Here is a 570,258-nt window from a genome sequence, read left to right as displayed (position 1 = left end):
ATCTCTGAACACCCTCTGCATGCAGAGAGTGCTTGGCCATGCTGCAAAAGCTCTTCTCTGGAAGTCCCAGTTTCAGGCTTCATGCATAGGAATTGCTGCTTTTAGCACTGCCTGTCTGTCCTTGCAGAAGAGTCACTTCCACATGGCACACTGCAAAAGCCGTACATCGCCCATGCAAGCAACGCGGCGCACTTCTTTCCCACGTACACCCCTCCACTCCTTTAGGAGCACAGAAAAGGAGAAAAAAACCACCCCCAACACTTAGCTTCGGACCGAAACAGGACCAGGACATCCCATCCCTCCCCAGGGTTATCCCCAGCCTTGTAGTTATTGCCAGCTCCTGGCAATTTTCACAGCACCCCATTCTTGCTCTGACTATGCTATAGCTGCAGTGAGCTAGGAAAAAACTGGTGTTTTACAGATCCAATTTGCAGTTTTACACCAGATCCTGCGAAACTTGATGCCTGCGCATCTGCCGTCAAACACAGACTTCTGGTAAGCCTATATACGTGCACAGATGCAAGCAGTGATGAAGAGGCTTTCTCACACAGAAAAACGCACACTCCACAGCATTCAGAGCCCCTACCTGGGCTAATTTGCTCCTTGTATTATTGCCACAGGAGGATTGTTGCCATGTGTTCACTCACCCAAATCTCCCTGCAGCATTTTTAATCTAATCTTCTCTGTAACTGCAAGGTGAGGGTCATTTATAGCTATTTTTCATAAAAACAATATTTCAACCCAAATAATAATAATGCAGAAAGAAAAAAAAAAAGAACATGAGAACTTGTTGGAGAGGAGAAAACACGCATGAAATAAGCTCAGAGGCTTGTCTCCCTCTACTGGCCCCCAAACAAGGCAGACAAGAGTCAAACTCCTTTTTAAGGAGAAAAATACAGCACCAAACACAGCCGCCATCCTGTCTTCTTTTTTTGGCACTTTCTCTCTAGTCAGGCACACACCTCTGAGAGAAGCAGGGACAATCTGAAGAGGTTTTAGAGAAAGTGTCTCCTGTTCATTATTGCACGAGCAACGTAAGAACCAGCACCAGACTATACCTGGCTCTTTTCTCCTTCTCTTTTTTCCAAGGTAAGATTGTTTCCTGCTGCCTATTTCCTAGTGATCCTCCTGATCTAATTTTCAAACTCCCAGCTATAGATTTCCCTCTGAGTTAATTAATGTCACTTGCCCCACAGCTTTCCTGCAGACGTACTTCAATTCAGTGTGTAGCATCGCTGCTGTGTTCCCCTCCAAAGCCCTAACCCAGGGTTCTGGCTCACAGGGAGAGGCATTTCGACTGACCGAGAACAGCAGGGAAGGCTCTGCTGAGCTTTCCTGTAGGTGTTTTTGGTATGAGGGGGAGGAAAGGAGAGGCAAAGAGCAGTCACATAGTGGATCTGATTGCAGGATGGAGCCTTAGAGGCATAGACACCACCTCTCTCTGTAATATATCATTCCCAAATGAATTCTATGCTTGTACTTTGAACATGTGTGCGTGGGGTGAGGGAAGAGTCGGAATTTATTAACTAAAAATTTTCATGAGAGTAGGTTAAAACTCTAGACTTAACCACAGTCTGCATCAGAGTCTGAGACAATCTGCAATTATTATCCCTGTCCTCATGATTTTTTGGGAAACTGAGGTTGCATTATACTCCTAATATTTGTATCTACAGAGTAACCATGTGTTTGGGGTTCTTTAGTACAAATCTTGGCTGAACTGCCTAGATCTTAAACATTTTCTAAGTGTCCATGATGGTTTCTTTCTGCTTGATAAACTCCCTCTTGAAATCTGTAAGAACGGGCATCTATAGTGAAATGAAATCTGTAAGAATGTTCCCTAAGTCCTATGATCATCTGTATTGCAAACAATTAGGGTCTTTCAGTGGCTTGACTCTCCAGAAATTACTCTTCTTTTTTTTGGTTGAAATGTTAAAGGAAATCAATGCTGTTAAGAAAAAGACATCATACTTTGCGGGGGGAAGGGCAAACATGGCAATTTTTAGCCATCATGAAAACAAAAATTGCTATCCCCAGCTTAAGTATTATTGTGATGAAGTTGTTTTTCCAATCAGAGTCCCATTTGTGCTGGATAGTTTACAAGTATACTGGTTTACCTGCAGGTAAGATCTCATTGGCATTTAGACTAATATGCCTGGAGGGGAAGCAGTATAGAGACCTTATATTATTTCTATAACCGTGCAGGAAAAAAAGCTGAGAATTTTGCCATTTATGTTGCTTTTGCTTTTCAGATATTGTCCTGTTCATATGCTATCTAAAAGGAGCAGAAACTGCCCTAGAAAGTTTTCAACCATTACATGGAAGTGCAGCCACCTCTGGAAAGAAACCTGGGACCTTCTTGACAGCTATATTATACAGCACCGTAGCACAAAGTGGAGGAAAGAAAATAATGTGCCCATCTGAAATTGTGAAGGGGAGATGGGGGAGAAGACAGTAAGTAGCCAAAAAGGAAAATAACAGGAGCAACACCTAACTCCTCAGTAAGGAGGTGGAAGAGAATGAATGACAGCACATGGATAGATAGTGGATGTTATGTTTTATGCCAGAAATTTTCAGCCTGGATCATAGAAGCTGGGGCATCCATAGGCTTTTTCTGAGAGAGCTGAGAAAGCCAACAGAGGAAAGTGAGCCAACTGCAAGGGCTTATTTTAGACTTCCACCACCAGCAGGCAAAGCTTTAGGGGGCTTCAAACCAAAACAGGGTGGAAATCAATGTTTTTTTCCAAAACAGGTCAGCCAGACCCCATCAACACCACAAGGTGGGGTTAGTCCAGCGTAGATCCGCTGCCGACAAACGCCAGGTAGTGAATAATAATTGCAGTCCCACTTCCTGCGGCAATTTCTCCATAGAGGTTTCTTATTGACCCAGTGCAGTTTAGCTTGTGAGATGTGATGAAATCATAGCCGGAGGGTTTATGGCAGTGGCTGCAGGCTATTAAAGCTCAGATGCCATCCTTAACTTGTGCTGTGGGCTCTTCTTTATTCATGACATGACAGCCAGAGGATGAGGTGTCAGGCGTAACACTAACGTTTCTTGGCACCCATTGGTTTGTATTGCTCACAAAACTTTGCCTTATTTAGGAGACGATTTGTGTATTTATAATTAATATGGATTAGATATTATTATCTATGCAATATGGCAGGCAAGCAGTTTAGAGAGGCTAACAGCTGTTCAACAATGCAAATGATGCATACATAAATTACAGTTTAGTAATGGGATATTATTACCAACACACACAAAAGTTCAGAACCAGGGTGGCAAATATAAATAACCACGGCATGGAAACTTTCCCAAGCTTTCCCTAGACGTGCAGCTGAGATGCAGGGAATGGACGCAGGCACTGGTTCCTCCTGTATTCTCCAACTGGTCTCACTGTTCGCAGCAGTTATGAATGAATGGAAAAACAGCACAGCTGGCCTCAATACAACCATCTAAGCTTTCTGTGCTTGCTCCCAGCCAAAAAACTCCCAGTGCTTTTGTTGGCACCTGGAGTTTTTGAAGAAAGGCATCAGATTTAACAAACATTTAGTTGGGAACGTTGGTTCATTCTAAAAATAATCCCTGGGGAAGGATCTGGCTGCGTGGCCTGTTCTCCAATTTTTTGCTCAGTGGAAGAGATGCTGTAGCCCCTATGGGTTTGGGGGCCAGCCAGAAGCCCCGATGTGCTCACCAGACCCTCCGAGGCAATACAGGTGAACAAGACCTGGACTGATGTGCTTGTCCCTCTGCAAGTGCAGTAAATCCAAGGCACTCTGGACAGGCTGCACTCTCTCTCTATGAACCTCACGGAGCACAGCACATATTTCTCTCTAGGAAAACCTGGATGAAAATCCTGGCTCTATTTTTCACTCCAGTCACAGAGCCTTCTGCTTTTAGACACTGAGTTCTGCCAGCAAGATACCCTAAGGTATGGTTTCTTCCCAGATTTCAGGCTCAGTGATACCTTCGAAGCCCATTGCACCTATGTCAAACTTTGCTCAGAAATTCCTCATCAGCAGCACCCTGTCAAAAGTCCCGAAATCTTCAGCTGGAGCTTACGCCTTATTAGACACTAAAGCCAGCCAGTCTCCAAGAAACCAGGACTCAGTGGTTCTTGTATCTTCAGGACTCCTTATCCCACAAACACCAGGCCCCTGTTCAGCAAAATGTGCCCCTCTTCTGCAAGAGATCTGCATCGAGTATGTCCTGCTCTACCAGCACCTATCCAAGTAGTACCTCTACAGGGATGAGGGAAGCAGGTAACCACCTTCCTTAACCCAAGCTCAAAAGAAGCAGAGCACAGGAAGGGCTTGCTCACCTCCTGATAACAGCAACACATTCATCTCCTCTATAGCGTCCTGCAAGGGACTGGGAAAAGATGGTTGCCAGCCCTGCAGCTGGGAAGTCTTGAGAGAAGTAAAAGTGAAGCAGAGAAAGCACCGCAACTCTGGCGTAGCCTCCACCATATGGGTGATGAATGTAGTAGGGTTTGGCACCAGCGCTCACACAACTCCTCTTGTGCTTGTTAAGCCTGCCTAACTATATAAAATATACTGACAGGAGTCCTGTTAACAGAGCAAATCCAAATCAGCTCCTCTGCCAATATCCCAGTAAAGAGCAAAGGAGTGAGAGAGAAGCAGGACACCACAGAAAGGCTTTGATTTTGCACTTCCAAATCATCTCTCACACGCTGGCTGGAGATATTGAAATGGGGTGAAAGGGAAGAGGGGAACAGGAGAAATGTAAAAGCAGAGAAAAGCGAATAAATTTGCACCTGTCTTCAGGTCTAAATCTGCACAAAACACATATATCTTCATGAGTCAGAAGCTCAGCCATTTCCTATTTCCTTCACTGAATCCTCCTGCAGGGTGGTTTACCTAAGCTGTGGTAACCGGTGACTCCACTCTGCGTGACAGACAAAATCCACAGGTCTCTTTTCCATCCCAACTTGTAATTCAGCCTGCACTGACAACGCACAGCAGAGGGAAGAGCACGGCATTTCCCCAGTGTCGTAAATAAGGCTGAGATTACTGACAGCATAGAATGGGACTGACTATTGCAATATTTAATCTGCTGGGTGGGCAATTCATTAAAACAGATATCTAGGGCTTTAATCACTCTGCCAGGCTGCCATCTGCTTCCCTCATACTCCCTCCTGGCTTAGGCCAGGTCTCAATGTAGGAGAGGGGACAGCTTGTGAGAGGCACTTTGGGGTCTGTGTCATAATTCATTGTGTGCACAAACCAGAATTGCTGTTTGGTGCTGTGAATCCTACCACACGCATGCAACCACAATGATCCTGCTTGTGCACCGAAAGGGTGGCTGGAAGAGCCTGGGGGGTCCCAAGCTTTGGTTTGGCCTCTGGGATTAGGCTGGGAACAGAAGCGATTGGGGGAGCTGGATCCCCTAACCTCGCTGCCATGTCAGCAGGGTTTATGGAAAGCATCTGGCAGTATTTACAGAGATGTTATTCACAGATATGAAATCAATTCATCTCATCAGCTTTCTTGCTGTGATTCTCAGTGGCAATAGTCTTCTTCAAAACCTGAGCTCTTTCTGTCCTGTGTATAACCTTAGAAACAACATTGCCACCTTCCAGGTCACTTCTGCCAACAGCTAAAAACCAGAACTTCAGAGTGCTCCTGGGAGGGGTCTAGACTCAGTCTGATAGTGACCTTGTCTTCTTCACATCACCCATCCGGACCTCTGTGCCCAGCCTGATAGGCCCGAGATGTGGTTTGGCTATGAGACCTCCTATTAGTGCAAACCTTGCTCTTTCTCAGGGTGTCCTCAGCCAGCAAGTCAAGAAGGAAAGGTCCCTCATGGCCTTCTTGCTCACCTGGCCAGGTACTCAGCAGGAGAGTACTGTGCTACATGGAGGAGAAGGTCCCTCTGACTTAGAGATCTGAAGTTAAAGGTTAGTAAGGTTTGAGAGTATTTCCCAAATGAATTAGCTACACCAATGACTGTGGACTGTGCGGTCTGTGAAGGACAATTCTTTCTCACGCACCAGAAAATGTCCCTACCCCTGAAGGTGGGGATTCACTGGAAGACTTGCTTCAAAGCAGCCTGCAGTAATGCTGCCTGTTTTGTGCCACTCAGTTGACATCCATTTCCTACAGTATGAACCAGAGGAAGAACCATTGGGTAGTTGTGGCAGCTGTTCATCATGGTCACCATCTGCCTTGATTTCCTGCCCCTGCCATATCCTCCCCTTCTTGTTTTCACCCAGATCCACAAAGGGTCTGGTTTTTACTTAGTTAAACAGGTCCTGCAGAACATCACAGGGACCTATAGAGGACTGCAAGTGCGTATGAGGTTGTGGGTTTTGTTTCTCAGCCCCTCTGTTCCTTGCCTGCAAGATGCCATCCTGCATCTGTCTTGTCTACTCAGTAAAAGGTCCAGGGTCTGGGCTGTCCCTCTTATAATGTGACCCACTACCATCTGAGCAGTAGATGTTTTTAAATATAAAAGAAAATTAGTAAACCTACTTTTTCATTCACTAAATAAATATCAACACAAACAATAATCAAAATGAAGCAGTGCTCACCTAACTCTTCTTCATCCATATTAACACATGACGATTTCAGATCCCTCCAAAACAAAGGAGTTAGAGGAGACAATGAACATAATAAAGAGCTATTTTTTTAATGAACTTTCATCATATTTGAGCAGTTTTTTTTCATTCTTTATATAATATCTTACACAGCAGGATCCTGATCTGATACAGAGAGTCCTAGTTGTGACCGTGACAACATGATATCACTGCCACCATCCGTGTCAAATCCTGGGAGGACAGAGAGAGCTCAGGAATCTCACAGCTTGCACGCCAGGCAATCAAAGGCTGCTCAACCACCCTGGAGTGGGCCAGAAGGTCATGATCTGAACAGCCACCCTCCAGATCTGCTAGTTCGCAGGTCTGCTCCCAGCTTTGTGGAGTTCACCGAAAGGCAACTCAGAAGTCTGGTTTGGTGCCTTACACTCATTTATACCACAGTCTGGGTGAGGGTCCCTCACCTCTCAGCCACAAACTGGGTGGCATTGCTGCACAGCCTCAGAGCATCTCTGGATGTAGCAGTTCTGTGCTGTTTTATGAAGGTTGTGGGAATTAAAGACGAGTAATATCTAAAACATTCACACTGAGGTATTAATGAGGAAAACCTTCTCTCTCTGCTTATCTTTCAGCCTTAGGCTCCTCTTGACATGCCTCCCTCCCATATTCCCTTCCAGGTCAGGTATGGCTATATTTGGCTACCTTTACTAATGGTAAATGCTCATTTACTTCTCAAGCAGACATGGTGCTGTCCAGCCACAAGCTTCCCTACTTGTTGGTAAGCAAGGGGAAAGCTGAGCTGCGCTAAACTGTTTAATGTCTTCACTGCTTCTCCCCATTGGCACTGTCCCGAGTAAATCGTAGGTCCTCAAGAGACAGGAGAGAGGTCCCAGAGGACACGCAGTACCTCCTAGCCTCCAATACTGGAACTCAGACACAGAGTGGCAAGACGAGAGAAGCGTTCAATAAACTCAGATTCCCCTTGAAAGACTTGAGAAGGCTCACAGAACCATATGCCAGCGGAATTGAAAATATAAATATCTCATAATGAGATAGGCACTTGAGTCTCAGGAAGATTAAGAGAGAAATGCAGAGGAAAGAACGGATGGCAGTGGGGCAGACGGGGAAGAGGAAGTATTTCTCTGGTATTTCTGCCATAAGGGCTAAAAGATCCCATGGGTGACAAATTAAACAAGTTATTATTCCTGGGCAAGTTGCTGTCATTTTTGTTTGCTAAGGCTCCCAATTCTCTACTCGCATTTTCCAATAGCTGGCCTACATAGGGAGCAATTATGGCTGGGCTAAACTTTGGGAGGAAAGGATCCTCGGGTGGCTTCATGCCCACTGGGCAGGGAATTTGGGTAGACTTGACTGAAAATAGACAGATGGTCTTGGAATTCTATGGAGCCGAGAACAGGGATGAATTTGAGACCCTTTCTTCCCCCAAAGAGAGCAACAAAGATAGGTTTATGGAGATGAGCATGAATGACGGGAAGAGATGTGGGGCACATCACTTAAAGCATCACTGGACGAAGCTCTCATGTCGTAGTGAAAAAGGCAGTGCAATCGTGGATCAGAGCACAGGATTCTGCCTCTACTTAAAGAAAACAGTTAATAGTAGTTAAAAATAGTGATGTGGGTTTTAGTTACATGGCAGCTGGTACCCACCTGGTGTCAGAGACCAGGGGCAGCTGGAGAGCTGCCTGCGGTGTGCTACCTCCCTATTCCCAGATCTCTTCCTGGCAGCAAACTCATCTAACCAACCTCCCTGAAGAAACTCCACAGACACAAAGATTAAGGAAACATTTAGCCAGCCAGGCAGGAGCACTGTCCCAGTGAGAAGTCCATCTTAACCAGTAGGGGTTCAAAACTAATTTGTCCATTTGATTTCTAAGAAGTTGTTGCCTTCAGTGCAGTAAATGAGTCTTGTAAATGGAGGTCACAGCAGGGCCTGTTGTTTGCTTTTGCTCCTGTCAGGAGCCAAGCATAAGGGCTTTCACATGCCACTCTGCATTTCAAACCAGTAACAGCAGCCTGGGAGCCTTTAAGTAGGCCCTAATTAGTGCTGATAGATTTCAGGGTGCTCTGAGGCTAGGTTGAGCAGCCTTTGTAGAGCTGGGAGGCAGTCTCCTTCATTGCTTGAATGACAAAAAGGTTCATTGGGACTTGGTTTTGAAACAGCTCAATAAAAGTGGTTATGACATGGCCACAGGCCTTGAATTAACAGCTGATCCAACAAAGAAAAGAGGTGAAACAGCAACCAATTAATGTTTCTTCTTGTGCCATCTCCAAAAGACAAACTTCCAGAGAGCTGCAGGTTTGGATTTCAGCTGCTTACCTGCATTTTCTCCAGTCCTTTGCTTCTGCAAAGTTGGGGGTGGTTCACATTAAAAAATGTGCCAAGTCATAAATTCCTGGTACTTTTTAACCCCTCTGCATTTGTTTGATTGTTTATGAACTGTTGCAAAATTATTATGATTAGGTTAAGTCTCAGCAGCTTATGCTTTTAACTTGGCATGCCTCCAGTGACAAGTATGTGTGGGTCAAAAGGATGTGACCTGTATGTCTTTTACTCATAGGACTATAATTCTGCATGGGTTTTATTCCAATGAGGGAAAAAAAATCTTAAGGAAGTCAAAAGAAGAGACAAATTGCTCCATAAGAATTAATAAATCCCAGTTTCCATGTATTTGTGTCACTGTTTCACCCCCAACATTTTCCCCTTAGACACACCTTGCTAGAAGCATTTACAATCTTAATTACCCATTCTACATTACCTCTGGCATTCCTCCACCCACACCAGCTCTTTACTATGAGCTGGATCCTTTCACTGTACCCAGCTGGCCCATACATGTATGCACGATGACCAGTCAAAGGGTTCCCCACTACAGTCCACTGTGGTGGACCATGTTCGGTCTTGCTCAGAGGATTACATCCCTCACATTCTCTGCTGCATGTAGGAGGAATAATCTTGATGTTAGTGCAGTGGAGATGCAGGCTATTGCATAACAAATTCAAGTACGCTGAAGATACTTTTGTTTTACTTTGTCATCTTCACATACCCTCTAGATGCAGTCACTGTATCCCAGGGAATATGTGAAACACTGTCTGAAAATATTTGGGTAAAATCATGAGTCATCATTCATCAGTCTGGGTTCAAAACTGCTCTAGCACAGCATCCATGGACAAACGCCTGCTTTGATTTCTCTGTACAAAGGAGCACAGGAATGCTGGTTTTGTTTGCCTCTTTGCAGACTGTACACTATGTGTGCCTGTAGGTCAGCCTAAAGCCATGGGACCCAGACTCATCTGTTGATCAATGCTACTCTGCTGCTGACTCAGCAACAGTACAATCTCCATGCCCAGCTGGAGAACCACAGCAAATATACTGACGACTGCACAAGTTCAGAGAGGGTGGACTGACTTTCAGGTGTGAAATAAACTGGAATCTTGTGTTCTTGTCTGATCACTGCAGTGGTATCAAACAAAAAAAAAACAACAGCAAAAAAGTATGTTGTGTTTGGAAAGTTAATGTAGAAGGGCAAAGAGCTTTATCTACAAATGAAAGGTATGCAGGAATGAAGGAGGAGAGGAAAAACCCCAAAACTTACACAGCTTAGGGAAAAAAAGGGCAGTTAAGAAGGGATTTAATTGATAATGGTTTAGATAATGTCAAGTGAAGTTTCTATTCTCAGCCCAAGTGCAGATGATGAGGCAAAAGGACTAAATGTAGAAATTAAAGAAATACCCATTCAAAGCTAAACTGAGAAACCTTTTGTCACACAGAGAATCATAAGCGTGTGAGAAGTCCCAGCAGGAGAGGTTCTCAAGGCAAAATAACACTGGGGGCATTCAGGAAATAATTAGCTGGCTTCCTGGAGGGAGCAAGTAGATGTGTGTGAGGAAAGGAGGAGTGTGTGATAGGAGGGGGAGGACTGGAATGAGATAAGATTCTAATAGAAAGAATGGATGAGGAATGAGTGGCCTTTAACTCATTCCAGGCAGGGGAAAAAAGTAAGCAAGTAAGTAAGGGAAGAAGAAGATCTGTTATGCTCAGTTTAATGAGCTCCTCTGGAGTGGCAGTCTAGTTCAGACGTGTGAAATGAGGCTCCTGGCTCAGTTGGAGATAAACCATCCCCAACTCACAGCATCATCTCTGGGGGTGGCCACTTGTTGCAGAACAAAGTGACCCATGGGCTGCTCCTGATCCCAGCAGCCTGTGCACATACATTTGTGCGTGTTTGCTCTTCCCAGTTCATGGTTACGCTGTTCAAACCATCCCCAGCTGGGGCCCCTGGTACAGCTTTGCAACACTTGTTAGGTTGGACCAGCAATGCTCTTGCATTGATCCCCATTTCAACCAGGGATAGCTGCATTTGTCAACAATATTATTACTACCATTATTGATGCTGATGCAAGTCAAAGCATTTTTGTAGGAACAATCCTTCTCATGGGAGGAACTACCCATTCCATCTATCTCAGACACCACATGTTGATACAGAGAGTTGCCCTCTACACATACCCGTGTCTCTCAGTTGACTACAAGTGGAGGCCAGCTAACCATCAAACTGTCAGTGCCTGACTTTTAGGTGGTTCAAACTGTGAGAGGCAAATCCCACACCACAAGCAAAAACTCCAGTGCAGTGTACTTGCAGCAGGGCCTTTGGTTTTTTGCCTAGAATTTCTTTGAGCACTTTGGTGTCATTACCCTTTTGCAAGTACCTTCTGATAATTCTTGTGCAGGAAGTTTTCTGCCACAATTGCTCTAATCTCAGTAGCTTCTCATTTTTTTACTATAAAAGTGATAAATGATGATGCTTTTAAAATTAATTTCCATTCTAGCAGCTCATGACAGCCCCTTTGTCTGTGTTACTTGGGACAAAGTAAAAAAATTAAGAAAGGGATTTTGTGGGTTTTATCTGCAGTGCTAACATGCAAGAAAACCTGAAACAGTAAGGAAACACTAAGCACAGCCAAAAGGTTCAAAAGGTACAGAAAGACATATTAAAGATGTTTTTCTGTATCAAATACATCCTCTGATTTTCTCCTTTCACAACCATACCCAAATTGAAGGATGTTCTTTTTAAGAGAATATGGGGAAGGTTTCTGGGCTCTAACCTTGAAATTCCTAGTATCCTCCAAGCAGGTAGCAAACATCTTGCGCCAATTGCCTGTCAACCCTTAATTGGAGCACTCACCTTTAAAGAAAAGAGTTCACTGTTTGGGCCTATTCAACAAGTGGCTTTTCAGCAGTAACTGCTAACGAGGACACCAATTAGCACTAAATGTACTGGTGGCTTTTGTTATATCAGTAGAGGTGCACTAGGAACCAAAGCGAGACTGCCTTGGGATCTGACCCGACCATTTAGCTCCGGCCACTGAACAGCTGCCAGAGGCTAATCACTGCAACCCGTTACCAGTCTCTGCTAGAGCTCAACCACTGGCTGCGACATCCAGGTGCAGTCATGTCCCCATGACAGTCTTTCCCCCATCCTCAGAACGGTTCCCTGTCATGAGCTATCCCTCCTTCCACAGTCTTGCTCCAATCTCTGTCCGAAAGAGGCAATCTGTGCCGGTCTCTGCCCTTGCTTTGATGTGATGTCCTGTTAATGACAAATCCCAATAAAAGTCGTTTGTAGACTGCAAGCAACAGCTTGTCTGGAGTGTTTCAGAGCTGCCAGATACTAAGTATGGATGAGATAGAGTCCAAACATATGGGTCAAGCCCCTGAGAAGGGCCTGGGAGAGCCTTGCCTATATCTAGGTGGTCTGACACAATGGAACAGGATATTAGTCAAAGCCAGAGCTCAGACACCATTGCTAGAAACCTGCGTCCAGTCTGTCTCTCAACACCAAATGGTCTAGCTCGATATACATGCCATTCTGTTGCGTATTTCCTAGCAAGTCTAAAGCACTGTCTGAAAGCAACCCCAAGCTCAGGTCACCAGGCAAAGGAGCTTCCCACTCTTCACAGGTGTAGAAATCTAGAGCAGCTTTCACAAAGAGCAATCCCTTCTTCCCCAAATAGCCATGGATCTCTGCTGGAGGGCTTGAGGCAGCCCCTTCCCCACACAGTTCCCCCAAAGTAGGGTCCATCCCAAATCACCCCAGCAGGAAATCACTGTGCCTGAGCAGAGAACCAGTTTTCTCCCTTGCTGCTCTTCTGCAGTCTGTTTCCATTCCTTTCTATCACAGCCCGCCAGTGCAAACTGCAAACACAGAGTCTAGCACCAGTCACAGCTTAGAAAAGGTCACTGAAACCTAAATCACACTCTCAGACTATCCCTAAGGAGATGAAGGGGAATAGGGCACTGTGGCTGCAGGCTACAGTTTAAATGGGACAGAAAGACAGGAGAAAAGCTAGCATCTTCCCCTGAGGCCCCTGAAAAGGGGTAAATTAATGAGGAGATACAAAGACTGGAGATTAGCATTTGGGCTTATTGAGGGAGAAGAGATTGTAGGAGGTCTGGAAGGGGACAACATAGACTGTATAAACCCTTTAATCTGGCAGATAGTGGCTGTCGGGGATACATGTTCCAACCTGCTCCATGACACTGTAGATCACGTTAGCCTTTGTGCTGGTTTAATTGGAGCTTTGCAGTTGCCCTTGGTCACTGTTAATTGCCTTAATTGAAATGGCACGCGTCTGCACAAGTGGGAATACATGCCTGTGTGGGTTTAAGAGGAAAATACATCCTCAGCGTTCCTAGCCATTGTCCAATGAGTTTGGGCTGAATTATATGATTGCATCAGCTGCCTGCTGTGCTTTAGAAAAGCTGGTTGGATTTATTGCAAGCTTATAAAAACCCAGCTTTAGGCTGCACTGGTTGCACTTGGTTACTTAAGGGAAGGGGAGAAGAAAAAAAGAATGGAGCAGTTGTCTGGTTTTGTAATGGTCACCCTGCTAGGGTGGGATCTATCCGCATCCCCCCTCCCTACACTTAGCACGTCTTCCCTAGCTGACTAAGGCGTGTATGTGCAGCAAACTGAATTAGACCAGGACCCCCTACTTTATGTGTGGATTTTCTCCAGGCCGAAGGTGATCAGACAGGGTAGTACTGGGAGCCTTAGAAATACCACAAGACACATTTGAGTGGAGAAGGAGATGGAAACTCATCTGTCTTCCCTACCTCTGAGCACATGTGATCTCATCAAGAAATTGAACACATAACTCAGTGCACCTCTGTATGCAAACTGTAATTGCAAAATATGGTAATAGGCCTTAGCATAGTGGCAGGCATCTCTTCTCCCTAGCAAGTGCCTTTTACTATAACTAATTGTCTATAATGGCATAAATCTCCCCAGAAAGCAGAGTCCATCACTCCACCAGCTTGCTGAAGGCTCTCATTGCTAAGCAGTCACGTGAAAGCTGTGGCTTGAGTCAAAGGAGTCCCACACTTTGCAGTGATAAGTCCAAGCAAAGGGCAGGACTTAAGAAACATCTCTGTACATGGCATTCCCATAATGGCAGCTTATTGCCTGGGATCTTCTAAGGTCTTTTGTTCTCCCTCATTTCACAGGGAGACAAGGTGCTGAACTCAGGGCCATGGACTCTGCTTGTGCCAGTAACCTAGGAGTTGGGCTGCTGTGACACCAGGACTAAATCCTTTCGTTATATCTGGGCTTAAGACTCTCCATTATTGCAAGGGCCTAGAAGCTTGCAGATTTTGGCATAAGGAAGCTTTGGCAGCCCACGAAGATGCATCACTTTGAGTTAATTTATAAGAACTTGGACAGGGAGAGAGTTCATTTAATTGAAAGATGTAATTATCAGGTGTTGAAGGCAAAGGGGCTCATTAATTTCTGAGACATGCTGTTGACTGAGCTGTCCTCGTTTACATTTTTCACTCCATATCAAGGCTGAATCCATGTGTCGGGGAGGCTAGAAGACACCAGATCACTGTTAGTCTTCTGTTTGTTTTATTTTCTGCAGGGCAGAAGTTTTTCTTTAGCCCAACAGTAACCACAGAGTGTGCGGTCCTGCCCTGCATTGTATGACGACAAGAGCTCCTGTGGGGATCTTGGCATGATTTCATTAGGGCCTGGACCCAGAGGACTCACAAACCTTCTGGTAACAGCACAGACTGGGCTAAGGTGGAAGGTGATGGATTACACAGGCCACATCCTGTGATGGAAAGGAAGCTATGAACTTCCTTAATACATCTCTTCTTCCTTAGCTTTAAGGCTTATATTCAGCCCTGAAACGAAGAGGACCATGGTGCTTAGAGGATACAAGGGCTCCTACAAGAGGGAATCCCATAGGGGACCAGTGAGAGGTTGTGGCTGTGGGCTAGCTGTGTCCTTTGCCAAAAAATCCAAATCACAAACCTCTCCATCTGGATTTTTACACCCATCCCACTATTACTCCCTCCTCACCTCTGCCCCTAACAGAAACTGAAACTACCCTGCTGTCACCCTCCTCGCATTGGTATTCCCTCCAGCTTGCCAGTCTGCGCTTAGATTTATGATTTATTTAGAATTGGATTACAACGAGGCTCAAGGCCAGCACTCCCTAATCCGTCACCGTCCCCGCCACGGCCATACACAAACATTTGTTTTAGCTGCGTCAGCATCTCTGGCTCCTGAAGAAGGACGCCCATTGTTAATTGCTATAGCAACCACGATTCAGGGTTTGGGCTTTTTTTCTTTTTTTTTTTTTTTTTTTAATACTCCTTTCCCTGCTGAAAAGCACTGGCATTGTCAAGTGATAGATATTTATAACTTAATATAACAGTGGCATGTCTAAGTTATGCCGTTGAAATGCATCACAGCCGAAGTTGTTCTGTTATTTCTTTTTGTGCTGAATAGCAGCAAGCACTTTAAGTTATTGTCCTCGCACACCCATAAAAAGGGAAAAGAAGGGATGTATAATTGTTGCTCATATTTATAGCAATTGTATGCAGAGTGCCAGGGTGCAAGGAAGTCTGCTTTCTGCAATGTCACCCAATATGATACTGAGGACCATGTTCCCTTCAAATACGCTGATCATGAATGTCTATTTGAATTGGGAAATGAAGTTTTTGGGCTTGGATGAACGAACTGATTATGCCAGGGATATTTTTGGCCCCAGCTGGCTAAAGTTTGATGAGCTAAGATACGAGCATGCTCAAAAATGTGGAACCAACACAAAAATAATGAGTAAGCCCTTTGAAATTACGGAGCACAAGTGCGAACCAGGAAACAATCCATCTTTAATGCACCATGACACACATGCAAAGAGTTTGCACTCAGCCTTTTCTTACTATTTTCTAGGCAAGGCCCTGTGGATATTTATTCTCCAAAAACTCCTCAGGGAGGCATGGTGCTCTGACCACACACCTATTACCTGTTGAGACAACTCAGAGAGGACAGCAGAGGAAATCACCAGGCTATGGTCTCTCCTCACAGACTCTGCAGCTGATATAAGTTTACACCAAATACACATGTGCGCACATGTAACATGAATATCAGGTGTCTCGGCTAAGGAAAAGACTAGAAGTTGAAACCCTGCTTATTGCCCGGAAATTTTTGAATTCAATACAACACAGTCACGTGTAGTGTCAAGGCTGAAGCCTGCTGTAGGTCAGGCATGTTTGTCAAGTGCCATGTTGAGTCTCGCTCCGCAGACAGCTGCTCTTGCTAAGCAGGAGATTTTGTAAAGGAAGCAAACCTGAACACAGCACATACCACAGAGTCAGGGGTCCACCTGCTGTGAAGGGGCACAGGGGTGCAAGCGACCCCTGAGCTGGAAAGGAAGCTACAGCGCACGATCAAGTGGTCTGGAGAAAAGACCAAGCAAAAAAATCTCATGTTGTGAGGACTGGAAAAAAAGGCCGGAAAGCCAGGGCATGAAAAACAACCTGTGGCAAAACAAAGCTGAATGCAGCATGGATTAGGTGGTATGAGAGGACAGAGGCTTAGAAGAGTGGCCTGCATGGGCTGTGCTGTGAAAAATCCAAGTTGGTTGTGACTGCAATAGGGCCTCTAGTCAACGACCTTTGCATGCTGAGGGAGGCTCTGTCCATGGATGCGACAGCAGCACGCTAAAAGGGAAGCTAGAAATCAATGAGGGCCAGATAGGAGTTAAGATCTTATCGAGGTCATTGGATAGATTAAAAAACACGTAGAGACAGAGAGGAGATTTGGAGGAAAGAGGGAGCCAGAAGAATGGGTAAGCTTTCTCTAGAGAGCTGGGAATAGCCTTGGGGATAACAAGGCTTACAGGAGGGAGAGTGCTGCAGCCACTAGAGAGAGCATCTGAAGGAGGCAGAGCCATCGGGGTGGAAATCAAGGAGCCTCCTAACGTGCAACCCTCCGTTTCACCCCTCTATGTCCAGGTTCAGCTCTTCATGCCTCATCTTCCCCTGGTCCCCAAGCCTGGCTTCCATGAAGCTGTTAGTTCTTTGGTGATCCCAGGCTGGTGGGGGATGACAGTCCTACCATACCCTCATCTCTCGCTAGGGAGACAAGGGGCTGGAGGGAGGAGAGCTGTGACAGGGCCATGGACAGAGAGCGTAGCGTGGGGGCATGGGACAACGTGAGGACCTGTCCCCAAGAGAAGGAGAGACGTTCATCCTTCTCCTGCACCCGTTCTGGGATGAGGCCCATTTGTTCCTCTCTTAACACTCTGCTTGCAGCATGAGCCTTCTCACTGCACATCCTTGGAGGAAACCTCAGGTAGACTACGTTCATCTCCTCCTCCAGAGTGCATTTTCCCTTGTGCTTGCAGGCTACTTCTATTGCTCGGCTTCTCTAATGCAGTCTTCCCCAGCCTGTTGTGGTTTTGGGTAGTTTTTGGCAGATCAGGTCACCATCCTTATGCCGAAGGGGAAAGCTCCCCAGCTCAGCTGCTCTGAGGCACCTGACACTACTTCCCTATAGCTGCTGGGTGGACTGGGGACTGCGTAAGAAATGGCTCATCGAGCTGGGGTAGAATGAGGGAGGGGGAGGTAGGGCATTTTCCTAAACAGCTTTAAAACCCATCACTGATTTGATTTGCTTTCTGAGAATGGTTTAGCTCAACAAACAATTGCAAGCTACACAGTCGCAAGGTAAAACGAAAAGCCCATGGGCATTAATTATATATATAGATATTAAAAAAGAAGCTACTGCTTAATTATTGTTTGCAAATCTCGGTATTTAAATTGACTTATTTGCAAATGTCTGTTTAGAAATTGACTTTGTAATTATAAAGTCGGTGCAGGCGTATCACAGGCCCTGGAGGGGTCTCTAACGAGGAATGATAATGTACCAGGCAAAGTGAACTATCCTGAGCTGCATTTTAATAACCAAGAGGTGCTTGGAAGGGGGAGCAGAAGGTCCGTGAGAAATCCCAGAGCCAACAAAAGAAGAAGCAAGAGACAGAGGATAGAGAGAGCTGGCTCCACAAAGCAGAGGGCTAACATGTTTGAGAAGGGGCTTCAGGGGAAACGGCTTCTTTTCCTGAAGCCCCTGCAACAGGACTGAGTTGGCAGCAACCTCGGTTTCAGCTCTTGCATGAGAATGAGGCAGTCTGCTGGCAGCGAACTGCTGGCTGCTGCAAAGCTGTAGCTCCCTACCAGAGGCAAAGACACCATCCAGCAGACGCTCAGCCATCCCTTCTCAGGGAGTGCTCCCTGCAGCAGACAGCACGGACTCGTCTTGACGATCCATAAGCCCCTTCGTGGGCACGTTTGCATGCAGGACTGAGGGCAGCTCACACTGCCTGTTCTTCAAGATATTAGTAAGTAAGGTTGTTCACAAACCTAACACACCTTTCCTGGACCTGAAGCTGTGTTAACCAGACTCTGTGGTTGAGGATCATCTACTAGACGGTGTGGAGAGTGTCTCCATGCACCTATGGCTATGCTCTGTCATGTGAAGCAGGTGACCTCTAATGGGATACAAGGTTTTCTGGGTGAAGAGTGGTATATTTTACCAGGCCACAAATCCTTGTCAGTCCCACAGCATGCGCAATAACTCTTAAGATTTAACTTCAGCATGCGTCCAAGAGGTATAAGTACATCAAGGGTGAAACAAGACTGTTCTATCACCTTTTTCTCTCCATCATCTTTGACAATAGCACTGCTAGGTCTCCAGATCTAGTGTTCTAGGGTATTTCTCCTTTATGGACCATCACTATTAGCTTTAAAACCAGCCACTGGCCCGAGATTTCTTGCACAGTTCATTAACCAAGAGGGAACAAAGCTTGGCTGCTAAGCGGCACATTAGCAAGATCAACAGCTGGCATGGTGCAAAAATAATAACCAAAAAAAATTATCATAAGCAAAAGCTCTGGGTTTTTGACTCATCTGCTATGCATAGTCATGTTATCCCTTATTCGTGAGCATTCAGATGGCGCCAGTATATTCATGAAAATGTGGCAGCTTAAGACAAGGTCTGAAAGTTAAATAGGATCCAGCATCCTACTGGAGCAGAATAATATTACTCTATTGAGTGAAATTATGAGTGAAAGTGTGGTCCTTGTGAAATCAAAGGCAAACACCCAAACACATTTTTTTACATTGCTGTGAAGGCAAAGGAACTATGTGAATTAAAAAACAGCTGCTTCCCTGACCAACATAGCTGTGCCAGTGTAAAAGCACAACTCGGATGGACTTAACACCCTCCTGATCTGCCTCTCTAAATGCTAAGCGCTGCTTAGTGTTTGCTGTCTGTTCCACTGTGCAGCTTGTGCCTATTAAATAAAGAACAAATTCTGCTTGGAACAGCAGTATATGCCTTGTTTGAGAGAGATAAGAAACCCCACCCGTTAAAACCAGTGACATGGAAGACTCAAATTCCTTTATGTCTGCTTGAGCTGGCCAGAAATAAGATACCTCCCATCTGGAGGCCAGGTAGCCGTATTAGGACAGAGCTGTAAACATAAAATTGCCACTGAGAGATCTGATCGTAGGCACATGGCCATGGACAGTTTATTCAGCCTGTATGGTGAAACTAGCCTGGTCAATGATACTTAGATTTTCTGGTTGTCCTGCTCACTAGTCCAATGCATTTGGGTTTTAATTATGTTGGTGAAGCATAAAGAAGGAGAGGAGAGGAGAGGAGAGAAGATCAACTTGTGTTGAATTAAAAAGGGACAAAAAAACCTCCAAGCATCTTGATTAGATTTTAAATGGAAGCGTAAGCTACTTGTCTCATTAGTTTAAAAAAATTTGCATTGCATCTTAGTATCAACTTGTCTAACAGAGAAATGATCTGTTGTCCTTGTACAACTGCAACGTTTCCTCAGTAGGCCTTTGTGTTGAGAAGAGGTGTACACAGTCACAGTAGCTTTCCGAGGCACAAGATTCAGACTGTAGGATCAGGGCAGAATCGTGTGAGCCTACACCGACTCACATATTCTTCCCCAGGTGGGTTCTGCTCAGAGGCCCGTAGCATCCCATTTACTTTTATTTTTTTCCCACAATCCTTAATTCAAGGGTTGTGCTAGGACAATAATTGTTCAAACAAGAAGCATATTACATCTCATATTCATGCATTAATTAAAACCATCCAAAATCTCACAAAGTTTGTCACTGGTTCAGAGCAAATGGGACCTGCAGATAATTAATGACTCTCAATGACAGTTCTTGAAAAATTGGTTTCTGGCAGCAATCAGCATATGCTGGATAGGTTTCTATTTTATAAGCCTGTTCTGTTCTTAAAGACACAAGAAATAGTGAAAGCAGGCTGTTCTTTTCAATATTAATTAGACGATTATTTATTTGAAAAAGAGTTTTTTGTTTCAGATACTTACATGTCAGCTGCTGAGAATTCCACCCTAAGTCACTTAATAGCCCATTAAGAAATTGTTGTGATGACTAATTATTTATTACAAATTCAGAAACTGTTTACTAGATAGCTTTAGTTTTGTTAATTAATAAGATTATCTCTTAGATCCCAAACTCGCGATGCCTATTCTGGTGTTGTCTTGAAATACAATGTATGTGAAATATGATATGTCATGCATTCTCCTATTAGGGTGTTTTAAGTTCTGCTTAAGGAATATAACTGTTCTGTGCTTCACTGTGGACATATCATTAAGCCCGATTACAACTAACAGCTACTAATAACAAACACTAATGAAGGGCTTGATTTTACCTTTAGGAGCAATGGAGCTGTAGACGCACTCTGCCTTTGCACATATCTGTGCTACCAGCCAAAATAAATGGTGACAAGTCACAATACAGTGTGGCTAGCCTGAGTTAGCCAACTGATGAGATGAAGGCAACGTAGATCTTAGCTCAGGTGATCTACTGGAGTTCAGGTCCACCTAATGGACCTGAATTGAGGTTGAACCAGGGGCCTGATGGTTCCCTTTATCCCCTGCTTAAAAGAGGAATTTCTTTTTCCGAGGAATTTATTCACAAGTTCAAATCCCAATCCTTCCCCCACTACACAGCCATTTCCTACACATTCAAAAGCTCTCTCAAATTTTCACAGCTAGGCTAGGTACTACAGTGCCCTGCCCAGTTGCCCTAGCTCCACTAGAGCATGCTACTGCAGCACCGAGACAACCAAGGTCTCTGCCCAAAGAAGCCCACAGTCTATATAGCATTCATTAACTTCAACGGGCTGACCTTGAGGAGAGCACCTTGGACTCTCTCTGTGTGGAAACAGCACCACGTCTAATGAAAATCCATACCAAGAGGGTACGCAAAGATCAGACTCGATTAATTCTTTCCAGAGGTGCCTCCACAATGTCAACATTGATCTGCTTCCTAGTTGTACGGTTTTCTCTCGGCTGACAACCATATGCCACTCAGAGCTCCGCTGTATTGTAAATTTTAACAGATATGGAGATAGGATCATTAAAATACCCTGAGAATACACAGCAAGTCATTGTTTTGCTGCTTTTGCTGAGAAAATCTCACAGTAGCACTGAAGAAATAAATGCTATAGGCCAATCTCATGGCAAAGAACTTAATCCTACAATGAAATTGGATGAAATGCCTGAGGATAGGAATCAGTATGTGGGTGTCTTGTGCTGTCTATGCTAAAAAGTTGCTGCTTTATAAAGCAGGCTTGTAGGACAATTGCAGAAGTACACATGTATTTTATTTCTAGCCATATTCATGGGAAAATAAAAACAGCCTAGTCTTTATAAGTGGTCGCTCACAGAGTGCCTGCATTTCAGACTGCCCTCGGATGTTTTTTCATTAGAGATAGCTTAGGGATAAATCATTTCATCTTACCAGAAGAAGGCAAGCTCAACGACCATCTGTCTTCCTACATATGCAATGGGACCTTTTGGATTCAGACTATATTTCCACAAGTATGGAGTCATGGAGATACTGGCTTTTAATTCAGACCTGTAACATGCAACTGAGACATGCAGCAGCCATTCAGACTGACTTCCAATAGACTTACCTTGAAGCTGGGGATATGGGTTTAGCCTCACCTCCAGTCAGCTATTAATTGCCTAATTGAGTTCAGGTGCAACCAGTCTTTGCTGGGGGGGGGGGGGGGGGGGGCATCTTTTCAGTATAAATACAGACTTGGGAGGATTGTGCTCTAAGTGGGTTTAGTTAGCATCTCTGAGTAGTGATGATTTGTTTTAACAGTGACTATTATTATTAATAAAAGCCCCAAGTCAGGATTGTGTCAAAATTTACATCATTTTGATGTCCTTTTTAAGGCCAGCTTCACCATTACTCAGAGATCTACCTTTTGTTGTTGTTGTTCATCTTTTATCCTTTTTGGTTTAAATTTAGGTCAAATTAGACTACAAAATAAAAAAACCTAGAAACTCCTAATAAAATAAAAAAAGAAAAAAATTGAGAAGAAATTGAGAAATTCTTTTTCCTGGGGCCTGAACTTTGAAATCAAAGCTGTTTCACCCTTGCAAATAATTGCCACGTGGCAAAGACAACACATGCACCGAAGATATATCGAAGACCCTGCTGTCCTAAAGGTCACAAGCATACAAGAAAGATCTCTTTGGTGGAGTAAGTGGTGTCGAAGAAAAATGCATTGAGAATTACTCACCTTTCAAAGAAGTTGCAGACAAATGACTACAGCCTTTCAAAGGGGCGGCATGATTGCAACCAGATGCCCTCTCTAAAATGCCTCTAAAGGCAACAGAAAGAGAAGTCAAATTAAACCATCAATTCAGCAGCATCTTTGCTACTCATCATGCTGGCATTTCTAGAGAAACAAAGGTTGAAAACAATCCAGAAAGAGATGTTTGTGCAGAACTCAGAGTCCTTTCCATGTGCTAATCTATTCAGTTCGCTTCTTGTGTCTCACCTGCACCACGCCTCTGCACATTTCCCAGCCATGCTTTAAACAACACGTGCACATTACTGAACCGTCTGCTCTGACGCTAACTGCTCTGACTTCCACAAACACGCCGGCCAAGAAGACATCACAAAAGTACCTAACCTCATCTTGAGAGCGGGAGAGGGAGAATTATGAGAACAAGTTTAAAGGAAGAGAAAGAGCGAGAGACAGAGAGATTTTATTGCTCAAGGGGAAAAAAAGAGATTATAATTGAACTGCAGAAAATTCTCCACATCACGGGTAATGGTGCCTGGGTTACCTCTCTTTATCTGTGCAACAGAGATTAGCAGACGGGGTCATAAAGGGAAATTAAAGTCAAATACATTCTGGGCCAGCACTTGGTAAGTACTGATTTCCTACCATTTAGAAAAAGGAACATCAGGGCAAATGAAGTGGCACAGCATAAGGCAGGAGCCAGTGGAGAGAGCCACGCTGCCATAAACATCGAACAGAGTGGGGCCAGACCGCTCCCCTGCCCCAGACGGCCTTCGTGGAAGATTGCAGGAGGTTTCCCCCAGGAGCGAGGGACTGTTTAGTGTGGATGCTGGCAGGCTCAAGCCCCGAGCACTTCAGAAACTGATGTCTCGGACAAGGTAGACATCAGAAGCAACTCCGGAGATATTATCTCCTCACTGTTTTTTTTATTGGCCTGTCCCGCAGGTTCCCATTTTCCCCAGAAAGATGGGTGAATGTAAAGCACGTACATGCTGTGACCACTTCCATGAGGAACTGGAGACTTAACCTCAGTCCCTCTCCCTGCCCAGACCCCACGCACCTATCCTTCCTCCGACAGCTTACACCGAGCCCTCGGACCTCGCACTAAAGCAGATGAGGAGTGCTCACACACAACCACGTTTCCCACTCGGTCGTGGTGGTTAATTGCCAAGACACAGCGAGGGGAGGGAGGCACTCCAGCTCCACCCTGCCAAGATCTGCAGTCTTTGTTCGACAGACCTTTTGGGACCACCAGTCCTACTCCTGACTGCGTGCTTCACCTTTGCGGTGGGGTGTGTTGGATATCTGCAGCCAGCACTGTCAGAACTGACAAGAGAGTTTGGAGGCTATTATTCTAAGATTTCCCAATCTGAGACCCCTTCAAGAGCTTGATTCTCCAAAAGTGCTGGAAAAAAAATCTCTGGAAATTAGATTTCTGAAGGTATCTCAGATGCAGAATAAATAAAACACATGGGGAAAAAAAACAGCCCAAAGCAGGCATTACTACAAATCACTTCGGATCTGTTGAAAGCTCCTTCCTGCTCTTTTTAGAAGTGATTGTTGCTTGTTACAAATGTTTTTCCTTGGCTTTCTTAAGTAATTTTTACTGACCTTCACAAAAATATTACAGCATTGCTGGCCAGTAAAATATTCAGGGAACTTTCTGAAGGAAAAATGATGTCTGTATTGAGGTATCTTTATTCTTTTCTTGGAGTGCCAAATTAAATCAGCATTCACCTTCCTCCCCCTTGCCTGGATGGGCAGTACATGATGAAGAGGAAGAGAGTTTGGCTGTCAGAAGCTGTCAACTGGTAAGAGAGCTGGACAGCCCACCCCAACCTGTCCACTGCCCATTAGTTTGATGGTGAACTGGACCTTACATCTCCCTGGCAAGTCCTGTGCCTTGCAGCGCTGTGGGCAGTTGAGCACGAAACTGGCTCGGCAGCTGATAGCACACTAAGCTTTGCAGCAAGCGGGCTCATCCTTATTCCTCAGAACTGGGGCGGTCATATACATTGGAGTTATTAGACTGTCTTTGCAGTGCAAAGAGCCTAGTTAGGTTCAAGTGGGGCAAGAAAATTGGTCTTGCAAGAGAGAACTGGGACAACTGGAGGAATAAAGCTGGGGGGATGGGTAGCAAAGATGGACAGGGATCGGAGATAGAAATAAGCCCATCTGCGCTCTTCTCCACTCACCCCTTTCAAGGGAATGTGTTCCCAACCATTCATTCCTTCGCTCCCTCCCTCTTCCCCCGCCACATACTCTCTCTTGACTTATTTGATGCTGTTTGAAATCAAGCACTTGGTTTACCCTTCTCAAGCGGAGCTGATCTCTCCCAGCATGACTCTGACTGCAGCGGGAGGCACAGCGGGATGCTGGATATGGAAACCTGGCATTAGTATCACTTTCAGATGACAGCAGATCAGAGAGCTGGACCTGGGAGCGAATTAATATAGGGCTAGGATTCACTCGGAGGGTTTGCTGCTGTCATACTCTTCTCAAGATGTGAGCGAGAATTAATGCGAGGGGCTGGGATTCACTCCGAGTGCTGCGATGGCTGCCTGCCATCCTCAGGGAGCAGTGGGATGCGGGCCATGGATGAACACAGGGGATGGGTTTCCTCCAGAGCCTGCGGGTATCTCAGGGAGCAGAGGGAAGGTCACTTAACTCCTGATGACCTCCTGGGCTATCAGTTAACCATCTGACCCAAAATCCACCAGTGTGGATGTCTGAGGGTTGGTTTAATGTCAAATAAACGAGTTGGCACAGAGGCTTTGTGCTCTGGTGTGATCCTGACGGATTCACTCTCTTCACTGTGGACTGATGCAAACCGGGGTCTCGTGGAAAACCACAGCAATGCCCCAGATCTCTCATCAACCAGTCAGCCAGGGGACAAGGCACCCTCAGATCCACTGGAACCCATCTTTAAATGTCCTCGGACAAATAGAGTACCTGAACCCAATGGGCCCCCAATCACTGACCATCTGTACGGGCAGAGACAGAGCATGTTTCTGTAGGAAAGGAAAACAGCAACTAAACTACCCACATCTGGGTAATAGAAATCGGCTTTGTGTGCAGGAGCTGCTGATTATCCAATAGCAGGGCCTTTTCCATAGACCCTCATCCCTGAAAAAACCAACATCAGATGTCCTTAAACAATTTATCTCACTCTTTGAATGACAGAGGGCCAACCTACAGCTTTTTGCCTACATGTGGTCTGCCAGGAGAGGTTATAGACTTCCATCCTCTCCTGTTCCAATGCGGTTGACAAGGACTTTGACTGGGAGTAACCTGGAGATTTTCTGGTGGCCTCAATCAGCCTGTTTTTATTTTCCGTGGTCCTCAAAGCACCTCCCCTCTCACGGTGAGCTTGTTTGCCCAACAGCAATGCACACTCACAAGGACCTGTCTATGGGTGTGTTTGTAACAAGCATGGACATAGAAAAGGGTGCAGAAAAGATGGAGCGAAAGATCTGTCACTGCAATAGAAAGTGACCCACATTTTGGGGAGGTTAATGGTTATTTAGAACAACACATCCCTGAGCCAGTGGCTCTGCGGGGCAAGAGGCAAAGGGAGGATTTGCTCCCTCTTTTCAAAGGGAGAGAGGTTTGGAGCCTGGAGCATAAACACAGCTGAGGATTCTGAAAATAGACAATATCCTTCAAATGCAGCCTAGGGACTAGATCGAGTCATTGTATACACCCGATTTCTGGGGAAGAGAAAACAAAACAAAACAAAAAAGGAGGAAGTAGGCCCTTGGAAGCAAAATAAAGACAGAACAATGGAAAACTAAGCACTGGAGGAGACAGCTTCAAATAATTACATTGTGCAAGCATCACGCTGGGAAGTAGCATATGCTGGAGGAGCCCTCACTGGGGACACAGGATAAGCGGGCAGGAGGGAGGCCAGGCAAACCGTCAGCTTCAAAAGCAGCACACGCCAGGCCAAGTTCAGAGCAGCTCCAGCTCCGGTGAGGTCAGCATAATGATGCCAGAGATGAAAATATCCTTGTTCTTAAAACAAAATCCCTTCCTTCCATTGCCAATAGCACCTGGTAATAAGCAGCAGGCAAGGGACTAATATTATAACAGTTATTTGGGTCATGGCCTGTCATTTAGTATGGGCGAGAGAGGTGTACGTCACTCAGTGCCCCTGCTAAGAGCAGTGAGGCAGCGCAGCTCTGCAAAAACACTTGGGGAGCTGAGAAATGGCATTTAATTGTTTAACTGAGATCAGAGGTCTGGTCTCAGTTCATACAGCACTGAGCACAGGGGGGTCTGCTGCTTGGTTTCTAGGGATCAACATCACTGTATTTAAGCTGTAACTTTCCAATGAAATACATGAAAAGTTAGGAGCCAATGCCTTGTAAGAGACTTGAAACCAGTTGAGTCAGAAACTATATATTGCTTGGGTTGTGCTGGCAGTGCACTCACTTTGGAAAGCAAGGCTGAATCAGGGCAATGTTCTGGTTGTGGTCAGGTTTGTGTTGCTGTTTGGGAAAACCTGACAAAAGCTTTTGTGCCTTTGTTTCTGACAGCCCTGTACATTTTAAATTTAAATTTTTAATTTAAAAAATATTTTAAATGTTTGGTTTTGTTTTTTTTTAATGGGAACATCTTGGTCTTGCTCTGTAAATATAAGTAAGTACATTTTTAGGGAAAAAGAAATTCAAGCTTCTGTCCTGAAAATGTTCCACTTTTACATTTCAGTTTCCTTTGATGGGGGGAGGCAGCGTACAGGGAGCAACTATATGTTCTGTAGCTTTACAGTTCAAATTATGTTAAGCTGTGGGACCATCATTGTAAAGCTCACCTGCACATGCCCATGAGAGGCAGGACTTCGCTCCTTAGGAGCTGCCCTCAGCGCAAGAAATTCCCCCTTTCACCTCTCTGGGAAGAGACTGCCACAGGAAAGTGATGTGCCCATAAATCTGTAGTCCAATGGAGTTTGTGAATCCTTGGAGGCCCTCCATTATTTTGCTAACGGATCCATGAGTGGTAACTACAGAGATCAAGTCTGTTGTGACAGGGCTCACATATGCTACACAGGGTCTATGACTCCCTTGGGGAAAAATTTAGGGAGTCAACAAGCTGCAAGATGTGAAAACCATTACTGCAGACAGGCATGGTGTCTTCACCCTTTATGCAATAAAAATACAAAGAACCTACACAAGCACAGATGCACCTTAAATACCTGTGTTTACTAACTCAACTCAAAATGCCCACCCTATTTACATATATTTATCTGCTCTGGCTGGTTGTAACAGCTTTCAAGAAACAGAGAAAACAGCAAGCCCCACTAGAGGACTTGCAAACTGCTTAGAGAAATACTCCATTAGCAGCAAAAAAAGTCCTCCACAAGCACATTAGGGATACATGGGGTAGCTTGTTAAGTTTGGACATTTTGTAAAGTTCTCTGATAAGGCAAATATCTTAGCATGCATCTCTTCCCAGCCTCCATCCCTCCCTGCCTCCTCCCACCCCAGCTCATGCTCCCTGACCCCAAAATGAGGAAAATGTCATTGATACAGAACTCTCTTCAGCGATTCTGCTATCAATCCCTGGCAGTTTCATTTCAATATTGACCAGCTCCATCATGATAATTGATGAGAGATGCAAGTGATGGAAGAGTGAAGACAGCAGTGCTGAACAGATCCTCCAGCCCAAGTGGTAGGAAGCCTCACTGTGCCTCATCCTCGTCCCATTTGGTATTTCAAAAGGGAAAAAAAGAAAAAAACCCTTTTCTTTCCTTTTTTTCTTTTTAGGAAAAGGACACTGCAATTTTCGTGATTCCAGTTTGCATGAATGGTCCAAGCCAATCAGCATATTTCAGTGTTTGAGTTGAAAAGTCTTTCCTTGATAAAGAATGAAGCAAAAGAATGAAGGGAAGGGGGGAACAAGGCGGGACGAACATGTGATTGACAATAAAAAAACTGAACAGCTGAGCTTAATGCTTGGAGGGATTTTGTCCATTTTTTTAAATATAAATCTCTCCCCTAGGCACCCTACTGGTGAGGGTAATCTAGAAAGCACAAGAGACAAAAGGTTAAGAGTTAAACTCCCAGCTCAAAAAGCAACAGGCTAGAGGAAGCAAAGGTTGCACTGAGATGCCCAGGAGGAATAACCATCCCTGAAAAGCTGCCTACATTAAGCGCTCTGTCAAATGGGGATTGCTGCAACCCAGTCACCGCTTGTGCCCATCCAGACTTCCAGCAATGAGTTATGCTCCTCACTGAATTTTAGTACCCCAGCCCACAAAGGACATGTCATTTTATATCCCTAACGCTGTTCCTCTCTAGCTGCGCAGTGATGGACTTTTAATATCACCATCCTAAGAGAGCCTAAGAGATACAGCTCCCACGGTGCACTAGGCACAGGACCCAGTTGTGAGCTACCAGCAACCACAACAGAGCAAAACATATGCATACTAATGCAGACCATGTCACGAAGGTCACTGGATGTATCAGGTTTCTCCTCCCTGCCTCTGCTGTGCAATTAAGCTCATAAACAAGGGAGAACATCCATGTATAAAAAAGGCGAAGGAGGAAAAAAAAAAAAAAAACCAAATCAAAGAAAACCTAATTATCTTGTCAGGGACAGCAGTGAGGTGCTTTACGTCTCCTGTTTGTACAAACGGTCCATGGGTAGAGAGCTGTCAGGTTCTACCCCAGAAGTGGCTGCCTTTCAATGAGGTGATGTCTCTGCTTCCCCTCCTTGGGATAGGCTTCATAGAGAATGTTGAGCTGCACTAACAAGTCACTGATGTCAAAAAGGGATGGTTATAAACCCCTTCTCGTGCTGTCCTGGACATCCTGCCTCTGTCCTGACTGTGTACATCCCTTCCCTTAGCTGTGGAGCTCACTAGGCTGTTTAATGAGCCAGCTCAGCTCTCTAACCCAGCATAAGACTAATCCAGCCCCTCAAAAATGTGTTAATTTACCTCATTTAATATGGTATCACTCACAATTTTCATAGTCAAAATACTTCTCACCTAACAACCTCCTCCTCACTTCTCTTGCTCCCTATAGAACGTGTGTCCCGTTTCACCTTGACTTCTTTTTCGTGTTGTTATCCATGCTGGGGAAAACAACTAAGTCACTTGGTAGCATTTCACACTTAGTTATTAGCAGTGAGAATGACATTTGCAGGAGTACCCAGGTAGTGGTGTTGCAGACAGTGTTACAAGCTCTCTTCCTCAGCCCTTGTGCAGGGCTTAGTCCTAAAGAGTGCTGTACTTGTACTGTCTGGTGGTGCAGCCAGCATGAGGTGGACCTTAGTTTTGAAGGATCTCAGAACCTCTAACGTGGCCTGCCCTCGAAGCTAAAAATCACTCTGGGAGGGGGTTAACAAGCAAATTGTGAGTCTTTATATAGTTAGCTTTACACACACACATATACCTTGAGCTCCTAGTGGCGGCTCTCAGAAATTGCTCTGAGCTGTCCCATAAATAGGAACAGAGTAATTGCAATGTATATTATAATAACTGCAGCTATAATAACAACCCCTCCTCCCCACTTTCCTCTTTAGGGGTGATCTGCCAAAATGAGAAACAAAATTACTGTGTCTGTTCAGCAAATTCTTACTGACAAAATCTTTAAGAGTTGACAAGAGTAATATACTGAAAATTAGTTTAGAAGTGTTTCAAGTTTCAAAAAATCAATCAAAATCAAATTAAGTTCTGAAGATGCTGTCTGTAGAGTTTAAGGAAAATAGAGATCAGCTGCAGCAACATGGGATCATGGGCTCGACTTTTGAGCAGGAGACTTACATCTGCCCTGCCACTTCTGGCTTCAAGTAGATAGCTACAACTGGTCACAACGGTTTTCTGATGCTCTGGCTAATCTGATGAGCTTGGGTACCGACAAGAAACCCAGTCTAAGTAATCCATAACAGGGTCCTCAACTTGGCACTTCCCCCATCCTAAGGGCTTAACCAGTGAGCCATAAATTGGGGGTTAGAGATGAAGAGAAGGTTTTCCCTCCTGCTTCCTGATCATTTCTTTCAAGATTTGTTCTTCCCAATGACAGATAAGGGAGGGGGGCGGAAATTGAAGCTCATAAAGATCCTCATTAAGGAGGAAAATCAGTTTATAAACCAGTTCTCTTGCAAAAGGTGGCAGGACCAAGCATGGGCTAACCCAAAGCAGGGGCAGGGCAGAGTTAAAGTCCATTAAGTATTGCTCATGGACTCTGTTTCCTTCTTGGCTGTGTGATCTCAAATAACCGAAGCTTATACTGGCCCCAGTGTCACTGAAGAAGCCTGGGACTCACTGCCTTGTTGAGAATATGTGAAAAATTGCATGAGAGTTTGTTCTGTTTCTGAGTGATCAGAGCCTTTCTGGGTAAGGAGAGTGCATGGCTTGCTCGGATATGCTGTCTTTTTTGCCCTTCATCCATATGGTACCCTGACCCCATCTTGGCCCAGCAGATCCAAGAGCTACTGACCTACAAATCCTCAGCCATCTGCTTTGCAATTCAGCCTCAGCCCAGCTATTCTGGCTTGCTGTTTCAGCACTCACTCTGAGTGGATGGGCTTGCTTTAGGTTTCCAATTATGTCTTTCTTAATTATATTCCTCCTTGGGGTCCTAGAAGCCCTGGAAATTTTCTCCCCACTCTGTCTTTTCCCATAACTGTGAGTCAACAGTTCAATTATAGTCTCTTTATACAGGCATGAGAATTTGTTTCTTGGGCAAAGTTCCTTGATAAGATGATATGCTACATAAATGTCTCTAGCAAAACACATTTCACAGTGAATTTATCTCTGCACAACTTCTCCGCCTTATAGCACCTTATCATTCCAAGACGTCTCAAGGCACTTTCCAAAAGGTGTGCAATAATAATACTTCACAGTTATACACAGCCTTTCATGGAAATATCTCAGAGTGCTGTATGGAGAGAAGCACTCAGCTCCATCAAACAGCTGGGAGTGCTGAGGCAAGGGATATGGAAGAGAACTGCCCAAACAAATTAGGAAAATGTAGGGCTCGTGAGGGAGTCCAGGACCCCACAGAAACCCCTTCCTTTGCTCCTACTGTGCTTCTAATGAGTTCATTGCCCACCACACCAGTCTTGGGAACCAGCCACACTGTGGAGAGGAGACACAGCCTTGTATTCTGGTCACGGGATGGGGACTCAGTTCTGTGTCTATCCCATTTACCCAATACCCAACACCTGTGTATTATGCAAGGAATAAAACACTCCAAAACTACAAGTGGTAGAAGGTTTGTTACACGCTTTGTGTCTGTTCCTGAAATGAAGATGTTTGTGTTCAGCTGAGGATCCTGACCTGGACCAGAGCTGAGTAAATACCCTGTTTTCTCTGTGAGACAGTGCTCGAATATTGCTGTGGTCTCTATAGGACTGGGATTTCCTCAGAGAACTAGCCAGAAATGCATAGCAGATAGGTTCCTTTGCCTCTTCAGAGGTGCTTTCATGAATACTTTTAGTTCTTTAGCAATGACCCTAAATCTTGGACCACAAACATTCTTTAAACTTTATTTGTTCCTGCCTGAGCTCTTGCACTTCACTTGGGAATCATTCCACCTTCCACCTTTCTGCTGAAAGTTTTTCCTTCTTTTGGTGCTTTTCCTTGTTTGTTTGAGATTGAGCTGCAATTAGGAAACAGTTACATGAAAGACATCCATCTTCTGGGGGACAACATGCAGCTGGGTTTCTGGTGGGCTGCTGGATTTGGTGTTGAGCCACAATGCTTAAAGCTGCTACCTTCCACCACTCAGCCTGCTATGGCCATAGACACAGGTTCAGGCCCCATCAGAACATCTTCTGTTCCCAAAGTCTGGGGCTGGAGTGGTGTTAGAGCTACTCCTTGTCTTCAAAGGAGCACCTACTCCAGCTCCCATGGGGTATGGGCACTACTGGTACTTTCCTCCATTGCTGTGAGCAATTGCCCATACACCTTCTGCTTTGGTTCCCCCTCTGGCTGGATGACAAGTGCCTGAAAAGCAGGAGAGACATGAATAACAATGAGCATTTGCCTCCTCAGAGGTGAACTTCCAGCCAAATTATCAGACTTGTTCCAATATGTGATGGGAAACAGGCCAACAGCAATGCACTGGGGTCCTGGTTATTTTTAAGGGTGCCTGATGACTACTCAGCAAGCTCCTGAATAACTAACCTTTCGGAGGCACAGCAGCCTGGATACCTATCCCCTATTTAATCCAGATCCATTTCCTGGCATTGACCATTCCCTTCCCAGCCTCACGTCCCCCCCAGTGCTTGCCTTACGCTGAGTTGCCACATCTCCCATCAGCCTCTGGTGTCCTTGTCTCCAGACCTGGCCGTCACCTTCCTCCACCTTTAATCATGTTCAGCAACCTCTCCGCTCCCTCCTCCCTTTCAGCCCAGCTTATATCATCAAAAAATCACTTTGGCACCTTCACTGTCAGCAAGTGGCTGTTTATCTGCTGTATCATTGGAAAGATCTCTAAAGCCAGGCTTGGAAAACAGCCCTTCTTTTTATTTGATGCAGGATCATCTGAAAGGAGGATGAGAAGCGGCGAGAATATGTTTTCCTTGTACAGATCAATATAACTTTAACCTTCTTCCACAGCAGGGCCTGCCTGCCCACCGCCTTAGCTCATGTATTTCTCTTTCCCTCCCTCTTTGCTTACCCTTCCTGCATTTCGATGTTTCCAGCACTCCTGACACGTGAACCTCTCAGTCCTACATGCATCAGGGCAGCATTTCTGCCTTGTCGGAGCAGGTCCATTCAGTCCAGGGAAAGGTTTCCTGGTTGGTCAATTCACAGACTCAGTCACCCCACAGATTTCAGATCCTTTTTGTCTCCTCCTCACTTCACTCTCTTTTAGAGCTCCCATGCTGTAAGCTATACAGAACTCTGCTTCCAGCTGTTGGGAGTCACTAAATGAATTTTCCATCTCATCCCTTTCTTCTCCTCTTTTGGGGAAGAAACAATAGTGTCCTTCTCTCGTGCACCCTTCACCTCCGCCAGTGGCAGATTTACTCCTGCCTGGCTTCCTGGCAGCTGCTGCAGCTGCAGCCCTGAACAGGGGCTCCGGCGTCTTTTGGTCCCACTCTTACTGTACTGCATTCCCAGTGGGGTCAGAAATAGAGAGGGCAGTTGTTCAGGTCCTACGGTGCAGCTCTGAAGACCCAAGGTCAATCTAAGAGCAGCAAGCTCACTCCTGAGCAACCTTGATACTAGACCAGTATTATCAGTTTATACCCAGGGAAACTGAGGAACCGCTTGGTGGGAGGATCCAGACATGGTGGCACAAGAAATGAGCAGAATGTCCCTTCCTCCTGGCTTATACATTAGATATGTCTTTGCTAACAGGGGAGAAAGGCTGAGACATGGCGAGCAGGCAGTTCGTGAGGATAGTCTGGGCTGCTCATGCTTGACAGGTATCTACCATATGAACAGAGAGCAACCACCACTCACCAGGGTTTAGCTGACCATTGGAAACCAGTGCCAAACTCATTTTTAAAGAAAAAAAGGAAAAGACTGAGTCCTTTCTTAGATCAAAATCCAGCAGCAAACCCCATCCTCCTATTCGTACCCAGAGACAGAGAAGCACTTCTTTCTTCTCAGATGGAGATAGAAGCGGGCTGGGGGAGACAGGTTGTTACTGTAATAGCAGTAAAGACGCCCACCACTGTGCTAAATGATGTATTTATATGTACGTATGTAATGAAAGACTGTTCTTGTTCCCAAAGCACTCACAGCCTGAAGGAGAAATGCAAGTGCCTTCTCCAAGGTCACTGAGTAGCGGGGACTGGCGTCCTGGTTTCAGTCAGTGCAGGGAAAGGATTCACCTGCTGTCCCTTCCCACCTCCTGCCTTCAGATGTAATGTGCTTAGCTGGTCTCCTGAGCCCCTTGGTTAGCTAATCCAGACTCAAGGGCTGACACTTATTCAGACAAACAGACAGGGAGTGTAACCAAAGCATATAAAATCTGGTCCTTCATCCTCCGTGCACGGCCCTTTTCCTGCAAGAAAGAGGCTGCAAAAGCATCACTGCAAAGTTAAAACAGGGGCGAGAGGGATCCCAAGAGCCAAAAGGCAGTTTAAAATCTCACATAAAAAAAAAAAAACATACAAAAAATAGAGCTGATGTGTTCTGTCCACGTCCAGCCAAACACCAGGTGCTGTCAGAGATTAGACGCTTTTGTAGATAAAAGCAGGTAATAGGGCCTTACTAGATAAGGACAATAAGAGGAGAATAAAGGGAGGGGGGGGGGAAAAGCCAGAGGTGAAAAAGAGGTGAAAGGACAGACAACAGAGCGGATAGCAGCAGATCAGACTGACAGATCCGTCACTGGGACTGTGGGCAACCAGGGCTTTGGACCCAGGAGCTGAGCAGAGGCACTTGCTACCTTGCAGGGATGTGCCCCGACCTCCACAGCTCCTGGCACTGGGGGCCTGTGCCTCTGGGCCTCCCACCTGTGCTGCTCCAGCATGGGATGCACATGGCATCCCCAGCAAATTCAGGATTGCTGCTGTCCTGATAAGTAACGTGAACAAGCATCACTGTTTCTGGGTGGTGACCCTTCCCAGAAGACCCAGCATGATGGCCACACTGGAACTGTTGTAAGCCATGGATGCCAAAAGCAGCCGGGGAGACAGAAGCGCCTGGGCTGTAGCTGTTTGGCTGGGAGATATCCATCTCCTCACGGCTGAGAAACAGCCATCAGTCAGGGGTGTTAATCTGCACTGACTGCAGCAGAGTTTCATCAAGGGTGACTCTGGCCTTATAAGTCAAGTGTGATCTAAAGAGTCTCCTGCTCTCCTCCAACTCCCCTTCCGCTCCCGCCTGTTCCCTTGCTCTTCACAGCCCCAGCTTGTTCCGCGCAGAATAAACGCTGCTCGTCTGCGCTGCCAGGCACCGCACTGTAAAACAGCTTTGAGTCTCAGAAGCTGTGATTAGTGCCTAAGGGCAGCTGAAATGCCTGAGGGAATTCGCTGTACGGTAGGAACACAGGCAGCGGGTAATGTCCCTCGGAGAGGCCTGCATCCGTTTGTTTGAGATGCTCTGTGGAAAGTCATAACGGTGTTTTTGATACAACACCTGCTGTTCCCTGGCCTGTCTGTGGTGATGTATCCCCCCTTCCATCCTATCCCGCACCAAGGGGGTCTCTGCAGGAAAAGGCTGAACTCTGCTTTCCTCTGCAGAGGGGATCTTGATGCTCTTACTTTGTTAAAACCCCATAACTGTAACTAGAGGCTTGGAAAAGAGGTGTCAGCCTGTCATTGCTTTGCAAGACCTGCCTCCCCATGTGAAGAAAGGACAAGGACACTCGGCCACTCCCCAGAGATCACCATACTTCACTGCCTTACCACTTCACGTGGTAGCTTGTCTTGGATTTTATGTTCTAGAAACTGCTGCTGTAACTGTGAGTCTTATACTGGAGGCTGTGTTTTTATTCTGTATTTTTGTACCACTTTTTCAGAAGTATTGGTAAAGAGTTTGCCTTTTTATATATATATATAAAAGCTTTATATATATAAAAACTTGGATGTTTGCAGTATATCCAAGCACGCTACATCCCAACCGCCTGCCTGCCCGAGGGCCAAGGCCCCCCATGTGAACTCCTCCAAATAAAAATGGGCGAGCGGGAAAGAAAGGAACAGCAAACCTGCAACATCATCCTCTCTCTCCTCACCTCCCATCTCCAAAGCTTCCCTGAGCTGCCAGCACCGCAGAGCAACTCAGGACCTCTGCACACCTTGCATTAGAGGTGGCCCAGACCTGTAGCAAATGGGCTCTCAGCCTCCTCACTGCCTGTGATGCATCAGCACAGGTGACTCATTTAACTGCCATTAATTATACTTTGTGAGAGAAAGGGGCATGTTCAGGCTGGCCATTTTTCTCTCTGTTTCAAATGCCTGCCACCTAGATGGGATACAGAAATTCGGCTGCACCCTGCAAGCTGGGTAATAAACCCCAGGCTTTCAGCACAGCAAAACATCTATAGGGAATGGTCCCATGGGGGAGGCAAGGGCTTAGCCCCTCGATTACCCCTGGCTTAGCCCCTCGATTACCTGCTGGCTTGTCTTCCTTGGCAGCTATAAATTAATTCACCTCGATTTTCCTTCTGCAACAGGCTCCCTTGGACTCCCCGTTGAAGGATTCAGCAGTCAGCTTAAACTATTTGTGACTGGCTTGAAAAACTTCAGCGCGATGCATAGAGACACCATCTCTCCCTTGGACTCAGTGGGAGCTGAGAGAGCCCAGCACCTCATGCTGCTCCCCCTGCATGGTGCAGGTTCAGGCTGTAAGCCCTAGCACTGCATTATGCCCGCCATTCCCCCTGTATGCAGCCACGACTGCTGGGAGTGTGGTCTGTCCCTAATAGAGAAATATCCACCTCTTTCTATGATTTATCTTCTGTTTGAGTAGCCTGATAATTCCCATATCTGCTATTCTTCCTCATAAATGTGGAGTCCTCCTCACTTGCCAGTCCCCTTGTTGACCACTCTGAAGGGCTCTGAAGAAGATATTAAAAACCTGGAAAGATCCTGAAAACCTGGAGTCTCGCAGCAAGCTGAACACTGTGCCAGCAGCCACAATGGAGAAAACTGCTTTCAGAGGAGGTTTAAAACTCAGTCCTGGTCATTCATGGCTAATAAATCTCCCTTTGTATTTTTCAAGAAGCTGATGCTGATGTCTGTGCCCCAGTAAAGTTTCTAACTTTCTTTACTACCTTTTTGGTGGCAAGAAGGGCCCAGCAATTTGAATTTGAAGAGTGCTTTGCACAAAATGTCCTTTGCCTGATGCTTAGCCCCCACCATGACCTAGAAGTGGCTACGCTGCTACTTCAGCTGATATCCTTTGCATGAGCTAGTGCATAATACGAAAAGGAAAACTATCCCTGTACCTGTCCCAGAGGACTTAGAGGTTTTCACTTTACAGGGGCAAGGAGAGGGGAAGGAGAGGGGATGGTAGCAGCCACGAGGGGAGTAAAGGGGGAAATCTGTAGGTCTGTGAATTGAGTAGAGGCTGTAGCTACAAATGTGACATGTTCATGGACTCCTCAACACAGCCCAACCCCTGCAGCGAGAGCGTAAGAGTATGGGAGCAAGATATTGGTAGGCAAACGTGACCCCAAACCACATGCAAATCAAACCTGCTTTGCCTCTCCTTTAAGCAATCAAACCTCAATGCTCTGAAGATGACTTTTCCTATTTTGTCCCCACCACTTGTCATGCACAGGAAAAACCCCTGCCTCAGGGTAATTGGGGTCCTTGCTCCATAGCTGGAGTCATGAGCCAGAGGGAGGAGGAGAGAAAAAAGACTTCAAGGATTATCATTAACCATCCCAAGGGGTCAACACCATTCCAACTCCAACTGGGAACAGCTGGAGCCAACGTCTGGATTTTAAATTACTTTCCCCTTCCCATGTTCACATACAGGCTTCTCTCTAGCTGGGAAAGACGGAGACCATCGGCACGTGCAGCATTTGACAGGAGACCCAGGTTATTGATTCACAGCTCTACTTCCCTGAACTTTTCTGGAGGAAAACGGGGCTGCTTTGCATAAGGCAGGCATATGTTGCAGCTTTGGCACAAGGAGAGCCGGTTGGCATTTCCTTGCCAGACTTTTCCCACCCTCCTCTGATACCATCTGCCTCTGTGAAACACTGAAACTCCCATCTGTCAATTTTACTGTAAACACACAATTATCCAGGCTGCTGGGGAAGAAAAGCAGCACAGCCAAACCGCGGCCATTCGTGGAAAGGGACAAGTTGGGAAGTGTGGCCCTCTCACTGTCCCACCAGGCAGCTTGGTGGAGGGAGCCATGCCTTTTCTTTTTCAGCACTGCATCTGCAGTGGTGACTCTCTCCTCCCAGTGACGGATGAGCTGTTGATGCCACCAACTGGTCCATCCATGCCCTGGGCCTCTACGAGCAGGATGCAAACCTGGAGCTCAAGCGGAGGCCAGTGGGATGATGACCTCCACCCAGGTCATTGCAGCCAAGTCATGTTTTTTCCACATCCTTCCTTCTCTGCCGTGTCACACTAGGGAAGGCAGCCTGCGCACAGCCACCTGTAACCCCTGCCCAGGTCCATGCTATACAAAATATCAGCCGTGCAAACATCCAAGTGACAGCGTCCACCCCAAAAGCAAGGTCAGCACTGGAATAAAAGCCTTCTCTTGCCAGTTCATGTCAGCAGCGTATTTGTGACCAACACTGCCGGTCCCTCGCCTCTGGGTTTCATCACAGCAATGCCCGGATCCTGCAAGCTTAGATGCCAGAACAGCAAGTTTTTTTGCTGCATTCTCCCTGGAATCTCTCACTTTCTGGCAGGGGGGCAGCTTTCTCTGACCACAGCAGACAGCAAGGCACTGACAGCAGCCTGTGGCACAAGCTGAGCCCTGTAAGCCCAGCCATCAGCACTCAAAAGATCTCCTCATCAGTGCTCTGAGTTACTCTCAACCCTTCCAGGGGCAGCGAAGCCAAAACAGCGTCTGAGCCGAGCCGGTCTGCACGATGAGCGAGCAAAGTGTGAAGACTGAGGGGAAGAGAGGAGGCTGTAGATAACCATGGGCTGGGGGCTGATTTGCGAGGGGTAGGAGGTGGCTAGGTTTTGTTTTATTAAATATTGGTCCCTGTGCGGTGTCTCCAGCCCAGAAACTGGCTCCACCACCTGTTTCATTTAGCTGGTAAGAGGGAGGGGGCCGTCGGGTGGCGGAGGAGCTGGCAGATGGCATGTGTTCCCGGAGATAACACGGGGCTAGTTCAGAGGTTACTAATTGGGTTTCTGCTTGCCTTTCATATTCAATGCGAATCAAAATGAGAACATGTGGTTCAACAGACACACGTCGTCCTACTTCCCCGAGGATGCTGCCCTCCACCCTGTTCCCCCGCCCGCTCCCTGCACGTACTCACCCAGAAAACCTGAATCGCAGAGGTGTTTACCATTCATTCACAAGCCAAAGAGATAGGGGGAGGGGGAAAATAGCGAGGAGGTTAGCAAAGAAGCAGTTAATAAGTTTCTCACCCAGGGCAGACCCTCAGGCCTGCAACCAGCCCTTCTGCACACACAAGGCAAGATGTTATGTCATGCAACCAGCATGGGAATGCCACACCACGGGCAAGTGAGGTGGAAGCAAGGCCACCCTGCAGTAAAGAGCACTGTGTGCACAGGAGGCCAAACTGATGGGTCCTGCCTTCAGGCAGACCCATAGGTGCCCCCCACAGGGTGCCACACATCTCCCTTTGGACACTGCCCCAGTGCACTCACGGTCTTGTTTCTTGGGTTCCCTTCCCATTGTGGTGTGGAACAGGCTTCAAGGGCAACATCTAGAGATGATGGCAGAGCTGCAAAGGGAAATCCAACCATGGCACATTTGGGCAAACCACATGACCCTGTCATTACCAGTGTCCATCCCCAACCTTCGCCTCTGGCACAGAGCTACCCCTGATGGGCTGGTTTGAGGAAAACAAACTCAAAATCTTTAAAGGTAGCCATACACTAGTATGTCTCAAGTCTTGCTTCAACCTTGAGCTAGGGAGAAAGGCTCACACCCAGTGAGGTCAACTGTTACCCTAGTAGAGGTATGGGGCAACACAACTCCTTTGGGGAAGTTCTGCTTTTTTTGCATTCTCCTTAGTCCATGGGGTGTCTCATGTACACTTTGTGCTGAGATGCAATCTCACAGTCAGAGGCAGAGAGAGAAAATCAGGAATAGAAAGCAGGAAGTGCGCACACATTCTTGGAAGGGGGAAGAGGATGGAAGTTAACCGAGAAAAACAGAATACTCTTCGAAAAGGAAAAGAAAAAAAAACCTAAACAACTATTTTTCAAAGCATTTTGCAAATATTGCTTTTTATTCCCCCCCCCCCCCCCCATTTTCTGACAAGCTGCAATCAGCATTCAATATTGTCACTCAGTGCCCAATTTCACAGGGCATAGGTATCCACAGAGCTCTTTAAATGAAATAAATAAATACATCTGGCCATGTATCGCAGGGGTTTAGCTGGGAGCTGAGCTCTTCTGAAAATCCGGTCAATCACGGTGACATTGATTTCAGGACAATTACTCCTGATTTACACTGGTGTAAATGAATGGAATGGCATTAAACTGCTGACTGGGGAGTCCATACGCAAGCAGAGCTCATCAGAAAGCTGAGTTCCCATTCTCTGAAAGATTGAGATCAGCTTCCCCATCCAAATCAGAACAAAAATGGTCTATTTTTCTTAAAATGGAACAGAAGGAGGGTAAAAAAAAGCCACTTGGGTTCAATAAAAACTTTGGTTTTTAATGTCTGGCATTTATCAGTTTGACTCTTCAAAATGTTATTCATATATAATAAAAGTAGGTAAGCCAACTTTTCCTAGTGTCATAATGAAACTATTGGCTTTGAGTTTTCTTTTTGCCCAACTAAAACCTAATTGGGGCTAGAGAAGACAGAAATCTGTTTTTTACCAAACAATCAAACCTGCCCCCCACCTCTTTTTCCCTCCTGTATTTTCCACTGTCAGGCACTGTCAGTGAGGTTTCCATGCTCATTTCCATGCTAGCCGGGCTGCATCCCTTTGCAAGCACAGCCCTGCACCATCAGAGTAGGCAGCTTTGAAAGATGCACCCTTAGCAGCATGCAAGGCAGGGTGGAGAGATGGAGAGGCAGGCTGAGGAAAAGGAGAAATGTCAGGAACCTTTAAAAGCCTTTTTTTTTTTTTTTAGGGATAAAGGGTCTTCTCAAATGAAGGAACTGCCTGTTGTAGCATTGGGGCAGTGAGGACAGCCGTGGAGAGAAGAGAAAGCTCCCTCACACTGTGTCAACCCTGCATTTTTTTAACATTGATTAGTTTATGGGGAAGGAGAGGAGGGGAAGAGGCTAAAGCTCTTTGAGAGCCCTTCCCCTAGTTTTTAAAATACTTTTTACCTGGATATATGCCCCAGACATAAATCACTGTTGCTCAGGATAAATGGAAGCCCATAAGTGCCACGAACACTAATGACAACATTCATCAAACACTGAACCGCTCCATATTGCACCAGTCTCCAGGATGCCTGCGGACATATGGACCGAGCTCGCTCCAGCAGCCCCCGCTCCCCCCTACACCTCTCCGCTCCCCGGCAGCAGGCAATGAGCCTCAGCCTTGCCACAGCCAGCTTGGAGCAAAAGCAGGAGCGACCATCAGGCAGTCGTCCACTGTCTCCTCAAAAAAAAAAAAAAGGTGCACAGAATAGCTCCCCTCGGAGCCCCATCTCTCAGCACTTTCCCATCCTATTGCTCCTCAGCCAGCTGCACTCCAGATTCCCCCAAACCAGGTCTCTATCTCACATGAAAAAAATCAAACCTCCATCAAAAGTCAGCAACAAGGGGCATATTCTCTGGAGCAATCAAGTTACCGAGCCTCCACGAGATAGTCACTTGCTGGTAATCCTGCTCCCTTGTAAAGTGAAATGCATTAGCTTAATTGACAAGGAAAGCTGGGCAAAGTCCTGAGAAGGTGGTTTGAGCTAACAAGAGCTGCTCTGTAGTGGCAGCGGGCTAATACCAGGCAGAGAGTCGGTTACTGCAGCTCATCTGGCTGATCGGAATTGAATCACATATCCCTCTCGGTACTAAAGTGCATCCCATGGGACAGGGCAGTTTAGCAAAATAAAGTTTTCATAACCTGTATCAGCACTGGGGCTCTGAGGGGACATTTACAGTCCTGTAGATCCAATTCAGGACAACCCCAGAAGTAATGACTTAAAAAAAGAAAGGGGAAAAAAGGAACTGTCTCCAAAGGCATGGGTAAGGGAGTTTCTTGCATGTGAAATGCATTTGATGGTGCTTGCATGACAAGTCTGAAGAGAAATGGGTTCATGGGTCCAACATTTCACAGCACAGCCTGAATCATCAGATAGGCTGGTCTGTAATTACTTACATTTATTGAGGAATTTATTAAACTGAGATTTTTCTGCAGATGTGTTTCAGGTTCAAAAGTAAATGTTCTCAAGGTGGAATTACTGCTCAAAACTCAGAAGAAGGACCAGAACTGTTATAGGATAAGGGAAGCTAGGTAACATCCACTGCATGATTCACAGCAGGAATCTAAAACTGGGTCTCTCTCACACCCCCGACCGAGCTGATTTCTTGCTAGACCAAACTCATTCTCTCTGAAAAGTCTGGAAGAACAAGTTCTTATTTCAGCTCTAGATTAAAAAAAAAAAAAAAAAAAAAAAAAAAAAAAAAAAAAGCAGTATAGCCTTCTCATTTCCTGGCTTTGAGCTTTAAGAACAAGGTGTGCAAGCCATTTCCTCCCTTTCCTAATTCAGTTAAGTAAGTTGCAAAACTTGGGTTCAATTTAAGCACAGAAGGTATGGCTACATCCACAAATGACATGGTTTCCCCTAGAAAAGAGGGTAAAAAGTACAGCTCAAATAATGTCCTAAGGAGAGAGCTAGAGATTTTGTTTGCTTGCTCACTTGTTTTCTTACAACCTATCAGAAAGTTAATTTTGTGTTTGCGCTAAAGCAATTGTATCTGAAGATGTTTATTATAGTTATCTTGCTGTTTTCCCATGGGCATGCAGGGAGGAATATCAGTATAGAGCGAGGGGGAATGTGGCTTTATCCTAGTGAAAATCAGCATTAGTTTCGGACAGTGCTCTGAATCCCTCAAAATATTCATGAACAGCAACATTCACTCAAATGGAAATAAATAAAAGTTTATTGAAATATGAAACTGCAAATAGAAATGGCTGGTTTAGACCCTTAGCAGCAATTATAGAGGAGATATTCATTTCCTAGCTTTTATATGCCACTAAAAAGATGCTTTAACATAATTTTATAATTTATTTACTCAGGGAAATCCCAGCTTAGATGCAGCATCTGTTTTCTTTTTCCTCCTCTCTCCAAACCCCAGTGCAGAAGACTCTTCTTGTTTCTTACTCAGTTTCTAGTTATGAGCTAGAAGAAAGGCAGACGATGCTCCTAAGTTCACGGTGATAGCCAAAATCACCAATCGACTCACAAGACTTCCCTTGCCAAGGTTACTTTAATGTCATCTCTTCCTATTATATTTCCTTTAGAGTCGTCAGATCCAGGAAGGGATTAGGAAGGGGGTGAATGGTGTCCAGAGGCACCAGCCACATTTAAGGAAGGCAGGACGGGCTGGGGTACCCAACCGGGAGCCAGCGGGGTTGGGGTGTTTTGGAGCTGCAGGAGGGAGGAGAAAAATATGGCCCGACAGGGCAAGATTAGGAATTAAGGGCCACCTTTTGCCAAGATCACATCTGGCAAAGATCTGTTAGGCAAAGATCACATCTGTTAGGCAAAGATCACATCTGTTCTCAAGAAGAATACAGTTTAAACAGGCAGAGACGAGCAAAAGGAAACAAAGGCATGGGGAAATGCTAAAGGCTGGTCCAGGACGATGCACATCTCTGGTAGAGCTTGAAAAGTGGCCCAGAGACCCTAATGCAGCAGCAACCGCAGCTTCCACTGGGTATCTCATGGTGAGGAGCTGTAACAGTCATGTATTGCCTGGGGGACCAGACACCAAAAATCAATCTTCAGAGCACAGTCAGTGGGGAACGCTGGATCCTGCTCTCACGTGCTAATGCCTGGGCCGTGCCGCTTTTCCAAGCCAGAGATTTGGGTTTACAAACAAGAAGTTATTGTGATACATGCTGTCTTTCATCAGAACTGCTGCTTGAGGAGGAGTTAGAGAAGTAAGAGGTGCAACATGAGGGTTCTCCCGGTTTGAGCCCAGCTGCACCGCACAGATAGTTTTAAAAAGTATATATAGGTGCCTACCGTGTACCTTCATCTTATTAGACTGAGCCAAGTCAAGCTGAGTTCTCAAGACAGTTAATTTCATAATTCCCTCATTTCATGGGTGAATTTCATGTGTAGAAAAGCAAAGAATTACTGGTATGAGTGTGCTTTGTAGGTATAAGACCAAATGAGATCTGGATGGAAGACATCTCCTTCCATGAAAAATGTGAAGTTATTTTTACATTTTTAAGGGTGGAAAAAACCTTCAGTCCTTCATCCAGTAAGATCAAATATTTTATTAAAAAGTCAGGAAAATAAATTCTTGGAAAAAGAATGTTTTTACATTTCTACTTCAAGAAAAGTTTAATAACTTTTTAGCCACACTCTTCTCCTGTCCCTCTGAGTCACCTGTTCAGAGACTAGAGTCCCTGTGTCCCCAGGCCCAGTGTCAGCAGAAGGGCAATCCCTCCAAAGGGCTCTGGGCTTGCTAATTGCTTAGTGAGTCGGTCCATACATACCCAATGTGGCTTTGCAGATATTTAGGAAGAGTGAACACTGCAAAGATTAAGGTATAGATAGTTGCAAGCTCTTGTCCTTGGTGCAGGAATCTTGCTCCCACGCCACTCGCCTCCACCTGCACCCTTTTATCTGTTTGTGGCAACTGCAGTGTGAAATGGCTGCTGAGCTGCAAAAAAATATCCAGCTAACTACATTCAGTGCAAATTTCAAACAAGCAGCCTTTCAAACCTGATAATATTTCAGGGGCCATTAATCACACACACAGCTCACTGCTACAGCAGGTGACTACAGGTTAATAAAAAGGGGCTTGAAATCAAAGCTAAAAGTGAAGTGTGGTGAGAAGCAAACACTCCCTCTTCTCCTCGGGCAGCAGCAGCCAAGCAGTTTTGTTGGGACAGAGCAGGGACCTTTATTCCTCAAAGCCTGGGCCCTTCTGACCGCCAAAGCATCCGACCTCTCGACCCATCCTGCCAAGCTGGATGGGGCTGTCACTGTGTCCTGAGCACCCTTCACTCCTGCCTCTGCTCTCAAACCTCTTTGCATCAAAAGGTGATATCTTCCCAGCACTGAGGCTTCCTCTTCTAGTTCTGTAGGCATTTCACGTGACATGGAGCCTGTTCTATGTTTCCCTGACTTACCATGGTCATATCTCTCCATCCAGTAGATCTTCCAGTACTCGTGATGCTCAAGCTCCACAGACTGCATCCAGCTGGGTGGGGATGTCCTCTTCTCCCTGCCTCTCCCTCCAGCCACAACCCTGCCCTTCTCCCAGCTACCGTGTTTTTGCATATTTATTCCATTTCAAGCAGCTCTTTGCCTTATTTCACATTCATAGGGAAAAGCTTCACCAGGGGAAAGTCAGAGATTTTCCATGAGGAGCATGACCCGAGCAGGAGCCGTTCTTGTCCCCCGGCCAATGCTGTCTGGCTGGGCAGCCTGCAGAAAAAACAGGGGAGAGATGACAAATGGGGACAGAGGAGGTGATGCTGTGTGCGTGTGTGTGTGTCAGCTCACATTTGTTTCATTGAGAACTGAGGAAGAGAGGAATTGAGGGGAAGAGAAAAATACATCAGTGGGATTAAAAAATAGATAATAAAAAAATAAGTGCGAGTGACTGAGAGAGCACATGTGGGAAAGACGGCACTTCTGAACAGCATGGACTCTAATCTCGTTACTGACTTCAGTTCAGGAGGCTGATATACCCCTGAGGACAGGTTGACATTTTGATGCTCCTAGTTAGGGAAAACATGAACTGGGAGAAGCTGCATTAACAAGCAAATAAATTTGTGGTCGGCTGGCACCAAAATGAATCTCGCTGTTTGTCGGCGGTGTTTTCTTGGTGATATATGAACAGGGTGAGCTCCCGGCAAAGCATCCCTCCCTTCTCCCCCTCGGAGCCAATGCCTGGTGGCAAGGGAGAGGGAAGGTCACAGAATTTCCAATGCTCCCACCATGTCAGAAAAAGGGACTGAATAAAACCATCCCAAGGTGAAAACTCAGGCCAGAGACAGGGTATTTTGCAAAACACACGGCTGCTGACCAGGCAGCCAGGTCAGCCCGAGCCAAGTGTGCCGTACCCAGCCAGGGAAGCGTTGTCCTCACTAAAACAAGACAGACTCACAGGGGAATAAGAATAAACATCTCCCAGCATCTGCATAAGGCTGATGCTTGGAGGAGCATCCTGGAAAGCAGGCACGAGGGGTTCCTGGCAGACCTTGGGAGAGTCCCTTGGACTCATCCGGCCTTCATTTTTGAGGGGGTTGGGTGCTTTGGGATCTCTCAGGGGAGAGGCTTCTCTGGGGTAGGAGCATCCTTCTACTAAGAGGGCAATCATTGACTGGGAGGGAGTACAGCATTGATTTGTATATCCTTGTTTTTCTGCTGAGGTGGGCTGCTTTCTGCAGAACAATAAAACTTCAGAGGGTCTCACATCTTTACACAGTGGATAGGAAAAAAAAAAAAGAAAACCAAAACCCAAAAAGCTGTGAAACCTGGACTTTCTCCACACCCCCTCCAGCAAAGGAAACCTTTTGCTCTGAAAGCTTCCTCCAAGGCACCTTGTGCAGAACAAGGGTGTCAATCACAGGGTTTTGTCTTGCTCTTTTAGGATCCAGATCAAAACTCACTGAAGACAAAATTCTTTTCACAGACATCTGTGCATTTTTTTCATTGCACTTTTATTTCCCATTTAGGAATATGATTGAATTAAACCTTCTACCCCCCCCCACAAGGGAGAAAGAGAGGAACAGCGAGTACTGAACTGTCTCCTGCATGCTTCAGGGAGAGACTAGCAGCAATTTAGCATTATCTATTAGTACAGAGAAAAGTGACTATGGGGTCTGATTCTCTTCCCACATGCATTGATGCTAATCGGGTGTAACCACGGACGTGACTGCAGCCCCGTGGGCTGAGGGGAGAGTCGGGCCACTCTATCCTTTTTTACCTTCATAGTCATCACTAAATACCCTTTGTTTTCCAACCAAGCTGAAGTGGGAATTTATAGAAATAATAATAATGATTAATCATGATTTGCACTTCTCGAGCATTTTTCTTCTTGGGAACTCAAAGCTCTTTTGAAACTGAAATTAATTATGCTTCATAACCCCCCTCTCAAGGTAGGTCAAGGACAGTTAGGGGCTGTTTCCACCTCCTGCGGAAGCAAAGGGAATGTGTGAGCAGCTCAGAGCCGCCCGTCCCTCCAGCACAGGCTGAGACGAAGGACATCATAGCACCAAGCAGAGACCACGAGGGGCTCCGGGGAACTGCAAAGCATCACGAGCTGAGGCTGGGATGACCCTGAGATTCACAAGCTTCTCCCAGCAAAAGGAGCCTTGGACTATAGTTGGAAGTGAATTGTTTCTCTTGTGAGAGATGCATAAAGTAATAATATTAATAATAATAATATTTATTTGTTTCCAATGTGGAATATAATGAGACCTTTTTAATTTTCTCATAACACTTAAGGGAGAATTATTTGTGCTACTGATCCAGTGTACTGGTGATAAAGAGGGATAGGCTGGGTTGCGAAAGATTCAGATTCATTTCCCCCCCTCTTCTAATTAAGACCAAGGATTTGAAGCAAGTCCTCTTAGGTACCAGGTGAACATCTCCCTCCAGAGCTCCTCGGCTGTTCTGCTTCCTCTTTCTCTCTTCCCCTTTAACAGAAATTTGACCCTAGACATGAGAAACCTTTTCCAATAAAAAGTCATCGAATCCAGTAGAGTCTCCCACGAGCTTTGGACCTTGGAGCCTGCATTTCACACCAGCACAGAAACACTGAGCCTTTCTCAGCCATTCCTGCTAATCAGGCCCCATGTTGCTTATCCTGAAGGAGCTGAAAATACAATCCAAGACAGTAGCTTATTTCATGAGTGTTCAGTTAATTCACAGGCAGCCTAAAGCCATCAGAAACCTCAAATTTCACTGGTCTTGTTGGCTGCGAAGGAGCTTAGGAAAAGCGCAGCGATACGAAACCAAGGCACGCAAGCTAAAAAGTTATCAGCAGGCTGAATCACTGCAGGAAGTCTTCTTTGTGCCACGGCAGCTCAGCAAACCCCAACCTTTCTTTTCAGCCCAGATTTTTATCTCCTCATCCTGCCTCCTCATCTGCAGCTTGCAACAAACGAATCCTTGGCAGTTTTATTCCATTTCCGATCATTTTCCCCGCTCGCTGGGAATGGGCAAGGTGCTGAATTCCAGGTTTTTCAATATCAAAGCCCTGGTGAGTTCAGCTGGGTCACAGTCTTTCTGAGCACGAGAAGTAAGAGAAGTACAGGAGAGAGAGCAGAGAAACAAGGAGAGAGGAGGGAGTTGCAGTCCCTGGGAAGTCCCTGTGCAGTCGCTGGGGTTGCTGAGGGTGATGGCGCTGAGGTCCCCATCAGCACTCCCCCGGGAACCAGCCGGCAGCAACAGCCTCCCTATGAATTAATGGAATTGTAAGGTGTAAAGCAGAGCATTTAGTGAAAGAGGAAACCCCTCTTTCTCACACATCTCGAGGCATTCGCAGGGATAACCCCCCAGAATCACAAACACATGATAAAGTTCCCTTTGGCAGCCTCACCGACAGCTCTGCACACCCACCTGGCCGAGGAGCTGGGGTTTAAAATGGGTAAATAAAGAGTGCTGAGCCCACACAAACTCAGTACAGCTAAGGATGCACCAAACCTACATCACGCGGCAGGGTGCACTCCCACCGGGGCGGCACGGATGTGCAGAACCAAATCCCAAAACAGCTGCAGAAGTAGGAGCCCACTGGTACACCCGTCTGCAGCAGAGCCCAATTCTCCTTTGCGCGCACACGCGCATGCCCGCCCTCAATCAATCTCACTTCATAAGCGCACGCTGATGGCGAGAGTTGAGGTTCACTGTGTGTCCTGGGGAAGGGGAGAGTGAGACGACTGACAGAGCCAGGGCTGGTCGGTGCCGCAGAGCAAGAGAGGAGCCCACCCCTGGGCAGCCGCCTTCCCCTGTGCGTTTGCATCCTGCAGGGAGTGGTTATTACTGTCCTCGGGCGCAAGAAACTTCCTCGATAAAATTAAGCTTATGGGTATTAGGGGACAGGCCTTCATTTGGTAAATTTTCAAGGTCCTTCATATCTCTTGCCAGCAGGGCCAGTGCCTCAAAACTCCTTCAAAGAGCTGCTCCTTGGGAAGGCTCTGGCAGTCCCTTTCCAGCCTTATCTGCATGTCTCAGACCAACTTATTTGCCTAATGGCATCGCTGTGTCTGCCATGAGACGCACTGTGTACCTGATGCAAGCAACCGGGACTGAGCAAGGGCTCCCCGAAAATCCTCAGAGCATCCCTGCAGTCCCCTTGCACCCTTTCCTGCCTCCCATTTCTTCACTACATCCAGCAGTGCTGACTTCTAGGGGAAGGGCTGAAGTAAATGAAACCCCAGAACAACTGACCAGCAGGATAGCTGACAGACATTAAATCATAATTGAGCAGCTGAAAAATTTAAACTGTAAATTCGACTATAAATACATACATGTTTATTTGCAAATATTTGCATATAAATGTGCCTCAGTTTATTATAACTGTAATATTATAAATTACAATTCATCCTGACCTGAAGATTATATATGCATGCTGCTCTTTCCATCGCAAATGAAAATCTGAGCACAGCTAGGTCAAAAGTTACTCCACAGAAGATTTTTCAGGCAGTCAATGCTATTTAATGAATGCAAAGTAGCTTGCAGAAGTATGACAATTCCACTTACATTTTATTGCTTTTAAAAAAATATATATAAATCCAAATGAAACAGCTCTACTTTGCCATTTATTTTGGCTTTCTTTTTTGGACTCTTACTACATTATCACTTGTAAAAGACTCTAAAAGTCAAGATGGAAGTGTCAGAGTGAGCTTATCAACTACCAAAGCCAAAACAGTTCAACGCTGATGATAGTCATTCTAAATGCAAGTGTTTCTCTCCAGATTATTCTGTTTTTTACAGAGGGGGAAAAAAAAAAAAAAAAAAAAAAAGTTTTATTCTACTTTGGAATGAAATAAGCCCTGGGAATTTCACAGGACATAAAATCTGAGTTCAGCTCTATTCTACTTGCTAACTCCCCACACAGTGATGCAAACTTCCCCTACGCATTTCAAAACACCGTCCCCAAGCGCCATCCACATCTATTCCTGGGAATATTCTACTCCACACAGAGCCAGCGCTGTGAGGAAAACACTGCGCCTTCTGCCAAAATGCACCCAAGCCTGTACTTCATCCAAAATTTTGTTGCTATATTTAGTTGGAGTGCAATTCCTAGTGCAGTGGTTCTGGCAAAGTCCCTGCAGCTTTTCTGAAGTTGAACAGTGGGAAAAAAAAAAAAAAAAAAAGTCGAAGGCACTGCGTGGCTGGGGTGGACGGGTCCTCTGTGTGCAATTGCTGCACAGCCAGGGCAAAACAGGGCAAAACAGGGACGGGGTTAGGGCTGGGGGGGGTGAAAAGGCGGGGGGGGGGGGGGGGGGGTGTGCTGAAGTTAAGGCTTGTTTTAGGAAGCTTTCTGTTGTAGAAGCCGGCTGCTTTCCGATCGATGAATTTCCAGAATACAGACGGATGTGGCTGCAGGAATCCCAAACGGTTTTTTCCCTGCTGGAACGATCGGGCATCTCCTGCCAGAGAGGACCCCCAGCCCCAATCGCTGCCAGCCGGCCAGACAACCCGGGGGCAGCGCAAGAAACCCCCGAACCGGCTCCCAGGGAACCGACCCCCCACCACCACCCGCGGCCGCCCGTCTCCCGTGGAGCTGGGACGCCCCCTGCCGCGCGCAGGGCTCGCCTGGGAAGCGGGGTCTCAGGGCAGCAGCAACACCCCCCCCCCAAAAAAAAACCAAAAAACAACCCACCCTCTTCCCTGGCTCTGCTTTCTGGTCGTGCCGGGGGGTTGCAAAGCTGGGGGGGGGGCAGCCTGCCTGCTCCTGGGGCAATCGGAAAGCATTACGGAGCTCCATTTTACATATATATGCATACCTATATTTATATATATATGCCTACCTCTCTCTCTATAATTATTTTTTTCATGGATCCAAAGGATTTCCTCGAAATCCTCGAGGAAATGAAGAGCAGGCAGAGATGGGAGAGCTGGTCCTAACGCCACGTGTCCCCAAAGGCAGCGTCGAGTCTTCCACGGAGGTGTGGGAAAATTAATTTTGTGCCACGCTCACTCGCTCTGCCAGCCTCCCTGGGACTGCGCAGGGCTGATGCTGCTGTGTGCAGGGTTATCCAAGCGCTGTTTGGGGGGGCTGGGGAGCCCCGCAGAGAGAACTGGAGGAATACTGGCCATGCAGGTGTTTTAGTCCGCGTGGGGAAACAAGGATTTCTTTGTGGCAAGGCCTTTTGCTGTGATTTCCGTGTATTTTCTAGGCCAGAGTAGCTCGCACGCTTCTCTAAACTTGATTGCACAGCCCTCAGCTTGGACCAGCCCAGCACATGGCATCCCACTGCTGTCTGTTAGAGCTCATGCCCACGCTGAAAGATGAGCTTTGTGGGTTAGGTTAAGGTTGTTTTCCCCTTCAAAACTAACCATGAAGCACAAAATGGCTTGTCTTATCAAAAGAAATATTTTCAGCAAGTTATTCTGAATACGGTGGGGTTTTTTTCTCTTGATTTCCTAAAGAAATGCCAGATTTCCTGGGAGCCCGGCAAGGGTCGCTCTTCAAATCAGGCAGGAAAAAACAGAGAAGCAGGATACATGTCTTACCCACTTTGTCCATTTTATTGATTCAGTATAGGCTACCACGGGCTCCCACCTGAAAAATGCTGGGCAGCCTGAGTTCCCTTTAACCCAAGCACACTGGACGTGGGCAGCAGGGCTGCAGGACTGCAAAGGGAAGAAATTTTTTAAGCAAAGTCCCAGGGAGTGGGACTCCCATGTGTGGGGGTCACGCTGCAGCAGCCGGAGTTAAAAATACAGAGAGGACAAGTTTTAAACAAGCTTTCTGAGCTTTAACTGCAAAGAACAAGAGCCCCTTTGAAAGGCGTTGATTGAAATGGTTTGAGGTCAGCGTGTTTGAGCAGCACTGCTGCTCGGGGAAGACTTGCTGCTCCGCGGCACCTCTCGCTCTGGCAAAGGCTGGCAGGGAGCAGCAAAACACAAAAAGTTTGCATTGGGGCAGGTCTCGTGCTAGGCAGTTACAGCATGGCCCTGGCCAGAGAAATTACATGTAGATGGTCAAGGAAGGAGGGATCTTCACCATCAGTGTGACACACTTTGCAGGATCAGGCCCCTCACACACACGTGGCCCCTGGACACCCTGGCTATGCTGGAGAAGGACAAGTTTGGGACGTGGGGACTGCCAGGGGGACAGGGGGCCCACCAGTTCACCGCATGGTTTTTAGAAGTCATTTTGTTCTCCTATTTAATGCAGCATTGACTTGACAGCTCTGAGAGGCTGGTCAGGAGCTTCCGAATGCAGAGGACCTATCCTCTCGGGGTACTGCTGTTTTCAAGGGAGTTAGAATAGTTGGCTTAGTTTGCATGAAAAATTTCTGTGGAGGCAAAAGATTAATTTCAAACCCAGAGTTTGTTTGCAATGTCTTTAGGAAATCAAGAGAAAAAACCCCCACTGTATTCAGAACAACTTGCCGAAAATATTTCTTTTGATAAGACAAGCCATTTTGTGCTTCATGATTAGTTTTGAAGGGGAAAACAACCTTAACCCAACCCACACAGCAACCTGCCCAGCTTTCTGCACAACCTCTGTAAAACAGGGGATAATAAACACTCCTTCATCCAGCAGGCACGTTAGTGAGGCTTCATTAACTCTGAGGCTCAATTAAAGTCTCTAAAAGGCTTTGAGCTGCTTGACCGAAAGGCTCTATGAAAATTAATTTAGTGCTTTTGTATCTGCTCAGCACCAGGACCGCAGCGAGATGCTCCGTCCCCCCAGAACGGGTACGAGGAGGCTGACGGCAGCGGAGGGGATGCAACAGGAGGTTTCTCTGATGGTACCTGGTGGCTGGTGGGCACGGGCTGACCACAGCGAGGAGGGAAGAGCTCTGATTTTTAAACACTGGTTTTCCTCGGGTAGCTGGCTTGCTGCTGCAGGCTGAAAACAGCATGCTCATCTCTTCACAGCTGTAACGTTTGCCTAGCTTGGGAGCCTGATGAGACAGTTTGAAGTAGGAAGCGGGGGTTAATTGCACATTTTATGGTTGCTAAGAGTCCCCCTGAGCCAAACAGCCTGCCTGCTGCACGGGCAGAGAGTCGCATCCAGGCTGAGCGGTGCACGGAGAATCCCCAGGCGCGCAAAGGGACACTCAGATAAATGCTACCCCGGTGCTTCAGTGGCAGATTTACCAGGCTGTTTAGATCTCCGGTGTAAATCCAGTGACTTAGAGATAAACTCGGTCCATCGCAAGGAATTGTTTCAACAAAACGGGGCCTGTCAGGAGCGGGGTTATGTAGACAGAGTGGCAGTCCCTGCCGCGCCAGCTCTTGGCATTCCCCAGCTGGAGCCTTTATTTACACAGCTCTCTGCAAGGAGCACCGTTCATCCGAACATGTGTTGCTCTTTCCCAAAGGCGAGGAGTCAGTAGGAGATGTGGGAGAGCAGCAGCATCCTCTCGGACCTTCCCAGATAGCCAGGAGGAGCAGAGACCTGCCTGGAGCCTGGGAAACCAAAGTCCTCAGAGCGTGGTTGTTTCCTCAGTTTCCCCATCTATAGCTAACTCTCAGAGTCCATCCAGAAAGTGGAGAGTCTGGTACCTCTGCGTGCAAGCAGACAGTTTACTGAATAAAAGGAGAAGTGGAGGGGAACGAGGGAAAGGGAAACCACGGGGGGAAATGAAAAAAACCGGGCACTGGTAAGGTACTCTGCTCTGAATTTAAATGAACCCCCATCTCTTTTCTGCTGCTCCCTGACAGTTCTGTCTGGAGGTTTGCATTCGGCATAGGCTTCTCAGTAAACAAATATGAGAGTTTTATGCAACAGAATAATTGTACAGTATTAAATAATTCTCTCCATTTGTACACTTCAAGCCCCAGACGCCTAGCAGAGCCGACACTCTCAGCTCAGTCAGAAAAGGAAAAAAGCATTCAGGTATGGGGATAGCTGCGCTAAAGCCCTGCGGAGGAGCTCGCAGCAGAGTCCAGCCTTTTGCCTTCTGTCCCATCCCCATACAATACACTCACCAACCCGCCGAGACCGGCGGGCACCTCTGCCCCATCACCTCACCCAGCTGATGCTGGAGCGGGGCCAGCTGGAGCGGGCTGCCTCAGGTCCACCATCCCGATGGGTCTCACCAGGGCTGGGCAGAGCCTGCCGCTCTGCCCAGTGTCCCCAGGTGCCCGTTGGCTGGCTTTGCCACAAGGGCATGTTGGTGGCTCACGGTGAACCCGGTGCCCAGCGGGACTCCCGTGGCCTTCTCTGCAAAGCTGCTCTGCAGCATGTGCTGGTGCCCGGGGTCATTCCTCCCCAGGTGAGGGGTTATTCCTCCCTCGTTTAACTCTGCGGGATTCCTGCTGACCCATTTCTCCAGCCCATCAAGGTCCCTCTGAATGGTCCCACAGCCATCTGGTCTAGCAACCACTCCTTACAGTTTTGTATCGGCTGCATCCTTGCTGAGGTGCTCTCTGTACCATCGTCCTGGTCGTTAATGAAGATGTGACACAATGCTGGCCCCAGTATCGACCTCTGGTGTGCACCACCGGTGACTGGCCTCCTCTTAATCACCTCTGTGGGTTCCTAGTGCCCACCCCGTGGCATCTCACAGCTACCCCCATGCGTCACCTGGCCAATTTGCTTGAGACCCTCCAGAGGCAGATCGGGTTTATCCTCCCCATTATAAAGGCGGGGGAGACTGGGACCAAAACTTTCCAAAGCTGTCGCTCATAACAAATAAGCAGGGAAGGTCCCACTGGTGTTGGAGTGACTGTCTCGGGGAACCAGGAATGGACAATGCTTGACGCTAAACATCCCTCCTGGAAGAAATTTCTCGTGCATTTTCCCAAAGGCCAGCAGCATATTAGTTGCAGAGCCAAGAAGTCTCTGCTTGTAGCTCACAGCTTAAAGTAGCAGACAGAGACAGCAGCTCTCGAGACTTTAGCACTGTCTTAATAGAAGACACTGCAGTAAGGGAAATATTATATTAAATCTCTATATTTATATGTGTAACAAAAGTGGTATCAGCAAAATCCTACAGCATCAAAGCAAATCACTTACCTATTTTTAGCGGTGTGATTTAGTCACACACTCTGAGGAAATAAGGTCAGGTTCTTTGCAATGTATTTTTCCTCCCTGTCTCTTGCTATTTTTTCCTGTCCTTATTAAAATTCTCCACCCTGCAGCACAGCTTTACGACACGGGGACTTTGTGAGATCCTTACCATCTGCAGGGTCAAGCTGTAGCACTGTCCCAGTAGGAGTCTGTCCTGCTGTCAACGTGTCTGGATTAGCGGTAACAAAGGCAGGCAAGGCAGAGCCAGGACGGCATCCCAGCTCCTCCACCGGCCAATGCTGCTGGGGGTTCTCCGAGCCGGTCTCTCACTGGTCCCAGGGCAGTGAAAGGGAGTCACTGGCAAATGCCACCACTGCTGCCATCAGGGACCTGGCCTGGGAGCGCCCAGCTGTGACAGTGCTGCCTCCTTCTGCAGCCTTCAGCTAGGAAGAAATCACTCCCTGCCTCAGTTTCCCCAATTCCCATGCCAGGTTTTGGTCTCTCATTCAGTAGCAGAATGGGGAGTTACAAGCCTTAGTGAGACAAGATTAAGTCTGGGCTCCTTTTAAATGTCATTGGAAGAGCAATTCAAGAAAATAATGGGGAAATTATTCTATTTCTTGGAATATTTATTTTCCCAAGACCTTCTTCTAGAAATGGCAGACATTTTCCATGTAAAAAAAAAAAAAGATAATTTTTATATTTAAAAGAGAAACTACCTGGCAAAACTTCTATAAAGAAAACACAGTATTTTCTACCCACCTGTACAGCACCTCAACATTGTTAGCAGTAACAAACAAGTAAGGGAAGTTAATTTAAGAAATTAAAATGGCTCTTGTTGCCTTCTTTTCAGTGAGACTTTATTTGTTCTGTTTTCAGTTTAGCTGCTACAGAAAGGTCTAGTCTGGGAAGTAATAATACATTCATCTCATGATGCAGATGAACTTTGAACTTCTTGGTCCAGCACATAATAACCTTATTACGGCTTCTTTTTGCGGTTTGATAGTTCACTATTATTTATAACTCCAACATTAACTGCTGTCTAATATATTTTGAAATTTTACCTGTTGAGCAACGCCCATAATTTATAGCCTTACCATCCTATGAGTACAGTTCCTGACCCCTGGAAATTCCTTTTTGCTTTGCAAGTTCCAGTAATACACATGAAAAAGCTAAAATTGTCTCAAATTTGATTTCTGGACCATGTGAAACCAAGCTTTCTAATAAGGAGATATAAAAAACTCCATAACATTAGATTTTTAGTCAGTCTGAAGTCAACTGAAATTTTCTTCATTTTAATAATCTAAAATTAAAAATAGTAAAAAATGACTTTGAACTGAGAAAAGTTTTCAAATTAAAACTTTTTGTTTTAATTCTGAGAATCTAAAGTAGAGGACCTTGACCCTACAAAATGTTTTATTTCAGTTCCTCTAAACAAAACGATACCAAGGTTGCAAAGATAATAGTGTCAATTAAATAAATAATAATAAATAAAATACTTTCATTGGAAACCTGAATTTTATTAACAATCTCTTAGGAAAAGAGACGCCTGAAATACTGTTTCCAATTCTATATGTGAGATATAGTCTCCAGCCCTTAAAACAAGCTATTTTACAGCTATGTATTGATATTTGCTCAAAACTCCAGATGCTCTTTTCTGTGTTCATTATTTACCACTTGGAGAATGTATTTCATTTGCATAAATTATGTTGTTTTGGGTAGTGGGGCAGAGTTAAGGTTATTGTTGAAACTTTAATCAATACCTTTGATGCTTTTTGGCCTCTGTGGTTTTGACCTGCTGATTCTATATTTGTTTTAAATCTTGCCATTGAATAACGACAAAAGAAATCCCACTATTTTCATGAGTAACTGCAAGGTACTAATTATGTTCCTGTAAATTAATGGTCTATTTACTGCCTTAACCTATCTTAACAAAGATTTTGTTTGGGGATATATTACTAATGAAAAAACCTTGACATCTTAACACTCTCCTGAGTAAATCGTTAGAATATATTCCAAATGCAATTAAAAAGACTTTTTTTTTTTTTTTAACCACTGTATTAGGAGATAAATAGGCACATTCTCCCCTCTGAATGCTTGTTTGTGAATTCACAGAATTTCCATTAAGTCCACACTTCTTGCCTCAAAATTGACCTGCTGCAGGTGGACTAGAAGAAATGGCTGGGACAGAAGTAGGTTTTTGGTTTACTTTTATTTTTTGCATGTGAAGTGAAAACTTGAAATGAGGAAAAACCTCAGAGGTGGCAGCAGAGGACGAAATACTGCTAGAAACTGGAAGTAGATATATTGACCTGGGGTGGGAATCTCCTCCTGGAGAGGAAGGAAGACCCTCTTTCCACGGCCATCAGCAGGGCTTTCTCCAAGCATAAGGTGTTCACAGGGCTGAAACAGCTCCCCACTGAAATTTCCAAAATATCTTTTCTAAGACTGTTGCCAACTCTGATGATCGTTTTGATAGTCTTGTGATTAGGGGAGAAAAGGATGATGTTCCTGCAGTTTCTAACCACTCATACCATGTAATTTCTTCATGGTTCCTATGAAGAAGGAACTTTTTAACCTTTGAAGTCTCCAAGAGAAGTTTTAGAAAGCCAACCCTAAAATTACAACAGTTTGAGAGAAGCCATGGTTTATTGTTTAATCAATCTTAAATATTTTCCGACAGAGACATGGTTTAGGGAGGACCTGACCCTTAAATTTGCAATGAAGGGAAATTGCCGTTTTTTCTTTTGAGGTGTCCAGATCCTTTCCTGACAGTTTTCAACTCTGCAGCTCTCAAACATTTAACTTTTCCTTCCACTGCATTTATGGAGACAAGAACTATTTTGAGGGAGGAGGGGGTGAAAGGGAGGGGAATGGATGGACATAGTCCATGACCCAGCTGAGATGCATGAGAGCCGTTCTGCATCCACACGCAGCCATGGGAGAGGATCCTGCACAGACAACCTTCTGCACGTCCCACGGTCTGAACCACCAAGAAAAGGTCTGAACCACCAAGAAAAGGTCTGAACCACCGAGAAAAGGCTTCTTAGCCTGTGGGGGAAAGCCCTGGGACTCTCAGGACCAGGCAGCCCAGCTCTCCCCTTCACAGGGCAAACACACTGGAGCTATTTCTTCTCTTGGTCTTTGTGCCTCTTTCCCCGTTTGTTAACAGGAGCTGTTTCCAAAGCATGGCCAAATAAAGAGCATCCAAAACCTTTCAAGGCAGGGGGAGGGAGAAGGCGGTTGCTGCCTCTCTGCCATAGATTGGCATTCAAGCAGCTGAATTAATCCATAGTTTCATGCCTGCTGATTGGGGTTTTGTAATTAGAACAATCTTGTCCCCAAGTGTTTATGAAAGGGCTCCAGTGCAGGTTCCCAGCTTTTTATTACAGCTGAATTTAAGAGCATTTATTTAGCTTATTGCTACCACTCCCCCACCCTTATTTGCTAACAAGGGCTTTGTTCCATGCTGGGGATTTAAGAGGGACTCAGGATTACTGCAGCCCCGCCACCCCTCCTCTCTCCGTCCCAGATCTGTCTCTCCGGCGTGCACTGGCTCCATTGGATTATGGCATTGTGCCATGCTGCATCTCTTTTTTATAAACTGGATTGATTTACCCCTCTCAGCCCCACTGCCTTTCCTCCCCACCCTCCTCCGAAAGAACAAACAGCATCGGATATGCCAGAGCTTCTCATGTCACCATTAAGATTTACTGCACTTTGCAAAACAAAAACATGTAACTCGTGGCCAGAAAGCAAGAGTGACAGGCAGGAGGTTAAAACTCTTTCTGAGGATGAAAGAGGGAAAAACTAATTACAAGGGAAGGTTTTGTGCCACGGCTTCGAAACGAAGCTGAGCAACACCCAGCACACCCTGCTCTCGCATCCAGGGCTGGGAAAGATGGGACACTCTCTCCTGCAAGTGTGTTTCTAGGGTAGATGGCCATTCCCCATGCCCAGAGGACCATTTTCCAGCTATTTAGTCTCCTCACATCTCCTGAGTTGTAGCTCTCCTGTGTCAGTGGTCCTTAAGCCACACGAGGCTACCATTGGCACCATAGCCCAGATCCTGCACCAGACACGTGCTGCCTAGCTATGTTTTTGTGCTAATGTCTGCAGTTTTGACCCTCTGTGGGTTTGGGGCAGGAGAAAAGGATGTTTTGGTTTTTTTAAAAGGACCGTTTCAGCCTCGAAGAAGGCATTAGAAATCTCCATGTTTACTTGCTCACTTTCTTCTTCTTGGTTTGGTTTTGTTTTTGTAGATTTATTCCCCCCCCTGGTGATTTTGCTGCGATTTAAATATGTGCCAGAAATTTACAAGCCTTTCTCGACGCAGCCATAGGCAGTATTGTGTGTCTTCACCTTCCCTGCCTTGAAGATTTAGCTCGAGGGTCCAGCCCCCGTGGTAAAATACCTGGCCCTTAAAAATCCAGCCTGCTGCCATCGATTGCAACAAATCGTCTTGGGCTTACTAGTCAAACTGAACAAAACCGAGTCTTTAAGACACAAAATGCCAAACCCATAAATGTGGGGGTTCAGGGGGCTGAGGGGCAGGGGAGGACATGAAGAGGGAGGGAGAAACCGGAGGGCAGAGCCATGGGCACGTGCACGGCCCCATAAAGTGGCTGCCGGCTCGGCCACGTGTGCACGCCGGGCAGGCAGGTGCCGATCCCCCCCCAGCCTTGCACACTGTGTTCACCCCACACAATAGATGCAGCAAGCTATTTCCAGCAGGTAGGTCATAAATCCCTCGTTTATTGCCTTTTATTATGTTGTTTCAACAGCTCTTAAAGCTGGAACAGCGACCGATTGATAGCTGCTTTAAATCTCTTTGATTTTCAGCCCATATTTCTTTATTTTTCAGGGAGGGGGGCATCCATCTTTTTTTCACCTATCCACCATCTCTTCCCTTTCATGAGTCAAATCCCATCTCTTTCCCTTTACGAGTCAAGTTTTATAGATCCCCCTCCACGGTGGAAGACGGCAGTGGCATAGAAACACTGCTAGTGATTGGGAAACAGCAGCCAGGGAGCACACATGGAAGAGGACACGGTGTTTACATTTTGCTAGAAAATGCATATAGATTGAATTCAAACCAAGAGGGGCAGCGCAGAGAGAGAAGAGGCAACCATCTCGACAGGGAATGATCGACTGCTGTGGAATCGGGAAGGAGAGACCCACAATTAAAATACTATAAGATGATTATAGCCTGGATCAATTTTCAGGTGTTCATTTGCAATTGCATTCCCTCCTCTTGAACGACTGACTTAGCCTGCAGGGGAGAGGACCGCAAACACTGCTTTGGGGACGATGTCTAAGGATGCCAGCAGATCTTTATGGAGATGCCAGAGGGAAGTTATAGATTAAATCTCAGTATCTCAAGCAGCCCCTGTGCAGCCCCTAGCACAAACCCTAAGCTTAAGGGTCACCAGGGACCTCTGAGGCACCAGCAGCAGGACCTGTGCCAGGGCTTCCTCGGCCAGTGAGCCTGGAGGCAGGGATGTGATTGATGTAGCGCTAGGGAATCTCAAGCATCGCCCTCCCAAAGCCTGTATTTTTCCAAGAGTTGATCAAAATCTTATTATTTTGGTCTGGGTAGCTATCTACTAGCAAAATAGAGTTTTCCCATGAAAACATTTCATAAGGCTATGTGCACAGCGCTGAAATTTATAGTGGGGGGGGGACACCCAAGTGAATTACTTTAACAGTGTTTGCTCCAGTTCTCATTTTGATTACCTTCATTTTGACACGTATTTTAATATATTCATATTTTCATGCTTTGACCTTATCAGAGCGAAACGCTTCATTCCATCTAAATGAAGGGATTACAAATGGGTTGGATGAAACTCTTGGCTGTTCTGAATCTGAAAATGTGACAACTTCTGCTCCATAGAAAAGTTCCAAATTTCAGTGTCTCATACGCATTCATAGCAAACTCCCCAACGAGTCAAAAGGTCTTGAATGAACACCAATTAAAAGTCCAGGACCACTCACCAAACAGTAGCTTTTTTAGGCAGCTTTCCAGTCTTCATTAAGGCTTCTAAACTAACAGCTAATTTTCATGCTGGATTCAGACTGGTCACGTCTGAGAACTTGCTTTAATGGTGGTTTTTAAGCACCTGGACATCCAGTCCCAGGTTCTCCGGGCACATCTGATCCCACAGCCCTCAGCACATCTTTCAAAAGTCCTTTTCTGGCTGGAGGTGAGGGCTTTTAGCAGTCCATTGGCTGTTAGCAGCCCCTTCCCCGGGATTTAAGAAAAACACTGAATACCCAAAAACTCCTGTGCTTAAAAACAAAAAAATAAACAGTCACAGCAATTACCGTCCTTTCTGGTAAGAGTCTTTTAGGACTGTGGCTATATGCTGTGAAAGAAGCCAGCCAGCGGGGTAGCTCATGCACCATCTGGGAGGCCAGAAAAACATATCTTCAGGCTTCAAGGGTTATGTAGTTCCACACAGTGCAAAGGGATTTATACCAATAATTCCCAAAGGCCAAGTGTGAAATTACTAAATCATGTGCACATGCCAAACAGTGTGGGGGGGAAATCTCCAGTCACTTCAATCCACTGAACAGATATCTTCCCTTCCAAAATGAGGATTAACTGCCTTATTTTCTTTTTAAATGAACATGAGGGGGCATAAACCAGAAATTTTCAGTGCGCAGCTCCTAGTTTTACAATAAATGCAGCCAGTTCCCATGTCTTGACTAGCTCCACCTTTTCTGATTTATGTGACAATTTGTTCTACTGGGAGCTGTGACAAAACCTCGGCATCTCTGATGGATGGGATGTCACCAGTGAGCAAATTCTTACCTGGGAGCTTCTGAAGCAAGGAGCAACCTGTGGTCCAACATCTTCATTTCAACACGCCATTATTGTATTTTTAAAGCACTCCCAGATAAAGGCCAAGTGTACACTTAAAAGTTTGGCCAGCATGAGCTATATTAATTAAAAGGGTAAATAGATTTTTTAAAATTTTTTTTCATTTTTTTATTACTTGGATGTGCCAATAAAACTCTTGGCCAGTTTTCCACAGTTTGCTTGCTGAACTGAGAGCAAATTAAACTAAGAAAGCAATTTTTTTCCAGGGGCAGAAGTTGGTAGAAGAGCTGCTTTCTAGGATAGGTGTCCGGGCAAACCTTTGAACTTTATCCGGAAGTACAGTTGGGATTCATAAAACTGTTTTTCTTGCCTTCAGAGACACATCAACTAAGATTCTCTCTTTCACACAACGTAAAGAAGAAGACATCTCTTTCTGAAAAGTCTCATCCCAAGGAGTTTAACAGATGATCCGAACAAATAAGCACAGAAATAAAGTTAAGAAAAGGTGGGATCTAATCTAAGATAAATCTGTGTCCAAACAGGAATAAGGGTGGCACAGAACAACCATGAGGTTCAGGACTAAAATGGGCCAGTTGGGCCTCAAGTGTAAACTTCTGAACATAGGTGAAAATTCAGCATAAAAGGCAGATCTCACCCTGCCTTCTCATTAGACCTAGTAATTATAAAATTATTGCCCCCAGCCCAGAAAACCTCACTGGGGTCTGCTTGTACCATCTAATCATGGTTGGTTGGCTCAACATGATTTTTTTGTTTAAGGCACACAAAATCAAGTCCTCTCCATCCAGCTCCTACCTGCAGTCTTATTTACACTTTAAAACAAGAGTTGAGCTGATGGGTGTGCAAAGTAGGAGCACTAGCATGCCCAACCGATGTGCCCAGGCCAGCAAAATGCCGGCTATGGGCAGCTGCATCCCAAACAAACCCCAAACCTCTTCCCCAGCGTAACACATCCCATCCAGGGCACTACACAAATAAGTAGTCCCAAGGTTTTGGGGCTTTGGGGTTCTTTTCAGTACCATTATCAGCAGCAGGAAAAACACTCCAGAAATCCTCGTTGTAAATTGTACAAGAAAAAAATACATGTGCCAGGGTGAAATGCATCTCAGTCAAGTGATGGTCCTCCTAGCACGTGTGCAGATCTACTTGCCTTAGGCAATGCCTTTATCACAGACTGCTTGAGCGAACTTGCACCAAACGGTTTGAAACCCCGTGCCTCAGTTTCCTCACTTGCATGTGTAAGGTAGCAACATTCCCCTATTGCACAAGCCTCCCTGCATTTGGGAGGCGGCACAGAGACCACTGGTACTGGAAACCTTGCAAAACTCAAGACTATTGGATCTAGGAATAGTGTTGGTTTGCATTAGCATACTATTAATAACCACTGTCACAGCAATCAAATATTGTCCACCGCAGTTTCTGTGGTTCTCCACAAACAATGACAAACCCTCACAAAACTTCTCTCTTAATCCAAGGGCCAGACTGCCTGCACTGGTGACTCGGTTTCTTACTATTTCTGCCTTTAATAGCTGCAGCACTGATTAGATTGCTTGGAGTAGTCCATGTTCAGCAGTTTAATGGGTACCAGCCCAGACAGACTAATGGATTTGGAGACCAGGAAAGAGCAGGAAGGTGAGCCGAGTGGAGAATATTGAGGCTTTTAAGGCAGAAAAGTAGCAGCTAGACATGGGGTAGCTGACTCACAGAGCCTTGGTGGAGACAGATATCCTCGCTGATCGTCCTCAGTCATTCATCACACTGCGACATGCCCATGAAAACTGGTCATTTCTAGAAACAATTCACAAAATGCAAAGCAGAGCTGGAAAGGGTGCCTGGGGCTCAGGGCCAGACACACTGCCAGGTGAATTATTGTAGAGTCTGACCTCACGGGCTTTTCCCTCTCCTAAAGAAGTGAATTTCCGTTCCTGTTGCCTCCTATCACCACCTAGAAGATGTCAGCGCCTCAGGAAAACCAAATGTCCTTGCCCCATCCAGCATGATCCATTTTTCTGTCTCTGAGAGGTCCAGACAAGAAATACCTGCTCCTCCTTCTCATAACTACCAGACCCTAATAAATGAGGTCTGCCGCAGAGAAAGAGGTCTTGGATTGAGCCCTGTGCAGGGACTCAACCAAAGGTTGTTTTTACCTGCACATTATCACTCACAGGTGACTTACCAGGGCCAGAGCCACAGAGGACAAACTTCAGCCAAGATGCATTTCCAGACAGTGCTATCTGGGTTCTGGGAAAAAAACCTGTTTGAGGCACCTGCCATAGTGGTAACAGTAAATAGGGAAGGATTTGCTAAAAATTATTCTCATGCTCGTTCAATGAAACACTTAGGGTCTTTATTTTTCTTTTTAGTAAAAGAAAATCCTGATTACATAGGAGGGGAAGAAGCTAGAAATCACGGACACCGCGTGTCCTTTTGCAAAAATATTCATAGAATAATATTTATTGTTCCCAAACTGACTATGAATGAATGATGGGATGTCCCTTTGCCCTCTCCTCCCAGGTATTAAGTATTCTGAGCAATGAAGAAGGGTTTGCACCAGCAGGAATACAAACAGAGAACATCTAGAAATTGTTTGAGTAAACCATCAGTCACCAGCAGAGGAGGAAGTACCTCCTGGACTTCTCACTGATATGATGCAAGGGGAGGCCGGGAGGGGCAAGAGACTGGCGAGAACGTGAGTGATCCCATAATTAAACAAAAGGCTTTCTCTAAAGTCCCCACTGATGGATATCCTCCTGCAGGCTGGGAACCAGCTTGTGTCATTTGGTTTTGTTCCACCAGCCATAAATAACAGCTCTCCTGGGACTTGTGAGGAGGGTAAAAATGGCATTTGGCAGAAAAATTGCAACAAGGACAAGGATGCAATGGAGACCTCGAGTAAGGGATGCAGAAGCCAAGGCAGAGACAAATTGCCAATTTATCCTGACCTTCCCTTGAGGCATCCCTCCCCCTTCCCCAAATCTACAAAATGAGCAAGGCAGAAATCAATAGCTCAGTACAGTCACAGAGATGATGAGAAAAGCAGCAGACAGACAGGACGGTAGATCAGGAAAGAAAACCTTGTAGGGAAACAAGCTTCCAGGGGAGGGAGGAGAGTGACATCAGATGTCGCAAGGGATGCCATCCTTGTGACAACACCGGGACAATTTTAAACCAGAAGATTTCTATGCATATTGCAGCTGGTGGCAAGTCATCCTCTGGCTGCTGGAAACCAACACATGGGGAAGGGAAGATGTGTCTAAGTCAGAAGGAAAAGCCCTGGGAGAACTTAGGTGCCCTGGTAATGCTTAACCTCCTCACTCATGCTGCTTGCTGTGCTGGTTTTGAGAGTCCTGCATCAGTCTTGGCCCTGGAGGGCAACAGGGCAAGTGATGTCATTTAGGAAGTCCTCAGACCCCTGGAAATCCCCCAGCCCCACCAGCAGGGATGAAAATTTGCTGCACCCTGGGTTTGGAGAAGGCCAGACCAGGTCTGTGGGGACATCTGTGAGCCCCAAACTGCCCAACGTCACAGATTACCAGGAAGATGTCAGCCCGGGTCCAGTCTCAGTCAGCAGGTTTCTCACACAGAAGCTCCACAGCAAAGTCCACTGGTCACAAAGACAGTACGAGAGACCCTCAGACAGTCCTCGTCCATGATTTACCACTCTCCTCAATAATGCCAACATGTTTATTTGTGGGGCTATGCAATAAAACAGGAATCGGTTTAGATTATGACCCTGATTAAAACCCCTTATCTCAACCTAGATGAAAACCTTTATGAACACAGCTTCCCCCTACAACACACACACAAAAAGGGGTGAGCAGATGAGCAGCAATATTACAGACACCGGGGAATTGTATCAGACTTTGCTGTCTAGTGAGGAGGTGGGCTTTCCAGAAATGGTGTCCCTTGGGGCTTAAATATTAAGTTTGTATCTGAAAATGTGAAGTCAGGCTTGCTGATTGGATTCATCTGCATTTCTGGGTAGTGTTTTTTGGACAGAGAAGTGCCCCTTCTCCTACAGACCTGAAATTCAGCAGCTAATGCTCTACAACAATGTTGTGCACTTTTTCAGTTTAGTTACTTAAACTAAATTGCATCTCATCCCTGGCAAATTTAAAAGGTAGTCGGCAAACCCTCTGAAGAAAAGCCATGATAGAATTCAATTTGTGTCGACTCCAACCTGGCAAGGATTTACAGCTGTGCTCGATCCGACACAATACACTTTATTCCTTTTATAGTGCAGCCTGAATGCAATAGTGTAACAGTCACGTTAGAGGGAGTCAAGCAGAAGCTAAAGAACAGGAAGGGATTTTATAGGTACAATAAGATTTATGAAGAGAGACGTTTCTCTGGAGCGGGAAGTGAGGGAATTTCCAAAAGCAGCAGAATACCTCTGCTTTTCCCCAGGTGGTTTTAATGGTAAGAGGAGTCTACCATATCCTTGAGGGGTTTTTATCATAAAATAGAAAGAAACACAAGGTGGCATTGTGTTCCAGTGACTCAATGGCACAGGAGGTGTCCAGGGGTCCAGGCACCTTCACACACCCTAATTCTCCACACCACATGCTTTCTGCTTTCATGGGATACAACTGCCTGCTAACTTCAGGGATGATGAGGAGAAAGACTTTAGGTCTAGAAGGGTATGGTGGGAAACCATCACCATGGTTGAACTTAGAAGACCATGCGATGCAGACATTCCTGCTCCAGTTAATGGTCCCATCAGAAGATTAGTGCCTAGGGGTTGGGCAAAGTGGTTAACTGTCCATCCGTGACTGACTACAGAGACGGGTTGTCATCTTAGCTATCAACATGAGTTAGCAGAAGATGAAAACATCAGCTGAGCATGCCCTCTCTCGCAGGGCATTACAGCACAGCCAAGAACGATTTTCGCATCCAACACATAAACTGTTAAAATATTAGCTGCAGTTAAATCTTCACTGGACTGCGAACAAAGCATGCGCAAAGTCTGGGATGTCACAGCACTTCTTGCATGTCACTCAGTTTCCTCTAAAGTCAAGATGCTGGTATTTGCCTATGAAATCCATAAAGCATTTGGAGACTCTCAGATGTAAAGATATTTGGGGTAATGGACCTCTGCTAACAACTGTACGTGAGAGCCGCTGTCCCCCTCCAAAAGGCAGAGAAACCTTGAAAGACCTCCATCACGGTGGGTCAGCAGAATATCCACAAAGCCACAGCTGGTTCAAAGTACATTTCTGAAATTATAGGGAACTCCTAGATAGCAAGGTATTTTCTGAGGTCCCCTAAATACTGTTGAGGCCCCCAGCCCTCTCATGTGCTGCTCGGAGCTGGCACAGACCCCTTGGGGTGTCTCAGTGGCAGAAGGTGTTGCATTCCTGTTAATTCCTTACTGCCATCCTCCTTCCCCAGCCGCCAGCGCTGCAGTTCTGCTAGCTCCAGCTGCGATTAATTGGAAGATCTCCCACTGATTCCTGATTAGCTGCTTTTGATTAGGGTTTAATGACTTCACTTGGTCCCTAATTCACAGGGACGAGCTTCGAAATGCCTATGAACTGCTCAAACAGAATTACATTCTCTCCCACCCTGGAGCCACCACTTAAGCCCTGCTCCTCCCGACCCTTCATAACCTGCCACCCCCAGCCCTCCTCCGCTCTGCAGCATCAGGCAAGCTGGCAGCCAGGGATGCCAAACTGTGACTCCTGATGGCTAGGGGAGGAGCTGAAGTGAAGTGAAAACAGAGGAATAGGTATTTTAAAGCCATCTTGGGACTCAGGTAATCTATAAAATAAGTATTTTGAATGTGGCTTAGCCACATAGCTAAAGCATGCCTGGAAAACTCAGGCTAGAATCAGAATCACAGACCCTTGGGTGACATCCTAATGCATAATGGGATGTTCAGGGATGGCCAAGACAGACCTGTATCTGACTTCAGATCTTCAAGGAGTGCAAGAACTGCTGTCATCTGGCCTTTGGTGGAGAACAGCAGGGGCACTGGACATGGGGAATTGGACATCTTCTAACTGGTGTGTCCAGATCCAGGATTTAGGGCTGAGTAAAAGTCTCAATATCTGTATAGTCCTGAATCCTGGAGACTTTTAGCTTGCTCTCTCCCCCTGACTCCCTCTTCCCTCTCTCTTTCCTTCTCCACCCCAAAACTCTCATTCAATGCCTGAAGAAAGAGAGTAGGCAGAGGTAAAAGAGTTTGCCCTGGCAGAGAATAGAGGTAAACCAAACACCACATGGCTGACTGGTCCAGCTGTGCTACTGGGATCTCTGGTACCTACTCTGCTCCTGGCAACCAGGAATCTCGGCTCGACCTTGCAGGCTGAGCTGAAGGTCATGTCATGCTGCCTGCCTGCCTTGTCACTAGCCAAAGAGGTTGTAAACACTGGTTTCAGAGGCTGCCTTGCCTTTTGAAGATCTGAAAGTACATTTATCTTCCCGAGACATGCATTAATCTATTAACTACCAGTGAAGATAAGGGGATGAAAAGAGGCTTGGGGGAAGGGAAAAAAAAATAAAATAAATAAACCAAAATAAAATAAAACAAAATGAAACAAAATAAAGGAGCCATTTTCATCAGTAAGAAGAGGTTCATGGGCTCTTTCACAGTGCCTCAGGCAGAATGGCCCATCACACAGCTGCCTTATCACAGCTCTCCTCTGCACCAGACTCACCCCGACAGTGTGAGGTGGCAGCTCACAAAGTGTCTGGGTCCCCTCACTGTGCCCCAAGCCCCACAGTTGATCTCTCTAATCGCCACTTCTTGGTGACAAGGCAAAAAAGCAACTCAACTCCCAGCAAGACAAATCCGGAGCAGGTTGTTTATTTTCTCTGCAGGCAGCTTCAGCTCTGGGAAAAGCCAGGCAGGGCCAGAGCTTGGAGCTTTGCAAAATAACCCTTTGGTGCTCTGTAGCTGGACCTCAGGTCCTGCTGTGGGAGGCCGAGGTATTTAATAGAAAATACGCCTGGGTTATAATCCCAGCTACACTGAGCAGATCACCTCCTTGCTCCAAGCCTCAGTTTCCCCAGCTGGAAGAGAAGAAAATTATCATCGTCCTTCCACATAAGGGAAGTTGGGGATAAAGGACCTTTTGGGGTTTGTTTTGAATTATTCTCTGCAGTTTGCTCCTCTGCTGGCCTCCCTGCTGGATTGCCTGCCCTTCGTGGCAGAAGCCTCGTAGCATCAGGCACTGAAAAGCTGCTAGCAAAGAGAAAAAAAGGGTGCAAAAATGACTCATTTTGGAAGAAGGCAGACTACAACTGGTAGGAGGGGAGGAGAGACCCAGCTGCCCCCCTAACCTGGGGGGGAGAGAGCCCCCTGACCCTTGTGAAGGGAGGAGAAAGGTGGGCTCCTCCACCATGCAGCGTAGTGGTGATTTTATCAGCAACACGACCTGGGGAGAGCTGGTTTGGGGCTGCCTTTTCCCTCAGCTACATCACGACAGACTCAGGGGAATGCCCCCACCTTTACAGCTGAGGTCTCCCCAGCACCACGGCCGGGCATCTCCAGCCAAGCCTGGCCCTGAGCTGCTGGACCGCTTGTCTCCACTGCGGCTGAAGACAGAGGAGAAATTAGGGAAGGGAAGGTGGGGGGGAAACGCCACAGAACTAATAAAAAGCTTTGAAGGAGATGGGGAATTGAGTCAGGTTCACATTAAAGGGCAAGGAAATGAATGCTGAGATGAAGGCGCCTGCAATTTCAAATGTATCAAGCCGATAAATAAATAAAGTTAAAAGAATGACTTTCAATTACATTTGAAAGAGAAAAATAGGGAGAGCTGGGGGGAATGACAGAAAAAAAACGCCGACAAACCCATACGCTCTCAAGCACTGCACTTGTCTTGCGGGATGCCCCTCTCGCCTGCCCGGGCCAGCCCAAGCCAGCCATCAGCAATGGCAGGGCTGTGGGTCCCAGGAAGATCAAATGAACGTGTTTTTAATGCCTCAATTAAGGTTCATTCTGTTCAGCTTTAAAAAGCGATTTAGCTCTGCTAAGCTGCACCAGGTCAGAAGCAGGGATAGATGGCAAGTCTCATTTGAAAGCCAAACACATATGTTCCCATCATTAACGGTCCCTTCCCATTAATGAGAATAATATTGTTGGCTTATAATGTTGCTTTCATTTAACAACTGGAGAAGAATGAAATGCTTTCCTCCAATTTTGGTCTGGTGCCAGGAGCTGCCTGTAAAATCCAGATAAGAGTTCTCAGCACAAACTTCTGATAAGGGAATTAACAGGTAAACTTTAAACTTTGGGGAAGGAGGAAACAAGGAGGAGAGGGAAAGCATTTGCGATGTCTTTGCTGGTATCAGCTTGCCAGGCTGAATCTCACCAGAACCAGCTGCCACACTCCCTGGATCCTCATCCCTATTATCTGTCTATACTGGGAAATCACCCTTTTCCATAGCTGAGGCTAAGGCCTCATCTCCTTAAAGATGCTCCTTTTTCCTCTCCTTTCTATTTTCTTACTTCCCCAGAGACCACCCTCTGTACTATTCCTAGCATAGCTCTTCTCTTAAGTGGAAACTAATTCCCTGTCAAATCTTTTGGGGTTCTTTCATCCCATTTTTTTTTAACTCACTTCCCCTAGATCATTCACAAATTCAACCAGAGCTAAAAATGAATGTATTGACTCCAGATACAGCTCCCCCTTGCAGATGCTGTGAAGCAGTGCTCTCTGGGGAAAGTCTTTCACCCTACTTGTCCTCTTTGCCAGGGCTCACATTCATGAAAAGCTAAAGCTGATCCACCAGTCTAGGAAATCCTGGGACATAGGAAACTTGGAAGAAGAGGATAATATAGAAATGAGTCAGTTCCTATTAGCAGTTCAAGCTATACATCCAGAGGACACTTCGTTTGGGAGTGATAAATTTCATTCATCTTTGGCCACAATTTGGCTGGACAGGTTAACTTCAGGGATATTTCTTCCAGCTCTCCTCTACAACTAAATGCTCATTCCACTCCTGGAGAACCTATGCCCAAGGGAGATTACATGAACAGCTCATGATCATGGAGCAAATTAAGGTCAGAAGAAGAGCAAAGATTAAAGCATCGAGTCATTTCTCTGTCTAGCACTGAATCCTTGGAGTGGCTCCTAGCCAAGTCACTCTGTGCTTAAGACTTTTAAAAATAAAGTGGTGATACAATCAACTGGTAGGCAAGAAAATTTCTATGATCCTCCTAACACCGAACATATGACTTTGCTTATACATCCCTATTACCCTCTGTTGTTGAAAGGTGAGTAAGGCACAGGAGCAGAACGACTCCTCACCGAAGCACCAAGGTTTAGCAAACTGCTCCTTCCTTCTTTCAAATACTGGCATTTTCCTTCAGTAGCTGCTGCCTGAGCCACGCAAACCAGCTTTGTGAAAGCAAGGGCAAAATCCAGACAGCTCAGATAGAAATATCGGAGTTTTTCAGAGGCTAAAAGGAATTTGATTAGTTTGCCCAATATTGCTGTTTCTGGACTTTTATATCCTGAGGGAGAACACCAAAATAACATGTCAAAGGCCATTCACAGCAAATTTCCTGCTCGCACCAGAGCAGGCAAGCTGGGAATCCCACAGATTTTGTATGATCAGCAGCACTAACGCACCCATCTCTGAGTTTTAGGACTGATTAGGACCTCCAAGTCCTCAAAGTCTGGGAAAGGCTGAAATCCTTGTCACCCTTAGAAATGGCTCCTTAAGACTTATATTCTCCTTTTTGAACCCTAGCCTAATATTGCCCCCAAATTTCTGTCTTCTGCACTACCATCATCATGCATGCCTGTCCCAAGAAACTCACTATTTCTGGAACAGCAAGATCTGGGCAGGAATATCTGGTTAAGACATCTATTACAGTTTGAAAAAGGCTGATTCATCTCAATTGAAATGCTTGGAAGAAAGAGAGCTAGTTTGATGAATTTCTTCTGTCGGGAAAAAAATTGAGACTAAGACAACCTGTTTTAACTTTTTATTCAAAGTCATTTTGTTTTGAAATTTAAGCTGATTATAATAAAAACTTTTTTTTAAATGAAAAAGAGGTCACACATGAAACACTTTGATATCATCAAAATGAAGTATTGCAGGCAATTTTTTTATTTTTTTGTCAGCTCATGGAAGTCTTAGTGATTTTGACTTTTCATCCAGGACAAGGAATTTTAAGCCTCTATGTTTCTTCCCGGGATGAGAAATCATTTATTGCTCACTTCTAATAGAAAAACAGAACCAGCCTTTCAGTTTCTAGTTCTGCTTTGAACTGAGAGTTAACTAGAGTGATCCAAAGTTGTTAAAAACCAAGAGAAAAGCTTTCATATTTCAGACTTCAATCTTTCTCTGCTCCCAGTGGCCAAAGAAAATGCCATTAGCCTTGGAGGTACTTTTGGTAAATAAAGAAAAGGGGATAAAGAAAAAAAGAAAGAAAGAAAGAAAAAAGACAGACGAGAGAATAGCCTTTATCCTTTATTTTTCTCTCGTATATATATTATAAGCCATTTTCTCAAAGGCGTGAAAGTGTCTCACTTCAGCCCACAGAGTCAAGGGATTCTGAGTTTTCAAAGTAGCATTTTGAAAGGGACGGGTGGCTTTAAAGCCCATTTCAAATGTAGTTTGCTAATACGGGGCAGTTCACATGGGTTCGTGTAACTGCGGTGCTCCCCGCAGAGATCCCTTCAGCTCTTCTTATTAGGATTGTGTGAGAGTCTGAGGGAAAACAGCACAACTCTGCGCTGGCTGGAAATCTCAGACACTATTTGCACATCAATACCCAGAAGGAGGGGACAAATGCTTGCTTATCAGATCTCCCCGGCTTTGAGTTTCTTGCTGCTTAGCTATTTATTTGAAAGTATTTACGACGGGGAGTTGTTGCAGGGAGGTAGGTGGATCCCAGGGTCATCACTGCTGTCCCTCACTGAAGGGATCAGGGATTTGAGGAACTCACTGGTGACTTTTGCTTTTATAAAACCAGAGATGCTGCTGGTATTTTTACTTGTTTGCTCTCCATACCACGGTGACAGAACTGGGAGCTCTACAGAAGCTGCTGTTGTACGGAAGCTTATTTGGAAAAAGGCTATTTTGAGACGTGTTGCCTGTAAGCGAAGTCATGTGAGGACTCCTCATTTGGGTCTCTCAATTTCTTGTGAGTAAGTGAATCACTGCACATAGAAAAAGCTGGCCTTTCACTTTGTACTTTGCTATCTCCCTGCCCCAAGATGGGGCCAGTTACGGCTTCTCCACAGAGGTTTCTTTAACCTAGTCCCTTAACGCAATAGGGGTTCCTTTGCTTCCAAACTGGTACCTGCTAAACCCAGAGGAAATAAACACACACACACACACACAACCAGCAACAAAACCAAGGCATGAATCAGCAGCCAGGTTAGACTGCTAGAAAATGCCTCTTTTATTTCAAGCATGTCCCCAAAGGATCAGCCTCAGGACCAGCACTGCAGGGTTGTGACTCCAACCGATGTGAAGATTACTGCTTCCAACACGGCGATTCCCACCCCGATGAGAAAAATTCTCAAACATCAACCTACTTCACGAGACTACTTGGAGGCTCACAGGATTTGGAGTGACCATGTCTCAGATTACTTCAGGACTGAGCCCCTAATGGACTTCTGATGCTGGCACGTATTTTTTTAAAGTGAGATGGGGAGCCAAAGGAACCTTAGTAGATATAGTAGATATATGGATGTAGATAGGAACTGTTTAATAATTATCTAGCTTGTAATGAAGTTAAAGGAATTTCAGTAGAGGTAGACGTGGCCCAAGGGGATGAGACGTGATGTTTAACGTTTGCATTGTTGAGGCTGGCTGGGGCAAGAGATAGTCCCTGATAAGAAGCAGCAGTCGACCCCAAGAACCAGCCAAGACCGGCCTTGTGATTTGGATAAATGCCAGGGAATCTACACAAGAGCAGAGGGTTAAGAGTTCACTGAGAAGACGACATACAGCCTTCATCTTCATGACCCCCGGCGACCACCACAAGGAGGCACTGCGCAGGCGCAGTTGGGAAGAACTTAGGAAAATGACTTCTTGGAACTAATTTTAATATGAAGTGGGAATAGGTCATGCCTATGTATAGACATATTGTTAAACTCTATGTATATGTAACACTTGATTGTATAAATTTAAAGCGAGCTACCAAGTCAGGCGTGCACGACTTTGATGGGACTACCCCCCGTGCTGCCCAGCACTGAATGAACACACCTACTTTACAGTCTCACTGATTGTGGAGTCTGTTTCCACACGTCAAAAGCAGTTTTAAATTTCTGCCAGTCATGCTATCCACTTGATATGTGGTGAAATGCAACTCCAGGAGACATGGGAGCACATTTGGGACCTAAAGCACCATGAATCTGGGGAGTGCATTGCTAAAAAATTACACACAAACATTTGCCCCTCAAAGATTTCTGACAATGCTTTTGCATTGTGCCCTTGGAAAGTCATCGGTCTGCCAAAACCAGAAACTCTGTCTCCATACCGAGGGCATGCAAAATTGCACACTGTGGACTTCAGACGGAAGGGAAGGGAAGGGAAGGGAAGGGAAGGGAAGGGAAGGGAAGGGGAAAGGAAAAAAGAAGAAAAAGAAAGGAAAGGAAAGGAAAAGAAAAGAAAAGAAAAGAAAAGAAAAGAAAAGAAAAGAAAAGAAAAGAAAAGAAAAGAGAAAAGAAAAGAAAAGAAAAGAAAAGAAAAGAAAAGAAAAGAAAAGAAAAGAAAAGAAAAGAAAAGAAAAGAAAAGAAAAGAAAAGAAAAGAAAAGAAAAGTCATCTTTCTACTGGCCAAATCTGTCCTCTGAGTAATTATGAAGTGTGGCAAGTTTTGCATTAAAATAAATTTGTTTCCCAGGTTGCAAAAAGGAAAGCGAGAACTCTGATTCTGAGTATTTTCCTCTATTCAGCCTTACTAAAAAATCCACTCTTAATAAAGAGGATCCTGTAATAAGTGCCCTGGCCTCTTGCAGGTCCTGGTAGACAAGACAGCCTTTCCCAAGTCACACATGGGCTCACATCACAGTAACAGCTGTGTCCGGGATCTCTCTCCTGGAGGGCTGGGCACAGGCATTTAAAGTGACTTCAGGCAGCAGTGATTTGGGAACACACACGTGTTCCGCTGGAAAGCAACGTTTGCTACAAGGATGCTGCATTACCAGCCCAGGAGAAGCCCTCATCTGCATGTCAGGAGAAGGTCATAGTCACCCCACTTTGTGCCCTGATGCACAGAGGAAAGGGGAGGGTGTCAAGGAGCCGCGAGCATGCTGTGTTGGAGGAGCTCTGCGAAACAGCAACACAAGTGAAACATAACAAGATAGTTTGAATGCTTCCAAATAAATGGCTCCCAGAGTGAGGCATCTGCTTCTGGCTCTCCCTGCTGCGTTCCTTAAAATGCTGGCGACACAGTATTCAGATTTGAAGTCACTGGGAGTTTTGTATCCACGCTGAGTATAGTCTGGGATTTCACCCTTTCTGAGAAACTATTTGCAATAGCCAGTCATTGCAGCGGTGAGGAGAGCACAAGGGAGAAGGGAAACCACAGTGTGCACTCGCTCAGGGCGCAGGAAGTCAGTTAATGGTACAGCTGTTTTGCTGGTTAAAAATGCAGATTCACTTTCAGTGAGCTGCCTCGAGAAATCCAGCACTGGCAGTGCCACCAGAATCTGTTTTGGGTGGAAGAAGCAATGCAACTATGCTTCTCCACTGAAAGGAAATATGCAGAAAAAGCATCTGAGGAAGGGCACAACTCAGCTACTTTATTGGCAGAAAAAAAAATAAAAATACACTGATAAGCTTATTATTACCATTATGGCAAAGGTTCCACTGCAAATTAGGCTAGTCTCAGTGCTGGATGCTGTTCATATTACAGAAGACATCCCCCAATTCCAAGGACTCATCTGCATGCAACTCCAAAACAGCTGGGTCCAGTAAGGTGACCATGGCCACTTGAGACATCAGTGGCAGAGACAGGATGGCTCTGTCCCACTCCAGTCACGCACTAACTGCATCCGCTTCTTTGCTTTTCTTGCTATGGAGTGCAAGCCTTGATAACAGAGCTGCTGCAAAACACAGCTGATTTTGAGCCCTTGGGGAGTCGCAACCCCTTTCATGAATAAAGACAGCTGCGCAGAAGCAAGGCAGCTCTGGTGTTAGTGGTGCTCCCGCACTGCAGTGCTTGGGTGGCATTTCTGCAGATATTTACAGTGGCATTCCTAGGGGGTCTAATAGTCCCATCTGGAAACATCAGAGCTCAGAGGGGGCTAGAAGCGGTTTTGGCAATTCCAAGCAGCAGGAGATGGGGGTATGGGGCTTCGTAAAAGCCATTGTGAGGATATGACACAGACAATCCTCATCTCCCATTGCATCAGAAACAGGGAGAGGACACAGCGTGGCTCCTGAAAGTGCATGCAAGCGTGGAGTGCCTGCAGTGCGCTTGGGGGGCAGAATTAGTGTGCACCTCCCCTGCACGTGTGTACATGTACGTGCATGTATGCAGAACACCCCAGGCAGAGCGGCTGATCTGATCTTCCTGAGTCCCTCCAAGGCCCCTACACTGGAAATGGCCTGGGGGACTTCTTTTCACCAGGCATGTTCAGCTCTAGGGAATGAGCTCAGAAATCCCTAGTGAAGGAGTGCACTAGAGGCATCACAGGGCTTGCCTGCCTGCTGCTGGTGCCAGGGGTAGGTGAAGGGTGGGTGCTCTGGGCTCCCTGAGGGCTTCGGACTGTTCGGTTAGCCTTTGGGAGGGGCACGGGAATGGGATGGCAACACTTTGATCACTTGGCTAATCTCCTCTCTAAGGTCACGTTGCTCCCAGCCATTGCTTAGGCTGAGGGTGACCCTTGCTACATTGATCAAGTATTTCACATCCCTGTCAAGCAAAAAATTCTCTGTCAGCAGCCTCCTCCGTGATCTCCAGGAGTACTTGCGTAAACATGCAGCTTTACATCCCTGTTAGGCACAAGTGGATACCTCTAGGTAGATTTAAGAGATAGTCACAACTCCATCAGCCCACATCAACCAAGAGCCACAGCCCTATCCTTTGCTCATACCACCACACCATATCTGGAGCACATAACGGTCACTGGAAACTACATGTGCATACCACAGCACAAAAATGGCTTGTTTCCACATAACCAGCCAGATCTCACCCTGCTTGTAATATGCCAGACCACATCAAACTCCCAGTCATCCTCTGAGGAGTCACTATGACTATCATGCTCTGTTTGCAAGGTTTTGCTGGGATGGGTGCAAAAGGGGAAAGCAAACTCATTGCAGAATGACAGATACCTTAAGATGCAGGTTTTATCATCTCTGTCAGACTGTCTAGTCCTCACTGTTGTGCAGAGAACCTTCAAAGCTGTGACTGTGGTGGCTTTGTCAGTGCTCTCTTGCACAAAGGAAGACAGTAAAAAAAAGTGGGACAGTTCCCCAGGGCTGGTCATGGTCACTCGCAGCTCCCAGGTCTGTGGAACAGGCTTAGGCTTTTGATGTTTCAGGAGTACCGCAAGACAGGTTTGAGCTGAAAATTTCTCCCATCTTCTCATGGCTTTATTTTGTTTTGCAATCAGTCCAATCCAGAGGCAAATTATGATTAATAAAAGGAGAGGAGATGAAGGTGGCCTTTGCTTTTCAGCAAAGTATGTGATAGGGAGCACCCTGGTGTGCCTGCTCAGGAGAAGGAAGAAGCTGTGCTTCCTAGTGAGAAAATTACAAGTGTTCATTTAGGATAAGACAGCCAAGCAAAGCACTGCCTAAATAGACTCCAAGTGGTCACTACTCCACCATGTTCCCCCAGAAAGCCTGCTCTTTTTGGGGCCCTTTCCATGTGCTTTCAGACAGCAACAGGAGGTAGGACCACAGACAGGTTGGAGAACCGGGGCTCTGCCTTCCATCCCTTCTGTGGTGCTTCAGTTTCCCCATCCTGTTGTTACCGGCCAAGGATATTGTGAAGGTGAATGCAGTACCAGCTGAGAAGGGTTCACAAATCCTTGGAGGGAAGGACTGAGGACAAATATAATGTAAAAAAAAATGATTAAAAAAATAAAAGAAATTTAAAGCACAGAAATAGTGTTCTTATGAGCAAAGCAAAAGAGGCCATGCTATTCTGGGCAGGAATACGGAGCTGGGCAGGAGCTGGCATGGTGTGTCAGTGTTTTGGGGTGCAGTACCAGGGGTGGGAACCCAGCAGCATCCTTCCCTGGCAAGAACAGGTAGATTGGAGCTCCGGCATGTGGAAAGTCGCAGGGGTATGGGACTAACAGCCGAGGGAAACAGCCTGGTGTTATGGCCCACGTGGATAGAAGTGCTAGACTCTTACAGCTCATCTGCATTGCAAAGGGCTGTCAGGATAGTAGTGCTGATAACCTCATCTAGTAGAGACACAAAACGTGGTAAAAAAGAGCTCCTTTTGGTGAAATGCATGACACATCACCTCTCCTCTGTGTCTGGCGCTGGAGCAAGCAATAAAAGAGTCTTTCCTACCAGCTGCCAGTGCTGGTTCTTGCCTTCCCCCATCCCCATAGTCCAGCACCTCCAGTCCATTCCGGAGCTGCCAGGACACCCGTTCCTTGCCTCTCTTGCAGAGCACCTACCTGCCAGGTCTGAGCATCCTTAGCAGGAGGAGCTGGATGCATCCAAGACCAGTTGTGCTATGAAGCAGCTTAGCTTCTGTTGTTGGACTGTGAACTTAGAACTCTTACTCCTCTTTCTGTCACCCAAAGCACTCTCAACTGGAAAGGGATGCAGATTTTGTGACAGCAAAGAACAGGGTGTGGAGAGCCAGTCCTTGCTAGCAGAGCCAAATTGCTATTATCAGGAGATGGTTTGTTCCCTTCCAACACCAGCTTTGTTCACCAGGCTGTGCCAGAAGCAAAAATGGGAAACCCACAGCCCCACACTACCTTCAGTCAGTCTCAAAAGCTCTCGGAACTTGTGGGGTTTGCTGTTTCTTGATGCAAAATTAAATGAAAAAAAAAAGTGTCAGCAAATTGGAGGGGCTCCAGGAAAAGGAGATAAAGATGATTAAGGGTTTAGAAGGATTGACCTACGAGGAAAGATTAAAGGAACTAATTATGTACAGCTCAGATAAAGGATGAGTAAAGAGGTGATTTAATAACGGCCTGCAAATACTCAGGAAGGTGTCAACAGTAAGGAAGGGGGAGGAATTATTTAGAGTCCTTCACTGAGGAACAACGCAAGTGATGGAATGAAAGCAGAAGGTGACATGGGACATCGGCACAATGCAGACAAAATCGGAGATTTCTTTAGGGAGCAGCAAGTGAGTTAGGAGCAGAAATCCTCAGAAACACTCTGGCCTTCTATCCCTAAGTGATCAAAGAATGCATTTTCAAAGGTGTTTAGGTGCTTAAAGGTGCAGGGAAGTACTTTAATAGGATTTTCAGATGCATCTAAGCAGGTTAGGCAACAGATTTCAATGGGAGTTAGACACTTAGTTTCATCAGTTCCATCAGCTGCTTGCTTACATCTTTCAACAAAACAACTTGAAGGTCTGGCTCTAGGACTCTTCAGAAATCCCCCAGTAGGAGAAGATTAGAACTGAAACCCAAGCTGCAGGAGCAGTGTAAAAGTAGACTGGATGATGTGCAGGAGGACGTTTTGTAGGAAACCATCTTGCCTTGTCAGGGCATTGTGCATTGATCTGCACAGTCGATTTGAAAGTCAATGAGATTTAGACTCCCAGGCCCATTAAAATAAAAATTTAAAACTGCCTTTGGCACTTAAACACCTTGGTCAGTTAGGTAGGTCTTTGCTGCAGAGCGACTGTGAGTTATCAGTGCCCAAGGTGAACAGAGTGAAAAAGCCTACCCAAGGCAGTATGTTCTCCCTTGTGCTTCACTTGAGTGTGTCACCAGGTCTCCAGGGAAACATGTCCCATATTTCTCTGTGCTGCAATTAAGTCACCCGTTGTTTTCCTGGGGACAGGGGACATCCTTCCCCAGTAAGTGGTAGGAATAATCAACTGGGTGGAGGAGGGGTGGGAAGACATTAAAGGAGAAGCAGCATTGACAGTGTAAATTGAAAGCCAAGAGGTTGCCAGGATGAAAGCCTCCCAGAGTTTCCCGCTAAAAGCACCATGAAACTATAGGGAGGAAATGGAAAACCTGGACTTAGAAAGGATTACTGGCCTAAAAGCTGTCTACCCAGTGCCCCATGCAGACATTACCCAAGATTTCAAGACCAATCCGCTCTCCAAGGAGCTCAGCCAACAGTGCCTACTTGGTGAGGCTCTCCAGTGTCATGCATGGAGATTCACCATTGCGCCCAAGGCTATCCACTTGGCTTACTGCACTTACCTAAGCTCTCTTGGACAGCACTGTCTCAGAGGAGGATACTACACTCCCACCAAACACCCTCCAACTTGTTGGTGGGAACTCTAACCATGCACTGTAGATGGTCACAGTGAACTCACACCTCTGCCCCAAGCCCAGAAGCACAAAATATGTGAAGTGTGCTTGCTTTCTTACCGTTCCCAAATACACATGTAAATACTTAAAAACAGAAGGAAAAAAAAAAAAAAAGCCAGAATCGCTAAAGTGTAAGCTTACCCAATACCCAGACATTTGATTGTCACAGCTATTGCAGCTGCAAGTTTAGATTCTGTATGAGAATTTTGAACACAGTCATAATAGAAAGCAAGGTGAGAGGAGAGAGGTTGTGACTTGTCCTTGTTATCGTCCTGAAGGATTTTTCAGGGCAAATATTCTAGAGACAGTTTTCATTAAACCACAAACTTGTCAATTTAACCTAAAATATATATATGTATTTTCAAGTAATTGCTTAAAAACAGGGAGATATTTGAAAGGCTGGTTTAACCCTTTCGCAGCACTTGAGTCCACTTGAAATGATATGAAAGAGGAAAGTTAAATACAAAGGTAAATGCATAAATGGCCAGAGTTGCTATGGAAATGTATGAAGATGGAAATTGAAAGTCAATAGAGGACTAACTTACTGTTCAATTTTAAAAATAGTCTTTCTATACAGAAATGGAACATTTTTCAAATCTCTGTTGGCCTGTATTATACAAAATGGGAAGTGGTTTTGTGGCTGGGTACATCTATTTAATGCTGCATGCTCAATCTGCAAACTGTATGGTCAATGGCACATGCTAAGCAGGACCTTTTTCTCAGGTTAATGCTAATCTCCATTACAGCTACAGCGTCCTGGTGATAAATGTCAGCCATGAAAAGCACAGGTATGTGGGTCAAACTCTGTGGGATATAATGACAAATAATTTGTAGGGATTTCAGGTCAGGTCTGTTTATTTTTTTAACACAGTTTCCCAAGGAAACAAGGCTTATCTGATTGGGCTAGCTGGCCCACAGGCACTGCATAATAGCTTTCTAAACCTGCTGGCCCGCAATCAGATTTGATGGAAGAAGAGACATCTCAGAGGAATTAAGTTCTAACAAGCTTTATAAGGGAGGATATACTCAAATTAGTACTTCTTCCCATGGCCCTTCCACTTTCCATCCCACTCCCAGGATGTGATATGAGCTCAGCCACTCTATCAGACACCAGAGAACCCACATGGGAGACAACCGTAGGAAACCAGGCTTTCTACGTTCCACTGCTTGCAAAGCGACTTGTTTTATTAAGATAAATGTAATACACTTCTCTGGTTCCATTCAGAGAGGGAGAGCGAATTATGTTTGAACAGCGTAAAACTCCATCCATGAGCAGCATATCAAGTGGAAAGTGGGGCTTTGCTTCAAACTGTTCGCACTTATGCTCCCTTTCCGTTACCAGATGCCACTGGGGCTTGTTGGTAGATTTATTCACCTACAAAATGTCCAGGGCCATTTTGGCATTGGCAGCCCAAAATTCACAGCTTATCATGTCCCACATCCAAAGGGCATGACTCTTTCTGCCCCTTGGTCTTCTCTGCCTGTTTGCAGACAACTGACCCATAGCCCTGAATGGGAGAGCAGAGCATCACTGGGACACACTCCTGCCCACATTTCCCACGAAATGGACCCCTGCACCCCTCTCGTGTCTGGACATGTATTCAAAGCACACGAGTCTCACACAGCAAGTTTCTGACAGCTGGGGCATGCCGCTGACTTAGGTACAGCAAACCTAAAAAAATTAACAGACACAGAAAATGCTGAAATTCAGCTTTCTGATGCAGAGAGCTGGCACAAATTTCAGACTTGGCAGAATAATTCTGCCACTTCCTTTTTTCTGAGCCACGTTCCCCAAGTCTAGCTCCATCCTCTACTGCAACGGTTTGAAAGAAATCCATGGCACCAGCAGGATTCTCACCAGCCCCATCTCCCAGCCCGTTAGAAAAAGGCCTTTAAAAATAGTTACATGCTGCTGGGTGGGATTTTCTTCTGCAGGTGCTGTGCATTATAGAGTGAGATGAGATTCTAATCATAGCTCCTTCACAGAGGGAAGAGTTCAGAGTTTAGCTGTGCGGCAGCAGACTCATTTTCACAGCAATATCGTTATATTCTCTGGGTGTCAGGGGGACACATATTGCTGTCATTTCCCTGCGCTGTGTTTGGATATCAGATGCAAAGAGCAGCAACGAAGCACGCAGTTATCACCACTCCATCGCACTAAGCCAGAGGAGAGCAGCCCATTTGGTGGCCCGGTGCATCGGCTCTGAGCTCAGCTCCGACAGCAACCGAGGAGCTCTCGGCCAGCTTGTCCCATGGGGGAGAGGGTCCCTGGCCTGGTGGGTGCTCCCCCCTCCAGCTAGAGGGGTGGGGAGAGAGGGGTCCCCATCTGAACAGGGGCTGGGCAGAGAAACAGGAGCTCAAGGCTGCATTTTCTCAACACACACACACATCCCACCCGCTGTTATATACTCACTGACGTGGCTCTGCACCCACTGCTGAGGACTGTCTCTTCCCCACCACAGCCCCATGATGGCTCATTAAAAATTCCCCACGCCATAAGACAAATGGGTTTCCCCCACATTAGTCAAAACCACCAAATTTCTCTTACAGCAAGTCGCTGCCATCCTGCTCAAGGTGTACGACCTGCTTGGCATGTGAGTGCTCATTTTCTTTAGCTGGCTATCTCACCAGGGTGCCAGCAGATGTTCCTGATGAATGGGCTGTGCATCTTCTGCCAGGTCCCTTCACAAAAGAGCTGTCAGTCCCCAGGAGGAAAAGGTCCCTGACAGAGCCTCAGCATCTGTATCTCTTCAATGGAGCAGACTGGAAGCCTCAAGACATGGGGGGATTTCTGACAAGGTCTCCCAACCTAGTCCAGCAAACATGTCTACCATCTGCTAAAGTTCACATGACTGAAATGCATGTGGGAATTGCATCATCATCACACAGCACAGACAATAGCACCTTCTCCTTTTATTTCCCTCTTTATTTGGCACCACCTCTACTGAGATATGCCCACTGCCTTCTGCCAGCTCATACAATTAGGGCTGTGGTAGGTCTGCGATAGTGCTGTCTTCCCCATTTCTCCATTGCTGGGTTTCCAGAAGTTTGAGTCTAGCCACTTACAATGTCCTGGAGGGGCACAAGGCATCACCAGCTTATTTACAGTTAAAGAATATTTTCTAAATGGAGGTCCAAGCCAAAACACCGCTCGAAGGCCTCTCACTGCCATGAACAAATCTTGGAAAAGCTCAAGAAGGGGTGCACTTTGGCCCAGCATTCATCTCCTTTGGTTGTTCCTTCCCCTCCAATGTATAGTTCCTTCCTAAGCCCCAGACTTTATAAGGATGTTTCATTTTTAGCCTTTTGCTGCAATATTAAAGAAAGTAGTCTCTATGTTTTGCTTTAAGGACATGGAATCAGCTGGAGTCAGCCTGGGTGCACTCAGTCCAACAGCCTGGCATGATTTAGGGAAGGATGTGAGCTTTCTGGGATGCCTGGACCCATTCCAGGTCAACCTTGAGCTGGTTAGCTGGGTACCCAACCTGGAGCATCTCTCCAGCTAGCACCTGCCCTGGGGTCTTGGCAAACCCACCCAGGCTTATATGTGCCTGTTCACTGCACAACCCTATAGAAAAGTCTGAAAAAATCATGGTGAGAGAAGTGACATTCACCACCTGGACTGGAGGAGCCACCACCTCATCCTTGAGGGGAAGTTTGCAGAAACAGAGATTACTGCTACTTAACTATTCCTTCATGTCACCCACACCATACCCACAGCCAGAAAACCATAGATGACAACAAAGTCACCCCAGCATGATCACGTTGCCGTGACATGCCCTCAAATGCACACTTCCACGTACACAGATGTTTCATCAGATGCATGACAGGGCTGGCAAACCCCGTCTCAGAGCTGTTCTGTGGTTACCAGCAGCAAAGCTATTAAGCCCCCTTTGCAGCCCCATATGTATTCACTTCATGCATTTAATCCTGACAGCCCTAGTAAATTCTTCCTGAAAAGAAAAGAAAACCCTTGTTTCCCCTACCCCTGAGCTACTGCTTCTTGTTAAATGTCATTAAAAGCAGAACCCACAATAACATCAGTCCTCGCTGAAGGTTGAAACCACCTTGACTGTAATCCTGGTGTGGCACTGGATGGCAAAAAAAAAAGAGGGGGGGGGGGGCAAAAAACCCAGATATTTCCTTCCAATTCTCTGTCAGCTCCACTTTGCATCAAAATCTCCTTTGTATGTCACACAGTTATTAAAGTTGTGGATTGCGGCTCGGAGTGTGTGTGTGTGAACGTGTGTGTGTCTGTGCCTGTGTCTCAGAAACTGGGTCACCCAGAGAGTGCTCCGTGAAAACTCTGCCCTGACAAATCCAGGCTGGCAAGACTCAAAGATACCCCTTATAATGTTTTTCTCCCTCCCATCATGCTTTGAAAGGAGCAAATAATACTACTTTCTGCTGTATTTTTGTATCTTTTATTCAGCAGCTTCCTGAGGTAAATAACCTCCGGCAGGCAAATCTAAGGGGATGCTCCTATCTCACTTGCTGTCTGCTCACACTGAAATCATGATATACTTTGCTTTCATGAGGCTCTTTAGAAAACATTCCCTTTTTTCCAAGAGGAGCAGCTATCAAGGAGGGCAAGCAAATCCCCAGGTTTGGCTTAGGCTCCGGGTCCAGCATCTTGTCATCCTTTTCTCCCCGTCACAGTCCCAGGGATGCGAGGAGGGCATCTCCCCAGCACACGGCATATCCCCAGCACACAGGGGACCCCCGCAGCATCCCCCCGGTCAGAGCAGAGGCTTGCTTTCCAGCCATGGCACTATTTAGCAGGCAGGCATCCTTTTATTTTCATCAGGGCTCTGAATAACACAGCTCAGGCAGTTTCTGTCTGAGGCTGAGGGGTGAATCCTGTCACCCATCTGCCCTCAGCGGGGCACTGAGAGGAGCGTAGAGCAGGGCTGGCCCAGCTCAGCACCGGGCAAGATATGGGCTGCTAGAGTTGGGCAAGCGGCAGGGAACTGAAACTTGCCGACTCTGTGCAGGTCAGAAAGATATGGCCCACAGTTTCAGGAGGAGCAGAGAGGGGGAAGACTGTGGGTTTTCTTATTACAGCTTATTTTAATATTTACACCTTCAGTGAAGAGATGGCAGAAAGAAATACATCAGCAGGGAGGGCTTTACTGCTAAGGCAGAATTGTAAAGAGGGTCCTGGGGGCCAAATACTGCTTTTTTCTTGTGCTACTGTCAGTGCACTTATTTCCCTTAAAGAAAGCAAAACTTAAGTGACTGCGAGCAGGACCAGTGATAGGAAAGGGGTTGGAAGGATACGACTTCAGACACACATTTGCTGGCACGGTGGAGAGCTGTAGAGAAGGATTTCAAAACCCCAAGATGGGGAAAATGGAGTTCAGGAACAGAAAGTGCAGTTTTCATGAGCTCTGATCTAGACTCCATCTACCTCTTAGTGCTTCGCTCTAGTAAATCACAGTGTGCAGGTTGTGATCCCCATTTTACCAACAAAGAAAACGAGGCAGGACAAAGACAACAGGCAGCATTTCTCATCTAAGGGGGCTCAGCAGCATCCAAAGCCAGGCAGGGATGGTAGCATGCCCTTCCCAGCAGACTACACGGCTTGGAAAAGAAAACAGAGGGATTGCATCCCAGGAGGAGGGGAGGGGGCACAGGCTCGCACTAGTTCCATCACTGAGACAGAGTCCATGAGGGAGGAAAGGAGACTGACTTTCAGGCATCGCCTTGCGAATCCCGCAGCATGGGACGTGAACCACTGCAGAGCATCCCAGCGCTGCCACATTGGGCAAGTTTGGGTCTCATTTGGGTTAGTAAAGGGAAGAAGTGCTCACCCAGAGGCCTCTGGTGGATGTGTTAAACTGGACGGCCAGGCTGTAGGGAGGGGGGACATGGGATAACAGTCTCCTCAAGCTCCCTCCGTGTCCTCTGGCTAATGTATTCAGCAGTGGGTTTAGGGGATCTCAGGAGAATGAATTGTCAGAGCGTCGGAAGCAAGCGATGGCAGGGGAATTACTGCTAATCCTTCTTGCGGGACACAACACTCCAAAGGATTTAAAGACTGTTCAAAAATGTAAAAAAAAAAAAAAAAAAGGACACCCCTCCCTTCTTTCATACATTTTGGGTTGGTCACTCGCTGGTGGCTGGGAGCTGAAAGAGAGAAAAGAGAAACATTAAGAAGAGGGAAAGGATGAGAGAGGGGGAGAAGAAAAGATAAAGACTGGAGATTAGACCTGGAGAAAAGCCTATTTTACCCTCTCTGGGAGTGTAGGCTGCAATTAAATCTCTTTTGCCTAACAATACCCCATTGTTATTTGCATAGTACTCAAGATGTGGCGATAAGGGAGGAAGGAGCTGCAGGCAGGGGAGGCTGCAGTTCTCTTATCACTGCGCTGCCGGCAGCGTTAGAAATCCTCTGGCTGGAGGGATAGGGGCCCGAGCCCTTAGAGCAGGGGGGGTCCTCTGCCTCAGCTGAGGATCTGCCCCACCGCCCTAATGAGTGTTTTGAGCAGCTCTGGTGGGAGGATTTGGGGAGTGCGGGTGCCATATACCCTCTCCCTGTATACATCTAATTTGTAGAGGTGGTCAAGGCTTTATTTGCATCACCCTTTCAACCCTCTCCTTAATGCTCCTCTTCGTGCACCACCTCAGCTGCGGTTCAGCAAAGGATGCTGTCGAAGAAGGGGTACAGCAGGGTGCTGCGGGGTGTCTAAAGCCTGTTGGGAAGCGGAGCCCACACTTTGCCTGTTAGTTCACAGCACAGAGACCCTGTGTGAGAGGGGGGCTCAGACAGGCCAGGAGGAAAGGGGTCCATGCTGTTGATGGGGGAGCTTAGATACATGGGTTAGATAGGGCAAGCAGATGTCTGTTGCCTTGGGACTGTCTCTCCTCCTGTAACTCATGTCCTGTAATTGAGAATGACTATAAGCAGAGTGAAGAAAAACAAATTGTGACCTGGAGGATTTTTTGTATGTACTGGTTCATTCCCTCTATATATCAGGTAGCCTGGCAGGCACAAAGGGAGATCTGGGCTGGGCTGCTTTTGCCCTCCAGCTGGGGCTGGTGACTGAAAGGAAAGCACTTCAGCATCTTTGCAGGGCTACAGAGATGCTGAAGTGCTTTCCTTCCAGTCACCTGCCCCAGCTGGAGCCCCAAGGGCTGCCAGGCTCCACCGTGTCACCTGCAGAACAGGCTGATACCCATAACGATGCTCATTTCCATCCTTCCTGCACAGACTTGGGTCTTAAAGCAATACCTGCTCTGGAGTGTGGGCCACGGGGTACAGCAAGGACAGAAGACATATTAATACCATTGCTAAAGCTGAAGTGGCCCAAAGATGTAATTTGGGCAGCTGGAAAATACAGACATGCTTTCAGGTGCAGACTTTTCATTTGCTAAAAGGGGAGGCTGTTGGGGGAAGCAGTGCATGGGAATGTTAAGGGATGTCATGCTTCTCTGATAGGGCATCCAGTGGCAATAATGTAATAGCTAAAATCACACTTTTTGCAGACTGAGATCACAGACAGCATTGCAGAATGAGTTTAAGGCTCCCCTAATGGACACATGAAGGCACGTACACAACCGACATCGAGGCCAGAGTTTCATCTGTATTTAAATTTATTTAAATGGTGACTCAGTCCCTGTCCTCCACGTAGGTAGGAAGAGGATTACTGCAAGTAGTGAATGCTGGCCCAGTGTGAGCCAGCCTCCGGGAACTGCCCTTGCTGTGAAGACATGGACAGGAACAGGCAAAGCACCGCTTTCATTCGGGATGCCTCAGGATGATGTTTCGAGAGGGTGAACCAGGCTCTCCCAGCAAGGAAGCACCGGGGAGAGAACCTCACAGGTCCTGAATCTGGGGTGTCCCCAGCAGGACTTGCTGAACAGAGCAGAATCACATCCCTCTTCTCAGGAGTGATGGAAGACACACCACTGCTGCCTTAGTTGCTCTCTGAACAGGCACCGGTATGCAAAAACCTGATTTAAAAGCAACTTCCCAGAGGTACTGATTTCAAAACATTTTTTTATCACCATTATGTAAAAAGGTAGCACTTATAGACCCATCACAAAACTTCTGCCTTTGAGGTGCTTTAGGTTGTTAGTGCTGGAAACCCTGGGACTGAGGCACCTCCAGCAGCTGAGATTTACCCAGCTGTTGAATTGTGGCCACTTTCCTGAGACCCTGCACCAATCTCTTTCCTATTCTTTTTATTCCTTTTTCTTGCTTTTCAAGGCTTTTAACAGAGCTGTCCTCAACTATGCAATGTTTCTCTCTCTGTGCTCGCAGCAGCCCAGGGAGGTCCAGGCTGGCAGATTATTGACTTTGTCCTCTACATGACCTTGAAGCTGGGGAAGGTTAATGCTACTGGCAGATGGGCTTTTCTTCTGCAAATCATGCTTTGCTGTCATTTATCCCAATTCTCAGCCTGAGCTGCGATGGCAAAGAACAACTTGTTAAGGAATTGCTTCTTTCCTACCATGTTCAATTGCTCTCAGTCTCAGGCAGTTCGTATTGATTGACTGCAACTACTCAAGATGTTTTGCAAAAGGCACTTAGCGAAATTCATTCTGGGGATTCTTCAGTGTTTTTTTACTGCCCGAACTACACGTGTGATACAGCCAGGGGAAGGTTTAACTTTCAGAGGGTCAGGGTAAGAGCTGTCATGGAAGTGGAATTTCCATTTTGTCAAAAGTTCTACTTTTCAGCATGGTACAAAAATGAAAAATTGCGAGTTTTCCCACAAAATAAAATTTGTGTTTTAAATTTGGGTAGGTGGAAACATTTTTACACTTTGGTTTTGTTTTGGGAGGCTAGTCGGATTATATAAATAGAAAGAAATTTCAAAATGAAAAGGTACTCTGAGAAACAACAGCATAAGCCTAAACCAACATTTTTTAAAATGATGTTGTGGAGCAATTTAACTTTTATTTGAAATCCTTTTTTCCAATCCCTCCAAAACATTACAAAAATCACTGTTTCCATGCAAAATGTCTGTTCCAAGATTACAACCCCATGCAATACCAAACCAGAAACCCTGCTATGACAATTCCTGTTCCATAGATTCACTACACTACCTCATTAAATTACATAAACCATCTACAAAGTAGTATTTCCCAAAGGACAAACACTCTTCCAGAAAAGTTTCAACCTGTTCCTGTCAAGTATCAGTCGGTCCAGAGAAACCAGCTGCTTTTTCTTGTTTTGTTGATTTTTTATCTGACACTGGAAGTCTGTGCTAATATTTGGGGAGGCCAAGGGAGCATTCACGCAGTGCTGTTCCTGCAGCCAGCCAGATCCAGGCGGGCATCAATGCAAATGCCTCTAGTTTTCAGCTTTTACATAATGTCTCAGCTACAGTGTGGAGACCACAAATGCAATCACGCTAATGAGGGCTTGCTCTGTTCAGAGCTGTCACTGCAAACCACATCTTGGCGATGATGCCAGCACATCATGATGGCCTGCCTCTGAGACATCACCCTCTGCAATGCAAGACCAGAGCCTCATCTGTACTGGCATTTTGCATGGGTCAAATTAAGCACATAGTGAAATCAGGGCACATCCCCATTACAAATGAAATGAAATAGCTTGGATGCAACAGCCCTTTGGAGCTTCATCTCCATCTGGTTTTATGACCTGGGTAAAATAGATGCTTTAATAACTGGAACATGTTCAGCTATTTACATGAGAGATGAAAGCAGACCTGCATGGGTGTTTGGTTGGCTGCTCATTTATTCACCCAAACGAGTAAATAATATCAAAGCTACCTGCTGCACAGTGAACACTTTCAAACAATAATGCATGCCAACATGTTTGGAGAGAAGAGAAGAGAATGTTCAGTTTTCCTTTGGAAATTTGCTTTCTATAACAAAGGCAAATATGTGTGTATGTTTCTGTTTGAACCACAATATTTTCTCCATTTCTAGTATTGGGGAAAGTTGTTCTGTGTCTTCCAAAACCAAATCAACTTCTTCTTTGCTGGGTAAATGGTGAAAATATAATTGTTCACACAGTCTCATCCCCCCCTAGACTCATAAACCACAAAGTATGGAAGACGGGCACTGCCAGCGCAGGTGAATGACCACTTGGGCTGTGCAGAGGAGAGGGCTGGGAGCTGCTCACCCAGCAGAGCTCTTGGCTGCACGGATGGACATTTACAGCACATGGCTGTACCTGGCACCCAGATCCCATCAAGAGGTGTTCATGTCACCAGCCAGCCTTTCCTCCTGAGCCTCCTTGTGCCCCGCAGAAAAAAAAAAAAAAAAAAAAAAATCCTGGTTCTGTTGCTGAAGGTTTCAACAGTAAATGAAACCATCTTGTGTCTTCCAAGTTCCAACTACCGCTGAGACCAAGTGAAATCTCTAAATGCATGGAGAGAAGCAGGAGTGACAGTGACTGTGGGGCTTGCAGAGAATGAACCTCTTCCAAATTCCCTTGTTTTCTGAACACCCCAGCCTTCAGTCTCTGTCTCACTGCACCGTCTCACTCTCACTTTCAGAAGCTATGATGGTTTTTGTGCTTTCTCTTGGGCAGTAAGAAAGCCTGGGGCAACTCACGTATCCATCACTGCTGTGGAGACTCTGAATAGGAAGAGAAGAACAAGTGACTGGTTTCTTTTTAAATTGTACAGCTGGGAGCCTCCTCTCAGCATCACCCCAGCTCCCCTCCTGAAATTGCTTTGATATTCAACAAACACTCGCTTTTTTAAACAATACTGTCCTAACCCCTTATTATAATGCCCAGAACCACTTGCAGGCTTTCTGAAACTCATTATTATAATTACAATTAAGAATCATAGGACTCTGTGCTTTGTGCCAAGAATACATATGCACAATTTTTTGTAGAGGAGCCACAGAGAGAAAGAGTGAGGGAGAAATGCAGCTTCAGTGCTGCTCAATTCAGGAGCAGGAACTCCCACCCCATTTAATTTTCCTTCTTTTGTTTTCCAATTTAACTTGTAGCTGCTGAAATCCAGGCTAATATTTGCTTTGTCGTCCGTGCTTTCCTTTGGCTTCAATCCAGGGAACCTTGAGCTGTGCCCTGGTTTAGTGCACCCCCTCCCCAGCTCCAGCAGCCTCTGCCCCTGGGTGAGGAGGCAGGTCTGCTGGCAAGATGCAGCGCTCAGGACCCGTCAATCACAGCAGAGGTAAGAAGCACGCACCGCACGTTGGAAATTGCTGCAACAGTACTTAGCAGATGCAAAACAAACATGCTGGGCAAGTGAACACAGCATCGGGCTTAGTTTTATTAAAGCTTCGTCTCATGGGTCACAAAAAAACGTAGAGAGGGCTGTGGGGTTTTTTGGTAGTGTTATCCCAATATACTACTGACACCACACATAAAGAGGGAACTGTGATTCAGCTTTTGCCAATGCAAGCCCTGGAACTAGCTCTCCCTCTTTTTCAAACAGTGTCTGATGTTGATCTCACTTATCACTGGCTTCCACGGAGATGTCGCTGACTGGTGCTTAGAAAAGTGAGATGGATCAGGCCCTTTCTTCTGAATAAATATCAGATCTGATTCACCACTCAATTGCTTCTGTTTTACCTCTGTAGAACGTCATTGATTATAGAAGGATTTGCAAGTTTAAAACTAGAGTAATTCAGTGATTAATCCCAACCAAAGCCTTTCATAAATAGAGAGCAATACTCCAGCACTATTCAATATTCGACACATCAATGGAGTGCTCTGTAATACGATTCAGTGGCATTTAGACTTTCCTTCCCTTTATTCAGGGCAGTGCTGGGATACATTTAGTTTAGCTAACCCAGACTTTTCTCGTCTATCTCTTCTCCCTGCAAAATGTCAGGCACGTTCTTATTGAAACAAAGGCAGAACTCTCCCGTCCAGTGACCGTCCTGTTCAACCTAGCAGCTGAACCCTGGGAAAGGCTGACCACACATGTGGAGATGTCTACCAGGACCAGAGGCCGCCACAACGTGATGGGGGGAAGGAAGAGGGACTCTCAGCCTCATTGCTAGGTCTGAACATATCTGAAGCCCATTTCAACCCCTGGGCTGGAAGCTCCTACAGCACCTTCCAACAGAATTAAGGCTAGTCCAGAGAGTGGAAAAGCTTATGTTAGAACTGGCTGGCTGTAAACATCAAAACAGTTTGCTCAGGCTCAATCTTGCTCATATAGGTCAGTCCCACACAGTATATCCAGAAATATTGGGTGATGAGAAGCAGTTGGAGCAAAGAAATACCTTGATTTTGAAGGTGTTAAGCATTTCTATGGCTTCTTCTGGTAGCACTGATTTTTGGATCCCACAAGAAAACCACAAACCACTCTCTCAAATGCTATATAATCTGAATATAAATAAGAGTTCCAGGTGATGGAAATATTTGGGGGTTTCGGTATTTGGTTTTGGTCTAAAGAAAACTGAAATAAACATGTTGGGGAAATTTCCCACCAATGGCAACCTCCCCCCACACTGACAACATAACTGCTCAGCTTCACTGAGTAGCTGCCAGGTGGTTTATGGCTGCAGGGCAACCCATTTCTCTCTGTAGGGTTTTTCCCCTGAGTCATGGTGCCTAAGGAGGCGGACCCAAGACTTTCAGGATCCAAATCTTGTTTCTGGTTCCCACCATTTTTATAGCCAAGAATCTTGCACCCTTGCTCTCCCTTGGAGATCCTGGGGTCCACTCAAAGCAACGGACCCTGAAGTTCCACTGGGTAAATGGTCCCAGGATGCAAATTCAGTTTCAGAGGCAGACAAATGACAGTAATAGCAGTCCATCTGTTCACCAACCCACCAGACCTGTGTGAATTGCTGGACCAGCTTTGGTTGATAGCTGCCGACAAACATGGAGTTCAGGCATGTGCAGCTCTTCTAGCTGTTGTCACTCCTTAGCTTGCAAGTTCCCTTGAGAAAGGGTCACCAGCAAGGCAGGTATTTCTGTAGTGCTTTTACAGTGCTTCCATCCACTTCCTCCAACTCTGAACAGCCACAGAAGAACCAACTCCTGAGCACCAGCCATCAGCCACGGCCAGGATGGGAGACAGGAGAGAAGTGATCTCTCTTTCTCTTCACATGAGCTTCACTGCCTCGTGATTCCATTTTTTGCCTTCTAGCAGGACTCCTGTCAGCTGCCTCCAGAAGATGTGCCTACTTATTTCCTTGTTTTTCCACTCGAGATAAGTGTTCCTCTTCAGGTATCGGGACAGCCCCAGCCTCTGCCTCAGCAAGGCCTTATTCACTTCTTCTAGTACAATCATGATGATTCCAGCCTTTCCTTCAACAAGCTGCCAGGACTGGGCAATGTCAAACTCAAAGCTACACCACTTACTTTCCAGGAAGTTAGTAGAGATGACCGCGATGACATTCCTGCTACTCAGAAAACCTTCTTGGATGATATTGGTGACAATGGGTATCCCTGGTAGGAAATCCCTGTAGTAAAGACAAAGCTGGAAGGGAGGTGTTCCTCCTTCTAAGGGTTCAACCAGCTCTTTTATCACCCATTCTTGGTCTTTGCTGGAGTGGATAACAAATGCATCATAGGTGTCACCCCTTTCTGCAGAGTGTTTACACCCACTGAGCAGCACCAATGAGTAATATAGCTGGAAGTAGTACCTGTAAATCAGGAAAAGGAACACCACTGCAGCAAGCAACGTGATCACTGAGAATGACACTGTACTTGCATTGAGATGGCAGGACGACAGATCAAAGCTAGACAGGCTCACACTATTCATGGATGCAGGCGTGTGGCATATCATCAACTCCTTGTTCTGCAGTAGCTCCTGCTTTTCCTTGATCCATTTCAGAAAGTTCAAGTATACACAAGAGCATTCAAACAGGTTTCGAGAGATATCTAACTGGACCAGACTATCCGGCAGGATTTCCAGGGCTGACTCCAACAGAACACTCAGCTGGTTGTTGCTAAAATCCAGGGCTGTGAGGGCTCGGAGTGGCTTGTAGACTACAGGATCAAAGCTCAGCAACTTATTGTTGCTGATGTTTAGCTCTTTTAGTTCAGAGAGGGCATCAAATGTACTTTGATCCACCTGTACTAATTTGCAACTTGAAATATCCAAGGTGTGGAGGTGACTTAGGTTTTTGAAGTTGTTGGCCAATTTATTGTTCTCAAAGGAGTTGCCTGCCATCTTGAGCACTTGCAAAGAGTTCAAGCCACAAAATGTACACTGGGATTTAACAAGAGTTCTGGTATAGGAAATATCAAGGTAAATGAGTTTCTGAAGGGATAGAAAGACAGGGTAGGAGCCAGGACCGAACAACTTTGTGTGCTGAAGGTCCAAATATAACAAATCCTTTACATTAGTGAAATCTCCAGTCACACTGATGTCAGAATTGAAGCTTAGGTTCAAGTATTTCAAATTTGGACACTTGCGAAACTGAGGGGAACAGCAGCCAGTGAAGGTGAGGCGATTCTCACTCAAATCTATGACCTCCAGGTTACTCAGACTCTCAAATTTCTGCTGGAAGCTATTGAGGTGTTTGCTCTTGGTAATACGAAGCACTCTCAGCTCCTTGAAAAGAGAGAGCTTCACGGCGGGCACTTCCTTAAACTTGCATTTCTTGCATTCCAGCTGTTTCACTTGAGAGAACATAGGAACCTCTGACACCTCTTCAAGTTGGAGGTCCACCAACCGAATACTGGAGACATTACCTATGCAGTTAAAAAGAGTGTCTGTGTTATTCTCAAATCCTCTGAAACAGATTAAGACAAACTCTTGCATTTGTACCTGGCACAGTCCACTCAAGAGTCCGCTCTGAAAGTCTACCAGTCTCTGACTGTTGCTGAATTCTCCAACTATTAGTCTGGTGACCTGTAAACCAGTCAGGCCTTGAAGAGAAGTGTGCATCACATTGAAGTTCTCAAAAGAGGACCTTAGAACCAGCTCACCAAGGTGAATCTTTGCAAAGGACCCTGGCTGTATGTATTTTATATTATTCAAGGAAAGTACCAGTGTGAGATTCAGCCTGTTTGCTTCCCTCAGGGCATCAAGGTCTCCTTTGGAGATATATGTGATCTTGTTAGAGAGAAAGCTCAGGTGCCTGAGAGAGGTCAGGTTGGTGAAATACTTGGGAAGCTTCAATGAAACAATGTTGTTGTGGCCCAGATTCAGCTCCTGCAGGGTATGCAAGTGTCCAATGGGTAGGTCAGTCAGAGAGGTTATGCTGGTTTCCACCAGTACTAGTTTTTTCAGAGATGTTAAGCCATAGAAGGCTGCTGTCCCCCAGTACTGGAGGGGATTGGCAGTTAAAATTAAGGTGGAAAGTTTATGAAGATCCTCAAAGGAGTTATCTTCTATTGTATGGAGTTGGCACCTGTTGGCCAGGAAAAGAGAATAAATGCGCATGAAACACTGTCCCTTTCATGTTCACTAATGCTACAGCACTAAGCGCTGGTGCAACATTCTCAGGTTCAGCCTCACATTGGGGGTTCGTTTGGCTTTACTGTGCTGGGCAGAGCCAGCACCCCTGAATGTGCAAAGGGAACCCTTCCACAGCAGAGGACCTTCTCTCACTTCCTTCTCCATCTCTAAATCTGAAGTTCAATTGCAAAGCAAGAGATGTTGAGCCATGGTGAAGGGCAAAAATTCACGCAGGCAGCAGGAAAGAAGAATTCTAGCTTTCTGTTCAGGCCAAAGTAACACTGTAATAACCATCATTGATGGCAGGGCCAACCAGATACAGCACTCCCTTACACCTTGCACCTTCACAGCCTTCAGACTGCACCTCAGCCACTTCGGGGCAGTCCCACTGGCACCAGCATGATGCAGCAGTGGCAAAGCTCACAACTCTGTCAGCAGTTTTGCTGATAATATCTGAGAGGGAACAGACCCCAGGCTATGTTGGCTCTAAAGGAGGAGAGGAAGAGGGGAAAAAGAGGGTGGCCACCTAAAGATGGTTTCATATAGGAAGATCCAGAATTTGAGACCCAAATCCATTCGGCAATGAATTCAAGCAAAATTAGTTTTATATTCCAGATAGTGCCTTACAGCAAACCTGCTCTGCCACTCAGCCACTTTGGAGCTGTAACTGTGATGGGACTGAGTGACATTTTTCAGTGAAACAATTTACCCAGAGAAACTGTTGTCTCAAGTCAATGGAAATTATACATCAATTCAAATTTGCTAATAAGCCTCCCCCATCTCCTCCCCCAGACATGTGAGAAGGGAAAAGAGAATATGTTGATATTTTAAAACAGCCTTTTAGAAAATGAATGTACCTTCATTTTATTTTTTTTAAACTGATTAGAAAAACAGCTCACCCAAGATGTTCCACTTCAGAGTTTTTGTAACAGTGAAAAGTCTGACATTTTTCTTGTTCAGAGAGAAGTAAAACATATTCCTTCTCCTTCTCACATCCCAACCTACAAGATCAGACTGACAGATCCAGCTCTGTGCAGAGAGTATGCACTCTGGAACTGAAGTAAAAGCTGTACATCACTTGACCATGGGGATGTGCAGAGACAGACACAGGGATAAAGTCACAAGCAAAAAAAAAAAAGAACAGCCAAGACCAACAGACCCCAAAATAAGCAACCATGGTGGCCCAGCTGGTGAACAAGTTTAACCAGTATCCACATAAAAGAGCTCAATACCTTGTAAGATCCAGAAGCTGAAGTTCAGGGACTGATGAAAAATAATTTGACCCCAGTGATTTCAGATTGCTGAAACTGAGATCCAAATTCTGGGTGGTATTTGGGACTTCAGCAGGAACTCCAGAGACGTTCAGTCCCATGCATCTGAAAGTTTTGTTAGGGATGACCTGTAAGAGTGGCAGATCCAATCATGGTCAACATCTGCTCTTATGAAGTGCGAGAAAATTACACTGTCAGGAAAGCAGGAGTGGAATGACTAACCTTGTAGTTAATTTCTAAATGAGCTGCCCTGAGTTTTAGGAAATAATCTTATATATCCTAAGCATTTTTCCCACTTCTAATAGAACCAATCCTACTCTTCAGAAAGAGCTACATTTCTTGCTGGTTGAAGCAGGTGCAAAACTACAGGACAGTGTTCCTTGAGGCTATGGATGAACTGGCAGCAACCTTTGTGAGACCCAGCAAAACAAACACACAAGGATGCATTTTCTGTCCAGGATCAGCTGTCAGCTTTGTTACACTGCAGATAAGCAGGCAGTTCTAAACGAAGTTATTCTGTAAATAATAATCGTCGGCAAAAGTTTGCAAAAGGCAGTTGATTAGTGCCAGGTAGTTGGGGTACTGGTGAAATCATTCTACAGTACAAATCAGGCAAAAATACTGTATTTTGCAGAAATTATAGACAAGGCTTGGATCTCTTCCAAGGGAAACATAATCTATTAGATTAACTGTACTGCAGTAACCTCAGGGGTACAGAAAGCCAACAAGAAAAATGGTTCATGCTGCTGGTTCTGGTTCTTAGATGTTTTTGAGACCAGCATTTACTTCAAACGATTCAATTGCCTTGGTAACAGCCTTGGAAAAAAGATGGGCTTTTGTAAGACAACTAACACACAACAGACTTGATGCACAAATCTCCCAAGCAGAGGGAAAAGTTGCATCAGAGAAACAGAAGGATTTTGTGCTCATTTAGAGATCACGTACCTCCAAACAGGGATTGAGGCGGTAGCCTGCCAGCTGTGATGGGACAAGAGCCAGTTGCAGCAGCACCATGAAAGTCCACAGGGCAAGAGATCCTCTCCTGGACATCTTCAGGGGGGCCAGGCATGCAGGAGAAAGCAGCATGGGTATCACTCAAGGACCTGGAGTGAGAAACCTTCTGAAATGCCAAGGACTGTGTTTCACCACTCCTGCTTCTCACTGCATGTCGCTGAGAGTTGCAGAGACCAAGGAGGGAAGTGAAACCAGTAGCTGCCTGGTTTTTAGACATGCTCTGAGTGAATTGCTGTTCTTGCAATTGTTTTTTGTTTTTTGTTTTTTTAAAAAAAGCTTTCTTAAAAAACAAGAAAAAAGGAAGTAATGAGATGTGTAGTTTGGACTAGAAATCAAAGAGGAATATGGATTGTATCAGTGGGTCACTTGATTGCCTCAGATTAGCTCTGGTCAAATTGGCAAAAAAAGGGAAACTTTGGGAAATTCTGAGTCCAATTTCTGGAAGGTCATACTTAACATTCCATAATTCAAATGCACTGGATAGAGCAAATGACTCTGCCTTTGTACCCCTGCCATGCTCCCAGCTACACCACACTGGCAAGTAGTAGAGAAGTACTCAGCTGTGGCAAATGTTTTCCTGAGCCAAGTAACAACAGGTTTACCTATGGCTGACCTCTTATGAACACACATGTAGGTTTTATCCACCTGTTTGGAGCTCAGTATTACAATTATTGCAGGAACAAGCTGCACATGGCCAGGCACAAGGAGTAAATACTAGAGATTCATAGAGCAGTCAGAGCCCAGGACCTTATGCACCTCCTTACCCTTTTCTTGGGTGGGTTCCTGGGGGCAGCAAGCTGGGAGAGGCACAGGCACCCCAGCTGGGCTTAGAGCTGCTATCTGCCCTGGTCACGCCTGAATCTGTGTTTGATGCCTTGCTACAAAAGTGAGTACATCTCAATACCGTCCTTAATTTATGGTGCAGACACAGCTATTGTTTCTGGAAGAAGCTTTGTAAAACCTCACAGTTGGCAATATTAATTTAAATCAGCTGTGAACCTTCTAATAAAGCTCCCTGCCTTCATTTACTCTGATAAATGGTAGTGCATTCATGTATCTACTCCTGTCTTTCTGTAGATAACTAAGAAGTGTTACTGGGGATCCAGCCATAGGGTTGCTGGGTATTATTAACACCACATAGACAGAGAGGCTGCAAAAATGTGAGATGGGGGTGGGATACTAGTCTAGAAGTAGATGGAATAGGCAATGACTGCTCATGAAAGTCTGTGAAAATTAATATTAAATATAAACTGCAGTATGATTCCAGTGAGCAATCCACTCACAAAGAAAAGTTTAAAATATGACGGGAGGTGGATTGGACTTCTTTGGCAGGTCAGTAGAGGGCCACTGAGAGATGGGGAAATCCTAAAATAACAGATGATCTCTGCAATGAAAAACATATGGCAGCACAATGGAGACTAAAACTGATGCTCTGATGTGCAGCCAGATAGTGCCCATTAAGCCAGCAGACAAAAAGTTTGTTGAAATTGGGCAAGTTCTACAAAATCCTTGTTCTGAAAAGCCTCTCATGATTGCAGGTATTTCCTTTTACAGATGGAATCAAAACTGAGTGGAAACAATTGCTACTGCTTCTGTGCCTGGATTAAGGAAATTGGCAGAGCATCATGTGTCTGCAGAGAGGACAAATGAGTGCATCTTTTAGTATTCAATATGCAGAATGAAGCAATCCACATTTAATTTTTATCTAAAGCTGAGATGAGCCTGAAGTATGCTCCAGAAATTATCATTTCAATGGAGACTCACTGAAGATGCTGGAGAGTTTGGGAGCATCACAAAATCGGTCCAACAGCCATGCTCAGGGGTCAAGTGGAAAGTACGGCTTGAAGGACATTCAAAGAATGTGCTGCTTCTAACATAAGGGACAGTTTCACAATAACCATAGTAATTTGCTCAAGGACAAATCATATAGAAACTGCAGGGGATGGGGCACAAGCAGAAAACATGCAAGCTAGCAAATCAAATCCAGCCACCAGTTTAGAAAGTCAATGCTGGTTAACTTCATATTCTTCAGCTTGCATGCAACAATGTGCAATGACTGTAGAAAGCCATAATGTCTATGTAATTGCCTCTTTCGGTTCACAAGAAACAAAAGTATTATTTGGAATCCTTTAAAGTGACAAGAATAACATCTAAAATGAAACGTGATTCACTATGCTGCAATTTACTGGTGGGATCATCAAAGATCTTTTAGAAAGGAGGTGTTACAGAAAATCTCTGTTTCTAAAAACACAGGCCCAAGTAATCTTTGTTCTCCTGAACATTATTATAAGTAACACAACAGCAGACAGCGAATACTCAACCTCTGTGATCTGAAGCAAGGTATTACATAGCATAAGATGGCCACAGTGTAGCTGGACTGACAAAACATCATGTCCTTGCTTATATTAAAAGAAAATAATTTGTAAACTCCAGCCAAAAAGAAAAGTTAGCTAAACTCTTGGATGAGACAACTGGTGATCGCCATGAAAACGCAGAGGGCTGTCCATATCTAAGGTGATTTCAAGGTCACAGCTAACCCGGTATCACATGTGGGTCAACAGCTATTACCTGGAAGAGAGGATATATTTTCCTCAGTAGTCATCCTAAGGAGTTCGCCAAGTCTATCTGCAAATGGAGGCTGAGAAGCATGGCAAGAATTATTTCAAGACTAAACAAACCAGGTCTTATTTTAACTGAAAGGACCATCTGTAACAACTATTTGTTTGTGAGTCATGGATCAGACAGGAGAGATCATTCCTAAGATGCTGGCGCTTATACAACAAAGTATTTGTGGAGCTAGAGATGGGGAGGACCTCAAGAACTTCCCAAAGTACTTGAGAAGCTCAGGCATGTTGTCAGGCAACACCAGCTGACCCAGTATTGCTCTCAGATGGGTTGCAGCACTGGCCATATTTGCCTTCCTGACTGGCACGGTATCAGCTAATATGACTGGGCTTAGCAGTCACCTGTGGTGAATTAAGTTTAAATCATGTCACATTGCAGCTGGGGTCTAGGCTCGGATGTGTATACAGTTACCAAGTCCTTGAGGTTCAGCTGACACATCGCCAGTCCTTATACTCAGCAAGTCAGTCACCTGTCCAAGTCTAAAAAGTTGTCTGAGTGCATAGGAAAAGCAAAAGGAAATGTCTCAAAAATTTAACAGTATGTTGAATTTTCCCAGCCTTTCTGCTGGGAAAAACAATTTCTATAAATCACAAGGAAAAATGGGGGGGGGGGGGGGGGGGAGGATATCTGAAAATTGCTTTAAGATCCTTTTGCTGCAAATTCCACAAACACATTGCTTCCCGGAACTGGTGAGTCACCGCCTCACACAGCAACCCGACTGACCTGGCAGACACTGGAGAGAGACAGCGCTGAACCACACGCACCCTGCACCAAGGCTGGTGAAGGAGCTGAGAAACTGGTATCATCAGAACAGGTCCTTACTAGAATGCCTTGATGCTTTTAACTCTCACTTGTGACGCTTCTCCATACGAAGTGGGTGTAATAACCTCACACTTGATGGAAGATCAGCCTGGAAGACCTATTGCCTTTGCTTCTGGATCTCGTACCTTTGAAGAAGAGAACAACATTCAGATTGAGAGAGAAACTCTGCATTTAGTTTGGGGTGTTAGACAGCTTCGCTGCTGTCTGTCTGAGCAATGATTGACTCTAGTTACAGATCATTTAGCTGCTAGTTTCAAAGCAAGGAGCATCAGTAATGCAGAATGCTTGTCATGCCTGTGACTGTAAGTGACAGGTAAGGACATGGAGGTGGAATCAAGACAGTGTCTACATGCTATATAGCACAGACCAAGCCCCAGCCCATTGCAAATGGTGCCACCTAAACCAAAGAGAATCCAGCATAGCTAAGGTGTTTCCCATTGCAGCAAAGGGCAGATACTGGTGTACACAGGTGAAAGAAAAAAAACCCAAAAGCTAGTGTCCAAGTTAGTTTGATGAAAAGCAGCCAAGCCTACATTGAATTAGGTAATGAGTGTCATCAGATGGGGTATTCCCCAAAGCCAAGGTCATGTGAATACCCCAGAACTATTCAAAAGCTATTAGGGAAGAACTGTGTCAAGTAACCAGGGACAAATACACAACTAGAAGAAGTGATTAATCAGTGTCAAGATAGTCACTATCTGTGGCAGCTACTCCATATGGACTATGTCAGGTCAGTTAGGAGCCCTACATTTTACTGAAGTCAATGTTTAATCTAAATGGTTGGAAGGATTTCACACAGATGGTGGAGGCATCCAGACTTGCTTGCCAAGCTTTCGTGGACAGGCAGTGAGTGGTGGTGGAGCTCCCTTGACCCCTGGAGAGAGACAGGCTGGCACCAAACAGCCCAGCAGCTCCCTCCCCTTCTGCCTCAGATGACCCATGGTTGCCCCTCGGCTGGCCACAAAGCCGGGGATTCACAGTCATCATCGATGTGAGGATGTTCACAGTGCCTTGGCATGAAATGCCCTGTGCTTAGAAGGAGTATAATTACCTTTCCACCACCGTAAGAAAGGTGGATTTACCACCTCAGACCAAAGCTAGCTTTTGCTACTGAAGCAACAATAGGACTAATTTTCTTTTTCGTTCCCCCTCCATTACATCCTTATTATGGTATCTTGTAGCCTAATTTACATATGTTTTGTATTACTGTGGCTTTGCGTTATCCTGCATATTCCACCTCCTTTCCCCCAGTTCTCTTGATAATAACGAGTCTGCTGTAGGGCAAGGATTTATTCAGACTATCAAATACAAAAGATGTGTAGGGCATGGAGGACTGCAGATCTCAGACTTTTTAAACTGGATGCAAGAAAGGTTGATCTGGGGACTCAGTGCCACTACCGATGCATGGTTAAATGCTAAGCCCCTACCACATTGCTCTGACACTCTAGGAAAGTTTGAAACAAGAGGTAGCTCTAATGAATTGTGGTTACCTAGAGAGATTACAGAACCCTGCTTTGAGAGAAAACCAGCCAGCTCCGAAACATAAGAGCAAAAAGCTGTGTAGCAGACATGCTTGCTGCAAGTACAGAGAGCACTGCCACAGGCAGTGACCAACGCTAAGACTCTTGAGCCTCTTGTTTATGATTTCATTATCATGACTTGACACTACATGACAGGAAAATGTTGCAACAACTGCGGCAGAAAGTGCAGACACAGCTCCTGCAAGCCGTGGTGAAGTTCTTGTATATGCGTTACCTAGTGAGAAAATGTTAACCATCTCCTGGGGTTAGTTCATAGCATGCTTTATACATCAGCTTTTAGACATTATGATTTTTATGCCATTTTACTCTACCAGGAGAATTACATAGAATATTAATTGTCCACATAGTTGAGAGCCCACTTCCATTACTTACAAAGCAATAAATTCAAAAAGAGTGGTTTAGCCAAATCCAAACACATATTTGCTTGCGTTTGGAACACTGTATTTTTGGAATCTGCAAAACCTGTGTGGCTATCATGTTATTTAGAGAGTAAAGACTTATTTGTGTACAGACTAAAACCTGAAGCCAGTGTTTAGCTGATGAAGAGTAATTTATTAAAACAGCATTTTTGTCCCAAGCTCAGTTCAGTTCTGTTTGCATGTGCAAGATTAGGTCATCCCTTTTCAGCCTTCAAGGGACCCTTCTCAGAATAAGCTGGACCAGGGCCTCCAGTTCTTCCACCAGACTCCCAGGGCAAGGCAGCTTTGGTGGAGTTTTGTCAGCATTTCTTTGGCCATGAGTTGCATGCACCAATCAGGAAAAAAACATTTCAGCTCTAATGGAGGAGGAACCAGGCTGGCCAAAAGGGAATAGCAGTAGGAGCAACGTGAAGGGCATTAACAATTTGCAGAACATGAGAAACAGGGTGTTACAGAAAGCTTCCAGGAGGCAGGGCTGAGATACTAGAGGAGAAGTTACCCAGGAAAAGGAGTGACACCAATAGCACAGGAAGTCCCCTGAAAGCCTGGCCACAGTGAAGAGGACGGAGGAAGGAAATGGGAGGGAAAGCAGAAGTTTCACCTCCCATGGAAATAGTTAGTAGTTATATGGGTACTGTACTAATGCTCCCACACCCCAAATGCTGCTGCTGTAAGACACGTGCAACCTGATGTAAGTTAAGCCAACCCCACTGTTAAGAGTTTGCCCTCTAATAGCTGTGCAGAAGGAGCCTTCTTCCCAAAGAGCGCCTGGCTGAAGAGGTTGCAGCAAAGTGGTCGTACCAGCATAGCCATCAGCTTGTAACTTCATCACTGTAGGTTCTTTCTGCTTGTAGAGGCAGCACTTTGGTGAGGCAGCAGAGGTGAACCCATGATGATAACAGGCCAGGAAGAAAGTATCAACGAGGGAAGTAAAGAAGGGGAAGTACGACATAGCTGCATCCTGGAAGGAAGTGGTAGAGGATGGGAAGATGTGGCCCCAGAGGTGCCCTATGGACATGAGTCAGCCACAGACAAGTCTTGGTTTAAGGTGGCTTCTTAAATGTGGAAGGTCTTCAGCACACAAAGTAGACTTGGCAGGGTGGCTCCATACTTAGAATGAGCTGGAAGAGACATGGAAAGCTCCAGACAGCATGCTGAGGAAGAAAAAAAAAAAGAAAAAAAAAAGAGGGGATTACATGGGGCCATAAAGCCCTGAGAAGATCTTGGAGGTGATGCTAAGGTAATTCTCACCTGTCCTGGCCAGAAATCCCCCTCTTATAAGACAGTGCCAACTCCCTGAAATCAGCAGTGCATTTATTCACAAACAGAACAATAAAAGAAATGTTTCTTGTTTCCTGCAGACATTAATGTTTCCCAACAATTAGCAAGACACTGAAATCTCTGAGTGGTCAACCTGGCCCTTTTCCAAAGTGATGGGTATGACTCCCTCTCACTCCAATCTGCTTAGGAAGGAGTTTGAAATCCCATGGCAGGTATCACTCACTCACCCCCTCCCTTTCTCCGGGACTGAGGACCAGCTTATCATCTCAGTTTGGTGCTTTTCACAAGTAACTTATGAGCACAGGATGGCTTTTTCCAGAACAGGAGGGGATTACCCAGGGTAGAAGGGTTGTGCAACACCACCCTCCACCACAACAGTCAGTGGTGGAAAGCAGAGGCCAATGGAGGAAAGGGCAAGTGCTCTGAATGTCAGGGATTCATCTCCCACCCCGCATGTGACAGGACAAACTGTGACCTGCTCAAAACAACCTGGAACAAGGGCGAAGCCCAGCTGGGATCATCAGTGGTGTCAGAAGGAGACAGCAAGCAGCACAGCCCTCTCTCTGCAGTCTGGGCCTGGAAGGAAGGGCTGGCTATGTCAGCAGTCATCCCCCACTCGATCATTTCCAGCAGCCAGCTCCTCTCAGCAGCGATATTGTGCTGACAGAGCTTCAGAGACAAGAGGCAAAGTTATAGATTATTCCTTACAGTGCCCCTCATACTGCCCAAAATGCACTGGATCCTGCTCAACCCAACTTTGCCTGCAGTCCCCTTGCAGGACTTCCACTGCACAGGACCCTCATCACCAAACTAGGACAGATGAAAGGCACCCTGAAGGTGACAACATCTGTGCCCAAGCTGCTCCCTGAGAACAAAGCATGTCCCAACACATTCCCCTGGCATGTCCCAGAAGGAATTTCCATGGGTAACACCAGCGATAGCTACCAGACCTCTCAGCTGCTTGACTCCCAGCTTTGACCAGTCGGTTCCTCTACGGAGAAGACCTTAGTTTGAAGGGGAGGCATTTTCTACCTCTTTTTTCAGTGAGCGATCCATATTGTAATAATGTATTGGTGTAGTATTGTCATGGTTGCAAGGGTATCCAAAGCCTGCAATATTGACCTCTTGGCACATATGGAGGGCTAAGTTCAAAGCAGTGATTCCTGTGGTGGGCATATCTCTGGGAAGGGAAAAGAAAGAACATCTGTTTAGGATTTCAAACTCATACTTTCACACTACTGACACGAGCAACACCTTTGCAGCTGGGACCAGTAGCTTCTTCCACAGTCAATATAGCAAAAAATATGTAAATGAAACAGGACAGGTGCATGGACAGCACTGTCAAAACTCAGACAAGGAGCATCTTTTGAAAAGGTGCTGCAGAAGATGAGGGCTCATGAACATACCACCTGTGGGTTGATAAAACATAGAGCTCCATGGAAATCAAAAAGCTTTGAATGGAAGAAATCAGCACACTTTTTAACAAATCCACATCCATGACAGAGCCTATACAAGGTCTTTGCATTTCTTTCTTTTCCATGTACCTCTTTGTGTGTATTCCCTGCTGGCAGCCTTCGTGTGATACCTCTCTTTTAATCCACACATTAAATTCCTGTCCTTGGCCTCTGTGCTACAAAACTGCCTTCTGCTCACGTAAAACTAACACGGCCAAGTACAAACTCAAACGCTGCCTTAAAAGCCTTGTGATGGAGCAGCACAGCCACCATGCTCATGAGCAGCTGAACATGCTCTCTGGTCCCCAAGCCTAACCGAGCACTTTGCACTCCTCCCCTGGATTGTCCCACTTTGCACTTTCCAAACATTTTAGCAGGGAAATGTACTTTTTTTACAGCATTGCTTCAGCAGTCAGGAGACTTGGCATCTAATCTCACCCCCAGCCAAGAGTCAGTGCATGACCTTGGACAATGTTATTTTACCACACCAGGCCTTCAAGCTTCTCCTGCATTTGTTGCAAATTATAAACATCCTAGTAGTGCCTGGCAGGCTTAAAGTTAATTAAAGATTGCACAGCACCATCACAAAGATCGTCAGGACCAAAGACAAAGTATCATTAGATTCATTAATGAAATAATCCTCCATCATGCAGTGAAGGGGAAAACTGCACTCCAGAAGCAGTGGGCATAACAGCCAGCCTCAGGCCAGAGATCTGTGAGAACAGAGTGTTTTAAGGAATGCCAAACAAAATTCCTCCCATTTTATGCTAGGTAATTATAAGTAATGGTCTTCAGACAGGGAAAGCACAGGAACACGTATGAAAGGGCTTATATGGGACAGCTGCTTGTCACTAGAGAACCAGGTTTTCTGAAGTCTAGAACTATGGACAGAAGTAACTGTAAAAAAGGACTTGAATGCAAAATGGCAAGGGATGATGGGGCAGACTGGAATAAGAATTATGCTGCAGTGCTATGACGGGTGGGGAAAAGTCTTCCTTTACTGGGTAGGAGCAGGGCTCCAAACCTGAAGCACCATGTTATAGAAAAAGACTCCATTTACTAGGGGAAGGAACTAGCTAATCTAATGAAAAGTTTTTCCTTCCCCTTGTAGGGCACTGAAGCAGTAAGGTATAAGGGAAGACACAGAACACTGACACTTATCTGTCTGCTCTCCAGTGCAGCATCATACCCTACTTGATGTGTTCAGCTGCAGCAGTTTGTACATCGCTTCATAGGTGACATATGGGTTGAGAGTATGGAGCTGAGAGATGTTCCCATTGTACTCCCAGAGGGGCTGGTGTACCAAAACCCCACCTTCATCTGTAGAAGAAAGGCAGAGAGATACTTGAGGCAAGCCCACGCACACCAGACAGTGCCATGATAAAGATCCCTGAGTTAGCTGTGGTCTACTGCTCTGGCTGGGTGCTCAGAAGGACTCAGGGGTGTTCAGAGGAACAAAGGATCTCCTGGTCTTTTCCACTTATTCCCATACACCTGTCTCCAATGTGGCTGAGACTGGGGTCTTTCTAATTAGTGAAAAATAAGGTCTCAAATGCATTATGCAGCTCAGTAAATATTTGAAAGATACATGATTATTAGAGCTATAGAATATATCACTACAAATAACCTGGTTTCAAGCTTCCCTCATTAAAGACATCTCACTTTTTCCTTGTTTTCAGCAATACTTCCATCAGCCAGGAGAAATCCAAGGGCTTGAATGGGACAAATACCATCAGTTCATCATCACTGTTGTTTTCCAGAGTGTTGGGCAGAGCTGATTCAGGGAAAAAAGAGACAAGTGCTGGTTCTCTCGCCCACATCTTTCTTGTGCTCTTTTACTGGAGCATCATTTAATCTGAGAATCAAAGCCAGAATTTGTCCAGTTTCAGTATCACTTGTTCCCAACCATGGAGGCAGCTGGGTGCTGCCAGATACATCACTGGCTCCTGTGAACTCACTTGAGGGCACTGACACACATTATGGCCCAACCCGGCAGCCTGCTTCCCTGGTATGGGGTGCCTCACAGACACACCAATAGTTCCTCCCTTGTAATAAAAAGGCAGACAGCAGTGGCAGACAACCACTATTTTTGAGATAGGGAAGTGAGGCACAGAGAAATTAAATTACTTTCTCAAGTCAGAGTAAAAATGCATGTAGTCCTGTAACACTGGGATTGCCTGCCACTCCACTGAGCTGGAGATGGCTATCCAGCTCCCCAGTACAACATCTGTGAATGAGTGGTACAAATTCAGGCTCCTGCAGTGCCTGTGCTTGGCCCTGAACCGCAAGAAAGTTATTTGATTACCTGAGCTGATGTATCCTAGATGTTATGTTTGCCAGGCAAGAAAGTCACATGTCCATTATCATTCCTGTGTCGCTGATTAATCATTAAGGCTTTAGTCAGGATTCAGTACCTGATGATAACGTGGTAAGCGTCAATCATTTTCCCAAAGCGTTGGCCATGGATGGAGCCAACCACAATGCACCTTTGGCACCATAAGCTGGCAAAAGAATAGATCGCAAGAGTTTAAGTGACAAGTGTTTACACCAGGTTAGATCAGCATCCCTTGAGGACCTTTTTGATGTTCCAAGGTAACTCCTGGGATGGCATCAAATCAGCAAAGCCCTGACTACTAAGACTCCAGCTGTATCCTGGACAGATGGGTCTTATCTTAGTGACCATAAGGCAATGCAGTGCCATCAACATACCAGTAAAATTGTGAGGGATCTCTAGTTAGCCAGAGAATACAAGACGATAAAGAAATGGAGAGAAAGTCAAGTGTGGATACCCAGCAGGCTGGTAATTAGGAGGGTGAACCTTTGCTTAGGGCATGCAATGTATTATAGAGAAGAAGAATGAGAGGCCATAGAATAATTCCTCTAATGAATTAGAGGAAAGAAGGAGCCAAATGAAAGCTTTTGACAACAGCTGCCACAGTCTACTTTGCTTTCTGCTCTCCCTGAATGTGGGCAGGCAGAACTGAGGGAGGCATCCAACTTTCCAAGCCTTGGACTGTCACACTTGGGATGGAGTTAGAGCAAGAGAAAATAGATGGGATGGGGCAATACTGAGAACAGAGATCAGGGTATGACAGAAGTTAAAGGGAGGGAGCTGTGATCTAGCAGCTTAAGTTCATCAGTATGAAAGCTGCTTGAAAGGACATGTTTAAAAGGGAGAGAAAGAGAAACCTACTGAGAGAGGAGATGAACAGCGACAGGAGTGAGAGGCAGAAAGGGCTGTGAAGTTGAACACTAAGAGAGAACTTCAAGTTGCTGCAGAAACCAGGGCTCTCAACCCAACTATCATTTCCCTCACACACCTGCTTGCCCAACACCCATCTCCAGGCCACCCTCATACCAGACAAAGGATCCAGGCAACTCCTGCTGTGGAAGAAACTGCAATGTGGTAAAAGCAGAGAGAACTGCAAGAGGAGAAGTCAAAGAGTTGTCTTCAGGGAAGAAATGTGGCCCCAAAAGGAGACAACTCTCCTTTCTCTTCTGCTCTAAAGAGATAGGTTTCATCTTTTCATAAAGTGCCAGGACACTTTACATGGGACAGCCTGCTCAGACACCACTCTTGTCACATCCATCTGATCAACCCTGTCCAAACTGAGGCGTTTTTCCACATAAAAGGCATGCACCTTATGACCAGCGCTACCAGCAGCCAAAGCTGGTCTGTAGTACCTCACACTGAAAAAGGCAAAAGGCACTGACCCACTCAGTGTCTTCTCTCTGTTGGCATTTGGTAACTTCCGCAATGGTTCCTGCTCCATCCACAAAAGCATTGCTGTCAGCTTTCCCCTTTTCATCCCTCATGGCACAGCTAGAGCCTGGAGTTAAAGCACTGCTCTCTTCCTCTATCACCACTGTCATGGCCTATGACCTTTTCTCAAAGGTATGTCACACAGTCAGTCCGATTTCCCCCAGTGCACTCTGATGCCCAGCTGTATTTCCATCTCCTCTGCAGCACTCAGGGCTGCCCCGTAAGGGGGAGGGTCTCTGGCTGCACAGTGTCTGTTCAAGACACAACAACACTGAGGGAAGGGCGTTGCAATACCTGAGCTCTGCAGCCTGAAAGGCAGTTTATGGAACCACAGAACTTTTTCAAGGTCTCTCCTCAAAGGTCTGCCCATGAGCGAGTATAAGGATTTGCTGGTCAGGAAAGGCTTCCAGTGAGATCCAAACCTACCAAGAGAGACTCAGAAAGGCAGAAGTTTAGGGATGAGGGGAGCAGCCATAGCAGTATCAGACACAAGGACTAGGGCAGCTGAAGCAGGCTGCATAATGAAGGGCTTTGGAAAGCTACTGAGCTATCCTGAAGTACTTCCCAGGAATGACCCACACCTTTTAAAAATAGTCTTTACTGCTGTTTCTAATCCACCTCCTCAGCAGCAGTGACAGCAAAATCTCATTTCCCTCCAGTTCTGGCCCCCCAGTTCATCTCCCTTTTCAGTCGTTCCTCTTGGTACACATTTGGGGAACGTTGATTCATCCTTTCATTGTTTATCCAGAAGAGAGGGGGCAGATTTCCAGTTACATTTCTGTATTGGGTTTGTGTGGCAAGGTTCGGTAGCAGGGGGCTACAGGGCTGGGTCTATGAGAAGCTGCTAGAAGCTTCCCCTATGTCCGATGGCTCCAAGTTGGACCCGCCACTGGCCAAGGCCGAGCCCATCAGTGACAGTGGTAGCACCTCTGGGATAACATATTAAAGAAGGGGAAAAAGTTGCTGTGCAACAGGAACTGCAGTAGAAGAGAGGAGTGAGAACATGTGGGAGAAACAACCCTGCAGACCCCCAGGTCAGCGAGGAAGGTGGGGGAGGAGATGCTCCAGGCGCCACAGCGGAGATTCCTCTGCAGCCCGTGGGGAAGACCATGTTGAGGCAGGCTGTCCCCCTGCAGCCCAGGGAGGTCCATGGTGGAGCAGATCTCCACCTGCAGCCTGTGGAGGACCCCACGCTGGAACAGGTGGATGCCCGAAGGAGGCCGTGACCCCGTGGGAAGCCTGTGCTGGAGAAGGCTCCTGGCAGGACCTGTGGCCCCGTGGAGAGAGAAGCCCAGGCTGGAGCAGGTTTGCTGGCAGGACTTGTGACCCTGCGGGGGACCCACACTGGAGCAGTCTGTGCCTGAAGGACTGCAGCCCATGGAAGGGACCCACGCTGGAGCAGTTCATGAAGAACTGCAGCCCGTGGGAAGGACTCACATTGGAGAAGTTCGTGGAGAACTGTCTCCTGTGGGAGGGACCCCACCCTGGAGCAGGGGAACAGTGAAGAGTCCTCCCCCTGAGGAGGAAGGAGCGGCAGAGACAACATGTGATGACCTGACCCCAAGCCCCATTCCCCGTCCCCTGTGCTGGGGTGGAGGAGGTAGAGAAATCGGGAGTGAAGTTAAGCCTGGGAAGAAGGGAGGGGTGGGGGAAAGGTGGTTTTAAGATTTGGGTTTATTTCTGATTATCCTGCTCTGATCTGATTGGTAATAAATTAAACTAATTTCCCCAAGTCGAGTCTGTTTTGCCCATGATGGTAACTGGTGAGTGATATCTCGCTGTCCTTATCTCAACCCACAAGCTTTTTGTTATATTTTCTCTCCCCTGTCCACCTGAGGAGGGGGAGTGATAGAGCGGCTTTGGTGGGCAACTGGCATCCAGCCACAGTCAACCCACCACAGTTTCCAATTTGATTTATTCATTCATTTCATAACAAAACTCATGACACCCATGACAAAGCCTTGCTGCACATTGATCAGTCCAACAGTGCATCTTTTCCTCTCTGATTGTCCTTCAGAGGACATTTTACACACGCATCTGTATCGCATCACTCTGCTGGCCTGCTCACTCACTTGTAGTGGTGTCAAGATGCCATTGTGCAACAATTAGCTGAACTTAGCTCTATTTCCCTTCCTGCATATCTGCACATAAACCCCAGGCTGCCAGTCTCCACCGATCAGCAGCCACTGAGACACTGATTCATCTCTCAACAAAATTCCCCAAACAAATGAGACATGACTAGCAAACCTTCCAAGAAAAGGCATTCTCCACACAAAGCATCTCTGGCAAGCACCAAGATGCCTCCAATGAAAGAAACTAGGTTCATTTCCTACTAGCTTCCTAAAGGCTTTCAGATTGTGCCTGAGAATCAGTGATAGTTCAGGAGGTCTCTTAAAGAGGTCCACTAACATAGGATTTTGAGCTCATGACCATGTTGTCTTGTCTCCCAGCTCCTGACCACTTCAGTCCCATGAACAGCCAGCCCCAGCCACCTCCCCTCAAGCACATAAAGGACTCCTTTACACAGAGGAATTTAGATAGAAACAGATGGAGAGCTAAAGCCAAAGTTATGCCAAGCTGTTCAGGACCTTGAACACAGCTTGAGTTTTAGAAAATCATTGGCCTCGGGTAAGCCTCATTCATTCCTCCAGATAGAGACAGGCAATGAACAGCACTGTGAGATGTCTACAAGGCATTCTGGAAGTGACCATCAGCCCCAGGGAATCTTTACTGCAGTCTAGCTAAGGCATCTCCAGGCTCACCGATGCTGCTTCATCCTGCTACTTTTCTGTCTGCCCTGCCCTCAAGTCACTGCCAGGCAGAACACAGTCCTCCAAGTCCCCAGGGAATCACGTTACTGGGTGAGCTGTTTCTCACCCAGGTGTTATCCTGGGAGGGTTGTTGCCTCTTCTTTCCACAATAATGAGTTGTGCCCCACCTTTAACCCAGACCGCAGTAGTACTGAGGTCAGAAAAGGGAAGAAGAAAAGGTAACTTTGGCAATGGGACTTTCATGTGAGTTCGCCACAGAGTAGTACAGGCTCTGCAGGCACAGACCTGCAGAAGGCAACGGAGAGGCTGACACAGGCACAGCAGCTGCACGGCCGCAGCACCGCAGCCAGGACCACCCCACTGTGCAGCCCACAGGACCTCTCCCCCGTGACAGCATCTCCCGAGCCCCTGCAGCCATTAGACCTGCAGACGAACAGACCCTGTTTCAGAGTTTGGAGCCTCCAAGTGGTTGTATTTGAGTTAGCCCCTTGCTAAAACAAAATTAAACGGGGGCTTCTGGTCATGAACCCTAGTAAATGCAGCATCCTTTTCCCCAGCAGCTAAGCACATTTGCTTGCAAGCTCAAGCCTCACAGCACTCCAGCAATCACTCACATCAATCTCTAAAATGACACGGTGACAGTGCAGAGAGGGGAGAGGATTGACCGCAGCACTCCCTGAGCCTGGCAAGCCCTCGCTCACTCTACATGCTCTCCGTGGGATTGGCCTGGCTCCAAAGCCTGGCTCCCCTTCCCTGGAACCCGCAGCCCCCCCGGCCGTGCCTGCTGCTGGGGTGAGCTGTGGAGTCCCACATCGACAGCATGGGCTCCCTTGGTCCTTTCATCTCCATAACTGTCAGCTGCCTGCTCCTCAGGATGTCACAGGGGACAGAGGACCATGAAGGCCATCAAACAGCCCCTGTTGCACAAAGTGATCCATTATCCCACAGACAGGCGGTAGGATGCAGCTGCAACCCACACCGCGGTTCTTGGGTACAAAGCCCCAAGGACAAAAGCATTTGCTGAGAACAGCAAAGGCTAACAGCAATAAGAAATGTACAGGCAGAAGAAAACCTCCAGTCCTGACCAGGGCTGCTTCCCAGGCTGAAGTCAAGGGGTTCACACCAGAAAAAAGGTTAGCCAAAAGCAGTTCTGTAACATGGATGACAGCTTGTCTGAGTGGCTCTTCACCTTTATCAAGGTGCTGTGCTGCTTCACAGCATGAGCTCAGCTCACCCCGAGTGCCCTGCTCCATCCACACAGGTGAATTTGGGACTGCAGATGCAGAAGGGAAAAAGTCCTCCATCATTTGCACCCATCTAAATACAATGACACTGGTCACATCTTGGTCATTAAGCAGCAGTGAATTTTCCTGTGACAAACAACCAGCCTTTCAACTATGGTATGAAATTAGGATTGGGTTTCTTTTACTCTTGGAGGGAGATCACAAGCAGTTACATACGCTTGCACAGGTACTGTGTCAGTGGGTCTCTCCTGGACCTCCTACGTACACAGCCCAGAGGCTTTCATCAGCTGATTACTTCTGGGCTGCTACACACATACACACAGCACAGGTAAACACCCACCTCTGGACCCTAATCCTGCAAAGATCACAGCAGCATTTATCAGAGGGTGGCTGCTAGACCTCCCCCCCACACACAGGAATTTAATTTGTGTTTCTCAGAAGCACATTAACCCTGCTCTAGCCTCCCACAGACCTGTGCACACGTATCGCACAGGATACAGATCTTACATGGGTCTTTGCAAATATTAACACTTTTGAAAGAAGTTATTCCTCATTTGCCCTTGCTGGAGAGGCAGCATATTGGGTGGGCATAGGGGAAAATTCACTTTACAATTGTGCAAAACAACAAAAAGATTTTTACACTTTGGGAAACAAATCACCTTTTAGATGCTTTTCTACTCTCCACACCCCCAAAGACATCTAAGATGACTTGATTTTCTAAAAATACAGACAAAACAGGCACAGTTAAAGCCCTTCTAGAGAAGGCCAGCTTTACTAGTGACAAACACAAGTGCAAAGCCTGTGCAGAGAAGAGCTGCATGTGGCGGGGCCATTTGCAGAAGGGGGCTCCGTTTTGGAAACACAACTGCTGGCACAATCAATATGCAGCTGAGAGGGGACACCGTGTCCAGGGCCTGTGCTCCCATTGCTAATGCCCATGTGTTGGGAGCATGTGTAAGTCTTCCCCACCTCAGTCTGTGGGAACACTTAGGGCTGCATGTGTCTGATTTATGGAAACACATCTCCTCCCTCCCCTTTTCTGTCACTTCCCATTTTTGGGGTCTCTCCAGTGAAGACATCAGTGGCCAGGAGGGTCCTCTCCTGTACAGCCCCAGCTCAACAAGACCCTAAGGAGGGGGGACACAGCGGTGAGTGCTGGCTCAGAGAGAGCAGGGCTCCGCATGCATTGAGATCTTCTTACCTACACAGAGCTAGATCACCAGCTTTTTCCACTGGAAGAAGGCAAATAAGAGTCTCCCCGCTATAGATTTGGCATTCATGCTGTCTCCATGCACATCCTGCAAAACAGTGGAGACAACACCAGACAAAAACAGGGCTGATAAAACTTCTCCTGGCACTTTGCAGAGACAGGAAGGCTGAGTGCCTGTCCCACAAGCCTAGAGCTCCCAATGCCATTCCTCCATCCCCACAGCATTGGTCCCCCACCATGCTCTATCTGCTAACCCACAAGATGCCTGTGCATGGAGGAGAGCGGCTGCTTTGGGTTCAAGCCCTTCTCTCACTGTTTTGCTCCAACCAGCGAAGGCAGTAGATAAGCACTCAAACTCCCTGCCAGCATAGGCAGGTCCCACCCATAACCTGAGCCCCAGAAGCAGGTTCTGAACCAGAAACAGTGACCAGGACCCATGGACAAAGCTAGTATATACAGTAAACACTGGAGGCACCTAACTGCTTTCCCAGGGACGCTTGCTTCTCACAACCCCACAGTTTGTTCCTCCAAAGAGAGCCTGCAAAGTGCTGCTTTGACTGCCAAGCAATAAAGTCCTGTGATCAATCCTCGTAAGCCATGGAGCTTGTGTGTTTAGGTGTCTGAGTTTGACTGACAGCCTTAATTATATAGGTACAGCATCACAGCTCAAAGAGACAATTGCTGGTTCAGGCTGGTGAAAAACAGGAGTAATATGCTCTTCTCTTAGAGGGATGGTGCAGAAAGTGAGAGCTCAGCTTACCCATCTGATGGTGATCATCTAATTATCCTCAATGAGCTAGATACAAATCCCAGCTTAGCAGAGGGAAGCACACTGTGATGCTCTCAGTCCATCCTCTTCCCCCCATACTCTGGCCTGGAAAAAGACCTTTGCAAGCCTGGTTAATCCATCCAAGCAGATCTTTCCGCTCACTGCCACCCAGCTGGAGCACCACTGCCCTCTGAAACCCAGGGCTGGCAGCTGCTGCTCCCTCTGGCCATGCTAAGGAGCTCCAGTGATCCACCAGCTGTGGGCAGCACCTGCAGTGCATCAGGGCTGGCCTTAAATGGGAAGCCCTGGTAGCCTGGTGTGCTTTGAGAGGGCAGAGTGGTTTTTTGGATGGGCTTGCTCGCTAACTCAGAAGGTAGTTGGGAGAGTTTCCCAGAAAGATCTCAAGACAGGGGTGTAGAGAGAGTTAGCTCATCTTTTCTGGCCGTAGACCTACTGTGGGCATGGGAGTGGGTGTACTTTACAGGCTGCTTCCTTTGCTTAAAAATACAAGGAAAGAGTTCTCTTACCATTTTTCCTGCAGGTAAGCCTTGCAGACTCATGCTGTACTCTCACTTATAAATGGGGCCTCCCTTGCTCCTGCTTGGTCAAACTTTGCAGTCAAAACTAGATGTAATGCTTTCAGTCCCTAACTAGACTTAGGGAGAAAATGTGCAGGTCTGAGCAGCAATTTTGTACTTGCAACTTCTCATCCCTCTCATCTGTCTTGGGAGTTAATATCAGCCTTGCCCACTTAGGAGTTTCTTGCTGTTTGCTGCTGCTGTGCTTTCCCTGGGGGCAAGCTAAAGCCAAGGGAGGGGGAGCAGGTACAAGGAGTCCCATAATCAAATACAGCAACCACAGGGGATTAATTTAACGTTTTGCTTTTAAGTGAAGGAAAGAGGCAGGGCCAAAGTAGGTAGAAGATCCTGTTTCCTTCTTATTCTTAAGACATGATAATCTGCAACCAAGCTATTTCACCTGTCCTGCATGCAGACTGGAGCAGGAGCCATAGGAGGTGGAGGACAAGCAGTTTGAGAAAAGGTCTCTTGTTGCTTGACAGAAATACAACTGGATTTCTTCACGCGGCTGAGGCTTTCACCAACACCTCCCTCCTGGCATTGAGCAAAGTAGTCCCCAAAAGCCTGCATACATGAATGCAAAACGCATCCTGGCTGCCAAAGGGCTTCATTTGCCCATTTTGACTTCTCTTAAGCCTTTTAGGATTCTTTTTACAGAGGCTTTTTCTTTTTCTGTGTGTTGTTTTTTTTCTCCCTTCCATTTTAATTAAAGTATTTTTCTCCACAGCAGGAAATGTAAACTATGCAGCAGGCAACCTTGATACATATTTTAAAAGAGGAAAAATTATTTAGCAAAGCTATTATCTTCAGATATGCACAGAAGCAATCACTAGCCCTGTTCCTAGAAGCCAGAAAAATCAAACAGAGGGAAAAGAGGGGTGCTATTCCTTAAATAACTAGGAAAAAAGTGATAAACAAGTTTTTAATTCTGTGCCTAGAAATGAAGGGTCAGATTTTTGGCAAAGAAAAAAACATTCCTCTTAGCAAAATGCAGGAGCTTTTCCCTAAGAAACTCCAAGAGCTGAGGAGTAGCTGAACTCCTTTGAAAATCTGCTGCTCAGTATTCTCACTGAAGAAGGGCTGGCTGCTAAGCACTAGTGAAAACCTTGTTTTGTCTAAGTTTAATTGGGAGCTGAGTGCTGCTGAAGATGTGGTCTGGGTTGTGTGTGCTAACTATATCCTGGGTTTGGAAATCGGCCCTTAGCACCTGTGCCACACACGGTTCTTGGCTGCACAGGCAATCTGAAGGGGAAGTGGCCAATTTACTACTCTCTGCCTTAGCTTCTCCACTTCCAAAATGGAGATGATCACAGTTCAGGCTACAAACCTAAAGTCATTGTCATAGAGCAGCTATGATCAGTCCCTGCACTAGACCAAGAATAACACAAAAATGCCTAAAGAGATGAGGTGCTCTCCATTCTTCAGAAAGCAATTGATTAGCTGAGCTATACTGTGATTTTTGTCCATCAGATTGCAAACTTGAAAAAAAAATGGCCTAGAAAATGAGAGTACATTCTTGCTGATTCTCTTTCCCTCTTCCCACACTACTCCCAGTCTCTGCCTCCCCTGCTCCAGAAAAAAAAAGAAAAAAAAAAAAATCAACTTCTCTAAATATTTTTTTCTCTCACATCAGCCCAGCAGGAGAGGCAGAAATCAAATTATAACCACTGAAATAACCATCAGCACTTAGTGCCAGGAGGGTGGGTGGAGACACTGGAACATTTTGCTTTAGGTTTCGAAAAAAAAATATCTATCTTTATTAAAATAAACAAGTCAAAAGAAGAAACAGAAAGAAAATCAATCAGCTGCATTTACAACAGGGCGATATCAAGCAAAGAGTGCTTCATCCAGAGAGACAGACAAGAGCTGCAGGAATCAGAGCCCCTCTGTCCTCCACTCTTGGAAGAGGTGGGTTTTTTTCCCTTCCTCTCCTGATTCTGTGCTTTCTCTCCTGGATATATGTCTTTTTGCTTATGGAAAACTCTTAGAGAGAACTTACTCCTACGGGAACAACAGGAGGAGGAAAAGCAGAGCCATCCACCTTGTGTCCATCAGATAATTCAAGACAACCTCTATGAAGAGGATCACACTGTTTCTACAGGATCGGGCAACAATTTGGGAAGAACTTGCTGGGTTTATACCTCTTTAATTCTTTGTAGATGAGAACAGATAAATACCAGGATTGTCACTCCAGATCTTTTTACAGAGTTTCTCTCCTGCACGGATTATTTCAGGAAAAAGCATGTGCTATATGGAAATGCTGTTGCAGCCTTTCTGTTCGCTCTACAGCTCTCCCTGGTTTTTGGCTAGAGGATCGGTAACTTCAGGAACCAGCAAACCAACAAACTTGCTCGCTCTTTTCCAAAACCCAGCTGCCAGCCAGCAGGATATTAACATGCAAGACCTGCACCAGGGCTTGATTCTGACCGGTGTGTATTTGAAGACCATCTCTCTGCCTGCATGAGCTCAGGAGGTGAAGCCAGATGAGGTGGCAGCAACTGGGTCTGCGTGAGCCCAGGGCACAGGCAGCTTTCCTCAGTGCACCCAGGCAGATGCATTTGGGGCACATTGGCTTACAAGTGCTACTGTCCAAATTAACCCTAGGCCTACCTGTACTGCTGCCTGGCTAAGCAGAGCCGGTCTCTTTGGGGAAGTTTTGTTTGGGCCTATGCAGAGAGGGGAATGGTCTCGGGCACACCAAGACCAGGGACACCACCACGTACAGCTGTGAGGAACCACTGCACAAAGCATCCACCGTGCGTTTTTGGCAGATACCAGCTCACAAACACAGGCTCAGGACCATGGTGCAGCACTATATGTACTTGTGTCTCCTCTGGTGCCAAGGAGATGGGGTGATCCTGCAGGAGCAGCCAGCAGCTCGGACTCAAGGCTTTGCCCTAGTTGGGGACAGCAGAGCACTGGGCATCGCCGTTCCCCAAACCTCCCTCCGTACCTTGTCCCTGGAAAGCCAGCGCACCTGCAGCAGCTTCGCTTCCATGGAGGGGTTAAAAAGCCAGTTGAGTTGCAGAGGAGGCTGAGGCGGTTTTGCGCTCCTGCAGTGCCATCATGTGCTTTAGGTGTGCACTGCAGAGACACTCCTGGCTGACAAAACTCGCGGGGGCCAAGGAAGCAGAGGAACTAGCCAGCAAAACCTCAGTGTCCCCGGGTGTCCCTGGAGGTGGCATGTCCCAGCTCCCGGCACCGACCACCCAGGAGTGGGAAGTCCTGCGGCCACCACCACCACATGCACACCGAAATGTGGTTGCAGGGGAACCTGTGCCGTGATGCTCTCTGGGGGACCAAATGTTTCAGCAATCTTGACATTCTTCAGCACAGGACTGAAATCAGCCCCATACCCTACAGGGCTGTTGAAGGCTATGGAGACCTCAGAGGGGAATAGCAAAAGATCCCCCAGCAAAAGAGCCATGGAATGGAAAATGGGGATTTTGCCCTGTATTTCACCTGGAAAATTCCCCATCCTGGAGATTTCCCAGCAGGCCCTTCTTACTGCTTAATAAACCCTGCTCCAGCCATGGCAGGTCCTCAGCTCCTGTCAGCAGGCGCTGTGCCATGTTGTTAAGTGAATCCATGGGAGAGAACGCTCATTAACAACACCAGCAAACGGCATCACGATGCCTTGACAGCACCTATGGTGACAGCTGTAAAGTGCCCCAATCAGTGACGGCAGCAGTGACTGGCAAGCGCAACATGGTCTCCTGCCATCTCGGGGGACCTGGGAAGGGGACGTCCAACAGCAGAGCTGGGGACAGAGGCACCCTGCAGCGTGCACAGCATGAGGAGAGCAGGACACATGGCTGGCAGCACTCGGGGCCACGAGTGTCATTGCATTCCCTTTGCTTGCTGCTGTCTGGCTCCCTGGTGGGAAAAGGCACCTTGAGATGCTGCAGCCATCTCACAGGAGCCAGACCTGTTTGCATCTCCTCTGCGGTCAGCGTGGGTCCTGCCCCTCCACAGGGCTATCGCTGTCATTGCACGGTCTGTTGCCTTTTCCCGTTCCCCTAGTCCCCTCCAAGGCACAACTCCAAATGAAACCCTCCTTCAGTCCTCATGTTTTCTCCCATTGCACTGATGCCAGTTTTCCAGCCCAAAGCTTTGGCAATTCATCCTGCCCTTTGCAGCTCCGGCCGTTCTTCCCACTGAGCCTCACACAAGCAGCAAGATACGCAGGCAAGCCCTGGAGCCTAACCAAGCCCTAGGCTATTCTGCAAGGAAAAAATGAGCTATTGCATGGGGAAAATGAATGATTGCAAGGGAAAAATGAGCTAATGCAAGAAAACCCCAACCATTGGGGCAGAAGCCCTGCAGGGCAGGTAGAACAGGATGGATCCACGTGCACTGTCAGGCTTAGGGAGAAATGCTGGCTTTCACAGCCCTGGGGTATGTGCATGCTTTCCCACATCACCCCGGCTTGTGGTCCAGCCTGACAGAAGCAGAGGGGAAGAAGATGTGCATGTCACAAGGCCCCAGTTTCCCCTCCAGTGCCCCCTGTTCTGGAGCTGGAGCCCAAAGCCCTCACAGCTCTCCCTGACTGCCTGCCCACACCACGTCCTGGGGCAGACTGTCCCAGAGAACACTAAGCCCCTGGGAGGACAGACCACAAGGAAATGGCTGGAGAGCAATGAGAGGAAAAAAGCCTTTCAGGGCTTGTTCTGCTTGTGCCTCCGAAGGAGGCTGCTGCTGGTTCCAGCCCTGCACGCTCGGGGCTGGAAAGCAGCCGCTGCGAGCAGCACCGCTGCAGGGACAGACACAGTGGCAGCATGGGGCACTCCTGGCTTCATGGCCCTTGTTTCTGGCTTTTGTGCTTACCAAGGAAATATAAATAAATAAAGTAAAAAAATGTTAAAAGCACCAGAGGGGAGGAAAGCGTAGCAGTCTGCCAGCAGCGGGCACGCTGCTGGCTAGCTGCACCAGGGCTCCAGGTTGTGAAACCAACTGCTGAGAGAGCCGTGGCCTGAAATAGCTTTTCTGGTGTGGAAAGGAGGAAAATAAATAAGGCCTGGTGTTAGGTGAGGGCAGGCAGGAGCACAGGGGCTGCTCGCAGCGTGCAGGGGCTCCTCCTCAGGCCCCTGCTTTTTTCCTCCTGCCCTGCCAGCCCGGGCAGCCATGCGGAAGGGGACCCCTGCCAAAATGGAGGCCTGCCCTGTCCCCCCACACCGCGGAGGCCCCCCCTGTGCTTCCAGCGGGGCTCTGCGGTTCCCTGCCTTCACCCTCCCCACAGCAAGCGGCCCCTGGGCCCGCTCCCAGCGAAGGGTTCACATTTGTGTCCCCCAGCCTGCAGCAGCTTTAACACTTTGGGGCTGGAAGGGGGCCTTGTCCTTCCTCTCCACCCAGCTCGCGTCCAGGTGGCCTTAGTCATGGTGGCCTTTGCGTCCCCAGAGCACTGCCCCCCCCCCCCCCCCCCCCCGGCCTGTCACAGCTGTGAGGCACCAGCAGCCCCCACAAGCCCAGCAGCCATTTTTAGCCCCACGCCATGCAAGTCAGTGCCCACTCCCCTGCCCTAATCAGGCACTGCAGACCCCAGGGAAGCACAGCCATGGCGAGGACAAGCCAGGGCCACCACCATGGTTTGAATCCCAGCCCTGTCCCAGCTGCCAGCCATCCTAACCCTGAGCCGGCAGTGCCTAACTCCACCATGGGCCCCCCCCCCCCCAATCTCTGGGCTGGGGGATGAAATCCCTGGAGCTGGTGAAACTGGCCCACAGAGACAGATGGCTGGGGGCTGTGTTTTTCTGAGAAGCTGCTTTTTCAGACTGTGTACCTGCCACAACCTCAGCGAGGCGTTCCCTTGAAAGGGGAAGGTAGCGGGGTGAATCACCGCCCCACCACAACGCCCGGTGGAGAAGCAGAGGGATGAGGTGGGATGGCAGGGGACCATGTTCCTGTGGAGAAATGCAGCCAAAAACCTTCCTCTGGCAAAGCTTTTTCACAGAAAGTTTGACTTTTTAATCCAACTAACAAGGAACCAAACTATTTAGGCTGCAAGTGTTATAATTAGCTGTGGCAATGCTCCCACCTCAGCACCCAAGATATTCCTGGTTCCCTCTCACAGTACAGCTCTCTAGCTGGACTACCTTCACTACGATAGGTGGCTTTGGCTGGCCAAGTTCAATTATAACTTTTTAATGAAAAAAAAAAAAATATTTGGGAGAAAGTAGGTTCTTTGCAATCAAATAATAAAATAAAGGATCTGCCCCAACCAGATTCTGACAAAAATTTCTACTCAGAGGAAATTTATGCCAGTGTAAATGGATGAAAAATGTTATTAGAGTGGAATCACAATATTTTATATTCATTTTATAGCAGTCTAAATGACAGCAAAAACATAAGCAAAATTAGGGACGTTCATACATTTTTATTTCTTTCCTCTTTGCATTTCCTTACCTTTCCTAGCCTGCTCCATATGGAGGAAGGTTTCCAGCCAGGCATGCCTGGCAAGGAGTCAAGGGCAGGGGGACACCCTCAGACCAGTATCCAGGGCTGATTTTGGGTAACAAGAGAGAAGGAAAAGCAGGATCTATTTAACCTCATGCTCTTTGTTAAAGCTTTATAGAAGAGCGCTGTGATAGAGAGGACTCTGACACTGTCCATACCACAGACACCCTTAACATGCCTTCTATCAACATGAGCCAAAAACTTCCTACAGCCAACTATTCTCTCAGTCCCTTCTCTACTTAAGCATATGTTTAACTTGAAATCACGTTGACAACAGTAGGATGCAAGCGGTTTTGCTTAGATGCTCTTCTGATGTGGGTGTCTAGCTACCAATAAGCCCTATCCCTTTTCCTTCCCCCACTTTGAGTCACACTTCCCAATTTTTTTGCTGGCGGTGGTGTCTATTTTAATAGATGGGAAAGAGATGCCTCTTCAGACTTACTGTGCTGCAATCAGCTACCACCTAGCTAGGAGCTGCTGGAATGCTACTTTCGAATTACCTCTTGCACACCCAGAAAACTTGCAGCCAGTGGCACAGTGGCAAGAGGCTGGTTTTCAGGTTTTTCCCATGCCTGGAAAGGCAGCAGGCAGCTCCACGTCTGCTCAGCATCCACTAGTCCCACAAGGGCCAACCCCGTTGCAGTGTTTTGGCCCAGAGGCAGAGAAAAAATAGCTTTGATTTGAGATAAGCAGGATGTTTTCCACTCAGAACTTCCAAAGAGATATTAGACAGGATCAATGGAGTGAACTTCTCTTTAAACACCATCTGCAGAAGACAGAGATCCAGAGTTAACAGGGAAATGAGCTGTCTGACACGAAAGTAACTGCCCTTTGATTTCATCTTATCCCTGTGCCAAAGCAACCAGCCCTTAGGAGCACAATGTGGTTTGGTGCATTTGGAAACATTCTTCTGTGGTTTGGAGACTTTACACAGGAGCTGGGGGAAACCCTGTTTTGCCTTAGAGCAGACCCACAGCAGCGGGGAGGGGGGAAGGTCTGAAGCGGCAGTTCACCATCATGTACCTGCTCCCAGCAGTGATGGGCACTGCTCCTAAATGCACCGACCCCTCTTGAAAGCAGGTTAAGCCCTTCCTGTACAAGTGGGAGCTTTTGTTTCGCATATTTACACAGGATGTCTGCAGGAGGGCTAAAACAAATCACCAGAGCAGACAGAGCTTGAGGGCTCTGCCAGATATCTCCTGGTAAATTGAGCTAAGATGCTGCATGACCCTCACTATCTGCTGGACACTGCCATCCCACCATAACCAGCCGATCCTGCTATGGATGTCTGCTGGAGCCCTCACTCCCCACACGCTGCCAGGAGAGGCAGAGGAGGAAGCACGAAGGCACCACATGCGAGCTGCCAGCCACCCACTTACGTCTGCCAAACTTCCCAGCACGCTCCCCCAGCCCAGATGAATAGTGTAGGTTTGGTCACGCCACTGAGGAGCGTCACCACTTCAAATCATGAGACTGACTTAAAAATAATAAATGGTGATAAGTGAAAAATGCGCACTTCCTCTTCATTTCCCTAGCGTTTAGGAGGGTTTCACAAGCCTTTAGAAAACCAGGTCTTTCTATGATGGCTAAAAGTTTGGTTTTGCTTTAGTGAAACCTTATCACTCTTGTAATTAAAAGGTACCACGAAGAGGACTTAGAAGTTAATGAAACAAAAAAACCCCAAATATAACTGTATTTACAGTAAAGCCCATCAGAACAGGCTACAGTAAAAGAAACACTTTGGTCAGGCAGTTTGGTTGCCTGTGTATTTACAGGATTTACTGAGGTGCAGGAGGAATGGATACAAATTGACGTGGGGACAGAGACGTGTTTTTTAAGTTCTGTAAGTAATTCATATAGCTTCAGCAAATTTTCTTGCTTTCTGTGCCTTCCCCTTTCCACTGCAGCTGCATCAGCTGAATCGGTGAATGCCACCAGCATCACCTTATGCATTTGCAAACAGACCATAATACAGGTAAGGATGCTGGCTCCCCTCCAAGCTCACTACTGCAGGTACCAGCGGCAGAAGGTATCCATGGGCACGTGCAAGCTGATGTGCTCTATGAAATCAGAATGTCCACTGCAGACTTACCAATTCTGGTCTCCATTAGCCCAGCCATCTCTATGCCGCTCCCTGTTTTGTGAGCCAAACATGTCCAAGGGATGGGAGGTGAAGAGAGAATGATTTTTCACTGTCTTTTTAATGCAAGAAGTGGGAACATCGAGTTAAATTAGTAGGTGATATGCTGAAAACAAAATAAGATATACAGCTTCACACAGGAGAACTATGGGACTATTTGAGTGAAGATTTTGTGGATGCTCAAACTTTGCATAACTTTAAAAAATGACTAGGCAAGCTCATGGAAGAAAATTCCAGTCAGAGCTAGAAACTACAAAGATCTCCCTGGGCTGCAGATTGCTGGAGGCTGCTAGAGAAATTAGCACTATATGACTGACATATTCCTATACGTTTCCCAAAGCACACATTGTTGGTCACTGCTGGAGACAGAATACTTGGCTGGATGAGCTTGTGCTCTGACCTAGCCTGGTCATTCTTTTTCCTTATTTATACCAGTGTATCAGCACTTGAGGGAGGCAAGATCTGTGCCACAGAGAAACTGTTTTCCTGTTTTCTGAAAAAAATCCTCCTCTGAAAGCTAAGTCTCATCAGGAATCAGTGGTGGGTCCCTAGGATGGCAAGTCAAGTGTCCAATGACCGTCTGAGCAGGAACATCCCCAAAACAACTAGCAGGGCTTTATTAATAGACAGCACTGTCAGGTAGCTTGGATAGAAAAACACATTCCTGCTATCGGCTCCAAAGGCTCAGCCTGGCAAAGAGTGTGACTGCAGATTGTGAGTGTCTGTTTCCTTTTCTTTGTTTCCTTGTTGTCTTTTTTAAACAATCTGCCAATTCATCATTAAGAAATTAAATATTTTATAGCTGCTGTGATGCTGATGACAGGTGCCAGATTGATTGGTTCTGGCAGAGGAAATTTGCTGCTCATTTCTTCTCTTTGCAGCAATAAGTTATGTGCACAGGGGTAGAAAGAGGGAAGAGCTGAAGTCTCCAAGCTGTCCAGATCTGACCCAATAAAGAGTTTAAAAATAGGTACAATCTGGAAACATTTTGGTGCCAACAACAACAACAACAAAAAAAGCCCAGTTAGAGTGGCTGCATTTGCTAGTCCTTTACACAGCGGGTGGAAGGGGAGAGTCTTTGGCACGGCTAGCAGAGAAGTCAAGGTTGCCCTGACTTACAGGACCCCCAGGACAGTGCTGTTTCAAACCAGCCACAGTGCTCCAAAAGGAATAATCATGTAATTAAACCACTAGCCTTAGAGCCAGAGACCGTGATCTCTGTTCTGGCCTCTGCCACTGACTTGTCATACAGCCCTGAGTAACTCACTTCATCCCTCTCTTGCCTGAGGAAGTTAATACACCTCTCTTTTTGAGCCTGGCCTATTTCAGACAGTTTCTGATTAGGAAGGAGCTTATCTGTACAGCACTTGGCACATCAGGGAGGCATCAGCCGGTGTGGCCCAGCAGACCTCCCCTTTCCACGTGCAACCTGCCTGCTCTCCCCTTAGCCCCATCCTGAATGGATCCCATCTTGTGTCGTGGGAGAAAGGGGATTTGGGAAGTCGGCACTCATCTTTGATCGCCTCCACCTCCTCCTTCTCCACTGCCTTTCCCATAGGCCAAGTTCCCCTGGGGCAACCTGGTTTATGCAGCACTTGGCTGAGGAGACAGACGAGACACGTTCCCAGAGATGACACTAACAAGATTTACTACGTGACTAAGGCTTGCAATCGGTGGTGATAACTAGAGAATTACCCTGATAAATATTTGATATGATTTGGAGAGTAATAATAGATTTTTCTTGCCCACAGTTTCCATCAGGAAGAAGCAAGGGGAAAGAGCTGCTGAAAAGGGGAATGTAATTGTGGCATCCGTCTTTCTGGCTGAGGTTACCTGTCCTTTGCAATAGATCAGTGGGGAATAGGGCAGGGGAGATGTGGAGGGGCAGGAGGTGACAGGGCATCCCTCAGCCCCACCGCATTCAAGATCTGCTGGCAGGTCTGCGGCTCTGGGAGGATTGACTGTGTGACTCTGTGTGTGTGTGTGACAAGCCAAACTGAAAGATGGAGGGGGGAAAGGAAAGGGAGGCCAGAGAAAGAAAATAGGATGGAAAAATCCAGGGCAGCAGTGGAAAAAGGGCTGGGCTGGTGATGGGGAGGGAAAGCTGGGATGCAAAGGGAGCTTTCTCCGTGCTGTTGGATGTGAAAGGATATGAGGGCTGGCTGCTGCTGCAAAGGCAGGGCATCCTTTTGTAAAGCATCTCAGGGTGCATGTCCATGGGCAGGTGTAGGCAGTCTGCCTCTAAGTCCACTGTGGCCCTGGCCAGCCTTGCACCAGCCACTGCTGGGCCAGAGGAAGGATTTGTGCCTGTGTTAATTGGCCCTGGTCTCAGGCTGCAGGGAAACCTCATCAACCTGTAAGCTGCACCTTTTCTTTAATGAGAGCACCCCAACACCACCAAATCCCAAAAGGATCTCAACTCATCAAAGCCAAGATATTTTGTTAACATGTAGCTCAGAGCAGCAAATATCTCTGTTGGAGAAGGTCAGAGCAGCCAGTGACAGGCAACATGGCCTTGAAGACCATGAAGACAAACCTTCTTCTTCTCCCACTGGCACAAGACGGTCTCAGAGACCCTACAGTTTTTGCTGTCATTTGGTGTCACGGGCAGCAGGACCACAGTGCTGTCCCAGTATCACAGGTCTCCCAGCACTCCCTCAGCAAAGGCCAGTAACTGGCACATAAAGGTTCAGTTTCCATCTTGCTGCATCCACCACAAAACTGTGTTTAAGACCGCAGGTAAGTTTTCATTTCTGAAAAATCACATTTCCTCACACTGTTGTTCACACAACAGGACGACCCTGCCAGGATTTTCCAGCTAAGGATCTGGGATACCCAACACAGTGGTCCAGTACAGAGAGCCCCCTTTCCTGGCTCTGCCACCAACCCGCTGTGACACAGAAAGCAAGTCACTTCATCCCTCCATGCCTTCGTTTTCTTTCCAGTGCTTCCTCTGCCTGATGTAGAGGAGCTCCCCTTTGGAGCAGAGGTTTGAAAGTGCTTAGCACAGTGGCGCCTGGATCTTTGGTTTCCAACAGGATATAAATCGATGTGTCCTGATTTCCAGAGAAGCTGCCACTGGTGGAGGCAGCAGAAGCTATCTGCCTCTGAAACAGCGGGCCTCCTTTCACTTTGGTGCCCGATTGGAGGCCTCTGACAGTAAGTGTCACCTCATTCTTTATTCCTGCCCTTTGCACTCAGGCTGCATTCAGTGGCATCAGCTAAAGGAGATTTTAACATAATGCAGGGAAAGCAAGTGAGAACAAAGATCACAGCAAGGAAAGTGGTACTTTGGCATGTTCACATAACAGCTACTCCGTCAGGTGGAACATGACAGTTATTGTAGGAATCTCTTCATAAACCCTAATACACGGTCATTTATATACTCTTAAGATTCCCTTTTTGTTCCGTGTCATTCATCTAAAGACGTGTCAGATGGAGAAAGGCAATAATCCACAGAGACACCAATTCATTTTATCCACATACTCAGGGATAGTTATTAATAGTGGAGCTGCTGGTTAATTGCACGTGTCCTGTTACAGGAGATCAATCACATATAGAAGAGCTTGAAAACAACTTAGTGTCATTTTACAGAGAACTGTTTAGTCAGGGCTACACTCGTGTCCTTGCTGGACTCATACAACCTTTTGTGAGGGTTAAGATCTGCTGTGGTTGAACTGTCCTAGAAACATTACTTCCTTCCCTGAGTTTACAGCTAACTGTGGTCTGTCTGCACAAGCCGGTGTCATACTTTTGGGTTGCAGGGTAGAAACAATCTGAGGGTCCAGTGCTTGCAATACTGATATGCACAGCCTTCATGTCTTCCATATTAAAAGATAACAGGAAGAAAAAGCCAAAGGCAAGAGGCTGTGGACAACATGGTTGTCTCTTCTCCAAGCCAGCAGTGGGAGGAGGAAAGGGAATGTGCAGCATATAACAAACAAAACTAACCATTCTGCTATTGATAAATCACCTATCTTTTATTTAGGATCACATAAAGTTCCTAGGCAGGGATAGGGATCTTGTTGCATGAGATGCTGCACACACATACAAATAAGATTTCAGGCTCTTCTAAATTTTTCTTTAATATATATAAATAATAATAGCTCAACAATGAAATCAGATGTGAAAAATTGGACAAGAGGAGCCCTATCAAAGGCAAACTCCATTTCCACCTCTCATCTATGTTGCCAGATCCCAGTCCAGTTTCCATCACTTCTAGCTCCCAACAATCTTCATGGGCTCTTGCAATGAACAACAACAACTTCCATCATCACATCGTAAAGGTTAATATCCCCTTCAAGCAATCACCTTCATAAGAATGACGAGTTTAATTTTAAGGGGCAGGTCCTAGACAATAAAGCTACAGCTTACACTACTAGGCTGAAGACAGATTCAGACAAACAAGGTTCTGTCTCCAATGATGTTTTCATTCAAATTCGGAGAGCTGGAGTTGAAATAAAAATTCATTAAAGCATTCTTGATTTTTTTTCCTTTTCTGCCCATTAAGTTGTTGCCAGATGCCTTAATTAGATATTGTTATTAACAAGAACATAACACACAAATTAAACCTACTCCGTGCTTCACTTCATTTGTCCAGTAAGGTAATTTTACCCAATTGTGTTCTCTAGAGGGCATGGGATCTGCTTTATCTATTCTCCTCACCTCTGAAATAGCTCCAGATCTGGGCCCCAATTCTGCCATGCATTTGAGCATGAGCCTTGTTCTGAATCTGCAGGATGGTGAGATAGGCGTTTCACTGAGTTCAAACAGTTAGCAAAGACTTTTATGTCTCACCCTGAAACCAAGACATCCAAAAATCACATGGAAAATGTGGCTGCTAGGACCCTGGACTAAATCATTTTCTTCTTTTTTTCTGAGCCATACACCTGCAACCTGTTTTCACAATACTGATACAAGGGGGACGTAATTCTTATCCTGACACAGTGAGATGTATACAGGCTCTGAAATGCAAATATAATTTAGCTTTTGTCTTCATTTCATGGAAATACGTTAGCAAAGCATCTTTTTGAGAGGGGCAGCACTGTGCACCACCTGCAAGTTCAGTTCTGACCTCTCTTCATACTCCCTAGTGATGGTCCCATGCTGGCACTTAACAGCAGGCAGGCAGCTAAAGCCTATCCCCTCTGCTTTACAGCCTTGTGCCTGGGTTGGTTTGTGTGCAGGGTGGATAATAAGACTGGATGGCCCAGGTGGAGAAGTCAGACGTGCCTCCATTTCTAACCCCTCCTGCATGGGGGTAAGATTCTCTAAGCACCAGAGAGAGGAAAGGCTGACCTTTGGAGCATGATGAGAAAATGAGTCAAGTGGTCTCGCAGTGTGCGGAGGAACTAGAGAAGCACCATGCAAATAGGAGGGGGGTGACTGAATGCTGGTTCAAGCTCTACAGCACCACTGAAGTCACTGGCTGTAAACCAATTCAGAGCAGCTGAGGAGCTGGCCATAAATGTGTATGTGTTTTGGAGACTTGTATGTTCTGCCACTAAAACAGACTCCTAGAAAGACTGCCAGCTGCCCTCCTGCCCTGGCCTTTCTCCACAGAGCCACTCCATCTGTCTATGCTTTGAAAAGGTCATGGTGCCACGGCCCCAAAGTGCTGGGCATTGACCTTTTCTGGAAGGAACAAATACTGACACTCGGAGGTTTGCCATCAACCTGCCAACACGGTGATCCCGCAGGAAGGGGAGGAGGGCTTCCTATCTGGTAGCTCAACACAGACAGGGAGATAAAGCCTGACACTCTACATATGTATCTGAAAGAGGACTCGGGCCTTAGCAGAGCTGTCTTCCCCATACAGACCTGCTCAAGAGAGGGAGCTCCTGACCTGCCAGGGCAAGGAGAGGGGCAGGGGTGGGAGTGGGTGACACAGAAGCCAGCGGGCACACACCTGCATGCTGGGCTGAGACAGCTCTGATGGAGTAGGGGTAGGATGCTCCTGTCATTCAGACACAGGGATCAGATAACCCAAATCTCATGTCATGTTGAACAAAGCACCAAATGCTAAAATCTTCTGAATACTTTCTAAGGCTGTAAACCTTGATTTTGGACCACTTTCACTCCCTGTTCCTCAGTTTCCTGCTCTGACAAATACAGATAATGGCATTTTTTAGGGGGTATGGCAAGGCTGGATCCAGAAGAGCATGTGAGTCACTCTGCGGACACAGAAGCATCACCAGCTGGGGCAACTGGCCAGGCATAAGCACATAGCATAGGAGCAAAGGTGCCACTTGCTGCCCTAACTGCCTGTCCCCATCCCCTCTGAAGATAAACCATCACCCCCTAAGCCAAATCCTGCCCACCAGCCTCTCTCCTGTGAAGTTTATGAAAAGAACTTGGATTAAAAGAGTGGGGAGCTACAGACAGGGAAAATAATAGCGACAATTATGATTTAGTAGAGTTCCCAACATACAAGGGAGAATGTACATCAAAAGGACAAGCTGCCCCTGCATGTATGTTAAAGAGATGGGGCAGACAGACAGGCAGAGCCCATGTCCACAACATGATGCAGTCCTCCACCCCCTTGCATACAGGAAGGTTAGCGTTTTTTAAGAGGCAACAGGTCACTGACAATCCCTAATCCACAGCTCCTGCTTCTTCCTTCCCCAGAGCCCAGCAGTTCCCCAGTATCTGGCACCTTCTAATGTAATCATCACAGCAGGGGAAAAAACTTTGTAAAAATTTCCTTAAACAGCTTTCTGCCTAGTATAACATCATCTATATGTTATTACAACATGTGTCCTGCTAGTCCAAAGCTGAGAAGAAAACCTGCAGGCTCACCAAAGCTTTTGCCTCTCTCCCTCCCAGCCCCTTCCAGGGACATATCACCTTGATTGCTCAGATTTGACTGTTTCCCAATCTTCTTTCATCTCACATTGACCTCCCAGCATGGCAGGCAGCAATAATCAAAGCTGTGACACGTGTGATAGCCCTGTGCCAGACAAGGCATTAACAGTTCTTTTAGATTTGAGCCTAGTTCATACCCACCCAGTAAATAGCCTTCCCAGTGAGCTCCTCAAATCCATAGTTGGTTCATCAGAAAGCACTTGTCCCAGTTTCACAAAAGGCCTGAAAATGAGGCAAATATAAAGCAAAAGAAAAAAAGCATATGCTGGTTAAAATTACTCTAATGCAGGAGAAACAGGAAGGAGGAAAACATGCACTGCACAAATTGTATCAGCACGCCTGATTCCAAATGCCAGCTTACCTTTTTAGGCATCTTTAGACAGCAAAATGCAGAGGTGATTGTCTTATATGTTGATGTAAGTTAGGAAGAAAGTGGCAAGAAATGCTAACCCAGAGCAGTAAAAATGCAATAGCATAGGATAGCAAGCAGATCACCAGGACCCCAGACAGATAGCTTGCATTCTTACAACATGCTAACTCTTCTGCTGACCTGTTTTCCCTGGTTTTGTTACCTGTTCTGGCTCCATTAGACTTAAGATTTTCCTACGTGCGCTGCAATCATCACTTCAGTTTCCCACGCAGATGTACTGACTCTCTGGCAGGAGCCTGAAGGGATTGTCAGGAGCATCAGGAATGAGAAAGCTGTCCAGAATGCTAGGAAAGACTCCAGGGAGGAGTGCCCTGCCTGGGAGCACATGAACATCAGGGACCTCCTGGGTTAGCAAGGCCAGTCCTTGTCATTGCAGGTGTAAAAGAAAAAGCTTAGACCTCAAAACCTTCTCTTTTGTCCTTGTATCTTCCACCAGCAGGCAGGGAACCTTTTCTCCCAACTCTGGTCTGACTGCATTCGTGCCATGGCTGCTTCACGAGCTGTATCCCATCAGCTTATGGAGCCATTTTACCCCTCTGGAACTTCTCCCATGTCAAACTGCGTTTTACCAAATTAAACATGCTGTTCCTGACTCTTCTGATCTCTTCTCTGCGATCTGTTTTCCATCTACTATATCATCATCCAGCCTTCCTCTGCATTCATGCAAGGTTAAGCCTATCCATCTTGACCTTAAGAAGCCAGACACACAGTCAATGACACCAGTTTTTGTCTGTATTTGCTGAAATATCCTTCCTGATACATCCAGGAATAGCATTTGCCTTTCTGTGCCTGACACCTCAGTCAGTCTGCAGTCACTTAGACCACAGTCCTTGATCATTTGCAGCTCATCATCTCCTATATTATATCTGAGGCTATCACAAATCCTCAGATTTGTGACCTGTCATCTCAAACTTCTTGTTTTCCATCTCATTTAAATTATTCTTACTCTCAAGGTCACTTAGTTCTTTCAGACTTGTACTCGCATTCTCCTCTGCATTGCCAAAATTTCCAGTTCTGTGTCACTGGGTGATTTTAGCCTCAGGATGCTGCTTTTGCTGCCAAGATCATCCACAAGAAGAAAAGATCAGTTCCAAAACTGTTCGGTGAGAAACTCTTTTTGGTAAATTCCCTCAGAGAGTTGCACCTCACCTTACAGTTTACTAATCCTCCTTTCCTCCAGCTTTGCTAATAATTTCCCACATGGCACCTATCAGATACCTTACTGAAGTCTAGATAAAGGAGATGAGCAGCATTTCCTTTGTCTAGAAAATCAGGTATCTTATCAAAACAAAGCTATCATGTTCAGCTGACACAATCTACATTTCGTAAACCCATGTTGCATCTTATCTCATTTCCCCTTTATCTCTGGGTATTTAATTGTTCTTTCCTTCAAAATTCACTTTGAAATCTGAAGTCAAGGTTAGACTAAGAGGCTTGTTGTTAACTGGATAACTCTTTCTCCACACCTTACTACTTCTGCTGTTCTCTGCTCATATGGCATGACCCCTACAAGACATTATTAATCACCTTTTCTGCTGGACCTAACACTTCAATGTGCCAATTTTTTCTGACCTACAGCTCCATGGAGCTCTGTTCACTCAGGTGCAGTCCAGTGTTAAAGCCTGGTTGGGGGTATATTACAGGAGAAAGGAGTTGCCTAGGTAAACCCAGGGTGGTGGTGGTAGGATGTGACAGACAGAGGTCTGTGGGAGAAGTGTTTTGGGACTTGGGCTCTGCTGAGATTCGTCATAAAAGTGAATAAAAAGGAGGCTGGCTCTACTGCTCATGCAAACAGGGAGCATAGGGTATTAACAACGTGTGACCAGGCTGTTTTGTTTGTGAGCAGCTTTAAAAATGTTAGACTTATTAGCGACGGTTGTCAAAGTGCTGCTTGCAAAGTTCCCCACCATCGCAAGCGATTGCCAGACCTTTAATGTTAATTGGACAGATTGTCTCTGGTTTTGAAGAGAAAGTTGTGATTAATGAAAGAACTGTTAACGAGGCTAGAGAAAAGCAGACCCTTCACCTTCCTTCTTTTGAGAGGAGGTAAACAACTGGCTTTGGCTTTGGCTGCCCCTAAGAAGTAGCTGATTGAGGGCCTTCCTTAAGAGCAAGGCCAAAACCAAGCTGCAGAGATGAATTCAAGGAACTGAGAGGCGTGAAGGTGCTTCATGCCTCCAGGTGGAGGAAAGACGTCCACAGCCTCTTCTGTAGTTTAATTCCTGGCCAAATCTTCCTAGGTTTATCTGAGATTCAGAACTGACTAGAAAACACAGTCCTGGACCTTAGGTATCTTTGGCCCCACACAGGGTCTCCATGGTCTTTTGTGCTCTGTGACTTTGCACTGGCTGGTCTAACATGGGCACAGTTTGCTCTCCTAATTCAGAAGTGGCTTTTATGCTTATACTGGCTGCTGGGTTCCATATTTATACTCACACAATTGGCCAGAGGAATACATATAGTTCCTCCTTGGGTGTAAAAGCTGAAGGGGATGAGTGCTTTACTTAGCCTTTCTCTATCATTGGCTTTCCCTATCCATGGACCTTGATGTCTGCCTACCAACCCTCTGGTGCTACCCTGAATTTCATATGGATTTCTGAAGATGCCCATCACAGAACATAGAGCTTAAAACAGACAGGACCTTCGCCCTCCCTTATACACCCTTCCCTCCCATCTAGGAACGCAGTACCTTAACGCACATAGGCTAAAATATTTCCTATTGGTTTCAGATGGAAAGCATATGATTGTGCACAGGAGTATCCAGGCCTCCTTCGACTTTCGTTTCCAACCTACCTTCTGCTGAAGGAGAAGGTTGGAGCGTTTGGTGCCTGAGTCCTACCAGAGTCTTCCGGCTTCCCCAGTGAATTCACTGGGGCATCTCTATGGAGCCATCCAGCCCCATTACCAGCACTTAGGTCTTAATCCTCTTCTCCCTGTAGTCAGCAGCAAAACTCCAGGCTGACTTCAAGGAGACAAAGATCAGGCCTCAGATGTCTGCCTTGAGCAGTGAACTAAGAGTTCTCCCCCCTCTCTCATGATGTGCTCGCACTCTGAGGTCTCCGGTCATTACTCTCCTTGCTGCCTCATTACCAGAATGTGCCATTAAAGTTTCGCTCACTTGAAAATGATCTCTTATTATCTCTCCATGGAAATTGCCCCGGCAACAAGCTTCCTTCAATATCTATCAAGCCAAAGAAAGCCATTAGAGAAATTACAGTGAGCTGCATGGATGCTCACGCCCCTTCCCTGGCAGGTAGGCTCCCCTGGCACACTGCGCCACGTCCACACGCTGCTCTGGCTCCATCATGAGGCCAGTGGAAGAGCAACCAAGTGTCTCTCTCAAGGTCCCTGTGAGGATGGGGTGGAGACCTAGAGCCCAAGAGAAACGTGGTACCATTTGGGGCAAGCCTGCTCCCCACAGAAAAGGTGATGTGCTGGGAGCTTGGTCCTCTGAGCCCAGCACCACAAGTGCTAAGAAGCTAAAGAAGAGAGGAATGGCCCAGACTATCTGTACAAAGATGGGTAAAGGTTCCCAAATAATCCTTTCTGGTTGCTTTCATTTTGGAGTGTCTCCCATGAAATGCCTGGAGAGTCTGCTCTCTTCATTCTGGATGTCCATAGTGCTGTTTGTCTGGCTTCACTGCACCAGGCTGCCTTTCCAGTCCATGGACGCAAGAGGCATGTCAAGGGCATGACTCATTTCACCTGCTTTAGACATCAGCACAGGATGAATTGCACCCCAGAGGTTTCTGTTTCTCTCCCCTGTCTACAACAGAAGATGAAATAGCTCACTTCTGTAGGTATCTATCTGTGTTGCCAGATGAAGCAAATTCTCAGTGTGTTATTTCCAAAGGTGCCAAAGCATTTGGATTAGGGAATTTGAAAAAATCAGTACCACCAAGTGATTACCTGGTTTGAAAATCTAGCCCAAACCTGTGCAGAGGGAGAACTTTGTCTTGTGATATCTGGGTGTTTGACAGGGGAAGTATCAGGCTTCGTCAGACTACTTGAGACTGTATTTGAGATCTAAAATGTTACAAAGTCCTCTGAATTCACATGGGGTGGCAGCAGATGAGGTCACAGGTCCTTCTTTATTCTGTACTCCCTCCCATGACTCCAAGTCACAGTGAAGGCACATGGTTATTATTTTTATTTCTATTTCTCTCCCTCAGCACAATAACAGCACTGGCTTGTCTGCCACCTTTGACAACAGCATAAGTATAAAACACTGAAGGCATTTTCAGAGAAACAAACTAGAAACAAACTGTGGGAGCAGGGCCCTGCTCTGCCCTTTCTAAACTCTGCAGGTTGCACTTCTTCACTTAGGAAAAAGTCTGATTTGCTCCTTGCAGCCCTGAAAATGGTGAAAGGAAAAAGAATAGGGCCATGTCTTCATTGCCAGTCGGAGGTCTGTCTTCTGTAGGATTTTTATACTAGGAGCTACATTATAGCATCTCCTTGCCAAACACTGGATAGCATTAAGTGTCAATATGCCTTCGCTACCAGGGTTACATCTTGCCTTTAGCTAAGACATACTAGAAGGGAGGATGGCAAGAGGTTATCTTCCAGGCTAGTGGCAGGAGCACTGAGTTTGTGTGATCATTATGCTAGAAGCGTAGATTCATCCCCAGGGTGTTGCATGTTGGATATCTGCTTTCCTCTAGTTGGTATTGTAGTTCCTTCCCACAGCCCTCTGCTGCGTGCATATTCTCCTACCTCTCTGCATGTCTCTCTATCATGAAGGCTTGTGCCTCCCCTGAAATGACTAGAGCTTCCTTGTCCCTTTTGCCACTACCTTTTGCAAATACAGGCCACTGGGCTACACATTAAGCAAGGGCTGACGCATCCTTGTGGGAGCAACCAGCTCTGGGGAGATCGTCTGTATCCTGCCTGCTGTTTTTCTGGATCTTATCCTGACTCGATTGTCATCCGTGTCGGACATTCACTCTGGTACCCACAGCCTCCCCCAAACTGGAGTAGCTGCTCTGCTCGGTGATGGACCCCAGCATTCAACCCAGGTCCCCAAGGGCTGTAATTATGCCACTAAAAAATAGCTCAAATACCGTGACCCTACCTTATTCCATTTGTACAGCTCCCCTTGCCAAACTGCCTGGGCAAAGTGGCTTAGCCCAGGAGGGGAGGGGAGAGTGAGAAAGAGAGGCGGAAAAAGGGAGATTAAAAGAGAAACAGGAAATTAATAAAGTCAAAGTGATGCGGATACTGAAAAGCAAATGGGAGATATGGGCAAAGAGAAGCAAATCATGAGCATGTGTCATGTTCTTGGTCACATCTGTTAGGGGACAGCAGGTTTCTTGATGGAACTTCTCAGAGCTTGCCCGCTGTGTAGGTCTCCAGGGAGCCTAATTTTTGGTGCTGGAGCTGACTGTACTGAAGTGGAAGGTGTATGCAGGTGGAGTGTCAGGAAAACATGTTTGCATTTACCTTCACAGAAGGCTTGCAGCCCTAACAAATCTCATCCTGGTGGTTTCCCTTGTCAATGCCACTGAGATGAGTTCATAGAAAAAAAAAAAAGGCTAATCTCATGCAAGAAGAAGGGACAGGTTTTGCTAAGCACAAACCAGAAGGACGGTCTCTGGAGGCTCAAGCAGTATTTATGGGACTTGGTTTGGACTTCACAGCCTGCTCAGCTACAGGAAAGGGATGTGGCCTGAGATTTTTGTTAGCTTACTTGGTCATAAAACAGCCAATTAAGTCTGAAACTCCCATGAGAGGATTTCATTTATTTCAGCTGGACCCCATATGTGCTCTCTTTCTCCAGCTGGCCAGCAGCCAGGTCTGCTAGAGCAGCCTTGGTGTTTCCTGTACCTGGAGAGGCTTGTAAGCACTCAGTGGGTTTCCACTTATACTCTATAATGGAACTGGAAGTGAGGACTCCTGGGTTCCTTTCCTGCCTCTATCTCCGCCTTGAGGTATGACTTCAAATAAATCATTTCCCTTCCTCATGCTTGCCATCTGTGAAACGTTGCTAATGATACTCTCCTACCTTTTAAGATTGCTCTGAGATTCTCTATAATTGCAGAGTAGTATTATTGTAGCAGTCATTCTGGGCTTTCCCAGTTCAAAAATTATTTTCTGAGATCTGATTGTTTTGAAGGCTGGTGTTTGCTGATCTGAGGCAGAGCAGTGGCAAGAGGGTCAAGAGACAGGATATGAGAGGTCTGGGAGCAGCAAAGACTAGAGCATCCAAGGAAGGGTATGATGAACAACAGGAAAGATCCAACTTGGTTAATATTATGTCAGGAATGGTCTTTCCAATGTGTTATTTGCCAACAATTCATATTATTCATACAGGTCATATTCCTGTAACTTGTTGGGAGTTCTGGTTTTGATACTCCAAAGTGGTGAAATATCCAGGATAGTACCTGGGCTCTCGATTTGTAAAGATAGTTTAGCAACATATTCAACTCAAAGCAAATCTTTACTGATTGGATCACGTTAGATCATCAAAGTTATGATAACAAAGGGGCTTTCAAATGTTTCTCCAGGCATGAGGATACTGGGCAGACAGTCACAGTACAGCTCTACTGCTTCAGGGAACAGAAAGAAATTTGATCTTTGGGAATTGGGATTTGAATTTTCTGCATTAGGTAAAGAGCCACTGCCCATGTCTCCCAGCTGTTGAAGAAAAGATTTGGCCAAATTTAGCCTGGATATACTTAGACTCTAGCACAGTATGTTCTGGGTCATTTCACACTGGGGAAGATGTCAATGTTTAATTGAGATTGAAAAATTGAAGGGAAACAAAGGCAACTGAAGGCCTAAATGGAGTTTGTCTGTGAGTACCCCATGTGGTCAGAATTCTCAGAAGGTATTTAGCCTGGGGAGGAATGTTAATGGCAGGAGTATTTTAGAATTATATGAGTTATAGTGAAAAGGAATTTATTGCTCTTCTTGCCTTATCTTATAATATGAAAACTACGGTCTTATTCCATTAGATTAATGGTTAGGCAAATTTAATACAGGTTAAAAGAAAAAAAAACCACCACACCTGATGTACTGTGTAGTCAGTTCATGTAATTCACTACTGCAGGATGTCAGAGAGTGATATGCTGTAGTTGGAGTTAAAAAAGAGCTCTGTAATTTTACAGCCATTAAGAGCATGTCATTATACCTGTGAATGGGGGAATGGAAATCTCAAACTTCAGAATGCAGAGAAAGAATAGCCTTAGGAAGGAAATTTCCCCATCTTCTCCCATCACCTTTCACACTACTGGGGAGTTGTTTTAGACTGGGTTATTGCCATTACCCTTGGAATTGCCTGCTGGCAGCCACCATAATGTATGCAGGTGTTCACCGGTGCAGTGAGGCACATCAATGAACATGGTCTCATTCAGTTTACTGAACAATGCTATGTTTCCTTGCAGGCTCTGAGAGCCCACTTGCTTATTGGTTTAAGGAAATACTTGCTGCCTGCACCCTGAAATGCAACAGCCACGCCATTCCCCACCAGCAGATCTCCTACATCTCCAGTGGGTCTGGCCAGCCGCAAACAAGAAGAAAGGCAGGGGAGTTTTGCTGGCACTTGGTGCCCTTCAACTGATAGTCTCTCTTCCTGTAGAGGCTCTTTTCTAGTTGACATCTCAAAGACTGGGCTTCATGGTTTGAGAGGAAAGTGATGGGTATTCAGCATGACACTTCATGACAAGTCAGTTCCACATAAGGCAACAATTACTGGGCTTCCTAAAAGCAAGGTGGAGGGAACTGTGTTTCCGTGGAGGCAAACATCATCGGGAGCAGCCAGAGGTCTCCATGCAAGTCATTTCACCCTTGAGATTTTCACAGATCCATGAGATCAGATGAGCTGGGAAATCTGGAGCTCCTTTCACAGTTTCTTTTTTCCCAGGGAGAACCATGGCATTTGATTCCCAATGTCATGCGCCTACTGTCTACACAAATAGCTCCTCATGTTTAGGTGAGGAAGGCTATCACAGAAGGGCATCCTGGGTCCAGGAAAGATGTCATGGAAGTGACGAGTACACTGTGAGCAAATGGGACCCCTTCTTGGGTGATGTATCTCCATCTGCCTTAGTTCATGGTTCATCTGTACCTTTGGGTGCCAAGCTGCACCTTCCTCACCAGCATTTAAATGGAGACAGTTTGGTTTGTCACATTCCTAAGAATTAGCCACAGTGGGAACTCAGTGGCTTTTCCACCTGCCTTTACTTTCAAAAACTGAATTAATCTGGATTTAAATTGACATTGTTTTCTGTGTTGTGTGAGGAACTGGGGAATAGATTCATGTTTCAGTCAGGTTCTAATTTGGTGGAGAATTAAAGCCTCATAAATAAGGCACAGTATTTATTCAGCATGTTTGATGAAGACATCCTTCCTATAGCTCCAATACAATCCTTTTTCTTTTTACAAGCAGAACACAGGGAAACGCAAAACATTTTGTATGCAATCAGCACACAAAACTCATGGCCCAAGTGCTCAGCTGGTGCAAACTGGCACAGATTAGTGGCTGGCAATGCAAATGCATCCACTGATACTGCACGAAGAGGTGTCAGAGTTGACCTTGCTTTGCTCTCACACATCTCTGTAACATTGCTCCCAACTTGTGCAATCACACTTGCATCTCCCTACAGCTTCTCCCTCTCCACGTGGAAGCCTTTGCCAGCATGCTGGATGTGGGGAAAAGGGCTCACAGCACTGCAAGAGCACAGTGTTAGTTATTTCCTCGCCTGCGTGGCTGAAAACTCGCTGTTCCACCCTACTGCCTATATTCACGGAGAAACACAGTTGGATGCTAAGTAGTGGAAATGTGCTGGAGAGCATTTCCTGAGCTTAGGTGAGAGATTAGCCTTCAAGCCACCAAAAGGCCTCAGGCAGGAGCAGCCAGCTCAGGACCTGAAATAAAATGTGTTTTATCCAGCCCCATGGCTCGAACTTCCCTTCTTGCTTCGCTGGGCTTTCTGGCTCCGCTGAGATTACAAGAGGAACGCGCACCTCTCCGCTCCATGCACTCCTGCTGCCGGCTGTTGGACTCTTCCGACAGCCTCGCCAGCATCCCAGGGTCCAAATGGCCTTTCTCCAGCTCAACTAATCTGTCACTGCTGAATCTGTCAGCTGGCAGAAGATGCATGTGCATGAGCTCTGAGGTGGGCAGGGAGCAGTGGCACGGACCCAGGATTTACAACGCACACACCCAGGGGAGGGGGCTAAAAGCTGCAAATGTGACACTTTTCTCTCCCCATTTATAGCAGGCTCCCCAGCCCATGACGGGGGAGTAGCCCACGGGAGGCTGGTGGTTTTGTAGAAACTTTTGTTGATACTGAATTAATCCCAAATTTTCACTATCTCCCTGCAAAGTTCCCCTGCCCCCTGAGCAACGTGCATGGCCAACACCCGCCAGAAAATTAAAAGCAGGGTGTTCGGGGCAAAGCCATCTTTTCAGGAGTGTATCTTGTGCTCTCCTAGGTTTATTTGGATAGCGCTTCCTCCCAGCTCTCTGTGCCTGCCACTGCAGATGAGCAGATCTGCAGTCATGGGGTCCCCTTGTCAGATTGATCTGGTGTTGTAAATCCACAAGCTGGGTGTGTGTGCACCCTGGAGTCCCCAGCTAAACCCCATCTGCACAGTGCAGAAGAGCTGCAAGACTGGACCCTGCGTGGCAGGAGCCCAAGCTGGCACTGCTTCAGCTGGAGACCATCCACCAGTGACAGGCCATGTTAGGGCTGTGTTTCACAGCTTGTGAATCCCTGTCAGTGCCTGGGTGTCTCTGGACTCTACACGGCAACCAACACTCCACTCAGACGTCTAGCCTCTCTGTTAAACAAAGCTCCTTAAAATTAATCGTCTCCAAAAGTCCTGCCCCTTCACACACAGGCTACCACCCCCTCTCTGCAGAGCAAGCTGTCCATTTCAAAAGACACGGGTCAAACACCAGGCAGGACTTTCAGTAAAACATATTCAAAACAATGCTATCACAAGTAATTATGATGATCCCTGCCTCGGAGATCAGCAACCAGACTCACAAAGCAGTAAAGCTAATCTCTTTGTGTCAGTGGTAGGATGAATCTGAAGTCTTGCATCCATGTCCAGTTACCTGGGTCATGACCCACACCAAGATGCATGGACCCACACATGTTCCTAGAAAGCCCAGGAGCTTTGCTGGCTGTGCACTGGAGCAAGCACTGCCTAGTCCATAGGGCAGGACAGCTGAAAGACTTGACACCGAGCTGACAAACCAAATAACACGCAGCATCTCTGCAAGCACCATGTCGCCCAGGAAGATGGAACATGCCGTTATAAGGCACACTCTAATTGCACAGAGCTGTGACAGCTCTTGTGGTGCCATCTGAATTACTATGTATGTCAGCTGGACAGTTATCACCAAGGAAATGATAAACACTTAGAAACAGGGTACATAAATGCTGTGGATGGCCTTCAAAATACGCTCGGTTCCCCCACCAAAGGAGCAGGTGTTTCTACTTGATGCTCTTCTTGTGAAGCCAGAGAGGCAGAATCCCGCTGCATGTTTCTGGTGACACAGAAAGTAAACAGTAATTTACCACCCACTCTGCTCTCAAGTCCTTGCTAAAGAATTGGGACCTGACATTACCTCCCTGAGACTGACAGAAATCGGGAATTATTCTACGGCAGTCTGGTTGCTGTAAAGCTGGCCTGAGGACTTCCTATCATCTGTGGTGGCCACAAAAGCTGTCAAGCTTTGTGTCTGGATTGGAGGCCAGGGGTTTTTGCTGACCTACACCTGCAGATCTATTGAAGATTTTACTATGGTAATAACAGACAAACCAAATTTTCCTGTCCTTTACACCGAGCTTTCCCAAGCACCTGCTCTCTCTTCTGCAGGATTGCCTCCACGCAGGGTTAGATCCTCAGTCGGCGTAGGGAGAACTGACCCATCTGCTTCGCATGGTGATGCTCCCTCATGGGAGACTCAGTGGGATCCCTCCCCCCTAACTTCAGCTGGCCAGAAATCAAGTACTTAGTATAAACCAATTGTCTGGACTTTTTCTATGGTCACTGGAGAAAGATTGGCATGTCCCAGGACAAATTATTGCCATCATACAGTGGGTGTCTAGGGAAGGAAGGGTTGAATTACCACCTCATTAGGGCTATGCAAAACAGCAAGAACATGAAACTCGCTTGATTTGGCTAAAAAACCTGATCTGCCCCTGGGGTAAGTTAGTAAAGCTCTTCTAAACCATGCCAGCAGCACATTTGGATTGATCAATAGCCCTGGCTCAGCTATCCTCGATATGCAGTAGTGCTCATCTACAGCAATTACCTAAAAGCCTGGGAAGGGGAGGAGATCAAGTAATTTAGCAAGGGGACAGGGCCTTTGCATTGATTAAAAAATGTAATGGGATCTTTGAGATGGCTTCAAAGTTGCCCCTGAGGTACTTCATCAGATAGAGACAGAAGTCACAGCACTGCTGGGGCTTTGTGTCTGTTCTCCAGCCCAGCAAACCAAACGTAGTCAGGGGACCTCTTTTAGGTGAAGACAGTGCTTGTCTAGGAGGGGTTGTCTCTACAGCCGGGTTACAACAACAGTGGATCAGAGACCAAAAGAGAGAGAGATGTGCCAGAGATTAGAAAGAGGGGCAGGGCCAGCGTGTTTAAATCAATGGAACAATCAGTCGGAGGCTAAAGCAATTTTGAGATTAGGCCTCCTTTATGGAAAGCAGTGATCTCTTTTTGATGAAAAAGCCATCCCAACGTATTGTTGTAATCTTGCCTCTGCTCATGCAGTTTCCCTGCGTCTCGTGGCTGACCCACTTCCTTCAGCTCCTTTGCTTGTTTCCTTCAAGTGCAGTTTTAGCTCCAAACCACATAAACACCTTGTTTAAATTGCTTTAATCTCCAAGTGCACTTTCTATTGATTTGCAACAGTTAAGCTGTCAATCAGCCCTTTCTCTTCACACTGTGGACTAGGGAGGAAGATTAAAATAACAAACAAACAAGAGGTGGATGGGCAGGGAAGTTAGTGTGAATTTCGCAGCAGACACTAGCTCTTAGGAGCCTGGAAACAGGTGGAAATGAGGTCCTTCCAGACACTGAACTCTCTAGAAAGGCCCTATCCAGAATGGAGGGCAGTGTGTGATGCCCTGCAATGCCCTGTTCTTTCAGCTAATGCATTCAGACACTCACACTGCTAATGGAGGACCTGGATATCTCATCATGCTAAGTGTTGTGCAAATACTTTGAGGAGACAACCTCAGTCTTACGAAGTTTGCAGTCAGCACTGATAAAACAGACACACACACAAAAAAAGATAAGACAGGTAAACAGATGCACAGAGAGAAAAAGTAGTTTTTCCAAGGGCAGTGCATGAATCCAAAGAAAGACAGTGTCCTGATGAGGATCTAGCACCTCATCAGAAAAACTCAATAAACACATTCAGGGTGACTTTTTTGTGCAGTAGTGAGGGAGGGAATGAACCTGCACTCTTACAGATACACATGGCATCTGAAACCCAGCCTGCTTGCAGCTCTGGCCCCAAAGGCTGTGCAGAAGTGCCATTGAGGAAGGACATTTGAGCTGGACCACTGAAACTGCGTATGCTCTTGCAGTCTGTGGATACATCCCCTGGCACTTTCCCTCACTTGGATAGCATACCAGGCCATCTGCACTCAGGACAATCCTGATGGCAAGCTTAGAGCAGCAAGCTATTATTTCATCATTACAGCAAGCATAATGACAGGGCCAGAGAGGCTGATTGCTGCTGGAGAGGTCAATGGTCAAGGAACTCAGAAGGAGAATAAAGATGAAGCATGGCACATGTGGCTTTGAAAGAGGTGCAGCTGGCTTAGCCTTGCTCTAGTCAGAGTATTGATCACTAAAATGAAGCGGAGGGTCTCTAGTTAGAGTCTTCAAAGTGAAAAAGCACTGAAGTCCAGTCCAGTGCTAGTCACACACTCTGAAAATCCATCAATTAATCACATTATGCAAAGCCAATATTAGACACAGCAGCACTCAGATACTACATGGGCTCACTCTGCTGTGCATGGGCTGAAGAGAACCCCCTCTGGTGACCCAGTTGTTTCTGCCCCTCCCCATAAAAGTTTATTTTTTACAGCCCCATGAGTGTGATAAGGACTCATCCTGTACTCAGCTCTCATGAGAGGGAAACCAGATTTCCCAGGACTCTTCCCCTTGCACCCAGTGCAGAGGGACTTTCAGGGAAATGCTTCTCCTGCATTGGGTGCTGAAACTCTGCATATTGTGGCCTGGGAGGGACAGCAGATCAGGGAGATGACAACCCCAGAGGGGCTGGAAGGACCCAGGGGTGAGAAGCAGCACTTGCAGCAGCGCTCTGCGTTCTCCAAGGCAGAGGTGCCAGTCCTGCAGCTGAAGCACACAGGGATTCCAGGGAAGGGTTCACAGAACAGCGAGGCCTGAAATTGATTGGGTCATTCATTTGAATGTTTAAAATAATAATAATAATAAAAAACCCCTCTTTGAATGGGTTTCTTTCCCCTCAAGCAATTCAAGCAGCTGCTCGATTTCCATTTGGCCTCAAGATCCTTTCACTGATATGCTATAAAAATTTGCATGCAGTAGAAATGTTGCTGGAGAGCTTGCGGTGGGAGGGTCACACCTTTGTAGCTACAAGGGCTGAGGGGATTTCACTTTCTTCTTCTGACTTTTGGGAGCAGGAGTGGGAATAAAGATTGGGGCAGAGGGGTGACAGAGGAACCAGCACAGATAAAAAGAGAAAAGATCACTGTCAGCACAAAATGAAGTGACTGTCCTACAGACAACAGTCTCCTACATTACATTTCACTAGTCCACTCTCAAAAGGCGGCAGTGTTAGATACAGAATAAGGTGAAGGTCCTAGGGGGAAAATAGTAGGTGATGAAAAGAATAAAGATGGCATAATGAATTTAAATAAGGGGTAGATTTAAGGTTAGATGGGCAGCTGGCCTTTCACTTCTGGCTATACAAATGCTTCCTTTTAAAACTCTTACCAATATTCTTTGTTCAAAGGGGAGAAGAAGGGAAAGGAAGGCATCAGAATGATTAATGTGATTTTTGGCATGATAGGCAAGGCTGGGGGCAGTGGGGGGCAAGCTGCTTCTGCATGGGAGAGCTTCAGGAAATCCTGGCACCTCAGGGTAAGCCTTCTGGAGGCTGGTAGAAGACAAGTCTATACAGGGAACAGTGTAATATGGAGAAGGAAGAATATATGTCAGCACTCCATTTCTGATGATAGAGCAAAGTGTCATTCCAGGAAAACAAGCAAATTTCAAGGAGGGAAAAGAGAGAGGCTATAAAACAACTAGATTTTTTTTTTTTTATATACAAAACTCACAGACTGCATTGATTTCATGTTTTTAGAGGACTTCAATCATATGAATAAAGATGGCTTTCCCAGCTCCCCTCTCCCAGTTGTTCACAGCTGGCTGACAGCCATCGGACACAGCAGCAATGGCCAGAGCACAGAACAGAGCAGCCAGAACTGACATTGGTGGATGAAGACTACGAGAACAGGACAGAAAGAGGCCTGGGGAGAGGTATCAACTAAAATAGAAAAGGACAGCACCAGGGCCACAGCACAATGACTTAATTTGTGGGTTTGTTCTGCTCTGTAGGGGTGGGCTAATGTGACACCCACGCACTGAGCAACAGCTGGCAACATCTGCCACAGCTCCTCCTCTTCTTCAGCTTTCAAACACTTGCTGTCCTCATCAGTTCTTCTTACTTCTCCTCCCCTTGCACTTCCTGACTGCTGCAGTTTGCTTTTTTTTAATGAAGTCCCTTATCGGGGCTTCAAAGGGGAGGTGCACAGAAGTCAGGAAGAGGAGGGAGTGGCGCCTTCCAGTCTTTCAGGTTAAAATTGCAAACACACACATATGCATACACATTGAAAAAGCAAAGCAAGGAAGGAAATCAATAGCCCTGGTCAAAACTCATTTTCAAATCTGAAAGAAGCTTGTGATTAGTAGAGCCCCACAGAAGCCACGGTTTCCAGTCTTGATCTGATCCTTAAATGTCAGCCTTGCAGAATCATAGAACATTAGGGGTGAGCAGGACTTCCACATGCCACCTAATCCATCCCCTTGTCAAACAGCCCCTTATGCATGAGATTCACCAGTAACGGGAAATGCCAGCTCCTTTTTATGGTTTGGTGCCGTGTTTGGACTAGAAAAAAGCAATGGGCACAACCTGCTTTCTTTACTGAATTTACCTCACCCCTGAAGGCCACTGTGTCCCAGGATCTCCAACATGAGCAGGGCTGATCACATATTCAGACCCTCCTAATCGCTCTTTAGCAATGCACTTTAGCATCTTCCCCACTGGGTTCAAAAGGAGTGCAGAGAGTTGGGTGGGATGATGGTGTATGGAGGAGGAGTAAATTCAGACAATTCTAATCTTGTCTCCAAAATTAGTGATTTTTTTTTTTACCCTGTATTTCATTGAATGACATCTTACCACCATAGTCAATAAATAAGTGGTGATGGGGTGGGAGGGTGGAGGACCAGGCAGGGGTAGGGAGGGATATGAGAGTGTGAGAGAAAGGAAATGAGGAAAATAAGCTCTGGCCACCTGAGCTCATTTCTGAAGGTGGGCATAACTGGTGATTAGCAAAGCCTGACTTAGCTGCTATTATCTCCTCCCTAGCTTGCGACGACGTAAATGTCAGCTTCCTGCAGCAGGGAGAAGACCACTAACGGCTGCGGCAAAGCAAGGAGAGGCAAGGAACTTCCAAATGAGCTTGACATTTTCTTAACCTGAAACAAACCGAGGCTGTGAAAGGCCAGGGAAGGAACCCATCGGAGCGACTGAGAGGGCTGTAAACGAAGAGCAAGACCTCGCTTAAACACAGCCATTTGTAATGGGCTGTTGAGCTGTGACAGAGGGTGAGTTGTGGGAGTTTGCATTGGGAGGGGGTGCCAAGAGGGTGGGTGGAGGAGCAGATGTGTTCACACTCCCTTTTGGCAAAGAGGATAATAACATTTGCCTTCTTTAAAGGGAATACTGATGAACAGTTAGTAAGCCTGGCCTGGGCTGCTTTCCATAGGCTCACTATCTTCTCTGAGGGCTTTTCATATGGGAGGATTTGAGAAGCAGGACCTCTAAGCTAAATAAAAAAGCAACACAGCGGGAATGATTCCCTTTCTTGCAAAAGTCAAAATTTAAAGACATTTTTTGTCCTCCTCAGGGCAAAAATGAGATCTCAAAGTTTTCTGGGCTGAACTGGGAGGGGAAGCACAACAAACAGGTTCCCTCAGATGAGTCAATATATTGATGATCAGCACACTCACCTAAGACATGGTAATTGCAGATTCAAGTCTTTGCTTCAGCCTGGTTCAGAGCAAGGCTGGTGTAAATCACAGCTCGGTTGCTCTTTGGGTGACAGGCCGGTGTACCTCACCACCGTGACTCAGTTCTGCATCTCTCTGCCCGTTAGACTTGTCCCAGTTCAGAATTCATCTAACCTGGTTCATCCCCCCACCCCGCAAAAGAACTGATGTCAACCCACGAGTGTTTTCTAATTAAAATCCATTTCTGAGAAATGAAGGCATAATAAAGGATCTGTGGTCTGTGTCAGACCAAAAGTTCCTTGACCCCTGCCTCAGAGAGCAGACTGCAAAACTTCAGAGAATGCCTAAGATCGGGACATATCAAGAATGACCCTTTACATCAGACAGTTTCCAAAAGTTACATCTCTAACTACATGTAGTTTGTGCCACTGGAAGAATACTTGGGTTTGAGGTGCACCTCAACCTACTAAGTCTCCTGGAACTTTCCTTGAACCAATGCACAGTCACCACATTATTTTTGCTGCACATAGGTACGTGCATGGTTTTGAAAAAGCTGCTTATTACAGTTCAACGGAGAAGGATAGACCATATTTTATCACAGATCTGCTTGTAAGGTTCATTATTGATTTTAATGTACCTGTGCCAAGAGGCAACGACGGGCAGTTTTTTAAAGAGAAGGAAGGAAGATTAAATATACTCAATCCTTGTCACCTTAGCAAACATTTATCCATCCGGTTGTGTGCGATGAGAAGTCTCTATTCCAAAGAAGGAATTAAATTTTAATAGGACAGAAACATGTTTGTAGGGCTGTCATAGCCCAGGATTGGAACAGACTACGGCACTGCAGGGAAACACCAGAGGCTGTTGACAGAAGAAAACCACAAGGTGATAACTTATGCCTGAAACAACTGATAGTGGGGAAGTAGGTGATGCAGGACAGGACTGATGTGAGGTGTCCTAGCCACTGATGGTGAAGAAATTCCCTGCTCAGAAAGGAGGCAGAACAGTCCCCAGCATTGCCCTGGCTGTAGCTACTGCTCACAAATGTGATACCAAAGTTACGATGAAAGCCAGAAAACCCCAGTACAGACAACAAGGTTCCTCACTGGTGTATACTTACTGCCATGGGCTTCCCCAGCAGCAGGACAGTCTGCAGGAGTATGTTTACAAGTAATCCTCTTCCCTTCTTTGCAGATGGGTTTTGCCCCAGTTGGGGAGTATTTAATCCTTCCAGGTAATGCCAGCCAAGCTCAATGCTAATGAGAAGGTTAATAATCTCCTTGCTTGGGCAGAGAAAGGCTGGCACAGCAGGTGAAACCTTTGCTGGGCTCTTCAGGTTACAGCCCAGGGTCTTCAGAACCAGAGCGAAGCGTGTGATGTAACACGCACTCACGAACTGGACCAGTGTAGGCTGGCAAATGGTTTGGGCAACTTGCACCTCCTCTGCTGTGCCCGGTACCACAGAGCAGGCACAGCAGAGGTTGCTGTTCTCCCACTGTCCCAGTGTACACCGAGGTTCACTCCATGCTCCAGTGAAGAACTCACTTTACCTCTTGCCCTTTAGTGGCCTCGGCAGCTTCTTACTTCCAGTCATTACCAGCCACGGTCTGGATTTAATGAGGCCAGAGTTCACTGGATGAAATAAATGCAGGTCCCCGAACCCTCTAAACCAAAGCTAATGAAAAATATATGCTCCCTCACTCCCACTCTCATTTTCACATCGGGCAAATTATCTGTGCTAATGCACGCAACTCTCTGCTCCTCCGCGGCTTCAGATGCTGAACTTTGAGTCTTTGTCACATCAGCCGGCACCAAGTAATTCTGTACAGAAGTCTGACATTTCCAGTTGAAAAAAATAAATTGATTAAAATTCAACAGGCATGTAGTGTTCAGCTTTTAAAGGTCGGCGAATCTAAGGAACTATCAACTGTAAAATAATTCAGCATTTAGAGGGGAGGGGCAGCTGGAGGGGTCCTGGGAAGAGGGAGGGAGCGCAGAATGTTAGGATCATTTACTGCCTGCATTTCACTGTCAAGAACATAATTACAGGCAATTTAATTACCGTATAATGGAAAGGGTCCATATTCCTAAGCATCACAGCCAGATCCTACTTTGACTCCCTGGACCCTGTGCAGTGCAGGCATGGGGAGGGGACTCTGACAGTGACCGACTGTTCCTGTGGGTGAGTGTCTGCAAAGGGACCTTGGAGAATGAAGATGGATGATCTTGTTTCTACTGCTTTTCATGTTGGAGACTGGATCAGGCTCATCTGAAGGAGGCTGTTAAGTCATCCACTAGAAGGAAGAAGTATCAGGCTGTTTGGTATAATAGCGGCAGAAAATCCCTACTGAGAGAACTCCTTTCACATGGGAAGTGTGAATTTATCCAGGTACAGGTCCTCTTTCTAGCACACTGCTGTCTGTTTGGTCCTGCACGTCTCCTGTGACTTCACTGTTACTAGGAGGCTCCACTGAATATGGAAGCCAAGATGGACAAGCACAGCCCTGTAAGTGAGCTGCAGAGATGAGTACTCATCCCAAAGGAAACCAGGTCAGGGTTTCAAGACCTGCCCCATCCATCTTACTTCACTGGAGGTCTACCAAGACCCAAATCCCCTATCTTGAAGTTCCTCCAGTTCTGCCATCTGGATTTTGCTTTTCAAGGTCCATACTACCTGGTTTTGAGTAAGATCAGGGTAGACAAACAGGAAGCAAAGCTCCTTCACACCAACCTTGATGGAGCACCAACATTTACATGAACAAGAAACCCAGACAAAGAAGTCTTCAGCCTGAGCCTTCTTTGACAGGTTGCAAGTTACTAATTAGAACACTCTCCCTTCCCTTGATTGCACTGTACATGTATAAGTCATGTTATCTAATGCATGGCTTCTCTTTCTTCTCCCACCCTCTTGTTAAAAACCTTTGTTCTTCACACTCTTTTGTACGTGAACTTGAGACCGGCTCTTTCCAGCCTGGAACACGTTTGGTTTCACTGTTCTGTGAAGTCAAGAAATACTTCCCATGGGAAGCATCTCCTAGAGCTTAGTGGCAGAGAGAGCAGAGGAGGGGTTGGAGCCCACCTGGGTGGGGTTTGGGGCAGTGACCTGTGGACAGCAGGCACTTGGCTTTCTGACCCACAGTTTAGCAGGAAGTGGGCAGAGTGATGCTCCGATTGCCTTTCCCAAGGAAGGGATCATAGCCTGTTGTACAATCCAACTGTGACCCCTACAGGTCTCTGGAAGGAGAATACTGTTCTCAGAGGCAAGCACAGGGAGAGAAAGGCATCTCCTCAGTCTTATCGCTCAGTATCCCTGAATATCAGGGTACAGTTGGTATGTCTGTGATTCATTATTCCTTATCAAATTCTCCCCTCACACAGGTGTCACGCCATTGATTTTAGTGGGGACAGGAATAGTGTGACTGAAGGGAAAAACATGGCCCATGAAGTTGCTGGTGAATTGTGCTCTCCAGGCCAGAGACCACCAGAAGGACTCAGCTCCAGAGAGCAAAAACACATATCAAAGGAGAGCAAGATGAGTCCTACTGCAAGGTGGCTGTAGGAAGCTTCTCCAGGGGAAATTGTGACTCAGCAACAGGCCAAACCAACCTTGAAAAATTGAAATAAGGAAAAGAGAAAGAAAAGGGCCAGCAGGCACATTGCTATTGCTCCATCTATCACCCAAATGCTGCTGTGTGTCAGTACAAAGGAGAGGCAGAGGAAAGGGAACACTGTGTTGTCTTCACTTAAAATGCTCCCAGCCTAATCTTTGCTAACTCAGCTCCATCCCTGGGCCACTGTCTTGTCTTATCTCAACAGGAATCTACTACAGTGCATCACTGCAAGCTCCTGCTAAGCTGTTGACCTCACTGGCACTTACGTCACTGGAAAAGTCTCCCTCCCTTTTACCCTGCCTAGTGAGTCCCTTTTGCAAGCAGTGGTACATCCCCATAGTATCTCCACCTATTACATTAGCCCAGTAGGGGGATTCAGCTCTCCCATCTCCACATACAAGACCTGAACCTCTGTTCTCCAAGACCACAAACAGGCAGCCGTGGCCTCCAACACACCACATGCTTGCCCTGGATCATGATGAATCAAGGCCACCACAAGTATCAGCACACCACCAAGCTGCATGGGCTTCTCCCCCCATGGTCAAGGCTCTCCAGATCCTACCCCTTCTGGCAGGAAGCCCTACGGCCTGAAACCTGTGTCAGGGAAAGAGGAGGAACCCTTGCAGTTCCACATCCCATCTCTGCGGAGCTTGCACATCCTGGAGCTGGAGAAGGTGGGTATCTCAACTCACCACTGAGCAGGGCTTGCCGATGGCAACATCCAGGGCTCACTCATGAATCAACAGCAGCCTGGCTAGCTGCTCTGCCTCCTTCCCCCTCCCACTGATACACAGCAGCCAAAAAGCACCATGTTGATTATTCAAGAGTGGACTCTTAACAGCTCTAATCAGTTGATAATCCAATAACACACTCAGCTGAGCTGCACTCTCAGCTCCCAGGTCTCTGCCGCTGAGAGAACATTTACAGCTGCGTCGTGTTGATAATAACTGCCCGGCAGTCAGGAGGAAAGCACAGCAAATGACTCCCTGCTTGCTGCTGCTGCCTCATGCTCCTTAGCCAGGTCAGAGGCAGGCAGACCTTTCCTCCCCATCTCACCCCTGCCTTGCCCTGGCCCCTCTCTGCTCACAGGGAGAGCAGACTGCTGCACAGTTGGCTGCTGGTGGGGTCCTGTCTTTTGCCTTGCATACAGCTGTGCAACAACCCAGCTCCTGGGATGCTCAGGAAAATAAGTTGCCTGTTCTCTTGAGCTACCCCCCTGGCAAAACTGCTTTAAATGTAATAAATAAAAGGGGAAGCATCAAATCCATCATTTTGAGGGCATTTGAAATGCAAGATGCCAGGGACCAGCCAGCACAGCCTCAGGCCCTTTCAGTTCTCCAACACTTCAGCACAAGCTGTGAGCATTCAGCCTGGGTGGCCTGGAGCCAGCACACAGGGAGAGACATTAAAAGCAGAAATATCCCTTCCTCCACACCACCCCAGCTTTCCATCCCCAACCCCATCCTGAGGCAGGCAGAAAACCATTCACACCTGCTTCTCACTGCTTTCACAGCCTGATTTCTCAGATAGAGAGGCTGGCTGAGTCTCCTGGCAAAGTCCTCTCTCTTTGCTTCACCTTCCAGGCATCCATTTTGTACAACTCTTGGCTACCCAGGCCCCTCTCTGGGTCTTTGCCACATGCTGAGGTCTGTGCTCAGCCCCCTCCTACCCCAGACAGGGTGTGCCTGGCCCTGCCTTATTAATCAATACCTCTCATTAGCCATGTAATTACAGATGACTGCTTATTTCCTCCAGGTGTATCATCAGGGCTGCAGTAGCAAAAAAGTGTGGAAAGCCATTTCTGGGACTAAACACAAATTTTCCATTAAGAGATTAAACCAATTTCCCCATGCATTGAAATGAAGAGTTGCATCTGTGTGTGCATGTGTACGTGCTTGCGTGTGTGGAGAAGTTTGTGTGTTCAGAGCATATCACCCTTTATTTCCTGAAACACTTTAGTTGGTAGATTTTCTAGACAGACAAAAGGGTGTGAAGAAATCTGTACCCCTACTGTAACCCTTTCTTGGGTACCTGAAGAAAAAAAGTAAAACTCAATAACCCGCAGCAGGATGTTTATTCATCACCAGCTCTCCCAGTGCCTGAATGCCTCTAAATGGTTATTTTTCACGGATACCCCTACGGTGCAGGAAAATGCATTGCTCCTAGTAATATTAAGATGTTCAGGTCTAACGGAGACTAAAATGGGATGGTTGTTCACTGGGGTGTGTTAAAGGGAAGAGAGCTGGACATGGCCTCCTCCATGGCCGGGGGACAGTGGGCACCACGCACCCAAGATCCCCACGTTCCCCACGGGTTTATGCCACATTTTCTCTCCTGGTGCAAAACTTCCCCCCGACTCAAACCCCATGGTGAGGCATGCCGGCCTGCTCTTCCTCCGCTTCCTCCTCTTCCTCCTCCTCCTCCTGGGATGCTGCCAGTTGCCACGGCAATGCTGCCAGCCAATCTCACACCCAGCAGAAACAGGTCCACTTGCCCAAAAGCCAGCTTGCTCCCCTCTGCCCCTTCTCCTGGCTGGCCCTGTCTTCTCCCCTTTCCTGCAGACCCCAATTAATCCTGGATGTCAGTTCCCTGCATCAGGAATGACCTGTGCTCTCCTGTACTCAGCAGGTGGGGCTGGCTGCAGTGTTTCTCCCCTCTTTTGGTAGGTCTCTCTCCCATCTCCAAACTCCCTCGCTCCCTGCAAGGTCTTTCCTACAACGGGTCCCAGCCAGCAGCTCTTTTCTCTCCTGGTAGTTTTGCTCCCTGCCCTCTTCATAGTCTGTCTCCTCTGGCACAGACCTCCATGCCAAGCTACCAGTCTCAGGCACGAAGCAGTAAATATTGCCTCTCACCCCCCAGGGTCGATGCTTGCTGCTGCAGCATCACCAGCGTTCAGGGCCATGGGAGGGGGACACGCATATCCTGATGCAATAGGAATGCATGGACCAAAAGAAAAGCCCCTTAAAATCCAGAGCCCCATCCTCCTTCTTGCCTGCACAGCACATGCAGCAAAGTTAGTTCAGTGTTTCCCTTTGTGCTGCTTATTTTGGGTAGAGCGCAGATCCTAATAGATTGTGGTAGCTCCAATGGGGCTCTTCTGCTTTATTGTGTGTGTAATCCCCTCTCTAAAAAACAGTCCTGCCTGATTATATGCTTAGGCAAGAGGCTAGAAAAACCCCAGGGACACTGAAATTCTCTACAGAAGAATCTGGGAAGAGCTGGGGTTTTGGAACTGAAAACAAAGTGAAGAAGTGCCACTGGCTCGCTTCTTCCCCACTTTGCAAAAATCTTCACAGCAATAATGATGCGTGCGGGGGGACTGGGGCCGCTGCAGACGTGTCTGGGAGACATGCTGTCTGGTGGAGCAAGGGGGACGGGAGGGGCGAAAAGGAGAGGAGCTTGTACAGCACATCTCCAGGGGAGCACTTTTCCAGGTGGAGGCTCTTCAGGGCTGCAAAATGCAGCTGGCAGCACCCCATCACCAAGTCTGCAGGACTGACTTCAGGTAAGAGGTGACCGCCCCACCGCTGTTCTCAAGGTCCTGGCCATTCGCTCCTCTGCAGTCCGTTCCAATTTGACATTAACTGGGCCAGTGCAGAGCAATTTAGCATAATTCCCCTGGGCCATGGAAGGTCCATGTAGGTCCTGACCAGCCTCATTTCATTCTCCAGTCACAGGGCTAAACCACAGGGCTATGATAACTGCCTTCACCTCCTCTGTCCCAGGGCCAACCTTTCTGATGCTTCTGAGGACCAGGACCAGAGGGAGGGGAAAAGACCCATCCCTGTATCAAGATCAGCCCCTGTCCAGGTGCTTCCCTTTACCAGAGCCTTTGAGCCCTTTTTCTGGGGCTTTCGAGGAGTTTTTAGGCAGAGTGTAAGGGGTAAGGATGGGCAGAGGGTATATGGACAGCACGAGAGCTGAGTGTGTGGACTGATGAGCTGGAGGAAACCATGCATCATGGCACTTAAACATCTCCAGGGCTTCCTCAGCGCCTTCTGCACATTTGGCCCTTGATCTCTTTGGTACATTTACTCTGCAGCTTTGATGAGGAGGGGCCCAATTAGCGGAAACAGCTTTACAGTGGAAACCACTGGGCTGAGACTCCCAGCTCATTTCACATATCGCTGGGCCCTGCAAAGCCATCAGTTGGTAATGGCTTTCTCAGCACTCAGATGGGAGCCGGTAGCCCTGAGCCGAAGGCTGTGTGGTCTGTTACAGTCCCCTGCACCACCCGCCCCATCCCGAATACCACCCCTCTGTGCCATGGTCATCCCTGCCGGGAAGCGGTGACAGCACACAGTGGTTTCTCCCGAGGCTTTGCAGAGATCCTCCCCGCACAGAGCGCCCAGCGAGGAGTCACTGCGCTGATTTTCCAGTGTGCTGAGGAATAAAGCCCATCTCTTCACCGCGGTCATTTTGGCTGAGCACTCTTTGGGGTATACTTGATTTGAGCAGTGATAATCAGGTGTACCCCCGGTCCTTGGCAGGCAGCGGCTCTTAATCAGGAGAGTTTCTGCTGCGAATAGTAAGAGGCATCTCCCCGGAGGGCTGTCGCTCGCTGCCTCCTGCCGCTGTGCATTGCTTACCGAAGCCGGGCTGGGAAGGGCAGCGCTGGCAGGGGGAGGCTGGCCGGTTTGGGGCAGGAAGCCTGGAAAAAAAGAGCCCCAGCAGTCAGAGATGAGGCAGCAGCGTGGAGGTTTTGGGATCGTACCTCAAACATTCGAGCAGTACCTGGCACCATGGGGACCTGACCATCCTCTGCCAGCCTTAAGTCCTGTGACAGTAGCGTCCCTGCTGCCATCTCCTGCGCTGGCTGCAGCGAGGAGCCCTGCAGGGACTCCCTGGCTGTCGCCTGCCAGGATCGAGCCCACGCCTGGGCTGGGGTTTGGCACGACCTGAACCCGCTGGCACTGGTGTGGTCCGCTCCGCCGCCGCGCATCCAGGGCTCCCAAACCAAGCTCGGCGTCGCATCCCCTCGCTGCTGCTCTACCCCTCCTTCCTGTCATTCGGTGACATAATGGAATCAAATTAAAGCCCCATTTACCAGTTTTATTGCCTATTATTTATAATACTCCAGCTCCAAAGTGCTGTTTTATAGAGTGCTTAAGCTGCCATTGCTGGATAGAGTTTGCCATAAATGTCTCCACATGCACAGAACATAATGTCCTCGCGTCGTGCAGGAAAAGGGAAGAGATTATTCTCAATTATTTCATATAGTCTGTTTTATTGTCTTATTGTAATAAACTGTCATACCCTACAACACTTTAAAATCAATAGTTTGCATTAAAAGTAATGAAAAGTAGTTATTAATCCCGCTTAGTGCTTCCGCTCTTCCGCTCACCGCGAGGCCCTGGAACAGGGAGCGGGTGATAATTATTCATTTCCGATCAATAGGAGCATTTCCCAGCGCTCCTGTATGTATTGCTGCCCTCGCAGCTGTGCGAGTTAATGATAATGGAGGGCAGGGGTGGAGGTCGGGGCTTGGCCGTGCCTCAGTTTCCCCCATCATCCGTGCCTGTGAGACAGAACAGTTTTGTTTGAGATGCCGGCCTGGGTTTAAATGCAAACAAAACAGGGGGTTTATTTAGTTTTGGTTTGTCTCCCCGAGAGCTGCCAGATTTATGGCACATGAGGGATTTTTTCAAACACAGCAATCAGATATATGGTATTGGCTCACGGCAGTTTTTTGCTCATCACTGGACTAACTCAGCTAACATCAGGCTCTTTTCCTTGATCAAGCTGTGCGTTCCAGACATTTGACCAGCGGTGACTGAGTCATTGCTGGGCATTTCTGAAACACCCACCAGTACTGTCTTACAGGCCCCCAGTCTGAAGGGATGTGTCTGGTTCTCTGGAGCCTCAAAAAGGACTCCAGTGACACTGGGTGTGTTGTGGTGTCCACTCATTTATTGCACGTGTTATGAAATCTGTGTGTGTTGGGACATGACAGGAACCTGTGCTTAGGGCTCTGCGTGCATGCTCACATATGATGCTGAAGACCTTGCAAACATTTAGGAGGAACGTGGACCCATTCATCCCTTGAAACATAGGAAGTGCCAGCCTGAAGCAGATCCAGCTTCTCTCCAGCACAGAGAAGCATCCAAAGCCACCACCAGCTGTCTCCAAACCTAGGCTTTAGGTTTCCTCAGCACGTCAGCCCCTGGTAATCCCCAAAATCTTGGACTTCTGCATAGCTCTGAGGCATAGACCTTATCTTCTGTAGGAACAATCCATGTGCTCCATCTGTGGTGCAGGCTGGACCTCACAACACACCTTTTGCATTGCTCTAGAGTATGTAAAAGCCAGGGGAGGCAGAGCTGAGCAGAGGCATAATTTTGCTGGTACTCATGGGCAGAGTATGATGAATGTAGAAAAAAGTTGAGCTGGATTCCAGGTTTCTTTGGGATGCTGCAGTGAGGTATGCAAATCTCATACTAGCTGGGCAAGATGAACCAAATTTGACCTTATTCACATCACTCCTATTTGCTTCATGACTCTTCATATTATTTGGGACATGTGAGTTCTTCCCTAGATGTTGTCCAGTGTTGCCACAATGTGACATGGAAGTCATAGTGCATATTGGTACTATGGAAAAGTGAAATGGCCCTTTCCCAAGGGCACGCTTTTATGTTAACAACTCACTGCAGACATGGTAAGATGCACTAAAATGCAAATGATTTACTTTTTCCAAAACCTGAATTTTTTTAAACCTGGATGATGGGGTTATGATATGAGCTGAGCTCACTGCCACTCCACATCTCCAAGGAGGCAGGAACAGTTATCCCTGTACTCTGTACTGAAGCGTAGAGAGGAGAACTGACTGATGCAGGAGTCAAGGCCACAAGCATGAGCCTGGCCACCTTTCCCCGAGGTGGTGTCCTGCTCCAGGCTGTGGCCCGTGCGGGTACATGCAGTACAGCTGGGAATAGCTGCTGAACAAATCTGAATTTCAGCTGGGGAAGGATGGAGAAAACAAACAAAGGGATGAAGAGGCATGTTGAGCATCAGGACCATACCTTTATTTTTATTATTTTTTAATCATATTTCCAATATATTTTTTTTCAGTGGGAAAACCCTGCTGGTTGCTTGGATTGACTGTCTCTGATTCAATACAGTTGTAATGAAAAGAATCCACCAGCACTTTAATTGTCATGATAAACATCAAAATCACCCATCCACCTGCATACACGCAGCTCCATGGCAGGCCCATTGTATCAATATCAGAGCAGCATTTCTTCACCGCCGCCGTCTGCAATAACTGAGAAATAGAACAAAATGCTAGTAAAACCCAGAAGGAGTTATCAGTGCCTGATCAGATCTCAAGAGGATTTTTTTATTTTTAATAAACTCCATCTTCCCCCTTGTTTGTCAGAAGTGCTTTGCTTTAAATGTTGTAAGAGCAGAAGCAGGAATTACCTGTGTCTGCATTCACTCAGGGAAGAAGACATAACCAGGCACTTCCACTCCTTCCATCCCAAGATCTCAAAGCAGTTAAGAGCATCCTTACTCCAGCCAAATGCCTCCATTTTTTAGGCCCCACAGCATCGATCTGCAAACACAAAGAGCCACAGCTAGCAGGAGCACAAGTCCTGGAGCTGAGCAGAGCTGACTCTGACCCAACATGCGCAAAGGAGAGGCCAAGGGAGGAATAGCATTAAACCACCAAAGCTGTGACTTCCAAGAAAGGTAAAACATCCCCCATTCATGGTGCTTCTCATTAGCTGTCAAGTACAGATACAGGTGTCTAGTTTAGGGGTCTTTTTCATTTGATGATGCCATTCTAAGTGTTCCTAGTTTCTGTAAGTCTCTGGCAAAGGCAGGAATACCCCACCCCACCCCACCCCCCCACTGCCCCCCAAATCAATAACCCTTTCTTACTCTGCAGGCATCCCAGGAAGGGGACTGGGGGACAGCCAGACACAACGGGGAGTTCTACCAATGCTGGTTCCACCTTGTTCTTTAATGGTTGACCCAGCCATCCCTGCCTTTCGCACACTCTTCCACACTGGAAGCTCGTTTCCCAAGTAACCATGAATGACAGTACATCTGTGCCTCCCAGGTCCCTTTCCTTGTCCCTAGATAAAGCATCCTGGTACCCTGCAAGCATCGTGGCCATCATGCATGTGCATGGAGGAAAGCGGGGCTCTGCTGTGCAGGGACAGGATCTGGGGAGGAGACAGGGAAGGGGGTCCAACCTCCCATGCAGGAGCCTTAGCAGTGCGCCAAGACCCAAGTGTGTTTGAAGGGAGAGGAGGGAGCGATGGCAGTCACTGTCCTGGCAGCTCAGTGAGATGGGTGGGAAGGATGGGTCTTTTTTCCGACCTAGACGATAGGGCTTTAATCTGGCTTTGACGTTATCTGAAATTAAAATCAAACCTGACATGCGGACAGTGGCAGGAATGAATTACACCTCTCCTGCCGGTAGATAATCCCCTTCTAATTCCCCCACTTTATTCAGATGGGAGATGGTTTAAGGAAAGCTGAGACAAGAAATATTTTTCCTCTCCCCCTTTGCAGATGGCAGCTCTTCCAAAACCTCTCCCTGGCACAGCCCTCCCAGGGTGCATCTGCTGGCTGCCAGGGCCATGCCATGTTTGATCACCCAGCAAATTTCTTCCCCCCATGAGCAGCACCCTCATCACCACCGTGCATTGATACAGCTGATCTTAAGACCAAAGCAGAGAAACTGAGTATACTGAGAGTATATATGCAAACGGATAATGCCTTGGTGCCAAAGGGAACAAAGAAACAAAAACCTGAACACTGGAACAAAGAATCACAGAATGAGGATATAAATGTTAACGCACAACAGCTTTAAGTCTTCTTACCTACCTTTCCCCACGCCTCAGCTGTGGATCTCTCTTGCACAGCAGCAACTCATAATTTTTTCATTTTCTGAATTACTGTGGCTCTGATGGCGGGGCAGGGAGGGTGGTGGTGGTGGTGGTGTCTCTCTCCCATTCCTCCCTTCCCCATAACTTCTGAACGTGCATGCCAGTTTCAACCAATTTAACAGAGTAGCTAATGCAAAGCAATCACATTCCTACCGGTTGCATAAGAAATAGGTGGCCAAGTAGAGGAAAGAGACAGGAGCCTTATTAGACATCAGAGAGGCCACAAACAACAGCACCACAGGAAACCTGTCTGCTTCTGTCCTGCTGCCCATGCGGTGAATCATTCACTAAACCCCTGTGCCATCCAGCAGAGTATTCTTACCTCCATCAAACAGCTGTGAACTCAAGACACCAAAAGGCTCAAGGGTCTGCAAAGACAGACTGAAGCACTGACCTTTGCAAGCTGAAGTTCCCAAGGACAGGGATGCCAGCCAGCTCCCCATCCTGTGCTCTGCCAGTGATTGCCACCTTGTGTAGGTGACACCACCATGGTGAGGTGGCCCCTGTGCTCTTCATGCCATCCCTGATAAGCACATCAGTGCCCCCAGGCAGCTGTGCGTCCTCACAGGAGCTATAGCAAGACATTTTGGCCTTTGAGCCACTTCACGCTCCTCCTCGTGAGAAACTGTCCCTATCATCCCTTCTTCTCCCTGTCTCTGTGAAGCTCTTGCCTGGGAGAGAGGACATAGAGGTTGATGTTAGCCCTTATTTCTTCACATCTCCTCCATGCCCTTGTTCTCCCTCATCAGACTCCCCTGAGTCGCTCATGCCCCAGTGTCCTACGCCCTACAGCAACCCTGTCAAATGCTCTCTCCTTCCCACCACCACACATCTTCCTGCAGCCACAGGCGGAAGGTGTGAAAGCCTCATATCCCAAAAGAGCAAAGCAGAGAGACCTCGGAGCATACTCGGAGGAAAGCGCGACGTTGGTGGGGATGCTCTTCCCCTTTGGCCCATCACTGCAGCTCCAGAAGGACATTGGGGCATGGAAGTGAGGAGAGATGAGATTGATGAGCTGTTTGCTCCTCGGTCACATGTTCAAACCCATCTCAGAGCAGTATTGACTGAAAGCAGGGGAAAGTCAGTGCTTTTAATGGCTGTACAGCATCTCTCCCTTCCTCAGCCAGTCTGCGGCGAGCAAATACACATTGAACTCCTCCACCACAAATGACCATTTCAGCAGAGGAGACATGATTAAGGGCAGCAAGACGTCCTCACTGTCCCCACAGCTGAATACCAGCTAGTGGTGCATGCATCAAGCCGGTTTGGCTCAATGGGGTGAAGAGTAATTTTTAATGTGGGTTGTTTGTCTGCCTGATGAAAGCTTCTGCACGGGAAGAAATTATTTACAGAGCCCCTCCTCCCCAGCTGGATGCCCTCTTCCATCCACACTTTCTTCTTCTCTGGGTCTAATGCAATCCCTGACTGTGAGTGAGTGTGGGTAAAATCAGCTAGGAATCTGCAGCACAATTCAATTTCAGAGCCATTCCAGCCAATAATGGCTCTAAACAAAATATAGTATGTAATTCACATAGTAATATCATCTTAATTACATTTTTTGGAACAGTCTTTTCTCTCTTGGTCTCTCCACCCTCCAGCCCCAATAAGCATATCTAAAACTAGAGAAAGAAAGTCATCCATCTCTTAAAACATCACAAGGGATGGGAGGGAAATTGCAGGAAAAACAGATTAAAATTGCAGGGAATTTTGCTCTTTTTTGTGGAGCAGTGTTCTCAGCGTCACCTTCGCATGCTGGGTAATTGATTTTCCATGGAACTCTTAGAGGCTTTTTTTTTTCCAATTTAGTTTTTGAATTTTAAATTAATTTCACGCCAGTCAGCTGGACCTGCACATTGAAATCTCCTGTGTTATCCTCAGAATAAGCATAGAAAAGAGACGGCAGGGCTGAGTCCTAATCCACCTGTCGTACAGCTATGCCTGAATGCCACTGTATGCAGTGCAAACATTGATGCTTATCCATTCTCATGTATCTGGTCCTAGAAGTGCCTAGGCCATACTGCTCTACATAGCTCTCTGATGTGATCTTCTCATGGAAACATAGACCCTAAGGCCAAAGGGACAACCTAGTTTGACCTCTGGTATAAGAGGCCATCGATTTCCCTGTATCCATACCTGTTTGGAGTATAAACTTTGGGAAGAAAAAAATAATCCAGTCTTGATGGGCAGGGGTGGAAAAATCAGGCTTCTACTCCTGCACCATGGAAAGGAGTCAGACGTTGCAACAGCTATCTAGTGTAGCTTTGTCTCTCTCAGCGACAGACCAGAGAGCATGAGCACAGTCACATTCAACCCTTTACAGTAGAGTCTGCTAGGTACTTTGTCCCCTCTAGCAGGGTATGAAATCCAGAGACAAAAGTGCAGCTCTGGATGGAACACCAATGTATTGCAGGTGTCTGCATTGCAATTCTCCGGCATCCGAGCTAAAAGATGCAGCTCCCTTAGCAAAAGCTGTCACGGGTTCATCAGCAGCTCCGTGTGACCCAGACGGCACAGCGAGGGGGTATGGATTACAAGCGCACCTTCTGTTGGAACAGCTGATCCCATCCATGGCGGTAGGAAAACAGCTCATAACACCTGTTGAGTGAGTGCTAGAAGGAGCAGTACTTGACAGCAGCTGCTACACACGGGCTATTTTCATAACATGGACACAAGTCATAATCTTGACTGAGATTCCCAGCAAGAGGCTAACTGGGAGGCTATAGCTAACAATGCACACAGCTGTGACTTACCAAATAAGAGCTGAGCCAAGAGCAAGAAGCCATTAGAAGGTAATAGTGTGAAAACACTAATGGCCTAGAGCCAGATTTGAATTAACAGTCCAGGAGAAAAGAAGCCTATCAACACTTCTTAGTTTCCCCTTGGTTTTTTTTATAGGATTGCAGTGCTGTCAGAAAGCTGGGAGAAAAAGGTGGCTTATCCTGTCAAGGATTCTGCCCCCAACACTGCAGTGCATTAACCTCTGCTCGGAAGATCCTCTGCTCACTGGTCTTCCAGGCTGGGAGACTAATGAAGAGAGGCACTGAATGCTGGACCTAAAAATTAAAGACCATTAGGGCTTCCCATATGAATTTACAGGCAACTTTAAAGCGTATCGCATCACAAAGACATACGAGTGACTGAGACTGAAAGCAGGTTCTACTTTATTCTCCCTGTTTGAATTACTCAAGCTGAAAGCAATTATCCACCGAGTATGCAAGAGAGCCTGTGTAAACGTCAGTGACAGATGAACATGCAATGGAGTCCATTCCCTAAGACCTCCTCTGGCATGCACCTGAGTCAGCATCTACCACAACAGCAATCTGACTTATTTTGTGATGGGCCACGGGAGCTGTTTCTACGCACCCTTTTCCTTTCCAGCTCCTACACACCTTTCAGCAAACTCTTTACCCTCTTCTCCTAGCCCCCAAAGGCTTTTCCTCCTGCTTTCCACAGTGGTAACCCATTCCACGTAGCAGCAGGGAAGGCAGGGTGTTGGAGAGCCCCACACTGAGAAACCCAATGGTCTAGCTATCGGAGCAAAGCACAGTCAGCACGCCTCCTCCTTTCCAAATCCCCAACACTATCAGCCTGTACCTGCTGTCCCTTCACAGCCTGAGCCATGTACTTTCCACAGCTGCTCTCAGCATCTCTGTTGCGCGGTCTCACAGGTGCCAGATACATGCCAGGTGCTTTCTAGCTCAGCCCCCTCTGGATGTGACTCTCCAAGGCCACATACTGGCCTGATTCCCTTCCACAGATGGTTTCTCCCCCTCCTTTCCCTCCCCTCCCAACGATAAATATGAGGTCTCTTTGCGATTCTGCATTCTGGTGTGACCGACAGCACTGGGGTGAAACCACTTAGCACAGATGGCAAATTATCCTTCCCAGCTGCTCCTATGTGACGTAGACCTTTTCTAGCTTCAACGCTCTTCAGCCCTGGGCTCCTCTTCCTCCATGCTGCCAGTGGATCTCAGTGCCTGGGTGAATCTGGGTTCCAGTCCTACTGGGTCTCAGTAACTCCCAGTGACGTCAGTAGGGGCTACATTCAGGCTGAAAGGACAGGTCCAACCGCAGGCTCTCTTTTGGCAGGAGGAAAGGGAGTTTCCATTCTCTAGCCTACGCTTTCATCTTCTAGTTTCTCTCTCTTTTCAGAAGTTCTTCAACTTATTTCAATGGAGGGAGTTCATGGAGGTTGTCAGGGAAGGCTACAGTCTTGTAAATACACATGTGATGTTTTATATCTCTTCTTTGAAAAATCTTTTTTTCCCATCAAAACAAGTCAGTAAAACACAGAAAACATCTTCCAGAGGTGCCCTCAGGGCCCCCTTATTCTGCCTACGCTGAATGTTTTGTCTCTTGCTGATGCTTTGTCTGCCTTTCTCTGTTCTCCTACAATCAGTAGTTCCTCAGCTATGGTCCCAACAGAACAGCACTTTCTGAGAAGATACAAGATGGCCTCAAATGGTTTTACTTATAGTTAAAACAGCCCTTCTCTTTCCACTCCAGCAATGATCCTCTTGTCATCATTCCACCTGGAGAAGGTGACTAGATCTCAAGCCAAAGAGGACTGATGAGAAGACAGATGTTCTGCTTCATGGAGGGATCCACCTGCTGCCTCTGTTCCAGTTAGGCAAGAAAGCCGAATGTTTCAAAGTCCCCCAGGAAAGAAAACTCCAGGTAAAGATGCAGAGGGCTAGCCTCAGGTAGACCAAAAGTGAGGTCTGTTCACAGCTCCTGAGGAGCTGGCCCTGAGAGCCTGCTGTGGGGAAGCAACCTGGTGACTGGCCCATCTGTGTCCACGAAGTGACGCCCTCAGTCACTGCTCTCTGCTCACTGGTTCCCATGGCTGAGGGGCAGGATATCTGCACGCCCAAGAATGTGTCATCCACATTCAGCTTTTACCTGTCTTCCCTTTCCCAGTGCTGGATGTATCCCAGAGCCCAGGTCCGTGCTGGCTATTATCTTCTCCTCATGAACCTACATCTAACCCTCTGCAGCGCACAGTGCTGATGGCTCCCTGGTGTGTGTTTGTGCCAAGCATGAAATAGGCTGCCCTTTGCTCACATTTCCAGCCTCACAGATGAGGACGACGATGCCCTTGAGAGTCAGCTTCAAATAACCTTGCAAGACACAAAGTACGCACCATTCCTCCAGGGAGACTCTACCTCCCATCCCCTATACATTGTGGGTCAAAGCTGCAGTCTACATTTGCTCAGATAAATGCAAACCTTGGGAAAACAATCAAGAAATGCCATTCATTATTGAAGGGGAACTGGGGAATAGGTGGAAATTACTGGCAAAATGACTTGAAAGCCCTCCCGTTTTCTGAACATTTCTCTTTGGTTTCTTGCAGATTTGAAAGGTCGCTAGGAGCTAATGAACCTCAGATAGCAAAGCTGTCTCTTGTTTGTTTGTCATTTTGAGTTTTTCTGGTTGATTAAGATCCATGCTGGCAGTAAGGTATAAAATAGCAAGTTTCTGTGTGTATAGTGAGGTCACGTTTCATGCCCTGAAAATCTGCTGAACTTACCAGGAAAAACTGTTAGTCCCAAGGACTAACAAGCCAGCTCTCAGCAGAGGACGCTTCTGTGTGGTTCTGTTACCTGCATTTACATTTTTTTTTCCTGGTTCCATAGGCTTTCAACAGCATCCACCAATATAGTGGTGTGCCAGACAATCCGCACCCCAAAACAGGCTCATTCTAGGGCTACCATATATTTGGGAGTAGTAAGATGTGACTTCTTTCTCCACCTGAGAACTTGATCTGGGGTGAATTTGAGGACTTCCTTTGGTTTTCTGTCTGGTCACTCACTTAGAGTAGCAACAACAGAAGTCTGAACGCACAGATCACCTCCACAGCACAGGTACAGTGAGTCCTGCACATCTGGACACATCACCCCTTTCAGATCTGTGCTGTCCAGATGCCTGGTGCAATGCAGTGTGGCCACCGCTTCCACATAGCAACAGCCCAGTTGTAAGTGCCTGTCACACTAAGCTGAAAAATGATGGAACCTGCAAAAATGCCCATTGTTTGTGAAGCAATTAGCTCTGCAAAAAAGTCCCGCCTGGTGAGCCAAATGTATACAGGACATACTGGTGTTGCACACACTGTGCATACGAACAAGAAAATATGCCACAGCAGAGCTACTGAGTTATGTGTACTAGTAATGCATTGGAGCACAGGAGGCTTGATGACTCCTGGATTTGTCACATTCAGTCTAGTTTGCATTCATGCTAGCAAATGCTAGTCAAAAGTATGTTAATATCCCTATTCACTACCATGGCTGATGACTCATGTTAGTCCTATCCCACTGGCGAGTCCTTGAAGGCAGATTCTCTTGCTTTTATCAATAGAATCATGTCTCTCCTCTTACAGATCCAGCTCTGGACCCAAGTGAATATGGTGGGGAAAAAAAAAAAAAAAAAATCAAATTCCGTTTACCTGCTCCTGCTCCCAACCTACTCAGCGCTAAAGGACAAACACATCATTGTTCTCCTTAATCTCCCTGTTCAGGAGAGCTCAGGGTTCTCAGCACAGCGCTGAGCAACACCCATTGTTTCTGCTGAAACTGCTGGAGAAGCTAAAGGTCCCTCAGCATTTGCTGAATATCAGACCCCTCCCAAGAGCAGTTGGCTGAAGTGGGAACTTGCTGGTTCTACTCATACAAGAGAAACAACCCTGGGGAAAGAAATGTTTCTTGATGGAAGCTTTTCTGCCTGTTTTTACACCAACTGCACCAGTTTTGCAGGCACTTCAGGGGATCCTTCAGACATACTGGTGGGTGCTCATTGCTTTGTCTCTGTCAGAGACAGTGCCCACTTCAGAGCTAAAAGAAGCCTCAAGGAGGTGAAAAGTGTCCTTACAGACCCAGCTCAAAATGTTTTAAGTGTTAAGGGCCCTGTTTCCATGAAACAACTCAGCCCACTCAGCCTCAGAGCTTGATATGGTCCATACCTACCTCCTCCTTGTTGGGGGGGAACCATTTTGGACCCCTATCACAAGGCCCTGTGTTCATTTCCCACCCATGCCACCCTGAATGGACAGCACACCTTTGAGTGCACCTACAACGCAGATGTAACTATGAATTGCTATCTACTCACAGAGTTACAGAGCTCACCATTGAAACACAGGAAAGCTTGAAGCAGAGCACAGCCAGCATCTGGGCCAGCAAACCATGACCAGTTTGGATATATCTACATTATACTGCAAAGTACTGACTTTAATGGGCAGGGATGGGTATCTTGAAGAGAAAGAGCTTGAGGAGTCTGAGTTCCACTGTTAACCTCAGCATCTGTTTAGCATGTCATGGGAAGCTACCACCTTCATGCGACTTCACAGCCTGCTCCGCACCCCAGCATGAAGATTCCCCTTATATTCCCAGGGAGCAACCAAAGTGAGGGTGTGTTTGCTCTCCAGTCTGGTCAGGACAGAGGCTGCTGTGGAGCCAAACGTTGGGGCCACAAAATTTGGAGCTTCTTTTGAAATGCCTGCCTAGCCCACAAAAAACTGTCTTAAACTTCCAAAGCAGTGAGCGCCATGGAAAAGCAAATCCTTTTCCACTTACTCCATCCACTATGGCCTCAACACTCTTGCCTTTCCCTGCTGTGAGCAGACCTCTATCAAGTGGCATTACCTCACCAGCTCTGACCCTTCCACTGAAATGCATCCCTGCTTCCACAGGGAACAGGGAGCAGATGTTTAATCACACATCGCAGCACAACAAAGTGGTGCAGGCCAGGCAGCGAAGGTGGATTCCACACTCCAGTGAAGCTGCAGGATGGATTTTGGTAGACAGAATGCAATTATCCAAATCATAATTTACTCAAGACATAAATCTTTTGAAATAGTGACAACATTTAGCACATATAAAGCATTATACATATTCAAAGCACAAATGGTAATGTTTATGCCAAAAATGTTTGAACTTCCAATAATTAATAACAAGCAAAGAAATTGCATATCTGGGAGTGGGTTTTTTCCAGCTTTAATTCACAGGAGCAGCATTTATTTTTTTCCAGGAAAATTTTGCTCAAACTTCTCCCTGTCTTCTGCAGATCCCAGCTTTCCTCCCAAAGCTGTGTCAAGAAATAATTAAAAAAAATCACCATCCCATAAAAAAAGACTGCTGAATCTTAGAAAAACAAAGACAATAAAACGAAGATGTGATTCTATAAGAGGACCACTTTTTAAAACTGTGGATATAAATACATTAGACACATACATACCCACTTACATATATATTTTATATATACATATAAATGTATATCTATGTACAAATCCCACAAACGCTGACACTTTGGATATGAACCTTTGGTCCAGTCCAGCTCCATCCAGCTCAGATAATGGTACCTAGCTCACGGTGACGTTTCCTATTTCCCAAGAGGTGGGATCCAAAAAAGAAGAGGTTACATCACCCCATAGCTTAAAAAACACATGGAGATGGCTATAATATATACGGGTTCGTAAGCTTCCCCTTCTGCCTCCTGTTACTACCTCTGCTTTCAGAAAAGCATCGGTGTCATTTGAGAAGCACATATGAGATCAGACCTTATACTTGTGGGGAGTGGGAGAGCCCCAAACGCCCATCAGCTGGGCAAAATGGACACACTCCTCAGGATACCATGAGATTTAACCTGCCTATGCACAGCTTGTCTGCAAATCCACACCCTTCATATGCAAAATTTGGTAAAGGGAATTTGCTTGCAGAAGAGTCCGTTCCATAGCCAAATGCATGCGATGAACCTTGGTTTTCTGAGCCTGATTGGGATTGGGCTGAACAGCCAGCTCTCACTGGAGCAGCTGGGGGAGTCTGGGATGTTTTTTCATGAGAACAGTAGGCATTGTGTTGAAAAAAAATGAAGCCATGTCTCTGGACAACTCTTGGAGCCAGAACTGATTTCTCTGACTCTGTTCTCCTAAAGCATCAACAATGGCCAACGTTTTGAGCACTAGTGGCACATTGGCGAACTCACCAGAGCTCCAGGGCCTGTTTCTCATTTCTATATTTACATAAATTTCCATATGGCATGGAAAAATAATAAATAGAGGCAGGAATGTAATTTTGTAATTTTCCATGTATTTGAGGTTTTTTCCCTGCAAGTGGCCGAGCACTCACTGCCCGATTCAGCGCAAGGGCCTAAGCCTTAGCTTTAAATTAAGTGTGTGCTCAAGTGTCTGGGGCTGGAGTGCTGAGCCTTTTGCACTCTCAGAGAAGGAGCCCAGGATGATGGCAAGAGCACAGGCATTTTTTAACAGCTGGATACATCATCTTATAGATGCTACAGGGATAGGAACCTTGGAAACAGGCTGGGATGGAGAGAGAAACTGCTAGAGGAATAGACTGGGCCATGGTGCAGAAGAAGGTAGATGTCTTGTTGAAATGCAGTTCATGCCTGGGCACTGGACGTGCATAGTAAGAAGGCTGCAGCCTTGCCTCGATCTGGCAGGGAGCACACCCGCCTGCATACACATAGACGCCACATACACTCAACACACATATCAGGCTGGTTGCCTGGGTCATCCTCTTCCCTCAGCCTGTTTTTATTAACAGGGGAGCTTGAAGAAAAACCTGCAGTATCCCAAGCCCACCTTCTAGACTTGGAAACAGGTTGGCCCTCAACCTCCCCCAGGTAGGGATGCAGAAGAAGGAAAGGCAACATGAGGCCTTCTGCATGTGGGGAGGAGAAAGAGATGCAGGATGTGTCCTGAAATCTAATTTTATTATCATTATTATTATTATTATTATTATTATTAAAATCCAGGGAAACAAACAAAAATTCCACCCAACCAAGGCACTATCAAAGTAGCAACTTTGGTTTAAATACCTTTTCCAGGCATGAGTAAACTGAGTAGGTTGCTTGAACTTTCACCGCAGCAGGATCTCGGTGGGGTCAAGGCTTTCTGAACTCCCCATGCCCAACTTTCTCCCCCTCTCCTGCTCAGAGCTAGAGGGGAGACTGACTCATTTGGTTAAAAATAAAAACACTGCTATCTAAACTTTAATGGCTTTGTTTCTCATTGCTGCAGGCAGTGGTTCATATGCATTCCAAACAGCACTTTGACTGCAAATGTAGCGTTTTGGAAGCTATTCCACCTGAAAAACAATATCTTTCATCTCTCTGCCTTGCACTGTTGGGGGCTGGGAGCACACCCATCTTGGCTCCGGCAGACACCGTGGAGGTGGTGGGGTGGAAAAAGGGAAAAGCTGGCTCTGCCACAAGGATGACCCTGCTGCAGCCTGCCTCTGCCATCGCTGGAGAACCCAAAGGCAGCCTGCAGACTGGCAGGGGATGGACAGCAGCGTGCCGATACGCTGGAAGCGCTGATGAGTAGGGCTTCAATCTGTGCTGGAAGAGAACGTATCTGAAATATTAGGGCGGGGGGTGATGCCAAACCTTGCAGCACCCAGGGCTTACTGAGGGGCCAGACCAGCTCTAGCAGAGACATTGTGGTCCCTGCAGACCTCCCACCCTCGGGCTTTTGCTGCCCAGAGGCTCCCCTACACACCCAGAGCAAACTTTTGACTGTAGCATGCACTGATGCACCTCTCCAGTTGAATCCTCCTAGCCCAGGAATCAACGGCAAAGAAGAGGGGAGAGCTGGGGGCTGCTCTACTAACCAGCATACACGCTGCAGCAACACTGCCTGCACACTCTGGTAGCCCTTACTGAAGCCTCTTCCATGACATCTTCACCATTATCATCACTTTTGTCAGGACAGTTGTGTTAGAGCACGTATGCTATCACCTGCCAAAATGCTACAGCTTCACGTTGCTGCAGAGACAGAGCAGTCTTGCAAAAGCACACCTGGACGCAGCTGAGCCAACCTGCAGGGCTCATATGCCAGCTCACAAATGCATATCTATTCCCCTTTACACAAATCCCGCACAGACCACGAGTTTGTCTGTGTTTATGCAAGGGTAAGGCCACAGTGAGGTCTGGGACAGGTAGTTTGTGTAATGGTCATCTCTGCAGCCCTGTGCTTTAAAAAGCGTGGTTTTTCTGGTGGCCCCACTTCTGATGCTGAGTTGCTTGATTTGTTATGGTCTTTTTGTCTAACCTTTGAATGACAGTTCCCCATATCGCTCCTGCTCCCACGGAAATCAGTGATGAGCCTCTCACCAGTTTTTATGTCATGGGATCTGGTTTAAAAGGGACAGACAAAGGAATCTGAGTTGGGGGTCACAAAGGGATGGTCAAATAACTGGTCCTCCAAGGGGGTTACGTATTCATCTCATGCATATAATGACTTTGTGGTGTTACCCTAGCAACTAAAGCTCGGAGATGATGCAATGAAATTTGGGAACGATGTGATTAGAAATGACAGGCAAGGGGAAACAAAGGGAAGCAAAGTTGCTGTGGCAGCTGGGATGCAGCACTCAGCGCGTAATGCATGTATCGGGGCTGCGAGACATTCTTCCAAGCAATTACACTAAATATCATATTCTATTTGCCAGCTAATTACAGAATATCATTCAGCGCCTGCCGTCCAACCTGTCCCTGCTCTCCCCACTTTGGTGAGGCCCAGGGAATGGTACTCTCATTAACCCGGCTGTGTTTGATCTGCTCTTACATTTTCACTTGGCACCTGCCCAGCACAAACTACTATTTGCTTTTTCCCCCTCTTTGCATATTCCTTTCCCCACATCACAGCTCCCTCTCATCCAGGGACCTGCTGCTGTCCCTTGGCAGTCACACATCCCTGTCTTTGCAAGGATCCCTCCCAGGGAGAAGTGCTGATGAGCATCGTAAAGGGGAGTGCTTTGCTTTGGGCTGCATGGGCATGGCTGCAAGCGCTCAGCCAGCCTCTATCCCCATATACAACAGCCCCAGTAGGTCTATGCACCACCTGAGGTCTAATAACTCCATAATATAAAGCTTAAATGTCATTTAGGCCTGCACTGCTTGAGCACAGCTGCCCAGATGTTCTGCTGGCTTCACACACCCACATCATTTGGGATGCATTGCTAAGCCATAAGCATGCACCTTCACTGCACAGCATGGGGGGACACTCTGCCCACCCCCCAAGAGACACCCTTTGTTTGGAGGGGGTCGTGGGACCAGGGGTGCAAGGTGTCCATGGGCTCTGTCAGACCCACACTTCGGGCTTGGCTTCTTTGCCTGCCATGGGGATGCACTCAGGACTCTGCCCCTCTGCTCCTGGAAATAATTGCCCTGGAAAGGAGAGAGAAACAAGTGGACATATAGGGAACAGAGACTTGCACTGTAAATATTACTGATGATTCATAATCCCCTTTTCTCAGAATTTCAGGTTTCTTAACTATTATCCCTCTCGCAGGAAGCCCTGGCTGTTCTTTTGACAGGTTTATGTGACCCAGCAGGAACTTTTCATTCATTTTCACTGTAAAAACAACAGGCTCAATTCTCTATTGCTCGGTACCTGGCGGTGTCATTAGCCTAGTGCCGAGGATGAGGAGGGGGAATGGGAAGAAAGAAGAATCACTGCTGCTCTGATGTGACACCTCTTTACAGCTATCCATGCTGTTCCTCGTCCGTCATATATATCTGACAGCAACCAAGAGTCACTGCAAGGGTGCAGAAACCAAATGTTTCCAAAGAAGCACTGAGGACACAAACCCGATGCCATTTCTCTCCCAGACTCTCCGTCCTTGTTTCCACTGCCAGAAAAAGATAGGGTGATTTGAAATATGCATTATCTGACATGTTTTAAGATCATTGTGACAGGATACCTTGGTGGATGGTCAGGATGAACCCTGATGTTGTCTTTTATTAGCAAATGTGTTCAGAATAGAGCAGGCTGTTCCCAAGTTAGGACTGTAACATGTGAGTTAGCCACTTGGTAAATGTGATAAACTGCATTCTCCCCCCCACCCCCCCGCCATGTAGTCTCTTTGGTTTTGGCATCCCAAAAGGATCCTTCTCCCTCCTCCCCAGTAACTTCTCCCCCAGGCAGCAGCTAAGGGCAGAGAGAGGGGAAGGAGGTTCTGACTCACCTTATTTCTCATATATTCGATCTCTCTAGAAAGCTAAAGGAAAGGCTCCACTTTCCATCACCCTGTAAGGGCACTGCGACCCTGTGCTGGCCAGGAGAATGGCTAGACCTCCCCATAGCCTGCCACCTTCCCAAAAACCTCCAGCTTCCCTTTCCTTCTGTCTTAATCCAGTTCATAACAACAGTGAGGTGCCAGAGGGGACAGTGAGGGTGAGGACCAAAGTCTGGGCTTGAGCTCCCTTCTCAGGACCACCTCTCCAGTCACACACCTACATCTTCCTCGCTCTCCCCAAGCGGGTCCCCAGCCTGGCTCTCTTGGGCTGATGCCGCGGGTACCACCTCCATGCCGCAGGTCAGCAGGGGAATGGCAGCACCGCTGCTCTCTGCCGCTCCTGCAAAGCAGCACTTTAATATCAAACTCCTTCTCCCCCAGCTCTCTCCCCCTAGTCCCCACCTTGCATTCGATGGCAAGTTGTTTGAAATGACTGGGGCTGGGATGCAATGAGCCCTGGCAGGTGTCTGTGGAGCACCATGGACCTGCAAAATTCAGACAGATCAAACCACCGTAGGATGTGAGAGAGGGAGAGCAGCTGAGAAGGCAGCAAACATAAACGGGGGAGCTGCTATTGCCAGATGGGGCACGGGGAGCCGAACTTAATTTGAATTGCTTGCAGGCTTAGCAGCCAGGCAGAAAGAAATCATCGCAAATCCATCTAATGCAAACTAATGCTGGTCATTAGAAAGCAGGCTAGAAGAGCACTGCCTGCATCGGGGAAAAGACATTAGGAAGAAAGTTTCTGAGCAGATTTCTGAGCCAAAATAGATCAACTCTGAACAATTTACTCTTCATCTACTGTTGTTCTCCAACCTGGGGAAGGGAGGGTTAGTATTTTTTCCCACAAAGAAAAAGTACCCTAGGATGATGTGGCCAGCTTTTTAGCAACGTTGGGCAGAAGGCAACGCTTGTGGCTGTCAGCAAAAGGCCCAGTCACTCAACATCACTTAAAAGCAGAGTAGCCCTTCCCTCCATGCATGCATCAAGGGTAATATCTGTAATTTGGTTTATGCAATTCTGGAATAGAAAACAGAACAGCCCTGTCCGTTACTGGCACTGACCACAGCCCCCCTCCCCACAAACACGGCTGCCACAGCAGTGGTTTAACAAGAAACAAATGCTTTTTGATGACTGTTTGTAAAAAATAAACAAATCAATAATTCCCTCTCAGCTGCAGACCTTGGATGAGTTCTCCTAACCCTCCTGGCTGCTAATGGAAGGCAGCAGCACGGCTGAAGGGACACCATGCCATTAAAAAGTTATCTTTCAGAAATAACCTGTCTTTTCCCAAAACAGCCCCTTCGCTTATTCAAAATGGCTTCAGCATCAAGGCTGTTTCCAGACGTTTTTCCACACTTGCTGTCTTGTACTTCATTTCACTACACAGGACAATTTCCCAGCACTTAGTGTTGGGCATCAGTTGTCATATAACTTGTGTTACCAAACACTGACAAGGAAAAGAAATTGAGTTGTAGGAAATGCCCTGCTACACCCTAAATCCTACTCGTGGTAGGATCAGGAACGGATGGAAAATCTGGACACCCACCCTGCAGTCTTTGTATCACAAGGTGTTGGAAGCCTTGAGGGGAAAAAAATAAAAAACACTGGAAAATGCTGATGGAATTTTGCAAACCTTTCACCAAAACACAGATCATTCTTTGATGGAAACTGCCACATTCCTTCAGCAGTCACCTTCAGGGCCTCCAGCCTCCAGACACAACTTCACAGAGTAGGTCATCCACAATTAGGATATTTGAAGCCCTCCTGTGGGTCACAGGTGACCGGAGCTCCCGCTCAAGGGTGCTCCAGTCAACCCATAGAGTACCATTTTTTTGAGAAAGAAAAACAAACAAAAAAGTCTTTTTCTGACTGAAATTACTCAGCATGAATTTTTTGCTTTCCTGAATCAGGATGAAAACTTTCCGTAAGTCTCAAAGTATCAACCCACTGTAGGAGCCTGCGAGTGACATGCAAAGAGCATCTCTTTCTCTCCTCATGCTTCAGCTGCACATGTCTAATGAAGCCAGACAATGTCTCATTACTGGAGCTGAACTGAAATGGCTTTTGGGGAAATGGCCTGTCCTGGTTTCAGCTGGGATAGAGTTAATTTTCCTTCTAGTAGCTGGTATAGTGTTATGTTTTGGATTTAGTATGAGAATAATGTTGATAACACGTTGATGTTTTCAGTTGTTGTGAAGCAGGTTTTAGACTAAGTCAAGGATTTTTCAGCTTCTCGTGCCCAGCCAGCGAGAAGGCTGGAGGGGCACAAGAAGTTCGAGGGGACACAGCCAGGACAGCTGACCCAAACTGGCCAACGGGGTATTCCATACCATGTGACTTCATGTCCAGTACATAAACTGGGGGGAGTTGGCCAGGAGGGGCGGGCAGGGCAGATCGCTGCTCGGGAACTAACTGGGCATCGGTCGGCGAGTAGTGAGCAATTGCATTGTGCATCACTTGTTTTGTATATTCCAATTCTTTTATTATTACAATTGTCATTTTATTATTGGTTTTATTATATTATTATTTTCTTCCTTTCTGTGCTATTAAACTCTTCTTATTTCAACCCACGAGTTTTACTTTTTTTTCCCCCGATTCTCTCCCCATCCCACTGGGTGGGGGGGAAGTGAGTGAGTGGCTGCATGGTGCTTAGTTGCACCACGACATAGACACTTGTTTTGAGGTCTCTTCAGGGGGAGGAAGGCTCAGGGAAAAGAGGCTACAGGATGGGAGGTCTTGGGAGCAAGACCCTTCAGGAAGAGTCTGTAATTCTCCTTTGGACTGTTAGAAAATCACCCCCTGCTGTTCCTCTGTATGGGCTTTAGAATGAGATTTCAATAAACTGTTAATTTTCTATAAAACCCCATCAACTGCATTCGCATTAAATTCTATAGCACTTTTGCAGCCAGCTCCAGGGAATGATAACCTGGACTTTTGCCAAAAAAAGAAACTCAGCAAGTGAGACTTTCCACTAGAGTTGGTTCATAGACCGCCAGGCTGAACAAGACGATCTCTTCCCCTGCCTAGCCCCTCCTGTATTCTGAGCCAAAGACGTTCATCTTTTCTCTCTGCCAAGGCTCATCTGGCATCCCACCAGCCGACGTGCTTTGCGCAGGTCTATTTGATCGGTATGGAAAGGTCGTGCTTTGAACTGGGTGAGCACTTCTTCACTACTGACTCAGCAGACAAGACAGTCTTGCCCACCCACCTCCCAAGGGAGGAGGAATCTGTATGGTGCCAATAGACCTTCCTTTCCTACATTAAATCCCAACATCTTCATGGAGCAGCAGACGCTCAGCAGTTGTTGCCTGCCGATATTCAGTGTCTGGAGCCAAGAGCAACCAGCTAACCAGAGAAGAGCGACCATTGAGAAGCCCACTCAGTGCCATCAGTCCAGCGTTGGTCTCTACTGCAGTCCGTGGGGAGGACGACAGCTGTTGTAGATCGATCTGAGCTAGTTTTAAACCATCCAGGTTGGGCACTGGTGCAGCTGGAGCAGGAGGAATTTCAGCAGGGGCTGTGGAAGCCAGCGAGGAAGACTGTGAGGAAGATGACTAACCTTTGTTGAGGACCAAAGTGCCCTAATGCCCTGCTTACACTCCCCATGTTAACAAATACAAAGTCTTTGTGGTGTTGGGGATAGACAGACTGTCTGTTTCACTGCCCAGAATGGGTGAGACCGAAGCCATCGTCTTGCCATGGCTCCAGGATTTTGTACCCCACGTAGGTGTGGCTAATTACTAAGCTGTGTTTTCAGATAATGCCTTTGCTGTATTTTAGGCAACCAATTTTCTTTCTAGGTGTTTTGGTTTTTTCTCCTGCATCTGCACTTGTAGTTATTTCTATCCTCTCTCTTACCATCTTTAGCCTGCCTTATAATAATCTGCAAATTACAGGAGCTGGAGGTGGCAGAAGCATCATCTTTTGCTGCTTTCCAGTACGAAGCGTCATGATCCCACCTCAGCAAACGCAGCACCGACCTCACGCACGTTAACACACCGTGACCTGCCCACCAGGAGACCCTGTCCAGGCTCTCGGTGGGGAAGGAGTTAGTATGTTTGTCTTGTACAAGCGAGATTGAAGGCAGACTGGGCTCAGCTGGAGAGAATCACTTTATCAGGAGAGGTTATGAGAAAAAGAAACTCTTAAAAGACTCTCTAGCAGAGTGTAGAGCTGGTGGGGAGTTGTGTTGTTTGGACCTGGGAGCAGGCGCTTGTTGTGAAAGCCTCTGTTGATCTCTTTTCGGGGCAGATTTCAGTGTTTGGTGTTCACTGTTAAAGCTGGGTTTTTGAAGGCGGTGGCAGGCAGGGGCACAGGGAAGGGACTTTGCAGTCATGCAAAACTTTTGATGTTGTTTTGATAGTGAACAGCTGAAAACCTCCATGTTCTTCACACAACAGTATTCCCAAATCAGAAGTGATTTTTTTTTTTTTTTCAATTCTTTGATAAAATGTAAAGATTTTTTCAAAGAGCTAATTAAATGCTTGTGTTCCTGGTCAATCTGCAGGTTTAGTTTCACATCAACAAAAAAAAATGAAACCTCTAGGATCATGTAAATACTGTTTAACTTTTATTTCTTAAACTTGTCTTTTCGTTCTGGTGTGATATGCATGAGCAATAGTTCTGCTAAGCACAAGATTCTTTTTCTTTTCTGATTTCAAAAAATTAAAAGTTTAAATATAGGTTAAAAAATCACTTCCTGGACTTGAGAAAAAGAATCTGATCAAGTGAGACCAAGGCTGCAGGCAGAGTGCAGTCCAGACTACCAGCCTGTTCAGCACATCCAGATGGAAAACCCAGTCTCTTCATGGAGGACCTCAACACCCACAGTCGTTTCCCAGGGCGAGCACTGATCCATGAACTTCCCGCCAGGAAAGCCACAATCCTACTTGCAGCCCATGATCTCTCCTTGCAGCTTCTATTTAGTGGCCCCAAAATGATCCTGTCTTATGTCTTGTCACATACCATGGTGGTCCCAGCATTTGAAGTCTGTCACCAATCACCATCTTCTAACCTCAGCCTGTATCTGTAGGATCAGGCTCACATGCACTAGCATTTTGGCTGGTTTTTGTTTTAATTTTATGACTGTTATTTTGTGACTGTTTTGCCACTGCTATTCACCTCCCCCTCCTCCTTTCTCCTGACATGCCAAAAAAGAAAAAAAAAAAGAAAAAAGAAAGAAAGAAAGGAGCTTAAACATATTTTGCGGTTAAACCACTTTTTTTTCATGTCGGCTGGTTCCCACTGGGCTGAAAAGCAATAAAAAGTCAGGAAGAAGTATGGGCTCCCCTCTCAGCTTTGTCATATGGATGAATAGCACAGTAAAAAGCGCTGAATGCTATCGGTTAAAACGAACTCGCTGCTCTTCCAAGTACATTTTGCAATGCTCTGATGCAAAGGGGTGGGGGATCGGATGGTGAAAAACCTTTCCCAGAGATGGATCCTTTGTCGGGTTAAAGATTTTTGCATTAAAAAGAAATTCTGGTTATAATCACTCTACCCACAGCAACATTTTCAGTCCTCCCTCCCTCTGCCCTCACCCCCCTCACTTTTCTGTTGCACTGAAATAAATCTCAAGGTAATGTAACTTGCAGCAAGGCTATCTTTGAGCATCTTGGAGGCTCTGTCAATAAGAGGCCAGGCAAGTAGCGGTGGAGTGCAAAGATCCTCTTATTATCTCGGTTCACAGCCCTTCCTGGGCATTTCTCTCCCTTGTGTTCCTCATCAGGTCCCTGATCATGGTGATAAGAAGGGGAAAAAAAAAAAGAAAACGTGTGTGGGGGGGGAACAGCAAAACTAGATGACAAGACCTTGTACTATTTTACATTTTCACCTAGAAAATACTGTGGTCTGGAATGTTAATATCTAATTGCAGACAAAAGTGGACGAGCAATTGCTGGAGAATTTCCCATTAAGATACTCTTATACTTAGAAATCACTTCTTACTCGGGTTTTGATCTCCTATTGTCGAGCAAGCTGAAAGCAGTTCACTTCAGGAGAAAGCAGGCTCCATTGTGTAGGATCCCTTTCCAGCAGTGACAGCCGGACTGGAGTTTTCAATAAAATGAGTTTTTCTTTTCTCTCTTACTTTCTCCTCCCCTTCCCCCTACTTTTTTTTATTACAGTAAAGCCAACTTCTCAAAACCCAAACCTTCCCGAAGAACAACTCCACCCTAATAAGATGGTTTAGCCTGGCCAAGAGGGATATATGGTTAAACCCTCTTACAACAGGAAAGAGACCTCAGAAGAGCCAGAGATTATCCAGGACTATTGAGCGCCTTGTGCTCAAGCCACCCTGATGACATGGATGCTGTAAAGGCCAAGCATTTGTCAGGTCGATCAAGAGCAGGAATTTGAATCTCAGTCCCTCACATACACTCAGAGACCCCAGCAACCGAGTGCTCTGGAGAGGACAAGCTTGTCAGTGATCTCAGGTTCAGAATGGGATGACATTTAAATTTTAATCACCTTTAGAGATTGGAGAAGCCATTTTCTGCCCAAACCTATCCAGATCCTCTCCCTACAATAGAAGCAGAGAGAGAGCAGCGTGTCCTGTGGAGACAACAAGTGGGTCTCAATGAAGAAGAATTTGATGCTTTTCCTTCCCAGTTTTTCTCCTTTGTCTAAACATAGATTTTTACAGATCTGCTTTCACTGGCGGGAAAGTAAAGGTTGGGGCTTTTTGTTTGGTTGATTGGTTTTGTTTTGGTTTTTTTTCTTATATTCCACTGTGGCTGGGTTTGGTTATGCTTCACTAGGGAAATGTTGAGGAAAAATAAAAGAATGGAGTTTTATCCGTGGGTATCCTCATAGGATATTTTTGTGCCCACCCCATTTCACCTGTCATTACACTGGACAGCCAGAAAGAGTATTGGGGTTTTCTGGGTGGACTGGGGGTTTCTAAATGGAGAGGTACATCACTGTACCCTGGCACTGGATGCCGTACATGACAGCCAGTACAGAAGGAGGTGAAAGGAGCTGATCCTTCCCTTGGCAGCCCTTGAAGAGGAGACACCAAAAAGGAGGGATGTAGTGGGGGCCTCAGCCACTGCTGAAGGAAATGCTGCATTGCAAAACCACAGGCTGAAGCGACCTTTGATGGGTCCAAGTCCTGCTCAAAGCAGGTCTAACTTGGGTCAGGCTGCTCAGGGCTGGTCCAGTTGAACCATGAACACTTCCAGGGTTGGAGCTTCATCCAAGCTCTATTCAACCACCCTTGCTGTGAGAGTTTTTCCTCTTATCTAGTAGAAATTTCCCTTGTTGCTACTTGTGACCGATGCCTCTCATCCTTTGCTGCGAGAAGAGCCTGGCTCTGATTATGCTGAAATTCGGGTGGGAGGAAGGGTCTGAATTGTGGAACTTGGTGCTACAAAACAACCATGGAGGGCAAGGACTCCAGAGGATTCAGAGAGTGATAGACAGATAATGGACATCCATAGATAAGCGGATAAAATGCTTACAAGGGATATAATCCCTTCTGTTCCTGGTGATAAGCCAGCTGCTGACTGACGGAGGCAAGGAGGAAAACCCTTCTGGGAAGATTATTCCAAACCTGGTGAATTTAAGCCATGGATCCTTGCAGAACTGGTTGTGGCAATCTCAGAGTCATTAGTGGTTATCTCTGGAAGCACCAGAAGATTTGAAAGGGATAAAAATTGTCTAACTTTTAAAAAGTATTGGGAACATGGGCAGAAATGGGGAACTATAGACTCACCAGTTTAACTTCAGTCCATGAAAAATCCTGATAGAAAGTTATAAATATACGATTTACAGGTATCTGGGAGGTGCCAAGGAGAAGAGTCTCAGTGACCATGGATTTGTCAAGGACACCCGTCTTCAAACACCTCTGTGACAAACTGGAGAAATGGACTGAAAAAATAAGAGGTTGAGATTCAGCTGGGACAGCCAGAAAGTAATATGCCTAGGGATGATGGACTGTGCAGGTGAGCTAGGCTTCAGTTCAGCAGAAAAAGATCTAAGGTTTATTTTGTTCCACTAAGTGAACATGAGTCAGTGATAGCAAGCTGGTACAAAAATGGCAAACATCATCCCAGGTCATATAAGAAGGCAGATGATGCAGGAGACGTACATTAATCCTGGGAATTGGTGACACCACAGCTGAGTTCCACAGCCAGAGGGGTTACCATATGGGAAGGAAGAGGTAGGAGAATGGGACAGAGATTGGGGGAAGCAACAGGAATGATCAGAGCTGGAAGAAATTATTCCCAAGGAAAAAAAAGTAGTCTCGAAAAGAAGGAAAGTGGAACATCAGTTTGGTTAATGCAAGGCTTGCCCATAGAGCCAGTTTTGGAGGCAGAAGTTCAAGGCAATTTCTTTTATTCCTTGGTCTTGGATTGGACTGAAAGCTTTAGCCAAAGTCAATGCCTGGGAAGGGCAGCTCAGAGGAGACCTGGGAAAAGAGATTGCTGGACTTATCTGAGGATTGGTGGGTGGGTGTAATTAAAGCTTAGGATATATCTGGGCTCTGCGTCACTGGAAACTGCCCTGTGTGGCCCACAGCATCTGCTGCTGCACTGCAACAGGATAGCAGACAGGCTGGGAAAATGTTTAATTTAACAGTTTTCCTTTTGTTAAATGGTTTCTGCTACCTATGCAGGCCTGATAGGAGGAGGGGGGAGTGCCAGAGCCATGGTCACCTGGGAGGTGAACACAGTGGCAGTCTGCTGGGGTGGGATAACTGAGTCCTCACCCCTGTCAGCATCCTGGCTGCTGCTGGCTGCTCAGCAGCGCCGGACAGGGAGGTTGGGGAGGTCTGAGCAGAGAAGAAAGAACCCTTCCCCTTGGGTTCATCTCCTGCTTTTGGGGGGTTGTTTTTTATTTTTAAGGAAAGAGATCCTCCAGCACCACTCATGACTGCCACATCTCCCTGGTTTTCTGGGTCAGGAGGTGAAGAGGCATAACAGAAGGCATTCAACAACAGTCTGGCAGCAAGTCCGAAAGCAGCATCTCCACCAGAGAGCAGCAGATAGCAGGGAAAAAGTCCTGTTGGACCATCCCAAATGGACCCCCAAAGTCTGGACAGAGAAGCCGTCAGCTGCAAGCAGTCTGTGTAGAGCTGATCCATCCTGGAGACCCTCTTCAATGAGTGTCTGGGGGGAAATAACGTTTTATCCCTTTGCAGAATTACTGTTTGATCAAGAAATAGGAGCACATAGTAGCTCCTGAGAGGTGGGCAGAAGCCCAGGAGAGGAGCAGAGAGAGGGCCCATCCTTCCCCCGCTCCTCGGTCCGCTGGCAGGACCAGCGCCAGACAGCCCCGTGCTGCTTCCAAGAGCCAGGCAGCAGAAAATGATTCATGTCAAGTGAACACGAAATGGTGTGCAGACAGTCAGCCTCCTATTGTCTGTGTCCTCGGACAACTGCCAAGCCCCAGTGCCTTGGCGAAGGCAGGGGGAAGGAGCCTGGGTTGGTTGACATCTGCTCTACTCAAGCTACAGCAGAGAAGGAGGCTACAGGGCAACCGTGCTGTTCTCTTTCCCTCCCATCCGTGGTTGTGCCGGAGATGTCGGCAAGCTCCTCCGTTCCTCCCAAGAAGCTCTGGTCTCCTGGTGGCAATTGGCCATCTCTGGTCATCTGGCAGATTGCACCATGCTTAAATCTTGACCCCGGTTGTCTGCACCCCACCACAAAACCCGCCATGGGTGTTTGTAATCAGCTCTACAGCAGTGTGAAATGCAGAAAGGAAAGGCTTTACGGGTTGTGCGGACCTTCTCCTCTCATGCCACTAGGTTAGCGAGTGTGAGGCAGACCTTGATCTCACCTGGGAGTACGGTGGCAACCAGGAGAAACCTCTGACAAGACTCAGAGCCCCTGTAAGAGAAAGAGGGAAGAGCATGGGAGTTTCTACATTAATTAAAGCGATGATATCCATACTGACAAAAAAAAAAAAAAAAGGCTTATAGCACCGCTAATGTATGCTATCCTAACATATGCTAAGTCATCAAAAACATACCATTTTAAAAATATCCAGCATGCTTACAGTGAATATCAGCCTATGTTATATACACACTTTACCAAAGAAGACTTTCAGTCTCATTTAAAGAAATCCAGGAAAGATTCTGCTTTCTGTCACCCAAGGGCAAGCCTCAGTATCAAAAGAGATAACATCCATGGCTATAAAACACTGTGTATATTTATCCAGACTCTAAAGGCCATTTTTATAACTTCAATCTTGGTTTACTTTTCAATACTCTTATCTTTTTTTCCATGTTTTGGAAAATATATAAGGATTGGCTATTGGAACATGCAGCTTTGTGCAAAATATTTAATCGAAGCCCTTAATTGCAAGCTGTAAATGTAATACTAGTGACAGATTGTAAACCCAGAAACCATTTGGTCAACACACAACAGCTAACAAGAGTGTTTCAGAAAAAAGAAAAAAAAAAAGTATATAGGACAGTATTTTAGCACAGACATGAGTTTTATTGCAGGAAAATATCCATCTCACTGACATCTTTGTCAGTGACACGTACAGTGGGATTGAGCACACCCTCGGCAAGTTTGCCAACGACACCAAGCTGTGTGGTGCGGTCGACACGCTGGAGGGAAGGGATGTCATCCAGAGGGACCTGGACAGGATGGAGACATGGGCCCATGTGAACTTCATGAAGTTCAACGAGGCCAAGTGCAAGGTCCTGCACTTGGGCTGGGGCAATCCCAAGCACAAATACAGGCTGGGCGATGAGTGGATTGAGAACAGCCCTGAGGATAAGGACCTGGGGATGTTGGTTGATAAGAAGCTCAACATGACCCAGCAACATGCATTTCCAGGCCCAGAAAGCCAACTGTATCCTGGGCTGCACCAAAAGAAGCGTGACCAGCAGGTCGAGGGAGGGGATTCTGTCCCTCTACTCTGCTCTTGTAAGACCCCACCTGCAGTACTGCATCCAGATTTGGGGCCCCCAACATAAGAAGGACATGGACCTGTTGGTGCGGGTCCGGAGGAGGGCCACAAAGATGATGAAAGGGCTGGAGCACCTCTCCTATGAGGACAGGCTGAGAGAGTTGGGGTTGTTCCGCCTGGAGAAGAGAAGGCTCTGGGGAGACCTTCTAGCAGCCTGCCAGTACCTAAAGGGGGCCTGCAGGAAAGCTGGGGAGAGACTTTTTACAAGGGCAGGTAAGGATAGGTAATGGCTTTAAACGGAAAGAGGGTAGATTTAGATTAGCTATAAAGAAGAAATTCTTTATGATGAGGGTGCTGAGGCACTGGAACAGGCTGCTCAGAGAAGCTGTGGATGCCCCATCCCTGGCAGTGTTCAAAGCCAGGTTGGATGGGGCTTTGAGCAACCTGGTCTAGTGGAAGGTGTCCCTGCCCATGGCAGGGGGGTTGGAACTACATGATCTTTAAGGTCCCTTCCAACCCAGACCATTCTATGATTCTATGAAAATAAACCTTTCAGAAAATCCAGGAAAAAGAGGAATGTAGGAATGCATTATCAGATCCATAAGGCATATGATAAGAATCAGGCTTCTTTTTATGTAGGAAAAAAAGATCTACTTTAAATCAGCCAAAAGAAGTGATATATTATTCTTACTGAAAATAATTTTGTCTATAAACACTTTCAAGACTTCAAACAAAAACAGAGGACTGAAAAACAGTCTCTGGAAGATGTTAGTTACTCCTGTTCAACTCATGTTCCCTCTTGTTGCTGTAAAGCTTGGTTGATTCCTTAAATGTTTGAAATGACAAGCTTCTCGAGATGTGCGGTTGTAAGTATTGTGCATCTGTGTACAGACATTCACAAAATAACCTTCCCGCTGCATTTGCTACATGACTGGTGAGATGCTTTATGTACAACACAGCAAGGTCAGATGATGCTGCAGTTGGTTACTGCTATAGCAGTAGCTGAAGCATAGAGTATTTATATTAATTGGGGAATTAGTTATCTGTCACGAGGTACCTCACTAAATGTTGTTAAGAAAAAAGGACAATAACTTCTTTAATGACTGCTCAAGTTTAAAGGCACTCTTTAAGAATTAATTAAATTAAGACGCCTATTTTGAGAGCTGGAAGAGTTTTATACATAAAAGTAAGGTTGTTTGGACTTACTGGAAACAGAATTTCAGTTACTATTACACCCTGATGAAACTAAAAGAATGACTCAGAAAATTGACTGAATAAAAGGAGAACTCTTAAGATGCTCTGAGAATTTCCCACAGCAAGAACAAAGGCAATTAGAAGGGTACTGCACAGGCATTCAGCAGATTACATATTCATAAGCTGAAGACGTTACCAGGTCCTTCCCCTAACGAAAGGATGACAGCAGCCAATTTTATGTTGAATGTCATGTTACCCTTTCCGCAAAGCAATGGGATCAAGCAGGGTCTGAAAACTCTGAACTAAGCTGAAAGCCACGTGTTTGTCCCGTCCTTTGCTCCAGAGTCCTCGCAGGCTCGGTGTGCAAGCAAGACAATTTAGCAGAGTGAAGCACAAGAAGGGGCAGCCGCAGCGTGGTCTCTGTCCAGCCATATTTTCTCAGATGAGATTAAGCCATGAAATACCACCACGAAATTTTACTTGCATTTTTTAGCTGATTTAAGGGGATATCAAAATGCTCTTATAATTCACAATATTGAGAGCTTCTCCGGTAAACACCAAATTGGTTAGAAATGTTTTCTTGCAATGCAGAGACTGGCTAAATCTGTGTCACAGGGCAGGATAGCGTGATTTTTTTCAGATATAAGAACTCTGATATTCTTTGATATGCCTTTCTTAAGGCAGATCTTGCTATGGTTTCTTTTGAATAAGTGACTTAAATATTTGCACTGGCTTCACAGGGTTTACTTAAGATTATTCACGTTTCTTATTACTAGCTGTTTAGATTATCCCTGATATACCAAAATAGGATTTACAAGACTCACCCCATATATATAGACAAGTCATGTCTGTGCCTTGTTTTTTATCTACCATTAAAACAAGATTACAAATCATTTTAGGAAAAAGGTACTTAGATCCCCTCCAAGGGTAAATTCACTGTTGCCATATATAATCTCTGTTACAAAGTCTCCTCAGAGAGAAGTACAGAGGAAACTATAACTGGAATAATCATTTATTGCTTATGATCTCCTTTGGTTCAGAGTTTGCTTTTGCTTTCTTTGGCAATAAAACAGCCACAAGTAATTCACAAAAATTGTTGTGTTTGTTCTTTATTGAGACAACTTTTGAGGGTGGGGCGAATAGTGGCATCACACTTTTGAACTGCCATGAAAGGCAATTTTAAAGATGGGGCCCTCCTTTTGCATCTTGCTTTTAGCTTTCAGCAGTTCCCCGGGCAAAGCCCAGCAACTGGAGACATCACCTCTAGTCCTGACCAGTCTGAAAGGTCCTTTCCTCCTGCACCTGGGAAAAGGGGATATTCAGCACCTACAGCTTAAAAAAACCTTCCCCTGCCATCGGGGTGACTGTCAAGGCGTCACACCACTTGTCATGTTGGCGGGACCCCCAAATTCACAGGACAGCACTACCCAGAGCCTCAGCACTATACAAAGCCACAGAGACACTTCCAAAGCCTGGCCATGCCCCATTACAGGAACCATCGGTCCTTGGGAACAATTGGTATCCTTCTTCACTGGAGGCTGAATTATGGATATCATCTACCAAGGAGACACATATATGGCCTCTCCCACAGTGTCAGGGCTGGGAGGACTGATGGGCTCTAACAGCCTGACCAACCCCACCCACTCCCAGCTATCACAGGTGGTTAAGCCCAGACCAAGTACTCAAGCCTCCCTTGGGCTGTGCATGGGGTTTTCTCTAGATCTCTCATGGCTGTGCTGCTTCTCTGTGTCCTGTCCCACCAACTGGCCTCCTGGGTGGATGCTGGACCTGCCTTGTCCCTACAAACCTCCCTGATGCTGCAGGTTCTCAGCAGCTGGCCCCGCTGCCCTGCTCACGTACAGTGGGATGGGCTGAGGGCCACAACAGCCCCTTGGCCTCTGGTGCTGAAGGAGCACCAGCCCTCGTGGCACCTGGATGTGGGAGCCAGAAGTGCCACCTGCCTCACTGGTCATTGACCAGAGCATCTCGGTGGGCAGAGAGGCAGCAGGCAAGGCAGAATCAGCAGTACTGAAGCTGTGAGATGGGGCTGAGTCAGGGCAGGGATCCCCAGGTCGGTTCTTCCTTGCAGGTCAATGCTGCCCAGTGCAGCTGAGCCCTCCAGACCACCTCTTCATGCACGGCCCTTCTCCATGGAGGGATGTGCCCTTCCACATGTGTTGTGGTGACCTCCAGATGCGCTGAGGAGGTTTATCACAGTGTCATGAGCCCTCCCTGCAAACTGTCTATCTGACCAGGACCCTTCTGCTGGGCTCATCCTCCTTAGGCCATGAGGACTACCAGGAGGCACCAGCAGAACTTGCTTTCTGGGGTGCGTGGGGCAGGAGGAAGCTCTGGTTTCTCAACCTGTTGGCCTGTAGCAGCAGCAACAGCTGTGAAAGGTGATTGCTGTATGTTCGGGGGTTTTATATGTGTGCTTGAAGAGGTTTGGAGGAGAAAACCAGCATGTGCAAACTCGATGTCTGTGACCCTGCTTGTGCATCATTACTTTCCTCTCCCCTTGTTCTCCCTTTGCTCAGATGCTCTTTGTGGAGCTGCTGACAGAGCCGATCCCTGCAGAAAGCTGCTCCAGCACCACAGAGCCTCTTCATCCACTGAGGATGACCATACGTACCCTGGCAAAGTGAGTGACGAGCACCTCCCTACAGCTCCCAGCCAGAGCAGGAGCAAGGTAGGAAGACTCTGGAGCTCCCTGCTCCATGCTGTTAGCACTGCTGCGCTGCAAAGGGTGTGCAAATATTCTCCTCGGAGCACAGGGGCACTGCTTGTGGCTGAGCAAGTGGGCACACCGGGGCAGGGGCTGCTGTTTACTTTGTGCTCTTAGATTAGACCCAGCACTAAGGGCTGTTCCACGCAGCACAGGATAAACAGTGGGCGAATTGCAAAGATCTGAGCCACCAGCTTGCGTATCTAATCATATTTCTAAAAGATGCCAACAGAGGGCATCTGCTGCCAGACACGCAACCTGCAAATTCCCTGCTGCAGCCCCTGTGCCTGGCTTTGGCGAAAAAGCATCTCAGTTTTTTTAACCCTCTCCCACTTAGGCTCAGGTTAAGCTTTGTCAGAGGTTTTAAGCAGATGGGCTTTTTCAGTGGGTGTTTTCACTTTCCTTTAGAGAAAAGAGAAGCTTGGGGGGGGGGGGGGGGGGGGATGAACGACAATAATCCACAGCTGCAGTCTCGTGGTCAAGGCAGGACTTTGATAATTAGTGTCTAAGGGCTTCACACAGCCTGGCAGAGCAACAGCCAGGTTCAAAGTGAAGGTGGATGCTCTGTTGTCCTGTGCAGCTGTAAACAAAATCAGAAGCACTGCTGTGGAAGGAGAGCAGGAGATTTCATGACAAATGTCCTAGCTTTGGTGGATTTAAATAGTCAGTTTTATTTATAGGTGTTTATTCCTGGCGTTTAATCTCCTTGTTTCATGTCTCTCGTGGACAGTCAAAAAGAAATCGAACTTCTAAAGCCTGCTGCTCCCTCTGGTAAATACATATTGATGTTTGGGCTGCGGAGCAGGCTCAGTCTGAGCACATTGTCACTCTTATTTTGTTAAGAACTTACACTAAAACATCTGAGATGTTCAAAGGCGAGGCAGCCTGTCCAATGGCAAGCTTGTGAATCCAGTTTTGACTGGGGCAGCAAAGGTCCTGAGGCAAGGGCTGGTGTTAGGCAGGGCTCCTGCGAGGGTTAGGGATGGAAGAAGTCTTATCGGAGGTCTCCTCCCTGCCCATAAAACCAGCAGCAGGTTAATAGGTGCAGGAGCTGGGGAATTGTGCCTCTAAGTGGGCTAGAAACAAGGGTCAGACTGAGCTCACTGAGGGCTTAGGCATAAAGGGATGGTTCCAAGTGATAGTTTTTAATGGAAATAAGGATAGGGCACAAGACAGATATTCCACTCCCCTCTGTCATCTATTTCTTTTGAATCAGCCTGGATGGAGTGTGACCTCTTTGAGATGCAGCTGAACCTCAGTAGTGATGGGGCTGGTGATTGCTGGGCTTGCAGAAGTACATTCTGTTCTAGGGTTTCCAGCTGCTTTGCACACAAAATGGGGCAAACGCCTAAAAAAATCAGGATTGCTGGTAGGCCTGGCTAGGATAGTCATCTGTGCTTAGGGAAGACCTGTCTCTGCCTCATGAAGCTAAAGCTGATCTGAGCTGTGCCATGTCTAGACTGGTCCAGTAGCATCTGTTCTGGGTCTGGTTTAACTCTTGGTGTGGGAACATATGCCTTTTACCTTCCAAAAAGTGCATACATTTTCAATGGTGCAGCTTGAAATACATGAACATGACCTTTTTAGAAAAGGTCTTTGTTTGCTTTGATTATTTAACCAGGGTTTCTCAACTAGCCACCAAAAAAAAATATCTGCTCTGTACATGTAGGTCATCTCTGCTTCATATTATACATTGAATAAGGGCCAGAAACATACAGCCAAATTTGATTTATGGACTGCCATAGAGATTTAAGAAATTTATGATTTGATTAATCCATCCCATATATCTTTTTCTTTATTACCGGTAATTCGTGCTATATATCATAGCCTTCTGAGCAGTAATTTGGCTGCCTGATGCATGCCAATGTTTCCTAAGGGTTAAATTCTATGGCACACCAACCAGACAATAAACTGTTGTGATCTGCTGGTTAAATATGTATTCAGCAGTACTGGAGTCTGACTTACCCAACAGATTTGTTCTGGTTTACCAAGTGAGTATGTATTTAGGACACGTAGTATGTGCAGAACAACATTACTGGGGGGGGGGGGGGGGGGGGGGCGGAGTGGTTGGAAAAAATCTTTGCAAAACACACTGATATGCCAGGGTGACCAAAGCTTGTAGAAAATGAACAGGCATCTGCAGTGCTCCTAAAAATATATACTGAGCCTATAGACAGGATGACCAGCCCTTCTTATGCAGGGGGACAGCCTGGTGACAGTCTTTAGTAGCAGGGTGAGGAGCCTTGGCAGCGGGGTTGGCTGCTGAGACCTGGTCCCTGCTGGCAATCTTTGTTTTCACTCAGATGGAGGTGGGGGCTTGGCACAGGGCAGGAAAAGCAAATCAACTAATTAACTCAATGAGGGAATAAAAAAAATCACATACCTCAGATTGAATGAGGATGTGACCTGAGACTGTAGATGCTTCTGCTGCTGGTAAACATGTTTTCTGGGTTTTTTTCTGTAACACTATCGACATTTTAAAATGATCAGAATATTTCAGAGCGCATTTAACGAGACAGTAGTACTGGATTTCAATACTGTCAACTCCAGAAAGCAGAAGGCAGGTCCTAAATTACCTTCAAAATCATAACAATTTAAAAAGTGGAATGCTTTCGAATCTGCCTTCTGTTTTTCCAGCTACTCTAGGTCACCCAGTTTGCCTCCTCCCCTGGGAGCAGGACTTTGAAAAGGAGGAGGAGAGGGGTGATTCTGGTTGCACTGGGGGAAGCGGCAAGCACACACCTGGCAGCCCTGGAGCGCATTCCCTGCGTGGGATCCAGGTGTGTGAGCTTCCCCTGCCTGGCCCTGCCACGGCTGCCTGGGGGGGCTGGGGGACCCCCAGCCCCTGCAGCCCTTGGTCTCTGCGGATGGGGAGTGGGGATGCCAATTAGCAGGAGCCCCAGCTTCATTCTGCAGTGAGGACTCCTGCCTGTCAGAGACCAGCGAGAGTCGAGCGTGGTTTCACCCAGCAGCCTTTAATAATGCCTCGGCTCTGTTAAGCTGCCCACAATTTCAGCCAGCTACCTCTTTCAGAAAAGCCCTGCATCTTCATTACCTTCCCCTCGAGCCATCTGGTCCCCCAACCTGACCTTTTTAAAAAAGATTGGTTAAAAAAACTGGAGCAGTCCCTGAACAGAAGACCTTGTGTGTCATGTTTAAGCCCAGAGCAAATTTTTATGTCCGAGCTGTAAAACCTTGAAAATAAAGATTTATAATTGAGATCCTGGCTGAAGCAGAGTGAACAGAGATGGTCTAATTAAATTCTGTGGTAGATATAATTAACCCATTTATTCATTTATTACCCTTTATACAGCTAATGCAGGCTACACCATCACCATTTGTTTACGAAGAACCTGTTACCTGGCTGCTTGGCTGGGGCTGCGTAGCAGCCAGGCCCATCGTGATGCTCTGGAGGGACTGGTGGCTGTGTACAAGCAGGTCTGATCTGACGGATGCTTTTTCAGAAGCCAACCCAGCTCATGAATGAGTCAGCTCGGAAGGAGCAGGGTGGAAAGCAAAGAGACTCTGGGTTCTGCTTTGGACTCCTGAGCAGAGCTGACAGGTGACTTTGATCAAATGTGGTGGTTTGGGAGAAAAAGGGGTTTTTGTTTTGGTTTGGTTTTTTGGTTTTTTTTTTCTGTTTTTTTTTTTTTTTTTAAGAGCTGAGTGCTTCTCTGGTGTCGTACACTCCTGGTACTGTGGCACTGAATTCTCACTGTGCACTATTGAAGGCCGCTGTAATATCCACACTGACGTGTAGATTTCTTTCTCTCCTTCATAGTTCAGTGTGGAAATGGCACTTGCAAACCTGTAACACGGATAACTACTCACATATCCTTTGGGAGAGCCTCAGCTGACTAAAAGCCCGTCTGGCTTTTCTAGAACAGAGCTGTTTCTTTTCACCAAAGACTCATTTTGCTTCACTTTCTTGCAGCCATCAGGAGATAAAAAACAATGAATCAACCAGAGATTATTTTTCATGAAAGTTTAATCAGGCACTGTCCCCTTCCTGCGCCTGTGTGAGCAAACCCTGATGCGCATGTGAGGCTTGAACGTGGAGTAAAAACCATCTACTTGAGAGGCAAGAAGTACAGGGGAAATCCTTTGCTCGCTGGCATCTATCTATCTGGGCAGACTGTCCTGCTGCAGATGCACTGTCTGCAGTTTAGCCTCTGGGTCCCTTAGCTCATCCACCTCTTAAGCAGTGAAAGCCAACACCTCCTTCCCCTCCCTTCACAGCTCCTTAATATTTCATGCATCAAAGAAGTTTCACTTGTAATGCAAAAACTGATTAATTAAGTAGAGTGCAAGAGTTACATGCATTTAAAGTTTCTTTCATCTTGGGAAGGAGAGGAGCCACGCTGGAGGCTGTTACTGCTCACGAAAGCGTGTCGAAGGGTGATGGACTGGCGACGTGGTACTGACCGAGGGGAAGGGAGCGCCTCATTCCCTGGACTTTGGCTCAAGCAACAGGCTGCTTTCCAGTCGTGCCTGGCTTCTCCCTTCCTCCTTCAGCGTGCTCGCTAGCCAGGCTGGTCCATGCTTCCCTCTGGCAATGGGGCTGTTTGGGGAGGGAACTTGCTGCAAGGCACCTGCCTGACCCCGGGTGCCTGAGTAAGGGCTTGCCTTAGGATGTGCAAGGTCCCTTTTCAGTGTGGCTTTGGTGCTGAACGTGCCTGGCACGCTGCTGATACCGTACACAGGTTAACATCTGGCTAAAACCCCAGCGTGCTCCAGGGTGAGGTATAAAGAGGGAGGTAGTGCAGGATGATACCACTCAGAGAAGAAAAACTAGAAAATGCCCTGATGCCATGGTGATGGGCACCTGATCACAACCTTCCCACCTGGGTAAGTCAAGGCTGTTATTTGTAATGTAACCGTTTAGTCTGCACCTCAGCCCAAAATGCTTAACAGCCTTTGCTGGCTGTACAGATTATGCAGACCCCTGTTACCACTCCAGGCCCTTCTGAACTGAGCCCAGGGGCTGTTTCCCAGCACACAGCAGTGTTTCACGGCTGTCCCGCAAAAAGTAGGAATCGACTACTTGTAGTTGAGAAGGCAGGAGGAAATTCAGCTGCTCCTGGCTGCAAAAGCAGGGAAACTAAAGCTAGCAGAGTGTCCCCTCAGGGTGCTTATCTGGAAGTGGTCAGGAAGTTCCTAGTTTGACGCCATGTCAGAAAGACAACATCTCCTGCAGCTTTGAGCGCAGTGGGGGGCCTGTTGGCTCGCTATTAACCTAGAAGCAAGAACGTCACCTACTGAATTGCAATGGGCACTTTTCTGCATCCCCTTGCTCGCTCTCCCAGGAGGTGTTTCTCTGAATTGCTGACCCAGCCTGTCTCTTGCTTTGCTTGCAAGAGCTGACAAAAGCACAGCTTGAGCAATGTGGTTGTCGACCACAGTCAGATACCATATGGCTGCGGACCAGCATTTGTACACCGCAGCTTAGAAACAAAATTAATTTTGTGGTGTTTCCTTCAGAATATAAAATCCCCTTCTCACTTCTTTAGTGAAGTTATTGATGCTGATGTGACTCTTGCAGGGTGAAATATAAGCCTCCGATTACATCATAGCTGTGTGACTGACTTTCTCCTCCACTTGCTAGCAGTAGGATTTGCGATATGCATTACAGACATAAATTGTTCACTATATTGTAAATACATAGTGCATTTTAATGATTGCTGCTGTATGTACATATCTTTGGTAATGGGGCCAATTGAAAACCACTTCAGAAAGTCGCTATTGATATCTTTGCAATAACCTTCTCCTCTGTGCCAGCTGGTAAAAGATGCATTAGTTCTGGGTGTCCAGAAATCCAGCTCACAGGACTGAAAGTCGAAGAATGCTTCATCTGTGACCCTTTAAACGAGAATGGTGCCTTTTTTTTTTTTTTTTTTTCCCTCCATCCTTTTTAAACTTAGATAGTATAGATATTTTAAGCATTTTCCAACTAAAGGTCTGCACAAAGTTCTCCACATGGGGTTTGCCTGAATCCCACTTAGGGCATTGTCATACAGAAGAAAACGACCCTGGGGCTCAGCTGCTCTGCTTGAGAATAAGAAGTAAATTGAAGAGTGTCTCAAAGTTCCTGCTAAAAAAAATCCACTCAGGTGAAAATGGGGAATAAATGTAGGCAGATGCAGACATAAGGTAGGCATAGTTCAGTGTAGCCAAGGTTCCTGGTTCACATGACACACAACATATGCTCTGCCTACTTCTAGAGGCTGCTCCACCTGATAACAGCCTGCTATTGCTGCTCAATAGTGGAGAAACTCCCAGCTCGTGCTGAGAATGTCCGTGGTTTTCGTACTGAAAACCCCATGCCTGGGACTGTCACAGATATGATTTCCACAGCCCCCAGCATCTCTTTTTATCTACTATGGTAACAACAAATTACTTTCTTGAGTTTCTGTATGTGAGAGGATATAAACCCTAAGGGTAGAAAATAGAAGGGATTTGCCCCCAGACTGCACAGTCAGTTAGCAGCTGAGGTGAGAACGGAGCCGATGTCTCCTGACAACCCATCAGATCCCCCCATCACACCCTACCCAGATGGGTCTTGTCAATGTAACGTGTTTTCACTTGTAAGACAATTTCCATTTTCATCCCGGAGTTTTTGCTAGGAATGGCAGTTTTTGCCGGTTTCTTGGCCCCAATGCTATTGAAATCAATGGTCAGGCAGCTGATGACTTCCCTGAGGAAAGGCTGGATCCATGAAGCATAAGAAGATGATATTAAAAATGGGCCTCATTTAGAAATAGAAATCTGGGTTATAGACTATGCAATTGGCTTGAAAATCCACAGTTTGTATAGACTTAAAGTATCCCCAAATTAGCAAGGTTAAGCAAGCTTCTGTAAGTGTTCCTAGAACGTTTTGCTAGCCAGTGAAACTTTCTCAGTGCGATGTGCTTTACCTGGTTTGTGCCATTTACTTCTCTGTTGAATGCTGCTCAGTGGGGGGTAATAGAAATCCATTACCTCAGTCGTAAACTAGGACTAACATATTTGCCTTTGGAAATATCATTGGTTGTTTTCAAACAGTGAAGTTTTGTTTAGCTCAGTTCTTTGGAACTAAAAAGCAGGTGGAATCCTTTTCTCCCAAAAAGAAAAACAGAGATTTCCATTTACACCAGGCTAAATTGAAGCGGAATGTACCCATTTAAAGGCAGCCGTTTGCAGAACGTTCCCCTTTATCATTGTGTCCGTGTTTGTACAGGGGGACTTGCAAAGATCTCGGTGTGCTGCTCAGAAGACAGTTGCTCGCAGTGCTTGGTGAATACAGACAGCAAGGCAAAATAGGATTGAATGGTGCATGTAGAGCTGCTCAGAGCTTTAAGTAGGGGCACAGACAAGACAACCGCCGAGCTCTGTCTTGGCTTTATTTTCTAGTACCTCAGGACTCAGCCAGAGTCAGTCAGCAGCAAAGCAGGCATTTGAACCCTTGTCTGCTGATAGCTGCTTGCCAGCTGTAAGCCCTGAAAAACATTCACCTTGTTCTTTGATGGTATATTCTCAATCAGAGGAAATCTGGATACACCTAAACCATGTGTTCTCCCCTCCAAGTCAGCCAGATCCACAGCAAAACTAAAGAAGAACCGCCACCCCCACCCCAAAGCATGCTGCCCAGAGCTGTGATAGCAGTCGGTATCTCCGGATCCCATTCCCACCCCACGGACAACCTCTTGCCAAAATCCCCTGGCACCTGACAGCAAAAAAAGTCTCTACCTATGTCACACACAGAGTTGTGCAGCAAGGGGCTATAAGGAGATCTAAATAACAGGGATGGGGCCTTAAACAGAAATAGATATTTTTCTTTTTCAGGATTTCCAGTTCTAAAAAAATTATTAAAAATGTACTTTACTTTTTAGACATACTGCCTACTAGTGTGTCATTTTGTGTTTCTATGCAGTATTGTTTCTTTTTTGCCTAAAAGAAATTTCAAAACTAGGAAAAAGAAATCGGCACGTACCCTGCTAACGCCTGAAAATTAGTACACGTACTGACAACAGCCTAAGCCAGTCCAAAATCTATCCTTCCCCCTTTAAAAAAAAAGGAGGGGAAACTCTTTTTTTTTTTTCTTCTATTACAGTTTTCCCAACTAACTGCTGACATTTAGGACTGTATTTTTGCTTGATTCTTTTTTCCAGCATGCCTGGAAACGTCATCCCTCCCAGTTAGGCAGAGCTGGGGTCCCACGTTACGCATTTTGTAACTAGTTGCCTGTTTGCTGGTGAGCACTTGTTGGTTTCTCTCTATTCCTGGAAATAGCTGGAAATAGGCACCGTACTCACGCCTTACGGCGAAGGCTGCAGCTTGTTACGGCTGCGAGCTGGAGCCGTGGCTGCTCCTGGAGCGGGGACTGGTCCCTGGGAGCAGGGCTTGAGCTGTTTGCTTGCTGGATTTCACATTCTTTGCCATTCTGCCCTTGTTGTGGTTTTAACATTTGATGACCTAGGTATCTCAAAAGGCTGTTTTGCCTCAATAGGCATGTGATGAATTGATCTTAATTAGCTTGTGGAAATAATATAAGCCTGAGCATTAAGCGTGCTTTGTTAGGGTTTTGACATCTTCTTTTATACGTACATCTACAAATAAAATCAGGTAGATCAGCAGCCACTAAGAACTTGTTGTTGTGAGTCACTGACTCATAACTACCGTAGGCTGCCTCTCCTCCTCTCGGTTAGTCATGCCCAACTGTGGGCAGGAGTCCACGCGGCTCTGGGGCTGGGGTTAGCCGTGTCCGCTTTGCCGGTAGGGACGGGGTTTGCCTCCAAACTAACCCCCATCATTCCAGCTTACCCACTGGAAGAGCCGCTTGGCTCCGTCGCGGCTCAAGGCAGAGCGTTGAGCCAAAACCACGGCAGCGGAGCTCGCCTGGTTTGCCTTCACGCACCAACTCCAGCCCTCAGGTGGCACCGGTGCAATGGACAGATATTGGAATCTGTGAGCGGACCTCGGCATCGTGTCTTTCTCCGGCTCCCACGTCAACGCCGGCTGTTAAAGACCAGGTCAAAAATCTTTGCTGGATGGAGGTCACCGGTTTGTTGTCTCCTCCGGGCTTGCGTTGCGAAGCCGCCTTCCCGCGCCCTGGATGCTGGAGGTGCCTCTTCGCTTCCGAAAGCCTAACACCTAGTCGAAGCTGACAGCAAGCGTATTTCTGTCCTCTTGCACCCCGGCAATCGCCCGAGAGGGAGGGGTAGCCCGCAGGTCTCGGCCAAGGAGCCCGATCCCGCTGCCGGAGGCCGGGGGGTGTTGCAGAGCAGGGAGAGCTGGATTTGGCGAGGGAGGAGAGAGGAGGCGGCCGCGGGCGCAGGGCAGCGGCCGAGCCAACGGCAGAGGGAGACCGCGGGCCGGGGGAAGCGGAGGAACGGGGGGGGGGGGGGGCCAAGGCGGCCGTGAGGGGCCGCCACAGGTAGCGCGGGGCCGGCGGGAGTTAAGCGGCGTCGCAGGGCGAGAGCCGTGCCCCGGCGCACCGGGGCGGGCTCAAGCCGGCGCTGCTCCCCCCCCCCCGGGCGGCCCATCCTCCGCCTGCCCCCTCCCCTCTCCTCCCGCCGCCGTTCGGCCGCCGGGGAGCGGCAGAGGGTCCCCCGGAACGGCGATTCGGCGGCGGGAGCGGGCGGGGCGGGAGGCGGAGCCGGGCGGCGGCGGCGGCGGCGGCGGCGGGCTGGGGCGGCTCAGTGCGCCCGGCTCCGCTCGCCTCCCCCTCGGTTCGCCGCGGTTCTCCTGCGCCTGGCTCCGGCCCGGCATGGCCGCTCCGCCGCGCCGCCGCCTCGCCGCCTCGCCGCCCCCGGTGGCGGTGGTGGCGGCGGTGGTGGTGGTGCTGCCGGTGATGTTGGGCGGCGGGCCCGGCGCGGCGGCGTCGCGGGAACCCCCCGGTCCGTGCCGAGTGAAGACGGTCACGGTGTCCACGCTGCCGGTGCTCCGCGAGAACGACATCAGCTGGAGCGGCGCCCCGCCGCCCGCCGCCGCCGCCGCCGCCGCCGCCGCCGATTCCCGCTTGCTGCTCTTCGTCCGCAGCGAGCTGCCCGGCCGCGTCGCCGTGCAGGACGACCTGGATAACACCGAGCTCCCCTTCTTCACCCTGGGTAGGCGTCCGCACCGCTTCCCCCGGCCGCGTCCCGTCCCGTCCCGACCAGCCCCCCCCCCCCCCCCCGTTCTTCCCCCCCCAGCCCCGCACCTTCCCGGTCGCGGAGCATCCCGGTGCGGGCAGCCGGCTTCCCGGCCGTCACCCCCCTGCGCCGGGGTTTTCCTTCACCCTCCGCTCAGCGCGGACAGCCTGCTTGTGTTTTGGAGCTTCCGAACCCTGCCCTTGCTGCGCTCTGGGCTTTGGGGTTTTTGGGTGGTGGGTTTTTTTTTGGTTTGTTGGTTGTTTTTTTTTTTTTTGTCCTCCTGGGGAGGGATTTTTTTGGCAGGGCCTGAGGGCTCCTGCCTTTTGAAAGCCCTGGGAGTAAAGCGTCTCCGCTCAGGCTGTAAAAGTGATGGGTGCTGCCTCTTGGGCTCCAACTTGAACGCTTAGCCCTGGAGGAGGTACCGCCGAGGCTGGGAGAACGGGAGAGGCTGTTTTTCTAGCCAGAGCCTAATTTTATAAATGCTTCGTCTTATTTCTCGAAGCTCCCTCTTGCTCCACGCACAACTCCAGCGCCTGGGTCTGTGGCGAACGCCTGCAGACTTTCCCCCTATCTCAGCTTCTGTGGGGAGGGGGATGGGACTAGAAATAATTCTGTTGTCGTACTTTCGTCTTGGTGCCGGATCCTGTTGTCTCAGATGGGCTGCCCGAGCTGCCTCTTGTCACTTTTATCCTCTTCTGTGCCTTAACCAGCCTGGGGATCCTCCAGTTCAGAATGCCGTATGGACAGCGCGGTGTTTACTCTGCCAGGTCACCGAAGGTTTTTTTGTTGATCCCTTCTTTATCCACTAGCTTTTTTGCTTTTTCGGTGTCTGAAGCTAGGATAATTCGAGTACCTGCTTAACTTCGGCTCTGAGACGCTGCTTGACACCGCAGGGTTGTGACTTCCAGCGCATCGCCCTGCGTGCGTCAGGCGTGTCGAGGTGTGCCCGCGCCCAGGCTGGGCTGGTGGGCACCTACCGCAAGTCCCTTCCCGCGCCTTGTGGAAGCGACTGCCTTTCGCTGGATGCGATGCGCCAGGGTAGGAAAATGACTGTCTGTGTCTCCCGGTCCTCTCATTTTACCTTCTGTGAAGCTTTCTTGTAGCAAGCGCCTGTAATAAATAAGTTGATGGTACTTCTTGAGCCTCTGGGGTTTTGGCTTTGCAGTGTGGCTTCTTTAGACACGGTTGGTCACCTGCAAAAATCCCAAACAAACCAGATACTCTATTTCAAGTAATAAAAGTGAAAAATCAAAGGTTTGATGCAGCAGGAATGACATTTACCTTACAGTGATTAAAAGTAACAAGAAGTTTCATGGTTCACCGAGTTGAATTTTCAGATTAGAGTACAGTTTCTTTAGGGACTGGGTGTGAATTGCGCACTGATCTAAATATATCAGAAGGCAAAGAAACCCCTCTGTGTGTAGCTTAGGTAATAGCTCAAGTTGGAGGAGAGAAATTTGTCTTGATAGATCAGAGACGTGATCTTGTATAGCAAATCCTATTTCTGTGAGTGACTGGCAGTAAAGAGACCATGTCTTGGTCTAAAAAATTCTCTTTCACTTGCCTGGGTTATTGGTTATGCGTGTACTCTTGAATACGTAGCACGTCTTGTGCAAAACTGTGTTTTTTCGCTGACTCTTCATGGACAAGAGACCCCAAAACATCCCCTCCTGTTTCCCCGAACCCACAGGCATCAGGCAGATTGCAAGATAAATGGAAGCTTTTGCCCATGGTGGGATGGCTTCATCACGGTCCTGAAATTAATCAGCACGTTGCCTCCAGAGAAGGTAAAACACTTGTCCTTCCCCAAGGTCTAGCTCATGAATTGCTGTGGATGCTCTGATATTTTGAATTTGTTGCATTTCTTCCCGTCTCCTGGTGTGGCAACTGAGTCTCGCTCACAGTTAACTCTTTTCTGGGTGAGTGCTTCGGATGATTTCCGCTGGCTTGTTTTTCTAGTGCAGGAAGTAAGGCTGGAGTTTTCTGTAGTGGTTTTTTCCCCCTCCCTGCATCCTTTTCTAAGTTTATCACTGGTTGGGAACCCGAGAGCTGCTGCTGCCTTGTAATGGGCTCTTGGAGGTGAAAATCACGTTGCATGTGGGAGGTCAGTCGAATGGCTTTGGAGTGACTTGCGGGCAGGGATTGCTTTAAACAGTGGCTTCTCTTTGCCAAAATCTTTGGTAGCCCTTGTTGCTAGCTGATTTCTGATGCTTATATGTATTTATGCATGTTGCTGAACATGTTTCGTGGCTGTCTGGGCCTGAGCTCAGGAAGACACGTAAGAGCTGATGTCCTGCCGGTTGCAAATGTGTTGATGGCTCCTAAATGTCTTTGAGTGCAGGCTCTCGCTGCTAGCAAAGACCACTTTCTGGCCTCATGGGGGTAGGGATGGAGTAGGAAGACCTTCTAAAGCACACACCTCAGGACAGCCACCCTGACTGGCATCCTGGAGGGATTTTTGAAATTAAAAAAAAAAAAAAAAAAAAGAACAAAGCATAAAGCAGGCAGAGCTGAGTTCTGGTGCTGATACTACAGACCACCCCGTTCTGCAGGGCTATAAAGTCTTTCCAGGCCAGGAAGCATGAAATAAAACATTGCCTTGCTTGGTGGCCATGAGTTTAAGTGCTGTGTTTAAGTAGGCAGTCTGTAGTCCTGGGCCTGTTCAGCAACTCCCAACTTGGTAAGTCTCCAGCTGCTGGAGTGGTTCCTGTGCCTCTCGGCACTCCTTTGCCTGAAAGCAGGACAGGGGATCTGTAGCTGAAGGCTGGCAGGTGCCAGAGCCTTGTCTGCAGCAGTGTGAAACTTAGAATCATAGAATCGTTTAGAAATGGTTGTTGGAAAAGACCTTTAAGATCGTCGAGTCCAACCCTAAACCTAACACTGCCAAGTCCACTGCTAAACCGTGTCCCTAAGCACCACATCTGCTGCTGGTTCTTTTTAAGGGCGGACCAAGTTAAAATAGGCTGAGGAGACAGATGCTCTAAGTCGGTGGCTGGTACAAAGCACATGCAGTGCTCTGTGTCCCTTTTCTTTAAAGGGTTCTTCCTTCTAGGGAGGAAGCAACTTTTTCTGTTCCCTGACAGTATGAGATTTTATTCACTTAAGTGTAAGTGCATAAAGCAAGACCTTCCAGGGTTGCATCCCTGCCTGTCCGTAGGAGCCACTGCAGGACTGAGATGAAAGGAGTAAGCAGCACTAGGAAACCCCCACGCAGATGACCCCTGGCCCCACAGCACGCTTGCAGCAGCGGGAGCAGGAGCAGCAGCAGCAGCAGAAGCAGGATGCAGCAGCAGGAGCAGCAGTGGCAGCAGGAGTAGGATGCAGCAGCAGGAGTAGGATACAGCAGCAGGAGCAGCAGCCGCTCGCTCGCCCGCGGGAGCGGCGGGTCGCGAGTGGCGCTCGGGGAGCGTGCGGGAGCCCGAAGATGCTCCGCCAGCAGCATCGACTCAGCCGGGAGCCCTCCCCCACGGGCCCAGCCTGCAGACACCCCCTGCGAGCAGGTGGGGAGGCCAGGAGGGAAGCGTTTGGTCCTCTCTCAACAGAGGTAGAAAACTTTGTTTCTTTGTTGCATCCCCGGATTGCAGCAGGGGACCTGCCCCCGAAACGCTGATGGGCCGCTCTAGTTCGCTCCGTGTCCCTTCTTCAGTGGGGTATCTCAGTTTCTGTATTTTCTACACCTCGATTTATTTTTTCTGTCTTGCGTTGTAGACAAGAAGGATGTTTCTCCCCCTACTCCCCAGTTAGATTACTACAGAATTACCCAGCGAAGCACAGTGGTGGCAGGAAATGACAAATGTAACTTTGCCACCAGTGCATTATGTATTGCTGTGCATCTCCTTTCCTGAAAAAGCATCCTGCCCTTTCCTTAACCTTGGATACAACTGATGCTTTGCGGTATTTCCCCCCCCCCCCCCCCCCCTAATTCTTCTAGTGTTACACTGGCAAATGGTGCAGCCTATCATTGACCGTATTCTTGTACGATGTGGTCTCTCTAAGGTATGTATCTTGATTTAGTCAGCAGCCATGTGTTCTGTACAATAGCTGCTCCAGAAGCAGCGTAGCCTGCTTTAAGTGCAATTCAGGGAATGAAGCAGTTAGCTTCCGAGCTAATTTAGATGAGCTCTGTCTATGTGTGAGCAGATATATATAGAGGAGAGAGAAGGAAAGAGGCAGACAAATTTTCATCACTGCTCTTACCCGGTAGTGGCTTACATAAGAACAGTTTACTACACACTTCTCATAAATGGCTCTAATGGATGCTGTTTGACAGGCGTCTGCAGTGCTACAGGGTGCTTTGTTTCAGTGGTTGTCAGAAAAGGTGCTCGTGCATCTACGTTACCGGTGTCCCACCATGGCCCCTGTGCGTGGCTGATGATTATCCCCTGCTTCTCGAAGCTGTGCAGCTCTGCCATCTCCTCCGCAGTTCAGTGCCACTTCTTTTATCTGCTTTCTTAACTTTTCCTGAAGCCATCTTGTAACTTGAACTTCCCCTCTTTAGGGTAAGAACGCATTAAAATAAGGGAAAGCACTTAGTTCCCTGCAAATTGTTTGAGTTTACTGCTTTTTCTGAAAACACTCGAGCGGGGTTTTGCCACCCTTGGTTTTGTGAACAACTCCTGTTTTTGCAGAGCGGGATGGAGAGGCTGGAGGGTTACCTGGGGAGCGCGGCTGCGACTGAAGCTTTTTGATGCCTCTGTTCGGAATTGCCATTCTCTGCTTTGAGTTGGCCTCTGAGAGCTGGAGCAGCATCGTGCGGGTAGCAGAGAGAGAGTTTGCCCGGCGTGAGACCCTGCTTGTCAGGGCATGGCTTCTAAACACTGGGTTGTCTCTGCAGAGAGAAGCCGATGAGCAAAGTTTGGTTGCAACACCTCCCTTTTCTGTGAACTGCGTCCTGCTAGACTTGCTGCACTGCATATCTGGCCAGAAGTTTGGTTAATCAGGTTTTGGGGTTTGGTTTTGTTTTTTGTTTATATTGCTTTTTCTGGCTGTGCCCAAGGTAGTCCGAGAGGTAAAGGGTCACATCTTCCACCGGGCAAGTGGAGGGAGCCAAAAAGCCTCAGGGAGGTGGCCCGGTGAAGATGAGATGTGCCGGTGGGCTCCTTGGGGTAGGGACTGGGGGGAATGTAGACCTGAGAGCAGGGGCTGCTGCCCTTCCCCTTCATGCCCACCCACAGCCGTGCGTGGCCGTGGGGTCTGGGCCAGGTCCCCGGTGGCGGGGGCTGCCTGGGGAGGGTATAGAAAAGAGGGAAAACCTTCTGGTAGCAATTTCCTCCCCTCCTTGTATGAAGCTATGGGATGACTTAAGCTTTCCAGGCGGTTGGGTTCTGTAGTTGGAAAGGGAAGGAAGGAGAGCCCGGCTCGGAATGGGTTTGTACTGGTGGTGCGGGTCCTGAGCTGGAGATCTGCCCGCTGTGGTTGCAGGAGAGGCGAGCTCTGTAACACCCAGAAAGGCTGTAGGCACAAAATGCTGATGAAAATGGGTCAGTCCTCAGATGACTGCTTTCCTCCCCAAAGGCAAGGTTGAACGTGGCTTGTCCAGCTCGGGGGGGTGGGGGGTGGACTTGCAGGGATTTTGCCCTGTCTTGGGTATTTTCTGGGACAGAAATCCAGTTAAAACTGGACTCTGTAACTGAGTGGCGGCAGGCTGTACTCGGGGAGTTGCTGCTTTCCAAGAGTACCCGCGTTGACCAGCTAGTGGCAACAGAAGATTAACTATAGAGAGAGGAGCCGGTTTTCTGCAGCTGAACTGTCGGGCTGGAGCAGTGGGAGAAGGCTGCCGGCTGGGGATCCCCTCTGCTCCCCCCTTCCTCCCATGTGATGGCAGCGGGGTTTCCATGATGTCGGTGTGCCAGAGACCTTTATTGCTCTTCTGCTGGAAGAAGAAAATGTGCTTTTCTTCAGAATTGTGTGGGGAGCTTGCATTTCTCTGTGGGGGCTGGGGAGGTGAGTGACCTCCAAGTGCCACCACGCAGACAGACATTACCTCCAAAACTTGCTGTCTTTTCCTTTCTAAGCCCTAAAAATGTGAACCCCAGGTGTGTGATGGAGAAGCCTTTGTGCTGCCTCACTGATACGGTGCTGACATGCAGTGTTGGCTGGCTGCGAAACCGGGCTGAGCCCTTGGGCTTTCCTGTTGTAACAGGAGTTCAGGCGTGGGACTGGCTGGGACAGGAGGAGAATAGATTGATGCCACTTGTGGAAACGATGAGGTATTGATCTTATGCTACCTTGACATATATGTTAGCAGTTGCAGGTGGCTTGAGAAACACCTACCATCACACCAAAATGCCTTGTAGAGTGTGGGGGTAGACTGGGGTTGGGAAGACTGAAAGGAGAAGCAAAGAAAATAAAGTGCCTTAATTGAAGCCTTTCATTGTCTGCGATGCCCACAGAACGGCTCGTGTTGGGAGTGTCCTCCTCCGGTTGCAGCCATCTGAAATGGGGAATGATGAGCCTCGGCCAGTCTTCCCTTGCTTCTCTCCAGTCCTGCCCTTGTCACCACCTGTGGGGTGGGTGACGGCATCGAGCAGAGATGGTTCTTGTGCATAACCAGCTTAAGAAATGGTGCCACTTAAAAGAATTGAATGCTTGTGCTGCTGCTCGGGTCTCAGCTAATGCGGTTAAGGTTTCCAGTGTCCAGACAGTATGGAGACACTTAATGGTATTGAAGAAGCAGAATGGCATGCAGAGGGGACGAGCAGTGATCTTGGCTGCCTGCATCTGCTCTGGCTGGGTGAGGCTTTCTGTTGTCTCCTGGGAAGGAGGCAGGTGGGGGGGGGGGGGGAAATAAATCACAGAGTAAATGGTTTTGGCCCATCGATCCCTTTGGGCGTCTTCCCTGTATGCCGTGCAAGAAGCACTGCTCTTGAATGCATCCAGCGTGCCTATCCAACTGCGGTCGGTCCGGGGAAGAAGGAGGGATTCCTTGCAGGAGCAGGTTGGGCTGCGACAGCCTGCGAGAAGATGGGGCAGATAAGGTTTGGAGCCAGGGTTCTGCCTGTGGGCAGAGGCGGCTGGTGGAGAGGAAGACAGAAGTATGAGTTCCCCTCTGTTTCTCATAATCTGTTCCCCACCAGTCTTGCACCCCTCCCTCTGTGCTTCCACCTCTCCCGTCTCCGTGCAAGACAAAGTCTGAACGAAACCGGGACTGGCTTTGAAAGCAGCAGCGAAAGGGGAGAAATTTTCCATTAGCAGCATCAGCAGTAAAAGAGATTTTTTCCCAGTCACCTGGTAACTGCTGTATTTAGGAAGATTACTGAGCTGATGGTGTTGCTCCCAGGCATATGCATGGGAGTGATCCTGTTAAGAAGGGGAGGCGAGAGCCAGCTTGCGTGGCCGCTCGCTCGGAGATGAGCTGGTAAAGGTTAGCTGTGCATCTCTCCGCAGGGAGAGGAGAGCCGCCGCGCTGGAGAGGGGACCCGCTGGGCCTAGCACCTCGCACGTACCGTCATCTGCTCTTCCAGTGCACGAGGATGAGACAGAAATGGCATCGCCAGCTGCACGAACGAGCTGCAGCGGGGGGAGCGGAGCGTGGCTCCCCGGGCACAGGCGCTTGCCCGTCCTCGAGTGGCAGAGGGAATGCCTGGCTCCAGCCCGCCTTTGGGGACAGGCAGCTTCTTTTGGTGCCTCGTACCTCCCTTTCTCCGGGTCTGATGAGAGATGCTTATGGAGGGATGCTGCCCTGGCCGCAAAGACCCTACAAACTAACTGGGGATGTGACACCCCCTCCCCCCCCCCCCCCCCCAAAAGCCCGTGGTCCCGGGCTGCAGGGTCTGGAGACCCCAGGTTTGCTCCCAGCCCTGCTGCCGGCTGTGAGTGTGCTCACAAGAGCTCAGCTGTGCTGATACCTTTGAGGCTTTGGTTCTTTTTCCTTTTTCCCCTCCCTTACACCTCTCTGTGGGGCAGCGGGGTGACCTTACCTGTGGCCGGAGCCCTGCCCTGGCTCTGCTGAGTGAGCTGGGCTCCCTAGCCAGCCCAGAGGGCTGCTGAGGCTCTCACCTAACGAGGCACTCGCCTAACGAGGCACTCGCCTAATGTGAGCTGGCATCGTGGAGTGTGCCTGCGGCTGCTGCAGTGGCGGCTGTGTCTGTCCCAAGGCCGATCACAGCCCATATCCCTCTCTTGCTGCTCTTTCTGGTTCTCAAGCGATTGGCGTTCCGGGGAGCGCAGCGCATCCCTAAAATATGGGAACAAGTGACAGAAAATGGGAGTTGGCAACAGCATAGGAATTTTTTTTTTCCTCTAGCCAACTGCTCAGTAAGATCAGCTTCTTGATGCACCGCTCCCATGTCAGCAGCATGCTGTGATGGCAAACACGGGGCAATTTGTGTGCAGGAGCAGGGAGGAGGGCTGGAGCAGGGCATGTTCTCTGCAGCCCAGGACCAGGACCTTCTGTTTGTTTGCCCCGGCCAGGGAGTACCAGGTCTGTGTGCTGAGGCTGAAGAGCCTCTACCTCGGCTCACGCTTGCTGTGTTGCTGTTGCTTTTGCCACCTGGGAGTCTGGCAGGAGCTGGGGTAAAAGTTGGTGCTGCTGCCTTAATTAGTTACTCGTGCAGCGTGCAACCAGAGTGAGATCCGCTCTCTCGGGCAGTTTCCCACTCGGATGGGTTTCCCACAGCATCTGCTACCATGGCAGATGCTGCCAGTTGTTCCCACCTCAGTCTCAGTTACTCAGCGCTGCCTTGCACAGGCTGCTCTGTGGGGGGTGGAGGGAGATGGAAAACCCTTCACCTTGGCTTGCTGGGTCTGAGCAGTCACCTGCGTGGTGGGTTCAGCATGGGTGGTGGCCCTGGAGAACTTTGGGGCTTGTTGGGACATCCTGATATGTCCCTTTTCCTTCTACCCCCATCACACTTCTTGTCCTTTGTACCCCTCATCTGTTTAAATTAGAGGATTTTAAACTCTTTTTTTCTGCCCTGTAACGTGCCCAGGGAACTCCTCCCAGACTTCTCTGAAAGCCACCTTGTTGGCATCATGCTCTTTGTTCCTCCACCTCTAATGTCTTGGGAAATCTGGACAGAGAGAGGTGCCCAGGAGGAGCGAGGTGTTGGGAAGGTGTACCAAAAGGTGGATGCACGTTCCCCTCCCTCTCTTCTATGCCATCCAAACTGGGCAGCCCATGGTCAAGCTGAGTCCACAGACTCATTTGTAGCATTTCAGGCATCAATTTGGCTTCCAAAAAAAGGTAGAAACCGTTTCCTTCCCTCCCACCCAGGAACAGACAGGAGTTTGGCTCAGGCTCTCTCCTGCAAAGCAAGCTGTGTGCTGGGGTTTACCTCCGTCTGCCTGGGGTTTTTCTTGGTTCAGGCTCCGCTGTAGCCCAGGATCCCCCAGCCCCAGGGCCACCCGCTGAATGTGGCAAATGTCTCCCATCACCTTCTGTCTGGAGGAGGTGCTTGAGGTGGGCAGCTCGGGGGTCTCCCAGGGGATGCCAGCACCCTGGGTACCACTTGATTAAGGTAGGCTCAACTCACGGGAGCCTCCTGGCCCTTACTGGGGATGGCCTTTGGGACCGGAGGCTGTGCAGTAGGTCTGGCTGAAGAGGAGGGATGCTGTAGAGGAGCCGATCACAGCAGTGGCATTTTGGGGACCCAACAGGTATGTTTTGGGAGTGAGACGTGTTGCAGGCTGGGGGCACATCCAGCAGCGATGATGTTGGCCTTATCTGTGCAGGCAGATCCTCGCCCGCTGTTGCTGGAAGGGTGCTGGCTGCTCCATCTACCCTGCTCACATCAGGGGCTTCAGCATTTTTCATCCCCTGCAGAGCAGAGGGAGGGCTGTAGGGGTGCATTCGTCACCTGAAGAGCCCCTGGGCTTCGGCTGAACTTTGTGTTCTAGCAATAAAACCGTGCTAGGAAATGTGTGCTGTAACAAAGCCCATGGATATAATACATCCGTATCATACTGTACCTTTCATCTTGAAGGATTCCCAAGGAGCTTTACAAACTCGGTGTGCTGCAGCCTGCCAGGGTGACTGAATGCTATCAGTAAAGGCTGCAGTCTAATCTCCGCAGTAGCATGTCGTCCCCCCCCGCTCCCCCTCGCAGAGGGAACTTTATGAAGTCTGATCTCGGACTAGTGCTGCACCGGGTGTTTTCCTCTAAGCCTGAGTTTCTCAGGAGAAAAAGGAAAACCATGTAGCTGTTTGTTATGCAAAACCAGCAAAGAAATATTCTTCCTGGGGCAGTAGGAGTGGGTGGGAATTACTTTCGTGCAGCTTTGACAGCTTTGGATCTTGGCAGAAAAAGCATTCGCAGGGGAACATGCCCTCCATGCAGACCCAAGAAAGGGGATAATAAAGTTTGAGCGCTTGAGAAATTGCTTCTGGGCATAAGCAGGGCGGCAGAGTTCAGCTGACGGGTACAGGGGCTGCTGCCAGGGCAGCTCTTGGGAGGGAGGCTGTAAATGTCTGCCTGAGATACTTGATGTGCAAGTTTTTTGTCACCCGATGTCCCCTTTTGTCCCCGCAGAGACAGTCCCTGAGGCAGCTGATGGCGTGTCCACGTCCTGCAGCCTTTGGCAACATCTGGGCTGCTGCTGCCTCCCACCGCCCGCAGGGTGGGAGCAGGGAAGGGCGATGCAGCCCTCTGCCTCGGTCACTCTTGGTGATCTCCAGCTCCAGTTGGGTTTATTTTCATCCGTACTTGGCTTACCTGGAGCTGTGGGGGCGGTGAGAGGCATCTGAAGCTGCTGTCGATGGTGGCAGAGCCTAAAAAACAAAACTGAAAGTGGGATAAGGGGCACTAAACGAAGCTGTCATCAGAGGCATATGCTTGAAAAGCGGAGGTTAGCTCGAGTCTATTTTTGTTTGGAGTGGTACACACTTAGCCTGTTTTGTTTAGCAGTTTGTTTATGGGATGTATTTTCCCATCCTGTATAGCTCCTCAAATGTATGCTATAAACAAACTGTAAAATCAAAAGCAGCCCTAAAATTCCCATTAAACGTATCCTGATGCACAGGAGATCCAGGGTGTGTGGAGCTGACAGGGCTGAGGTGCCTGCCAGCCTGAGGCCCTCGATTGAGGAGAAAACACACCAGCGAGGGAGGTTATTTTGTCATATTTGAGTATGGGAATTGCTGTCGACAGCCCTGGGATGGAGCGGAGACACGTCGAAAGCGTGCCAGCCTTTTCGTCCATTTGCCTTTGCACTGGAGGCTCCAAGCCTTCTCGTGCTCATCCCCGAGGAGCGCAGGCGTTGCCACCTGCACCTCCTTTAGCTTTGCCTCCTTCCCTGGACCCCACTGAGGTGGTTCCTCAGGCCAACAGGAAAGGGACGTGGTGTTGCCAGCGTAGTTCGTGGATCCTGGACATAAAGAGCCTTCGATATTGACTGTATTTCAAAAAAGCATTAGAGGTTTGTGGTCGTTCTTACTGTAGTTGTTGCAGTTGCATGCCTTGTACTAGATCAACAGCCATACGTTTCTTGCTTTAATTTTTCTGAGTGCGATCAGAGGGGCTAGAAGTGTATTTAATTAAGCAGCAACAGCCTTGCCTTTTAACGCAATTCAAGAAACCGGAGCTGCTTGAAGACACAAACTCCATTACATTGCTTTACATCTTATCACATCCCAGCGCTGCTGCTTCCTCCTCTTCTGTGCTTTGCTCTCCCCAGACAAGCAGCACAGTTGTCCTTACTGTGTTCCTGGCTTCTGCTGCGTTGGAGGAGGAAATCCATTATCCGGTGGCATGGCAGCTGGGAGGGAGGTCGGGGATGCTGCCTGTAGGGGCTGCTCGTAGCCAGCTTGGGGGTCTTGCCAGAGCAGCAGTTTGTACGACAGACACGCTGCTCCTCGTTGTACTCAATTTTATTCTGCTTTTGTAGCAGCTGCCTTTGCCGCTTAGCTGACAAGCTGTTTCTGAACATGCTGTGGCCCAGTGACATGTGGGAACAGGGATGAGAGCTGGGATTTGGGCAGGATGCGAGCTCCATGAGCTGGAGGTGGGGGGATGCTGCCGGCCTCTGCTGCTGCTCCCTGGGAGTACGTAGACTGCCCGAAATCACGTGTGCTGCCCCAAATTGTGTGTGCCGGGGGAGGTTTTCTTTGCTGCCTGGGCTCGCTTTAAAGACTGTTGTAAAACCTTTTCCCTCCTTGTCGATGAAGGGTTTTACAGTGTGTTGCAATGGGCCACTTAAACACAAAACAGGAGGAAAAAATCCTGCTTGCGGCACTCCTCCCAGCTGAGCCAGCGTGGCAGCCCGGGGCCTGTGCTGGGGTGAGATACAGGGTGTTTGTAGGGGATGCTGAAGAAGACTTGAGCCTCGTGAGAGCCTTCCCTTTGCAGAGCAACCCATTGGTGTTTCTCGTGGGGCATTTCCCAGGTGCATTGCCTCCCCAAAACCACGTTCCCCACTGCTCAGCAGGCTTCTTTGCCGGTTTGGGGTGTGCCCCAAGTCACGTAGACCCAATGTTTTAGTAGACTTTGGTCTCCAAAGCCTCTCTCCAGCAGGAACGGTGCAAATTTGTCTGTGGGTACCTGGCCCACAGCCGAAGCAGCTCTGTGGTCCCCTCCCTGGGAACGGTGTCCCAAATCACCCTGTGTCCCACAACCTCTCTCTGCAGGGAGCTGGTGTGGGACAGCAGCTCCCCATCCCTGCTAGTGGAGGGGGTTTGGGCTGGGAAGGAAGGTGACATTTTTGCTGTGGCTCAAAAGGCAAGGGTTTTCTGTGGATGTGGGGCTGTGGTTTTTAATCACTTCTTGTTCTGATCGACTCTCTACAAAACTGCTCTGAAGGCACCTAAGGGCAAACCAGCAGGTGTTAATATTCTTCTCCTTTTGCTGTTGTTGGGCGGGGGAAGAATTTAGATTCAAGAAAAGCTGTTATTTGTAACGGTGCTTCCCGCCTCGGCTGTGGCAGCTGGAGGGCAGGTGAGACGTGAGCTAGAGGAGAGGTGCTCTGGACCTGGCTGGGAAACAAGCTGCAGCTTTAATTTGGCTGGTACTGGCCATGCAGTGTTTTCCCAGTCTTCTCCATGCTCTCATTCTTCCAACTCTGCAAATATTTGCAGCAGTTAGGGAGCTGCCCAGGGAGATTCTTATTCCTGGCATGAACTGAGTTAGAGGGAAAGGTTGGGCCAGGAGAATGGTCTCGTGGTGGGCACCAAGACCCACCCTGTCCCACAGCCTCTGCTGCGGTGGCCAGCAGAAGGTGAGGAACAGGGCACAGGTCCCTGGAACATCCCACGGAGGTTCGCTCCTGCCTTCCCGTGGGATGCTTGGTTGCACGTAGCTGCAGTAAGCGTCTGTGCATCCTGACCGAGCTGAAAGGGTCCCACAGAAGCTTCCGAGGGGCTTCTGCATCTCCGTCCTGCATCTCGGTACCATTGGCCTCTCTGGGAAGTCCCTCTGTTGATGGGGATGCTGCGTTGTGTCACGCGCAGACGGGCTGCGGTGAGGGAAGAGGGAGGTTTTTCTCTGAGGTGTCACGGACACACCGAGTGCTGACCAGGGGCCAGCGCAGAGGAAGGGATGCTTCTGTTAATTAGCGCTAGATGAAAGGAAAACTTGTCTTTATTCAAAGAGCGGCTTGTTCCAGTTTCATCACAGCCCCTCAGTTCTGAGCTTTAAAGTTCGGCGTATGTGTGAACAATAAGTTTGGAAAGATGTTTTGAAGCCAAAATCGTAGCATTGTTATGAAAATGCTGAAGGGGAGTTGTGACACTGTTTTGAAGATGAAAGTATTTTTACAACCTTAAACTGACACATTTAAAAAAAAAAAAAAAGAAAAGAAAAATGAAGTTTGCACGAAAGACAGCTCTCAACAAGACTTTCCCTGGCCAGTCTCAAATGCGACCATCCCCAAAGATCAGTGAAGGCACTTTGAGGGGCTGCTGGCTTTGGCTGTCACACAGGTGACCCTGTGTCCAGTGTGGTGAAGTGAGTGGTTCCTTTTGGTGTTACTGGTACGTGCTGGGCAGGGTGAGCTCCGTGCAGCCCCGGTGGAGGGACCGGTGTGTGCCTCCTGCCCTGTTGGGTGGTTGCTTTCCTCCAGGCAGCTGGTGGGTTAGGGGAGCAGCAGGAGAAGGCTGCGAGATGAGGAGATGAAGCATGGACACGTGCTGGTCCCATCCTTGCTGCCCTCACGATGCCCTCGCCACTTCTGACCCCAACCGTGCTTGCTGCAGTTGGAGTTGGTCTGTGAAAACATATTTTTCACAGCTGTTTAGCAAGCATCTGCACAATGGGTTAGCCAAATAGCACCCTCTCTCAATGAGGAGTGAAGGGGGAGGCTGGAGCTGGCCGTCTCTGGCACCGACTCTGGGCTGCTCTTGCTCCTCGGCCGTGCCCCAGGGCTCGTTGGCTCACGCCGTTTCGGCTCGCCCATGGGCACCGGTGAGGCTGGGCTGGGGCGTAGAGACTGGCCCCGAAACACCGTTAGCAGGAGACGGAACGGCCTGGTGGGTCTGGGGACTTGCAGCAGCTTGGGCTCGGTCACAGCCTCTTCCAGTGACTGGCTCCCCCATCCCAGTGTCGCATCTTGCCAGTTTAAGCGGTGGTCCCTTGGCCCAGCCCAGCTGCTTGTCCGTTGCCTCCTGCACAGAGCAGCCTCTTGCACCCCGTCAAGACGTAGCATACAAGAAGGTGTCCGGGGTGTGTAATGAGGCTGTGCTAAGCACACCTCCCCTTTGCCGGCTGCCTGCAGCTTCTCTTGGCCGGGATGGCAAACAGCATCGTTGGTCACTCGCCGACCACCTTTTCAGGGGTTTTTCTTTTCTGTGACTGCCTAAATGCACCAGCTTGTGTGATGGCTTTTTAAAATTCCCATTAAGCACTAGTTTCCATTGCGCGCTCTCAGATACCCAGGGGCCTCTGAGCACCTGTCCTGTAATTAAAAGCAATCTATTACAATGTCTGAGGGGGCTGTGCGAGTTACAGGGCCATGAGCCCTGGTCTGCTGCAGAAGAGCTGTCAGGCAGTGCCTTCGTTAGAAAATAGACACCAAAAATTCCTCTTCCGCCCCCAACTTTGTCTTCCTGCCAGCCCTGGATTCCAGATTTATTTAAGGGTCTTTTCTTTTGGGCTCGGGTGGGTGTGGAGCGTGTATTTTTTGCCATGTGAGTCTGACAAGCCCCTGGGGAGGATGAGTGGGTGTCTTGAAGCGTTAGGGAGAAACTTGGCAAGTGCTTGAGCTCCGGGGATCTCTTTGCATTTTTGGCTGCATCTGCTTTTTAATCCTGCTGCTCTTAAACTTTTCTGAACCAGCAAAGTCACACCCCAGCAGCGTTGCCATCCAGGAATAATGCTGCTCCCATTCCTCGAAGGGCTGGCCGCAGAGACTGGATGGCTTTTATGGTTTCTCCCAAGGGTGCCAGACGCTGGACGGTGCTGGATGGAACAGCCCTGGGCTCCCTCTGCCCAGCACTCCCAAATCTGAGTGTTAACTGTGGATGGGGATGGTCTTACTGTCTCCACATCACAGGGGAGGATCCTCCACTCTTGGAAGTGGGTAGGAGGGTGCTCAGAGCTGGCTGCACAAAAGGGCAGCTGTACGTGGGACGTGTGTGCATGCTTGGGTGTTTCCCAAAAGGAAAGGCTCTCCTGAGCCCCTTCGAGGTGGTGTGTTTCTTGTTGTGTCTTGTTCCATGCTCCCAGCTTGGTTCCTGGCCTTGTATATGGGATTTGGCATATGGGTTTCAGGAGGTAAAAGCAATCTCGTAGCTGGGTTGGAGGTTAGGGGGAAGAGCTTCTCTCCATGATCGTTACCATACTGCAGTTAAAGGGAGCACACATAAGCACACAGATTCATCTGGTGGAAAATACAGAGCTTTTGAGTCATTCTGGGATTCTCTTCTTGGCATTGCTATTTACTCATGAAATGACCTTGACCGAGTGAGCACACCTTCCTATACCTCTTCCTTACCCACTGTTTGCAAGAGCCTGGAGGGCCTCCCTGTTTGTATTACCCAGGTGGTGTAAAATTCCTGTGTGGAGGTGTAAAATTCCTGTGGGAGAGACAGACTTACCCTGCGGCTACCCTGCCTGCAGGCTGACGGTGCAGGGAGGGCTGGCAGAAGGAGACTGGTGGAAATGCAAAGCCAGAAGTGGAAGAAATGGGTGGGTGGAGGAGAGTGGTAAGTGGACTCAACAGACCAGGATCTGATGCCTTTCTCCAAGCTGGGGTAGCTGCTGCCCCATGCATTTCTCTAGCCGACAGCTCTCCCCACGGCTCAGCAAGCAGCTGGGCAGTGGGAGAGCAGGACACTGCTGTGGACTCCGATGGCTGTAACAGCCTGTCCCGTTAGGACTTGGGGTTTTCTCTCTGCTTTAGTGTGCTAAAAATGATCTGCGTGTTTGAAAGTTCACCTCCTCTCCTCCACGTGCACACGCATCTCCTGATCTCTGCGAGAGAGTGACAGCTTCTCTAATTAGGCAGCCAAGGAGGTAACCTTAGCAACTCCACGCTGGTGCTGGGGACCATCTCCAGCTACCCTTGGAGATGGCGTGTCTGGTGTTCAAATGGCCTCTCACAAGGACAGGACGGCTTGGGGTTGCCTGCACGCCCGTCCTCGCTCCCTGACATCATTTCGCATGGCTGGTGGTGTCTGCCATGCAAAGCAAGAGCCGGCACGGGGAGGAGGCACCTACGTCCCATTGCTGCTTGCTCTGTTCTTGCTGATGCGCAGGCTGGGTGTGCTACCTGCCAGAGCTCTGGGGAGAAGTGCTCAGGGGTCTGTGGGCAGTACTGGAAGGGAACTGGTACAGAAGGAGGTGCTGAGCCTGCTTCTGCACCGGTGATGCCTGCACTGCAGCGAGGGGGAGGCTTGGAGCCGCATCAGGGGAAGCTCTGGAGATCCCGGAGAGCAGGAACCTGCCTTCCAGGAGCACAGCGTGGGGCATGCACTTGGCTTGTCCATCTCCTTTGGTTGCAGCTGGTGGGAGCTGATAGCCTGGCAGCAGAGCAGCGCTGGCCGGGGCTCGGAGGGTGGTTGCAAGCACAGCAGGGTCTGTGTTTGCTGCAAAAGGACCGGCGGTGTCCTGTGCCCTGGGAGCCGAGAGCCTCCCCGTGCCTCCGTCCTCCCCACCCAGGCTGACACGGTGGCTGCAGCACTGAGCACTCCCTTAAAATCTGAATGCGCCTCCTGCCCTGTGGGCTGGAAGGGGCCTTGGCTACTCGAAACAGTGCTCAGAAATACTTTTTTATAGCAGCTGGGAGCGAGCCAGGGCAAAAATGAGCTGAGGCCGCTGAAGGGAGATAAGCTGAGACGTAAACTGTGATTTTCTGCCCTGTGAGCCCTATGCATGGATTTCATCTTTTAATGGAAGTGCAGTAAATAAAAGCCATTTTCACAATAAGCTGAGCAACAGGTCATAAGCGTCTGAGCCACTGAAATTGATAGAAGTGAGCTAAGCGTAACAAATCTCCCAAAATTGCACCAGACTCTACTTGTATCTAGTCCCTTCCTGCATCTCACCAATTATAGCAAACAGCAATTATTTCTGAGCCAGAGCTTTCTCTGAATAAAACCTCAGTCGAACTGCAGATGCTTTATCTTCTTTTCAAATAGATTTGTACCAGAGGAAAAAACCCCCAGTGGGGAGAAATCCCATTTGACGGGGCTTTCCCTAGCAGTGTTTGCAGAGAGTAGATGCTGGACATGCATGGAGGCGTAAATTTGACCGATGCGTAGTTTGCTGGCTCTGGCTGAGAGGGGGATTCAGGGAGATGTCAAGCGCGTTCCCTTTCAAATGTCACTTGTGTCTTTGTTAGGATGAAGCGTGGGCTGGGGATGTGCCGGCGTCAGCCGTCTCGGCGTGACCCGCTCGCTGCTGGGATGCTCCTGTTGATGGGGCCCCTGTGGAGCATTGACTTTTTCCTCCCTCTTCCAGTTAGATCCAGTAAGTGACTATCTCTTTCCAGTCCCCACCACAGGGCTCCATGCTGGTAGTCAGTGATGCTTCTGGGGGATAAAGCAGACTCAGATAAAGTCCACGCTCAGACTAAACGCTACACTTTTGTCCCATGTAACCTCTATGCTTTTTTTAGAACCATCTCTGCCGCAGAGCCTTGGGGATGCACCTGCATCAACGGTAGTGCATGGGGTGAAATTTCCTCATCTCTGCACCAGTTTGTCCAATTTGAGGTGGTTACCTGGGAATTTATTTGAATTTATTTGCAAGTGCTTTTAGAGGCGCTCATTTTATACATGGAGATGTGGCACTGCTAGTTGTACCTGCTCAGTCTCCAGTTCAACGTCAAATAGCCTGGTCTTCACCATTGCTTCTGGCTTCACGGTGTTTGAGCAAGACGTCCCTGGTGCCGTACAGACCGTAGGGCTCATGGTGGAGGGTTGTGCAGGTGGCTGTCAGCGTGTGCACGGTCGCTCCTTGGTGAATGGCTGTGCTGAGGCATGAGGCATCTGAGCCCTGATGTTTTTCTGTATGTAGGAATGAAGTGCATTGCTTGGGATTTGTTGGAAGCGTGCTCCTACTGTTAGATGCTGCTAGAGATGCTGACGAAGAAGTGGCATAAGATAGCGGGTGTATGAAGCTCAACTGGCTTTCTGATTGATGTCATTAGTACTCCCTACTGAAAAATCCCTGGGAAGCTGGACACTTTCTGTCTCTGGAATTCTCCAGAAGTTTTAGCTGAACAGCTTCTCATTAGGTGCGTAGAGGCTGCTAATGTGGCACCCTCCTGGGTCCCTGAAAAAAATGGCAAGGTCTTAAATTGCCCAAGGACTGATTTGTCTGTCGTGGTGTTGTTAGAGAAGTACATCGCTTGGGGTATTTTGCAATGCCTGGAAGCCTGTGGGATGGGACAGGGAGGCTGCATCGCCTGCCAGGGCCCCAGGGCCACTGCTCGGTAAGGCTTTCCTAGCACGGGTGAGATGAGAAATCACCAACAGGGAGAGATGAGCGTTGTTCAATGATGTGTCCTCCCCTGTCATGGGGGAGCAGAGTTTGATTGATTTACTCTCTTTTAGTTTCACATGAAGAAAAGTGTTGGTTATTTTTTTTCTTCCTTTTAACCTTAGACTTGGGAATTACAGTTCTTCCCCCCTCCCTTGGAGAGCTGTTAATGAAAAGCACTGAACCAGCTTCTCTTCAATTTAATTTGCTTGCATCAGCTGGCAGCCCCCTCCAAACACCTCCCCAAAGTACATCATAGAATCATAGAATGGTTTGGGTTGGAAAGGACCTTAAAGATCACCTAGTTCCAACCCCCCCGCCATGTCAGAGACACCTTCCACTAGGCCAGGTTGCTCAAAGCCCCATCCAACCTGGCCTTGAACACTGCCAGGGATGGGGCATCCACAGCTTCTCTGTGGGCAACGTCTTCCAGTGGCTCACCACCTTCATCCTAAAGAACTTCTTCCTTATACCTAATCTAAATCTACCCTCTTTCAGTTTAAAACCATTACCCTCATCCTATCCCTACACTCCCTGATAAAAAGTTGCTCCCCAGCTTTCCTGCAGGCCTCCCTTTAGGTACTGGAAGGCTGCTAGAAGGTCTCCCCAGAGCCTTCTCTTCTCCAGGCTGAACAACCCCAACTCTCTCAGCCTGTCCTCATAGGAGAGGTGCTCCAGCCCTCTGATCATCTTCGTGGCCCTCCTCTGGACTCGCTCCAACAGGTCCATGTCCTTCTTATGTTGGGGACCCCAAAGCTGAACCCTCGACCTGCTGGTGATGCTTCTTTTGGTGCAGCCCAGGATACAGTTGGCTTTCTGGGCTGTGAGCACACATTGCTGGCTCGTATTCAGTTTTTCATCCACTAAAACCCCCAAGTGCTTCTCCTCAGGGCTGTTCTCAATCCACTCATCGCCCAGCCTGTATTTGTGCTTGGGATTGCCCCAGCCCAAGTGCAGGACCTTGCACTTGGCCTCGTTGAACTTCATTTTCAGAGAGGTTCACATGGGCCCATGTCTCCATCCTGTCCAGGTCCCTCTGGATGACATCCCTTCCCTCCAGCGTGCCGACCGCACCACACAGCTTGGTGTCGTTGGCAAACTTGCCGAGGGTGTGCTCAATCCCACTGTCCTTGTCACTGACAAAGATATTAAACAGTACCAGTCTCAATACACACCCCTGAGGAACGCCACTTGTCATTGGTCTCCACTCTGTCGAGCCATTGACCACAACTCTTTGAGTGCAACCATCCAGCCAATTCCTTATCCACTGAGTGGTCCATCTGTCAAATCCATGTGTCTTGAATTTAGAGACAAGGCTGTCATGCAGGACAGCGTCACATGCTTTGCACAAGTCCAGGTAGATGATGTCAGTTGCTCTTCCCTTATCCACCAACGCTGTAACCCTGTTGTAGAGGGCCACCAAATCTGTCAGGCATGGTTTGCCCTTAGTGAAGTCATGTTGGCTGTCACCAGTCACCTCCTTATTTCCCATGTGTCTTAGCATAGTTTCCAGGAGGACTTGCTCCATGATGTTGATGGGCACAGAGGTGAGACTGGTCTGTAGTTCCCCAGGTCTTCCTTTCTTCCCTTTTTAAAAATCGGGTTTATGTTTCCCCTTTTCCAGTCAGTGGGAACTTCACTGGCCTGCCACGACTTCTCAAATATGATGGATAGTGGCTTAGCCACTTCATCCGCCAGTTCCCTCAGGACCCACGGATGCATTTCATCAGGTCCCATGAACTTGTGCACCTTCAGGTTCCTTAGATGGTCTATATATCAAAAATTTGTGAGGCTCTTCCAGGGCTGCCTCCAAAACGTGCCATGCACATCACCCTGCCAGCAGATGTTCTCCATAAACTTTGCAGCTGAGTGCTTGCAGGCAAATATGTGTGTGTGTGACCGGAGTCCCCTTATTCAGTTTGGAGGAGTGTGTGCACGTGCAGTGTCCTTGTGGGCAGCTCATGGGGGAGTTTCTGGGAAAAGCAGCACTCGGAGTCAGCGTGAGCCCTATTTCTCTGCTGAGGCAGCGGGTAGACGGGGAGGCATTGAAAAGCTGTGAATTGCTGTATTTCAGACCCGCCCTGGGCTTTCCTGGCATGGGGAGGGGAGGGTTGGCCGGTGGCAGGTCTTGGGGTGATGAGAAGGGCTGGCGTGGCAGATCTACAGATGGGAGAGGGAGATGAAGGGTCTGGATGGGCAGGATCTTGGCAGGATCTTGGCACTGGCTGGGCTGTGACCGCGTCTTTTGCCGAATTCAGAAAACAAATTGAAGTCTATGCCTTTCTGTGCCCTCATGCCTTTCTTTGGAGAGGTGTTGCAGATTGTTAATTAAATTTCAGGTGTTCCCCGAGTAGCTTTTTCCTTCCCACATGCACGTGGGCAGCCCTACCGTCATCATCTCAGCTGCTGTGGGACGGCGCAGTCGCTGCATTTGGAGCTGCTGAAAGGCAGCCCTGCTCCCTGCGGGTACTACTGTGCCGGCTTATCTGTTATCAGAAGCAGGGATGTGATCAGGCTTCTCGATCTCCTTTGCCATCTCTCTGCTAGCTGAGACACATCTCGCTCTTCTGTCCCGGTCCAGCAGCAGCCAGGACTCTCAATGCATCCCGCCGCAGGGATGCGGCTTTGTCGTCCACCTTTGGACCCTCCTCCATCAGCAGCATCAGAGGGAAATCAACTAAAATATAGGATCAGTGTGGTTATTCAGTACATCCACCTTCCTCTGGCGAGTGGTTCAGTGTGCAGAACATGTTTGTTTACTTGCCTAAACAGGATTTCATCGTCTACCTCCCACGGTGCGTAATGAATCCAGCCGGAGATGCTCGGCCCCCGTAGCCGCAGCAAACCGAAGCTCCCCAAGATCCTCTGCAAACTGCGACTTGCTCTCTGCTTCTTGCAGCGTTTCTGTAATGCAGTTGGCCCCATGAACCTCTTTTCAATTTGGGAAGCACTGTCTTTGTTTCCTTTTGCCTAGCCAGCTGTAATCCCTGCCTGGCTGTGCCCCTTACTGGGTAGCCATTTATTTTCCTTAATCTTTTATGAAGCACTTTTATCATAAGCTCTCTGGAAATCCGCTGAAATTAGACCCTCTAAATCACCTTCATCTATTTTAAAGGCTTTCTTTTGCAGATAATACTGCCAGGTTGCTTAGCATGCCTCTTTTGCACCATCTCTTAAGGAAGTTGCGTTGCCTTGACCTGTTCAGATTATACTTTGCTGGCTGCTATATTGGCTGACCCCTAATTAGGCTCTGAGTGAAGTCCCTGCTCTCCTGCGGTTTAGTATTTAGCTCTGCAGTCCTTGAGCCATGGTTGTTTGCTTTTTAAAAATAAAATAATAATAATAAAAAATAATACTGCAGCTGGTTTACTGTTCGCACAGCTTTTAGGAAAAGCAACCGGGGCTTGGTTGATATTGTGGGAATTGAATTGGTGTTTGGTACAGCTCTGTACCTGAGCTAAGAAGCCTTTTCAGATCTGAAGGACTGAAATTAGCTTGGCAGCCAGGATGCACAAGTTTTGCTAAGTAGCTACAACTTCTGAGAAACCTCACCGTACGCCTCTAATGTAGCTTTTCTGATAGTTCATGCCTTGTTTGACTTGAAGTGGCATTTTTTCCTGGAGATGCGGACCCCCATAAGGTAGGGAGGGCCGTGGATGAGGCAGCTGCCTGCATACAGTGGTCTTAGGTCAGTCCTCCTGTGCGCAGGGAGGAGGGAGGCTGGGGCACAGCCTGGTGCTGTGCTGGGAATTATTATTTTCTTTCTTGTATGGTAAAAGAAGCCCATTCTTGAGGCACACATGGCTGTCACCTTTCCCTGGTGTGAAAGCTTGAGGAAAAATAACATTGGTTGACCAGCTCTCTCTATTTGGCAAAATAAGGCCATTCAGAGCAAAGCCCCCCACCTTGCAGGCTTGGGCATAACTGTATCCAGCAGCTGGAAGCTGCAATTAGATAAATTCAGCCTGAAAATGAAGCACAAATCCCAAAATGAAATTAGCTGGCCACTGTTGGGCAGGGGGTCGTGCTGCGTGATTGCTGTGATCTCTCCTGCCTGCCTGCATCTTCGGGAACAGCTGGTTTCTGGAAGAGCTGCTCACGTGGCAGCGCTCTCCTCTACTCCAACTGCTGGAAGGCTACCGCAGGCTGTAATATTGCTCTTTTTTTTCTGCTTCCTACAAATAAAGCAAGCTTCTTCCCAGACTTTTCAGGAACGGTAGGACACGGGAGGGATGTCTTTGAATAGAAACATCTGTCCTCCCCTGCATCCCTCCTCCCATCCTCTCGCTCCTTTCTGCAAGGTTAAATGCCACAGCAGAGAAGGAAATTGAGTTTTGGTGTCCGTGCTCCCAAAGGCTGCTCTCAGCTGGGGAAATGCATCATCCCGCTGGGCTCTCGTGCTAATCCCTCCTGGGATTGCTTGCCAGCTGGGAGGCAATGACACAGACCAAAGGGGTTGCAGCCTGTGCTCCCGGTGTCCTCGGGTCAATGGGGTGCTGGTCTCATCATGCACTTAGAACGGAGAGGGTATCTCTAGAAGCAAGGATTTATTCACTGTGTCTAGCCTGGTAGGGGTGATTTGGGATTGCAAGGAATAAGTAATCAGATTTCCATTTTCTGAGGGCAATGCCAAGTAAAAATGTATGGGTCTATTTCCTTTTTTTATTGTTTAGAAGAAAAGAAACCTCGCACCCTGCACAATGGGGTGGGCTGTATATTAAAAATAGAGGTTAAAGCCTAGGAGCAGAGCTACAGAAGCCTTGTAAGAAAGAGTCCAGGACATTTTCCTCAGTAATCTCAGGGTAGAAGAGCTAATGACCCCGAGATGGGCTGGTAGAGAAGGGAAAATTGTGTTTTCCCTATCCTCTCACCCCCAGACTCCTTTCCTGTAGGGCTCAGTGAATTCTTCTTCTCTGATCGAACAGGTTGCCATCAGCTGATGGGAGACTTTATCTTCTGCATCCATTTGGCAGGGTGTGGATCAGGCTATCTGGGAGATAGCCTCCTGCTGAAGTGTTACATCTCGTGCTGTGCTAATGAAGAAAGATGCTTCAAAGGTCTCAGTTTTCAGAGGGGGGGAAACTGAGCACATGCTGCCCATCAAGACGTGTATATATGTATGTGTATATAAAAAACATATTTAAACATGTTGGCTAATACATTACAAATAATTGTTATTGGTTACACAAATTACTAGTAATATTGCTATGGCTGTATTACAGTCTAAATTTTCACTTGATTGCTACCACATAATTTTTAGCAAATAACTAAAGCATTCTAACTTAAATATTGTCACAGTATCCTTTTAATAGGCAAATGAGGTAATTATAATCTCCTTGGATAATGGGATAGCTTCTACCTACCAACATGCATGTAATGCATTTTGCTGATTTCAGGCAGGCTTCGAAGATCTGTATTTGCTTTAGCAGTAGTTCTGCAAAGCTTGAAAAAATCTTCAGCTGGGTCAACAGGGAGGTCTGCAGATGAGCAGATGAACACGTGTGTCCTGGTGCCATCCTTCCTGCTGAAGCTTTTACGGGCTTACTTTTGCCTGGGAAGAGTTTGTCTGTGGGCAGGGGATAAATTCTGAAATAATGTGCATGCTGGTGGCTTGGTTTTGGGATTAGTGGCTGAGCAAAGCTTGTGGCAAAGCAAGCGTTTCTGGCGTGGTGCTGGCTTTTTAAAATGAACTCCAATCTCTTGCGGCCCCAAAACCTGAAGTCTTCTCGGGGTTGCTTTCCAGCTCTGCAAATGGAGTTTTATGCATGAGCGCCAGTGGGCAACTCCAAGCTGCTGGGTCTCCTGGGGTCCCCGGGGGCTGCAGACTGCTGGGCATGGGCATGGGCAGGGGTTGGCATTGCAGTTGTCTCCGGCGCCCACCAGCTCTACTGGCATCTATTTTGTCACCTTCCCCTCCAAATGCACCCCATGAATAGTGGGGTGCATGGGGAAGGACAGGAGCTGGAGGGGTTTTTGTTTCTAGCTTGTCTGTGTTAAAGTTTTCTTGGCCCAGTCTGAGGTTTGCAGCGAGGTGTTAAAAGTGGCTTTCAGCAGCTTGGATCTTGAATTGGTGGAGTGAAAGCCGGCAGCTCCGCATTTGTTCATTCTAATTTCAAAATGAAGGGATGGGTGCTGGGCTCGGCTGTGGGAGCTGTCGCCATTGGGTGCACTTAGGGAGGGGAGGCTGAGCTAAATTTTACCCAAGTTATGTGCATCCAGGGGAAGGAGTTGGGATGCAGAAGGTGCCTGGGATGGAGGCGTTGCCTCTGTGTGGGATGGCTGGCTGCCTTCACGTTGCCTGCGGACGGCCGCAGCCTGGGGGGAATGTGATGCACGCAGGGGAGCTCACGAGAGCGAGTGGTCACGAAATGTGCATCACAAAGTCATCCCCTGCAGCATCCCTTACTCCTCCAATCTTGGAGGTCTGTGGCTTGGTGGATCTCGGGAGCATCCAGCATTTGCCAGAGCAGCGTTTCGCAAACCAGCGTCTCCTCTGTCCCCCCGGTCTCCCTGATGCTCCCTGCCTCCTGCGACGGATGCTGATGGGGAAGGAAATCACAGCTGCAGAATGAGCTGCGCTGCTGTACCTTGCCATCACCTAAGCTATACTTTTTTCCTGCTCTTGCTCACACCCTGCCTCCGATGATTGTAGTGGGGAGAACGCCTTGATTGCTGACAGCTTCTCAGGAGTTGCGGCACAATTGAATCAGTTCCCTTTCAGTGCATAGAAGCCCTTCAAATTGTAATCACAGGCCATTCTCCATCTCCGCATTGTGTTCGGTAGGCAGCTGTGAGCCAGCTCCGTCCTCCTCCTCCCTGGAGCCCCCTGGGCTGTGCTGGCACTGATCCCCTCGCTCTCACCCCTGGCAGGGCTGCTCCTTGGCAGGTATTTCCATGCTCCCTGCGAATAAAAATTGTGATGGAGTGGGTTGGGATGGCGTGGCAAAGCCAGCGGGAGTGGGTGAGGTGGCTTCTGGGGATGGGCGGCACCGGCTGGGTCAGGGGCTGTGGGTTAGGGATGCCGTGCTTGTGCATCTGCATCCCTCTCCCAAGTGGAGGGGTGGAAAGTCCCAGGTTGGAGGCAAAATGAGGGTGCTGTGAGGCTCCTGTCCTGCCTGCGTTGCAGCCCGAGGCAGATGGATGTTGCACTCAGCTGTAAAGCTGGCTTCGAGGTGGGTCTTCTCCTAGGAGCGATCCACTGGTTTTTGGGGAAACCCCAGGCATGAGCTGGGAGCAACCGCCTCCCTCTGCCCAGCCTGTCTGACCGAGTAGAAAGCAGAAGAGAAAGCAGAAACGAGCCTCTGCAGTGCTGGGAGCCAAACCATCTGCTTCTTCTCCTGCCGCTCTTCTGGGTGTCCCAGCGGGGCTGTGACAAGGTGACCAGGAACCAGGCAGGGCTGGACTGGTGACACCTGGAGCCAGGAGAGTTCCTCCGGGACGAGGCAATGACAGCCCTGCCGGTGCCTCATCCTGGTGCCACATGGCTATTTTATCGCCACGGGTCGGCGTCACGTTTCCTACACCATCAGCCAAATTTCTGCTGCTTCTGCTCTCTCCTTTCTCTTCTCCTGACCCTTCACTTTCTTTGTGCTGCATCGTTTTTGCTTTCCTTGGCTTTCCTTTTGTTCACCATCTCCCCCTCTGTGTCTTTCTGCTCCCTTCAGAAACTTGCCAGCCTTCTCTCTCGTGCGGAGCCGTGTCCATGCGGACGCCGGCAGGACCAGGAGGATGCCTCTCCTGCCCCTCAACTCCCATTTCATGTGGGCAGGTGACTGAGTGCTGCCTGCTGCCTGCCCAGAGCTAGCAAATGCAGCAGAGGGTCAACGTGTCAATGGAAAATTAAGTGTGGAGAGAATTAGGGCAGCGAGGCATAATAATAAAACCTATTGCTGTTGAAACCAAGCCAGGAGAAACTATAGAGGGAGGGCTGGGTGCCAACTCTAGGGACAAAAAAGTATAATTCAACGTGGCCCTGGGCTCATCTATCTGGAGGTTAGGACAGGGCTGGAATAAGGTTTTGGGCACGGGAACAGCAAGGAGCTGATGCCAGCCGAAGCAGAGCCCCGGGACTGCTTCCCTCCGAGCTCAGCCTCGCTCCTCTCCCCACAGTCCCCAGTGCCCGCCAGTGATGTTTGCTGGTCTGGCTGCCATCAGGAGTTGTTGTCTTCCTTCCCTGTAGGGCTGGGGAGGTAAATCTGAAAAGAAGAGAAATCTTTAGTGTGAAAGAAAGTGGTTCTGTGCCTTGGGTGGGGGGCAGGTTTTGTCCTTCTGCTTGTGCTCGCATCATCGCATGGTTTCTCCAAGGGGAAACTTAAAACTTGTTAAACTTGAAAGGCCTGAAGTCCCCAGTGTACAGCATGGCCAGGGGTAATCACTGTCATGTCCCGTAAGCGCAGGACAAGTTTTTGTGTGAATTTGTTCTGGGAGCATTGGTCCCGATTCAGCAATGCAGCTCAGGCACGTGCTTTGCTTTAAGCACCGGTGTGATGGAGGCTTCAAGGCAATGCTTTGCTGAAAAGGAGCCGATAGGCTCAAGAAGCTGTTTGCTTTGTTGTGATTTTTTTTTTCCCCATGTTAGGAAGAAGAACTATCTCAAGGTGGCAGTCAATTAAAAAAACAAAACTGAAAACCTGCTTGCTGTGATCCGTCATTCTCCCCCCCCACTAAGCCCCATCGGTTCCTTCTGAATACAGAAGTAATGTTAGCAATGCTAACAACATCGTTATCACAGACGGTGTCTTTAAGGCAGCCTGGTTTGTCTCCAAGGCTTTCAAACTTTCTTTTGTCCCAAGAAGTTAAAGTAAATTATAGGCAGCCAGCTAGAACATGCATTCCTGGGGGATCTGCTTTCCTTGGCAGATAAGCAGGCTCTTTTGTTGCACATTGAGGTCTCAGCGTGTTCCTGAGCCCTCTGACTGTACAACTGCCACCATTATGTGCTGCATAATGCATTATGTGCACAATGGGATGTACTGGGAAACCAGGTCAACAGCCAGGGAAGCGCGGGCATCCCTGGTGCATCCCGCAGCATCCTTGCTCGACGTTGCACAGCGCGTGGTGTAGCATCTCAAGGCTTCGGTGCCTAATAGGAGCACCCAAGCTTGAAACATAGGGAGAGGGGATCCTTTGCCATAGGACAGCTTGACCTCCAGTTTCACCGTGGCTTTGTGCTGGCAGAAGCCTGGGTTTCCCCAGGAGGGTGGCCGAGCCTCTTGGTTAACCCAGTCCTGGAGCTGGGCAGAGGAAGGACCAACCCTCTTCCCACGCCAAAGCCAGAAAACAAATGGCCCTGACTTCAGCTTAAAGATTATGTCCTCACATCGGCTGGGGTAGAACAGCTCATATATTCTTGTTTCCCTAAATGAAGGATGCACTCAAGCAATTGAAAACAACTTCTGGGACAATCTCGTTCCATTATGTCTAATGGAACCGGGTGTACGTGGCGCGTCGTGCGTGCTGATATCTTAGAGAAACAAAGAGGGATTTTCCCATTATTCAGAGAATGGATGAGACGTGAAATGAACTCCTCAGAGGCGTTTCAGTTTGTCACAATAGAGCAAAGTGAGTCACGTTTGGAGGATTCGGGAACAAAATGTGTGTGATTTCTTGTATTCCCCTGTTTGTGTGCTCCCTCCCTCTTCTGTCCCCCTCCTCCCTTTCCTGTTAAAAATTGGCAGCAGAAACCCAAACTCAAGGCGCGCTTGCTTATACTCTCAGAGACATCAGGGGAGGTTGGACTGCAGCCCCCTCTCCTCCCTGGATGGGGCTATGGGAGAGGACCTCGTTGGCTCAGGCATCAGCGGATGCTCCTGAAATGGGGGTTTATTTGTCATGGTTTTGAGGCCAGAGAAAGCATTTGTTTGTGTCTTAAAAGCTGGCAGTGACCATGAGGAGCAGCTAATCCAGTAAGCCAAGGCACGAGCATCTCGGCTCTTTCAAATGTGGTAGCTGGAGCATTAAGAAATAACCAAATATCCTGTGAACTGGAATAATTAATCTCATATTGATAAGTAAGCTAATGGATTCAATGGACTATGGGATGTTGTATTTGCAGCCCTGGGGCTGCTTGATGCTTCCCAGCCGGAGAGGAGCATCCAAAACTTTTCTCACATTTTTCCCTTCAGAAAATATAATTTCACTGAACAAAGTGGGGCAGGCAAGGGGGGAACACTTAATTTGTACCCTCCAGTTGGCTGAATTAGAATTAAAACTGCTGTTTTACTTTGAAGTATTATTTTTCATGGCTGAATTGCAGGAGGTTTAGGGTTCTGCTGGGCACACGTCCTGCTTCCAGCTCTGCACCGTTGTAAGTGAGGGATGGAGGAGGCTGGTTTGCCATCAGCTTCGGCATAAACCCAACGAAGGTGTGCAGCACTTGCTCAGCAGTGCTGTCAGTTCAAAACGTTTCCAGAGGCCAAATGGTGGCACCCAGAAGATCTGTCCCAGCTCAGACAGGGGTAGGTGCAACCTTATTGCACGTGAGGAGCACCGCAGAGCTGTGTCCTCCCGTAACGGGGGACCTTGTGCCGAACCAGGCAGTGCTTCCAGGGGCGATGACCAGCTGCCTTACCTGGGTCAGCACGTGCTGGGCAGCCTCCCATTTCTGGTTATTTATGCTTTTGAAGTGGAGGGTTTTTTCCAAAGCAAGGGAAGGAGCTGCTCTAGGGATGGTGATGCAGAGGCTGGTGCAGACAGAAGCTTTCCTTGGTCAGATTGTGCGGATTTTGGAAGGGGTGTGGAGTCTTTCTTTTCTGGCCAGCATGAAATGTTGCAGTTTGTTTCTCCTTAAGCGGTGTAATTTAATTTTCTCCTGCAAAAATGCTGTCCAAAAATAAATCCTTTACAGGAGAAACTTAATTAGAAAGCCTTGGACATAAATCTCTTGCAGGGCTCTTTGAGCCTCCCGGATCCCGTCCTGGCCGTAGGGGTCCCCCCCCAGGGTGAGGAGGGGAGAGCCCCGCTTTCAAGACCTTCCCCTGGAGTGCTTTCTGCCTCTTGTTGAGCTCCTCTTTGCTGCACCTGGGTTGCTGATTAAGAATTGCCTTGAAAGGCATCTTCAAACTCTTAGAGGACTGTTTCCCGACTTAACAAATCAATGCATTAAAATCTATAAATATTTAATCACTGTTTACCCTCCAGTGAGGCTGGCCTTGTGCCTCTTACCCTCTCTGCTTCCCTCTCCACCGGTAAGACCCTTCCCTGCAATGCCCAGATAATCTGTTTACTGATGACCACTGCATGATGGTGCCCCTTCTTCTCCGGTAGCACGAGGTCCATAGAAGAAACAGCCCCCAAAGAGCATGGGAAAACCCTCACTGGGTTTTCTGCTACAGGCAAACCAGCAAGTGCAATGGCAGGTTGAACCATACAGCTTGTAAGAGTGTGGGTTTTTTATTTTTAAATATTCTTCCATCTCCGTGATGCATGTGCCAGTGGTCTGTCTTGTGTGTGAGGCTTTGAAACTGCTCCTTCACTATATCCAGGGTAAGCAGGAGGAGGGGGGGTGTGTGGCATTGGGAAGTGAGGGTCCAGCAGGTAACTGAGAAGGTGAGATGTTTGCCCCAGTTACGCAGCGGCTGGTTGCGATGCCAAACACCTCCCGTGCTGTACTGGTAGGATGCCCATGGGTGACCGACTGCCCAGCCGTACGCCTATTTCTGTGCAGGCTGTGGCCCTGAATTGCAAAACACAAACCAACCCCCAAGCAAACTCTAAAATTCTCTAGAAAAGACACACTAATAATGTGGCTTATGAAAGGGGTTCTTTATCACTCTGAACATTTTTTTTTTTTTAATTTTTTATTTTTTCCCCCACTGCAATTAAATTCAAGGTCTTGTATCATCTGCTGTCATCATTCCCAGGGAGAAGCTGTGGATGTGACAGCAGAAGCGTGTTGGGAGGAGGGAGCCAGGCTGCACCCTGAGCTGAGGAGAAGCGGAGGGCAGCCTGCCCTGGGTGCTGTGCCTGGACCCCTCTGGGGGAGGCTGCTGGGGGGACTGTGGGATGAACTGGGATGTCCTGCCTGAGCAGAGGTGCTGGCATGGTGCTCTGCAGGGGTGGGAAGTCCAGTTTCCCAGCAGGACTGGTGAGGCTAACATTTCCAGTGCCCACACTAGCTGGGGTTTTGCTGCGTGAAACTCTTTGCAGGAGCGGGGGACAGGGCAAGTTTCATGGGGAAAAAAAGCATTTAGGCAAAAGCTGATCGCGGATTTTGTAGCAAAGGAGTAAAACCTTCCAGCCTGAGCTGCAGGCTGTTGCTTGCAAGAGCCTTCCCTCTCCTCTCTCCCTGCTCCTGAGCTTGATGGCTTCTTGCTGCGCTGTTGCGTGCCTGCGGCGTTTGTGTTTTCCCCGTCACTTGTTTGGAAGATTTCTGGGGCTGTTGGCCTGAATTATGGAAAGAGGCAGGCGTTAGAGCAGCTGTGTTGGTGGCGATACCAGGGCTTGGCCAAGCTGGGCGCAAGCTGCTGCTTTCCTTTGCTTGTTGGCCGTGCTTCCCGGGGAATCTCATTCTCCTGGCTCTCTTCTCAACCCTTAGCAATTTATTAGCCTTTGCCCATCTCCGGAGGTTTGGCTGTCTTTGCCTCCTTTCCTGAAAAGGTGATATTTGAAGGGGCTTGGAGGTGTCAAAATGAAGCCTTAAACTGGGCAGGAAAGAGGAGATGGGTACTGGTCCTTCTCCAGGCTGTCCCCAGGAGATGCTCCCCCCAGACCAGCAGCCATGTGCACAGGGAGAGCCCAGCCCTGCCTTGCGGGTACCAAACTGGATATTGCTGGCTCTGTTGCTTGCGTGCTGTAATTTTGAGAAGTCCCAGCGATATGGATAGGCTTTTGTGCGTGTTTGGGGGTGGATGTGTGTCCCGAGATGCAGTGCTGGATGCCTGTTAGTGCTGGCCATCAGTGGTGGGGCCAGGAAGAGCCTAGATGATGGCTTCCCCTGTAGGAACCTCAATAGGGTGTCCCCTCGTCCTGTGCTGTAAGAGGCTCCATCTGGAATCTGTTTTATTTTTATTTCTGAAAGTGAAAATGAGAGAGAACCAAATGTGTGGGGCTGGCTGGCTCCATTTTGGGGGCTTTTGCAGTCCTCCAGCCAGGAGCCTGCAGGGAAGCTGGAGGCGGCGGCGGCAGCCCTCCCATTTTGAAAACAATGAAATGCAAAGTGTCTTGAGTTGTCGCACCCCCCTCCCCTGAAACGGGAAGGAAATTCCAAAAAATCTCATCAAGACAACCTGACACTTCTGTTCCTATTTGCTCCAAAATTACCTTTCAAATATAGTTCAGTTCTCTCCAGCAGAAGACCTGTCAGGGAGAGACTCTTCCAGGACAGCTGAGGAAGAGAGAAAATACTGAAGCAGCAGCTGTCCCCGCTATCTCTAAGGGAACTAAACGTGGCACATTTCATTTCAGCTTCAGGTGCCTGTGCTGTGCTCTCTTCTCCTGCAGCATTAATCCCAAAGGGAGGCAATGTTCTGAGTATTATAATTTGATGATAATAATTCAGCATTTACAGAATCTTCTATCTCTGAATAACAAAGCATGTCAGGAAAAAAATATTATTCCCAGTGACAGGTGGGGGGGGGATGAGAGGTGAAGTCGAGTGAGTTGAGCTGAAGAGCTGGGTGTGAAACCTGGGGTTTCTGACTTCTGAGTTGGAAGGTTTTACTTCCCTGATGCTCTCCCTGTAGCCCAGCTGCCTTGCAGGGGATGTCACCCAGAGGGTGCTGACGGGCTGCTCTGAGTGTGGAGGTATCGGTGAATTTGCAGCCCTGTGTGCAGTTTGCTGGCACATCCCTGCGGTGCGCTCTGCTAAAGGCGAGATGCCAGCCGTGAGGGGAGGGTCTCCCAGAGCTTTGGAAATGATGGACATAAAATTTTTGGTTTGAAAAGTAAATAAATGTAAGCTTCCAAAAAGGACCCTGATGCCGTTTCTGATGACTTAAGAAATGGCAAAGCTTCAGAGAGCAGGCTGGTTTTGCGGTCCTGCCCTTGAAGCGGTATTCAGACATCTGTATGAAAGTGATGTCGGTATTATCATTATACCTAATTGTTCAAACTCCTCCTTATCTGCATGACTTCACTTCTGAAATGACCGAATGAGAGGATAGGGGAGAGAAGCGGGGGGGGGGGGGGAGGGGGTCTGCAGTAGTGAGTCAAAACCAGGGATTAGAACAGAAATTGTCTTATAATTAAAGTTACGGAGCTGCTGCTGCAGCAGTGTAATTACTAATGGGGATCAGTGAAGCACAGATGAGGAAGCATAAGATACCTGGCTTCTGGTGAGCATCTGAGCGGGGGTGAGGAGGCAAAATGATGCTGGGAGGACAGTTGGGGATGAAGTTAGAGGATGGGCAGGGTGAAAGGAAGGGGATAGGGAGCAATCCTGTGCTGTGCAGCTCCTGGAGTTATTTCAAGCTGGATGCGTGGTACGAGATACTCTTTGACCAGGTTTATGTGGCAGTGTCAGGTACGGCAAAGCACCTTGCAGTCCCTGCTGCCAGAGGGACCGTGGGAATGTGCGTGCGTTTCGCTCCAAGAGCAGCTGACCTGTTGTTTGTGCGAAGGGAACCTTTTATTTGGCAAGCGTTGGCCTCTGCCGCTTCATTTCATGCTCGGTGCTCGGAGATCAAGGGCTGTTTCTTTCCAAGACCTTTACTAAATGCTCTTGAGTTAGTGGAGCTGGATAGTTAGCACTGGGAGGGAGGATGGGAAGGTGTTTTTTTCCTGGTCCAATACTTGTGGCTGTTGTGTTGCATTCCTCTGCCCCTTTGTGTACGTGCTGCCTGGTTTTTATTTATTAATGTTGACCAAGTGTTGGTTTTTGGAAGGGTTCTCAGTGGTGCCACAATTAGAGCTGTGCATCCGTAAGCGCTCAGAAATGAGCGGTTATCTGTGTCTGCTACCAGCAGAGGCCGCGGAGTCTCTGGCCGCCAAAATGAGCTTTGGTGACCCCGGTTTGGATCTTGTGCTCAGGGTCAAAAGGAGTTGTTTTTATTTTCACCTCCCTTATGACCAATACTATCTCTTTGCATTTGGATGCTCTTCCCGCTGGTCTCTCTGCCCGGTTGCTGCCTGGAGGATGGAGCGCAGCTGGATGTGGCGATGGTACTGAAAGGTACCAAAAGCCTCAGCATCCTCCACCCAGGGCAGGAGTATGGGATATGCTTCTCCACTAGCAGAAGTTAAACCGGTGAGAGCAGTGACTGTTTCCTGCGTCATACTGGGGGGGTTGAGGTGGAGAAGTCGTTCCCGCCGGCATGTCCTCTGCACCCAGTGGGGACCGAAGAGGGCTGGAACGAGGGGAGTGCCAGGCTGCAGTAACTAGTGCTAATACACTTCCCTGCAATATGCAAGCTGCTTACAGGAGCAATGGGAATTTCTGCCTGACCTCAGCTGGTGTGATCAACTGATGCCCTGAAGCATGAAAATAAATAGCTCTGACTCATAAGAACAAGTGGTGCAATTACTTTAGCTAGGATAAAATATTTGTAAGTATCTAATCCTTCTCCGTACCGTGTGCAGAAGCGAGTACTTATCTCCCCGCTGCTCCCTCTTCCCCGCAGCAGCACAGCTCCACGCAAACAAGGAGCCTCTTAAAACTCCTCGTGTCTTGGTACATCTGTTCCCTCAGCCCTTGCTCCGAGCCGGGGTGGTGGGAGGGAGACGCAACCCTGGGGGCTGCTGCGAGTGGAAGTGGTATCTCTTAGTTTGGGGCTATTTTGTAGCTTTGCCTTAGAAAGGAGAGAGTGCCTGGAGGGCTGTTAGCGAAAGACAAGTTCAGAAGGAGCAGGAGGCAGCGAGGTGAAGCCCGAGGAGGGTTCCCTGGCTCCCGGTTGGCAGTGTGGGGTGGTGAACACAGCCGCCGGCAGCTTTAGGGTTTCTCCTGCAGTCACTGGTCTGAAGAGAAGGGGCTCGTTCTGGCTCAAAACAGGGTGTTTGGCCCGGCCGAGGAGCTGGCTGGCGGCGATGAGGGCTCTCTGCCGGGCTCTGGGGCTGGCCAGCTTGCCTTCAGCCTGGGAGCGGCGGAGGGAAGATGGGACTCCCCCACCAGCGGAAGGTTGCCGGCGTGGCAGCGGTCAACCCTGCTCAACAACACATAGAAAGCGGATTCAGATGTAAACTTCACTTTTTAGTTTTTCCCCTTAATATTATCCACCAGCTGTGTCTCTCCCCTGGAATTGCTAGGCGCTGTTTTGTGTTGTAATTTTGATTGCTAGTCACCGTGGCTGGTCTCATGCTCAGCGGTGGGGAGCCCTTCGCATCCCCTCACCCCTGCGCACGGGCACACACCTAATCCCTCCTGACCCGCAGGTGACAGCAGCCTTGTACCAATGTGAAACAACCAAGCCCTTGGATGCATCAACTCGGAAAATAAAAGTACTTAACAGGCAGGATGCTGGAGTTGTGACAGGGCTGCTGCACGTGGCCGGTGCTGGCCATTAGCATCTTGCTTTGCCCACATCTTGGCGTGCAAATGCCACCTAATCAATGCTGACGTACAGAGGCAGCACGGTGGGCAGAGAGGGCTGGCAAGATGCGATTTGTGCTCCGGGAAGGGCAAAGGCAGTGCCATTCGTTCCACCAGCTGAGTCGGGGTGGGTTTCTGTCCTGCTCTCCTTTGCGGTGCCCTGGGGTCATTCCCAGGGACAAAACTGATCCCAGTGCAAAGCTGGGATTTTTCCAACTCAAGCATTTTCTTTTTTTCTTTTTTTTTTTTAAAATAGGTTTGGCCCAATGGTGATTTAATGATTTAATGATCTTTTTCTAAAATTTAGGGGGTTTTGGCTTTGTTTCAAGCATGCGCTATTTCAGAACTAATTGTCGAATGAAACATTAAGTTCACAGCAAAACATTTTAAGTTTTTTTTCCTTAATGCTTTCAGCAAACAGAAAAATGACTTAATCTCATGGCTGTGCCCTGGTGTCTAATCTGCCTTTGGTAGTGCTGTATCTGGACAAATGTACATGGCAATACATTTCTCCCCCACTCACCCCCCCCAGCGATTTCACAGTCAGCAGGAAAATAGTCCTGACTTCAGCTGTACTTTTACAGCATTAGCATCTTGCAAGGACCTGACCCGAGCAGCTGGAGGTGTGCAGGTTACCGCTGCGGACTGCCCGTGTCCCTGCTGGTGGCTGCATCTGAGGGTGCCTCATAATTTCCAAGGTTTCCTGCAGGACCAGGGGAAAGGACTTGCTGTTGAAGGAAGGCTCTGTACCACTGGACCGCCGTGTTCAAACCACTCCGAGGCAGTCTGAGTCTAGCCTGGAGTAGAGCTAAAACTGAGGTTAAGGATCCAGTGGTCCAGCGCTGCCCTCACTGATGTTCCCCAACCTCCTCTGAGCCCCAGTGTTGTTGGGGGGGGACATCATCTCCTGGGGCTGGGGGAGCGGGATGAAGCACTCCCAGAATAATAGGTTTGGTTTTGTTTTCAGGAGACTAAAATAAGCTATTTCTCATAGCTGCTCCTCTCTGGAAGATGCTTGCCCATGAGAAAAAAAAACCAGCCTGGGGCACAGTGCTTTTTAGATAGCAAATAATTGGTGGGACAAGGCCAGTTATTGAGAGCTTGAGGCCAGTGTTGTACCTACTCAGCACCCACCATCAGGACTAGGTCTCTCCAGAGCGCTCGCTGCCCAGCAGCTTGAGTATTCCTGCCAGGTTCCCCAAGCAGGGCTTGAAACCGAAAATGCCTCCAATGCACACAAACTAATTACTGTTGCCTGCCCCTGGAGAGTGTGTGTGATTTGAGCTGCGAGTCCTGTATCTTGATCGTTCCCTGGGAAAGAAACAAAAACAGGCTTGTACCCGTGATCCCCGTGGACTTGGGAGTATGTGCGACTCAGGCTTGATTGCATTTCTCTGTCTGCCACTGCGATATTAAAAACATTTAATAAACACATTCGGAGTGCAGATTGATGCGCCTGCGCTAGCCTTGCTTTGGGAGCCAAGTGCTGAAGTTCACTGGGAAAGTTGTTTCCTGCTGCGGCCCCAGCATCGTCTGGTCCTGGCTGTGAGCTGGGCTAACACTGGGAGTCACCAGTTTCCCAAGGGAATAATTTCCTGGCCCTTAATGCTAAGGCTGGCCAGGAGGAGATTGGGCTGTCCTGTGGCAAACCTCCAGGCTTCAATGCTTCTGAGCCCTTAGGACATATATATATATATCTATATATAATTATTTATTTTTACCTTCAGAATGGAGCTGGGTTGATCTGCCTATCTCATGCATCACAAAGGTGGTGTTTTGCAATTTAGTGTTTTTTTTTTTTTTTCACTGTCTTTCTGATCAGAAGTGACAAAAGCCTCCCCATGGCACCTGATAACCTTCCCACTGAAATGCAAACACCCTGGGAAGGTTTTGGCTTGAGCAAAGCACACCCTTCTGATGGAAACCCATTAGCTGTTGTTTTTCTTTCCTCCCTCCTCTCTTCCTTGCTGGAATAAAGTGGTTTGCATCATTTTCCCCCTTGTTTCAGCCAACAAACATGTTTGTTTCTCCTTAATTACTTGGGTGTCAATGGGGTGCTTCATCACTGTCTCTCCTCAGCCAGTTCCTTTTCATTTCAATATGTAGCAGATAATCAGAAGCCTCAATTGCAAATCCTGCAAAATCCTCCAGACTTGAAACTGGAAAATAACCCCAAAATGACCTTGAGATGACTTTCCGTGTCCCTGGAAATTAAAGTTAACTGGACTGATTTGACTGGCCTGAGGGGAAGAAGTATTTAAAAAAAATAATAAATAAAAATCTGACAAATGAGCCAGGAAAGTGTTGAGTGTCTCAGGTGAACGGGAACATTAGAATATGTATTAGTTATAAATGCTCTAGTGCAGGGTGCCTGAAATTGTTATAGGAAAATAATCTGTGTGTACGCATGAGGAATGCGTGTGAGATGTGGGTGGCTGCGGTAGGAATGTGACCCTGGGAGCTGGTATTCCTGCAGCTGGAAGAGAGCACGAGCCAAGCGGTCTGCGCTCACTTACTGGGGAGCTTGGGTGAGTTAGCTCGCTCTCGTGTGCTTCGCTGTCTATGTGAAGATTGATTTCGGTGGTGCTGGCAGCTCTGCCCGAGCTCGACCCTCACTTTTGCTGCGTATCGCACAAACGCGGAGAACTGCAGGGGTCTGCAGCCGGCAGAGCGAAGGGACGTGGCGTACGGGCGGGTGTCTGTGCTCTGCCAGCTGCGAAGCACAAAATGGCTCGCGCCAGGTCGCGTAGGCTGGTCCTCCTGGAGGTCGTGCTTCCATCCAGGTCCCCTGAGCTGCCACTGCTGTATCTCACCTGTGAGGCCTCTTCCAGATGGACAAACAGGCTGGAGCTGACGGACACGGGACGGAAGGTGGCTGGAGACGTGCACGGGGTTGATCCTCTTGGGATTGCCCAGGCCCTGGGCTTTTGCTTCGAGCAGCTACGTTCCCAGGGCAGTCACACGCTGCTGTGACACCGTGAAATGTCGCCCTTGCCCTCATGTCACGGGGACGCGTGTCCCGTGACAGCCCGACGGAATAGCTGTCATCTTCTATCTACTGCTTGAGTGTGCTCCTTGTCTTAGCTGATATCTGGGGAGGTGAAAAGAGACTAGATGAAGGCAAAGCGGCCAGAAGCACGGTGTCTGGAGCGGGGAAGGTGTTGGGTGTGTTGACTTGAGGGAACATACCATCGCCTTGACTGTGAAGGTGCACTGGGGTTACGTGGCAGCCCCCATCCCTCCTGCACTGGTCGGGGCGGTGGACGTGGAAGAGTCGGGAACAAAGGAGTGCGAGAGCGGCTCGGTGGGCGTATGGCAGCCAGCCAAGGTTAACCCCCCCCCCCACAGGAGGCGAGTTACGTGGGTGCAAGTATGAACCATCACCCGGCCCAGGGCAGGGCGCCTGCGTTGAGAGCCTTGGGGTTGCATGTTGGAGGCCGGTCCCAGTCCAGAGCTGCTGGAGAGGGGATCCCCTTGTGCTGCAGCATGAAGGGTCTGTACTCTGTGATGGTTCAGCCTGGGGTTCGGTCTCCACAACTGCTTCATGTTCGTCTACGGACTCGTTTTGTCGTTTGTGAGGTTGGGCAGCAGCATTATCCTGACGAGAGAGAGAGAGAGAGAGAGAGATTTAGAGCTCTGTAATCCATGCCTGTCCATCCTAATTACTTCCCTTATCAGCCTTCAGGAGAGTAACTTTACAGTGGTAATTAGTCACTTCAATCCCACCCTATCTTAATAATTAACACAGAGTTAGAATGGGAGGGGAGAGTCTCTGATTTGGGCTGAAAAGGTCCTTCTGGGGGGAGAGCAGCGTAGATTTCTTAAGCAATCAAACGCAGCCTGGAGAGGACAGCCTCGGGGATGGCACGGCGAGGCTGTGAGCTGAGGACCTGCGGGACTATGACAACAAGTAGCAAGCAGTGCGAGCCAAAATTGTGTTTATATAGTGTGAGTTTGGATGTTTTATTAAAGGAAGCGCTTGGCAGGTGCCGGTGATGCGGTATCGGAGTGGTGAGCATCTGCGGTTTGCTTGGGCTTCACCTGGAGCTGCGAGCATCCAGCTCTGCTGAAAATGAGCCCATTCATCATCTCTAGTGTTTGAGACACAGCACAAAAAGGGCAGTTTGACCTAATACTGCCCTATAGCAGCTGCAATTACTAGAGTATAATTCATTTCAGATGGATCCAGAGATTTCTTTCCATTAACATCCAGAGTAAAAAAAAGAGCGGGTGGGCAGGATTCGCAAGCCAGGCGGTGATCAACCTGACAGTCATCGCAGGCAGCGGATAAGTTGCATTTTGTGGGGGCAAAGGGCAGGACTGGACCTAGCAGGGCTCCTGCGTGCTTTTCTGGGAAGACACTGGTTTTCATTTCTGGTGTTTAAATGAGGATCTTAACCCTGAGTACAGGTAGCAATATAGTGTGTGATGGGATGATCAAGGGCAGCCACAGTGGCAAATCTCTTGCAGGAGAACTTGATTCTCAGCTTTTTTCAAGTAGAAGGGCTTTAGTTCACAAAACTCAAATCTCTTTAGGGCAGTGTGTTGGTTTTGGTTATGCCTTTTTTTCAAAAGGAGACCCACAGAAGAGCTGTGCAGGAGAGGGAAAAGTGGGGCCCAGGAAACTACTCCATTCTCATAAATTTTAGGACATATTGCTGGGGCAGGTTGCAGAGACCGTGGTGTTAGTTTGGACACTCAGCGTTGCCTTAACATGAAGATCTGACTATGTGTATCGAATTTGGTGTTTCTTTGAAATCAGTTAAGTTATGTGGTAACTTAACATTCAGTCGTGTTCTGTGTTTTTTGGAATGAAGCCGTTAATCAGCAAGGTGGGTCCAAGGAGCAGAGAGTACTTTTTTTGCATGCTATGCCAGTTCTGGGAATGAATGCAGCTGGGGCACCGCTGCTCCGGAGCTGACCTCTGTCTCCGAGGAGCCTGTGAGTAAATGTACATAAAAGGAGGGATGGAATTGAAATCTTTTTTTAGGCTGCTCCTTTAATTTTCAGACATCTTCTGTCTAACCTGGCTCTGGGAAAAAAACCATCTTGGTTTTTATTACAAGCCCCAAAGGCTCATACTAATAGGTTGGTTTAGAGCTGGCAGTAATACCTTCCAAAAAGCATCTGCAAAACTATCTGAAGGCTAGACTCTGCTACCACCTTCTTAGTATCTCTGTCGTTGCTGACTTTTTCCATCCCTACTTCTGGTCTGTTCCCTCGTGCTGGAGCACCAAAGAAGACCTGCTTCTGCCAGGTCAGCCCATCCAGGTTAACCATTGGGCATGGCCAAGGGGGTCTCAGGTCCTGGTTCAGCCCAGGTTTTCAGGTAGGGGTGCAGGGATATGGAGGTGGTCACCTGTCTGAAGAACGTCCCTCCCTTCCTTCCCAGGGCGTTGCCGTGGAAGATGTATTTCCCTCAGCTTCTTCCAAGATGAATTCAATCCCTACCATGCGAGTGGTGCCAGGCAGGTGTCAGGCTCTGATGGATGGGCAAAGACACTAAGCAGTTGGGGAAAGGTCCCTCTTGGTCGTGCCCCTTGGCTCCCTGCCCTGCTCCCGTGCTGGGGACACGTCCCCTCTGTGGTCTACATTTCCCTTCCATCATCATCACGCTAAACTGAAGAGACAGCTACATTCAATAATTCATAACCTCACACAGCCTTTGTAATATTTAAAGGAGGGGAAAAAAAAACCCCTTTGGTTTGTCCTTCTTCCAGGCTGGAGGTAGAGGAGCAGAAGTGGTGGAGGCTCTTGGGTTCCTTGGGCAATGCTGTGTGTCTGACTGGATGCAGGGATGGATAGAAATGCCTCCTTGCAGCCAGATGCAGCAGACTTTCAGAGTGGTAGGGATGTGGGGCAGGGATGTGGGGCAGGGAAAAACATTCTGAAAGCACGAATGTTGCATTGGAGAAGGCTTTGTGAGTGACCTGTGCAGGGGCCAGAGAGAAAGCGCTGGCTAAGATTTTACTTTTTTGTTTTGTTTTGAGTGTGTTTAAATGATTCGGATGCTCAAGTCTGGCTTTCAAATAGGATTTGATCATTCAGAAACTGGGATGTTACTGAAAACCAGAAAAACTGGCTCTTAAGCAATTTTACAATGAGTTTTGAACAGTTCCCTTCCTGTCCATGTAACTTAGTCTCATGCAATGACTGTATAAACTATTCTGCTTCCTTTGGCTATAAGATGAGATGCTGGATTTATCCTCCACCGATCCAGGCTTATTTTCATTCTTGTACAGTCTTTTCTGAAATCTGAATAGAGGGTGCTGTGCAAGTCCAAAGTGTTTGATTGTTTAGAAGTCACTGGAGTATCTTGTGTTCATTATTTTAACAATTGGAGAGAGGGTTTTATTTTCTCCAGAATCATAAACACAATCTTCAGTGTGTTTTATGAAAACAATAAAGCTAAACTCTAATAACCACACATTTTCCTTGCTTTATGTGCACGCATCCTTGGGGAACAGGGCCTCAAGGACTCATCTTGCTCTGCTTTTAACAGAGTTTTAATGCGCTCAAGTTGGTAAGTGGTGGAGAGCTAGATTATGAATTTACTTTGGTACCTAAAGGAATTTTCTTTGCCTTTAAAAATGCTCAAGGTGAGCAAAGAAGGCACCTCTGGAAGAGAAAGCCAGTGACGCAATGTGAAGATTTTAGCACTGCGATCTGAAAATCAGGCTTCATTTAAATGCTGTATATTGCAAACTCCTCTGTACAAGGACTAATTAGCTTTCTTGCATCTCTTTCCTGTCCTGTGAATAATACTGTTTTCTTTTAGAAGAGATCTGAGGCTCTCAGAGGCAATTTATAAAGGAGGATGCTCTGCTACAGTCAGAGAACCAAAGCGGGAAGATGAAGGGACACAGTTCCTAAAGTATTTAGCCACCTAATGGATTTTTTATTTTTGAGTGCAGAAGTAGGTTAGGGCCCGAGCTCCGTCTGTGGTAGTGATTTTTTGATTGAGAACTCACTTAACGAGATAGTTTTCATCCAGAAGTGTTGAGAAATGCAAAATACCATGGAGATGCTCCAGTTTTGAACGCTTTTGGGGGGAAAAGGGGGGAGAAAATCCCACCTTTGGGCATTTCTTCAAAGAAGAGCGTGTGATCGGCTGCGTAGGTGTCCGTGTGTCCTTTAGTCACCCTGGGACAGCAAATGGCCGTGGTCTTGGCTGGACCATGCCTGGTGCTTATCTTTCACCCTTTGGTTGCAACCTGCGTTCACTGTTTCTGGAAGGGATAGATGGAGAGGTTATTTTCCCTTTTCCCTCATGGGGAAACTTCCAAATGGTTCTTTTTTTCCACCACAGACCAGGATAAGGTTCAAAACCTCAGAAAAGCCTTTTTGATCTTCACGGGAGCAGCTTCTCCATTTGATTTCAGTGTGGTGCAAATTGGACATGCAGGCTGTATCTCTGCCTTCCAGAAGTCCCAACAGGGCCAAGCGTATCCATAAATACCTGAATTTATGAATTTCTCTGGGGTGAGTGGCAGAGCCAAGGGTTGAACAGAGGGCTTCTCAGTCTCTGCCCAGTGTGGCAGAGGTGGGCTCCGTAAGGGATCTCCAGGGTGCACTTATGTCTCATCCTTGCAAGCACCATGTGCCAGGAGCAGGAACCCCAACGTGTGGGGCACCAGGAGGGATGAGCTACGTCTGTAGATCCCAGAGCTTCAACACCAAAGGGCTGGAGCCCTGAAGGAAGGTGGAGCTGTACACCCGGTGCACAGGTGATCTTGGGGGGTGGAAAGTTGGCAGGGAGGAAAGAGGAGGAGATGAAAGGTGTTGCTGCTGCTGACAGGCAGCAGACGGTGTGTAGATGCAGGCAAGTGCCTCTCTTCTTGGGAGGGGAGAGCTTGGAGCCAGCACTGTGTATGGACAGGCTATGGGCTCCACGCTTACGGTGTCAGGCGGCAGGAGTTAATTAGTGTGGGCTTTAACGCGGCAGGGCTGCTCGGCACCATCGCCTTTTCAAGCTAACATGGAGTTCTCGCATCCAAAGTCCTTTGATGCTTGTCTGAGAGTATCAGGGCTCTCTGGTTTCCAAAAGGAGCTCTCCACAGAAGAGTGATAAATGTGTTTAATTTTTGCAGAGCTTGTAGCCTGGTTTTATCCCAGGATCCGTCTCTTGAGGTTTTATTAGCTGATGGTGTCTGTAGGAAAAAGTCAAAGCGACTAGACAGGAACAGCCGTGGAATTGATGTAGGAAGCAAAAGCATGTTTTGGAGATAATGTTTCTCATTCTTGCCGTTGCTACGTGCCGAGTTTAGGCAGCGCATTTCCAGTTCTGCTATAGCTTTACAGCTGCCGCCTGCCAAAAAATCATCCGGCTGGCCTCCCGCTTAGGCAGGGTGTGAGTTGCATTCTCTGGTCGTGATGGGTCCCCTGCTCTGGTCCATGGGAGAGTCCCTGCTGGGTTGGAGTATGGGGCCCAGTGACAAGACGGGTGACAAATACACTTCTCCCCTGTGTGCGGCTCTGATAAACCTGGCGCAGAGGAAAGCTTGGCTTGGCTTGCTGAAAGCTCCAGGTGGCAGGAGGGGCCCGTCTGCTCCGGGTGTGCTGGTGTGGAGAGATGATCACCCTGCCTTTGAATCTGGGAGAGAGACAATTTGCAAACATGTGTTGATGCGTTCCCGTAGGAAGCCAGGCACTAAATCATCACCTTGCAGCTTGCATGCAGATTCATCCAGGGAACCTATTTAATTAGGGGATAAATTTAGAAATCAATTATTATTTGCAGAAACAGTTTCTTTCCCTCTAATGAGGCTGCAAGGATTCATCCCCCTCTGCCTCTTTCCCATGACCTTTGCGTATGCAGATCAAGGGTGGAAATGTTCCATGTCTCTTCTTTCTCAGCGTAGGTGGCCCTTTTTGGGCAGCTGCCGTACAGCTTACCCCGAGACTCTGTTAGGACAGCAAATGGGGGTACAACCATGAAACCATGCTACTTTTGGATCTAACGGTGTGGTAATTATGGGGCACCAGCTCCACTGTTAATGGGGACATGGATTAGCCTTTCCTAACGGGGTAGGGGATGGGAAGCTATCTGAACGCGATGGGAAGAGCAAGATAAGGGTGAAGGGCTGGAATGGGGTGGTAGGCCTGTTGCTAATGATGGGAGGGAAGGATGGGGGGCAGGAAGAGCCTCATGAAGCATTTTCACTGGTGGGGAACGCCGGGCAGCCTGCCTGGGGGAGGTGTGGGACCATATGGGTTGATGTGGGTTGATGGTGAGTTGGCAAAGGTTCTGCAAAGCCGGGTTAGGGCCGCAGTGACAGCAAAGCTGGCCCTCCTCTGCCCATTTGGAAAGATGTGGCACTGGCGGGCTCCAGCTACCTCCAGAGCTGGAGGAACTTCTGGGCAAGTGCAGTGGCTGGAGACCTCCCCGTGGCAGGCTCGGGCTGGCACCCACACCGCATCGCGCCCCGGCACCATCGCAGGCGTTCCCCTTCCCTGACTCTCGCGCAAGGCTGGCAGCCCTCGCACGGTCATGGGGGTGTTGGAATGGCCTGGCCACCCCTGGCAGCGCGGCAGGGTTTTCTAGCGACCCAGGATTGCTCTCTTATTTCAGAGGGTGAAGCGCTTGTTGAAATGGCTAGCACGCCTGCGTCTTCACTTGCACTGCTGGAGAAAGGGACCCTGCTTGTGTTTGTGAAGATGTTGCTGCTTCGGGCTTTGGTCTCTGCTACTTCGTCGCTTCTAATCTCTGACAAATTGCTTAGATTCTCTTTTGCCTTACCCACTTTTAAATGGGGAAAAATTATTTTGCCCACAGGCTCTGAGAAGCTTTAATAAATTAGGTTGCTTTTATTATTTTGGATTTTAATGTCTCCTCATCTTATGATGCCACTCTCTGAGCCCTCCAGCGACTTCTCTGTGCTCTTAGATCAGCTGCTTTGAGTCCAGTTCATTTCCGTGCGAGTCAGTCCGGAGAGAGGTGCGGTTTTTCACAGCTACATCTCAGTAAACCCTTTTGCTTTTGGCAGCCTAACGGCTTGCAGCTGCTCACCGCAGCACTTTTTTTTCCAGGGCTGAGGCTGCCCGGGTGGTCTGTCCTGCTCAGGGAGGGTCTGGCATCCTTCGGGATGGCGTCCTCCGGGAGCAGCAGGCTGCTCTCGCATAGCCCTTGCTGTCCTTCTCTCCTTTCCTGCAGAAACCGGGTGGTGCTTGGCCAACGGAAGGCTGTCTGTGTGTCCTGGGCTGATGGCATCCCTCTGGGTGCTGGGGTAGATAAATGTGCAGGGTCGCTCCTGGGTTCAGGTGCAATAGTCTTAGAGAGAAGTGAATTTTCTGTGAGGTTGCAAGAACTTGTTTGTATAAGTAAGAGCTGAATTTGGGGTTTTTGTGTAGCCAAGACAGAACCTGGGTACTTGGGTGGTACCTTGGGTACCTGGGAGGCTCTGGGGAACTGGAGGCTTTCCAGGGAGCGAGCACTCAAAAGCTTCTCCCAGAGAATAGCTAAGACCCCTTAATCCTTTTAAACCACTCTGGTTGTCTGCCTTAAGAGCCAGGGAAGGGACCCTGTTGGTGTAGGAGCCCCATCATTATGCACAGGATGTTCATTCCTGGTAACTGTTATTTTTGCCGTTTTGGGTAAGGGTATGCCCAGAATTTTCAAGTTACTTAGCTTTTGATGCACGCACCTGGTGCTCCAGGTGACACATAGGCTGAAGAGCCCAAGTTATCCACTACCCGTTTTTTTTCCTGAGAATGCCCAGCCGGCAGCCAGCTCCTCTCCTTTGCACTGCTGGCTCCTTTTTGGAAAAGGATGTCCATCTCTCAGGAGGTGGAACCGTCCTAGTGTTTGTCTCCCTAGAAAGCAGCAGGACCTCCTCTCTCCTTCTCCGCTTTCTTCTCCTCCTCTGCCCATCCCACCCTGGCACATGGGGAGTTTCTGCTGGGACCCCCTGGTGCTCAAGAGCTTATTGGGAGGGGAGGTCCAAGGAGGAACCATGCTAGAAAAATTACTTTGCTTCACAGTTTGAGCAGTGCCCTGAGCTATCAAACTACTGTATCATTTTAAGAGGTATGTTTCCCAAAGAGAGACATTTAAAAATGCATAGAGGTTATAAAGCACTTTGCTAGTTTTAATCAAGCTCCGAGCGATGCTCACCCCTCGAGGCTGGCACCGTACACTCGCTCCCCGGTGTACGCTGTGCAGAACAGCGGATGCTGTAAAACGAGTGTAGCACTCTGCTTTGTTGTGAAGTCTGCCTGGCTTTGCAATGCTCTTCAAATCACCTGAATAGGTCACGTTGCCCTTCTGCTCCTGCTGCGGCTTGCAAGGAAGAGAAGCGTGGTCCCTTTGCCCGTGTGACAGTCGTCCTCTGCCCCTCAGTGCCCACCCCGCTGTGCTGGGCTGCCCTCTGCCCCGCTCCGCTCCCAGCCCTCAACTTCTGCAGAGACTCAGAGTCAAAGAAAAAGTTGCAGTCGCTGCTGTCACCTGCACAGGAAAGAGGCGGTAGGGGTAGTTTTCCAAAAATTAAATGTTTTCTCTTTGCACAAGCCTTATCTAGTCCCATAATGACTCCTGGGGCTGCTCCGCTGCCACGGCTTCTGCATCTGAGGTGCTGCTGGCTGTCCTGGAAAAAGGCATCCCCACCCCAGCCTCGCTGGCTGACACCTGCATCAAGGAGAAGAACGCAGGAGGGTGGCAGGCAGGCTGGAGCTGACTGAGCGCTTTCTCCCTTTTCCTGCGGGACTTGGGTTAAAATACCAGCAGAACCCACCCAGCCCCATCATCACATGCCAGCTTGTGCTGCCCACTCGGGGACCGCGTGCTGCCACTGCGGGTGATGCCCGTGCCTTGCCTGCCCACCCAGCTGCCTCCCTCGTGCTCCCTCAGCTGCTCTGAAGAATCAAGCAAGTGGTTATCACACGCAGCAGCTCTTGTTCAGTAGCCTCTGGTTGTGTCATTAGACACTTCAGATCCGTTCAGGCTCCAAGCGAGGCTCTGGTGTCACCGTGCAGGCAGCGATCTGCAGCGGCGGGTGATGGCACTCCAAGCGCCGGCACTTCAGCTTAGCTGAGCTGTGCCTGGGATTGAGGATTAAATAGGGTTTTTTTTTCTTGCCCAAGTGCCTAGCGAAGGCTTTCAAAGGTGGTTCGCCTGGATGTGTGGTGGAAATAGATCCTCTAATGGTTTTAGTGGTCCTGCAGGAGCCAAGCCGGGGTTTTCAGACATGCAGGAGTTACGTGCAGGGCTGGGGCAGTGATGGCGGGATGCCCTGTGTGGCAGCGGGTGCGGGCTGGCACCCGGCATGGGGCGGACCAGGTCCCTGCAGGGTTGAGGGCTGAGCAGAGTTGCCTGCTCTGATGCAGCAGATCTGCTGATCCCCTGCGCGTCGCTGAATTTTCTGAGCCAGGACATCCCTACTGTCTTCATAAAAACCTGTCTCATTTAATCCATCCTTAAAACAGCGATGGGCCAAGGCTGCCAGTGTTGTGTGCCTGTTACCTGCAGAAAAGCTTCCTCATCAAAGACATTGATTGCTTTGACAGGGATTAATAGCTGGACCATCAAAAACTGGTGTTTGTGCCTTTCAGATAGACTTTTCCCCCCCGTTTATCAGTTCTGTCTCTTGTTGGTTTTGAGGATCTGGAGTAAGTGGGGAGCGGAAGACTTTTGCAGCTTTGCTCATGCATCTCTACAGCAGCAATCTGCATGGACTGGCAGCTCTTTCTCTTGCGGCAAGAGGAAAGACTCAGCTCTTCCTTCACCCTCGCACCTTAAGGTGCTCTTTCAAAAGTGAACCCTGTGTCTCTCTTGGGTGAGAAGAGAAGAACTCCAGAGAAGTGGCAAAGCTTGAGCTTTTCAGTAAAATCCCAAAGCCCCTCCAAAGAAAACTCCCGTGTGGGCAAACTCCTCCTTAATTGAGGAGTGGGGATTGGGGAAGAAGAGAGGGCTGCTAAACAAAATCTGGGCATCAAGGCACCGCGTTCGCACCCATCCCTCTTGCAAGCCTGCCCCTTCATCTCTGCAGGATATGCAAGAGGGGCTCTGATTCTTAAAGTCGCTTTCCTTCGCCATTTTTTTAAATGATGGCTGCATCAGCCGGATGGATGGCACTGTCGAGGGGCTGCAGCTGAGCACCCCCGGCGCTGCTCCAAACCTGGATGTCTCATCTCTCCAAGGAAGCTGCACCCAGGAGCGCTCTGCCACCTGCTCTTCCAGACCCGGTGTTTCTCATTGAAACCGAGATGACCTGTCGTGTTGAGCTGCGTGCAAGTAATTTCTATAGGATTGGCTTAACATGCAGTAGCGCCGTCTGCTTGCGCACGGTTGGCTTCCACCGCTGGTCAATGGGAGTCTCTGCTGACAAATAAAAATGGAATTGAATGGAAGGGAATTGAAAGTCAAAAGGGCCCTGTAATAATTTTAGAGTGCCTGAGGCACCATGCTGAAGCCCTGGCATTATAAATAAGGGTAATGTACTAGAGACTGAATTGCAATCAAAGCAGCTGTAAGAATGTGGAGTGTGCGCTGAGCTTCTTTAAGGTGCGTGGAGTTAGATTATGATCTGTAGGCAGTGCAGGCAAATCAATATTTGCTCACCGACGTATGTAGGGACCCTAAAGCCTGTGATTAGAAAGGCCGAAGGGATGTGGGGAAGGTGAGATGAAGGCTCCAGAGCCAAGAGTGAGAGAGCTGTATTGGAGCAGCCTGACCCTCTGGTTGTCTCAAAATGTTTCCAGGGGCTGAACGGTGGAAGGGGCTGACTCTGTCCTCCCGGCTCACCGCGGCTCATCTCCTGGACCGTCTGTGTGATGATGCAGTCTGCTGACCTCTTGCTGCATTTCACAATAATTACATCTACCTAAAATACTCCGTTTAAAAAAAACCAAAACACCACCCCTGTTTATGAATAAGGTTGGTGGGAGGATGGGAAGAATCCGAATGTCCTGGCTGAGCTCACTATTCCTGACATGAACTGGAGTAAATCCAGTACTGTCACTGGGCCCGTAAGCGTTAACAGCAGCTCATGGCAAATTGCACGGGCTGCCCCAGAAGGGCTGGAGCCGAGTCGGAGGGTCAGGCAGGGATGTGTAAGGGTTGGCCTTGGTGCCTGCTGAAGCTGGGCAGATGCTGTGGGCCACCCTGGGGACAGCTGGTACAATGCGACGGCTTTAACAGCTCGATGGTGAGGCGTGATGGCAGGGAGGAGAGCGAGCGCTTCTTGAGTTGGGACTCACTGTCTGATTTCAAGTGCTGGTGGCTGAATTTACCAGCTCAATGCATTTATTCCCTTATAACCCTCTCAGCCACCACGGGCTGCGTGTGTCCTGCTTTGTGCCATGTGCAGGATGACAATCCCCTTTTCTGCAAAGGTGAATGGGCTTGGGAAGAACACCAGGTAAAGGGATGCCATGTACTGCTGCGTTTTGGGTGCAGACATACCCACAAACCTTGCTCCCACCAAATTGCAGCATGCAGGGAGAGTTTTACTGGTAAATGGGTGTAAAACTTCAAGCCCCCAAGCTGAGATGTACGTGATGGTCTTCCAGCTCTTTGAGAAACCAGGGGTGCTGCTGTTGGTGAGGGAAGAGTGGCTGAGGTGCTTGGTGGCTCCTCGGTGTTGCCAAAAGCATCGACAAGCTCAGCCTGGGAGTCACCCCTGCATGGGGCAGAGTCTGTGCAAAGCCCTTCTCAGCATTTTCTGAAAAGTCTCCGGGAAGGATTTTTGGCCAAGGCACTGTGAAGGTGGGAACACCACCTTCTCGACTCGGCTTTCTGTACTCGTGGTGCCCTACCAGCAGCACGGGACAGGGCTGGGCGCTAGCTGGGTCTGAAGGTCCATGTCCTGGGGCTGCACAGAGGCACGTAGTCTGTTCGCAGCGGTGACAGAGCAGGCGGTTGTGCTGGTGTTGTGCCTGTCACCTGCCTTCCAGAGCGTGGATGGTGAGGTGGTACCGACTGTGCCGTCCCTGGCGAGTGCTGGTTCTTCCCTGGCAGCCCGGGGGGATGCTCTCCCTGAGGTTGCTCTGCGGCTGCCCTCGCCCCTGTGCCCCTCCAGCCTGGCCATAGGGAGAGGCAGGCCCTCCATCCGAACTGAGGAGGCTTTCTCGTTTTTTGGGTTCCTGTTGAGCTTGGGATCTGCCTTCACCTTCAGTCGCGTTGCTCTGATTGTCAGGCACCCTTCAGTGGCAGCTCAGCTCTTACGCGTCTGTGTGGTCTTTGAGGTGGCCGGTCCCAGGATTGTACCCCAAACCTGGCTTCTTGTTATTCTTCTTCCAGGAAGTTTGAGCAAAGCCTAAAAATAGCCAAACCCACTTGACTGCAAATCCCATCTTGCCCTGGGGTGCCTGACATTTTGCCCATCCAATGTCCGATGTGCGATGCTGCTGGCAGGGCAAAGGAGATGCAGAGCGAGTGCCCCAGCCTGCCCGCAGTGTTGGAGGGGTGCCCCAGGGACCACCCCAAGACCAAGGCTCCCTGAAGCCTTCCTCCATCCAGCACCATCCTCAGACCCGCGCCGTGTCCCAGCAGACTCGCATAGTGCCGAAGCCACCCCTGAAACGCCCTGCAGGTGCAGCCCTGTGTTCCTCACAGACAGGGGCTTTGAAAAGAGATGATCAGAGCGAGCTTGTCATCTTTTTTTTCCACTTCTTAAACTTCTGAGCTCCTCTATTACTTTTTATGATCTGCAGCTGCGTTTGTGTGTTGCCCTAGGGAGTACCGCGGGGGGAGCAGAGGAGTAGATGTAGAAGGGAAGGAACATGTTAAAAAATGAGCAGAGGGGAAGGGGAAAAAAAAATAAGATGAACTGAGCTAATGATTGGGATAAAAAAGCCCACCACATTGCCACCAAAAGACCCAAACCCTTAGAACTGTTAGGGCCTGTTTGACTGCAGAATAGTCCCCCGGGGAGCATGGGGGAAGCCCCATTACTAGAGTCGTTTTGGAGCTAGTCTGCGCAGAGCGCGATAATCTATTCCGCAGGGAGCAATCCTGTGCTGGCAAGGGCACTGGGGAGAGCTCTCTGTTTATGACTTTCTGCATAAATTTGGTTTATTAGCATAAGTGGTAGCTAGCACCGAAGAATCTATAAACTAACACTTCACCGGAGGTTGGCGCCTCTGGAGAACATTAACTCCGAAGAGCCCCTGGACTAACAGCAGAAATGGGGCTGCAGGATTAGGGGTGACGCACGGGCAAGAAGAGGACGACGCGGTCGTCAGCGCTGACTTTTTGTGCAAGATGGGATCGTGTTTCTGAGCGTGCCGTAAAAGGAGATATAATCGCAAAACAGATCTCCAGCTTTTCCTCTGCCAACAGATTAAGATGATGAGTTGTGCAGGTGAGCTGATAAAGTCTGGCTGCAGGGTGCAGGTCCTGCTGGGATGAAGCAGGTGGTGAGGAAAAAGGCAGGAGGAGCCTGGATCCGTGCAGTGGAAATTACTCGCAGGCTTCTCACCCGTCACACCAAGGATGTGGTCCTTGTAGTAAAGGTGTCCCAGGGTCTGAGCAGCGCTGAAGAGCAGAGAGGAGGGGAAGCACGAGGAGGGTTTGGTTATCCGGGGGTGGGGAACCGTGCAGGGATGAAGTGCCGTAAGCAAAATGGCTTATTTTAATAATGACCTTCAAGAATTAAATAAAAATACAATAATCATGGTAAATTAGCAAGAACAAGCCAATTAAATACAAAACAGGCTTTGTAAAACTCCATGACAGATAAGGCAGGGCTGCAACCTCCGGAATAACTGATGAATGTTGAAGCATTGCATAAGGTCGGGGGGGGCTGGGGGAGCTAGTGAATATTTCGAGCCTGGCAGCCTGCCTTGGAGAAGGCAGAGGTGAAAAGGCTATCTCTGCCTGCTCTCTGCCTTCAGTAAAACAGAGCAGGAGGGGGTGGAGAGGAGGGAGGAGATGGGTAGGGAGGCCAGGAGCCCGAAGGCATGGAGTAACAATCCTCCAACTTTAATATCTGCTGTTTCATTTTATATTCATCATGTCAGCATAATCTGCTTTTATGGGAATCGTCTTGGTTCCCAACCAAATGCATTTAGGCCTTTTTGCTTTTAAGTTTGATTGTAATACATGTTGAAGACTTCAATGAAATGTTTATATGTAAGAATTGTAGCAACACTGAAGGGAAAAATGGAATTAGAGAATCAGCTGGAAGGGCTCTTGCTGTGGTCGCTGCTGTCCCCTGCCTCCCCCCACCTTGTCCTGGGCAGGCGACCTTCTTGATGGGCATGAGCTCAGGTTAGGGTCCGAGCCCCACGAAGGGTTTTGTTTGGATTTCTTTTTTTGATTTCCAAGGAAAAAGGTGGAAATTGTAGTTTTATGAGACCCAGCGCTGGAGGAAGGGCAGGAAAGGAGAAGGCACTCTGTGCACCCTTTTGATGAATTCACAGACCATGGGTGGGTGATGTGAGGGGCTGCGGGGGGAGGCAGTGCTGCCCCTGGGCTCAGCTGAGCTGCGTGGTGGGAGACGAAGGGCAGGTGGGAAGAGTTGGGGCAGGCAGCCGGGTGAGGCTGGAGAGGAGGTATCTCTGCTCCTGTCGCAGGGGGAACAGGGTCTTCTGGCCCTCTGCTCTGGGATGGAGAAATGTGATTGCCTGTGGGCTTTGGATGGGGAGAAGGGGTCTGGCTGGCTGCTGTGGGGAAGGAGGACCCCCTGTCATCACTTCTCTGCTGTTGGGTGCAGTGAGCAGGTAGGAAGAAGGCACGGCAGATGTTTTGTGGTCTGCTTGGCTGTTTCACTCGGGGTTTTACCCACGAAGCTGTGTTTGAACCCTATCTGAGAACTCCCTATCTGCTAGATGCCGAGATTTTAAATAGCTATAGACTACAAGTGCTTTTCCACTGCTGCCCATTTAAAACCTTAACTGTATCTCATTCTGTTTTGGTGCAGGAACACCTTTAATTTGTTCCAAAAGCATTTGAAAGCCCTGATAACAGGCAATCTTGCTGCAGACTATTGCATCCTTTCTGATGGACGGGCTATCGCTGCTGTAACTACCGTGTAGATAGTGGAGTGACAAATGCGTGTCCAGTGAAACACAGGCAGTATAATATTCATGTCAAGTATATGAGGCCAAGAAACTTCCCTGTGTTTGGATATTGAAGGGTTCAGCAGCTAACAGAGCTTGAAAAGGCTTTTCTTTTTTTTTTGTGAGCAGCAAATCTGATTGAAGGCTCATGATGTCCTGGCAATGCTGGGAGTAGTAATGGCCAGGTTTCCTGCAACACAGGCTGCAGGGGTGAAGAGCATATAGGTATTTGTAAATGTATGGTAAATGGTACCCAGACTTGGCAAGTCAGCTTTCGTCAGAAATTGCCTCACTGCTGGGTTTGCTTAAAATTGTGAAATGAATGTTAAATTGAAGTTTCTACTTTTGGAAGAGACCTTTTGAAAATGAAACAGGCTTATCTTCAGTCTAGGCTAAAATCCAAAAAATTGCCTATATCTCAGAACTCCCCAGAAATGTTCTCTGTGATCCTTTTAAACATCCCATGCAAAAATGTGTGCGCAAGGGAAAAAATTTGGAGAAAGATTGACTTTGGAGGTTTTTTTCCTCCTTCCCTAATGTAATGTAGCCTTTGGGAACCGTAGCAGTGGGGTCATGGTGACACCCACATCAGGTCTGTGCTGTGGTATGTGTGATATAATTTCCTTTCCTGAGCACTTTTGGAAAGGTTTGCCACAGGGATGTGTGCGTGATGAGAGTGTAATACTGTAAATCATCCTTTCCTATGGGTGACTGTCCTTCTGAACAGAATTAAGATGGCTTTGCATAACCAGAGTCCTGTCTATTGATGCTTCTGTGCTGCCCCGTGGCCTGTTTGCCTCTGTGGAAGAGCTTGCGATATCTATCCCAAAGCTGAGTTAGTGCTTTTGCTCCTAAAAGTAGCATTTCTTGCAATTTTAATTAGACAAGGAGATGGTTTTCAGTACAGACCTTTGAAGTATTGCTAGGAAGATGACTGCGATTAAGCAGGCCTGATATTCGTCTTGTTTTGTTCTTACTTTTAACACTATAAGAAACCTTCTGCTTTAGCCTCTTTGAAGGTGAGAGATGCAAGACTCATTTCATTAGATTCCCAGGTTTTGTGCAGGCTGCTGTCCTGCAGTGTGAGCCGCAGGGCTGGCTTGATTTACAGGGGGAAAGACTGCAAGCAACACCTCTTGCTACTGATTTGCTCCAGCAAATGGCTATTTATATTAGAGGAGGGAAGGGATTATTAGGAGTGATCTCATTGCAATGACAGAGATATGACGGGGAGTTCACGCATCCCCTCCAAAGTGTGAGCGTGGGCTCTTGATGCATCCCGTGCATGGTCAGGAGCTGTTTAGTTTTTCTCCTTTGAGTGCTCAGATGTGCATAGAGATTGGGGATAACGACCGGTGCTGTGCTAGGGAGGCAGAGATAATGAGCACAGCCCTCCAATTAGATTCAGGTGACAGTGCAGCTGGCTCAGGTATGTCAGTACTGTAATTAGTGAGGTGCTGAATCAGGGAGTTGGCAGTAACGGGGTAACCTTGTCCCTGCCCTCAGCTGGGCTGTGCAGCGAAGGGGCATCCTGCAGGACCAGGAGCTTGCTGCTGGAAAATGTATTGATTTCAGGAGTAAGAAAAATTATACCTGAAGGATTGAGAGGGTTTTTTTGCTGGGTTGGGACGTGGGGCTGTAGAAGTGGAAGTGCCTGGTCAGGTAGCCTGAGTGGCTGCTCGTGAGCCAGCACCCAAGTGTCTTGAAGCATCTTGTCCTGAAAGGTGTGGGTAACCCTCAGGACGGCTTCAGCTGGGCTTGCTCCTTCCTTTGTCCCCACCAGGAGCTGGAACTGGATGTGCTTTTCCCCAGCTGGGTTCAGGAAAATGAATTGCAAAATGCCACCGCTGTTCCCTGGCTACTTTGCCTGCCTGGGAACAAGCCCCGTCCTCCCCACTGACCCTCTGTGGCCAAGGTGGGGAGGAGGACCTTGTCTCTGTTCCCACCCTGGTGCCAGGGGAACCCAAACTCCTGCCGTTGGCTTTTCTGGAGCGGACACACAACACAGACTGCAGGTCACGGTCCGTTACAGCCGGTCGCTCCTCCCAAACAGGAGGGAATTGAATTCGGGTCTCCCACAAAGCAGGTGATTGCCGAAGCCATGGGCCCAGTGACTAAGAGGACCTGACTTGCTTCCCATTGCTTATATTGCAAATGGAAAAACAAACATAAAAAAAGAGGTGGTGGAAGGAGAAATATTTTGGCTCATTTTGCGCTAGTATTTTTTTTTTGGTTTTGATTCGGCTGCCAAACTGCCAAATCAGTTCTTTGCAGAGATCCATTTAAAACTTGATGGGCAGCTGTGGAGCTGTCAGCGCTCCTGCCTGTGTCTGCTGCTGCCTGGCCAAGGCAGGAGCTGCAGCTGAGGCTTGGAGCTGCTGGCTCTGGCTGTGCTGCGGCTTTGGGGCTGGCTTTTGGTTACAAGGTCCCTGGATTGTCCAAGCCCCTAATCAGTCGGCTGTGGTGCCCTAAGTCAGGGGAAGCTGCCGTGGTGGATGAGCGTGCTGGGATGCTGTAATCCTGGCTCCCAGGGTGCTTACGCTGTAAGTCGGGATCGGGTGGGATACAAAACTGACAAAATGCTGCAGAAGACGACTGACAGACGTGCAACCCCAAGGTTAATAGATATTTGTCAAGCCCGGTGGTTATCTCTTCTTGCCGGTGCTCATTAGTCTGTGCTGGGGATGTTCTTGTTAAATACAACTGTAGTGCTACCTCGCAACCTGGAAGAAGGTTTCTGTTGTAAACGCCAGCAGAGCATGTACTGATGTCTGCGTTTTGGCTTGCTTGGCACCAAGCGTCCTCCCCCTGCCCTGTGCCAGGCAGCAAACCTCCCTTGGGCTTGGCTGCAGATCCCTAGGAGCTTCTTCCAGCCTTTTTTCGGGAAGAGCTGTAGGAGGTTAAAGGCACCTTGTGCAGCATGTTATTTACTGTTGTTGCACATTTGATGGGCACTAAGTGCATGTGAGCACAGAGAGAGGCTTTGCATTAAGGCTGCTGGGCAAGATAAGAGGTAGTGTGATAGCAGGATGGCAGAAGGGGGAGGAATCGAGGGCTGCAGCTTGCTGGGTTGGATAGGGAACATTACTTACATCCTGCTAAAAGTGTCAGTGAGATGGAGTTTTGGAGGGAAAAAAGTAAAACTGGTATACTTGGAAAACGAGCCTGAAAAAATAAGTAGAGAGGGCGAGCAAGGGCTGAAGACAGCAGACCCCAAGTGTGGGGCCTGAAAAGCTCAATCCCTGGTTTGAGTGTGGGATTGCTTGGCTTTTGTGGTCAAACCGGAGCTGTGGAGAAGTGGCCCATGGCTGCAGGGAGACACTGGCTCTGGAGCCTGGTGATTACGGCGATTGCTTGAAATGTGGATTTTCTTTGGCAGGGAGAGATTCAGTCCTGGTCCTCAGGTCTTGCTGAAGCTGATCTTTCTAAAATGTGCAGCCATCACATCAACAACAACATTGATTTCTAGAAAGCTAGTCTAGAAATCCCAAGGCAGTTTGTAGCCCCTTGCTTTTTATTAAGGGAGACAGCTGTTACTGTTCATATATGGGGGAAATAGCAGACAGAGGCCATAAAACAATGCTCAAGCTCATCCTGCAGATCAGAAGCAGTACTAGGGGTAAGACTCAAAAGTCCTGACTTCCAGGACCACTAAGAATACCGCCTTTTAGTATCACAGAGAAAACCGATCCTCAGTTGTGTATTTTGTTCCTGCAGAGATGTCGGGGACTGTGGCTGACATTTCTTTGGTGCACTGGAAGCAGCAGTGGCTGGAGAACGGCACCCTGTACTTCCATGTCTCCATGAGCAGCGCCGAGCAGCTCTCCCGGGCAACCCCCCCCAGCCTCCAGGAGCCTTCGGAGATAGTGGAGGAGCAGATGCACATTCTTCACATCTCGGTCATGGTGAGTCAAAGCTGCTAATGGCATCAGAGGGGACAGGGGACCCCCTGGGAGGGGATGGCGGCTGGCAGCCAGATCGTGGTGGGAGGGTGGTGATAAGGAGCAGGGTGGCAAGTCCAGTTTGCAAATGTGTCCCTTCTTGGTTGGGCCTCAAGAGAAGGAGAGATGTGTTTGAATGGGCCAGGAAAAAAAAAAAGTGGTTGGTCTTTTAAGAAACTGAAATAAAATAAAGCAACAGACCATAGGGAAGAAGCTGTTGGGAGGGTGACAAAGCAGCTTTTGGTTCTTCCTGCCTTTGGAAACTGGTGAGGTGTGTTAGTGCAGTATATCTCCTCCTCAGTCTTGTGTTTGGGCATGTGCAAAGGCAAGATTTTTGGGCTTGGTCATTTTTTTTCTGAAGCTTTCTGAAGCTGAATTTTGCCTATCAGGTGAATATGGGCTGTAGCATGATCTTTGTTTTGCAAAGGACAAGCCTGACCTAAAAGTAAAAAGATGGTCCAGATGCTTTGAATATCTCTATCTCAGGTGTTTATGTGACCTTTTATTAACAGATCATTTATGTGCTCTGTTGCCTTTTAAAATGCTTATTTCAGTATCTTATGAGGTGGTTGCCAACATATTTGGATCTGGTCCATCATTCCTCTGTGCTTTAGAGTCCCATCTGTAAAATGGGACTTAAATGTATTGTCCCTTAAGTCCCATTGGGATAAACTATCCTGTCAATAAAAGAAGAAAAGAAGTTAGGCTTGTAGAACCTGTGTATATGCGTGTCATCTATTTGCCCAAAGAAAGTCTTTTACAGGATTGGGGATACCATTGAAACAACCCTCTGCAAAAGGTGAATCTGTTCATCTCTTGGAATCCATGTGTTAACTTCACAGCTTCTGTTCTTTGTTTTGGGAAGAGGAGCAGAGATGAAGGCTGCACAAAGCCTTTATTTTTTCCATTTGAACAAGTGACTGTTTAGCTTTTACAACTTAAATCTGTTTTTTTTGAGTGTCTCGGCCCTTGTCAGTGGGGCTTTAGATTGGGCACTAAGTGCATGTGAGCACAGAGAGAGGCTTTGCATTAAGGCTGCTGGGCAAGATAAGAGGTAGTGTGATAGCAGGATGGCAGAAGGGGGAGGAATCGAGGGCTGCAGCTTACTGGGTTGGATAGGGAATGTCTCTTACGTCCTGCTAAAAGTGTCAGTGAGATGGAGTTTTGGAGGGAAAAAAGTAAAACTGGTATACTTGGAAAACGAGCCTGAAAAAATAAGTAGAGAGGGCGAGCAAGGGCTGAAGACAGCAGACCCCAAGTGTGGGGCCTGAAAAGCTCAATCCCTGGTTTGAGTGTGGGATTGCTTGGCTTTTGTGGTCAAACCGGAGCTGTGGAGAAGTGGCCCATGGCTGCAGGGAGACACTGGCTCTGGAGCCTGGTGATTACGGCGATTGCTTGAAATGTGGATTTTCTTTGGCAGGGAGAGATTCAGTCCTGGTCCTCAGGTCTTGCTGAAGCTGATCTTTCTAAAAAACAACGTGATGATTGTAATGAATTGAAGCTTTGGAGAGAGAAACGAGTTTCTTTGAGAAATTCCTGCCCAGAGCCTTCATTCGCTGTACCTTGGAGTGCAGGAGCAGTGACGCTTGTGGGCTGGAGCTGAAGGCATCACCATGCATATCACAGAAGAAATGTTTTTGCACTCTAATCCAGGGTTAGCCAGTGAAGATATGCTTTGCCACATCTCACTGAAACCGATAGCATGGGAGCATCTGTGGCTTTGTTGTGAGAGTTAACTCCTGCCCTGAGCCTTTCCTGCCCTTCTGCAAAAGCAAGGGCAAGACAGGAGAGAAACAAATGTTCCTCCTGCACAGAGTGAGCCGCTTTCTTTATAAATCCTGATAGTCCTCGCGACAGGATCCGAGGTCCCAGGCAGGGATGTGGGTCCGAGACGGAGTCTGGTCTGCAGGTGTGTCCCTGGGGAGGCAGAAGCCCTGCGTGTTTCTTCCCTGGGTCAGGATTGCAGTGCAGACTTGAAACTTTGCCCAGTTTTTCTAGAAAATTCATTAACTTTTTGAGTGAACCAGAGCCAAGTTTTGAGTTACTAGCAGAAGATAAATGTGTGTTTTGTTGGGTTTTTTCCCCCTCAAGACCACATGGAGTTCTGTAGCTGAAGTAAAATGGGGCGAAAGTATTTGTTTCTTGGGTGAAATATTTCCTCTGAGTCCCTGGGCTCTGCTCAAGCTTCTTTCCCACGCCTTTACCTTCCTCCCTGACCCCAGCTAAATCTCATCCCAGAGACCCCCCATCACTCGAGCCCTCCTGCCTCCCCGGCAGTGTGTTTCCCCGGCTGTGCCGTGCTGGGCAGCCGCTGGATCCCAGCGTGGGGGGCTGTGTGCTACCCCCTCCTGCCCTCCCCTGCGCCCGCCATCTCCGTATCCCTTCTCCTGCCTCGAGACGCAGCTGGACGTCCCCGTCTCCTCCTTTCCAGCTTCTCAAATACTTTTTCTTCTGCTTCCTATCATAAAGCCCGATGTCTCCTTCGTGCTCTCTATAGACTGAAGATCCATTACTGCGATGCAGGAGGATTTTCAGCCCACCCCAGTGCTACCTTGGCATTCAGGGTCTGCGGGCCCTGTTCATCATCAGCCCAGCATCTCGCTACGGGGGACAAGAGGAGACGTGGGAAAGTGCTTCCTTCCATCTCCTTTAAGTGGCTGTAACACTTACTTTTACCTGTCTTCTCGTCCTCCGGCTGAGTTATAGAAAGCCAGGGAAGGTTTGCCTGGGGGATCTCGCTAATCCTGTGCTTACGGAGTACTCTGGCAAAGCTTTATTGGACAGCGAGACATCTCCAAGCTGAGCTCCCTCTGATGGGAACGTTGCTCTGGATTTGTGTAGAAGTTTGACTTGGCTGGTGGCTCCTGCTCTGCCACTAAAGCCAAGATCCCTTCTGTGCTGTGTGGGGGCTCCAGGGGGTGTGTGTAAATCCTGGGTTTACTCTTTCCAGTGATTTTGGCTGTCGATGCAGAGTTTTCTGGTTTGGGGTGGGTTTGCTTTCAGTGCAGCAGGAAAGGGGCCACCGGTGTCCATGACCCCGTGGCCCTGGGACCACCATCTGCCCCTGCAAAAGCACTGGGTGACCCTCTTCACACCTCCCTTCACAAGCTCAAGGGCATCTTTGACAGCAAAATAATACTTGATTCTCCCCTCCCCCTTTCCTCACTGTTTTTTCTTAGTCTCTCCCCAATGAGACATAACATTAATTACTGCAGTTAAAGGGAATTCAGTCTCCATTACTGTCTGCCACCCCTTTCCTCTTGGCTTGAGCATCTGAAATTTGTCTCCCAAATGAAAAGAAGGGAGAAAGGGGAAAAAAACAAATATGCAAATGCTAGATTTTATTTATTTACCTTTTTTTGTGCAGTGTCAAGTAGAAAGGAATCAATATTTTTGTCATTACGCCTGTTGTGTTTTTTTCCCCATAATCTTAGCTGTCATTTGGGTTTAATTGTGTTGTTTCCTCTTGTGTGGAAGTAAATCTTATCTGTTTTGGATTAAAATTCAATGAAGGTCACAGCAGCTCGAAAACTTACCAGGCTGCAGCAATTAATGTTCATTTGGCTTTGATAAATTGGAATGTTCCCCACAATAGGACTGGAGTGGATTTCAGAAGCAATAATTCTTCCATTAACTCAATGATTCCCCGCGTGATGGAGCGTCTTGTCACTGCTCTGTTTGTCATCTGTCACTTCAAGGATCTGGGCATATGCCTGATATGATTTATCATGATTATTGGGGCTGCTTGTGTCAAAACATTTTAAACCACTAATTATTCCAGCCTTGTAAATTGCTGAATTTAACAAAATGTAAGAGATATTTTGTTGCTGTTGTTGTTCCTCACCATCTTGTGTCCCTGCTTAATTATTGCTCTGCATCGTGGTAAATTCAGACCTGGGGACGTGTCCAGCAGCATTTGCCGTAGATGGGGGCTTATTTGCTGGGCTCTGGGGAGGTGGAGGGGTGGCTGTGGGTAGGACAGGCATGTTTTATCTGTGCATTGACCTGCCTTGCAGACCTTCGGCAGGGCCATCGCAACCAGCGGCTCCTCCCGGCCCTGCGGGTGCCCGGGATGCGGGTTTGGGAAGAGGATGCAAAGCCGCATCCCGTCCTGCTGGCGAAGGGATGGGTTCTCCCGTGAGCCTGTGTGAGCGATGCCGGTAAAAGCCCTGGCTGTGGGAGATCAGAGCTGGGACTGTGCCTGCCTGGTGTGTGGGTATGTGAACGAGCTACGCGCTGCCTCTGCTCCATCTCCAGCCGAAATAAGGTGGGCTCTTTTTGAGAACAGTAACAAGCAAAAAGCCTTGTTTCATCTTGTACCATCGCCTTGCAAGGGAGCGTTTCGTTGTCTGGAATAAAAGGTGACCAGACCTCATCAGGCTGCTTTTTTTATATTACTATTTTTTATTTTTAATGCCTACTTTCTGCTAGCTGTTACTGGCAGTAGACAAGTTAGCTGCTGGTTTCTAGGTCTCCCAGTGGATTTTTTTAGCTCTTATTTATACGAGTTTCCTTTTTTCTTCTTGTTCTTATGCATCCTGATGTTTCCCTAATGATCAGCTATTGGTGCTGTGCTCCATCAGCCTGTGAGCTGGGTATAAAGTGTGCTCTTAAATGCTTCACTCTGATTTAGCATCCTGCTCCAAAGTGGAGCTGGGGAGGGGTCCTGGGGGCCTGATGCACCGTGCAGGTGGGTCCTGGTGAGCACGGTTTCTTGTGGCTGCCTCGAGCTGAGGCAGCTCTCTAGTTTCTTAAGCGCTGCAGGAATATCCAAGAACATGTGAGGTTTTAGGAGCTGCTGCTTCTCCTTTCTGAAGCTGCTGTCACCCAGCAAGGGCCGTGACAAACACATACTCTTGCCCCCCCCCCCCCCCTTTTTTTTTTTTTTTTTCTTTTTTGCTGTGCTCTGTGACCCATGTCACAACTCTTGCTCCACTGCCCGTGTTTCCTCATGGAGCCTGTGTCTCGTTAGGCTCTCGGCTTTCAGCTTGGGCGCACAAAGCATCGTGCGTGGGTGGCATCGTGATGGTCCTGTACGGTTGTTGGGGTGTGGTGGCAGCCGTACACGGTGGGATGAGCCCTTCGGTGCCTCGGCTGCATCCATCCAGCGTGTTGGACGGGATGGTGAGGTCTTCTCCAAACTGCGTAAGCCTTGCCTTTCTGTCTGCATGTGCTGGCAGGGATTATTCTCCTTCCCATAGATGGATATAATGTCATACCAGTGCAACTGGGCTTATCCTGGCATGCACGGGAGGGGAGAGGAGGCTGAAACCCTTTGCAGAGCTGGGGTGAGTCCCATCCTCCCCAGAAAACAGCTGTCTGAAGGATTGCTCCAGGTCCCACAGGCTTCGAACACATCCACGTGTGGGCTTCTTCAGCTCTGGCGTTCCTCTCTGCTTGGCCATCATTTGAGTGGTGCCTCCTTTTCCTACCCAGCAGTATTTTGTCCTCCTTGTTACAAAACCTCCCAATGGATTTACTTCCCTCCTGACTGTGATTGCAGCTTGCATGGTGGCTTGTGTCCTGTGGGATGGCTGACTGCTCCGGTGGAGCCGGGTGCTCCAGTGGATGTAAAATGTTGCTTGAGCCTTACGCTGGCTCTTTGCAGTGTGTCTTGCTGATGGCAGCATTGGAGTTCCCATCTGCCAGCTCATTTGGGGGCGAAAAAAAATGGTGTAACATGAGTAATGAGGTAGTGAAGAAGGCACAACATCTGTGTCGTCATTTCAGCACCAGGAGGTCAACCAGATTCATAAAACATGCACTTCCAGCTTGTTATATGTTTAGGAATTAATTAAGGTAGGGAGAGAATTGCTGCTGCAGCAGATATCCTTATCTGAAAGGTATTCAAAAGCTAAATTGATCTCCAATGGGCTGTTTTTATTAAAAAACAAAACCAAAAAGAAAAGCCCTAGAACCCTAGGAGTTGGATTCAGCGTGTCCCTATGTCAGAATTACATCCTCGCTCCTCATGTGTGGCGAGAGGAAAAGGAGGCGCCCACCCCAATGTGCGGATGGACCGAGCATCCCCAAACCCCCGGGAGGCAGATGGGAGCCGCAGGGTCTGTCCTGATGACAGACCAAGCCGTTAGCAACTTGCCCGGAGCAGTGTCCCATCAGCAGTCGGCCCCGCTCTGCTGAAGGTGGCCCTAAGCTCTTCCCTGAGCTGCTTTGAGGTGGTCGAAAGGGGCTGGTGAGACCTTTGCTGGGTCTAGTGGCCCAAGGCGGTGGGGCTGAGTGCTTGCAAGACTGTTGGTTTGGGGACTGGAGCTCAGCACAGCTGGAAGCTGAACTTCACCCTAATAACCTTTACCTGCCCAGTGCTGTCCGGAGCACCTTGGACACTGTAATGAAGTCGTGTGTGTGCACTCAACTGGTGTTGGTGGGAGGCTGCTGGTGAGCGAAGCTAGAAGCAAGCCTCCCGATCCTCTCGCCCTGACGCTGTCAGTGGTGTCTGCTCTTTCCCAGGGTGGGGATATCCTTCGGCTTCAAGTTTCATTTCCATAATGTGCCACTAACCAACTTTTTGTAGGCTGGGAGAAGCAGCCTCTTTCATTCACCCTCCCCCTCTTCTCCGCTCTCCTCCTTCTTTGTGGCGACGACATAAAACAGGGACTAAATGTAGTTAACGATGTGCTCTTGTATTTAGGGAATTCATTTTGGGTGGATTTGTCTTTAAAGTGTCACTTCTGTGACAATGACACCTGTTATGTTAATAATTTTTCACTAATCTCTCTCTGTTTTCTACCTTAGCTACTGTGAATACATTAGACACTTCATAGCTTTCTATCTAGCAGATTTCTCCCCCCCACTGTGTTAAAATATGTAACTGGAGTGCTTGATTTGCATCACTGATAAAGCAAGACTGAATAAATACTCTTAGCTCATCTGAACTGAGCAGAAAAGTAACTTTTCTTATGTCATCCCCAGAGCAATCAAAGTTGGTACTGGGGGGAAAAGCAGCCATAGGAAGCGCTTGGGAGGGGTTTGCTTTTTGCAGATGGCATCGAATGCGTGGGAGGGATCTGCAGCCTTAGAAAATTCCCAACCTCAATGTGCTGAGAAAAGAAGATGGCTGGAGGGGAAAAAGTAAAAGCTCACATTGGAAAGGTGGCTGGTGTAGTCACGAGGTGCTAGAGCTGGAAGGGGGATGCTGAAGTGGTGAGGAGATGGAGAAAAACTACAGAAGGAAGGTTTTGGAAATGGGGTGAGGAGCATCGGAGCAGCGTTGGCTCATGGCGGGACGTGCAACAAGGCGTCGTCTGCGTCTGCCTTCGCCCCCGTGGTGGGTCCCTCCACGCTGCTGGTGACAGCGAGCCGTGTATTTTTATCGCGTGGCGCGCTGGGCTGCGCAGGGACTTTGCCGATTTCGGATTCTTGTCTTGAACTTGTTCCCTTCCTTCCTCCTCCTCACTCTTCCCCTTCCCACCATCTGTCTGGGAGAAATACTTGCGCATCTACAGCACCGCGGGGCGTAGCTGGTAGCTTGACCTTTTCTCGGTGCTTTTTCTCTCAGCCTGGGCGAAGCAGATGGAAAAGCCGGGCTTTGGTGCGGTAGCTCTTCCTTGGCTCCTGGTTTGCAGAGCGGTCGGAGAGGAAGGAGCGTCCCGGTCCCATGCAGGTCGGGTCTCACTGAGCTGCTGGGCTCCTGGAGAGAGCAATTCCACATGGGAGCCCCATGCTAATCCTGCGTGTAAAGTGCCGGGAGTGTTTGATCGGTACCTTTGAAACATTGACATAAACACAGAAATGCTTTGCAGCTACCGGCCTAGGTCTAATAGCTTTAAGCTGCCAGGCTCAAAACTACATACGGCATTAAAATTGTCATGAAACATTAATCCAGGAAAACTCCTGTGGATGCTGACTTCTCTGGGAGGTGCGGTGGTGCCTGGGGGTGGCTGGCCCCTGGCTCCAAGGTAATTGCTTATGATGGAGAGTTATTTTCCTGGGCTGCAGACCTTGCACCGCCTGCCTCGGGGAGCTCCTTGGCTGGGTGACAGGGATGCCAGCAGGGTGTAGGGTGCTGTCCCCTCACTGGTGAGGCTGGGCTGTGCTGGGGCACGGCGGGGGATGCCCAGCATGCTCTTTACCTCCCTGCAGCGGTAGTGTCATCTCCGGCTTTCTGTTGGTACAACATGCGCTCTGACCCAGGGGACATGGGGAGCAGGCGCTGGGTGATGCTTCTTGCCCTGGGGTTTGCTTTTTCTGTTTCAGCTGCGAGGGAGAGCCTGGGGGCTTGAAGGCTGGATTGGTCTTCAGACAAGGAGTGAAATGTCTGTCTTCTTTCTTCAAACCTTGTGTTATCTGCAGATCTCGCTTTTCTCGGTAGTTATTCTTGTTCGAGTGCAAGTTAGAAATCTTTTAATCAGTTAAAATGTTGTCAGTATCCGGAGTTGGCTCATGTAAAGGTGAACTGTGATGAACCTGATGCAGAATAACTTAAAGGTGGTTGTGAAAGCTTTTACATTACAGCACTACAAAAGACTGAATTTTCATTGGGTTGGCAAATCCCGAAGATGGGAGTAAGTGTTAATGACAGGATGAAATGCAATATTGTATTTGTCCCCAGAAATATGATGTTTGCTTTTAGTTTGGGCTTTATTCTTTCCATTTAGAAATAAATTGGACTTAGTTTCACAAGGCAATGCTATACTGTGAAAAGGCAGAGCGCTTTTTGTTCAGTAAAGTGTCAGAATGAAATGTTTCCACTCTTCAACACTTTCCATATCCGCCCCAAAACCACTTTAGTTTCAGCTGATGTGAAACTGTCTGAGCAGATAAACCATTCCTTGAAAAACTTTTGCCAAGCTCTCCGTGGAGTAACTGTGCCCAACCCAGAGGAGAAGCGGTGCCGTGGGGGAAGGCAGTGGGGGTCTGATGATCACCTGGCAAGTGTCTCCAGCCTCTGCAGTGCTTGGCCTTGGTGAAGGGGATGCTCAAACACCTGCCAGCATGAAATAGGGGGAGGAAGCTCAGGCGTACGTGATTTTCTCTGATCATCATAAGGTTGCTAATATAGCAGAGGACTTTTTTTTTTTATGTGCATGTCTGGATCTTGCTGCTGTAGGAAGTTGGGCAAAATTCCCACCGGCTTAATTGGGAGCAACATCAGGCCAAGTGTGGTTATTTTTACCTGTCACTGCTCCCACTCCGCCTCCTCCCTCCCACCTCCATCCCCCTGGACAAGAGGGAGCGAGCTCCGTTTCAGCCTGCAAAAGGTCTCTGCCAGCTCCAAGCAGCAGCCTTGTGTTCACAATGTGCAGCAAAGGAAAAGGGGGAGGGGAGGGGGGAGTAATTGTGCTTATTTTCAAAATCCAATTATCTAAAACGGCAGGAAAATAATTATTTTTGGAGGGAGCTGTTTGGACTGGCTGGGCTTTGCCTGGGGTGGGAGCTCCCCTGGGCTGGGCTGGATTCGTTATGGCAGCGGCTGGAGAGTGAGTGAGCGGGAGCGTCAGCCCCAGCTCTGCTGGGAAACAACTCGGCTTTCAGGGCCTTGGCACTTTACTCATTGTGTTGCATTTTATCCAACAGGGAAACTGGTTGTTTTCCCTTGGCAGAGAAGCCCACTTTTTTTTTTTCTTTTTTTTTTCTTTTTTTTTTTTTTTCCCCCTCACTTTTTCTGGCTGGGGAGGCAAGAAACCTGCCTGCCAGGAGGATGGCAGCAAAGCTGGCTGATGCTTTAGCAATATCAGGCATCTCTGTTTCCCTTCCTAGAGGTGTGTCTGGTTAGGAACTCATTGCCAACCACCCCTTAGGCAAGCTTGAGCTCTCCTGCTGTTCTGGGCATGGTTTTCCTCATTGCACCAAGCTCAAGAGCTCAGGCTGAAACCAAGGTGGTGACGGCTGCGATTGCTTAGGGGAGCAGAGAGCAGCCCCGGTGTTGAATTTGCTGGTTCTTTTGCAAATGTTGGAGCGTTTTGGGAGCATCGTTCTGCAGAGGTCTGCATTGGGGGGGGTGGGTTTGATAAGGCAGAAGTAAAGGGTCGGGCAGCCCCATGCGGGTGCTGTGAGCTGCAGCCATCAGCAGCGTGAAATTGCAGTGGGAGGAACGACTGGATGGAGGGCACTGGTTAATGCCCCAAAGGGAACCTCTCGCTACGATTAAGCTGCAGGTTTTGCTTGGCCTCTCCTGGAGATCCATCATTATTCACGCCAGCACCGGGCCTGTCAGACTCCCTCTGCTGCAGAAATTAATGATTTGAACTCGCCGACCAGCTCGGGCGCCGGGATGCAGCTTGGCGAGGCAGGCGAGGGCTCTGCGGGGTGACAGTGAAGCGTGGTACTGGGGACCCGATCCCACGCTGCATCCTTGGGATGGCTGGGACCTCAGGGACGGTGAGGGCAGGGCAGCCGCTTCTCCCACCACCATTCCTCGTGGTGGGTGCTTGGGATGCATAGCTGTTTAGACACTGTCCCCTGCACCCTCTCAGGACCTTGTGGGTTCAGGCACGTCTGCAACCCGCTTGGAAAATGGTCCTTTGGCTGTGTGCAGCCTTATGCGGTTGAGAGATGACGGGGGATGAATATTGGGGTGCTGGTTTCGGAGAGCACCGTGGTGATGGAGTGGTGTGCTGCCAGCCATCCGTGGTGGGGGATTAGGTAAGGAAGAGGCTCATTTCCAAACTGCAAACAAAAGCAATGATTGCTGCAAAGCTTGTAGAAACAAACAGAAATGAGACAACAGCTCCAGGTACGTCGACCTATTGCTTGAATTGGTGCCAAGGATTCCTCTCGCCCCGCAGCATCCAGCTAATGAGCTGCAAGATGCCTCTTGGCTGTGGGGCTGAGGATCCAGTTATCGAATAAGGTTTGTACCCTTAGGCTGAGGTTACAGGAGGGGATGTGGATGTGTGGCCGTGCCCTCCCTGGTTGGGGAAGAGTGTAGGCTGTCGGTGAAAGCTTTTCCGCCCACCTTAAGTACACTGCAAGGAGGGGCTGGTGTTGTCTTTGCCTGCAGCTCCCAGAGCCTGGGGTGACACAGCCAGCTTGTCACTGGTCCTGTTCACCCCAAACATCTTGAGAATCAGTTGCCTGGGCATGCTGGTTGGGCTGATAGATCTTAGCTCCCTCTGAGAGCTACGTTGACCTTGACTCAAGGCATCCTCAGGACTGGTTTGGGGCCACCCTTTTCCCATATCCACCTGGAATGCTCGTGGGTTGTGCTGGGATGAATGCTGCAATACTAGCTGTAGCGTGGAGCAGTTTTCAGCTCTCTGCTCCCTCTCTGTGTACTTGAACCGTCTCTGCCACGCAGCCCGGCTCATTCTCCGCTTGTCTGGGGGCCGAGACGAGGAGGAGGAGTCAGCCAGGTTGTTCTAGTAACTGCTGCTTAATCCTGGGAATTGGGGAATAACCTTGCCAAACCAGAGGAGTCAAGTGACCTGATTCTTCTCCCCACTCTACCCTGTGCTCCTTGAAAGGGAGGAATGAGCTGGGCTGCTTGCTGGCTTGTGTTTGCCCTGCCCCCCTTACGGCAGGGAGGTGGGGGTTTGCGAGAGCATTTCGACAGCCTGCCTGTGGTCTGCAGGGACGGTTGGGGTTAGGCAGAGACACAGACACGGACAGAATTTTCAAGCAACTGCTCCTGCCTTAGGATACTGACTGCTTTGGATTCGGCTGCCACAGTCCCTGTCTCCCCCACCCTGGACCTCAGAGCCCTCCCTAGGTGCCAGCCCCAGTGTCCCACACCGCTGCCAGGCAGAGCCTTCCCTGCGGGGGCTGAGGATGAGCTGCTCCCAGCGGTGTGGAAGTGCCCTTCCCCAGCCAAGGTGGGTTGGGGTGAAACATCAACCTGGGCAGCCGCAGACCCTTGAAGGGGATGTCCCTGCCCGCGGGCACCCCGGCTGGCCTTGGCTGCGTGGCTGGTGCCACGTGGGAGGAGGTAGTCCTGGGCGGAGGTGACCCACGTTGGCTTTGGGCCACTTGCGCTCTGCAGACCACTATAATACCAAGATCCTGGCTTTGCAAAGGGAAGCATTGCGTATGTGTGAGCAGGCTGCTCTGCTCCTGGAGCTGGCTCGAGCTTTCCAGAGTAGCTGAACCTGTAGAGGTACATGGTGCTCAGCCTGCCAACGTGATGCACAGCGATGGGAAGAGCGGCTTTAATGATGAAGCCGCGTGCTGGGTATCTCTTTCTCAACCACAGTTTTAAAGTCATTTCAGTTTACCTGATGATGCCTTGGCTGTTTTCTGGGCGTCTCTGCTGACATACGATATCTCGCCGCACTCCCTTTCCGTGCTGGGGTGCTTTCCCGGCACCCATTCTGCTGCAGCGGCTGGGTGGGGGCTATATGTCCCTCCTCAGGTAAACGCACCCTGTTCAATAGCGGGTTCTGCCCTGCAGCTGGGGACAGAGCTGTCACTTGCACGGGGGGCTCTGTGTGCATGTGCTGTGCTTGGGTTTCTCCTGGGCTGGCTGGGTGGGCTTGTCCCCTTGCTGTCGCGATTGGTCTCCTTCCTTTCTTCTCCCTTGAAAAATAGACAATTAAACGTTGGATTTGCCCTCTCTTTCCCTGAGAAGCCACTGCTACTGGCTGCAAAGCTCTGGCCACAGAGGGTTTTTGCCCTCTGGGTGCTGGCGAGCTCCCTCCTGCTGCAGCATCCTTGGCAGAGCGGTCTCCCCCATGGGGACTGACTGCTGCATATGCCAGGGAGGGGAGAGGCGGCTTCCCACCACCCTGCCTTTTTGGGTCACAACATTTTGAGGCAAAATCCCTCTATTTCACCCCCATGCACCGAAGCCTATCGGCAGAGCCGCGCACCCAGCACCACTAATCTCTGTGGGCTTGCTGGGGTGAGGGCACTGGGGAGGGTGCGATGCCTCCTTGGGAGGTGGAGGCCCTGCTTTTGGGGGCTCTGTACAGAAGTGTGGGGTGCAGGGGGACAGTGAAAAATGCAGCCGCTCCCTCCTGCCTATGGAGGTGGATGTGGGAGCCCTGCTTTCCCCATGCTGGCTGGAGGGTGCAGGGAGGGTGATGGCTTTGCCCTGGCCACCGAGCAAAGCGATGGCCCCAGGTTGCGTCCACTCACCTCTTGCCACAGCTCCGTCCCCTCGGCTCGGCCATGTTTCCCTTAGCAAAACAAGTAGTGTGTTTTTTTTCTTTCCTTTTTAAATGGCCACTTTTCACTTTTTTTCATGCTCTTCCTCCTTGGCATGCAGGTCGGCAGGGGGAGGGAGCCTTCAGCTAAGCTCTCCATCACATGTCCCTTGTTTTTTGTGTGTTATTTTTTCCCCACTGCTGCCCTTGCCAAGGGAAGGACATTGTATAGCCGCTGAGACTGGCAGGGGCAGTAATGCTGCCTGCCAATAGCCTCAATGTCTGAAAAGGCTTAGGAAATCCAAGCTCTAAATTAGCTCCCAAATCATCTTCTTCCCTTTCTCTGGTTAGAACACCCTGCAGAGCAAGGCTGAGCTCCCCTTTTGTCGCTGGGCTCCCCGGCGAGGGGCTGGCTTTGTAGCGGTGCTGGGGGGGCTTTGCCTGGAGAGTGCAGCGTGACGGTCCCATGGGGACACCGGGAAGATCCTTAGCACGGCATGGCTCAAAGCGAGCTGAAGCACTGTGGGGAGAGGCAGGGGGCAAAATTCTGGCATCCCTCCTCCCAACCTTTGCCACCCCGTCCCCCTGCCCAGGTTCCTCCCCGTATAACCGCTTATGCAGCGCTCGCTTGTCAAGTGCGTTGGGGTTCTCGGCTGCGGTGCTGGAGGGAGCGGGAGGGGAAGCGTGGAGCTGATGGATGGCTGCTGAAAGCCTCTCCGGGGAGGCGGGAGGCCCAGCCTGCGTTTGCCCCGGGGATGCTGCCGAGAGCGGCCAAGGTCACGGCATCGCTGGCGGCGCAGGCGGCCAGGACACCTGGGGCAGGATGAAGCGGGAGGCGGCGGCGTGCTGGCTGCGTATCTGCTGGAGAAGGGGACAACCTGTGCCGCGTCCAGCTGTTCCCCCTGCCCGGCACCTCGTTCCTGCCCTTGCCAGGTCAGTCGGTGAAGGCAGCGGCTGCTTCTGCGGCGCTGGGAGACGGGAGCGGGCAGTGGCTCTGTGTCCCCGTGCTCTGCGTTAGCAGGATGTCTGCAGGGCAACTTTTTTCCCAGGGCCCTCGGTGAGAGGTGGGTTTGCGGCAGCTGAGCTCGGGGAGCAGCTTTGCTCGGCAATGCCGCTGTGTTTCAGCATGGCTGTGTTGTGGGGCTTCGTCTTTTGCTTCTGCTTTCTCCTCTTGAGAGACAGAAATGGAAAGGGCTCAGCTTTGCCGTCTCCCTTGGAAATTCAGGCTTCAGCTCTGCAAATGCCTGGCGGTTCAACACTCCCACTGGCACTCCAGCCTTCACCACCGAATACAAATTGTTCTTTAAATGTCTCCAACAACTCTCTGTAGGTAGCTTTTGGCGCTCAGGTGCTGCGAACAGAGCGCGGGCATCGCATCTGATGTGCTCTCCTAACCCCAAACCATCCCAGGAAGGGCTCCTGCGCCTTGTGCTTTGGGGCTCTCGGTGTCCCGCCTGGTTTGCCTGTGGGTGAGGAAGGTGATCCTTCCCTGGAGGGCTGAGCATCACCAGGGCATGTTGCTGAGGCTCAGCGAGGGAGGCAGCGAGGCTGGGCTGCCGCCACGAGCATTGCTCTCTCTCCGGGCCCTCGGAGGTGGCACGTGTGTGGGAGAGAGTGCGAGCTCTGCAGAGCAGCCTCAGGCGTTGAAGTCTGCCCGCTTCATCCTAGCGGTAGGTATCTTGGGAAACAGCAGAGGAAAATTCCACTTCTACAGGCATGTAACTTAGTTTTTGTATTTTTATTTTTTTTTTTAAAGGCTCTGTCAAGCTTCTGCTGTCTCTCCCCCTCCCCATGCTATGCAGCCAGCTCTGAAGCAGAAGTGATATTTTCTGCCAATGCAATGATTAGCCTTTCCGCTAATGACCCAAGAACAGTGTCCAAAATAAATGAGCCCAACCTGCTCATCTTATTAGCCAAATGATTGCAAAGAAAGAAGAAATATCTGCAAAAACCGCTTAGGCAGCTGGAATTTGGAAGCGTAGTGGAGTCATTGCTCAAAGTATGAAGAGGAGCCATATGTCTTCAAAAAGCTGGTCCTCTCCCAGAGCGGGGAGAGCCCCTGCATTATCGGGGTGGTTCTGCTCACCCCCTGCTTCCCCTTTTCCAAGGTGACCCTGCAGGGCCAGAGCTCCGCTGGCTCCCAGGGCTGAGAAGCTGGGGATGGGCAGATATTTCTCCTCCTGTCTTCCTTGTCTGGTTTGTGGCTTCCCACATCCTTTCGATGACAGGCGGCAGCGCTAGGATGTTGGTCAGGAGAGCAGCTAATGTGGTGACCGGTACCAAGTCATTCTTCAGGAGTTGTTCTTATGTCCTTCAGGATCTTCCCGATGCACTTGGCAAGGTTGTGGAGCATCCTTGTTTCACATGGGGAGGGATGAGGAGCAAAAAAGGAGGGGGTATAGAGGCACAGAGGGGGTTCTGCAGAGAAGGGAGGTGAAAGGGGTCTCTTGCAATCCCCCTCGTAGATTGTGGTGATGTTCAAGTAAAACGAGCTCACCTTGGGAAGGGACTTCAGGCTTTGTGTAAATGTAGGAGAGAAATGCGGCTGGGTGCAGGAGAAGCGGTATGACACAAGGAGGGGTGGATACATGGAGAAGCTGGAGGGCTGGGTGCAACAACCTCCCTGATTTTTGGAAACAGCTTGACCTTCTCTGTGGCGCAAACTCTGTTTGAAAGGTGGGATGTCTTCCCGGGCTGCTGCTCATGCGTCTCAGTAAGTCTCTCACCAGCTAAAAGTCCTGACCCCGTGCGAGGCTCTGCAGGGGTGACAGCAGCGTGGCTGTCCCCGAGAAGGGCTCAGGGGGCTGAGGCTCAAGGCTGAGACAAGCCCTGAATGCGTAACCCTGTAGCCTTGAAGCTGTATCACATCAGAGGATGCGCGCGAGTCTCATGTCGTGTTTGATAGCAGAGAAAAACATCCTTCTTCCTCTTGTCCCCTCAAGCGAGGGCAGCTGGAGACCTGGCTCACGGTGCACGAGGCCTTAAAAATTGCTGAGGAGGGGGAGGTCGTCCTCCTTCTAGTGCCTAGCATGCACACCATATGCTTCCCTGACCTTCTGTGCAGCACAGCCGATGCGAGCTCCCGCGCGCCTGCTCGCTTGTTCAGCGTCGCAGCTCGTGGGATCCCGTCCGCCCCTCGGCATCACGGGTCTGGGCGTCCCGCTGGGACTCTTCAGCAGGCAAATACGCAGAGCTGATGTATGACCAAAAGCACTTCATGCATATTATATGCCTCTGTACGTGTGTGTGCCTGGACATATATGAAATATAAACTTCATATATATTTTTTACTGAGCTGGGATCTGAAGGGTGTCATGTACAGAAATAGGAACTATGACTTTCCTTAGTTTTAAATTTAAGTACATTCATACATAGCTACTTCTTTGTTCTCTTTTGCTTTTTACAAACTTAAATTGTGCCTTGGACTTCTTCCTTCCTTTCCTCGTTGGTGGGCAGTTGCTAATTGTATGTTTTTGTTCTGAGAAGTTTCAGGTTTAAACGATTATCTGCACTGGAAAACATCCTGACAGCACAAATATTGAAAACTCAAACATGAAGTGGATAAGCAAATGACCCTTGCTATCTTTGCACCCATCAACGTCTTTCATTGTACTGAACCTCCCTGGAAAGCTGCCTTCTGTCCCTGGGGTTTGGAGGTTGGTGAGACACTGGTGCAAGTTTCACCTGCACGCCCCAGGCTGTACAAGTGTAGCCGTGCTAATTTTTCATTGTCATTTTCTTAAACAAGATTTTCAGGCTAATGCTGAAGTGGTTTGGCTTTGGAAAGCATGTTTTGTGACTGCAGGGTGGTTTTGTTTTGGTTTTTTGGGGGGGGGGCGTTGAGTGAGGGAGTTGCTTTTTCAACACCCCAAACCTTCTCCATGTGCCTAGCCTGTTGATGGCACTGGCGTCAGTTGGGATACTCCAGGGAGTACCGCCTTTCTTGAGGGTTTTGCAGGATGAGGATTACTTTTCCATGGGATCACTGGAGTGGAAGGGATTTGGATAGGTCATTAAATCCATCTCTCTGCCCTCGGGCAAGATCAATAACCCTTTGTCACTGGTGATGGATGTTCCTTTATCCTGTTCTGCCAGGCTTCGGTGTCCCCGCCGGCGGTTGTTCCAGCCTGTTTGACGCAGATTTGGGCTTGGACTGGGGTTGACCCTGGGAGGAGCAGCCTTACAACCCCCACCAAAACACGCTTCCCTTCCAGCACGCTGCCTTCAGCCCAACTTTGCAACAACCTAGTATTTCAAAGAACTTTTACAATGTTTGGACTGATTTAAATAAGCAGGTGGTTTGAAGTGATTGATGGAAATCCTTTTTCTGTAAATGTTTTGCTCTGAGGATTTAGCTTCAAGTATCTCACTCCCGGCAGTGAGCAGGAATGCAGGCTGGCATCCTCCCGTTGCCCTCGTGTTGCCTGCGGCTCCTCGGTCAGAGGTTGCAGACACACGTGCGTGTAGAGGACTGCCACCGCTGCTGCTTTTTAAGAGGAGAGGTCTAAATACTTTTCAAGTTGACCGTTAAAAAATGGGACGTGCCCATGCTCCACGTAGACACGTCTGTTCCTCTTGCTCTGGCAGCTGGTCCCTGCACGGACCTGGACGTTTGGTGCCTGAGGCAGGGGTGGTGGAGAGCTGCAGCGCTTGCCCAGGCCCTTGGTTCTGTGCTTTCGTTCCCTGGGGCTCCTTTTTTGTCTGTGCAAGACACGTTCAGCATCTGGTTTTAAAACAGAACCCCCTGTCTGGCTTGTGCAAGGGCGCCTGGTCTTAGGTAAGTAACTGAGCCGTTCTTCTGCGGTTCCCAGCACACCCTACTGAATTTATCCTTGGATTTATAGATTTATTCTTGTCCTGCTCCCACGAAACAGGGGCAGGTCTGTTCCTGAGTTGTCAAAGGACACTGGGGTGCAGGAATTGAATGACTTTTGAAGGAACTGAACGCAGCATCTCCACAGCTGTGCAGCTCCCTGACCCCCCCGGCTGCCGTCCCTATTCCTGGGTGAGCAGAAAGCTGTGAGCTTTGGAAGTGGTTTGGGCAAGGGGTGACCCTGGGCAGCCTCCCAGTGGTGCTCTTCCTCTTCCTCCCACGGGGTCTCCAGTGCATAGGAGGGTCCTGGTGATGGAGTGCTTGGTGTCACGATGCCTGGCAGCCCTAGCCAGGAGTAAGGGCTCTCTTGGGGTTGTGATAGAAGCTACTGTCCCCCTCTGTCCTGAGCTGGCAGTCATGGGTGGTGGCAGGTCACCATAAAGCAGGGAGAACTGCTGTGCGTGGGGCAATGATAAGGTGCGATGAAGCATTTGGGTTACGGAGCTCTGCAGCGTCAATGGGTGGAGCTGATGCTTGGTGTCCTTCTGCCAATGCGTGGGTCACCTTGCCTTGGGAGAAGCCCAGAAGCATACCCAGCATGGCAGGGGGATCATCTCAGAGAAGAGCGAAAAGCTGAAGCCCGGTGCAAGTTCTTGGTCCTCTTGTGGGGCTGTAGGTCTTGCTGTTTTCCTCCCTGCAGGTTTGCAGTTTGTGAGTGTTGCGGGGTCACTTGGTCCCTACTAGTGCCACGTGTCCTCTCTCTGATGTAAGGGTGGCAACTGCTTTGTGGTACGGGGTAACTGCTCATGGCAGAAGTTCACGGTAGAGTTGTATTGGCTGGGCAGGATCTTCAGGCTCAGTTGCACTGTTAAAGAGCATCACTGAGGTGTGTGAGGAGGAGGAGGAAAACAAGGGTGGAAATGAGGAGTCATGGGAAACTATCTTCAGATCTCCTAAACCTTGAGATCTCACTCTGGCAAGACCCATCCGTCGTGTGGCTCAGGGCCTGTGGCAAATCTCCCCGGAGCAGCCTTGACCCAGCCAGCCCCCCTCTTCAGGCTTGCACCCACGCTTTAAATACCCAAAGAGGGTATTTAAACCCTCTTTGCCGACTGGCCTTGATCCACAGTGAGCGTATATGAGCCAGGCAGGGACACAGTTGCCGAGCGTGTAACTTTACTCACCTTGTGCTCTTGGGACAGGCTTTTCCTCGCTTCGTGCTCTCTGGGGCTATCACATTAAATTGCCTGCTGCAATTGCTCGGCTGCCACATAGATTTTTATCTCGAGTATCCTTTGGAAAGGGAGCCCTGAGCTGTTGCTGGGAGTGTTAAAACAATAAATGTGTTTTGCACCTGGCGATAGGAAAGAGCAGCTTTAGGGCTTGTGACAGTCTGAAGCCTCTGCTGCCTGCACTGGCTGTGTGCCGGCAGCTCTGCCTCTTCTCCGGAGGGCTGAGCATCCCAGAGGGGCAGGAGGGGACCGGCACGTCCCAGCCCTGCTGGTGGCTGGAGGTGGCTGAGGTCCTCGGCTGTGCTCTGGGATGAGTTAGGGAGAGGGGCCGTGGTGGAAGCAGGGGTCGGTAGGGAGGAGGGAAGAGTGTGCTGGCGCTTGAAGTGGGGATAGAGGAGAGGGAGTGGAGGCCTGGGCCTTGTTTTCTTAATTGTTTTATTGCATGTAGTGACTCCATTTGGGCTCCTGAGGTCCTGTTTGCGTGCTGGAGCCTGTCCCAGCCCTCTGCTGAGGCTGCCAGGAGAGAAGAGCTTGTTTGAAAACTCCTTGATGGAAAATGTTTGCCTGCCTTGGAGAGAGGGTTTCCTCCATTTGGCCAGGCAGTGCTGGCTGTCGCCTCCACGGTACCTCAGATCCTGGGCTTGGGGGTGTGGGTGAGCCCTGCCACCCCTGGAAAATCCCCACCGGTATGGAAAGCCTGGCCACAAAACCCTGAGGGAGGCTGGGATGGGGCTGTGCAGCAGGAGGGGTTGGAGGAGAACCATGCCTCCTTGGCTGCGAGCGAAGCTCTTGGTGAATGGCATCCTGGTGTAGGGTGCCGTCGCCCAGAGCGGTGGCTAGCGAAGAGCCAAGGAGCTTCCTTATCCTCTCGGGTACCACTCTGCTGCGGTGGCATGTGGGGCACTGGTTTCACTGGGTCTCCAATCCAGGTGCTCTCCAGCTGTGGACTGGAAGGTTGCCTTTGCCCTAGTGTTTTGTATATTGACTGGGTGTCCTGGGCTTCCTGAGTTGGGGCTTTACCCAAGGACTGCAGGTATGGACCAGAGAGGTTGAACCAGGTTTCCAGTGCTCTGCCTATGCAACATACTATGGACTCTGTTCTTTTTCTGGCTTCCTTCATCCTGTGGGAAATGAGTCTTTTGTGATGAAAGCCTGAAAGGAGGTTGGATGCTGAGGACATTAGCTGAGCGCCTGGGGACCAAGAGGTTCTTTTTGTTTGGAGCAAGGGGTGGGGGGGGTTGAAAGACGGAGGAGCCCATGCAGACCTGTGCTGCCTCTCGAATGGATGCTTCTCTCTACCCAAGGGCTCTCTCCTTGCCTCACCGCCCGCCTTCCCCTTGCCACCCAGGCAAGCTTCTCCGGGAACACACGGCTGTATCTTCATCTGCCATTCATGCTTTGCCCTTCAGGCAAAGCTGTTTCTTCTGCAGGAGGCCAGGCCTCCTCTGAAGATTGGAGCATTGCATGGGCTGGGCTTAATTTAGATTAGATGTGCACTTGTGAACTCAGCCCGGCTGGCAGGACGGGCACTGCATTGGGGTGAGCTGCGATGGAGCTGAAGCTGGGCAGGAGGTGGTTTTCCTGCCTCCCAGAAGCTAAAAACAAACTGTCAGGGTGTGCATGTGCATTGGGGGAGGGCGGTGAGGAAGCAAACCAAAGCTTAATACCCACTGTCTGCATCAGGAGTAGCAAATAAGGAGCGGAGAGGTGCATTGTGAGCTGAAAGGTGTGGGTAGAAGGGCTTTATTAGCTCCATTTGAAATATTTCATCTTGATTCCCATTTAGCTGTGGAATCTAACTTACTTTAGCTTTAAATTTAGATTTTCAGAACAGGCCTGTCAAATTAGTAAAAGGAAATTTGATTAGAAAATGGCAGCGGGATTGAGATCTTTGTTTTTCTCTGCACGCGATTTGGCTCGGAGATTGCTCTTAACCAAAAATACCCTATTGGAAAGTGTTTTTTTTAGCTAATCAACACTTTCCAACTGGGGGGGGGGGGTGGTGGAATTCTGCCACCAACTCCCCAGCCAGTGGCCGCCCCTCAGCAGGGACCTGGAGGGTCAGGCTGTGGGGCTGGGGCTGCAGTGGTGTTGGGGATGACATGGGGACGGGAGGGAACAAGGAATGCATAAGAAGGTGGAATGGCTTTGTGCCTTCCCCTGTCCTCTCCTGCTTGCTGCCATCCCCATGTCTGGATTCAGCCGTTCAAACTCCCTGAGGATGCCGGTGGCTGAGCCTTGGTGCCGCTCCAAGAGCTGCCCATCCCGTGCTTGGGTTAGTGGAGGATGCTTAAACTGGGGGGGTTATAAGGCTGTTTTGGGGTGGTGGTGCGGAGCTCTCCCCTGGTCGTTAACCCCAGCACCTTGGTGAGTCTACTGTCTGTCCCCAAGCCAGGCTGGGTGGGAGCCCATCCTGGAGGGCAGGAGTCAAGGGGGAAGGATGAGGAAATTAATTAAAGAGTAGAGTTAAACTCTGGCTAATAACAACCATGGGGAGAGGGGAGGGCTGGAGAGCTGGGAACTGCTGTGCCCAGGGCTGCCCCACAGAGCATTCCTACAGGGGATGAAGGAGGTTTTGGGGGTTGGGGGGGCAGCTTTCCTTGCACAGAGCCCTGTTTGAGGCCTGCTTGCATTAATGAGTTACTGCTCGTCAGCTGAACACCCAACCCGTATGGCTGTGCTTGGCCCTCCCAAGCCCCCGCTGGTGTCCCTCGGTGAGTGAGCAGAGACGGGGTGCTGCAGAGGGGGGGCCCAGTGCCACGGAGCTCATGCTGCGATTGATGCTGCTGGGAGGGGGGGCGCGGAGGGCTGGGAGCGGGTAACTGGGTGTCAGGCTGGCTCCAAAGTGGCCATCCTTGCCCAGTCCCTGCCTGCTGCCAGGGATGGTGCTGCCTGCCATCGGTGGCTGAATTCACTCCGCGATTATTCACAGATGCTGCAATTATGCCGGCGACACCGTGTCAAAAACCTCACGGCAGCATGGGCGCGTGCACGAGGATGGGAGGGGGGTTATTAGCCTGTTATTATCCATTTACTCAGATATCCTGGCTAATCAGCTTTCAGATGGGGAGAATTAATTGGTTTCGTTTGGAGCACCAGGCATGTTTAATTGAAATGAGTTCTTTCCCATTTCCAAATGGACACTTTCACAGTGTCTGTTGTATGGGGATGGGGGGGGGCTGCAGCCTTCCTGTCATGGACCCTCATGGCACGGTTCAGCTGGGCTGCAGTGAACCGGCTGGAATAGCAGTGCCCTTCAGTCCTCTCTCCATCTGGGAAGGAGCTCTCATTTCTCCACGCACGCATCCTGCTCGGATGCTCTCCCAACCCCCTGTTTACAGCTAGGCTGGGGAGTGCAGGTCCCAAATTGTCTCAGTCCCTTGAAGTGTATAGAGCGGTGTGTACCGGCGAGCTTGGCCGGTCATCTTGGTGGCAACCAGGTGGCATCACCGTGATACTTGCTGCTTTCTGTGGGCAAGGGGTGCAGCTGGGGTATGGAGTCAGGAGATGATGGTCCCCAGGGCTGAGCGGGCATGCCTTGTCCATGTGCAGGATGCTCAGGGCTGTTGTGAGCTGTGTGCCTGGAATAAAAGCAGTCTATACCCCTGCTGCTACTTAGCTTGCTCCTGGTCTCACCCGGGCTTTGCTGCAGCACCAGGCAGGCTCCTGAGCTGGTCACACAGGAGGAGATGTCCATGTTGGGTGAACCCAGATTTGGGGGGTTGAGCAGCGCCCTGTAGCCCTAGCAGAGGTGGGAGGGGTGGCAGCTGGTGACCCCGTCCTGCAGGGGATGGCATCGATCCTGCCTGCGAGGATGCAGGGAGAGAAAATCCAGCACCCTGATGCGTGTCTGTGGCACTGAGTGAGCCCACCAGCTCCCCCAAACCCTGTCTGCCCCTCTGAGTCATGGCTGCTGCCCACTGGCCTCTCCCTGCTCTGGTGCCAGTTTCTCTTAATTAAAGGTTTGTCTCCTCTTTGCCAGAAGGTGGCTGTAATTAGAGCTGAGGACTGCTTCTTGCTTTGTGAGAGCACAAGTGAAAGCTCACAGCTCTGCAAAGGTCCCTTTGGAGAGCAGGGCTGCAGTTGTGGGCCCTACCCCGGAGGGGGCTGCAGCTGGGTGGTCTCCAGGGTGTCCCTTCAGGTCCCCTCTTCCCAAGCTCTGCTCTAGCAAGGGTGCAGGTTAGCTTGGTGGGGGGCTCAGAAATGGTCACAGGCTTTCAAATTGTGGTGCTTTAAATCCAGGCTGTTGAGTATGGGAGGGCTGGACTGGGCTGCCCCAAATCACTGGTCCTTCCTCAAAACACACAGGGAAATGTCCTTTTGGAAGTGGCAGCGTCTTGGTACCTGTTCAGAGTCTCCCTCCTGCAGCATCCTGCAGAGGAATGATGTAGGTAGGAGCCCTGCTTTCTGCTGCCTCCTCTGCTCCCTCCTCTGCTCCCATCATCTTTGTCCCATACCCATAAAGAAAAAAGAGGGACTTGAATTGCAGGTGCCTCGAGTTGTAAGTGCTTTGGGATGGGGACTGTCCCCTGGGTGTGCAAAGCTCTCCAGAGCTGAAGCTGCTCCGGCTGCACCCCGTGGGTGCCAAGAGACTCTTGGCAGATGCAAACTCAGCTTTTCCCCTCCCAGCCCGGCAGCGGGATGCCCTGCACTCCCCACTTACGGCTCTGCCTCCCCCGCAAGATCGCTGGCCTCGTGTCCTTCAAAGCCACTTGAAAACAAGCGGGCAAAACAAAGCTGGTGCGTTCCCGTCCTTTTATATTCCCAGCTTTCGATCAATACAGCAAGAGGGCTCGGTGAACGAGTAGCAGAGCTTTGGCGAGACAGCTTAGCGTGGTCTGACATGCTGCGGAACAAAAAGGTTTTTGTGGACCTGCAGGTGCGTAAGCAACGAGTGTGGGAGCTGTACGGCAGGAAAACTCTTGTCCCCGTGGATTTGCGTTTCCGCTGTGCCGAGCCCCGAGGTTGTTTGGATGTATCACACCAAAGGCTGGGTAACAGGAACTCTGTGTTCTTGGGCAAGAAGATAAAAAAGCCCTGAAACACTTGATAAATTTTATGTATGTGCAAAGTCCTGGTGAAGTTAATGGGAGTTAAGTGTATGGTTAAGTGCTGTACTTAACCGGACTCTTAACCTGATGGGACTAGCTGTGGTGTTTTGGGAGAGGAGCAGATTTGTGGACTTGCTGAGCTTTTTGATCTTGTCTTTAAATCAGTCTTGGATTTGCCTGCTCTGTGATGCATGGGGGGGTCGGTGCATTTTTCAAATTGCATATATGCAAATTGATAAACTCTTTTCTCTTTTCCTGGTATGCACTGCCTGAGGTACCAGTAGAGGCTCTTCTCTGGCGTAGCGGGGGCTGCAGTGTGTGACTCCTGCAGTGTGAGTTGTGATGCTGGAATTGCAAAGATGCCAAATGCTACATAGACACGTGCATGGAGCTTTTATCCCTGTTCTTGTGTTTGAATACCCTCCCTCTCCCCCTGGAAAGTAGTGGTTTGTGTTGCTGCTATTCAGAAAGGCATTCATTATGCTGAAATATTTGCACTTTAAATATGGTAAGGCAGGGTTTTTTTTGGTTTTTTTACACAGTAGGCTGGATCGTTCCCAAAGCAGCTGCCAGCTATGGGCTCAGTAATAAACCTTTAAAAAAAAAACCCCAACAACAAAAAGAGCTCTTTCCCTCCATTCCTGTGTGCACAATAGCACCTTCCCATCAGCTCCTTGCTCTATAAATTGTTTTGAGATGCCCATAAATAAACTCTAAACCCCTTTTGCAGTCTCCTGCCTGTCTTTGCTCCACCCTGTGTAGAGCAGCAGCACACACTGACGCAGAGGAGACCCCATCAATGGGGCTTGGAGGTGTTGGGCTACTCCAAGAAGCCCTTGTTCCTTAACACTGCGGTGAATTTTTCTCTGTGCTTTGCCACCTTTTCTGGACAACTGTCCAAGATCTGGCAGTCCCCAGAAGCTGGCTGGTTAATTGAGCAGAAAGGATGCTGTACCGTGTCACTCACCAGCACTTGGAAGCTGGAGGCACAATGTGAATTGTCTTCATGTTCCCTCATCCGGAGATGTGCATCTCTTATTAGATTAATGTTTTTTTAATATATGCAGAATATACAGTGGGAACAGCATTAATTCGCACTAATGGTTGTGAGATCCACGGAGAATTAACTGCATTTTTTGTAAATTAGTGAGGAAGCGGATAAACACAATTATTAAAAAACCAAGAAAGGTACTTTTGCAACAGCAGTACATGTTACTCATTTATCTGACAAGTGTTCTTTACTTTTAATTATATTTCATCACTTGCTAGCAAATGCTCTGCTGGTAGATACTGTAATAATCCTCGTAATTTGAGACCTCGCTTTAGCTTTTGTTAAACCTTTGTTTGGAAGGGGTGAGAAGCAGCTGGGTAGTTCAGGTATCCCGCAGTGGCTGTGATTTCGGGGAGGGGCCCACGGTAACTGCCACTCGAGTCTGTGGTGGCTCCCGGAGGCCCCAGCTGATGCCTGGGTGCCCCAGAGATAAGCTGTGTACACATGCTCTGGGAGATGCTCTCCTGCACTCGCTGTCCAAACAAAGCATATAAACACGGGGTGGGAGCAAAGGTAGGACCTGCACTGTGTTTTTTGAGGGGCAGTGGAGGTGCTGAGGTTTGTGGGTGGTCGCTTGTGGGGTCTGAAATGAGCCTGAGGCAAAGGCTCCTAAAAATGTGCAGCTGCTTTGAGTTTTATCCCTTTTTTTAATTAGCAAGTTTAGCTGCATCCCTCCTTCACCATGCCACTTCCACACGCCTTTTGCTGTGAGTAATACTGTGCTGCTCTGTTCATTGGGCCAACTGACCGGCAGGTTGGCTTCTCCATCAGACGCTAAAATGAATATTCTGCATTATTTTTTGTGGAGGAGAAGGCACTAGCTTGGGCAGCAGCTGTGGAGGTGTTTGTGGGCTCCGCTGGGCAATGGGTAAAGCATGAACGTGATAAAAGTGGCTCCAGAAAAACACAGAGCAGTGTGGCTTGGCTGCTGCAGCTGAGGGCATCGTGCCAGATGTTCTGCTGGTGGATGGAGCACCTGCATGGGCAGAGCTCGGTCCACAGCGCAGGGCAGGAAAGTCTGGAAAAACCCCATGAGATGTTCCTGTAGGCAGCACTGTCTGCCCCCGAGGCAGGTTGGGGCTCCCCTGGGACCGGCTCTCCCTGCCCAGGGGTGTGAGGTGCAAATCTTGCAGGTCTGTTGGAGGGCTCTGATGAGGAGGAATCCCCAAGTGACCATCTCTGCTGTAAGATGGGAAGCTCTGGAGGGAGCAGAGGTGGGGCAGGGACATGTTCCCCACTAGCATCAGACAAAGCAGGCATGGCCAAGTTGCTGTTACTGGCAATTCCAGTGAAACCAAGCCAAAACTGAGCCTTGGAGGACTTTGTTGCTCTTCTCTGTCATTTGGGAAGGTATTAGGGCCACACACGGTCTCTTTGGTGGTTTTCCTTGATATTGGGTGGATTCCCATTTGCTCTTCTCCCAGCAGGGGCTACCTTTGCCGGGATGCGACCGCAGGGCAGCTCCGCTGGCCGTTGGGATGCTCCTTGCCCGAGCTGGGTCCCCATGAGCTGTCAGGGTTTGGGCTCTGGTCTAAAGACGGTGCAGAGAGGGACATTGCGTGGGTGGTGGCTCCGTGCTTGCTGGTTTGGAGGGCCTTGCCTTTAGCCTCGTGTTTAATTGCGAGGCGCTTTGTGCGTTGGTGAACCCCAGGCGCTCTCAACCTGCAACGCGTGGTGGTCCGTGCTGGTGAGACCTCGCCTGCGCTGGGAGAGGCTTCCCGTGGATGTGGTGACTTGTTTTATTTGAAGGCAGGGTTGGTTGTTCTTAACTCAAGGAATTTTTCCTCCCCTTTGGAAAATGCAGTTCAGGTACCGGGTGTAAACCAGCTGAGCGGGATGAGGGTGTGCAGGGGTCTCTAGCAGGCTCGGTGGGGAGGAGGGATGGGGCTCAGTAACTGAAACTCTTTGTGGGGGGAAAGCTCTTGTTTTTGTCTCAGCTTTGCACTCAGCCAGCCTGCCCGCATTAGGGAAACATGAGTGTGAACGCACGAGACCTTATGCATTTTAAAATCTTCCCTCTCTGAGGGCAAGCTCTGGGTTAGCAGGTCAGCCGATTTAGGTGAACCGTTTAGCACGCATTAAAATCACAATTTATGCAATATGCGCTCTGGCTTTAAAAAGAGCTAGCAATCAGGTGCTTAATAAAATCACCTCCAGCTTTCCTCTTTCAGTTCACTGCAAATAAATGCCCTTTTTTTAACATCATAAAAATGGATTAGGAGTAATTTTGAATTGTTATCCTAGCAAGATGTGCAGCTCGGGATATGCAGGCTTGTTCAGTGTGATTGAGGGCTGTGTATTTTGGTGCTTGCATACAGCCGGTGCCTGGGAGACCATTCAAATAAACATTTACTGGAACATCACATTGCATGTCTGAACGGCACAGAAAGGCTGATTGGCAGGTTCACTCCTTCTTTTTGTTTCTGTTCTTCGATGAAACAGCAAAACAAAATTCAGTGTGGCTTAAAAAAAAAAAAATTATATGGAAATGTGACTTTTTGCCTGACTCGTTACTTTTTTTTAACGTGGAAGAGTCGGAGATTTTAAAGTTATGGTTCCCACAGCAACTGTAATTCTCATCTCTTGTGCGTGTATTATACTTTGCAGGACTGTATATGCTATTAAATTTATGCCCAATGCGTTTACATACGGCATGGCAAGCAGAGCAGCTGTGTATGATGGATCTGCACGGGCCAGATGAAGCAAACCTGCAGGAACCCCTCCTTTTAAACCCCTGGGCCAGATCCTGCATTCCCTTGCACCAGCATAAGCCCTTTCAGAGAGGGTGGTTCATGGGTGCTGTTGGCTCTGGGCGCAGTTAGGTGACATGGTTGTGATAATGACAACAACAGAAGACGGTGGCCCATCATCGCTGGAGTTTGATGATGTTGTAAGAGCTGTGGAAAGAGGAGAAAAAAGACATAATACAGTTCTCTTCGGGCCACAATTCAAGCAGCCATTCCTGCTCAGCAAAGTGCTGAGGCGTATGCTGTAGTCTCATGGACTGTTATGGGAATTAAACACAGATTTGAAGTTAAGCGTGTGGTTAAGCACCTTGGTGAAGCGTTGCTCAAATGGGGATTTGAAGCGTACAGGGAGAAAATGCTGTATTTTTTTAGTAGATTTGCCCTGTAGCATTGCTGTCTTTTATGGAGAGGTGGGGTCAAGTGGTTTTGAGATCAGGACTGGATCCAGATCTCTTTAGAAGGGGTTTTTTTTTTGTGGTGTGTGGGTTTTTGTTGGTTTTCTTTTGTTTGTTTGTTTTTGTTTGTTTGGTGGTTTGGGGGGGTTGGGGTTTTTGTATGGTTTTGTTTTTTGTTGGTTTTTTGTTTGTTTGTTTGTTTTTTAAATCCTGGTGTTCATCTCTTCCTCACTATCCTTCATGCTGACTTGTTGTCTGTCCTTGGTAGTCTCATCGTCGTGCTCTGCCTCAGTTTCCCTGCCTGATGCTCACCTGCCCACGGACTCGTTTACTGAGCCTTGCAGTGTGTGGGAGTACGTGCTGTCAGAGGGTGGTCGAGATTCACGGATGGGGTGGGCAACTTGTCCTCCAGACAAAAGCCACCTGCTCTCAGGAGGGGCAGTTGGCAGGACCCCCGTGTCCCCGTGGTGTGCCAGTGCTGCTCTGCACTTTGGGCAGGTGACCTCCAGTGACTGAGCTGTCCCAGCTCTCCTGGGAGCGTTACGCTTTTTGGCATTACGTTTCTTCTTGAACGATCCTTGCTGCAAGTCAAGCTCCCAACTTCTTGTGCCACCCACGCAAGAAGGAGAGTAAGCATCTTTCCATCCCTGGTTTACGTTGTCACATCCCTTCTGCTGGCAGAGGCTGTGTGAGGACCGAGCAGGCTTGGTCAGGTCTGTGCCTGCGGGAGCATCTCCCGCGACAGGATCCGGCACCTTCCCCAGCTCCGGGTGCTATTGCTCCATTCTATCCACGAGCCCTGCTTTCCTCTTGCAGGAGATGTGACTGCTTCTTGCAAAGCCTGTTTCCCAAAGCCCTGTTCCGCTGCTGTCCTCTCCCTCCTCGCCTGCATTCGGTTGGCTCCGAGAACTCCTCCCTGCCCTCGTGTGCGACCTGCGTTAGCGGACGGGGTGATCCGGGGCCTCTTTCCTCTGCCGATCTCCTCTTACCACAGAGCTGAACGGCTGTTGGTATTTCTGGGACCTCTTTTGCCTTTTTAGACTTGGTTGCAATAGGCCAATGGACACGAGAGGGGGAGGACGGAGAGGCAGACGGAGGTGCCGTGGGTGCAGAAATTTTGCAGGGAAACAGCCCAAACTCCCCCATTATGGGCATAACAGCCGGAGGCTGGTGTTATCCCCACTCTAGGGAAGAGCACACTATAAATTCCTTTCCCCAGCCCTGCTGTTTCTTTAAAGCCAAAGGGATCGTGTGCCATCTGCGGGTATGTCCTGTGCCCCGGCAGGGCGAGGAAGCAGCAGGGTGCAGAGGAGGTCATGATAAACAGCAGTGCGCAGGAGAGGGAAGGCTCCGAGAGATGTCTGCAGAGATCAGCCTTATTTTTCATCGTTAATGATCTGAAAGAAGGTGCAAACAGCATGTTAATTAAGATTTGCAGGAGAAATATTTAAATTGAGAGGTGCAGCAAAGAGAAAAAGAGCAATAAGGCAAAGGAGTCCTAGGGAGAAGCTAGCCTGGTGCGGAGGTTTGATCTGGAAAGGGAAGAAGCAGACACCGTGCAACCCAACATGTTAAATGTGGTATTTTGCTTCCAAACCTCTCCCGAGTGCAGCTCAGTTGGGGTGAAGGCATGGGGGTCCTGATTTGGGGTCTGGCCTGGCAAAGAGACCTGCTGGTGGAGCTGGGAGGGAGAGGATGGAGAGACCAGGGGCTGCCCTCCGGCCAGCTTGGGCACCCGTGGGTGTCTTCTCTGAGTTTGGCTGCAGCAGAGGGTTTGGCCGTGAGACTTGATTACTAATTAACAGGCACTGTTATAATGGCTAATGCGGATGATCCCAGTTCTGCTTCTGGTTGTGGTTTGCCTTGGGATGTGGTTTTGGAGGATCTGTGCCCGGGAGCAAGCCTCTGCCTGGTGAAACGGCATTTATAGGGTCTCTGTGCTGCCGTTGGCCATCGCTTTTAGTTAAATTAATTAGAAATCCGTTAGCTCAAATTACAGCATGGCTAAAACCTAATGCAAATGTTTGCTACACTTGCTCGTTGAGCGCTGCTTTATTACAGCCCTCGGCAATCGCAGAGATGAGCCAGGAGAGGTTTGTGTACCGAGCTGTGGAGGTCCGAGGTTTGGTCCGTGCTGGTGGCATCTCCCCCTTCGGTGTGCCGTTCGGTGGACGTGCCTTACCTGCCCGCTTGTGTTCAGGGTTTGGTGGTGCTTTCCGTGTCTGGGTTGACCTGGGAGGGGATGAAATGCTTGAAAGAGAAGTAAGGTGCTATAGAGCTGAAATGTGGGAAGGACAAAATTGGGGCAGTGGAAGACCAGAAGGGACTGTGGGGTCATCTGCTCTGCCCTCCAGCACTGCACAAGGCACAAGAACTCTGGAGCCCTTATTTCTCGTTTGAAATAAAGCATAACTTCTCTGAAAGCATCCAGGCTTGATTTAAAAAAACAAAAATTAAAAAAAAAATAAAAAAATTGACAGTGATGGATAATCCACTACAACCCTTGCTAAATTGTTCTAGTGTTTAATTACCTTCACGGCCAAAAAGGAAAGAAAGGAAAAAGTACACAGCGTGAAGAGCTCCGAGGATTGTGTGGTTATTGCTGATTCCTATTTGCTTACCGTGGTTCACCCGCTGGGACGACGCAGAGCGATGTGATGCTCCAGCATCGGGGTCCCGCTCACCCCAGCTCTCTGAAGCTGCAGCGTGCGATGGGGGGGCCTTTGGTGCAGGATTTGTGCTGGGCAGAGCCCGGCTGTCCGGGGGGACCGTCCTTGGAGTGGGTGATGTCCCTGGGCTGCGAGAGCCCCATTTCACCCAGCAGCGGGTAGGTAGCGATGGGGCTGGTTGTCAGCACAATGTGGGGCAATAATTGGTTTTGGATGTCATGCGGGAGCAATAGGGGCTTCAAAGTTAGAAAAGAAATCAGGATATTTTTTCCCCCAGGGCAAAACCTTGCATCAGTGTTCAGCAGAAGCAGTAGAAGGGGTTCAGGTCAGCGCCGGGCTGAACGCTGTGCTGTTTTGCACCGATTTTGCTTTGACCTGCAGAAGGGATGCTTTGGTGTAATAGGTCTGGCCAGCCCAAACCATGTTCTCTTCCAGCCTGGGACCTTCTTCTGTGACTTCAGCCCTTTTTGGCCCGGTGGCTGGCAGACCACAGGGCTTGCTTTCATAACGGCTGGGCTGTGTCGCTGCGGTTGTGCAGTGTTTGACTGCAAAGCTGCAGGGCTGGCGGACTCCTCCGGGGACCCACACCACGTCCACCCTATTATGGGGAGCAGAGCTGACCAGGAAGGGCTGGAGCCTTTTACGAGCAAGTTTGTCCAGATCCCAGAGGAGCAGCAGGATGCCCTCGTCTTTCAGGGCTTTGGTAGGGAAGGGTGGTGGCTTGTGTTTGAAGAAGCACGTGCATCCTCTTGCTGCTCAGAAATTGTTCGGCATGTCGGACGGATGCCCAAACAGTGATCGCCCTCCAGGTTGGCAGCTTGCCAGCCTTCATAATTTATATGAGCGCCTGATCTCTTGGTCTTCAAGGTGGCTTCTTCCATCGGTTTTCCTTTTGTACTTCAAATAAGTCGCAGCCCTGCTGTTTTCCAGCTTCAGCTGAGGTTTGCTCCAGTGCCGCGAGCCCTGCGGTTCTGCAGACGCAGGGGTTGTCCCCACCAGCCCTCTTCTCCCCCATCCTCCTCCTCCCATCCCTCCTCTTCCCCTGGGGGTCCCAGCAGCCCTCCGGTGCCCAGTGGCTCCTGCTCGGCCGGCGCAGGGCACGCGGGAGCGCATCGGGAAGGACATTACGTGGGAGAATATGCATGTTCACAGCTCAGAGGATTAAAGGCCCGTGTTCTTATCACTGCAGAACAGAGTATTATAAATCCAGCCTTAGAATACCAAATCCCCGTGCGGCTCGGCCATTGTTTGGGAATATTAAAAAGCTCGGAGACAGAAATAATCAGTTTCCGAATGACACATTGTCAAATAAAACATTTCTCATATTATCCCTTACTTCCCCTTTCTCTCTCCCGCTCCCTCAGTTGGATAATTTAACATGAAAAATAGATTAAAATGAGGCTGGCTTGAATGCCTCCTAAGTTTGACTCTTTTTTTTTTTTTTTTTTTCTCTTTTTTTTTCCCCTTTTTCCCAGGAAGCTCTCCCAGTGCGTGCGGTGTGGTTCAACAAGCAGCTGCTGGCACGGGGTCAGGGACGAAAGGAGCACGTTGAAACTGAGCTGCCTGCTTATGAGCCCATGAATGCTCACCCAAGGGGCTGGCACGGGCACCCCTGGCCTTCCCCAGGCACAGAGGGGACCGTCGTCTCAGTGGCTGGCAGAGCAGAGATCTCCGGCTCATCCCCAAAGGATGCAGGAGCCGTGGCCGGGTTGGGCTGGGAGCCCTTGGCTTCCTTGAGCTGACCCTGTTGTTCCCGAGCTGCAGAGGGTGGGGGGAACGACATGCTAATAACCTCTGTGCCTTTACGCCTTTTTGTCATTTCTCCCAAGCAGAGAGATCTTTAATTTAATCTGCTGACAGGTTTATTTGCTCTAAGCCATTTCCTGGGGGCAGACACAAGGTGAGCCCAGGCAGACAGATGCACGGCCCCGGCACTGCCAGGGGTGCCTGGACCCCTTTTCTGGGTCCAGCTGGCAAAGCTGCTTCTTGTGCAGGGCTTTCTCAGTCACCCTGGCCTTTTCCGAGCATCTGGGTTGTCTCAGGTTGTGCTTTCCCAGGGAGGGCGAGTGCCCGTGTGGCTGTGGGAGCAGAGTGCTCTGCCCTGCTCTGCCCTGCAGCCATTTTGCGGTTGCAGAGAGCATGATGAGCGACGTCCAGCCGGGCAGCTCGGGGGCTTGGTGGTGAGGCCTTGGAGAAGGCTTTTCTCAGTAGTCACGTCCACGAGTGTTGTTCTGAAATGCTTCTGTAACGCGAGAGCCCTCGTTTTGCTGGAAGGATACCTGCACTCGAGCCGGACCTGATGTTGCGGCGTGGTTCGTCGTGTTGAATTTTGTGGCCCTGCTGTGTCCTTGTCACTGGGCTTCCCTTTTGGAGGGTCTGGTGTGCTGTGGTTTTTCTCCTGCAAAGCAGGCTTCCAAGGAAGCGGCCCCTATTTGGTGCCGCGGGGGTGCGGGTGGCTCGTGCTGGGGAGCTGCTGTGATGCTCGGGGCTCTCTGTGCATCAGGTGCTGCAGACCTGAGGAAACACGTTTCTGCTCTTCCAGACTGAGGTGTCTATGCTGTTTCTTGGTTCTGAGTGTGGAAGGCCAGGTAGGGTCTTCATCCCACTGGTCTTTCAGGTGCTCTGGCACTGCAGGGCAAGAGCCCAGTCGGCTCAGTGAGCCCTGCCCTTCTCCCACACAGAGATCCCCGAGCATCTCCTGGACACCAAACTGCATTTCCTGATGGTGCCTGTCACCTAAATTAGGGAAGTCAAGCTGAGCAATGTCTTCCTGAATCTCTGAGCCCTTCTCCCATTAGTGCCAATCTCAGGGGAGAGGCGGGGGGTTCTGATGGGAGATGCTGGGCTGGGTTCCTCTCTGTGGTGGGTCGTGGTGCTGGAATGGTCCAGGGAAGCGTCTCTCCTCTGCTTCTGCTCTCGAGGCCTCTCCCCAGCTAATTCATCCTGTGAGCTGCAATTTTGAATGCCACCTCTTTACAGCTGATCCTGTTTACAAGTCGGAGCCGCGCTCTGGGTACAGCACGGTGCTTTGTATCAAATGCAGAGGAAATACTTGCACGTCTCCGCTTTGCTTTTGCACGCTCTGTAAAGTTCTGGGCTGTGGCATCCACTGTGCCAAAGAAACGCCTGCCCTGCCCTGGCTGTTCCGTGTCATGCTGAAAAGCCCCGATTGCTCACACCACTCCTGATTTACATGCCCTGCTTTGCTTGTCTTCCACGGGATAAAATTGCTCCGACGCTGCGGAGATTAAGAGGCTGGAAGCTGGCACAGGCACAGCTCTTGCCGGTGCGGGGCTGAGCGACTGGCTGAATTTAACCTCCAGCACAGCCAGATGCAGGGCTGGCTCCCTTTGGCACTTCCCAGCCTGGCTCCCTTGGGAGGCCACTTCCACAGACATACAGATATTTAGGAAGTTTATTTTTTTGGTAAAGATACTGCTTTTTTTTAATTTTTATGGTAACATAGGTGGGAGTGGTATTGAATAAAATTTGGAGGTGGGGGAAGAGGAGAGCTTTGCAGAGGTGGTCTTGGTCTGGAATATGTTGTGCTGTGCCCCCAGGTCTGCAGGTGAAGTCTCGTTGAAACCATAGGCAAATCACAACCAGAAGTGATGGAGCCGGAGTAACCGTCCCCTGGGGAGCGGTGGTTGCAACAAATGGCACCACGCACCATTGTTTGTGTGTAATGTTGTGTGTCTCTGCTGAGGCTTTACTGCTCCCGTGTCGGTGGCTGGGTTGTTTTAATGAGTTTTTTTTCTCCTAAGCGGTGGGATGCAGTTGCCTCCTTTCCCATCTCCCAGTGCGGGGTGGGGGGGAGGGCTCACCCACCTCGGGCCACTCTGCGTGTGGGTGAGCTGGGGGGCTGTGGGGACCCGAGGGGTGCGTGGTAAGAACAAAGTCCCCGGGAGAGCGGGCAGAGCTGAGCCGGGGGCGTCACTGTGCTGTCCCCAGCTAAAGGACACCTGCGGCACCCTGCTCCGCCTGCCCGTGATGTCCTGCCCCAGAGGTGGGTGCTCTGAACCCGCCTGCATGCGGTTCGTGGAGTGTTGATGAAAGAGTGTTCTAGGGGTGGAAGGGGAGAGGGTCCATGGACACTGGCTGCAGCATCTCCTGACCCATCGCTGTGCCTCTCCTGACCCATGCTCTTTGCTCTCCTCCGCAGGGTGGGCTGATTGCGCTGCTCCTGCTCCTCTTGGTCTTCATGGTGGCTCTGTATGCCCAGCGGCGCTGGCACAAGCGCCGCCGCATCCCGCAGAAGAGCGCCAGCACGGAGGCCACCCACGAGATCCACTACATCCCCTCGGTGCTGCTGGGCCCCCAGGCCCGTGAGAGTTTCCGCAACTCGCGCCTCCAGGCCCACAACTCGGTCATCGGGGTGCCCATCCGCGAGACCCCCATCCTGGACGACTACGAGGACGAGGAGGAGGAGGAGACCCCGCGACGGGCAGAGCCCAGCACCAGGGAGGATGAATTTGGCAGCCAGGTGACGCGGACGCTGGAGAGCCTGGGCCGGGGTGGAGAGGAGAAGCCTGACTATGAAAAGAAAGGTTTGTGGGTTTTCCCTCTTCTCTTTCGCTCTCCCATCCCCTGCCAGGGTGTCTGTCCTGTGCGGTGTCACCTAGAGAGGGTGGCTCGTCCATATATAGCCCCTGTCGCTGGCACTTGGCTCTCCAGGCTCTGGTCCTGTCATCTTCAAGGTGGTTTGCAGACCTTGTCCTGGAGCTGCCTTTCCTGAGAGGGGAATCGCCTCTGGATGGTGCTGGGGAAACTGAGGCACAGTAGCTGTGAGCTCTCAGCTGTCATTGCCGGCCCCAAGGACCAGGTCCCCTGCTCTTGCAGCACTCCCTGACTGTGCTTTGCTGGTGGTTCAGGTGCTGCAGGAGCATGTGAGCTGTGTGCTTGGGAGCTCCACGGAGATACGGATTCATAGGATTTGACCCATCTTCTTTGTCAACATCCTCTTCCAAAACCAGTCTCCTGTTTCCAACGTGAGCCTGCTCAGCACGATGAGATGGGAAGCTGGTGGCTCTGCTTTCAGGCTTGGTGGTGTATCTTGTCCTAGCAATAGCAGTATCTTGTCCTAGCAATGGCAGAGACTGCTGTGAAACACCCAGTGGGTCAGGGGATGCCTGGCTGACAGAGCAGAGCTGGCATTTCCCCAGGGAGGGAATTGCTCTTTTGCCCTGGATTTGTGCAGCACCGTGCACGGGGCAGCACAGAGGAGTTGTTTCTGCTGATCCAGCAGCGCCGGAACTCCTGTCTCCTCAACAGGATGGGAATGCTGGGATTCATCCTAACTTATTGCTGTGGGTGAGTGCTAGCACATGGGCATCAATCAGGCCAGTCTTAACTCTCTAGGTGGCAGAGATGTTCATTGCCTTGCTGTCGAGTAGGGCATCAGTTCTAGCGAGCGAATGTGTTGGTGCGCTGGGGCTCCGCCAGCCTGCTGAGCCTTGATGCTCCTCGGAGAGCTGCTCCATAAAGCTGTATTTTCCACCAGCGGCAAAACATCCCCTGTGCTTTATTCTCTGAGCAATCAGACAAATGATCCTGTAGTCGCCCGCAAACAAAGTCATCAGGGCTGTAGATTTAAGGCAAGCACATAGGAGCCCTGTGTGGAGTTGGAAATGGCAGATCAGAAAATTCTCATTGCGGGAAGAAGCTCAGAGCAGAATCCGTGTGGATCTGATGGATGGATACAGACCCCAAATGTGAACCATTTCCCGCCCGTGGTGTTTGGCATGGCAGGTAGTCTTATATAGCATCTGTAGGTCAGATCAGAAAGAAGCTTATACAATTCCATAGGTGTGGGTTATGGCTGCTGCCTGTCCCTATGGTGCTGACTGCTTGTAAGGTGTAATATTGGATAATGCTGCTGTTGTAAGGTATAAATGCCCTGGTAGTAGCTGTGGGGAGCTGGGCAGCAAGAGCTGGGCTGGGGTGCCTGTTCCTGAGCAGGCGAGGTGCTGCGGATGCTTTGTGCCTTCCCTGAAGGTGCAGGGCTGGGATTTGGAGGAGTTCTGCTTCCCCCTCCCCAAAGCTCTGCCCAGCTCAGAAGGAAAGTATTAATGGGGTAAAGCGGTCCGGTGTAGGCACAGCGAGTAGCTAAAGGTTGGACACAATAGGATGGACAGACACAGGGTCCTCTGTGGTCACAGTGGACTTGATGGCACCCGTTGCTGGCCATACCAGGTATGCGGGAGCAGAGGAGAGTCCGTATGGACAGGGCTTAGCAGTGCTCCTGCAGGCTGAGCAGCTGGAGAGGCACGTTACCTGCCTGGACAGCTTCTCCTGGGAGAGGAGGAGAGACCAAACCGTGGGTGACAGATCCTGGTGGTGTCTCTTAATGCACTGCTGGAGAGCACTCAGGGGCTCTAGGAGGCAAGTGTGACAGCCGGTATAAAGCAGTCTAGACTGGCTTCTCTTTATTTAGTTGTTCTCTTAACCGCAAATAAAACTCGTGCTGCTGAACTCTGTACTTGGAGAACTGTTGCCGAGAGGGCCAGACAGGGTCTGGGTGCTGCCCCCCTGCCTGTGCACAGGGATGGAGGGACTGCAGGCTGCATGGGTACAACTACGTGACTCGGGGGGGATGCTTCTCCTGCGTGGAGAAGAGCAGCGCTTTCCCCAGAGTGTTTCAGCTAATGCACACTTGATTGCCTGCATTTTTAAAGTCTGTCTCAGAAGCTGCAATACCCACCTCTGCTTATTGAAACGTTGTTAGTAGCCGTTTAATATTGTTCACCTGCAATGCACAGTAAAATATATGTGAATAAACAAAAGCAAAGTACGTTAGTGCTAATTGCTGAGTGACTGCAGCAGGAGCAAGGAAGGGATGTGCCGGCTTGCTGTGTGCAGGGAAGGAGCTTTTGGGTGATGCTGGACCCATTTTTCCCTTCTGTGACCGTGCGGGATTCCCATAAAGCCTGAACAGTCCCTGGTTGGAGCACCCACGATGGCTGTGCTGGGGGACGGGGATGGGGACAGGGACTCTCCTCAGCTCTGTGGAGGAGATCGCGGCTCCAACCAACAGAGCCAGGGAGAGCCCAGATGATGCATTGTGTTTGGAAAGCAGGTCTCTGCGCTCGTGATGGTCGTAAGTGGTGGCTGAGGTTGTGTTTCTTCCACCCATAAAGTGCTTTTTACTCTTTCCTCTTTTAAACAAGATGATTATGATGGCGATGGTTATCGTTGCTCAAACAAACATGGAGGTGCCCAGGGGTCCATCTGCCGTGCTCGAGTGCTGATCTGAGCATCCCTGTTGGCATCCCCCTTTGTGTACGGCTGCCTGTTACCAGCCCATGGTGTTAAGAGATGTTTCCCCAACCCTCTGCTCGGTGAGAATGAACAAATGAATGCCTTCATATATCGTAACTGAGCTACCTTTTTTGTTCTTTCATATTTTCTTCTTTGTTTTGCTTTTCTATAAATTATTTAGAGTTGTGTGACTGGGGAAGACAGCAGTAACTGCATTTCAGTCCTCTTCAAAACATAATAGTAAACAAGATCTAGGGCAGAATATTAAACTATCTGAGGGCTTCAGGAATTGGCAATAAAGAACTTCTTATACTGACTGAAAAATCCCCCAAGCTGGGGCTGCAAGAGCTATGCCATGCTGTGAAATATGTTCACAAATGCTCCCACCAGTTCAGGTTGTGATGCCATCGGGCTTTGCACCTTGGATCGAGGCAGGTTTGTGCCTTGCCTGGTCTGATCCTTCCAAACTGAGCCGGTTCACCGTGTGTTTCCTCCCAGACGGGCACCCGTCTTGGGTGAGGCTTTGCTCAAGGAGTCAGGCTATGGTACGCGCTAGTTACTCATCTCTGCTGAAGCTGGTCAGAGCCTGGACTGCCAAGGACAAGGTGGCTGTAGTTCAGATCTAGGATTTCTAGACTAGAAATAGAACTATATGTGCTGTGGGCTTTGCACTCTGGCCTGGTTTGCACACGTGTGGGAAACATGGTGATTCGGGAGACGTTGGATGTGCTGCGCACACAGGCGCTTTGAGCTGCCCGCGAGCAGCAGATGCAGCTGGGATTCCCGCGGGATGCGGCAGGTGGGGTGGAGAAACTCTGCAGTTGGTGTGAGCAAACGCCGCGTACCTGGAGATCCCATGGGGCTGGAAATCAGTTCTGCTCGGGCACAGTTTTACAGGTAGATCGAAGATGGATGTGTCAAGGAAAACCCAGCTGGAGCATGGCCCTAGCTCAGGGACAGGGTCAGCCTTCCCTCTGGTGCCCGGCTGCATGGCTGGAGCCGCCAGGTTTCGGCGCGATCACCAGGGCCAGGTGAGAAGCTGTGCCCGCATCCCAGGGAGTCCGTCAGTGCCCGAGGGAAAAGCTCTTCTTGCTGCTCTTGCAGTGTAGCGTTGCGATAAGACATCAGCTGGGACTTGTCAGCGGGCTCCAAATGGTATCATCACTGGGGCTGTCACTAGAGGCTCTTTCAAGTGTCACTTCCCAGCATTAATTACCAGGGATGGCAAATCCAATGAAGATGAAGCATTTTGGCTCGCCCTCCACCTGCCTGCGCTGCTTGCTTTCCCCCATGTGCTGGGCAGTGATTGATTTGCAGGTGCGGAGTTGCGCTGGCGGCGGGTGCTTTCCATCATTTGGGATTTGCACACCCTGCGCTGTGCGGCTGTTGGGCTCGATTGCCCTTTCCGCGAGGAAGAGCGTGGTTTCTCATTCCCCACGTGTTGCTTCTGGATATATTGGGTCAGGTAGGGAGTTGTACTGGATGAGTCTGTGTACAGCCCTGCGCAATGGGAGAGAAGTCCCTGCCTGGGAGGTCGAGCAGCAGAAATGTTTTGCAAATCATGGGCAAGCAGAGCACAGATCAGCAAGCCAAACTTTCCTCCCAAGTCTGAGGCAGCGCTCTGCAGCAATGCGGATGGGAGGGCTGCTCCTGCACAGTGCCGGAGCATCTAAAGTGAAGCCCAGCACAAACAAAACACGGGAGCAATGTGCTGAATAATGACATCTAGTAACAAGCGCATCTGAGTGATAAAGTTAATGAAATTACAGGTTCTGACCTGATACCAGGCTCTGCTGCGGGTAGATAAACAGCAGGGCAAAGATGAGATGTTTATTTCTCCCTAGCTGCAGTTGTAATCTGGATGCGCTGTGCAGGGCCATTAACATTATTACTGTTATGCAAAATCATTTTTGACTTGGGGGGAAGTGGGGGTGGGGAAGAAAGAAAGAAAAATCCCCCAACTCCCTAGAAAATGGAAAGCTGACAAAATTAGAATTGCAGCAGGAGCACAAACTGACCTGGTGACATTGCGCAGAGCCCAGATGAATTTAGACAGAAGAAAAATTCGAGGCAGTTTAAGGAGAAAAGTAGTCTTTTTTCTATTAATATAATAAAATGAAATGGAGCAAGGAAGGAGGCAATAGCCAGGCAGTCCTAATTAGCCAAAAGGATGCCTTTGTGCTGGTGTGGAAAGGGAGCCATGCCCTCTCCTCGTGGCTTTGGGTTCTCTCTGGCAATTAGAAGGTCTCCAGCGGTTTTGTGCCCTGTGGGCGTGCGTGGTGCTGAGTGGGGTCTGCTGGTGTGGGGTGGGGTTTCTGGGTCTTGGTCTTTGCTGGGGAGACCCCCATGTCCAAACCCAGTCCCTGTGCGTACACAGCATTCTGTGATTAAGGGGATTTGGGTAAATTTGTGCAGGTGATGTCACTGTCCTCACTGACTCTGTCCTCACTTCTCTGGGCAGTTTCCAGTCCATGCTCCCGATGATTTCTGCTCTCCTGCCTTTCCCGAGCAGATGGCCTCAAGCTCTCCAGCCCTTTGGGAATTCCTAACTTGCTTTTATCTTTTAACACACCTGGTGCTCATCTCTACTGACACTACAGCGGCAGGAGCCCTTTGCTTCTGTCCATCAAGTGCTGTTCGAGGGGGTTTGCCCCCAGTCCATTCCAGGCAGCACCGCTACGTCTCCAGATGAGACACGTTGGATGCATAGAGATGGAATTAGTAAAATTAAGGCAGATAAAAGTCCAGCAAGCCTGAATATGGGGTTACCCACAAGTTTCCCAATGAGAAGATCTTGCCAAACCAAATCTCTTAAGGATCAGTGAGAAGCAGAACTTCTGCCTGGTGAAAACTGAGGAGAAAATAGATGTCAGACTTGAAAATCGAGTATCTGCAATTCCAGTCCTGCAACAAAGGACCCATCTTTATTTTCTCAGTTTCTTTCATGTTCAAAAAAAGAACTTTTCAAGCAGCCTTTGTGCTGGCTTCACAGACTCTGCAGTCTAGGTATGGCCTCCAAGTCTAGACAGGAGACAGGACTTATTACCGATGGTAGCGATGATTAATACCGTAGGCATATCAAAGGCATGGTTGTGCAGTCATCTTGAATTCATATCTCCTGGACTTTCTTCTCACCTGCTGTGTTAACTTAGGTAAACCTCTGAAGTTTCTCTTACTTAATCCATGGATGCTCTTCTCTGTAGCGATAGCGAGAGGCTTTTGAGCATGCCTGGAAGATGGTCTGGCACCTAGAGTGAACCTGGAGATGTAGATCCAGCTGCACTTTGCCACTGGCTGCTTTGGTAACCCATGTCATGTCACTTAATGGTCCAGTCCTCATCTGTGAGTTGGAGAGGGGAACCAAGCCAGACAGCAGACAGGGCAGCATGAGGAAACATCAAGAACTGCTAATGGGCTGTGGTCCCTTGGGCTGTGGTCCCAACACCCTCCCAACCAAACTGCTCTGGGTGATGCAGTCCAGGGGAACTGCAGGAGAAGGGCTTTTGGCAGGGGAGACAGATAGCTTAGGTTTGGAATAACAGCAAAAGGCAGGCAGGGGATGAAGAGACGGAGCTTCCTATGCCACCCGCCAACGCTGGAGCAGCTGTTCTGGTGGCTGCATCTCAGTCGTCATCTTCGCCTCCCAGTGAAGACTCCTCTAGGGAGAGGTAAGGCAGCGCTCTGGCCCGAGGGCACAGTGTCAGGGCTGGGGAAAGGGACATTTGCGGGGCTGAGATGCGGAAGAGGAGGGCAGGCAGTTAAGCTGTGCCCTAGAGTTGCTGTTCATTATGGGTATACGAGCTCTATCTTGGAGGTGAGGTTTAAAGACAGGTTGCGAGTCAGAGGCGATGCCCTTGTAGCGGACAGGGCGGTGGTGGTGTCCTCCCCGATGGAGAATGGAGAGCCCATGGGCAACAGGAGTGAGATGACTGGCCTGATGTTGCCGTCCCCGAGCTGACAGACCAGTATCCTCGAGGGAACAGTGCCTGGCAGTGAGATCGCCGCCGTGCCGGGGCGTACGTCCCTGGTGCCCACGCTGCCGTGCCGGGGCTGGGAGCCGCTGTCTGCAGCTGCCGTTCGCTCGGGTAGGCAGATGCAGTGCCACCCTGAATCCAAGCATTAACCGGAGGCTTTCTGAGCCTTTAATAAATAAAACGACAGCTTAATGTTTGCTGGGACTGGAGGCTAAAATGGGACAGAACGTCAGGCTGGCATCCGATATGTCTTGGGGCTCTGTCTTCTTTCCAGTGACCTGATGGGATCGTGACCCTCTTTGTACGTGATCAGCTTTTCCCAGCTCTAATCCCCGCCAACTCCTTGCGTAATTTACAGACCTTTGAAAATGTATATTCACATAGCTTGCCAGTGGAAAGTGTTTTTTGCAGTCCGCTATTCCTGGCTGAAAAACCCTGCTGCAAATTTCAGCTTTAAAGAAATAATAAAATAAAATAAAAAAAAAGAGGCCCAACAGGGTAGGAATTGGGTCCCAATTCAGGAAAGCATTTGAGCACATGCTTAGCCAGTGTCTCTAGTTATTAGAGAAATTAAACGGGTTTTTAAGTCCAACATGCTTAATTCTAACTGATTTGAGTGCATTAACGAAGAGAACAGGGGTCCAGTTGCAGAGGTTACAACAGATATGCCATTTGGGTCCTTCAGTTTTATGGTGATGCCAGCTCTGACTTTAATGTTGATTTGAAAATGTCCCTACCTGCCAGGAAAAAGCTTTGCTTTCCAGAGAGATAAACACAGTCATAATTAATATATTAATATGTTAATTTCCTTTCAAGCTTTAAATGCAGAGCTGCCAGGCTGGAGTTTTAGGTTTGTTTTGATCATCCTATCACATCGAACTGGTTGCCTCCATCCCAAATTTGGGTTGTCCTCACCAACATGGGGGGAGGGAATGATAGTCTCTTGGCCTGGTGGTCCTGCGGGACACGCTCCCCATCCCTTACGTCCCCCGAGAAAGTGGCCTAAGGCAGTATCACAGATGTGCTGGACTGTGCCCAGGAGGTCTCCCCAACAAGAGCCGTATCTGATGTGCCTCCTGCCTCCAGCAGCAGGTCAGAAGGAATGGGAAAGCTCCTGGGGGCTGGTGGTCTCCTTTGGTCCTGCATCCCCCTGGCTGAGGGAGATGCTGTGCTGGTATGTGCTTAATGACTGATTAAGGCTTAAACATCTCAGGCCAGCCAGGGCTCTTCCTGGCCTACAGCAAGTGTTGCTGTTGAGAAAAGGCTGGTAGGTTGGATTTCCTGATGTGGTTTTCTTGTTTTATTTCCCTCCCTTTGCTGTATCCTGCTTACTGATTTCATGAGACAGAGAAGGGAAGAAGCAGACGGAAAAGTGGCTTGTGATGGTGCTATAGGGAATGGAAGAGAAAAGGGGTGTTTTAATATGCCAATATTTTGCTGAGCATCCTGAAGGGGTGGCAGTTTTTTAAAGTCCTGCTAGTTTATCAGCGCTTTGTGAGGCTTGGGCTGGTCTTACCCCCATGCTGCACGACATCTTGTGGGAAGAAATACCTGTGGTCATCCCCATCTCCCAGCCACAGCCGCGTGGCTTGTGACTCCTCAGGTCAGCAGCAGCTCTTTTAATGTGGGTTTTTATAGGGTTTTGTGGGGCTGCTGATGCCTGGTGGAGATGCCGTAGCAGTTGCATGTGCAATAGCCCTGTTTTCCCAGATGTCCAAAGTGTTTTTCATCCAGGCTAAATCACAAGCTCACAGAAGATAAGCTGTGAAGTTTTGGCTGTCCAAGGAAAACAAGCCATCAGGAACTATATTTATATAAATGCCAGGCATGCGTTGTTCATCACTTTGTGCACCGCTATGAATGTTTGATAAAGCACTACATTATTTAAGGCGTAGCTGGGTTGTAGGCCAGTTGTTGACCAGGATTAACTTTTAAGATGATTTTTTTTTTTAACTTCCCCCACAGTGCAAAATCTAAAAAAATATGGTGGCTCTTTATTCCCCTTGGGAGACCCTGGGGGATCTCAAGTGTCCTCTCCTCTCCTGGGTTTCTGTGCTGGGTTGCATCTTGCAGCTGCCTTGCATGCAATGCAGAGGACCTGGGAGAGCTTCAGCTCTGCCCAGGGCTGTCCTTCCATGGTGTCAGCATGGAGAAAAACCTGCTACTGGTTTCTGAAGTCAGGAAGACCACGAGAAAGAGGGTGTGGGGTCTGGGATGAAGGAGAACAATCTGACAATGTTCCCCATTTCTGCTGGAAATATATAGATGCTAGTGAGCACTCGGGCAGCCCCTGGGATGCGTGGCTTCTGGGTCCTGTCACCTGCATGAGAGCGATGGGTTTGTCTCGGTCCATGATGCTCAGTGCTTCTTCACCTTGGCTTTTAGCAGCCTTGTGACTCTGCTGGTCGGTGTGTACGACATGCTCTGCCCATTGGTCCGTACTGGGCTTATGGGTTTTGTGGGGAGGGCAGCTGCAGCACCAGCTCTTCGCTCTGTTTGCATCTCCTCTTCCTATCAGTTGTGTTTTACCTGGCTACGGCACCGAGACAGTTAGTTTTGTCAGCTGGCTCCTAAGGAAGATGGATCGAGGCCGGGCACCTGCGCTGATATTAGGTCTGCAGGCACCTTCCAGCCCCATTTATCATTAGGCAGTGACCTACCCGAAGGACCAGCGGGAGAGGAAACTTATTAACAAGGTGCTTCAAATCAATCCTTTCTGACGGCTCCGCTGAGTTACAGCGTTTGCTGTGACTCACCCATGGGGTCCTGCAGGGTCTGGCTGTGCTCGGCCTCTCTGTGTCACCCCCATGGCTTGGAAATAGTTTGCTTTTGATAGCCTGGGCTCTCTGGGCATTCCCTCAGCTCCAGGTCTTCTCCTAAGCTAACAAACCGGCTCTCGGCTCCTTCTGTCCTGCACCTGTGTGCTTCCCAGTGTGGGGGACGGTTGGTCCCTGCCACGGCAGGGGTCTCCTGGTGGTGTTTGTGCCACGCGTGCACAGCTGAAGCTCCTTGGCCCCATTGCAATACGGGGGTTTGGTGGTTTGCCCTTCTCGGGGTTGACGTTGCTCCCTTGTTCTCCCCAGCGTGTGGCACAGGGTTGCCAGTACCATGAGAAGGTATCACCTTGCTGGTTGGGTGAAAGAAACTTAATTTCCAACTAACAAATTTGTTCTGCGCCTCGCTGCCGAGCAGGGAGCTGGGTGGTGGTTGAGACTGGGGAGGGGCCGCTGAGCCACATTTCCCACCCCAGTTTGCCAGCCGTTGCTGTTCTCTGCCCATACCCATCCCTAGGGGTGCTGGGACTCGCTCATGCTCATTTTACAGATGCCAAAGTGCTGCTGCCTCCAGGTTCATCACCCAGCGGCGGTTCCTCAGCCAGATGGGGTTGGGGCTTTCTCCTGCCCTTGGTGGGTCTCTGCCCCAGCTGGCTCCATAGGGCAGTTTTTCCTCTGAATTTGTGGAGTTGTAGATGTGTGATGGAGAAAGGGAGCTGGAGGTCAGCACTGTGCTCTCAAGCTGGTGTCTCTCCTCCACGCAACATTAGCCTGGGCTGCTTCATGTGCCCGTTAGCACCAAATCAGGAAGCTTTCTCCAGGGTGTTCTTATTTAACTTTTCAATTATTTTATAACTTGAGGAGCATTAGCTGCTGCTGAGGGTCTGCCCATCTTCCCTGCTCCTCTCTGCTCACCGCGTAAGTGAAAAAGTTGCAGTGTCTCATAAAAAAAGGTAAGTTAATGGTTTCATTAGAGCGGAGATGGTGGGGAAGCAGTCTCCGGTGGCCTGGACCTTCATGGTGCTGGGGCAGGGGAAGATGGGGCAGTGTCCCATGGCCAAAGGCTTTTGCTTGCAGAAGAAATGGGGTAAAAGAACAAATCATAGAATGGTTTGGGTCGGAAGGGACCTTTAAAGGTCATTTAGTCCAACCCCCCCTGCAATGAGCAGGGACATCCTCAACTAGATGAGGTTGCTCAGAGCCCCGTCCAGCCTGACTTTGAACGTTTCCAGGGATGGGACATCTACCACCTCTCTGGGCAACCTCTGCCAGGGTTTCACCACCCTCAGCATAAAAAAATTTCTTCCTTATATCTAGTCTGAGTCTATGCTCCTTTAGTTTAAAAGCATTACCCCTTGTCCTATCGCGACAGGCCCCACTAAAATGTCTGTGCTCACCTTATAAGCCCCCTTTAAGTATTGAAGGACAACAATAAGGTCTCCCCGGTGCCTTCTCTTCTTCAGGCTGAACAATCCCAATCTGCAATGCCCTATAGGTGTCAGGGGAGGGGTGTGCTAGAAAACTCTTTGCCCCGTAGAAGAACAGTGGGTTTCCTGGTCAGAAACAGCTCCTGGGAAGGTCAAACCCAGCTGGTAGCAGCCCAAGGAGCACAAGAGACCCATCCGCTTTTGCAAGGTGCTTGTTACGCAAAGGTGCAAGGCAGAGGTGGGAACTGTTGGACGGTGGCTCTTAAGCGCTTGATCTGTCGCGATGTGTTTATAATTATATTGCGTTATCTTAATTACCATCATGGGAAGTCAGGAGTGTGGCGGGTGGAAGGGCAAGGAGGAAGGTAGAAAGGCAGGGGAAGTGCAGGGTGACGAATAACTCGCAGCCTCTGTCGATGGGGCCGTGATTGTGGTCGGAGTTGGAAACGATGCTATTAATACAATGCTTATTCATTTCCTATAATAAAAAAATGGAAGTGCTTTGCAATTACCCAATTCCGAATGAAATTAACATTCCGTGGCATTTTCCAGTAAACGGTTAGTTTGCACACATGAGTGGAGGCAATTAGCTGGGAAGCGATTGAGCACCGTGACTGGAGAGAGGATGAAGAAGGGTCAGGGCAGCCGGTGCTGGGAGGGTGCTGCCGTGTGCTCTGGCTCCGGGTGCCCCTTCCTGGCGGGCTGGGTGTTCCCTGGGTCCTGCCGGTTTGAGGAGCAGCTCACCCTGCTTGTAACAAGGGCAGGAGCTGCAGATATTACCTCCTGCTCTCTGTAGATGGAGGGAATGGCAAAGCTTTGCAATAAAGAAGAAAAGCAAAGAGCAGCTGTGTGGTCAGAGGGGTTGTGGGGTCCCCTCGTGGTCCCCAGGGTCCCCGTCCCCATTGTGGGACGCTGACCGAGCGCAGGTCCCCATCCCCCTCCCGTGCTGCACACCAGCCTCTCCCGGCATCCCCCTTTCTCCGTCACACGCCCCAAGCTTTATTAAAAACCAATGGAGACTTTTTTTTTTGGCAGATTTGTTAAACTACTGAAAACTTCTGATCCTATCAGCTTGGGGTTTTTTTTTTCCCCTGCCTTGTACCAGATAAGGACTGTGCTGGCTCCGAGCCCAGAGCTGAGGGTGGTGGAGAACGGGATAGGGAAGCAGTCATCTCATGAATATATGAAGGAGGAAAGTACATTTGTTCAGTTTCCTTCAAAGGAGACATCTTGAATAAAGTTTTATCTTTTCTTCTGTTACCCTCCCCCTCCAATTTGCAATTAAAATTAGATTTTTACGTATGAAAATCTATTTTTATAGCAACAGTTTTATTAATGTATATAATAACCTATTAATGTATTAATTTCTATGTATTAATACCTATGTTCAAAAAATTTATACCTCCTCTATTTTAAAATTCAAGAAAAAGGGCCGGGAGAGAAAAGAAAGAAAAAGTCGAGATGGATGGAATACAAGCCTGTTTTCAAAATGCTCCTGGGTTCCCATCTCCCTCTGTTGCCGTGTCTGAAAACCCCTCTGTGTAAAAGAGCTTCTCGGGGAGAGATTGATCCTCCTTCACGCCGCGTTGGCAGGCTGGGCTGGGGGCCAGTTCCAGCAAAGCGCGCGGTGCCACGTATGTCATTTCCCTTGATGGGTTCGCCTAAGGATGGCTTGGAGATGTATGCATTGCAGGAGGTGCTTGGTGCCCTGATGTATGGGTACGTGTGGTTATTTGTGCTTTGTTTTGATGTTTTTATGTATATATATATATTTTATTTTAAATATATATATCCATATATATATCTCCTGCGTTGGTTGTGTAATGCAGCCAGCAGTCTCCCAGTGTTTCTTGGACACGGTGTGCCTGCACGTAGCATATGATGTGGACTAATGGAGAGCAGGGGACCCATGGGGACAGAGACTCTTGCTTGAGAGGTGGTAGAGGTGTTTGGTGGCTGGAGAAAGACATGGAGAGCTACAGTTCTCGGCGTTTCTCATGTTTTTGCCATATCTATCACGCTCTGTGGCAGGAAGTTGCTCTCCAAATGTGTTTTCATCCCAATATGTGTGAAGCTGTTGTACAAATCTCTCCCACCATCATCACATAGGCATCAGTGTAATTGCCTAATTTTATGCTAGTAAAGCTCTCTGCTTTCTGGAGCCTAGTACCTTCAGGGTGGCACTGTTGAAAATCAGTCCACATCCCAGTTTCAGAACAAACACCGTTGCTTATTTCATGCTTCAAAAAGCAACAAACACCCATTATTTAGAGCTGGTGAGAAAACAGGGTTTCCACCATGTGGAAGACTTCCAGTATTGTGAAATTTATGCTCATCCCAAATAGGATCAGAAAGTCGATTTCTTGAAATACTTTGTAGAATAAAAATTTCCAAAATATCGATCCAGAAACAGCAAAATGAGCTTATTGAAACTCAGAGGTTTGATTTGGAGGTTGCAATTATAATGTTATTAAACTGCATTACACATACCTGATGTTTACGTGGTGCATTATGGATGTGATCATGCATTAGACCTTTCGAGCCAGCATCAGTGATTCCCAGGAGAGTACCCTCCCCTATGCCTAGAAAAAGCGGCTTATTTGAAAAATACTGGAAGCAGTTAGTGAGAGGGCAGGAGGTGGGCATGGAGAAGAGCTGGTGTCCGAGATGAGGGGGCTGTGTCCTACACGTGGCCGTGGGTGCCGTCATGAATGTGTGCACGGGTCAGGAGGTAAAAATCCCACCAACCTTGAATTCTAATTGCACCCAAACTTTTCTATTTAATCCTTGATTGAGTTTGACGTGTTCTTGCAAAACACTTTGATTCCAGTGAAGCGGCATGCTCAGTTGAGCAGCTCTTGAGCCGCTCTGTGAGTTACTCTTCTCTCCAAAACTCTGGGAGCATTTTAAGCACTGGTAATGTTGAGGAATCGATAACTTGCCCTTTGACTCTCAGAAATCAAAGAGAGGGATGGGAAAATCAGATGCTTAAAAACCTATATTTTTAAAAAATATGTTTTACTCAATACCTAGCGTGGGAAGCTCTAACAGAAGCTGCTGTTGCCTTTATAGTCTTTCCCTGCAGCTATAGGAGTGCAAGTGCTGTGTGAGGAGTACAGGGACTGTCGTGGCTCCGGGGACCAAAACTTTAAGCCGAACACCAAAGACTGGGAGACCTGGGGAAGCTGGCACTTTTGCAGACCTTAAGCCTCACTGCTCTGTTTTTAACATGCTGCAAAAACCAAGCTGTGGGGCTGTCCAGCTCTCCCAGCAGCAGCATGAGGTCTCGAGCCTGGTTTGGGGACAAGCTGCTGCCCTTCCCCTGCCTTGCCAGGGTCCCGTGCAGCATCGAGTGGGGCTACCAGGTCCTTGGTGGGTATAGGGTCTCTGTGGGGTGCAGGAGTGTTTGCTTAGCCTGAAGGGGAGTTCTGCAGTGAGTGGTACAGCTGCTTCATTGACATCCTCTGAGGCCACGTCTGAAGACCCTAAAATATCTCCATGAGGTTGAGGGTTTGTTTCCAAGGGCTATAGAGCATTTCCATCACCACCAGCTCCATCCTGCCTCAGCTGGCAGAAAGCAGGTTGCACAGTCAAAGGGGTTTTTCAGTTCCTTGTCTCTTGTGCTGGACCCTCAGGAACGTCCTGGGACGGTGGAGGCACCACCCAAGTGCAGCCAGTGGAAGTACACAGCTAGCGCGTCTCCTAAGTACAGGTTGTGGGTGGTTGCGCTGATCCAAGCCTGGGATTCTGTTTTGGAGAATCCATCCTGGCCACTGAAGCTGGTGAGTTTTGGTACCTCCTCAAAGCAGCCCCCCGTAACCAGCCTATGTGTCTGGGAAGGGTACAGCTCTCCTGGCTGCGCTGGGGGTGGAACGAACGCTGCCGCTTCCCGTCTCCATTGCAATGTATTTTTACCCAAACATTGCTCATATTGTTCAGTTGGTGACTTTTTTTTTTGTTGTCGTCGTAATTTTTAAGCCAAACAACGTCTTTTTCCCACTGCAATTTGTGCCAGCAAAAAGGAAGGAAGGAAGAAAAGGCTATTGGTATGAATTGTTTTGTGGGAGACGTGCAAACGAATAAGGGAGCCTTAAGAAGAGCAAATCGCTTTCAAAATAGCATATGGGGGTGGACAGGAGGGAGGTGTACGTCGGGAACATGTAATGTGCTTTACAAAGGTACGGTGACCTTCAGCTGTGTCCTTAAATCGCTGCCAGAGATGGAAGCTGACTTTTGCGGAGGCTGAAGAGCCTCGTGCTTCATCTGCTTCAGCTTGTTCCTGGGGTTGTTAGGCTGTCGAAGGCCCTTGCTATAGGACAGGGTGAGATTAAGATCATAGCGTCGTGCCAAACCTCGGGGTGGATCTCACCCCCTTTGCCAGGCTGCGGAAACTCTCAATGTGGTGACGAAGCTGTGAGCTCAATAGCCCTGATGGGTTTAGCTCCTGGAAACTGGGGACGGGAGAGAAGGCGGTTTGGCAAGCTTCGCTCAAGGAGGGGATGGTCCTATCGCTTCTAAATCTGCATCGTGTTCGGCCGTCGTCAGGAGGAGCCGGTGCCTGGGCGCTGGGGAGCGGAGCAGGGTGCGGGTACCGTGGCAGCGCCGGGAGCTGCCGGCTGAGCCCCTGCTTGGCCCACGCAGAGCTGGGCTGCTTGAAGCTTTGCACTACCCTGCAGTAGTGTGTGTTCCTGTCCTTTTCAGAACAATTAAAACCTCCTGGGAAGACGGGAATGCCAAGCACGCGTGCCGTGCGCGTGAGGCACGGTGGCACGCGTGTGCGAACTCGTGTTTGCCGTGCGGTTGTGTGATGCCCGCGGAAGCGTCGGTGTGGAAGGTGGGTTCCTAGCCCCGGCTCTCCAGATTCAGATGGCTGACTATGGAAATCCCTGGGTGGCAAAGCCCAGGTGGCAGTTTGCAGTGGACTGTGTCGCTTTTATGGATGTGATGGACATCCCCATAGCCAACAGGGTCCCAGCAGCCTCGGTGAGTGCCGTGCCTCATTACGTTACAGTGCATTGGTTTCTTCTCCTTCCCTGTTGTCATGGTTGGCAGTGCATGAAGGGTCTTTTCTTTATCCTTGACCCTCGATGTTCATTCGGTTGAAGCCCAGCTACCTTTCATTTGTCAGTGAGGGTTTTCTCCACATTGGCCATGTTGAACTCCACTTCCTGAGATCATGTCAACAAGGGGGTTGTGTGGGGTGTGTTTGGTTTTTTTCCTCCCCCGTTTTTGTCTCCTCCTCCTGTTTTTTTTCCCCTCACCCTTGTTTTTTTTCTCCCATGTTTTTTTTCTTCTTTCTCCCCCTTCTCTTTTTCCTCCCTGTTTTTCTTCCTTCCCTTTACTCCAAACCCCCAAGGGGCATGAAGAGGCCAAGGATGTGCTGGCACACATGAGCTGTGCAGAACAGTGAGATGCACCAGCTTTTTTCTCCCATTCCTGGAATAAGTATTTGTAACATCATCGCAAATAGCCGGCGACTGCAGGGACCCTCTCCCCGTGAAGGTAATGCTCCCCCCCCGCGTTTGGCATTCGCTCTGCTGACGAGCAGATGCCTCTGGATGGATGTGCCGAGCGTGGTGGCCAGATGGGGTACGATCACCGCGGCCCTGATTGCTCCCATCAGCCAAGCAGGGACCACGAGAGCTGCGACCTCGCCGCGTTCCGTCTCTAGCTGAAGGCATGGCCCCCTCCTCCTCCCCTCCCGCGCTCTCCTTCTGGCCTCCTTTCGGTAAATAAGCCTCAGCCGTGTGGTTCCCGAGCTCCCTGCTCCACTTGCACACGTTATAAATCGCACAGCCCCGAGGTTCAAATAACTTGCCATCTGTTTGTGGGGAGGCCCTGCTACGCTTGCTCCCAGGCGAAGGAGCTGCGGCGATGGACTTTCTCCCGCAAACACGGCAGCGGGGTGCTGAGTTGCACCGGTGCTGCCGCAGCATCCTTCCCCGGCGCCTTGGAAGAGCCCTGCGAAGGGGTTGGATGTGTGCTGTCAGTGCTGGGACTAGGTGCTCTTTGGAGATCTTTCTCTGCTCTTGGTTTTATTTTTTTTTTAATTTTTGTTTTTCCCCTATGATGCTGCTTGCTGAGACATCCAACGCCGCAGGATCTGGCCGCACCTGCCATAAATGTAGGGGACTTTGGGGAGCTCTGCCTTTGATCCACGGTGCCTGGGGGAGCCTGGTGTTGAATAATTGGAAGACGTAACATAGCTGGTCCCTCAGGCCACCCTCTCTCCGGGGGTCCCCTGAAACGGTTCCCACCTTCGGTACTTACGCAGGCAGTGGGTTTGATCCTCGTCTCTCCATTGCCCAGTGAGTCTGATCCTCTCCCGAGCCCTCCCGATGCATGTGCGCCCACGGGCACAACAGCCACTCTGCTCTTCTTCGGCGCTCCTTCTCCCAGTGCCCCTGGGAGATTTCGGTACCTTCTCTGCAGCCTATGGGGGTAGAAGAGCACCCTGGGGTGGTCTAAAGGCTCTCAACCCTGGGAAGGCCAGGGATATTGCCTTCGGGATTTGGGGAGAGGGAAGGGGGAGCTGCTTTGCTGGCTGGTGTGGCAGTGCCTGCGGCATGGGGTGGTCGGGGCTCTCCGCTCCTGCAGTGTGGGTGGCTGTTGGAGGAGTCTGCTGCAGACTCTGCGTTTAAGTCAAATCCTTGTCTAGGATTACAAATGCCTCGTCCTGCATGGCCAGCTTCTCATTTCGCACTAAAATGGCCTGCTGCGAAGGGAATTAGAGTCCGTGGTCCGGAGCAGTTACACACCCTGAGCTCACCGGGTGGCTGAGGAGTTCCATACAGATCTGATGTGTCTCTGGACCCGGGAGATGCAGTGGGATGATGCATCAGCCCATCATCCTGGCAGGCTGGGGAGCTCCAACGTGCTCATTTATTCCTTACCCAAGTGGGATGTGGGGTGGCTATAGGGCTGGTGATCCCTGCCAGCCCCGCACAGGCACGTTGTGGGCAGGGGGAGCTTCAGGAGCTAATCAGAGGGGCTTTGTGTGTCTCCAGATGGAGACAGGACAGAGGTTATGTTCTGCTAATGAGTTTATTCAAGGAGCCGACAGAGGCCAAACTGATTGTTAAACCTGGGAGACCTCTGTGGCCTGCAGGCTGACAAACCTTTTGATCCTGAATTTCATCTTTGCCCTTTGTGAGTGGTTTCATGATTTCCCGTAACTGCCTGTTGTGCGGGTGGGTGGTGAGTTTCATAGGACAATTTTGGGGGGGTGGGGGGGGTGGGGGTGGGGAGGAGAGCAAGGAGGGGAATTGCTTAAATATCAGCAAGCTGTGATGTGCTGTGGGGTGTTGCAGCAAGCTGTTTGCTGAGCTCAGGTGCTGCTGCCTGCCATGTGAGCACAGCCCCTGGAAGACCCCAGGGATTCCTGCTGCAGCTTTAAGCATGCCTGGACCAGCTGTACATTGTTCGCCTGGCTCCCACCCCAGCCTTGCCTATCGCTCCATAATCCCAAACTTGCCTGCTGGGGAGTACCTGACCCCCCCAACAGGCTGCCAAGCCTGGGGTTCAACTCTGAGCTCCTGGGGCAGAGTTAAACCTGACCTGAAGCCAGCTCAGTGCCCGGGCGGGTTCCTGTGTGTTTTTGAACACTTCAGGCTGTAACTTGGATAAGGGTGCGATGCTTCCAAGTCCCCTTGTGCACATGGGGAAAGAGGCAAGGAATAATCCAAAATGCTGGAGAGCAGCGTGAAAAATGCCATTTCTGTAAACTCACAATTTTCTAATATTTGTGGCTTTGGTAGGACTTGGAAAAGTGCTGGATGGGTCCCTGTGGGTGACTTTGGAGGGTGACCTCAAGGTCTGTCCCACCTTGGCAGAGCTCCTGCCCAAGGACCTGGCTCCGGCTCACGCTGTCCTCTGCGAGGAAGGGGTTGTATGGGCAGCGGGGACGTGGTGGCCCGGTCCTCTTTTAACCGCAGTCCCTTTGCCGGTGTTGCAGCTCCCGAGGTGACGCAGGAGACGGTGGAGTCCCTGATGCAGAAGTTCAAGGAGAGCTTCCGCACCAACACGCCCATTGAGATCGGGCAGCTCCAGCCTGCGCTGCGCAGCACGTCCGTGGGGAGACGGAAACGCCGGAGCCGGCCCCGAGGTAGGCTGTCACAGTCACCGGCTGCTCCTCCGGTGCCCTGGGTTTGGCCACGGCCAGAGGAGTTTGGTTGGGGAAGAAGGCAGGAGCTCCTCGTCCTCACTGCTGAGCGTGGGGACCCCAGAGCTCCTCCGTCATGGGGTGAAGAGGGGCAAACCCCACGCAGCATCCTCTGGATGGCCTGAGGGGAGTGGTGTCACCTCATGGGTTCCCCAGGGATTTATCCAGGTCTGCTGCAAGTCCAGGGTCCCTGCCAGCTGGCCCGGCTAACCAAGGTTTGATGGGAGTAAAATACGGTTTCTTGGCAAGTTTTGATTTTGGAGGAAGGGGTGAAGTTCATTTTTGTGGTAACTCGCACCACTGGGACCTCTCTTTTTTGCACTTTCCCAGTGCTTAGGGTTTTTTTGAATTTTATTTTTTTTAGGGGCCACACAGAGGGTGGGAGCAGCCTTCATGGCTCTAAAGGCTGTACCATGCAAAAACGTGCTGGGGGCTCCTGAGTTTTATTTGTAGCCTATTTGCCAGCTGCACTAGAGCAACAGGAGGAGGTTTGGCTGGAACAGCCCTGTGAGCAAGATTTGGTCCTTGTGTTGCCTCTCAAACAAGGGAAACTGCCGCCTCCTATTGCTATCGCTGCTTAAAACAGTAATGGCTCTGGGTTAAGCAGTGAGCACAGTGGGTTTGGGTCCAGATTTCTAGCTGGCGAGGAGGAAGAGGAGGTGTCAGGGTCCCTCCAGAGGTGATGGGCAGGAGGGGGTCCCTTGACCACGGACTGCCCAGTGCACTGCCGGTCTTTGTGGCAGTGCTGGGGGCTGGGGAGGAAATACTTTTATTTCTGTTTACTGTTGGTTTTGTTTTTCATTTATTTATGAGTCTGAAATGTGATCTTTTATTCTGGATACATTTTCCTGCAATACAGGCCCAGAGAGGGCTTTTTTTATTATAGCTCTGCCCATAAATTATTCACTTAGTGTGAAGAAAATGTTCTGACTCTTTAACTGGTTTAAATTATTTGGTTTGTTTTCTAGTAGTTACTCAAATACGTATATCTGGATTTTGGTGTGTGTGTGTGCAGGTGCTTTGGGGTCCACAGTGACTGTCTGGTGAAGTTTCCCTGATTCCCTGCTCCAGCCTCTTTGTTTGTTTGTTTGTTTTTATTTCACTTTTGAACTGCCTGAAGGTAAGAGGCTTTTTAGTCACTAATAGCGCAAGTCAATTAATCCATGCAGCCGAGCTTAGGAGGAGACACGATGCCGGGCTGCAGGCAGAGCCCCTGGCTGCGTGGGAGCAGAGTGTGGCCCCAAGCCAGCCCGGCTTGTCCCCCATCTCTAGGGACACGCACCCCCCATCTCCCACCTCCCTGGGCTGCTGCTCCCCTGCCTCCCCACAAATCCCCATCTGCACCATGGAGAGTGTGCCCCGGGATAAGGGGAGCTCTTCCCACCCTTCACCCCATCCCTGCTACCCCCCAGGGCCCCTCTGTCCGTTGGTGGCTGCGGGAATAGTCAGTGGATACCAGGACAAGAAAGAACCGTGCAAGAAACAACCCTTGGTTGTTCTCTACTTCTGCCCAGAGTTGTGTTTCCTCAACACAAGGGTTGGAGACCTGCTTGCACCCAATGTTGGGATGAGGAGCCGAATTTCTCCTCTGGCTGCTGGGTTCCATGTGGCAACCTGCTCGTGGTGCTCAGCGAGATCGCCCTCCATCCCTCCCTGCCTCAGCCGCCGGCAGTCCTTAGCCACGGGCAATTACAGCTGGGCTGTCCAGCAGGTCCCCAGCAGCAGGCTCGCCCAGACCCGTGGTGGAGAAAACAAAATTGTCTCCCTTGGGACTCTTGCGCTGTTCCCCCGGGAGCCAGAGCACGCCCAGCTTCCCGGCCACAAATCTTCCCCGCCGTGGCTGTCGCTATATTTTGCTCTCTGGCTCTTTCCCGGAGCCTTGGGCGTGTGTCTCAGGTATGCCGGGATGCCTGCTCCAGCAGCCCCGCGCTGGGCAGGCTTTTGCACGCCCGAGTCTTGGGGCCAGGGAAGGGTTTTGGGGCAGTCTGCGGGCGAGGGGAGGTGATGGAGAGGAGCTGGGCACCAGCACCTCGAGCTGCTCCGGTCCTGAGCTGGTTGCAGTGGTCCCAAAGGTACTGCAAAGATGGGTGGGGGTGTCTAACTGCACCCCAGTGCTCAGCTCCGGTAGGAGGGAAGAGGATGGCTGGAGGGGAAGGGCCCAGGTTAGCTGGGAAGGTGCTGCCGCGGCTGTTCCCTTGTCTGCACTGGGAGCAGGATGAGTCCCCGTGGTGTTGGTGCCCAGCCTACCGCGGTTTCCTTGGGTTTCTTATGGGAACCCTCACTGGCATGCCCTAGAAAAAAGATTTTAAGGTCTCAATCATCAGAAATCAGTGAGCAGCCCCAAAAAGCAAGCCAGTTCCAGCATCTCCAGTGGAGATCTCGCTCCCCACAGCCCCATCCCATCCCTTTTTCCATTTAATTTAAATTTCTTTTCGCTTGCAAAAGCCGTGGCCGGGTGCTGCTGCTGAGGCCGTATCCATGCCTTTTCCTGCACCTCTCCTGCGCTGGAGGTTTTGTTTTGACAGCCTGCGGTCCCTCTGGCGGACGAGCAGTTGGAGTGCTATCGAACATTAAGGTTAAACGATGATATCACAACTCACGATGTTTGCATTTTACATCCAATTGCAAACACAAACCCTTCGCCTCATTAATCCTTTGCAATCCATGGGTTTTTTTCCTCCCCCTAAATGAAATTGTCCGTTTGGGATGCATTTATTTCCTTCTAACAGCCGCATGACAGTTCCGCTGATGGAGTTTGCATCCAACTTTGTTACTGGGTAGTGACAAGCCGGCCTGACGGATGCATGTGTGTAATTATTTTCTCACGGTTCGATTTAATTAATGCTTAACCTCGTCAGAGCCCTACAGCTGGAGCGCTCTCCCTGCAGGAACTGTGCACAGCAAAAGGATTTCCTCCTTTATGGAAAGGCTCTGAAAGGGCTCCAAGTGCCACTTCTGCAGAAGGACATGATAAACCAAACCAGAAAATAAAGAACCCAACGCCCCAGCCCAACAAAACCAAATCTGGGATAAGCTTTGCCTTGCTTCGCTTCCCTGCACTAAGTGCATTTAAACTGCTGCCTATTACTTGTCATTAAATCTGATTCTGCACTAAGTGTTTCTAACAGCTCTGGGAAAGGTCGTATTTTGCGGAGAAGATCGACTTCAAAAAAAGCCCAAAAACCCCACACCACCCTCTCCATTTACAGTACCATATAACTTTATTTTGTCTAATGCCTTTTTCATACAAACTTTCTCCCCAAACACTTTTATCGAGTGAAGTGCATTTAGAGTTTATAAATAATAGAGGGACAGAGAGGATGATAAGAGCTGAGGTGCTGGAAGGAGGATGTCTCTGCTGAGGGCTGGCAGTGCAGGAGGGAGGGATGCTGCATCCGAGAGGGTCTGGATGTACCGGTTCCCAAAATGCAGCTGCTACTCGGAGCATCCCAACCCAGCTGCATCGGAGGAGCGGGGCTTAAACTGGGAAGCGATGCCCTGGGAACCGCGGGGAGAGGTGGCGGTGCAGGGACCGAGGATGCGGGTTCGGCCGATGGACCCCTCTGCGCACCCTCCCCATGGCTGGGTGGGATTTTGGGGTGCGGGGCTGGGAGATGCCCTGGGGGGAGGCTGGTTTGCGCAGAGAGGGGGTCTGGTGCCCTCTCCTGGGGCAGGCCTTTAAAAGCACCCTGGCTTTGAGAATAAATAAGCGATTAATAGCTCCTTCTGCCTGAGATGGGACGCACTGTTTATTGGGGCTGCAGCTTCTCGTGTTTTTAGAGCTCTTGGCTGAGCCGTGAATTGCCCAAAGTTAGCCCAGGGAGGAAAGCCCACGGTCCCTGCTTTCACCAGGACCCCTCCGCCTCCCCCCTCGCCCTGTCCGTCTGTCCCGCGGTGCCCACGGAGCATCGTGTTTTGGTGGCGAGGCTTTTTTGGGGTTCAGCCAGGAGCTTTCACCTCATCCAAGGAAAAGCATCGCATCCAGCTCCTTGAGTTGGTCCTTGCAGAAAATCAGACCCTTGGCAGCTGTGCAAGGGCTGTCATCTGGGATCGGTGTGATCCCAGTTTTCCATGATGGAAGCCGTGGGGCCGTCACCTGGGTGTTGCACCACCTGCCCCAGTCTGGTTTCTTGGGCATAGGCAGAAGGAAAAGGGAAGATCAATGAGGAGGAAGAATTTTCATCAGCTGAAGCCAGTGTGTGTGTGCGTACCCCTGCTGCAATGGCAAACCAGAGCAGAGTGCTTCGTTTTTAAAGGGCTTTTTTTCTTTATCGGGGTTGTTTTGGGGGTTTTTTTTGCGTTGACTGGATACATTTCAAAAGAAAATGTTCGTGTGTATTTTTTTCTTCCCTAGAACTGCATCTAATTTACCTTTCTCTGGCCATGTTTGGTTTTTCAGTTGACTGGTAGGGATAAATTAATTAAACTGAAAATTTCTACTTAGCTAATTGTATAGCTCTGCATCACCCTGCCAGCCCTCAGTGAGTGGACCTTGCCGCAGCACTGAGGTGGGGAGGGGACTCCTCATCTGTTTTTTACTGGGAAGCCTGGGAGCAAAGGGTCTTGTTGAAGACCCAGGAGACTGCACTGCATGGGGCAAGCAAGCGTGGAGGTGGAGTGAACCGAACACAGTTGAGTAGGGAGGTCATGGGTCTTTAATGCTGCAGCGCGTACAGGGTTTGGCCCTTTTTCTGGAGGGGAGGGATGCGGAAAATCCTTTTGCATTGGCAGTGGGGCTGTGGCTGCGGGGATGCATGGACACAAGGTGTCACGCAGGGTGGCACCACTGGGGACAAACATGAGCTCCCACTTCTATTATAACATCCAGCTTGGAGGGATTACGTATCCCAGGTCAACCTGGCCTCAGACAGGAGTTATCCAAACAGCTCCTGTAACTTATTTCTTTATTTTAACTCAGTTTTGATTTGTTTTGCATCCACAGTTGCTTCCCTGAGATGCTCTGTAACCTCTTGGCTTTGAGGAAGGGATTTAAAATGTCAGGTTTTGTTTTGTTTTGTTTTTTTAATGGACAAAAGTGCACCTTTAAAAAATACACAGGGCTTTACCTAACAAACTCTTTGGTGATGACGGAGCCTCTAATTCCTGAATTTTATTTCCTTAGTTCCCATTTAGCATTAACGCTACCATCTTTAATTACACCATAACGAGAGGTGTTTGCCTTGGCACCCCGCCTTGCTCCCCGCTAAATTAATGTCGCGCTCAAAACGAGCGCCCTGCCCCAGTGCGTAGCTGAGCTGCGATCTATTTGAACGGATTAACGAGCTTGTAAATCTGCAAACAGGATTAGAAAGGAGAGCATCTTCCTCCAGCTCCCCCTCCTCTCCGTGCCTGGTCCCCAGGCGGTGGGGCAGGAGGTGGGGGGGGGGGGGAGTACGGGCGAGGAGGGGGAGCTTTGTTTTTTCTCAATAGGAGTAAACTGGGTGTAAAGGGGGTGTTGCTCCCTGGGGGAGCCACTGCAGGCAGTTGCTGGTGTGTTACAGGTGCAAAGTTGCTGTTTCCCTGTCCTCTCTCTTTTAAGCATCTTATTCTACTTTGTAATCAGTTGTGGCAATTAGGATCCTTTTTCTGTTAGTTGGTGGGTTTCTTTCTCTTTTTTAAGAGAAAAGGAGGGCTGAGCAGGCAGGGCTGCGTGGCTTTAATTGGGTGCTCTCCCTGTTCTTCCCTATCAGCAGCCGCACATGGGTGCTCTCTGCTGTGAGCATCCTCAGTCCTGCCACAAACATCCCCAGCCCTGTGCCCACACGAGCAGCCTGCCACCGAGGCCGGCCGGCGGAGCTGGTGCACGAGCATCTTGCAGGGATGCTTTGGCAAGATTTTGGGGCCAGTTAAAGGTGAAATGAGGTTCACAGCGGGATCGGTTGAGGATCGGCATTCCTGCATCCTCCAGGCCGCCTCGACTGGGTTCCGGGACCCCCAAAAGCACCGCCAAGATGCGTTCCAGCACTCTTGACAGTGTGAAGGGGTAAAAGCGCATCCCTTGCAGCTGTTTCTCTGCCCTGGGCGCGTGTTTGCAGGCCGACCTCTGCCACCACGTGTTGGGGCAGAGGAGACGTTTCCGCTGCAGACTGGGGACCTGTGCCGGGTCTCCCAACTCCTGTATTTATACATCCTGCGCAGTGCTGGGTAATCAGAAAATGCAATATCGCTGTCACCAGCTCTCCGAAGACATCCAGCCTGAGTAATTTAACATGTCAGCGCCATCCATCACGGAGACGCAGCCGGCAAACAAACGCGGGGCGGCCGGAGGGGGCTGGGATGGTGGCTGGTGGAGCTGCTGCCTGCACCGGTTGCCTTGCTCACCTCGGTGGGGTTCGAGAGCGGAGTGAGCACTGGAGATCGCTGCCTCTGTCCATCCCCGGCCATCTGCCTGCACAAAAGGGACCAGGTCTGGCTCATGGAAAGCGGCAGAGGGACGTGCCGTGTGCCGCCTGCGCAGGGGACATCCAAGTCCCTCTCCCGGGCAGAGGAGATGGCTCTGCTGAGCTGTGGGGAGGAAAACCCTCCTGTAGCTGGTGTCTGCCTCCCGGCCCCGGGCTGGGAGAGAGCCCTGGGCAGCCCTTGCTCGGCAGGAGAAGGGGATGTGCAGCAGAACTGCAGCCCTGGCTGGTTGCCCGAGGGCCTGCATTAGAAGCCCAGGTTAATTAAGATTTTCCTCGCTGATGTGAATAAGCCTTATTGGTTTTACCACTCTGCTGTGCCCTTCAAAACCCCAGTCCCTGGTGTGGGGGTGCATCGTGACGTCGGATGTTCGCTGTGGTACAGGGGTTTGAAGAGGGGCTGGCGGTGGGTTAGGGTTTGGGGTGCGAGCCTGTAAACCGCCCCCAGCTCCCGTGTCCAAGCACTAAACGGTGCTGTGGGCAAGCACTGGCACCTCGCCTGCTGCTTTCAGGAGGAAAGGAGCTGGTGGAGCCTCTTCCTGACCGCCCCCGTCCGAGGGCACTGCACGGCCTGGCTGGGGCACGGACGGGGCAGGAGCCACGTGCCGAGCTCCCGGCATCCCTCTGGCTCCTGCCAGCCACCTCTCATCACGGTGATTAAGGATTTCAGAGGGCAGAAGGCACTGCTCGTTTTCTGTTCTCCTGCCAAGAAGTGGGGAAATTGTGCTTCTGCCTAGAATAAAGGATTTTTTAAAAACAGTAAAATATTTTAATGGCAGTTTAAAGGGCCACTGTCAACCCCCAGAGGCCTCTCTGCTTTAAACTCTGCAAGGATTGAAGGACTTCTGCCAGTTAGAGTCTGTGTCGCTTTTTAAGCATCTGTCACTCCTTGGTGGGTCTGGCGGCTGAAGCGAGCCGGGCTCCTCCAGCATCCTGCACCCTCTCCAGCTCCGGGAGGGAGATGCCGGGTAAACCGTGGGCCAGCCCTGCTCCTTGCCACGGCTGTCGGTACTGGCCGCTGCCGGGATGCATGCTGCTGGCCGGCACGGCGAGCTGGTGCAGCAAATGGGCCAAAGTGGGTGCTGAGGGAGGGAAGCCGGACCCTTGCCATGCAGCGGGGTCCTGAGCGCCTCCCAAGTGCTGTATTCCCCCCGTGCTACTTGTCTCTGCTGGGTTTGCTTTGAAGCAAACACCTAAAATTCACTGTGCTTCACCATGCAGGTGTCCTTGGGGAAAGCAGCCTCTACATTCAGAGTTTTTCTTTGTAAATGCATTACAATACATTTGCAAAATATATTCCTGGAGGTAGACAGCATCTTCTTACATTCACGTTGCAGTTGGCACCATGGGGTCTTGATTCTTAACGAGGGCAAAAAGGAACCAGTGAAATCACGAGTGGCAAAGTCCCTGGTGACTTCTGGTGACCCTAAGCAGAGCACCTGGGCTGGGAGCGGTGGATGGCGGCCAAATCCGGCAACTCTGCCAAGGAGCTCCCTGCTGCTGCCCTGCATCCCAGCTGACAGGGCTGATTTTTTCCTCTCTATTGCTTGCAGGTGGAATTGGGTTTGGACGTGCCAAAGGAAACTCTGGTTCAGAGGCGGACGATGAAACCCAGCTAACCTTCTACACTGAGCAGTATCGGAGCCGGCGACGAAGCAAAGGTACGAAATGACACAGGCACTGGTGATTTGTTTGGGTGTAAGAGGGAAAAAAATGGTTAAGCACCTTGACTGTTTCTGCGGGTTGATGCTGTCTGATACTGCATGAGTCTAGGTAAGGACCGCAATACCAGTCCGTAGTATTAAGGATATCCCAAGATATGTTGTTTGTGCGATGCAGCACCATCCAGAAGCCATAAATAGCATTTTCCAGTGATGTTGCTGAGGTTCTGGGTTTCTTTGATGGTTTCTAGTATCAGTTACATTACACATGCCCTGGCACTTCCCTAAAGCTGCACTGGTGGCAGTCCTGGTGGGACACCTGCAGCTGTCGGGGATGGTCACCTTGGCAATTCCTTGCTCCAGACTCCTGTTTTCTGCCCTTTATTTCCCATGCAAAGCATCAGTTGGACAGAAATTTCCCAGCCTTCCTCTCGGCACAAAGGCAATTAAAAGGAACAAATTCAAAATGAGGGCTGGGGCAGGGATTTGTAGACCGGAGTCCCTTCAGGCTTTTTTGTGAGTTAGAGGAGCTGAGAAACTGAAATATCATCTGCAGTTTGAAATTAGTGTCCATGTTTTCTCCAGTCATACTACACTGGATCGTTTTTGTTCGGGACCCTTGGACCAAGCTCTTTGGCGGAGGACAGGGCGAGACTTGCTGCTGCGTTTGAAAAATCACTGTCAGGAAATAACTACATTGGGAAGCAATTTAAAAATTGCACAGTGGGTCTGCTTCCTCCATTTGTTTTCTGTATTAAGCTGGGCATTGGCAGAGCACACGCACGCCAGATAGATGCCTGCACCCACCACAGCAAATGCGGCCCCATTTGTTTCAATGATTAGGCATTCCGATAAATGCTCACAAGGTGTTTATTTGAATGTGAAATTACCTCAACACCTCTGATCAGCTTGATGATTGCACATGGGAGTAAACACACGCGTGCACAGGGGTGCATTGCATTTGTTCCTGCTGAAAGGCAGGGCATTAAATTTTTTTTTCCCATGTGTTTTAGAACTACAAAAAAATTCTCACTGAGTTTAAAATGAACTTTTGATGGAAAGCAGGGAGAGAATTTGTGAGTTAGTTACCTGTTGCAGTACAAGCATAGCTGTGTTAAAGGGAAAATGACGTGCAAGAGAAGGAAGAACTTGGTTGTATTGCAAACAGGGACAAAAGAAATGGTCCCGAAAAGTTGCTGGTGCAGGGAGGAAAATTTCCCAAGTGCTGCAGTAGTTTTTTCAATGAGTTATTCTGAAATACTGGGCTGGGTGTTAAAGTCCTTGGGTACTTTGGAAAAGTCACCAAAGTTTGAGTTCTTTTCAGTCACCACAAGGGAAGGGATAGATGGTGTGCAAGCAAGGTGTGGAAAACAGTGTTTTAAGGAAAAGAGATAAATCTTTGCTTTCCTGCTGCTTTGACGTCATTCCTCGTGAGGTCGAGTCAGTCTCTCGAAACACGTTTGTGCTGGATGCCGGGTACAAAGATATTCTTATTGACATATACGTTGCCTTTGGGTTGTTTGTTTAAGCTTCCTTGTAGGGCAAATATAAAGGAATAGATAAATGGGAAGAATGCCTTTCTTTTCCTTTGAATAAGCTGTTGTTCACCTGGGCAGCTTTGATGGCTGGGTTTGAAGGGAATTCGGGAAGAAGAGCTGCCTCGCACGGTTGCACAGAGCTGGCTGTTAGATCTACGTTAGCATTTGAGTGATGCTGCAAGAACCTGGTTTGTTCGTGTTTGGTGCTGGTTAACCGAGGGAATTGTCTTGCATGAAGTCCCCATTGAATTTCCCCTCCTGTCTAGCTAAATTTTGCCATTACTGTGTCCTTGAAAGGAATTTTCCATTATCCTTTCATTGACTCTTCTCTCCCTCGTGGAAGGAAGGCAATAGCTTAGTGGGAAGTCACAGTACCAAACTCATAATTACGAGTTCAGCAAAGATCCGTAATTGGATGAGATCATAACTCTAATAGAGAAGGATGTGTCGTCAGATACGGTTAATTCTTACAGTGATGTTCCCGTATCGATTTTGCCATGGTTGCGTGTCATTGCAGGTGCTGTGAGATAGTTATCAGGTCTAAGGACAGAGATTCCTTGGGGTTTCTCTTCTTGGATGAGGTTTTGCAGGATTGAGCCTAATTACTGATACTGTCAAGGCATTGATCCCAGCCGATGCAATGGGAAGTTTTCACTTAGGTGGCATGTAGGTTTGGTTTTACTTGGAGCTTTGTTGAAGCCAGCTGGTTAAGTGGTTGTGGGCTTTTTGTCACCTGTAGAAGAAAGACTGCAGGTTTTGTATTGCGTTTACAATGTGTATTAGAGGGACATTCCTGTAGGTAAATACTATGCGTGGGAGAGCTTGTTCTGGTAGCTCAGGAGCAGCAGACCCATTGAAACCTGGTTTTCAGTGCTGGAATATATAGAGAAGTAAATCTGATCCGTCTGGGCACAGAGGCAGGGGCAAACAAGGCATCGCCTTCTGTGGTCCCAGCATCTTCCCAGCTTCTAGGTCTGTGGGATCCCCTTAGGCTTATGTTCCCCTGTCTTTGGAAAGTCTCCAGAGAAGTTAGAGGCGGGGAGAGCGTAAGAAATAACATAGAGGAGGCTTTTCTATGGAACCTTGGTCCTTTTCTGCTGTTGGGCTCAGCCCTACCTCTGGGGTTTCAGCTGGGAGAGGCAATGCTGGTCACTGGTGTCTCTGGGGAGCTGGCTCATGCCAAGAAGTGCTCTGTTCATACCTGTCTGCAGCGAGGCATCCCTTCTTTTCACCACAGCCCAGTGCCTGTGCCCACACCAGCTCTCCGCCCTCTGCTTCTTCTCGATGGATCAGTGTGACCGCTGCTCTGGGTGGTAGCGCTGATGGCAGGGCTGGCCTGCAGTCCCAAGGGAGCTGGAATTTGAACTTAATGTCCTGCTTTTCCAAGTGAAACGAGTCCTGAGGGAGGCTGTCGGGCCAGGTGGAGCTCCATGCTCGGAGGCTGGAGGGACCCTCAGCTGGGGCCAGGGATGGCTGGTTTGCTCCTTCCTGCTGACCTGCGTTACTGACTCCACGAGGTTTTCCAGAAATTAGTTTTTCTTGCAACCTGTTCACAACAGGTGTGTGCACTCCAGGGCTCTGCTTGCTGTGGGGGCTGGCTCTCCCCTTTCCCACTCCCCTGGGAGAATCGGGAAGTGTGGGAACCTCCTTGCGTGCCGGCTGTGGTACAGGGATGGCTCTTGTCTCCAGAGCTGTCAGTCATCGCGCCTTTCACCAGAGCTGAAGTCTCTGCGAGAGAGCTGCCAGTGTTGTAGAGATGCTAATCCACATCCCCAGCTGCCCATCACGGGTGATACCAAGCTTTGATACTACTTGGTTCTTCTCTTCTCCTGAGCAGCATGGGATGTGTTCAGTCAGGTCTCCCTCTGAGTTTGAGAGGAAAGTATTAGTAGCAAAAAAAACCCCAAACCAGGGAGGCAGAGCCCTATGCACAAACCTCGCTTGCACAGTGCCTTGCTTCTGCTCCATCCTCCTTGCTCTGGGGTTGTGCTTGCCTCCTGCCCAGCAAAATATATCCAGCTCCAGGTCAGGCTTTGCAGCCCTGAGTGCCGCAGGTCGCATGCAGTGCCTGCCCGATGGCTATTCAAATAGAGAGAAAGATGGGGGGGGGGGGGGGGGGCGGGATGTGCAGAAAAGAAGCAGCATCAGAACTCCAAGGCCGTACCAGGCTCCCTGCAGCGGTGGGCTGGCCCCTGTGTTCTGTGCTGCCTGGCTCGTCAAGGACTCGGTGAGTCTAATGAGCCCCTCTGGTGGAGAGGGGGGAGGCGCGAGTGAGCCGCCTCCACCTCCGTCTGCTTCCTCGGGCCCTGGAGCAGCTGCTCTGTAACACAGAAATGATTCTGCTCTTTTAAAGCCCCTTCTAGGAGAAGGTCTCTAAGGGATGAACGAAGAGTAAATCGGCATTGCGTTGGGTCTGCAGGGCAGATGCTGTGTGGCTTCCTGGGTCAGGGGAAACTGAGGCAGGGAAAGTGATGGCATCGTCTGGAGACCCTGCGAGGGGCTGAGCATCCTGACCCCATTCATCTTGGGGACCTGGAGAGCCTCTGGCCCCTCCTGCAGCCTGGCGGTTGTCTGAGCCCCTGGGACCTGCCGGGGGTCTCCGTGGCGGCTGGTGAGCTCTTGGGTCTGGGGCTGATCTCGCTCCACACAACAGCAGAAAGGTCAGGTACAGAGAGTTGCTGGAAACGCAAATACAAAGTGGAGCGCTGGGTGCAAGCGCAAGGCAATGCTGTTGATACCGTGATGGTTGAGATGTGCTGGAGGGCACCCAGCTCAGTGACCCAGCTGGGATCTCTCATCGAACGTCCTCAGCTGGCTGCTGCTCTTCAAGCAGGCTCTGGCATCTGCTTCAGTCTGAGCCGGACCACCCTGAGCCTGCTCCTCCACGCTCGGATCTGGGATCGCTTCACCCCTCTTGGCATCATCTCTATTGCAGCCTGTTAAAGGAGGAGGAGGGAAATATCCCACCCTGTTTCCATGCATAGCTTTTGTTCAGGTGGTTCCTTCCCATCCAGCAACCTGCTGCCATCCCAGGAGAGCTCCCCAGCAGCCCAGGGAAGGGAGGACCTGATTTTGGGATGCTCCTTGGCTGAGATCTCCGTGAGCAAGGCACCCGGCTGTTTCCATAGCACGCAGTGATGCTTTAGACAAATTAGCAGAGTTCAATTATGTACCTTGGATTGGTGTCAGCCGCGCATGTGTGTGCGCGCATGTGTGTGCCTTGCTGGCTGGCGAAGTCTTCTGAGGGCTGTTAGAGAAATGAGAAGCTGAGCTTTGATCTGCCTCTGTATTTGGTGTTTAAAACAAGGCCTTTTATAAGGGAATATTAGGTATTCGGAGTCTGTTACATATGAGGAAGCTTCACTTTGATCCTCTCCTGTCTCCGGAGGCAGCAGACACTTATTATTTCATGGGGAACTAAACGAAATGCAGAATGAAATTTGGGTACCGTTCTCCGTGCTCTGCCAGTGCCCCCGGCCCCGCTGGGGCTGAGTAAACGCTGTGGGCAACGTGTCGCCCCGTCTGTGCCGTGCCGTGCTCCTCAGGGAATCGTCCCCCCCAGGTCCGTGCTGGGTTCAGCTCGCTATCCCGGCAGCCTTCAAACTGGGGGAGTCGCCGTCGGGAATCAAATGGGAGACAAAAGGCAATAAAGCGAACACGTTGATTTGGGTTGCTTACAGTAGCAAGAGGGAGTAATGGGTCTGTCCGTGCCTCGTGCTGTCTGTCTGTGCTCCGGGAGCTTTCTCCTTCCCTGCCTCTGCTGGCAGCCCGACCCCTCCTCGTGTTGGGGGGTCAGCCCGTGGCACAGCCGGCCGTGCCCCCACTTCCCCGGGAAGGGGCCGCAGGGACAGACGGACGGGTCAGCGTTGGTGCGCGGTGCACACCCAGCTGGTTCGTGGCACGTGGAGCCATGCGGCTCTCTGCGAGGCCAGGGAAGAGCACCCCAGAGGGGACAACCGGGGTCCCACGCGACCTGGACATCCCCAAATCTCTGGGGATGAGATACCTTCATGATACAAGTCCCATCTTTACCTCCCGGAGGACCAGGGTACACCCGCCCCCAGGCTGCACCCCCGCAGCACAGCCCCTGCCCAAACCCCTGCGATGCCCCAGGGCGGTGGTGCCAACGAGGGATGCTGTTAATTTTCAACCTTTCTCAGCAATCAAAAAGCTCTGTCGTGGATGCTGCTTTTCTAGCAAGCAAACATATGCGGTGCTTTTGCATGATGGCTTATTTTGCTTGCAGAACAAGCAGGCGCTGCATCAGCACATAAAACCCACCCAGAGCCCCTCTCCATCCCTGTTAGACTCCATCTGTGCAGGGAAGCTGGGCTGGGGTTGCTCCAACAGCCTGTTTGGTCCCGTAAGTCCCCCGGTGGCTGTACGTATAGGGGTGCACACACGCTGCTGCCCGTGCCCTGGGTACGGAGCTTTTGGGGAGAGGGGCCGCTGTGGCAAGGTGGTTGCAAAGCGTGAGCTGGGGAGCAGAGGGGTCCGCAATTAAAGCGGTCGTAGAGCCGTGGCAGCCGCAGGCTTTTTAACTTCCCCGGACTGTGCTAGAGATAATGGCTTTTACATCTGTTCCTGGAGGCAGCGTGGGTCTTTCTATTTATTTATTTATTTTTTGATTGTATCTGATACAGCCTCAGCGAGTAATTGAGTGTTTGAGAGTGAAAAATTATCTCTCCGGCTTGGCCCTTATCTTGACAGCAAAGCAGCACTTTTAATTTAATTTTGTTCAGAGCATGTGGGTAACAAATTCCACTAATCGCTCTGCTGTCGCCCTCCGCATCGTAACGAGCCTCTTGTTTCCCAGGAAGCGGAACATAAACACGGTGCTGCATGCAGGCGGGAGGAGGGCGAGAGTTAGCGCCGGCTGGAAAATGAAGATGCGTTTTGGTGCTGATGCTCGGCGCGCCCGTGACGCGATGGATTTGTCTCCTGGCTGGAGTAGGGGGAGGAGGCAGAGGGTTGCGGACGTCACGCCGCGTTGGTGAAGCTCATCCGTGCGTGGCACTTGGCTGTGGGGGAAACTGAGGCATGGAGGGGATATGCCCTGACTCTGGGGAGCTGTTGCAGAGCAGAGATTTTTATTCTCACCCTGTTGGGTCATTTGGCATCTATTTTAAAAATAGTGGAGGGAGGGGAAAGATGGTCTGGGTGGGGGGTTTTTTTGGTTTGGGTTGGGTTTTTTTGTCTTTGGAGATCCCAGGCCGGTTCCCAGATCCCAGGCAGCAGCCCAGCTCTGCCTGCAGGGTGGCGATGGGAGAGCCAGCAGGGCCTGGATGGGCAGTGTGGTGGAGGTCCAGCAGCCTGGGGCAGCTCGCCGGGTGCTGGGGCATCTCCTGCCAGGTCCTGAGCTCTCCCTGGCAGCCTGGCCTCCATCACTGCTCTCTCCTGATCTCCAAAATCAATTCAACTGTCTGACCAGCCCTTTGCTCGCCGAGCACAATCCTCCCTGGGCTGTGACTCAACAGGAGCTATTTCATAGACAATGATTAGGTTTTTTTCTCTTTTCTCCTGTAGGAATAATGTTTCTGTTACACTGTATTGAAAATTGCTTTCCCTCCTCCTTAAAATGAAGCCTTCCACTCAGATTTGCCTTTGTGTTTGTATATTGTAAAATTGGGACTCATTTGGAGTTTAAAACAAAAAAAGATCAGGCCTTAATTCCAGGAGAAGTGTTTCCATTGATTTGCGTGAAAGAAAATTCCAATGCAGGCAATCTCTGACTTTAAATATGTAACTGTTTCTTTAATGTGATTTTATCTCAACCAATTCAGCACCAAGAACATGAAAGCAAAACTGACTTCATTGATTTTAATTGTCCATGCCCAGAGAAATGCAAAAAATGTAACAGCGCCAGGAGACCAAATTGGGTTTGCACAAATTCTTCCCTCTTTGCTGTGCCGGCAGAGGTCTAAGATACGTGGGCAGGAGACCCTGCCCACGGTGACCGGGGCTGGAGGTGGTGACCCTGGCGGTGATGGGGCTGGTGGGTCAGCAAAGACCAGCATCTCAACCTGTGCCACCTCGGTCATCTCCGTTGTCCCCCCTCCCCTCTGCTGCCCCTTCCTTGCCCAGCCTTCAGGGCTTTTCCTTTCCCTCCGCTTCCCCCCATCCTCCTCCTCCTCCTGATTGAAATTTGCTGGTGGCATCTCCCTGCGAGCCGCAGGTACAGTGTTTTAGAGCAAAAGCGGAGCACCACCGGTAACTGTATAAGTAGGAAGTAAATACATTTATTCAGTACACGAGGCATTAAAACTCCAGGAGCGCATGAAGGGCCAAGGCTCAGGCTACTGGAGGAGCGCGAGAGCTCGCCGGGGCGAGTGGTGCAGGCTGTGGTGCATACCGGAGCTCAGCTTCCAAACCCTTGGCTCGCCATGGGGTCTGACACTGACCTCCCCACGGTGGCCATGCCGCTCCTCGGCATCTCCTCTCCCTGACCCGCACCCCAGGGCTGCCTTTTCTGCACCCCTCGTGCCGTACCAGAGGACACCTCGGCTAATTGCTAGTGGGTAATTCATAAACGTTAATAGTAGTAATCTGATTCAGCATGCCCTTAGCGAGATCAAATCCTCTATAAATCCAGAAGAGTCTGATCTCACCCTTCTGCTGCACAACGCAGCCGTCTGTCCTCCTCGCTTCCTCCCGTCCCTTCTTGTGTGTGCCCTCTCTGCCGCCTTGGAGGTGAGCGGAGTCTCCCCGGGGGTCTCCCTTGGCACGAGGGGAGCAAAGCCACCACTTTGGGGCTGATCCCCATCCTGCTGACTCTGGGAATGACGCTGGAGACAGCCCAGTGCCCAAGCCCTGACCCAGATCCAGACTGTAGATATGAGCACCATCCCTTGGGATTTGTCCAAGGCAGTGACGGAGAAGATGCCTGCTCGAGGAGGGGCTGAGGCCAGGCGTCGTAGAGAGGGTACGCAATGAAATGCCTGCTCGCGCTCTCACCTCGCTGCTCAGATGCTGCCTGGAGGGTTCATTGCATCAGTATCCCCCCTTTCTGAGGGAGGTGGCTCTGGGGCAGAGTGGTCCATCAAGGCTTGGTGGGGACCGTGGTGCAGGAGAGCTGGGTCTGGCTGGAAGGAGGATGTCCCGTCCCATCCCACCCCGTGTGTCTGGTGTGTTGGAGAAAGAGGGACCATCCTGATGTGGAAGGGGTGGGGAGGCCCTGGTGCAGGGCAGGGAGGGGAGGTGGGCAGTGCTGCTCCCCGGCACAGGGGTGCTCCGTGGCAAGAGCCGCCTGCCAACACCGCTGCTCGTCTTAATTGGCATTTGATTTGATTTGACATGATCTCCCACTTGTAAAACACCTTGAGATGTTTCTGTGTGTGAGGGTGTCCTGGAAACGCTGTTGTACCGTATTAATGAGCCTCCGCTGGAACACAAAGAAGGATCATTAGGAGTGCCCGACTCCGACACGCCGGCAGCATCGGTGTGCGTTGGGAGCAGCACGGAGACGCGAGACGGGCTGCGGTGGGCTCGCCGCTCCCCGGGGGTGCCGGGGGTGCTGCTCGCCCCATGCCGGGTGCTTCTGCATGCAGCACGGCGCAGCACAGCGGCCGGGCGCTGGCGGCTGCACCGCACGTTGCTAAGCAGTTCAGGCACTCGCTGTTCTCCCGCTTGGTTTCCCCAGCCCCGTCTTCCTCCGGTGGTAGAAATACATTTTAATATCCGAGTAGCCGCGAAACATTCTGTATTATGCTATTATCTCTGGGGGGGTGGGGAAGATTGCAAAGCACTTGGTGTTTAACACCCACATATGGCTAACACCATGGGCTGTGTGCTGATAAAGATGGGGTAATTAAAGTTTATTTTTTTTATAGACTAATCTCCCAAGCATGTATTTATGAGCCTGATTTAGAAACATCATATTACCAAGAGCGCGGGATATTTGTGTGGCTCGTAAATCCATACGTGTTCTGAACATACCTTTTTTTTTTTTTTTTTTTTTTTCCTTCCTAAATTTAGGCAGCACTGCCAGTATTAAAAAGAAATGAGCTCGGAGTTTTGTTGGGTTTTTTCCCCCCCTTGTCCTTTAGGTGGGCAAGGGAAAGTGTACAAAGCAGCGAGTAATTAACTGCACAAGGAAATGATATTTTAAAGGAGACACGGTGTATTTGGAGGGGCTGTTTGCAGAGTGTTTACACCAGTGGCTTTGAATTTATCTTCATCTTGCAGCAGGTGCAAAATCTTCAGGGGAATGTGGTGCTTTGCATGCTGTTTCTGAGCTGTCTGCAGAGGGACCCGTATCTTCTCTGGTAGGCTGGAGCTGGACTAATTGGTACTGGTGTTTAAGAAAAGGAAAAAAAAAAAAAAAAAAATCCTGGGTGGGAAAGGTGGCGGTGGCAGGAGCCCCTCTGACCACAGCCCTGGCTACTCCTCTTGTCTTCCAGTCTAATTAAGCTGCCATTGATTGGATCACTAGCAGGAAGCATCTCAGGTGTGATTCTGCCCTAAAACGGAGCAGTTTGCCTTTCCCTTCTACTTCTCTCTCCTTTGCTCTCACAGGCTGGGGGGGAGAGGTTACTTCTCACCATACGGAAAGAAGTAATTTCTTCTTATTCTTCGTCCTCATCGTGCACTCACTCCTTGGGCACAGGCTGCCTGGGTCTGCCTCCCCCAGGAGCCCTCGTGGGCCATCACTTTCCCCCAAAACAGCCCAGCTGAGCACTTGGGCACCCACTCACCCTGTTGCAACCATCCAAAACCACAGTAGAAACATGTTTAATTATAGAGAGGTCATCTCAATATGTGAAGGATTTATTAGGGCAGAGGAATCTGGGGAGTGAGTTTGGTCTCGGCCATGCCTGGTTGCCACCTTCCTCTTGGGCTTTTTGGACCCCACAAGACCCAAACAAAGACCTGTGTTGGGTGCTGAGGCTCTTGGGGCTCCTGAGTCCCATTAGCCATCCATGAAATCTGGCATTCCCCCTACAAGCTTCCCCCTCTTGGTAATGGAAGTTGATGCCAGCTTGTTTGGTGGACCTGGGTTTGCAAATCTGCATTTTAAACACCTCTCTGAAAGCCTGCAGATGACAAGGAGAGGAGGGAAAGCCAGGTAGAGCTCCCATCTGCAGCATTGTGGTTTATGTGGTGCTGCCTGAGTTACGGAGCTTGGTTTGGATCCCCTCCCCAGGCCAAGGAAGGAATGGGTCATTTTGTCTCACCTCGTGAACAGAAGTGTGAAGCCCTGGTGAACCTGCTGAGGTTGGTTTGGTTAGCAGTGGCTTGCTAAGAAAGCATTTTCTTGTGGTTTTAGAGGCCTGGCATGAAGCTGCTTTATCTCCAGATGGGTGTTTAAACACAGCACAGGAGTGCTTTTGCAGGAGCATCAGTGGTTTGAAGAGCAGGCAATGGGACTGAAAATGGGAACCGTGTCCCTCTCTTTAAAGAATGAGGGAAGGATCTGCTTTTCCAGCTGCCTCCCTTCAAACTTGGCAGCAAACTGGCCCTGAGCAATAAAGAGCTGAGCTGGAAATCCAATTTCTGCTCAAGCAGAAGACCCGTTGTTTTGGTTCAGTTGGTCAAAGCCAACATCAGGCAGTTCTAGAGGTCAATAATTAGCGCCGTGATGGAAACGACTGGGGAGCAGGAGACTTGTAGCACATTGTCCTTTTCCTTGGGCAGCCAAACTCAGAGTCATTGAGCTGTTATGGGCTTTTTGCTGTTGCAAGCTCCTGGGCCCCTCTCCTTTTAGTCACAGGGAAAGAAGCAGCCACATGGACTGATGGGGATGGGAGCTCCCGGATCCTAATTCCTCCAGCTCCATTCCAGCTGCAGAATGGTGAAAGCTGCCATCATACCTGTGATTCAGGCTCTTTGTGAAAAGGGGATAATACTTGTCTAACTCGTAAGGGATTTGCGATTTATTGTTTGCAAAGCACTTTAAGGCCCTGGATTGAAAGGTGATTTATAATGGTGAAATCCAGTGTTCTCTGGTCTATTGTATACTTGGCTGTGTCCAATTACCCTGATGGAGGCTTTTTTCCTTGTTTTTTCTTTTTTCTTTCTCTTTTTTCCTTTCGCATTTGTGTAGTAACTTCAAGCAAATGCAGGGTTTGTGGCAGGCACAGTACGCCCAGCGAGAGGATGAGTTTCCCTCCCAAGGAGGTGCTAGCTTATGCTGATGATATGATAAAGATTGGGAAGAAAAAAAAGGGGATCGCAAGGTGAAGGGCGCAGAAGATCATCAATAAAGCTGTGAAACAGGGGTGGGAAGGCTGTTTAGATGATGTATGCATAAGGAAATTAAAAGATGCTTCATAAATAATAAATTTGCATACTCCTGTTGGTCGCAGTGATGGGGGTATTTTCCAGCAGATCAGCCACTTCTCCTGCCCTGCAAATGCTGTAGCCTGGGATGCTTTGGTGGGACACGCTGCCCTGCCTGGAAAACGCAGGCCGTGTCGAGCGTGAGATCCTTGCCCGGGCACCAGCATCTCTAACAGCGGCTTTGGTCAAATTACAGGGTGTGCAAGTGCTAACTTGCTGGATGTATTTCCTGTTCAATTTTCAAACTGATGCCTTTTAAATCTCACTTTGCTGATGAGATGGTGAGGGACGGAGAGCAAGGGGGGGAGAGGCTGGATTGACTTCCAAAAATAAATAAGCGTCCTCGCCTGAATCCTGAGCAGGGATGCGGTCAGGTCTGCCGGGAGCTCGGTCATTTCAGCCACACTGTAATAAACTGTTCAGCGGCTGGGGTTAATTGCTGAGCTGTGCCCTCTTCTTGGCATTTCCATGCACCCCAAGTGGCTTTTAATCGGTGTCCCGAGCACCAGCGAAGGCCGCTCTGCGAGATGTCTGTCATTAGCTTCGAGCGAGGCGGAGTGCTGGTGCGGGGTGTCGGACAAGGTGGCCGTGGGGGATGTGGTGCAGTTGGAGCAGCTGCGGGACACCCCTCGGGTCTGGAGAGGCCGGGCAGGGAGGGAGCAGTGGTGCCCCAAGCCGTGGTCTCCAGGGCTGCTCCCTTCTTGGGCAGTAGAGACCTGCTGGTGGGCTGGCGGTGGCCTGGGGACAGTTTGTCCTGGTCATCTCCATCAGTGGAGGGTCTCATCTGGACACATGGGCGCTCCTGGCCTGTGCCCAGCAAAAGCATCCGAATCTCCTGGGGCAGCCGGGTCTCTCCCGATGACTCTGTATTACCCAGCTTCACCCCCTTCCCTGCGGAGTTTGGGGGATGCTCTGTCCCACCCAACTGTAGTTGACAGTGATTCAGTCATCTTAATGTCACGCTGCTCCACGAGGGTTTCCCCGTGGGTTTGTACCTGCTGCCAGCCTCTAGACCTGCAGATGCTTGAGCTCCTTGTTGGCTTTCACCTAATGCTTCAAAAAAAATCCAAATAAAACAGAAGCCACCAACCAAGCCTGGCTGAGAGTGCAGGTCTGAGCGGAGCCACGGGGCGATGGGATCCCCGCAGCCTCGCAGGATTATTCCTTGGTGCAGGCCTCCCTTAGTCCTGGTGCCAGGCACATGGCCTTCAAGAGGAGGGATGGCTTGGTCTGAGAGTGACCCACATGCTGTGCAGGTGCCCACGGGGGACGGGGCAGGCTGGGTGCCTGCTTCGGTGGCTGGCTTTCATGTGTCAGAAAATATTGAGCTGCTTTGTGCGAGATGCCATGAGCTTCTGTGCCTGACAAAATCAAACTTGTTTTGTAGTATCTCCTGCCTGTCAAAAGCGGCTGGCTCTGTAGGTCGCTTTGTTGTTCACAGTGTAGCCCCCCCTGTGATGACTGAATATTTATATATATTTGTGTAAATAATTAACACTTATTGGTGCTATATAACATCTACGGCTGGAGACTTCTCCTGGTGTTAAGGGAAAGCAAATGATGCCACAGTCCAGGCAGCCCTCGGATTTGGCTTGATTATTTTTTGTGACTTGACAAGATTTGCCAAATAAACCATGGCTGATGAGAAGTGATGGCGGCTTCACCGGGGGAGCCTGGCAGGGGTGGTGAATGGCTCCAGGGAGGAAGGGTTTCCAGGGAGAGGGTCTGTACCGGCCTCTGAGCAGGTTTTCTCTCTCCTCTAGGAAAATATAGCCCCCAAGATGGATGTAACTCAGTGAGTGAAACAACACGAATATTAAAAACCCAGCCAAACAAGGCGTGATGGGAATGATGGGATTTGCAGACCTTGGGAGCTCTTCCAGTGCTACTGAGCTGACGTCTTTGTTTTCAATGCCTGCCCTTCCCTGGGGTTGGGACTCTCCTGCATCCACGCAGGGAAGGAGGGATGCCGAGTGGGCCCCTGGTACAATAATTTTGCCTTTTGGCCACCCACACTTCTCTCTGCCTTCCAGGTTCGATGAAGAGCCCCATCAACAAGACGGCGCTGACCCTGATCGCGGTCAGCTCCTGCGTTCTGGCCGTGGTGTGCGGCTCCCAGCTCTCCTGCCCGCTGACCGTCAAGGTGACGCTTCACGTACCTGAGCACTTCATCGCGGATGGTAAGACCTTCCGGGGGGACTTGGACCCCGCTGCCCCACTGGGCGTGTTTGGGACGGGGGGGTTCCTCTCTTTGGGAATTGCTCTAGCTGTGTTCAGCTGCAGGGATCCCCCTTTCCAGAGAAGCAAAGCACATCTGTGAGCCTGAGGCCAAAATCTCAATTGTGTATTATTAGTATTATTATTATTTCTTATTAGTGTCTGATGGAAATTCCTGTTTTCCTCCAAACTTGTTGACAAGCCCTGGGAGCCTGCACAGACAGACAGACAGATGTCTCCTATCCTGCAGCAGCAAAGCTGCTTGTCCCAGCCCCTTGCAGCAGCACAGAGTGAAATCGCTAGGGTTTGAGCAAAGACAGAGATGCTTTGAAAAATTAGACGAGGGCTGCTGTCACTATTTATTGCTTTCTCCAGTTGGGTTCCTTGCGTTTGTTGTGTTTCACTGACCTTTTCTTTATAATGTGCAGTGAGCGTCGAGTGCAAGTTTTCGCTAACATGAGGGCAAATTTCATTTTCTTCCAGAAGACGGGACCCATTATTCAGTCGGTTCCAATTCCTCAGCTCCTGCACTCGTCTCACTGCTTGGGGCATGCGGAAGGGGCACTTTTTCTCTGCCAGAAATGTGCTGCATGGAGCTGGTGCATCCCCAGCTGCTGGGATGTCCCAGCATGGCCAGCTCCTCTACAGCCCCCCACTTTGGGGACTGGGATGGAGGACAGCTCTTGGAGGCATTAATATTTTGGGGAGAAGGTAGATGGTTAAAGAGGTGCAGCGGCACGGCAGCAGGAGGGGGTGATGGAGAGGGGCTTAAGCCATCACCCTGTGGCAGGGAGGGACTCGCCAGCGTGTTAGCAGGGCTGAATCCTACTTCAAAGAGTGGTTTCTTCTTGGCCATGATACACATTTGTAGGACGTTGCCTGCACTGCAACGCTGACAGAGCACGTGCTTTGCCCAGCCCCACCACTGACCCTCTCTGCCTCGTTAACCCCGCTCCTATGTCTGCGCCTAACAGTGCTTATGGGACGGGTGTTGTGTGCAGCGGGTTGATGCCCCCGTGCTGGTGTGCGAGGGTGCTTCTGCCCTGATCCCCGAGGATGCTCCTTAGCCGCTGACTCTGGAAATTACAACCCAGTCTCTGGGTTCATGGGCTGTCCCAGTGGTCAGAGCTTGGTCCTTAAAGGAAAGGGAGGAGAGTGTCTACTTTGTGGCCTCAGTTTGGAGGAACTGAACATCAGTGGAGTGGAGACATGAAAAAGGCGTAACTTGAAACAAGGGACTTGTCTACACCTTGACTTGTTTCTGGAAAACATTAAGGATTGTCCAGGCTGCACATAAATATTCTGAAGACTTCACAGATTGTACTTGAGAACAGAAACTCTTTTTGCACTTGGGAAATGAAGTTGCTCCAGTGTTAACTCGTGTCCCTTTGAGATGGGCACTGGCCAGTTCACCACTTGGACTGGGAGTTAACAACTGGGTTTGGTACTTGCTGAAGGGTGGCCAGGAAGGCAGCGATGGAGATGGGACATCGGCATCCTGCTCCCGGCCTGCAGTTCTGGCCCAGGGAAGGCAGCATGTGCTCAAGAAAGAAAATAAACCAAAATGCGATGAGACTCTGTAGAATGAAAGTGAAAAGCTGAGCCTGTGCTTGTCACCGGGAAGGGGGTGGCAATGCAAATTATGCAAATATGGAGAACACTCGAATGGAAGTGACAATGAAATACCAATAAAACAGATTAATATCCTTGAAACTGGGGGAAATGGGATGATCTCCAGTCCTGACTTAATGACTTTTCTGAAGAGAAAGTGGCAAGAGGACTGGTAAAAACGGTTTGGAGAAGAATTAAAATGAGCTTTGTAATGAAACTGTAAAATATAATTACAAACTGCGAAAACTTTTTTAATATTTTTTATGAGCAACAGTCAGATTCTTCACATAGGAGCAGCCAAGATATTTTGCAGTGGCTATCACTTTTACTGAAATCTCATCATTTTATGTGATGGCAGTCCCTTGCCTGGGAAGAGAAAAGCTCTTAAAGTTGTCCTTTCTTTTTGAATAACAACAAATCCCAAGGCAGCACCCAACTGGCAGCAAAATATTATAAAACATTTAAAGACATCACAGAACTGAGCTGGGTTGGGAAATTTTAATGATACCCAGGAAAAACGTGGCTGGCTGTGTTTGCAGACGCTTGGCACCCAGAGTCTGACGCTGATGGAAAATAGGGGACTTGCTCCTCCCTGGCGACCTCCTGGGTGGGTTTAAACCTGCTTTTTGCCTGGGTGCAAAAGGGGGTTGGCGTGGGCATCACCACGTGAGCGAAGCGACGGCAGACCTGATGTCTTTGGCCTGGCCGAGACTGGGAGCTTTGATCAGTCTTAAACCAGCCTCTCACGTGGCAGCTGATGGTGCGCGCCATGTCTTGTAAATGTTGCCGTGCACTTAAATAGCCTGGTTCCTGAAGCTGTTCTCTTTTGTATTTTGTGTGATGATAAGGCAGGCGCTGTGAGAAGGCAGGGATGGTGCATTCACGGGAGATGTTCCCGTGCGAGAGAAGGGTGCCCTCTCATTCCTTTTTGAAATGCAGTATTTCAATAGAAGCCAGTAGCCAAGGAAAATCTTAAAGCAGAGCAGCTACCAACACCTCTACAGGAAAAGCTGAACAAAAGCAGAGGCTGAAAGAAATCCCTCTCCTAGCAGATGAAAACTCATCTTTGAAGGAAACTTTAAATAGGCGCCAGCCAGCTCCAGCGCTCTGGGAGCCAAAGCCGAGTTGGAAAGAGGAGGAGGGGAGAAAGCCCCACCAAATATCTTCAGCCTCAGAGGCAAGCAGCTTTCCCCTCTGCTGTGAGCAGCCGTGTTAGAGAGAGCAGCTCCCGAGCCCGCTGGAGTCGCAGGATGGGAACGGGGAGGGGAAGGACTGGGACCAGAAGCCAACTGGCAGCAAAGGCTGGGAGAACGTATTCCAAGCAGGAGTATTAGCAACCAGCCAGTCTCTGTTGCCCTTCTTTCTCTCTCTCGGTTAATTTTCTTCCTTTTGTTCATTTGATGGGGTTCTCCCCCACCCCCCAGCCTCTCTCCCCTCTGAGCAATTATTGCCTGGTTTGTACAGCTGCTCTGCCTTCATTTCACAGGGCGGCCAAATCCAGGAAAGCCTGGCAGAAGCTGCCGTGGTCTTTGCTGCCATGGCTGGCAGGGGAAGGCTGGGGGCCTCGTGCCTCCGACAAGGGTCGGTGCCTCTAAATCTTCTCTTAGGATGTGATGGTGGGAGCATCCCTTTCTTCCCTTCTGCTGCTCCAGGGCATTGTGTTTCAGGGCAGCCTCTGCCTGCGCTGAGCAGAAGGCATCGTTCTGATTTCAGAGACGGCTCAGATTTATAGAAAGACTCGTAGTGGCTTTTATGAGGGTATGGAAATGCAAAGCATTATTTAAAGGACCCTTTAGCAGTGTCAAAGGGGGGAAGAAAGGAAAGAGAGCCCCTCCATCTGAGCAATAAAACCCCTTATGAATATGTGAGCCACTCAGCTCCATACATTCAATAGTTGTTGGTGGGTTTTTTTCTTTCTTGTAAGTAATCATTCAAAAAGTAGAGATACAGCAATGGGGAGCGGCTTGCGGGGAAGGCAGGGCTGGAGAAAGATACCCTAGAGGACTCAGCCTGGAGTACGTCCTTGCTGCACAACAGTTTGAAATATAGTATCAATTAAAGCTTCCCATTTTTACAGCCTGCGAAGAAGTTATATATGGTGTGGGTGGATGTTTGTATCTGGATACTTTAGTGGGAGAGGTAGGTGAGATCCTCCGGTGCGTACAGAAGGAAGCAAGAGCTACATTTAGCTAGGGGCTTGTAGGGCTTCGTTTTATAAGTGGAAATAAAGTAAAGGGCATAAAGCAGGTTTCTGTCACTTCAAAGACATCTCAGGGCATTCGCAACCACCTTCCCTCCTCTTATGAGATGCGTGCCAGAGGAGATGTGGTAATCCCTCTGTCTGAAACCTCGCTGAGCTGCGGACTGGCTGGTTTATGGAGGTCAGCGAGCAGAGGCACCGCAGCCGCAGGCGCTGTCCTCGCGGTGGGCTCTGCTCTCAGCCGCCTGCCTTTCTGCTTCATCCCTCCTGCAAACGTGGATAAATCCCCCCCAGGACGAACGTTCCCCTGCAAGCAACACGGGGAGGAAAACAAACCTGGTCCCACCCCGTGCAAAGCCAGGAGAGCAGCGGGAGGTGGAATCGTCGCTCGAGTCCGTGCTTTGGGTTTGAGTGTCGGACAAGATGGCAGAGTTGGAGGAAACTTCTTTGTAGCTTCTTTTTATTTTTTTCTTTTAAGCTTCGTGCGTCTGCATCTGAACGTTGACGTTCTGTGATTGTCACGCAGCTGATCGGTTCATGTGAAGATTATTTCCTACCTTCCCACCACCACTGTTTCCACCAAGACACCAGTGGAACTGGATGCTGCTATTAGCAGCTTGTGTTAATTTTCCCCGAAGGTTGCCGGAGATCTGCGGACTGCAATTGTTGGACTCGCAACAACTTCTCATTTTGGTTTTAATTAAATGTGTTGCTTTAAATTGTTTGCTTTTGACATCTCCTGCTCGATCTTACACAGCCCTCAGAGGTGACCGGGCATTAGCTTGTGTCCTCAGGCGCTTGCCCGCGCATGTGCTCAGCACGTGCTGCGCATGAGGGTGCAGAGAAATGAGCAGCAGGAGGTGGGGAACCGGCTGCCTCCCCGTTCCTTTTTACAGCAAGGAAAAGCTGGAGATGCTCTTCGATTTACATGTGAAGCACCCCAGGTCTATACCAGAAGGATGGAGAAAGGGATCTGATCTCAAAAGTACCATCTGAGCTTTCAGAGAGATGCTGCCTTTGGGGTCCCCTGTGTTCTCCAGCTGGTCCCAGCCCCACCAGCCCCATCTGAAATCAGCAGGGGGAATGGAAATCAGTTTGTCTTGTGCTGTTTCCCTCCCCCGGAGTCATTGTGCTGCAGAGGTACCTGTTTTGCTGTACGGAGACCTGGGTCAGGGCTTCGGCAGAACCAATACTTTCCTGTTGCAGAGTCAGTGCCAGGTGTGGCTGACCCAGAACCCCCATGTTGCTGGTAAGGTGCCCATGTCTGGGGGGCAGTTTTACAGATTGCATTTAATTCCATCAGCTCTTAATCACCAGGTCATCTCCATGTCTGCATTATAGCTCACTCCTGTTCCTGCGCCTGTTTGGCTGGCAAGAAAATGCAAGCAAATGGCTGCAGCGTTACCAGACATGAACTCTAAATATTAACATCAATTTATAAACAGTATCAGCGTGGATCAAAGGGATTCCAAGACGGTTTTACGGCGCGAACGCACTTTGCATGAAGAACTAATAAGATTCTGGAGGCTGAAGTACATCGTGTTTTTATCGTGCCTTTGACAGGCTTGTGATCCTCGCTCAGTTCTTCCCCGAGCCGGCCCAGCTCCCCCAGCCACGTGCCTGCCAGCAGCACGCCCGGCTGCCAGGACAGCTCGGTTTGCAAGGGAAGGCAAATGCCTCATCCTTTCTCCTTTGCAGGATTCATTGGAACAAAGCACCGGGGATTGGTGTTGATATTTGGATACTGTCAGCAGGGGCCGGGTCAGAGCTGGGAGCTGTTGTAGCCCGAGAGAGGCGGGATGTGCCCACCACTAGGAGGTGGCATCCAGCGCCTGCTGAGCTTCTACCAACACCATTTACCCTCTAATTTGGGAGGGATGGTTAGAAAAAACTACAGCAAGGCACAACATCTTTGACCAACTAACCTGCTCCCTTCCTAGATGGAAAGAAGCAAACTGCGGATGAGACCCTGCCTGCCTGCTTGCAGCATGGTGGTGGCTCAGTCCCGGGAAGCTGACGCTTGCTTTCGAGCAAGAATTCATGGGGTACCTGCAGCAGCAATGATGCAGCAATGAGGTGAGGATTTTTGAGGCTGCATAGCTAGGAATGTGCTGCTTCACTTTATCGTTCTCCCAACAAGTAGCACTGCTGGCGTGCAGTCTCTCGGTGAGTGGGTGGTAGCTCGACTCAGTCCTGTGGTGTATTAACTTTGCACGTGCTGCCTTTTGGTTGTGTGTTCTGCCATCCTGGGAGGACATTTGGTCTCGGTGCTGGCTGAAAAAAATCTCCATTCACACACACTTTATGTTTTTTAAAGCCTATCATAACTCATCCATCGTATACTTTGTGATGCGATTAGATTTAGGATGGATTTCCCCAAACCCTTGTCCAAAATCTAGAGAGCATCACTGAGAAAGAGCCCCAGGCTGGAGCGTGGGAGTTGGGAGATAAGGAGCATTAAGGAAAAGCTTTTCTTTAGGAGTCTAATGTCTGTCTCAGCCATTGCTGGCCCAGATGCCTACTGAGGACAGAGATGTGCTGTTACTAACACCTGCATGATTATATTGTGTGATAACGCTGTGGGAGATCTCATTGCAGTGTGAACTTGACCACAAGGCAGGGGTGGGAAGATGCCATCTTCCTTGGGCTGGAAAAGTTGGCTGTGTCATCTACGTGCTGTATAAAGTTAAATGCATGCGCTGCTTGTCAGAAGTTCAGCCCTGGCAAAATCAAGACTGACTGCCAAGAAAACCCAAAGAAAGAGTCTGTCAGAATTATCAAGAAAGTGCAATTTAACAATTAAAATGTAACCCTGCTCCTCCCACAGGAAAGATGCTTCTAGTCTGAGCTATAATTACATACAGATTTGTATCACTAATTTGCTTCTGCTTTGCCAGAGTGAAAAAGCTCTGGCAGGACTGACAGCATTTCTAAGGGATGGGGGTCTCTGGGTTTGATCATCAGTGGGTTGGGGAGCGCTGGCATGAGCCGCCCACGGCCGTGCAAGTAGTCTGTGTGCTGAAAGTACATCCTTGAGTCAAGCACTGTGCGCAATGTAAACTGTATGCACTTTGGCTGATGGAAGAGTAGATGAAAGGAATGTCTGTAGGCTTCTATTGTTTTAAAAACTCGCTATCATAACTTCCTGTTTAAGCATTTCATCTTGTTCAAGAGAGAAACCATTTGAAAACCAAGATGAAGTGGATAGCTCAGATTTTAACCCAGTATGACAATATCCCTGGATTCAAATTAGAATATAGAATTAAGAGTTTGACTTTGAAGGATTTAAATTATTCAAAAATTTCCTAGTTTTTCGCTGAGCAGGAGAGGGTTGGTAAAGCTGAGCGCCACATTAGTCCGCAGGTACAATCCTGCACTAAGCCGGGTTTGCTTGGTTAGGTCAGTATATGTATGTCCTGGACACCCAATGTCTGTCTGTTTCTTCTGCATTTTCTGAAAGAAATTTAAGAAGCAGAAGTTTTTATTCCCTTGGACCAGGACAGGAGAACAAGAGCTGATCAATGGAAAGAGCTGACAGGGGAGGAGTTGTCTCTTTGGGAAATGTTCTTTCAAGTTTAACAAGGAAAAAAACCCAGGCCTCTAAAGAAATCAAATAGAGTTATTCTTTGTACCTATAGAATGGAGCAAGAGGGATAATCCTTCCTCTAGTGTTTAAAAAAATACCTGTAACAGGATTATAATTGCATGATAGTATAGGGATAGATACATTAATAGCAACCTGTAGTATGACCTTCCATAGCTTTCCAACACAAAATACTAATTTTAGATGAAAAGGAGTTTCGTTGGCCAAGAAACAGTGAATGGACCAAAGAAGACAAAAAGAGCAGGGGGAGAAGAAATATAAATTCTTCAAAAAAAAATATTTTTGATCTTTTCCCTTGAAAAAGAGAGAGACAGAAAGGAAAAGCCAAACCCTTTTGGCTGCCTTTTGGGCACTTTGTTCTTTTCCCTTGTTAGATATCTCTTCTGAGCTGTTTTATCCTGTTGTGTTCTGGAAAATGATTTTTGAAATGTCAAAACTTCAAGCCTCTTTTGTCAAGGCTTAAGCAGTTCCACTGAACTTTGAAGGAGACCCCAGCATAAGAGACATGAACTTTTGATGCTGCCATAACTGATCTGGCTTTGATCAGCGTTGGAGAAGGAAGTGGGGTGGGGGAAACACACGCATACAAAACCCCAAACAAATCAATCCCCCAAAGTGCTGGTGGACCTCGTGGAGCCGGGAGGCAGTTGTGTAGCTGGGTACTGATGTTGTCTACGGCACTGCAATGCTGCTGTACAGCACAGACTGGCTCGTAAAGCCAACAGCGCTGGAGGGACGTGTCCTACACTGGGGGTTCCTGGGAGGTGGTGGTGGGTAGAGCGCTGCCATTTCGTTGTTGTGTTCCCTTGTTTGGTTGACACTGTACCGATGGTTGCGTTACCCTGAGGCCTAAATATCTCTGTTTAAGGGTGATATCCCCAGGAGTTTGAATGGGAAGCTCAAAACTTGTGTCTGGGAGGGGACGGGGTTGGCAGCAGAGGACAGCAGGGTGGACAGTCTCTCGGGGTGTTTTTGGCGAGTATGTCTGCTGGGATCTGCTCCCCAGGGTCGGTGGGCAGCAGCTGTAGGTGTGCTTCAAACCGGGTGCAGGTGTGGGGGTGATTCGGTGGGGTCTGAGGTCCTTGAGGCAGGTTTCAGAGGGTGGTTTGGAGCGGGGTCTGCCCCCCACTGCCCCGGCGGTGTGAGCCCCTCGGGTTCCCTCTCACCCCCCTTCCCGCCTCCTCGATTCCCCTCTGTTGAGAGATTGCGCATTAGTGAAAACAAACCTGGCTGATGTTCCTGGAAAGCTAAAGATGCTTGAAATGGCTTTTGCTTAGAAAATGTTTGTTCTCAGTAGTTTCTGAAAGGATTTGATACTCAACCCGCCCTTTCTGAGCTTTTCAAGATGGTTTTGATAAGTGCACACTGGTGACTTTTGAAAACTGTTTTCTATGTGTGGATTCTTTGAAAATAAAGAGAAAAATTATGTGAAAAGGCTTTGAAATCTTCAGAATCTTAGCTTTCAAAATATTTGTAGTATGCCTTTTCCTGTTACTTTTTTCTCAGGCAAGCTGTAAAGGGATCAAGGTTGGGATGTTTGTTTGTATTTTCAATGGGAGTGAAGGTGATGAGGATGTTTGTGAACAGCTCTAAAAATCCTGCCCAGCCAATGTGCGACAGACTCAGCTTCAAAGATGTGAGAAGTTTCCTTGCTGGAAGTTGTCCCCTCCCTCCTAGAAAGGAAGGAAAGTCTTTACAATTAACTAAAGAATTTAATCTCCCCAGGTTTGGTTTGGTTTGGTTTGTTTCGTTTTCTTTTCCTTAGACTGAAGTAGAAAAACTCCATTTTACACTGAACTTGAATTCAGGGATTTTGGATTCAAATGTTTTCACTTCAGCTTTTTTTTTTTTTTTTTTTTTAACTTCAGATATTGAGGATGATTTCTCAATCAGACTTACTAAAATCAAAATAAGTAATTATTCTTGAAAATACTAGGACTTTTCTTTTTCAAGTTATGGGTGCATTATATTTGGGAAGGTCTTTCTGTGTACAGAATATGGCAAAGTTTGATCAATTTGCAAATGATTTCAAACTTCCTAAACTTGTGGTTTTATATGGACACCAAACTTCTGCTGAAAGAGAGGTTATTGGCTCCCGGCCAGGTGTCACATTTTGGTGTTGATTTAGGAAGTACTTCCATAAATAGATGGTATGGGGGGTTTTATACTTCCAGCAGCAAACAGGCTGGATTATCCAAAGAAGGTGAAAATTTGGCAGCAAGGCCATGAATGTGCTTCCTCCTCCTGGAAAAGTTCAGCATGTGGGGAGCTCCAGAGGTCACCCCTCTATCTCCCACCCTGACCATGGGGTCCCCTCCGGGTAGTAGCTCCTGGGTCAGGATGCTTTGCCAGCTCGAGTCACCTTCGTCTTTATGAATACTAATTATAAGACTGTTTTATGTCTGATTTGGTTCTGTTACTTTCAGGCTGGCTGTATTTTAACTAGAAGTGGGGTTCATTAAGTAGGGATTTAATTGAGAGCTGGTGGTTTTGCTCTTCAGTTTTGGGAGTCGTCTGTAGCTGAGCCTCAAAATGTGCTTACGTGCCTCCCAAGCCTCACTCTTTATTAGGGAACTACAAAAATAAGGAAGAAAGCAAGATTGACAGGTTACTACATAGACACGTACGCATAAATAGTAAACACTCCCAATGGGTTCATGATGCATTTCTGGTAAAATAAACTAGCAATAGTTATCATTGGTATTTAAAGCTATCTTTAAATATTCATGGAAAAGAATGATAATTAAAAATAAAATTACGTGGCTCTAAGGTACTTCTTTGTGCTCAGTGTTTCGATGCTTTCCACCGGTGCTGTGGAGTTTACCTGGCAATTTACTGCTGCCGTGTGGCTGATTGAGATGTATCCTGCAGCCTTGGTGATGCAGGCTCCTGCCTTGCTGTGTCTCTAGAGCAGCTGGATCCTGGATGTCTAATTTTCATTTGCTTGAACAGTCAGTAGCTTGGCAGCCTCCATTGGCTTTGAGTGTAGAGATGTGTCTGTGAATATGTTTATGGTGTGTAAACAGTGTAAGTGTCAAAGATTTGAATTCACGTGAAATTAGGGCCCAGATTTGTATGGTGCTGAGATCTCAGGATGCCTGAAAATGGGGTCGCTCACTGGGCTGCTTTACTTCAAGCTTTGCTTTCTTTATCCTCTGCATGGATAATGTGGCATGGGATGAGGTTTAGAAGGGCTCCTTCTTGCTAAAGCATCAGTGATTCTCTTCAAAAGAAAATCAGGAGTTTGTGTTCAGGCAGGTTTGTGTGGGTTGGTTGCTGCTATGGGGGTTTTTTGTCTTGCTTTTTTAATCGCGTGGCTTTCATTGAGCTAAGAGCTTATGCAGTGCTTGGGAAAATGATGCCCCAGTCCTTTACTAAGTGATACAGGCCCTAAAGTTTCATGAAAATACACCCTGGCTCTATAGACTTGCCATCCTTGGGTGATCGCTAAGAAGGATTTGAATCTTCAGATAGTGATTGCAAATTTTGCTCATATTTGCAAGTCCTAGCGCTTAGTGGAAGGATGGCTCTGGGTTCCTGGGCTACCTGGCAGTTCCCCTTGCCCACTCCTCTTTGAAGTTTTCTTCTCCCCTGTTTTTAGAGGCTTTTACCCTGGTAACTTTTGCAAAACACCACTTAATGGCAGAGGGGTTTTGGCTCCCCTCTGATCTGTGCAGTGCTATTATGGAGGCAGTCTTATAATCAATGTAATTGAAGATCAGAGTTAATGAGGACCTCTGTGCCTGCAAAATCCCCCAAGTGATGCTGGGCCTCAGATGTTGGATAAGGAAATGATTGGGCTGAACTGAAAATCTATTTGGCTAATTAGATGATGCATATTCCCAGATGCCAATGGGGAAAAATACATTTCACAAAATAAAGAAACGTAAGATTTTGTAAGAAAAGATTTTTGGCAGCAATTCACTTCTAACTCTCAGGAGGAAGAGGGTGGGGGAGTGTCTCTGACACGAGACCACTCATACGAGATGATGTGTGTTGGGCCAGTTCACTCACCTTCAACTAAAGAACAGAAGTGGGAACAGCCGATGCTGCTGCTGCCCATCCGTGTCTTAAGCCTGGCATCCAGGCATCTTGCGGACACCACTTGCATGAGCTGGGGAAGTGATGCTCCAGTCTGACAGATCAGAATAATTACATTGGTCCATATTTTTGCAGAGATCTGGGATTCAAATCCAGTGTCTCGTGATGCTGAGTAGGGTAGGGATAGGGGCTGAGGAGTGTCCCAGCTGATGGACCATTCGTTGGGGCACATTCATATGGAGAGGAATGGTCAAATGAAGTTCTTTGGGTCTGAGTGTTGGTGAACTTGGTTTTATTTTGTTGATCTTGACATCACAGCAGCTCATGAAGAGTAGAGTGTTCTGATATTGGGACAAAACACCCGTTTGGTTTTTTTTTGTTGGTTGTTTGTTTAATTTTTAGACTCACTTATTGCACTTTTTTCCCACCTTCCAGGCAGCAGCTTCGTTGTGAGCGAGGGGAGCTACTTGGACATCTCCGACTGGCTTAATCCAGCCAAGCTGTCCCTGTACTATCAGATCAATGCCACATCCCCCTGGGTGAGAGACCTCTGTGGACAGAGGACCACTGATGCCTGTGAACAACTGTGTGACCAAGAGACAGGTGAGGGCGGCCAGGGAAGAGTGAAGACCTTGCAAAGCTTGGAGATGCGAGGAAGAAGGTTTGTCTCTGGGTACTTCGATGCTTGCTCGGCTCACCTCTGCCTTAGCCTGGTGTTAGGCACAGAGGACCAAGAGGTACCAGCAGGGTCACACAGTAGTGACCCCCATCAGCAAAGTATAAAGAAGGTGGGCGCAAAGATGAGGATTTGAAATGGTGGACCTATCAGTTCTTTGGTGTCGCAGCTGCAGTCTCATGGAGTTTATCTGCTTCTAAGTTGTGCTATTTTGCTGTCCAGTCTGGAAAAACTACTCATGATCTTGCCCCATCTCCATCCCTTTTCTTTTTTGACCATTCCACCGCAGAGCACCACATTTCCCATTAGTGCTCTTACCTGATAGTCACCTAGGTTGGATCTCTCCTCCAGCCCTTCCTCATGGAGTTGTGAAGTCCGCCATCTTTCCCCATCCGTAAATGACCTTTTTGCTGAGCACGTTCTGCTTGCATGCAAAGGCTGCCCCTGTGAAGCAGCAGCTGCTGGCGCTGCTGGGACTCTAGAGATGTGGGGCCGGGCAAAGGAGAAGTGTCACCTTTCCTTCTGGCCTACGTGCTCGTGGGTGACAAACGGGGATCCTGGAGTCTGTGGTGAGCTGGGAATACAGAAAACAGCAACCATGCAACTAGTGAATGAAGGCAGGGGGGCTGCATGGGTGAGAAATAAATATGTGACCCCAGCCAACGGCTGGCCCTCAGGAGGTGACATCTCCTCAGCTGGTGCAGGTGACAGGACCTTGCACGGGAAGGTGGCTCAGGGTCTGTGCTGTTTTTTTGTAACATGGGGTGTGCCATGTCCTCTGCAGCAGTGAGCGTTGCTCCTGCTCCCCAGTGCCTCACCTCCGGTGGGATGCCTTCTTGGTGGTGTGGAGACAAGTGGCCCTGTTGTTCCTGGCATGCTCTGCAGCTAAAGAGCACACAAACCCGCCTGTCTCCTCACTGAGAAGTACTGTTCCCAGGTTAGCCCTGGCCTTCCGCATCAGCTGCTTCCCTCCTCTCTTAGCAATGAGAGTTTCTTCACTATGTGTTTGTGTATGAGATTGGTGGCTGTGAGTAGGGATGTTGGTTGCTGGTTTTGCCAGGGGGTTTGAAGAGGGATGGCTTACAGAGGAGATGGCTTTTTCTAAGGCTTCCACTGCCATGGACTGTGCTGTTCATACACGGCGTCTTGAGAGGAAGAGATCCTCCAGGGTCGTGAACGCACTGCTCAGCTGAGGTGCAAATACTGAACTTGGTCTCATAAATCCATTTTCCTGCTCAAGACGATGTTCTCTTCTCAGTACTCCTCTTCCTCGAGGCTTGTCTGCATGGAGGCACTGGCAGGCATCACTGCAGCAGAATAATTACGCTGGATGAATTCCCTGCGTGGACGAGCCCTGGGCATCACCTACAGTCCCAAGGAGGGCTGGGAGGTGGTAGCAGCCACCCTGGCAGATGGAGATGGGGCAGGAGGCGGCTCTTCTCGTCCAGATGTTACAGAGCAGAAAGATCGTTTCAGGCGTCATCGGAATGCAGCCACCTCTGCAGGAGAGGGAAGATGCGTTCAGCTGTCCCCTGGTTGAGAGCAGGAGGAGACAAAAAACTCTGCCTCTAGCAGAAACCACGGGGAGACCTTATGGAGCCAGATCGTGACTTCCCCGTTGGAAGAGCCCCGTGGCTCCACTCGCCAGCCCCCACACGCCGTTCTTGGCACTGAGCAGGACTGGTTTAATCCTCGCATGGCCTCCGCTGTGAGGAGCGGCTGTTTTCGTGTGCTGGCCCAGCTGCTGCTCCCCCTGCGTCCCCAGCTTGCCGGAGCAGCTTGTCGTTCTCGCTGGATGCCCCACGCTTGAGCAGAACATGTCAGATCTCGTTTGCGGGGAAGAGAGCGATGCTCGTTAGCCCGGGAGGTGCTCTGCTCCGGCACTGCGCTGGATCCTAACCTCGCCAGCTGCTTTACGGCTCCCGTCCCTGGTTCCCATCCTCCCCGCGTACCTGTGATGGGAGGTGAGGGGAGAGCAGCCTTGATCTGAACCTTTGGGTTCTTCACCCAAAATCTGTGAATCAGCTTCTTGCCCCTCTCTCCAGCCTGGGAGTTTTCATGTGGATAAAGCAAAATCTTTCTGCTGTCTCTGCCTGTTGGATCCACAGGGGTAGAGCAGAACTGGCTGGTGGGGCTGCTGATTTTCAGAGCCTAAATCTAAGACCCCCTTAAGAGCTCCAAAATTCACAAAAGCTGAGCAACCACCCACTGAAAATTAGGCCTTTGGAAGTACCTGTTTGACACCTACCCCAGGACATAGCCCCAAGCACCACTTACGTTCGTCATCGTTGGCCAGCCCTTAGCTGGTGGGAAGTTTCCACGCCGGGCTGGGAGCAGACCGTAACTCCGTGGTGCACTGCATGTATTTTTAGATCTATTTTTATTAATGTCATTCTATTTTTAAGGGTGATTTATTTTTATCACCATGAGAGACGCAGGCCTGTGGTTTTACTATGGGACATAAATCCTGCCTAGATTTCAACCTTTTCAGGTCAGGGATTTTATCATCTCTGTGAGCATTCCAAATGGTGGGTGCTGCGGGTTTCCCCTGCCCCCTGTCCTCTCGGGCTGGGCAAAATGTCCATGAGGAGGATGGGCTGAGGTTTATCCTGTCGGGAGGATGAAAGCCTTGAAGATTTCCCCTGTGAAGAGCAGCAGAGCCAGCTTTGAGGTCCTCCAGCACATTTATAGCTAATCTGACTTCAGTCTTCCCCTTGGAGCCATTCTTCTCAGCAGTGTGGATACAGCCTTGTCCCAAAGGTTCCTTTTCCCAGGGACCTTGGGGTAGGACTCATCCTCGGCGGCAGGGCTCCTGGCACACCTTTGGACAGAGGCCCCCAGGTCACGTATGCTCTGTCTTGTGAGACTTGAGCTCTTACCGCTTCCCAGCACTGACGACCTCTTTTGGGTTGGAGTTTTGTATAAGATCTGTCCATACAATGTGCTGACTCATGACTCCAGACACCAAGTACTACTTCAGTGTGAATAATAATCCGCAGTGAAAACGGAGGCTCTGAAACACTAGGAAATGCCAAAATACATTTTGCTTGCCTGACCTTAATTTGCCTTCCCTTGTGTCTTTGCCGTGTGACTCACTCTTTAATTAAATGATTGCTGCCCCCCTGACAAATTTCAAACCCGCATTGCAAAGCACCAGCTCATCAGGGCTTTTCAGAGGGAGCACCAACATCTGCACATGAGCAAAATACTGACTTTCTCCTTCCCCCCTGCCTTGGAAACAGCCAAGCTGGTTGGTCTGACATGACTGCAAATACATATATAGATGAATGCTGCTGAGGGTCTTCCCTCTGCAGACATGACACGGTGGCCGTGCCCCAGCCGCCATGTGCTGCCACATCGGATGGGACAGGCACCTCGCTGGGGTCAGGATGCGGTCCTTGGCTGGAGGGATTCAGCCAAAATACCCCATCCTCTTGGCAGGTGCTGACTGTGCTGCTTGAAGCAAGAACGGGGGAGGTTTCTCGTCTTCTGGGACTTGCAGTCAACTCTCCTCGCTCTCTGTATTTTGGACAGATGTGGAGTACGTTGCCAGCACCGCCGCTCATACCACGCACTGGGATACCTCTGTGTAAAATCCAGGAGTGCACTTGCTTTTTCGCTGGCCTCCCTTACCAGCTCCAGTAATGTTTATGAGAGCCTCTGTTTTCAGCGGCATATGCAAATCCTGATTTGTGAGCACAATTACCTGCTTTGTATGCACAAAACTGATTCACTTGCACATTCTGCGGGCATCGCTTAAGAGACCTGCTGGAGAATCGGTCCCTTAGGGCCAAATGCTGGAAGAAACAGCCTCTGATTTTGTGCTGTCAGGCTTGCCGGAGCAGTGGCATAAATGAGATGGATAGCTACCTTGATTAGCAGGTGCAAATGCGTTGAATTTTTTTTTTTTTTCCCGTCTATAAATCCGGCACTTCTCCATTGAAATTCTCTCCTTTGCATCCACAATTGATGGCACCCCCCAAAGCAGTAGGTATGGGCTTGTAAGGACTGAATGAGATGTGGTAGTGAAGGGTCTTTTCTGGAAATTGGCAGGAGGAAAAAAACCGCCTGTTTCCATCATCTTCCAAATGGGCTAGTTTGTCACCAGAGCCACAGATGGTGTTCCTGTCCGGGTAGGACAGGGGTCTTGCAAGCAGGAGACAGGTGAAAGTAATTTTAAAATTGAGCCATTTTTTAAAGGCAACCTGTTCAGGGGATTTGGAGGTTGCAGAGCTGAGCATGTAAATCAGGACATGACCAACCTTGGTGAGGGTGTATTTGTGTTTATGAAAACAGCCGTTTTCTCCGATAGTTCAATTTAATATCATGCAGCTTTTGTGCACATCAAGTAATATTTGTTTGTTCTTGTGCACTTCTGCTATTTTCGCTGTTGGAGGATCCTAGTGTCTTTATTGACTTAGACTTTTATAAGATGAGGTTCTGTCTCTCTAAGGTATGTGGTTTAATAACTTGGTCAAAAACCATGTAATATACGATTTCTTTTCATGTGGTGGCACAGCTTGCCTCGTGCACCAAGCAGGGCAGGAGGCAGTTAACTCCCAAGCTAATTTAGCTCCGGGCTGAAGTGTTATACATAAACAGCAATCAAAATGCATGCCTGCAAGGGGGCTGAGTTAAGGTTATCTGTGCTGTCTTTACACTCTCATTTTCTGCCATTAGAGTGTTTAATCCTGCAGCTGCTAATGTTCTTGTAATGGCATTTCTATGCTTGTCTAAAGACCACGGAGTGGGGGGAAGAAGAATAAGTTTTGCAGTGTCTTTTGCAGCTCGTCTCCCTGGCTTGACCCGTCCCACCAGTGCTGCAGGAGGTGGCTTCTCACCCCACCATGGTCAGCTCTGGGGTAGTGTTGACCCCAGAGGATGACAGCCATGGCACTGCAGACCACCCTTGGTCCACCCTTGGGACCTCTCACTGGTTCCTTGCATCAGCCACGCACGTGTGCCCAGGGAGATCTTCCTTGGTGGCGTGGCGTAGAGGCTGAGCAGATGATAACAAGAATAAAACCCGTGCAGAGCGTAAACCCAGATGCAATCCGTGAAAGTTAAGCTTGCACTTAAGTGCTGTGGTGGATCTGAGTGAAGAGGGTGACTTGCAGCAGGGGGAGAGGAAGGATAACTGTCAAATTAATTCCAGGTTTTCCCTCCGTACTCTGTCAGGTCAGCCGGGCAGGAGCCACTTTCCCCGTCTCGTTCCTCGAGAGCTAAACTGCTTTTACTGAAATTGCATTTCTCATCAGGATGAAGCAGACTCAGGTTTGGAAAATGCCATCCCAGAAGGCCCGGGACAGCAGATAGCAAGGGCAAGAAGAGAAGCTTTTCAGAGAGCTTCACCGGGAGCCAGCGCTGCTGCCGTGGTTGTCGGAGGAGCCACGGCCTCGGCCGGGGGCCAAGCCTGACTCCAGCAGCAGCTCTCTGAAGACGCTTCACTTATTCATTGAAGTTGGGGATTCAATGAACTAGTAAGACCCTTTTTCATCCTTACCTGTGTTTCATTTTTTCCAAATCTCCTTCTCGAAAGAGGCCCTTGCTCTGCCATCCCACAGGGGTACAGCAAACTCTTTAAGAAAGAGGTTTGTTGCAGGTGTTTTTCAACTTTCCTCTCATCCGTACCTGTATTGATGGGAAGCCCCGGTGCCAACCGGTGTGCAAATGTGTGTCTTGTCCCATCCCTGGTGAGCTCGCCCGTGTCATCGTGCCACTGGGAGCTGCTCCTCCCAGGGGAGCTGTGCCGGGGCACCCGCTGGCTCAGGTACCCACGCAGCCGTGAGATGCTGCGCTCGCACCCCTGGCAGCCACTTTGAGGCCGGCACGGGGAGTGCTCCTAGTAGACAGTTTGATGGTTTATTGGTTTTGTTTAGGCCAGACTGCAGGCAGAGAAACTCCTGTCTGGAGGAGGACTTGGTGGCTGAGATTTCTTGTGCGGTTCCCAGGGTTTGCATTTCCCTGGTAGAGTACTCATCCCTCAGGAGGAGGGCTGGCAGCAAAGAAAGGTGTTGCTTTGAGGGGCCCATGGCAGTTCCCTGTGGGTTATTGCGGCTCTAGGATGGGGTGCAGGGGTGCAGCCTGCACGAGGGTTGCTGTAGGCAGGGAGCGAGCCGGGCCAAGGCAGCAAGCATCGCACGTGGTTCGGAGACAGTGTCGAGGACCATTGAACCACGCCATGCCCTGGAGGGAGCCCTGCAGCCTCCTCTTGTGCCAAGGGTCCGGGGTGCTCTCTAATGGTGAGGAAGAACAGCCTGTAAGAGATGCCCATGGGGTCACAGCGTGCGCTTCAGATGGCTGAAGGACACGAAGTTTGGTTCACCCTCGTCAAACTTTCTGCACCCTCGTCAAACTTTCTGTGGATGCTGGATGAAGAGGCTGTTTCTCTGCCAGGAGCTCAGAAACCTTTTGTAAAGGACAAATCAATGCAGGGCTTCCTCCGGACGTGGACGAGACTCTGAGGCCTTGACAGCTTCATTATGGGGGGCTTGTGGCCGTGGCCATCGGAGGGGTGGGGTGACTCGTGTCGATCTGTTGGTGGCTTGTGCCACACAGCTGGTGCTCAGGGCTGCTGCCAGTGCTCCTGGGCATTGCCACCACCTTGGGAGGGACACGTGGAGGGACAGCAAAGCTGGGCGCAGCACAGGGTGTCCTGCGTGGTGGCAGGAGGCAGCGCATGAGCCCAACGTGGGAGCACCCAGGTCCCCTCTGCCCCGATGGGGGCTCCTGGGCAGCGGCTTCTGCTGCGGGTGGTGGTGACAAGGGGACACTGTCCTTGCCAAGCACCGAGCTGGTGGCTGGGACAGCAGCACCTGGGCAGGAGATACCTTTTGCAGCCCCCTTTGCTCCTGGTGAGGGAATTCAGGCCATGCAGCTCGAGCTGCTGACGCGGGTGAAGACTTTTGCATCCCTGCAGCAGGAAAGGAGGGGGGACCCTCCAGTCGTCCTGCCTCGGAGCAGGCTGGTAACCCTGGAGATGGCTCTGCGCTCGCCCAGAAGAGAGGGGCTTTGTGCCGCGGCCCCGCAGCGAACACTGGTGCAGTCAGGACCGGTGGGGCGGGCAGCCGCCGCGCTCAACGGCCGCCTCTGTTTGCCGAAAAATGCTTGGCCTCGGCTTGCCGCCCGGTGCCCACCTCCCTCTGCAGACCCTTTCTCCTCCCATGCCGTGGTGGGTAGAAGGAGGAGAAGCAAGAGGCAGTGTTGGGGAGGCAGCTGTGCTGGAGCTCGCCCCGCTGCTGGGGTGGGGGTTCTGCAGGGAGGACAACCCAGCTGGGCTGCAGAGCCGAGGGTGGCCGGGGAAGTGATGCTACGGCTTGCTGGCACCGAGGGTGCTTTGCTGGGGCTGCCGTGTCCCCTGGTATGTGTGTGTGTCCAGAGAGGAGGGGACCCAAAAAGCTGGAGCCAGGCTCTGCATCACTTCAGGTGGGAGAGGCAGCCCTGAAGCCGGTGTGAGCGGGTACACGCAGTGCTCGCGTGGGTCAAAAGGCACCTGTCTGTAGCCCTGCAGGCTCTGGGAGCAGGCTGCCACCTCAGCTGGGGTCCAGACTGGTCCCCAGGATGGTGCCTTTGCAGCTGGGGCATGGCCCCAGCACAGCAGGGCATCCCTCTGGGGTGAGGGTAAATGCCAGGGATGGAGGTGCTGCTGTGGAGGAGGGAATCACGGATACCAGCCAGGAGAATGTTGACAAGCTAGAGGTTTGCTCCACCACCTCCAAAACCCCTCTGACTCCCTAAATAAAAATGCCAATGACATCAAAGAGCAGCTTCCCTGGGAGCGCAGGGACTCTGGGAGCCTCCACGTCATGCTGTGCACTGGGCAGGTGGATTAGGGGGATATTGCGGCATTATCACCATGGATCGCCTCTCGCCCTAATGAGGCTAACAGGATTATCCTGGCACACTGGCAGTTTATCCCGCAACCCGGCTCTGCTGCAAACTGGGCAGAGCGTGGGGACGGCCAGGGAGGGTGCAGCACAAGACCCTGTTCCCCCATTCCCCCTTTCAGGAGGAGCAGCAGCATGGTGCGGTGGGCAAAATGGAAGAATCGTTCTGCAACTTCCAGCTCAGATATTAAAAAAGAGAGCTAAAGCCTCCAGCTGTGCTGGTCAAGATGCAGAAGGAGCCGGAGGGCTGTTTTCTTCCACGTAGTTGGCTTTGCCCCATGCCTGTGCCACTGGAGGTGATGAGCTTGGATGTGGCTTGTGTTAGATTTGTTTCCTTCAGGCATGAGTGAGCCTCAGCATGGGCCAGCCCTGAGCCCAAAGCCACGGATGCTCACGATGACTGCAGACTGCTCCAGCCCTGCCCTGCTCCAGCACTAAACCCAGTGTGAAGCATGGGCAACGTGAGGAGCCTCATGCTCAGAAGCAGGCAGAGGAAGCTCACATCTGCACGTGGAAACCAGGTTGATGTGTCCTTAGTTTGCCCCGTTCCTCCAAGTCAGGCTCCAGATCCTTCTCACCTTCCCAGCTGAGGGCAGGAGCGATGCCTGCAGCGTCGTGGGGCCAAAGCGGGCTGGAGCTGCACGGCCGCTTCTCCAGGTGCCCCAGGCTGGGCTCCCCGCTCCTGCCCACACAGCAGCCTGTTCCCTTGCTGCATGTGGCTCTGCGTGGCACTTCGGGCTGAGCTGCCACTGGTCTTTTCCACCAGCCTCCGTGGGGATGAAGGCACAGCAAGAGGGTGGTTGCAGGTGAGATGTGCCTGCAGTGTTTGGGGATGTGTCCTGCCACTTCAGACAAGGGTTCGCCCTCCCTGAGCAGAAACTGGCACGGAGAGTCCATGTTACCTGTAATTAGTCATGGCAGCACGGTCTGTGATGAGATTTTGTGTAAGTGGGGAGCGGGGAGCAGGGGAAGATGGAGAGCAGTGCCATGGGTGCTGCTGCATTCCCATGGCCTCAGCTCTCCCCTCGCCTTTCCACATAGCTGCATGTGTTGCATGAATAACAGGTTTTCTGAGCCTCTTGCTAGACTGATGGTGTTGCATTTCCTGATTTATGCATCTTCTCTCTGCAACGGCAGAGGTGTTCCCTCCCCTCCCCGTATTTTGTTTAATAACTTACTGGAAATATAACAGGGGATCTCCAGAGTTGAGCACTGGGACCTGCTCTTGCTTAAACTGAGCAAGCAATGATCCTTTTGCTATAACAGCTCAAAATTTGCCATGGATTATCCGACCTGATTTGTGGGTTATAAATCCAAAGGAAGAGGAAGGACTGCACACGCCTGTGTTTTTACTGTGGGCACGGTGCGGATTGGTGGCTGCAGAAATAGGATGCTTGTCACAGCGGTCTTTAGATCCTGATTCATTTGTCCTCCTGCAGCAGCTGAACGCTGCGTGGAGGCGTGTGCAGGACCTGTGGAAATTGCATCCGGCTTCAGGTGCGGTTATTTGTCAAACTTGGTTATTTTGGTTGACTTTGGCTTTAAGCTCAGGTTGAATCCTAACTTAGCCTGAGCAATGCTGAGTGCATAACTGTGCCCGTCTCAGAAGCACGCGGGATTTAGTAGCTCTGAACAAAGGCACTATTGTTTGGGGTTTTGGTGGTTTGGTTTATTTTAGCAGCATGTTGAAATCTGCTCTTCAGAAAACGCACTTACCTTAAAGAGGAGTTAGAGGTATGGGAATCCCCGTTCCTGCCACTCGGGGGACTTTATCAGGTGTTTCTCGGCCTGTGGGGATTAGCCTGGCTGGTTCAGCATCCTCCCTGGCTCAGCATTGTGTCTGGGGAGGGTAGGGACAGACGGAAAGTAAGAGAGGAGCTCAGGGGGCCAAAGAAGGAGGGCGGATGCTGATGGGGAGAGAGCAAAAGCTTGTGAAAACCTGTAAGAGCACAGCAGGTTCTGCTGAGGTTTTTTGGAAACCCCACTAAATGCCTGTTCATGGGTCTAGATACAGAAATAGATCCTAAACTGTCTGTCCCAAAGAGATGGAGTCCCCGCTCCTCCAGCAGACTGCAACACTCGGCTGATCCCGTGCTGGGAGCCTTCCTGTCCAATTTCTAAAACTCTGCCAAAGGGGTGCAGATCTCCCTGGAGAACCTGTGGAAAGCTGGTCCCGAGTGGTCCTGGTAAGGGGCACGTACCCGTGGTCTCTGTGCCCTGGGGGCTTTCCCTAGTGTCCCACCTCTCTGCCGCCCTGGATCTCCTCCTCAGCTGGTGCCACCATTTGCCCTCTCACTTACTGAAATAAACCTCCCAATAAACCTCCCAATAAAGCCTCGAGCACCAGCTGTAGCTGTTGAAACTCCAGGATTGGAGTCGATAAAATCAATATTTCTGCAGGTTGATAGAGTTTCTCCTTCCGATGCCAAACTGACGGAGCAGTAAACAAACCGGCGGTCAAAATAAACCCTCCTGCGCCATGGGAAAGGAGTTCACTGCGCCGGCACCTCCAGCCATCGATAAGGAGGGAGGCGTTCAGGCCATTTGATGCCAACCTCTGTACGTGGTTTTTCCCTGCTTGCTCTAATTTCTGTGGCAGGAGCTGAGTGCGAGCCGGTGCCCCAAGACTCCCAGCTCTGCCTTGCAAGCACTTTGAGATGTCTCTCATTTGCACAGCATATATTTGTTATGTAATAAGCACCAGGAATTAATGATCTGCAGCACGGCTGGGGAAACTTGCGTACTAAGCAGCCAAGGAAAAAATAACTTTTCTTTTTTTAAAATCACTGATGGAGCTATTAGGACCTGCGTTTTCTTGCAACGAGACCGCCCCAGCCCCCAGGCATGGCTGAGCCAGAGCAGGGGCTAGTGCTGCCGTCTCTCTCCCAACTCTTTCCCTTTGGAGAAGCAATGTTCCTGCCGCTCCCGTTATGAATCATGAGGTTAGCAGCTTTTGACAGATCATAAATCAGTGCTTCGAAGTCGCTAGGACAAATCCCAGGACATTTAATCTTTAATATTAGATGTGTTTAAGGCAGTGAATATTTCATGAAGGTGCTGTTGCATTTTAGCACATCATTAGCTGTCTCTTTCCCCCCCCCTCTTTTCTTTTTTTGCTGCCTCCCCCTTTCGAGGCAGCTCTTCCTCAAAATTCTCAGCGGCTGAACCCCCATCTTGCTCCCTCCTGACAATAAAGCTCTTTACTGTAATCTCTGCGAGGCATTTTAACAACTTGCTTAGGATCCCGATGAGCATGCAGGTACCTGCCAGTCTGCATTACTGCCATGATGGGAGTGCCCCCCAGCATCCTCCCTAGGTCCCCACCTCTGCCGGTGTTTACAGCTCAGCCTGCTGCACCGTCAGGCATGAAGGGGAGAGGAGGGGAGTGGGGAAAAAAAACATTGGCAGCAGCTTGTAACAGAAACTCCACCTGCAAATCCAATTAATCTTTTGATTTTGCCGTTTCTTGCTCCGGGTTATGTATTTCTACCAAACACGGAATCAATTTGGGCCAAGCATGGTCGGGTTTCTGGTGCAGGAAATGTCTTCTCCTGCTGTCAAAAGGGTGTAACGGGGTAAGCCAGCACCCAGAGAGTGAAAGGGAGTGGGGAGGGGAGTGGGGCTGAAAGCCCCTTACCTGCGGGACGGGGGCACAGCATGGGCGCTGCCTGCGGAGGATGGAGGTCGGGGGTTTCTGCATCCTGCCAGAGTTTGGCTCTGCCATCCCATCCTGCGTGAGGTGGCAGTAGCAGAGGTGGGAAGGGGGCATGGCTGGGATGGGTTGGGGTGTCCCCCTACTTGGGAAGTGCATGGCAGTGGACGCTGGCTCTCCTCAAGCAAGGTCATGATCCCTGCAGAGGAGTGAACCGCCGGCCCCAGGCGTGCAGGCTGGGCTCAGCAGGACCAGGGCAGGGGCTGGATCCATGCGGGCACGTCTCTGTGGGGAGCGTGAGGTGTTCTTGGAGGCCATGGGCAGAGGTTTGCTGAGCCTGGAGAGCTGCAGGGGTGCACAGGATCGTGGGTTAAGGACAGACCTTTTGCATCATGAAATCCCATCCCCAGCTACTGCGGGTGCTACATCACGTAACCTCCTCCAGAAGGATTACAGGTTTCTTGCAGCTTTCCGCATCTCCTCCTCCACATCTCCTGGAGTTTTCAGAAGAGTCCAAAGTGCTCCAGATCCATGGCAGGGACCAAGAATGGCCATGAAGAAGCAGAGATGGGCAGCTGGGGAGGAGGGCCTGATGCCATGGTCACTGACTTATTTCTGGGGCAGAGAGGTCTCATTTTCCCCTCTTCTCTTTTAGGAGAGTGCAGCTGCCATGAAGGCTACGCCCCAGACCCTGTCCATCGCCACTTGTGTGTGCGCAGCGACTGGGGACACAGCGAAGGGTGAGTAGCGATATGATGGTGCATTTGCTCTGTCCTGGCTCCCACATTGGTGAGGAGCCCAGTTCTCCTCCCTACCAGCCATCACTGGCACCAGAGACCTGGGACCGGGCTGTGACGCTTTCGCTGCCAAGTGATGTACCACAGCTGCTGTTTCCCTCTCTGCCTCCCAGGCCGTGGCCGTACACGACGCTCGAGCGGGGATACGACTTGGTCACAGGAGAGCAGGCGCCGGAGAAGATACTCAGGTCAGTCAAAGGAGTGTTCAGCTCAGACATCCCGGAGGGGAGAGCCAGTGAGGACATCCCAGAGGATGCTACCTCTTGGTCACTCCTGGCTCCGTCTTATGCTGGCTGGGGGACACGGGTGTTGTTTGCCTTTGACAGACCTGAAAGACTTGTTCATATTCTGCAGAAGGAGAAGGTTTTCTCTCTCGTCCCCTCAGCCAGACGCAGCTCAGCAAAAGCGAGGACAGTGCGTACAGAAAGTCCCCCTGGACTAAAAAGAAGAGCTTGACCATCCCCACGTTCTCTCTGTCACATCTCTAGCTATTCCTCTCTCATCTGGCTTTGAGGACAGGACCAAATAACTAAATTATCCCACAGTGCCACCGCTGCTCTGACTTCCAAGTGGTTAGGTGCAATAGAGGGCCGCTATTCACTGTGGACACTCTGTTCCTATACAACACGTTTGTCCTTATTCCAGGTCCACCTATAGTTTGGGTCAAGGCCTGTGGCTGCCTGTCAGTAAGAGCTTCGTGGTGCCCCCCGTGGAGCTTTCCATCAATCCTCTTGCCAGCTGCAAGACAGATGTTTTGGTGACAGAAGATCCAGCGGATGTCAGGTAGGAAGCAGGTTTCTCGTTTTCCTCATGCTTGAGAGACTGCTGCTCTTTAAATTGTTATTGAGGATGCAGTAAGTTCTATGATGATAAGTTTGATTAATTTTCTTCCATTAAGAAATGTGATGTGATAGCTCTCCAGGCTTTTTTGGTCCTGATGGGTCTAGGCCAGGCCTGTGCATATAGCTCTGAAGTCTGCCAATCCAGTCATGTAAATTGGTATGAACCTGTGGCAAGGCAATTTTAAAGTGGCTTAAATCTAATGTTAGATTGCATAGCTTAAAGTGATGCATTTACCAGTATGGAGGTGCTATCATCTTCCAGAAACTCAGAGGTCTATCACATCTACCCAGCCCTAGATAGTCTGCTATGGTGCTCATGAAGGGCCAAGGTCAGAGCCTGGTGAAAGGCCGTGTTGCTTCTCCAATTATTATACAATTAGAGGGTTTTTTTCCTTCCTGAAGTTCAGTAAATGCCCGGATATTTCTCTGGCTTCCCCATTTTGACTGGCTTGTATTTTAATCAGATGTCATTGGACTTGTGACAGTCTAGTTCAGAAGTGGGACCTAAGAGGGCATTGCAGGAGGAGAGTTGCCCGGGTGGAAGGAGCGGCTGTTTGCTGGGAGACTGGGCTGAGGGTGGGCAAAGGGGGGTCCTGTGGAAAAAGAGCCAGGCAGAGCAGCTGTCTTCTGTGCCCCAGCTGGAAATGGAGCAGCAGCCTCTGCCTTGGAGGAGAACGGTAGTGGTGATTGTCCTCTGTCTGGTTTACAAGGGTTTAACTGTCAACTACAAGGGTTTAATTCCTAAAGTATTTAGTGTGTATTCCCCTCTTCCCCATTAAATTAAGATTGAGCACGTGACTGTTGGGTGCCAGGGAGACTCCGTGATCCCTCTCTCCTTCCCTTCCTTCTTGCTGCCTTCTCCTCTTGACTCAAGACACAATTTTCTGACCTGCAAATTCTCGTCTGCGTTGTGAATCGTCTTCCTGGGCACTAGCAGGATCCTTATGTCCCTCGGCCCCTTCTGTCTTTTCCCAGAGCGATAAGATGGTGAATTTCCATTATTCTGTCCCATCATCTTGGCAGGGCTATGGCTGGGGCAAGTGCCTGCAGAATCTATGGCAGAGCCAGGACGGCATCCAAGAGGTCCTCATTTACAAGTGTGTTTTTGTTGCTAATTAGTGCTTGTTCCCTTTCCTGCAAAAAGAGACTGATGGTACATTATCTCTCACAATTTGGCTCTCTTAGGAGCATTGTTTTTCTTGTCTGCAGAAGACTACTGCTTTTCGTTTGAGAAGGTGAAGGGTCGCCTTTTATGTCAACATTTTCCAAGCCAAAATGCCAGGAGAACATTATTTCTTTCTTGCCTCCTCACATCTTTGTTAAAAGTATGTTAGTGAAGTAGAGGCTAGGAAGCTTGCTTTCTGCTCCAGTGCAGTAATTGTCTCTGGGCACTGATCCTCATGGAATAGTCTTGGTCAGGATGGATGCCAGGCAGCAGGACAGGAGTTTCTGGCATGGAGACTGTTGCCTGCTCGCCTTGTAAGTGGAACTAGAACTGAGAATTCCAGGTATAAATATTGGAGTGACCCAGGTAGAATGAGGGAGATGAGTTCACAGCACTTGTATCTTACATACAGGAGATGCTAAATTATTAAAACTTTAATAAACGTAATGATAAATATTTGATGTTGAATTATGGAAGGTTTCATAGAAACAGTGAAAACAGAAAAGCGATCTATTATTTCTGCATTAGAACTTAAACACTTCTCAAATGGGGATCGGGCTGCAAGCTTGGGGTCCTGAGCACCCTGGGGTGGGTGGAAACCGAGGTGATCCCACCTGAGCGGAGTGTGCTGGTGTGGAGGAGCTAATGCTGGGGCTGTTCAGGTCCACTGCAGTTGGTGAGCAGGGACGTTGCTGTGTATGGTGCTCACGAGCATCTCATTGGCCTGTCTCCGAGACCCTCCTCTGAGGTTCTTGGGTGCTTTCACACAATGAGAAAGGTGCTTTTAGAGCTGTTTATCTTGCAACCTCTTTGCCTTGTCCCTCTGGACTGAGACGAGTGTTGGTAGCTTCTCAAGGGAGCAGTAATACAGCGATTTTGGTGGTTCAGATGTCAGGATGACCTATAATGTCAACCTACCACTGGAGGTGAACGTATGCTGTCCGTTGTGTAGGTGTTCAAATGCAGTCATCCCTCTGCACGGGACGGGGGACCTGTTCCCCGGGCTGTGGGACCGTGGTGGCACCGCCGTCCCTCCGTGCTGGCAGCTCCCGCGGGTGGTCTTGCAGCACTTGAGCTCTAATACAGTCACGTCCCCGTGCCAAGGGCCAGATCCTGGGCTGTCTTACACCAGCTGCAACACGGCCGCCCCTCAGCACCTGGAGTGCCCTGTTTGCTGTCCTGTAATACTGCGATGGTAGCTCAGTCCTGTATTTCTTCTGTGTCTTTAATAACGAGCGTGCTGCATTCCTTCAGACCTTTCATTAGTCTGACACCTTTTGGCTCTGCGGTCACTTGTCTTGAAGAGTTTAATGGAAGGAAATTGCAGAAAGCCTGATTTGGAGAAAACAAGTGATGAAGTCTTTACAACTCGGAGGGTTAAAGGTTCGGACGTGGTCTTGTGTTTTTATGAAGGTGCTTGAGACTGCGGAAGGGACAGGTGGGGCTCTGCCTTTCAGCAGCTCTCTGGAGAAATGCTGACTCCCTGCTGCTTCTCCAGAGAGATGCTGTTCTTCGTGTGTTTCACCGCTGAGCAGTGCAACAAACTGTACACGGTGCTTTGGTGGATGGGAATGAAGGGCCCAAGCTTCCTCCTGCTGCTGCAGCCATGGCATTAGAGAAAATTCCTATAGACGGGAGCCAAAGGTCTACGTGTAAACGTCCCAGGGGGCATGTTCCCATGTGTGCTGGGGCTTGAGTGGGGACAGGACTCTGCATGCAGAACTTGGTGATGGAGTTTTTAGGGCTGTGCATCATAAATTAAGCACGAGGGTGCTTAGAGTTAATGAAACTTATATGTATAATTTATCAGTAACTGTATTGAGCATCCCCTCCTCAACCCCAGAGGCTAATCCTCCACACAATGATCACATTGGTCACACATCTGGGATTGTGGCGGCCACGCTAATGGTGACGTCTGTGTTCGTATGAGGTTGGCCAGCAGCGCTGCGGGACTCTCCCCGTGCTGGGGAGCCTCTGTCTTGGGCTGGAGGCCAGGTCCGAGGCTGGACAGACTGTCCCAGCTGTGCACGCTCTGCCAGGACAAGAAATACTTCCCAGTCCCACCTTGTTTCGCTTGTTTTCAAGACCCCTCTTTGTTTCCCTCTCCCCATTGCTCCCATCCCTCTCTCTTATCTGTATTTCTTCCATAACCTGGTGTTAAACACAGCAGTCCATACTTTTTAAACAAATTACTATTAGGTATTTAATCCTTCTGCTGGCCTTAACTGGACACCTCTCCATCTCTTTTTGACCCTTTAGGAGGTACCGCTTGTCCCGGGAATCGCAATAATTTGGCAGCATATGCTTCTGTGCCCCATCGGCAGCTCATGGGGAGGACCCGCACCCGCAGCCCCCGCATCCCACCACTGTCAGCACCAAGCAACCCTGCGGGGGTTAATAAAAGCATCCCTGCGGGCGATAATAAAAGCATCCCTTGGGGCACAGCCGGCTGCAGGGGACCGAGAGGAGAGATAACCCGAGGGGCAGAGCACAGCACTGGCAAACGCCTGGTGGTCCTGGTTCACCATGCCACCCGCTCTGCAGAAAAGTTGATAATTTCTGGTGAGCGGCTATAAATCAGAGGCGCGAGCCTCAGCTGCTGCCTGACATGACATATAGCTCTATTGTTATGGCAACCATAGAAACAAATAAAAGCCTTGCCTTCGCTTGACAAGCCTTTGAGATGTCCTGATGGAGAGACAAGTGTTCAGCGGCAGAATGAATTCTCTTGAACTCGTTGTCGATTCATCTTCGTTTTGCTCCCAAGTGAGCCCCTTTGCTCTCTGAATTCTTTGCCAAAGTACAGTCAACTGGATTTTTTTTTTTTTATTTGTTTGTTATTTTATTTTCAGTTCTTTCGGCGGCAGAGAGCTCTGCTCCCCAGCTCTGCACCCGCATGCGTCCCATCTCGTGTAGAGGACGGGAGCTGGGCTATTGCTCCCTGCCTGTGGCTTTCACTGGCTCAGCCCTGCCATGCCCTTGTGACACCACCACTGCCCCAGTCTTACGGGGGATTTGCAGTGATGTTTTGCAGGGGTTTTGCAGTGATTTGGGCACTTGTGATTCTGCAAGTTGGTGCTGAGTGCTGCGGTGTGAGGCTCCCTGGGACCGGAGGAGGATGGAAAGCAAAGTGGATGAGAAAGGCAAAGGAAATCTGGGCCAGGAGAGGCGAAACAGCTTTGCCGTGGCCACGCTGTCACAGCAGCAGCAGAGCTCCTCTGCCCTGTGCCTTGGCCTCGTGCCTTATCTGCAGGAGCACAGGAAAACGGGTGCTGCTGCAGGTGAGCATCACTGAGGCTGAGGAGGTGGGCTGGGCTGGTCCCTGTGGGCAGCATGCCGGCGAGGTATGGGCAGGAGCAGGCAAAGGGGAACCTGCCAGGTCTTCTTGCCATTTGGTGCAGGAGATGCCATGGGAACTTGGTCTTTTTTTCCCTCTTTTCTGTCTCCTGGAACGGAGTGAGCTGTGATTTCTGGATGCTTGATGCTGGAGGGACCCTCAGCCAGGAGGTCAGGGGAGAGGGGAAACCCTTTTTCTGGGCTGTTCCTCAGCAGGGACCTGGGGAGCTGCCTGCGGAACCCTTTGCTCCATTGGTGCCAATAAACTGACCGCAAGCAGCTGGCAGTTGGTGCCCGTGATGAATGGACAGCTTCACATGATGGAGCAAATTGATCATTGCATCACCAGGCACAACTTATTCGTTTCTGCAAACAAGGCAATTCATTACCGTGCACATCACAGAGACACCATCATCCCCACAGATAACGTCCCCACCACTCTGGCTTGGGCTTCTTATCACCCCAACACGCTGTCATCTTGCAAAAAGCTGTGGAGATGCAGCTTGCAGTGCTTGGCACTGGGATAAAGGCAGCCTTTGGCCTCATCCTCTGGAGGGCAAGGACAGATGCTTTACAGGGAGGCAGCCACCAGCCCCTGCCCTGCATCTGTCAACTTAGCATTGTCCTGGCTGCTTACCGGGATTTTTCCTGCTCCCTGCCTCCCACTTTGATTTATGAGAGCAGGTTAGAAGAGTCAGGTACGTCTCACTTGGCTACGGGGTGACTAAATAGAGATGTAACCTCGCGGCAGCCACCGAAGGGTGTGGGCAGCAAAATGAGAGAGGAATTACAGGAGTGGTGTGATGGGGAAATAGAGGCAGAGAGGACAGGGGTGGGAAATAAAAAACCAAAAGCTTGAGCTGAAATTGCCCAGGGAGTATCTAGGGTAGGTCAGAATTGAAACGTGGGTCACCCAGCACCTCTGGGAGGGCACAGGCACCTCACTGCCCTCAGCCTGTCTTCCTGGTCCGTCACCAGCTGCACCATGCCCAGAATCCAAGGGACATTTCAGCCCTCCTTCTTCGGGGGCTTTTAATAATTCCTGCTACTGTAATGCTGACTTTCACTCTCTCTGTGCTCTGGTCCTTTGTGCAAACCTACTGCTTTTTTGAGGTCTTGATGCTGGGCTGTAAAACTGCACAGAAAATGATCAAATCTCTTAGGGACAGTGGATGTAAATTTGGACCTGGCTCTTAGGCAAATCCATCATAGGGAGCAGCAACAGCTACAAAGTTTGGCAGCTGAGCGATTGCTGTTCCTCTCGTCCATGGTGCTGCAGAGCCCAGGAGGGAAAAACAACCCAACAAACGAACAGATTTTGTTTATATATTTATTGAGACAATTAAAAAAATCCCACCACCTGCCAAATATGCAAATATGTCTCACACCCAAAGCGATTCCCTTTAATGTATCTGGGATCTCCCGTCACAGAGTAGGGTTTGGCATTGGACTCTAGCGGCCCCTTACGCCAGATCTTCTGCTGGAGCTGTGTGTCCGTCCATCCAACCGCCTGGAGGAGGATCCATGGTGGAGCAGGATCCTGCCAGCGCTGAGACAGGCGGCGAGTACAGAGCGTTTGGAGGGGGGAGGCAGGGGCTCTAAAACACTGTGCTGATGTGTGTGCTTAGCAGAAAGGGTGATGCAAGGCGGCGAAATCGGAACTTGTATTTTTTCAATGAAAGGAGTTCTCCTGTCCCTGTTTGATGGCGTTACTTGTTTTTATGTCCCTGCCTTTGCTTTCTGTTAAACATCAGCCTGAGCATGCTTTTGTAGCTGCCTGTTCAAAGTGCAGCCCCATGGCCTCACTGTTTATAAAGCCTGTCTCTACTGTTTCTCCTGAATCATGTTTTTTTCCCCCTATTTTGAGTTTTACTGCCTTTGCCTTTGTATGCATCTCCTGCCTGCAAAGGGGACTAGAAGGCTTGCGGGTGGGAGAGGGACCAGGCGGTTCATCCCCTGGCCCAGACAGGGGTGGCTGTGTGGCAGTGTGGTGCTGGGACGCTGGGGACCTGTGTCAGGCTTGGCACAGGGAACCTCTCCTCCTCCTCCTCCTCCTCCTCCTCCTCCTCCTCCTCTTCTTCTCCTGTGCTGGGGAGGGAGCTGCGGTGCTTTTGGAAAGGGCCAGGTTGCTGGGGATGGACACAGCGGTGCCAGGCCAGTGCTGCTGGCTGGTCCGTAGTGCAGGCATTTGAGCCCCAGCCAGTGCAGAGTATTTGGGGTCAGCTCTGCCCTCTCCCATTTCAGAACAAGCCGACCCGCATCACCTTCACCTGGTGCCAGCTGAGAGCGTGCGACTGCCCGGCCGGCGGGCTGGGGCTGGGAGCTGCGCTCGTGGGTCGCTGGGGACAGGAGGGGGACAGCGGAGGAGGGAGGGCCGTGGCAGCAGCAGGAGGGACAGGATTTCCTGGGCACCTGGGAAGGATGCTCCAAATCCCTGCCCTCTCTCCCAGGGCTGTCCTTAGCCCTGAGATGCTCGAGGGTGGGGTGGGACGATGGCCCCAGTCCCGTCTGGATGCGCAGCTCTCCTTCAGCTTAGCTCTGTCACTGGGGTCCCAGGTGGGGCAGTGGCACTGGGAAAAGATTAATTCCTTTTCTTCAGCTATTTCTTAATGCAGCTTAGTGGAAAAAGCTGGCACCATCCACCAACCACTTCTGATGAAATTTCAGCTGCCTTAAACTTGCCTGACGTGGACTGTGTCTGCTCCTCCTTTCTTGTTTTTACCTCCTGTAACTACTGTTGGATCACTTCATCCAGAGGACAAAGCTAATAAAATTCAGCCAAGCTAAAACATTCCTGGGAGTTTGCCAGGGACCCGTGACAGGCTCCGCAGCTGGTGTGGGGAGGAGAAATCATCTCAACAGAGATGACAGAAATGGAGGTGGACATGAACAGGGGAGCTTTGTCCTGCTTTAAGGGCACCATGAGAAGACACTGTCCCTTGCAGGCTTGGAAAGGGCTTTTGGAGAAGATGGACCCCCTAGGTTTATTTTTATATTTTTTTTTTAAATTGCTAAACAGAAGGGAGGATGCACATGTTGCTGCAGAGGAACATCGTTCTCACCATGGAGGGACGAGGGAAGGCAGTTCTGTGCAAACCAGACAAAACCAAGGGGAAAATCTCCCGTTCAGCTTCCACCCCAGGGCAGGCAGTCACCTGCCGCGGGCAGCGACCGTGCAGGCACCGCGGCTGCTGAACCCGGCAGCGTGGGCAGCCGGGGCCGGGCACGGGGACAGCCACAGTCACGGCCAGCAAAGCGGGATGGCCGCGCTTTCTGAAGACAAATGAAGTTAATTATTTTTGGCTCCTGCCTCTGAGCAGCTGGGGCCGGGGTGATGTTTCTGTTGGCTCCAGTGGACTCGGTACGGTGCCCCACAGCTCTGGCTGCCGCCCCTGAAGTATTTGCTCCACTCCTGGATGTCACCCCGGCTCTTGGGGTGATTTATTAGGGCAAAATGCCCTCTGTTCCTCCTGCTGGCCTTGGGACAGCCAAGGGAGCCACGGGTGCAGCACTTTCCTGGCAACTCGGAGTAATTTTGCTCACGCCATGCTGGTCCTTCTCATTCCATGCAGTCTTCAGATGCAGGAGAGATGCCCTGCAGGCTCCCCCTGGCCCCCTGACCTCCAGGCAGAGGAGCAAAAGCAGCTCAAAATGAGGTGAAAAGCACCAGAAAGCTCAGCACAGTTAGAGACAGTGTCAGCCTTGCGCAGAGCAGGGGACGGTGCACCCTGTCTGGTGTTGCCCATCGGCTCAGAAAACCTTTCTGTGCTTTGCTGCAGCTGGCTGGCAGGACCGCAGCCGGACCGGACCGTGCGTCAGCTGCAAATCGTCTGCCCTTTGCCTCCACGCTGCCCAGGTTTTGTATCGTTGCCCCTTTTCATCTGTTTATTTGCTGCTTACTCAGCTTCACCTTTTCTGATTTAGATGTTTATAAGTACCTGTCCGGTCTTTTTCTGGTTTCCCCAAATCAGGCTGCTGGCTACAGAGTGAAAAGTGAAAGCTTTCTTGACTTTTTCCTGCTGCTACATGTTTAAAGCCCGGAGGTCTGGTGGATGGTGGTGCTTTCCTGGGCACTACGCTGGAGTGCGTTAAGCAGAATGTTGTTTTGAGGGACTAAATCAAACAGCGATGCAAAGCTGGAGAGGTTTGGAAGGAAGGCTGAGGAGCAAGCAGGGCAGAAAAAAAATCAAGAAAATTAGGTGAAGCCTTGCAAAAAAATAATCCCATCTTGGGAATTGCCCTGCTTTCACTGCCTGAAGAATTACTGTGCCGTAATCAGTTCTGCTCTAGACGTTTCCTGCGGTGTTTTTGATATAACGAGGTGCTGTTGGCTGCAACCAAGTGCCTTTTATCATAACACAGATGGGTGCAGTTAGGGACCCGCTGCCATGTGGTGCCACGGGCTGTGCCAGGCTCAGAGCCGGGCTCCGGCGGGGCTGAGCGGTGCTGGTGGGGACCAGAGTGGAGGCTGGGAGGGAGGGATGGGGATGAGGGTATTGATAGACCACAAGGTCTGTTTGTAATTTATCTAGTGCATCTCTTCCCTCCACCAGAGGAAACGAAAGTGGCTGGTATTGAGCAGGCTTTGGAGGGGAGGCAGCTGGGGGGGTGAAGAGCCCGCAGTTGCATCTAGGGCACACGCAGGTCTTTTGGCACTGTGGCTGCGTGGGTTTGGGGGGAATGTATTCATGGCTCCTGCAGACAGGAGGTCCAGGTGTTGCGGTTTGTCCCACGTGTCACATAGCCAGGTCATTCCGTGCCAGCTGATGTTGGTTCACCTTATAGGTAAAGCAAAATGGGCTCAGGCTGGGATAGTGTCCCCCAGTGCTGCTCACCCTCCCGGCTGGTGGTTCTGCCATGGGCCATCCCCCTGTCACTGCCTCACCACGTCCATCCCTGCCACGGGGCTCTCTTCCAGCAGCAGCTCGTCGGGAGCCGTGCTGAACCCAGACGCACACGGTTAAACACCAGCTAATACTTCCCTGCTACTGCGGAGGTCTTAAAATGACATAAATGAAGAAGGTGAGAATTAGGGCAGGATACTGTGTAAATATGCACTGAGCTTTTGCAGTGAGAAGTCTCTTTGTTCAGTTCAGTCTACATTTGCCTTTTTTTTTTTTTTTTTCATGCGTGCGTATCAAACACAGATGGGCCAGAGCTAGAGATGTTGGCTCTGAAAAGTGGTTCCTCTGGAGATAGTCACAGCTTGGGGTTAATGATAAAGTTGTAGGTAGTTTAATAAAGGGCTTCTTGACCCATAGAGTCTAAGGGGTGAATACTTTGCTTATAACCATGCATACCAGACACGATCTGTACGTGTAACAGGTCCCTGACACGTGTTTAGGGCTCTTCTACTGAAGTAGATGCTGTAGAGCAGCTATTCTGCACTGTCTCCCCAGGGGGATGCCCTGAAACCCTGTGGGAACAGATGGAGTTAACCCACCACGAGGCTTTTGATCTCAGCCCCCCTTTTATTCCATATGTGCCCATGCTGGCAGCCTGTAATCTGCCATTAACCCTTTCTTAACTCAAAGCCTGCCCTTATTTTGAAGCGTGACCTTTCAGCTCCATAGCACCAAGGCTGTTTTCCCAGGCTGCAGTGTCTGCAGAGGCCGAGTGCCATCTGGGCAGTGCTGCCTCTGGTCTGCGAGCGTCGGTAGCGGCTGCCGACCCGGCTCACAGCCTGGCCGTGCCCAGAGTCCCTGCATAGGGGCTTGGTGGGCGTTGAGTGGTGGTACACGGTTTCCTCACCTTGTTCCGTGGTGCTGACTTCCTTCGGGGAAGCTGTGGGTTTCTGCTCACCTCCTGCCCACAGCCAGTCTTCGTGGTGGCATTTTACCTTTGAGTTGGTAATTGGCTTCCATTTGGGTCCAAGGGACGTTAACTGTTGTTTACTGACAGCTAAAATAAGTCCTCTTAGACCTGCTCCAAGTAGTTGGGATGGGCACCACTGCAAGCCAAGATTATTTATTACGGATGCACTATTCCAGGATATCTGTCTCCTTAGTTCTTCCTTGCCCTTTCTGAATAAGTGGCTCATGTTCCCCATTCTTGCAGGGAGCTATTGATGGCTCCGGTTATCATCCTGCACCTCCCTGTGGAAAGGAGCCGTGGGAAGGCCGGGTGTGGTACTCTGCTTATTTGAGCCAAGAAGCAAGCACTAGGTGTGTTATGAGAGCTGGCTGCTTCTCTCCCTTACAGGAGCTTCCTGAGGACTTAAGTTAGGAGCAGATCATCCCTACCTGATGTGAGTGTAGGCAAACCTGAGCCCACCCTTCCCACCCTCCTGCCGGGCGGTGGGAGCTGGGTCCAGGTGAAAGAGCCCTCCGGGGTTTGTGTTAGTTTAACTTGGTGCCAGACCAGTGGGATCATATGATTTTGGGGGGGGACGAAAGCCATAATTTGTGCCCAAACATAGTTGATAGATGATACGGATAGAGGAGGAAGAGTCAAGAATGGCTGCCATTGACCTTAAGGGTTTTTCATGGCATCTCACTTGGACCTCGGGGAGAGTTACAGTCTCCCTCTTTCCTGGTAAAATCAGGATAAGCTGCATCACAGGCAATTAATTATAAATGGAAACCTCTCCTTTTATTGAAGCCCATGTGGGCAGCAGATGGGCTCAGAAGCAGCAGGGGTGACTGGCTTGGGGGATGCTGCCTGTATTTGGGAGGCAGCCATGCTAATCTGCTGCCCAGCTCCAGGGTGGAAAAGAAACCACAGAAATCCCTGCCATCCCCTCGCCTGGCCTCGAAAGGGGCCAAGAAATGGGTGGGATTGAGTGGAAATCCGGTGAGCGGTGCAGGGGGAAGCCCTGGTTGTTCTGTGCCTTTTGGATTCACCAGCTGGGGCTTTGCAGGGGTTTAAGGGAGCATGAAAAGATTTCCTGCTAAACATCTGGCTCCCCAGTATTTTAGCAGCCTGCTTGGAGAGCACCGTGTGTGCTCAGGTTGCAGGCAGAAGTGGGGAGGCAGCAGCAGCTTTGCCGTCCCTTTGCTGTGGGACTGGTGGTCCCGACCCCACCGCAGCTTCCAGCGCGGATGGGCGGCTGTTCCTGTGGAGGCCGTTGTCCTCAGTCTGTCCCCGTCTCTTGGTGTCATCCCAAGTGTGCAGCTGGGGATGACAGGGCATGCAGAGAGCTGGGAGCACCCCACAGATGCTCCAACCCACTCCCCACCCCTCCTGCCCTTTCCTTGCAGCACCCGGTCAGGCAGATGGAGGGTGTTCCCAGCATAGCCCAAAATAGTCTCAGTTTTGGGGAGTGGTGGGTTTGGCTGTGCAAAGCCCAACTGGAGTAGCTGCAGCAGGTGGCTGGAGTGAAGTCCTTAAGCTTCGACAGCTGTGACAGTCTGACCTACGTCCGCACATCACCTGCTATAATGGGGTTTTTTGAGCTTTGCAAGGTTCATCTGGTCTCTCCTGGCTTTCCCAGTGGGAGCGGGGCTGGGGAAGGTTCAGGCTGGGATGGCTCGAGCAGTTTAGAGGGAGCTGAGCTGGTTTGCAGGGCCAGCACAGCATCTCTGTGTGCAGCATTGATCCTGCTGGTCTCCCGGTCAGGCACCCACACAGGCACTTCCTCGGAGCAAAGCTACAGAAATAAAACACAGCACCAAGTGCTGGGCAACTTATTTAGGAAATCCAAATCTCTGCTCTGATGTGGTGCCACAGCATCGCAGCAAAGTCAGTCCCATGTCCTCTGACGCTGCCGGGAGCTGCTGCAGTCCCTCCTGCCACCACATGCCAGCACGACCACGCAGCGTGCCGCTGTCTGCCCTGCGTATCTCGCAGCAAGGGATTTTTCACCTGCAGCAGTAGAAATGCTGCTGCTCTGGGAAGGGCTGTGTTTTCTTGCAGGAGATGATGTGGCCGCAGAAAGCAGAGGAGGACATGCTTGTGCGGGGAGACTCTGCCACTTGAACAGCCTCTGCAGCTCAAGTGGAATAGTTCGTGTGTGCGCTCATCCTTGCTTTGGGGGGCTGAAACAGGCATCTTTTAATTGCATGTATGTGCATGCAACCTCTCACTCAGGGAAGTGTGGCTCCCTGCCTGCGAGGGGAGGTGGCACTAACGGGGCAGCTGGGACGTCGGTCACAGACCCATGCACCTCCTTGGGTTGCTGCTGCCTCTCTCTGTCTCGGTTCCCCTGTTACAAAATCGGGACTTTTTTTTAGTAGGTCTACCTCTGGCGTGGCCAAGACACTGTCTGCAGGGAGATGGCTTTGGCATTGGGCATTGTGCTGGGAACGGCCCCACAAGACTTGCTCTTGCTCTCTGAGCTGGGCAACGGCAGCCTGGTGGGAAGAGTATTCAAGTCCTATGACTGACACTGGCAGACTTTGCTGCCAAACTCCTCCATCCTCTGATGAGAGGACTAGTGCAAATATCAAATAGAATCAATCCCTAAAGGGCTTGAGAAATGGTACTGAAAGCTCCCTGTTGCATCTTTTAGCACAACTCAAAGGCTGCTTTTGTACAGTCTCTAAGCCAACTCGCAGTTTCGTGTCAATCCTTATCCATGGTTGCTTTGCTAATAATTTCACTGCATCACTTTATCCAGTTATCTGTTGAAGTCCAGACAGATCAGGTATTTCCCTTTCCTTAAAAAAAAAAAATACAGATTCCCTTATCGCAGAAAGATAAGGGGTGAATCTGATACACTTCAGAGTCAACAGATAGACACAGAGAGAGGGGACAGGGACCAGCGTGTCTGGCAGGAGCTGACACCCCCCCGCTGCCTGTCCTGCCTGGCTGCGGCTGTTGTGCGTTGACGCCTGTCGAGGGGGGTGACCCCCGTGGGGATGTGCCAACTCCCCCACCGCGTCCGTGAGCTGTGCCAGCTGCCATTGGCACACCCAAGAGCTTCCTGAGCTTCAACCAGCTTCAAGGCCTCTTTGGCTCAGCCCATCCCAAAGGTCTCTGGTCCCCTCCATGTCCCCTCCCAGTGCAGAGCCCCCCTTGCCCTCCCTGGAGCCACCCGAGAAGGAGGGGTTCCTGCCTTCTCCTGGTGACAAAATCAATACCAACGGCCTCCATTAATATTCTAGGAATGGCAGAGAAGATTGACTGCCTCATTAGCAGGCATCGTGTGAAACTCTGACAATAATTAACAACTCAACGGTCTTATTTGCTGGCCTATCACAGAAGTATTCAATCAAAAATGTAATTTGCTCGACGCTCCCATTTACCATAAAGAGAATATTCCTTCAAAGTTTTAAATAGACTAATTAAGAGGGAAGAAATACAGGGAAAAAAATTATTAACAGTATAGTTTTAATGGGAAATTACTGGAGCGTATTAATAATGCAATAACCATTTTTAACAGCTGTCTGTCAGTTTGTGGGCCGGGGTAATTAAATTAGTCACTAAAGGGTTAGTCAAATTAGGTGTCGGAGAGCAGCGCTGAGGCTAACGAAGGCGCGTCAGGCTTAATGCTCTGGCACACAAAGGCAGATGAGATGCTGAAGGAGGATGAGATGCTGACGTTCATGGCAGGATCCCGCCGAGGTCCCCAGGGACCATGCGGGGGGTGCCCCCGGTCACCTCAGGCGCTGGCATCTCACATCTTCTCTCCTCGGTTTAGATAAACCCGTCGTGCCGCGTGATGTGAGGAGAGGGGCAGAGCTATGCGTTGGCAAAGGCTGGGTCGTCTCTGGGAAAATAATAATAAGAAAGAGTCTTATCTGAGCATGAGCATGGCCCAGGGTGGCCTCCGTGACGTCTGCTTCAGCCTGATGCTGCTCAGGTTTTTAATCTCTTTCAGAGAGCCAGAAGGCAGCTATGCAGGGGCTTTTTGGCAGTTTCTTTCAAGGCTTTTATATTCTGTGGGTTTCGGACTCGCATTCCCCCTTCCTCCACCCCTTCGCCCCTTTTGAAATGAATCACAGTTAATTTTGGATGTTGTCGAGCCTGAAAACACATCTTTCTTGCTGCTAGCCTATTAAAAATTATATTTACAGCTCCATAAAGCAAAGCTAGCTGTCAAGGTAACGTCCTGCTGGCTCCTGTGTGTTCAGGGCAGAGGGTAAGGATTTGGAGAGGTACTTGTTTGCGTGATTGCAGTGAAGATTTTAAGCCCAATGGAGAGGTTTCTGTCTGAGAAAATCATTGTGTCCAGCCCAAGGAGGTGTTTGTGGGAAGCCCGGTGCCCAAGGGATGCAGGTGCTTGTGTTCCTGGCCAGGCAACGCTGCTGTGATTCCCTTTCCTTCTCCCCGCCCCCCATAAATCAGGATGGGGATACTGGCCTCTGGGTCTGAGTGGGAAAGGATTACTCCTTCCAATGTGGTTTTTTTGAGATTTCAGACATTCTCTCCATTTTGTATTGAAGTAGGACCTTTTCTATAGTATGTCTGTGTAGAAAAACGAACCAACACGAAGCAGTAACCAAATCCCAGAGGAAAACCCTCACCCATCAAGAGGTACCAAACATGGTGGCTGCGGTGTTTGGAGGGCACAGAGATCTCTGAAACCATGGCCTAAATCATGCAGAGCGAGGACGTAAATTTCCATATATTGGCTAAATGTCTGGGCTTTTCTGGGCAATTTTCTTACTCTGATTTTACATTTTCTTGTTCTCGAGATTTGTAAGTGACAGAGGTGATGGCAAAGCCTGTGCGTTTCCCTGAGAAGTTTCAATTTTCATGAATCAGTGGGAGGTTTTTTGCATTAATTCTTTCTCCCATCACCCCCATTTGAAATTTAAGTTAACTACAGAGATACCCCTACCTGCCTGAAGTGCTTGGGACTTTCTGCTGCTGTTCTTATATCATTAAGATAGATGTAAAGCTAGCAATTACTTTAACTGGGTGATTTGGGGGAAAAATGTGCCATGCATGGCACACGGGAGTCAAATAAATACCCAGTGGAAGCAGCTCTGGTTCAGCTGTTGGCTCCTCAAATTGCTTCGAGAGGAGAATCCCAGGAGAAAGGAAATGGTAAAACCCATCAAACCCACCAAAAGACCTCAATATCCCAACAACTGCAAAAAAAATGTTCCCACCCATATTGCAGCCCGGGTAGGCACTCGGGCGAAGGCAGGCCCTCTTCTTTCTCACATGTTGGAGAATTACAAGCAGTATAGATTATTTTAATGGCTGTATTACTTCCAACTGTGCCTCCACCATCTGTTCTTCCCCAATTACGGATGCAAAAACCCAGCATGTTTCTCCATTCTGGCAGTAGAGAATGAAATATAAGCGTTGTAAAAGGGTGTATATTCTTTCAACAACATAGTTGGCACCTGCGATATTTTGCTCGCCCTTCTGACCCGCGTTGGTAGGGATGCTCCGCCTGGTCCCTCTGCACCGCTCCCAGCCAATGCCTGGATCCGCGGTGGCAGAGGGAGCTGTTGATAAAAGGAAGAGGCTGGTGTGCTACATGATTTGTCCAAGCCGTTCGGGGCAGCTGAATTATTAACGCTGACCAAGCGTCTAAGTGCTACAAAACTCGACAAGAACCTCTTACCTCTGGCACAGTGATAAACAGGATTGAGGCACGGTGGGAGGGAGGGAATTAAGACAGGACATCAAAGACTGGATTCCATCAAGTAAATCATGCCATTGCTTCAGTAAAAGAGCCCCTAAATGTTTTATTAGGGATTTTCAACAACTACCAAAATTAAGGTGGAAGGGATGAATTATTAAAAAAAAGATTAACTAAACTAGGCTCTGAATTAAACATGAAAGGTACCTATCGGGAGCAGTGTGGCCACCGTGTGCTGCAGGCATCCGAGTCCTTCACCGGGCACGGTGGAGATGGGGAGCGGCGATGCTGGAGGGATGGAGAGCCGCAAGCTGCTCCGCCGGGTTCGGTTGCATTGCCAGGGCACGGAGAGGCTGGCTGCAGGGTCGGGAAAGCAGAGTGCCAGGTGCTGCGTAGGCATCAAAGGAGGGGGTTCTGCCTTGGGGAGATGCAGGCTAAAGAGCTGCAAGGTGGACAAAGGAGATCATGTTGGCCCTTTGTTAAATAACGCCGGAAACGCACTTGAGCCAGGATCTGAACTTGCTTTTGCTACGTGCTACTCCGGTGTTACCAACTCAAAACCATCGGTGGCAGGAGAGGGACTGAGCCTGCGTACAGCGCGGGAGTTATGATTGGTACTGGGGACTCTGGACCTGCCCCACTGGATTTGATGCTCGTGGCAGGGTAAGGAGGGCTTACAGGGTCGGAGAGCCCCCCTGGGGAGGCTGGGTGAGGAGTGCTCCCCCTGTCCCTCCCGCCAGCGCACCTGGGAGGATGGGGACACGGGTTGGGTGGTGCCCACAGCTGGGCACAGCTGGCACTGCCCCAGCCAGAGCAGGGGGGCTGTCCGTGCCTTTGCATAGTTTGGGCACGCTGCTCTACCCCCAGCTTGCTGCGTGCCTGTAAGCAGGTGATTTCAGTGATTTGCGCTACATTTCTCCCACCTGTCAAATACAGACGATGTATTAATCACTTCCTAAAGTGGCTGCATGATCTGAATGTGCTGTTTAAGTGCCCTTGCAGTATGACCTGTCCTGACGTTATGCATGCAGGGCTACAGCAGCCCATGAAGGTAAAGCCCAGGCAAGAATGGGAGGTGAAGAGATGCTGTTGTCTCTGGTTTGTTTTGTTCCAGGCCCCAGGAGGGTGGGAGCATTGTCTCCAGGTGCTAAGCACAAAATGCGGTGGAATTTCTATTTGTTTGCTCTCCCTCTCTTTCTTCTTCCCTAGCGTGTTCAAAGCTCTTACTAGCAAGTCTGCAGTCAAACTCCTGCGAACGCCAGCAGTAGTACAGCTGCTGGAAACAATTCACAGTGTCTACAGTAGCACTGCTTTAAGGTGCACTCTGATGGAACAAGTGGAGGCTTCATTCATAATAATAATAAACCACTATTTTGGAGTTATATGCTGCTTTTAATCTTCACAACTCAAAGAAGCATTAATTAACTGCGTGCCACGGTGGGAGGTAGGTAGCTGTGGTTGTCCCCGTTTTACAGATGAGGAGTCTGGAGCGTTGACACATCCTGCGAGTTGCCCGCGGTCGTGTGGTAATTCACCATCCGAGTCTGCAGCCGATCCTGAAATGCCAGCTCCCGCTTGGGGCTTTTATTCCTGGGAACGCTCTCTGCTCGTCTGCTGTGGCGGAGCAGACCCTCAGGAGTTTTGAGGTCATCTTCATTTCTTTAAACCAAGTTTGGGTTTGGATAGATAGAGGTGAATATTGCTGGAGCTGAATTTGAGTCTTTTAATATGAATTATGCCAAATGCTGAAAGAAAGTTCATTGCCTTCGGGCCAGCAATCGGGCAGTGTTTCAGCTCTGCGGTGCTCCTTCCATTGAGAGAAAAACTTGGCGAAACAAGTTAAGCTCAGTCTTTGCTATGATCCCCACTTCTTGCAAGTACATGTGGAGAAGCCTTTTTGGGTGAAATGGTTAAAATACATCTGACTGTTTTCTTGCTTGTAAATACCCAGGTTTGCCTCTCCAGTGACCTCTGCCTCCACAAACCTCCTGCTCGAATCTTTTTCCAAGGGTCACATTTGCAGAGGCTTGCTTCTGCTGCTGGCTATGGGCTGAAAAATCAATGTTTTGGCCCTTGTGTGTGTAATGAAAGAAGAGTGTTGGCCTGTATTCTGGGAAAGCATTTGTGTGAGAGGCTTTGGGTAACCCTTGTCTCTCCCTGCATGCAGCATTGGGTCAGCACCACGCTCTGTGCAGCTGCAGTGTGAAGTCAGGCGGAGAGGTCACCCCGTGAAAAGGAGCAGGGTGCGCTGCCGTGGTGTCGGGGTGGGCTCAGCCGTCCCTCACCCCTCGCCTCCTCTGAGAGCCCACGCGATGCTCACAGCTCCCCTGTCTATCCAGAGGCACCGGCTGCCGTGGGCTCTGATGGATGCTCCTGGCACCCGTCAGGAGATCTTCATCCATCGCTCCCTGCCCTGGCAGAGGTGGTTTGTGGGGTTCGTGGTGGGGTGGGACTGTGGGGGGACACATTGCTGCATGTCTGTCTCTGGTGCCTGTCAGAGGGAGCAGATTGTATTCTGGGCATCCTCCTCGGCCCCTCGGGGTAGACCTGGGGTTGGCATGGAAGCCTTTCCGTGTAGTCTTCTTAATTAAGATAGACACTAAAATAAAGGTGGTGAATGAAATGTGATGGGCAGGAGAAGGAGGGTGGTCCTGCAGTGTGCAAATACTCCTCTTCTCTTTTCCTCTGCCCCCGCCTTTTTCTCCTGTCATCAATCTCCTGCTGCTAAATGTGCAGCTGGAGAGCGGGCTCCCAGGCAAACTTCCCCGTGATAGGTTTTGACAGATCTAATCAGGCAGGCACAGTGACGACCATGTCCCGCGTTCCTGTGAATTGCGGTTCAAACTGAATATCCTTCACCCTGACACTGGCAACTGAAATGAACCTGATGGCTGAGATCTGGCTGGCCCAAGGGGAGGGATGCTCCCATCCCATGCGAACCTGCCCGCAGGTCCCATCATTGCCCGTGGGCTCGGGCTCCCGATGCATCCCTTGTAAAGTCTGCCATAGCGCAGCTTTTCTAAACACCTTTGATGCGAGACGCTTAGTGCCTATAATTGAGCTCAGGGAAGAGTCCACCGGGAGGTGTAGTCTCTTCTGCCTTTAATAAATGCATGTATTCTTTATGTTCCGCTTAATAATGCAATAGCGCAAAGGTTTACAGGTAAAGGGAGGATATCTGTTCTGGGATGCTTGGTATCAGAGTGAGGCCGGAGGAGCTCCGAGTTAAACTTCAAAATCGGTGTGTGTTTGTGTGTAAACACGGTGCTGCCATTGGTTTAATGCATCATCTCTTCTTTAGAGGTGCTTCAGGTTGTGGGTTATTGTTCAGAGGGGGTAGGCTTGTGAATAAAAAAAAAATAACCCAACAAAATAAGCAGGTAGATCTTCCAAAGTGGTGTCTCCTTTGGAAACCTGACCCTGGGACTAGTGACCAACCCAGGGAGTCTGCTCAGCTCTCTACATTTCCACCAACACGCCCCATTAATAGCCCAGCTTGGCAGATCGAAGCTAGGGAAGCTACAATGTCAAGAGGCTACAAGATGGGACAGCGCAGCAAGGAAAATGACTCCTGTTCTGGGCAATGGGATTTTGGCATTTTGCAGGTTTGTGTCTCACAGTAGATCTGTGGTGTCTAAGACAGTGCAAAGTGCAAGGAGTTTTTTCCGTAGTTGAGGCTTTCTGTTTGTCTCCCAGATGGTGTTTTAGCTATCTAATGCTACAGGTGAGCTCAAGACATTCCCTTTTCTCAGGAAGGCCAATAGCAGGCTTTTTCTTCTCTCCCTGACATCTATTGCAAGTAGTTCCAAGGGCTGTAGGCTGGGATTGATTTGACGGCGCTTAGGAATAGCTTAGATCATCCCTAGATCTTCATCTAAGCTAGTCCCTCGGGCTGCCTTTTCTAATCAGTGGAGATCTGGTCTGTGGAGCTCAGGGCACCATCCGCTCTTGCTGCAATCCTTGACCACCTTAGGGTAGGGGGATCATCCCCAAAATGAGTGAGTCTCCCCTGGTGAGTTTGGAGGCAGCCCGAAGTGACCAGTCCTTTGCGTGTGTCAGGTTGTCTTGGGATGGGTGAGCTGAATCCCATCCTTGGTGTCTCTGGGGCCTGGGGTAGGGTTGGTCTGGCCACTTCTGGACCAGCAGCAGTCAGGTCTCAGCCCTTGTGCAGGCTGCACACCCGCTCGGGGGAAATGCCATTGGCACCAGGAGATGCTTAGTTGCAGGAATGCAGTCCCCTGTAGTCATTTCTCAGGATTTGGGTCCGGGGTCTTCTGTTTTAAGCCCACCAGACCCAGTCCCACGGCATAGTCCCAAGCCTCGGTGGAGCCGGCACGGTTCCTGCCTCCTGGCACTGAGCTCCCAAGTGAAACGCCCTTACGTGAGATACCGGCTGTGCACCCTGCTTCAGCCTCTCTGACTTTAACCCCCTCTCTTCCTCAGGTAAATGATGATGTTCCCTGTTCCATGTTCAACTCCCCGCTTAATTTATCTTGTTTATTGACCCAAGCAGAAAGTCAATGTTTTCTTCATCTGCCATTTGCTTTGATGGCAGCCAATTTGGTTCAGCAGGAACAAAAATGGATGCAACAGAGTTCAGTGCCAGATTTTTCTCCTTTTTTTTTTTTTTTAAATGCTGATTATCCTTTTTTCTGAACACACCTGGCCCTGGACACAGCTCGGCAGCCTTCGCTATACGTTATGGCTGCAGGCAAGGCTAAAAATGTACAGCAATTACCCCACGAATTGGAGAGCCGGGAGGAAGCCTGCGGGTCAGCTCATTATAGGCAGATGTTGCTGCAGCCAGGGCTGCCCGCTCCTTCCCGGTGGGTGCTGTTTGTTTGTGAAATGTTGGCCTCTGGGGGTTTCATGTGCGTTTTGAAGCTCTGTCCATTCCTCAGAAGTCTGAAGGCAATGCTTTGCAGCCGTCGCCTGGATCAGAGATTTTCAGGCACCGCGCCGTGGGCTCCTGGGGACTGTGGTTTGTGACGGGGGTGTGAAAGGGGATGGGGAAAGGCTTGGTTGCCTCGCTGCCAGGGTATTTGTAAGACCACAAATCAGGAAAGGTTCATTGAAGAGAGTTGCCCCAGGTTCAGGTCTAAATACAGCTTCTACCCCAAAGATTTTGCGAGCTGGGGACAGCATGTGGCTGCTTTGAGGTCTGACCGGGCAGTGCTCGCTGCAGCGGTGGCACACCTTTGCAGAGGAGATAGAAAGAAGACAAACCCTCCTGGCAGTGTGGGTGCAGTTTTAGGTCATAGCCAAGATCATTTAATGGGATGTGGCTACTGCACAGGATGGCCCTGGCCTTCCCCCAGCCACCAATGCCCATCATTTTCCCCATGCGAGTGGTGGTATGTCTCTGATCCTGGGCTGAGCTTGTTCAGGGATTTAAACTGGCAGAAAACCCTCTTTTTCTCCATGGTAGGAAATTATTTGCTCTGAGCTGGCCACATCTCCAGGCAGGGGTGAGATGGGTCCCTACCAAAGGCAGCAGCAGATCAGGGTGCTCCTCACCCCCGGAGACCAGACCCATGGAGGTGGTGTCCTCAGAAGGGCTCGGTGGCTGGTGGCTTACCAAGGAGGGTACTGCCCTTGTGACAAACCCAGCCGTACTCAGAGGAACTGCTAATGGATGCTGGGCACCTTGGAAAACACAGTCTGCATTGGGTGCTTAGATAAGAGCCAAGTCCTTTTGAAAAACTTGCCCATATGGACAGAAAATCCCTATGCAAATCTCTCCCCAGGTATAAAATTAATTGGATTCCAACTTCAAAGAGTACTTCTGGAAACGAGCTGTAAATAATCTAGTTGTGCCTCAGTTCCTCTGTCTGCGGACATTCACCTGGCTTTTTCAAAGCAAGCAAGCGTTGCTGATAGAAGGTGCTATATATAGCAGCAAATCTATGCATATATGTATACATATGCATAAATGCATCCCTGGTAACTGACCCAGGTGTGTGGTGTTTTCTAAAATACAGCTTATGGGTTTGGTTGTTCAAAAAGCACTAGTTTTGCTTCTCACAGGCTCTTGCCCCTCCCTCCGTGCAGCCGTACGCACACCCACGCCGTGGGATGCTCGCTCACAGGGTGCCGTGGCTGGGAGCAATGCACCCAGCTCCCCAGGTCTGTGGCAAGCAGGCGGGGTAGACGCGGTCTTGTGCCCCCCTGGGATGCAGAGAGGTTGGTGAAGGTCATCCAGCTGTGTGGCTTTTGGGGAGGTTCAGCTGGATGGAGCTTTATTGCAAAGCCTGGTGTTGCTACATGAGGATGCTGAGCTGCTGTGGTCTTCAGGGGCTCGTTCCTCATGGGTCTGCAGCAAGCGTCTCGTTGGGGCAGGGATCTCCAGTCCCAACACTTATCCCTACCTGTGCGGAGATGGCCGATCCCCGGCACCCAGTTTCCCAGGGGCTCAACGCCTTCTGTTCCCAGTGGATCGATAGGAGCATCTGTGAAAAATCAGGGCATGGATATCTGATCCAGCAGCCCCGGCCATTTCCTATTTATCTAATCTAATTCTATCGGCATTTCTAAAGTGCTTATCGCCACGGCATCTAAGCACTTTATATGTATCTTGAAAAAAAAACACAATTACTGTGTAATGAGAGTCGTCGAATCAGGGATGTGGCTGGTCCTGGTGCCTGTGCACAGGCAAACAACAAGCTAAAGGGTAACCTCCTCCCTCTCCCAGTTTCCCTGAAAAGTCCAATTTTTCCTGGTGACCCTCATGAATTGCTACAAAGTCAGATCCAGAAGAGCCCATTAGAACAGAAAACTTGTCCAAAATACCCTTGAAGGATATAAAAGGGAAGGAAAACCCCAGTGACTCATTTGTGCCTAAGCAGATGCTGAAGTCTGAGCCCCAAGCAGGGATTTTCAAGCTCGCCATTGCAAAATACTCATGATGACTGAAGGCAGAGGCAGCCTCCCATGCTGTACCCCATGCTGGGTCTGTCCCCAGCACCTCTGGGACATTTCTGCCTGCATGGGGCCGGGGGATGAGCTGCGGCACTGGGAGGACTGTGCAACCCCCAGGGCTTGGGCACAGGAGCAGGGGATGGAGCTGGCACGTGGGCTGGGGTCCTTCCAGGTCCTCTCTGTCTTTCTGGCCCCTCCAAGTTCCCACCAGCAAGCAAATTCCCAATTTCTAGGCCGGGAAAGCTGTGGAGAGTTGGGAACTGCCACAGCCAAGCTCTCTTTTGGGCTAGAATATATGTCTGTTTTAAATGGGAAAATACTTTAGCTCATCCCAGGCTCATCCCTTTGGGATGACGAATGAGCAGTGACCTGAAATTTTGGTTTACTGACGGCTGATTATTTTGAAGGGCAAAGACAAGGGGAAGGTGGCTAGATGCTCAGTTCGTCTCCGGTGTCTGATCGGGTCTGTGTCAGGAGCAGATACGGGTAAAGTAGAGAGGAGATGCCCAGAGCTCATCATGGCAGCGAGATTAATGGCATTTTTCGCCATGCCACATAGAGTCTATGTGAATCTATGTTTTATTTGAACAAGCCCAGGCAGGGCTGCAATCACTGCCTGGTACTGGGGTGGCCTGACCCATCTCATGATGTTTTCAGCCTTTAATAATTTAGGGTGAGAGATCCCAGGCCTTCTGTCTACGCTTTTGCTCGACTGCTTGTTTTTCTAAGATTTCTTTTTCTCCCCCAGGCAAAACTGTTGCAGAGGATTGAGGCGGACGTTTTGTGGAGGGTCTCTCTTTTACAGGCAAAGAACCACCTTAATTTGGCCAGCTTAAAAGTGCTTTTGAAAAACTTGAATTGCTGCACATGGCATGAAGTCTTGTTTGATTTTTAGCAGCAAGAGTCGGCAGCAATCCTCCGTGCCTGAGCACGGCCGAGCATTCCTGCTCTGAAACGCTGGCCGAGGGCATGAGGAAGGAAGACAGCAGCTGGCCAAAAATACTGAGTTTAGGTCTGGCAGGGAAGGGGAACTGGGGGAATGGGAGAGAGGAATGGGATATACTGGGACAAGAGGGAAAGAGGACGGTGAGCGGGCAGGTAGGAGTCTGCCCAGGCGATTTTACCCCAGGGAGAGCTCTGCCCACCAAAGGCTGAGCGATGCTGTGTCCTGCACAGCTGCTGAAAAATGTCCTCTTTTTGCAGACTGAATGCCTTTCCCTTCCTCCCTGCCCAGAATAAAACCCCGATTAGGCTCCTCTTCAGCAAATGTTACCAAGTTTGCAAAACTCCAAAGCCGGGAGGTGCCAGGGTCAGTTTGCTGTGCAGCCTTCAGGCAGCCCCTCTGTGCATATGCATTATGAAACCGCTTTAACGATATGATCGTATCCTAGTTTTTCACCTTTGCCTCACTCAGCACAGCCGATGAACCTGCTCTGGGAATGATCTGCATTAATGTAGAGCTGTAAAAACTTCAACCGAAGTCAATGAGAGCTGTGCTTTGAGCAGGGGAAGTGTCATTTAATGCTAAGCACTCTGAAATATCAAGTCTAAATGTCTCAAATTTGGTGCATGTAATGTAGTGAATGTTTTTTACATTACCATGCCTGGGCCTTAGCTCCCTGTCTGTAAAATGGGGATGATAACAGGGAGATTGGGAGCTTAATCACCTTATTGGTTGTGAAATACTGCTGCTTTTTGGTGTTGAGCAAAGGATAAGCAACCCATGAGGAGCTGAGTAATTGTGCATGCAGAACAGCGCCTGAATAGAGTACAATAAAGTAGGAACTATGTGTCCTCCAACGAAGAGAAAACAAGATACTGAGAAGCTGCAGATGAAGTTGTTTGAAGGGTGCCGAGAGGCCTGCAGGTGTTCGTAGGTGCCCGGGGTGGTTTTGGGGATGCCTAAATACCGAGCTCTGGACTGTTTCAGGCACCCAGCGGCACGCGGCTACAGCTCAGCACCATCACCTTTGGTGTTTGGGGACAGAGAGGTCCTTGAGGTAACCCTCCTGTATGTGGTCTTGCAATCAACACCTTCATCAAAGTGCATAATTACCAGAGACTGCTTAAGGTTGTCTTGGCAACCTTAGTTCTCACATTTTCTTAAGTTTTGGGTATGTGACATTGCAACCTTTATAATTTCCTTTATTATACTTCTGCCCACACAGACCTGTACATACCCACGTTGTGTGGCAGGGGCTCCCATTTGCGGGATGCCTGATGGACCTCGATGTCTCACCGGTGTTGCAGTGCCCATCGTATCTGCAGCCCTGCTAACAAGGGCTTTCCTGGGAGATTTGGTCTGGGTCTGTGTTGCAAAGCAGATGCTCTGCAGGATCCCTTTGCTGGCGGAGATCCCACCATCCAGGCAGAGATAGCCTGGATGTGGCATCCCCCACTGAGGGCTTTTCTCCCTGTAAATTTAACTGTGGGGTACTGTGTTTGGCAGCTGTTCTGGCTTTGGGTGGAAGGGCTGGGCTACATCCAAGCAGCCGGTTGCAGGAGCAAGGCAGGGATGATAGCAGAGCCCATGCCGCTTCCCTGCCGAGCTCCTGCAGAAGCGTGATTCTTGTGGAGGATCTGGCACCGGGCTGGCCTCTCCTGTCTTCCCGGGTCCCTGCCCTTGGTCATGACACGTGGTTCTTGGGTCAGAACCAGGGGTTTGAACAACATCAGCTTTCTCCCCCCACTGCTACTCCTCCTCCTACTTCTCCTCCTACACCATGGAGTGTTCTGCACCATCCCTCCAGATAAGCCCATGGGACTCCTGGCCACCACCTGCGCAGTGCCAGGATCGGTGTTTAATTGGTAGGGGTGTTAGAAGTATTTTCAGATGCCTTCTTTCATGGCAGCCTGCAGAAGGTCTTGCCAGCAGCATCAGCGAGGTCTGCTCGGCTCAGAGCAGCTCGTCCGTGGCGAGCCACGAGCTCTCCCCGTGGTCTCTCGCTTCCCCTTCTGTGCAGATTTTTTCCTTCCCTGTTATCACCGTGTTAGCTCTGAGCATAAAAAAAAAACCTTCTGTTGCTTTTTATTTGTAAATTGAGGCCAGAAACGTATTTACAAGTTCACTATTTTGAAAATGGTATTTCGAGAGGATGGGTTGGAAGGAATTGCTGGGCAAACTGAGCTAATAAAAATATTAATTAGCATAGAGAAATCATTTGGTGATTTTCATTTATGTATTTTTTAATTATGCGTTGCTGCCTTTACTGATAAACCCCGTGCCAATAGTATGATCCATTTTGCTAGATAAACATATTACTTTGTGAGTTAATTAGTGTGCAATTGCTATCAATTAATACGTACTACTACTACTGATTCTGTGTTGAACAAGCAGATTCCACTACTATTAACTGTTTAAATTATTAATATTTGGAGCTGCCAAGAACCCCTCACCCAACGGTGTTTACTGGTAATTGCAGTGGCGCAAGGCACCAGGTGGAGCTTTCTGTTCCTGGTGGTCTAAATGCTACATTTTTTTATCATTTAATCTCTTAAGATGTTGAAACTGTGCTTTTCCTGTGCTTCTTGTTTGCTGCCATTTTTTGAACTTTTGGATTTCATATTATGAAGTTTTTCTTCACAGCTGAAGTTTGGAGGAGCAGTGTAGGGAAGGGGATGGGTCAGGCTCACCTTGGGTAACTTTGGGTGCTTCATAGCTTAATAACTAAAGTTAATAAAACTGAATTAGGTATGTCTGGCTCTGGCTGGTGACATAGTCAACAGAAGGAAATGGATTCCTTTGAAGCTGAAAACGTTAGCTGGGGTGTTAGGAGCAGTTCTGGTAATAGCAGCAGGGAGCTGGGGCTCTGCGGTTGCATGGAAGGGGGGAAGTAGTTTTATCAGTGCTGGACACCTTTGAGACAGGGAGAGTCACATCCTCGCCTTGAGAATGAGCTCCTAAGGAAATTAATGAGGGGTGGGGGGAAAATGCGGTGCAGTGTGGCAGGGCTGAGCCCCTGCGACCTGCCAGGATGTGGCTCTCGGGGCTCCAAGAAGATATAAAACAGGAAGGTAAAGCCTGGGACCTTGAAAATGGCTGGGAAAGCTGTATCATAAATGCAGAACGGGGTGGTGGGCATCTAGGGCAATGCCCATGCCTTTTGCTGCGACATGCCAGGGTGGTTGGGGTGGGACACGATGCTTGGCAGAGCTGTTTCTCCTCCTGGCTGGTGTCCCCAGGTGCTTAGTGTGGGTTTTCTGTCCCACCGAGGTGTCCTGCTTTCAGCTGGGATGGAGTTAACTGTCTTCCTAGTAGCTGGTACAGTGCTATGTTTTGAGTTCAGTATGTGAAGAATGTTGATAACACACTGATGTTTTCAGTTGTTGCTCAGTAGTGTTTAGACTAAAGTCAAGGATTCTTCAGCTTCTCATGCCCAGCCAGGGCACAAGAAGTTGGCACAGGACACAGCCAGGGCACCTGACCCAAACTGGCCAACGGTGTAACCCATACCATGGGATGTCCCATCTAGTTTAGGAACTGGGAAGTGGGGGGGCAGGGAATCGCCACTGGGGGACTAGCTGGGTGTCGGTCGGCGGGTGGTGAGCAATTGCCCCGCGCATCATTTTTACATTCCAATCCTTTCATTACTACTGTTGTCATTTTATTAGTGTTATCATTATCATTAATAGTTTCTTCTTTTCTGTTCTTTTAAACCGTTCTTATCTCAACCCAGGAGTTTTACTTCTTTTTTTCCTGATTTTCTCCCCCATCCCACTGGATGGGGGGGAGTGAGTGAGCGGCTGTGTGATGCTTAGTTGCTGGCTGGGGTTAAACCACGACACGAGGGCACTTGCTCTGCTCCAAGCCCTTGTACCATCCCGTCCCATCCCATCCCGTCCCATCCCGCATTTTGCTGTCAAGGTGCCTGACACACAGGAGCATCCTGATGGTACTGTGTACCCGCCAAATTTGGGATTAATTACAAGCCACAGTGAAGCAGGTGCTGACACCTGTGATTTCCAGCATGCGTACTGACCATGCTTTATCATCCCTATTAAGACTCGTGCATCTTTTCTTAAACCTCCCAGCACTGAGGTTGCCCGGGAGACTGAGCCAGCACCACCTGCATTTGCCTTTGGCTCGCGCAGGGTTGAAGCCATGACCACAATGCTTCCCTGAAATGGGAGAAAATGCTCAGAATTAAAACTATCCTGTTTATCTCATCCGTGACATCCTGGTCCTTTGTACGGCAGAGCTGCGTTGCCTCCAAGGGGGCTGCAGTGGGATGGGGGGTCCTGGCGAGCCCCGGCATGCTCTGGGACATGCGCTGTGTGCGATGGGCTTTCCGAGCTTGCTTTTATTCCGGTGTGTTTGTTTTTGCTTCGCTTTGCTCTAATTAAATTTCTGGCCCTTCTGGTTGCTGAGGTGAGCTTCAAAATGCTCTGGCGGAGCGATGGTTTTATTGAATCTCTAGAAAATTATTGAAGCGTGGTAGGGAATTTTTCACACTTTCAACCTCAAGGTTTTTGGGAGAGCGTTTTTGCAAGTGTTTATTATAGTATTACCACAAGAAGTGAGACTACTCAGAAAATTTATAGTAAGCAGCTCATCAGCTGTGGTGTGTCAGAGTAGCTCCATTGAAGTACCTTCTCCAATGTCACTCAAGTAAGGATGATTTCTCCCAGTTTAGGACCTGGATGGTGGTTTTTCTTCAAACGTCCCAGCACTATTAAGCTGAAAAGTGTCTGTGGGTGCGCTGGGCAGAAACTCAGTTTTTCTGCGTGAAATAATAAATCCGCTGCATGCACGCACATCTTCAGGCACCACGCTAAAGAAACCTGCTTGAAGACGTGACCTTAATTGTGCCAAAATTTCAGACTATAAAGTCCCCACCTTAGAAGCTGCCACCACCTCATCGGGTCCTCCAACACCAGGGCTGGAGATTAACTTTTCCAGAGCATCACAGCTTGGTCAATGTGCAGATGGACTTGCTCAGGAGATAGCTTGTGGTTTGGTGCTGTGGGAGGTGGTTGCTGCATTTGCTGCAGAGGTGGTAAATGGTGTAGTGGGTGCAGGAGAGGGCTGTAGAGAGAATGGTCTCTTGTTGCAGGCAGAATAAAAAAGAAAAGGGTTGAAAACCTGGAAAAAACGTATTCTGTTGCTTTTAAATCAGAGACCACTTTTCTCAAGTGACCATTTATTGCACATTTATCATTATTTTGGTGTTTAACTGCATGGCCCTCTGTACAGAACAGCTGAGCCTGTGGTGCAATCAAACCCAGTTGGAATTGTACTGTGAGCGTGGAAAATGCTAAAAGTACTAAAAATAACTTTGAAAGCATTTCCAGTTGGACGTCCAACAGTGGTGAGCACCTTTGATCCTGATCTCTTGTTGCCTTGGCTCCCCATCTTAAGTGTGAAGAAAATAATACCCAGTGTACAGAAGCTATGAGTATAAACTAACGTTCATGAGATGCTGGGCGTCCTGGGTGGTGAGTCCCCAGGAGGGGAAAGCCCCAGGGGAGGGGATGGCTCTGCCTTTGCAGGTGAGCGGGCATGCCATGTGCTGAGAGCGGGGCTGGGGCCGCGGGTGGTGGTACCTTGGGGTCCCCAGGGGTCTGCCTGCAGCCGGGGTCCCAGCCCCGTGTGCTGGTCAAATCCCAACGCTTCACTCCTGAATGCTGGGCTTCGCAGATGCAGTTTGTTTTTTTTTATCGGGTATATGTAATGCTTTTATAAAAAACGTGATTATGAGTGTTGCAGTACACCCTCAGCTGGGGTACGTGTGTCGATCAGGCAGGCAGACCCTTGGTGCCCATTTCTGTGATGAGTTTTGCTGGACGTTGTACAGACACGCTGAGCTCTTCCCAGCCTTAACGAGCCCAAGCGCTGCAGTGCGGGAAGCTGGGGATGAAGGGCTGGGTTAACTTCGCTTCTGCTATTGTCTATAATTCCCCCTCCAATTTGACATTTCAAGCTCACAGCTGAGAGCACCTACCCTTCCCAGCTCACTGTCTTCCACTCAGCATTTGCAATTCATGGCTGGTAAAGAAGTTTCCAACCCATGTGGCTGCAGACAAAACAGAGGCAGAACCATTTGCACAGCAAAAAGGCTCATGCAGGTCCCACTCCCACCAATCCCATTAATATCTTTGAGCGGTTTACTCTGAAACTCGAGGAAGAATTCAGCAGCCTCACTAATAATTTCAGCGCTGGCTGGATTAGCAGAGGAAAGCAGGGGTTTAGTGGAGGAAAAAGAGATGTGAGGGAGAAGAGGAAAGGAACAGAGGAAGACAGGAGTGGTCTAGGTGAGAGCCCAGGTGGTGCTCAGACAGAGAATTTGCTGGGGAGGCAATAACCTACCTACCACGGGGATGGGGACTAGAGCTGTTGCAGGTCTGGGGCTGTGTTTGGGGACTCCTCAGGGGCATTTTCCCCCCAGGGTGGGCATCTAGCTTCTCCTGGAAACTGCCCCAGAGGGATGGGTGCTCACCTTGAGCTGCACCCTTGGCACATTTTGGGGCTGGATAGGGCCATGATGCGGTCTGGAAGGGGGAAGCAGTCACGGCTCCCACGTGAGCACCCATGGGGCAGAGGGTGAGGGTCCCTTGGGTAAAGCCAGCTCTGGGTAAGATCACCTGATGGGCCAGGGAAGAAGTGCGAAAGGCAGAGGATGTCCAGGTTTAACCCCTGGCTGGTCATAACGGGAAAAGGGAGCAAAGTCTGCACAAGGGGAACACCTCTCTGGTGGGCTCTCAGCAGCGAGGACACCAGCGCTTTCTCAAGCCTTGCAGCACAGCAGAAGTTTTGGGGCCAGAGCTGGTCAAAATTGCTCAGGGGAGCAGCTGTTGGGCTGAAAATGCAGAATCAGCATGTAAATTGCTCTGTACTCTTTTGCAAGTGCCTCAGCTTCTAAGTTCCCTGTTGAATGGGGTCTTGCTAATGGAAGTAGGAAGCAGTGGGGGGTACTGCACATGAGGCATCCTGGCTGGGCTGCACTGGGTGGTTTTGGGTCCCTGCTCTGTAGCAGTCCCTCCTTCGGGATGCAGCTGCAACTGACACAGCATCATGCCTTTTGCTGCTAGTGGACCCTGTCTCTAGAAACTCATGGACCCCAAATCTCTCCCCTGATCCTTCTCCAAACACAGCTCGGGGAGCAGATGGTAGAGCAGCACTGGCTTAGTCCCCAGCTCCCATCCTTTTCTTTGTTTTTCTCAGCAATGGTTACCTTTGTAAGACACCAAAGTCTTTAACCATTAGCAGGCAATAAAAAGGGGCAGCTGAGTTGGATAACACCCGCTAATCCCCTTCCAGGGTGAGCTGGAGAGAAGAGCCACTGCGAAGCTCAGGAGCTTATTCTGAGACAAGCGCTTTGGAGGCTTTGAGAATTGCATGGTGTTGGTATTTCATGAATAAATAACCTCCAGCGATATTTGTCACTGAATCTGCTTCATTAATGAGGGCGTGCAACAAAGGGGGAGGATGGAGAAAAGTATTTTCAAGGGAATCGAGGCGAGTGTGGGTGATGGGAGGTGGCGTGGGGCTGGGTGAGGATGGGTGCTGTGGTCTGCACCACAGGAGCTGTGCAAAGTCTGTGCACCATGCTGACCATTTGTGGCAACAGAAGTTGTTAGAAAAGTGGGGTTTACTGATGCTGGGTATGTAATCAGTGGGTCCTGGTAAGAAGGGGGGTGGATTTCATTTATTAGTTTATCATTTGGGCGTCTGTGTGTGTCTTTGGGAGGGCTGGAGAATTAAAGAAAGAGCAAGTGTGTGTGTTCATAGATGTGCATGTGCTTGCAGAGAGAATCTGGCACCAGAAATTAGGTCGCTTGCTCCAAAATGCCCTTTTTGATGGAATCTGGCATCCACTTCAGGGCGGTGGGGTATTGCCCCGTCCTCCCAGTTTTCCAGGTGCTGAGCCCTGCCTAGTCCCTGTGGCCTCAGTGCCTGGATCTGGCCAGGACCACCGGCAGCTTCCCCCAGCTCTCCCGTGTGCTCCGGGCACGGCACGAACTGCAGAGCCCATCTTCTCCATCCTGCCTTGTCAGAACGGATCTGGGGGGTACTCAGTGAAATTCAATATGGATAGATGGAGAACAAGTTCTTTTGTAGGCAGCTCGTTACTGCAGGGAAAGTGATTCATCCATCAGGGCTGGTCTAATCTGGCATGCCCGGGTGGTGGGGAGGGACAGCTGCCCCCGGTAGGCACCGTGCAATGGTGGCCAGATGCTGCCATCGCTCCTCGAGCGTCCCCTGCCTTGTCGGCATGCCTGCTCTCCAGGGCCGGCTCTGGGATTTGGGGGCTGGGGGCTGCGGTCCTATACAGCGGGCAGGGAGGGATGGGCAGGGGTCATCCCCAGAGTTGCGCGGGTGGAAAATCGTTTGCTCCGTGCCACGTGTTGCCCATCCTATTGTCGCTATGGGAGGTGGGTTAATTATTGCTCTTCACCCCCAAAAATGAAAAGGAGCCGCTGAGACTGGCAGCGCCAAAGGCTCGGCAGCGCTTGCCTGCACTAAGCCTGGCTCTGCTGGCCCCTCCGGATTCAGACGAAAGCAAAGTTTGCTCCCAGCTCGCTCCGAGCATCGCATCAGCCCTCTCATCTGCTGACATCCCCCTTGTCAGGGCGCCGTGTTGAAGCGATGCTCCTCTAATCTAACGACGGCCGACGCAGAAGCGGTCCGGCCGAGCAGCCTCCCTCTGTCTGCAGGCAGCGCTGTCACCCCGCTCCTCTCGCAGGTGACATTTGAACACTTCCCTCCGGCTCTGCTGCCCCACCTTCCAGCGAGGTTAATATTTTAATACGTTTAATGGCTCGTTCCAGCTCGGTAGCCCCTGCCCATGCTTTATCAGGGGTCATCCATTATGCCAGGCACAATTTCGGAGAGCGAGGTTCCCGTTCCTGTCCTCCACCCCCTAGAGGGGAGAAGGTTGGTTTGTGCTTCCAGGTTTTAATTAAAAGCGTGACGAGCTGCCCCTGCCAGCCCCAGCCCGGGAGCACGGTGCTGTGCGGGATGAGCTGGATTCTCCCGGCAGCACTCCGGCTCTCCAGAGCTACCCCGGCCAAGGATCCAGCCCCAGGGTCTCCTTTACACCACCGAAGGCAGCTGTAGCTCCTCACCTTCTCCCTCCAGGGATGTGGGAGCTGCAGGAGGGTCTGGTCGTTTGGTGGCCAAATGGAAAAGCCAGGAGGGAGGATGGGGGTACGGTTCTCCTTGCAGTCTACCTACAATGAGAAACCCCTCTGGAGGACCAGACAGGGCTGAGCTTTCGGGTGGGCGGTGGAGGAGTTGTCATGGTTTGTTGTTTTTTTTCTTTAAATAATTCTCCCTGCATTAATAAACAGTGGTTTTGGTTAGTAAATAATATGCCCTTTCTCTCCCCCATCTCTCAGCAGAAATACGTGCCCTGATCTAATATATTCTGCCTTTCTCATTCCCTCACTTCGGAGGAGCCACAAATTCTGGTGGGAACAGAGTGCTAATAGAAAAGGGCCTCTAAAGATATTTGAAACATGACCAAGAAAGGACAGAGGGAGATTCAGCTCCAGATATGCTGGAAAATCTAGGAGATGGGCCAAGAAAGGGGGAATATCGGAAGCATGATCGCTAAGAGGGAGAAGTTAATTGGGAAGCATTAATTGGGGTGAAAGCGGGCAGTGCAGACATGGATTTGCTATGTGGCGTGGTGATGCAGCTGGAGGCACCACGGTGGGCATGGAGCTACCCTGGCACTGGTGTAACTCATCTGCCCTGACCCATGGTGGTGGAGAAGCTGTCTTCCACGTCTGTCTGAATGGGGAAAAGCCAATTTACCGGTTCTTGCTGGTTTTATGGTGTTTTCCTTGTTGAAAGTTCCAGCTTTTGGAATCCTGTGATTGCCTGGAAATCTGGAAACTACAAATCGTGACTTCAATACTGCATAGGGCTTTATTTCTTTGGGTTTGGTCTCTGGGTAGTTTCTAGCCCTTGAGTTCTCAGGGAAAGGCTCAATTATGCCCTGAAGGCTCAGAAGGCAGAAGGCAAATTTAGGGGAGGAAAAAAACCCCCACCACCCAGTGACTGATTTATTTTTAAAATCTCATCATTTTTATGCCAATCTCATTATTATTTTTTTTTAATGCCTGACTCATGATTTTTGCGAGCGTTTGGTGTTGGCAGGGCTGTGTGCGTGAGTGTGTCGGCGTGTGTGTGCGCAGGGGCCCTCTGCTGATAGATAACGCAGTGCTAGTTCGAGACAGCAGTGCTGTGGTCTTCAAGGGCTGCTGAATATATTCCTCTAGTCCTGTTTCATTGCCAAGCACATGGTTTTCAAGTTAACCCCCCCCCCCCCAAAAAAAAAAAAAAAAAAAAAGAAAAGGGAGACTAGCACTGGGCATTGAGTCATTCTGTGGCTTTTTAGGTGCTGATGGGAGAGCAAGGGAGGTGCTAAAGGGGAATAAATGTCTCTGTGCCTCCCGGCATTGCCTCGGGGGCAATTTTAAGGCAGAGGGGTCAGTGTTTATTTGCAGTCCCCCGTTGTATAAAGACCTAATAAATAGCCTGTGGAAGTCAAGTCTGTCGCCATCAGTGACTACTTCGGTGACCCTGGGTAAATGGCTTCGTCACTCTCCTGTTGGGAAGAGGGTGACAGGATCTGTTGCCCAAGATGGGTTGCAGGTATTGGTTAATATATAAAATGTGCTTTGAAGATTAATAATACCTTGGAGATGCTTAAAGCTCCGAACAAGCGTCTGTGTTCCCTTTGCAGGAACCCAGCAGAATTGTGCCTGAATACTTTGTCACAGACAAAATCTGCTGTGTGCGCAGCTCAGAGAGGCAGGGCTGGGAGCTTCCCAAGGCTTTACGTGGCCATTGAATTTGTAGGCATTTGTGCTTCTTGCTTGCTCAAAAGAGGGGTGTCACAGCGCGGCTGTGCCTGGCACTTTGCAGAGCCGTCATGGGCTTGAGCAATGCAGCAGGGAGCTGTGCCTGCACCCCTCACGGCATCCCCTGCTCCAGGTCCCCCGACCCACGGAGCCGAGCACAGGGATGAGCCTCTGCATCCACATCCCAGCAAGCGTGAAGCCAAGTTTTGTATGGCTTTCCAACATAGCAAGTGCCCCCAGGTGATGGATGAGGTGTGGGTGCTCAGGGAGGTTTGGCCCAGCTGTGAAACGTCCAGGAGGAGTTTCATTATTGTGGATTTGCTCTTGTCTAGCATAGGGTTGGATTCACACACAACTCCAGACTACTAATAAAGCATCTCTTAGTTGCCAGTTTGCATGATAATGGTAGATAGTATCTTTGAAACCCCATAACTGCTTCATTTTCATCAAGGATCTCAGAGTTACACAGCAAATTTATTTTATACAGTGTAATCACAAAGCCTTAATTTTCTTGGGAAGCCTCCTTTTACTCACTTTTGCTAATCAAAATGCCTTGATTTTGCCAGAGCAGCTTGCTTTGTGGATTGCCCTGCCTGTGCCATGTGCTGCCAGCTCCCTGCCAGCCCTAACGGTGCTTTTTCTCTCCAAGGGAAGAAGCGATGCTGTCCACCTACTTTGAAACCATCAATGACTTGCTCTCCTCCTTCGGGCCAGTCCGAGACTGCTCCCGCAACAACGGCGGCTGTACCCGCAACTTCAAGTGTGTTTCAGATCGCAAGGTGGACTCAACAGGCTGCGTGGTAGGTACCGTGGCTGCTGGCCCCTGGGGCTGGCGTCTGTTTTGGGGACAAGCCAGAGGGGGACGTTGCCTGGTCCCTCTCCGGGGCAGTAGCCAAGGGGATGGATGTGTGTGCTGGTGGTGGACTCCCCCCGCCCCTGGGGCCTTCATGGCAAATCACATATGCCTTAAGGACCTCAGGGAAGGAGCCCAGGGGCTCAGATGACCAAAAGAAAAATGCTTGAGGCTGATGGTCATTTTCCTGCTTGTCAAGAAAGCACGGGCGGAAAGCAGTCTCGCTTTTTCTCCTGCCTTGTGCTTCCTTCCCAGCGTGGGAGAAAGATGAAGCATCTCCCCACCCTCTCCCCCTCCGGGCCCCCCTGATGCCTGCAGAGTTTCAATTTGTTTCTGAACGTGCTCACATCTTGCCAGACAATCTACTGAGTCCCAGCTTTTGTAGTCCCCTCTCCAGAAGACCCCTTAGACCCTAGGCCACTAGTTTGGGGCAGAGGCTCTGAATCGTTCCCAACTATCTATGCACAGAGAGTTTTGCTGTTCTTGCAGGTGGGAGCAACAGAGCTCAGCACCTCTCCCAGCTCTAACCCATCTCCCCCAACAGCAAACTTGCCAATTCCCTGCACGCAGAGCTTGTGCGAGTCCGGTATGATGTGCGGAGATGCGGGGGCAGAGCCTTGGGAAACTGGGGGAAACCTGGAGCATCCCTTCTCGTCTGTCTGTTGTAGGAGCCTCTGCCTGCCAGGCAGCAGGTGGTGACCCCCGAAGGGGTCCAGACCTTGTCACCCGCTCCACCTGCCCTGCAACCACACGCTCGCTGCTCCTAAGCCCCCCGAAACCCCTCTGCCCCTTCTCCTCCCTCTCGCCTCAGGCAGATCCCCCATTGCCCCATCCCTCCCATCTCAGCAGAGACGGGAGTTAAGTGTCTCTTTATTTATTGAAGATGTTTATACACGGCAGCCGGGAAAGGTCAGGCTGGAGTGGTGCCGTCCCGGGGGTGGCATTTTCATTATCCCCTTCTCCAGTTGCTTGTTAAGGCCATTTAGCACGACAGCCTGATGTGTCACTGGCAGCGCCTGGTGCCATCTCCCCCTTGCCACTCCTCTCCCTTTCCTCCTTTCTTTTCCCATTGTTGTTTTCTTTTGTTCCCTTTTCCAGGGAGCAGCTGCCTTTCTAGTCTTTTGGGGGGGGTTCCCCCTTTTTTTGGGTGTTATTTTGCTCTGAACGCCAATGTGCCTCCCAGCCACTGTCAGAAGCAATCGGGACTCTGCTCACCCCATGCCGCTGGGAAGAGATGCCTCTTTTTAAAAGTCAGGATATATTAAGATAGAAATTGTCAATAAATTACAGGCCTAGCGCTCGCCACGCTGGCGCACAGAGAGGCAGAAATTGAAAACTGTGTCACTCAGGGAAAATACCCCCCCACACGTCTGTAATGCCTAACTGAGGCTTTCTGCAAAGAGAACGAACCGTGTACGGGAGGCAGCGGGGGGGAGAAAGGAGAAGCAGCCAGAGCTGTTCTCCGGTACTGCATCCTCTCCCTGAGAGCTGTGCGCGAGGGGTGACGCACGGGGACCGTGGGACCCCCCCGTCCCTCCCCAACATGCCAGGCTCCCGGGGCCATGCATCCCGTGGGGACAGGGGGCAGTTGTAGAGATGCCTGTCTTTTCTCCCTCTGCTCTTCACCCCTTTTTCTCCCCACTGCAGGAGCAAGAGTCTGCTCTGCCCCTCTCCACAGCCCCCAGTCGTGGGGTGAAGTCCCCCCCCAGCTCCTCAGTCCCAGCTGCAGCCTGAGGACAGCAGAGCTGAGCTCCCCGGGGGGGAGTTTGGAGTCGGCTGCTGCATCCCTCCAGCTGGTCCACGTATCTCCCTGCTTCCCATCGGACTGACACCGGGGGCACAGGGCTCCATCCCTCCCGGCTCTCCCAACCTCACGCAACATTTTACACTCATCACCTGCTTGTAGGTCCCCAGCAATGGCAGGGGTGCGAACAGAGGTCTGGAGGACACGGGCCCACGTTTCTGACTGTTGTCTGGGAAAAAGCCTAACAGGTGGGCAGGCAGTGCTGCCCCCAGCCGTGGGTTATGCCCATGGCACTGAGTGGGGTCACAGGCGATGGGTGTTGAGTTTCGGAGCTCGCCGCAGCCCTGGCATGCGACTTTGCGGCACCGGTCCCTGTGCTGGGCAACACATCCCCTCCTCATCCCGCCCCTGCTCCGGGAGTCTGCCGGGTGTGAGCTGGACTTCCAGTGCGAGCAGGGATGGGGTCATTTGCTGCAAATTTGCAGGGATGTCAGTTAGTTTTAAAGCTGAACTGCCGTGAACTCAATTTGCCAATTTGGAAAATGCTATGGGCAATATTGGGATGTAATTTAATTAAGCTATCCCCTTTTTATAGAGTTCAGGGAGCATTCGTGTACTAATTTTAGCACTAGGTTTTTGCTTCAGCTTTACTCTGGACACCGTTTCGCAAATCATGACATGTTGTTAATCTTTACCAGTCAACAGTTTATTAATTTGCCGAGGACCACAGAAGTATATAATCAGTGGTTCATCAATCAAGGCTAAATCCAACAAATGTTCCAGGCAGGTACTGAGCATAAAATATACATGCAGCCTTGTAAGCAATTAATACACAGCAGAGTCAGAGCCTAGCAGCTCAACCAGGGAACAGCACAAATCTCAAAGATTTCTTATTCCTTTTATATATAATCATCATCTGTTACCAGTTCCTTCATGCCGTTAATACAGCTTCCAGTAATTCTGCAAGGACTGGGGTTGCATTTATCTTTGAGCTTTTTAGCAGCGTGGGCTCTGCCATTACCTAATTGTTTGGCCTTAAAAGGACTTGGTTAAAATGTTGAGGGCGGTTTGCTTGCAGCTCATGGTGGAGTCTCTCTTAGGACAGTCTCCTTGGGCTTATGAAGGACAAAAGAGGATGTCGCTTTGCAAGTTAAAATCCTGCGTGCGAGGCCTCACCTGGAAGACCCCAAAGGCTCTGCAGTGGGGTCCCCACCCGGAAGGGTGACGGGTCCCCAGCTTCCATCCCACACTTCCCACGGGGCCCTTTTTTCTCCTCCATCTCACGGCTTTTCTGTTATTTTTACCTCCTCCCAGTAGATGGCATTAGTGCATAAAGGTTTTCTGCAGTTCTTTTCTTATCGGAGGCCTTTTTTATTTGGGCAATTTTAGGAAGTATAAGCTGCAACCTTGCTAAGACCTTGCCATTGCTAACTGGAGCCTTGCCTTTGAGCCCTGCCTTGCAACATAAAAAAACAATCCCCAAGCTCTAGAAAACCTGTTTCCATGCTGCTTTTCCTTGTTGCACCCTCAAATTGCCATCAGATGTGGGGAAGCCTAGGGCATTTCCCGAGAAAAAAAATCCCAGCAAGCTTCACTAAATCTGCACTAAATCGCTCTGCTCTGTACATTGAGTGCATTTTGTACCATCTTGCAGGGATCATAGCAAACCAGGAGAAACTGTGCTGGAGGAATAAGTCAGATTATTACCAGTAAAGGAATGTATATTGCTGATCCCTTCTACCAGCACGGTGGTAGCTGCTCAGCCTGGAGGGAGGATGTTGAAGGAGGGAAAGGGCTTAACCCTCACGTGTTGGTGATTTATAATTTGAGATGAAAACCTGTGAATTGGCCCTGAGGGAGTGAAGGAAACACCTGTAATGTGGCTTAAATTCAGGTTTCCCCACCTGTCTCTCAGCTTGGCTTCGCTCATTGATGCCAATCCTCTCATCTGACCAGGGAGAAGGGGGGGGGGGTTGCTTGCATCTGCTGCCCCATGGTCGTGCCTGTTTGCAAGCCCCAGCAAGGCAGGATTGCAGCCCCAGGGAAGTAAGAGGGGTGAGGATTTTTTTGCCAAGGAAGGTGAGCTTCGGTCTTAGCACGTGAGCTGGGTGAGGAGGTGGTCGTTTCCCCTCTGGTGCATGTTGGGCGTCCTTGGCATCGCTGTGGGAGGAGGCGGTGGCAGGTACAGGCGTGGAGTGAAGGTGTGCATCTGAGCTCTGGGGCCGCTCTCGGGATGGGTCCTCATCAGTGTGAGGACCTCCTGGAGAAGCAGGAGGGAACGAGCTGCCCAGCTGGTGGTGAGGAAGGCAGCCCAAGGTCCCATGCTGAGGTAGCGGCAGAATTAGGCCCCTTGTTTCTCTGCTGCGTAAGCAGCTTCACTGCAGTGGCGTGGCAGCAGGTGGGGTGGTCTGATGGTTCTGCAACATCTGTGACGCCTGCAGATGTTGGCGAGTTAGTCTTCTAAGTCAGAAGAGAGTGCCTGGTGTCCCCAGAGGCCAGAGATGTTGCAGGTGGATGTGGAAGGGCTCACAGTGTGGCTGTGCTCTAGGATCCATCCCACCTTGGGAATGGTGGTGGCAAGAGGTGGGAGAGCGCATCAAGCCCAGGCAGCGGGCACTGCTGTTCTGCACAGACATGGAATCCTGCTGATCATCACCATCTCCCTGCCCACAGGCTGAGGTTCCTCTAGCACAGATTTATTTCTAATTTGAGCAAGAAAAAAGTATAGTTTGCCTACAAGGACGATGTGAACTGTTCCTTTCCACAATCATGAGGTCAGCCCGTCAGGCAGGAGGGAGTTTGTCTGGCTCAGCAGTATGCAGAAGGGAGAGCATCTACCAGAGAGTCCCTTCATGAAGTTATGGCCCTAGGTGACACCGGTGTGGTGTCAGTCCCAGCCTTTTTAGATGGAGAAGGAAGAGAAATTTGGCATCGTCCACACAGGCGTATAAGCGTTAGTATGGCCTGTCTGGAGCTAATCCTTCTCTTTTGCTCTTTTCCACATCAAACTGATGGGCTGTTCCTTAGCTGCTGCGAAGCAGAACAGAGAAACAGCCTAATTTGAGTGTAACCGTTTCAGGGAGAACTGGGATTAGAAATGAAGGAGCAGGGCAGTGGCTACTTCTCCCGTCTCCTCCTTCCAGCACAAGTCACATGGAGTGGTTTGGGGACCAAGGGGAGTGGGGAGGCACTTCAAAATGAAGTGGATGATGCCGAGAACTGATATTCCTGGGGGGAAATTGGGTGTTTGGTAGTTTCAGCCCAAATCAAAATGCCATGCGGAAATCCCCAACATATGTGAAAATTCCACAATACTTTGTCTCAAAACATCTCCTTTCTATGAAGGAGGGGGAAATGTTTAATTCCAACATTATCATCTGGATTTTTATCTTATATATTGTGTTATTCCACTGTACAGCCTGAAATAAAAACAAAATTAGGCAGTGGAAACCAAAACATTTCACCCTTGTCAAAATTAAATGCTCTCCTAATTTCCCAATGAATTTTGAGATGTAACTGATGGAATCCCACAAAGCACTTAAGCTTCATCAAATCTGCATATTTCTGACAGACAATTGTTCATTGAAAAATAAAAACTCATCCGTCCCTGCCTTACGAGGCACCTAGCTAATTATGTTAGAGATGCATACACCAGGGAGGGAGATGGGGAGGAAACCATTCTCTTCTAATCCCTTTAAAGTTTAGCTGGCTCCTTGAAGCAGAAGATGACTCCTTATGTATGTTATGGTTGGAAGCAGAAGCCCCCTGAGCTCAACAGCAAGCCCTCCTCCCAAGGAGCCTGCAGTTTTGGATTTATCTTGATAAGCCAGGTAACTACCTGTAATGAAACTGGGATTTGAGGAAGAGAGAGAAGCAAAGGATGGCAAAAGCCACTGGGGTTGGTAGCCGGCCGCAGAAGGGAATGGAGGTGCAGGTGGCGAACCCACCGCCTGCCTGCCTTTGCTTTCAGTGCTGCAAAAGGGGTTTGCACCGTGTCGGGGAGCAGTGGCCAAAGAAAAGCAAGTGGAATAGCTCAGGAGGCACTGAGGTGAGCTGGAGGTCTCTGCCTGTGCTGGGACGAAGCAGTTTGGGTGATAAAAGCCCCATTTTCTCTAGCATTGGCTTTTTCGGTGGCATTCGTCAGAGGGTTTGGCTGGCACCAGCCTTTGCCCCTCTGCTCCCCAGCAGGCTGGGATGGTTCCTGTGTTCTGGTCACAGCGGGGTTGGGTCTTTGGGTTTGGTTTGGGTCATAGGATTTGGTGTGTAGCATTGTGGCTGGGCTGTACCCTGGATGGCAGGTGGGGCACGAGTTGAATTTCTGGTCTCCCAAAGGTTTTTGGAGGTGCCAGCATCTGCTGTGGCTGGGAAGGGAAATGCCCTGACGGGCAGAAGATGCCAGCACACCCCAAAATGGGTTGTTGGTGCCTCTTAGAAGGGACACAGCTGGAAGGTTTCTACTAGCTTGATTTCCTGGCTCTAGGAGCTCTGAACACTTATATCTGTATACATAGCATCCCACCAGCTGCTTGAAATAAATAAGTCCATCCCACTTTGAATTGAGATGCAAGCATATACATAGTGACTTGCCCGAAAGGGTCCACACAAGCGCTGTGTGGTGACCGGAGGCGAGGAGATGCTGCCTCATCGCCCAGAGCTTTGGTCTCCTTTGTGGAGCCCCGAGCTCGCTGTCACGGGGGGGGGGGGGGGGGGCGAGCTGAGGAGCGTGAGCTATCACAGCGTGTGCTCAGGAGCCTGGAAGACAGATGGGTTTGGTTTTCCGAGGCTAAAATAATGATTGATGATCTTGAAAGGGAAAAGGAAGCAGGGGAAAGGAGGGAGGGGAAAAAAAGAGTGGGAAGATAATGACTGTTGCTTCAGAAAACAGTTGTAATGTTTCCCTCTGGGAAGGATGCTCCCCCGCAGCGGGGTGTCGGGGGGGGGCTGCGCAGGCGGGTGGTGGCGAGGACATCGCTGCCCCGAGGAGGCAAGGCACGGGTGGCCCAGAGAGGGACTGTCTGGAGCCAACAGGCACTTTAGCGACCAGCTTTTTGGTCCGTTTTACCAAAATATTAGGACAGGAGGGATAGATCTTACCTGTAGAGACTGGGCTCTGTACAGCCAGACTCCGGTCCTGCTGCTGCTGAGGAGCATTGCTCGCTGGGGGCCTTCTGGGCCAAGAAAGCAAAGGCAGAATAAGCCGAAGTTGCCCGAATATATATATATATATATATGGACACAGAGGGGTTTACTGCATTTGTGTCATTTCTGAGCTCCAACAAGCAAATAAAATACATGCCAGTGCATAGTTTGGAGCTCATTAAAATGCTGGCACTTGTTTGTACCTCAGCAGTGGTTCAGATTAATGTTTTTGTCTCACGCTGAAGAGGTTCCTGGGTGAGGAGTGAGGATGCCTGTAAACAAAAGGGGGTTGTTAGGGCCTTTGGACATTGCACTCGGTGCCTCTGCAGCACTGAGCCACCACTGGCCTTTTTTGTGGCCTCAGGCCAGCGGTGCTGGGGATGCAGTCTGGGGAAGCTGCGCAGGGCACAGGGCCGAGGTCCTGGGTCTCGCCTCCGGATGCATGCAGACACGGGTGTGTGGTACCCGGGGCAGCACCGGGAGCAGGGCATTGGTGGCAGCTTCCCTGTGCCATTTTGAAGAGCCAGGCTCGCCTAAGGCCAGAGCATCACCTCTGACACCCCGGTGCAGGAGAAGTCTTGGGCAAAAAGGCTGCTATTGTTGAGAAAAGAGAGCACAATAATAATAAAAAGGGCAGTTTACTCTCTACAGAAGCACTTTATTAAATATTCTTTTTTTTAAACTTAATAACGGAAGAGAGGAGCTGAGCTGAGAAGCTCTGGCAGGCAGCTCAGATGGAGAGCTGGTGTCCTCTCGTCTGGGGAATCTGTCAGTAATGAGACTCTGATTTTATTTCCAGTGACCCCGTCACCTATCTCACTGCTAATGAGCTTTGTAAACGAGAAAGGAAAAAAAACAAAAAAAAAAAAAGGGGGCCTTTGCTCACTAACGCAAGCAGGGACTTGTCCAGATACTTATTTTCCTAAGACTCAATCTTGTACGAGTTTCAGCGGATGCTTGCTTTCTTTCCCCTTGAAGATGATCCTCCTCCTGTTGCGTTTGCTCTGGCTGTGCTGAGGACGGTGATGGTGGGCAGAGGAGCTGTGCCGAGTTCTGGTGGCAGGACACTGTGCGATGTCACACGTTGTGCCGCGGTGACAGCGGTGGGCACGGCCATCCTGTTTCATTCCAAACCGCGGCCCCGTGCATCGGTGAGGCTGGCTCTGGTGGCCTCCCGGGGCGGGGGGGGGGGGGGGGGGGGGGCAGCGGGCATGTGGCAGCACGTCCTGCCAGCTCTGCCACTCCGTGTCACCTTGGAGATGTCATTTAAAGGGGAAAAAAGCCCATTTCTCCAAAAATCAGATAAAAATAGCACTTTCTGATTCAGCATATCCATTCCCCGTGCTGCGTGCTTGGAGTCCATTTGCTGACTGCAATCACAAAAATAAAGACCTGGGTGCTCTGCCCAGCGTGGCTGGGAGGGGACGAGCCGGTGCCCGGCTGTGCTATCAGCCAAACCCCGCTGAGCTGCCGGCAGTTCCTCCTTCGTAAACCGATCGGCAGCAGCAGGGTCGGGGCGTTGAAGCTGTGGGTCATGTTTAGCTTGCAGGATCTGTATTATCAGTGCTAACGCACAAGAAGACAAGAAACTAAGTTTTCTTTTCCAATCCCGAGAGCAATTTTCACGGCTGGCCATCGCCGCAGAGAAACCAATTCAGTCCTGCGTAGACAGAGTGGATTTGCAAGGCAGTGCAATTACATTTGTATGGTAACAGCTTCTCCCTGGTTTTTCAGAGCAGACCATGAGCTGGAGTCTCCTCCTACCTCCTTTTTCCTCTCCATAGCGTGGATTAAGCACCAGACCCTTTTCCCAAGCTCTGAGATATTTGTGCTTGTCAGATCCACGGATGAAGGATGGTCTGGGAGTTTGAAGCGAGTTCTCAAGCAGCGCGGGTCCAACGTAGCGAACCACAAGCAGCTTTTTCTTTTTAATTGCCGGCTACCAGTTTGTAGGATCCCTTCGCCTCCCTGGATAAACGGATCCATCCTGTATCTGGCTGAGAGGCGTGCAGAGGTGGTTGGCTCGGGGCACCACGTCTCGCCAGCTTTCCTCCCATTGGGGAGGGGCGTGTTGCCCGTGATCACTCAGAGTTATTGACTGAGTTGCTTATTGATTTTCTAATCATTTTCCGACACAGCCCCCCATCCTGTGTCACTGCCAAGGCAGATCGCAAATTGAACTGCAGCTGAATTGATGGTGGATTGATTAAAACTCACCGTAATTATTGGTTTTCTGCTGCCCAAGCCAGACAAATCAATGCCAGCAATAACAGATCTGGTCCTTTATAAAAGCCCAGCAAACGCAGAGTGAGTGCTGGTTTTGTAAGCCCACCCAAGAGCCCAGACCGACCCTTCAGCACAGCCCAGGGAGTCAGGATTAGCACAAGCCAGCTTTTTCCTGGGTCATTTCTGACTGGTGTGGGCAAGAACAGGGTTGCACCCAAATGGGCTTTAGTTTTCCCCCTCCTCTGATCTGTTGGTGGGACATCCTGATTGCAAATCCTTTGCTCCAGGGGCAGGGAGATCTGTAATAAAGTTTTATTGTGCCCAATAGTTGCTCCATCCACCTATTCATCCCTGCAAAACCCTCTGCGCAGGGGGCTGGCGTTGTCTCTCCAGCTGTCTGCCTGTTGGTTTTGCCCGCTGGCACGAATTGCAGAGCTCGCCAGTTCCCATGGCTCGCTGTCCCTGCCATCTTTGTGCCCCCCAGCCCCACCAAGCAGGGACACGTCCTGTGTTTGTGCGTTGGCTATCGAAGCTTTCTGTCCCTGGAGAGCTTCTTGCTGCAATGATACAGCTGGCTGGAGAGCCGGCTCCGCGCCGAGCCAGGGACGGATGCGGAGGGGAGGGGGTGCTTTCTTTTGCAAATTTCGGGCTGAGCTATTTGTCTACCATAATTAATGTGTATTAGGATGCATAATTACAAACAGAAAGGAAACGCATTTCATAGTCATTAAAAGCCAAAACTGGAGGAATATCCCAAGGGTGGCCTTGAGCAAAGTGGGGCTAAGGGAGGGACAGCTTTGGTGACCTACTCACCTAGTCCCAGGGAAAGAGCCATCATCTTCCTCTGTGGGCTGGGAAAGATGCTGAGCTCAGCACACGGATCAGTGCCAGGGCGAGAGTCCCAAGTGACAGCTCAGAAAAGCCGTGACTGATCCTCTGGCTGTGATCCTGCAGCTCCTGCTGGCTTAAGGTCCCATCCAGTTGCCTTCAGCACCCTGGAAGGTCCCTCGGGAGCTCCAGAGGGGATTGGGCAGAGTCCCAAACTTCCCCATCCCTGTCGGTGTGGGGAGAGCAGCAGAGAGGCGGACGCGGTGCTGTGGAGCGGAAGATGCTGTTTGCAGTCAGCCCTCCGTGTCCTCCAGGGAGATGCATTTCTGTCAATTTGCACAGCTCTTATTCTTACAGTGGGGCCGGCAGACGTGGAGGAGACCGCAGGAGATAAGTGTTACATCTGCAGATTCACAAACACGCTTATCCTGATCCTGTTTCCCAGGCAGCTCGGTGGCGAAAAGCACAGATTGTTCTAAGTGTCCTCTCCTCCTTCATATTTATTGTGTATATGCAGCTAGAAATCTTCCTGCTCCCATGTCTTCTGCTGCTTCATGCCTAGGCAGGGCTACTGTTTCCCAAGCTGCCTCTCTGGGGCCCTGCCTGTGCCCTGCCTGCTCTGCAAAGATGGGCAGCATCCTATTCCACAGCCCTTTGGTGCCAACGTCCTTTGGCTAGAAAAGCCTCGTGCCTCTCAGCCTTCCTTCGCCCTCCCCTTCCCACCTTATCCAGTGCCCGCAAGGAAGGTGCTGAGGTTTGCAAGGTCCACCCGAGCTTCAGAGCTGAGGGCACGGGAGCCAGGAGACGTCTGAGGGACGTTCAGGCACGGGGATTCCTGAGACGTCACGGTTGCTGCAGGTGGGGCAGAAGCAGCTTTGACGTTGCTGCCGTAGGGAAATGACACGGGGTTTCTAGGAAGTGGAGAGAAGCTTCTCGTCGCTCGGATGGAGTGGGCCAGGACTCCCTAAAGCATCTTTCTGATGTCCCCTGTGGACAGTTTGGTTCTTGAGTAGCCAAGAGTGAGCAAAGCTCAGCAGCCCGTCTCCTGTTGGGACCCTGCCGGTGTCAGCGAGCACAGGTCTCAGGGTCTTCTGAACTTTTATTAATATGTACAGCATTTTCCACACGCGGAAAATTGATTTTCTTTTTTAAGCACAAAGTATAGTGGTTTTATAACCTTTCTTCTGCTTGACAGAGGCCATTTATAACCTGCCTTCATCACTACCTGTACAAGCTCCAGTCTAACTCATCTTCAAGAAATTCCATAATGCATTTTTAATTGCGAGCTGCTCCTAGGCAAGATTTATTTATTTTTTCAAGGACTGGCCTTTTTGTTGTTGTTTGTATGCGTGCGTGTTTGGCAAAAAGGGATGAATAACGCAAGTGGAATAGAAGAGTGCTTTAATCTGGGTGACAATTTATTGATGGCATTTGCTGCCTGCTGGCTTTTATCTTTTGGGACAGGGAAAGCCAGCTGGGGAACTGGAATTAAAACCCAGAGCCAGATCCCCAGCTTGTGTGAATCAGCATTGTTCCCTCAGTTGCAGAAAACTGTTCTGATGGCCCTGGGCTGTGATCCTGTCCTCCCCAAGTTCTGCCTCCACCACAGGCTGGTCCTGCCCACAGCTGCCTCCTCCCGTGGGAGGCAGTGAGATGCTTTCAGAGATGAGGCCAAGGCCACGTCTGCTGGCCTGCCTGGCATGGGTTGAGATGTTTTTTTTGGGATTGAGATGTTTTTTGGGTTGAGATGATTTTCTGGGTCTCTCCCAAGCGCTGAGATGGTTTTCTGGGTTGGTCCCAGCTGTTGAGATGTGTTTTCTGGGTCACACCAGACATCTCTGCATCTCAGAGGAAGAGGTAACAAATGCAGAGGGTTTCTCCAGCGTGTTACAGAGCGGGTTGTCACGCTTCACCCCACACTGGCTTGAGGCTTCATCGCTGTGCGATTTTGCTGCCTCAAGGATTTCATCCTCCTCTGGAGAGAGAATGGGGAGCGAGGCTTTTGCAGCAGACGGGGCCCTTGCCCTGTGGTCCTTGTCCCTTCCCCAGAGGCTGTGCGAGGTGATGCAAGGCCCTTGGGGATGCCCCATCCATCACTCGGGACAAATTCATCTCCTTTGGATGTAGACGGAGTTCAGCAGCACTGGCTCTTGGGTGGGCCGTGCCCTGGGAGAGCACCCACTGGGCTGTGGCAGGAGGTAGGTGTAGAGGAGGACCCATGGGTGACCTTACCACGTCCCATCTCTTGCTGCAGTGCCCCGAGGACCTCCGACCCATGAAGGATGGCACTGGTTGCTACGACTACTCCAAAGGGATCGACTGCTCTGATGGCTTCAATGGCGGCTGCGAGCAGCTCTGTCTCCAGCAGACCCTCCCTCTGCCCCACGACCCCTCGTCCAGCACCATCTTCATGTTCTGTGGGTGAGTCCCCTCCAATGCTCCTGCATCTCCCGCTAGCAGATAGAGAACCCGTGCCCTTTTCCATCCCTGCCAACCCTTCTGTGCCACCCATCCCCAAGCTGGTGTGCCCAGTGAGGGAGCTGGGTGCCCAAGAAAAAGGCTGTTTATGGAACCGACTTCCAGCAGGGAATAGAGGCACCTGGTTTGCCTGCAGGCAAAAGCGTACGGGAGTGCAGGGAGCAATGTGAGCAGATGCACCTTCCTCCTCTTCACCACTGTGTGACGGTACAGTTTGATCTGTGAGTCACCGTGAAGGGACCCAAAAATTGTACATTGCATGTTGGGGGGGGAAGGTGAAGGATTTGTTTAAAAAAACCTACTTTTTAATTTTTTTTTCCCCTCCCCTGTGCCTCTCTTAAAATAGAGTTTCATCCCTGATTTTGGCCAGGATCCTATAATCCTACACAATTTAGCATTTTCTCTCAGGAAAATCTCCCTGGCTGCAGTATGTTCTAAAAGGAGCTCAGTGATTATCTGGCTTTATGCTGCACAGCTGCAGCCAGCCAGCCATCGCCCCATCGCCTGCCCTGGCGCTGGGGCTCTGCAGATTGTATCCCTTGGCTGGTTCACGCTCTCGGACACATGAAGAGTCTACTTTACATCTCTGTGGGAAAGATTACAGCGAAGGAGGGGAAAAGGAGCCCTTTGGGGAAGGAAATGCCCACAAGTGAGAGAGGGAGCAAATTCCTAGCAGTAACTCTAAGGAGCATCCACCAAGTCCCAGTGCTGGAGGTGCAGCAGAGACTTCATGCAGCCCTGGCCGCTGGCTGTTCCCCGGGGAAGAGCAGCCTAGGGAGCTCTGCCCACATAAGCTTCTCTCTTCTTTAATCCCTTTTTGCTGGTCCCCCTGCCTCCTTTTTTTATTATTGTTTAGCAGCACAGAGCAGTTGAGTCGCTAAGAGAGAGCATGTTGCCTCTGCTGTGCCTGCAAAAGAGGTTGGAAATACATATAGGCACCAGCAACCTTTCTGGGGAGGGTCTAGAAAATCTTGGGACGTTATGTGGTCTCCATCTGCACCCACGCAGGGGATCTGCATTTCAATCTTCCATCCCCAAGACAGAGACTGTTTCCCTTTTTTTTCATAATCCCTTTTCAAGGCAGAGCTGCACTTCGGGAACAGGCAAGGAAAAGTGCGACAGACGGGTGGGAGTTTCGCTTGCAGCAGTAAAACGCGGTAGAGGAATGGGAGAGGGGAGCAAGCCCAGATTTAGCAGAGCGCTGTGGCTACAGGGAGGAAGGGTCAGGCAGGGAACAGAAGTTTCTTTGTCAGTTGGGAGCTGCAATGCTGGGGAGAATGCTGGAGGAAGGAGAAGGGAAGGACAGGAGGCAGGATGAGCACATGCAAAAGATGCCACTGATATCTCCCATGTCTGTCATTAAATCACATCCCTGCTGCCTGCCTCAGTTTCCCTTAGTGTCTGCTGAAGACGAGCACGTGCATCTTGCCCACAGCAAGCTTGAAAGCGGGCCCAAGGAGCAAAGCAGCAGCCACGCTGGAGCTGCTTCCTTGCAGGAGGGCACCGCTGGGTGGAAAACAGGAGCAGGAGCCTGACTTCGCTTTGCTCTTGCCTGGGGAATGTCTGTGCCTGCACCGTAGCGGCGTCAGAGGGCACCAGGCGGGCAGGGGCCGTCGGCGACGGTCGAGCAGAGGACGCGCAGTGGGCTCAGCTCAGCTCTGCTCTCCAGCGTGGGGGCAGCTCGCAGGCAGGAGAGCGTGGCTGCAGGCAGACAGGGTCGTGCCGCTGCAGCAAGGATGGGCGTTGGGAGCCGAGCGCTCCTTCACTGGTCGCTCAACCGAGCTGCTACAGAGCATGTGGTCTCTGCAACCTCTGCGCCTTCCCAGGCAGCCACCACAGGTGTTCACGATGCTCGGGTGGGCTCTGCAGAGACTCGTCCCGTGGCAGGGCTCGTGGGGTGGCCCATCTGACGTAGCTTGTGGTGCTTTACAGGTGCGTGGAGGAGTACAAGCTGGCCCCGGATGGGAAGTCCTGCCTGATGCTGTCTGACATCTGCGAGGGCCCCAAGTGCCTGAAGTCGGATGCCAAGTTCAACGACACCCTCTTTGGGGAGATGCTTCACGGCTATAACAACAGGAGCCAGCACGTCAACCAAGGGCAGGTGTTCCAGATGACTTTCAGGTATGGCCCGGTTCTGCTCCTGGTTTTGGGAACATCGGGATGGTGAGATGGGACCAAGGTCTGTTGGTGCAAAGCCGGCATCTCTGACACGTTCACTAGGGGAAGAGCAAGAAGACAACAAGCGTCCATGCTTTTCCTACTTGCTCATGCTTCCTGCAGGCAGCAGCATGGGACCCTCCTGGGCCCGTGTGTGTCTCATCAGATGAGCGTTTAATCGCCTTCGACAGGCTTTTCTCAGTAGTGTTGCCTCGTCTCTTTCTGAACACTGATGTCTTTCATCTTTGTGATACCCTGCGACAATGAGTTCTGCCATTTAATTGCGTGTAGAATGAAAGAGCGTTCCCTTTGGTGTGTTTTCAACCTATGCGAGCTGGTTTTATTCAGTGCTCCCAGCTGTAGTACTGGGAGGAGCTGTGGATATAGCATGAAGGTAAATACCCCACCAGAGTGCAAGGAGCAGATAGCAGGGGGTGCTTGCAAGCTGCATGCCGGGTATATTGGGAGTGCCAAGGGTCAGATGCAGGTGGGGAGAGCAGGGTTTGAACAGCCCAGATCTTCACCTCGCAGTGCTCATGGAGGAGAGCTTGCTGATAGCTGCTGAATTCAGGGCTGGAAAATCAGTTGATTTATTTATTTTGCTTTGTTTCAGTGAATGCAGCTGCATTTGGATCGGGTGTGAACCAAGGCAGGTGTATGAGTTTCAAAGCAGCAGCGCTGAGTACTGTCAGGAGAGAATCCAGCCCACATCCCACCCAGACACAAGTCTTCCTTGCCCAGCATCTGGCAGTGCACTGAGGGTTTCTTTCCTATTAAGGCACTGAGACCTCATTGCTACCTCCAATTTTAGCTGGAGCTGTGGGTGCTCGTCACTGCTGGCCACGGTGTTTTTCTGGGTGCTTTTTCCCCAGCTGAGTGCAAAGCCTTCCTACCTATGAATTCACGTGGAACCCTGGCCTTTTGCGCTCTTGATGGCAGATGAATTACGAGCTCCACCAGGAAAAAGGTGCTCAGAAAGCCACAGCCAGCTGAGTGCTTGGAGCCAGCAGAGCTGCAGCCTTTGCTGGAAGTGAGAATTGACAGTACACGAATGCAATTCTCCCAGTGGGCTCCTCTTTGCTTTCTCTCCCTCCCACGTTACCAGTGTCAGTGGGTCCGTCAAAGCAGAGCGAGAGCTGCAGAGCTGAAATTTTAACCATGAGCTGGCAGGTTGAGCAGGTCTGGGGGCTTCAAAAACTCCCCAAGCCCATCTCCTGGAAATGCCAGACCCGGGAGGGCTCCCCCCAAACGAGGTCAAGCCCCAGCTTGTGCTGTCAGTCTCTACACACCAAACCTCCTTTTGCAAAGGCTCTAATTTCATCTCCAGCTCATCTGTAGCCTGGCCTTTGCTTGCACTGCGAAGCAGGAGGGTTGGAAAGCCACCCTTCCCCTGCCGCAGCCAGGGCTGGAGTCTAAGGGCTGCTTTGTTGCTGCCGGGAAACAAACACATCTGTCCCCAGGGCTAAACTCAAGCCAGAAAGCATGCAAGGTTGTCTGCAGGTCTGGTTTATCCTGGGAGATGTAGCTTCTCCAAGTCATGCCATCTGAGGGCATCTTGGAGATGGTGGGTTTGGGCAGTCCCAGGCTGGACCAGGAGCGGTTCCTGCCGGGGCCGCCCTCGGCCTCTTTGTTCTCAGGATTGCATCTTCCAGGGGTCAGAGCCCAAAGTGCATTCCCTAGGGCTCTGGTTGACAGGTATTCAGGTTAAAAAAAAAAGGGCTGTTAGTGATCTGTGGTCCTTCCCATGGCTGGCAGTGCTCCTGCCACACCGCGTGGGTGATGGCTGGGGTGCGTGCAGTGAAGGGAAGCTTTTTCCCAGTGGGTTCTGCGCAGTGTGAACCTGGTGCTCTGCACGACCTTGCCATCACAAACAGGGGATTCGGTGCCTGATGTTGGCTGTGGGACTAGTGCTGTGTCTAACAGCTGTAAGGGGCAGGAGAAAGCAGGTCTGAAACAAGAGCAACCTGGAAAGCGTGCCCGCGTGTTGCAGGCTATACCCTGCGATGTGCTGGCTCGGCAGAGCTCGGAGCCGGGCAGGAGGCAGCATGTCTTGCTCCAGAAATGCTTTCGGCAGCCTGAAAGGTCAGCACGGCCACCCTTTCCCATTTGAATGTTGGCTCCAAAAGCGCCAGGCAGTGATGAGGAGGGCTTGCTTCCCTGCACGCAGCGTACCTTCCCCGCGGCCAGGCTGCCTGGTATGTCGGAGGGTTACACCGTAGAAGCACCATTACATCATCTCCTAACGAGGGAAGAGAAGGAGGTTAATGGAGAAGAAATTATTAACTAAAAGATGTAATTTGCCTCTGATTTTCATAGATATTCAAGAACCTCTCTGAGCATTAAGACACCAGCTGTTAAAGAAGCCCTTAATTTGGTGCATTTGAAACATAGCAGGAAGCTGCCTAATACCAGGGATTAAAAGCCTGTTTCTGCAAAGTAGGAGCAAGAACCTGCTATCAGAACAAGGGGCTGAGTATTTTAGAGGGATTTATAACTGCTGGGATCCTTTAGCTATGCAGATGTGACAGTCCTTTGAATAGTGTCTGCTTCCCATGTCGCCGCATCTTCAGTGTCTTTAATAAATAGGATATTCTCAATCCGCCAGGCATGTCAGCGTGGTGTTGGGTAGAAGCCTTTGTGCTGGGAAAAGCTATCTCACACACCCTGGCCTGGGCAACACCTATCAGTTACAGCAGTATTTCCATCCCGTTGCAGTTGGGGTGGTCTCTTTACCATCTAACGGTCTGCAGCACTGATTAGTTTCTGCCCTTCTGATGGCTGCGGGGTCCTCCCTGCCGCAGCTCGGCACAGCACCGGGATGGAGTTGGTGTAGCACCGATGGCTTTATTGTGTCTGGCCAGCTCGAGAGGACGGGGATGTGCAGTGGGTACCTTTACGATGCAGAGTAAGGATGGTGTTTGATGTGAGCATGTGGCACACCAGGCTGGTAATGAAATGGGAGAGCTGCACAGCTTGGAGGTCCCAGACCCAAGACCAGCGTACGTTTCTAGTCAGTGCTGCTTCAGGTTTTGCTTTTTGCCTTTAACCTGCATCATTTTATCCAAGGGGGTCAGGCAGCACCCAAACACTTTGGTGGCATGACTGAGGAGGTGGTAACACCCCAGGGAAGGGTGGAGGAATCAAATACTGGCTGCTCCAACGAAGGTACCTGCAACAGGGAGGGGCAGCTGCCAGAACAGTTCATACTGGTGTGCACTGTGGGTACTCCATATATACACCAACACTGGTGTCACACCTCGTTGTGCTGCACAGAGCCTGTCCCTGCTCGCACCTCCCTTCGTGCTGGTGCCAAGGACCCTTTCCCCATCCATCAGCGACAGCGAAGCCAAGCCCAGCAGGACATGAGCACCGCAGCATCCCTGCAGCTCAGCTCGAGCCATCATGAGTTAGGAGCTCTGTGGACAGCTCTTTCAGTATTGAGGTGGCTTAATAACCGCCAGTTATTGCTGTGGTGGCTGGGGTGCTCAATTGACCTGTTGGACAAGCCAGCGTCAAGGTTCCTGCTCGGAGGAGTGCGCCACATCATTGCTGCTGCTGCTGTTGCAAGGATTTAAATCGATGCGCTCCTCCGGTGATGCTTCTCCTGTGCGGTCCCTTGCAGGCATTTTGGTGGGGGGCAGACGAGAGATCTTTCATCACACACCAGAACCCCCTCCTCGCTCCTTCCACTGTTGAGCCAAAAGCACATTTAGAGCTGCCGCCTTCTGGGCATCCCTCTCTTTTTTTTAAAAAAGGTTCTTCTTTTTGGCAAAATGCTGTGTGGTGTTAATAAATAGATGGGATTGGAGCTGATCTATTCCAGTCACACTTCTCGGTCTAGCCGGGAGGCTCAGCAGTGGATCCAGCTCGCTAAAGACTAGATTAGAGCGATTTTCCCCCCGTTGCCTTGTGGTGGGGCAGAGCCCAAACTCCACGCCATCCCCAAATCACTGGGGGATTATTTTCCAAATGGGTTGTTTGTTCATTCCTTATCTGTTTTCTGCCGTCTCTTTGCCACGAGGGAATAGAGATTTTTGTTTAAGAGCTGTTTGCAGTTTCAGACTGTTGCTTTTATGCCATTAATATGGAGAAAACCCAAATTGCTACCCGTGGAGCCAGCTTTACTCGCTGGATTATTACTGCACGGCAAACAGGATGTTAGAGCAACACGCGGCAGAACGCTCCCTGGGGAGCAGCCGTCTGCCCTAACCGGGTCCCTTCCCATCCCTACCTCTGGCTCTGCCTCTCATCCCGGCTTTTGCTCCAGCTTAGCATAGCCCCAAGACACGGGGAGCACCTCGCTCACGCGCGCAGCCCCCATTTGATTCCCACCCCCCAGCAGAGGTGCAGCAAGTCCGGGGAGTTTCTGGGTGTTGGAGGCAGATAGGCAGCCAAAATGGTTCGGTGGCTGGAGGGAGGAGAGGATTTGTATCGGCACTCCCTCACTGCAAAGAACCTGCTAGGCACTGAGTGTTTTCCCCCTCTATAACCAGGGAGGATGGCTGCGGAGGATGCTGGGCTGCCGTGCCGTGCCAAGCACCATCCCGCAAATTGGAAGCCCCCTTCCCTCTGCAAGTCGGTCCTTGGAGGATGCTGTTCCTCGCATCCCCACCTGTAAAACAGGGCTGCTGCTGCTGCTTTACAGCCTTGGGGAAGGGAAAGGGCAGGTTGGAGGTGGTGCTGAGCACCGGCCAGTGCTGCCGAGCACAGCACCGAGGAGGCCAGGGCGCCGCGGGGAGGGACGGGCACCCGCTCACCCCGAGCGCTGCCAGCCCGGCAGCCGGCTCTGCCTCCACACAGCTACGTTAATGCTGTCAGGCGCCGCGCCGGGTCGCTGAACCGACGCGAGAAATTGTCATAATATTGATGGGGAGTTTGGCAAGTTAATTTTAAATCTGTCACTCCTTCCCCTCACTGCTTCTCAGCCCTTAATAAACCGGCGCGGCGACGGCGGGGCGAGCTGACAGCTCGGCGCCGTCCCCGCTGGGGGGCTGCTTCGGGGAACATCCCCACCCTATCGCCGTACCCGGTGGCCCCCCAGCCCTGGGTGCCGCCAGGGCGCAGGATGGGTGCTCAGCCGGGTCAGCAGCATCGCGTTAGGGTGCGGGAGGCCGGGGGGGCTTCACTGGTGCCGCCCGGCTCGGAGGTCGCAGGCCAGCCCCGGCTCGGACGTCCTCCCTCCCCGGCGGCATCACAAATGTAACCTCTCTAACTAGTTAAATTAACGCTATTGATTTTTTCATATTTTTTTCCCTCTCTTTGAAACCTCCGAGCACAGAAGTTATAATTGCGCTGTTTATTATTCCTGTGCTGGTGAGCTCAGCGCCAGCCGGTACCCCAATGCCTTGTTTACCTATTACCCTTCAGGCCGGGATAACGGATGGATCTCTTTTCCAGTGGCTGCCTTCCATTTCATTCCTCTTTTTATTATTTGTTGCTGCAATTCTATTACCTGTTCACAATTCTGAAGCCTCAGACATACTACTTGGAAGCAATGATGTCTTTCCAAGCCAGGCTAATGCCTCAGGCCTTGGTCCTCAGTGGCAGGCAAGGGGGCTGTTAGCAGTTTAGCAGCTCTGTGGAGCTGTTGTGGGATGTGATGCTCCGCGCTCTGCCCCGCGCTCTGCCCCGCTCCCAGTATGTGCCATGCAGGAGCACTGCCGGCTGCCAGCCGGGGATGCTCCCTGCAGAGCAGAGATGTCCTGGTGCCCGCTTGTTGCCGTGCCACACACAATGGCGTTGCAGCCCCCAAAGGGCCCCCATCTGAGCTGTTTTTCCTCAATCCCATTTTTTCCACCTCTCAACCTAACCTTGGGGACATCCAGCCTGCTTTCTTGAGTCCATCCCGCACGCTTTCTTGAGTCCATCCAGCCCTTTTCAGAGCCACAACAGGTTGCACTTAGACATACACCATGTATTTTGAGCACATTTTCACTGGTCAGGCTAAGCATTGAGATTTTATCACCATGTATTTTGAGCACATTTTCACTGGTCAGGCTAAGCATTGAGATTTTATCAATCCAGGGTATAAATGACTAATGCAATTAGCACAGCACTCCGTCAGTTAGGTTACTATTACATCCTGCATGCATCAGCCCTGCTCCGTTTCAAAGTTAGCATCCCACCGAGAAGGAGAACAGATTGTGTGGCTTTGAGCTGGTATTTCCGACAGTCTGCAGCCGCGTGCTTTTGCTCTGGATTGGTAGCATTTTTTCTTCTTCTAGCAAAACAAAAGCAAGTCCAGCACCAGCGATATCCTAAAGACAATGCAGGGGTCCAGGGCGGAAGAGATTTTTTTTTTAAATATACTGATTGAGGTGTTAGTATTGGAGGTATTTTAAGTACCAGAGGTTTTCAGACTCGTTCTGCACCTTGTGTGGGTAGGATTTAAGGATTGGGCCAGCACATCCTTGGCGAGCGTGGGTACAGCTGTTGCAGCCGCCTCCTGCTCCTCCTGCCCTGTCACTGCTCCAGCTGCGCCCCTGAGCTGCCCCATTTCATTCCAGTCTGTGCAGGCAGCGGGATAACCTCGCCCAGAGTCGGTCTCTGCTGTGTGGCCATTGCCGCTCCCAGTGTATGCTGAGCCCTGGGGAGGAGGAGGGATGGCCAGGGTGGAGGCTGCAGCCGGAGCCCAAAACCAATTGAACATCCATGACTTGGGGCTTGGGCTCCTTCCTCAGCCCCTGCCGAGCCCCAGCAGTGCCAGGCAGTATGTGAAAACGTACCGGTACAAAAAAATAGGTGGATGTTAAAAAACGCAACTGAACTCCCCACTTCTATCATGAGGCCACAGAAAAGCCAAGCAGCTTTGACCTCGGTCCGTGCCCCGAAAACAGCCTTTTCAGCCATCCAGATTGGTGAGTTGATGTTTCAAAGGGGAGCTCAGGCCCCAGAGATGGGCAGTGAGGGGGCAGAGCTCTCACAGTGGGAGATGCGGGTACCATGGGTTTGTACCCCAAACCCGCTCTCACAGACACAGGTGCAGTCCAGAGCCAAGGAGCTATGTTGGAGATGGTACCAGCACCCACCAAAGCCGATGGAGTGTCACCCACAGGCTTTTGCTGGGCTCGGGGACCAGCCGGCGGTGGCAGAGCTTTCCTTTCCCCCGGCAGCAGAGCTGCTGCCCCCGCAGCGAGGGATGCCGGGGAGCTTCTCCCCCACCCTGCACCCCTGCTCCCCGCTTCCCCCCAGCCCTGGCAGCGCATTTGTGTCTGCTCAGATGTTTGTATTCTCTGCAGCTGATGAAAATATTCATTATCTTGTTAGCTGCTGCGGTGGAGGAAGTTCGGATTTGCATTTCCACAGCTAATCACGCAGCACAAACAGAGCCTGTCACCCAGCAGTGCTAATTGGGCAGAGCAGCGCTGCGCCCAGGCAGGGAGCCCTCCCTCCTGTCCTTCCCACCACCAGCGCTGCCGTGCCAGCGGGGACGGCAGGGGAGAAGGTGCCTGGGCCGTGCGGGCACACCGTGGAGGCGAGGAGTATGACGGGGTTTCTGGGAGCGGGAGGTGGAGGAAGGCAGTGGGCATCGGGGCTCGGGCTGTGTGTGTTAGCTGGGTTGGTCAACCAGTGAGGAGGAGGGCTGATCCCTGGGCAAGATGGGAGCAGGCAGTGGGATTCCAGTCCAGGAATGCTACTGGAACGCTCTGCATGTGTGTGTGTGTGTATGGGAAGGTCACGTCTCCTAGCCCTGGGGCTGGGAGCTTCTCGTGGGATGGGAGGTGAAGGGTCTGGGGGAATGCTTGTCCCTCGGGGAGCTGGGCAGGGACACGGGCTCCTCCTGCAAGGAGCCTGCCCTGCTGTCATCAGCCTGTGGCCCTCGGGGGACACCCACGTTCCCCCCCACAGCTGTCAGAGGGCTCAGTGAGGTCTTCAGGGTCCACCCTGTGAAAAGCTGATGGTGACACCCTTGTCTCGAGTCCCGAGCATGAGGAAAGGAGAAAGGCTTGAGAGAGGGGACATGGACCTGCACAGGATAGGAGAGGCCGGAGGTTGGTGTCAGGCACTTGCAGAATGAGAGCGGGGCTCTGTTCCCCTCCTGGGTTTGGCAGAGGTGCTATGATTTGTGTCCCATCCCCTCCTTGTTGCCGTTCCCTTCGTGGTGCCCAGTACTGCCAAGTTCTGACTTGGCTTCTCTGAGCTCCCAGGGCACCCAGGAGGTTTCTTCCTTCCCCCATGCTGTGGGGAGCAGGCCATAGGATGGACTCACTGACCTGCTAGCCTTTCCCATCTCTGACTTTTATGATACTAATTATAGCTGGTGTTATTGCATAGTTAATCTGCATTATTAAGAGATGCGGTGGAGATTGGTTTTATAATAATAATAGCTCAGATTTATAGAGTACCTTTCATCCCAGGGGGTCTTTATTGGCTTTATAGCCTTGCAGTGGTGTACAGGCTTGCAGAGAGGAATTGCTTCTCCTTCTTTCCTTATCTGACGTGGGGTGCCTGGGGCACGGGGGCTCTGCACCCACTCGGGACACATGAAAATAAGAGTTATGTTCAGCTGAAAAGAAAGAACAGAGTGAGGTGGGACGGTTTGAGGCAGTAAATTGTAGTCACCCGACTTGAAGCTGTGATAGCAGGGTTTTTCCATCATGCTGTGGGTACTTCTTTGGTGGTCACCATTAGCACAGGCCACGGGTTTGTGATGTTTGCACCACGAACACCGCTCCAGCGGCACCTCTGGGGAAAAGGCTGGCACTTGCAAGCCCATTACTGCTCTTCCTTGCTAGTGCCAGCGTTGGTCAATGGAGACTCCCCATCCAAGGACTAAATTGTCTTGACATTGACTTAGCAATGTGAATCCTTGCTCCAGGCAATGCAGTCGTGAGCAGGCACCATCATGGGGATATCTGAGCGCTCCGCAGCTATGCCAGCTGTCGAGCCATACCTGCTTCCGAGTTAGCAGCAGGGCTTGGATGCAGTCCTTGGTGCAGCAGAAAATCTTGTCTTGCTCTCTCACATCACAAGTGATCTCTCCAGAGATGGAGGATTTGCCCTTCTGCATGTTGCAGTGTAACTCGTGACTGCGTAAACCTGAAGGCAAGTGCTAGGTTTGGGCCCCATCAGTTGAACCCCCTGTCCACCAAAGGTGGTGACAAGCTATGCCGGGAGCCCTCCCATCCCCTGCCGCATCCTACTCATAGGGCACATGGGATAGCCCAGGAGATCTCCTAAATCCTCCACCATACCCGGTTCCTGGGCAGCGTGACCTGGCTTGGATGCTGGAGCCATGGCTCAGTGCAGAGGAATGCAGGAGCAGGCAGTGGGGACAGACCCAGCATCACTTGCCCTCCTGCCTATCCCCCAGCGATGCTCCTTTGCTGTGGTGCTCTTACTCTGCCCAGGTTGCAGCCGGGTGAGAAGGACTCTCCCATGGGCTGTTGACTTCAATAACCATTTTCTTGAGATGAAAGCTCGGGATGTTTGTGCCAGTTCATTTCTTCCTCAGCACAGGCCAAAGGAGCCTGGTGCAGGCAGAGCAGCCTGCGTGCCTGCGCCCCTGGCTTGCCGGGGGACGGTGCCACTTACCAGCTGTGCCCGTACCTGTGGGCAGCAGGCAAACATCTGGAAGGTGTGATGGCACTGCCACTTGTCATCAGGCAGCCGTGCAGCCCAGGTGTGATGGCCCACGAGGTGGGAGGAGGGAAGCAAAGTGGAAGGTGCTCCAAGGCACCTTGCGGAGCCCTGGAGCGGGGCTTGGCTCTCAGCATCTGCCTTTCCCCGGGAGGATGGCAAGGGGTGAGTTTGCTGCAGGTGCCCTGGCTTGCCGTGCGCATCATTTCTTGGCTTCCGTAATTAACTTTGCACACACAAATGCGACTTTGCAGATGCAGTCACAAATCCCAGCTAATTCACCATATGCTCCGGCTGCCTGACAGCACCAGGGAGCTGCCGCTTACGGATGCATCCCCAAGCGCTGCCCTGCCTGTGTGCTGCCTTCACCTTCCCTGCCTGTCCTTGGCCCCTGGGGGACACCACGCTCTGCACAGCATCTTTCTGCGGAGCGGCTGTGATGGTCCATGCTGGCAGATTTGCTGCTGGGCAGGGCTGAGGGCTGGCCAAGCGTCCTGCATGGGCACCTTGGGCGGGCACTGGGCACCACTGGGGTCACCCCGGGCTTGGTCGATCCTGGCACAGGGATGCTGGCGCAGCTGGAACCCATGCTGGCGTACAGCAGGCCTTGTGCGGAGGGGAAGCGGGAGCATTAACTGCATTGAAATGACTTTGTCGGAGTGCCAGCATATGAAATGTGTGGTGATATTGCAGCCCTGCCACTGCCTGTGGCTGTTTTTTCTCTGCTTCTAATGACTAATAGAGAGAAGACAAAACAATTTCTATTAGTTTCTCCCACGCTGCAGTGGGTTTCTTATTTTCCAAACCTCATTAGAGTTTGTAATACCATGGTGGTAGTCAAGAGCAGTCCGAATCACCCTGGGGGGAAAGAAGAACCGAAGAGATATGATGTGCAGCCCAGTATTAACACTGCTCCTGGCTCATTTCCAAGGTCCCTCCTGATTCCTTTCCAAACTCTTATGCCTTATCTTCATCTTAAAGGTTAACGATGAAGCTTAGGAGAGGAAAAAAAAATGCTTAAGATCCCAAATTGTTAAAGAGAACAGATATGTGTGCTGAGCAGAGAGCTGGGTCTGCATTTATGTTAGAAAGGCAAATATTATTTAAAAGGCGGTGCTTGCACTTTCCAGGGCCTTGCAGCTGGGGGGGTGGGTTTCCCTGGAAGAGCTGCTGGTGTGAGGGGCTGCTGGTGTGCAGAGAGGCCACTGCCTTCAGGTCACCGTGCCCAAATCCCATAGGAACTGGATGCAAGTCAGGCACCAGCCTCGCGCCAGTTCCTTGGGAAGTCCCAGCGTGTAGTCCTGGCTCCTCTGCAGCCAGTGGGAGTTTTGCATTTGTTGCCTTGTCAGAAATAATAATAATGAAAGCGCCAGGCACAGAGCTGCTTGAGCAACACTCGGGAAATGATTGCAAATAGCACCCAAACAACCCGCGCAAGAGGACCCACAGCTTTGGCTCAGCTCATCACTGAAATAATCATTCAGAGGAGGTGTCCAGCCTGGCTCTGGGTTGCTCAGGCTCAGAAAAACTGTCCCCATAGAGAAACCATCCCCGTATCACCTTGCAGTGGCCACAACCTGGTGGGCAGAAGCTCCGTGAGCTGCTCCAGGAGGTCTGTCTGTCTTCTCCATCCAAATCGTTAAAAGGCTGAAAGTTGCTGAGCTTATGGAAGCCGACGAGGTCAGACCCTTCGGTTGTCAGCGATGGGAAGCTAATGGAGGGAGACACATTGAAGAGCGGATACATGGAGCAAGACACGGACCCTCCTGGCAGACACTAAGCAGTGCCAGCCCTTTGCAAACGGGTAGATTTCTTATCAGCTGCATCAGCTATTTGGCATTTCCCAGACCTTCCAGTCAAGGAGGGATGGCACACGGCTCAGATATGTCCTCCTGGCCCTGCCACCAGGTTGCAGGCTTAGGATAAGGCTGTTAAGGCCAAAACCCAGCCAGATGTGGGCAGTGGTGGAGCCACTGCCTATCTAGCTGGTGAGATCAGCCTGCAGAGCCACGCAGGGAGAAAGGCTTTGGCTACTTGCTCGTTTGCTTTGCCCCTGCAGAAGGAGAGGAGCAGAGGGGTGTGTGTGGGAGGGCTTGTTCTGGGTGATGATGCACCTGTGACACGATGCACCTAAGTGATGTGATGCACTTAGGTGACATGACTCGAGCAGGACAGTAGGAAGGAGATAGCAACTTAAAGATGCAAAGTATTGGGTCAGACATATGCTGGGTTGTATTTCATCAGCTTCCTTGCTGCTTTTCCAAGCAAGCAGCCCAGCAAATGAGGAGATCTCCAGCAGTAAATGCAAAGAGCTTGGAGCCTGCTCCGTCAGAGGGAAGAGACTGTCAGTGGACTATTTTGGGTTCTGGTCCTGATGCAGCTAAGAGATCTTCCCCAGGTTTGAATGTTAATGATGGCAGCCTCTGCACCAAGTCACGTCTCCCAGCTCATATGCACTGGCCTCCCTCGGGTTTCACTCTCTGCAAGTGTGGGCTTCCAGGAGCAACTTGTGCTAGAGTTACAGGCAAACAAGAGACAGGTTGCCACTCTTTTCTCTTTCTCCAGCCACAGGCATGTCCGCTTTTTTGTCTTCACTCTTTCACTCAAACATGGGGTTTTTTGAGTTTTCTTAAAACTTCTTGCAGAAAATCACATTTAAGCTTAGCTTAAGCATGGGAAATTTCAATCCCAAAGGGAATAATCCATATATTTGCAAAGTTCTGTTTGGGGCTGAAAACTAGAGCTTCGCATGGGATTCCTCTTGCAGCCCTGACTCTGTAATTAAGGCATAAATCCAGCTCTGCGTGCCTGCGCTCTGCCTGCTGCACAGGCGCCAGGCGTTGCTGTGGGAACCGTAACTTTCCAAATTTGTTTTTACTCGGCACTCCGTTTCAGCCTGTTCCCAACAGGCACTCCGGAGGAAGAAAGATCCACAGCCTACCGCAGGATTTTACCCACAGGAGACATGCTTTACTGGAACAAATAAATAGCTGTATAATGGGGAGCGGGATAGGAAGGACAATAAAGGGTGATAAATGGGCACTGAAGATGTCACCAGGACCCGGCATAGTGAGAGCCAGCAGCTGGGAGAGGCCAGGGAGCCTCTTGGGGTCCCTCCACATGGCCACAGGCACTCCACCTGAGCTGTGTTGCTTTTGCTGGCCAGAGCCACGTGCTGGTGGTGGACCTCCTCCAGCAGCACGTCCCCCCGCCAGCTGCCTGCTCTGGGGCTCACTGGGTACAGGAGGGAGATGTCTGCTCCTATCCCTCATGGCTTCTTCCTCTCCCCATCTCAAAGCAGATTCCTGTGTGTTTCCTTTAGAAATGGCTGCAGGAGAGGATGCACTTTTTCTCTGTGATGGTGAATACCATGTTCACTATCAGTGCCATTGTGGTGGGCACCACTGGCTGAGTTTCCCTGGGTGCTTGGTGGCATTGCCAGGGCTGTGTGGACCAGAGGAGGACTTTAGTGTTTGGGGGGGAGGGGGGAAGGGGGGTGTTTGGAGATGATCAGGTAGGAAAATCAGGTTGGAGTGGTCCAGTGTTTGCAAAGCATGATGCTGATGGACACAGGCACGCAACTCCCAGAGTGCCGGGGGCGGGGGGGGTCCTGCTGCTGACTTGGGCTCCGACATGAGCAGTGTGGAGAGTCGAGTTACTGGTTCAACAGCTGAAGTAGAACACCAGCATCTGCATGCTTTGGATTACCGTGAAATGAGTTTGATGTTCTGGTGTGCTAATGGAGAGTAGAAAACCGGTCGCAGTCTGCGTTGAGACTTGCCTATAGCTATCAGGGAGGCGCAGGACCCTCCCAGGAGGGACAGAGGTAGTGGAAGCGTGGTGGTAGCAACTATTCGTTTTCCTCCATCTATTCTGTACTTAAAAGAAACAAGAACCTAAAAAATCTCTGCTCAGATTCTGCAACAGGTTCAAGCAGAGTTGACAAATACCTTTGGGTCAACTGAATTCCTGTTTCACGGTGAATAAACTATTCACTGGGAAGGAATCCCCTTCCCTGCCTCTGCTGGCTCCGGGCAGCAGCGCTGCTCCCACCGCCTGCGTCCTTCTGTCCGGCTGTCACTGCCGTCCCAGGTCTTAAAGTCCCATGTCCAGATGTCATTTGCTGGCTGTCACCATCATTGTGCCACAGCTGGGGTCCCTGCACGGCACTACGCCCCGGTGGCACAGGCACTAGCGGGGTTTGCAGCTCCTGCTCCCATCCACAGACCCTGGCGATAGCCATCACCCTTTGCCCGGTCCCACGGCTCTCGCTGTCCCCTCCCACGCTTTGGTGTCCCCAAATAGAGCACGAGGAGGGAAGAGGAGCCCCGGTGACGCCACCCGCAGCAGTGCCGGCGTGGCGCCGCGATTAGTATTCCAGTGCAGGGATCAAAGAGCCACCGAGACGGAGCCCACGGCGTTTCGCCGGCGTTGGCTGAGCCCTTTTCAACACCTCCCCATTACAGAGCAGGTGACTTCACCACCACACAGCCCCAGCCCTGCGGGAGAAGTGGAGCGGGGAGCGCGGGAAGGGGGGGTCCCAGTCGCTCCCAGCCCCACAGAGGGTTTTGGGGCTCGGTCCGAGGGTGCGTGGAGGGGATGGTGCTGAGCACCGTGCACACAGGCACGTTGCGCCAGCCCCGAGGAGCACCGTGCGTGCCCGCAGGAACTGCTGCCCCAGCGCTGGCATGATTTACCTCCCAGAAACACCTCAATTTAAATGCTAATTCTCCCTGAACCGAGGGGGGAAGGCAGCTATTGAATATTGTCAGGCTGTTTATTGCTGGCACTGAAGTGGGGCACATTGGGGATGCGGCAGGGAGGGACTGGCAGCGGGGGGGACAGGTCTCATCTGCAGCATCAGGGCCAATGGAGGGATGGGGGTGATGGCTGCGGCCGCACCAGAGGGATTTGGGGGGCACGGGCAGCTCCGGGTTGGTCCTCTCCTCTCTTCCTGCAGCCCAGTCCGGCCGCACATTGTTGCAAACCGTGGTTAGGGCTGAAAGTTGGGGAGCTGGAGGGGGCTCCAGGGCCTGGCAAAACCTGACCGGTCTCTCCTCTTTATCCTGCCTCATTATACATGAGTAGGGCCTCGCTAAAATTAATGACCAGTAAATTTGGAGTAAGTAACGGCTACTTCAGAGGGTTTTCATTAAGCCTTTATAATTCACCGGTGCCTGAGGTCATGGAGACACGTGGGGGGAGATTTACAGTGTGCTTACCTTCTCCAAAGTGGCTGTGGAAACAGGACACCCTCTTTTCTGTCTCCCAGTGACTCTAGATCAATTTTTTTTTGGTGACAACAAGCTAAAAAGAAGCTATTTCTGAATGTCCACATGCCAGATGCAGGCTGGGCTCTTGTGAGCTTGCAGACACCGCAGCAGGAAAGCTCCTCCAAAGAAAAGTTGGGTCAAAAGCTGGCACTAAATAACCTCAAATCCATCTTGTTCTCCCCCAAGCCATTGCAGGACAGAAAGAAGTAAGATTAATAAATTATTCTTGCCAGAGAAGGCGTCCTTTCAGACTTGCATAGCAGAAAGCGCAGTCCTCTCATAGTCACTTTGCTGAACATAAGCACGCTGGATGATAATGTGATTAACATTTGTAGCTGTGCCGGCTCAGATAAGGGTAATTAAATCTCACGCTTCAGGGCATCAGCTAATCACTTGTGGGGTCATTTTATTATTTTATTTTTTTTACCCCTTCATGAATATATTTGCCCGGTTGCTGCGAAGCAGGGTGTGCGTCCGCTGCCAGTGGTGGATGGAGACAGGATGCCCCAAGCCAGTTGATGCTTGGATTTGCAGTGGGAGTTGTCCAGTAGCAAGGAGGGTCTCTGAAAGGGTCAGTGGGCAGCATCCAGCCTCAAGGCTGTGTCCTTAGGGAGCGAAGTGCAAAGGAGGGAAGCCACAGCCCGCTGAGCCAAGGAGGAGAAGCTGCTCCTTCACTCAACGGTGTTGCTAACAGAAAAATGAAATGAATGTGAGTCACCAGCTGATCTTTCACTACTGTGGGCCAAAATCCCACTGTGAGCTTGGCCCTAGCTTTCAGTACCTTGACAAGGGGACGAGGTGCCCCAGAGCTCAGCAGAATCATGGCATGGACCAGGACCCAGCGGCTGTGGCCCCATCCAGGCGGACCACAGCACTCCAGCTCCTCCCCAGTGCCTGCATTGGGCTCTCCTGCTCCCCTAAAGCCCCCCATTTGCTCAGGGATGCTTTGGGATGCTGGTCCTTTTGGATGCTTCCCATCAGCTTCGTGAGATGATACCAGCACTGCAGAGCACAGCAATGCAGCCCTACGCTGCACTGTGCCATGGATATATTGCTTGACCTTGGGTGTATTATTTAAGGTCAGATTCCCTGAAAACACCTCTAGTTTGTGTGCCAAGTTTCAGAAGGACAGGAGGACACTGGCACAGCGGGCTCTCACTGCCTGAGCCCTCCTCCTGGTACCTGAGCAGCCACTAATTGCCTTTACCCCATCAGCACCCCGAGACGGAGGGAGCTTCTGTCACCGGAGGCAATGGGTACATTTTATGACTTGGCCAAGGTTGCACAAAGTGTCCATCGAAGCCAGGATTTTCAACTCGGTTCAATCCAGTCGACTGCCTTCCTCCTCAGCCCGCCCTGCCAGTACGAGAGCTCAGTAAAGCCTTTGGCCATTTGACCTTTCCCAGCATCAAGACTTGTTTGTCTGGAAGTCAGCTCCCTCTGAAGGCAGGGACCTACTCTGGGTCAAATGCTAGTGGGGACTGGGGCTGCAAGGGAGAAGCACCATTTCCTTGTGTAATGACTCAGTATCTGCAAAATGCCCCAAGAGATGTGCAGCTCCCTTCCAGGAGAGCGCTGCAAGTCGACGAGTGGATTCAGTGTGCATCGTGCTGGAGAGCGCGGCGTGCTCGCTGCTCCTGCAAGTATTGGGCATCTGCTCCGTGAGCATCGGGGAGATGCTGGGGGGCGGAACGAGAGACATGTTGTGGGGCTAGCAGGTGCTGGGAGCAGGCAGTGCTCTCTCCTGATCCCTTCGGAATAAACCTGGCTCCACGGCTGGTAGGAACCGCAAGGTCACGAAAGCGCTGCTGTGCCTCTAGCAAACAGCATGGCCCCCCAGGTGGGAACCCGTGCGGAGGTGCCAGTGGCTCGGCCGTTCCCCAGATGGAGGCACACGTGGCTGCACACGCACAGGGATGCTGTCACATCTCTCCCCTCGTCTGTGTCCCTGCCCCTCGCACAGAGCCCGATGGCTTTGATCAGAGCTTCCAGAGAGCACAAAAGCCTGGCAAAAACTCTTTTTTTGTGCCTCTACGGTGAGCAGGGCTGCGAGCGGCAGGGTTATTAATAAGGCGCAGTGGAAGAGGAGCTGCAGCCCTCTGCCGGCTATGGCTCCGCAGCACACCGCCCGCCGTGCCAGCCGGGCACGCTGCTGGCAGCAGCCACCTGCCACAAGCCAGGTTTGGGTGTCCCCATCATCTGCCCTCCCGGTTTGCCCTCCTGTGCCCGCAGACGTAGCGGGGGCTCGGCGTGGTGCCGGCTGGCAGGGCTCGGCAAGGGGGTTGTGTCGCGCCTGGACCCCGTGCCCAGTGGGTGCTTCCCCTTGCGTGGCTTTGGCTCATCCCTGCTTTAGGGTGGCAGGGAGCGGGGGGGTGGAGGTGGGGAGGGAGGGAGGAGGTGCAGGAAGAGTTTGGTAGCAAAAATCCATCATCAAACTGCTCCTGAAGTCCTGCCTTGTACCGCTGCTGCCTCCCATTACGGGGGCACGTTGTGGACACGTGCCGGTGTGTACGTCCACGCCTTGATTCGCGCTTGCCCCTTGTTTTTCCTCAACCTTTCGACTGCGGAGCAGTTAAAGCAAACGGCGTTACAGCAAGCAGCACCGCAGAGCATGGCTTTTCAGTAAATACCTTTTCATAGAGGCGTCAGCTCTGAGCAGCAACTACTGCATGCACGTTCCCCTTGCACTGCTGTGCATCTCCTCCAGCTTCTCCCTCCTTAGCTGCCCATGCATGGACCACCAGCCCCCAGGGGCTGTCCTGCCACCCACGTGAGCCGAGCTCATGCCCAGGGACAGCCAGTCTGTGGGCTCACGGCACAGGCAGGTGTTGGTGAGATGGTCTCGGTGGGTTTGCATGGGGAGAAAAGGGGATGCTGCTTCTTTGCGTCTTCTCAGCCCCCTGCTCTGGTGCAGAGCACCAGGTTAACACAATCTTCTGGTGTCTGCCAAGCCACGTGTTTCTGTCTCCTGGGTCTGAGCTTTTCTGGCACCGCTATGTCTGTCCCCTCGTGCAAGGCGGTGGGTGCCACCAGCCAGTGTCATTGTCCTCCTGGGCATCCCCTCTTGGCCCTCTCGGAGGTGGGATGCGGGGCTGGGCAGGTCGCTGGTGTGACCCACTTGTCCCTTGCACTCACCGCAGGGTGCGGGGCTGACCCATCAGGGAGGGGATGGTCCCTGTGCTCCGGGGTGGCAGGCAGGATCAGCACAGCCGTATCCCACTTTCCCGGTGCGGCATTGCGCTTCTCCAGGGCTTTGGGGTTTGGTAGCGCTCGCTGATGCTTTTCTCCCTTTTCTGCTGAGGCAGAGCAGCAGACACCGACACGCTCCTTCCCATGTTCCCTACCAACTTGACTCATTTTGCAGCCCCTGCTTACCACCACCCACACAGCTCCTGGCTCCAGCAGTAATTGCAGTTCCCCATTTGCATCGCAAAGACCGCAAAGGGCTCAGAACAGCAAAGCACTGCTCTGCCACGGGGATCCCGTGCCCAGCGTGATCAATAGGAGATTTGTGAGCACATGTGTGAGCGAGAGGCTTTTCCCCTCAGACAAATAAATCACTTTTTCGCCAGCAGTGCCTAAAGTGAAGCTCCTGAGACGCAATCGGGTGCCGGCAGCTTTGAGAAAGGGGTGCAGCGTGAAGGCAGGCTGCTGCCTGGTGGCAGGGCTGCCTGCGCAGCCATGCTTGGCCCCACTCATGCGTCCCCTCCTGCAGCTGCTTGTCCTGCTGCTCCTAAGCCACCTTGGGATCGGGAGCATCCCCAGGCTGGCTGCATGGGTCTATGGCTTCCTGCTCGCCACCAGTACAGGTTGCACTGGCCGTATCCTGGCCCTGGACCAGCAGGAGGGCCCAGGGAAGTGCTCCACCAGCCTGGCATCTTCACCGCAGAGGGACCCTTGGAGGTGGCCAAGGTGTCCCTGCTTGCTAGATGATCATGGGGTGATGGAACATCCCCCCCAGGAATGGGCTGTGAGGGTAAAACACAGGAGTAAAAGAGGTGAAAGAGGAGTGAAACCAGCAGCTGTTTAAAGGAAAATCTGTTCAGAAAAATGCAGCTGGGGCAGGCGGTGCCAGCCTGAGCCTCCCCCCAGCTTGTGGGGCTGACCTGATTTTGCGGGAACGTCCCTTTATTTTTGCTCCGCTGCCCTTTTGTCTCTGCATCGCAAGGATGCAGAGCCTCCTGGCCTATATTTTGGCTGTAAGATCAATATTTAAAATCCCCCCTCCTGTTACCTTTGCGCAGGCGCGAGGCGTTTTGCTTGCTGGGGGAGGCTTGTCTCCCAGAGACCTGTCTGTTCACCATTTCAAATAATTTCGCTGCTATCGTTGTTCTAGAAACAATTCATTAGGGGCCTATTATACGATGTTATACCTGCCAAGGTTAGAAAAGATCCTGCATGTGTGGTAAAATTGCACTGTGAGCTGCACGCGCCGGGTTTTTTTTTGGTGTCTGTCTATGAATGTACTTTTCCCGCCTTTCAGAGAGTAAGTCATCTGGGGGCAAAGCTGTGGGGGTGATGATGCTGCCTGGGGTGGGGACCCCCAGCAGGGCTTGGTCTGGTGCTTGGCCATGGTCCCGCACTGGGAAGATGCTGCAGGTGGTAGAAGGGCGCAGTTTTGGGGTGTAGCAGCTGTTCCTCTATCTCCTCGCCGCTGTCAGTTCCCTCTCCAGTGGCACACTTGGAAAATCTGGGCCAAAACCAGTGGCTGCATCCCCAGGCTGAAAACAGTCCCACATTGCCAGAGAGCTAACGGAGCCGCGATGCCCGGGGAGCTCGTTAAGCATCACCTCAGAAGGCTGCACAGCCAGGGGTAGCTGGTGGTGGGGGCTGCAAACCCCATCCCGTTAGGTCTCCTGCTCGGAGGAGATGTCCCTCACCCTCCTGAGCCATCCGTCCCCGTGCCGCTGGGGCGGCTCAGCCCCCCTGCCCGGCCGTGGCCTGCATCGTTGCTTTGCAGTTGTCTTCTTCTCTCTGCAGGGAGAATAACTTCATCAAGGACTTCCCCCAGCTGGCCGACGGCCTCATGGTGATCCCTTTGCCCGTGGAGGAGCAGTGCCGTGGTGTTCTCTCGGAGCCCCTTCCTGACCTCCAGCTTCTCACCGGTACGAGCTGCCCCCAGGCTTAGCCCCTGCTGGGGTGAGCACAGGAGCAAGAACCCCTTCTCCCACCCTGGATCCCAGCATGGTCCTTGAGGGCCATCAGCACCGCTGGCATCTCGGGGTCCTTTGTGGCATCCCTCCTGTGTACCTGGGGCAGAAATAGCCTATGGGCCGTGCAAGTCCACCCCGGCACAGCAAGGCAGCATCTCCACCCCTGCGATCTCCAGGCAGCCTCAGCCATCGCAGTGCTGGTCCTGCCAGCAGCCCGGGGACCCCATGGCATGACCACCGGAGGAGGTTACCATCCCTGCTACCATCCCGTTTCTCACCCCTGCGGCATGTAGCAAAGCAATTGCTTGGTGTGAGCATTAAGCATTTTCCTGAAGCATGGCCGCCGGTTTGGCAGGGGCTGAGCATCGGCTTTTCCTTTGCAGGGGACATCAAGTACGACGAGGCGATGGGCTACCCCATGGTGCAGCACTGGCGGGTCAGGAGCAACCTCTACAGGGTGAAGCTCAGCTCCATCACCCTCTCTGCAGGTGAGGACTTCTAGCGGCAGGGAGATGTGTGTCTATGTGGGTGGTGGTTTTCTGCCCCAAGGCACAGTCATGCCAAGCATCTCACCAGCATTTCCCACCTCCAGGCTCTGCTCAGGCAGTAACTCGCGCTCCCAGTGCTGCTGCAGAGGCAGACAGAGAGATTTTGTTCCTTTTTACAGGGGGGGAAACTGAGGCAGGGAGTTTGTGCGGCTCAGTCGCACAAACCAAGAGCTGGAGTCAGAGCCAGGATCAGCTAATAAGCAACACTGCGGGGAGGATTCATGTGAGGGTGGCTGTGTATATGTGTATGTATGAAAAACAGTAAGTTCTTGAAAAAATGTGGTTTCAAAAGGACCCAAAGCATTTGTAAATGCGGGTCATATAAAGCAGGGAGTCGCAGATGAAGAAGGGGTGGGCGGGAGGATCCTGCAAACGTCAAAACATTTCACTTCCACGTTTTTATAGCTACACATTTTGTTTCAGAAATGCTGAAACATTTTGTTGCGACCTGAAATGTTTTGCCTTTTCATTTCAAAACAGCTTTTTTTTATTTAAAAATCAACCTGTTTTTAAATGGAGAAAGGAAAAAAAAAAAAATTTATTGCAGACAGGCTGCACAGCCCCAGAACGAAATAACCTGCTTGGAGCTGAACAAAATATTTGGGTTCAGCTCAGAATGAGTTCTTCTAGCTTTTTTATTAAACCAACCTTCTCTTTCAATAAACCAACCAACCAGCCAGATAACCTCATTTTGGTGAGAGTTGTGACGTATTTTCTTGCAGTATTTTTTCAGTTCCACCACTGAACCAAAGCGATATCAGCCAGCTCTAAATGATGCCAAGGTGCTGTGTAGTCACCGATGCCTCCACAATATTTCATCTCCATAGAGCAGTGAGGGTCCATGTCCTTGTCCCATGCCAGCAGTCCCCGTTGTCTGCACGGGTGCTGCAGGGCGTTGCTCAAGAGATGCCCTGACCCTTGTGCACCCACGGACCTGCCATCAACCCAGCCCCGTGTGTCCCTCTGGGCCATCTCCAGCTTTCCTAAAAACAGTTACCAGTTGTGCAGGCTATTTACACTGGGCATGGTCTGCAGCGCAATCTGTAATAAATTCATCCTTACACCAGGACAATATCTTTGGTTAGGGTTACTGCAAAGCAAAGGCCAAGCACATCCTCTGGGGAGAGCGTTGATGATGTGCCAGCAGCCTGAAACATGGGCTGGAGCTGGCAGGAGGGTATTTGTGTTTGTGTGTGTGTGTGCGTGTGCACACGCGTTCACATACATATCCCTGTAAAATGATTTGAGAAATCTTGTAGGGAGAGGAATCACAGGATGCGAGAGCCACAGCCCAGGGTAAACAGCAGGTTGTGGATTCCAAAGGATCATGTAGACCATGGAGGCAAGAGAGGAGGAACTGCGCTTTGCACCCATGTGGGGACTTGTATGTCTTGAGCAGAGGATCTTCTGGGCGTCCTTCCCCCCGGGCTGTGGCTGGCAGCCCTGCCTGGCCGACCTGCCGATCCCCTGCCTCCCTCCCACAGGCTTTGCGAACATCCTGAAGATCCTGAATAAGGACAGCAGCCGGGAGGAGCTGCTCTCCTTCATCCAGCAGTTTGGCTCTCACTACATCGCGGAGGCACTGTATGGCTCCGAGTTCAGCTGCACCATCCACTTCCCCAGCAAGAAGGTCCAGCAGCAGCTCTGGCTCCAGTACCAGAAAGGTGAGGAGGGCGGCGGGAATGGGCAGGGACACAAATGCCGGTTATCGTTCATGCTGTTTTCCATCCGTCAGCCTCTCTCCCCTGTGCATACACTGTCATTGTGCCGGTTAGTGGGCACAGACACGAGACTGGTCCCAAACTGAGTACCCAGCAGCAGGAGACAGTGGCACGCGTCTGTGGGCAGCATCCCTGAGCCAGGTGAACCCATCCTTCCTGCTCCTGCCCTTTGGCAGCCGCACTCCGGCTCCATCCTTCCTCGGGGTGACCTGCTTCACCACCTGCCCCCAGTCCCACCACAGTGGCCCCCACACACCGGGGGTGCTTGGGGTCGGGTGATGGAGATGTGACATAATTGAGCTGTCTCAGAATGGCTTCGTTTTATTGCTTGTGACAATGACGGTCTTTAAGGAAGTGTATTAAATCAATAGCAGACTCATTGTGCTACACCATAAATAACGAGACACATCATTAAACAGGGCAATAAACTTCAGGACTTTGAAGTAATACAATTAGGTTATGTTTATAAAAACTCCCTTATCGCTGTAGCCTTCCATTTGCCAATTCATCTCTCTCCTCCAGGGAGCTGGGGATATTCCCTGGGTCTGATATTTTTCTGTTGAAAAAAATCTATGGTGTTTCATAGGACCCGTAGTAGGGCTGATGGTAATGGATGTCATCAAGCCGCTTGCATCCTGCCCCGTGGGCACTGCTGAGAGTGGCCTTGTTTCGTGGAAGCCAGCGGATGGAGGTGTGCTCCCGCCCGCCACCTCCATTGCTTTCTGCTCGTTTTTTTTTTCCTCTGTCTTCCCAGCGCAGCTCATCTTGTAAGTGTATTTATAACACCCTGTACTCGTTTGTTTGAGTTTTAAATAGTGACAAATGCAGTTTGCCATAGCAATGCCCCTGTTTAGCAGGAGAAAGCATCGTGGAGGTGTGTTGTTTACATACTCGCGATCTTATTAATCATTTGAGCACAGTCCCTGCAATCTCCGGGCAAACGTGTCAGTGGGGAGCAGACCTGGAGTGGCTCCATTGTCCCAGCACCGTCACCACAGATGCAGGGTTTCTCCAGAGATGCCGGGTGGGAACGAGAGGCGGCTGCTGCAGTCTGAGCCCGGCATGAGCATCGCCGCTGTTTCACAGTGCCAGGGCCAGAGGGGAGACGAACAGTGGCAACACTTGGTCTGGTAGTGAAATGTCTCCCATTTCTGAGCCCCCACCTTTCTCCCCAGCCAGGGGCAGAGGTAGTTTCCAGGGCTCAACTGCAAAGCCCCACGGTGGCACAGGGCCTGAAGGCGAGCAGTGCCTCACTGACAGAATAATTTCCTTTTTAGTCCATGGTATGCAGCCGGCCGAGGCAGGCTCCCTCGCTCCCCACCCGCGTCTCGCCTGCGCCCCGGGAGCCGTGCCTGCCCCGTGTCGCTTGCAGGGCTGCTGAAGGCATCCGGAGCATCCTTCCCCACCACCTGGGAAGCACCAAGGCACTGGTGGGACTCCAGGCATCCCTGAGGATTTTGCATGTCATGCCTGGACATAAGCATTTAATTTCTGACTGTGCAGCATTTGGGCACCAGGTGCTGGCTCCAACCTTGTTCTTTGTGCGTGGCTCCGTCTGTGGCTTCAGTAGCTGGTGGGGTTGGTGAGGTTGAACTTCGTGTCTGTCGGTACTGCAGAGGGGACCAGCGTTGTACTTAGCTCTTTGATGGCCAGAAAATGCTCTTGGAAGGACATCAAGGATGTGCAGGGCTTTTGCCAGTACTGGGGGAGATGGGCTCTGTGGACAGAAAGGTGTCACAGGAAACCCAGGGCTCTCTCCTGGAGAAACCCCCAGTTAGCTAAGAGAAAGAGCTTGCTGTTTATGGAAGATGGATTTTACTCCCAGCTTCTCCACTGATTTACCCTCATTTTGCCAGTGACATAAGGAGGATCTGTATAAACAGCTCCAGCTAGACAGTTCTGGATGCCTTCTCTGCTCAGAAACAGCTCTGGCCCGCCGGGCTCCCTGCTGCTAGCCAGCCCGTTTCCGAACTGCTCAGAGAGCGCACATATGCATCATCTCTAATAAATACAAAAGTAAGGCCAGAATAACTGTAATTTGTTAGCGAACAAAGCAGGTCAGAAGAGGAGGGGGAGAGGAGAGTCTCAAGCTAATTGGAACAGCACCAAATATGATAAAAATGCACATTGCGGCATGTTTGCAGCATCGCACAAAATTATTTTAATATTTTAATCAACTTCATAAATCAATCGGCAGGCCTCAGGAGGAGGCCTCCACCAATAAAGCGCACAATCTGCGCGTCGAGCCCTAATTGAAAACATGGTCTCGAAGAGAAGACCGTGCTGCTGGCAGCCGGACTCCTTGTAAAAGCGCCGGGCCAGGCGCTGGCTCTCTGCCGAGGCTGGAGCAGCCCGAATGCCGCGCTCGCAGCCGGCACAGGAGCCTGTGACGTGGGTCAGTGTCTGCAGAGCTTTTCCTCCAGCCAAACAGAGGAGAAAGTGATGGCGCTTTCACCAGGTCCAGAAGAAAGTTGGTGCCTTCTCACTGCCTGGACCCAGCAGCCTGCCGGGATGGACGGGCTGCAGGCACTGCTGGCGTTTGCAGGCTGCTTTGCCTGTAGAAATGCAATATGTTGCCCTTCCTCCTGCAGGTGGAAAAGGTGTGTACTGGGGGGAGGCGAGGGAGCCTCCCACCCTTGTTCCTAAGGATTTGAAGGAGTGAATCCTGCAAACAAGTGGCAGAGAGGCACGGAGGCACAGCTGCCTGCCCACACGGCTGCGGCACACCGAGCACCGCACTTCTTCCAGGGCAGATGTGGAAACATCCCCCAGGCTCCCTCCCAGGAACTGCGTTAGCCCGTGAGCAAAGCAAACACCAGTTTTATTTCACGCAGAGTGATTAAAAGCCCATTTTTTGGGCTGCTTGCTCTGGGTCTGTGCAGCCAAGCAATGCTTTAACTCATCAGAATGGCCTCCAAGCAGGGACCTTGAGATTGATCTGGCCATTGATCTGTGCCACAGGAGCCCACATCGGTTTTCTCCCCCATCGAAGCCAGCATTTAATGCTGACAGCACCTCATTAAGTTCGTACCAATTGTGTGAGCATCTTCATTTGGCAGCTGAGGCGAACGCAACACCCCTGGCCACCTCCTGTTGTGTGTGAGAATGTGCTGGTCTGGCCGGGATGGATGAACTGGTTTCATCGCAGCCCCTGTGGTGCTGCGCTTTGGATTTGTGGCTAAACCAGTGTCGATAACACCCCAGCGTGTTGGCTGCTGCTGAGCAGTGCTTGCACAGCATCCAGGCTTCCTCTCTTTCCCACTGTGTCCCCACAGCAAGTAGGCTGGGGTGGGCAAGGTGTTGGGAGGGGACATGGCCAGGACTGCTGACCCACATTAGGCTATTCCACACCATATAATGCCATGCTCAGCAATAAAACTGGAGTTAGAGGCTGGGAGTCAACCCACCACAAAGACACAAAATGTACAGGAGGAAAGAGAGCGATCCCTCCATCCAGCAAACCCACCTGCCAGGGACCGCTTCATTCGCTGATAAAGGTTTATCAGAGACCTGGTTGCTCTGTGGCCCCTTGGTCTGGCTGGACAAGGAGGAGGAGGAGGAGAGCTTGGTAGGGAAAGGGAAGAGCTGCTCTGATAGCAAAATCCGACAGCCCCAGTGGGATTTCCCCAAGAACTGTTCTAGCTTGCTCATTCCCACTGCAATACACAAAATGCAGAACAAATGTCTGTAAGTGCTCCAGCACTTATAGAAAATGGAGCCGTTACCAGCAGTAATGCAGAGGGTCTCATCTTGTCAAGCATTTGAGTGACAACTCTTTTCCTTCACACAGTGCAGACTAGCTGAGCCTCAGCGTGGGAGACTTCTGTTCTCCAGCTGGGAAAAGTTGGAAAAAGAAATATCGTGTCGGTGGTGTGCTGCCGCAGAGGAGCACGCAGGCTTGCAGGAGCTCCTCTCCCTTGCCACCGAGGACCTGGGAGATGCGCAGCTGGGGGAGCGGGAAGGGTGCTGATGTACAAGGGTGGAGGAGATTCAGGGGGTTTCACAACCCAATTGTTAGGTTGCAGTAGTGCTTTATGTCTGCAGTGAGTAAAATGTTTGTTTTTCTTGCATTTCCTATGATGTCTAGATAAGAGTTTCCTTGGCTGAGGTTACCTGGCCATGTTGGGCACTCAGCAAGCTGAACTTTGAAAGTGGCTGCTACAGATGTGAAAGATGTTTCCTCTCAGTAACAGATCATTTCTTAAAATAGTCCATGGAGGGGCTGTGCCCTGACATGTCCTATCACACTCCCCTAAGGCTTTCTGCCCACCAGCCTCCCCAATACTTGCTTCTTTTCTCTTGGACCACACATTGTTGGTTGCATTTACCTTTAAAAGGTTACAGATTTCATGCTTTCTTGTAAACTCAGCAGTTTAGACAAAAGATCTTCATAAAATACAAGCTATATTAAGCACACAGCCTCGAGCTCTGCTAAAATAGCAGTCCATATTCTTCTGAGCAGGGTCTGTGGATCCCTTCTGTCCTCTCAAGGTCTCATTCATCTCCCTTCAGGTCTCATACTGCCGTAACACAAGTAAGATTGAACTAGTCCACGGGAACCTTTAGTTTTTCTTTCCTAGACACCATCAGGTGCATTAAGAAAGATGTAAGGCAAGCTTTGCATCTATTAAAGGAGATAATGGCTTTCCCTTATACCTGCTTGGTCAGAAGTAAAGCATACAGAATTTCCCTGTCCTTGAGATCTGTTCCTATAAACCACCGCTCTATTACCTTTGTAACAGTCTTACTTGCTTGCAGTTTATGTCATTATATTTCTTTCAAAACCTCAGATTTTGACATTTTGTTTGGAGGAGGAAAAAACAATCTAGCTCGTTGCCATGAAATTTCGTTTAGACTAAAATATGTGGTGTGACTCAGTCTGCTAAATGACCTTATGCACTGCTCATTGCAAACCAAAATTGCCAGGCAAGTAGAGTAATTAGTTGTGCAAAATGAAATAACTTTAAATCCTCGCATTGAGTAATGACCCAGAAAAATCACTTAAGCTATACAATAGAAAAGACTCGAAGCATCTGGCTTTATTTTTATTTTTGTAGCTCTGCCCCCTTTGATTAAGAAACAGACTCTCCCCCTCATCCCTTTAGAAACCCTGGCTGTCGGTTGCTGCCCAGAACAAATGTTCACGGCTTAGTTGCCGCTACCCTAAGACATCATAACTTCTCATAAAACGGCAGGGTAAGTCTAACAGCACCGGCACGGCAGTTGTTCTGCAAGGATCGTATACGTTTGATAAACCAGCAACTCATATCTGTTTAAAGAGCTGCTTCATATCATCTGAGATGAGCCCAAGTGATAAAAACCTTCACCCTGATCAGCAAACCCAGCTGGGTAGAAGGACCAGGGGAGGACCTGCACATGCTGCTGATGTACCGATGCCCTTGAATGCTGTGGCAAATTGCTTAGCTCTCCTTTGGCTCCACCTAAATACACTGTTTCTAACACCATTTTTTACAGCATTTATCAAAATTATCCAGAATAATAGGTGAACCCTCACAGCAGCCCTCCTACCGGTCCCAGCAAATACATCACCTCTACAGCAGGGCAGAGCTGAGCCAGAAAACCCCTCAATAATCCAGGGACATGGGTGATGAAGCCTTCAGCCAGGCTTCCACGTCCCGTTACTGAGAGCTCGGTGCCAGTGAATTTGGACCAGACCTTTAAAACATCAGGTATCAGCTACAGTGAAAAGTAAGATATGGCCCTCGTGGGAGTATCAGTGTGAATTAAGGTACAAAACTCTTGTATTTGTTTATGAGGTGGGTAGGGAATTGTCAGATAAAGTTATATGAGACCTGCCAAGGAGATCAGATTTATCCTCTGCAACCTGACAGCATATAAGGGGTCTCGTAGCCATTGTGTTCCAAAGCCTAATCCTCACTGGCTGTAAAAACTAATCTTTCACCAAAGGGAGGAGATGAAGTGTTTTTAATAAGAAAATGAGCCGTTTGCAATGCGCTTTTAATTGGATCAATTTTTCCTTTATTACACAATCTTTAAAAACCAAACACATACGTATAACCAGACAAGCTCTTTCTCCAGGTAGAGAGCAGAAGCCAAACTATTTCATCACAATCCTTAATTACTCCATTTCATCTCGTTTGGCAGATGATCACAACACTGTGTGGGGGCACCATGGCAAGAAATACAGCTCTGCAAAATCATCTCGCAGTCACTGTAAAGTTTTGTCAGGGGACATGCGTACCCTGGGCGAGGGACAGCAGGTTTTCTCTTTCCCTTTTTTGCCTGAAACCCAAGACTAGAAGAGCTGCAGGCGACACACACCCCCAGGCGCCGATCACAGTGTCCTGGCCCACCAGTGCATCGCAGGGTAGTGTTATTTTTCTTGAATCTCTGAGTGAGAAACAGATGACAGACGCTTTGTTTGAACTGTGTAACCAGGAACAGGCTGGGGTAACCAACTGCTCAGTTTACTGGACCAGCTTTTACATCCCTTCAAGCACTTCAGGAAATGTTATTGCTAGTAGTGTGATGTTTATTGCAAAAAAAATAAATCCATTGGAACAGAAAATGACAGAGGTACATATTATCATAGATAATATTGCTTCAATTATTCAGGTCCACAGTAGCTTCCTGCTTGGAGCAGTTCTTAGAAACAGGAAAAATGTTTAAAAGAGATCAGTAGGAGAGGAACTGCCATTACCATAATACTGGAAAAAATGCCTTGAGTTACAATGTAATTAACTGCAGAAGGGCCCAGTAATAGTCATCATCTCCCAAAAACATACATGCAAGATGAGATTGGCTCCCCAAATTGCTATTACATACTTTAGGTGACTACCCCCTCCCACACCCAAAAAGAGAAGCAGAGAACATAAATAATTACATGCAGGTTGGTAGTCTTGGCAAACACACAGAGCATCTCAGGAGGGAAAGGGGGTTCAGTCCCCTTGGGCTCCCTCAGCACCATCTACCATGCTAGTGTCTTAGTTCCCGCTGCCTTCTCCGCAAGCTTTTTTCTAGCAAATTATAGCAAAAGAAATAGGAAGTTGCCCTGATGGAGGGGCACCTCCATCACACAGCTGGGTGTTTGTTGTGTTGGCCCTCTTCAGTGCTTTGGCTGAGCAGAACAGGGAGAGAAAAAAAAAAAACAAAATCCCACCAAAATCTGCTCCCAGCGCTTCTTCTGCAAACCCTGTAACTGCCAAACAACTGGCTGGAGCAGCAGTGGCTCTGAAGCCTATTTTACTCTGCTGTTTCGCTAGGGGAAAGTATATGGGAACTGAAAAAACCCATCACCTGTTGCATACATGTTGTAGCACAAGTAGCAAACAATTTGCTGTAGCACGGCAGCCACCATAAAATCAGCTTTTATATTGTCTGTCGTGCCCCCAAATTTGCAACTACGTTGTTGATAGCAACAAATAAATGCACTGCAGTATAACTATTATCTGTGGCAGATTAACATGCTACCACTGTGCCCTATTTAAATGCATCTTTCCTTCAATAAACTATTCTAGGCAAGCAGCACCACACTGAGGTACGCATTTATCAGCCAGGAGAGTAGCACTGTGGGGGCCTTGGTTCACACAGCTGCAGTTTTGTGCTTCATTTGGCCCAAAGCCGTGATGAACATGAACTCTGGTGCCTGCTGGTGCCATAAAAAAAAAATCTGAGGAATGTGGTGTTTTGCTGTGCAAGGGAAAAAAGACAATGCACCAATGGATGTGGTTCCAAGTATTAAAAAATAAAAGCAAAACAGTCCCCCCCATCCTCATCTCAGCAGTGAGTAGCTTGCACATAAAAAGTACAGATGAGTGGAAACCTATTGCTAAATGCAATGGTCTGGAATGCAGAATAGTGAAGTGCAGGTGAACATACAATATGTTGCATTTAATCTCATTTACTACAATCTCCCAGTCTTACTCCCCCAGCCCTTCCCCCCTCCCCATGAAGCTTTAGATACCAGATATACCTTCCAAAGACAGTTTCCAGGATGCATTTAATAATAAAACAGTAAATATCAACCATAGGTTTCCCCTCTTTTTTTTTCCTCCAGCCCCCTCCCTTTTTACCCCCTTCTACCTAGCAGAACTCTTAGTAGTGATAAAAGCCCTGCTGCCATCAGAGGGCAGTTTTCTGGCTCAGCTCGGTCTCCCATGATTGCACAGTACTCACTTCACATTGAACAGACATGGTTCACAAATGGCACGACAGGGGCGATCTCCTGAATACCAGAAAAACGGAGAGAGAAAACCCTCCCTCTTCAGTTTGAAAGTAAGGCTCCATCTCCACACAGTTTAAGAGGGCTATTTCATTTTATGCAGTGCTGCAATCAGAAACTGCTTTCTCCAGTAGTTGCCCAGACAACTGCTACCCAGTTCCTTGCGAGTACCACAGTGAGAAGAGGATTGCCTCTCTAGTCCTCTAAGGGAAGGTGATTTAGAGCAGTCAGTCAGTGTTTATGGCACAAAGAAAGATACAATGGTTGAAGCTGGAAGTGTAGGAGATGTGGCAAAAGGAGGTGAAAAGGTTTATGGAGTGACCAGTCATTTATCAAGGAACCAATACTCCAGAAGGATGGATCCTTTCCCTCACGCTTGTTCTTTTTTTATTGTATGGATTTTATATAAAGAAGAAAAAGCAGATCACCACCATGTAAGCTATTTTGTTTCTAAACACAAAACATGACGGCCTTCTGTGCCAAACCCCCTTCAGTTATGGCACAATCTCCCTGAACGCTTCACAGCGGTTCCCATCAGACTGCAATGAGGCTGGACGGATCTCTGCTGCCAAAAGGGGCTTTACCTAGAGATGTGCCTTTAAGGGGTGGAATATCTTCTCAGATGGTAACTGTAGATCTTAATGCAATGATCCCAACAGTCCAGCACCAGCAGCTGCCCTTTGGGAGTAATGGCGATACCGACAGGACAGGTGAGTCCTTCCCGGATTAAGATATTATAGCCGCCTCCTTTAGGAAAATGCAGGATTTCTTTACGGCTGCTGTCAGCAACAATGAGGTCTCCCCTGGCATCAACACACATCCCAGCAATGCACCTGAAATCCTCATTCTCAGAGAAGAAGTGGCTAATCTGGCGTCCCAGCTGCCCATCTGGGCCGACGGAGCCAATTGAAAAGCCGCCTTCTAAATGGTGTTCATACTGCCGGTTTTCCAGGTTAAGCCCCAGCCCCTGAGTAAAGTATATGGTCCCTTCAGCATCGCAGGTGACGAACTTTGGGCGCACTGCGCTACATAAGCAACTGTACTTCACTACCCCCACGCCACGGTCCACTGTGAAACACCAGAGTTTCCCTCCTTCCACGTCAGTCACTACAAACTGCCCAGAAGGCAGGGCAGCGATGCCCCAGGGTTTGCTTAGCTGGCTCCGGTGACACGCCACGCAATGGCCATCCATGGTGTAGACCTTGACAGAGTTATCGTAGCTGTCAGTCACACCTATCAGGCCATGGCAGTTCATGGTGACAGAAAGGGGAGTCAAATTGGGCAAGTCTGCTCCAAGGAAGCTCAATACGAAACTATCAATTCCGCTGGGGCTCCGGCGAATCTCCTTCAGAAAGCCCTTGCGGGTAAAAACCTGGATTCGGAAATTGCCTCGGTCTGCCACAAGCACCTCACCTTGCAGGGTGACATGTAGGCTGACAGGGAGATTAAACATCCCTGGCAGGCTGCCCTTGGAGCCCATTTTCTTGATGAAGTGACACTGCTGGATGCTCGTGGCTGCTTCAGGCATCCTTGGCTTGGCTGGTGAGGAATTCGGTGTGCAGCTGGCCTCTTCTTGCACCAAGTCAGGCTCCCTAAATGATGCCGATGAGGATGCTGCAGATTCCATGAGCGATTCCTCCATGTTAACGGTCCGGGGTTTCTTCACCACTTGCCCAATCTGCAGTGGCCCCACGTGGCTCACCTTAAGGAGTTCAACCTCTTGAAGAGTCAGTTCCCTTGGGAGACTGTTTGTCAGTTCTGGTTCTTCCTCATCTGCTGCCTCCTCCAAGAGAGCTATATCTCCCAGCTTTATTTTGGCAAGGAAATAGTCACAGCGAGACATTATCTGCACTTCCGCTAAGTTCAGCAGATAAGCTTGCTCCTCCATTACCTGATTATTTACCTTCTCCACTTCAGACAAAGAGGTGGTGAAAAACTTGCGTGACCTGGCCAGTTCTTCCTGTATCTTGCGCTCTTCTTTGCTGTAATCCTGCAGAACTGCTTTGTATCTAGATTGCAGGTCTCTCGAAACACCCTCCAGAGATGCTTTTCTTTTCTGCAGATCACCCATAAGCTCCCGAAGTCTGGCAAGCCTCGTCCCAAATTCTCTCCTACGCTCTTCAGCAGCCTCTTTGATAGCAATGACTCTATGTCCTTGGGGCATGTGTGATGTCTCCTTGCATGGCTCACATAAAACCAAGCTACAGCTCTTGCAAAAGTGTCTTGGCAACCTTCTCCCACAGACCTTGCACATGAGAAGACCCACCACTTCCCCCAGTCCAGCGGTGTCTATGATCTTCAGCACAGTAAGATTGTCAGTCAGCTGAGCTAAGCTTGTGATCCGCGTGATTTTGCTGCAAAAGGGGCACCGTATCCCATTAATGCTGTTTGCTAGGAGTTTCTCTAAGCATTGTTTGCAGATGGTGTGCCCGCAGTGTAAGAGCTTGGGTCTCAGGTGCTCCTCAGTGAAGGATTCCATGCAAATGGGGCACTCCAGGACCTCTCGGAGTGCATCTGAGTTGAGATGAGGGGCAGCAGCAGCCATGGTTTTCGAAGGCAGTTTTAGCTGGTGCAAAGTCTTGTACTCGCATCTATTCCAAGGTGCTCTGATTCTGTCCAGAAAGAAAAAAGGAAACGTGATTTATGTCATCAACAGCAGTTACATATACATGCAATTTATTTCTGATTTATCACCCAACCCTAGAAAAAAAGAAGCCCAGTTAGCTTTTTCACGTTTGGAAAGGATGGATTAGTCATAGCTAATCTCAGAGTGGGCAAATTCCAAAACTAACTTGCAGCTCCTACTGCGATGAATTACTCACTTGCAAAATTTATAAGTAGAACTGAAAGAAGTGTAATGGCAGCAATAAGGAAGCCCAATAGATATTGATGACTGAATCATCTCCTCGTGGTGCCCATCTCCCGCTGCCAAGCCTCCGAGTTTACATAATTTACTGAAATCCAGGGAGATTAAACCAAGCATTCAAAATGTTGCGCATCAAAAGAGGAACCAGATGGTGCAATGCTTTAGGACATTAATATATCACCTCTGGAGACCTGCATTCAGATGTGACATCAGATACGAACGAAATAAATGTGGTTGGTTTACTCTGCTTTTCTAGATAGCCAAAATAAATTTTCGAGGTTTCATACGTTTGCCAGAAAGTGAAACTAGAAGGAATGATTTGTCAGCTTCCACTCGTTCTGAGAATGACTGCACACAGCGAAAACACAGACTGAAGATTTTATGCCAGTGTATTTCATTAACCTCTGCCATGCTGCATCATGCTTCAGCATGCAAATTAAACACAGCTCGACACAGCAGTGTTCTAGCAGGTATTAGCAATAAAGGAGTTAACAGACAACTCCAAACATTCATTAATATATACTACAAGTGTTCACTATTAGTTCTTGAATTTAGCTTAATTGCATATAATTTCTCCTTATTTTACAATCTCTCAGCGTTGACCTCATTCTTGTATTCTGGTTCAGTTTTATACCACTCTGGTTGCCGTTCAGCTTCAATCCAGGTTTCTCCATCCTCACATCCCTCACAGCAGGGAGCAGATCCCAGCAGCTCTCTTGCTAAAGCAGCCATCCATTCAAAAGGAACAGAACAGGGTTCACATCATTAAGTTATTATTCAGTAGACTGGGTTTCAATACCTTTGCTATCGCATTGCTTAGCCATTAAAAGAAATGGGGAAGAAAACATTTCTTCTAGGGGGAGAGGAGGAGAAGGAAGTAGTTAGTCTTTAAAATGAAGAGACAGTCACAGAGGGATGGGAACAGACAGCTTTTTCTGAATAATGGCTGCAGGCATGCAGCACTTTTGCTTCCCCGCTGGGTTTGCCTGCTTCATCCTTGGGAGCATTTCAGACAGAAAGGTTCAGTGTATTTCAGTTTACCATTTGCTCAAGCGGAAGAAGACAACTGCCATGAAGAAAAGTTCTTTATGTTCATCCAGAGAAGGAAAAAAAAAAATAATTTTAATTCATCAGCTGTAGTTCACAGTCCTTTAAAGCCCGCATTTCAGGAAGGGATTCAGTGGCATAGCAGAATCTCCCAAGTGCCAAGCTTGGATCTGATCCTTGGCTCGACGGTGGCATGATGAGCATCACAGCCCCAGCACCTGGGGAGCAGGAGCACTCTAGGCGCTCGCTGCCGCTAGCACCGAATATACTTCCCTTTCATTCTTAGCGTGCATCTCAGCCAGGGGAGCAGAAGCCTGGGCACTGGCATGTAGATCAGGATCTTCCTCTGAGGGATGAAAAATCTGTATTTTAAAACAATTTTTAAAAATGAAACACAGGATACCAGATGCATTATTCTTATTTTCCTTGGAAATACATCAGAAGGCTTGGTTAGGGAAGGCTGGGGGAGCAGCACAGACACCAGATACACCCGAAAGTTACATAAAAAGCCACTTTTAAAACAAGTATTTTCATTAAAGAACAATGACAGTGAGAGTTTTGTTTAGTTTGAAGTTAGGTTCGGTTTTTAGAAAGATGATTTGTATGACATTCTTTTCATCTATGATCCCCTTTCATCAGAGTACCAGCATGCGCCTTAGTAACGTGAAATTATTTTTACCGCTGCACTTTTATCTTTATCTTGCACTCAGCCGTGCCTTCGTGGAAGTTTCCTTAACCGCGAGTTGTTCTTGCGTATCAGTCCCTCCCAAGCCAGTTGCTCTGACGCGGAGCAGGGTATTAGAGAAGGCCTCAGCTGAGGATCAAGCTATAAAACTCTGTAAACGATGCGAGTTTGGTTTCCTTATATTCAAAACATGTTCCTGCCATAGTTTCTCTTGCCACTCTGTTGTTTTTAGTTAGGATGTGCGGCGAGACAACTAGTTTTACTTGTAATTCATAGCTTGTCTCATTAGCAAGTTAAAATGATAGGCTAAAGCTCGCCAAAATTTGACCCCTTCCTCCAGCGTTCACGACGGTGTTTGAGCGCAGGCTACGAAGCCGCCGCCACCCCCACGCGCGGGTTTTGGGGTTTGTTTTTTTGCCGAAAGCCGATGCCTGCAGCGTCTCTGGCTCGCAGCAGCGCCCACGCACCGCGGCAGTTCGGTGTCGTTGGCGGAACCGGGGGCGGGAGGCAGCCCGCGGGCTCTCGGCGGGGAGACAGGCGGCTTTAAGGGCCGCGCCGACGGGCACGACGCTCGGTTCGGTCCAAAAGGCCGCTCGAATCGCAGGACGAGGCCCCCCCCCCATCCTGCGTCCCCCCCCCCACCCTCCGCCTCCGCGGCCGAGCAGGTGTCCGGGCGCGGCCCGGGCCGGCCGCGGCCTGAGGGGGCTCGGCGGGGCGGAGCCAGCCCGCCGCGGGGGCTCTCACCGGCGGGGAGCGCCCGTCCCCCGGAGGCGCGGCGCGGCCCGGCGGAGGTCCAGGCGGGGCTGCCCGGCCCGGCCCGGCCCGGCCGCCCCCTCCCCAGCCCGCCGGGGCCGGGCACGGGGCCCGCGGCCTGTGGGGCCGGGGAGGGGGAGGGGGTCCGTCCCGCCCGCCCGCCGCCGCCCCGCGCCCGCGCGCGGGGCCCGGCGCGCTCCCTACCTGCCCGCCGCTCCCGGGACGCGCGCCGCTCCCCGGCGTGCCCCGCGCCGCCGCCGCCGCGCCGGTGTGACGTGTGCGCCGGGACGCGGAGCGGGGCATGCCGGGAGATGGAGTCCCGGGAGGCGGCCTGGGGCCCGGGCAGGGACAGGAGGAGAGGCTTCGGGGGCCGGGGTCGGTCCCGGTCCCGTCCGCCGGGCAGGAAGATCGGCGAGGGCAGGCGGTGGGCCCGCAGGGCGGTCCCGGGCCTGCGGCAGCCGGGGACTGGAGCAGGGACCTGCCCGCACGGGGAGCTCGCTGGCCGGTCGGGCTCCGTCCTCCGCGGTGGTGCTGTCGAGTAAAGTTAAAAGGAAAAAAAAGGAAACGGAAACATGGTTTCTTTCTTTCTTTCTTCTGTTTTGTTTCATTACATGAGGTTTTGGCACCCGCGGGTCGGCCCGTGCCCTTGCCTGGTTAAGGCCGGCCTGGGGCTGGAGCAGCCCTTTCCCGTTCCCCTTCCTCTTCCCCTTCCCCTTCCCCTTCCTTTTCCCTTTCTCCTTTTCCTTCCGCTTCCCATTCCCCTTCCCCCTGCCCTCCCCTCTGACGGGGTCCTGCGCCTGTGTCGGGGTTTGCGTCGCCTATCGAAAATTTCTTTCATAAACTGCATTGGAGCAGCCTGTGGACTCCCAGGACAAAAAGGACTATTTTTAGGTAGAGCATAGCAAATGTAATCAGTTGATTGGGTGATGCGCATAAATACTGTCCGTGAATAGACAGGCAGCTGCAGTTGCTGTGCGAGGACTTGCTCAGGGCACGTCCTGGTTGACATTAATTCCCTCCCCACAGCGGCCTCCGTTCTGGCACCGGTGGCCGGCGGTCAGTCGGTGCGGCTGCCGTGGCACAGGCGGGAAGTCGTCGGTTCCTGGGAATCGAGCAGTTACAGGGTTTGCCTTCGATCAGGGGAGAGCTTGCGTTGCCCGATCACTCGACTCATCTGCTCATGCCTGGGAGGTAGTAAAGGATGGCATCTCCATTACACCCAGGCAGGGCTAATGACCAGAGTCATTAATCATAGAATCAGTCATTTCCCTCCTGCCTCGTCCCTCGTCCTCCTTGTCCCTCCAGCCTTTCTTTCTGACCTCTCCCCCTGTCAGGCTCTCCCGGTAGCCGGAGGCAGGGGTTTAGCCGCTGGACCGTGGCTCTGCTCTGCCCTCGTGTTTCTTGGTGTCGAGCTGGTGCAAGGGCCGTCGGTAACGCGGGTCCCAGTTCCAGCCCGGCTTTGGCTCGGCCATCATGAGACTGCTTTAAAGATGGCAGAGAAACGAGTTTTACCGTGTCCTCGTGGGGCTGCACAGCAGATCAGGAAATGTCTGGGCTTGGGGCTTCGTCTGTGGGAGCAGGTAGAAGCCCACCCTGGGCAGGCAGGTCCCAGGGAACCATGTCCTTCACACGCCAGCAGTGCCGTGGCTCCGGTGCTGCCGGCAGCACTGCAGATCCCAGCAGCATCCAGGCAGTGTCCCAGGGTGGTCTGGCAGATTTTGTGAGGGCACCCACACCTGAAAGTGAATAGTGTGAGGAAAAAATAATGGTAGGAATATGGAAATAAGCTTTTAATGCATCCTGGGGAGAAAACAAAGGACTCTCTGTATTTGGTTAGAGGTGATAACGATGAGCCGATGATGTTACCCAGCATGTCGGAGTATGGGGACCCTGTGCCATGATGAGGACAGATGGGGAAGCTGTTCAGCCTGGGACCCCAGTCACCCTGACCCCCTGGCAGGGTGGCATGTCCCAAGGGGCCTCCCCATGCTGGTAGCCAGCCAGCCAGCCAGCAGGGCCTGGTAAATCTCAGACATCCCATAGAAAATGGGTGTGTGGTTGCACTGGAGCAAGGAGAGAGCCAGCTGCTGATACGAGTCTTACGCAGCAGCCCGTAGGGGGGCAGCAGCAGCGATTTGGGGGGTCATGGAAACGTCCTTGCGGGGCCATAGTGGCTCAGAGGCAGGGGGGCGAGCACTGAGATGCTGCCAGGGGTCGGATGAGCAGGGCAGGGCTTTGGTGGCTCTTCCTGGGGGCCAGTGCAAGCAGCGGGGTGGCAGTGGGGACCATGCAGGGCTCTGCACAGTTAGTTGCTTTGATAAAGCGAGCTCACTGGTGATGCCTGCACCGTCCCCTTTTATAGAGGTTTATCAGTGGTCTCTCTAAAACCTCTCTTGGCTTTTTTTCTTAATACCACAGGCTTGCAAGTCTGTAAATATCTCATCTGAAGCTGAGGTTATCGGAGAGTCTGCCTGTCCGACCTGTGGGCAGAGGAGATGGTCTGCCTCCGGATTCTCCCTGCCAGTACCTTCGGGATCAGCCCGAGGGCAGGGAGGCTCCCACGGCCAGGCGGGGGTCACGCGTGGCGCTGAGCCACAAGCACCGCGGTGCGGCACTCTGGCCACTTCTTGCAGTTGGGTGTCGGGGCACTGAGAATCCGCAGGGTTCTGTGTTTAATTGAGTTAATCGGCTGGGAGCAGCGGTCAGAGCATCAGCAGGGAGAGGGGGGTTTGCAGAGGGAGGCTGCCGGGGGGGCAGAGGCAGGCACGTAGCTGGCAGCGTGGGGACATCACGAGGGCAGAAAAGGGGTCACAAACCATCCCGTTCAGGAGATCGTCGTGTGTTGGCGCTCGGTGATGTTACGCATTTGGGTTGCCGGACTCGTCTTTCCGAGGCGTGGGTCTCCCCGAAGGATGAGTCCCCGGGGGTCCCTGCGGAGGGGCTGTGGGGTGACAGCGACAGAGCGAGCGGTGCGGGATCCCCGGCCCGAGAGCCATCCTGCCGCGGTGCCACGAGAGGGCAGCAGGTCCTCACGGACCGCGGCGGCCACAACTGCCCCACAGCCACGCCGTGGCAGGGCCCCACGCCGCCCCTCCAGCTGCTCCGAGGTGGGGGGGGGGGCTCAGCAGACGTGTCCCACGGGCGTGCGCCTGCGGTTGCTTGCAAGCCCCTGCCTGCACGCTGCGGGGGTCTGCGCTCGCATGCCACGTCCCTCCCGGCCAGGCTGTAGTCGTGCCTTCGTCCCGGCTTCCCACGCGGAATGCCACGCCGTGGGATGGCTGCGTTCCCCAAAAGACAAGTAGCGGATCCTAGGTGAGCCCTACCTTGCCCCAGCCCACGCGTGAGCCCCGGGGGCGCGGGCGTTGCTGGCTGCTTGGTGGTTTGGCACAGCCTGGGCAGCAGCAGGGGCTGGTACCGTGCTTCTTGCACGCATGAACGCGCATGACAGAGGGGCACGGCTGGCTCCTGCGGACACTGCGCCTACACCTTCGTCGCAGCCCAAGCAACGTTTACCCATCACTAACAGTGGGCAGCATTAAATCTGTCCGGGCTCTTCATAGACCCGGTGGTTACTGCACTGGCAATATCTCACTGCAAGAGAAATTCCCAGGCAAACACACCTATTGATTTTCTTTCTAACTCCCTTTCAGTGGATTTGCCAACAAAAGGGGTATTATTGCACCAGGTAATAAATGGGCAGCCTGTGCCAGCAGGTGTGTATTAGCTGTAAATCCCCACTGCCCTACCCGTGGTGGCACTAGCTCTGTCCAGCCGGAGTGTGGTGTAAAGGGGAGGTGAACCAGAATTACCTCTTCCTTGCGTGAAATCAAAACCCAGGTCCTAAATCAGGCCCAGCTGAGCAGCCTGTTGGTGTCGGTGGGGTTAACCTGCTGAGCCTGGAGGAATCCCTACCTGGGTCTGTTCCTGACATTCCCTCTACGGCTTCAGCTGGAGAGCCTTCTCCTCTCCTTGTTCCAAGCATTTCTGCTGTTGAAGAGCTACCACATCCTACCCCTGATGTGCTGCATTCTTGTGGTAAGTGGAGTGATTCCCAGTTTTGGAATGACTTGGGATCTTTTGGAAGAGGTGCTGTACAAAATGCTGGACCACTAGCAAACCCATCGTCTCCCGGGAGCTCTCAAGACAAAACAGCACTCCAATACAAAAGAATTAGGTATTATGCTTTTGTTATTGTTACAGTCGTGGTGTTATCATGCTTCCCTCTTGTCCAAGCACTAGGAGGTGCTGCTGGTAATGCTGGAAGCATTCCCCCACATCTGCAACTGCTGCATCCCGAGCAGGGACCCCTGCACGCTGTGCAGGCAGTCACCTCGTGCTGTGGGGTTATTAAATCCTGGTGGAGCACAGAGACAGAGCCAGGCACCCTGACAGGCGAGCGGTACCTCTGCACACTCTGTGCTGCTCATCCTCCCTTTCTTACGCAAGGCTTGACGCTTGGCGGAAGGCTGTTATTTTATTTGTTTTGTTATGTTGTTGGATTTTTTTTTTAAATACATATTTCAGACAAACAAACAAACTAATAACTCCCACAAGTTGCCGTGATGCGTCAACCACATCCGCGGCGCTGTGCTTCCAAACAGATGTTGCCAGGATTCAACTGAGCCGCCAACAGCGTTAGCGAAAGCATGTTCAGATGCAAGGGCTGATAAGGAATCCCTCTATCGCTGCTGCTGCGCTGCAGCCCCTGCAGCCAAGCCTCATCCTTCTGCCAGAACAGGACGTTTGGAGCACCCTAGCAGCGGTCACCTGCAAAGCCCTTCCCTAGGAGTGAAGCAGAGGCTTTGCAAGAACAATCTGAGTGCCCTGGGAGATTCTCCAGTTCTGCACGGGGGTCGTGCAATGTGGACCTGAATGCTATAGCTGGGTTTACTTGCTCTGGACTGGACCCACCTTGCAGTGAAGACAACAGGAGCATTTCTGTTGGCTTCACTGGCAGCTGGAGATGGCATTGCAATGGTATGTTGCAGGGTCTGGTTCTGATTCTCTCCAATCCAACGGCAAACGCTTCCTTTGACTTCATCAGGAATAGGGTTGGGCCGCCCGTATTTTTGTTCAAGAAGCCAGTCAGCTGGGCCTCAGCACTGACGAACGCTGTACAGCAACTAGGTAATAAAAGCCAGACCGAGCCTCCAGGAATATGCGGGGTTTCTCCAGTTCACTGTCGGGTTTGCTGTGGGGAGAGCAGGCTGGCCCCCGAGCCCCCTCCTTGCATGCAGGCAGCTGAGCAGATAACCGAAACTCATCTCAGGCATAGGAGAGAGGGAGGGAAACAGAGGGACCTCGATTCCTTCTCCCTGGGCTACAGTTGCAATGGCAGGTCCAGGAACAAAGGAGTGTGTTTGGGGGGGAAATACCTCCCAGATCAGAATAACTCCTCTGTGAGATGCCATGAGTTGTGGATGGGAAGAGAAAGAAGCACAGTCTCCGTCAAGGCAATCGCCAGCTTTCTAGGGATGAGGCACCTGGAGCTGATGCTTCCCACCCCCTGAGCAAGCAGATGAGGAGCAGCAGTTCCTCCTTGCTGCCTCTCCCTGGCTCTGGAGGAGCTGGCTCACAAGCAGGGTGTGCAGCTGGCACTCTCAGGTTTTAATAGCAGAAACGGGGTGATTATTTTGTTAGGACTGTGTTTAGGCCCCCAAAGCTTGTTCCACAAAAGCTACTAGGAATTGCTATCCAGTGCTGATGACTTCCAAGTGCTTGTCTGGATGAGAGCTGGCAATTTGGCAGCGAAGCCCGTCTCCCTCTGCTGAGCCACGTCCTATTTCATTTTCCTTCTTTGGAGTTGTACCCAGAGCCTTTTCAGTACAAGGGAACACCGTGGATCCTTTGCCAGCACGCTGAACCAGTAAGCTCGGCTAGAGTAACCCCTTACATCCCCAGGAAGTCAGTCTGCAAAGCAATCCTTTTCCCCAAAGTGACTGGGGCTTCAGCTGTTATAAAGAGGATTAAATGCAGACAGCCGTTTCCACCTTACCTATGAAGTCTGCTCTGCTGGCAAGTCTACCATGAGTCACCAGGCTCCGTGGTTAATCTTCTGTGGCTGAGTGCGTGGCTGCTATGGAAGTGGAGCTGCGCTACTCACACAGTTTTCTATCTTACTTTATTTGCAGACCTCTACGCTTTCCCCTGTGCAGCTCCATGTGATGACTGCTGCTCCTGAAATGGCTTTGCTCCATCTGGGTTTCCTTCAGGAGAAAGGGGGAACCCTCACTTTCATGCCAGTCCCTTTGGAGAGCTCTTGAAACCACCACCCCCAGCTACAGTGCCCTTTCCTGGGAGCGATGGGCAAAGAAGGTGGTGGGTGGTACAGGATGTGTTGGACAAGCTCACGTTCATTTTCTTTACTTGTGAAAGGGTCTGTGTTGTCAGGCTGAATGCTGAAGGACACCTCTCCATGTCTAACCCACCATTTGCAGGGAATCCTTCCCCACAGTGACGTGTCTGGTAGAGCACCGCTGCACAGAGCTTCATCTGTATTCCCGAACAGGGCAGCTAATGCAAACACTTGAATCTAAGCTCTTACAGCTGCATCAGTCAGGGGTGTCCCTCATCATGGGGCAATGCAGGGAGACCGGACAGTCTCCTGCAGCAGGGAATTCTTGCTCAGAGATTTGTTTTGCTCCTTACTTGTCTCGGCTTGCTCCTTGCAAACACAGACTGTAACTGAGGAGGACCAAGGGAGGTTGTTCTTCCTGCTTATTCATTCTGCTCCTTACCGTTTGTTTGTACTCAAAGAACAACTGGGCACTGTGTGCACGTGCATCGTGTGCCCTGTGCTTGAACACAGAGAGGATGGGTGACATGGAGGAAGAAGCACAGAGCAGATAGCTTGGAATGGAGCCTCCAACGAGGCATTTCCCGAGCAGTGCTCTAGCAGCTGGACCATGCTGCCCATCCAGCCTGGGCTGTCTCCAGGTCTTCTTGCAGGTGTTGGTGTAAGCCTATATATGCGATTTGAACAATGATTTTCAGAAAGCCTTTTAGAATGGCTTGAAACTGTGTGCTACATCTTCAGACAAACCTTAGCTAAGCTTAGGCTAAGCTATAAGCCTGTGTTAAGGACACATTCAGACATTTAATGCTAGCGATCTATAATTCTTAGCTATCAAGCCAATAATTCAGGAAGGGAGGTTTGATATCCTATTGCCAATCATGAGGTAACTGATCCACTTTCTTTTCAGCAATATGTTCGTGCTCTCCCTTAAAGCATGGCTCCAAAACTTCCTTCCCTGTGGAGGATCTCTGAGATCACTGCTTCAGCTCTGGTGAAGAAGCTTTGCAGCCCAGAAGTGTCATTGTCATCTCTTTCTTTCTCTTCTACATGTAGTTTAGCAGCAATGTTAAAAAAAAAAAAGTTACTTTTATCCAGAAGCGAGAAGAGGCTCCTAGTATCACCTTGTAGCTTCCCTGTTTCTGAGCCACCCAGTTTATCATGGCTTCATGGCTTTCCCTTACAAGGCTTGAAATTGCCTGGAGCTGCTCTTCTAGAAAATAATCTCTCCAAGAACCAGCTCCAACTCTCATTTTCCATGTCTGTGTACACCAGTGCCTCACTAGACATTGAGACATCTCCTCACAGCCTTGTTTTAATTTATCTTAGCAACTGCCCCCCTTTTATTCTACTGAAAGACGGGTTGGTTGGAATTTGCTCATTCTTCCCATGACAGCTTTGATCCTGCACACAGAAGTGTTGCCTGACAGCCAGACAGCAGGGAAGGGCTGGCCCTAGCCTGGAGGGCCTCGGGAGTCATGAATGAATGCTGTGTTTACTTGTATTTCTAATTGACTGGTGCCTTGCCAGATCAGCTTCATGTCACTGCAAGCTGAGGGCATTGAGACAATCCTTGTTCCTCTACAGCTCCTTCTTGGGACTGGGAAGTTGTTGCTGGAGTCAACAGCCATCCAGCTCATGGTCTTGGGAGCCTCATTTGGGCACAGGATGGAGAAAGGCTTTTCTTCTGTTGGTCTATCGCCAGGTTATGAAATTTGGGCCTGCCTTCTTGGATCAACCCAAGACGAGTGTCTATAGATAAAGAATTTAAATAGAAGCACACAGAACAAAGATGGGAGTCCTGTCTCCTTTGCTTAGGGTTATCACCAGGTGCGATACTTTCCTTGTCCTTAGTGAGCATTTGGACCAAGGCAGAAGAAAGTAAGGCTCTCCAGGTCTATCGCCATGTGATTAAGACCACCAGGAAGTTTCACAATGGGTTTCAAAGGCCTGAATATTTCCTGAAAGCAGAGTGTTGACAGTTTGGTTTTGGTAACACCTCCATCTATTCCTTGCACAGTGAATTTGTTCTGATACCCACTTACCCCCTCTGCCAAGGGGCTTCATCCCACAATGTAGTCTCTTTGCAGCCTCCTTTGGGTCCGTCTCAGTGCCCTGGATAATGTGTCACCCAAAAGAGAGAGCTAAGAACCACAGGGACTAGAGAGGGCTGCCATTGGGGCAGGGGTGAGAGCACCCAGCTCTTAGACCTGGTCCCTTTGGAGAGGTTTCTCTTTGGTGGGGAAAACATACTTGGGAGGTTTTGTTTCATTTTGAAGTGCAGAAAGTGAATAGGCAAGTTACAAAAAAAGGAGGAGAATACTGTCAGTTCTGTCACTCTAGAAGTGCTTGTCTGGAAATGCTCACACTTTCTACCCAGTCCCAAGCAGTGACCTTCAAGTCCTGTTTTAATCCTTCTCTCCTTGACCTTTCTGGTTTCCTGCTCCCACCTGGCCTTCACCTTCAGCAGCTGCATTTATCCTCGCTGTGGCAAAGTTTGGGTTTGGGAAGATGACCGTGCTGAGATTTATTTAATGTTGTTTGGTTTCTTCCCTCTCCCTAAACCAGAAACAACTGAGCTTGGGAACAAGAAGGAGTTGAAATCCATGCCCTTCATCACCTATCTCTCAGGCCTGCTGACAGCACAGATGCTGTCTGATGACCACCTCATCTCAGGTGTGGAGATTCACTGCGAGGAGAAAGGGCGCTGCCCATCTACTTGCCATTTGTGCCGGCGCCCCGGCAAGGAGCAGCTCAGCCCTACACCGGTTCTGCTGGAGATCAACCGAGTGGTGCCTCTGTACGCTCTGATCCAAGACAACGATACCAGGGAGGTGAGTGAGCCGGTGACGGACCAGCTCCACCACTATGATCCTTCCTTAGTCACCTCTCAAGTCTTCCTTCCTCAGTCTCTGCATACATGCTGGGTTCCCCAGAGCGAGGCAGTGTTTTCGTGTGTGTGTTTGGTGGGGAACACTTCAGGATGGTGTCAGCAATGGAGCTGGCAGATCCTGCTGCCCGCCACCTACGGCCCTCGCAGACCTGTGTCTCCCTGCCTACAAGTACGTTGAAGGCAATGCTGTAAGCAGCCGGGGCCACAGTCATTCCTGGTGTCCACCCCCAGCAGACACTGGTGTGCAGGATGTGTCCTGCGTAGGGGTCTTAGGAGCCAGGCATCAGATCAGTCTTATGCTCCTGGCCCTGAGATCTCAGCTGTAGGTGTGCAAGAGGTGGCCAAAGCCCTGCAGGGCTCCAGCGTGGCAGGGTGCAGAGGGAGGGAATAACCAGCCCCTTGGGACAGTTCCGCAGCCACAGGAGGTCACTGTTACTCCAGGAGGGACCAGCCAAGCTGGAGGTCACCCTTCCCTGGGGCTGGGCTCCTCTGCCTCTAGCAAAAACTTCAATGTTAATCCTATGGAGTTTGATTTCCCACTTTCTTGGTTCGCTGCTGCCCCCCACCCCCCTCTGCAGCCCTCTAACCCCAGTCGCAAGTCCAAAAATGACAGACCTGCTTAAAGTCACTTATTAGCACTGAGCCTGCACTTGATTAAGATGCCTGGAGTGAGCCAGCGTGCAGCAGCTGTGGGTGGAACGCACAGGGCTACAGGTCAGGAAGCAATCCTAGCACATGGAGGTGTGACCACCAGGAATGATGCTTCATCCCCTTCCCAGATCCACGGGCAAAAGAGCCCCCGTGCTTCTCCTGGCACCCAAGTCCTTTATGGGGACTGTCCCTCCTCACCTATTTCTTGATCTTGTTCCCGCTTTCCTGTCTATCAACCCTCCTGGTTCTTCCATGCAGCTGTGCCTGACTTCCATACCTTGGTTCCTCTTTCTTTCCAGCTCTTTTCCCAAACTCCCTTTCTCCCACTATTTTCTCATCCTGCATCCTTTCCCCACCCGTGCCTGCTCTTCCCATTGGGGAATTCTTGTGTAGACATTGACCTGCTGTTACCGGCATGTCCAAGGCAGTGCTGGGATGGGGCATTACCAGTACAGGGAAAGTTGGTTTCCTTCAGACAAGAAAGATGTGCTTCCCACCAGCAATCTGCAAGAAGACAGTTCCTTTTGGGGTACGAGACGTAGGTTAGCCAGCGGGGAAAGGGTAACTGTGAAAGGAAGCAGAGCCCAGCAGAATCTGGGGGATCTCCACAGACCCTGCTCACCACCAGCTCCCCTTTCTAGCCCTGGGCCCAGGTGGCAATGCCACCCTGCCTCTCTGGCCCTGGCTGCAAGGTCCCCTCCTCCTCCTTGCCTCTCCCCCCAGCCCTGCCGACGCTGCCTGCCCTGCCAGGCTCGCTCGGGGCGCCTCCTTGTCCTGGGGAGCTGGAGCCTGTGTTTCACCAGCAGCAGCCTCCTTCCCTCCCTCCCCTGGCTCATGCAGAGGGCTGGCCCCATCAGCTGCAGCTGGAGGACAGCCCGCATTGTGCTTTCTGCTGAGGCACTGGGAAAACCAGCAAACAAACATGCAAACAAACAAAAACCCAGTGAAGCAACCAAACAAGAGAAGCCTCAGCCGTCTTCCAGAGGGCTGCGTTCGATGCATCCCTCCTCCTCCTCCTCCTCCTCCTCCGCCTTCCACCTGCTCACCCAGAGGTGGAGGGACACCCCCCAGGGAGTCTGTCTGGGCAAGGGTGCCGTGTGTGACTCTGCTCCCCCTTCACCCCAGGGTGCTCTCGATCAGCGGTGCTGGGGTTAGAGGTGGCAGGGCAAGAGATTTGGGCGGCTGCAGGACGGAGGATGCTGCTGGACCAGGTGCTAAGGGGACACCGGGAGCTGGCAGCGAGCAGCGTGTGCCAGGACAGGTCACCTTGTGCCGTGAGAGCGGAGGGTCCTGGGGTGGGGAGCAGGTTGGTGCACACTGTCCTCTCTGACCCCCCCCCCCCCCCCCCCCAACACACAGACACAGACAGCTGGACTGGGTCTTATTGTTTTGGCTGTGGGCTTCTCTTGATGGCAGGCCCTCTTATCCCCTGTGTCCCTGCAGCCCATCCAAGGCCATCCCCACCCTTGCCACAGCAGGACACAGGGAATGCTTTTGGCCTTCCCTGTCCCTCCTCTTTCCAGGCCGTTCCCATTCCCTCAGCCTGAATCCCTTGCCTTGCATCAGCTCCAGCACTTCCCTTTCCCCTCCTTGCTCACTTCTTAAACTTTCCTCTAATCTGCTGTCCTGCTCCCTCCATCATTTCCTCCCCAGCTTGCTTCTCACCCTCCTCTCCATCAGCCTCTCTCCTGCAGGATATTTCTCTCCCTCTCCTCTCCCTGCTGCCCTTCGGCTCCGCGGGCAGGGACGAGTCCCAGTGCCTGGGGGCTGTAATCCGCCACTGCCGGAGGGGCTCGCTGCCACCACGGCACAAACCTCAGTTCTCGGCACTGGGCCTGGGCTGGGCAAAGCCGTACCTGCCTCTCTGGAGGAGATGGAGCTGGCAGTAGCCATGCCCATGCCCTAGAGAGGACGGTTTGGTGCGGGGTTAGCGCTGCCTGTGTGAGAACGTGCCCCCACGCCTCTCGTGGTGTTGCGAGCTCAGGGACGAGGGATGTCTGCAGGGGCATGGCCTTCCCCGTGAGCGGGAAGGGATGGTGAGCACGAAAGGGAAAGGGGTCTGTGGGTGGTGGGAAGCTGCCGCCACCACGGAGGCATTGCCCTGTCACCAAGACCCAGCAGTGTGCCCTCGTCCACTGTGAGCGTGCCAGAAAGCCGCCGGTTTAAACCGCTACCTTGCTCTGGGCACAGGACTAGGCTCCCAAAGGGCAGGTGCTGTCAGGAGCATCTCATGTACAGTCTGGATGATGAAATGTCCTTTTTCGGCATCAAGCAGAAGGCTGGGGAGGGTCCCAGGCACTAGCAGAGTGGTGTTTGCCTGTGGCATAAACGAGATTTGCAGATGCCTGGGCTGAGGCAAATCCTGCACCTCTGAGCACAGCATCCACAGCTGAGCACTCCCCTGACTGCTTTTCCCCGTTCAGGTGGAGAATACTCAAATCGATACAGCAAATGCTGATCATATGAGAACTGCAATCAGATCCCAATTCCCCCATAGTATTAAAAAAAACAATAATTGTAAACAGTGAAGATCTTTCTCTTTGCATATATGTCCACATAGATAAATATATATGTGTATAGAGAGAAAGCAGGGTGATTAATAAGGTGGATACTAACTTCTGTAAAGTTTGCTGAAAGTTTTCCCATATAAGCCTAGCAGCAGAGATGAGGCAAGACACAGGTAAAGACATTTTGCCCATTTCAATATGTGCCATTTTTTAGGTAGGTTTTTCTTTTCATTTGCCTCAGTGCAGTGAGTTATGCGCTCTTTAAAATTTACAACCACCGCACAGTACAAGGCCATGTTCTTGTTTGCTGATGACCTTGCCAGACTCTTAAGTGGTTGGGGGGGGTTTAAGTTTCCATGCTGGGTGTCTGCCTTGGGCTGATTTGTAATTTTTCTATGTGTGCATGTTTGATTTCAGCTAAAACTGACCATTTCCGAGAGGGAGATTAGGTGAAAATATATTGTTTTGCCCATGTTAAATAAGCTGGAAAACTCTTTTATTTCTATGTCATTGGGATCTGCTGTTTCCTTCTTGCTTTGAAGCAAGGGCTTGAAATTTAGAAGGTCTCCAGGAGTCAGGTTTTGCCTTTTGCTGCCCAGGGAGCATTTGTCCAGAGACATTTGTGCTGTGAGCTTAAGGAAACTCTCAGCTGTGTGTGATCACCAGGGGTTTGGTCAGTCTCTCCAGTCCTGCCTAAGCATCGCTCCTGCTCCCAGCAGCATGGAGGAACAGTGTTATCAGTTATTGATGGCCTCTCTTTTCCTTCTTGCATGCAATCAAAATATGTATTGAGCCCCTGCTAGGAGGAGTTTCTGTTTCCCCCTGTGGTTTAATGGCATTGGTCAGGGAACTTCTGTGGTCGCTGATAGCTGCAGCCTGGCTGGGGACTTTGGCAGTGCTGGGCAAGGAGCTTCCCAGGGTCAAGAAAATGTGTTTGAAAGTCCAAGCACCTTTGAAGGGCTTTGTTGAATGGCTTTTTCCTAGCCATCATGGCTGGTGTGCCTGCGCATGGAAGATGTCACAGAGGAAGGACTTTGCTGGAACAGAGGCAATGCTGGAGTCCTCTTTCCACTGGTCCCAGTCAGCTGGTGAGATTAAACTAGTCCAAGTAGGTTTATATCACCATTGCTGTTACAGCTCCATTGCTCTTCAGTCTAAATGCTCACAACATGAGTTCAAAAGATAAAAAGAGGCAGAGAAGCTGTGACCTTGGCAGTGACTTCTCTGGATGTCTCTAGAATCTGTGTCGTGTTTTAATCAACGTCTGCCCACATCTCTTTTCTCCTTCGTTTGTGCTCTGCAGCAGTGCAGACACCAGAGTGGTCCCTCCGTTGTCATGTCCATTTGAAGCTGGAGGGGATTTTCCACTGCAGGACTGTGGAAGAACCCTCCATCAGCGTCAGTGGCTGGCGAGGCCCAACAGTGAAGAGCTTCTATCCGTTGTGGGGCTTTCTGCTGGCAAAATGCCCCTGATACCTCAAGGGCATGATGTTGTTGAGTGTGCATGTGATGGGAGAGAAGAGAGACATAGTGATCCTGGCTGGTTTCCCTCTAGTGAACATCCTGGAGCCACAGGAGGGGAAAGCCACATGCCACCCCAGCGAGAGTGCCAGACTGTGGTGGCCTTCCTCCTCCACCATCAACGTATTCCTGCCTGTCCTTACTCCATGGAAAGGGCAACATACTTCTTACTGCCCAGCATAGCCCTGGAGTCCAAGAGGCATGGGCCTCTTGAGAGAGCGAGACCCCCGGTTTGCATATTCTGCAAACCTTCACGTCCCCTGACTGGGCTGCAGAAAGGCAAGCCACGCAGCTAACCCTGAGAGGCACTGAGAGGAGCAGGGATGCCCTGCTTCCCCCATCCCTCCCACTGCCAGCACTGGCCCGGGGAGTGGCACCGAGACCTGGAAGATGTGGTGAGCCCAGGAGCACCTTTGATGGGGATGCACGTGTGCGTGGCTGGAGCCGCAGGGCAGCCGTGGCCGGTGGTGGGGAGGAAACGGGCAGGCATGTTCAGCAGCATGGTCCCTCCTGTTTGTGGTCTGTTCCTTTCCCCCCAAAAAACATGAGACAAACACAAAGCTGCTCCCACGGAGCAGCTCGGCCAGCTGCAGAAGTGCTTAGAGGGTGGCGCGGCGAGGGGGGCTCAGGGAGGGGGGGCAGGAGAGATCAGTCTTGCTTCTAGTGGGAAATGGACTCAAACCCCTGTTGTTTGTATTTAAGGAGACAAATGGATGTGGAGCCTGGGTTTTTAAAAGACCCCTAGGACCTTGATTTAATTTGAAAATTGAGTAATCTCAGCATTTGCCTGCAGCCACGGCCTCCTTGCAGCACATGCAACCCAGCCTGCAGTGTGGAGGCTTGCTGGGGGGCATGTCCCCGCGCGGCCGGCCCCGTCGGCCTCAGCAGGAGCCCGGCGTGTGGCTGGGACCCTGGCAGGGCTCTTCTCGAAAGCTGCTTCACTGCCTGTGCATAGACCACAGTTGTGCTTGTGCCAGCAGTTCCTGCATGCCAGGGGCCTGCAGAGCCCCTCTGGGGTCACCGGTTGGGATGGCAGCTCTTGAGGTTGGAGCAAAATTCACCATCGCTCCTTCCCCCCCCTTGCCTGTGAGCACCCGCTGGCCCCAAGGAGCCATCTCTTGCTGAGCAGAGCATGGCCACCGCTCACCACTTCAGTGTCCCCAGGCTGGCAGGGTCGCCTTGGCCAGGGAGTGAGGAGCTGGGGAGCTGCATGCAGCGAGCGTGCCCAGCCCGTGCTCGTGTCCCCAGGGAGTACTGTGCTGGCTCCAGCGACCCTGGCCAGACAGGCAGCTGAGTTATCATGGACCAGAAGGCAAGCAGGGGCAAAGAGAGGGGAAAGCACCTCTTTCGTCCATCCCATCCTTTAAACTAATTACTCTCAGCTCACTCTGAGGATGCACTGATGATGATGGAGCACATGTCCTTCCTCCCCCTGGAGCGGGCTACCTGCTCACACAGGTGATGGTAAAGTGGTGGTGGTGGGGTTTCAGAGGGAGCTGCACAAACTGGTGTTGCTTTTCCTCCTGGGTCCAGCTGATCTCTGTGCCCTTGCTGTTCACGTGCTCCGATAGCTGTATTTCAGCGGAAGTCCAAAAAGTGTAGCTGGTTTTGATGTCTTCTGTTGGTGGTTCTTGGTCAGGTCTTGGCATCGAGGTTGTCTTGCGCTCACTGTTGTAAGACACAGTGTGATGGAGCCATGCCCTGGCTGTGTACTTGGAGCCCTTCTATGCATTTACCCCAACCCTGAATTACCAGGATGCATGGTCTGAAGGGTGCACAATGGGGTGAAACACGTCCATCGTACCTCCATTGCTGCCTGTCCGTCAGGGCGGTGGGGAGCCCACCGTTTGTGCAGACTGGGCTCTCCATTGTGGCTCTCCAGCCCCTGGGCAAGGAGCTGGAGTATCCAAGTGTATCACTGCTGCTGTGACACCCCCCCTCCCCACTTTGGTGTTGTCATTGCCCTCAAAGGGCAGAGCAGATGAAAAAGCATACCTGAGAGATCCAGTACCCCGAGACCCCATGTTCCCACAGCAGGAGATTGCCTTGTCGGATATCATCGGGCTCTGCTGCTGGCTTTGAAATCACGACTGTGCCTTGGAGAGGAGCCCTTGACTCCATCAGGTAAACGTCGTCTGTGCGGCCATCCCGGTTCAGACCACAGGGAAGCAAACCTCTGTAAGTGGAGACCAGAGACGTGCCTGGAGGAGATCGGTTCTAGGCTTGAGCAGGACTAGGAGAAACATGAGCCTGAGGAGGAGGGACAGAGGGATTGAGGCAGAGGCTGCAGAAGTCAAATTGGGATTCATTTCTCAGGAGGGTGGGTATCTGGGCCCGTCCCATTGCCCTGTGTCTCAGGGCTGGTTCTCCTGATGTCCTCTGCCCTTCTGGGCCTGGCAGGAGGAGGGTGAGGTTTTGCAGGATGCTATGGTGACAGGGTGAGAGGTGTCCCCGAGGCCATGGGCTCACTTGGCCCCCCATATAGCACCCAACAGCAGAGCTGCTGGAGGACAACGATCCTCCCTGCACATACACAGCTTCCCTGAAGCAGCCCCTGAAGGTGTGGAACCAGTGCCAGTGATTTTTTTTTTTGCACCACCAAAGCAGAAAGGAAGCCAGGGCGAATGGGGACAGCATTTGTATTGTTGAGGTGATTTTTTTGGTTTTTTTATTTTTTTTTAAGTCTGGGGTGTGGGTTTTTTTATTTGTTTTTGCTTTGTTTTAATATCTGCTAATTGGCCCTTGTCCTCCTCCTCGCACATTTGAGCATCCTGCTGCAGCTCTAGCCCACATCCGACTCGCGTTACCGGGGGAAGAACAGCCGCATTGTAACCGCCCCAATCGTGCTATAATGGGGAGCTTTGTAGCCAAGGTGTGAAAGCGGAGCCGGCTCCCCAGGACAGGACTCTCGCTGTAGCGCAAAGGCTTTTATTTCCCCTGCTGCCAGGTTTTACAGTGTCCTCTGCTGCTCCCTCAGATCCCATAAATAACAGAAACCAGGATGCTGCCCACCCTGGGTCCCTTCCAGCACCCTGACCTTTCCAGCAAGCTGCTGATGTGCCTTCCCAGGATGAAGTGCTGGTGATCCCGCTCCCCAGGGACAGGCAGCCGGAGGCAGGGAGGGTGTGAGCAGCACAAGATGAGATCACCTGCCAACAGCAGTAGGGAAACTTCATCCTCCTTTGCTGTGAACCTGGAGCAGACTTTCAGACGCAAACTGCGTGATCCTGGAAAGAGTCTCTGGCCTGGGAAATTCTTAGTTTTTCTCCTCCTTTTTTATACCCCCCCAGCCCCCCCCTTCCAGAGATGTCTAGAATAAGGAGCAGTGTTTTATCTCCTGTGAACAGCATTGAGCATCACTGTAAGGGCATGGAAAGCTTTTCTTCCAGCCACCCTATCATCATGGTAGCATCCCATTCAGGCTGTGAAATCCTTGCTGGAGCCTGCATCTCATAGTTGTCTTTCCCTTGACGAACAGTCAGTATCGCTATTGCTGTTTACAGACTGCTTGGAGCACAGCAGTGTCCAGGAACTCTGGTCAGTGGCCTGGTTGTGTCAGGCACTGTACGGGGTGGCATCGCTGGGCAATTGGATTTGCTGGTAGGTGGGACACAGCTGCACCTTGCCGGGCAGCCCTCTGCCTCCTCCAGTGGCACCTGCCTGCACACAAGGGAAGGTGGTGGTGGTGGTGGGCAGGCACCGTCTCCATCCTGCAAACAGGAAGGCACAAAATGGCTCTGTTGGCTGCTGTGTCCCTGGACATAGGGCTGAGCATGTCTGGTGGCATGACCCAGCCTGCTTCCACTCTTTTTCCTTGCCTTGTACATTGAGAAGAAGAACAAGCAAACAAAGACCAGGGACACTGGTGCAAAACCCAAAATGTATGAAATTTTCAGCTTCTAGATCTTCTCCACTATCTCCAGCACATCTTTGTCCAGCTTACATGCTCATTTGTGGTGTTTTTTTTATCTTCTTGTATTTCCTTTTGAATTTTTCCAGAAACTGAGGTGTGCATACCAACCACAAAAAAACCCTAGACTGAGAGAAACATTTGAGCCAGATTTTCATACCCCTGTCGGCCATAGAGAAGACCACATATTCACAGATATGCACCCAACACATGCCCTTTCCAGTATCCCATCTGGAAACCAGCCCCTGTGGCGCATGCTGAGTCCTGCAAATGCTGGTTCCTTCATGTCCTATAATTTACATCTCCAGGGATGTCAGCATAAAACCCATGGTCAGAAATAACTTAATGCTTCTCCTTCCATCAGCCAGGTCTAACAGAGGACAAAGGAAATGGTCTTCTATATTCTGTTGCAGAGAGTCTAAGCTATAAAATGGGGCCAAATGGCCTCCCCCGAGCACAAATAACAACAGGAGAAAGATCCATATGCAATCTAGTGTAGGATAAATGTGCTTAGCTGATCATTCGTTTCCCTAATATTTTTTTTATGAATAGGCTTAACTTATGGTAAGATGGGACTTTATGGTCCTGTAAGTCTTGCTTGTGTCAAAACAAATGAACTAGCCATCCTATGGGGGAACTATCAATCCAATATATGTGTGTGTATGGGTGTGGGGAGTCAGACCTATTATACCTTTAAGAGCAAATTAGATGCTGTTCCTATGATTCATAATGCTATATATCTAATGGCATGACTCGTCATCTAGAAAATAAACGTTTCGAGCCAGTTTCTCATCTCATAAATTTCCCCTCTGGCACTGAAGGACATAAACTAAATGGGCTGACTCACAGGGAAACAATACAATTTGGATACTTTTAAATGAAAGATAAAATTGCCTAAGGGCACAGAGGGGCGTTGAGATCCTGGGGAGTGGTTGGCAAGCGCAGGATGGTGCGTGGGGGCCACTCTGCCATCCCCAGCAAGCAGGTCTGCTCCTGGGAAGCCCTTCACACTTGCAGAGCCTATTGGGTTTTCCCAGCTTGGTGTGACCACCATGGTGAAGCATCCGATGTGGATATGGTCATGGTGGAGATGGTCTTCTTGTTGTATGTGCTTGTCTCCTGGCAGGGAGGAAAGTGTTTGCTGCATGTTTCCAAGCATGGCAGCAGGGAAGGACAGGAGATGTGGAGGTGCCCGCTCCAAGGCAGGAAGGCAAGGTGGTCCTCAGCCACCACAGACCAGGGAGGTCCCTGTGCATTCCCACCGGGAGCTCTCCCAAAGGCTGCAGCTGCCCGTGGGATGGGTCTCAGCACCTTCACTGCATCCTTTGCCCGTTGCTCTTGGTCTTCCTGTGCTGTTCGGCTCCTGGTTTGGGTGGCAGCTGCCATTCCCCTGGGTTTGTGTGAGCAGTGCCATACCTCCTGGGCTACGCTGTCAGAAGGAGAAAGGGAAGGAAAGGTTTTCACGTGGTTGCCACCTGTGGAGGAGCATGTGCCTGCAATGTGCCTTTGGGGCTGGGCTGGTGAAAGCTATCGCCTTTGCAGGAGAGGGCAAATTCAAGTGCTGATCTCTGCCAGGGCCTGAGAGCAGCCTCTGCCACTGCAACCAGAACCTGGAGCAGGCTGGGGGAGCTGAGGGAAGGAATGGTGGGCTCTGTGTGAGCTACAGCAAAAGCTGTACCTGGCTTCAGGGCTAAGAAGACCACAGAGACCCTCCATTTGTCCTGAAGTTTCTGCGGAGCAACTGCGTGTCTCCACAGAGCAGGCTGGTGTCCCCACAGAGGGTTGTAGAGCCTCCTAAAGCAGTGGTGAACACCTTCGTGCAGGGAGCTTCATCCTTTCTTTCTGCACGTTCTTAACCGTTCCCCGCATCGGTTTGCTCTTGCCACTTCCCCACCCTTTGACACACACTCCCCGGCACCAATGGGAAAATCCTGGAAACCACTGGCTCGAAATCCCATTGGAAGGTGAGAGAAGGTGAGTCCTGGCTGCCCGGCCACCCCAGCCTGGCCCTGATGTCAGCCGGCTGCTGGAAATTGGAGGGAGGCAGCAGCCAGCACCGGGGGCTAGCCACGCTCCAAGTAACCCGGTTAGTGCGTGTAGGTGTGCTCGCCTTAATGAGTGCAATTGAAGGACGCATCGATTAGCTAACCTCGTTTGTGTGAAGGTTGACACAAGGCAGATGACGGCTGGGTACCCACAGGATCTAATTAAAATGTATGTGAGGCTGGGCAGGCAGAGCGGAGGGGATTGCTCATCCAGCCTTGCACTTACCAGCAGAAAAAAGAAAATAGAAGGAAGGAATTGACTATTGGATTTGGCTAAAGGGCATGGATGGGGTGGGGGGGATTTCTTCCCTGGGCTGGGGATGTGCAAGGAGGATCTGGGTTAGGGGCCAGGGAGGGAGCATGCAAAGCGGCGGGGCTCGAGGCCGGGAACGCAGTGACAGTGGAGCGGTGCCGTCAGTGTGACAGTTCAGCTCTTCCAAAATCTGCCTTCGCCCACATCTCTGTGCACACATGTACCACGACATATGTATTTATCCTGCTTCCTAGGGAGAGCACACACTTCCTCATCCATCTACATGCATCATTTTCTGTTTCTATCCTGCACAGATGCGCTGCTCTCTACAGAATTGTATCTGCACCCATTTATTTCATGTGTCAGATAAACTCCTCTCTGTCTTCCCTGCTCTCCAATTACTTTGCGATGCTGTTTCCAGCCCAGAGCTTCAATTACATTCTAAAGAACAAAGTAAAATAACGTCACATTTTCTCTCTTTCACATGTTTTTTCCTTCCTTTTTTTTTTTCCCCCTTCTGGAACAGTCCCATTTTATAAATGCCTGGAAGCAGAAAATGTTTCAGACGCGAGAGCCTCGAGGCGCCTCGTTAAAGGCGCTCGAGGTGTTTGGGGAGAGCGACAAAACCCCGGACAATGGGAGCCCTGACGTCAGGCTCTATTTATACCTCCTCTTTTCAGAAACCTCGCCGGGATGGCGCTTTTCCTAGAGTTTTCTGCTAAATGCCGCAGCCGCTGGAGCCGTACCTGTCCTCCTCAAAGGGCACGTTTTTATCTTTAAGGCGTAACCTGGCAGCACAGATGATATCGCCAGGGCCAGGCATCCGCAGGCAGCTTTGAATGGGCGGAATAGTGCTACTGCGAGCTGGGCTGCGCTTGGCTGCTGTATGTGGATGAGGACCTGTGAAGGCGTTTCAACCCCAAAATGTGCCTTTTAAAAGGTCAAAAGCATTACAAAGAGGTTTGTTTTAGTGGATAAAGTTTTGGTGTTACAATTATTCTAGCAGGGCGTTGTGGCTTCACAGGGTCAGGTTGAACGTTGGCCATGTGTGTGTGCGGGGAGAGACGCTGTTTAATTAGGCACGACAGGCAAAGGGTAGCAGGAGAAACTACCGTAAATCACTGCAGTCTGAACTACAGCAGGGTACGGTGCAAGAGATGCCCCATCCTGCAGCGTGGGGACTGACACTGAGTGCCCTGAGCCGCGGGATGAGCACAGGGAAGACACCACAGGGTTAGACCTGGAGGGCTTCGGGAATTCAGTCAAAAGTGTTTCAGCCTCAGATCCCAGCAGATGTACAGCTATTGTTCTGGGGTTCCATTGGCATCATTAGGAGCAGTCAAGAGGGCTCCTGGTCAGGCTGGGGACAGCTTGCAGCAGGGAGACTACCCGGCTGGGGAACACCCTGCAAGTATTTTACAGGATTTTTTTTTTTTTTCTTCCAGATACTGCTATTTTGCTTGTATTCCTTATGCAAGTGAATAAAGCAGCAATTTGCTTGCAGGAGGGCAACTCTTGTGAATAACAAACCTATGAGGATGGAAGTGGTCTCTGTTGTTGGGGATGTAGGAATTACTTTATTCTTTGTGGGGACAGAAACAGCAATGGGCACGTGGAAGAGTTTCATTGTGCACAGCAGCAGTGTAAAGGTACCCCACGTATGATGTCCAGTGTCACAAACGGGCTTACGTTTGTGTTTCTTCAGGCAGCCCAGTCCTCCATCACAGGAGATCCCCTCTGTAGCATCGTGCAGACACTCCCCGTCCCCACACCAAAAGCAGTGCCCAGGGATGAACCAGCATTGCTCGATATGCAGGAGCTAAAGCACAGGAAGGTGAAGGGACTTGCCCAGGGCCATGCAGAGAGTCTGTGGCAGAGCTGGGGAGGACACCCCCACCTCGTATTTCCCAATCCCGGAGCTCTGCACACACCCTCCCCGATGCTCAGCACCACGCGGCCAAGCCGCTGGCTGGATTTCACTGAATCTTTAGCACACGTGTTCACGCTTTTTGTTCTCACATCAGGCTTTCAAGGGAGCCCTGATGAGCTCATACTGGTGCTCGGGGAAAGGCGATGTTATCGAAGACTGGTGCAGGTGTGACCTCAACGCCTTCGATGAGAACGGACTCCCGAACTGCAGCCCTCTCCCTCCGCCTGTGTATGTATTGGTGCGAGCCCCTCCCGCGGGTCACGGCCCCTGGCACCAGCCCCTTTCCCAAAGGCTTGGCCCATGGGCACCTCCTTCCTCTCACCTTCGAGTCCCAGGGCTGCCATCCAGCACTCTTCACTGTGTGAGTGATGCCTTTAGGATATCCTGGCTCCGGCTGTGGCCCTGGAAGGTCTCCTTATAGATTTTCATCACCTGATTAGCAGGTCTTGTAGAATGGGATTTCAAATGCTGAAAGAAATGGAATTACGGTGCAATTCATTGTGGCTTGTCAGAGCAAGAGCGAATCAGGAGCAAACTAATGGGGAATTAGCTGAGAAAGCAGGAAGACTGGCTCCAGTGAGCCACAAGGAGCAGAACACCTTCTTAGCGAGCCAGTATCCTTGGAGGGGATTCATTTCCCATCCTGAGTTCCATAAACACACTCATACTTTTGAAGCCAGACTCTCCATAGTCCTGTACTTTGTGTTGTCATTTACCCTGGTGCAAAGAGAGCAGACACCTTTTCGCTAGCACAGCAAGGAGCACAAAGCTGCTCTACCTTCACCCCTACCCACATGGTCTCTGATCCAGGCAGGAGCTCCTGCACAGCTGCCCTGCTTTGGCTTTTGCTCACACCCATCAGAGGCTTGCTCATTTGCAGCTGGGTAAATTCAGAGCCACACCTGCCCCTTCTCTCCCTCCCACCCTTCCTTGCTTTTGCTTGCTGGTGATGCAGACTGGATCCTCTCCTCCTGTAGACTCAGCTCCTCTGGGTTGCATGAAGGTTAAGCTGTATCCTCCCATTCTCTTTTGCTCCTGGGCAGCTGGTCCTTGGTTCCCCATTGGGCTGCTGAAGTTCAGCAGTTCCTGCAGGAGATGAAGGCTCCTTTAGACAGGATATTTGGGGTTGCACAGTTCCAGTTGCATGACCTAGGCTTCCAGGAGCTGGGGGAGGTAAGGACACACATTGCAGTAGGCTGGACCCAACTGGTCTTCAACTGGAAGTTCTTCTGTGCTCACCTACCCGCGCTCCCCTTGTGCCCCCTGTCCTTGTGGGTCTGTGTGCACATCCCTGTGTATGAGTGTGAGCCCTGCCTGGGGTTGTGCTGCTTGTAGATGTGGATTCCTCCCCAGAAAGTGAGCTGATGTCTTATTTGGTTTCTTTCCTGTCTCCTGCCCAGCCTGCGGCTCTCCCCCAATGTGGAGCCCTCCAGCACTGTGGTCTCTCTGGAGTGGCTGGATGTGCAGCCTGCCATTGGGACGAAGGTGTCTGACTATGTCCTGCAGCACAAGAAGGTGGATGAATACACGGACACGGACCTCTACACAGGTGGGTGCAGCTGCTGAAAGCAAGCTCCTCTTGGTGCAGAGGGTGCACGGTGACGCATCCTGTGCCTAGCCTGGCTGGGAGCTGCTGGTTTTGTGGGGAACGACGCATAGAGCCAAGGTGTTATATGAGGTATCAAAACTGCTCCATTCAGGAGAGGTTTCTGAAGGCTTCTTGCAGGCATGGGTATTTGAGGGGAAGGGGAAATACAAAAATGCAGCATGGCAGAAGGAAATTATTTGCTCTTTTTGGGTAGGAGAGTTGTGAGTTGCAGCGTCTGTTTGATCTGATCAATCTGAAATGCTGCAGGATGGTGGGTGTGGGAAGAAGGTCAGCCCTCAACAACTCAAGGGCTTTACTGGTCTGTTCCAGTGAGTACTGCATTGCTCGCTGGCCTTTGAAAGGACACTTTTAAGTTGCCTTGCATACCTATCAAAGTAACTCAAAGCCTGCAATATTTGGGGAGATCATTTTAGCAGCACAAAACTTTTCCAGGGGAACCTGAAACTTCCCTGGGTTGGAGTTTGGTTCCCAGCTCAGGCTTGGACTGAGTGCTCTGTGCCTTGCAAAGGCTTTGTCAGCAATGCAAGCTGTGCTCCAGAAGCTACTGGGCAAGGTGGAGGGTCGTGAAGGATGGGGTTTGATCTGAATGAGTCAATGATGTATTTCAGAAAATAGCACTTGAGACCTTGAGTGATGCTACTGCCGTATGGAAAGCCGGGCAAAACCTCCTATGGCTTTTTGCTTGAGGATTTTGGATGTAGTTTGTTGAAGAAGCTCATGTGACATATCTGGGGCAGCCAGTGTTGTTGACTGAAGCAGAGATTTACCTTTGGGTGAAGGCTCCTTCCCCAGCTGCTGGCAGTGCCTAACTTCAGCCCCCGCTAGGTAAGGGAACATAGGAAGAAGGTTTCCATTTGTCATTGGAGCAAGGCTCTGCAACAGCTACTTCTTTGGGTGATTAAAAACCTCATTTGGTTTAAGGTGGAGTCTGGTCAGCTTGTGCAAGGCATGCATGTCTGGTGCTGCCTGCAAGGACGAGGAACCAGAATGAAGATGGGGACAGGGCTGGCACCGGAGGGGGAAGCCTCACCGTGCTCGTGCAGTCTTGCAGGGGTTTCCTGAACATCCTGGCAAGATATTTGTCTGTGTTTCCCTGTCAGGAAGGCAATTTCAGGAAGATCATTCAGAGCAAGATCAGGAGTTGCACACAGGCAGTCCTTGGGTCTTGGTCAGAAGCTTTGTCACCTTGTGGTGGTGGCTTTTTTCTTCTCCTCACTAATTCGGTAAGACCCTCTGCTGCTGTGAGCTGCCACAGAGCAAACTGCTCCAGCTCACAGGCACAGGGAAGTTTTCACCCTCTCTGTTCATCTTGGGCCCATCTATTCTGCTTCTGTAGCCTCTCTTAACACCATATCCAAAGTTTTTGTGCTACAAGAGCTGGACTTTCCTGCTGGTGAGAGCCAGAGTCCCACATCCTGGGGGACCCTGGCTGTTGGTGGAGACCCCTATGAGGAGCTCTGGTTCCTGGCTCATACACCAGTCCTGTCCAGCAGGACCTTTCTCCTACACCTTGCCAGCATCCACTTCCAGAGCTGCCTGATGTGGCCATGGCCCCTGGGTTATGTTTCTAGTTTTCTGGTGTGGAAGAAGGCTTGTTCTTTATCTTGGAGGGTCACTCTCTGGTAATGGAGAAAGAAAACAAGCCACCAAAGGAGGGGCTTTGTTTTGGATGGGGATTCCAGATTGCTCACACATCGGTCAGGTGAGGCCAGACTGGGGAAACATGGTTTTTTTTCCTTTGAAGTGGCTGGATCTTTGCCTGGCAGCCAGAGTAGGAAATACAGATTATTATTATTATTATTTTCCTTTTATGACTGCCATGTGTTTGACAGGCAATTGAATTCATTGTGGGGAGCTGCCCCCCCCCCTCCCTCTTCTGGGGGACTGTTGGGGACAGAATGACCCCATTAACAATTAAAGAGAAAAGCCAATCTTAAATCTCTCCCTTCTTGCTATGTTGTTTATAACCAAACAACATTCCTGCCTTCATTCCTTTCTTACCCTACAGGCCCCTAATGCCAGATGACTTGATTCTTGCAAATACCTTGCATAGGTTTGCAGAGATGCTGACTGCTACAGCTCTCAAAGGCTTTGCTTGGTACCATGCTTCACCCAGCCAAAAATCCTACCATGAGTATCCCCTCACCACCATCACCCACCCATCATGCTGCACTGCATCTCCATTACATCTGAGCAGCACCCACAAAAACAAGTCAACCCCAGAAGGGGGGGAAGCTTTGGGAGGGGGATGTGGCATATGAAATTTGGATGTCTTTTGAAGGATATTGGCAGATCTTTCTTCCCCATCAGCCTCCTGGCTGCTGGCAGGTAGGAGCAGGTTGCTCCCGTTGCTGGGAGGTGTACCACGGGTATTTGCAGAGCACGGCAATGCTGGGCTGGGAGGATGCTGCAAGGTTTGAGGACTCTTGAGGCTGCTGCCATTCATCCCTTGGATCTCTTGAGTTTAAATGTGTGGGTTATTTGTGCTTGTACAGGAGTTTTGTTTGGTTTATTACAGTTGTAGCCATTTCTTATTGGGATTCCTGGCATTGGCTGGGGTTAGAGCTGTGCCAACCTGCTCTTCAGCTCCGTGGCAAGCTAGATGGTACCTGGCTCCTGCTCCTGCTGCCCACCAAAAGCCTCCAGTCTCTCACCCTTGTAAAACTCCTTGGCCTCCCCTTTGCTTTGCAACTGGAAGACATAGCCTTTCCCTTGAGCCAGAAGATATTTTCTCCTCTTCTTCCTGGAGTGGAGTCAGGAGGGAGTCTTGGGGCTGGTCTAACGTGCATCCCCTCTGCTCCCTGCTGGGCTCTGTTCAGGGCGGCGATGCTGCGGGATGGGGCGGAAGGAGCTGGGAGCTCAAATGGGTTGTCTGCCTCCGGCTGTACATGCTTTTTAAAGAGGCTTATTACTGGTGCTTAGAAAAACACGGCCCTTGGACCATCTGAGGCTAATAGGAGGTGAACTTGTGTGCGAAACAAACCACGCTTTCAACACCAGCGCGCGGGGAGCAAGCGGCTCTCCGCTCGGGAGCCAGCGGAGAAGACGGAGAGCAATTACATCCCAAACTGTTTATTAAAACTTGTGGAAATTACTCGTAATTCCATGTGTGCGACGGCTTTGTAGTTGAGTGATGCTCTTTGTTTGAACATGGGGCTCTCGAAGAGGGTGCGAGCGTGTGTGTGTGTGTGTGTGCGCAGCCGAGCCCGCCAGCGCATTATGTCATGGACGAAGCAGGCGCTCCACTTGAGAGGGAGAGGGAGAAATGTGTTTTACAGGGTGAGGTACAAACTGAAATGGCTGTGAACATCTGGAACTGATATTAGGCTTGGAAAATGTTTTCTGTCACTCCAACACTCCTCTGGAGGAAGGTTTCTGAAGTTAAGAAGCTCCGAAGGGGATGAGGGGGAGGGATGAGGGGATAACATGACCGTGGTGCAAAGTGCTTTTTATGTCTGTTCTGGTTGCCGTAGCCAGGCCATGTCCCTGCCTGTGCTGGATGGGGGACCTGGGGAATCGCTATTGCTTGTTGTGGTGGCCCTGGCTTGGAAGGTCCCCTGGATGAGCTGAGCCCCGCTGCCTGAGACGGTCCTGCATGGGGAGCACTGCATCCTCCAGCCAGCCATGGGTAGAAGGACAGGGGGATCCTTGCCCTGGTGTTAGGGTTGGGAGCTGAGGAGGAAGGCCTCATCTTAAAAGATGACGGGTGAGATCCTCAGATGGGGACAGGCAGACCTGTGCCTGGTTTAACTACCTCCACCATCTCTGGGGCCCACCTGGGAGGTCAGGCCCACCTGGGGGCCAGCGCAGGTTGGGGCAGCTGCTGTAAGCAGGCAAAATGCAACGGTTAAAAATAAAACAGTGCTTTGAATGTGTTTGTAGCACACGCACAGAGCAGGCCTGGGGATGGCTGGGGGCGGAGGACGGGCTGGGTGTTCGCTGTGTGACGGGTTGGGGTCTGTGGGTTTGGCTGGGGGCTGCGTCGCTCCTGGGGTGGTGGCCGTCTCGCTGCTGTGGTGCTTTGTAGCTCTGGGAGCTCCTCGGTCCCTTTCTCGATGTTCCTCTCCCTGGTGCGGTTTTCTTTCGCTCCTGCCCACGGCTCTGCTGCTGGGTCTCTGAACACACATCTGTGGGGGTCTGGGGGGTGGCTGCCACGTGCCCACGCAGGGGATGGTGAGGAGGCCTGGGGAGGGGATGTTTTGAGCCTGTGAGCCCTGAGACTATCTCAAAGTACTTTGCTGGTGCGAAGTCAGGCCTTGCACTCTCCGAGGTAGGAATGGGCTCTCCCTTCCTGTGTAAATGGAGGGGAAAAAAACAAGACAGAGAGATAAAATGCCTTCCCTGAGGTCACAAGAGCCAGGCAGTGAATTCACCTCAGCCCAAGACCCTCAGCATTGAACGGTACTAGCCTCCGAGGGCAGAGGAGTGCAGGTCCTGGATCCCCCCAGCTCTGTGCCCTGCCCTGCGCTCACTCCTCTCTCAGGACCCACAAGCTGACCACTGAACTACACTGCTCCTCCCAGTCATTCCCCACCACCGAGGTGGTCAGCCCTCTGCCCATGCAGAGCACGTGCCGTAGCTGTGCTCCTTGAGCGTCAAGCCACCTCCTCCTGCTTGTGCTTCAGTATCAAAGTGGGTAGAACTGGGAAGATGGAGAGAAACGAAGCATCATTTGCCGTCGTTATGGTTGAGGGTGATAGTGAGTGTGAATACGACACTGCCACAATGTGCTGCTTGCTCCGTGTTGCTGGTAGCAGATCATGAAAGGATTGCGAGGCTCTACCTCTCTCCCAGCCCATCGTCTTCTGTTCCGTGTAGGCTCTTACACTGTCGTTTCCTCCCTTCTCTGTGGTACCACTTCTACAGCTCGGTGTGTGTCGACAGCTGGGTCAGTGTAGTTGGGGATATTGTGGGTTATCAGCTGAATAAAGTATGTAATGAAAAAGTACACCACTCATCTGCTTTTATACAGCAGTGCTCCTGTTGGTTGTGAGATGCCATATCCCAAATGGACAGGTGAGGTCTGGGCAGAGACTCCCAAGCTTTATTATTTCTCATGACATCAAGGAATCCTGGCTGCTCCTGGGTCTCTTTGGCTGGGCAGTGATCACGTTCGTAAGAAGAGGTAGCCCTCATCCAGAACAGCTTGTAATCCTTGAAGAAAGGAGAACAGAAACACAGCCTGCTGAAGGAGTTTGTTGGAGATCACGTAGACCTTGGAGCAGAAGAATACAGATTCTGGCAGCTTGGTCAGAGTCCTCTAGTATACTAGAACCCTCTATATACAGGACTGTGGTGCAGCGAAGAGGTAGCAGGTAAGCTGGGGAGGGTGTCTGGAGAATAGACTGGGTGGAACGATGTACAGAAGTTGAGGGTATGGTTATATAAAACCTGTGCGCGTTACCGCGCTAGTATTGCAGTCTTCTCTGGAGCAATGCTGTTCTGCAGAGGAGTCTTTGAATACGCATCATGTCTGTAAAAGAAAGTGAAAGAGGTCAAACCAGAAGGCTTAGTGTTTTGTACACTTGCAAGTTGTGCTCCAAATTGAGGCTTCAGATTATCTTATTTATAACTTAACTCTGTTCTGTAGAGCATCGTTCTGACGTGTCTGGGTGGCCAGGGCTGTATAGATATAGCTATGGCAACCGTCACTTCCAGTACACCCTCTTGTGTGCAAGCTGTGCTGCTACTGTCATGTGAAAACCAGCAATAGGCTGGAAGAAGAAAAGAAAAAACTGTCTGGCCAGAGCAAATACTGTGCCTGTCAGTAAGGAGTCGGAGCAATCTCTGTACAAGCAGGTTGCACTCCTATTACATGCCTTAAAATAATTTTTAGAGTCCTGACTTCCAAACAGACTGGGCACCAGAGATTGTAGTAGGAGTTGACACTCCCACTAGAAAGCTGTGGGAGCTTGAGGTCCAGCCAGGAGTTGGGTAAATATGTGAACATCCAGAGTTTTAATTCATGCCAACGAAATGTTGAGGATGTTAAAGCATGAGTGTTTAAACCAGTTAATGATGCTAATGATCTTGAGTGTGGGTGATGGTATTGACTACCTCTGTAAAGCTCTGTGGAGGCAAAGCTCTCTCTGTAGAGCGCGCTATGGCACCTGTATTAATACAGGTGCCACTTTTGTAGATGACTTTGATTTGTAAGTTGGCCCAGGAGACGCAGGCTCTGCAGCTGGTGGATCGCAAACTGAGACTTGGAAAAGAGACCGCAGTCTCCATTGGTTTCAGGAGAGCAGTTCTTCTGCTATGATACCAGACCACTACCCTCAGCACAGTGATGCTGGTGGTCAAGAAGGTTAGTGCTCAGCCTGGGAGTGATAGACAACTCTTGCAGGGGGCATCTGTGTGTTTGACTCTTGTTCAAGAGGTCCTTGAACATCACTGAAGTAGAGGAGGACCTGATGGTGGTCAGGAGCTGATGACCCACCATTGCCAGTCTTATACTCACTGCTTGGTTGTCTACCTGCTTGTTTCTTGGTGATCTGCCTGGTGGATCTCAGCTGGTTTCTCAGTGGGCAGGTGTTTGGCTGATCACAACCACCACTCGGTGAGGACTAGTTTGCTTGTGTGCTGAGGATGGAAATGCAACAGAGCTTCATCTGCAAATGCATGTGTGTGGGGAGCCTGGCCAGGGCAGGGCTGCTGCATGGAAGCTGTCATGCTGCTGCCTCTCCTGTAACTAGCACATGGGTAAAGATGTTTTCTACACCCAGAATACCCTTCTTAGGTGCTGAATCCACTTCACTTTTTAGCACAAGGAAAGATGATTTGAAAAGAAGCCTTTGAAGATAAGGTCAAGTTTTTGGAACCTGCTTCCTGGGTTGGGTTGTGTAATAGCACCAAGCAAGTGCTTAATTTTGGCCATTACACTCACAGTGAAGCACTGATTTCTCTCCCATTGGGACAGCTGTAGTTATTTCCACCTACCAGTGTCGTTTTTGTATCCTGGAAAGCAGAAAGGAGGTGGAGGATTCTCAGCTCTCAATTAGGGTTGAGTCAGTTGCTGAAATATTTCATTAATTCACATTTCCATATGGTTGTTCCAGGTTTTTTATTTTTATCTGCCCAGACACCTTTTGGACAGAACTGGGCATTATCTTTGCTTTCTCCCAAATCACTTCATAGGTGGAGAGCTGGGACTGTCTGCCTGTTCCCTGCTGACAGAGGAGGATGGAGCAGTCTGGATGGTGCCATGAGTATGTCATGCACTTTAAGAGCACAGTGTTTGCCAAGGGCTGTGTGCTGGCTCTTCAGAGCTACCTCTCCCTCAAGGCAAAGGACAGCTGTAGATGGTCCTTTCTAGCAAAGAAGGCTCTGAACTTCTTATATGGCAGTTAATGAGGCCAGTCATGGAGGGTTTTTTACTCGTCTGTAATTTTATCCTCTAGGATTAAGTTTCTCCTGATCTGGAAAAGTCAAGGCCACAAATCCATCGTGTCAGAAAGCATCAAAAGCGAAGGCTGCTAATACAGTCAGACAGATCATGGCATGTCAGCGCAGTTCAGTGGAACTTTTTCATAGGAGCCTTTATTGACTAGACAGGCTTTTCTAATCAATAAATTGTGGCTGGAATTTGGAGGGAAGCTCAGTTTGTATTTGCAAAGCTGGTGCTTAGCAGTGCAGCCCTGAGCTATTTGGAAAATTTAAGCTGTGGGGCATCCGTGGATGCAACACAACCCTGCTCTGGGAGGAAACTTGGGCATGCTTGCCTGGGCAAAGTACATGGGTCTTCCCTTTGGATGGGCTCTGAATGACGCCTAGACTGGGACTCCTTGCCAGGTTAGGATCTTCCTGGAGATTTTGCATGTTCCTCTCATTCTAGCCAAAGCCTGAGATGAGATCCTGAATGGGATGGGGAATCTGCTTTCCAGTCCTCTGGCTGCTGTTAAGATTTCCCATGCATTCAGCTCAGGTGGCTGAAATACAATCCAAAAAGTTAGACAGTGTCCCTCCATGCTTCTCTGGAACGAAATATGGATAGGAAAGGGATCCAAGGAGGGACAAAGGCTGCCTTGGGACAGCCTATTCTGTCCTGTCTGAAACCTCTCAACCCCAGTGCAGGAGGTACTCTGGGGATGTTGCTCTCATTCTGGGCTGTGATCCTGCCCCTTGCCTGCTCTGCCCTGCCAGCATCAAGGCTGATCTAAACCACACCATTCCTCAGGTGCATATGTGTTAGATGGCACATGGTGGTATCAGCCCTGCGTCCCTGCATCTCCCAAGCTGGGCTGCATACAGTGTCCTGACGACCATCGTCCCTGCCTCCCTGTTCGCCAAGACGATGGGGGCTCCTCTTGTTGGGCAGTGGCTCAAGGTGGGACATGTCATCTATTGCCCATGTTGCTTTGGTGTGAGGGAAGCTAAGTAAAAACGGAGAGGGATTAAACCTTGAGTCAGGGGATTTGCCAATTAAAATAGCTGCTCTTCCTGCAGGTTTCGTATGATACAAGAGCAGGGAGAGACCTTCCCCATCTCCCCCATGACCCCTTCCCAGTTTGTTCAGCTTGCTAGGGATTGAGAACTGGCTCTTAGGAGCGAGGGGGCAGCTGGGTCTAGGTAACATTTCATGCTGTTTAGATAGGATAAACTTTTCCTCCCTGTAATTGGGTGATTGGACTTGTGAGCTTTCTCAGATACTAATCTGGAGACCCTAGAGGGGGTCAGATTAGGTTATGGAGACATAATAGGAAATACTGCTGTGGCTAGTTTGGGTTATTGGGGATAGAGTGGATATTCTGCAGCGTTCCCCTGCTGGGTTCCCACTGAGCAGGCCTGCGTGGTGGGGTCAAGGAGCGGTCTTATCTCAGCATCGGGTTGACTTGGTGTTTGCTGGGAGCAACTGTCTCTGAACTCTTGCCACCGCTGTAATCCTGCTCTTCCAGAGAACAGGACAATGACCTCTCCTTTGCTGGAGGGAGGGGTGGGTGATGCTGACCTGCTGCTGGGGCTTGCTCACAGAGGAGAGAACATCTTTTTTCAAATGGGCATCGATATCTTCAGGAACCCTGAGATAGAAAAAGCTTCGTATTCTGAACTGGTGTTGTTTGGACCAAGTAAGATCTTCCTCCTTGCTAGCCCATGTCATGCCAATTGTGGGGAAACAGTTGATACACCCCAGAGGGGATCATTTAGAGCAGTGAGCATTTAAGTGCATGCTTTCATCTGTCCCATGTGAGAGATGTATTTGAGGAAGGATGTCATGTTGGTCCAGTCAGAGCCAGTGAGATGAGCTTGTCCCTGTGGCCAAATGAGTGTTTCAGAGCTGTACTGATTAGGGATGCTGCACTGAAGCAGCATCTTGAGGGGTATTGGAGAAGGGAAACCCACCATGTTTATGCCCCAGACCTGGTTGGCGTGTGGGTTAATACCTCCTCCTGTTCCTGCGTGCTATGTCTGGGAGTAGCTCTGCAGTGTTGCTGGACACAAGTTCTGCTGATACAAGCCTGGCTCCAGGCACTGGTCTGCAGTGCTCTTTCCAGCCCTCATTTCTTTTTATTAACAGCGAGATGACAGATAGGGGATGGTCATTAATTTAATAAAAGAAGTTCTGATCACAACTACAGATGCAAGGTCCTGAGGTTTTTTGTGGTGGTCTTGATGACTCACCCTAATGAAATACGGTGACACTGGGATAGGAAATACCTCACTGGAGCTCAGAGAACAGCAATGGCTCTTCCTACATAGCAGCCAGGCTCCTACAGTCATTCTGCCATCCTTGGCTAGCCTGTCCTTGGGACCGGCCTCACCAATATGAGCATTACCCCCACTGAGAAGACCCCAGTTTCAACTCCAGAGGGACCCATGGTCCTATGCAGCTAAGTCGGTTTGCTGGCTTTAATGAGACTCACTCTTTGTTTCCCTGGTGCTGGCCCTGGGCACCTGCCTGGGGTGACAGTGGAGTCAGGAGCATTGATGTGCCACTCTCCATCTCCCCCTTCATGGCACACTCACATGTGTGCACGCTTGTGAGGACACTGAGGGCAGGAGCGCAGGTGCTAGCAGCATGGCTGTGCTGTGAGAGGAGAGCTTGTACTCAATCACAGATAATACTTGGCTTTCTTTTGTCCTGCGCTGTCATCTGCAGAAATCGATAAATCTCACCAACTTCATTGTGCGGCCTGGGAGCACTCAGCAGTAACAGCCAAAAATTGTGCGTGGACTCTAAATCCAGAAGAGCCAGTTAAGAGCAAGGGGTCTAAATTCATGTGCAGTTAATATTTACTGTGCTTGCTGCTCTCAAGTCTCAAAAGTTCACACTTGGCTGCAGATTGTTTTTAGATCTCAATTTCCAGTTCCTCAAGAAAACCTTGGTGTTGTCTTGGTAGATGGAGAGTGTCAAACGCAGGTGGATGTGCCTGTCCTGCTAGGGACCAAGGTGAGCAGGAGCAAGAGCTACCCCCAGGCATCAAAGAAGCCAGTGGGTCTGCCCCATCCCAGTGCACAGCCTTCATGGATGGTGAGGCAGCCATCCCATCTGGGTGCCCTGGGCTGTGCCAGACCCTGTGGGGATGACGTGCAGTGGTCATGGGGACTGTTCCCCCTCGGCACCTTGACTTCGCTGGCGGTCATCCCACAGCACTGCAGCTGATGGAGCTTCCTCTGCCAGACACCCCCAGGATGATGTGATGGTGTCTGGCAGCGCAGCCCCATCTTGGCACTCCGCTTTCTGAGGACGAAGGCATGAGACCATTTTCTCCTTATTTAAGCTAAGGAGCTTTCTTTGAAAGCTCCCAGACCTTTTCCAGTCCTCAAGGATGAGCTCAGAGAAGCAGCAATAGCTGCTTAAAATTGGGCACTGGGGCCCCTAGACCTACAAAGAGGCTGTGCGTTCCCCTCCCGGGGGGCTGGGAGGACTTTTGGCACCTGGTCTGCCTGGCCCCAGCTCCCAGCCTCCCTGCTCCCTCCTGTCCCAAAAACGGGCAGCTGCAGAGAGGCATGCCGGGGCTTGTTGGGAATGGGACTGGAGAAGGAAGCGTGTGAGCTGGAGAGACAGCCCGTGGTGGAGGGGGTGGGACGTGGGAAACCCATCCAGTTCATCCGGGCAAGGCTGGGATAGTGCGGGAGGTGGGTAGCTGGACAGGCGCTTCTTGCTCGCCGCAGCTGTGCACTGCGAGGGTCAGCTGCTCGGCATCTGCCTGCGTCCTCCAGCCGCAAACAGCTGGCGCGTTCCATCGGGAACGCACCGAGCTGCACCGGGACCGACCCTGCTTCGGCACAGCCGGGTCAGCCAGCTCCCTTCAGCTCTCAGCCATGGGCTGATCCTGCACCCTGGTGCTGTGGTGCCTGCGGAGAGGGTCCTCTCCCCCTCGGGTACCCCCTAAGCAGGATGCTGGGATGAACCTCTGCCCTCCTCTCTGCAAGTACAGTGGTGGGCACACGGTGCAGTGGACACCGAAGCCGAGCAGCAGGGTTGGGGATGGGAAATGCCTTCCTCCCTGCCCCCCGTGCTCATCAGCCGACCATCCTGAGCACGTGATGGATTCCCTTTATCTGCTAATATTGGTCATAAAACAATCCAGATCTGTCCATAATCCTGTTAGAGCCTTTGACTCTTGCTCCTGTGACTCCCGGCAGCCCTAATTACAGATACTCATGCTGGTGATTAATGACTTAATTCATCTTCAGTGGCACCAGTTTTATATGTGAAGCCCGCTTTCCCCCCCGCAATGATTTGTGCAAAGGGGAAATAATCCCTGTTAAAAACCAACAGCACAGAAATGTGGCGTTGGCGCTTTGCCTTCATTTGGCCCTTCTGCATCCTGTTGATCCTTTCACTCATCTTCCCCTGGCCTTTCATCTCTGGGAGAACGACCCTAATTGCTGCATGCTCTAATTTTGCTGCACTGTAACCCATAAATCACTCCGACACATGGAGCATTTTCATGCTCCTTAACAAAAGGAGCGGGATTTTCTCCTCTGCTGCGTGTTTTACAAGTGACTAATTGCATCAAGGCACCTTTGAAGCAATGACTTCATCAATTGCTCATCCTGCAGACGCACTGCTGGTTATGTATGCCTGATCAGAATCCTACATTTATTAGGATTAATTTATTCTCCAATCATTTTTCTTCCGCCACAAGGACAGGAAAGTTGAGTGATGTTACTTGCTCAGCTACGTAAGCACGATTTCTTGCCTCATTACTGAGCCTGAGATATTTTTGTTACATGCTGAAACTTCTCCAAATGAAAATGAGTAATGTTACGTCTTGGACAGAAGTGCTCCCAGGACACTAGAGAAATCAAGTTATTTCAGGGTGCCTACAAATTGGCTTTAGATCTTCATCATCTTCCTTTCTAATTTTGCCCCCCCCCATTTGTCATGGGGCACATGTCTGTGTGAGTGATAGCATGTCTTGGGGCTTCATACAAAGGGGGCCAGGAGTCAGTAAGAGCATATGTTTCTCCCAACTAGAGACCATCTTGCTCTAGGTTAGCAAATCCTTACGAGGCTGCTGCTGGGTGTATGGTTGAGCAGGAGGGGTGTGGAAGGGCTGGCTCTATTAAAAAAGGACATAGTGAACGCGGGCTGAGCATCTCCAAGGGGGAGGCACTGTAGCTGGTGAGGACGGAGAGCAGTAAACACGAGGCAAATTCACACATTTTCTTAAAAGCTGTGGTCAAACTGTTTTGTAGGAATAGTGGCCGATAACTGCCAGAAGCCCTTGACTCAGCTGCTAACCTCCCACCCCCAGAAAGTCTCCTCGTTTGGGAAGGATGGAGCTTGTTTGCATCTAGGCAGGAATTTTGCCTCAGCTACTTCCAGTCTCGTGTTCATCTGCCCTTAATTCACTGCTGGCCCCAGCAAGTGCCTGCAGGGCGGAGGATTTTGCAGCATATCTAATGGACCAAATAGGGTTATTTTGAACCAGAGCTGGGTTTAAGGCTGTGGTTTGGAGGAGCTGTGGCAATGCTGGAGAGCCTCACCTGGATGATGTGTAGTGCTGGGACGAGGAGGTGCTGGAGAGAGGATGGAGAAGAAGCACTCGAGGTGGGTGGTTTCCTTCTGTTACACTGTGAAGGAGAGCACCAAGGCCACCGTAACAGCGGCTGGGAGAGTGCTCACGCAGCACTGGGGAGCTCGAGTTTGGCAAGAGACCAGAGAAAATTAGGTGACTGCTTTGGACAGACTGGAGAGAGTGCAGCTTTGGACCTAGGAGACATACCAAACCCCAGAGGTGTGCTTGTTTTATTTTGCCAAGAGCAAGCTGGCAAAACACGAGCTGTTTTGATGGCCAATCCTGCTGTCCTGCTGGATGTCCAGCCTCGGTTCATGTTGCCTGTAATGGGGCCAGCTATTAACAAGCGGTGGAGCAGAGACCCCATCCCTGGCTGGCGCGGAGCCCTGCTGTCCCACTCTCCCTCTGGCCCCATGGCGGGGGCTTGGGTTGGGGTGGATGAAGAGTGGGGTGTTGCCGATAAAACATGTAAAGAAGCAGGGGATGCTGGTAAATGTGGGGTTTTGCCTACAGAGGGGGCTCCTGCACTGCCCAAGGCTGTCCGGGCTGGGAAGGCAGGAGAAGGGATGCAGCGGCTGCCAGCTGACCTTTCTCAAACAGTTCATGGGTTTCCAGAGCAGCCGAGGTGTCAGCGGTGTAGAGCAGTCACAGCTTCCCAGTCGCTGGAGGAGGAAGGCAGGGGGCACTCGAAAGGGGAGGAAAAGGCTCCGTCCTGGAAGGGTGGAAACCTTGCAACCTATTAACCGTTTCTCAGCGGCAAAAGATGGAAAGCAAACAAGGGTCTGCTTTTCTCCTGCGCCGTGCTCGCCCGCTCCCATCCTTTCTGCCCTTCTGTCTTCTAACCCTGCCTGCCTTTCCCTCCCGGCTTCTGCAAAGGCAGGACCTAGGACATTGAGGATTTAGGTGAAAAATCAGCTCTGCCCCACCAGGCTGAGCAGACCTAAACAGAGCAGTGTGCTGGAAAGCAAAGCGTGCCTCCACACCCAGAGCCCTGGCGGTCCCCGTGGTTGTGTCTCCATGCGAAGCCCTCTGCTTTGTCAAAGTCTATGCAATCAGACTTAATTAGTAGGCAGGGACCCACTGGAAAACCTCTTCTAGGCCTTTTTTTATCCAGCATGTAGAAGGGTGCTCTGTGTTGTCAGATACCTCTACTTGCTGAAAGCACATTTGTCTCAAACGAGGGAAGGGGCTGAGTTGCTCCACGACAGCCTAAAACTAAGACACTTTTGCTCACAGATGACAAGCTTGGGAGTAAATTAGCAGGCAGAGTCTGTGAAAGGAAATGTTTCCTTAAACGTTTCCATAAAAGCTAATTGGCCTATAAGAGCAGCGTACCTGTGGGCGCACTGCCTCCCAGGGTTTGGGGCTCAGGGAATCTATTCCTGGCTCAACTAATACTTTTCAGTGTGACTTTGAGCAGGTCATTTCAGTTCTTTGTGCCTTGGTTTCCCTCTCTCTGAAATGAGAAGAATACTGCCTTCCAGAGCACTGATAAGGTTTAAGTACTAAAATTTTATTACTTAGTTGAAGATCCTTGGCAAAGGGATATTATGCAGATAGAAGGTTAATGATGATGATAGGGAGAGAATAAAAAAAAGAAATTGGTGTTTTATTTTTATTTTGTTCTTTAAATGATGTTTAATAGCCAGTTTTCAATTCAGGAATAAAACCCAGTCCTGTGTGACCACCAAATTATCTCGCAAACGCTGTTCTGTGCGCTCTTAAAGCTTGCAGAAAAAGCGAGGAGCGTACCCCTTCTCTCTGTTCTTAGGAGCAATCAGCAAAACGTGTCTTGAGCAGCTGATCTCCAGCGAGACTTTTTCTTTTCCCAATTAGGAAGCTTGTCTTGATTTGTGAATAATTAAGAGAGCACTTCCCAAGAGTCCTCCACCCAGTATTGTGGGTCTGTTAGGGGCTGATGGTCCCTGCTGGGGTGACAGCCCTGTTGTACCAGGCATGGTATGTGTTGGGGCAGCTGCTTGCCCATGGTCTGAGCAGATGGAGGGACCAGCCCAAGGTTGGGTAGGAAGTCAGGCAGACTGGGCAAACAGGATTTCAGATCTGCCACAGGGAATTAAAGGCTGAACTGAGCCGTTACCCCCACAAATTAACATCATGCCTTTCCAGAAGAATCTCTAGGCAAGCACATCCCACCACTGTGATGACTTGGAAAGCAAAGGTGCCCCTTCCAGGAAAAGAGCCTGTTAGTGTTTGCAGCGATGCTGCGGCCTGGGAGGGGTACCCGCAGGGTGGGTGCCCACCCAACCCCTCGCTGGCCCTGCAACCCTGCCCACGGCGCCCTGCCCAGCTGCCCCGACAGCACCGCTGGCCACCCCAGTTTGTCATCCTCACCACAGCCACCGCAGGCTGTAAATGTCAACCACAGCGAAACTGAGCGCAGTCTGCGGCCGGGTGTTTGCTTATTTATTTCTTTTTTCATTTGTTTTTTTCACAAACATTAGCTACGTCAAGAATGCCATGTTCGTCACCCTCAAACTATTACAAAAGTTAAGGTCAAATTCATGGAATAGTTTTGGCTGGGGAAAAGAACAATATAGACGAGTTGGTCCCCAGTGGGTAAGGTGTGGGGGCTGGAGGATTTTGTCTTCTCTCTTTCCGCTGGTTGCGGATGAAGGTTTCCTGTCCCGGTGGCAGTGTCCAGCCATGGGGTGGAGGCTGTGTTTGCAAGGATGCACTCACGGTGCTTGTGCTCTCTTTTTCCTGCTTAATTCCAATTTGGAGAAATACTTAGTGAGATGTGGTTTGTTAGGGGAGGTAATATGTCTTGTTAGGCCAACTGATACACCTGGAGAAGGAAATAAGGTAAAAATGACCAGCTTTTGGACACACAGTCCTCCATTAGTCACCAGTTAATCCCAAGCACCATTCTCCTACCCTCCTTGTGGTCCAATGGCTCATTTGAGAGGTGGGAGACATCTCCCCATTTTGCCCACCGCCTTGCGCACTGTCATACCCCTCTGGCTGCCCACACAACCTTCCTTCGATCCGTCCTCCTACATGTTCCCATCACCTACCGCCAAGCTTGTTGTCCTGTTTTCTTTCTGCACAAATTTCCACTTCTAAGATTCTTTTCCCCCATTTGCATCTTTGCGTCTCTCACAGTGAGCTCCTCTTGCCTTGTCCCACCTGCACAGCGGCAGCCTCGCATCTTCTCTGGCATACCCCACTGTGATGCTGAGCATGAATAGCTCCAGCCAGGAGCCTGCAAGCCTTCCACGGGTGACAGTGCAAAATACACTTGGGGCATTGCTTTTTGGTTCCCCGTGAAGTTGCACTTGATTGCAGACAGTTTCTCCCCTGGCTTGTCTTTGCTGTCTCTCTGCTTGGGAGGTTGGGTAACACAACTGCAGCATTTGTCCGGTTTTCGTGAAGCAGCTCATCCCTAGAGCAGACAGCAGCTTTTAGCCATGGCTGCCTAGGAGAGTGTTTCTCCACTCCAGTTTTGGCACTGAGCACAAGCCCTGCAGGTAGCCGGGTTGCAAAACATCATGCTGGTTTCTGCTCGCTGGCCAAAGCGTCCGGCAGAGAGCGGCCAGAGCATTGAGCCAGGTCTGAAGACCTTATTGGCCCTTATTAGAAAACAATCTTCAATTATTAGAAAATAACTTTCTATGGCCCTTATTGGAAAATAATCTTCAATGGATCTAAGCACTTCCCTGATGAGGCAGTTCAAGCTCTTTGTTTGCACTGGCAAGGAAAGCAACACTGAAATTGCCACAGCCACACCAGCAAGACGTTGGTGATTCATGACCCCTTAATCCAACTTGATGACCAAGTGTCAGCACTATGGGAAGAATCACTGTAGGAAGATGAAGGAAGAAAACAAATGGTCTGTCTTTATCCTCCTTTTTAGCCCTGTGATGTGGGGCTATCCTGGCATGCGTCTCCTCGTGGAGGCTCTCACTGGCAGAGTTCGGGTGCCTGTTCTCTCTCTGCCCATGCCAGGAGCTGAGGACTTGAGAACAGGAGGGCTTGGGCCTTTGTACTGGCTCTTTTCTGGGGGAAGAATCCCACCCCAGAGCCTGTATCCAACTCTGAAGTGTTGGTCTATCACTTTTTCCCTTTGCTGTTGACCTCTTGAATATCTCTGAGTTTCTTCCCAGCACTTTAAATTTTATTGCCTATATAATGGGCTTCTAAACAAGGATGCTTCCACTGTCCCCATCCCCTCATCATGTTCGCTCAAAGCTCTTCTCAAAGCTTTCCTAAAAAGCTGCCATGTGTATAGACAGATGGTTTTCTCCTCAACCCTGCACCCCTCTTCCTCATTCCTCCATCTCCGTCTGGATTCTCCTGGCTGTGTCTGGGAGGGATTCAGCTCTAGGAGCAGGGTGCAGTGTCTGCGCTGGGGAAGGGAAGGGGCTGTGCTCCCATTAACCCTCCCACCTTGATAAATATGGTCATGGTGAATTTGTTGAAGACACAGGTTGATTTGGGGGGAGGGGGTGTGCCATCTGTGTCTGTACAGAGCCCATGTGGGACTATTGACAGTGACAGTATTTCATAGAATCATAGAATATCTTGAGTTGGAAAGGACTTTTAAGGATCATCAAGTCCAACTCCCTGAAGTGGGAGTTGTCTGCTCATATGTATGTGTATAAAATCTTTCCCAACAAGACCTTGATCTCTCTTGGGACCTTGAGGTGCTACTGCAAGATGAAACAATCGAATACCATTGCCCAGCAAAAGGTCACGTTGCATCAGTAAAACTCATCTTTGTAAAGAAGAGGAGCTCGGTCTATCTCTCTGTTTAAGAGCCAGGCTGCAAGTTGTTGCCAGACGAGCTGTTTGGGTATTTGGTTTGCATAATGGATGATGGGGAAGTGCTGTGAAAGGCTGGAAGGGGGATCCCACAAGGTGTAGTTTGCCTTCTGCACCCCTGCAGCCTCCCTGTCTGTGCTCTGGGTCCTGCCACTCGTGCAGTGCTTATTCATACCAGGAATAAACCCAGCCCTTTTTTGACCTTAACTGATGTTTTAGGATTTCTTTTATTTGTGGACCTTGGCTTGGCCTTCTGCCGCTATTTGTCTCTCCAAAAAAAGGATTCTGCTCTTTCAATTTCTGCATCCAATTTGGAGGGGGGGGTATTACCTATCGGGATCAGTAAATAGCTCATCTGACTTCATAATACTTAGCATTTAGATAGTGCTTTCCACTGTCAGAGCCCTTTGCAAACTCCCAGTAATCCTCCCAGCACCCCTCGAGTTAGGTAAGTATAACTAATCCCAAACAAATAGCTTCAGTGTGGAACTAATGTAGAGAATGCGAAAGAGTAATTTAAGGTTTAAAAGAAAACTAGTGGGTAATCTCGCAACAAAATTAGAAAAAAAGGGCAGAGAGAAGGGGAAAAGCCTGAGTTATTGAATGTGAAAGTTAAATCAGACTTGAACACGTTGTTAATTTGCATTTCAAGTAGCCAGTTTGGCTGCAAATATTGCAACTACTTAGTGTAGGTCCTGCTGTTTGGAGGTATGAAATACATCAAAGCTTCAATAGCACATGAAATAACTGAACTGAAAATGCCCTCAAGTTTAGCCTTTTTGTGCATGTTAGACCTTACTGGTTTTTCCATATAGTTGTGTTTTGTTTTGTTTTTAAATCTTGCAAACGATGCTGAATTCCATCTTTCCTGTGTGTTTTTAATCTAATAACTGTATTTACTTACTAGTTTCCAAAGTTCATCGCCCTCCTGTCTCTCATCTCTGATGACTGGGAACTCAAGGAGATTTGCACACCCTCATTAGAAGCTTCATCAAAGTGTCTTGTAATTTGTGTGTCTTGGTTCACTTTTTTCCCAACTCTGGTCAAACAGTTGCATTTGGTCGCTGATGGAACTTATTAAACCATGTTCCATTTGAGATAAATTTGTGAGAGAGAGAGAGTCTAAAATCAGATTCCCTTTGGAAACTGAGTACCTGATCTTTGTTCTAGATGATGACCTGCTGCCTTGTGCATCCTACACCATGTGCAGGAGACCACATCTGAGGGTCTTGTCCCCATATGAGGAGGAAAGCTGCAGTTAGAGGCTTAGACCTCCAATTCTGATGTCTCAACAGGCCTCCTCCTGTCTGCTTTCCAGTGTCAGCTGTGGGTGCTGGACCAGACCGAGGGCTCCAGCAGACCAAGTGTCCTGTGAAAACCCATTTGCTTGTGCAAGTATTTGCCCATCCAGGAAATCTCCTTGCAGACTGAGTGACTCTGAGCTGGCAGTTTCCCTGTGCGTATCCTCTGAATGGGTCTTCTCATGTATGGACTTTAAAAGATGACCCCTGTTTAGAGGCATCTCTTAGTTTTTCTTGCACCAATGCATTGCCATCGCAGCCAGTCCCCATGTTGTGTAAGATATTGCGTGGTCGATCAGGGATTTATAGAGCGATTTAGCTGCAGATGCTACTGCAAATCTCAAGGAGCTATAGAACATTATCAGGACTTTATGCAGCATTTTTATTGCTCCTGAGAATTGCACACTGATCCAGGTCCTTGCCACAGAACCAGCACTCATGGCAGTGGTGCATGCCAAAGCCCCGAGTGTCCCCACTGCCCTGGCTTGGATTGGAGGGGTTTGGGCTGACCAGGCATGACAATGATGATGTGTGACTCTGGATGAGCACTGGCAAGGCTGCAGGCAGCGCAGGACAGGACTGAGTTGTGCTGGGGAGGTGATCCTGGTGTGGGAGAGGGCTTAGACCTGTGCCTGGGGCAGGAGGTGTGACGGGGCTGGGAGTCCCAACTGGGGCATCTCAGGTGTGGAGACTAAGAGTGGGACAAGCTGTGGTCCAGGCCAGGCTAAGCTATGTTAGCAGAGGATGGTCTCCAGGTGCTTTTCTCCCTTATGCTCACCTAAATCCAAATTCCACTGCCTCCTGCCCTAATTATTTCTAAGCAATTACTTATTTGCCTCAGAATTCTCTTCCCCTCCATCCTCAGCCCCATGTTTTCAAAGGAGGGTAATGAAACATGCCTGAAGAGGACCAAGTGTGACCATTTATTGCAGAGATCAGGCTCAGGAGAAAGCCCACCCCTCCCTTGTCTCCCCCCCCCCCCCGCCGTACCCCTCTGCTGCGAACTTCTCAAGAAGAAAGAATAATAAAGGTTTGGCAGGTCTATTCACACAGTGTAAAATTGAATTAGCGGAGGTATGTGAAGAACATGGTTCGATTTCCATGGGGATGAGGAGATCTTTATCACCACCCCTCCAGGATTATCCTGTGCAGCACAAAGCCGCTTTCGGCGCTGGCGGGTGGGCATCCCCCAGTGAGCCTCGTCGGGGTAAAATCAAGGTGACGTCTGAGTTGGGCTGGCCTTGCTGGGCTGGGGGCTTAGCTGGGCCGGGGAAGTGAAAGGGGAGAACTGAGCTCAGGGGCAGCTGAGATGAATGCCTGTAAAGGTGCAGGCTGGAGATAGGGTGAGCGATAGGAGCTGGAACCCCCCCAGTTGTTTTTTGCCCCTTCTCCTTTGACAAGGTTCATCACCTTTTCATGCCCTTTGACAAACCCGTGGGGTTTGAGAAGGTCCTGAGCCATGGCCAGGCCAGGAGGGACTGCAGCAGGGGCAGGGGAAGGCAATTGGAAGAGATTGCATCCTAATCCCAAAAATAACAGCGCCGCTTTCCCTATCTGCTGCCAATGAGCTCCACCTCCCCCTGTGTTCAGTGGCAGCTGAGAAAATGTCCAGGACATGACCTGTAGAGGTGTTAGCCCTGTTGCAAAGGGATTATCGTCTGTCTGTCCCAGAAAGGTTCCTGCAGCACATCCAAAATCTCATCCAGCCCAGCGCACCCCCGTCAAACCTCAGGGAAGGGCTGAGGCTTCAGCCTGAGCGTGGGTGGCAGCGCCACAGGACGGACGTGACGGTACTAATGACGGGGGAGTGATGGGAAAGCAATCCCAGCTTTCTGGGCTGACGGGCTCCGCGTTCGCCGCCCTGGACGGCGAAGTGCAAAATGGAAAGGAAAAGCGAGAGGGAAGAGCCCTGTTTGTACACACGCCCCTGTGCAGGCCAGCCAAGCTCGGGGGCCAGGCGGATGGGAGCAAGCGGCCTCTTTGCTTCCTCCTCCTCCACCCTGGAGGGACGTGGCTGGGTGGAGATCTGGCCAAACGTCTCGTCTTCTCACTCACCAGCGCAGCTGAGCTGGGGCAACTGGTATCTAGCACCAGCGCGGTTCTGGCGTCCGCAGCAGGGAGAAGTGTTGTGCATCCCTATAGTGCAATGAGGGCCAAGGAGAAAGTCCTTGAGTGAGGTGGGAGAGTGTATGGAACGGGTGTGCTGTGGCTTTAGGATGTGCAGGGCAGGGTTTAAAGCAGAGTCCCACCACATCAGGTGGGAAGTTATCTTCTCATTGCATGGACAGCATGGGAAATGCTACAGGGCCAAGGGAAAGGGGCTGCTCGGGGCAGAAGGGCACCCAGAAAGAGGAGAGTACGGCACCCTCCAGGAGATCAAGCCCACCCAGGGGGTGAGGAGCAGTTGGGTCCTGCGTGGGCAGCCGATGGAGCAGGGAGGCTGGAGAAGCCGCCCAGCCCTTTGGTCCTCCCTCCTCCATCAGCCGGATCTGCCATTCGCAGCGTCTTTTTCCCACCTCAGAGTGATTTGTCCTCTGTTTCCTGCGGGAGGGCAGCGGCCCAATTCTCATGAGCGGCCCTGCCAGATCTGCTCGCCGAGACCTGCCCATCCCAGGCTGGGAAAACCGGGCCCAAAATACCATGCGATGAGCAGATGTTCCCTTTGGGTTACTGCCCATCCTGAGTATCGCAGGCCAGGCTCCATCAGCACTGACCCAAGTGCTGCACGCTGACAAGCCTCATTTTTATAATTTGGAAAAGCCTGTTTCCTTTAGGTGTGACCCTTCACCATCTTAAAAGTTAAATTTCTTATTTTCCAGAGACTTGGCCACAATATCTATGGCTGGGACCCTTCTTGATTGAGTCTGGCCCCTTAGGGCCTCTTTCACACCTCTATTGTTCCCCAAAATGGCAACCAAGGGCTCTAAACATGAATGTTTTACTTTTGCAGTGAGGAGCTGCTGCTTTTCCAGCATGTGTAGCTGCTGGTAACCATAGCTGCTGCTACTCCTATACAGCACCCGTGCGCAAGGATCATGCGAAACTTGACATCCAAGCATCCTCCAAAATAGGTGGGAGGTCTCCAGGGGGCATTTGGGGAGCAGCTGGGGACGCCCTGCCATGGCGCTTTGCGGGTTGACCCCCTTCAGCAGGACAGGGTTACAGTAAATAGGTTTGGCACTGCACGTTTGCAGAATGGGTGCTGCGGAAAGGCAGAGCAGAATTTCACCCTGCTCGCTGGTTTGCATAGCACTGCAGGCTGTATGGGAAGCAGAGCCAGAAACAAAACTCATTGCTACCTTTGGGTACTGCTGGTTGCTCCTGCTCCCTGTCCAAGGCAGCCTCTCCTGTATCCCACATCATTGCAGCACCCCTTTTTGATGCCAACACTCTGGCTCAGGTAGTGAAATGAGCTTCAGCTTCCAGACTAGCAAAGAGTTAAAACCAACACTGTGCATGGGCAGGGTGCTGCTGCCCGGGGGCCCCTCAGTGCTGAGCGGGCAGGATAGGGAGCACGGGGGCTGCCTGGCCACAGTACCAGCTCAAGCCCTTGGCGTTTGCCCACCACCCGCCTTCCCTCGTCCCCAGGAAGCAGAGCCCACAGCCCTTTTGCTTGTTTGGTTTCGTCCTGTAGCCAGCCTGTTTATTGTTCTGAAAAGGTTAAATTGGTCAAGGGGAAAAAAAAAAGGATAGATTTTTTTTTTTTTCTTCCCCTTTCTAATGAGAGTCTGGGGACCTTTTCCCTGCTGACGTCAGAGTCATATCCAATAGCCTTTGCAGTGAGGCCTGATTTGCAAAGGACACCCTGGGGAAAAGCAAAAATCTTGGTGAAACCTTTAAAAAGAAAAAGCACCCTTTGAGACGATTTTCTGCTTCTTTTATGTCCTGATTTCACCTTCTAATTACTAATTCCTTATTTCTTCCCCCCCCCCCACCCCCACCCCCAAGCTGAGGGAAGGCGGGAGGGGAGGGCGTTTGCAGCCCCCTGTGCACGCACACGCTCCCCGTCTTTCCCTGCGCTTGGCTCTCCCCCCCCAGCTGCCATGCAAGGAGAAGCCAAGCCCGAGCAGCTGGGCTGCTCCGTCCTGCCTTGGCCGGGAAGCCGAGGGGGCCCCGTCTGGGTCGCTCTGCACTCAGGCAGCCCCAGCCCTGCCATTCGCTGTGTGCGCCTTGCCTCGCCTTGCCTTGCTTTGCCTTGCTTTGCCTTGCCTTGCCTTGCGGGCAGGACGGCACGGTGCCCGCTGGGCAGTGCAGCATCGACTGCCTCTGACCATCCGGCAGGTCCCGAGGGGCACAGGGGGCCATTGCCTTCACTACCTACCAAGGCAGGCAGGCAGGAACGGGCAGTGCTGAGGTGGAGCTGCGGCTCTGCCTGCGCTCCTGCCCATCCAAGCTTTTAGAGCAAGAGCGGTTATCTCCTGCGTCATGCCCAAGCCATGCCCTGCAGCCCCCACCGCAGCCATGCCCCGTCCCCACAGCAGGACCGGCAAGGGCGTAGGTGGCAGAGATATAATTTTAGCTTGCCGAACGCCATGCTGGGGAAAGATGCCAGAACGTCCCGGCTGGAGATCAATGTCCTGTGTTTACGGCGAGGCTGCGGGAGATGCCCACGCGCTTGCTGGGCACTGGTGGGGGGTCAGGGGGAGCTCTTGGCCGGACGTGGTGTTTCTGAGATGCTGCTCGTTGGGCTGCTGTGGGCACCATGGCTCCCTTGGAGCCGCAGCCCATGGGCGGCTGTGGCCGTGGTCAGGAATTTGACTCAATGTTCTTAATTGCGAGCCCAGCACAAACGATGACTTGTGATCCCATGTACCCGGGCTGGCCTGAAACATCCTCCTTGGGGGCGAAGGGCTCCTTATGTACGGCTGAGTCATTGGATACCCTCTGGGTGGAGGTTCTGTCTTAGTAGAAATGTTCTACGTTTACCATTAAAAATTCAGCTGCTTCTTCCCCCCCTGCCCGTGCTGCCCAGGGATGGAGGCTCCCAGCAGCATTGCAGCACTGAAGCTGCTCTTCAAACTTCTGCCCACTGTACCTGCATGGCAGAGGCGAGCAGGAGCCCACCAGCCCTCAGCACAGTGGTCAAGAGATGGCCTCAGCATACTCATCTCCCCTCCTGCCTGAACGAGGGAGCCTGGGATGTGTGGGTGCACCCAGGCCTCCTGGACATGTTTCTTTGGTGGTTTTCTGGGTAGCTTGTTTGCTGGTTTTGAAGATGTTCAGAGGAAGTTGTGTCTCATCCTTGTTACAGCTGGACTTGATGAGGTTTGCTGGGCTCAGAAGTTGCTTGTTTGGTGAATGCAGAGTAATGCTGGCTGCAGGGCAATGGCATTTGATTATTCTCCCATGTCTTGGACACGAAGGGCATCTGCTTCCCCTGTGTGTTGAAGTGGCTGCATTTCGCGTGGGCTGCAGTGCAAGTGCAGAGGGTACAGCTGCCCTGGGGTCCCACCTGCGAGCAGCAGTGGGTGCTTCCTCAGAGGACAGGGACAGCAGCATTTACAAGTCTCAACAAAAAAACTGAAATTCAAACAGTACAAACTCAATAGCAGTTTAGTTCTGCATCCAAACTTCATGGCCATTCTCTTCCTAAGGAGTTGAATCTTTTCCCGGTCTGAATACATCCAAACTTTGAGTGAGCTCAGCTTCTGCTCTGGCTCTTAAGCCAAGCTTTGCAGATTCAATCTCTCTCCTTTCTCTTGCTTTGCTCTGGACACATTTCAGCACTAAGTAGAAGATCTGGGTTCAACAGCCTTGTCCTCCCCAAAGCTTTTCCTGTCCAGCAGCAGTCGAACCACTCGGGTTTTATGTGCTGAGCCCAGTTTAACTCCTTTGCTCTGCTCTGGTATGCAGGGCTCTGGGCAAGGTGTCCAGGTGTCTGCAAAAACACTGGTGTAAGGGGACAATTGCACCTCACTGATGCAGTTACTGGGATTTGATACAAACTTCTTTAGTATCTTATTGCCTACTAAGTGCAGGCTATGACCATGCACTCAACTGGCTGCAAGCTCATTGGTTTGACAAACCTGCTTGTTCTTCTGCTGAGTGCTGGCAGTGGGGAAGTCCTGCTGGGAGAAGGTAACTCCTGGAAAAAACAATCCCTCCATGCCCTGATATTGGGAGGCTCTGTATGCGGGGCTCTGCATGTGGCACTCTGGTAGCATCCAGGACTCTCTTTGCACTGCAGACCTGCAATAAAACAGGTACCCATGCAGGGTGGAAAGAGGCTTCACAAGACTCAGAGGCCAGGGCTTTATTATGATGAAATAAAGCTCAGGATCTCCTGTGTCTATCTTAGGGCAAGATTTCTTTCATCACTCTTTGGAGTGATTGAAATAAGTGCCTGGCTGGGGGTAGGCGTGTGATGATGAAGGACCCAGAAGTGATTTCTGCATCTTTCATGCTGTGTGCAGTCCTGAGGATGCTTCTTTGGGAGGAGGTTGGGTAGCCACAACCCAAGAGCGTGACCTGTGGGGAAAGGGCCAGTGGAGAAAGGCAATGCGGCCCCGCAATGGCTTTGGTGCACGCTGCGCCGTGCTTTGCCACGGCAGCAGCTCGGCAGCTGGTGGCAGGTCTGGGGACAGCCCCATCTACACAAGGGAGCCAAGGGCTGTCGAGAAGCAGAGAGGTGAAGCGCTGGGACCGTGAGTCACAGCACCAGCCCCCCGGCACCGAACCACTCTCTGCCCCCGAACAACTGCAGCGGCCGCCTCCTCCAAGAAAAACATCCCAGCTGCCGCCGCAGTTGAGCAAGAGGCTGGAGGGGGCGAGCGCGGCGGCGTGACACAGGCGTGGCGAGGAGGTCCCGGCGACGGGCTGCAGCCCCGGCTGTCCTCTTGCTGCGCTCCTCGCTGGAAACCTGCTGTCCAGCCAAGTTTGTCTCAGAACAGCCGCAATACGTTGGGAAAGTTGGGAGCACCCTCCGGCTGCCCCTCCTCCTTGTTTTCCCTCGTCTCCCTTTTTTTCTTCCTCCTCCCCTGCCCCATCGTCACTTTCTGCTGCTTCTTCTCACTTTGGAGTTACCTTCAGCAAACACCACTGCATCCTACCCGAGCCAGGCAAAAAAGCAGCTCTGGCCCCGTGGCCAAATGTAGGCTTAGAGGCACAGCACAGACACAGCTCCATTAAGCCAGGCTGAGCCTTACGGGAATCATTCCTGGCCCGGGCTTGAAAAACAAATATAGCACGTTGGTTTGCTTTGGCTGCGCCAGGAGGGTCACGCAGGGACACAGGTTTTCTGTTCTGATGGGAGGCAAGGTCCAAAGAGCAGCGTAATAGGCTGGAAAGCTGTGGAAATGGTATGTCATTATTTACATGTCAGGGACAGAGCCAGCAAAGGCTGAGGATGGGCTCGTAGGAACGGTCCGGATTTGTGCTTGTGCTCGTCACGTGCGGGAGATACATGGGGCATCACAGAGGCTGTTGGGGTCTCAGCCATGTGTTCAACCGGAGCAAGTCCTGCAGAGCAGGGATGGGTGAAAGCCCAATGCTGTCCTGCAAAGAGAAGGCAGTGTCCCATCTATCCGAGCTTGCACTGCTCCTCTACACCCGCTTGGCCGTCTCAAAGCATGACAGTTCTGCACCGAGTCAAAGCATCCAAAGGTTTGCTGGGCTTTAGCAGAGGTTTGACCATCATAAGCCTGCCGCGGGCGCTTCTGCTGCCTTGGGTCCAGCAAGGAGTGGGTGCGGAGGTGCTGGAAGCGGTGGTTCAGTCCAGGAAACTTTGTGAGCTGCCTCGGGCACGGGATTTATTCTGCCCCTTGCCACACAACCTGGGCAATGAGACTTTTCTCCCAGTTTTGCTACATCTAAACTATTTGAATTGCCAGTTCTTTGGGATAGGAATTATTCACCCATAAAGCATCCAGCATGTGTTGGTTATTATTTGGATATGTTATTATGAGTCAAGTAGGCAGTAATAATTTATGCTGGAGCTGGAGCTGACCTTTGTACACCAGGGAAACCAACCTGAAAAGGGAAAACAGTGACGACATCCACTGTGTTTACTGACATTTTGGCTTTTTGCTGGCATGTTTTCAAACACCAAAAAAAGTCAGTAAGTGGATTCTCTGCAAGTACACATAGATATAGCGTATAAACATGATGTATAAGCACGGGGTTTAGTTCTATATCTTTGGGGGGGGCGGGTGTATATATACACACACATATCAAAATGCAGGCATCAGGTTTGCAAAATTAATATCTAAATGATTTTCTGTTTGCGTGCTTTCTGTTTATGAGCAAAACATGACTTCCTTTTCTTTCATAACCCAGCATTTAACTGAAAAACAAAAAAGCCATAAATCTAGATTATATATAAAAACTTCTCATATCATCTGAAGCTTACACTAGACTAAGAGGAAAAAAAAATGCCTTAAAGTTAATTTACCATTTTTATTGCTGTGTTTGGGGCAGCGGGCGGAGAAATATGGACTAGTACCAAGATTTGGTCTTTGATTTTATTTTTGTTCTTTACACCTCCTCTTGGTAATTTCAGTGCTGGTTGCTAGCCCCATCCAGGAGGTGGGCATAGACGTGCCTATGGGCACGCACGCGTGCACACACAATCCTTCTCCTCTCTCATGCTCACATCCAACCCAGCCCATGTAGACGGCTCTTCGACTGTTCAGTCATCACCTTATAAATAGCCTTTCCTTCATGTACTTGGCCAAGTGCATAATGCAGTGAGTGATACCCAGAGCTCCTTGGATTCCGGTTGCAGGTTTACCGCTGACCCATTGGGGGAGTTTAAGCTGTTGCTTCGCCCCTTAGATCCTAATTCATCCTTTGGTTTGCTCTTTTGGGATCGGGAATTGTCCAGGCACAACCAGGTATTAATTAAACCTGGAGAGGGCCTGGATATTCAGTCTGAAGGGAAAAGAGGTGTGTATGCATATGTACATGTGTGTGTATATATATATATATATATACACACAAGATGCATGTATTTAATTATGACCAAAAGGAACAGTTCCCCTTCTGTCCCTCCTATAGTCATTTGAAATATTCCATTAAATAAAATCTCCCCTTTACAGCCCCCTACCTCCCCTCCCTGCCCCCTCATAAAACCCACTTAGGGTTAATTTAGAGGCTTTGTTGTGTGAAAGTGAGAAGTTTTTTCTTTTCCTGACCTTTTAAAAACCTAATATTTTTAGCCATCGGTGATTGTCTTTAAAAAAGTCACTTTGAAAGCTAAAATTGCATTGTTCCATTCCAAAAATGTTGTAATGGGGCAGTTTCAACACTATCAAAGGGATTGCCTCACTTTGTTTCCCCCAACCCAAAATTTCTTTGACCTGTACGCCTGTTTCTAAACGTGTTATTTTTAACCAGGACTTTTTTGCTGGACAACCGGTTTTGACCTAGTATTCCTAACCAGACCTGCTCATAACGGTAGCCTGGTCTCTTGGGAGATCCTGTAGTTCACTGGGAGCGGCCCAAGCTTTTTGCTGCAGGGACAATTCTGGCACCCTTTGCATTCCCTACCGAAGCTACAGAGGTTAGCAGGGAAGGCTGTCAGGCTTGCGCACATCCCCTGGCCAGGTTGCACCACCCACTGCCCCATGGAGCTTCCCTGCGCTGTGCTCTGCCAACTTGAGGCAGAGGTGGGTCAAACACCACCGAGAGCTGGTGACCCCCCAGGCACAAACTGGGAGCCCCCCACGCTGTGCCAGCCTCAAGCACACGTGTGCAGGTACACGCTCGTAGCCTCGATTTGTTATGATACATTTTTGCAAGCCCTTAGCTTCCCCAGGTCAGCCAAGAACATGTCCTTCTCCTTCTGTACCACAGCTCCCCGTTGGCTTGGCTCACTGGAGGGTTTTCATGTTTGCCTCTGTGGTCTCTCAAGACAAAAGGGCTGGGATTTCTCCAGGCCTGGGATGTTTTTATTTTGTTCTGCTGTCTTTTGGTGGTTTTTTTTTTTGCATGGTCCTTGCAAGGTGAGCCGCTCCAGCTGACATGACGTGCCTTCAGACCTCTCCTCCTTCCCCCACCCATTCCTCATGTGGAAACCCCAACATCCCTCCCTGGGTGTCTGCAAGCCGCAGGAGCCCCTCTTGGCTGCCCTGAACCCTGTATCATGAACGTGCTCAGAAATAGCTCCAGCAGCACCTTTCTTAAATCATGTGTATTACATGCAGCCTCGATGTTCGTTGGGAGGCCACTGGAATGGCTGGGAGGGATTTACCAGGTCCAAATTCACTTGACAGAAAAACAAAATTCCAGCGTAATTTTAACCAGCTGTGGTGGGAGAGTGAAAGAGAGAGAGAGGCAAAGAGAAGGAAAGCTCGGTGTGTGGGGGGAGCGCGCAGGAGGGGAGGTGGGAGAGAGGTAGTGCTGCAAACGGGCTGCTTTGAGCAGCATTTGTGCGAAGAGGAGCCCTGGGAGGCCACCGTGTTGTGGGCTGGTGACAACGGGGGCTCGGCATCTGCCCTTCCCTATGGTGGTCGTTGCCTCTCCGCTGTTGTAGGAGATGATGCCGATGCCAACGAGGCAGCACTGGGGTTGCTTCATCCTGCTGAGCCTTCGTGGCATCGCTGCTGTTTGCCTGGCTGGGCGGAGGGGGTGATGCGCTTTGCGTGGACAAATCCATACCATATTCATATCATCTTCGGTACCTCAGCGGAGAGTGTGTACATAATGTCGAAAAGACTGCCTAAAAATTCCGTTGATGTTTAAAAAGAGAAAAAAAAGTTTAAAGATGAAAGAGCTCCATGAGTTCAATGTCTAGCTTTTGTTTTTATATTCTTTGGTATTACGGAATGAGGATAGCATGTCCTCCAAAGACATATGGCAAACAAATACATTTAGTTTCAGTATGATTTAAATTTTAAATTTAATTTAAGTAATGTAAATATATATTTTATAGTGTAATAATTTATGTTATACATTTATATGTTGTGTGTATTTTGTAGGTATGATTGGAAGAATGCAATTTTAAATTAAATATGAGCTACTTTTAAGCCTAACTTTGTGAGAATACATGTTCATGATTTCAAAAGTTAGAGAATTGCAAGGAGAGATTTTTTCAATACCCTGAAATGTTTAAAGACATTTTTATTACATTTTATTATGTTTCCCATCCCCTGTTTCCATTTTAGACTGCGTGTACCAAGTGAATCAAACATCTGATGAATCTGGGGACTCCTGTTTGAACCCTATTGCTACGTAATAATTTTTCCATATACATAAAACATAAGTACAGCTTCAGCCTCTTCAGCAAGCTGCTGATGAATAGCTCATTGAAATCAGGGAGATCTCAGGCATACACAAAGCTGTGCCCATGTTGAGATCTTGCAGGATCAGGGCTATGTGTTATGATGCATAAATATTGGTAAAAATGAGTTCTTGTAGGACATAAATAGAGGAGAACATTCACACCATTTACAAGAAAAAGCTGCAGTGTTCATGCTGGTACAAGTACCCCCAACTGAATGCTGTCCTGTGCGAAGGGACATCTGCTCAATTGAGAAGAAATTCCTTGGAGATAATTGAGCTGAGCATCCTGAGCTTCCCAGTGATAATTTCCATGGAAGTAGAACAAGGTTTTGGGGTTTTTTTTGTTTGTTTTGTTTTACTTTTTTTAAAAAAAAGAGTAGCACAACATTGTAGCTCCATGCTTGGTTTTGCGAGGGCTTCTGTGTGCACTGGCAGGCAAGAAATATGGTGTGGTGGGGTTGGGCTGGAGCAGGAGGGCCGTGCAGCATGGGAAGAAGGTTGAAGAAATCTCTGATGCAAAAGAGGCTTTTGGGGGGCAGGTGCCCTAGATGTCCTACAACACATGAGGGCTAGATGTCCTACAACACATGAGGGTGGCTGAGAGTCCATGTTTCTTCTGGTCTGTCCCATAGCAGTAGTCTCCTGCTCCTCCGGTGCTGTTAAGGGATGTGTGGTCTGAGACAGTTGCCTGTGCCCATCTGCAAGCATGGTAGTTCTTGGTTGACATTCTTGGAGCTTCTGAAAACCCCAGAAGACACTGCTTGTCCCATTGACGGTGTTCCCATAGTCCCATTGACTATGTGCCTGCCTTACTTTCTCAAATCCCTTCCCCCTAGATGTTACAGTTTTGTGAAGGCATTTGCATGAGACTGAGGTTTGCATCGTCTGGAGATGGACACCTCTTCCTACACAGGTGCAGCCTGCAGATCACCTCTGTCCAAGCCATAACCTCAGCCAGTGGTAGAAACTTGACAAAAGTCAACTGTGTGAAAGAGAAACCCTGCTAGGTGGAAGGGAACCAGTTAGGGTATGGTTAGACAGCCTTCAGTGTTGGTATTGCTCCCCATTTGTATATTTATATGTTGAGTGTTTTCTGAGAGCCTGATTCAAAAGAGGTGAGCAGTTAAAGACATTGTGTGACTGCTCCAATGCCATCCAGGTAAAAGTGGTACCTCCTCTTCCTGGGAGCCTAAAGGCTGCTCGTTCAATGTGGCTTGAGATCCCTGGAAGAAACATTTCTGCCTCAAAAGATGCCAGCAGTGACAGGCATCTTGGACACAAAAGGTGTCCTCTGGGCTCATTTTCCATAACAGCTCTGCTGACAAGGTAATGTTGAACTGCTCATTGACTTATCACTTGTTCCCCTGGACCCCAGCGCTCTCACTTCACTTTGCAATGCATTATATGGTTTCTGTCAGACCAAATGGCCAAACCAGGCTTCATACAATTATTTTTTTACCCCAGTTGGCATGACTGACTTTGTTTCTATCTGCTCCTTCACGGCTGGGGAAGTCGTGAGTGAACTTGGGGGTCCTGGGGAGGGCAGCTTTGTCATACACCAGACTGTGTTTTACCTACAGCAACATCTATTTGACTCAATCCTTTTCAGTACCCAACAGGTTAGCAGCAGCGAGACTGAGAAATGACAGTAAATGAGTTGGGATGTTGATTTCCCATTGATTTCTGAGGTGCCCCTTTCCTCCGGCTGTGCTGGGGACGTTGACATCACCACTTCTGGAGATGCTGCTGACTTAAGTATGATTTAGCGTGAAATGACTGAGCTTAGATGTAACATGTGTCTAAAAGGATCTACCTTCCCCTGGGACCCCAGAAGTGTTGAGTCTCTCTGATCACTCAGTCCTGGGCTCTCACCCATGGATAATTACGTTCTTCCATGGATGATCCTGAAGGCCAAGTTCTGCTGGAGCGGGAGGACTTGCAGGTGGGCAGTGGTCAGCTCTTCACCTCATGCTTCGTACAGCTGTTGCTGCAGCCACTCTTCAGTTTTCTATCCAGGGAGGGTCGGAGACAGGGAAAAGAAAACCTTGACGTAACTGTCCCTCCCTTCCCTGTTCGGTAGCAGCAGTGAAATTCATGATCCATTCCTGTTGGCACTGAGCTACCCTTGATGGCTTCTCACAGGAGCACTCAGGACTTTGGCTCGGTCCAAAGAGTGATATTAAGCAAAACACTTCGTACCTCAGCCCATAGCGATCCCTGGACTTGGACCTGGGCTGCTATGGTGACAGTCTCCCTCGAGGTGCCTAAATCAATTAGACAGGGACATATCATCTCTGGTCTCTCAACTTTTTCCCCGTTGCTCTCCCCCATCCCATCTAGCTGCATGTTCTGTGCGAGATACCTACCACTCCCAGCCGGTAATGACTTCCACATGGGGCTGGACCTTGTGGACAAATCCCCTGTAACAATAGGAAATGTTCCTTGGTCTCTCATTGTGTCTGTCTTTGGGAAGGAGGAGAAGGCGTTGACGACAAGCCGAAGAGCTCTAATATTCCTCCCGGACAGCTGATTAATTCCATCCTCTGCATCCGCTCTGGACCATCCCGCCCCGCCCCGCGCCTTCTGCTTTTTATTGTTCTCTCCACCTGGCTCCCTCTGGCAAGGAAACTGATGGGATTTCGTGCCACGTGGAGCTCCAAATGGAAAACCCTGACAGCGAGAGCCTCTGCTCCCCCTGCGGTCCAGGCCCAGTGGCTCTTGCTGGATGAGGAGAGGCTGCACCTTCCTCGCAGCCAAGACCGAGCGTTGGAACGGGGACGCAGCATTCCTCCCCGGCACGTCTGCTCCCGCCTGGGAGAGACGAGACCCTGCCTTTTCCCACTCCTTCCCCCGCCATCGGGATAGCTCCTCTCTTTGCAGATAGCTGCAGGCTCGCTTTCCCACTCAGACCTTCTTTCTACATGTATGGGCACGTTCCTGCTTAGAAATGGTCCAGGCTCCTGCGGGGATGTGCCCACCCTTGCCCTGCCCGTTGCAATCCACAAAGCCCCCCATGCTTGTTCCTTCCCCTGCTCCCGTCATCTGTTCACTAGCACACTGATGCAGCAAGTGCTTGTGACGGCTCCCACACCCAGCTGTGGTCACACGTGCACGTGGAGGCATGCAGGTTTGCACGCTCCCTCGCACGCGTCCCCTTGCTCTTTCGCCGCAGCCTGGTTTTGTCTCGAGTACTCGCCATTCCCTTGCCAGGCGCACGCTGCAGCCTCGTTGCTCAGCTGTGATCCATGGAAGGGGGGGGGGGGGGGGGGGAGGGGGGGAGAGTCAAGGGCATTTTGATTATGATTATGGAGTTGATTTATTAGAATCATTTTAAAACACAAAGCCATCTGTGTGCCTCTTCCCCATCCAAGATTTATAAAAGACGAAACCATCCATCTGACCCCCAGCTCTCCCTCCCCTCCTCTTCCCCCGCCTCATCCTCGCCTTCCATTCTCTGTGGCTCTCTTGCCAAAACACTTGCCCATACTTAATTCTCTTCCCAGAGAGACAATGCTTTGCATTCTTGTATTGGAAGCCAAAAAAAAGACAATTCTATTCTGTCTCTGCTTTGCAGCTTGGTCTGCTAAGTTGCTTTCCCGAGAGTCTGTGTTTAAAACAAAAAAAGATAAAGGAAAAGACAAGTTGGTGCTGAAAGGTGCTGGAACATCATCGCGTGGGGGTAACGTTTTCATTCACTCCACATATCAAACAGCCACTGGCAGGCCATCCCCAGGCAGAGCGAATGGGACTCGAGCCTGTTCCAAAGGGCTCACCTTTAGGGCGGAAAGACACTTTTGGACTCCGTCTCCCATCCTTCCTTTGCTCCCTTTTGAGGGCCTTGGCTCAAGCCCCAGTTTTCGAGGGTTGAGGTGTGCTGACAGATTCTCCGAGCAGGATGAGCTGGTGGCTGAAGTCCAGAGCAGGAGGAGAGCTGAGGTCCTGAGTTTCCTGGAACTGCGCTGTGACAAGCAGGAAGAGGCTCAGCCCTCCTCTTCCTCGCTGCTCCGCTTGATGCCTGTCCAGCCTCCCTGGGGTGCTGACATCAGAAGAGCTGTAATGATTTACACCTCTTGAGGATCTGCTTCTCCCCACCATGTCCAAGTCTTTTCACCTCTCCATACCTCCTTTTTTTCCAGATCTGCGATGCTTTAGGCAGTTCTGTGGCCACCAGAAAAACTAAACCAGCGTCACCAACTGGCAGTTAAGGATTTTGACATTATAATGCTGTTGTCCTTCTTGTGAGGTTGCAAGGTAGGGAGCAGATCTAGAGCTCTAGAGCTCCTGTCTTAGATGAAAGGAGTGCTAGAGGGAGTATTAGCATGCAGTTTGTGTGAACTAGAAGTGATCAAATTAAGGTTACACATCAGGGAAGCATTTTCCTCAGTTTCAGCAAATTAATTTGTAGCCGGTGTCCAGCATGCAAAATTGCAGTGTTGGTGGGAGAAGGTCACGGTTGATGACGATCACAATCCTGAACAGCAGTGTTTTCACTTTGATTTTGTGTGTGCTTGGGTACAAACAAAACCTTTCTGAGTTTTGTAACTGTTCTTTTGAACTTAATCTTCCCATATAAATCTTATTTTTATGTTGTTAGTGATTCCCATATGAGATCTGACATTTGTTACTTGATACTGGCAGAGGAGAATGAAGCCTATTAGTGAAGGCTCATGGGTTCAACAGGATCCTAGGGGATGAGAGCAGGGCTTGTGAAAAGACCTGAGGATTTAGTGTCACTGTCATCTGCTCGAGCTCTTGAATCTCTTTACTGACCCCTTTCTATCCACAGAATTGTCTGTCTTCAGTTTCCCTGGTTCCAGGTGTATATTCATCGAAGTTGATGACTTATCCACTTTGTTGTACACTAAATCACCCAAGTGCTGAGTGTCCTTCAGGAGCTCTTCACAATTCCCTTACGTCTGCTTAGAAAAGATAGGCATAACCTCATGCATTTCTTTTGGAAAGAAGGAAAAAGGAGTTTTATTTAGAGCACAAAAGTGCTTTGGTTTGCGTGGCACCTCTTTGCACCGAGGCCCCTCACTCCTCTTCAGAAAAGACAAGAGGAAGGACATTACTCAGCTGGCCTAAAATCTATCAAGAATCCTAGGGAAGAGCTGGAAGCAATGGTCTTCCAGGCCTAGAGCCAAATAACCCTGCTTAAACCAGCCATGACAAGGGTCTGACCAGCAGCCTTCCCAGAGCATCCACATCTGCACTGAAATACCTGGCCATGAGAAGGCCATAAAGATGACCCTCCAGTTTATGTATGCCAAAGAGAGTGAGGACACTGAACAGCCACATCTCGCGGACTCTTTTCGGATCAGAGTGCAAAGATCCCCGGTTGCTCCATGAATGCCGACTGAAGAAAGGGAATTTCCAGCCTGTATTCCCAATTCTCTCAGCTTCTCCCTTTTGATTTCTCTTGAACACGCCGTTCATCTCCGCTTCCCGTCCAACACTGCTGTATCATGGTTTAAACAGCTGCCACGTCCCACCCTCGAGGCAGCTGTGTCTCGGGGCTGCCTGGGGAGCACAGGGCTCCTCACCCCGATGCCGGTCCCACTGCCCAAGCATGATGCTGCCCTGCAGCACTGAGGACCATGGGGCACAGGTCTAGCTGGAGAGATGGGGCAGGGCCATGCCAGGCCATCCCCTGGTCTTCCTTCACACTTTGCAGTCTGGTGCAGAGATGCCTTTTCTCCTCCTTTTTTTTTTTTCTTTCCATTTTTTTCCCCTTTTTTTTTTTCTTTCCATTGGTTGTTTGGATTAAGGGGCCTTAAAGGGGCCAGACATTTTTTGTGTTCTCTCATACCCTATAAATAACCGGCACCTCTCCAGTACTCCAACTCCACCCTTCAGTTGCAGATTCCACTGTCTAGCTGCCACCACTCCGCGTGGCCTTTCACACTCTTCCTTTCTATTTAATATGGAAATATTAGTAAAAAAACCTGCTGTCACCAATTCTCCAAGAGGAGGAGGGGGGAAAAGGAGAGAGAGGTGGGAGACGGGAGGGGAGGACACAACCAGCCAAAAAAAGTATCCAAAAGAATGTTCTTCTCCCTCCCAGGTTTACAGCAATGCCTTTCCATCCAGAGTCATCTGTTTTGTTTTCCTTCTCCCTCAGCCTGAAAGTGCTGCAGCATTATCATGTAATGTTGCTTAATGTGACCAAAGGCTTCGGCGAGTCGCCTCACGGACCGCAAGCATAGCCCAAATTCCAAGGCAGCGATGCCTGCGGCGTCTCGTTAAAGCAGAGGACTTGAAGTCCTCTGTGTGTCCCATGAATGGTTGTTTGGGGTTTTGTTTTTTCCTTTTCTTTTTTTCTTCCCCTCCACCCCCCCCCCCCCCCCCCCTTTTTTTTTTTTCAAGTGCATGCTGCCACCCAATCCGGGCAGGGATTTTGTAACCACGCCGGCATATCTGGGAGGTATGCGTGGAATCTTTCAAGTGCTTGGTCAGTCCTCTGTGGTTTCCTTTGAGCAACTGCCCACCCTGCCAGCTCCCACCACCCCTTCCCAAGCCCCCTGACATGCAACCAGTTGCGCCATTCATGCTGGAGTTTCACATGACAGTTGTCTCCTCCGGGTTTGTTTCTGTTCATTCCTCCTGGCATATTTCCTGATGGTGGTGAAGGATCAGAGGGTAGTAACCCTGAAGACTGAAGCAGTCTTGAAGACCACAGAACAGGCAGAGATAAAGGACAAGCTCTTGCCTACCAAGTGTCCCAGTCCAATTTAGGGAGTGAGATTCGGTGCTCGATGGTGTTAAGAATTTGAGTGAGGGAAGTGGGATACTCTAGCAGATGAAGGGCTGACTTTTTGCTCTACCTGAGATGTTATTCCATCAGTATTTTATAAGGTCTTGTGATTTTTTTAAATTATTTTTTTTTTCCTCAGCCATCATCTCTGGGGCAGGGGACTCTTGTTATTCCCATTTGGGGGAGGTAGAGTTGAAACACATCTCCCCGGAGATAAGGGTTGGCTTGAGCATTGCTGGTTGCCTGGGCTTTCCAGCCCGGTTGGTGCCCACTAGCCAGGGTGGTGGGCTCTTAGCCTGTGGGTGCAAGCTTCCATGTACCAGTGTCCGCACGACTCTGTGGGAGATGCTCTGGTGGGTTGTGTTGGCTGCAATTTTGATCAGAGTAGTTGAGACTATGATGTGGAGGGAAATGTGGACCTGTGGGATGGCGTCTCATGGTCCTCCTTTCTGAAGCTCAGCCTGCATCCACATTTCAGTTGTGCTTCCTTGACGATGTGTATGGTAGAAGAGTCTATGAGACTGGTTGTTTCCATGATGGTTTAGCTGCATCCTTAGGCCTGGACACATCCTTATTAATGTCATCTGCCTAACCTGCATGGCCAGACCTCCGCAGTGGTCAGTGGAGCTGCACCAGTTTCCTCTATGGGAAAAATCCCTCTCGCATGTCTTCATAAACATTGTCCAGGTGAGAGGAATCACCGTCAGAAGATACCCTTACCTTTCTGTTGACTAAAGGAAAAACCTAACTAGATGCTTGGTTTGGAGAGGGCTAAAGGGAGGTAAATCCCAGCCAAATGATTTATTTGGCAGCCTAAGAGCTGCCCTGCTTTCTGCTTGCATGCCACGCCAGCAGGGTTACCTGCTGAGCAAACGGCAGCGTGTGGTTATTGTTACCACTCGCAATTAAAAAAATTAATAGGAGAGAAACCCCAGTGCACTAAAACAAGCAAAGCAGTGAGGCCTGTTCACACAGAATAGGTCATAATTTGCCAAGAAGCTTCTGTATTGCTTTGTTACTGGATTTTATTGTTTCCTTTTATCTGTTTTTCCTTTATAAGAGCTGAATCCTGCCCCACAGAAGTCACTGATGTTCCCCAGTGCATTTCTGCAGGAGATGAGTGAAGCCCTTTAATTCAGGGCCCTCTCCACACAGTGAGATCTGTCTGTGCATTCACCTGTGGTGGTCTTGCAGAGCCCTCTTCGAGCACAGCGTCATCTGCAGCCCCTGCATGGCCCTCTGCCCTTTCTGCATTACTATTGCATTAGTGCTTAATGCATGCGTTGCCTCTCTCCTGGGCTGCAGCAGGCACCAGGCAGTTGGGAAGCATTAAGCAATGTTTTTCAGTCCCTGAATAAGTAGTGATGAAGCTATGGGCTGCCTTTTGGCTGGAGCACGCTCAGCTACCCTTCGGGAGGGATGCGTACATGGTGTTGTCCAGTGTAGGAGCTGTCAGGGGCTGAAGCATCTCGGGGAACTCAGAAGAAGCCAAACAACCTCTCTGTGGAGTGTGTGCAAACAGTACTGCTGGCCTTGCAATGCTGCCAATTTGAATGAAATTTCTACAGGGGCAACAAAGCCGTGTCGTTAACGCGGTGACCACCCTGTCTGCCAAATGCCAAGTCCCTGCTCTGAACACTGGGGCTTCACAACAAAAGTTGTAAGTTGTTTTTTTTTTTTTTTTTTTGTTTTTTTTGTTTTTTTTTTGTTTTTGGTTTTTTTTTTTTTTTTTTTTACATAAGGAAAACTATATTTTTTCCTGAGCTGCCTTCTTGGAATTGGCTGGACTTGTTTTATCTGAAACTTTCCAAAAAAAATTCAGCCTGAGGCAGATACCCAGTATGGAAAATTTCAACCCAAACAGTTAAAGTTTGGCAGCGTTGTAGGAGCTGAGCGTACGGAAAGTGCTAGGCCAGCGTGCTGAGGCCGTGCTACCTGCTCTGCTTGGGGGGTGTTTTCATGGGAGTCCTCTTCTCAGGTAGCTGAGCACAGATCTGGTCTCGTGCAGAGGTGCAGTAAGGGTAGGAACGTCTATATTGGGTTATGGGAGTCTGCATGCTAAGCATAAAATTCCTGTTTGTGGTGGGAGCCTGCCTGGTCACCTTCATAGAGACGCTGCAGTGAGATGAGCTGGGGGAGCTGGATCGCACCTCGCTGCCATCAGGGCAGGGCTCGCCTGGTTGGGACGGTCTGCGGGAAGGACAGGTAACTTGAAAGAGGGGAGGAATCCTCCCTGCCTCTGGTCCCTATTAGCAAGCTGCTGGCTGGTGGTATTAACCCTTCCCAGCTTGCATCTGAGATGTGTGACTATATCTCAGTTGTACCAGTGCGTATCTCCTGTGCTGGCAAGAGGCTTCCAGCATGGACACCAGTCCACCCAAAAGGTGAGCAGTCGCTTTATGTTCCCTCCATGGCGTCAGCATCAAACAGAGCCACGTTTTTGGCCTGGTGCTGGAGCCAGGTGGGCACTAGGGGGTGAGTGCCAGGGAGCCCCGCTTCTGTGTGACCTGTTCCTGAAACCCTGTGACCTTCCACCTCTGCGAGCCCCAAGACTCCCCTTACTCTACTCTTGCTGTTGGGTTCAGAAGGGAGTTTGTGAGCCGAGGGTTGGGTTTTTTATTGTTGTGTTTTTAATGAAGCCTGCAGCCTTTTTGAGAAAGTAGCTAATCATGCAAGAGCCTGTTGGGATTTCTCAGTGGGGCAGCATGCATCGGGCACTTATTTCCCCTAGGCTGCCTGCGGTGGGGCAGGAAGAGGGGCTCTGCTCTCCCCTCTGCCTCCCCTCTCAATGCCCCTGTCTCAAAAAACCCAGACGTAACCTGGAAGCATGTGCCAAGCCAAGCCTTCAGCTTTTCTTTTCCCTGCCCACCCGCATCCTTGCGCAGATGCACGCTGTCCCCGTCACCTCCCTGGTGGCCACCAGGCATCCTGTCACCCGCCCCTGCCAGCTGCGTGGGGACGGCCACACGCACGGGATAATGTGCTACTGCCAGACAACCTGAGTGATGACTTTTCTTAATTAATCTGGCTTTCCTTCCCCCTCATTCTTTTTTATTTCCATTCCCAAAGTGTGGCAGAAAGCATCAGACGCTGTCAGATGTGTTGCTCAGGCAGGGTGACATCAGCTCCTTTCCTTTGGGACGGTGCTTTACAGTCCGGCTGAAATTTTCAGGGCCGGTTTTCATTAAAAGTGGCTTTTGAAAATGGGTAAGTAATAATTTGCTAAATCAGGCCCTGAACTGCTCAGTTTAACAAATTATTACTTTTTTTTTTAAAGAATATGTGTAAAGGGAAGTTCAGTTTAATGAAAAATGGCCAGGTTGGATCAAGCTGGATGTTAATTCCAGTTTGGTGTCACCACCATCTTCGTCGTTATGGTTTAGTCATGTCCTTCTTTACATGTTAATTAAACTGATGTGTCAGTAAGTGTTATAAGTACAAACTTGGGTAGTGTTTGGTTTTTTGCTTTTGCACTGTTGCTTTTGCAACATTTGTTTAGTTTTCATTCAATGCATAAAATATGAAAGGAACAAAAAACTCATGCACATTGTATCATGTAATTAGACGAGTAACCAGATGTTAATTAATATATGAATATCGTTTTTATTTCCAATCGTCTGGCTGTGGTTTGAGCAAACCTATGTCCCCCAGCTGTTGCTACACGAGACACAGACAGAGCAAAAACAGAGCTAGATTTCAGCTGCTCTATTCCCAGAGCACAGACTTATTACCCCAGCTGAAAGAGGAGATGCTTCTAGGATGTGCTGTCCCCAGACATGACACAGCAGTGTGACGTTCTCCTTCTATCCAGTGGAGGGCAACAGGGGACACACTGACAGCCATGTACCTCCCCACCAGTTTGGGGAGCCAGCAGTGCTGGAGCTTTGAAGCCCTGCAGAAATGCATCCAGGTCCTTCCTCCTGGACACCATAGTCCAGTAGGATTTCTGCTACCTAGCAGTGATTATTTGTACACCAGCTATGCGGCTCTTGGAGGAGTCCCTGGAGATTTTCAAAATTCAACTGGATAAAGCCCCGAGGAACCATGCCCTGGCTTTGCCTTTGGCCCTGCTTTGAAGAGGTTGGACTGGAGACTTTCTGTGATTCTCTGATGGCGAGGCTGGAGTGGGCCACCACATACAGCCTTTTGCTATCAAGGGATTTGATTCTTCTGTATTTCAACTGGAAGACCCTTTCTAAGCTGATCCAAGAATTTCTTTTCCTTTTCTCCCGCTCTCATCCAGTGGCAACATGTGGTTGTGCTGTGACCAGCCAGTGCATCCAGGCTTTTCTCCTCCTCCTCCTCCTTTGTTCCTGCTAACAAAAGAACTATTTTAATGTCCATCTTTAAGTTAATTTGCATTTTTAAATATTAAAATTTGTTCCACTTTTATTACTATAACCCTCAAGATCTTTTAATTTCTTTTGACTGATCCTCTGATCTCCTGTGCACTAATAATGCATTTCACTTCATTGATGCTAATATCATTGCTGTATTTCCAGTGAGAAATAAGATTGATTACAAGCCTGATCATTGAGGAACTCTGCTAGTTATAACTCAGTTCCCATCACTCTCAGCACAGCCTGTTTTCATTTGTCCATTACTCAGTTCCTTACCTGCTGTATAATTCTTCTGCTAATTCCTATCTTTTCAAGCTTACCTAATAATTACCCATGTCGTGCCACGGTGCCTCTTGATACCCAGATAAATTAGATTGTACCACGCTTCTTGTGTCTGGGGAATGAACTGTCTCATTGAAGAAATACACCAGGTTCGTCTCACACAATTTACTAAACCTGGGTTTGCAGTTTATTCTCCTTGTCTCCGTGTCATTAATGATTCCTTCCTTTGAAAGGAAAAAAAAAAAAAGAGCGCTCTATAATGAGATAATTTTCTCTCTCAAAGCTACACCTGTGCCTTGAATATCAGCAAGGAAGGCCAAGCTATTCAACGTCTTTGACCCATCACATGGTCCATAGATGCATTGACTTTCTCAAGGCATCCCATCTTCTGCTAAGTCAAGACGAAAGCCCGTGACTTTCTCTAAATTGCTTGTGAACTCCCTGACACGCTCTCTTTGTCTCTGTTTTTCCTTCTCTCCTCCCTCTCCGCCAGTAGCTGGCACAAGGAGAATAACAGTGGAATCTCCCACATTGCTGTGGTCTGAGCAGGTTTCTCTCACATTATGTCTAAATAAATATTAATAAGAAAAATGGAATAAGAGCTCATTGACAAATTCGGCAAATATTTGCCTCTGCCTTCCCTTTCCAGCCACCTGGCTCCTGGAGGAAAGTTTTGCCCTTTCTCAGACCAGAGCATTCAGGAAATAAACACTCGGTTTATTTTCTTGGAGGAGGAGGAAAATGAAAATAGCATTATGGGGCCCGAAGCCCACATCTCACATTTTGTGTGGCTGGAAGCAACTTCAAACTGCTAGCTTGAGCAATGGCTTTTGTCTGTGCCTTCAGGTGACAAGTTATCACAGAACTGGCCAGGATGGGCTTGAATGATGCTCATGATCTCACCTTGATAACCTGGAGTGCTTTTCCACACCCTTAGAGGGACTGTGTGTCAGAAAAGCTCCCAGAAAAAAAGAGACTGAGTCTTCAAGCCAATCTTTGCACTTGAAAAATTGAAACCTTGGTTTTAACAACAGCAGTGGGCAGAAGGAATAAGAGAGAGAAAAGCCCGGATGGTAATGGTGCTAGCTCCCCTGGGGACGTGGTTCAGGCCCTGATAGCTGTGGTTGCTAGCAGAGACCCGGAGTGTGGTCTTTGGAGACAAGCTCCTATTTGGGAGGTGGCTTTTGTGCAAGGCTGCTTGAGGACTTGAAGGATGCAGGGGCACCCTGACTTAAAAAAATTACTTCAAAGGCCAACTCATTTTTGCTTGTCGGGATATGGCTTACTGACAGCTTGAGCAGAGGCTGTGTCGGAGGGCAAGAAGACCAAGTTGAGGAGATTAAGACCAGGCAGTTGTGTTGTTACAGTGCAGGTTTCCAGTTGACCCTGGCCTTTTGGTGGGGGTTATATTTGTTCCTACTTTTTCTTTGGTTTCTGAATAGAAGGGGGGTTGGGGCCGGGGCAAATAAGCAGGGATGAGGAAAAACAAGATGATGGGAGGCATGACAGTGAGTCAGGAAATGAAAATAAGTTAATTGTCACTCTGATTTCTCTGCTGGTTAATTGGATGCCCTCTGGGAGAGGCAAGCCCATCAGGGGAATACATGGGGTTCAGGGCAGCAAATCCCATAAATCAAACAAATGCTGCAAAAAGGCTTTTCTGGAGAAGCACAAAATCCAGTGTCTGGGACATTTTCTGGGTGTTTCTGTTGTCTTCTTGTCTTCCTGCTCAGAGGAGCTGCACCACACCAAGCACGATTTAGAGCCAGACTGTCAGCTGGCACAAATTGCTCCCTTCCCACTCATGGCAGCAGAGCTGCCGCAGCTTGTACCAGCAGAGGCTTCGGCTGTGTCCCTGACACACGTCTCTCTGTGTCTCTGTTTCTCTTTCCTCTGAGGAAATGATCTCTTGGCGTGGTTTTTCAGAGGTATAGCAGAAACAATACTTTAATCACTTACCAGTTATTCTCTATGACAGAAGTATGGGACTGTATGAGACGCTTGGTTTAATTTAATAGCAAGCTGCTGGGGGAAACAAGCAGGAAAACCCAAAACACAAAAGCTCAAGAGAAGCCACCTTCTTCAGAGCAGTGGTAGAGGTAATTCCTTAGTCAATAGTCGTAAAGATCTACCTTCGGGTTACAGTCAAGTTCAAAGCCACTGGCAGACAGCTCAAAATGTTTATAAGGTTCCCCCTGTGCAGAGTTCGGGAGTGTTGTTGCTGAGTTTTTGGTCTGATGTGCACAGCTATTCACCCAGAGGATGCTTGGGAGTGCCAGAGCTGCAGAGACGCCCATCAGAAATGGTCAGGTAGACCTTCCTGTGGGCTGTTGGGGTTTGCTGTTGTGCACAAGCTCTCTGTGTCAGGAGTGTATTTTTCCTGGGTGGAATTAGCTAAAATTGTTAACTACCAGTCAAGAGGGCTCCATCTCCCCTGCCCACACTGGGTTAAAATGCTGAAGAGGCAGAGGGACCTGAAGCAGAGCCCATGTCTAACCAGGTAAATCAGTCAGCTCTGCCTCCGGGGAGGTAAAGGCAGGAGGTGGTGGCTGGTTCTCAAACACCTGGAGTGGGAGATTGAGGCTCAGGTAGCTCTTTGGCCTTAATGCCATCCACAGCTCATCGCGACTGGCCTCCAGTGTCTCAAGCAAAGGTGACAGACACAGTTTTGCTGCAGAAGAGGAAGTACCCCTCCAGCAGCTCGGTGCAGAGGCTGGCACAGGGCAAGACATTTGCAGTGCCCCATCGGGGCTGACCCTAACCCACAGCTACACGGAGGAGTTTAGTGTGAGGGCTGCCTACCTTCCTCCAGAGCAACAACTGGTGATGTTCACACCATAGGCCATCTTCTGAATGAGTGCCCACCTTCAGGTTTTCTCTAATCACTGCCAGCAGAGAGCTGCCTTTCAGACAGACGCATCCTTGCCTGCTGCCTGGCCATGGCCGTGTGGTAGCTGAGCTCCCCACAGCTCCTCCAGCCCAGCCTCAGCTGCCTCCCTGCCATGGGGCTTTGCTCCAGGTGCTTGCTGGGCAGAAAGTGGACAAAAATTGTTCCTGGGATACCAGGTGGTGGCATTCCTTAGTCCTCCAAGGATGGAGTGGTGGATCCTGCCGTTCCCTTAACGAGACTGACTAATTATTTATTACAAAGGAGGTTGCAGGAATCTGGAGCGGAAACTACTCCCCAGGCCAGCTAACTCACACCTAAGCACGCCAGGCTGGTTTCACAGCAGAGCACATGCCGGAGCAATCAGACCTGCTGCTGGGAGGCTTGTAGGAGTGGGACCAAGGCTATTTTATGCATATGTGTGAGAGTGTGTGTGTGTGTATATATATATCTCTGTATAAAAAGTGTGCGTGTGTGTGTGTGTATATTTTACTATGTTAAGCTATAAACTGTATGGGTTAGGTATGAATTAGAACCTTATAAAATGTGTTTACTCATTCTGTGTAACTCAAAGCGGGGATTAAACAGTAGGAAAAACTGACCAGGAGAATTTTCCAAGCAGAAAAAGTTTTACAGCTCTCATTGTGAACTTGAGAGGGAGGATTTCTTTTTTTGTGTGTTTAGGGTTTTTTCAGAGCAAGTTTTTTCTGTTTGAATTTTTATAGTCATTAAATAGAAGTGGGGGGGCACAGCTGAGGAGGAAAGATGAATGGAGGAATAGCAGGAGATTTCTCCCCTGGCACCTGAGCCCCATCCTCCTCTCCATCTCTTGTGACAATGTGCTTTCTGTGCCAGTGGCATCCAAGAGGGCCTCCCCACGGCATGCTGTGTTCCTAAGGAGGCCCTGGTTTTCTCATCTCCTTGAAGGCATCTTTTATGGGGAAAACAGAGTCCCATAACACTGCTGCAATTAAAGTGAATGGGTGCAGGAAAGGAGCGGTGGAAGCAGAGGGAGCAGGGAGGTGAGGGTCCGCTGAGCATCTCAGGCAGGGGAAGAAGAGAGGCAAGAGCAGGGGATGGGGATGGGTTGAGGTCTTACAGCCTGTTTGCCCTCCTCCTCATACAGAAAGGTTGGACAAAGCACCGAGGGAATAATCTTACCACTATCAAGTTGAGTCATCCTGGGTCAGTTCCAGTTGATAAAGAGCAAGGTGCATGCAACCCAGAACCATTTAATTTCTTATTTCCGTCTCTTCTTGGATACAACTTTCTTTCCGCACCCTCTTTTTGGTCTCTTCTACCTTCTAGTTTTTGCTGCCTTGGTGAATCATCTCCGCCTTCAGGACTGGTGACCCATGCACAGTTAGCCGAGCCTGACTCACTCTTCTCCTCTACATGTTCTTTCCACAGCCTTAGGAAGGTTGGGGTTTGGTTGTTGGGGTTTGGGTTGTGGTTTTTTTCCACTTCACTTTATGAACATTTTCCAGGGGACCAGGGGAGGGGAGGGGAGAAGAGAGACCTGAGAGGGTTCATTGTTTGGGTAATTTTCCCTATTGCTAAATGTCAACATCCTACGCTTGATGCTTAGGATAGGGAGTAGCGGGGCTTCTATTTCAGGCTTTGCAAGGGATGGGAGAGACTCACCTTATCTTTCTAACATGGCCCAAGCAATGTTTGGGTTCTATTTACGGATTTGAAGAAAAGAGGGGAGTGATAACCTCACCGTACAAGCTCCGGGTAGGCTACCTGGCACTGGCTTCCCTCATCAGCACAGATCCTTTAACAGCCCTGGAGTCCATTTACCACTTGGCTTAATCCTGCTCTGCTCGTTCTGGGAATCTGTCTTTTGTCATCTCAGTGGTAAGATGTTGCACAGTTGCTAGCGATGACATGTCTCCAGCTAACCATCCTAGAGCGATCGGTGATCCTGGGGATGGGAAGCGTGCCCAGATACCTTGCTTTGCCAAGGACGTCTCGGAGTCAAACAACCGTTCCCACTGTAGAGGGCCTTTGATGAGATGGGTTCCCAGGGTACGTCGTCCATCAGAGCTGTCCTGGTTACTAACAACTCCCCTTTCCTGTGCATGCCAGGATTGATTTGTCTTGGTTTCTGGGAAACATGACTTAAAATTCAGAGCAGAAGGCATTCTTTCCATGTCAGCATCCTGCTGTGCGCTTATGGCAGGTATCCTCAGTGCCTGGAGTTTGCTGACTTGTAAAAAAGGGTTAATAGTCTTTCCGAGATGAAAGCCAGCTATTAGTGGTTAGAGATCTGGACTCAGGCTCTGGGTTATAGCCTCAAATTTGCCTTTTGCCTGCTATCTAATCTCAAAAAAAGTAATTTCCTTTCTTTGCGTCCCTGCTCCTTTGCCTGCCACCTCTCCTGACGCTGCAGCCTTCTGCGATGCAGGTGTGTATCGTAATGGAGCTCATGTCTTGGCTGAGGGATGTAAGTGCTGCCACATTGTCGGAGGTATTAATGGCCTTTCTGAAGTGCATTGAAGTCTCTGGGTGTCAGGTGCCTTGTTGACACATGTTTTGTCCTCAGGGAAACAAAATCATCTCAACTTAAGAAATTAGAGATTGTATTCTGTCCTTGTGAGCAGTGGGACTGTGCAGTGGTGTGGGAGATCCTGTCTCACCTTGTAGTCTTAGTGGAAAAGATTGAGTGATTGCTGATATGATAATGGATGCTGAAGTAGTCTCCTCATGGCCAAGAGATTCCCAGCTCTTTCTTCTTTTCACTGACTTGTGTCTTCTAATGAATCAAAACTGTGAAGAAAAATGTTAACTTCATTATGGGGAAATCAATAAGTGAATTATTTCATTAGCTGTGTTAAGAAAGCTGTTGTGAATATAGTCTAGTAACCCAGCTAATTCATTGTTCAAGAACTGGTGTCAACTTTTGCATGCGTTAGTCCTGACCGAGTGGGTGTTTTCTAGCTTCTGAGTTCAGTCAGATAATTGCTTCTTTTCTCAGTTTTATCCTGATATTGCATTTGGCTTCTCTTGTGATACCTGCTTGGATAAATGGAGAGTTATGAAAAGAGGCACAGTCAAATGACATGCTTTTGAGTCTGAATCTGAGGTAACTGAACATATCTACAAAAATATTTAGAACTCGCTGTGTTTGCACAAGTTTTAACCTTGGTCCTGCAAGCATGTACATTAGTTTATCTGGCACACAAGTGTAATGGAACAACTCACATGAATAAAGCTAAACATGTGTAAATGTTTGCAAGATATGGGTCAATAAATCTTTGGAAATCATAGCAAACCAACTCTCTGTTTTCTTATGCAGTGGTATTCTCCTATCCATCCTAGACAAGAGATCTGAAATATCTGTAATAATCATTATGGTGTAGTTGTTCCAAATAGCTCACAGCCAGGATGCAGAAACTCAGCTAGTGTAAATTGTTATTGTTCCATTGACTTCAAGGGAGCTACAGGAGATTTTATGAACTGAGGATCTGCCCCCACATTCTCAAATGTCCAAAACTGCATATTAGGGCCAAATAAGAGGTCTGCTTCCATGCAGGTCCCTCCATCAGGACCAATTTTTGTAAGTGTTTGTTGGCTAACAGGCTGCAGATCTGGCTGCAGTTGTGTGTGCTTTGGAATATACTGGTCCAAACTCTTATCACTAATTCATCAGCATCTATGCATATTACCTCTGTTTAGAATAAGTGGGACCAAACAAAGAATATTTTCTTTAATTTGGTTGCCACTACAGGTAGTGGTTTGGCTCACTTCCCAGCACTGAGCCGTGAAGTGTAAGAAGGGACCAGGAGCAGGGTCAGGCAACAGTGACAATAGAGAAGAAATTGGCTGATCTAAGAAGTCCAAAAATTTCACTATCCCAATAACTGCAAGGAGAAGTGAAGCACAGACCAGCTGATGGCTTTTCAGCATAGGTTTACATTAATTTGACTTGACAAATCACCTGAGATAATTATGTTTTTAGTGATTAATTGCACACTGACTTTCTTTCTAGGAAATGTTCTTTCCCCCTCCTGCTAGTCTGGTATTTGCATATATGTGTAAGGCTTGATCTCCAGCGGGTGCAAGTCAGCCAGTGGGGTTCTGTGGGGCATTAAACTACTGGAGCATTTGGTCATAAAGAGCTGAAAATAAAGGTAAGAGACTGCTCAGTAGAGCTGGAAATGAAGGACCTGACCCTGCTGTTTGGCAGGTCTTCCCTGCTTTCTTCATAGACCATCATGTATCAGGCAGGTTAGGAAGTTTGCGTACTAGGCAAGTTTGTACATCAGACACATTGTAGGTGTATCACCAGGACCCGCTTGGACTGGCCAGAATCACCTTGTCATTGACCTTTCTTTAGGAAGGGTCCCAGGATTTGCCCTGAGATGTTGCACAGTGAAAGCGGCTCCCCTTCAAGTTCAGTCATCTTAACCCCAGCAGAAGGTGGAACCTCCCAGTGCTCTGGACTGGTGGAGCCCAGGTCCTTGGTGCCATCTTTGCATCCAAAATTTGGGAGTTATTTTTGGACAGTAGCACATTCTCCTAGGAACCGCAAGAGTGCAGTAGCTTTGTGCATTTAAGAAGAAAGCGGTTATGATACAGGTTTTGTTGCTGTCTCTGAAGTATCTGACACATAGGTTTATGCTGTAGAAGAGTGGCTCTGGGGCTGTAGCAGGGCTGGTGGGATTCCTGGTGAACATAAGGCTCTGTCAGTCCCTGGATTTGCTACAGACTGCTGACTATGGGCCTTGGGGACCACCAAGTGGTCTGGACCACTGGTCCATTGTTTAGAAATCTGTAATTTAAAAGAAGCTAAAAATGAAAGGAAAGCAAGAACGAGGGTGGGAACTAGATCTGTGGTGATGGACAAAAGCTTCTGCCAGACAAGAAGTATCTGAGGACAAAGCTCATGTCTTTTCTTTGTGTCTGCACAACTCCCAGCACAAATGGGTTCCCACTTTGCCTTGAAATCAAATAACTATTTTAACATGCTGCAGAGCCCAAAACAAACTCCAAGGGAATAGATAAATTCACTTGGACTCTCCACTATGCTAATGTGAATACGTGGCTTTGAGATTGGAACTGGCTCATGCCTGGATGGCTCCAAGCATAGCAGAGTCAGCTTGTGTCTGGCTGTGGTTGACCCTTAGCAACCCAGTGAACCTTGAGAAATACTGGAGGGCTCACAGCACAGAATGAAATGCATTAATTCTCACTCTCCTCCAGCAGCATGCTGCCTTGGGGGAGATGGAGGAGGTGATGCATTTTTTACATGAGCTGAAGCAGTTTTTCTGAGGTCTTAGATATTGACTGTGAAAGAATTGTGGTAAGCAGTCTGTGGAGAGCTCAGGTGAAGGAGCAATGAGTCTACTGATGACCCTAAAAGAAGAATACACTCGTGATTAGCCTTGTGCATCATGTTTTTAGAACATTGCATCTCATCCAAATTAAGACCATCTCCTTCTGTGCGACTGGCTGCTCTTGATAAGAACAAGCCCATCCTTCAGTTCCACGTGGTCACTCCATACACAGCAAGGTCTAGCCCTGGAGAGCACCAGCAAAGCCATTTGAGGGACTTTTGTGGCACTGGAATGCAACTTTTGCTCTTAGCTCAGCTAAAGCATTGCTCCTTAAATTTAGTCGTCTACAAATGCAGTCTTCCATCAGCAGAGGAACTGGGAGGCCCAGGAATGCTCTTCATCATTATTAATGTGTCTAGTAGCATATAGACAAAGGAAGCAAATTCCCCACAAAATTCGTAACTTAGGCAAGGTCAAGTCATTCAGAGAAGTACTGCAATTTACACCTTTATACAAGTTGGCAAGTGAGGCACAAGCTGTGCCCGAAGTTGCACAGTATAATCACTGGCTTTTCTGTTTCAGCCTAGACAACCTGTGCCCAGCCAGAGAGATTCCTGATGGAATCTTTGAGAAAAGTCATGACAAAGAAATTATTTCAGAGGCTACAGGTTTTTTGGGTGTGGGGCTTAGGCTCCCATCTAACATGAGAGGCTGGCATGCATGGATGCTCCCAGAATGTGGGCAGAAGATTTTTTAGTAATGACTAGGCCTTTTTATTTCTTTTATAAACTGGCAAGCCATGTGGGGAAGGAGGTTTTGACATCCTTCCACCAGGATCAGTAGGGACAGTTTGCTTTTAATGATCTAGGCAGCGAGACAGACCATCTGCTGATGTAAATCGGAACAGCTCTGTCGCCTAAAGTTATGTTACACTAATTTAAATCAGCCCATCATCTCCAAGACAAACCACCTTTCGCTGCCTTTCCCCACCAAGCGCCAGATCCGAAGCACATTAAACCCAGGTACAACCTCATTGTGGAGGAACCACCCTGCAAGCCTGTGCTTCCCTTCTACCCATCCAAAAACCCGATCCAAGCCTTCTGCTCACAGCTGTCCTCTGAACCTCCCCTCCTCGGAGGCAGAGCCCCAGAGGAAGAGGAGGGTAGGACGAGGACCCCCAAAAGGTGACAAACTTGGAGGGCTGAGCATGCCATTTGTTTCCTCATTTCAGGAACCAAAACCTGGCAAGAGCAAAGTAGAGTAAGGTCTCTTTTTCCATCTGCTTCACTGGCATTGCTCCGGAGTTCACTGCTGGGGACGGAGGTCCTCGCTGGGCCCCATCTGCCTTCCCCGGGCTCCCTCATTTATGCCCACTTGGGCCTCTGACATTCTACTCTGTTTTTCTTTCCTTGAAAATGGATCGGGAATTGGGAGCTGCTGCGCAGGAACGCGCCTGTTCCCCATTACAGCTCCACCGGGGCTGTAACACGATCGTGCCTGCTCCATACCCACACAGATATTTATTTATCCATACAGGCTTTCTCCTTGTTTTCATTAAGTTAGGCAGAAAAGGTTAATCTTTCTTCTGCTAAAGCTTCAAAACCAACCAAGCTAAATAAAATATGATTTCTTTCATTTCTTTTTTAAAGGACACTCTCTCCCCCTTTTTTTTTCTTCTCCCCCTTAAGTACCAGAATGAGGTCACAGTCAGAGATGCCACAAGAGTAAATTGAAAACAGGTTGAAAAAAAAGCAAAAGGGAGAAAGACAGAAAGAGAAAACCACAATCAGAAGAAAGTGACTGGTAACGTTGCAGGGTTGGTTTCATCCAGTCTAGTAAAGAAGCCATCAAGACAGAGACACTGGTGCCTTCCTACTTTCCCCTTTGTGCTCTTTCTAGGAATCTCAAAGGTGAATTGCAGCAGTGAGGTCTCCTCTCGTCTTCATTTCCACTTTGGTTTGCACCACCTGGGTTTTGTCCGTGCTGCTCTTGGCACAGGGACATGGGCTGAAGGTGTGGGAATGCCTGTGAGGGTCCCAGAACTTCCTTTTGCTCCCCTTACCTCCTGGAGGCTCCTGGCCTTGCTCTCTTGTTTAGTCTGGTTGAACTCAACGCTGTAACTCTTGTTGTCTTCGGTGGGATGGTTGATAGGTGATTCATCCTGCCTGCTGTCCGCAACTGCTGGGCGCTGGCACGGGTTGCAGTGGAAGGACTGAGGCAGACTAAGACTGTTGGATGCTACGAGCGAGCGGTCTGAGCCTGCTCCTATCCATTTTCATTCCTCAGTCCCCATTCCTGCCCATCTGAGCCTCCTGCCACGAGAAATGTACTCGCTCAAGAGCAGATTGCCAGCTCAGCCTTGCAGACAGGCAGCTGAGTTGGGGGTGTCCTCCTCCTCCAGACCAGACATCAAGTTGAGTGCCCAGGTGGCTATCCCAGAGCCATCACTGGTGGGTTGACCTATATGCCTTGGCGTGGCCAGACCTGGTGTGGCCAGGAGAAATTAGCAAAGCTTCACAAAATGGGGCTAACCCCACTGCAAGTTCCAAGCGTGCTGTTATTTTCCTTTGTTTGAGGGAGAGCTCTGACTCACCACAACACCAGAATCAGTATAAGATACATGTTTACAAAACCAAAAAGAGGAGGTTTGCCAAACTCCACGGCCTTGTCTGCGGAAGAGGACGAGGCAGTAGCAAGGGGCTACACTGGAGAGAGAATGAAAATGCCACCTGGAGCGAGCTGCATCTTCCTGACAATCATCAGTAGAGCAGAGATTGATTTTCAAAAGCTGCCTGGGGAATTGGATGGTTTGGGGCAGACCAGTCCTGGGAAGGCAGTGGCATGGAAATGAGGGGGAAGAGAGTCTTGCAGGGATTTGGTGTACAGATAGGCGTATTAGCATCCCAATGCTGAGCACAATTGCTCCATTAGATGTAATCAGTGTGCAGCAAGTAACATCTTTTGCTCTGTGCACAGTGATGTTGAGCTCTGGTCTGGATTTTTAACTGCTGAGAAGTGAACACAGGTGAGGCATCCTCACAGGATCTGGTCATTTGTCCTTGATATCTGTAACAGCTTATTGCTTTATTTAGTGTGACATCAATTATTTATTACTATTAATGAAGGACACAGATGGCTGTCTGGTCAATAAAATATCTCCTACTCCACAGAGATGATCTACTTAGCTATCATTTACTCTGCAGAGAACCTTTGGATTCTTTCTGAAATTTAATAATGCGAGCAAAGATACTACAGCAATCTAGGAGGTTTGTGCTTCAGTGCTGCTTTGGGAGGCTGAAATCCTTCTTTATATTTGCTGGCGGGGTGTGCGAGAACACAAGTCCAGATGGGAAAGAGAAGCCCCTTTGCTTTCCATCACAAGCTACTTATCCATATAATCCCTTTTATAAAGTGATCAAACTGCTTCTTAAAAGATAGTTAGGTTATTTGCCCTTCTCAGGAGTAGACCGTTTATTCATATCCAATTTACTTTCTCTTGCCATTACTGCCCATTAACCTAAGTATTTCTTTTCCATCTGAGTGCCTCCCCTGTTGATGTATTCACAGAACCGTGTATCTCTGCTTGGCCTTTTTATGTCTCTGCTTGTATGGTAAACTTCTGCTTTTTGTTGGTTCCCTGTGAAGCCTCCTTTCCTTCTTTCCCTGTGCCTCGTTCATAAGCAGAGATGAGCAATAGTATGCACTGAGTTCTCACCGGGGCCTTGTGCAGTTAGGTCAGTATTCCTGTGTTACTATAACATCCCAAGACCACTTTTCCTTGGTAGGGCAATGTTAGTGGTCCATCATCCTCTTGCAATGCCAGCAAATGCACCTCTTGCCTTAGTTGCATTCCACTGACAAGGTCTTAGTCTAAATCTAGGGAATAACTTGTTTTCTGGTCCTAGGGAAGACTTAGGAAATTTCATTTCAGCTGCTCTCAGAACACCATGGACTGAACAAAGAGAGACTTCTCTTGTGTGAGATGAACAAATAAAGTTGCCATGTGTTCTGCTTCACCCAGGGCAGAGCACAGAAAAGCAGTTCCCTGCATTTGCTGCGGATTGACAGCTCTGGGTAGTCGGTTTGTCCCTGGGGCGTCCCTTACCCCACCCCGTCTTTGCTCCGTGGCCGGTGCAGTCTGGCACCACCAGCGATCTCACTGCTGCTCACGCAGGTGCAGAAAGACTCCCAGCCTTGGGGCTGAAGTTTCAGCACCTTTGCTAGCATCTGTTTTGCTATTTTCATAACAACCTCTTTGCTTTTGTTTGATTGTGGCAGGGCCAACGAGAGGGGAATGTTCCCCAGAGGCTCGGGATTGAACACAAAACACCTTCTTGCTGTAGGGATCTTATTGCAAGGGTTTTGGCTTAACCCAAGTTGACACTGCGTTGGCAGACCCTGAGAGCTTCATTTCCTCCTGTACAGGGGGACAGGAACACACTTGCAACGTAGGCAGGTCTGACCAGACTCTGTGGAAAACCAGACTGTTGTATGACACAGCCACTGCTGTGTTTTGAGGCATTGCTCACTGCCAGCCTGCTCCGCTCCCCTCTCAGCTACGCAGAAAGACCATGAATGATGTTGCAAAGGTGAGCACTCAGAAGTCAGTGGGTGCCTTAAGGAGAGATACCCATGCAATTTTAATATACACTGAAATTCAGTGGTTGCACCTGATGCTTTCCATCCCATTTCCAGTCTCCTGCAAGTCTGGTTCCACCCTCTGCACTCCCTGTCTCAGCCCTGTGTTTTACCTCCCACCCCATCTCTTGTGCTCCCTCACACAGGTGCTCTGACTGATGCTGCTTGTATGCTCCATGATGCTCCTGCCAGTCCAAATCTCCCCTTGGCCTTGCCCAGTTGCTCATCACAGTCTCTCTGCCCAGCTATTTGTTTTGCTACCCCTCATCGGCTGCCTGTCAACCCTGAGTGCTCTGGAGGAAGGAGGGAGATCCCACAGCAGGCACCCATGGGATGATCTGTCCCCTCGTGAAGTTTCTTCCTGGTCAGAAGGGAGGTTGCTTGAGATCTGAAGAGGCTTAAAAGCTCTTGCTCTTGTTCAGCAACACAATCTGGTCCCACATCTTCATTATGTGTTTGTGATTCATCTGGTTTGTAAGTCACAGCAGTGTTTGTTCGCAATGACTTCTGGTGGCAGGGAGTTCCCCAATCCAGCCCAATGTCATATGAAAAGAGGCAGAAATGAAAGTTGGAAATGAGCAATAGGGTTTTGTTTGTTTGTTTAAATCATAAACCCGGAGCTAAGGGGCTTGCTCAAGGCCATTCAGTGCTCGTGACATCCAAGCAGTGATTTTACCACTGCCAACCCAACCTGCCCATTGAGTTGACTTGGGGTTTGGTATGGACCCGGGGCTGGGAACTAGGCTAAACTGCAGAGACCAGTGACAGAGCTGCCTGAAAAAAGTTTGGAAAGAACAAGTCGTGCTGGGAGCATTAAAATGAATAATTAAGGCTTGGATTCCTTTAGGGAGGAAAAGAATTTATTGCTGCTCTTTTCTCTAGCCAAGGGGGACATTTGTTACTGAGTTGTGTATTTTGAGACAAGATGCAAATGCAGTTTGGGGGGGCTGGGGAGGAGGGGATTTTTTTCTTCTACCTGGGCAATCCAGCCACACAGTGAGATGTTCTGGGCTGGTTATACCACTGGTTATTTCTTGTGGTCTGTACCAAGAACTTAGACTTGTGCTTCATTTCAGTAGTCCTCAGTCACTTTTGCTTTTAGAAAAATAAAGAAAAGTGCTGAGAAGGGAATTCTCCTCCCTCTGCTGCGGTGTCTTGACATTTACACATGCACAAGGTACCCAGCACAGCAATCTGGGTCCAGGTTTGTTTATACCAGCATAACTCTATCACCTCCAGCAGCCCTTTCTCTGATTCCCATCAGTGGGAATGGGGGCATGACCAGGGCAGCTGCTCTGTTTTTTTTTTACTCCTTGGTACCTTGGGCTTTCAGTTACACTGAGGTAAAATGGGAACTGAATGCAATGAGCTTTAACTGATAGACAGCCTGCCCACTGCAAGGAGACAGGTTGCACAGCAGTGGATAATCAGGCCCCAAAAGCTTAATAAATGGAGTGTTTTCATTTTCAGCTGGGTCATGATCTAAGTGTTTAATAAGCTTTATAAACCAGAAGACAAAAAAAAAACCAACAACTTTTTCAGCATTTTTAATTAGTATTTTTTTTCCTTTGAATGCTTGTAATGTAAAAACACTCACCGGGCGAGTGTTCTTCAGCACAGCTAAAGGAGCTCCAGTCAGAGGAGTCCAGTCCAGGAGCCAGCAGAGTGCACATGAAAAGGAATGCAAGGCTACTGATTTTCACTGAATTGAAAAAAAAAGGAAAAACCGACAAAAAAACCCAGCACATCGAGAGCAATTCCATCCAAGCTCTAAAAATGTCTCCTTTCCTGATAATCTAATGTAGCAGAAACACATTTCACTGTGACAGGTGATTTTTTAAAAAGACCACATCCCTTTTAAGAACTGAATGTGCAGTTAGGGCAGGAGAGCCCTATTTAACCAGGCTTCCAGCTCTTCTGGGGACCTGGAGCCTGTGCTTTGATGGTGGTCCTGTGTGTGGTGGTTACAGTGAGTCCACACGTTGCCTGTACGTCTGTGAGTGCACCCTTCCACTGTCCAAGCGATGACTTAGCACTGGCCTTGCTTTCTGCAGTGTGTCCCTATTACAGCTGATGGCCCAGGTGTGTTTTCTACTTGCTTTGTCCACGGGCGATATTCTCCAGATAGACTCGGGGCCATTTGTACGAGCTACAGCCAGTGAGACTTTGTTGATTGCCTGTGCTGTGTAGGTGCATTCCTGCACTGATTTTTAAACGGTCGGCTATAATTTTGCACCTGTATTGATGTTTCGGTCTTGCTCATCTCTTTGCTCTCCAGGAGAATCCTTGAGCTTTGCGGATGATTTGCTTTCTGGCCTTGCAACGTCCTGTGTGGCAGCGGGTAGGAGCCACGGAGATGTCCCTGAAACCAGCCTCTATTCAGTCATTTTCAAGTGCCTGGAACCAGATGGTCTGTACAAGTAAGGAGAGGCGTGTGGGGAGGTGCTGGGGGCAAGGAGGGATCTCCAATGCTATTCCTTAATTGTTATTGACTTTTTGGTTAGCACTCTGTTACACCAGACGGTGGGCAAATGATGAGACTCTTTCTGTTGCTTTGGGTGTTAGGCTCAGCTAGCGAAATAGAAAACCTGTGTCTGCCAGTACAGTGCTGGAGGCACTGGGAGTCTGTGGGAGACTCCACTGGAATAACTCAAATTTTCAGTATTCTGGGCTTCCAGGTCCATGCATAGTGGATAGGGTTGTCTCTCGTGGATGAACTGAGCTAACGTGGTCAGATTGAAGCAAGTTGCCAAATGCCTGGTGGACTGAATAGCCAGATGTCAGAAGTGTGATAGGTGTTGTTTATACATGTTGGTGTTTATACTAGTAGGACACATATAGCAGATCAGAGACACACGAAATCCGTCTGCCCACCACCCAGTTACTTCTACAGGGATGGCTGGCCACGCCTGTGCTGATGTTCTTGTTCACTTGACTCTTCTGAGATATTCTTTCAGCACATAGGATTGGATTTTCTGTTTGAATGCTGTGAAGTTATTAGTGTCCAAAGCAAAGGGATAATTTCAGGATCTTAGTATTAACTTCTCCTTCAGTATCATTTGGAGGGGTCTGGGCTTTTCAACCTGGCTCACTAACCAGGGCATACTCTATCCTGAGGGGGATATCAGGAGTCAGGACAGTAAGAGAGAAAAAAATAGAGAAAAAAGGCAAGGAGGCGGAGGAGAGACAGAGTAAGCAAGAGAGAAACACCCAGGGCTTAATGTCAGAGCGACTGTAATAATTAAAACACATTTTGTAGTGAGTAATGAAACTTTTTATGGGACCACAAAAGCATTTAAAGTGAGAGCTGGCAAATGGTCTGTCAGCGAGAACTTTTTAAGATCTTGATTAATACTTTCCCTTTGCTTCCCCTTCCGCCGCCCCCCAGTTAAGTATGTTGACAGCCTCTGAAGAAGGAGAAGCCTTTATTGCACATCTCTTGAGCAGGGCTGTGTCCAGGAGCAGGCTCCAAGTGATACCTCTTGCCATTTAATACCTTTAAATGTTTTCTTGTTAAATACATATAATGCATAAATATAATTATTAATATCTCTGGGAACTGGGCTGCTCTGAAAAGGTGCCAGGGAGAGGCTGGAGCAACCGCAGAGCTTGCTAATAACCCGCCGCCCATAAAATCAGCCGGTTGTGAGCTCTCAGCCGTTCGGCTTACGGCTGCCAGAGGCACTGGGCGAGGGAAGAGCCGCTGGGTTTGATGGGGAGGCTGCTGCTGAGGTGAACACACGGAGCTGGGAGCCAGAAGGTCTGGCTCTTGGGCAGCCTGGGCTGCCAAATCATCTTTCCCCATCTGCTGGGCAGGGATAATTGCACTCACCCATCGCTTTAGGGGCTCTGCGATCTAATTCCTGATGTCTGCAAAGGGCTGGGAGAGCCTTGGGTGGAAGGTGGAAGGCTTCATCCAGGGTTTTGTAATGCTTTTGGTCAAAGCCAGGCTTCTGCTTCACAGTCGTGAGGCACATTGCCGTGGAGGGAGTAAGCAGAGTTGGTGATGCCCCATGTCCTCGGGTGGCTGTGGGCAGCTCCTGCTCTCTGTGGGTGCCCCTGCGTGAGAGACAGTAGCTTTTTGTGGGGAGCTGTGGCTGCAGGCAGCCAGCAGGCAGCAGTCCCCTGGCATCAAGGAGCTTTGGACCTCATCCTTCTGTGGGGACAGGCCCTGGGGTGACGTACAGTGTTGGCTCCATCCCGCAGCTAATGTTCAACAGGGCTTGGCACGCTGTTCCCAGGGCTGTGCACACTTAAGCGCACATGTATGGACACATGTTCATGTTGGCACCCGTGGGGCATGGACCCACACTCATGGGCATCAAAAAAAATGTACGTGCACACACACTACAGCTCACCCTCCTTGGCATCTGCTGCTGCATGCCCCAGCACACATGCATGGACCAATAACACCTACTACTCAATGTGTTTGCATGCACTGCTGTGGATGCATGTCCAGCACGCACACACACATTGGCTCCAACCTGGGACCTACCCAGAACGTGTTTACTTAGCATCTGTGCATTCTCAGATACATAGGCACACACATTAAATATTCCTCTGTTCAGATGTCCACACAGTTGCAACACAGCATGAAGAAAGCCAGAACAGTGAAATGTGAGGCTAACACTCTGTTCTGAGCCCGTGCAGACGTAACAACAACAGAAACACGGGCACAGGGTCATTTCTTAAATTGAATTTCTTCTGCTTGCTTCGTTTGTTTCTGTGGAAAAAATAGCTATCTTGGAAGGCTCTGGCCTGGGTATAATCCTGATTATAGCTAAACGGCAGGGACCTGTGCTTTCCTCTAGGCTGTTAGGTGAGCACACAGAGTCTGCAGCATCAGAGCTCTTCAAAAGCAAATGTTTTTACTTGTTCAGTAGTCTGAGGGTATCATGTAAACCGAGAGAGGGACTGTGAATGTGGAAGTCTCTTCTGCTCTGTAAATGTGTCAGCCATCCTTTCGCTTTTCTTCTGTAGTATCTGTGGCAATTATACTCTGCTGTTGACCATTCATTTGGAGTATTACCAGCCTGAGATCAAAGCTGGGCTTGAGTGTGAAAAACAAAACCAAAAAATGGTCTACAAGCAAACAAAAAAAGTGATTGATTCCTCTACTTTTAAGAATTCTGTAATTTCAAAACATAAACTAAAAAAAGAACTTATTTCTTTGTCCTTGGCAGTTTCAGTCTGATGAAAATATGTTGCCTGTCAGCCCTTTTCTTCCCCTTGCCTGTAGTACATTGAGATGCTAGTCCTTGCACAGAGGGTTTTCAGAGGGAAAGTAGTTCATGTCAACAAAGATGCATGTGCTCCATAGGCTCGTGTACACATGTGGACACTCCTGCTGGTCTGTCAGACATGGGTGCCCATGCGTGGGGATCCATGCTGCAGTCATGTGAATGCACTCGTTTGCATTCACACAGGGACACTGATGATGGTCCTTGAAGACTGTCAAGTTTGGTTTAAGCTCTTAAAAAACCAAAGGCTTATGATTCTTGCAAAATGCATCACAGGAGAGGAGATTTTTCTCCCCCGAGGTCAGCTAGACCAGAGAAGTCTGTCAAGCTTCCTCCCAAGTGGATTCAGAAGAGGATGGTGTGAGGAAGGCAGAGGGAGAGATGTCTACGTGTCTGTTAAGTGCTCGTCTTGCATGGAACAGCCAGCCGGGACAGTGGTTAACACCAATCAGACTGATAGTTTGAGAGCTTGAGAGCACCATGCTGTGACAGGCAACTTGTGATGCACCAAGCACCAAACACCAGTCAAAAGAAAGAGCTCTGGCTCGTTTCAGAGGTCAAACTAAGCCTGGAGGACTGAGCTTACATTGCTCATGGTCGTTACATAGCTCAGCACCCTGCAAACCCAACCGATCTCTTCACTGTGGAGACAGGAGCTTCCCTTTTGCATCCCACAGCCTCTCTGAGCCTTCAGCCCAGCTCATCCATCTCAGCTTCTCACCCCGTCGTTCCTTGAGTGCCTGGGGATGCCTCTTCGCTGAGCTGTACCTGATCGGCTGCTGGAAAGCAGCTTTGCCAGCCCAGCATGTTCGTTTCAGATACTTGGGGAGACACCAAATATCCCTCAGCCAAAAATGGAAATTTTGGAAAGGGAAATGAAAACCCCCTCCAGCTCCTCAATGGAGCTGCAGTGCAAACACACCAACTTCTTCCCTGTGCCACAGATACTATAATTATAGATTAGATTAAATCCCAATGTTTCACTTTATTTACATTCCTGACCTAGCCTATTCATTTCCGGTGTTTGTGCCAAGAATCAGCACAAAATTTACTGGAAATAATATGGAAGTCATCAGGATCCCTTCCAGAGCCTTTCTTTGGAGTGTGTTCGTGTGCTGAGAAGGAGCCTTGAGTTTGCATTCCCTTTGCTGGCTCAGATGGGGTTTCCCCAGGGTGATCCTGAACCAGCTCGAAGGCTCTGGGAGAGCATGTTTCAGGAGTGTTCATCCTAGGGGATGAAGATTGGGCACTGCCATCAGATGGAAGGGGATTCAGTTAGACCTCAGAATGAGAACACAAGGCTCCCATCCACAGCCAAGACCCACCAAGACCTGCCTGGCCAGCATCAACCCCTATAGGAGACCCCTGGAGGCCATCACCAGCATGCCCAGGCTTAGCCTTTGTCACCATATGCAGGCTAAGAGTGAACATACTTTATTTTGGTGAGCTTAAGGAAGGAGGCAATGGTGTTAAGCAGGGGGAACCCATCATAGCACCAAGAGACAGCGACTGCAATTCAGCAAGCTGAATGCGCTAAAGGAGCTGGCCCAGGCCAAAGCTGATTAATGTTGACTGACCTCTGCCTTGTGCATAGCTGGGATAAAAAGTGGAATGGAAACCCTTGGTGCTCAAGAGTGTGCTAATGCTGGCAGCAGTCCGCTGCTCCTTATATGACACTAGTTGTTATTGTTGGTCTTCCGTCAGGAAGACACGTGAATGAGCACTGGAGCAATCGGAGACAGATCACAAATAGCTCAGTGGCATGGGTTAAAACACATCTGTTACAGCCCTTGGCTGAGTCCCCTGTGTGCACAGGAGCTGTGCTGCTTCATTGAATCCACCTCTTATATTCTGCATGCTCTCCAGCTTCCTGAAGCCGAGCGGTATATGGCTGTAGTTTCTTCTCAGGCATTCCTGGGTTGCGGAAGCTCAAACAAGACAAGTCAGGAGTTGAATAAGTGTTTGCTAAATCCCAGGCCTGTGCTCTAAATGCAGGCTCGTCCTTCCTCAGCAGTTTAGGGTTGCTTCAGAACAAGACTGCCCAAATGCTGGCTCAGATGTGTGGTTTTTTTGCTGAAATAAGTCCAGCACCGAGCTGTCTGGGCCCACCTGGGCTACGTGCAGATCACCACAGCAGAGGTGGATTGGCCCCATGAAAATGGTCTGTACAGAGAGGTCACAGGCTCGGCAGAAGAAGGGGATAATCTCTCTTTCCACTGATACTAATGAAGTCCCATGCATGGAGGAAGGTGGGGCTCCTATTGAAGTTTCAAACATTAGCAGGGTACAAATATAAAAGCCATAGAGAAGACATTCATGCTTTCTTCCTGGCCAGTCAAGGTGCTGGAGGCTCTTCCCAACTTTGCCATTTGCTCTACTGAGCGATTTACGCAGATCACTTTGTCTCACTTTCATCTTCATCTGTTTGCCTGTCCCCTTTGTAAGCTCAGGTTTTAAGCTTTCTTTTGCTATCTCTGTGTACAGCCCAGCCTGGGTGGATCAGAACAGGGCCTCCAGGTGCTGCTGCAATGTTGCTATACCAGACGTTTGCCATCGCCCTTCTAAAAGTTGGGTTTCTGCCTGAATCCTCCTTCTGATCTGTCTCTGCCACCAGTATTCAGCCACCTGGGACAGATCTAGAGTCAGGACGTGCCTTTCCACTGACCTCAGTGGAACCTTCTTCCCTAGGATCTGCCAAGCATATGAGCATCTCCCTCCTTTTTGCTGGGAAGACCAGGTTATCCTCCCCAAATTCTCTGCTTCTGCTTATACCTCATGCCACAAACAGAAACAAAACAGCCTTTATTGCCTCCCACAGCTGGCTCCTCCCCACGCCTTCCTCAGGACATCCAGATTGAAATAACATTCTTGGTTTTGACCTAAAAGCTCCCAGCATCCAAATGCCAAACGTGGCTGGGTCCAGACCCATTCACATGGCTCCTCTTGGGGTGGCTGGAGGAAGGCTACCAGTGGGGGAACAAGGAGGAGTCATGGACAGATCGTTGTGTCGGGTATTGCAGCTAGGGGAGTGTGTGAATGTAAGATTCTTCCTGGAAATGGTAATGGTGTGGAGAGGAGGAGTTTGGCTTCTTCGTCTGTTGGTAGACAAATGGACTTTTGCCATTCCACCTTTTCCCCACCACCAGTCCCCTATCACCAACCCTTTACAGTTACAGACTTGGAAAGTATTCTTATTTCTGAGCATGTAGAAAATGAATGCCACTAACATAGATCAGTCCAAGTATTATCTCATTGACTAATGGGAGAGCAAGTACAAGGGACGCTATATAAATATCAACACAGGCGTTGCTGGCTTTGATTTACCTCTAAGCCAGCAAAAGCTGCGTTGTGCTACTGCATTGAAGTCTTTGTTTTGTTCATCAGTTCTCCATGCTATAGAGCACCTTTTTCCTGAAGGCTGGAAACCTGAGGGCCATGTTCATTTGATCCTTACAGCAGGGTTTGAACCCTCTCCTCTTCCAGGACACAAGGAATTCACTGCTTGGCGTGGATGTTTCTTTTATCTTGTAGGGAAGAAATGGGTCTGGATAAGGGCAAATGTTTTTGTTCTTGTTGGCCACATCCTAGCTAGGGAAACTGAGCCAGGGAGAAGTGATGTGACATGCCTGAAACTCTTCAGTGGGCTGGAGATGAGCAGAGTCAAGGGATGCCCTCGCTCACACTTCGCATAAGCCCCACTTCAGAAGAGCGCTTGGAGAATTGCTTTTTTTTGTCAGGGGATTAAGTAATGCCACCTGCACAAAAATACAGTCTTCTCTTCCTAATTTCCTTATGCAGTCTGGGACCCAGGTACCTGAGAGTGCACATCAAGGAACCCGAGGCATGCCCTCGAAGATGCTGCTAGCTGTCTTGGTGTCTCACACCCTCCCCTCTATCTTGTTCTTGTTCTCAGTGTGTTGTTGGTTTTTTCCCAGCAAAGCCAATCTGGCAGCAAAATGACTTTTTTTGCACGGTACTAGAGATAGGTACTACAGCAGGGGATGCCACTCTGCCAGCTGGAGTTTCCCCTCTGTTGCCAGAGCACAGATGAAGCTCCTGCCGCCGCACCTCCATCCTGGGTGCTGAGCAGGAGGGATCCTTGCTCGCCTTGCGGCGGGCAGCACCGGGGCTTTGACACCAAGAGGCAGTGTTACATCACGTCTGCAGCAACGGGTCCTGCTTGCAGTCTTGCTGGGGTACACACAGCCCAAAACAAGCTCTGCCCATGCTGATCCTGGAATTTAAATTACGGGGAAGCATGTTGCAGAGGGATCCAAGCAGGCTGCATGCGAGCCAGCCCAAGCCAGACACAACACGGCAGCGTTCGCTTGGCAGTCCCATGGCTTTACACCTGCTCTGCCAAGCCAAGAGGAGAGTAAGGGGGTATCAGATGGGGTGCACGCCTGGGCTGGCAGGGCTGGTCTACAGCAGGATTGGAGCTGGTGCCTTACATAGTACAGTGCTGGTGATGTTTTCCTGCTCAGGTCTCTGTTAGGGTGATTGTCCCTTCACCGTGTGTTGTTTTGTGGCTGAATAGCTCTTGTACACCCCAGGCAGACATTGTCTCTGTAAAACGATGGTCGGATTTGCCACGTATCGGTTCATGCGTCACTAGCCAACACTGATGTTTGGGTGGGAAGTTTCTGCCTCCTCCTTCGACTGCTTCCCTGTGCTCAGTAGCAGCTCAACCTGATATTTGCAGACAACTCAAATTTTTAATAGGCTAATTCTAGCCTTAAGGAGTGGCCAAAAGCATCTCAGCTGTATCCATAAATATGCTCCAGGAAGGACGTGACAAGCTGCTTTGGTGCCCAGGTGTTCAGATAGTACTGCACCCACAGGTCTTATCTGAACCCAGAGCCATACCCACAGCCCACAGAGTAAATCAGCTCACACAAACCCTGGATGGGACCCCAGGTCCCAAAAGCTGGAGATATTTGGCCCAAAAGGTGATGCTTATCCAAATAAAAAGATAAGTCACAAGCTAATCCTACCTGCCCATCTTTTCCTCCACAATCTAGAGGCAAAGTTTGGATGCCATTACCTACAAGATCTGTCCCAGCACAGACCAGCAATGTGCATACATCTCATATATGGCCTGCAAGTCCATAAAACCAGTTAAACATTTTTTTGTTTGTTTCTTTTTTCCAAAGGACACCTGCAGCACATCCCACTCCATCCTTTTCTTGTAACAACAGCACAGAGACTCCCTCACTGGCCTTGCCTCCCAGAGGCAAGTTATCTTTGCAAGATATATATCCTTGTTATCTTAATGTTCCTTTTTTTTTTTTTTTTTGCTGTGTATTTAAACCCCCCCTCTTTTAATCTTTGACTTGCACACAACTTTACACGTGTAAGTACCCACCTGCTGGTCATGCTACCCTGGAGTTTATCAGCACACAGTGACCCCTCCAGCTCTGCCACCCATTCTCCCCTTCAAGGTCACAGAACAAGGCTGTTACCCAGCTGCAGAGAATTTGTCATGGGGGAGCTGTGCAGGTGATGGAGCCCCTGCACAGGTGGTTGCTGAACTCAGCTGCTTTCCAGTAGATCTTGAGTGACCTTTAACTTATTCCTTGGGTTTTGGAATCATTCCCCCTCTGCAAAAGAAGCTTGCTTGTATGTTCCTAGTTTGAGGACATTGAGTGCATCTGGGCTTTTCTGTGCTGGTCCCATCTTTGACTGTGTGGTCTGGCCCAGACCCTGCTGCAGTCGATAGGAATTGTTATTCCCCTAGATGTCAGGCAGCCTTGGGTTCTGATGATGGAGCGGGAGTGTGGTGGGGCATGGCCACTGCAACTGCTGCTGCTTAACTCTTTTGCTTAAACGCAGACTTATCAGGAGTGCCCACATTTTGGGACCTTTTTCAGTTGTATGTGCTGAGACTAGAAATCCCTCATCTTCACAGGTTCACAGCTCTCATTGCCTGTCTCAAGTTATGTTAGTGCTTAGATGGCCAAGTCCCTGCTGCAGAACCGGTGTTTGCAAAAGTAGCCAGTGAATTCAGCCATCTCCATTCTGGGAGCATCATCTTCAAGGCTTCACTGGCAGAGCCACAGCTCCCACTGGCTTCAGCTGAATTTGCGCCAGAGTAGATCAGTGTAAAATGGAGACACTCAAGGTTAACAAGTAACCTCCAAGTAGCTGCTTCTTCCTGAGTTTTCCCACCTGTAAACTAGGCATATTAAAACTGAGCTACACCCTTTGCTAGGTTTCCTATACAGTGAGGAGAACAGCATAATAAAACGGGAGAGAAAGCTGAGAAGTAGCTGCTTGGTTGCAAAGATGGCATCTACATGTTGAGGTGGGACTTGCCATGGGTGGTGCTCCTTCCTGGAGCTATGGCCCACTTGGTCTCTGCTTGGTCTCCTCAATTGGATACCACTTTGTACTGCCAAGGATATTTGCCTTCAGTACCTTTAGGGTGATTGCTCCCAGCACACATGCCCTCATTGCTTCTGGTCACCTCACGCACATACTCACTTCCCTCATCAGGAATGAGATAAATTGGATTATACAGCAATATGGTTTCTGTTTTGAAAAGGGGAAAGAAAATACCCTGGCTTTCACTGAAAACCCTTGGAGCCAAAGCTTATGTCATAATTTAAATGTTTCTTAAAAAAAGAAGTAGGGTCTGAGGGTTGCTTTTAGTTCAGGGGATGGTGGATGGAGGGGGCAGCAGGGCAGGGTCCTGTCTTCACTAGATGAGCTGATGGAGCGAGGTGTGGAGACTTGCTGCCTTGGCAGGAAGGAGTGTGAAGGGAGCTCTGATTCAGGGAGCTCGGTGCCGGATCACTGGGACATGATTGCCCAAACACCTGGGGCCACTGGCTGGGCAGCCAGGCAGCTCAGCGAGGTGGGCTTGGGTGCTTACCTTGGCTCAGCTCTGGGCTGTCATACCCCTCAGTCAGGGTCTGTTGCTTTTCTTCCATCTTTTCTCCTCTTGATTTCTGCTGGGGAAGCTGCAGGGCAGCTCATGGCAGCAGCAACCTGAGCTACGTCTGGAGCCTGCCAGCCCCTGGCATCATTTTCACCTTCCTTCTGAGCATCTCCCACTGCCCTCTGGTTATGGAAATAGCCTCAGCTCTTAATCTCATGGCAAACCCCAAACAGAAGGGCCTGCCACCCGGCTGGGATACTTTCATATTTTCTTTCTATCTGGTTTACATCGTTGCAACATCTCAATCTTCCAGCCTTTCTGTGACAGTGCGAGGGAGTACGTATCCTGCACGCAGGAGGCTCTACACGTGCCAGTGCCAGTTTCTTGCATGGGGCAGGGGACGCTGGGGTGTGCCGCTTGGTCTCTGCGAGACCCCCCCCAGGCTGCTGGGGAACCTCTCAGAAGAAGCACCCCAAACCAAAATGCTTCTTCGGTGCCCTTTGACATGTCACCACTGATGTCAGGGAAAGGATTTCAAGCCATTCCAGCTGCCACAAGTTGTACTCTTGGCCCTGTATTGCACCTCCCTTTTTGCAGGAGCATCCGTCCGGCGTGGGCGAGGATTGATGCATGTCCCTGGCTTGGGCAGCCTGTTCTCCAGTGGAAGCTGCTGTCTTAATAACAGCATCTTCTTGCTTAATTGTGAGCTCAGTTGTCCCAGAGCAAGTCTGGGATAATGCCCAAGAGTCTCATCAATGCGGCTCTCCCTCCTTTATGCCCATAAAGTAGACCGAGACAGAAACAAGGACTCTGTCTCATCCCCACCCTCTGTCTTGCCTGCTCAGCTGGCCTCATCCCCATCAAGGCAGTATGTAGGGGGCTGGTGGGGACCTGAAGCTGCCCGGGGTAATCCTATAAATCCAAACTTTGCAACACTGCCACAGCCTGTGATGTATTTACCCGACTGACAGGCTGCCTCTGGGGAGCATCAGCACTACCAGTGTCACCCCCTCTGTCCTCTCTCCCTCTTGTGCTTCTCCCCTCTGGGTTTGGGGGTTTCTTAGGTTTGTGTACATTTTGCGGTACTGCGTTCCCATGGGTGCTGCCCTTTGTCAGCGCTGGACCTGAGTGCATGCAGATGTATGGCTGAGGACTGGTGTGCATTTCTGTCCATACTGTTTATAGGTTTGGATCTGGGGAGCAGGGACACCTCATTTGCTGGGGGTCTTTCCCATACCAGCAGCAGGAGCAGGTACCTTAGTGCTACCCAATAGCCCCATAAACCCACCATCCCATAACCCTTATCCCGCAGCCCATCTGAGATGAAATCATGGCCAGATCATGTTCTAAATAACCTCTGGGTGTGCAGGTGGTTTTTGAGATGTTTGATGGGGACACCTGCGGCTGTGCAAGCGTGGAGCAGCATGTCATCGTGTGGCTGGTTAGCCCCAGGCTCTGGTGGGTGAAGCAAACCCTTTATGTAGGGCTTTCCATGTCATTACAACCAAGACCACTGCAGAGAACGGAATATCCTAAATACTGCTGAAGCCCAGCAAAATGCTGCACCTCGAGTTCCCCTTGGCAGTGTACACTGTACCACGCTCCCCAGGCAGCAGCTTGCGGTGACATCCCTGGGGCTCTCCCATTGCCTATCCAAACCCGCCCCATCGCTGCTCCAGCAGAGCTGCCCCGGTGCAGCCCAGCACGTGGTGTGAAGCCCACCCCATGGCGTGAAGCCCACCTGCGACACCCCACACGGCTCCCGAGCTCTTGCAGGCCACCTCCAGCTCTCGGCTCTATCCCTGGCTTGTACCTGCTGCACTACCACACGCTGAATTGTTTTCCAAGTGGAAACATGAGTTGAAGTATTAACTCCACAAGGGCCTTTCTGTGCAGTGCACCGGGATTAAATATTTATGTTGGCAAAAAGCATGTAATAGGCAGCTCAAGATCAGAGATAATGAAATTGAGGTGTGTGGAGAAAGGAGGGGGAGGCAGGGGGCTTGCAGGAGCAGAAGGGAGAGGGACCCAAGTGAGCTGTAGTATGTGTGCATGGGCAATTGCTTTTGGTTTTATTAATACCCCACCTGTTTGCGGGGAGACCCCAGCCCCATCACTGGGAGCTCTGCAGCACACGAAGGAGCGCAGAGATCAGCTGTCGCCATTCCTTGCGTGCACACCAGCGTCAGGCAGGAGTAATTGTCACCCGGGTGACTTTAACTTAGAGCCATCTGAAGGGAGGTGGGGCAGGGACCGTCCTGGAGAAGATGGCTGGGCAGAGTAGTGAGGGATGAGACCCTCTCTGTGTCATCTGCAAATGATGTACGATCCTAAATCATTAATAGCGGTGATATAGGATCCCTCTCTCTTCCAGACCACTGCAGTCAAGGTTATTTACCGGTGACTGTATCCGATCAGGCAGCAATGTGGTTTGGATTATACGGAGGGTTCCCAATTGGGTCAGGAGGATGCTCATCGCAGCGACTGCAGCACACCGAGCAGGGAAGGCCCATGCAAGCCTCCACGGTGGGTGTTAACAAAGAGCCCCGCAAGGATGGGCAGCAGGGGTGCAGGAGGGGAGCGGGCAGAGGCGAGGTGCACGGCGTGGAGGGTGCTGGGCGATGCAGGAGGGGCGACCCGCTCCGCTGCCACGGGAGGAAAACAAGGAGCACATGGAACAGCAAAGGACGCTGCTCTTTCTCAAATCATTATCTTTATGAGACAACAACATCTCTCTCTTTCCACCCAACAACAAATATCATGGAAGGCGGCACATGGAGGGGGGGCGAGTCCTGCGCCGTGCTGTGGGACTGCGGCCAGTCGCGGAGCCCCCAGGGAGGTATGAAACGAGGCATGAATGGAGTGTTAGGAGAGAATGGAAACTCTCCACTGGCTCCCAGGCCGGCTCTCTTGCGGGGGGTCCCTTGCTCACGATGACAGCGCTGCCTCTCATAAACACGCATTTCCTCATCCTCGTTTGTTTCTCTCTCTTGTGCAATCTCTTGTACCAGACGGGAATGGGAGTGAGTCCCAATGGTACATGAATGTGTTACAAAAAGCCTTCCCACCCTGCCACCAACGAAGTACTGAGAAATAACAACAGGGTTTAAAAGAAAAAAAAAGAGAAAGAAAAGAAAGATAGGGGAGCCAGATGGATTTGCTACTGGCCGTGAGTTATTCTGAGTGTACACTGAAGGGCATGGCTATGCTGGTAGTTTGCAGCATCAACCAGCACTCAGAAGCCCTCACTGCGCTCGGTGCTGTGCATCCCTCTGGGAAAAGGAAGTTCCTTCTCCAAATGACTTTCCTGGGTGAAAAACATGGGATAAAAATAGGGGCAAGGTAACTTGGCTGAGATCACACAGTGCTCAAACCAAGAGATAGTCCCAGCTCTGACCTTCCTGCCCCACACCGTCCTCTGTTCTGGGTTGTTTTGCCTGGGGTACACAAGGAGTGCGGCTGCTGCCCTGCTGCCAGCCTCTGCTGCCCATACGGATTGTCCAGGCTGCCCTTCTTGAACAACGCTGCTAGGATAGAGCACAACCAGGGTGAGGTGTGGTGCTAAGGTGTAGGAGCAAGGGAAAGGCCCACCATCAGACACAGTAAGTCTCCTGGACCAGCAGTAGAGGGAAGAAGGTCTCCTGGACCTGCGCTGGGGGAGCAGGGATGGATGTGTAAGCTCTAGCAGCAGAGGAGGAAAACTGCTGGGAGTTGCAATCCTTCCACGTAGAGGGAAAAGCAAGGGAAGAAACCTGCAGGGAGCAATGCCTCCGGAGCAGCATTTGCAGGAGAGCAGGGCTGGCTCTGCACCTCCGGACGCTCGCAAGCATGGCCACCGCAGTGACAAGGCGCTCTCCCGAAATGCAGGGCAGCGGGTCTCTGGTCCCAGCGGAGGCCGGCTGGGGGTAGCAGGGCTCTTGCTCCAGGCTCGTTGGCTGTATAGCCATCACTTCAATAAAGAAATGATTAAAAGGGGGTGGGGAGAGGGGGGGAGAAAAACGCAAAACATCTGTTTTACTTCAAATCAGGGAAGATTCCTTTGCTTGCAAGGAATGTGTAAATCACGCCGGGCTGGGAGATGTACATAACCCTGCCTGAAAGCTCCTCTGCACTTCAAACGAATTCTAACGTGCTTACTGGGATTTTGTTTTTATTATTTGTTTCGCCCCCCCCCCCTCCCCCCCCCCCCCCGTCTGCCTGCTGGAGCTGTGAGAATCTCCCGCCCGCTGCCAGCCCCTCACCCCGTCCCCCCTCGATTCAGGGGCCTTGGGGCACGGAGGGAGCGGCCAGCGGGCAGCGGTGACCACAGACCTGGCTGGCGTCCTTCTGCCGGGGCTCACTGGCACGCAACATCCCTGCCTTGCCACCGTCCTCCCCCCGTGCTGTCCCCATGCCAATGTTGCAGGGCCGTTGCAGGGACCCCTTGGCTGCCCTTGCCACTCCAGCAGCCTGGCACGGGGTGTGGATGCCTCTTGCGTGGAGGCTGGCACATTTGGATCCTGCCTGAGATGCTGTGAGCACGGCGAGCGGAGGCGTCCCCCTCCTCCGAGCCGTTCCCTTGTGTGCCGCTATTGTTGTTGTGCTTTGTTTTGCTTTGTTTCATGCGGAGGGTGAAGCTAGGGCTGGCCAACGGTGCTGGGGACAAACCCAACGGAGATAGATAGATTGACAGCCTCTGCTCATAGGGGTGCACAGCCACCTCCCCGTGCCAGCCTACGAAGGTGACTCGCCCTGCACCAGAGGGACCACCCTCGGGGCCGAGGACAGGCTCCGCTCCCTGCGGTCGATGAAGCCCTTCGCCTTTCTTCTGAGGCTGTCGAGCAGGAGGCCCTATTGTGGTGGCTTATATAAGAACAGTCAGCCATCAACTCGCTTGACGTGGACCACCCACTACTCCTCAGATGACACTGTCTTTTGAAGTCGCTACCAGCCTGGGCTGGATTTCAACCAGCAGCCCAGATGGAAACCAAGCCCCCAGGAGGATGAGAACAAGCCCTACCAAGGGGTTCTCCTGGGGTAGCAAACTGTGGAGTGTCTGGTTCTTGTTTAGAATGACTGTGAGGTTGGGAGGGGCAAACATTTCCCAATTTGCCAAGGGTCACAACCTTCCTCTTCCCCCCATCTCCCCAGGGCCGGCAATGGCCAAGCTTTGCAGAGCATTGGTAGGTTGAATGGCTGGTATGGTTAGCTGTGAACATTTCCATTGTGGAGCTCACTGCAGGGGGCCAGGGCCTCGCTCGTCTCTCCTTTCTCCCTGGCACAACTGGAGGAAGAGTTTGATTTATTCCCTCTCTCTTTCTGAGCAGCCTTCTCATCTCCTGCAGCTGCAGCCTCCCCAAGCCCTGCTGTCTCTTCATGGAGGAGGACGGCAGCCGTCTCAGGAGCATCCCAAGGCAGGTACTAAAGTGATGTGTCTCTCTTGGGAGCATCCCAAGGCAGGTACTAAAGTGATGTGTCTCTCTTGGGAGACCCACCAAGCACACAGGACTAGTGCTTTAAAATGAGTCTGAAAGCCACCAACCCACAGATCTGTGCGAAGAAGACAAGCAAAACTGCAGAGTAATGACTTACCCCTAAATGTGTAACCTTCATGGAGCTGGGGCTGGAGGCTTCAGGGTGTTTGTGGCTGAGGGAAGAAGGGCAGGGCTGACCAGGATACAAGGATGGAGCAGAAGGTATTGCAGCAGGAGGGAGAGAGGATGCAGGTGGTGTCTGGAGATACCCTGGCCATGGGAGCGAGGAGGCATTGGTGGGAGGGTTGTGGAGAGCTGGAGGGATTGATGGGCATTGTTGAGGTGCCCATGTGAAGGCTGTGGTGGGACATGAGGGACATGTGGGACGCAGAGCCTGGGGAAAGCCCTCCTTGGCCATGCTGTTCCCAGGACAGCTCAGTCCATCACCAGCTCTCACTGATGCTCTGCAGCCGGAGCAGGACAAGCCCCTGCAGTTTGCAGCCTCAGGCATCAATCTGAGCCATGGTGTGGGTGGAATTGTTCCAGCAGCATGGGGAGTCAGAGGCAACTCATTTGACCTTTGTCCAAGGGCTTTGTTTGGGATCTCCTGGTGACTCCCAGCAGAACAGGGACTCTGGCACTCGACAGACTGATAGGAGCTGCTTTTGCTTCACTGGAGGCAAAAGCACCAGCCTGTAGTGTCTCAGCACCACCTCCTTCTGGTTCTTCACTCCATGGAAGTACATTAGGATTCTTATCCTGGGGGACCTGGGACCTTCTGTGGCCTTGCCAGGCAGAGTGGGGGAACACCTTGCCCAAGCCCTGAGATAGGCAGTGGAGATTGTGAAGAGCCAGGCCAGTTCTTGCTGCATTGCCTCTGTAAGCACATCTGTGAATCTTTGTCCTCACAGCCAGCAGGATGACAGCAAGGACACGACTGCCAAGAAATACGGAACCCAAACGCCCTCTATCCCTCCTCCCCAAACTGGTCATTTCATAGTGGTCCTGCTTTTTCTGCCACCATCCTGTTCCCAGAGTTGAGGGACCATTGCTGTGGGACACCCTAAGATGTCTACTGGGCATCTTCAAGCTAATAAAAGACCAAGACTTCTTGCTTCTTGGAGTGTGCTGAGGAGCAGGGTTGCAACATAGGCTATGTTAATGTTATCTCATGTCAGGGTGGCTTTTTCTGGGTGTGCTCTCCTGCTGCCATGCCAAGGAGCTGTTCTCTCATCCAATCTTGTCTCCACCAGAAGCCTTGTGCAGTGAAGTGGCCCCTCTCTCCAGAGAAGCTTGCTTTGCTCTTCCTCCATCAGTGCTGTAAAGCTGCTCCTGAAAGGATGTGCTCTGAGCATGAGCCATGCACTAGGGGAAATAGAAACCTTATCAAGGGTGAGGGATGGGGAAGTAATTATCCGCTACTTGCCAGTGGTTGAAAGGAGCAGGGGTGACAAAGGAGGAAGTCTGTAAGATGGAGAAGAGGGCAAGGGGGGACAGGGGACACTGCTGGTGCTCTGGGGACACAGCGGCCAGGAGGGCTGCACTGACTGGGCTGCACCTTCCAGGTGAAACTGCAGCCCTACTGAAAGGGGCTGGCATCTTTCCCTCAATTCCAGTGAAACACATTTTCGCCCAAGGCAATCTTGGCACTGCCGCCTGCAAGGTGTCTGGCTGGCAAAGGGGCTCCTTGTGGGATCTTGGCCCTCCAACACAGGTATCATTCAGGAGCAGGGCTCTAGGGAACAGAAGGTGGCCTGTGTATCAAGGCCTTCTTTCACAGCCATGGCGGTACTGGGAATCACTGCTCTAGTGGGGTTTATTGACAGGGTTTCGAGGGAAATCTCGGGAAACTGAGACATTGCAGCTGAGGCTGGGAAAGTGAACGTCCTACCAGAGATTTCTCTAGCAGGGAGGCAGTGGATCCAGGCAGTAGCAAGAAATGGTCGTGATTTTTAATTAATGTCTTTCTTTCTCTTTCATCCTTTTTTTTTGATCTTGTTTGACAGGGTTCTGAAACAAAGATTGATGAAGTGCTATAAGGAGCGAGAGCTGAACGACTCTGCATTGTAGCTTGGCTCAGGCATGCAGTGTCTGCCGTGCATGCAGAGGGGAGTCAGGGGAACCAGCACTCACACCTTGCCTGCTGCAGGTTTTGGCTTTCCATGGCCTCGTAGCTCAGAGAGAGAGGGCGACCCTAGGAGACCTGGAGCAGCATGGTATGCTGATCCAGTGCTGTGCGGAGACAGCATCTTAGTGCCAAAAGTCACGGAGTGGCATTTTCCCATTCCTCAGCTCTCGAGCTGATACAACTGTTGCCGAGCTACCTCGTTTACGCTACCTGAGAATCAAGCTTGCGTGTAGACATTCTCAGCGGTCTCCTATGAGCCTCTCCTCCCTCTTGTCATCTCCCCAGTGCCACCCAGCTTCCAGGGGACAGCAGCAACTACCTCAGACAAATCCAGGTGCCGGGTAAGAAGGCACCTGATACTGCTTTAGCTTCTGTGTCTCTTGTCGTGCAGAGGTGCATGGCAGCTGTGGGGTTTGCAGTATGTGCAGCGGGTACTGCAGAATGCCTCTAGGAGCACAGTGTTGGTGATGTCGTGACACCAAAGTGACACTGTCCCACACTGCACCCCTGTAATGCAGCAGCATTATCTGGCCCTGCCCTCCTCCCTGGCAGCTCCAGTGAGAATACCACACTCTCAAGTCAGTGGTTTTGACCGTGGACAAGGCATCAGCTGCAACGTAGGGTAACATTGCAGTGTGGATAACCCTCGGTGACTTTCCCAAGGCTGCCACGGAGCAGAGATGGACCCATGGCTGTGCAAGCCTGTCCGCAGCCCCACAGTTGCTCCAGCTGCCCTCACTGTCTCAAAAATCAGGTCTCCTCTGCCCTTTTCCAGAGGTCTCCTTGAACAAGCAGCCTCATACTCTGCAGAGCAGCCTGTGCTCTTCCTCCTGCCGGGCGTATTTGACGGGCACTGTTTTATACACTTCTAAAAGGCATCAGACACCTGAGGCATGTTGTGGCAGGTACATTTATTTACCTCCATCTGACAACTGTGGTCTGGTATTGTTGCAAGGCATCTGTTGAAGGATAACAATTAGTCTTACAGCATTTGCTGTCCTGGAAAAAAAGCTGTGAATTGTGAGAAGTGTTCACTGACAGCCTCATGTATTCGTGTAACAGCAAAGCTTCAATACTCTGATGTGGCACCAGTGTTACTGCTAACCTGTTTCTCCATCGCGCTGATGGGAGCAAGGTCAGTTGTCACAGATGGTTAAAAGAAGCCCAGTTACAAAACGTACTTTTCTTGGGTGGTAGAACTGTGAAGAGAGCTTTTTAAAAGATGGGGTTTTTTCAAGATGGCACTATCCACTGTTTCCTTATTGCAGTCTAGGCTCTGCGGAAAGGTAGAGCCAAAACCGACGGCAATGCAAAACAGAAGACATCGGTCCTTTTGCAGAAGAGGTATGATACATAAGCAGCAATTTGCTGGGTGGTGGTAGCAGGTTGCTGTCACGTCCCTCGATGCCTCTCCCCAGCATGCAGCAGGCACCGAGCTGCTCAGAAACTCCTCTTCCACGACAAGCTTCCCCCTCTGCGCTGGCACAGCCTGAGGTCACAGCACAACCCCTTGTCCCCAGCCCTGCCCCGCATTCCTGCCAGGCTTCAAATGCCCTAACAGGAGCATCTGATTGCTATAATACTTGTGACGGTGCCAGCCCTGGGGAGACAGCATGAGGACGTCCACTGCTCTGTAAAGCTTAGCCCAAATCCCAAGCCTCCAGCAGGGTCTCTGGTCAGGATGCAGCATGGTCAGTCCTTGTGCCAGGGTACCAGCCCACCTCGCTGGCTGGCACCCTGGACATGGGCACAGCGTGAGCAATCAGCCCAAAGTCAGGGCTCAGCAAATAGATCAAGAAATCCTCTCCTTCCACAAACCACTCCCTGCTCATTGTCTGCTTGGTATTTGCTCCAGAGACCAGGAGGGTTGTTCTCATTTACCTTTCTTAATTATTTTGAATCACAGAGTCGCCGATAAGCTAAGTTGCATTTCTGCGCCTTTTGTGGACCGGCTGCTTTTTATTTGATTTGATTTCTTTTTAAATTGTAACTGTTTCTGAATTGGGAATGCTTGCACTAAACACACACACCCCTTTCTGTGCTTGCCCAGACTGCTGCTGGCAGGCGAGCCCCACTCCGGCTCCACGGCCGTCAATGAAAGTGGCTGGGAGGCTTGACAGGAGATGTACGAGCCCACGGTGGGGGGACAGGGGTGGGTGGGTGCCCAGTGACCCCGTGGTATGCAGCTGGGAGTAACACACCCACAGCTTTGCTCCACCCCGCAGCACCCCGGGCTCCCCAACCTTGCAAGAGCCATCTTTCAAGAAAAGCATTTGTGTAAATTTATTGAAGTTTTTAGCAGCCAGGAGATGCTGAGATGAAGGTCTGTTGCTCCTCACCAGACTGATGCTCTGCTGTGAGTATCGGGACAAAGAAGCACACACACCCTCTCAGCCTCCCCTCTCCGGGCTGCCTCCAGTGAGCCCCTCACCTTGGTCTCTGGGAGCTGAAGGTACTAAAAGACTGGGAGAGGACAGTGTTTGCTCGTGGGTCTCCCGGGCACAAGGGTGTGCACAGTGCCAGGTGAGAGGAGTGTGTTCACACCCATGTGTGTTTGTGGCACCGTTCCTGGCTGCTCCGCTCTGCACGCGCCTGAGTCCGGGCACAGCCCGAGCCTTGCTGACCCCGGGTCCCTCGTGCCCAGGCCCCGTGATCACTGAGGATGGGGAGGAGGCAGGGATTGCCAAGAGCTGGTCCATTGAGGGCTTTTAAACGGAGGCCTCCGAATTGTTTTTCAGCTGGAACAGGAAGCGAGGAGGGCTGGCAAAGCAGGGTGTGATGTGTGCGTGTGTGTCAACACGCTGGACCAGCCTCAGCGGCGCAGCTCTGCTTGTGTGTGAGCCCAGAGACCCCGGGCTGTGCAGGAGGCACGGATAAGCCGTGACCGACCAGAGGGTGACAGCAGGATGTGCCCATAACACCAAGGTGATGCGACCTCAGCCAGGTCAGGATCTGTGTTTTCGTGCGCAGCGTCACGGGTGGTGGTACCCACGCTGCCAGGGGAGAGAGAATCCATCGCGCCATGTGTGTGACACCAGCCAGGTCTGCCCTGCGCCGAGCTCCTGGAGCTAGCAGCAAAACAGAGTCTCGTGGCTGCAGAAGCCCAGGCTTATCAGCCAAACTCAAGCCAAGCCCTACTGGCAAGAACATCTTGTGGTTGCACCACTTCAGAAAGCATGAGACCGCATTTCTGCATGACACTGGGCTCTGGAGCAGAGTGTCTGCCCTGTCTCCCATTTACATGGTGCAGGGGTCTCCATAGCACAGCCCGGGTTTGCCACACAGCCATTGCTTTTGGATGCAGCCGGCTACTCGTAGGCACTTGGTTACTTAGCATGGGTACTTGGCAGCTGCAGAAGTACTTATTGGACTCCTTATCGGCCCCTTTTCACTGCAGCCCAGGCAGCCCATTTGCGGTACGGCATCTCACTGAGCAGCTGCAAAAGCCCAAAGGCTTCAGGAAGAGCAGCGCACAAGACAGAACAGCAATGCCTGTGGTATCTCTGTAGGATATAAAGAAATCAGCCACCAAGCTAAGGAAGGTCAGACGCAGAAGTTTTTATCTCCCTTCCCGCAAATAAGGATCATGAGCAAAGCACTCAAACATCATGAGCATCATGAAAGGGAGTTAAAAAAACATGAACCTATGTTGTTGTCTATAAATAAATAACATGTTCTGGGGTTTCATTCTCAGCCTTACAGTTTCGTGCCTTCAGAATTTTGTATTTTGGGTTCTTTTTTTCCTCTGCGTTGGGAAAGGATAGAAACATATATTTCTTTTTTCTTTTCTTTCTTTTTTTTTTTTTTTTTAATGCACTTGACAATCTTCCACAATCGTTGGATTCCAGGAACTGAACTAACACCCCCCTCTGCTTTCTCTTCCTCCTGCAAGAAGCATCTTGAGCCTAGTGATAAAATCTAGGCTTTAGCCAACGTTGGGTCGGGTATCTACAAGGAACGTGTTGTTGACTTTTCATGACGCCACATGTTAATTGTTTTCTCTCTCTCTCTAAAAGTTCCTTTGGGTCCCAGTAGGTTTGAATTTAGTAGTAAATGTTTAAGCAGCATTACTTCATATGCTGTGTTTTGCTGCAGAGGTGGCAGCATTTCCAGGCATGGAGGGGTTGATCTCTGCCAAGAGCATATATGCTTCCAGTGATGAAATGCTCTTTGGAACCTCTTTGGCAAAACTATGTCTTAGCATTTCTAGAAAAGCAAGTGTTCATGTGTGATCTTACTGAAGGCACGGGTGAAGAAGAGGATCAGCTCTGAGCCAGTAGCAGGTAGTCCCAAGCTCCTTTGGAAAGCACAGGGAGAACATGAGAAAACGTCGTGGGGAAAGTTTATTGCTAAACCAAAGGCCTCCAGGTTATGAAGGAAGCTCTGCCAGATTGTAGCTAACATATGGCATTCCAGGTTGTCTGACGTGGTTTCTTGCACTGAGTGTGGGTCTGGGACCTTATCATTTCTGGCTTTGACTTCGGAGATCCTCTGCCTTGGGCAAAATGCTCAGCACCACTCTTTGGCCTCATTTTTTTTTTTTTAAATTATCAGGGTTGGCATAATCAGGTGCACCTCCATCATCATCAGTGGGGATGCTGCCTGTTTTGGTCCTTGGCCCAAAATGCTGTATGTAGATGTAAGTATGGCAGGAGGATCTCCACGTAGCGTTGCAGAGCTGGACTCCAGCCCACCACGTGCTCTGTGCAGCTCCCTCCCTCAGTCATGCTCACTTCAGTTTTCCCCTTATTTGCCATGCAGACATCTCCATCCCTCCCATGCGGTGCTGGTCCCTCTCCTCCTGCCAGCCACCCACTTCGTGCCCTGTTGGGTCCCAGACTGGTCCCGTCTGTGCTGGTGGCTCCTCGCCTGCATCTGCCAGAGGTTTCTCTTTGATGCAGCAAGCAAGATCTGCCTGTTAATGCTGGGTTTACAGTGAGCTGCAGATCTTTGCACTCTCTTCTCTTAATTGTCTGTTTCCGGGAATAAAAGAAAAAAATAAACCCCAGCACTCTGCACAGTGCCATTAACTGGCCATAAAAGTGTTTTGCCGCAGAGAGGCTGGGTGGTCAAGTGGTTTGAGAACAAGATTGGAAACCGTCATCTCCTGAGTTTCCAACCTGTTCATCTCACTGAGCCTCTCCGGGGCACGATGCTTCACCCCGTATGTCTCTGTTTACCATCAATAAAACAGAGCTATTAATACTGCTGTGCTTCAGGGTGATCTTTTGGACCGTGATTAATGTTAAAACCTTCTGAGTTCACTCGCTGGAAGGAGCTAGAGAGGTGCGGAGGGCTGCGTACTGCCAGGGCTGCCAGCTTCCACCAGAGCTGAATTTATTGGTGCTGATGCCAAAACATCTCATTCAGAGTGAATGGAAGTGAAAAACTTTCCTCTGAGGTTCTTGAAAGAGGACTGGTTTCAGGTGAGGTAAAGCAGTTATTTTTTTTCTCAAAAGAGAATTTTTTACCAGATCAAAATCACTTTGATTCTGATATTTTTCCATTTACACTTTGTGGTTTTTTTCTTATATCATCTGAAAAAAACCGATGAAATGAATGGCTTGTTTGTTGATACGTATTTTTTAACCCAGGCCTGACCAGTACAGATGCTCTTGCTCTTGGCAGCTGTGTGATTTTTTGTTTCTGTGTGTGCTGGGCAGAGGGGAAGACTGCAGTCAAAGGGCTAACGCAGGTCTTTAACATCACCCAAAGGAGTGGATGTGCTTTAACACCCAGCCATGCAGAGATGCTTCCTCCTGACCCCACTGGTGATGGAATAGGTGATGTGGGCACTAATTGCCGAATATTACAATTGTGTTTTGATAAAAGTCTGTTTTTCAAGGAAAGTGCTCTGGCACTGATTGCCTCAGAGCTAATGGAGCCTTACTGACTGAGCGGCTATGGGCAGAGCAGAGGTTACACATTAGCTGTGCTCACCCATTTAAAAAAAGAATATACAACAACATAGCCGTGGTGGCTAAGCAAGTGACCCCAGGATGGGGCTGGAGATCAGCTCACAGCAGTAATGTGCATGTTAAGCCCTCTTACTGCTTGTTGTGCTTATGCTGATGAGCAAGAAGAGCGTTGCCCACTGCTGAGCACCTGGCTGGGCAGCAGGACTCCTGGGGTCTCTGCCCAGCTCTCCCGCTGCAGAGTTCCTCATCTCACTGGGGCTGAGGTCCCCTCACCCAACACTGGGTGCCCCTATTGCAGTTGCTTTCTGGACCTGGAAAGAGGGGCAACTCATGATGCCAAGCTGCAAAGACATGTAGCTTATCTGCTGACAGCAGGAGACTCCTTACTCACCTAGAACCCCTCGTCTATTGAAGGGAGGAGGAGGGATGGGATGCAAAGCCCTGAAGTTAGACTCCTGCCCTGAGTTCGATATTACCCTATTGCTCTGTTGCTGTCCATTAATTATAGCGGGAGAACAGCCTGTGTGTGGTACTTGTGAAGTTGCACAGTGCGGACGTCCTTCCTGAGATGCTTCCACTCTGAGCAACGTTCCTTGTAAATTAAGGAAAATGATGTCATGCCAAAGAATTAAATAGCATCTCCTTGGGTGAGCTCAGCGTGTGCGTCCCCTGCATGCCCCAGCTTTGTGAAAATGGGAGTTGTCCGTACACACAAGTGGGTTCCTTGGCAGTCTGCTGGCATCCTTTCAGTCAGCAAGTATTGTTAAGGAACTAATGCTAATTGCTTGGAGAGAATATGTCCTGTGCTGGGAATTGCTACCGTGCAAATGTCAGCTCTTATCAGCTGTATGTGGGGTGCACAGGGCCAGCGGGGAGGAGAGGGGTTGGCTGGCAGCGCTCGTGTGTGGGGTGAGGAAAAGGGAGGCATTGCTTCTGTCCCTGTTAAGGATGCTAAGGAGTTAGGACCATTCCTTAAGTAAACATACCTCAGAGTCTCAATCCCATTTAAGCTTCAGCTGCTTTTATGGTACTCTTTGCACTCACTCGCAAGAGCTGCTCAGTTTTACCTTAGGATAAGGAGCGAGGCTGTGTTATTTCTCAGGAGCCGGGTACCCCGCCACCAGGCATCTCAGACCTCTGAGGGTTCAAGCCAGCTCCTGCACTTTGTCAAAGCCAGCTCGAGTTTCCGTGCCTGGCTCAGAGTGAATAAATATGAACTGATGCCTTTTGGGAGAGTGAACGGAAGATTGTTGCCCCTGCTGCGAAGAAGCATTCTCATTTTGGAGCTTTGATACTCTGACCAGGACTCTGAGCTCAGTATCCCGGGATGTCCCATGCAGCCACAGCCTGTTTATTCAATGCTTCATCCGGCACAAAAGTCATATTTTACTGTCAGATGCTCTCCATTAGCTTCAAGTGTGAAATTACCATTCCCACCCTTTTACCAACCCCACCCTGGTGAGGAAATGAGGGAGAAAACAACCTCAAGGGCCATTCACAGGATGTGTATGAGCTGTCACTTGTCAGCACAGAGCCCGCTTACGGCAGGAATTACTGCTGTGCTTTCAGGAGGGCCGGAGAGGAGCCCGGCTTGCAAACACCACAGCGTTACAGTATTTGCATCAGTGCATGGCAAAGCAACCCCGGAGATGTTTGCATCCTTTCGCAGTCAGGTGGCTGCAGGGTGCAGCCCTGCAGGGCTCCCAGGGATGGTGGGGGAAGAGGAGACGCAGCTCCCTGGATGCTGCATGGGGACGCGGTGGCCTGTCCCCCTGTCCCTGGCTCCTTTGCTTTCCTGTTCTAAGCCCGAGATCGTCTCACACCTCCATGAGATGCCAGAACTGACGGAGAGGAGCCTGGACCACGTTTTTCCTTTCTGTGAAGGCTGGTTCCCATAACCACCTGGTGGTGTGGGACTGAGGGATAAAGACATGATTTTCCTTTTCCTTCCTGCCTTCCAGATTTACCCTCTACGCAGTGGATACACGAGGGAGACACTCGGAGCTGAGCACGGTCACCCTGAGGACAGCCTGCCCGCTGGTAGACGACAGCAAGGCAGAAGGTCAGTGTTCAGGCACCTCGTTTTCCACGACAGGAGACATTTCCTGCTAATTTTGCTTTTTCCTCTATTCATTGAACTCCTGCGAGCCCCTCTAGTCCCTCCTCTCCCAGTGTGAAGGCTTCTATAAATTCACCCACGGGCACAGGGATGTTAATCTGGGAGGGGTGACAAACTGCAAGAGTGTCCAGTAGCAAAGTCCCCTCGGCTGGGCAGCTGGTGCTCCTGTGGTCCTGTGCCAGGCAGCGCCACGGCATCCTTCCCCACACACAGCCGCGGGAGCCGGTAATGTGTGTTTGACACATACCTCCTGGAAAAAGAGTGATCTCTTCTTGCAAAAGTGAGAGGGGCTGGGCTGGGGCAGTGAGCAGTGTGGGACACTGTTGGCTTGGTGTTTAAAGGGATGCTGGTGGCAGCTGGTTCGGTTCTGGAACAGAAACACTGACAAAAGCCCAGCCACTTTTGCACATTTGCATTTTCCAGTGTTGAAAGCAATCCCATCTGTTCTTATGCCCAGAGTGCTTGGCTGCTTTCAAATTTAAAAAGATTGCTCTAAGTGAAAGGTGGATTACCTGTTTTCTTTCTTGCTTGCTTTCTATTTTGAGAAGCACACAAAAGAAAGTTTTGATTAATGCTTTGTTCCATGTTATTGATAAGCATTCCCAGGAAAAATGAGAAAATGGGAGACTAAAGAAAAGGCAGGAAATGGAGTTTTGTGCATTTTTCATTTCCAAAAAGAGATCCTTTTCTACAGCAGGGAGTGCACCCTCTTGTTTAATACATCTGAGCTGCTCTAGTAGATACCCACAATGATGATGTGCTGTATTTCTGGCTGAAGTACCATCTTGTTATCAACAGTGTTGTATTCTTCCTGCCCTTTATCTTCATAGCTGTGCAGTTTATTTTGGTTTGGTGAATTAGGGAAGAGCTTGCCTGTCTTACCTGGGAGGATAAGGCTGCGGCTGCCTGTGCTGACAGCCCTCCTCCTCTCCTTTTTCCATTCCTTCATGGAATATTGCTGGAGTCTTTGGGGCTGCTCTGCTCACACAGGGCACTCGCTGCAGGATTAGCCTGAGGAATTGCTAAATGCTCCCCAGGTCACTACACCCTGCTGCAGCCAGCCCCAAGGGACTGGCAGCCATCCCAGATGCCAGCCTCTCCTGCCAAGGGCTTCACTCCTCCTCCTGTGTTAGCACCTTCTGGCTGTTCATTAATCCCGTCCCCCGATCCTTTCCAGAGATAGCTGACAAAATCTACAACCTCTACAACGGCTACACCAGTGGGAAGGAGCAGCAGACAGCCTATAACACGCTGATGGAGGTCTCTGCTTCCATGCTCTTCCGAGTCCAGCACCACTACAACTCCCACTACGAGAAGTTTGGAGACTTCGTCTGGCGCAGTGAGGACGAGCTGGGGCCCAGGTACCTGTCCCTTCACTGCATCCTCCCCTGCCCCGCCACCTGGACCACCCCTCTGCTTGGCCACTGTGGATGTGACCCTCATTGCCTTCTCCTCGTAGCTGAGAGAAGTCGCCTTTTGGTGTTCACCAAGCTCTCCTGCCATCCCCTAGGACCCCCAGGTCCCGCTCAGTCTTTGGATGAATGCTTATGGGACATCTAGCAGCTGGGTGGTCTTTGGATGAATGTTTGTGAAACATCTAGCAACCAGCCTGAACCAGGCGGGTGATACTGCAGATGAGCTGGGTGCGTTGGAAAAGCTGGGGAAGGGTGGGGGGCAAAGGATGTAAATTAGGCCTGGGACAGAGTGTAAACCGGGACCGACTCAGATCCTCTTCAGTTGTAGAGCCATGGCTTGCCTAGGGTTCAAAGATGCCCTGATTAATTGCAGGGTGGGCGGCTAGAAAGGGTGACTGGGGGAACGAAGCAAAAATGCAGCAGGTATGTATGTGTTGAGTGGTGTGTACAGTGACAAGCGTTAGGTATCAAGAGCTGCAGTACAGAGGCAGCTGTATAGCTTGGAGGTGTTTGAGGAATACAGGGCAAGTCCGTCCCTATATTGTAGGATTTGTGGATGTCAAATAGCCAGATAATGAGGAGAAGCAGAATCCCTCCTGGGCACTTTTTGGTGGAGCCCACTGGTGTCAAGGAACATGATGTGACCTCCAGAACCAGCCCCCCCTAGTGGGATGGATTCTGCACCCAGGACAGATCCGTTCTGACATCCTGCATTCAGACTAGCTTCCTCCACACCAAGAGAATATTCCCTGTGGACAGTCAAGGAGAGGACTGCTTGACCCAGGTCTGGCTTTGGGCACCTGCTACTACCTCGTGTGGTTGGGGACGTGTGGCAGTGCAGGCACCCTGCTGCAGGAGGATTATTTGTACACAAAAACAGTTTTGAGCCCCTGGAAGGGCAGAGCTGAGGTGCTGGCGAACAGATTATTACTTTTGTCTGGAGATTGACTATTTGATACCATCAGAGGGGTCAATGGTTGAGCAATCTACGTGCGGTAAACTTGGCTCTTCTAAATGGTACATTTCATGGACATTTCCTTCTATTTATTTCTCCATCTATCTCACTTGACATACATTTATTCTCACAGTGGTATGTGGTTGCCATATAAACTGTAAATATTTCCAAAATTCCCTTTTCTACCTTCCCTCTCACCCAAAAGAATAATTCAGCTTGCTGATGCAGACACTAGAAAGGTCCTGCTAAATTTCAGCCCTGTGGTGCCCCTGACACCAAGCAAGGATTCCAGCAAGCGCATGGCACCTTGTCTGTTACCTATATACAGCTTTATGCTAGAAATATTTTCTCTTTACTATACATTTCATGCTCTGAGGTAGGCTGGGAGAGGATTGTTTCCAGGAGTATAAAGAGCAACGTTTCCAGAGGGACTGCATCTGCAAACCCCCAGTGTACAATGAAAGTGGTGGTAAGACTCTTAAGAGATCACAGGTACATCAACCCCATTGTGTCCAGGGGCTGGCAGTGTCCTGGCAGTGTCCAAGCAAAGGCCAGACTGCCAGCCAGTCCCTTGGGAAACACTCAGCAAGAAATGATCGGAAGTAGCCATATCCCTCTGGACATCTTGAGGTCTCTTACAGGATTCAAGACCTGCTTTGAAGTTTTTAGAGACATGGTTCATCCAGCATCCTCATCTAACATGTTGTTCTCTGAGAAGCTGGAGCAGAGGAAGATGGAGGAATGGGACCCTGTAGTCAGTCCCTGAAGCACTGGAAAAGATTTTCCTTCTCTGCCTGTTGCTCCTATCTGCTTGTTGGACACAGCTGAGGATCTGTCCATAACATCTGGATGACAGCTCCTCACAGTAGTTTACACCCCTCCTGGACATGAATCCAAGCTGGCCTGGGGCTTGCCCTCCTCCAGAAATGACCTTGGTCATAGTTTCTTTGGTAGTTCATTAGTTTCTGGCACAGAGCCATTCTCATCCTTCCCACTGCCTTCCTCCTTCTTTGATGACACTGCAGACTTGTTTGTCCTTTTCAGTTGTTCCTCGGTCTCTAAATCCCTGGGAACCATCAGCCTCTTCTTGTGTAAGAAGTATTTTGTCTGTTACTTGAGATCCAACACACTTATTGAAGGATGCTATCTAACTTGATACCTGCATCAAGCCATGGGATTTTCAAGGTGACATTTAAATTGCCTGTATTGCCTGACTCTATACCAAGCTACACCTGGAGTCAGTGGTCGATTCAGCTGCTGTCTGTCTTCCTCACCGAGCCAGGTGATCTCCTAGCAGTGCTCGTATGCCCCTGTTCTGTACTTGAGAAATATGTGACTTGCAGCCAAGGGGAAGCATCTATAAACGCCGCGGCAGCAGTGCCAGGCTCTTGTCAAGAGCGAAGCTTTGCCATCCAGCCTGGCTTCTCAGGGAGCTTGGACAGAAACGGAGGCACTGACATAGCGGGAAGCGAGTAAGGATTTGCCAAGGGAGGCCATCTCATAACACGATTTTAATTGACGGACTGTTCTCCTTCCCAGGGGGACATTCATTTTCGTACCTTGAAATGTTTATCAGATGAGCCTCAGCTTCACAGTAAATGTTCGCTCATAAAACTGAGCGACAAGAGGGAAGTTGATTGCCTCTGTGTAATAAATACATCACACTGGAGTCCTCGTGAGCCCAGTTTCCATGAAAGCCACAGGTTACTGCAAACAGCTGCTTGCGAGAAGACACACTGACAGCCAGATGTCCCAACCAGACTGTTTACATTAAGGAGACATTAAAAACTTAGCTCATAGGTGGCCCTAAACCAGGACTTTCTGTGGTCAGCAGCATCTTGGCACCTGGCTGGCCTCATCCTGCTAGTCTCCTTTAGCAACAACCACCTCTTTCCTGCTCCCCCTGTTCCTCTTACAGACACCAAGCGAATCTCACAGAGTTAATTTGTTCCAACTAAACAGAAGAATCTGTCGAAACCAGTGAAGGTTTAATGCTACTGTGCATTCAGACCTTTGGATCTGTGTAGCCAGAGTGCTTCCTGACTCAGCAATGGGGAGATTTCTCTATTATTTTCTCTTACTGTGTTTTCAGGACAGTTCCTATGACCACTGCAAACAGGGCCTGGCTTTAGGAGGAGGCAGGACAAATAATAAAGTTAAAATCTTTCTTCCATGCCCCTGTTTGTGGCTAGCAGCAACAATGGGGTCAGGATGTGGCATCAGCCCAGGGCTCACAGCCTCTCCTTTGCTCGAGCAAGTCCCCCAGGCAGGCAGCCGGGACAGCCGCGGGAGACGAAGTGCATCTCCAGAGCAGCTGCCTTCTGGTACCGAGGGGGAATGCAATGTACTGATGGGAGGCTGTGATAAAAGGCCATCGAGTCCCGGACTCAGAGTCCTCCAACACTGACGAGGGTCTGACAGACCCGGGTCAGTTCTCGGTAGAGTGGAAAAATCTGAATTTATGACAAAACCACCCCATATGGGAACACAGCAGCCAGGCAGCCACCCTCTCCTTGCAGCAGTCCCGGGAATCTCATCCTCTCCCTCCAGCCCAGGTATCATTCTTTGCTTCTTCATGCTGGTTCATTCTCTTTTAGTACTTTCCTCTTAGGTGAGATGATAGGGCAGGGTTTTGCTGGCTCTGGATACATTTTCATCCCACACCAGCCATCAAAGTGAGTGATTGCTGTCCCCTGTGCAGCTGGGGGAGAAATGTCCCCATGGGAGCACCCCCGGGGCTGGGCAGAACAGGAGGTAACATATCTCGTGCTCTTGGGCGCATCTTTGCAGAGCTGGGGCTGGCAACCAGGGACCTCAGTGCCCTGTCCCCTGTGCAATCACTGCACCACACTGCCTTGCAGGGGGGCACTGGTTCTTGCACAAGCCCTTGGAAAGTGCCCTGGCAGCAGTCACCCGTCCTCCTCCCCTTTCCTCTGCCCCACCATGCCATGAGGTACTGTAGAGGGAAGCAGCCATGTAGAGCCATCACTATTTTTAAATCCCCTTCTTCATCATTTATGACTGCGGCTGTGACCTCCTAAATCCATCACATAAGTGGAGACCAAATCAGACCCGAGCTGGTGCCTGCTTAAAACAACGGCCCCTGCGGCAGGCACGTGGCAGGTGAGAGGACACTGCCGGCTCATGCCACTGTGGGGACACCCCCTGTCTGGGCTATGGGGTGAGGGTGAAGGGGGCTACTTCATCCCTTGGGGGCTGAGAGCTCAGGGTCTGGCCACAGGCAGCCAAGAGAGTGACTCCCCCCTCGCTTACTCCCCTGCCGTCCTCTCCCAATTCCTGCCCTTTAATAAGGCAATAAATTAAGTTTCTGGCAGGGATGAGGTTGGTCAGCATTTAGGAAGATTTCATTTCCAGTATTTGAAAAGGTGGTCGTTCTGACCTGACAGCCCTCCGCAGGGAGCACTTGGGCAATACCCAGGGCTTGATTTATGGTGTTAAATTGGCAGCCCAAGAACTGCTCCTGTAATTTATTACCCAGCCTTCACCAGAAAGCCTCTCTCTCTTTCTCACCCCTCCCCTCACCCGCTCAGTCTCTCTTTCTCTTTATTTTTTTTAAGAGGGAACAGCTGACAGCCGAAAGCTAAATCTAACATTTACACATGACTTCATTACCCCACTAAAATAAATGACTCAAAGCGGTGAAACCCATCAAAACTGGGGCTTTGGCACTGGACACCAAAAGCGAGGGGCCTGATTCCCTCCATCCCCATCACCCTGTCTCCTCCTTGACCGCGGTGCAGTGTGTTTTCAGCATCCTCATAGAGGCAACCCATCGTGTGTGCTGCATCCCACCCTTAAACATTGGTTCTTTCCCGGGACCAACTGCACCGAGCACAACTGCAGATGCAGCAGGTGTATGGAGACCAGCTCCTCGAGGAGCACAGTGTCCAGCACATGAGACTTCAGCAGGTCTGGATGGTTTGGCCCCTCGACTTCTTGCCAACCTTGAGCTGCTCCTCACGCACAGGAGTGTTTGCCTGGATAAGAGACCTGAGTATGTCTCAGGAAGCAAGGACAACATGGTGATTTTTAGCAAAATCGAGAAGATCATGGAAGCAAGTGGAGCAAGTAATGAAAATGGGAAGGTAGAGAAGGCCAAGCGAAAAAGAGGCAAAGGCAGGTTTTGTGGGAGAGAAGTGAGAGGTGAGTGAAGAAAGCTACGGAGGGTAGGAGAAAGGTGAAGTGGTGAGAAGGGAGGAGAGGAAGAGAAGAGCTTGGCCAGCAAGCATGCATAGGTGCATGCTGGGGAGTCCACTTGTGGTTACCCACCCCTGGGGTTTGTCTCAAGGGCTGGTCATGGCCACTCATTGCCACTCCCCTCTTGCTGTGGCTGGGAAAGCCTTGTGGCGAGCTGGAGTGGGAGCCAGTCTAGGGGAAAATCCATGGGCTGCTTGGTTGGCCTTCAGATGGACAACTTCCCCATGTTGGCGCAGAGTTCAGGTCCACAGATACCTGCACAAGCACAAGCAAATGGGCTGGGGAAGGGCCAATACCCCCTTTTGGCAGCAGAGAGGATTTGCAATAAATAAGGAGGACCATGGAGCTATGGCCTTAGAGAGATGATAGTTATCCTTTATGAGGAGGAGGATATTCTGGCTAAATGCTCTCTTCCCGAGCACTGTCAACTCACGTAAAAGTCCATCCTATGAACTGACTGTGGGCCCTGTGCTTGCTCAGCCTTCCCTGATAAAAAAGGGAGAATCAGTGCAGATGTTAAGAAAAAATTTCTCAGCATTAAGGTGGGTGAGCACTGGAAGGATCGGCAGCTTTTGGCTCTAAGAACAGGTTAGACAGATATTCATCAAGGCAGGTTGATCCCAGCAAGGAAATGGCATAGATGATGCCTTTTGGCCCCTTCCAGCACGAGTGACTGTGATTTCCTACGTCTATTAACTGTAGTGACAGTCACCGCGGACTTTGATTTGCTACTGAGCTTAGCTTTAATCAATCAGTCTTTACTGAAAGGATCTAATGCCGTCACAGAATTTCATACCTTCTTAGCGGCAGGCATCCAGCAGTGAAGGACCTGTTCTGGGCAGTGTGTCAGGTCTTGACACGCAGTGGGAGCACTGGATGCTGTAGAAGGTCAGGTGGCTGCTGTGGAGAGTCGCATGAGTAGAGGTATTCTGTCAGAGCTGGGCACAGCTCGGCCCATGACATCACTATTATATATGTGTGTGTGTATAGCTAATGAGGCTCAAATTGCCTAGTCAGGCTTGTCTTTATAGATTACATTGATGCACGGATACCATGTAGTGTTGTCCAAGAAGGGCCAACTCCCTTTGCTCTCCCCTTCCCCTGGAAAGCCAACCCTGAGCCCATCACCCCCGGGGAGGAGTGGGGAAGTTTTCCCTGTGCAGCCCTGAAGGAGCAGAGCTTTCCTACAGCTTTCATCCAGTCTTCCCACTCTGGAGGGAGAGGTCCATAGCCGGCTGGGGATGCCGGGATGCCCTCTTGCCTCCTGCCACCGTCTCTGCCCTCTGCTCTGGTGCTGGGTGACTCTGGCCAGCCCTTCCCCGGCGTCCCATCCCCGGGTGCCTGCGGGTGTGCGGCTGCATCAGGCTCTCAGCGCTCCCCCCTCTCCGGCTGGGAGCTCACAGCCCGGGCTGAAACATCACTCAGCTTTCATAATCAAATAATCCCCATGTTTATGCCTCGCTGACTGACAGCGCTGCCCCTGACATATCATTATCGGGAATTTACATTCCTGCAGGAACTGCGAAATCCCCTAGCCCCGAATCCAGAGCTTTCCTGTGGCACCAGAGGGAGAGGAAATAATCTGTGATCTTGAGACTTTCAGACCACTGAAGTAAACCCTCTTCCCCTCCCTTTGTTTGATTTAGCACTTTGCAGACTCCCACAAGGGGATTCTTGGTTTCTTATGGGTTTATTTTGTTTTGTCTTAATGTGTTGTGCTTTTTTTCCTCGCTTTTCTGGTGTCAGTCCTTTTGGGCCATTTGCCTCCTGGAGACTTGGGAAAACAGGAAAGGGAGGGCTGGGCTCATCAGTCAGGAGCAGTAAGGTGCAGGGGCTCTCACCAGGGTGCATGGGGGCCAGCACATGTGCTGGAGCCTGCCAGGAGCACATGGTGGTGGTGGTGACAATCTAGCCGGTGGCAGACAGTGTCCCCAGGGCACCCAAGCCGCTCTGGTGGGTCGGACTTGAGGTCCTTCCAGCCCTGTTGACCTGGTGCTGTGAAATAATAGCTATACCCAGAACTTTCGGGCAACACGGTGCTTCCCTCCACTCGAAACAGGGAAGACAATGTTTTAGGCAACGGGTCTTGTCCGTTTTTGTCCCAAGACAGAGCTGGTGACAGAACCCAGAAGTCCTGGCTCCGCGTCTCCTCTTTGCATTGCCCACCCTGCTCTGTCTCTACCTCTGTCCCCTCCAGGAAGGCACACCTGATCCTGAGGAGGCTGGAGAAGGTCAGCAGTCACTGCTCGACCCTGCTACGCAGTGCCTACATCCAGAGCCGCACCGAGACCATGCCCTACTTGTTCTGCCGCAGCGAAGAAGTCCGGCCGCCCGGCATGGTCTGGTACAGCATCCTAAAGGACACCAAAGTAACGTGCGAGGAGAAGATGGTCTCCATGCTGCGCAACACGTACGGGGAGTCCAAGGGGCGGTGAGGGAAGGTGCGGGCCTGGAGCTGTGGGAGGCAAAGGGACTCTGAGGAGTCGAGGACTCGTGATGTGCTGAGTGGCTGGTGGGGTTCGGGGTCGGGTGGTGTTCAGAGGGGGTGGAAGGGGACAGCGAGGCCAAACAGGACTTTCTCATGCAGACGGCAGAGAAACAAGAAATCAGCAAGTTGGACTTTAATTTCTTTTCCTTTTTTTTTAATTTTTCAAGAGAAAAAAAAAAAAAGAAATGACCTAATTTGACTCAGCATAAAAGCCTCTCCTTTTTAATCTTTTCTTACTGAATTTCCTGGACTACACGCTCCAAAACCCTGGGAGGAGGAGATACCCACTCGAGGCCAGGGCCAGGCAGAGGGGAGCTGCTGGGCACAGGGTGACCCCCTCCCTGCCTGCCCTGCCTGCCCTGCCTGCCCTGCCGCTGGGCAGGAGCTGTGGGGCGAGGGCCCCGGTGCCGTGGTGGCCGAGGACGCCAGGAGGAGGTGGCGCGGGTGGCCGGTGACACCGCGCTGCCAGCGAAGGTCCCGGAGGGCGATGCCAGGCAGGTGCCGGGACGCTGCAGGCAAGCTGGGCTTTTGTACCGCTCCGAGTCGACGGACCGGCTCCGTGCGCAGCCTTTCTTTCGCAAGGCTCCCGGCGGCTTGTTCTGTGCATTAAAGATTCATATTAAGTCCATCTTCGCTGCCTCCTTGGTGTTTCTTCCTGACACCGTCTCACCGCCACTTGGGCATTCGTAGGGTTTCAGGACGGGAGAGGGCATCACCGACGGCTGTCCCCATGCCAGGACGTGGCTGAGATGAGGGGCCGTATCTGGAAACCGGCACTCACCCCAAAAGCTGGATGCACAGAGAGGAGGGGAAAGTGCAGCCTCTTTGTGCAGGGTCCTGTCCCTCCCCAGCACCCAGCTTGGCCACCGGCCCCGGTGGGAGCTAAGGCGTGTGGGAAAGCCCAAGAAGGAAGCCAGGGGCTAAAAAGACATGGAGAATCTGGTTTCTTTTACTGTCAGATGTGGGTTAGGCTGGACTGGGATCCCTGTGGGTAATGGATTTCTCAGCCTGGTAGCCAAACCAAAAAGGGCGGGAGGGTGAGAGGGGGGGGGGAAAAACCCCCAAATTGGATCAGCTCAAAGCTATTGCTTTTTCTTTTTAAAGCAAAATAACAAACCTGGAGGGGGAAAAGGGAACAGTGTGGGTTGAATGAATCGGTTTAGTCAGCCCAAAGAAAATAGTTTTGTTTAGTTTTTCAGGTTATTTAACCCTTTAATGTAAAAGCAAACAAGCAGGAGGTTGAGTTTCAAAATGAAAATGTTTTGAAACCAAACAAAGGTGCAGAATTTGATGTGGAGGAAGTTCAGCCAGAGACCTTTTTCTTCTTGAGCTAAACCTATTTTCCTGATTTGCACCCACTTAAATAATTTTGATTGTTTCTCCCAAACTGCTCTTTTCCATCCCGTTCCTTGCCCCCGGCTTTGGTTATGTCTCTTCATTTGTCTTGAGACATGTTGATGTTGCACATTGGGAAGGCCTCCAGTACTTGGTCAAAGTCCCACTGGAGTTCACAGAAAACTTTGCCTTGATGTAGCAGCCTGTGGCCCAAGCACCAAAGCATTGCAGGTTCCCTGAGGTCTCAATTTTTAAGCTAAATCCGTTCTCGTGAGGGAGAGGGAGAGGACAGTGCCACCGACGGATCTGGGCTATGGCCACTGCATCACTGAGGCTTGTACAGCAACGAGCACGAGGGCCACGGAGGGACCACGATGCCACGTGTGTTAAAACCTTTCAGCCCCCAGCACTGCTGCTGCCCGTTAACCATCCCTTTGCCCTTCGGAGGTGGCTGGTGGCTGTTGAGTTTGGTTGTGGGGATGAACGAGATGACCGTGACTTGCTGCAGACGAAAGTAGACTTTGCATTTGCTTGGCTGGAGCTGCCGAGCCCCGGCATGGCTCTCGGCACCCGTCCAGCACCCCGTGCACCAGCCAGGCCTGCAGCAGGTCTGTGAGTCGCAGAGAGACCAGAGCTCACGGATCTTGCACCTCCTGAAATGGGAGACACTGGTGTGGGAGGAGGTGAGGCAATATTTGTTCAGCTTTGCTATTGTGTAAAACAAAACACAGCGAAACCCTTGAAGTGCAAATGTGCAGGCGTCCCGGCTGCTGCCCGGACTGGCGTTTCTGGCACCGCGGTGTCACACTGAGCTGCTCATTTCATTCATGACAGACGTGCCGTGACATGGTTGGTATATGGACTGCTGGGGGAGGAACCCCAAACCTGTCTTCGGAGCCACTGATGCAGAGTGACCGGGACTGATCCTCCCCTCCCGGCAGCTGCAGAGCGGGCCGTGGTCCCATCGCCCCCTCGGACGCTCAGCAGGACACGGCACACGCCGGGACGGCAGCAACAGTGCCGAGCCTGGCTGGTCCCGGCCCGACAGCGCGCTCTGCTAGCGCTGGGTGCACCTCCAGGTTCTTTGAAGCTGTCTTGTTTTCTCAAGGCTCTGGCCCACAGCCGTGCCTTTCCCTGTATTTTACAAACATGGCGCTTTATTTTGTTTTTGTTTGTTTTTGCTTGGAGATGATTCATTTCTCTTGAAAGCCTCGTGCAGTGTGTGCTGCGATGGGGAGCAGCTCTGCGGTTTCATTGCAGGCGGGAGCCAGTGTTGACCGACCTGACGGACAAATTGCTTGTGTTTTCTGTAACGCTGCTGATGGGACTGGAGGCAATCGTAGGTGTGACGGGGCTAATGCTACTCGTGGGATTCCTGACCATCATGAGTGTGGTGCTAGGTGTCAGGAATAGGAGATGCCAGCCAAAATACAGGGCTGGATGGATGCCCTTCAGCATGTTTTTCTCTACTCTGATACAGTGAGCTCCCCCACAGTGGTATTTTTTATACCTGGGATACCCATCCCAGAAGCCTCTCTCAGCAGAGCTTGTCAGGAAGGCACAAAGCCCGCAGCACAGGGCTGTTTTGCTGCAGGCAGAGTTGGAAAGGAGCCCTTCAACTCTGGTAGCCCTAACTTCTGCTGGGAACAAATCACGAGCAGCGCAAGGACAGGCTGGCTGTCCCCCTGGCTCCACGCTGCAGCTGTGTCCACTGCAGAGACCCGGGGCTTAATTCTTGCTGCTTACCTTGGAAGGCTGCTGAAGAGCTTCGCTTCGCATCCTTGGTGAGGCTGGCTGTTGCATACGGGTACGTATACAGAGCGAGTTGTGTGTAAGCTTGTGTTAATATGTACACAGCAGGTGGAAGAGTCTAGACTCCCGGGCAGGAAGGCTGCAGAGTTTGACGGCTATTAACCTGTCGAGAAGCGCACCTAGCTCCCAGATCAAAGCCAGAAGAGCCTCTGGCCGGTGATGCTACCCGGCGCAGCATACCCAAGCCAAACAAAACCGAGGAATTCGTCGAGGTTACACATCCTCCAGCGTGCAGCTGAAAGGAAGGGTCTGTATTTTCTCCCTGGAAACTTTGGAGAATGTAACCCTCCGGCTTTCAAGATAAACAGCTGTAGTCACAGCCTAGCAATGCTGGCAGATGGACCAGTGCCCTGTAGCGTGCACACCCCCGCCCCCGCCGACACACACACACGCTCCCCCCTCCCCATTCCTCTGACTCCCTTAGGGAAAAGGGGTCCTTGCTCCAAAGCAAGTCACTGCCGCCCCAGGAGCTGGTTCCTCTTGCCAGCCTGTACCCCGACTGCTGTGCCACTGGCTGGGCTTTGGCAGACCTGGGCCAACGCTGTCCTGGGTGAGGAGAGCACTAAGGGGTGGATGAAACATGAAAAGTGAGTGGGGAGATGGGCAGAAAGATGCCATCATCCAGGTTTAATAGATAAAGTCTCCACATCCATTTGCAAAGCTGAAATTTTTTGCCTTGATGGCATGAAGCAGGGAAGGGTAACCTGGCACCAATGGCTCCTGGATGGAGTCACCAGCTTTAGCGTGAGTTCAGGTCATAGAGGAACCTCCTCTGTGCCTTTGCAGTGCGTGCATGTGCAGGTAACGGCATTGACAGAGCAGTCGTGGGTGCGTGCAGGGCACCCGCTGCTCCCTGCGCAGCCTGGCCCTACTCCCACCACCCATGCACCCCTCCCCAGCACCCCATAAACTCCAGCTCAGCACCAGGAGGTGGTTTCTCTGCAGAGGCTGCTCACTCTTCACCATAGGTGTGTTCACACTCTTCCTTTTAACAAACCTCTTCGCTGCCACTTTCAGCAGCCCTTGAACATCCCAGGGGGCACGCGCCCTTCTTAAGGGCACCCCAAATCTGCCACTTGTTTGGCAGCTCAGAGCTGGTGACAGCCACAGGTCCCCTCCCAGGGCTGCGTGGGGCTGTCCCCTCCCGAGGAGCAGAGCAGCCCGGAACAATCCCCATTGTCCCCACGGCCATTGTTCCCCACCGCCCTCATCCCCAGCCAAGCTGCAGCTGGCACCGTGCACAGAGGGGCTGATTGTTTGGGTTGCTGTGCCGCTGATGACACACCACTTTGGGACAGCTTCTTCCCACGGCAAAGGCCTCTGGAGTCAAGTGCTGTATTTGCTGCTTTATTTATTTGGTTGGTTTCTGCTTTTCCTCCTTTTTTTTTTTTTTTTTTTTTTTTTTTTAACTTTTTGCTTGGTTGGATGAGGCAGGCTCTGCTGAGGGAGTGCCAGAGGCTGTTCAGCATGGGCAGCCCAGGTCTTCTCCATCATGGGGGGTGTCTGGGATGGACAAAGCCTTGCAATAACACTAATTCTTAGCCATGACAATGCCCTGTGATGTGATGGATGCCTCAGTGGCCTGCAAGCTCAAATCTTGTTGCGCTGGGAGGATGCAAACTGCACATTGAACCTGCTGCGCCAGAGGCAGGATTAGCTGAGCATCACCAACATGAATCAATTTGTGCACTGCAAGACACAAAGGAAAAGGTTTCTGGATTTTTGTGTTTTTTTCTAAGAACACTTGCCCTGTCTGCCTCTCCCAGTGTTGCTGGCCATGACATTAAGCCAGGAGGGACCACCACAGCTCATAGTCCCCCCATGGTGGGGGCACATGCCCTGGGCAGCTGTGGTCTTGCAAGTGCCCTTCACAGGGTTGGGCTGGGGCTGGGGTGGGCACGGCTGTGCCTGGAAGGCTCTCGGCAGCTCCCGGACACCAGGAGCTGCACAGGCTTCAAGAACGGTTTGAGTCAGTATGGTGTGCTTCAGCTTTGGCATTTCATATGGTGCTGCAGGGGTCAGGAGGCTTTAAATGCTTGGGTGGAAAGTTTCAGCATCGCAGTATTAATAAGGTGTGCAACAAAAAGGATTCCCTTTCCCTTCCCTGCTCCTGCCCACCCTCCCGTCTCTCCAAGCCTGTTGAGCAGCCGGTGTGGCATGGAGCCTTCACTCCTTACAGAAACTCAGCAGTGCCAGGGCTCAGGAAAGACCATGTTATTAGGGTGACATTTTGAAAAGAACCTGCCTATTTTGAGCTGGTCTGTGCTGCAAGGTGAGTGCCCAAAGACAGAGCTGGGCTATGAAGTTCAGCCAGAATCAGTCCCATATTTCAACTCTTTCATCAAAAATGCCAACAAACCTGAAGCAGAAGTTGGTTCATCCCCGTGGGCTGGATGATGATAAAGGGGAGCAGCAGTGAGCTTAGATATGGGGCTCTTGGGCTTCTTTAAAAAACTATATGAGTGGAGAAGCAGTTTATAAATGTATAAATTGGCAGATAACATCTCAAGAGCAGCATGGAGGGGTGGCTAGAAGTGACCATGTTGCTGTTTGGACTAGTTCTTCATTCATCATAAGTAATGTCATCAAAAAGTTGTGAATAACTTTTTATCTGCAAAAAATATTAATTTTGTGAAAGCTGTTTTTAACCACTAACAATCTTCCCCAGGCCCGAGAGTAGTCAGCCAAAAGGTTCTCAGGACCTTTAAAACTATTTTGACACAGTATTGCCTCATTTGTACTGAAAAAAAATCTAAGACCCTGGCCCTTTGGCTGCATTTTATCGGAGAACTTAAGCCAGTTGTTGACTTGACTTGAATGATGTAGGCGGCTGTTATTCCAATTCAGGGCAGAGGGAAAATGTGGGGCCATCATAGTAGTGTCGTAGTTGATCAGCAGCAAAAAGGAGAATTCTGGCCTGGGAATGGCTCACTTTTCTTCATCTCCCAGGTTTGTGTCTTAGAAACTGAAAAACTGAGGAAGTGGAATGGAAAAGCCCAGGAAAAGGTAGTTCTGGACCATGTGAGCAGTTTCCTTTATATTCCAGTCTTTCTACAGAGGCTTTTTTTAAGCCTCTGTGTCCTTTTGTCCAAATTGTTCAAAGTTGCTAACAAACAGCCTCATTTTCCCATTACCACAATTACCAATGCCATACTTGTTTGAGAAGCTGTGGCTTTCAGCTGGGAGAGGACTTTGCCATATGACTTCAGAGCAATTTCCCCAGCTTTCATATATAATTAATGCAGTCAGCTCCTTTTGATTTAATGCGGCCAACAGGAACCACAGCTGGTGTCACAAGTGCCTCGCAGTCGCTTCAGCACGTGGGCTCCTTGGAGAGGCTGTTGGCCCAGTCTGGGTGACTCTGAGTGCGCCATCAGACTTCCTGGGCTGGCCACCGCACAGCAAGGTGACTGGCATTACTGCTATGCGGCTGAGATATTAAACCTGCCTTCCTTGCTAGGTCTCAGCCAGATTTAACATGTGCCGGTGGCCACGAGCTCTGCTGCCATCTCTCAGGACAGTGGCTTCAGCCCTTGCTCAATGCATGTATTGATTTTTTTCTTTTCCTCTCCCTCTCTTTAGTGATTGATTTCCAGACAGACACATAAACTGGACTAAGAAACTGTTGGTTTGACCGTGCATTTCAATTGATCGTGCTCAGGTGATTGTGCACTTGCGGGAGGAACAGAGTGGAACATAGCTCAGCAACTGCAGCCCAGCCCAGCAGGAGTTGGTTGCTGTTAGTCTGGCTTTACGGGTAGCTCCCAGCTTAAGGTCCTTATTAATGCTTAATAGATAATTCAACACACAGCCAACTGATTTGTATATTGCTATAGAATCACAGAATCATAGAATCATAGGATAGTTTGGGATAGAAGAACCTTTAAAGGTCAGCTAGTCCAAGGCCCCTGCAATGAGCAGGGACATCTTCAACTAGATCAGGTTGCTCAGAGCCCTGTCCAATATAGACACAACCCATTTAATACATTGTTTATGGACCTTTTATCTACAGTATGCTCTATTGATAGGGCTGTCTGTGATGTGCTTATACACTATTAATAATGCATTGACCACAGACAAGGATGGTATAGGCAGCACGATGCGCTCTTGCTTGTGCTCTTTCTCTCACTCTCCCTGCTCAATATATTGCAGTGGATCTTTTTGACAGTTAAAATGCAAAACATTTTTTTACTGACTCACTTATGCCAGTGTAAAAAATAAATAATAATTTATTCTAACCCTTCAATCTATTGCCCCCAGACGTCCTGTGGATTGTGTGGCACGGAATTAATTTATTGTTCAATCCACAGAATGCTTACACACTATGGTATTACTGCCACACTTTTAAAGGGGGTCAAGGTGGTACCAGCCAGCACCGTAACTACGTCAGGATGGCAAATGGAGCTTGCTGGCATTATAGCCCAATGGTGACTAAAGCAGATGCAAAGGGAAATGTGTAACAGGGAAAGCATAGCTGGTATTTAACACTCCTGCCCCCATGCACTCCCTCCTTGTCCTCTGCCCAGCCGCCATGTCTTACCAGGGCTTTCCTGGGGACTTAAAACATTCATGAGTTTAGGAGATAACTGGGTTAAAAATTACTCTCTTTAGGATGAGGGTCAATAACTGTCAGGGTTAAATGGCACCTATACGGACTGCATGCGCATCCTCAAGGTTTGGAGATGTCGATGCTGAATCAATTCACAATTGGAAGCTGAATCAATACAGATTTCTCAGTGTAACAGCATAAAGTCCTTTCCTTGCCTACCACAGTAGGGTCTGAGCAGGAGGCAGGCTGGGCCCTGTACCACAGCCCCGGCCCCGGCGTGGGGGTCCCACCGGAGCGGTAACGGTGCGGGGTTAGCATCGGCAAAGTGAGGCAATGCGGCAGGACCAGCGTGGCTGGGACCAAGGGGACGCAAAGCCTCAGGGGGAGGAAAATCTGCAAAGATGGTGGGCCAGAACAGGGCCAAAGGACTTGGCCGTTAATGATCATCAACTTAATTGCCCAAGGAAACTGCCCTCGGCTGGGGCAGGTGGGCTGCACAAGCTGTGCAGGGCTGAGCCCTGGGCTGCTGCAGGCTTTGCTGGAGCTGCAGCTCCTCCAGCCCACCCTTCTCTCTGCAAACACCTGCTGTGGCCACAAAAAGCCATACTTTTGGTGTTGAAGGACCAAAAGTTTCTTAATCCAACTCAGGTTATTTCACGCATTAGCAAGAACCGACAGCCCTGTGGTTTGAGTCCACCCTGTTTCCTTTTGGACCTGGGCATGCCTGTGGGCATGCAACTGAGATGGGTCCACCGCCGCGCTGACCCAAATAACGTTTTTGGGTTGCAGAGCCTCATTCTCCAGGAAGAGAGAGACATGCACCTTCACTGCAGGTGAGCCAGCTCTGGGGGGCGGTCAGGACCAGGACAGGCTGTAACACTGCAAGTGTGCGTACGTATGTGCGTGTGAGCGTGTGTGTGTGATTATACTGGGCACAGGGCTTTATCATCACCAGACGTGCGTGAGCTCACTGCGCATACCTTACAAGGCCTTGGTCTGGCATGGAGGGGACTGCAAGCCCAGCTATCTCTTGACCACTGGAGACTGCCTTATCTTTATCTGTATGTTTTCTTGTGTGTCCAAAGGCTTTGTGCATTGGGATGTTCAGCTCTGGCTGCACATAGTTATCTTTCAGCCTTCCTTCCCTCCTTGGTAATACCCCTGAGGCAAGGCAAATTCCCATTGGGACTCATTTTCTGGATGACCATGTTCTGCATGTGATGGAGAGGGTGAGCAGAGACCATGGACAACAACTTTAAAAAAAAAAAAAAAATTCTTTTTAAAATCAGAAGCATCCAACCTTCAAATTCTCAAGCATTTCTCACACCAAAACCTACACCAGGCACCAGCCTGCCCCGAGCGAAGCAAGACCTGACCTGCCTTGACAGAAACAAACCTGCTGGAGGTGAAATGGCCTTTTGGGCTGACACGTGGCTCTGGCCGGTGCTGCCTCCCTCCACCTGCTGCAGCCCTCTCCCATCAGTGCTCTGTCAAAACCCTCTGACTTTTCAAAACCCCTGCCCAACACCAAAGCGCTGGAGCTCCAGCAGGAGCACGTGGACAGGGTGGCCCGTGCAGCTCTGCAGCCAGATGTGGGGCCCCATGGCCACACTCACCACCCCCCGGTACCCAGTGATGCTCGGGGCCGGCTCGACCGACAGCAAAGGAGACGTGGCAAGAGCGAGTGGTCCAGTTCAGAACTCTTTAATACAAGCTTATATTGTTTGTGTTTCTGATTCTCTGTTCTCCCAACATCTGGGAACATTAACCCTCATATGTGTGTGAGCATGTGTATGAAGATATATACAAAATCACACAGTTAAATATTTAAGCATACAAGGTATTATATATTTATATAATATAGAACTTTAGGGTATAGGAATCAACAATGGCAAAATATTTCTGATGAATCTGACATAACTTTTTTTTTGAGTGAAACATGACCTGTTTTTGAAAGACCAGAGGAAGTTGTTGCTTATTAAAAGAAAGAAAAACCTGTATAAAGAAATTCTGTGCAAATGATTTAAAAAACATCATGAACCAAAAAAGGACAACTGTTAAAAACTGTATTGAAAAAAAAAATAAATTAGATGAACAATTGTGTAAATATAAATTAAAAAAGATGACAATCTTAATAAATAAGCTTTACTATTTACATCTTTATATATTGCTTGGAGACTTAAATTAGATCCGTTAAAAACAAACGAACGCAAAATAAAACCCAAAATCGGAGCAGCAAACGTACAGGCGTGAGGTACAGAATTAAGGGTTGAACTGTATTTTGCTTGTTTCTTTTTTTTTTTTTTTCTTTTCTCTTTTATACAGTAGACCAGTAGAATTCTTGTGAAAATAGATCCTCAGCACTTCATTGGAGTATTGGTTGACGTGGCTTCCAAAAGGTGCCAAGAAAGATTCCATAATAATAATAATAATAATAACAACCATAATAATCATAATAATTATAACAATAATAAAAAGATACAATATGATACATAAATATGGAAGAGCAGTTGGTAATATGAATACATTTTTCTCTAGACGAGATCACAGTTTTATTTGTAAATATTACACTGATATATATATATAATATTACACATATAATATTATATATATATCATATATATATTTATATATATATTTATATATATAGTATGGCTCAATCCTGCTCCCAGTGAAGTCAACAACAACAACAAAAACCCCTGTTGACTTGATGGGAGCAAAATTCAGCCTATCATCTGCAGACAGGTAAGTAATTACAGAGGCCGTACAATGCAAACTCCACAATGGTTCCAATTCCCTCTTTAATTGCTGGTGAAATGTTTCGTTAAAGCCCTGGTTCTTTGCACTCAGAAGATGGAAACTGGTGGCTAAATTGTGGCCTCACCAAACGAAGGAAAAAAACCAAAAGACCAAACCAAACCAGAATGGGAACCAAAGACAACTTGGACTCATTAGCTCCGCATCTTGACCTAACAGGACTAACACCACCAACAAGTAGCACCAAGACTCCTCATCGAACACCTGAAGCCAATCCGAGCTCTTGTTTCTGGCCTCAGAGGAAGCAGTTATTATTCTTGATGAATCTTGGATGTATAGATCAGACGAAAAGGGGAAAATTCAGTTTGCCAAACTAAGACAGAAACAAAACGTTAAGCCCCACTTTGCTCTCGCTAAAACGCTGGGGGTTTGAACACCGGTTCCCCAGGTGGCAGGAACAGCCCAA

At 49.8% G+C, this 570,258-nt stretch overlaps 4 protein-coding genes across 12 annotated transcripts; 1 reads left to right on the top strand and 3 right to left on the bottom strand.

Moving 5' to 3' along the window:
* Window positions 1-91,808: 91,808 nt before the first annotated feature.
* TLR4 (toll like receptor 4) lies at window positions 91,809-98,372 on the bottom strand. Of its 2 annotated transcripts, none has more exons than XM_049832487.1 (3): window positions 98,142-98,372; window positions 97,158-97,324; window positions 91,809-95,878 (listed from the first exon to the last, which is right to left on the bottom strand). In XM_049832487.1, exons 1-3 carry the CDS (start codon window positions 98,280-98,282, stop codon window positions 93,619-93,621), a joined length of 2,568 nt encoding a protein of 855 aa, XP_049688444.1. In that variant the 5' UTR covers window positions 98,283-98,372; the 3' UTR covers window positions 91,809-93,618. The 2 variants fall into 2 exon arrangements, with proteins under 2 accessions (XP_049688444.1, XP_049688445.1); XM_049832488.1 differs by having other exon boundaries at window positions 97,158-97,301; window positions 98,142-98,206.
* Window positions 98,373-101,723: 3,351 nt separating this feature from the next.
* Window positions 101,724-157,381, bottom strand: LOC126052371 (lactosylceramide alpha-2,3-sialyltransferase-like). The gene is given in 15 exon segments (XM_049832925.1): window positions 101,724-101,782; window positions 104,419-104,578; window positions 105,388-105,567; window positions 105,931-106,068; window positions 106,070-106,078; window positions 107,542-107,646; window positions 107,847-107,874; window positions 108,015-108,142; window positions 108,144-108,207; window positions 108,767-108,853; window positions 109,711-109,774; window positions 110,410-110,537; window positions 112,363-112,505; window positions 157,029-157,090; window positions 157,174-157,381. Coding segments are annotated over 15 exon segments (1,563 nt in total).
* Window positions 157,382-198,789: 41,408 nt separating this feature from the next.
* ASTN2 (astrotactin 2) lies at window positions 198,790-559,960 on the top strand. 2 transcript variants are annotated; one of them, XM_049832481.1, is made up of 23 exons: window positions 198,790-199,231; window positions 256,283-256,470; window positions 291,667-292,051; window positions 310,891-311,040; window positions 319,049-319,156; window positions 333,006-333,152; window positions 345,081-345,248; window positions 357,515-357,599; window positions 357,770-357,844; window positions 358,302-358,439; window positions 393,857-394,007; window positions 406,252-406,418; window positions 408,408-408,596; window positions 428,465-428,589; window positions 429,021-429,125; window positions 430,670-430,849; window positions 453,321-453,586; window positions 466,557-466,690; window positions 467,863-468,011; window positions 524,804-524,945; window positions 550,106-550,206; window positions 551,441-551,624; window positions 559,049-559,960. In XM_049832481.1, the coding sequence occupies exons 1-23, from the start codon at window positions 198,892-198,894 to the stop codon at window positions 559,284-559,286; spliced, it is 3,915 nt and encodes a 1,304-aa protein (XP_049688438.1). In that variant the 5' UTR covers window positions 198,790-198,891; the 3' UTR covers window positions 559,287-559,960. The 2 variants fall into 2 exon arrangements, with proteins under 2 accessions (XP_049688438.1, XP_049688439.1); XM_049832482.1 differs by lacking the exon at window positions 357,770-357,844 and having other exon boundaries at window positions 198,910-199,231.
* On the bottom strand, window positions 436,890-444,780 carry TRIM32 (tripartite motif containing 32). Of its 7 annotated transcripts, none has more exons than XM_049832491.1 (3): window positions 444,665-444,690; window positions 441,932-443,384; window positions 436,890-441,721 (listed from the first exon to the last, which is right to left on the bottom strand). In XM_049832491.1, exons 2-3 carry the CDS (start codon window positions 442,090-442,092, stop codon window positions 439,708-439,710), a joined length of 2,175 nt encoding a protein of 724 aa, XP_049688448.1. In that variant the 5' UTR covers window positions 442,093-443,384; window positions 444,665-444,690; the 3' UTR covers window positions 436,890-439,707. The 7 variants fall into 7 exon arrangements, with proteins under 7 accessions (XP_049688448.1, XP_049688447.1, XP_049688451.1 ...); XM_049832490.1 differs by lacking the exon at window positions 444,665-444,690 and adding an exon at window positions 443,702-444,318; XM_049832494.1 differs by lacking the exon at window positions 441,932-443,384 and having other exon boundaries at window positions 444,665-444,780.
* Window positions 559,961-570,258: the final 10,298 nt, after the last annotated feature.

This window comes from Accipiter gentilis, chromosome 29 (assembly GCF_929443795.1).
Source record: "Accipiter gentilis chromosome 29, bAccGen1.1, whole genome shotgun sequence".
Taxonomy (NCBI): domain Eukaryota; kingdom Metazoa; phylum Chordata; class Aves; order Accipitriformes; family Accipitridae; genus Astur; species Astur gentilis.
This window is presented reverse-complemented; position numbering and strand designations above follow the sequence as displayed.

Coding starts and splice junctions, on each gene's coding strand:
- TLR4 (XM_049832487.1), bottom strand. CDS start 98,282: ATGCTGCTTTCTCCTGCATGCCTGGCCCCCCTGAAGATGTCCAGGAGA. Junction 97,325..98,141: donor GCCTCAATCCCTGTTTGGAG/GTACGTGATCTC, acceptor CCACTCTTACAG/GTCATCCCTAACAAAACTTT. Junction 95,879..97,157: donor CAGCTTCTGGATCTTACAAG/GTATTGAGCTCT, acceptor CCTGGCCAACAG/GTGCCAACTCCATACAATAG.
- ASTN2 (XM_049832481.1), top strand. CDS start 198,892: ATGGCCGCTCCGCCGCGCCGCCGCCTCGCCGCCTCGCCGCCCCCGGTG. Junction 292,052..310,890: donor GCCTGACTATGAAAAGAAAG/GTTTGTGGGTTT, acceptor CCGGTGTTGCAG/CTCCCGAGGTGACGCAGGAG. Junction 551,625..559,048: donor GAGGACGAGCTGGGGCCCAG/GTACCTGTCCCT, acceptor TGTCCCCTCCAG/GAAGGCACACCTGATCCTGA.
- TRIM32 (XM_049832491.1), bottom strand. CDS start 442,092: ATGCTTGGTTTAATCTCCCTGGATTTCAGTAAATTATGTAAACTCGGA. Junction 441,722..441,931: donor TCTACTTATAAATTTTGCAA/GTGAGTAATTCA, acceptor CTTTCTGGACAG/AATCAGAGCACCTTGGAATA.